The sequence below is a fragment of the Antedon mediterranea genome, chromosome 1, assembly GCF_964355755.1.
Source record: "Antedon mediterranea chromosome 1, ecAntMedi1.1, whole genome shotgun sequence".
NCBI lineage: Eukaryota > Metazoa > Echinodermata > Crinoidea > Comatulida > Antedonidae > Antedon > Antedon mediterranea.
In genome coordinates this window covers 18914987-19403315 of record NC_092670.1, presented here as the reverse complement: position 1 = coordinate 19403315, position 488329 = coordinate 18914987, and the positions used below count along the sequence as shown (strand labels likewise).

General features: G+C 33.2%; 47 protein-coding genes and 2 non-coding genes across 81 annotated transcripts; 24 read left to right on the top strand and 25 right to left on the bottom strand.

Moving 5' to 3' along the window:
* Positions 1-6308: 6308 nt before the first annotated feature.
* On the top strand, positions 6309-48069 carry LOC140060711 (dynein axonemal heavy chain 3-like). Of its 2 annotated transcripts, XM_072107041.1 has the most exons (63): positions 6309-6809; positions 7035-7136; positions 8455-8671; positions 12385-12496; positions 12705-12825; positions 13163-13352; positions 13594-13789; positions 14114-14239; positions 14513-14699; positions 15304-15483; positions 15642-16063; positions 16424-16608; positions 16791-16981; positions 18244-18475; positions 18970-19181; positions 19700-19791; positions 20192-20306; positions 20537-20653; positions 20804-20983; positions 21215-21351; positions 21460-21661; positions 22018-22224; positions 22371-22485; positions 22879-23077; positions 23166-23565; positions 24034-24327; positions 24638-25013; positions 25365-25495; positions 25869-26115; positions 26530-26672; positions 27013-27174; positions 27363-27488; positions 27887-28044; positions 28143-28223; positions 28328-28511; positions 28739-28924; positions 29289-29521; positions 30069-30406; positions 30591-30715; positions 30863-31048; positions 32184-32351; positions 32695-32828; positions 33145-33430; positions 33636-33803; positions 33907-34124; positions 34453-34564; positions 40186-40542; positions 40805-41006; positions 41317-41519; positions 41640-41744; positions 41860-42126; positions 42235-42557; positions 42750-42907; positions 43021-43590; positions 43716-43822; positions 44110-44253; positions 44472-44635; positions 44729-44882; positions 45218-45346; positions 45514-45779; positions 46027-46115; positions 46285-46409; positions 47159-48069. In XM_072107041.1, the coding sequence occupies exons 1-63, from the start codon at positions 6789-6791 to the stop codon at positions 47453-47455; spliced, it is 12174 nt and encodes a 4057-aa protein (XP_071963142.1). In that variant the 5' UTR covers positions 6309-6788; the 3' UTR covers positions 47456-48069. The 2 variants fall into 2 exon arrangements, with proteins under 2 accessions (XP_071963142.1, XP_071963134.1); XM_072107033.1 differs by lacking the exons at positions 6309-6809; positions 7035-7136; positions 8455-8671; ... (7 more) ...; positions 15642-16063; positions 16424-16608 and adding an exon at positions 31251-31292 and having other exon boundaries at positions 16696-16981.
* Positions 48070-48409: 340 nt separating this feature from the next.
* Positions 48410-52270, top strand: LOC140047667 (putative methyltransferase DDB_G0268948). Of its 2 annotated transcripts, none has more exons than XM_072092712.1 (6): positions 48410-48770; positions 49044-49195; positions 49394-49607; positions 49902-49999; positions 50792-50865; positions 51389-52270. In XM_072092712.1, exons 1-6 carry the CDS (start codon positions 48612-48614, stop codon positions 51394-51396), a joined length of 705 nt encoding a protein of 234 aa, XP_071948813.1. In that variant the 5' UTR covers positions 48410-48611; the 3' UTR covers positions 51397-52270. The 2 variants fall into 2 exon arrangements, with proteins under 2 accessions (XP_071948813.1, XP_071948808.1); XM_072092707.1 differs by having other exon boundaries at positions 48414-48770; positions 50731-50865; positions 51389-52269.
* Positions 52271-55872: 3602 nt separating this feature from the next.
* Positions 55873-62108, top strand: LOC140047658 (NADH dehydrogenase [ubiquinone] 1 beta subcomplex subunit 10-like). The gene is made up of 4 exons (XM_072092698.1): positions 55873-56037; positions 60130-60268; positions 60514-60653; positions 61578-62108. The coding sequence occupies exons 1-4, from the start codon at positions 55965-55967 to the stop codon at positions 61679-61681; spliced, it is 456 nt and encodes a 151-aa protein (XP_071948799.1). The 5' UTR covers positions 55873-55964; the 3' UTR covers positions 61682-62108.
* Positions 62109-63051: 943 nt separating this feature from the next.
* LOC140060692 (tektin-4-like) lies at positions 63052-68261 on the bottom strand. The gene is made up of 6 exons (XM_072107009.1): positions 67555-68261; positions 67075-67145; positions 66631-66774; positions 66072-66294; positions 64194-64348; positions 63052-63753 (listed from the first exon to the last, which is right to left on the bottom strand). The coding sequence occupies exons 1-6, from the start codon at positions 68119-68121 to the stop codon at positions 63537-63539; spliced, it is 1377 nt and encodes a 458-aa protein (XP_071963110.1). The 5' UTR covers positions 68122-68261; the 3' UTR covers positions 63052-63536.
* A 127-nt stretch (positions 68262-68388) lies between these two features.
* LOC140060702 (uncharacterized) lies at positions 68389-81245 on the top strand. Its single transcript, XM_072107022.1, has 6 exons — positions 68389-68538; positions 69836-69999; positions 70555-70638; positions 77211-77301; positions 77455-77589; positions 78036-81245. The coding sequence occupies exons 2-6, from the start codon at positions 69880-69882 to the stop codon at positions 78596-78598; spliced, it is 993 nt and encodes a 330-aa protein (XP_071963123.1). The 5' UTR covers positions 68389-68538; positions 69836-69879; the 3' UTR covers positions 78599-81245.
* A 3756-nt stretch (positions 81246-85001) lies between these two features.
* On the top strand, positions 85002-95826 carry LOC140047650 (uncharacterized). The gene is made up of 4 exons (XM_072092691.1): positions 85002-85623; positions 89326-89452; positions 91375-91495; positions 94867-95826. The coding sequence occupies exons 1-4, from the start codon at positions 85428-85430 to the stop codon at positions 95221-95223; spliced, it is 801 nt and encodes a 266-aa protein (XP_071948792.1). The 5' UTR covers positions 85002-85427; the 3' UTR covers positions 95224-95826.
* Positions 95827-105679: 9853 nt separating this feature from the next.
* LOC140047630 (PRKCA-binding protein-like) lies at positions 105680-111520 on the top strand. 3 transcript variants are annotated; one of them, XM_072092668.1, is made up of 10 exons: positions 105685-105783; positions 106525-106688; positions 107733-107973; positions 108339-108495; positions 108773-108889; positions 109276-109409; positions 109583-109675; positions 109971-110071; positions 110355-110449; positions 110830-111520. In XM_072092668.1, the coding sequence occupies exons 2-10, from the start codon at positions 106633-106635 to the stop codon at positions 111099-111101; spliced, it is 1266 nt and encodes a 421-aa protein (XP_071948769.1). In that variant the 5' UTR covers positions 105685-105783; positions 106525-106632; the 3' UTR covers positions 111102-111520. The 3 variants fall into 3 exon arrangements, with proteins under 3 accessions (XP_071948776.1, XP_071948769.1, XP_071948783.1); XM_072092675.1 differs by lacking the exon at positions 106525-106688 and having other exon boundaries at positions 105680-105783; positions 110830-111519; XM_072092682.1 differs by lacking the exon at positions 105685-105783 and having other exon boundaries at positions 106685-106758.
* A 10177-nt stretch (positions 111521-121697) lies between these two features.
* Positions 121698-140343, bottom strand: LOC140060683 (kinesin-like protein KIF19). Its single transcript, XM_072106998.1, has 16 exons — positions 140283-140343; positions 139622-139788; positions 138405-138485; positions 135609-135719; positions 131965-132052; positions 129078-129214; positions 128805-128930; positions 128132-128332; positions 127906-128040; positions 127643-127765; positions 127356-127515; positions 126778-126952; positions 125307-126615; positions 125018-125177; positions 124689-124796; positions 121698-124451 (listed from the first exon to the last, which is right to left on the bottom strand). The coding sequence occupies exons 2-16, from the start codon at positions 139661-139663 to the stop codon at positions 124291-124293; spliced, it is 3117 nt and encodes a 1038-aa protein (XP_071963099.1). The 5' UTR covers positions 139664-139788; positions 140283-140343; the 3' UTR covers positions 121698-124290.
* Positions 140344-141004: 661 nt separating this feature from the next.
* LOC140047624 (nuclear pore complex protein Nup85-like) lies at positions 141005-152224 on the bottom strand. Its single transcript, XM_072092663.1, has 19 exons — positions 152147-152224; positions 151467-151578; positions 151265-151375; positions 151105-151165; positions 150807-150880; positions 150598-150711; positions 150129-150250; positions 149867-149953; positions 149152-149322; positions 148779-148910; positions 147994-148097; positions 147631-147714; positions 147455-147520; positions 146913-146963; positions 146196-146296; positions 145297-145515; positions 144948-145047; positions 142957-143116; positions 141005-141448 (listed from the first exon to the last, which is right to left on the bottom strand). The coding sequence occupies exons 1-19, from the start codon at positions 152177-152179 to the stop codon at positions 141350-141352; spliced, it is 2001 nt and encodes a 666-aa protein (XP_071948764.1). The 5' UTR covers positions 152180-152224; the 3' UTR covers positions 141005-141349.
* Positions 143673-144754, top strand: LOC140047612 (collagen alpha-1(X) chain-like). The gene is made up of 2 exons (XM_072092653.1): positions 143673-143899; positions 144063-144754. The coding sequence occupies exon 2, from the start codon at positions 144070-144072 to the stop codon at positions 144733-144735; it is 666 nt and encodes a 221-aa protein (XP_071948754.1). The 5' UTR covers positions 143673-143899; positions 144063-144069; the 3' UTR covers positions 144736-144754.
* Positions 152225-152471: 247 nt separating the features above from the next.
* Positions 152472-155653, top strand: LOC140060668 (ubiquitin carboxyl-terminal hydrolase 1-like). The gene is made up of 6 exons (XM_072106977.1): positions 152472-152543; positions 152832-152950; positions 153045-153407; positions 153510-154462; positions 154695-154893; positions 155108-155653. The coding sequence occupies exons 2-6, from the start codon at positions 152847-152849 to the stop codon at positions 155490-155492; spliced, it is 2004 nt and encodes a 667-aa protein (XP_071963078.1). The 5' UTR covers positions 152472-152543; positions 152832-152846; the 3' UTR covers positions 155493-155653.
* Positions 155654-155761: 108 nt separating this feature from the next.
* On the bottom strand, positions 155762-162472 carry LOC140060675 (DNA polymerase delta subunit 2-like). The gene is made up of 11 exons (XM_072106987.1): positions 162409-162472; positions 161603-161802; positions 161384-161505; positions 160790-160913; positions 160515-160629; positions 157983-158178; positions 157435-157515; positions 157121-157278; positions 156397-156524; positions 156203-156304; positions 155762-156113 (listed from the first exon to the last, which is right to left on the bottom strand). The coding sequence occupies exons 2-11, from the start codon at positions 161790-161792 to the stop codon at positions 155938-155940; spliced, it is 1392 nt and encodes a 463-aa protein (XP_071963088.1). The 5' UTR covers positions 161793-161802; positions 162409-162472; the 3' UTR covers positions 155762-155937.
* Positions 162473-162704: 232 nt separating this feature from the next.
* On the top strand, positions 162705-165986 carry LOC140060660 (uncharacterized). Its single transcript, XM_072106963.1, has 5 exons — positions 162705-162827; positions 163452-163695; positions 163806-164192; positions 164405-164625; positions 164731-165986. The coding sequence occupies exons 2-5, from the start codon at positions 163476-163478 to the stop codon at positions 164896-164898; spliced, it is 996 nt and encodes a 331-aa protein (XP_071963064.1). The 5' UTR covers positions 162705-162827; positions 163452-163475; the 3' UTR covers positions 164899-165986.
* A 503-nt stretch (positions 165987-166489) lies between these two features.
* On the bottom strand, positions 166490-194317 carry LOC140060624 (zinc finger ZZ-type and EF-hand domain-containing protein 1-like). 2 transcript variants are annotated; one of them, XM_072106918.1, is made up of 71 exons: positions 194157-194317; positions 193702-193753; positions 193202-193283; positions 192908-192989; positions 192722-192793; positions 192290-192499; positions 191865-191988; positions 191327-191426; positions 190598-190810; positions 190178-190309; positions 189613-189744; positions 188435-188661; positions 188108-188188; positions 187911-188009; positions 187640-187719; positions 187253-187308; positions 186795-186884; positions 186283-186345; positions 186032-186191; positions 185822-185923; positions 185602-185702; positions 185275-185401; positions 184889-185054; positions 184583-184653; positions 184370-184474; positions 184203-184265; positions 183778-183937; positions 183569-183687; positions 183363-183476; positions 182588-182754; positions 182325-182490; positions 182040-182151; positions 181750-181904; positions 181341-181426; positions 181104-181234; positions 180879-180955; positions 180563-180635; positions 180410-180483; positions 179910-180070; positions 179493-179657; positions 178995-179120; positions 178660-178790; positions 178109-178269; positions 177679-177820; positions 177452-177503; positions 177018-177131; positions 176716-176759; positions 176191-176310; positions 175323-175859; positions 175074-175177; positions 174794-174867; positions 174566-174647; positions 174083-174273; positions 173792-173963; positions 173430-173561; positions 173213-173321; positions 173013-173083; positions 172803-172919; positions 172474-172656; positions 172243-172343; positions 171709-171861; positions 171375-171474; positions 170589-170858; positions 170133-170276; positions 169573-169741; positions 169200-169344; positions 168825-168944; positions 168340-168514; positions 167868-167936; positions 167575-167735; positions 166490-167155 (listed from the first exon to the last, which is right to left on the bottom strand). In XM_072106918.1, exons 1-70 carry the CDS (start codon positions 194223-194225, stop codon positions 167580-167582), a joined length of 8883 nt encoding a protein of 2960 aa, XP_071963019.1. In that variant the 5' UTR covers positions 194226-194317; the 3' UTR covers positions 166490-167155; positions 167575-167579. The 2 variants fall into 2 exon arrangements, with proteins under 2 accessions (XP_071963019.1, XP_071963026.1); XM_072106925.1 differs by having other exon boundaries at positions 171375-171456.
* A 295-nt stretch (positions 194318-194612) lies between these two features.
* LOC140060637 (mismatch repair endonuclease PMS2-like) lies at positions 194613-202336 on the top strand. 3 transcript variants are annotated; one of them, XM_072106946.1, is made up of 23 exons: positions 194613-194645; positions 195017-195165; positions 195323-195409; positions 195563-195665; positions 195790-195892; positions 196027-196196; positions 196276-196452; positions 196550-196649; positions 196745-196829; positions 197740-197819; positions 198783-198852; positions 198927-199005; positions 199087-199145; positions 199309-199751; positions 199847-199931; positions 200087-200186; positions 200310-200403; positions 200541-200614; positions 200809-200909; positions 201008-201114; positions 201370-201474; positions 201648-201683; positions 202057-202336. In XM_072106946.1, exons 2-23 carry the CDS (start codon positions 195033-195035, stop codon positions 202117-202119), a joined length of 2454 nt encoding a protein of 817 aa, XP_071963047.1. In that variant the 5' UTR covers positions 194613-194645; positions 195017-195032; the 3' UTR covers positions 202120-202336. The 3 variants fall into 3 exon arrangements, with proteins under 3 accessions (XP_071963047.1, XP_071963054.1, XP_071963039.1); XM_072106953.1 differs by having other exon boundaries at positions 194618-194696; XM_072106938.1 differs by lacking the exon at positions 194613-194645 and having other exon boundaries at positions 194889-195165.
* Positions 202337-202425: 89 nt separating this feature from the next.
* On the bottom strand, positions 202426-205492 carry LOC140042636 (FAD-linked sulfhydryl oxidase ALR-like). The gene is made up of 3 exons (XM_072087714.1): positions 205316-205492; positions 203568-203776; positions 202426-203170 (listed from the first exon to the last, which is right to left on the bottom strand). Exons 1-3 carry the CDS (start codon positions 205490-205492, stop codon positions 203008-203010), a joined length of 549 nt encoding a protein of 182 aa, XP_071943815.1. The 3' UTR covers positions 202426-203007.
* A 56-nt stretch (positions 205493-205548) lies between these two features.
* Positions 205549-208749, top strand: LOC140047594 (charged multivesicular body protein 6-A-like). 3 transcript variants are annotated; one of them, XM_072092636.1, is made up of 8 exons: positions 205549-205624; positions 206010-206114; positions 206243-206352; positions 206442-206616; positions 206965-207030; positions 207116-207254; positions 207931-208035; positions 208321-208749. In XM_072092636.1, the coding sequence occupies exons 2-8, from the start codon at positions 206046-206048 to the stop codon at positions 208380-208382; spliced, it is 726 nt and encodes a 241-aa protein (XP_071948737.1). In that variant the 5' UTR covers positions 205549-205624; positions 206010-206045; the 3' UTR covers positions 208383-208749. The 3 variants fall into 3 exon arrangements, with proteins under 3 accessions (XP_071948737.1, XP_071948731.1, XP_071948743.1); XM_072092630.1 differs by having other exon boundaries at positions 205552-205594; XM_072092642.1 differs by lacking the exon at positions 207931-208035 and having other exon boundaries at positions 205552-205594.
* Positions 208750-209573: 824 nt separating this feature from the next.
* On the bottom strand, positions 209574-258386 carry LOC140060418 (uncharacterized). Of its 3 annotated transcripts, none has more exons than XM_072106612.1 (41): positions 258294-258385; positions 255439-255679; positions 254972-255115; positions 249904-250060; positions 247401-247428; positions 246102-246207; positions 243495-243584; positions 241627-241690; positions 241319-241417; positions 241011-241114; positions 240485-240623; positions 240095-240213; positions 239615-239764; positions 238981-239151; positions 238456-238644; positions 237983-238109; positions 234435-234490; positions 231430-231635; positions 231110-231230; positions 230806-230942; positions 230498-230579; positions 230163-230336; positions 229942-230022; positions 229461-229589; positions 227852-227974; positions 227622-227708; positions 226919-227064; positions 226603-226693; positions 220209-220265; positions 219474-219727; positions 218815-219139; positions 218168-218497; positions 217859-218075; positions 217424-217664; positions 217115-217307; positions 216432-216761; positions 216034-216204; positions 215715-215915; positions 215187-215336; positions 211505-211596; positions 209574-210785 (listed from the first exon to the last, which is right to left on the bottom strand). In XM_072106612.1, the coding sequence occupies exons 2-40, from the start codon at positions 255616-255618 to the stop codon at positions 211546-211548; spliced, it is 5820 nt and encodes a 1939-aa protein (XP_071962713.1). In that variant the 5' UTR covers positions 255619-255679; positions 258294-258385; the 3' UTR covers positions 209574-210785; positions 211505-211545. The 3 variants fall into 3 exon arrangements, with proteins under 3 accessions (XP_071962713.1, XP_071962722.1, XP_071962731.1); XM_072106621.1 differs by lacking the exon at positions 234435-234490 and adding an exon at positions 234266-234315; XM_072106630.1 differs by lacking the exons at positions 209574-210785; positions 211505-211596 and adding an exon at positions 212691-213506 and having other exon boundaries at positions 258294-258386.
* Positions 258387-260073: 1687 nt separating this feature from the next.
* LOC140042620 (meiosis inhibitor protein 1-like) lies at positions 260074-266166 on the top strand. The gene is made up of 7 exons (XM_072087713.1): positions 260074-260329; positions 260809-260856; positions 262948-263021; positions 264886-264991; positions 265140-265340; positions 265487-265578; positions 265742-266166. Exons 1-7 carry the CDS (start codon positions 260074-260076, stop codon positions 265916-265918), a joined length of 954 nt encoding a protein of 317 aa, XP_071943814.1. The 3' UTR covers positions 265919-266166.
* A 100-nt stretch (positions 266167-266266) lies between these two features.
* On the top strand, positions 266267-280101 carry LOC140060477 (meiosis inhibitor protein 1-like). Of its 2 annotated transcripts, XM_072106723.1 has the most exons (23): positions 266267-266367; positions 267166-267195; positions 267305-267439; positions 267623-267841; positions 268008-268164; positions 268279-268393; positions 268510-268689; positions 268766-268898; positions 269035-269201; positions 269308-269432; positions 269521-269715; positions 271568-271916; positions 272030-272125; positions 272216-272323; positions 272662-272801; positions 272895-272970; positions 273105-273283; positions 273720-273801; positions 273898-274004; positions 274263-274388; positions 274733-274842; positions 274934-275048; positions 278541-280101. In XM_072106723.1, exons 1-22 carry the CDS (start codon positions 266300-266302, stop codon positions 275031-275033), a joined length of 2997 nt encoding a protein of 998 aa, XP_071962824.1. In that variant the 5' UTR covers positions 266267-266299; the 3' UTR covers positions 275034-275048; positions 278541-280101. The 2 variants fall into 2 exon arrangements, with proteins under 2 accessions (XP_071962824.1, XP_071962817.1); XM_072106716.1 differs by lacking the exon at positions 278541-280101 and having other exon boundaries at positions 274934-275146.
* Positions 273506-273577, top strand: Trnad-auc (transfer RNA aspartic acid (anticodon AUC)). Its single transcript has one exon. It is a non-coding gene; the product is annotated as a tRNA-Asp (tRNA).
* On the bottom strand, positions 275475-291435 carry LOC140060435 (exportin-6-like). Of its 2 annotated transcripts, XM_072106643.1 has the most exons (24): positions 291275-291435; positions 290330-290420; positions 289458-289570; positions 287103-287300; positions 286632-286791; positions 286105-286245; positions 285423-285879; positions 284774-284900; positions 284383-284601; positions 283966-284058; positions 283804-283873; positions 283555-283714; positions 283288-283380; positions 282721-282877; positions 282409-282555; positions 280904-281093; positions 280130-280285; positions 279765-279879; positions 279594-279653; positions 279220-279331; positions 278285-278440; positions 277734-277832; positions 277313-277543; positions 275475-277210 (listed from the first exon to the last, which is right to left on the bottom strand). In XM_072106643.1, the coding sequence occupies exons 1-24, from the start codon at positions 291275-291277 to the stop codon at positions 277109-277111; spliced, it is 3450 nt and encodes a 1149-aa protein (XP_071962744.1). In that variant the 5' UTR covers positions 291278-291435; the 3' UTR covers positions 275475-277108. The 2 variants fall into 2 exon arrangements, with proteins under 2 accessions (XP_071962744.1, XP_071962753.1); XM_072106652.1 differs by lacking the exon at positions 283288-283380.
* A 1342-nt stretch (positions 291436-292777) lies between these two features.
* Positions 292778-294527, bottom strand: LOC140060598 (stimulator of interferon genes protein-like). Its single transcript, XM_072106882.1, has 5 exons — positions 294505-294527; positions 293734-294232; positions 293531-293639; positions 293080-293321; positions 292778-292902 (listed from the first exon to the last, which is right to left on the bottom strand). The coding sequence occupies exons 1-5, from the start codon at positions 294513-294515 to the stop codon at positions 292864-292866; spliced, it is 900 nt and encodes a 299-aa protein (XP_071962983.1). The 5' UTR covers positions 294516-294527; the 3' UTR covers positions 292778-292863.
* A 921-nt stretch (positions 294528-295448) lies between these two features.
* Positions 295449-297128, bottom strand: LOC140060579 (stimulator of interferon genes protein-like). Its single transcript, XM_072106860.1, has 5 exons — positions 296670-297128; positions 296468-296576; positions 296076-296323; positions 295752-295932; positions 295449-295557 (listed from the first exon to the last, which is right to left on the bottom strand). The coding sequence occupies exons 1-5, from the start codon at positions 297084-297086 to the stop codon at positions 295484-295486; spliced, it is 1029 nt and encodes a 342-aa protein (XP_071962961.1). The 5' UTR covers positions 297087-297128; the 3' UTR covers positions 295449-295483.
* Positions 297129-299207: 2079 nt separating this feature from the next.
* LOC140042604 (uncharacterized) lies at positions 299208-303233 on the bottom strand. The gene is made up of 2 exons (XM_072087712.1): positions 302563-303233; positions 299208-300900 (listed from the first exon to the last, which is right to left on the bottom strand). The coding sequence occupies exons 1-2, from the start codon at positions 303231-303233 to the stop codon at positions 299208-299210; spliced, it is 2364 nt and encodes a 787-aa protein (XP_071943813.1).
* A 104-nt stretch (positions 303234-303337) lies between these two features.
* Positions 303338-303973, bottom strand: LOC140042588 (uncharacterized). The gene is made up of 2 exons (XM_072087710.1): positions 303895-303973; positions 303338-303813 (listed from the first exon to the last, which is right to left on the bottom strand). Exons 1-2 carry the CDS (start codon positions 303971-303973, stop codon positions 303338-303340), a joined length of 555 nt encoding a protein of 184 aa, XP_071943811.1.
* A 91-nt stretch (positions 303974-304064) lies between these two features.
* On the bottom strand, positions 304065-306125 carry LOC140042572 (uncharacterized). Its single transcript, XM_072087709.1, has 2 exons — positions 305267-306125; positions 304065-305170 (listed from the first exon to the last, which is right to left on the bottom strand). Exons 1-2 carry the CDS (start codon positions 306123-306125, stop codon positions 304065-304067), a joined length of 1965 nt encoding a protein of 654 aa, XP_071943810.1.
* A 658-nt stretch (positions 306126-306783) lies between these two features.
* Positions 306784-311292, bottom strand: LOC140060543 (stimulator of interferon genes protein-like). 2 transcript variants are annotated; one of them, XM_072106807.1, is made up of 7 exons: positions 311111-311292; positions 310930-310988; positions 310181-310670; positions 309921-310029; positions 309512-309780; positions 309185-309365; positions 306784-308840 (listed from the first exon to the last, which is right to left on the bottom strand). In XM_072106807.1, the coding sequence occupies exons 2-7, from the start codon at positions 310935-310937 to the stop codon at positions 308767-308769; spliced, it is 1131 nt and encodes a 376-aa protein (XP_071962908.1). In that variant the 5' UTR covers positions 310938-310988; positions 311111-311292; the 3' UTR covers positions 306784-308766. The 2 variants fall into 2 exon arrangements, with proteins under 2 accessions (XP_071962908.1, XP_071962917.1); XM_072106816.1 differs by having other exon boundaries at positions 310355-310670; positions 311111-311289.
* A 535-nt stretch (positions 311293-311827) lies between these two features.
* LOC140060566 (stimulator of interferon genes protein 3-like) lies at positions 311828-316154 on the bottom strand. 2 transcript variants are annotated; one of them, XM_072106839.1, is made up of 7 exons: positions 315985-316154; positions 315847-315889; positions 315141-315621; positions 314917-315022; positions 314311-314543; positions 312634-312811; positions 311828-312444 (listed from the first exon to the last, which is right to left on the bottom strand). In XM_072106839.1, exons 2-7 carry the CDS (start codon positions 315852-315854, stop codon positions 312347-312349), a joined length of 1104 nt encoding a protein of 367 aa, XP_071962940.1. In that variant the 5' UTR covers positions 315855-315889; positions 315985-316154; the 3' UTR covers positions 311828-312346. The 2 variants fall into 2 exon arrangements, with proteins under 2 accessions (XP_071962940.1, XP_071962948.1); XM_072106847.1 differs by lacking the exon at positions 315141-315621.
* A 678-nt stretch (positions 316155-316832) lies between these two features.
* Positions 316833-318265, bottom strand: LOC140060616 (stimulator of interferon genes protein 3-like). The gene is made up of 3 exons (XM_072106905.1): positions 317980-318265; positions 317707-317887; positions 316833-317538 (listed from the first exon to the last, which is right to left on the bottom strand). Exons 1-3 carry the CDS (start codon positions 318190-318192, stop codon positions 317465-317467), a joined length of 468 nt encoding a protein of 155 aa, XP_071963006.1. The 5' UTR covers positions 318193-318265; the 3' UTR covers positions 316833-317464.
* A 904-nt stretch (positions 318266-319169) lies between these two features.
* On the bottom strand, positions 319170-322689 carry LOC140060556 (stimulator of interferon genes protein 3-like). The gene is made up of 6 exons (XM_072106828.1): positions 322578-322689; positions 321860-322346; positions 321660-321768; positions 320361-320596; positions 320032-320209; positions 319170-319835 (listed from the first exon to the last, which is right to left on the bottom strand). Exons 1-6 carry the CDS (start codon positions 322583-322585, stop codon positions 319738-319740), a joined length of 1116 nt encoding a protein of 371 aa, XP_071962929.1. The 5' UTR covers positions 322586-322689; the 3' UTR covers positions 319170-319737.
* A 1048-nt stretch (positions 322690-323737) lies between these two features.
* LOC140060589 (stimulator of interferon genes protein-like) lies at positions 323738-325902 on the bottom strand. Its single transcript, XM_072106871.1, has 6 exons — positions 325811-325902; positions 325181-325732; positions 324918-325026; positions 324472-324713; positions 324187-324367; positions 323738-324039 (listed from the first exon to the last, which is right to left on the bottom strand). Exons 2-6 carry the CDS (start codon positions 325568-325570, stop codon positions 323966-323968), a joined length of 996 nt encoding a protein of 331 aa, XP_071962972.1. The 5' UTR covers positions 325571-325732; positions 325811-325902; the 3' UTR covers positions 323738-323965.
* A 1722-nt stretch (positions 325903-327624) lies between these two features.
* On the bottom strand, positions 327625-331949 carry LOC140060535 (stimulator of interferon genes protein 3-like). Its single transcript, XM_072106796.1, has 7 exons — positions 331845-331949; positions 331028-331067; positions 330262-330784; positions 329847-329955; positions 329336-329583; positions 328995-329175; positions 327625-328611 (listed from the first exon to the last, which is right to left on the bottom strand). Exons 2-7 carry the CDS (start codon positions 331033-331035, stop codon positions 328535-328537), a joined length of 1146 nt encoding a protein of 381 aa, XP_071962897.1. The 5' UTR covers positions 331036-331067; positions 331845-331949; the 3' UTR covers positions 327625-328534.
* Positions 331950-332270: 321 nt separating this feature from the next.
* LOC140060492 (caspase recruitment domain-containing protein 11-like) lies at positions 332271-355170 on the bottom strand. 7 transcript variants are annotated; one of them, XM_072106784.1, is made up of 14 exons: positions 354861-355170; positions 348765-348965; positions 343681-343803; positions 340283-340521; positions 338400-338504; positions 337963-338157; positions 337593-337721; positions 337241-337366; positions 336550-336717; positions 336210-336245; positions 335897-335932; positions 335499-335548; positions 334665-334744; positions 332271-334402 (listed from the first exon to the last, which is right to left on the bottom strand). In XM_072106784.1, exons 1-14 carry the CDS (start codon positions 354916-354918, stop codon positions 334296-334298), a joined length of 1653 nt encoding a protein of 550 aa, XP_071962885.1. In that variant the 5' UTR covers positions 354919-355170; the 3' UTR covers positions 332271-334295. The 7 variants fall into 7 exon arrangements, with proteins under 7 accessions (XP_071962885.1, XP_071962846.1, XP_071962836.1 ...); XM_072106745.1 differs by having other exon boundaries at positions 335499-335929; positions 354861-355167; XM_072106735.1 differs by having other exon boundaries at positions 335499-335932; positions 354861-355166.
* Positions 355171-355227: 57 nt separating this feature from the next.
* Positions 355228-357003, top strand: LOC140060608 (E3 ubiquitin-protein ligase PDZRN3-B-like). The gene is made up of 5 exons (XM_072106895.1): positions 355228-355482; positions 355813-355921; positions 356051-356097; positions 356218-356432; positions 356632-357003. The coding sequence occupies exons 1-5, from the start codon at positions 355421-355423 to the stop codon at positions 356787-356789; spliced, it is 591 nt and encodes a 196-aa protein (XP_071962996.1). The 5' UTR covers positions 355228-355420; the 3' UTR covers positions 356790-357003.
* Positions 356982-383118, bottom strand: LOC140060447 (uncharacterized). Of its 6 annotated transcripts, none has more exons than XM_072106704.1 (24): positions 382867-383118; positions 378046-378185; positions 373745-373995; positions 373231-373489; positions 372870-373062; positions 371430-371512; positions 370336-370431; positions 369793-370018; positions 368943-369071; positions 367105-367206; positions 366099-366212; positions 365660-365770; positions 364515-364568; positions 363766-363890; positions 363260-363386; positions 362987-363127; positions 362790-362825; positions 362555-362674; positions 362210-362286; positions 361575-361797; positions 361283-361303; positions 361054-361140; positions 360621-360696; positions 356982-358285 (listed from the first exon to the last, which is right to left on the bottom strand). In XM_072106704.1, exons 2-24 carry the CDS (start codon positions 378084-378086, stop codon positions 358227-358229), a joined length of 2751 nt encoding a protein of 916 aa, XP_071962805.1. In that variant the 5' UTR covers positions 378087-378185; positions 382867-383118; the 3' UTR covers positions 356982-358226. The 6 variants fall into 6 exon arrangements, with proteins under 6 accessions (XP_071962805.1, XP_071962790.1, XP_071962765.1 ...); XM_072106689.1 differs by having other exon boundaries at positions 356984-358285; positions 360531-360696; XM_072106664.1 differs by lacking the exon at positions 356982-358285 and having other exon boundaries at positions 359578-360696.
* On the top strand, positions 382906-392684 carry LOC140042556 (AP-5 complex subunit zeta-1-like). The gene is made up of 17 exons (XM_072087708.1): positions 382906-382962; positions 383876-383982; positions 385889-386023; positions 387152-387338; positions 387502-387646; positions 387748-387851; positions 387983-388262; positions 388490-388531; positions 389552-389589; positions 390085-390247; positions 390627-390805; positions 390996-391273; positions 391453-391539; positions 391639-391761; positions 391866-392178; positions 392292-392440; positions 392544-392684. The coding sequence occupies exons 1-17, from the start codon at positions 382906-382908 to the stop codon at positions 392659-392661; spliced, it is 2505 nt and encodes an 834-aa protein (XP_071943809.1). The 3' UTR covers positions 392662-392684.
* A 293-nt stretch (positions 392685-392977) lies between these two features.
* Positions 392978-397117, bottom strand: LOC140060409 (probable ATP-dependent RNA helicase DDX47). Its single transcript, XM_072106601.1, has 11 exons — positions 397028-397117; positions 396553-396646; positions 396280-396468; positions 396080-396151; positions 395803-395993; positions 395583-395699; positions 394953-395099; positions 394721-394858; positions 394452-394522; positions 394190-394319; positions 392978-394019 (listed from the first exon to the last, which is right to left on the bottom strand). The coding sequence occupies exons 1-11, from the start codon at positions 397115-397117 to the stop codon at positions 393915-393917; spliced, it is 1344 nt and encodes a 447-aa protein (XP_071962702.1). The 3' UTR covers positions 392978-393914.
* A 128-nt stretch (positions 397118-397245) lies between these two features.
* Positions 397246-401198, top strand: LOC140047589 (chitobiosyldiphosphodolichol beta-mannosyltransferase-like). The gene is made up of 10 exons (XM_072092627.1): positions 397246-397603; positions 397920-398000; positions 398127-398233; positions 398354-398502; positions 398927-399083; positions 399233-399422; positions 399692-399871; positions 400029-400143; positions 400233-400308; positions 400509-401198. The coding sequence occupies exons 1-10, from the start codon at positions 397339-397341 to the stop codon at positions 400635-400637; spliced, it is 1449 nt and encodes a 482-aa protein (XP_071948728.1). The 5' UTR covers positions 397246-397338; the 3' UTR covers positions 400638-401198.
* A 1339-nt stretch (positions 401199-402537) lies between these two features.
* Positions 402538-421039, top strand: LOC140060353 (decapping and exoribonuclease protein-like). Of its 5 annotated transcripts, none has more exons than XM_072106543.1 (7): positions 402538-402804; positions 416131-416668; positions 416926-417149; positions 418258-418474; positions 418730-418874; positions 419359-419447; positions 419874-421039. In XM_072106543.1, the coding sequence occupies exons 2-7, from the start codon at positions 416262-416264 to the stop codon at positions 419986-419988; spliced, it is 1197 nt and encodes a 398-aa protein (XP_071962644.1). In that variant the 5' UTR covers positions 402538-402804; positions 416131-416261; the 3' UTR covers positions 419989-421039. The 5 variants fall into 5 exon arrangements, with proteins under 5 accessions (XP_071962644.1, XP_071962652.1, XP_071962628.1 ...); XM_072106551.1 differs by lacking the exon at positions 402538-402804 and adding an exon at positions 403854-404873; XM_072106527.1 differs by lacking the exon at positions 402538-402804 and adding an exon at positions 415709-415751.
* Positions 411781-415216, top strand: LOC140047579 (inactive serine/threonine-protein kinase 19-like). Its single transcript, XM_072092618.1, has 8 exons — positions 411781-412050; positions 412505-412635; positions 412786-412937; positions 413382-413608; positions 414045-414142; positions 414258-414316; positions 414630-414718; positions 414835-415216. Exons 2-8 carry the CDS (start codon positions 412542-412544, stop codon positions 414875-414877), a joined length of 762 nt encoding a protein of 253 aa, XP_071948719.1. The 5' UTR covers positions 411781-412050; positions 412505-412541; the 3' UTR covers positions 414878-415216.
* LOC140060399 (uncharacterized) lies at positions 421017-423410 on the bottom strand. Its single transcript, XM_072106590.1, has 4 exons — positions 423123-423410; positions 422520-422669; positions 421980-422181; positions 421017-421490 (listed from the first exon to the last, which is right to left on the bottom strand). The coding sequence occupies exons 1-4, from the start codon at positions 423348-423350 to the stop codon at positions 421384-421386; spliced, it is 687 nt and encodes a 228-aa protein (XP_071962691.1). The 5' UTR covers positions 423351-423410; the 3' UTR covers positions 421017-421383.
* A 571-nt stretch (positions 423411-423981) lies between these two features.
* On the top strand, positions 423982-429805 carry LOC140060331 (cilia- and flagella-associated protein 184-like). Its single transcript, XM_072106491.1, has 10 exons — positions 423982-424129; positions 424557-424710; positions 424817-425101; positions 425198-425404; positions 425511-425599; positions 425885-426038; positions 428140-428333; positions 428527-428739; positions 429012-429149; positions 429460-429805. The coding sequence occupies exons 1-10, from the start codon at positions 424109-424111 to the stop codon at positions 429703-429705; spliced, it is 1701 nt and encodes a 566-aa protein (XP_071962592.1). The 5' UTR covers positions 423982-424108; the 3' UTR covers positions 429706-429805.
* A 64-nt stretch (positions 429806-429869) lies between these two features.
* On the bottom strand, positions 429870-431305 carry LOC140060347 (baculoviral IAP repeat-containing protein 5-like). The gene is made up of 4 exons (XM_072106513.1): positions 431055-431305; positions 430657-430766; positions 430426-430543; positions 429870-430333 (listed from the first exon to the last, which is right to left on the bottom strand). The coding sequence occupies exons 1-4, from the start codon at positions 431181-431183 to the stop codon at positions 430244-430246; spliced, it is 447 nt and encodes a 148-aa protein (XP_071962614.1). The 5' UTR covers positions 431184-431305; the 3' UTR covers positions 429870-430243.
* Positions 431306-431406: 101 nt separating this feature from the next.
* On the top strand, positions 431407-436816 carry LOC140060338 (lipopolysaccharide-induced tumor necrosis factor-alpha factor homolog). Its single transcript, XM_072106501.1, has 4 exons — positions 431407-431528; positions 434235-434326; positions 435025-435409; positions 436075-436816. The coding sequence occupies exons 2-4, from the start codon at positions 434260-434262 to the stop codon at positions 436181-436183; spliced, it is 561 nt and encodes a 186-aa protein (XP_071962602.1). The 5' UTR covers positions 431407-431528; positions 434235-434259; the 3' UTR covers positions 436184-436816.
* Positions 436817-438617: 1801 nt separating this feature from the next.
* LOC140060323 (epsin-2-like) lies at positions 438618-447944 on the top strand. Its single transcript, XM_072106478.1, has 5 exons — positions 438618-438730; positions 440040-440646; positions 443221-443411; positions 443775-444693; positions 444987-447944. The coding sequence occupies exons 2-4, from the start codon at positions 440103-440105 to the stop codon at positions 444681-444683; spliced, it is 1644 nt and encodes a 547-aa protein (XP_071962579.1). The 5' UTR covers positions 438618-438730; positions 440040-440102; the 3' UTR covers positions 444684-444693; positions 444987-447944.
* Positions 439370-439441, top strand: Trnad-auc (transfer RNA aspartic acid (anticodon AUC)). Its single transcript has one exon. It is a non-coding gene; the product is annotated as a tRNA-Asp (tRNA).
* Positions 447945-449351: 1407 nt separating the features above from the next.
* On the top strand, positions 449352-463274 carry LOC140060384 (UPF0764 protein C16orf89 homolog). Of its 2 annotated transcripts, none has more exons than XM_072106572.1 (9): positions 449352-449607; positions 451719-451929; positions 454819-454977; positions 458406-458562; positions 459657-459771; positions 460097-460244; positions 460753-460872; positions 461084-461128; positions 462127-463274. In XM_072106572.1, exons 2-9 carry the CDS (start codon positions 451734-451736, stop codon positions 462234-462236), a joined length of 1050 nt encoding a protein of 349 aa, XP_071962673.1. In that variant the 5' UTR covers positions 449352-449607; positions 451719-451733; the 3' UTR covers positions 462237-463274. The 2 variants fall into 2 exon arrangements, with proteins under 2 accessions (XP_071962673.1, XP_071962680.1); XM_072106579.1 differs by lacking the exon at positions 449352-449607 and adding an exon at positions 451544-451600.
* A 1497-nt stretch (positions 463275-464771) lies between these two features.
* Positions 464772-487319, bottom strand: LOC140060307 (von Willebrand factor A domain-containing protein 3A-like). 2 transcript variants are annotated; one of them, XM_072106459.1, is made up of 33 exons: positions 487210-487319; positions 486590-486811; positions 486032-486227; positions 484946-485070; positions 484685-484768; positions 484367-484421; positions 484012-484113; positions 483546-483652; positions 483187-483312; positions 482688-482796; positions 482164-482229; positions 481622-481753; positions 481058-481196; positions 480715-480818; positions 480305-480480; positions 479910-480029; positions 479711-479785; positions 479468-479562; positions 473732-474048; positions 473365-473418; positions 473059-473169; positions 472777-472861; positions 472557-472679; positions 471740-471837; positions 471430-471582; positions 471096-471242; positions 470784-470890; positions 470270-470414; positions 469814-469965; positions 468394-468520; positions 467232-467367; positions 466017-466049; positions 464772-465450 (listed from the first exon to the last, which is right to left on the bottom strand). In XM_072106459.1, exons 1-33 carry the CDS (start codon positions 487227-487229, stop codon positions 465392-465394), a joined length of 3900 nt encoding a protein of 1299 aa, XP_071962560.1. In that variant the 5' UTR covers positions 487230-487319; the 3' UTR covers positions 464772-465391. The 2 variants fall into 2 exon arrangements, with proteins under 2 accessions (XP_071962560.1, XP_071962568.1); XM_072106467.1 differs by lacking the exon at positions 466017-466049.
* Positions 487320-488329: the final 1010 nt, after the last annotated feature.

Below are 488329 nucleotides of genomic sequence, written 5' to 3'. Positions count from 1 at the left end.
GATAAACTTAACAATATACAACAAAAAACATTAATGTACGATCCAGTTTAACACTGTTCTCAACTATAGTCATTTTGGTATACTTGAGAACAGTTATAAAGAATAGGATAAACTTAACAATATACAACAAAAAACATTAATGTACGATCCCGTTTAACACTGTTCTCAACTATAGTCATTTTGGTATACTTGAGCACAGTGATAAAGAATAGGATAAACTTAACTATACAACAAAAAACATTAATGGACGATCCAGTTTAACACTGTTCTCAACTATAGTCATTTTGGTATACTTGAGAACAGTGATAAAGAATAGGATAAAGTTAACAATATACAACAAATAGCATTAAGGTATGATCCCGTTTAACACTGTTCTCAATTATAGTCATTTTTGTATACTTCAGCACAGTGATAAAGAATAGGATAAACTTAATAATATACAACAAATAACATTAATGTACGATTCAGTTTACCACTGTTCTCAACTATAGTCATTTTGGTATACTTGAGCACAGTGATAAAGAATAGGATAAACTTAACAATATACAACAAAAAACATTAATGTACGATCCAGTTTAACACTGTTCTCAACTATAGTCATTTTGGTATACTTGAGCACAGTGATAAAGAATAGGATAAACTTAATAATATACAACAAATAACATTAATGTACGATCCAGTTTACCACTGTTCTCAACTATAGTCATTTTGGTATACTTGAGCACAGATGATAAAGAATAGGACAAACTTAAAAATATACAACAAAAAACATTAATGTACGATCCAGTTTACCACTGTTCTCAACTATAGTCATTTTGGTATACTTGAGCACAGATGATAAAGAATAGGACAAACTTAAAAATATACAACAAAAAACATTAATGTACGGTCCAGTTTAACACTGTTCTCAACTATAGTCATTTTGGTATACTTGAGAACAGTGATAAAGAATAGGATAAACTTAACAATATACAACAAAAAACGTACATTAATGTACGATCCCGTTTAACACTGTTCTCAACTATAGTCATTTTGGTATACTTGAAGACAGTGATAAAGAATAGGATAAACCTAATAATATACAACAAATAACATTAATGTACGATCCAGTTTACCACTGTTCTCAACTATAGTCATTTTGGTATACTTGAGCACAGTGATAAAGAATATGATAAACTTAACAATATACAACAAAAAACATTAATGTACGATCCCGTTTACCACTGTTCTCAACTATAGTCATTTTGGTATACTTGAGCACAATATACAACAAATAACATTAATGTACACGATTCTGTTTAACACTGTTCTCAACTATAGTCATTTTCATATACTTGAGCACAGTGATAATATGAAAAACATAATAACACTATAATATTTGTAGGTGAATGACGCGGACACGTACATATGTTCATAAGTAATTGATATAAATTGACTTTTAAAAGTGGAATTAACACAAATGATTGTAGATAAATATGACGTGAATTGCACGTACATTATGTTGGTGAGTAGTATATTTATATAAATCGACTTTGAAAAGTGAAATAACACTAATATTTGTAGATGAATATGACGTGGACACGTACATATATTGATTAGTATATTGATATAAATCGACTTTTAAAAGTCAAATTAACACTAATATTTGTAGATGAATATGACTTGGACACGATTTACATATGTTGATGAGTATATTGATATAAATCGACTTTTAAAAGTGAAATAACACTAATATTTGTAGATGAATATGACGTGGACACGTACATATATTGATTAGTATATTGATATAAATCGACTTTTAAAAGTCAAATTAACACTAATATTTGTAGATGAATATGACTTGGACACGATTTAAATATGTTGATGAGTATATTGATATAAATCGACTTTTAAAAGTGAAATAACACTAATATTTGTAGATGAATATGACGTGGACACGTACGGTACATAATGTTGATGAGTATATTGATATAAATCGACTTTTAAAAGTGAAATAACACTATTGATTGTAGATGAATATGACGTGAACAAGTACATTTATTGATGAGTATATTGATATAAATCGACTTTTAAAAGTGAAATAACACTATTAGTTGTACACTACCGTATTGATCATTATGAATATGACGTGAATTGCACGTACATATGTTGATGAGTAGGCCTATATTGATATAATTGACTTCGAAAAGTGAAATAACACTGATTTGTAAATGAATATGACGTGGACAAGTACATTTATTGATGAGTATATTGATAAATCGACTTTTAAAAGTGAAATAACACTAATATTTATAGATAAATATGACGTGGACACGTACATTATGTTGATGAGTATATTGATATAAATCGACTTTTAAAAGTGAAATAACACTAATATTTATAGATAAATATGACGTGGACACGTACATTATGTTGATGAGTATATTGATATAAATCGACTTTTAAAAGTGGAATTAACACTATTGATTGTAGACGTGAATTGCACGTACATATGGTAATGAGTGTATTGATATAAATCGACTAAACGTTAAATAACACTATATCTTGTACAAGTACCCTCACTTGCACTGATGAAGGGCTAGTGTTGCCCGAAAACTCTGCTAACTTTTCTGGCTGTTTTACTTTATCGTTTTGATTTAGCTTTTCGCTTCTTTTTTTGTATCTCCATTGAGACCACAGCATTGTTATTATTTCAGTATTTTGCCTTTGGATTTACTAATATTAAAAGTGAAATAACACTAATGACTATAGATGATATGACATTTATGTTGATGTATATATTTTTGTATATATAATATGCACACGTACATACGTTGATAGGTATTGATATAAATAGATTTTTAAAAGTACGGTAATAGACACTTTATTTGTAGATGAATACGACATAGACAAGTTGCAATAAATTCTATCGTTATATCGTATGTTGATGAGTATTGATATAAATCGACTTTTTTAAAGTGGAATAACACTAAAATGTATAGATGGATATGGCCTCAACAAGTATTGTATTAAGCGGTACTGTATATTGATAGACTTCATACCTGTAATGTCAATGAAATCTGGCAACAAGAATTGTGTTTGATCCTCCTAATAGTATTCTAATAATCTTGGTTTGTAAAGGAGGCATGAACAATCTAAACGCATAGCCAGGGGAGGGGTTGGAGTTTCGAACAAACTCCGCTGTGCCCGTCCTACGGTTGTTGTGAACTTTTTAGTAGCGTGCAAACGCGACTCTACAGCTCACTATGTCGGTCGGTCGGTCGGTAAGCACCAACTCAAATTTGAGCACGCGACTGCAGCCATGTATAGGCCTATGGCCTGTTTATACTAGAAGTCAGCAGTGAAAGTATATGTAAATAATATGTGTTAATATAGAATTAGTTTTTTTTATTTAATAAATAGTATTAAAGTTGATCTTATTCTTTATCTGTGATTAATTATACTCAAATGACTATAGTTTAAAACAGTATTAAACGGCATCGTAGATTAATGTTATTTGCTGTTTATTCGAAGTTTATCCTATTCTTTATCACTGTGCTCAAGTATACCAAAATGACTATAGTTCAGAACAGGGTTAAACGGGATCGTACATTAATGTTATTTGTTGTATATTATTAAGTTTATCCTATTCTTTATCACTGTGCTCAAGTATACCAAAATGACTATAGTCGAGAACAGTGTTAAACGGGATCATACATTAATGTTATTTGTTGTATATTATTAAGTTTATCCTATTCTTTATCACTGTGCTTAACTATACCAAAATGACTATAGTTGAGAACAGTGTTAAACTGGATCGTATACATTAATGCTATTTGTTGTATATTATTAAGTTTATCCTATTCTTTATCACTGTGCTCAAGTATACCAAAATGACTATAGTCGAGAACAGTGTTAAACGGGATCGTACATTAATGTTATTTGTTGTATATTATTAAGTTTATCCTATTCTTTATCACTGTGCTCAAGTATACCAAAATGACTATAGTCGAGAACAGTGTTAAACGGGATCATACATTAATGTTATTTGTTGTATATTATTAAGTTTATCCTATTCTTTATCACTGTGCTTAACTATACCAAAATGACTATAGTTGAGAACAGTGTTAAACGGGATCGTACATTAATGCTATTTGTTGTATATTATTAAGTTTATCCTATTCTTTATCACTGTGCTCAAGTATACCAAAATGACTATAGTCGAGAACAGTGTTAAACGGGATCATACCTTAATGCTATTTGTTGTATATTATTAAGTTGATCCTATTCTTTATCACTGTCCTTAAGTATACCAAAATGACTATAGTTGAGAACAGTGTTAAACTGGATCGTACATTAATGTTATTTGTTGTATATTATTAAGTTTATCCTATTCTTTATCACTGTGCTCAAGTATACCAAAATGACTATAGTTGAGAACAGTGTTAAACTGGATCGTACATTAATGCTATTTGTTGTATATTATTAAGTTTATCCTATTCTTTATCACTGTGCTCAAGTATACCAAAATGACTATAGTTGAGAACAGTGTTAAACGGGATCGTACATTAATGTTATTTGTTGTATATTGTTAAGTTTATCCTATTCTTTATCACTGTGCTCAAGTATACCAAAATGACTATAGTTGAGAACAGTGTTAAACGGGATCGTACATTAATGTTATTGGTTGTATATTGTTAAGTTTATCCTATTCTTTATCACTGTGCTCAAGTATACCAAAATGACTATAGTTGAGAACAGTGTTAAACTAAATCGTACATTAATGTTATTTGTTGTATATTGTTAAGTTTATCCTATTCTTTATCACTGTGCTCAAGTATACCAAAATGACTATAGTTGAGAACAGTGTTAAACGGGATCATACATTAATGTTATTTGTTGTATATTGTTAAGTTTATCCTATTCTTTATCACTGTTCTCAAGTATACCAAAATGACTATAGTTGAGAACAGTGTTAAACTGGATCGTACATTAATGTTTTTTGTTGTATATTGTTAAGTTTATCCTATTCTTTATCACTGTGCTCAAGTATACCAAAATGTCTATAGTTGAGAACAGTGTTAAACTGGATCGTACATTAATGCTATTTGTTGTATATTGTTAAGTTTATCCTATTCTTTATAACTGTGCTCAAGTATACTAAAATGACTATAGTTGAGAACAGTGGTAAACTGGATCGTACATTAATTTTATCCTTTGCTTTACTGTGCTTTGATTTGATAAGCAAGTTTGGTTGCCCCGCCCCCATATGCTGCCTACTAAATTAGGATTCCCTAGCTTTTCTATAAAAATTGAAGTACCCACAATGCACGTTATACGGAAGTCATAGTCTTGTAAAATACAGACACAATAGTTTTTATCGTATTGTTTTCATTTAAATATCACTAAGATTGTCTTAAACTACAAACAACTAAAATTATTGAAGGTATGCAAGTGTTTCTAAATGTTTACTACTGGTATTATTAATAAAATTTGGATTATATCATTTTCCAGAAAGGTAGAAAAAAACATAAAATAGTTGAGAATTCTCAACTAGCCAGGATGGTATAGGAAATATAGCTCCTTTTATAGTACAATACATATTAATAAATACGTTACAAACACGTTAAAACTAAACCTAATATAAATATTACGTAAAAACTAAACTAGTTAGAAATAAATCTAAAATCTTAGATAGACAATCCACTATACTTAGAAACAAAGACAATAAATAAAAGCAAAAAGGCAACGAGTAGACACGATTTTTAAAAGACAACACATTTTTCTCCATGGAGGTATTTAAATCTCCATGTTTTTCTCTATAAATTAATAAAATACAATTTAATAGGCCTATATTTAATCTATACAAGTGTTTGGTCAGCATGGTCGTGCTACCGAAACTATTAAATTATTTTTATTAGTTAGTTAGTTTAAAGATGTATTGTCCCCCAAAAACATGAAAAATTAAGGTTTATTAAATCGGACTTTGAGGTTATTTTGTAGAAGTTAATGACTTCCGTAGAAAAAAACGAAAACAATTATGTTTTCACTTATAAAATAACATAATAAATGGTTAAATTCAATTTTTTTAGATCCAATTTTTGGTCAAAGTAGATAACTATTATGTGACATTAAAATTGCATATTCAACAAAAAATGTTAAAATGATTTTTCAGGGGACAATACATCTTTAAATTTAGTTTTAAAAGTTAGCACGTACCACCTAGTCTACTACTGTACTACTACCGCGTTATGTAACTTTTTTTTTCTGAATCTTCAATTTATTAGTTTAGCGCCCTCATTTATAATTGATTGCTTTTCGGACCTAGCAACCTGATGCACTTCTTGTTCGCTAGCCCCAGTTTGTAAAGTTAGTAAAGTTTACTTTTTTGCAGTACTATGATTTAAAAAGTTTGTAGATTTAACCAATTTCAACAACCGTAATTTTGTGGTGTTTGTATTAGACTAATTATAGCGTATTGACAACAACATTTAACAGAGCTTGACAGGGAGGTAATAAACGCACTCAAAACATTTCGCTTCACGAAAATGGACGGCACAACTCACTTCGTTCTAGGAGAATAAGCTGAAATTGCCTGGACCAATTAGGGCTTAGACCGTTCCTTGACCTAGCCTACTTCAAGACTAGAATTAAATTAAGCCTAGGCCTAGTAGCAGTCTTTCATATAAAGCAATGTTATGGGTAACATTCTGAAAAAAATCACACCATCAGACTGATTAAAACAACCACACACACAGATTTTCACCACACAGCTGACAGGAGAGTTTTGAAAACAAGACAAAGTAATCATGGCCTTGGATCGTGCTAAGGTAAATTGTTTATTCATATTTTTTATTATTACGTAATCAATGTCTTGAACATATAATAGCTAGGCCTACAGTAAAGTAAATATTGATTTATATCAATTTTTTTTTTTCTTTTCAAATAATCACAAAATTGGTTTCTATTCTATACGTGGTCCTTATTAATTTTAATGTAAATTTCTGGTTGACATTATTATGTATGCAAATAAAGAATAATTTCTTTCATTTCAGTGTTCAGAAACGCCATTACTCAGTTGTAGTAAAACGAGGGGTTTACCGGGAATCCCACCGCTGCCTCCAGAGGGCAGTAATAACCCTTCGGACTTGTATCAGGTAAGACCCACCTTTCCCTCATTCCTAACCAATTTATACTGTCTTTTAAAATAAAATAACAAAGTGCTAGGTACAGTAGGTCTAGCCTACTTACACCATGATTTAATTTCTATTTTTAAACTATTTTGTTACTTAAATAATTATCACAGACACAAAAGTATAGATTGTGTGTACAAGTTTTATTTTAAAATGATATTATTTTGTAGGCCTATTATTTTTATATACCACAAAAAATTTTAAAAAAATTCAACAAGATTCTAAGGGTATTGTAGTAAAAGGATGGTGTCTAAACGCAAAGAAAATTGTCAGATTGGATAGGTAAGTAGTAGATGGACCTGCTGGATGTTGGAAAACCAAAGAGAAACATTGGTCCAAGTCCAGTGCAATTACTTTTAAATTCAATTCATTATTTATACAGCTAGGAGAGAAGATATTTACATTAAAGAACAAAGGACACTGCTAGTAAACGTTTGTGCTTTATTTCTTAAAGTTGACTTGCAGATACTGAGTCAACATTATAATGTACACAACACACTTTTACAAATAGATACAGATAGTTGTATCACAACTATCCTATTGTATTCATGGTAAAGCACAAAAATACATCTGAACAAAAAAACATTCTTAATTGGTGTGATCAAATATAATTACAGTTAATCAATGAATAATGTTCAACGCCATTGTTACTGTTCTTAAAAGTAGCATTATTGAAATTTAACAATAACACTAAAATAAAGGCCTTTTGTTATTCAATATTTTAACATTCATTATGCCATTCTTCTGACCTTAAAATTGATGTCGACACAATTACAACAATATAATAAATTCTCATTCCCTCTCCATAGTAAACAGGTAAACCGTATTGTATCATGTATCCTAGCAACTGGTATTGGAACTTAAATGATGATCGATGAAATTATTAATAGTTGTATTCTTCTCACTTTGATAGTCCAAGGTCCAAACATTAATTGTCATTTACTTGACTACTAATTGTTGAAACATTGTTATATGAAAAATATATTTTTGCTTGTGTCTAACATGGCATCCTAGGTTTAATTCCAGTTTTATAGTAAAAGAGGGTTTCAGACACGCTTGCCTTCTTTGTATAACTATTTGAGTCCAATGTAAATGTTGATATTTTATTTAAATAGTTATTCTTTTTTTTAAATAATTGTGCTCAATAGGGCTAATTTTTACTATTTAACATATATTTAAGTTTGCTTCATACATGTTTTCTGTTTAATACCTTACGTTGCTGTTGGCTTTGATGAAATAAAATAAAAATAAGAATTAACACAGTAATTATACCATTTCACAGATTGTATTACGACACAGTGAACACCCGCCAATCATGAAGGATCCTTCCTGGACTAAGGCATCCCCCTTCAAAGAACAGAAATACCACCGAACTCCCAGTGAATCCATAGCTAATAACTACACGCCATCTGCTAAAAATCTTAAGATACGCTCGCTGCCCAAGATCATGACGCGGTCTTGTACGCAGCCATCCATGAACAGAAAACGTAGTTACTCACGTATCCTTTTACTCTTTATTATTTTGCTTTATATTCTATCTATACGTCAATGAATAATATACTGTAGCAAGAGAGTTATAAAATTATAATTTTGTGAGACAAATATTATTGTATTGTATAAAATGCAGCCAAATTTGCTAAGCTTATCTAGACTATCAAACTAGATTCTAGGAAAACTCTAGGAATAGAGTGTGATATGCCCAAATATGGTAGTGATATAACATCATGTCCATATATGGGCACATCACATTTTTTGTCACATAAAGTTTGATAGTGTAGACAGAGCTTAATAATATGTTAAATACTGTTCTGCTTTATTAATGTAACAAGCACTGTGTTATAATATATCTTGATGTTTTGCAGGATGTGATATCTATATATAAATTTACGTAAGGGCAAAATTATCTAAATCGCGCGTTATTTCTAGAATGTTTACTCGATGGTATATAAAGTTGGTTCGTACTTTCGGTACTGATTTTAACCACCTGATGTAACCCTGTTTACTAATTAAATTGAGTTCGATAATTAGTTATTGACGATTAAAACGAATTTAGGTTCAACGATTTGCCCCAAATAGGGGTGTTTTTCGATCGTGGTATACACAGTCTAATGGATGTCCGTCTTGAAAAATACCCGCAGACAATAATACGAGGATGCTTCGTATTTTCCTATCTCCTCCTACGATAATTGTTTTTAATGGCTGAAAACCGGTTGAACAGCTCGAGTACAGCATCATAATGTTGAAGACAGGCCGATTTTCTTAAAAAATTACTATTTTGATAGATTTAATATACGTTTATACAAATGTATTGATTTGCGATGAATGGAACATTCCAATCTCTGTTCCACAAGCGTCTATTCCCTCAGGCGTCGTAAAGGCAAGTACTGTATACTCATAACAGAAATTCGATCCATTTTTGTTTCAATCTGTGCTGCAGTGGTTGGATATACATTTTTTTTAAACGGATAATGAGCTAGAGTTTTCACTCGCCGTATATTATGTACAAATCTTTATTATTGCAATTAAACCACCCACATCATCACCCTTCCCTCACTGGCATGAGTAGCGTTGTAAAACCAGTAGAGGATAGGCCTACGGTACATCACATGCCCTAAACGCAGAACAACTTTGGTGGGTAGGGTAGGAACCAACTTAAGTATGAATTGGCTCTAAGAAACAATTGAAAACCATTAGGCCTACTTATTAAGTTGAGTTAGATAATTTAATATTTATTGACGATCAAATCGAATTTATCATTTTCCCCGAATAGAGGTGGTTTTCACAAATTGTTTTACATTATATAAACATATACACGTCGTAGTGATGTTACATCGTTACATGTACTGTACTATTTCAATCGACTTGGACGGTTATAGCTTCAACAAAGTATTACATCGCAATGTTTTACTGTGTTTAGTGGTATATTATTTGTAAAACATGAAAACAATTAATATTTCGTTACTAAATAGATAAAGAATATATTTAAAAATTGTTCCTCTTTCCACCCATCCTCTTCCCCATCCCTCAACCCTAATGTTAAATACAAAACACAAATTAAATTTGTTTAAATTTGACATTACAATTGGTCTCATTTTGTGACAAGTTTCTCTTTCGGAAGTAATTCCCAGGGTGATATTTTTAGTTGAGTACATAAATCACATTGTCTATTTATTCGTTCCTGTAAACGACATGTATTTGTCCTGCGGTACGTACAATTGAAATCGCCAGTTTTTTAACGCTGAAATTATTATGTATTCGAGAACCATCTGTGGGCACGACCTAGATGGTACGCTCGCTTCGCTCGCGTACCATCTAGTAGTGTATAATTCTGCTATTATTGTAATGAAGGTTATTATAGCCTTATGAAGTAAATCACAACAACTAATGAATTGATTTCAATGGCATTTGTTGGAGGCAGGTATCCAATGCATTCATACATACTGTAGGTTCATACACAGTGAATATTCAATATTTTGTTTTTGGATTATAATATAAATATCTATTACTCAAATAATTAAATTTGATATATTTCATTACGTTAAGAATTAAATTGAAATCCATATAGGTCTTAGAACTCGGGTAGAGAATACATGATACATACATACAGATCTTGCTAGAAGAAATGATCATTAAGGCCAATTTACACAGACAAGTTGTAACGGTAATAAAAATATTGAATCTATTGTTGCAATGTATTTTAATTTTGTGAAAGAGAGCCTCTGAATATTTAGTTAACCTACTGGCTAAACTGGAAGGGTTACCCTCTTTAAAGATGGCTGAAAAAAATAAGTCCTTATGACCATTTACACACAATGCAGAGCGGACAGGATAGATACAGATTGTATGTGAGACAAGCTACACGGCTTTCCGCTTACTCTGTGTAAATTGGCCTTTACTCTACTCATCTTTGATTTCATTTCTCACTTATGACTTCTAATGGTTATTGAGTTTGAAATTGTTTAGTTAACATGTGTGTTATTCTATTATACATTCAATTTGTTTACTCATGGCAAGCAGATTGATAATAACTGTAATTTAACACCTAATATAATGATTTTATAATTAATATTAATAATGCATTATCATCAATAGTGACCTAAATTTTAGGTCATTATTAAATATATGCTAGTATATGTCGACGGCTAATGGCCAGTAAAAACAAACAATTAAAACTTTACAGAAACTGGCACTCTGGTTATTTTTGGTTGAAAATATAGATGACCAGTAAAAATTTAATTTAGGTCACTAAAAAAACTGTTTTATGGCCAGTTAAAATTAATCTTATAGCCAACCCACATACTTTGTACATCTAGTCTTATTGTGCTGTATGTATTAACAGTACCATTTGCATTACTCCAGTAAATTATACAACATCTAACCATATCATTATGCATAAAACATGCTAACACAGACATTCTGTACAATTGATTTCTCCAGTCAATTATTATTATAAGGATATCTACATAAATTGTTCTCAATAGCGGTTACTTCCTTTCAACTCTGTAGTCAGGTGCAAACCTAGCTCTTATTGATTAGCTATTGTCTGCTACTTATTTTGACATATTTCTTACAGATAAATATGTTTCTATAAATATAAATATTATAACGGCTATTAAGTGCTAATTTCTTTGATTTAATTGATTGTTTTATTGTCTTATAGCAGTTATATAAGAACGGCTATTGATTATATTAACTATACATGTTTCTGCTGTACTGAAGCTCTGTCTACACTATCAAACTAGTTTGACAAAAAAAGTATGATGTGCCCAAATATGGTAGTGATATGCTCAAATATGGTAGTGATATGATGTCATCGAGTCCATATATGGGCACATCACATTTTGTTTGATAGTGTAGATAGAGCTACATACAAAACATTATCAGGGGCCTAATTTATAGTTTTAGATAAATATTTTAAAATGTTACTGTTATTCTCTGGTTAAATGTTACATAGTATTTATACTCCAATATATTTTCTTTTTTCTCTAGTAGTAGTAATTGATAAAATAGTAATGTATTTAGCAAATTTGTTTGGCTATTTTGTGCTTAGCTACTTGGATAAACCAACTTTAGCCCTTTCTCCACGAAGTGCAAATAGAAGAATTTTAGTGGAACACCCCTATCTGCAAATGGTACATACATAACATACCACCGTTTTACCATTTGTTTGCACAAATTTATTCATCATTTCTTTTCCTTAACTAATTATCAGCAAAGAGATCACCAAGAAATGGGAAGACGTCACCTACAAAACTTATGCAGATCTCACCTCGTGCTAAGACATTTGTGGGCAAGAAAAATGGTCAAAATTTACAGAGCATGGCGTAAGATTTGTGTTTGGAAAACTGTTCAAAATCATTCATAATAGCTTATATTAAAATAATGCTTCACAACTAGATATTAAAGTCAAATTTCTTACAACACCCATTCATTCAAAAGTGTTAAACCACAAAATACTAGTCTCTGCAAACTTGACATTGTGTTCGAACCTAACACATATGACTGAATGTATAATAACCACTTTTTATGTAGACTTGTTTCTGTGCCGCCTCTGTCTCGACCAATGACCCCAATGGAGCAAATGGACATTATTTTGGACAAAGAAAGCAGAGAAGACGAGAATGAAGGAGAACCAAGTGAAAGAGATATAGAGGCAAGTGGTCATTTTCTGTCTTATCTATGAAAAAAAGAAAATCCAATTCACCTTACATAGAAGATAAATGACTTTCTCATCAATAATTGAATGTGCTTCTTTTCCAATCCAAAGGTCCAGGGTTCAATCCTGACCTACTGTACAGGGTTCAATCCTGACCTACAGTAGTGCCAGAGTTGTAACTCTTTCAACTCCACTTCCTAAGCTTCAAATGAAACTTAGTTTATAACCACGATAAATTATAAAAAAATAGTTTATCCATCCTATAATTGGCAAGTTGCTCGCTGTTGGGTGTGTATATAATTTGAATAAATTATTTGTTTTTTTTCAACAACAGCGTTATCATTACTACATTACTAAAGGAATACAGTCATCAATGTTGGCATCTCCACCAGTAGGTATGATTGAAAAAGTCAGAAGTCATGTGCCGAATTCTTTACTTGAAAGCACTTCCATGCAGAAAGCTGTTGAAATACTTGAAAATGAGATATTCTCTGACTATGATTTTAGTGCTAGAAAAGCCATTAGTAAGTACTTTATGTTTATATTTATTATTTATTTTTATAAATAATACTTTTAAAAACATGAAGTATATTGTTTTTTAGGCCATGTACAAATACTCAAAACAGGAGCATAGTAGTAAAATAGTATCCTGTTCAAATGTTTTTTTAGTAGATAAATGAATAAAATAAATCACTCTACTATCGAGAGCTTGCTAAATGAAGTTTTTCCCATAAAATATTTACTTAATTTGTTATCTATTTTTAGTTGATTACATATTAAAAGACCCAGAAGAAAAAATTCGTCTTTACATCGACTGGATTCCTAAAGTGTTCCCACGGCGGATCGTGAGGGCGCCTGTCCCCTGGCATAATACGTACTCGGTCAACAAAGAACACAATGAACAGCATCTGTTTACTACAAACCCTATGATGCTAGAACTACAGGATCTATGGCATGAGAGGTAAGCATTGGTATTTCATTTCTGTAGGCTCTTGGATAAATGAGGTCTATTTTAAAGCTCTGTCTACATTATCAAACTAGTTTGACAAAAAAAAGTGTGATGATTTTTTTTTGTCACATAAAGTTTGATAGTGTAGACAGATCTTTATATTAGGTTTGTGATTGTTCTACATCGATCATATAGAGAAAGTGCATTGTGTATAACCACATCTATTCTACAAGTTTACACAGATTCTATTAATGTTTTCTGGATATGGGATATTTCTGAATTTCTTGTACATTGTTTTAGAATAGTAGAATAAATGATACCTTTGTATATTTGTAGATTCAGTCACCTACGATTTGTACGCTTGTCAGATCTACTCTCAGCAGAGTTACCACTGCTTCCAGAAGAATTTGAAGTCCTTGTCAAACAGCACTGTAAAGAGGCACATCAAATCCTTAAGACAACGTAAGTATGTGAATGAATTAGGACTTGCGACAACCTAAAGCCAATCTACACACAGTGGCGTTACACAGGGGGAAAAGGTTGAGCACTCCTAAGGGCCCTCTAGCTCCAAGTAGTTGAATTAGGGCTGCTCGTGCTCTGGAACCCTTTAAGCTCTGGGGCACCTTGGTTTAGCCAGTGATCACTCATAGCCGTCACTCCACTCTCTACACACATCTTCATTTATGTGGATCTTAATTAACAAGATTACTCTCTGACTGTTCTATTTTTTTTTAGGTGGATTCCAAGCTGTGCACAAATAATATCAAACCATCGGCAGTTGTGGCTGCATCTTCACAGCCTAGAGTCAACCCAGCGTCTCCAGGAATTCTTTGCATGCATTGCTTCTCTGATGTCCATCCAACTAAGAAGCATGGTCATCAATTCATTGGCTGACTTTTTGGAGTTCTTTGAAATTCATAATGTATGTCCTTAAGCTAGACTATCAAACTTTATGTGACAAAAAAATGTGATGTGCCCATATATGGACATGATGTCATATCTACTACCATATTTAAGCATATCACTACGATATTTGGGCACATTACACATCAAACTAGTAGTAGCATAGTATGAGCATAGTAGATTTAGGAATGCTTCACAAATACTAAAACTCATTTAAATTTCCATTTTGGTGAGCCACTTGACGGTGATTCATTTTGGTGTTTGTTTAACCAGTCTTTTGAATTTTGAACTCTTTTTGTTTTGTCATGTGTTGTTCTTTTCTGACGAAATAAATGAAAAGAAATGTGGTCTACAGTATAATATACATAGTTTGTATAACAATTATTTTGAAGGAATAGGGTACCAGGAAGTGGTGAAATGCACAGGGCTAAGGCCTATGGTTTAGCACTCCTAAGGTTTAGCCAGTGAGCCGTTACTCCACAGGTACCTGGTAATGAAATACATTTCCAACACACTTCTGAATCGTGTTGTCAGGAACATTTCTGTCTATGCCAGAATCTTTTCTCTTTCCTTTTAATTGTAGTTTAATCCAATGTTTTATTATTACTTATATATTTTATCAGGCAGGGAATGATTTTGAAGATGAGTACAAGGAACTTGAATATGTCATGCCTCAAATCATGATCATTAAGTTGAAGGTAGATGAGCCTAAAATTTCCTTTGACCCACCATTCAGACACTGCAGAGACATCATTCTCAAGTGCTTCTCTAAAGTAATTCAGTCAGGAGAAGGCTTACAAAGGGTAGGTACTATTCTATTACCTGATCTAGCTGTTATAAAAACATCTTTTAAATGTAATGGAACAAAATCACATAACTTTGTTTCTAACTTTTTACAATAATCACACAAGCTATTTTTTAAATGGTACATTGTACTCATTCTTTATACTCTTTGCTTCAGGTTGAGTGTGACATTTTCCCAGAGCTTAAAAGCCATCGTCTGCTACTACGAACAGTGAAACTTGAAGAACAATTAGTGACTGATTTTATAGACAAAGCCATGGAAATCTTCAAACAAAACACAGTTGGTCCATCACGCTACCTGAACACGTATAGGAAATACCACGACCTTCTGAACAACAAGGCAGAAGCCGACGTATCTGCATTCCTTAAGGAGCGGCACTCTTTGCAAGGATTCATTAAGAAGATTAATAGTTATGTCCAGCTAAAGGAGGAGATCTCTTCTCTCCACATCACTGTTCCTCTCAGTATGTTCTGTCTGGACTGCAGGATGCTGAACCTTGACCTTTGTAACAGAGCGCAAAAGTTGAAGGAACGTCTAGTCAAGTTTGAAGTTGATGAAAACAGGGTATTGAACAAAAGGTACAACAAATTATAATAGCTAAATTAAAAAAAATTAATATAGATATTTAAAATGTAAATATTAATTATAATATAGGATAGGCATCAATAAACGTATAGCAAAACCTTTACATAAACATAGTCGATGTAGTCTATTAAATGCTTACCTTAAGAAATCAACATTGGTTTTCCATGATACGCTATGTTCTATCTAGCCTACAGGACACAATATTCAACACGGGCTAAAACTAAGTGGATCTCTGGTCGGTATAAATAATCTTGACAAACTTTAAACTGGAAGCAGCTCTTTCAAAAGGTATAACTCTAAAAAAAAATATTATCTACTTTTTTTAAGATGTTACATATATAATTTATTTTCAGTATCTGCAAACGATATGATGAAATCACGGAACGTGTGAGCGAGATGCCAGATACCACATCAGGTGTTGTAGAGCTTGGTGATTACTTGCGAGTTTCTAGTGAGGTCACAGTTCACAAACTTAAAGATGAGATAGACGAGGCAGCTAGCCGCTTGATGTTTTTATTGGACTATGCAACACTTCCATGTAAGTAAGAGCTATAAAGACCAGTAATTTTGTAATATTTTCCCCATTCCACAGTTAGACTTGCTTAGACAACCTTACAAATCTGTTAATTCCTTGAATCTTGGGAATGAAAATCAAAAATTGAATGCTATTGAAGGAAACTGTTTGGTATTTTCCAATTCTAAAGTATTATTTTGTTAAAGATGAGGACATAAAGCTGAACAGTACAGTGTTCCATTGGCCAGACCACATTCAGACCGTCTTTGAGTTGTGTCGTAACCGTCTCTTGAATCGACGAGAACAGGCAGAGGAAGAGGTGCGAAAGAAGGTTCAACAATTTGATGACAAACTGCAAGAGTATAACCGTGAAGTGGAACTTTTCAGAAAGAAGGAGGTACAGTATGACAAAAAATGTCACAATAATCGGCGATCAAAAATAATAATTTAACTTGATAAAAACCTTAAAAGTTACTTATTTATTTATATGTACTAACAACCGTAGCTTACAGTATATGTCTGAGTCCTAGATATTAAATTTTTTTCATTTTATTTCAATCACGACACAATAAAGTAAAATTGTAACATTTTAAAACTGAGAAATAAAACAGGGACAACCACAAAACAAGCAAAAAAGCTTTCTACCCATTTATGACAATTATAGTATTCAATTTTACTATTTAAATTTATAATTTTTTTTCCGTAATGCTTTTGAATAGCCAAGAGGAAAGGTATAGTATCATTTAATGTTGGTGTTAATATCTTCAGTTTTACTGTTGTGTTTGCTTGTTTGTTACTACTAAAACATTCTTTTTTATTTTCACTAATACCCATTTCGTATCTGAAAAAATTGTAACAAGTTGTAACCAGATTTGCATGGTGTGAATACGATTTTGTGGAAAATCTTCCGAGATTTCACGAGGGACTCCTTGTGGGAAAAAACACACCGATGAGAGGCCTGTTTTTGGTCGGAGAAGTCCAGAGTTGTTACTGACCAAACATAGTAATTAAATAGCCTGCAACTATGCTTTCTTTCAAAAATTTCACAAGTTTTGCGTATCCGTTTGTGAAAACGTGTAATAAGTTGGGAGATCAAACATGGTTACAACTTGTTACAAGATGTGTAAAGGGTATTATTGTAATTTGGTTTTTGAGAAATTTCTTAATGTGTTATATTGGTTTACTATGCATATGGTTACTATAGAAATTTTGTTGGGCTTAAAAGGATATTAGATTAAAAAATTAGCTTGGTTTAATATTTAGGGATGCAGTAAAGGGAATGAGGGCCAAGCGATTCAAAATTCAAAACTTATTAAAACTGGGATTTAACAATGGGAAGACTGTATCCGCATGTGTTTTTTGTTGTGCTTCAAACTGCTCTGTACATACATATGTTATTCAGTTGGTAAAGTTGGTTAAAATGCTCAAGTTTATAGTCAGAATGCTTGTTTGGTGTTGCTTTAAAAGTACATACATTTGTTGTTATTTGTGTCCATGTTTGTACTTATTGTGTGTATAATTGGTTTGTTTAACATACAGTATATAATACAGTATCATTATTTGTGTGCCTGAATACAAAATCAATGAATTATTAAAGGTAAGACTTCTTAAATTAAAACTTTCCAATTTAAACATTACAAATCATTTCTTTTTCTAAAGATGTTGAGTATGGACGAAATGAAGGGAAATGTGGACAAACTGAATGAGCTTCAGAGCCAAATGGAAGATGCCAGAGATGAACTCGATGGTCTGAACAAAGAAGAGGAACTACTTGAGTGGGAGGCAACTAGTTTCCCCCTCCTTTCTGCCATGTTTGCAGCAAAAACTCCCTATGACAGCCTTTGGAATACTGCACTTGATTTCCATACACAGTATGAGACATGGTTGAATGGTAAGCTATAACAGAGACTATGTAATACATTTATTAACTGTAATTATCTTAAAACACATAAACACATATGGTTTATGTGCACTTAACAGAGCCAAGAGAATCTTTCATCAGAAGTTTCCAGCCCATATAATTATTAGGCTGTTTCTATCTGGTGTCACCGGCACCCTTTATGCAGTGGCTTCATATGAGATGCAATAGGGATTATCACACTAAGAATCAAGAACCATACCCCTTAAAAAACAACAACAAAATGACTATCACTCACTGCATGCTGCCATACTATCTCTCCAGTACTCCTTAAGCTCTGCCTGCACTATCAAACTTTATGTGACAAAAAAGTGTGGACATGATGATGTCAAATCACTACCATATTTAGCACATCAAACTTTTTTTGTCAAACTACTTTCTAAGTGTAGACAGAGCTTTAAACTTGCTTACCATATTCCTACAAACCTTTTAAACTTTCTAATATAATTTTTTTATCTCAACACTAGGCCCATTCCAACAGCTTGATGCAGAGAAAGTGACAGAGACAGTGGACACAATGTACAGGACTATGTACAAATTAGCAAAGTCATTTGGTGACCAACCAGGACCACAGAGAATTGCGAATAATGTCAAGGGAAAGATTGATAAATTCAAGCAACACTTGCCAGTTCTATCTGTTGTCTGTAATCCTGGAATTAGGGACCGTCATTGGGAAAGGGTACAAAACAAACTTGTTTGAACTGATTTTATGTTGCCTATACTGTAGAAAATCCTTGAATAGTAGATTAATAGACTCATTTTCCATGTACAGATATGCAATTGTATCTTAATACATACAGTATAGTTCATTGGTTCTCAACTAACAGGCAATGCAGGCAATGAGTGCATTGCCTGTGGATGGTGAAAATGATTAAGTGTCCTCACTCAGAGCCACACTTAAAATAGTTTATTCACAATTTATTTATAAAATGGTCATATACAAAATACAAGGAAGTACATACAGTATAGACCAAATATCAATCTTTAGTATCTAGAAGCCCAGAAGCTTGTATGTGAAAGTAACATTAAGCTCTATCTGCACTATCAAACTTTGTGAAAAAAATGATGTGCACATATATGGACACGATGACATCATATCACTACCATATTTGGGCATATCACATTTGTTTGTCACAGATAGTGTAGGTACAGCTTACCATTTTAACCAGCATAAAATATACTTTTTATTTGTTGTAGATGAGTGATGTTGTTGGATTCCAGTTGAAGCCTGATGAAGAGACATCCTTTTACCACATATTAGAATTGGGACTCAGTAAATATATGGATAAGTAAGACAACGTTTGATGCATGTATCATACAGTAGAACCCCTCCATTGGACACCACTATTAAAGCCCTGTCTACACTATCAAACTTTAAATGTAATGTGCCCATTTATGGACATGATAATTTCATAGCACTACAGTACATTACACTTTTTTTTGTCAAGCAAGTTTGATAGTGTAGACAGAGCTTAAGGGAAGACTTTCCTGTGTATTTCCTTTCCTACGTATTGATGAACACCCCTACTGTATTTGTGCATGAAATAGGACAGTTGTATTCATCAAGTCTACGGTCTTCAGAAAAATTTCCAACCTGGTACTCATCCCTTATGGCTAGACATGTCAGTGGAAACTCAGCAATATATTTTGTTGTTACTGCAGTAAATCATTTCTTTCATGGTTACTTAGGCTTGAAGAGGTTGGTGCTGCAGCCAGTAAAGAATACTCGCTGGAGAAAGCAATGGAGAAAATGAAAGGAGAGTGGGCAGATGTTAGCTTTGAATTTGTGCCATATAGAGATACAGTAAGTGCAACCACCTGCTATATAGTTTGGGTGGGCTTAGCAGCAGATTAGTTTTAATATTAAGGCGATTTTGTGTAACCTTGTCATTTGATTGGTTGACTGCCAATCATGTAGTGTGTGCTGTCTGTAATGACCAAATTCCGAGCGCCATACTGTACTATATCATATATTTTTTTTTCTTTTTATTTCCTTAGGACATCAATTTATAATATATGTCTATATATTTTCAGGGTGTTTCCATTCTGTCAAGTGTAGATGAGATACAATTAGTTCTTGATGACCATGTTGTGAAGACACAGACAATGCGAGGCTCTCCATACATTAAACCATTTGAACAGGAAGTCAAGGTATGGTTATTTTAACAGAGAAACATTGTTTCAAAACAAATATAGTATCTCTAATTGTTTCCTCCTTTATTAGGACATTGCCATACATTTTTGTCTAGGGCTTCCACAAAGCAGTGCCTAACAGGACCTCATTTACCTCTTACTTCACAGGAATGGGAAGAGAAACTGGTTACAATGCAAGACATCCTAGACTCATGGCTTAAATGCCAGGCCACTTGGCTCTATCTAGAACCAATCTTTAGCTCTGAAGATATTATGGCTCAAATGCCTGAAGAAGGACGCAAGTTTGGTATTGTTGATAGTTACTGGAAGGACATCATGACAGAATCTGTAAGTCTAAGGGCTGTCTACATTATCAAACTAGTTTGACAAAAAAGAAGGGTGATGTGCCCAAATATGGTAGTAATATGACATTATTGTGTCCATATATGGACACATCAAATTGATTTGTCACAGTTTGACAGCTTTATACAGAATTTAAAGTAGTTGTATTACAATCTGTGAATCTGTTCAAGTTCTACCTAGCCTTTATAAAATGATGTTTGTATTCGTTCTGTGCAGGTTAAGGACACAAAGGCACTTGTATGTACAGCACAGCCAAACATGTTGGGCAGACTGGTGGAATCAAACCAACTTCTTGAAGAGATTCAGAAAGGATTGAACGACTATCTCGAGAAGAAGAGATTATATTTTCCAAGGTAATTAACAAGTGAATTACAACTATTGGCCCTTTAAAAGAACAGATTAGGGTTTGAGCTTCTTTGGCGAGTTATATCTCTAAATATTGTTTCTTTTCATCCATTAAGGTTCTTTTTCTTGTCAAATGATGAACTGCTTGAGATCTTGTCAGAAACAAAAGATCCTCTTCGTGTACAGCCTCATTTGAAGAAGTGCTTTGAAGGAATCGCCAAGCTGGAGTTCACTGACCAGCAGGAGATTGTTGGCATGATCAGTGCTGAGAAAGAGACTGTGCCATTGTCATCAAAGATCTACCCTGCTAAAGCTAGAGTAAGTACAAACTAATTCCCATCCAGTTTGTTTTGGTGATTGAGCTTATACACAAAATATGGTATGATGAAATAGTGCTAATCATGTCTAAAGGGTCTTTCAGACCTGTTCCAGCACGGTTCTAGTCCGGCGGCGGCAAAGAAGATTGAAAGTAAATGTTTTGTTTTCACGCGGCTATGCGCATGTCAACGTAGAGCGTTGTGAAAACAAACATTGACGTTCGATTTGATTTGCCGGTGCCGGACCGGAACAGGTGTGATAGACCCGTAAAACAGTTTCAGTAACATGAATAAAGGTAATGTATACTTTCCCATAATCAATGTTGTTTAAAATGAATTTACACAATTTTTTTGTAGGGTATGGTTGAGAAATGGCTAGCCCAAGTAGAAGACATCATGATAGCGAGTGTTCGCAAGGTCATTCAGGATGGTACAGGAGCCTATGCCAGCATCCCACGTAACAAATGGGTACTAGAGTGGCCTGGACAGGTCGTCCTCTGCTGTACACAGATTTATTGGACAACTGAAGTTGCAGAGGCTATCACAGAAAAAGGAGGACTCAAGGTATGTAAGAACTGGAAGGTGTATTTTAACTATTATGTATTTGTTTGACCATTAGAACATTAGAGTACCTTGCTATTAGTTGGCAGGTAAGCATAAAGACACAGCTACAATGCCACTACTTACATTTATATTTTTTGTTTACTTAGAAATACCTAGAGAAGAGTAATGAGAACCTGAGTGACATCGTTGATCTTGTACGTGGCAAGTTAGAGAAGGGTGCCAGGGTCACACTTGGTGCTCTGACAGTTATGGATGTACATGGTAAGATTGATTACTTCTTTCTGCCTACTACCTGTCAAAGCCCTACCACAGCCTGTATACCCCTGCCTTCTTTGTTACTACTTAACATAACAAAAGAAAAAAAAAATACATATATTTATATACGATAGTGGTCTAGTGGGTTGCGGAAGTGATGTTTTGAACATCAACATGTGCGCTAACTGTATACAATCAATAGCCACCAGTTTAATTTTGTTTATGTAAAATGCATCATATTTAAGATAATGTCAACCAAATTTACTTTCTTATTTCCAGGCTAATTTGAAAATAATGTGTCCTGATGCTACTTGTCAATGCTTACCATTCGTGACACTTCCATTGGTCTTCTCTCAATATTTGCATTAGCTAATTCACTTTGTTCTTTACCTCTTCTAGCCAGAGATGTCGTTGCTCGCTTAGAAGAACTTGATGTGTCTTCAGAGGCTGACTTCAACTGGATCAGCCAACTTCGCTACTACTTCAATGGCACAGAAGTTGACGTTCAGATGATAACTACACAGATTCGATATGGCTATGAATACCTTGGAAATAGTGGACGCTTGGTTATCACACCACTTACAGATAGGTGTTACAGGTAACACAGATTTTGCTTTTGCCTATTATACATACATAATACACTGACCAATTCATAATGCTCCAAACCATCTATATTTTTTTACTAGGACGCTGATGGGTGCTCTGAAATTGAATCTTGGAGGTGCTCCTGAAGGCCCAGCAGGTACAGGCAAGACTGAGACCAGCAAAGATCTTGCTAAAGCAGTAGCCAAACAATGCGTTGTCTTCAACTGCTCAGATGGCTTGGATTACAAAGCTATGGGGAAGTTCTTTAAAGGACTAGCACAGGCTGGCGCTTGGGCATGCTTTGATGAGTTTAACCGGATCGAGTTAGAAGTCTTGTCTGTGGTTGCTCAACAGATTCAAAGTATTCAGCATGCTATCCAGCGAAATCAAAAGAAGTTTATGTTTGAAGGGACTGAGTTGACTTTAAATCCTACGTGTACCATGTTCATCACAATGAACCCAGGCTATGCTGGTAGATCTGATCTTCCTGACAATTTAAAGGTAGGTTTTACAGATATAAGTTTGATTTACTTTTATATAAAACTTTATCAATTGATAGGAAAGAATTGTAACATACCTCCTTTAATGCAAGTCTAATGCTTGGTTCCACTAGAGATGCAATGTAAGTACGTAAACAAAATGTAAGTGATTTGAGTAATCCAATCACAAATCAATTGATAGTAAAGAATTGCAACATACATGTCTCAAACTCATGCCTTCTCTTGTGCAAGTCTAATGCTTGGTTCCCACTAGAGATGCAAAGCAAGTACAATCGATTTGCATAATTACAAGTGATGGATTATGCAAACTGTCGCTTTTCATGCGTCTACATCCTTGCGTTGCATTTTCAAATGGAAACCAAAATTACTTCCTTACCATTCCAACAATTTGTTTGCTCTCTTGGGTGACAGAAATACTTTATGATGGACATACAATAATGCAATACTGAAATCTATTTTATATTCATAGGTTCTGTTCAGAACGGTAGCCATGATGGTACCTGACTATGGTATGATTGGTGAGATTGTTCTCTACAGTATGGGATTTGTTGATGCACGAAGTCTTGCTGGAAAAATCGTTGCCACATACCGGTTGTGTTCAGAACAGTTGTCTTCCCAGCATCACTATGATTATGGGATGCGTGCAGTAAAGTCTGTATTGACAGCTGCTGGTAATTTGAAGTTAGCTCTTCCAGATGAGAAAGAGAGTATTCTGTTATTGAGGGCTATTAAAGATGTTAATTTACCAAAGTTCTTAGCTCAGGTTTGTATAATCGTACCCTCCACACATTTATATTTTTATACTATGATCTTAAGCTCTGTCTACACTATCAAACTAGTTTGACAAAAAAAGTGTGTTGTGCCCAAATATGGCAGTGATATGCTCAATTATGGTAGTGATATGACATCATGTCTATATATGGGCACATCACATTTTTTTGTCACATTAAGTTAGTACCTTACCACCCTATAACAGTACCATACATCTTTGTACAGTACTATACATTTTTTTATTATATAATGTAATTGATAATTGTGAAAGTCTTCAGTATATGTATATTTTTTGTTACTAGGATGTGCCATTGTTTGAAGGAATCATCAGTGACTTGTTTCCAGGTGTGGTCTTGCCAACACCAGACTATGTCGTCCTTCTTGAAGCTCTCAATGAGAACATCACCAAGTTGAAGTTACAAGCTGTTCCATGGTTCATTGAGAAAATTATCCAGATATATGAGATGATGCTTGTGCGTCATGGCTTCATGATCGTAGGCGACCCGATGGGAGGCAAGACATCAGCCTATAAGGTGCTGGCCAATGCTCTTGGAGATCTACACGCAGGAGGGCTAATGAATGAGTTTAAGGTTATCTTTGAAATCATAAACCCTAAGGCTATCACTATGGGTCAGCTATATGGTTGCTTTGACCCCGTCTCGCATGAATGGACAGATGGTAAGGAGATACATTTTTATTCAATTAAGCTCTGTCAAACTTTATGTGACAAAAACATGTGATGTGCCCATATATGGACATGATGATATCATATCACTACCATATTTGGGCACATCACACTTTTTTTGTCAAACTAGTTTGATAGTGTAGACAGAGCTTTAGAATTACATTAGCATCCCTATTTGACTCAGTTGTTTTATGCTTTCTGTAATAAATTTTAATATGTTTAATAATAATACATATAAGGAATGCAAAGATTTTTTTCAGCTGAAACAACAAGCCGTTGATACCATGTGAAACACTGATGTATGTGCTCAATAAAAATTAAATAAAAGTATTGATTTCTTTTAGGTGTGCTGGCTAATACATTTCGTGAACAAGCTGCTTCACAGTCTGAAGATCGGAAGTGGATATTGTTTGATGGCCCAGTGGATGCTGTCTGGATTGAAAATATGAACACGGTCTTGGATGACAATAAGAAGGTAAAGTAAAGTTTACATACATGATTCAAAGAAACTTGTGCTTACTAATAGCCTCAACCTGAAATTCAAGTTAAAACTCCATCCTCTTTGACCTTTTTTGGTGATTCAAGTGATGGACATTTCAAGCAATAACACAATTTACAGTAGAACCTCTCCTCCTCACAAACTATATTGCGGACACTTTCCCGAACAAACAAGTTTTATCAGTACAGCCAATCTCTATTCAGGTGACACCCCGCTTAAAGGGACAGTTTATGTCCCGAATGTTTCCCTGTAATAGAGGTTATATTATAACATATTATAATAAAGTACAGCCTGTAATGATGTACTCATTAGACAACTCCATGCTTAGCTAAAATATTTATTTTTTTAGCTATGTTTGATGAGTGGTGAGATTATTCAAATGAACAACAAGCAGAATTTGATCTTTGAGCCTGCAGACTTAGAGCAAGCCTCACCAGCTACTGTCAGTAGATGTGGTATGATCTACATGGAACCACACCAGCTTGGATGGCGTCCTCTTAAGACATCGTACATGGAAAATCTACCACCTGCTGTCAAAGAGGAACATAAGGAAATGATCAATGACTTGTTTGAGTGGTTGATTGATCCTTGTTGGGGTTAGTGGTTTCATTTCCTGTATTACATCTGGCAAGAGACCTACAGTATACATTGTATGCTGCCAAAAACTAATCTTGTATACTCAGTTTTAAGGCCAACTCAAACAGCGTTGTATGACGAGGCCAGAGGAGTCTTCTTGTCGGGAGAAAATTAAACATGTTTAAAGTTTTCATGAATACCTAAAAACTATGCCCGTCGCTATCTCAAGACGACTTGTCTTGTCAGGATTCAACTCGGACAGTACTGATGAGTCAAGATGTCTTATCAGCCTTGTTGTACGACGCAGTCTGAGTTGGCCTTTAGTTGTAGACATTTCCAAGAAAGAAAGAGAGCGAGTGGTCAATGCAACATAATGTATAGCATAACTAAAAGTGCTGGCATATCATCATAGTTATTTATTTGCTTTGTTTCAGATTTCATCAGACACGAGTGTAAAGTGTTCATCCAGACATCTGTAATTCATCTCGCCAACTCACTAATGAACCTGTACACATGCCTCATGGATGAAATTGCAGTGTCTGGACAAGAAGGCCAACCAGAAATGAGCAATCAACAGGTGAGTGAGGACAGCAGACTAATTCCTAAATTAATAAACACTATAAATATATTGTTTAAAGGTTTGCATGGCGAACTTCTCAACAGTTCAACTAATATACGTGGTGTACCGCAAACTTTATATCAAAACACTATGAATTCGTTCAGGCTTGGTTATTCACCGTTTGGTTTCATTGGCCAATTATTGCTAATTTTACCTGGCTAAATAACTATAGAACGAATGGTGGATTGACCCTATATTGTCTCTGAAGATTCTAATACAATTCCAGTATGCACAACCAGTTCTTCTTTCTATGATTACTACTACTCTATTATGGAGAATAATTTTTTTATTCACTTAGATAACCCTGTGGTTGCAAGGGCTGTTCCTGTTCTCTCTTGTGTGGACAGTTGGTGGAACACTGAACAGCGACAGTTGCAAGAAGTTTGATCAATTCTTCCGTGTGTTAATTAGTGGAACTGATCCAAACCATCCAAAACCAAAGAGCATCAAAATTACAAAGGTATAAAATGAAGAAACTACACTTATGATTGTTAAACTAAAGCTCTGTCTACACTATCAAACTAGTTTGACAAAAAAAGTGCCCAAATATGGTAGTGATATGCCAAATATGGTAGTGATATGCCAAATATGGTAGTGATATGCCTAAATATAAATTGTCCTATGAACTGTCTTTACGTTTATTTTCAGAGCAACTCATTTCCAGAAAGAGGAACTGTTTATGATTATTTCTTTGAAAAGCAAGCAAGTGGAAAATGGACTGATTGGATTGATTATATTGATAAAGAAAAATCAGTGTTGCCAAAAGATGCAAAAGTAAGTGAATGGAAGTAATATTATATGCATGTTGTATCAAAAGTAAGTTTACTCAGAATGTTGTATCATTTGAAAGTTTACTCAGAATGTTGTATCATTTGAAAGTTTACTCAGAATGTTGTATCATTTTTGTGAACAGTTGATGTATTTACTGTTGATATTCATTGGTGTGATGTAGTAGTGGTTTTCATTTGAGCTTCTCTTTTTCTCTCATCCAGCAAAATAGAGGACCCATTAGCCGTTTTCACATTTAAGGGAAATCTTTAAATTTGTATTGACTTAAGTGAAATTATTACTTTTCAATAGAAATATCCCACTTAAGTGTGATTGATGAATATGATCACTGATTCCTGCTAACACAAAGATCTTTAAATATGTTCCAACATTTATCTTTTTAGGTTAGTGATTTGATCATTCAAACCAACGACACAGCTAAACAGGTGTTTTTCTTGGACACATACCTTAGCCATGGCACACCATTAATGTTCATAGGACCAACTGGTACTGGAAAATCCGCCATTACCAATGACTACCTAGTTGGATTGCCAAAAGAACAGTAAGTGTTTTTTAAACTGTTTTCCGACATTTCCAAGCATGCCATGAAAACTAAGTCCAGTTGTTTAACATTTAACATTTGTTTCTTCTTCAATACAGGTTCTTACCAAATAACATCAATTTTTCTGCTCGTACATCAGCAAATCAGACGCAAGATATTATCATGTCTAAATTGGATAGGTGTGTATTATTTTAATGTGCAAATTATGTATTAGGTAAGTATTGTCTTTTTTCAGCTAAAGTAACACATTTTTATTAGAATCATTTTATACTTTCCTATTTAGGCGAAGAAAGGGTGTGTATGGGCCGCCAATGAACAAGAAATGTGTGTTATTTGTAGATGATCTGAACATGCCAGCTAAGGAGGTGTATGGAGCGCAACCTCCAATTGAATTGCTCAGGCAGTGGATTGATCACAAACATTGGTTTGATAAGAAAGATACTTCCAAACTTGAACTTATTGATACAGTAAGTTGCTCTATCATTTCAAACAACCAATGACACCAGTGTGGCTTCCACTACTACTGCCACTAGGCTGACTGCAAATGCTTTCTGCCATTAAAACTCCCACTCCACTGCTACTAAAAACCGCCATAGTTATTCTAACTCTAGCCAATATATGTATTTATTCTTTGTGCATAGAAAACAGACTCTCTTATATAAACTCTTTAATCCATTTTGTATTTTAAAAAAAGATTATAGTGACAGCCATGGGACCGCCAGGTGGTGGACGCAACGACATTACCGGCCGTTTCACTCGCCATTTCAACATAATATCTATTGACTCTTTTGACGATGCTACAATGACACAGATTTTCACAAACATCACTGATTGGCATTTCGCCAAAGGCTATGATGGTGCTTTTGTACGACTAGGAAAGGTGAGATTTTAAAACAAGGTCATCTACCATGATTGTAAATAGTAGTCTACCATGTTTGGTATGATTTAGCTGTTAACAAAAAGGTTATTTTATAGTAAAGTTTAGTATGACAAAGGATTTCTAATAAGATGGTCATGGATTTCGGGCCATCTAGTAAACCTGGTCATGAGTTTTGGACCATCTAGCCTGGTCATAGGTTTTGGGCCATCTAGTAAAGCTTGGTCATGTGTTTTGGGCCATCTAGTAAGCCTGGTCATGGGCCATCTAGTATTGGTCATGGGTTTTGGGCCATCTAGATATCAAGTTGATTGGGTCAGCATCCAAAAGATTGTTTAGTATATTTAACTTTAGTTATATTCTACAGATAATGGTCCAAGCAACGATGGGTGTCTACAAGGCTGCTATAACCAACTTCTTGCCCACACCATCTAAATCACATTACGTTTTCAACCTGCGTGATTTTGCTCGCGTCATAAGAGGTGTTTTATTGGCACCAAAGACACATCTTGTTGAGGATGACAAAGATAAGTTGATACGTCTCTGGATCCATGAAGTTTACCGTGTGTTTTATGATCGTCTTATTGATGAAAATGACAGGTAGGATTTTTCTCATATTTGTCACAGTAATATTGATCACCAATTACCAATGAGAAATAAAAGCATGATTCCATACCAAGTCCTAAGTCTTAAGTTTAGGTTATAGTACTGTTGATGGTTGGAGAAAAATATTTGTACTGTGAATTTGTATGTACCTATTGGCCGTATTCACCAATAACACTTAAGTGAGATATTTCTCTTAAATATTAAGTATTTTACTAAACTCAATAAATATTGAAGTATTTCCCTTAAATCGTATTCACTTAGATAGGATATTAATTTTAAGGGTAAATGCTTTCTTTAGATTAAGTGTGAATGGTGAAAACAGCCACAGGTTTCTAGGGCACTACTGCCCTTTCTCAATTACTAAGATTATCTTTGGGTAAGAATCATGACAACGTTAATCATTGGCTGAATTGGAACCTAGTCTGACCTTGGTGTAGAAGTGTAGAGCACCGATTCTAAGATTTGTAAGGAAGCATGTCAATCACAAACATCTGGGAAGTAGTACAAATTAAAAGTTATGTTTCTATTATTTATTTATTAGACAAACATTTTTTGGTATTGTGAAAGAGATGACACAAAGCTCATTCAAGCAGAGCTTGGACAAAGTTCTAAGCCACCTGTCGCCGAGCGGTAAGCTCATCGACGATAACATCCGCTCCTTGTTCTTTTGTGACTTCATCAACCCAGACTCGGATGTGAAAGCCTATGATGAAGTAGCAGACTTGAAGCAGCTCACATCAGTTATGGAGGGTTACTTAGTTGAGTATAATCAGATAAGCAAAGCTCCAATGAGCCTAGTCATGTTTAAGTTTGCCATTGAACATATCTCACGTGTGTGTCGGGTGCTGAAACAAGACAATGGACATGCATTGCTGATAGGTAAGGCATTTTTTCAACTCATGAAATATTCTCACCATTCAACCCATCAACATTATACACACATTAAACTATGTAGTATATATCAAATCAAGTCAGACTACTAAACATGTGCCCTTCAAAATTTGTAAAAAGTGTCAAATGCGAAATGAAACTGCATATTTCTATTTATTATTTTGTTTATTAGGTATTGGTGGAAGCGGTCGTCAAAGTGCTACCAAACTGGCAACATTCATGGCTGACTACGAACTCTTCCAGATTGAAATCACTAAGAACTACACATCGAATGAATGGAGAGAAGATTTGAAAAAGGTATAGTATTTCACACTCTTGCTAAACAATCATGTTGAAAGACAAATAGTTGTGATTGAGCTTGGTTTCCTGTCATGTCTTGCAAAATCTATTAAAGCAATAAAAAAACCTATGACCAGTCAATTTCAATGCCTTTATTCTTTACAGCTCTTGTTGAAAGCCGGTTCAGAAGGCAAGCAAACCGTCTTTCTATTTGGAGATAACCAGATAAAAGATGAATCCTTTGTTGAAGACATCAACATGATCCTAAACACTGGAGATGTTCCCAATCTCTACCCAGCTGATGAGAAAGCAGAAATTATTGAAAAAATGCAACAAGCTGCCAGAGTAGAGGTAAGAAACAAAGTACCTACAAAGTACCAACATTTTATACTTTATTTGATAAAATCTATATTGTGTTTTTCTATTAGAACACCCCTCAATTAAAAATGGAATTGTCTTAATTTCTAAAATTGAAGGGCTCTCCCCTCCCTATTAGCATATTATTATTTAAATGATTTTGCTTATTACAAATAATTATTACTCTTATGAACAGCAAGAGCACAAGGACCGCATTGAAGGGCGTTCTAGGAACAAGGTTGTATCTATGCCATTGAAAACCTTATTCATCGTCATGTCATCTTTCTTTAGTTTTCATAATGAATTATTACCATAATCACAATAATTGATATAGTCTTCATCAATACATGTGAAAATCATCATATTGTAATCTTCAATCCCAGCCCTATTTATATTCCTAGATGACAGCATGGATAAATTTATCTTCAACATCTTCATTATTATCATTGCTTTGTTATTATTATTATTACTGTATTATTATTATTATTATTATTATTATCATTATTATGAATATCAGTAGTACTCAATCATAACATTATAATGAATAAAGATAACTAGTTAACTGCATGTTAGACTTACAATTTATAGAGACAGAATGGGTAATCTTTGCAAGATGCAAGATGCTAGTAACAACAACTATGAAAAGGGGTTTTGTTAAACTTTAGTATACTGCATGTTAGTTAACATAAGGCATCTTCAATATCATCATATTTACCAGACCCATATTTATTATCAAATCATAATTATTATCTTAAGCTTTGTCTACACTATCAAATTTGACAACAAAAGTGATGTGCCCATACATGGATGCTATGACATCATATCACTACCATATTTGGGCACTTTTATTGTCAAACTAGTTTGATAGTGTAGACAGAGCTTTAGTCTAGTTGTAAACAGTTAATTAACAATCAATATATAGCCATTACATATTACATCTAGAACATATATAATGCAAGCACGTGTGCCATTTGTCAGGTATTTACAGAGAATGATTCAACAGGCTGCAGATTATGTTGAATGTAATTCAATTGTGCCAGGATGAATGCAAAGAAACAACTACAACCAGCACTAACCTTTATTCCTGCCATTACCAGTACCACTAATCCTTATATTGTATGATTTTTAGGGAAGAAAAATTGAAGCTACTCCATTATCAATGTATAACTTTTTCATTGAACGTGTCCGTCGTAACCTACATGTGGTGCTAGCTATGAGTCCTATTGGAGATGCCTTCAGAAACAGGCTTAGAATGTTTCCATCACTCATCAACTGCTGTACAATTGATTGGTTCCAGGTGAGTGTAAACACCTGCTCTCCGGTCCTGCTCTGGTTCCGGTTTACTCCTGATTTTGTGTCCAGCATTATAAACTATTTTTTCTCACAATACACTATGTGGTTACGCTCGAGAAAAATGGTTGGTGCATAGCTGCGTCGAGTGTCTTGAAAACGAAACATTGAGATGCAATTTTATTTGCTGGACCGGAGCAGGTCTGAAAGACACTTTAAAGTGGTTGCATTAAAATGCCAGAATGTAGTATTGTGTAAAAAATTATACAATATCTGTACTGTACATTAGAGAATATTTCAGTTCTGTTTGATGACAGTATAATGATTATGTATGTCTTTTCGTCGTGCAGGCTTGGCCTCCAGATGCATTGCAGATGGTTGCCAACAGGTTCTTGGAGGACATGGATCTGGAAGACGAAATCCGAGATTCTTGTGTCTGGATGTGTCAGCATTTTCATGAGAGTGTCCGACTGATGTCAGAAACGTAAGCACACTGTCATTGTATATTTCTTTTTCAAACTGAATTCAAGTCTCATGACACTGTTTTAGTTTAAGAAACATCATGTACTTAATTGAAATAGGATCTAGATCTGTCTACACTATCAAACTTTATGTCAAAAAAATATCAATGGACACAATGACATCATATCACTACCATATTTGGGCACACACACACCCTTTTTTTGTCACATCAAGTTAGATAGTGTAGACGGTGCTTATCAATTAACCAAATAAAATTAGTAACAGTGTGATAAAACAGTATTGACTGAATAATTTTGATTACTAAAACACTCCAACAGGTTTTTGGATACCCTTCGACGCCATAACTATGTCACACCAACCTCTTACTTGGAATTAATAATGACTTTCAAGAAGCTTCTGCACCTAAAGAGAACAGAGATCATGAATTTGAAGAACCGATATCTGATTGGTCTGGAGAAATTAGACTTTGCCGCCTCTCAGGTGTCAGTGATGCAACAGGAACTGACGGACCTTCAACCAGAGCTGATCAAGACATCGGAGGAAACTGATAAACTTATGATAAAGATTGAACAGGATACAGTGGAAGTAGAGGCTAAGAAAGAAGTAAGTGTGCTTTTAACTTTATGCTCTATGAGCTTTATGAATCTTGGTGCTAACAAGGTCTCTTTTTGTACAGTATATTGTATAAATTGTCTTAAAGGATTCCTACCAATTGGGATAGCTATTTACACTTAGTCTGTTTGTTGTATACATGAGACAAAAAAACTTGCATAATAAAAAGTATATGTGGTGATAATTTGTGTTGCAGCTTGTAGGAGCAGATGAAGCAGTTGCAAATGAAGCAGCAGCCGCAGCCAAGTCCATTAAAGATGAGTGTGAAAGCGATCTTGCTGAAGCTATACCAGCACTGGAGTCTTCCATACAAGCCCTCAACACACTGAAACCAAGTGACATCTCAATGGTCAAATCCATGAAGGTAGGATAGGTTATTTATAGGACCTTTAAATGCTTTGTGTTTGTTTTTATTATAATCATTATAGTCGTTGCATAAAAATAATTATATTTTATTTCTTCCATAGAACCCTCCACATGGTGTCAAACTTGTGATGGAATCTATCTGCATTATGAAGGGAATCAAACCAGAGAGAAAACCTGATCCATCCGGCAGTGGCAAGATGGTGGAAGACTACTGGGGACCATCTCAAAAAGTTCTTAGTGATATGAAATTCTTGGAGTCTTTGAAGACATACAATAAGGATGCTATTCCACCAGCAGTTATTAAGAAAATTCGAGCCACGTAAGATGTTTTTTTTTAAAAATCATAATGTCTCCATCTTTAACAATACTAGACAAATATTGTTTGAAAGTTTACATGGCGAAATCAAATGTTGATATAAAGTTTGTGGTACACCACGTATAAATAGTTCTGAAAAGAACTGTTAAATTTCTCTACAGTTCTTTTCAGAACTGTATATACATGGCTTTATATCAACAATACTAGACATTTTATAATATTATTCTGAAACCCCAATGACTTCTATTCTTTCCTATCCTACATGTATCCGTATTTTTTCATATTGTACTACTGTCTGACTGTAATGTTAATGTTGAACTTATTATTTTAGATACATTCCAAATCCAGATTTTGATCCAGCTGTGATTAAAAATATTTCTGCTGCTTGTGAAGGCTTGTGTAAATGGGTTAGGGCTATGGATATATATGACAAAGTTGCAAAGGTAAGTCACCCTAGGAGGGCTTGTGTAAATGGGTTAGGGCTATGGATATATATGACAAAGTGGCAAAGGTAAGTCACGCTAGGAGGGCTTGTGTAAATGGGTTAGGGCTATGGATATATATGACAAAGTGGCAAAGGTAAGTCACGCTAGGAGGGCTTGTGTAAATGGGTTAGGGCTATGGATATATATGACAAAGTGGCAAAGGTAAGTCACGCTAGGAGGGCTTGTGTAAATGGGTTAGGGCTATGGATATATATGACAAAGTGGCAAAGGTAAGTCACGCTAGGAGGGCTTGTGTAAATGGGTTAGGGCTATGGATATATATGACAAAGTGGCAAAGGTAAGTCACACTAGGAGGGCTTGTGTAAATGGGTTAGGGCTATGGATATATATGACAAAGTTGCAAAGGTAAGTCACGCTAGGAGGGCTTGTGTAAATGGGTTAGGGCTATGGATATATATGACAAAGTTGCAAAGGTAAGTCACACTAGGAGGGCTTGTGTAAATGGGTTAGGGCTATGGATATATATGACAAAGTTGCAAAGGTAAGTCACGCTAGGAGGGCTTGTGTAAATGGGTTAGGGCTATGGATATATATGACAAAGTTGCAAAGGTAAGTCACGCTAGGAGGGCTTGTGTAAATGGGTTAGGGCTATGGATATATATGACAAAGTTGCAAAGGTAAGTCACGCTAGGAGGGCTTGTGTAAATGGGTTAGGGCTATGGATATATATGACAAAGTTGCAAAGGTAAGTCACCCTAGGAGGGCTTGTGTAAATGGGTTAGGGCTATGGATATATATGACAAAGTGGCAAAGGTAAGTCACCCTAGGAGGGCTTGTGTAAATGGGTTAGGGCTATGGATATATATGACAAAGTTGCAAAGGTAAGTCACCCTAGGAGGGCTTGTGTAAATGGGTTAGGGCTATGGATATATATGACAAAGTGGCAAAGGTAAGTCACGCTAGGAGGGCTTGTGTAAATGGGTTAGGGCTATGGATATATATGACAAAGTTGCAAAGGTAAGTCACCCTAGGAGGGCTTGTGTAAATGGGTTAGGGCTATGGATATATATGACAAAGTTGCAAAGGTAAGTCACCCTAGGAGGGCTTGTGTAAATGGGTTAGGGCTATGGATATATATGACAAAGTGGCAAAGGTAAGTCACGCTAGGAGGGCTTGTGTAAATGGGTTAGGGCTATGGATATATATGACAAAGTGGCAAAGGTAAGTCACGCTAGGAGGGCTTGTGTAAATGGGTTAGGGCTATGGATATATATGACAAAGTTGCAGAGGTAAGTCACGCTAGGAGGGCTTGTGTAAATGGGTTAGGGCTATGGATATATATGACAAAGTGGCAAAGGTAAGTCACGCTAGGAGGGCTTGTGTAAATGGGTTAGGGCTATGGATATATATGACAAAGTTGCAAAGGTAAGTCACACTAGGAGGGCTTGTGTAAATGGGTTAGGGCTATGGATATATATGACAAAGTTGCAAAGGTAAGTCACACTAGGAGGGCTTGTGTAAATGGGTTAGGGCTATGGATATATATGACAAAGTGGCAAAGGTAAGTCACGCTAGGAGGGCTTGTGTAAATGGGTTAGGGCTATGGATATATATGACAAAGTTGCAAAGGTAAGTCACGCTAGGAGGGCTTGTGTAAATGGGTTAGGGCTATGGATATATATGACAAAGTTGCAAAGGTAAGTCACGCTAGGAGGGCTTGTGTAAATGGGTTAGGGCTATGGATATATATGACAAAGTGGCAAAGGTAAGTCACGCTAGGAGGGCTTGTGTAAATGGGTTAGGGCTATGGATATATATGACAAAGTTGCAAAGGTAAGTCACACTAGGAGGGCTTGTGTAAATGGGTTAGGGCTATGGATATATATGACAAAGTTGCAAAGGTAAGTCACACTAGGAGGGCTTGTGTAAATGGGTTAGGGCTATGGATATATATGACAAAGTTGCAAAGGTAAGTCACACTAGGAGGGCTTGTGTAAATGGGTTAGGGCTATGGATATATATGACAAAGTTGCAAAGGTAAGTCACACTAGGAGGGCTTGTGTAAATGGGTTAGGGCTATGGATATATATGACAAAGTTGCAAAGGTAAGTCACACTAGGAGGGCTTGTGTAAATGGGTTAGGGCTATGGATATATATGACAAAGTGGCAAAGGTAAGTCACGCTAGGAGGGCTTGTGTAAATGGGTTAGGGCTATGGATATATATGACAAAGTGGCAAAGGTAAGTCACGCTAGGAGGGCTTGTGTAAATGGGTTAGGGCTATGGATATATATGACAAAGTGGCAAAGGTAAGTCACGCTAGGAGGGCTTGTGTAAATGGGTTAGGGCTATGGATATATATGACAAAGTTGCAAAGGTAAGTCACGCTAGGAGGGCTTGTGTAAATGGGTTAGGGCTATGGATATATATGACAAAGTGGCAAAGGTAAGTCACGCTAGGAGGGCTTGTGTAAATGGGTTAGGGCTATGGATATATATGACAAAGTGGCAAAGGTAAGTCACGCTAGGAGGGCTTGTGTAAATGGGTTAGGGCTATGGATATATATGACAAAGTGGCAAAGGTAAGTCACGCTAGGAGGGCTTGTGTAAATGGGTTAGGGCTATGGATATATATGACAAAGTGGCAAAGGTAAGTCACGCTAGGAGGGCTTGTGTAAATGGGTTAGGGCTATGGATATATATGACAAAGTGGCAAAGGTAAGTCACGCTAGGAGGGCTTGTGTAAATGGGTTAGGGCTATGGATATATATGACAAAGTGGCAAAGGTAAGTCACACTAGGAGGGCTTGTGTAAATGGGTTAGGGCTATGGATATATATGACAAAGTTGCAAAGGTAAGTCACGCTAGGAGGGCTTGTGTAAATGGGTTAGGGCTATGGATATATATGACAAAGTTGCAAAGGTAAGTCACACTAGGAGGGCTTGTGTAAATGGGTTAGGGCTATGGATATATATGACAAAGTTGCAAAGGTAAGTCACGCTAGGAGGGCTTGTGTAAATGGGTTAGGGCTATGGATATATATGACAAAGTTGCAAAGGTAAGTCACGCTAGGAGGGCTTGTGTAAATGGGTTAGGGCTATGGATATATATGACAAAGTTGCAAAGGTAAGTCACGCTAGGAGGGCTTGTGTAAATGGGTTAGGGCTATGGATATATATGACAAAGTTGCAAAGGTAAGTCACCCTAGGAGGGCTTGTGTAAATGGGTTAGGGCTATGGATATATATGACAAAGTGGCAAAGGTAAGTCACCCTAGGAGGGCTTGTGTAAATGGGTTAGGGCTATGGATATATATGACAAAGTTGCAAAGGTAAGTCACCCTAGGAGGGCTTGTGTAAATGGGTTAGGGCTATGGATATATATGACAAAGTGGCAAAGGTAAGTCACGCTAGGAGGGCTTGTGTAAATGGGTTAGGGCTATGGATATATATGACAAAGTTGCAAAGGTAAGTCACCCTAGGAGGGCTTGTGTAAATGGGTTAGGGCTATGGATATATATGACAAAGTGGCAAAGGTAAGTCACCCTAGGAGGGCTTGTGTAAATGGGTTAGGGCTATGGATATATATGACAAAGTTGCAAAGGTAAGTCACCCTAGGAGGGCTTGTGTAAATGGGTTAGGGCTATGGATATATATGACAAAGTGGCAAAGGTAAGTCACGCTAGGAGGGCTTGTGTAAATGGGTTAGGGCTATGGATATATATGACAAAGTGGCAAAGGTAAGTCACGCTAGGAGGGCTTGTGTAAATGGGTTAGGGCTATGGATATATATGACAAAGTTGCAAAGGTAAGTCACGCTAGGAGGGCTTGTGTAAATGGGTTAGGGCTATGGATATATATGACAAAGTGGCAAAGGTAAGTCACGCTAGGAGGGCTTGTGTAAATGGGTTAGGGCTATGGATATATATGACAAAGTTGCAAAGGTAAGTCACACTAGGAGGGCTTGTGTAAATGGGTTAGGGCTATGGATATATATGACAAAGTTGCAAAGGTAAGTCACACTAGGAGGGCTTGTGTAAATGGGTTAGGGCTATGGATATATATGACAAAGTGGCAAAGGTAAGTCACGCTAGGAGGGCTTGTGTAAATGGGTTAGGGCTATGGATATATATGACAAAGTGGCAAAGGTAAGTCACACTAGGAGGGCTTGTGTAAATGGGTTAGGGCTATGGATATATATGACAAAGTTGCAAAGGTAAGTCACCCTAGGAGGGCTTGTGTAAATGGGTTAGGGCTATGGATATATATGACAAAGTTGCAAAGGTAAGTCACGCTAGGAGGGCTTGTGTAAATGGGTTAGGGCTATGGATATATATGACAAAGTTGCAAAGGTAAGTCACGCTAGGAGGGCTTGTGTAAATGGGTTAGGGCTATGGATATATATGACAAAGTTGCAAAGGTAAGTCACGCTAGGAGGGCTTGTGTAAATGGGTTAGGGCTATGGATATATATGACAAAGTGGCAAAGGTAAGTCACGCTAGGAGGGCTTGTGTAAATGGGTTAGGGCTATGGATATATATGACAAAGTGGCAAAGGTAAGTCACACTAGGAGGGCTTGTGTAAATGGGTTAGGGCTATGGATATATATGACAAAGTTGCAAAGGTAAGTCACACTAGGAGGGCTTGTGTAAATGGGTTAGGGCTATGGATATATATGACAAAGTTGCAAAGGTAAGTCACACTAGGAGGGCTTGTGTAAATGGGTTAGGGCTATGGATATATATGACAAAGTTGCAAAGGTAAGTCACACTAGGAGGGCTTGTGTAAATGGGTTAGGGCTATGGATATATATGACAAAGTTGCAAAGGTAAGTCACACTAGGAGGGCTTGTGTAAATGGGTTAGGGCTATGGATATATATGACAAAGTTGCAAAGGTAAGTCACACTAGGAGGGCTTGTGTAAATGGGTTAGGGCTATGGATATATATGACAAAGTGGCAAAGGTAAGTCACGCTAGGAGGGCTTGTGTAAATGGGTTAGGGCTATGGATATATATGACAAAGTGGCAAAGGTAAGTCACGCTAGGAGGGCTTGTGTAAATGGGTTAGGGCTATGGATATATATGACAAAGTGGCAAAGGTAAGTCACGCTAGGAGGGCTTGTGTAAATGGGTTAGGGCTATGGATATATATGACAAAGTTGCAAAGGTAAGTCACGCTAGGAGGGCTTGTGTAAATGGGTTAGGGCTATGGATATATATGACAAAGTGGCAAAGGTAAGTCACGCTAGGAGGGCTTGTGTAAATGGGTTAGGGCTATGGATATATATGACAAAGTGGCAAAGGTAAGTCACGCTAGGAGGGCTTGTGTAAATGGGTTAGGGCTATGGATATATATGACAAAGTGGCAAAGGTAAGTCACGCTAGGAGGGCTTGTGTAAATGGGTTAGGGCTATGGATATATATGACAAAGTGGCAAAGGTAAGTCACGCTAGGAGGGCTTGTGTAAATGGGTTAGGGCTATGGATATATATGACAAAGTTGCAAAAGTAAGTCACCCTAGGAGTGACCATCAGGAGATTCTACCTCTATGATATTGAGACTGATAACCTATATGCAAGGTAGTTGTATGATGATGAAATGTTTGAAATTTGTTTTTTAGGTTGTTGGGCCAAAGCAAGAGAAATTGAAATCTGCTGAAGAAGAACTTAGCGTTCAGATGGAGAAGCTCAACGCCAAACGTGCCGAACTGAAAGAAGTCTCGGACAAATTGCAAGCTCTTAATGATGAATTTGAAGCAATGATCAAGAAAAAGAAAGAACTAGAGTACAACATTGAACTCTGTTCACAAAAGCTTGTCCGTGCTGAGAAACTCATCGGAGGTCTCGGTGGGGAAAAAGATCGGTGGAGTGAAGCGGCGAGGGACCTGGGTGAGAAGTATATTAACATTACAGGAGATGTGTTGATCTCTTCTGGTGTGATTGCGTACCTTGGTGCTTTCACTGTGGACTTTAGACAAGTAAGTAATTAAAGTATTAATATAGTAATGTACAGTGAACTTATCAGTTTGCAGTGCCTCATCCTTCAAATGGGATGTAAAGCATGATAAAAAAGTTTGGAAACTATTGGAAAAGATTTCGGGAATCATCTCCGTGTTTACTTATTATGGACTGTGGCTGCTGTTGGTCTGTGAAGGGCCTAAACATATTTTCTCAACTGGGGATGAATAATAATGCATTCATTTACATTACATTTATCATTCTGATTTTTTGTTGTTGCAGAAAGCGACAGAAGAGTGGTTGACTAGGAGTAAGGAAAAGAGAATTCCATGTTCTGCCAGCTTTTCTTTGAATGCTACTCTTGGAGAACCCGTCAAAATTAGAGACTGGCAGATTGCTGGCTTACCTGTAGATTCATTCTCCATTGATAACGGTATCATGGTCTCAAACTCAAGAAGATGGCCACTTATGATTGATCCACAAGGTAACAAAACTACTTCTATTGAAACTTACATTAGAACCCCTTCTTTGGGACACCCCTATTCAAGAGGAACCCTATTAAGGTTATACTTTTTCATGAAACAAACAAGGTGCAAATATGTTTTAACACTAGGGCCAGGGGACACCACTCCACTATTGAGCAGACAGTTTGTTGGGTCCTGTGTTGGCTTTGTCCCTTATAGAGGTTCTAATCCCATAGTTACTTATATACCATCAATGCTTTAATTAGTTTATTAGTCCAAGTTAAATAATTAAAAAATATAATATAATTCCTTTGACTATGAACATATTAGGTCAAGCAAACAAATGGGTGAAGAATATGGAAAGAGCCAATCAACTGTCTGCTATCAAATTGTCGGATCCAAACTATGTACGCATTCTGGAGAATGCAATCCAGTTTGGCAAACCCGTGCTATTGGAGAACATAGGAGAAGAACTTGATCCAATCTTAGAACCCATCCTTCTAAAACAGACATTCAAATCCCAGGGAGTTGAGGTAAAGATTTCAATCAATGTTTTATTTGACCTATATTACTTTGACTTCCAACATACAACAAAAATACTAGATTTAAAGTAATATTGTACAGTATAACAAATTTTACGTTTTTTCTTTTAGTATTTACGACTTGGTGAAAATGTGATTGAGTACTCTCACGATTTCAGATTCTACATCACTACAAGTTTACGAAATCCGCACTACCTTCCTGAGATATCTGTCAAGGTAAATGGACTGAGATTGTATGGCAACCATCTGGTTGTAAAAGTTTCTATAGAGAATGGCTTACTAGCTATGCCAATATAATCGTAAATTAATTTGAACAAACTATTTTTTACAGGTTGTTCTTGTAAACTTTATGATAACTCCACTTGGATTACAAGACCAACTCCTCGGCATCGTGGCAGCCAAAGAAAAACCTGAACTTGAAGAGAAAAAGAACCAATTAATCCTAGAAAGTGCAGAAAATAAGCGGCAACTGAAAGAGATCGAAGACAAGATCTTAAAAGTTTTGTCAAGCTCAGAAGGCAACATCTTAGAGGATGAAACTGCTATTAAGATTTTATCATCTTCTAAGACACTATCAGAAGAAATCCAAGCTAAACAGGTGTGTATAGTCTAGTATAGATTAAGAACCCAAAGGATTGTGAAACAATTGAAAAAAAGTTGAATTTGTCAGTATATATAAGTCTTATACTTTGCCTTTTTTTTATAGGAAATTGCTTCAGCAACTGAAAAAGAGATTGATGAGACAAGGAACGGTTACAAGCCAGTGGCAGTCCATTCAGCAACTTTGTTCTTCTGCATCTCAGAGCTTGCCAACATCGAACCAATGTACCAGTACTCACTGACATGGTTCATTAACCTCTACCTGCAATCAATTCAGAACAGCAAGAAGTCAACATCTCTGGAGGAAAGAATTGAGAACTTGAATGATCACTTTACGGATAGTATCTATAGAAATGTCTGCAGGTCCTTGTTTGAGAAGGATAAACTGCTTTTCTCTGTGGTTCTGTGTGTTGGAATATTACAAGGAAGGTGAGTATAGATTGTAGGGAAACTAAAATACCATAAATAAATAAATAATGGAATCATTCACATGATGTAGTGTGCCTTATAGTTAATGTTCTATTGTTTTAGTTAGATATGTCATGGAATATTGATGCGAGAATATTTTACAGTATAAAAACAACGATTAGAAAAGTTACTCTCTCTTTCTTTGTTTATTAGGGGAAAGGTTGACGACAGCGAGTGGCGTTTCTTGCTGACTGGTGGTGTAGCATTGGAAAACCCACATCCTAATCCTGCACCTGAATGGCTGTCAGAAAAATCATGGTCTGAAATTGTAAGAGCAAGTAATCTGGAGAACCTTAAAGGTTTACGCGAAGGTAAGATGTATTCCAATTTGTTGTTTCTTGTTGTTTCATTTATTTATATAGTATCTAAAGAGGGAGTAACTTACATTGAAAAATGATCACACATTAAAAACTTGTTATTGCAGAGGTTCAAGAAAACATAAAAGAATGGAAGAAAATCTATGATTCAGCTACTCCCAACAAAGAGAAATATCCAGGCACTTGTGACCGATTCTCTGGAATGTCACGTATGATAGTACTTAGATGTTTCCGTCCTGACAAAATCGTACCCGCTGTTCAAGACTTCATCATCGATAAAATTGGACGTTCATACATAGAGCCACCTACGTTTGACCTAGCAGGAAGTTTTGCTGATTCACACTGCTGTGCACCGTTGATTTTTGTCTTATCTCCTGGTGCTGACCCTATGGCTGGATTGATGAAGTTTGCAGAGGACAAAGGCTACACTGGAAACCGTGTCCAAGCAATTTCTCTTGGGCAGGGTCAGGGGCCGATTGCAGAAAAGATGATCGAAGATGGGCTGAAAACCGGTAATTGGGTTATACTGCAGAATTGCCATTTAGCAACGAGTTGGATGCCTAAGCTAGAGAAGATTTGTGAAGAGGTTCTTGTTCCTGAGAATACTAATAACTCATTCCGACTTTGGTTGACAAGTTATCCCTCAGAGAGCTTTCCTGTGTCAATCCTACAAAATGGTTAGTTATTTTTATTAACTTATGCTTACTCACGCCCTTTATAATCTGTACAAATTATACACTGTAAAAAATATTATACATCAGCAAAGTCTTTCAGAGCAATTTGCGTATTTTTTCTCTTCCAGGTGTAAAGATGACGAATGAGCCACCTAAGGGTCTTAGAGCCAACTTGCTACGATCATATCTAAATGATCCTATCTCTGATCCTAGTTTCTTTCAAGGCTGCAACAAGGTAAGAAAAGGATAAATTTAAATGATCGATACACTTTGATGATATGTAAAAGGCATGTGTTTGAAAAACCAATCAACATCTAATGCTCTGTTTACACTATCAGACTTCATGTAACAAAGCAATGTGATGGACATGATATCACATCATATGACTACCATATTTGGGCATATCACTACCATATATGGCGACATCAAACTTTTTTTTCACATAAAGTTTGATAGTGTAGACAGAGCTTTAGTAACAATGCAATATTTCATAAAGCAAACAAATTATTTAACTTTTTGCAGCCCGAGAATTGGCAGAAGTTGCTATTTGGATTGTGTTTCTTCCATGCTTTGGTGCAAGAGAGGCGTAAGTTTGGCCCTCTTGGTTGGAACATCCCATATGAGTTCAACGAATCAGACCTAAGGATCAGTATGACGCAAATTCAGGTTAGTGTTTAAGAAGACATTAAATATTTGAAGATTCTACACCAGTCTCTGAATACTAAAAATGGCGGGTGGACGTCTAATAACAGAGTACCTACAAATGTAGTGGTTGACTTAAATCCACTTACGTCATTATGTATATTCTAAATTTGGGTGATGCTATATACCATAGGGTATGTTTAAACCTGTGCTAATACAATTGCTATTCTTTATCCAATCAGATGTTTCTGAATGACTATGAAGTAACCCCATTTGACGCCTTGTTGTACTTGACTGGCGAGTGTAATTACGGAGGCCGTGTCACTGATGACAAAGATCGACGACTCTTAATTGCTCTCTTAAGTAAATTTTACAACCATGAAATTCTGGATCAGTCAAAATATCCGTAAGTGAATGTTAATTTGATAATTTTATTAAGAAACTGTCTGAAAACATTTTGACATATGATATTAAAGTATTTGTTATATTTGATTGACAGGTTCTCAGATAGTGGTGATTATTATGCCCCAGATCATGGTGATTACACCAGTTATCTGGACTACATCAGAAGTCTGCCATTGATTCCTCATCCAGAAGTATTTGGTCTTCATGAAAATGCAGACATCACGAAAGACAACCAGGAAACTCAACAGGTAACTAATAATACTATTAGACATGTATCTGGTCAGAGACTTTTAAGAAATCAATACTCTGTCCACACACACATTGTTACAAAGACGCTGTGGCCATATTCACCAATCACACTTAAGTGAGATATTTCCCTTACATATTAAGTATTTCACATAACTCAGTAAGTGTTTCACTTAAATTGTATTTAACTTAGATAGGAGATTTTTCTTAATTTTAAGAGTAACTGTTTCCTTAGCCTAACGGGAAAATGGTGAATACGGCCACTGGTTTTTAAGCTATGATAGGGAGAAGTTATCCAATTTTGTAATAACTTTAATTCTTTCTTTTTTGCATTAAGCTTTTTGAAGGCATTCTCTTGACACTTCCTCGTCAAACTGGTGGCAGTGGGAAGTCACCGCAAGAAGTAATCCAAGATCTTGCCAGTGATATCCTCTCTAAGTTGCCAGCAGACTTTAACATTGAGGAAGTAAGTGTGTACTTATATAAATATCATAATGTAAATTGATGTGATTCGCATTATTTCTCATTTTTTTTTATAATATTTTATAAATTTGATAATAAATGCTGTGCAAGCATGCAAGCAGCGCATTTATCTAAAGGGAAAACCAATGTTTAAATTGTATTTTTTTAAAGGTGATTGAGAAGTACCCTGTAATGTATAATGAATCAATGAACACAGTCTTGCGTCAAGAGCTTATCAGATTCAATCGGCTAACAGCTGTTGTTCGTGTTAGTCTCCAGAACATCATCAAAGCCATCAAAGGACTGGTGGTGATGTCTGCAGAGTTGGAAGATGTCTTCAACAGTATGCTGGTGGGGAAGGTGCCAACCATGTGGGCAGCCAAGTCTTATCCGTCACTTAAGCCCATGGGGAGTTATGTTACAGACTTACTGCAGAGGTATGTAGGCGAATTATATAATACATCCCATATGTATGTATATGTAATGCTAGTGTATCATAGGCTATAAGCCTGACATAACATAATACAGGCATCACGTGTGATATATAAATGTGACAGAATTTGCCAATGATACTAGACAGATGAATGCCATATGTTGAGATGCAGTACAGAGAGTTTTTTTTAGATCTCTATGATATGAACTTTTACACAGAAAATGCAATTAATATTATCTGTTGTATATTAGATTGAAGTTTTTACAAGACTGGATCGATAATGGTACTCCAGAAGTATTTTGGTTGTCTGGATTTTATTTCACTCAATCTTTCTTAACAGGTAAACAAAGCTTAAACAATTATCAATTATTTCTAGAATAGACTACCAACTTTGTAGAGTCTTCCTGCTGATCACATCATGTTCAGTACTGATGGATGCTTGCTGAATAAGATTTTTCATATTGTAAGTTACAAATATGTTTAAGTTGATATATTATTTTTGTTTCTAGGTGTAAGTCAAAACTTCGCAAGAAAGTACACAATTCCAATTGACCATTTAGGATTTCAGTTTGAGGTTACCAGCTATGAGGAAGACAGTGAGCCAAACAGACCAGAAGATGGTGCTTATGTCAAGGTAAGAGTTAACGCTACACTTATTTTTGGTGGTTGCTTCTAGTGATTTTTACTTTACACATATTACACATTTTTAATGCTCTGTCTACACTATCAAACTAGTTTGACAAAACAAAAGTCTGATGTGCCAAAATATGGTAGTAATATGCTTAAATATTGTAGTGATATGACATCATCATGTCCATATATGGGCACATCACATTTTTTTGTCACATACAGTTTGATAGTGTAGTGCTTTATACTGTAGCATCATCACATCTTTTTGATTAGAATTAGTTTTTCCAGTTTGTCTGTACTTTCCCACCACTTGTGAGTGGAAATAAAAAGTTTCTCAAGACCTTTAATTCTCTATGGTTTATATATCATTTATATACTTATGAAAAGACTGTAGTTATAATTGTCTGCCTTTGCAGACCTTTTCTTTTGAGGTGAGCGAGCCTAACACACTCCTAAACTGCCCTTGAGGAGTGTGATTTACAACACACTTAAACTTCTATAAACCAAAATACGGCACACCTACAGCACCCCTGAATGTATTACCTACAATTTTTTTTTTTAAGACAGGCCCTGCCTTTGAAATTATTGTTCATTCCTGATGATGATGATCAAATAAAGATCGAAACATTGAATCATGGCTTGCCTCTCGTTATTTGGAGTCAGTTGTATACTATGTATTTCTCTGCTTTTGTTTTTTTTTGTTCTGCTGATGTTTGTTTGCAAATTCTTCATCTCTTTAAATTTATTTGTTAGGGTTTGTTTCTGGAAGGAGCTCGTTGGGACCGTGAACTCAAATACATCAATGAATCTTACCCCAAGCTGCTTTTTGATACGTTGCCCATCATTTGGCTAAAACCTGGTGAAAAGAGTAAATTCAGCGAAGAGGCCATTTACAGATGTCCAGTTTATAAAACAAGTGCTCGTCGGGGAACACTCTCAACAACTGGTCACTCGACAAACTTTGTCATGATACTGGACTTGAGTTCTAACAAACCAGAGACGTACTGGATCAACCGTGGAGTAGCTAGTCTTTGTCAGCTTGATGATTAAATGAATACTTAACTGGATAAAGCTAAAAATGCCATTCACCAATGTAAATATCATCCCTTTGAAGATATTAGAACAGTCCTATTGTAATAAATGTACTTTCTATTTGATTATAGATTACTTGTACCCTGCAGTGTGACTTGTGATTTTTGATTGAATTGATAATACTGTATATAACATATTTTGTTAGTGGCTACCAATATATTACAAACTGTGTAGCTGTTTCTTAATCTATTTAATTTTTCATTTGTTTGAATTGCAGTAATACCTATTAATTGATATGTATAGGCTACATTGTTTTTAATTGTATATGCTTGAAACTAATTTATGTAGTTTGATTGAAAAAATATCAAATATTCATTGTACTGTAGGCTTACTTACATTATAAAATTAAAATGTGTATATATTTATAAATAAATTAAATATTTTATTTTCTGGATTTTGTTTCTAAAAAAGTTTATTAATATGATTGTTACACCTTGAGGTTTCAACATTCCATAAAATATGCATCTATTCTATATAAAAATATTACAGTAGTAAAGTAGACTTAATCCTACAGTTTGGTTAGACATATATTTGAAAGCAATGCATTTAATTTTGAATTTAAAATATTATTGTGTGATTGTGTTTGAATAAAGAAAATTAAAATGAATCTAAACAAAAATCTATCGTTGCCCTTTATTAATTTGTTTCAGATTACAGTTATAAAAGCCAATTGAAATCAATCTGTTATCATTTTTTTTAATTTGCAGATACATTCTTGCCATTTAATAGGCTATGTTCTGCTGCTTTCACAGTGGCGTAAACAAACATTGAAATGGTTGCGTTACAAAATATAAAACAAAGAATAAAATAAAACGGGGAGTTGTTAACTAATTAACAACTCCCTGGTATAAATAAACAAGTAGATCCATGCATTGGTATTAACCCTTTTTCTGTTTGATCATACAATAAACGCTTACGAATCTAAAAACAGGCCTAATAACTACTGTCAGCAGACAACATATTCATAATTTAAATTTAATCTTTAGTCACCTGCAACGCAAAATATGCAAAGTTTTACTGCTACCACGTGGGGCCGGGAAGAGTTTCAGACTGAACTTGGGTATGACGTAATCATTACCAGTGATGTCGCTGAATGTTGATCTAGGCCTAAACAATGCGTCTTTACCTGGGGAAATTGTTACGAAAAGTGACGAATAAGCATCTTTTTGCAAACCAAGGGCATGCTGAGCTTTATCTTAAATATCGACCGACTTACCCAGACAGTTTAATATCACGTATTATTGAATATTTGCATCAGGGCAGAGTTGATAATGTGAGCAATAGTTGCTAACTTACTAGCCTAGCTAGCTAGGGGGAGGTAGTGTATATACCGGCAGTATATGTTGCATTTAGCCCGCGAACTCTGCTTGGTCGTCAATAATCGCCGGCCGGGTATGGAACGCTCAAATTCATAATGCGCCACCAATGACAAATGTTTATCGTGTTTAAACTAAAATACAGTAATAATAAAATTACATTAATTCAGTGCACCCCTATATGTGAAAATAATTTTGTTGCCTTATTTTTATGCTGTCTGTTAATTTAGAAACCTGATGGACTGGCAGTTGATGTAGGTTGTGGGTCAGGTCAATTCACTAGGTCCCTAGGTCAACATTTTGACCGTGTAATTGGAGTGGATGTCAGTGAATCACAACTAGCGTCGGCAAGATTGGTGCCACGATCAAATATAGAATATCTGTAAGTAAGTGAAATCATATATAGATATTCTCGCTTTTAAAAATATAGAGGGGTTCAGAGGGCAAGTCTTGCTCTGAAATGTTATTTGAATACAGTATGCTAATATTTGAATACAGTATGGGGTTTTGACCGTTAGATCCTCATCATTCATTTTGAATTACCGTATGAGTGGATTGTTTTTTTTTTCTCTTTTTGTAGAAGTGGAAGCGGAGAAAGTATCCCAGTTTCGAATGGATCAACAGATTTGATAACCTGTGCCATGTGTATTCATTGGTTGGATTTTCCCAAGTTCTGTGACGAGGTTCAAAGGGTATTGAAGCCAAATGGATGCATTGCTGCTTTTGGATATGAAATGCAATGTTGTCGAGTTAATGGGAAGAAAGTTGAGAAGATAGAAGAGGCTTACAATAAGGTAAGTACAGTATATCATTGATTACTTCATTTAATATTGTTTTTATTTTAATATGTTTATCATTCATTATCCTCTTTGAAGGTAGCAGCAATCTGGTTCTCAGACAATTGTATGCTATACATTGGGCTGCGGTTCAAATTAGTACAACCCCAAATTATGGCAACCAAACACTATATGGGTTATCCTTGGCATCGCCATTGTTTTAAATAAGTTGCTGATGTTTTGATCTTTGTTTCTTGTATATAGTCATTGTATTTTATCTGTAATAAGTCAAACCAATCATGATTTTAAAAGTTAATTCAAGAAAAGACAAAGCCATATTGGACACCAAATAGAAAGCATGTATTCAATGGATATGCAGATATTCAGTTACCATTTGAAAATAATAAAAGGTTAGTTACTTTGTCTTTTTAATTTTTTAATATTATTGAACAAAAATCTTGTATTCTAGACCGGAAACATTTTTTAGTCAGGCATCTAAAGCCTGGCGCACACTGTAGCTATCGGCTGAACAAACTGGCATGAAAAACACTTTGCTCACTAAAAAATTTGCGCAAACTGTGATCCCGTTCTATCGGACACATACTAAACGCCTTCAGAGTTTCTGATTGGATAATTACTTACTACGCTATATGGTGCGCGCTGACATATTTTAATAAATTAGAACATGTCATGCGCAGTGGAATTTATTAGTGAGCTTTTAGCTCACGTTCGGCGCACACTCGAGGAAAATGACACATGTGACAAAAATATATTAAACATGATAGATATTTTCCTCACGAATTGACACTGTGAGAAAAGTGTTTTTTGTGCAAGTTGGCTCAGCCGCTAGCTATAGTGTGCGCCAGGCTTAAAGTAACTTAGTGAGTAGACTGTCTGATGTCTTCGTAGGTGTGTCTACTGAATACCACCATGTCTCAACAAACTTAGCAATAATTGTGTAGAAAGTGCCTTACTTAAAAAACCTATCTTTTACATAAAAGTTTATGGGCCATAATAGATGCACCTATTAATTGAGAAATCCTTCTAAAATACATTCAATAGTTTTTTAAAAAGTAGTATTTTTTCCAGGGTATAGTTAAATGTTATCAGTATATAGTATAGTATCGAATGCTTATTTTAGGGATAATTCTCATGTGATTAACCAGGAGATAATGTTGTCTGATTTTATTGGATGCATTCAGTCGTTGTCATTCTACCAAAGTTACATCAAAGACAACCCAGAAGAACAAGAGGCTGCTATTCTGTTCCAACAAAGGTAAAGTTTATTAATTTATCATGTCCATAGCTAAGGAAGGGCGCTTGGGGTGTTGAACAACTGAAAGCAACTGAAAACAAGCCTATGTTGAAATGTTTTGTGTGCCTATCAGTTGCGGTCAGTTACGTTCAGTTGCTAGGAGCCTTAACCACCATAAATTTCAAATCGGTGTAAAATAATATCCTGGATTTATATAGCACCTAATGTTGTGAAACCTCTAAGCACATATAGAAACATACTCGTATATAATGCAGCTAGTAATCAGCGCAAAGTTGTGTCTTGATCTAACCAGGTTCCCATTTATACACATGGGTGGAGAGAGACAAATGCAAGTAAAGTATCTTGCCAAGGATACAAGAAATGCAGCGAGAGTTGGATTCGAACCTCGATCTCACGATCAGTAGTCCGACATCCAACACACTGCGCCACACGCCTTTACTCAAACCTTGGTATGCAAAATTCCTTAATGTTTGTACCATAACATCTTTATGATTTTGATAAATTGTTTTTTTGTTTTTTTCAGAGTCTTAGAGATACTTGGAGTTGATACTCCACCACATCTGACACCGGTCACCATGTATTTACCAGTATTTATGATTATGGCACAAAAGCCTGCTTCACAATAACAGACACGCTCACAAACGATTCAATGTTAACTTAATTTAAAACTATTTATAATTTGATTTCCTCTTCACACATGTTTTGTATAGTTTAATTTCTTTTCCTAAATTCCTTGGACTTTAAATTATATATTTTCAATTTATTTAAAAGAAATGGAGAGATAGATACATATATATACACATCTTTTGGTTTTGCTTATCAATGATATACTGTAGGTTGACAGGCAGAAATTGTTTAAACTTGCACTGTACTTAATCTACTTAATAATTTCACTGACATTGGCTTCCACACTGAAAAGATGGACGTGCAAGTTTTTTGATTTAGAATTATTGAGGAAAATCTGGTAAATAAGACTTAATTGATTTACCATTATAGAGCTTTGAACCTTACTTATATTTAATGCATGTAATTCAGGTGTAGTATTCCCGCTACAGTACTTATTTTCCATCCCCGTTTTGATAAGTTTGCATTGTACAGTTTCAAGATTTTGAATTGAATATATTGCAAATATGAATTTATTTTTTAAATATATAATATGAATAATTTTAATAAAATATTATTCAATTGAAAGCTGTAAAACTCTTTATTGATGTCACTAATTTGCTTTTTACTGCACAAACAAGTATGGCACACCACACTATGGAACGCAATTGGTGTGTTTGCAAATATATTTTTACTGAATTTATTAAAAGTTGTTAACTCTTATGAAATTAATTGTTTTACTATGCATTGAAATACACACACGCCACACTATGAACGCAATTGATGTATTTTAAAATTTTAAGCTATACACAAGTGGAGTTATTATAAATTAAGTAATATAGTTTATGTTATCAAGTCTGTCCACAGTATTATTATAATTACACCACTCTTTATATACATATTAAAGAAACCGCTTTTATATACAGTAGGCCTACAGACAGTAATTATATATATAGTTATCTTATTTCATATTTTTGTTTTATAAGTAATATCTGCAAACCTATTCAATAATATTTCTAAAACCTTTAATTCCGCTGTATATGTTTTCTGAAGCGTGAATGCCATACTCTGCCATTTTCATTGACCCACAGCCTACGTAACGCTTTGCTTTGTTTAAACTAAACGTTTTAATTGACTTAATTGATGACACCGAACCACGGTGCTGGTTATCGTAATCATGCATCCACTGGTTGATATCAACAGGTCCGGGCTGTGCGCCATCGTTATACGATATGACGCAATAGTTTTCGTTGCTCACATCTGGGTACTTGCACATAGATAAATGCGTTCGAGTTAGAATGCAAATACCCTGATCGCTTATGTCGTGGTATTCATCTCCCTGTAGGTCAGAGGTCGTTTCTTGATCTTCAGCTATAGATTGAAATGACGCATCTGACTGCGTTTCTAAGTATCCATCTAGTGAACTCTCCAACAACCTAGACCCGTCTACTGATATAACACACATTTCTTCTTGTGAATCTTCCCAAGAAGAATTAATAGTTGCCAGTGCTTCTGATCGTTCCTCGTGGGTTATTGCAGTTCTTGACGTCTTCTGACCTATCGTGTTCACAAAATACATACTATACCCAGCGGCGCTTGTTGATATTACTTTGCGTTCTGCAGCAGACTCAGTTGGTATAGGCCTACTGTCTGTTTTCTCATGTTCATCATCTGCGCAGAAACCATGATTTTGTAAAGTACTTGTTTCACCTTGTTTTTCTGTGTCGAGCCGTCTGCCATTCCTGCATGAGATTGCAAAATGTTGGTCGCAGAAAAAATAAAATAAACTAAATTAATGGATTTTAAAAGTTTTTAAAAAGTGTTAAACATTATTTTTGGTCAATGAAATTAGAATACAGTATCAGGTTTCTTGAGTAACACATAGCCATAGGCGGATCCATATAAAAGTAAATTAAACAAATAGAATGTCAAGTTCTGTCTACACTATCAAACTTTATGTGAGAAAAAAAATGCGATGTCGGATCACTACTATAATAGGCATATCACTATACTATATTTGGGCACCTTTTTTTCTAACTAGTTTGATAGTGTGGACAGAGCTTTAGGAAAGTCCAACACTTCAATGTTTTAGGCGATGGCTCCACCTACCTTCTTCTATTCATGAATCCGCCACTGTAATAAACATTCTCAGAAAAATATCAATCAAAACAAACCTTTTTTCTCATTCTTTTCAAATACAAGAAACAATTTACAAATGATATAAAACGAAAGAACGGGCAAATAAACCCTTTGATGAATTTAACATTAAAACGTTTGTTTCTTACCAGCGGTGGAAAAAGCACAGAATAATTTTGACAACAACGACGACTAATAAGGAGCTTACTATTCCTATCACAATAGTTGAAACTCGGCCCATGCTGAATTAGCTCATCTGTTAAGATAATAAAGATGTGATGCATGGTAAGGCAACGCGAACGAACTTGATCATTTCATTCCCGTTACATAAACAAATTAAGTTGGGTACTATTTATCAATAGTAGGCCTAGCTTAAAAGATTTAGGCATATATTAAATACTAGACTTGTTTTAAAACTCCGAATTCACCAATGATATTTCCCTTAAATATTAAGTATTTCACTTAACTCAATGAATATTTAAGTATTTCATTCAAATTGTATTCACCTAAATAGGGGGATTTTTAATTTTAAGTGTTAAGCCCTTAGCCTAAGCGTGATTGGTGAATATGGCCACTGACCTACCCTTATAGGCATTATGTATTTACAATAGGACATTGCTCGTAATAATACTGTATAACTTTCAAGGATTAACTGGCGGTTCCAATTTTTTTCCAAAAACGAATCCATTTAGCCTATTATCTGAGTGCTAATCTCCGATGATTGACAATAAACAATACAAGTTTTATTATGATGCTGTTTTATCTATAGTCAGCAATAGCCCAAGGGTAACCAATATAGCTTTAGAACTATTGCACACACCTGTTAAGTGTAAAAACACATATTTTGTTAATCCCTTCCATTTTTTTCGACGATCAGAATATTTTGTGAATATAGTTACAAGATTTTTATTTAATATCTAAGGTAGTTTTCATTTAAAAACTGAGATTAAATTTAGTAATTTTACAAGATATTGAATTGAATAAATCTCTTGGTAAAGAACCCATGCATCTATATCATGGATGAACTGGACCGAATAAATGAACTATGTTTCAATAGTAAGCCTAAAAAGAATTTCGAAGCAACAAAAGAAAAAGTACGAGATACAGTTGTACAAAATAATTATAGTATGTAATGAGCATAACAGTTCAGCATAATTATTATTTGCTAAATACAGCTAAATTCACACTATTACGACGTTTTCGATCACACGTATACGTAATTGTGAATCCGAATACTGTAAACGGTTTTGTATCATTAATCCGGTTATCCGTCCGGATTTTGACGTAACTAAGTCTTCCTGTAGGCCCTATATTTCTTAAACCATGAATATATAGGTTAACAAGCCAAAACTGATTTGTGAAAATTAACTTTACAAACCTTAGTCACAGCAAATAAACAGGTACTGATACAGTAGGCCTACTACATGAATTAAATGTCCAATCCAGCCCGGCTAGAAGTGAATACACATTAACAAGCACAGGAGAATTGCTTCCTATACAGCAATTAAAACGGTTAAGTAGGCCTAATAATATTACCATTTAAACTCTCCAACCCCGTTGTTAATTATTCTTGATATGAATAGAATTCACCTCTTTAATTCAAGGTAGCAGGGTTTTTTTGCGTAAAAAGATTAGGAAGAACGAAATATTTTCTCTTGTTCGGATACACAATAGTTTGTTATTAAAATTAAAGTCAGGTCAAGCATGAAGGTATAAAAAAGTTAATGTGCAAAACTGCGATAGGCCCTGATTTTGCCGCTTAAAGTTGTTTAATAGGCTATGATAATTGTTTTATTTAAATATTTATTTTAAACCTTTTATTACCAATGAGCGTGTCAAAGGGATGGTATTTCGGTCTGACGACGATCAATAGTGATCTAATAATGTTCTTGTCATTTTGAAGATTTCATATAAAATATTGAGTAGTAACATTAGACGAGGTGACTGTTTGTTGCTCCTAATTTCAATATTTGGCCATTGGTAGCGTTTAGACATCATCTTATTGAACGTGGACAAATGAAGTATCCATATCCTGGCTATCTATAATGCACCAATGTCATGTTATTGAGAGAGTAGGCCTAACATGTCATGTTAATAACGTGATATAGATCAATTTCATTTTTAATTTTGATTTAGAGATGGAGCGGAGGGGGATCGAGGGGTGGGGGAGGGGAGGGGGAGGGGGGTTTGGTGTGAAGGGAGCTAGCTAGCTAGCTGGGGAGGGGGGGGGGGGGCTGAGCGAGAGAGATGATGATTCTGGTTGGTGGCGCTATATAATAGAAAGTAAAAATTGTGCACAAGGAATTTTTAGGAAACAAAATTCTAAATTGTGCTTACATCCTGCACATTATACGTTAAGTATGGGCATTATTGATGACTTTATATTGTCTACATTATATTATACAGTAGAGGCACCCGTAACGTTTGCAAGAGGTAAGATAATATTGTTAGGCCTATGGTAGGCCAGCTAATCAAAATAAAATGGCAGTGAGCCGCGGGGATTAGGCGAGCTGACCCGCTGCAGGAACTGCTGTGGTGGTTCAAGTGTTTCGGCCTAGCGGCGACCAACACTGGTTCTGTCTTTGCATATGCAAATATGTGTATTATAATATTAAATTATGGAATCTAATCTTATTATTCATTTGTTTACTGTTATATTTATTTGGATCAACCTGAGTTTTCGGCATGTATTGAATATAGGACTATTCCATTATTATTTATAGGGGTGTTAGTCAATATGTTGGGTTGGGTGTGCCAGGCTTGTTGAGGCTTCTATTGTTTCGTGTCATTGTGCCAATTGTTTTGTATTTCACTGTGTTTGATAAAAACAAACAAAAAACTGCTGCTGTAGTTAGCCTATGTGTCTGTAAATTATATCGTATTTTACACTATATAGCTATAGCCTATAGGCCCTAACATGTTTTTTTACCGTCAACAGTTAAATCATATCATGTTTTATTTTACATTTCATGTAATATTATTATATGTTTTTTTTTCTCAACAGCCGAATCAAGTTATATAGCCTCTTACAAATAACAAGAAAAAATACATTCAAACGTTATTCACAATAAGGAGAAAACATATACAACTTATTTAATTTATGTTTTAATTTATATAAATCCAAAGGCAAATTAATGAAACAATGACAATGATGTGGGTATCAGTGGCTGGATCTCAATAGAGATACAAAAAAAAGCGAAAAGCTAAATCAAAACGATAAAGTAAAACAGCCAGAAAAACAATTTATATAAATACATCCATGTTTGTTTTTTTCTCAACAAGTTTATGACTTTAAAAAATTCAGTACACTTAAAGGCATAAGATTAAGCAAAACATACATTGTGTAACATATTTAATTTAAGGTATATATGTTTTATTTCATCGACCCAGTTTTAAGTGTTATTTAGTAGTGTCATGTTTGGTTCAACTCAATGAGTTAGCAATATGTTCGTGAGGTTCTCTCTCCAGCTGATCCTGACACAAAAACTAAAATAGTCAGAAATAAAATTGCAGAACTTTCTCTCATGCAACACACACTAACCCTTCCCCAGTACAGGATATATAGGGCCTACACTGTTAAAAAAATTCTTATAAAAAAACGGTAAATTACTGGCAATCTGGACGCCAGTAATTTACCGTAATGTAGAATTACAGCTACTGTTGAAAATAAATTACTGTAAAACTACAGTAAATTACTGTTGGTCATAAAGTCGGTTGTTTACCGTAATGTAGAATCACAGGTACTGTTGAAAATAAATTACTGTAAAACTACAAATTACTGTTAACTTGAAAGTCGGGTGTCAACTATAACGTAAAATCACAGGTACCGTTTCTAATAAATTACTGTAAAAGATTCAGTGAATTCCAACCAAACAAAATATTACAAAAATATAAATACCATACAGACAAAATAAATACATTCCAATAATCTTATTTCAATAACTGATAACAATAACAAACTCCATTATAACATTTCTTTTTCTACTTGTCTAAACATCTTGTTTCTGTCATGTTCTTATGTTCCCTACAATGTTCATTGTATCTGAACTTGATCTGGGATTCTCTGTAAACGTTTCTTTTTTTAAAATAAACAATAACATTTTTATAAATCTATGCCTATATTACAGATGTTTTCAATCTTCAAAGTACGTCTTCTATTAAAATCTGTTTATCATCTATATTTAGATTGATTTCAATATTTATTTATTTATTTATTTTAATATATCCACAAATCACAGAAAAGAAACTGAATTGCTTGGGATTTACATAACAATAAAAATTGCACAGATCAATATACACATATAAAGACAACAACAAATTTACCAATTAGATATAAAAATATATGGTTGAAGAATAATCTTTAAATTACTATGTATAAAAATTACGGTACGGATATGCACTTAAAAATATATATATATACTGTATATAAAAAAAAACTGATTAACAATTCATTAAAAACATTAAAATAGTATAAAAATTCACTAAAAAACACAAGGGAGCCAACAGATGTTGTAGCTGAAGTTGTTAAATCTTTATATATTATTATTATTTTTATTTAGAATTCTGGTAAAATATGGGATTGCACTATTATGATAACGGTTGACTTTGGCTAATGGCTCAACATATTTTTTTGGATTTTGAAGAACCATATTGTGAGCTGTGTTATTTTTATTGAACCCCCACTTTTGCGCAAGTTTTGGCAAGTTTAAGGCACAGCTTTGTTCTACGTTCTGATAAAGTTAGGAGGTTAAGGTTATGCAATGCGTGGGGATAATCTATATATTTATGGCCTAGAATGATTCGGAATGCCCTCTTCTGTATTTTCTCAATGGCATTGCTCTGTTCGTTAGTTATACCTGAATGCCACACTTGTGCCGCATATTCAAGGGTAGATCTAATGTAGCCAGTATAAACCGCTACTAGATCTTCTACAGGGACACTGAATTTTTTTAGACGACATAACATATGAAGTTTTCTACTACTTTTTAAGATGATTTCACTAACATTTTTATCCCATTTAAGGTTGTTTTGGACCCAGACACCTAAGATATTCACTTCTGTGACACATTCCAGTTGTCGGTCGTCAATTACAATGGGATCAATGACTGGAAGTACTTTTTGAAACGAAAAGTACATCATTTTACATTTATCGACATTAAGATTGAGTTTATTTTCATTTGACCATATACAAAAATCATTAACTGTTTGTTGGATATTAGAAGAATTGTTTCTTTTAACCACTTCACCGATACATACATTGTTAAATAATATATAGTGTTTTTAAATATTGTAATTAATTATTTTTAATATGAAACGTTTTTATATATTTTTGTACTATATTGTGAAAAGCACTCAAAATATTTTCCTATGTGGACGAAATAAAGTTATCATATCATATCATAAATCATCAACGTATTTACATACTTTTAGATCACTATTCAACAGTGCATCATTTATATATAAAATATTTAAGTAATTGATATTTACAATCGATCGAAAATCTTTAAAAAAACAATCTATTAAAATTAGACCTACAGTACCATCTATGCTTGATCATTAAATAATTAATATGGATGTTACAATCATCAAAATATGCCTTATATTAAAATGACCATCAAATAAATGGAAGGTTTATTCCAGAGTACAGGACCTGGATGTGGTAGATGGACACTTAACAGTAAACCACAGTAAGAATGTTGTTGATCCAATAACAGGAGTCCACACTCAAAACATAGAATCCTACTGGAATCGTGAAAAATTAAAGTTAAAAAGAATATGTGTAAACGGGAATGGTTACCGGAATACCTTGACGAATTTATGTGGCGAGAAAGATATGGAATAATATAAATTAAACAGATTAAGTAAGTTAAAATAGTATATGTTCCTTGTGCCTTATTAAATAATGTTAAAGTTCTTGTGCCTTATATTTGAATAAAGTTTGAAGAATGTATCTTTCAATCTATCAATTTTTTTCTTGTTGTTTGTAGAGGCTATTTGCAACTGTTGAGAAAAAACCAAACATGGATGTATTTATATAAATTAAAACATAAATTGGATATTTTATATAAATTAAAACATAAATTAAATAAGATTAAAATGTATATGAATCTTTTTCTTGATCTTTTCTTGTTATTTGTAGAGGCTACTTGATTTAACTGTTGAGTAAAAAAACATGTTAGGGCGTATAGGCTACTGTATATAGTGTAAAATACGATATAATTTACAGACACATAATAAAAGCTATAGGCTAACTACAGTAGCAGTTTTTTGTTTGTTTTTATCAAACACAGTGAAATACAAAACAATTGGCACAATGACACAAACAATAGAAGCCTCAACAAGCCTGGCACACCCAACCCAACATATTGACTAACACCCCTATAAATAATAATGGAATAGTCCTATATTCAATACATGCCGAAAACTCAGGTTGATCCTATTTATTTTATATTCATATCATGTTTCATTTATTTAAATTTATATTATAATATAATTATTGAATATTGTATTTGTTTAAAACTGCAGATTTTATTGAAAGACAACATGCTAAAAACCCCACACAGTACTATCATCGCAGATATCCTAGGGTAACAGACATTTGGGACTGTAATGAAGAAGATATAGTTTGTATGTTTGAGGCTGACTCGCAGTATAAAAGAGACAGGTATGCGGTCACAATTGTTCTGCCGGCCCAGGGCCATTGATCTTAAACTTAAGAAAAAATTAAATCTTAAAACAGTAGTACACTGTACTACAGTTTAGTAGCTTATGGGACAGGGTTGGGGTGGGTTGTTGATGAAATTTAAACAGGCTAGAATAGAATGCCTAAAAAACTACAACAGTGTCACGCCCACCCATATTGCCATACATCAGTGTGATTTTTAATGTTTTAAATTTTTTTTAACACAGAATGGTTGATCAGGAGATACTGTCCTTGTTGAAGAAAGCAATGGGTAAGTGTGTGGCTGAACAAGGTAACAGTGCTAAGGTGACCTGCAAGGCATATTTAGATGAATATGAAGAGGCAGCTGACAATTTCTACACTAAATGTAAGTCTTGAAAAAAGTATAAGAATAATTTGTTATTAGGTATGAAGTGCTCTATTTTGTACTAGTATATTAAAATTAGGAACTCAACTGCCCATTGTAACAGATTCCGACAGAAAATATTACACTGGGACCTAAAACATCCCTCTAGGCAAAGGACGAGGATGAATAAAAGACAATTTTTTTAATTTAAAAAAAATGAAAAAAATTTGATCGAGAATTGAACCTACAAAACCACTAGTCACCTAGCCGCAGTACCACACCACTAAGCCAGCCAACCAGTCGGAAAAATTGGTGTTAAACTTTTTACACGAGGTTATAAAAATATGCATGCATGAGCGATTTTCACTTGACCAATCAATTGCATGGATTCTGCCAAAATCCTAACCACTTTGTATAAAAAAAATGTCTTTATTGCTGGTGGACTAGTGCAAGATTATTGCAATCAATATAAAAAAAATATATAATTCATTTTACAAAAAATACTGTATTAAAAGTAAAAAACAGAAAAAGAAGTCGGGTACCCAACTCTGCAAGGAAAAAGCAACTACCCATCAATTAAAGATACCATTGTTGATAATAAAGTTTTTTGATCTATTGGTTTTGAACTTTGGTAAAGGAAATTGAGTGACTGATCTCAATTGTTATGAAACAAGAGGTGGAAATAGGTTGTGGAGGATATGACATGGGGTTTTCAGTTTTCAGAAATATTCCTTGCACAGTCGGGTACGACAGTTTTCAAGCAAAGGAATATTTTTTAAAGAAAGTGCTTCATTGTACGTAACCCAAGGAAGCATAATTCTAGACGCCCTCCTGAATTTGTTCAATTTGTTTTAACAATCTGAACCAAAAGTTACTTTGGTTAGTGAAATGGCATGTGGGCTAAAGTCAAGTTATAAAATTAATTATGTCCGTTTTCTTCTATAGATTCAGAACTAGGCTTCCATGGAAATGCAAGAAGGTGCTACGCTAAACAACAACATAGGATGGTAGATGAACGAAGGAAAGCAGAACAAGAACAAGAAAGCTAGTAATATTGTTAGTAGATTCACTGCCTTAATCTTTTTTCTAACTTTTAAATTTCCCATGGTTGGCAGTGAAACGGACTGTTCCATTTTGTGAAAGTGATTTTGATTTGACAGTATGCTACAATTTCTGCTGTTGAAAAAAAACAATGTACTCTCAAATGGCATGAAGGCCTTTCAGTTCGACCGGATCAATTGGTGACAACAACTTTCTTAATGCAACATTTTAACTAAATTTCCATCCATTGTGTGCAACATGTTGACACTGTAACTAAATTATAATACAATATTAGTGATGGAATGCTTGACATCGGGTATTGGTCTGCTAGTAGGGTGTAAGGTAACATACCAATACACTAATATAATTTGAATAGATTTTATGGAGTGTTAAAAATGTTATAAAATAAATATTTACAGAACAAAACAAACAAATAAAATGTTGTATACAGTTTCTGTGTATTTTTAACCACTACATCAGTTTAAAGATACCTTCCCTACAATTTGTGACATCAATAATACATATATATTACATTGAACCAGCTCATTCCTTGTCTTAAATGTACGTTTTATGGTAAATTATGATAAAAAATGAGAAACAATGCACTACCTAAGTAGTAGCTCGCGGCGACTGACCTCTCGTGGACGGTCTTTAGGCCTAGCCTAGCTAGGCCTAGTTTTGTAGGCCTAGCTGGTAAACATCGGTAACGTACGAACATTGTATGCTAGCTATATACCTAGCCTGACGTTGTATAGTTGCTGCATTAATTTTCTTTCTATTTTTGCCAGACTCCGTTGATACAAATTGAGGAAAACCCAGTATTTCTACAGAAAAGTTCTCCATTTGTTTTGGCCTCACGATCGATCGAAAAGTGGGTGAATTACAGAAGAAAAACAAAAATATCAATCTGCGCGCAATGCATTTTGGGATTTATAGTGGGCCGCTATAATTATCAGAATCGACTTATTTTTCACATTTTTAACCATTTAAAGACGAAAAATGTTATCGCAATAGGACCATATAGTATTATTTTTACATTAAATATAGTTTGTGATCTTAAATTAGATCTAAAAAACGTAGGGAAGGTGTCTTTAAAACAATCGTGGAAACAGTATTTAAACAAGTTCTTTCGAATACTGCTTAACCATCCAAACAAGCAGGGTTTGTGCGCATGCTATTGCTACCACCAAAACCATGGAGTGAGTGAGCCTCGAACCCTTGCCGATGTTATGGCTACATAATTACAGTTCCACTGTCGTAACTGTTCGGCCACTCACTCACGTCTACCATATGAGCGACAAAAAGATGTACTCGCATTTCAGGAAGTGTCTCTGGTGTATTCAAGCTGATGTGGAGACGCCAAAAAGGAAATGAACCAATGAGATGTACTGTAGTAATAGCAAATTTATTTAATTTTATATTTAAAACATATTTACATTCACATTGACAGGTCACAAAATATTATCTAATGGCATATACATTTTACGTATTATTAATTATTATGTAACTTAAATTTTTAATACTGGCTTAAGTATACAATGACATAACATTGTGGCTTTTAATTGTTATTGTCCGTTGCATAGCAGAGTTCTAGCTGCCTTGAGTGGCACCCTATTTCTTCCATGCTGTGTATACCTATATGTATGCATTATTATTATCATAATATACATCTTTCAGAATGTCCATGATTTTGAATGATAATCTACTATAAATCAACATTTAACAAAAATTAAGCATTTATCATTTTTACATTTTTTATTGCATAATTAATAATTTACATAACATCAAATTAATTGATTTCAATATGTTGGGTTTATCATTTTAAATTTAATAGGCTTTTTGGTATTTGGTACTTTTAAAAGATTACTGATACCCAACTAGTTTTGATGTGCTTGGGTAGCGTGTTCTAAATTTAAGGCACTTGTCGCGGTCGACGGAGATGCTGTTCTTCTTGAGGGCGATCTCTTGCTCAAGAGATCTTCGTGTTGCTATCAAATCTTTCAGGTTACCCTGTGACTCAGCTAGTTTCTGCTGCAGTTGATCGATTGAGTTCTGTATCTCGCCAACTTCGCTGACCATTCTGGAAAAAAATTGACCATTGTTTTGGTTAATCTCATGTAAAAATATTATATGAAGAACACACATACAGTTGTAACTGGGATAATTAGGGGGTAACTCCCACTATATAGTGGATTTGTGTGGTTTACAAAGAGCTATAATCAAAATTGATTAAAAATAGTTGAATTGGCTGAAAATTCAAACCCTGTTATATAGTGTATATAGATATACTGTACCAACAAATATAACTTGAAATAATTCAATCAGTTGTGTACAGCTATGAGCACTCACTGGCTAAGCCCAGGGGCCCCGGAGCTTATAGGGCCCCTGACCAGGACACGAAGGAGAAATAAGGCATTCAAAATGTCAAAAAATGGCCAAGGCCTTTAGCGTTGGAGGGCCACTTAACGTCCCTAAACCAGGGGCCTCTACGTTACGCTACTGAGTTCAATCTTTGCTTACTTAAAGTGTGCAGGATCTCTGCATAGCTCAACGTTTGGTCGGTATGTCCGGTGGTCCAGTCTTGTCTGTGCTACTTTCATTGGCGCTTCTTTATCTTTAATAGCTTTCTGTAGATCTGCAATGTTTTTCTCCATTTTGGCAATCTCTTCAACAGTCTATAAAAAAAGAGTCTTACAGTCTCTATTCTAGTTCATTACATTTAATTAAAATAACTAGATGGCACGCTCGCTTCGCTCGCGTACCATCTAGGTCGTGCCCACAGATGGTTCTCGAATACACAGTATTTTCCAGCGAGAAAAAAATGGAGATTTCAAATGTACGTACTGCAGGACTATAATACATTGTCGTTTACAGAAACGAATAAATATACACGATGATTTATGTAGTCAGCTAAAATTAGCACCCTGGGAATTACTTCCGAGAGAGAAACAAAATGAGTCAAATTTTTTTATTTGGACTCATTTAAACAAACCCAATTTGTGTTTTGTATGTAACATTAAGGGTTGAGGGATGGGGGAAGAAGATAGGTACAAAGAGGAAACATTTTAAAATATATTCTTATCCACTCAGTAACGAAATATTGTTTTTAATGTTTTATAGGCCTATAAATAATATACCACTAAATACAGTAAAACATTTACGATTTAATACTTTGTTAAAACTCTCACTGTCATAGTCGATTGAAATAGTAAAGTACATGTAACGATACACCACTACGTACGTACGTTTATATATTTTTAAATTATTAATTAATACAAACGTTGAGAAGCAACTGTCAGTAATAACGTTTATTTATTTGTATATTATATGTTTATAATCTAACAGTAGGGCCTACCCACACTCACAGTAATAAAGTTTATTTGTATATTTGTTTATATTATTATCTAACAGTACCAACACTCACAGTAAGATATTTGCGATTCAAATTGCGATCAAAAGTGCATTGCAATACTATTTATGTTTATTCTCCAAGGGGGCCCATAAATCTAAATCTATACCTCTATGGTTAAATCAAATAATTTGGAATGTTCCATTCATCACAAATCAATACATGTGTAAAAACGTATATTACATGTATCAAAATACCATTTTTTAAAGAAAATTGGCCTGTCTTCAACATTATGATGCTGTACTCGAACTGTTCAACCGGTTTTCAGCTATTAAAAACAATTATCGTAGGAGGAGATAGGAAAATGCGAAGTGTCCTCGTATTATTGTGTGCGGGTATTTTTCAAATTGACATCCATTAGACAGTGTATACCACGATCGGAAAACACCCCTATTTGGGGCAAATCGTTGAACCTAAATTCGTTCCAATCGTCAATAACTAATTATCGAACTCAATTTAATTAGTAGAAAGGGTTACATCAGGTGGTTAAAATCAGTACCGAAAGTACGAACCAACTTTACATACCATCGAGTAAACATTCTAGAAATAACGCGCGATTTACCGATTTTTGCCCTTACGTAAATTTATATATAGATTGATAGGTTTTCTTTATAAAGTAGAAACCCTATTAAGGAGACACGCTTGGGACCACCTATTAGTAATGATAATTTATTTAATGCCCTTCACTCGTTAAATAGAGGTGTCTTAAAGGAGGGATTGTACTGTATTTGTGTATAATTTGAGTTCATTGTATTTTTTCAAAGCTTTTTGGAAACAAAGTTTTTGATAATAATATGTTGTAGTAGAGAAAAATTTACTCATACTTTTTTTTTTAATTCATTGTACTTTTTCAAAGCTTTTATGAGTTTTTTATAATTAGTACAGTAGGTTGTACCAGGAAAGAGACTCATATTCTACTCTTTGAATTAATTTTACTTTTTCAAAGCTTTTAGAAGTTTTTGATAATACAGTAGTATATTGTACTCTACCTTTTGCCTATGATTTTCCATCTGTGTCTTGGCATTATTCATTTCTTGGATTCTATTCGTAAACTCTGTATTAACTGTGTTACACTGCTCTCTCATGTCGTTTGATGTGTCTGTTAAAATTTGATCAATTAAATTCCTAAGCTGCTGTGAAGTGAGTTTCTCATGCTCAGCCCGGACGATATTATCATGCGAGAATTGAGCCCAGCTCTCGGGGGTAGATTGCCTGCAATAAAGATAAATAAATACTGTTATAGTCCAGTGATTTTTGTTTTCACAACCAAGCCAGGATTTTTACAAGGGTTTTTTTTCCTGCAAAAAAGCATAAGCAACTGAGGAAGGTCTAGCCTAGTAGATGGTATGATTTGCCTGCTGGCTAGATTTGCCTGCTGGCTAGATAGGACTGGCCAAAAAATATCATGAGTTAGGCCTATTTAGTAGCATTTTTCCTGCTGATTTCTCAGAAAAAGGGTGTTTCTTTGAACCCTATCAACCTTGTGGCTATTTTAGTCAGATTACAACAACTGTGATTACTAGAGTAACAAACTTATGACTGACTTACACAGCATTAAACTTGGCTGATCCTTCTTTATACATAATATCTGTGGAGTCATTGTTCAGATTGGCACATTTTGTATCAATATCGTAAGCCTCAACTTTATCGGACCAATCCATTGTCAGCTTGTGCTTTGCTCCACGATTCAATCTGAAAAAAATAGTTGATCAAAATAATAATTAATTATTAATATTACTGTATAATCCCATGCTTGAGTATAATCCCATGCTTGAGTATAATCCCATGCTTAAATAATCTAACTTTATGTAAAAAAAAGTGTTCCCAACTGTGGTAGTGCTATGTTAAAAAATGGCAGTGATATGACATCATCGTGTCCATATTATGGGCATATCACATTTTTTTTGTCACAAAGTTTGATAGTATAGACAGAGCTTTAGAGATTTTTGTGATCATAAACATTGGTGTAAAAAACTTTTGTTAATTACTTACTTGATTTGTCTATCAGATTGTTCAATTGTTCTTTTTAGTAGATCTTGTACTTTACAAATAATCTCATACTCCTGGTAGAAAAATGAAAATTACTAGTAATTTGATTTATACTAAAAACAACATAGTATGGCGTATTCACCTGAAGACAATTCATGCCATTGTTTTAAACCAAAACTTGAAACACACTGTGGTTTGTTTAGCTACTTTACAGTTTTCATTTATTTTCAAAACTGTGATTCGAAGCTTAAATATTATTCGCTTTTAAGTTTTCTGAAGTACACACATAATTTTTATTTCACAATCATTTTTTAATACATTTTAACAAATGGTAAATAATTGTAAGTAAATATGTATTAATAATATAGATACAACATACAGGTAATTATACGTAAATATTGAGAAAAAAAACGAACATTGAATTTATAAACCATATAATTATAATAATTAACAATAATAAACAAAATAAACAATATTACATACCTTATTAAGAGCAAGCTCAACACGGTCATGAACAAGATCAATGTCATGTCTTCTTCCACGACACTGAAGATTGTCTTGCACTATTGACATCGGAATTTCAGTTGCATCAAGAGCATTTTCAAGCCGTTTCTTCTGAGCACACATCAGGTCCGTCTCCTCGATCATTTCTTCAATTTCACGGTTCAATGAGAACTTCCAAAAGTTAATATCATGAAGACGCTCTGCAAGTTTTTTCGTGGCATCTGTCTGTGTACGTTTTGTCAGGGCATCCGCCTCGTTTGAAAGCGTCTTTGACTCGTGTTGAAGCCTCTCCGCGTTATCACGGTCTGAAAAACTCTGATAGTACTTTTGGTAGTTTGACGTATGCCATTCTTCCGGGGTGTGCTTAGCTGAGCGGAAGCCTTCGGCTGTAGGGGCGCCTCTTGCAGTACCCAGCACGCCACTATCACCGTACGTTGTCATTCTTGCAAGGCTGCCAGCTAATTCACTGTCAGTTCTTGTACCAAAAACACCGGTTGGTGGAGTGGGAGCAGGTGGAGTACGTGATTTTGAAAGTAAAGTAGCCATGTTGTGTAATAAAAATATAGAAATAATAAAACAGTATGTCAATATCTAAGTCTAACCTTGATCGTCTTACTGGAGAATGTCTCAGCGAACGACTACTGCAGTTGCTAGCCGAAATGACATGCTTTGTATTTGTGGTTGCCAACAGTCTTTTGTTTTTGTTGTATCTGCTGTTGTCATAGTAAATTAACGTCATAGTTTTCGAATCACCCATTGGTTGTCACTATTGATGGCTGGTCTATGGAAGTCTAACATTCATTTTGTCGGTAGAGGGGGTACTTTGTAATTAACTTTTTTTAGGGTTCGACGTGTTTTGTCAATAATGTCAATGAATCAGATTGGATTGTTAATTATTTATTCATTATTTATACAATCGTAGAAAAGTAGACGTTTGTATGATTCTGTTAGTATACACTTATGGCAAGTATTTTTTATTTATCAGATTAAAAGGGTTTTAATGTGGTAGATAGCCTAGAGGCTAAGCTAGCCGAGTTCGGAGTAGGCCTAGCCTAGGCATCATGAATGGATATACAAGTATTGCATGTGATATGTTATGTTAGGCTAGACTTGTGGTGGTGTGTGTGCTGGGGAAGATCACCGAACAGTAGGCCTACAAACTCTAGTCAGATTGGATATGGAGTGGGTGGGACATGAATATTTTATTAGGCCCATGCCTTCTAATAAATAATTTTACTATAGTAATCAGAGAGGTACTTCTATTTGAAAATGACTGAATGAAATAAATTATTTTTTTTAATAGTTTTTTGGGCGCTAGCCTAGTTCCGTTTCGCACCTGTCGTTTATTTCGACTCAAAATTGGTTAAGTAACCTTATCGTGAGTACCACACCTTAGAATTAGGCCTCAACAATATTTTTACGAAGGAGATTACACAAAAAGTAAAAATTAATCCTTTAAATTGATGAATTTACAGGTGTGTTTCTCTCGCACCACATATCGGTTCGTGAATTTCGCATACTCCATGTTCAATGTTGTTGTTCTATGGAGCGCCAAAAGAGCAATCATAATAGAGGGCTAAAAACTCAATAAATTGCGTATATTTAATGCATTTATTGGTGAAAATTACGTTCAATTTTATCATATTTTGTCAATGTCAATGCAACAAAAATATTACTGTTGATACTGTACATGGTTTTTGCAGGAACTTTTAGGAATGAAAATCGACAAATTCATCATCATATTACATGTACTGTAGATAAATAAATAAATAAATAATATTCCTCTTATAGTCTTAGTCTTACTCTTAGGTCTAGGGTTGGTTGCTATTTGAAAACAGCAAATTATTAGCAGTAAAATGTTACAGCATTTTTATTGACAAAATATAATAAAATTAAACGTCAATAATAAATGCATTCCACGGAGTTTTTAACCATCTATTGTTGTCGCTCTTTTGGCGCTCCATAGAAACGAAAATATTGAATTTCGAGTATGCTAAATTCGTGAACGGTATGCGAGAAACATGTCTGTAAAATCATCAATTTAAGGATTTATTAGTTACTTTTTATGTGATTCTTCTTCATAAAAGTACTTTTGAGGCCCAATTTTAAGGTGTGGTATTCACAATAAGTTGCTTAACAATTTGGAGTCAAAAGGAAGTCGAAATAAAAACAGGTGTGAAACGGAACTAGCGCCGTTTTTTGTTGCCTTTTTTTCTAAAATAATAATGAATAAAAATAGAAATGTGAAAACTTTATTTAGACAACCCATTGTTGCTTTGATCATCTGAATGCCGTTTCATAAATATGAATCCAATTTGGAGATTACAGCACGATATCAGAAGAACAAGGAGTGATAATGAAAAAAAGTCTAAGCAGCAAAGAGAGGTGCTACGACATCGAGAGGTGAAGGACCAACGAAGAGAGGCAAGTGTCTTTATCTAATGTTGAACTTCAATGTTGAGAATAAAGTACAGTATCGCATATTGTTTCCAATTAAAACAAAAAACAATATTCAAATGAATCTGTGATTAATTGTTGTTAATAATATTTTAATATTCGGTCACCAATGAAAAATAACCAGCAGGATTGTGAATAGGCTAAAGCCCAAACAGATTTTGCAATCACACAATTTTATATCTAATGTCATTCATAACTAGAGTCAGTAGGTAAAGATTTATGTATTCAAAATGCAACATTTTTACTCCTTAAAACCATCACTTGTTTTGATTCACTATACTGTACATACAGTAACAGGCTCAGTATTTTTTATTATATTATTCATCATATTGATAAACAAAAAAGTGTATCCATCCTGTAAATAACTGCATTGATATTAATAAATTGACCTAGAAATAATTATACGGGTTATGGTTATCGAAATTAAAATGCAAATTTAAGATTAAAAATTAAATTAAAAAAACAAACTTTTGACACAATTAATATTTTATACAGTAAACTAAATATAATGATTTGTTATAGGATGCTATTGACCGTGAACGACAACGCAACGTTGCCGGACAAGACGTTGCAAATGACAATGTTAATGACGAAGCAGAAAAAGAGGTAGGACTGCCATGTTTAAAATCAATGACACTTACATTTTGATGAATTGCAATGGTGATTATTGTAATTACTAAACAAAAGAGCACACTGTTTACATATTTTGTAGACATTTATTTAAATGGAAACAGTTATTAGATTGACAGTTGGTGTGTTATAAAACAAATAATAATAATTAATGTTTATTCATTGAGTGGGAGGGGTAGGGATATCTGCACCATGGTTGATCAATTTGTTATCAACTGAAATATTATAATATAATCCCCATATAAACATTTATTATTTAAATACTGTTCATATGATTCTGTTTTGCTACATCAATACTATTTTTAAGCTCTATCTACACTATCAAACTGGTTTGACAAAACATGTTTGATGTGCCCAAATATGGTAGTGATATGACATCATGTCTATAACATGGGCACATCACAATCATTTTTTTTGTCACTTGTAACAATTTTCATACAGTAAATATTCCCTATCATACCGTAGTAGCATGTTTTCCAATGCATTTAGATCATGTAAGAGAAGTTTATTATTAATTCCTGCATAACAAACATACTGAGTTGACTAATTATTATCACAGAGTCTGTATGACTACCACACACATGCACCGACAGACTGCTATAAATGCTTTAGTAGATATTAACATGATCTATTACTAGTGCTGTAGATTATAGATTGCTTCTTCAACAGCTCAACCTACTTATTACCTGTATTGTTGATCCATTGTAAAATGGAACGTATATTTACATAGTTTAGTTATGAATAGGTTTACTACAGCATTTAATCAATATAGTATCTTTGAATATAACTAAAGTATGTTTAGTATCCTATAAATCTTGTGGTTAATTTCTCAAAATGTTAATTCAGTATCAGAATATAAAAATGACTACATTAGATTACATAACATACAGCCCATTATAACCACATTAACTATTATACAGATATTGACTGCTTAGAGGTTAAATATAAGATTTGACATCCCCGAGGGAATGATATTAAGTTCGAGGGAATATATATTCCCCGAGAACTTAATATCATTCCCGAGGGGATGTCAAATCTTATATTTAACCGATATATAAAAGGCAATATCTGTTATATTATATAGCCAAGAACAAGTCTGCTGGGTTGGGTGAAGCTAGGCTAGGCCTCCTATAGTATTTGTATTGTATTTAAAACAAGCCTGCCTAGACACCTTACCTTGCGAAGAATAATATACAGATAATTACTAATTAATGATTCCTTGGCAATAAAATATTCACTTAGGCCTAGGTCGTTTAAATTAACAGAAGAATTTCCATCAATAAGCCTATTAATAATAATATTATAATCAGGTAGGCCGAATAAACAATTTGTCTTCTCTCGATCTTCGAGGAGCCGAATCACTGGATGTTCAGCGCGTACTAGTTACTAGGTTACTACCGTGAGTATTGACCAATCACAAACGGTGTTTCATCACATTTAGGGTGGACTTATAACAAATGAGGGCGCTATGTATGCATAGCTTAAATAGTTTAGAAGATTAATTTCTTCAAGCAAATTCCGTGGCCCAGCGGATGAAACATTGTCTTGCGATGGAGTGACAATTCCACCCGAGTTCAAGATCGAGTAGATGACTTTTGTTTATTTATCGGCAAACTCGAGTGTTGCACACGAAAATTACACAGTCAATATCATCGTACTCGAGAATTTATATGATTAATGACAGGGGACACGATTATTACGCGAAAATTACACAGTCAATATCATCGTTCTCGAGGATATATACGATTTACGATCCTCGCAGCGGTAGTCATGTGATGCAGTTTCAACCAATCACGTTCGCGTATTTACATAGGCTATGTAATATAAACAGATTATTACCGTAATTATATTACAGCTCATGATATTATATTATTATTATATTATGATATTATAACACCTAAATAAATTCCTGTCATTTGAGTGGACGATTGTGGGTCACATGACGTGCAATAGTACGCACTATTAAACGATCGTTTAATAGTACTTTTTTAAACGTTTTTGTGTGCGAAAAAAAAAACGTTTCGCGGATGAAATAAAATCCCCTATACAAAAATTACTGTGAAATACAACAGCGCCACCTGTCGTCCTGCCTCTGTTTGTTGTAAACACCACACCGCGAGATATGCAACAGCAGCAGATTTTTGTGTACGATTTGGAGATATATGTACTAATTTCATTCAAAAAGGCATTTAAATTAGCTTTAGATTTTTTAGGATTTTGATTAATTAATGGGGACATCCCTACAAGACGTGGAATCGTTGGAAAAAACCATAATTATAGCCTAGATAAGTTCCAATTTTCTGTCGAAGTTTTGCCTTTCAGCCAAGCTAGTACAGTACTATTACTAGTAACTACTAAGCTAGGCCTGTTAGGATTACGCTAGGCCTAGCCTAGGCGTTTTAGCCTTGCTAGGCCTAGGATTGTTTAGTCGTTGTTGTTGACATAATTAACACTAAAGTAGTTGTGTTTATAAAATCCATATAAATATAACATTTAATATAATATTAAAAACCAAATGTTACTGTTTTAATCAATGTGAATGAAATGTAGGCCTCTTGGATAGGGCTACCTTTATTTCATTCAAATGACAGGAATCTATTTAGATGTTATATAAAACAAATAATAAATGTTTTATATTCGTGTAATGGTACAAATAATGGCATTTGGTGAATGATGAAAGGTTATATCAACTCGGCGTTGCCTCGTTGATATAACCTTTCATCATTCACCTCATGCCATTATTTGTACCATTACACTCATAAACATTCATTTTTGTATATTATACCAACTCAGCTACAGTGATTAAGTTCACTTAGGTTGACCCTGGTTTCCCCAATTTCTGTTTTTTGTTGTTATGTATACTAAAATAGACCAAGTAAATAATGAATGAATGAATGGATATGCTCACAATCAATATATTACAGCTTTCAGCTCATAATACCCACATTTTATTAGCTTATAGAGCTCATATTATACTCACATTACAGCTTATATTTATATTTAATATTATTGCTCATATTATATGACTACATTACAGTCTAATATTATTGTTATTAATACATATCATTAGCTCATATTAGAATGACTACATTATATTAAAACTCATGTTATCAATGTTTATGACTATTTCAGTATTTAATGCATGCATTAGATATAATGCATTTCATCAACATAATCTTGAATAATATTAAATTAATTATATTAATTTCAAATCATTGTATTCAGCCATAAGCAAAAATATATGTTTAATTTTTTTTTATGAGGATAAATTATTCAAAAATGGCCAGTAGCTACAGTAAAACTGTCTGATTGGTCAAATTGATATGCAGAGCTAGACCTATCCTACCACATCCTCAGATCCAAGCATCTTGCTTATTTGTGTTCATAAAATCTACACAAAGCTAATAATCTTGAAGCTATCTAGGTCCAAATGTAGTAAAAGAGTTGTGGCAAAAGATAAAAAAACGTTATTTTAATCATTAGTAGTGGTATCGATTTTGATATACTGTATAATTTAGATTCATGTTCAAGCTCTTATTACTGGCTGTAATAATTTATGCTCTCAATAATGACTTCAACAAGCACTCAATATTTACACGAAATTCTAATTAAGATAAAACTACTCGTAGCTTTAGACTTGCATTTCGTGATGATGACCTATTTACTTTAAGGAGCAAACTGACGTCATTCAAAGTATGCAAAATGTGTCTGATTTATATTTACTGAAAATAATGTTTTTTTCTTCAGTCAACCTAAATAAATTGTATTATTTGCCATTGTGCATGACAGAACTACTGTACTGAGTCTCAGTCGCACCTCTTTTCATGCTTATTCTCTCTTTGCCAGCATGGCTACTCCTAAAAAATTAAAACTCAGACTTTATCAGAAAATTTTGTATATATGAAACATTAGACATTTTAGCTATCACTTATTATTTGCAGCAGCTTTCTAGTACATCACTGAAAAGGTTTGTATACAGTTGTACAGTAGTTGATCTCTAGTCTTTAATAATAATACTGTTTATATAAACACCTAAATAAATTCCTGTCATTTGATTGGAAAATTGTAGATCACATGGCGAGCAATAGTACACACTATTGAATGGTCGTTCAAAAATAATATTTTAATAATCATATTACCTGATAAACTGTAATTGAAAGGGGTAAAATAACTTTACTGTAATAGCCAACCCAACAACCCTGCTTTATGTCTGATGTCACAAACAGGCATATCCCTGGGTATAGTGTAGTCCCAGTATTTACTTTTGGTCTTGACTCTTGCCAGTTTCAGATGAGTTTTTACAAGAATATTACACATTTTTTTCCTGAACCCGAGGATATACGGTATAATTATCTGTTTTATTCGGCGGAATTAAATAACTATATTAAAACTAAAAAATGGCATACAGTTTAGTTAATTTTAATCAACTTTATTTTTCATGTTTTAAGGGACAATTTCATCTTTAAAGGAAGGAAATCAAATATTATATTTTAGTCAGGGATTATCATATTTCAGTGTACAGTATTTCTACTTAATTAATTGCAGTCTCCTATTGAATTCTAAAAATAAAATTGATCTTGCCATATTAATATTGGCATTTAGCATTTAAAAAGCCTCTGCTGTTGGGCTTTCCTACGGCAAACTAATCGTTTTTACTCTAATTAGCATAGCATGGAGGTATTGATGTTCTTGTTTACCAGGCTCACTGTGTAGTAAAGTGTGTTATTTTCCAAAAAACATATACAGTACCGTAGTTACATTTTCAATTAATATCCTTCTTATTGAACCCATAGTGTATTTATTTGTAATATACGATGATATTATCACATACATAATTGTTAAGTGAAAATTTCTTTTGAATTAAGAGTAAGTCATTATGGATGTTGACATCTCCACCACCAATCTCCACCAAATGTAGAATTGGTAAATGAAGAAGAAAACACTCTGACAGAGTTTTACCATCATCTAAAACAGTCACTTCTAAAACACATTCTACAGTAGATCTTATCTTGGCCTGGTTCATTGAAGACAGCATTAAAAGTACAATATTTGTTTATTCTCTTAGATATTAGCGGCCGGGCTGCCTTACAGTTTATAAATTATTTTTTATTATACTGTATCAATGGGCTGTTTAGATTGTCCTTGGTTTGTTTAGTTAATGATTCTCTATGTTAAATTTACTAACCCTGTACTATTTTTAGCAATTCAGGGGACCCTTGGTCACTTTCCAAAGAAAGTGTTATTAAACCAACCACTATTAAGGGAACACTTTGTTGAATTCCAAAGGTGTGTCCCCTTATATAGGAGTTCTACTGCATTTAATTAATAGGAGCAGTAATTTTAATAAGCATACGGAATCTGTAACTCTGTCTATACTATCAAATTAATTGACAAAAAAAGTCACATTAAGTTTGATAGTGTTGTCAGAGCTTTAAACCAAGAATTCTTTTTTTAACTAAGAAATTAATATCTTGCAAACATAGTATTCAAATTTCAACCTCAAGAGTCTGTTGCTCTAGAAAGATTTTTTTATGATCTCTAGTAAATTAAATACATTTCATTACATGTCTGGTGGTAGCCTTGGATATTGATTAAATTCACTGAACAATGTTTAATTTAATACCATGGCTTTGTGAAGTGATTATATAGGAAGATTGATTGCAGCACAAGAAAAAGAGTTATTTCTGACATAATGATACATAACGAATCTTTTTTATAAAGTTGTATTAAAAATTGTGGTTGGAATTTTTTACATTTTCATTTAAGTTTTTTTAAATTTTATTTTTTATTTCTCAATAACCATTTTTCACTAATATTTTTAACTGGAAAGTGTTGTTTCTTCATGTTCTAGTTGTTAATGTTAATGCAATTCTCTTCTTTTTAATTTAAATTTAAAAAGTAACCCACTATCATCTAACCCATCATACAGTAGCTACATTGGACAGTTACTTTACATCCTTATCATTTTCACTTTCTCAGTTCTCAAATTCATTAAAGCTTCAAGTTATTAACTTTAGTCTATGGCTTGACCATGATGCATTGTTTAAAGTGCTCTATGTTCCATTAGCGTTCCCTAGTGATATTGCTAATAGAGATCAAATTACATAACATAATAAATACAGTATATTAATATATCTGTGGCCTATCTTAAATAATTTACTATTGAATGTTCTTCTGTAAAAATTAATAATAAATGGGTTGGTGCTTGCTTACTGTACCAACAAGAAGGTAAAGTTTAGCAATGCGTAACAAAATTGTAAACACAATACAAGTGTTTTCCACTATTAAAAAAGATTTTGTTTCTTTTAAAAATTTCCATAATTAATTCTAAAATGTTTGCAAGGGTTATTGAGACGAAATTGTTTTCTAAAGCTATGATTATGCCCCTTTTTTATACTACATTTATTATTGGTACTTTAGTTTATGATGTAACATTCAAGAGAGAAAATGTTTAGTGAAATGAATAAATATATGATTGAATGTAATTTGTATGCATAACCTAGAAAAAGTTGTTACCGGTATGTGTAAAATATAATTATATCTTGCAGTCACCGGCTGAACTATTTCAGCGTGAGCTATGCTGGTGTATTCAACAACTTGAACACGGTCTAGCCTCCGCCAAGCCTACCTCTAAACAAGGTATTTAAATTTATTTTTCAGTATTTTAATAAAGGGAATTTAAATGATAGTCAATATTCTGCTTTTGAGCATTTAAAAGATAAAGAGACTGCAGAAACAGAGTCTCAAATTTGGGACCATTAAAACAAGAATAATGTACTTCCATTCCTTCAGCAAAAGATGCCGAGAAATTAGTACGCACCTTGAAATCACACAAAGCACCGATGGTCAAGAAGAGACAAGTCATGCGCATGACATTTGGTGATTATCGCAAGAAGATGATGGCAGAAAAAACTAAACATGAAAAGAGTAAGTTTTTTGTTCCATTAAAAATTCATTGCAAATTAATATTTTGTTCTTGTTAATTAAATTTGTTTTTGTTTTCTTATATTAAAACAAATGAATGAATTCCTTTAAACTACTATTAAAAGTTGTTTTTTGGACAAATTTGAGTTAGCCAAAATTATTTCAGGTTATTGAAAGCAGCCTTGGAACCACCACCTTGCCAGGTTGCAGAACCAGATATACTTGTCTAACAACATAGGGTTATTCCATGCCAAGTTTACCTGGATAAACTGACAATGACCATTCAATCCAAAGTGAGAGATTCAAAGTGAAAAGAAGAATATTTCTCTGACAATGGTTGGTGCAGAACCGTGCCCTTAGGTGAAAATGTCCCAAATAACTTTCTAATAATAATAATAATAATCTCTCATAATTCTTCTAGTAAAATAATTTATACTAATTCTTTAAAGAAAAAAGTCAACCTACTTTGACACCAGTTGCCTCTGATCAGCAATCACTTAGCACCTTTTACAGACATGCTTCTCGATGCCATCCTCAAGACTCTGAACACCAGATGGAGACCAATTCGGAGGTGAATGAGAAGAAAGATTGGGAGAAGGATGTATCATTGCAAAAGTTAGAAGAGGAGGTAGAAGGTATATCAAACGATCAAGAAACATTTAAATTTAATTTTGAAATTGATAAAAACCTCATAGATAATCAAAGTTCACCAGAGAAAGGGAAACTAGGAGATGAAGAAGGTTTGATAAATACAGGAAAAAGGAAGAATAAAGGAAAGAAGAAGAAGCGAATGAAAGATTCTCAAAAAGGTAGATCTGACAAAGATGAAGACAAGGTTGAATCTATCAAGAAAGAGGTAAAGGAAGAAGTCAAAGATGTTGTTGAGAAGGAGTCTCATGAAAGTGGAGATGTTGAAAGAGGAATTCTAAATCTCCAGATGACTGGTGATAGTAAACCATTCAAGTTTAATTTTGATGTGACCAATACTGGGGAGGCAATTACACAAGAATAATTGTCACCTGTTGATTTTAGTACTAGTTCCAAGAAGTGCAATGTCTTGTTAAGATTACTCTGTGCTAGACAGCATATCTTTGATGCTTGACTCAACTTGACACTAAGTTTTCATCACCATTGACCAATATTTCTTCAGCTTCTGTACTTAATTAGCATAGTTGTATAAGAAAACTGAATCTCGTCTTGAGTAAAGTCTTTCAAGTCAATTGTTGGCATTATTACTAGGAAGCTTGGTTGTCTAGAGATATGGACACCAGACTGGTTGGTTGTGGGTTTGGGTCACACACAAGTATAACTTGTTCTCAGATGTATTTGGTAACATTATTTCAGAGTTGGGAAAAGCATGATATGTTTTTCCAATTTTCATTTGAATAAGAAAAAAAATTTCCATACTCCGTCATACTACTGTACATTAAAAAAGGTTTTTAATATTATGAGATTTGATGCAACATGGGTCACTGTGTCACTTCCAAAGAGAAGGCTCCAATTATGTCTTTTATTGTTTCACAAACACTATGAATATATAGCTATTCTGACAAAATGGAGAAAAGGAAAATCCTGATTCTAGAAACATCTTCCTTTCTAAATAGTTAAATATATTTTAAGTAAGTATAATTTGTACAAATTTAATTTTATATAAGATACTTTATTTTTTGTTAATGGAAGTAAACCCAACCTTTCATAATTGAAGCTACTGTCCTGTAATGGATATAGGAGGTGCTGTGTTTTAGAAATATATTGCTGCTAATTTTTATTTTTAATTAATGTATTTAATATTTTTTGTTATTTTGTACATGAATACTACTTAAATTTGATTTGATAATTACTATAGTAGAAACACTTCATTTCAGACATTCATATTAATGGACAGTTTTCCGTTAACAAACGAGGAGAAATGTAGTGGTTAACACTATGATCAACCTCTAATAAGGGGACACTTACCCATGATACGAATGAGAGGAAATATAGGGTTTAACACAACCCTGATTGGGTCTCGAAGAGAAGTGTCTCATGAATAGAGGTCTCTGTTTAAGTTATGATCATAATACAAAAACATTTTATATTATTTGCATATAAGAAAAGGTAAATTTATTCTAAAGATTGTGCAGTATTTAGTAAAATTTGCTCTTAAATATAATACAATACCGTTATTAATTATTTATTTAGATTAGGCCTACTAAGAATATAATTGTAACCTTTGTATATAAAGTTGTAAATTTATGAGGTTTGTTTTAACCACAATGTGAAAACCGTTCTGTTTCTACTTGTGACAATACGAATTTTGCTGGAGCAATGGTTTAGTGACCTTTCTCTATCCTCCAATTTTTACCCCTTTCTCCCACCACCCTGACCTTGTTCTCAAACTGTCAAAAATACATTCCAAAAAGAAAAATTCACACTGGCAAACTTTTGTCTTCAAACTTTGGTAATAAAAGTTCGCTAGGAGTGCAGAACAGTTGATCGACTTTGGCCAACTGCTGAAAAAAGGTCTAAAATGGCAACATTTTTTCTGCAAACTATGAGTTTGGCAAGAACATTTTTCCGAAGTTTTCTCGCAGTCTACACTAGCAAACTTTATTTTGCCAACACAAGCAAACTCGAAGTTCTTAAACAAAGAATTGGTAATTTGCTAGCGTAGACTATAGAATGTCTATAATTTACAAAGTGGATACTACGTAGACAGCCGATGAGGCTGCTTGCTTTTTCTAAAATTCTTAACCGAGGCCTACACAGTAGTTTATTTTCCAAATACAAATGTACATAACACAAAAGGATTTTATATAGTTATATTTACGGCATTACAGAGATTTTATACGATAGTTAAATGTTGTATTCGTAAGTTTATGTAAATAGTACTGTAAAATACCCAGGTTTATAAGAATCACTGTGGTAGTCAAAGACACTATCAGAACGTTGAATTTTAGCACGCATGATTGGTCACAACGCACATCATAAAGGTATTACAATAATCATATATTTATAATATATGCAATACTATAATGATTGCGCTCATCGATGTATTATACAATAATTATATATTATAATACCTCTATGGTTACGCTCGGGTATTATTTAGGGCCTATTATGTAATACCTCGTTTATGGTTACGCTTATTGATGCGTCCGTATATTCTTGGATAATTAACACACAGTACAATTAATGTCGGATGTGTTATCTCGCAATTTCTGATAGGTTGTGAATATCATGAATAAAATTGTACCGGTTTTACAATTACCGGTATTTATTGACTGTAATACATTGTGTATAAATCAAGTTTAATTATTACGTTGTTTGTTACATGTAGGCCTAGAAAGTTATTTTTTTTTTACTGAAAGAATTGAAAATCGAAGCTTAATAGGCGTATGACTACTGTTTATTTAGTTGGCTTATAGGCCTAATGGTATGACATGGTATGAATTAGAACTATCATCGTATATTATGGATGTCTCAGTGGCGGATCCAGGATTTTGAAATAGGGGCCTACAAATGGTGAAATGAAGGGCTAAGCTTATTTTGATGTCCTATCTTTTGCATTACAATTTGCTACTCTCCTCTCCTCTGGATCAGCCCATGTGTCTTGGATTTCTTTGTTATATCTGTCAAATAGATAATCATTTTAGATTTTAAAGATCGTTGTGTGTGTGTGTGTCAATATTTGTATTAATTTATTGATGTATTTCGGCAGCCAACTCAACAGGACAGTTCACAATCACACAGACCCACTACACAGTTGTATTTAATACAATAATAAAAACATTTCTTTAGTAAATTTACAAATTGGATGCTGGTGTGCTTCCAAAGGCACTGCTCCTTCACGACTATCGAATGTCTTGAGAAGCGCTAATGTAATTCCATAAAACCTTAAACTTACTTAAAATTGTTTCCATCGCGGGTTGAATACAAAACGTTCTGCAAAGAGGATCGTACCGAAATGTCTGTCGAGAGTGTGCTACAAAAATTTAAATTGGTTCCCCGCCAGCACCGAGGATGGTTTTCTCGAAACGTCTTTGTGCGACGAAATTGTTATAAGTGAATACTTTGTACCTTTGAACATGCGCGTGTGGGAATCCTTTATTTTTTTATATGATACTATTTTATAAAGAGTCAACTTATATGGGCCCTACCTATTGTATTTGTTTTTTTTATGGTTTTTTTGGACGAAAAGAGTCCGTTTGTAGAACTACCCGGCGTCTCCTTCGCAACTTATCATAATGATTGATATAATCATCTCACTTTATTCGTTGACGAGGCAGATGCGTACTGCATTAGTTATAAATTACTTTTCAATAAAGAATAATACAGAATATAAATTGTATTTCCCCAAAGGCGACTATACTATTTATATCCCAAAAACGAGGTTTTCATTTATTCTAAACATGATATTTAATATGTCGCCCTCAATTACGACTTATTTCTTCAGGCATTTCGGATATATAATTACTGCATGACAAATTATTATATTGTGCTGCCTTTATGTCAGTATTACCTACACTACTACTATTCTAGACTGTCAATTATAACTGCATACAACCCACCCAACATTTGAACAATTTTCCGTTTATGAGGCTATATACATGTCGTGACGCGTGGGCAGTTTGTTGGGTCCCGATATGATGTGTTCTACAGTAAAATAATCATAATTTTATGTAACATTTAATTTTATGTCGTCAACCACCAAAACCCTAGAATTCGTCGTGAAGTCGAATTCATTTTCTTTATATTTATATTTGTCGTTATCTTTCAATATGAATATTGTTTTCCGCGGGCTTTCACTATCAATGATGTCATCACTTTTTTTCTGTTTTCCCCTCTGGAGTAGATAAGACAATCTGCAATAAATTAGGAGCTTTAATTGTGATGTCTGTAAATTTACAATCATCTTAATTAAATTGCTCTTTATTAGAGACGGATTGATGTAGAAGGCGAGCAGAAGGTCTTCTATACACGTAGACTTAATAACATGACGTTCTCTCGTCGCAGTTCTAGATATCGTGTGTATTCTAACAATCTATTTTTTTTTCATATTTGTTCATCTTAATTTAACCGTTTAAATACGAATTGGTAATTTTAGATACGTCGGTCTGTCTGCCCAGCAAAGTTGCGTTCACTCATTCCGGTCCGGTGGCCAGATAAAAAATTGTGAAAAAATAGGTGTAATGCGTTCACACTACATTTAAGATTCCGTACAGAACGGGCGTTTGCGATCGAGCGTAACGTAACCCGTGGAGGTGTCCCCGGCTACCGGACCGAATACGGACTCACTCGTGCACAAAACCGGAGTTATTATAGGCCTATTATAATTATTATCTACCAAAAGTCATTGATATTAAACATATTGTATTCAGAACAAAGATAGCCCAGATTATTTATTATACACCGAAACAATATAATGAATGAAGTAAAACGAATTATCGAAACGCGCGTGGGAGTACAAAATATTCTGTAGTCTGTATTTTAAATATAGAATCATAAATTATACATGATTACTCGAGGAACTTTTACTTAGTTATAGTAATTGTCTCTCTATTAGATTATTAGTGCTTCGGCTTGCGTTTGTCCTACTTATTTATCGATGCGCTTTCTTTGAATTTCGTTTATAATGTATTCTATGAAATTTAGATCACTTTAATATAGGCTAAAAGATGTGTTTTTTTGTCGGAGATCAGTTTCCATAGTGTAGCGTAATGGAATTGAAATGTAATAAAATCATTTAGGTCCATGGTGTAGTGTCTTAGGCTTAAATCCCTATACGAAGGAGGAAGAAGTTAAGACAACGTGTTAGATGTAGGAACATAAAAAGAGAAACCAGGTTTGGTCAGTATAAAAACTAGAGAAAATGTTTGTTTTAATTTTACTTGCATCTCGGAGAAAATAACAATTTTTGTTTCCATTTTTCTTACATCTTGGAGAAAATAACCATTTTTGTTTTCATTTTTCTTATAATTTGGAGAAAATAACATTGCCCCCCATTTTTGCTGACATGTTGGACAAAATAGCAATTTTTGTTTCCATTTTTGCTTACATCTTGAAGAAAATAACTATTTTTTCTTACGTTTTGGAGAAAATAACTTGTTTCCATTTTTGCTTACATGAAAATGTCGTTTTTCTTCATTTTTGCTTAGGCCTACATCAAAATAGCAATTTTTGTTTCCATTTTCTTACATCTCGGAGAAAATAACTTGTCTCTATTTTTGCTTAGGCCTACATCTAGAGAAAATAGCAATTTTTTTTCCATTTTTGCTTACAATACATGAAAATACCAATTTGTGTTTTCATTTTTACTTACAATACATGAAAATACCAATTTTTTCCATTTTTGCTTACATCTACAGAATATATATATATATATATATATATATATATATATATATATATATATATATTAATTTTTGCTTACATCTATTAGTAATTATTACGAAACCAGCCACTCAGAAATATCAAGACAAATACTGAAAACACCACCATCCGTTAAAGATGTATTGTCCCTTGAAACACAAAAAATGAAAAAAAAAAACATTCTAAATTTAAATTGGCCATATCAAGTAATATTAAAGTTATTCACTTTAAGTCGAAAATTTGAGGCAAAAACAACAAGTTTACGTAATTATCAGGTAAATTAATTTGATTACCGGTACATTTTGTCTGGAAAATCATCACGAGCGAAAGTAAACAAAGATTTCAAACCACGAGTATGCATTATGCATGATGCTAAATAGGATTGTTTACAACTCGTAGGGGTTGAGAATGTGTTTTCACACAGATCGCGAGGAAGTTTTATGATTATGCATACAGAGTAGCCAAACAAGCGTGCTGCATTATGAGATATGTTTTGATCGAAAACTTTGACTGGAAGTCAAAGTTTTTTTTTGAACAAAAAAATGTCCGTATTTTGGTTAAATTATTTTTTTTTCAACTAATTTTTGGTGACAGTTAATAACTATTATGATACTTCAAAATGACCTACTTTTTTTCGAAATATAAAAAAAAATAAATTTTGGAATTTGTCAAAGGGACAATACATCTTTAATATTACAGTATTATTAAGTATTGTAGCCTAAAGTTGTTAATGGGAACTACAATTGGTCAGCGAATTTGTACAGTGTGTAATTAGTAGGCCCATGTGTGTGTATTATTAAAATTATTTTTTTGTAGAGAAAATAACATTTTCGTTTTTCATTTTTGCTAAATCGCATACCGTAATTGAACATACATCGTTTCCAATTACAGACTACTTACATTTTAATATTTTTATTCTGATTTTTCTACCTCTAATAGAAGTCTCCTAACTCACGCCCCCTCGAGGATTGCTGAGACACAATATTTACATTCATTTTGATAGCGTAGTACTGTAGTAATGATTCATTAAAAACTGACAGAAGCAGAGGAAATGAGCGAATACAAAATCATCGCAGCACTTTGATATTATTAATCTTCATTCATTGTTTGATACGCGCTAGGCCTACCTGTCGCTTTAATTACCGCGGAGTTTAACTGCTTATTCGACTCTCAAAGGTAATATCAAGGCTCTTCTTGGAATAGTATACTGCAACATCGCTAAATGCTTTTTGTTTTTATTCATGGACAGGTGGGATTAAAACGGTATGATAACAATTTCATTTAATGAAAGCCTTTGACCGGGTGTGTTGTGGTATTTTGGTCTGTTGCATGGACATTTAGTTGTTGATGAGTGAGCAACAGGGTTTAGTGCTTAAATTCGTGCTAAAGAGTATATTATAGTAAGACGAAAGCCAGAAATGTGGGCGAAAAACTCTAAGTAGCCTTACAAATGATAGACTGTATTTCGACCGTCGTAAACGATTTTGGCTATGCAATATTACATAATCGTATTAGCAGAGACTTTAATATTATTCTTCTGCCAAGTTCAAATGAGTGCAAGTATTAAAGGCTGGCATCAGGAGCAATATCCAAATATATTTACGGATCCGTACCAATGTGGAAGGCCTTATGGGGTAAACGACACATGGATTTGTGATCCCGATGGAATTCTTACATCAAATCAAGGTACGTTAGGCCTACGGCAAAATAAAAACATATTAGTTAGTTTAGTCTCATCTTTGCACTTTGCAATATATACCCATTTTGGCTGTACTTGAGCACAAATATAGGATAGGGGACACTGTGCCCTACTGTACACATGTTTTATTTATTTTCCTTAAAAAAAAATTGAAAGAATACTTTTCCATCGAATTCTTTATCCATTTTGCGACCTCCAATGCTATGTAGGCCTACCGGTAGTTCAAACAACATTGACAATCTCACCTCATATCACTATTGCTTATTCTACCGCCGTAAATTATGATTTAGGGGTATTGTGAATTAATGTTTATTCCATGCCCGGTTCTTTTAATTGGTGGCCTCCATGGGCGACATTGTCTGTCTGTATTTTAAATTCATTAACATACATTAGGCATGGCAATTGAAAGAAGTTGGTCACTGAATATCACCATATACAGTATGAATACATTTTAAGAAAGTTTATTCAGGGCCTGCTGCAGTCGTCGGTAGTAACCTCGGTTGTATTTTCCACGTATGAGTATAAGTGCCATTTATGATTAACTTTCCATTATTAATACCAATGACGAACATGGAACACTAAACAAATATTGATTATCAGTATGGTGAATATTTAATTGGCGTAAATTAACACTCGATTACGCTCAAATTGACAGTTTAAAACAACATCACCATAAGCACACAGTACATTAAAACTCATAAAACCCATTATCACTACTTTGATCTGTCGTCACAACCACAATCATCACCATCACCTTGATATATCGTCACCGACATTAATATTACCATCACTTTTATTTATCGTCATTAAAAAAAATATCATCGCTTTGATTTGTCGTCACTATCAAACCCATTATCATCACTTTGATCTATCGTCACCACAAAACCATCATCATTGGTATCAGCACCACCATCTTCATCTAACGGTAGTATTGTTGTCACCACCAAACCCGCTATCATCATGTCACTTCAGCATCCAAATCGTAATCATACATCACATCATAACCACCAAAACCTGCACTATTATCATTATCATCATCTAAACACCCATTATCATCACTATCATCATCAACGTTATCATTGTCACGACCAAACCCGTTATCATCATCATCATCATGTTCCACCTCACCACCAAATCCAATATCATCATATTCACCACCTCACCACTAAGACCATTATCATCCTCACCTTTATCATTGTTACCACCAAAACCATTCACCACCTCACCACCAAGACCATTATCATCCTCACCTTTATCATTGTTACCACCAAAACCATTATATTCACCACCTCACCACTAAGACCATTATCATCCTCACCTTTATCATCTTATATGCACCACCTCACCACCAAGACCATTATCATCACCTTTTTCATTGTCACGACCAAAACCATTATCATCATCATGCACCAACTCACCACCAAGACCATTATCATCACCTTTATATTTGTCGGAACCAAAACCATTATCAGCATATGCACCACCTCACCACCAAAACCATTATCATCATCATATTCACCACCAAGACTATTATCATCATCACCTTTATCATCGTCACCACCAAATATCTTCATTATCTTCCATTACCTTGATCTATCATCAGTATCATCATGATTTTCACCCATTCGGTAATGTTAAAATAAATTATACAGTTGAATACGGTAGTGTGACAGGCTTGCGGAAACTACGTTTCCTGCTGGTCAATACTACGTAATAAATTAACATTGATATTAGTACATTTTACCGCTTCCTCATTGAACGTATATTTTACAACATTAAATTAGCCTTTAATAAATCAGTCTTTAATAAGTCAGTCTTAAATTCGAACTATATCTGAACGCGACTTTACAACCATCATACTGTAGGTTACATATCACATGTCTGCTTTCTCTAAATCAGTTTGAATCGACAGTTTGCATTTGGTGTTCCGGCTGAACTCTGCTCTAGAGCTTTAAAGTTAAGCTATGTCTACAAAATAAAACTTGATGTGACAAAAAAATGTGATATTTGGGTATATCACTACCATATTTGGACACATCACACTTTTTTTGTCACACTAGTTTGATAGTGTCGACAGAGCTTTATAGATATTATACTCCAAAAATATTATATTGCATGGCATATATGATCAATATGAACACGAACTACACATTATACCGGTAACTGATATACATACTGAACACGCTGTACTTCATAAACATTTATGATCTAACGTTTTATTACAAAGAGACAAACGACAAAGGATCTACCACGTTATTTCAAAACCAATTAATATTAGAATGAATTTCGCTAACAATGTTTGTTTGGTTGTTATGAACGATCTAACCATATATGACGTTAAATTAAAGTGTTTTGTTAACGTGAAACCGTAACTGTAATGAAGTATTCAAGAACAATCGTAGTGCTTCATTTTCTATTTTTAATGTACGTATTTGCTAATATTAAAAAATGACAAAGTTGATGACGGAACAGTCTAATACTTGGTTCCCACTAGAACGCAAGGACGTAAACGCAACGCAAGCGTTTTAACCAATAACAAGCGAAGTTATAGACAGTTAGCAATCACGATTGGTCAATTCACTTGTGTTGCGTTACGTCCTTGTGTTGCGTCGCTAGTGGGAACCAAGCTTAATACAGATTTTGAAGCGAAAAAAACCGTACAATTATTAATAACATTTGAACGCGAATACACACAGGCAACAGAGATTGTATAGCGGCGCAAGATAGGTAACTGTTGCCAAGCTCCTATCTTATAAAACTACGCGCCCAGTAAATCCATGGACGCCATTCGGGCGGACAGGTTTAGTATTGTGATTTAAATGTAAATGGTTTAAATGCTGCGGTCCAAATAAACATTTTGAAGAAGAGCACGTACGCGTACAATACAACACAAACCGTAGCATAGAGCTTGGTTCCAATGATGCAACGCAATGACGTAGACGCAAGCTGACCCGAATGACAAGCGACAGTCGAATAAATGGAATGCAATAATCAATTTAAAATATTCATGAAACGAATTAGGATAACAACTTAAAAAATAATATTTCAAATATATGGTCATGTGATGCATGGATTTGACATACGAGGAAACTAAAAAGCATGCTAGCGTTATAAATCACAGATTGAGTGAACTTATTAAGGGTGCGATACCTTCTTGTCACCTCTTCAACAAATCGCCTTGCATGTGCAATGCAACAGAATGACAAAATCGCATTTCAAACGAATACTTGATATTTTAAATTGTACACTAATAACACGAAATCGATATATTATATAAACAACGGCGAAATAATGATATTGGATTTATGTATAATGAGTGCTTAATCTACATGGCAATGCATATATATGCGTTATATGAATATCTCAAGTGGTTAAGATGAGTAGTCTTAGATATTAAATTCCATCGCTTGACTCAACAACAAAAACATCTGATAACTGCGAAGAGATATTCTAATAATAGTATTGTTGTTATATTCATTGTCTGCAGTAGAAAGTGTAATATATCAACAACAAAACAAGATATAAAAAAACATGCAAAAACCAAATAAAAAATATTGAAACATTAAAATGGTCCAATAACAGGTAATAAAGAAGAAAAAGAAATTTGTAAAAGAGTATTTATTTACTGGAATATATAAGATGCTCTGAGCAAGTTTAACGGTGTCATAAATGTTTGTTTAAAAATATAGATATTATGATTGATGAAACTCTGAAAGATATCCAGAATTCAAGCTGTTTATGTGATTCGGGTTGTGGAGATGATGACGTCGGCCTGCGCATTGTTGTAGCACTTGTGGGATGGATGACCATCGACATGTAAGTAAGCCTGACCAGTAACAAAATAGTTTTATAGAATATCGATCCTGGGTGGTAAATGGATTCCATGGTCACACAGTCATAACTAACTGTAAAGCTTGGTTCCCACTAGGACGCAACGTAAGGACGTAAACGCAACGCAAGCGTGTTGACCAATGACAAGCGACAGCTCGAATCGCTTGTGATTGGTCAAATTCCTTATGTTGCGTTACGTCCTTGTGTTTCGTCTCAAGTGGGAACCACGCATTATATTATTAGGGCGTGTGGCGCATTGTGTTGGACGTTGGACTACTGATCGTGAGATCGAGGTTCGAATCCAATTATCGCCGCATTGCTTGTAGGCCTATCCTTAGGCAAGATACTTTACTTAGCCTTGCCTCTCTCCACCCAGATGTATAAATGGGAACCCGGTTGACACAGCTGATTACTAGCTGTATTATGGGAGTATGTTTCCATACGTGTTTGATCCACACAAAAAATGACTGGGGTAATAATGTTCAGCGCTTAGAGAGGTTTCTCAACAGAGGCGCTATATAAATCCAGGATATTATTAGTATTAACTTGTGTAGAAACCAACAAACTTACCCGACTAACTAAGCCTGAACGAGCCCATATATCATACGAACCTCATAAGAGGCCTTAAAATGGGTTATATAAAATCATATTAATCACTGACATTGATAATACAGTAATACTTTATTTGTTCTCTGTGAAACCCCAGCTGTTTGGCCTTCTTCTCCAAACACAGTAACTAGATCGACAATATAAACAGCATTAATTACAATTAAACGCGATCACACAGTAGCACGCCAAAATCATTCGGTGCTGTACACTAGAATTAAACGTCCTATACTAAGTTTAACAAAACGTCAAGGTACTTAAACGCCAAAAACGCCAATACAATGATGATGTCATACCATTTATACCGTATAAAAATAGGAGTGGTATCCACCGAGCTACTGCATCTATAGATCATTCTAACTGATAGATAGGAACAAATCTGCAGTCTGAAGATGCCAGTAAAGCCTATTACTGTCACAATATAAATCATCTTTACTAAATTGCATGAATAATAAATACCCATTTCAAAAACTGATTATACTTATTGCCATAGTATAGTTGTAAATTCGATAGTACTAACACATTAGAAGTGTCCAAAAAATACAAAATCACAATCATCAATATCTTCTGACGTAAGAAGCAAAAGCAGCACTTATTGAAATAAAATATTAGGCCTACAAAAGATGTGCATAACTTGTATCATCCCTCCCCCTCAATGACATAATACCGTGCAGCACTCAAACCGCCGGGACCCGTGGGCTGATCGATCACATATTCACAGAGGTTTACTATTTCAGCTAAACTACGGTCCCCGTAAATATCTTGTTTTGATAACTAACATGACATTCTTTAAGGTTTTCACACAATATTGTTTTATTTGTGTTTGCAGTTTGATAATCACAAAATTCCCCACTCGGTTCGATTAAGACTCTGCTCAGTTTATTGATCAATCATTTTAAATTTTCATGATCATAATATTCAAAACTAATCATATTAATAAGATGAAACTGACACATAATTAATCTGCCCCATGGGCAAATCGAGTTAATGCTGGTTTTGTATTAATCTATTATTAGCATAGTGTTTTAATAATACAGGTACAATAACAAACAGGCAATAATGTCATCACGTTCATGGTGGTGTGGTCATGGAACAATTTAATGGCAACTTGGCATGAATCTTCTAGACCATCTGAACTGTCGATTGTGATTGGTCAACTCACCTGCGCTACGCGTACGACCTCGCGTTTCGTCAAATAAGAACCAAGCTTTGTGCCTATTCGATTTGTGTCATTATAGGTTTACTTAATTCAATTGTTCCTACTTTATATAGTGTAATAATGTTTTTGTTTTTCATTATAGAGATTTTATACCAAAGAAGGAGCAGGCGTACATGTTTGCAAAATATCTTCTGATTGATTGGTTTCATAGGGATACCTGTGATAACAATGTGGTTATATTTTATGCATATGAACATAACCAGGTAAATGTTTATTATCAAGGTAATAGGCTAGGCATATTGTAATGTTTTCAGCAAAAATTCACTCCAAATGGTTGATGCATCCCGTGCTTATGTTTATTGTCAAGTTAATAGGCTAGGCATTGTAATGTTTTCAGCAAAAATTCACTCCAAATGGTTGATGCACCCCGTGCTTATGTTTATTGTCAAGTTAATAGGCTAGGCATTGTAATGTTTTCAGCAAAAATTCACTCCAAATGGTTGATGCACGCCGTGCTTATGTTTATTGTCTAGTTAATAGGCTAGGCATTTTAATGTTTTCAGCAAAAATTCACTCCAAATGGTTGATGCACCCCGTGCTTATGTTTATTGTCAAGTTAATAGGCTAGGCATTTTAATGTTTTCAGCAAAAATTCACTCCAAATGGTTGATGCACCCCGTGCTTATGTTTATTGTCAAGTTAATAGGCTAGGCATTTTAATGTTTTCAGCAAAAATTCACTCCAAATGGTTGATGCACCCCGTGCTTATGTTTATTGTCAAGTTAATAGGCTAGGCATTGTAATGTTTTCAGCAAAAATTCACTCCAAATGGTTGATGCACCCCGTGCTTATGTTTATTGTCAAGTTAATAGGCTAGGCATTGTAATGTTTCCAGCAAAAATTCACTCCAAATGGTTGATGCACGCCGTGCTTATGTTTATTGTCTAGTTAATAGGCTAGGCATTTTAATGTTTTCAGCAAAAATTCACTCCAAATGGTTGATGCACCCCGTGCTTATGTTTATTGTCTAGTTAATAGGCTAGGCATTTTAATGTTTTCAGCAAAAATTCACTCCAAATGGTTGATGCACGCCGTGCTTATGTTTATTGTCTAGTTAATAGGCTAGGCATTTTAATGTTTTCAGCAAAAATTCACTCCAAATGGTTGATGCACCCCGTGCTTATGTTTATTGTCTAGTTAATAGGCTAGGCATTTTAATGTTTTCAGCAAAAATTCACTCCAAATGGTTGATGCACCCCGTGCTTATGTCTATTATCAAGTTAATAGGCTAGGCATATTGTAATGTTTTCAGCAAAAATTCACTCCAAATGGTTGATGCACGCCGTGCTTATTTTGTTTTCTGTTTTACTCTCTTTTTTCCCTTTCCCTCTCTTTTTTGTCTGTTTAAAAATTATTTTTTCTTTTTTATATTTACCTTTTTTCATTCTTATTTTTGTTTTTCTTTTTCATTTTTTTTTCTTTTTTAAGTTTTTCTTATTTTATTTTTGTGCATTTTCTTTCTAATTTTTTTCATTTTCATTTATTTTATTTTTAAACTTTCTTCTTTAAAATATATTTTCCCTTTTCTTTTCTTATTTTATCTTTTATTTTCTATATTTTTCTGAACATTTTTTTGTCGTTTTATTTCACTTCACCTATTACTTCACTTCCACTCAAACATATACACATCAACCATCTGTATAAATATACTGTATCATGCGTTATCAGCCATTTTACGATAATTATTAATTCATTCTCAATTTTCACTTTTATTGTTTGCTATCGGTAATAATTACTGCAAAACCATAAAACTAGCACTTAATGTAAATATTGAAAGTGCAAGTAATTATGGTTATGCACATGCTGTAAGCCTATAATAATATAAATATAAAAGTTTAAACAAACTTAAAACCTATATTTGGCCTAAATACAGTACAACCATTTTAAGAAATGAATTATTTTTTAAGTATTAATTGTTTCTAATTCAGAGTGTTGTATTATATGAATTATTATTCAATACGGTAGGCCTATTGCATTCTATACAAACAAACACGAATGGTTATCTATAGCTATAACCAACACTTGCTGGTATGGCCCGATATCACAATACACAATATTATTTCATTATTCTCACAATCATACATCGGCGTTTATATGCATAATCTGGCTCTATAATGCTTTGTCTATTTTGAGCCTAATATCTCCTTAGTAGATAAATTAAATTTAACCTCCAAATTTAGCTCGGACACGCAAGTTAAGTAGGATTTGGAAATCTATAATTTAATTACGTTTGTCTTTTTTAAAATTATTTTTGATCGGTACAAGAATTTGAATTTTTTTAGTAATAATTATGGTAACACACAAAAATGTTCTCTGTGCTTAGATTATTTAAATTACGAAATACCAATATCACAATTTCTAAGAAAGAACAGCGTTATATAATATTTCAATTCCAATTCACCTTGTATTTAAATTACAGAAAATTAAAGTAATCGATTTTCTATACTCAGTAGGAACAATTTTATCTTGTATATGAAAATAGCTCACGGTTGAAAAATAATCAATATCTTTTTCAAAATGCATTATGCTTTTCAATTTCTTCATAACCATGTTGAACACAAATAATGTAGTTTCTGATTGACAGAGCAGAGAGAAGAATAATTAACTTTAACTAGGAGTGGTGGAGTGTGTGGATATACATTGCCTGGTCTGACTTTAAAAACTAATTTGACCTACTAAATCATATTAATGATTAACGATTTTAACTGTTCTTTCACTGGGCGAATTATTCGCATCAAATATTTTCCAACCAATGACTTCCGGCCAAACCTTCTAGCCCTCTTCAATAGTCTCTACAAGCGCAAGTACTGTTATCTAAATTCACCTATTTTTCACTAATCAGATTTCTTAAGATGTCGACCTTCAAACCGCTGCTAATAGCTCGATTATTGCCATACTATAAAACAAAAAAACATCGCCATACTATAAAAAACATCGTAGGAAATGTTGATGAGACATGTGAATATGGAAGGGTTGGCGGGTGGTTGGTTGGTTGGTTGGGTGAGTGGGAGTTTTTGTGTGAAGATGGAAGTTCAGGTGGATCCGCATGTGTTCTGTATCTGCATACAGTCGTATTACCACTCCTTCGGGGAACGTTTATGCATTCTGCAAATTAAGAGTAATTAGAAAGCGTGAATATGTAGATTTATAACAGAACTGTTTGATTTTATTGCGAGAAATGAAAGTGTAATGAGACAGGTGATCGGAATTTAAGTAATGTTGAACTACGTTGATATGTTTTTATGTATTTTTATTGGAGTTGTTAATGCGTTAGTAAGCGCATGGTCACACTCGTGTTATTTAAAAGGTTTAAAAAGATAATAATACACTTTATTTTTATATACTTAATTAGGCCTATGGTTTTGTTTCTCCGCGCGCACACGTTAGATTTATTTAACGAGATATTATAATTAAACTGCGATTTCACCTATTCCTTTCTCAATTTGATTTTTTATTTAGCTATATCAAATCTTTTATATAATAACATTTTTGTAGACATTTATTTAGTTTTACACCGTTTTAGCATAACGATCCCTATAGGCTACTAAATAAAATATCTGTGTTTATTCTACAGCTTGCTTTCGCTTTTGGTAGTGACGTGTGGCCACTGGTCACAGAATTGGAATACGCGCGGCTTGTTGACAGCGGCCGTAGTCGACTTGGCGGCAATAAGAACAATACGTATATGGCTTTGGATTATATAATAACAACACTTCACAAATCTATAGAAAATGGACCAGGCTTAAGTTTACAGATCGTATACTCAATAACAGTGATTGGAGCCTTGGTGGTCCTTCTTATCTTTATGTGCCTTGTTTCAAATACTTGTTGCAGAGTACAGATACCTAAAAAGATGGATGACGGAAAACTAAAGGACCCTAGATGTGGAAATAAGCCAACGAACACTGGGCGCAAATATTCGAATCAATAATACTATTCAATAGTGTAAACCAAAATCTATTTTTGTATCAATTTACGTTATTAACATTGACAGAATGTATAAATAGCCTTTACTCAGCAGGATCGTCGTATAACCGATGCGATACGTCAAACGTTGTTGATACGGAGATGATGGTCAATTCCTCAGCTATTATGCGCTAATTACGTCCTTGCGTTGCGTCTAAAATTAGTGATACAAGTTCAAGTTTGGTCCTCACAGACCGCACAAGGACGTAGACGCAACGCAAGCGAATACCTATATACTTCGAGTAATCGATCGCTTGTGATTCGTCAAATATCTTACTTACTTTCGTCCTTGAGTTGCGTCAAAATGGTACAAACAGGTGGTGGGGGCTATCACTTATGTTTATATATAGTATCTCGTTTCAAGATTTCCATATTAATGATTTTTTAGATTATTAGACCTAATAAAGCTTTGCAATATACCCGTGTTTGTTTTGGTTTTTTTTAAAGAAAGAAAATTTAAATAAATAAATAGCGGTGAATCATCAACATTTTTATATCCACATTTCTGGAAAGACAGCAAGGAGCGGATCCAATACAATTTAACCATCGCATAATTGTAATATTAGTATTTCTAGGGGGGGGGGGGGGAATGACAAAGAAGATTATTAGTGTACATTTTAGTTTCCTATAAGCATATGAAAACAAATATATCATTGTAATTATTCTGTGTTGCTCTTCTTTTAATTACCCCATTTCGTTTTGTTGGAATAACAATTAAGATAAGGAAGTTTATTTATTTTGTTTAAATCGCAATATTTATATAAGATGATATTGCACTTTATACAATTTTATGATAGGATATGATTACGAACGTGTTTTTTTGTCTTCGACTAACGTTGTGCAGAACTCAGTGTTGTATTTAATAAATAATGTAGGCCTATAGGCCTAGGCCTATCTGATTCGCGGTGTCAAATAATGTAAATGTCTGGATTATTAATTAGAAAATTGGTTTTTCTTTTCAATTTTGTTTATATTATAAATTGAAAATAGAGAGGACATGTCGATTTTTCTGAGAAAAAAATAAAAAAACCATGCAGTATTATTAAACCAAAGTTTATGAAAATAAACAACCACCTGATGATAGGGGCAGCAAACAGATTAACCTTTGAACTCTAATAATCGATGTCGATGAGGAGCTATATATCCAATACCAAATTGGCGAGTAAATCATGTTTTACTTTAAATTAAATTTATACGCTCTTCCACAAGGTCAATTGTTAGTTATACATACAGACTATATTAAAACAATGATTTTGAACACGTAGGGCATTTCTTTGAATTCTTTCCTATTGTCGTTTTGTGGTAATTTACAGCTTTTTATATGTTTAACAAACGTACATAATCAATTGCGTCTGCATCATGCTAGACTACAACTTCCGGTAGTGACGTAATCAGCATATTTTTGGTAATAAAATTTTTTCACTAAGCTAGGGAATCTTCTGATATCAATATTCATTAGACCGTACTTTAGTTAGCCAATCAAAATAAACGTATAAACAATTTTGCGGCGATGTTGTTGAGGTAAAATATACTGTGTTTTACAATAACCAATTTGGTTAGAGTAAAACACAATGATAAAGAATAGGAAACATTTAATAATATGATAAATGTCATTACATAGCAATTTATCACTGTGTTTTACTATAACCAATTTGGTTAGAGTAAAACACAATGATATAGAATAGGCAACATTTAATAATATGATAAATGACATTTACATAGCAATTTAGCACTGTGTTTTACTATAAACAATTTGGTTAAAGTAAAGCAGAATGATAAAGAATAGGAATTTAATAATATGATATATGACATTTACATAGCAATTTAGCACTGTGTTTTACTATAACCAATTTGGTTAGAGTAAAACACAATGATAAAGAATAGGAAACATTTAATAATATGATATATGACATTCACATAGCAATTTAGCACTGTGTTTTACTATAACCAATTTGGTTAGAGTAAAACACAATGATATAGAATAGGAAACATTTAATAATTTGATAAATGACATTTACATAGCAATTTAGCACTGTGTTTTACTAAAACCAATTTGGTTAAAGTAAAACACAATGATAAAGAATAGGAAACACTTAATAATATGATAAATGACATTTACATAGCAATTTAGCACTGTGTTTTACTATAACCAATTTGGTTAAAGTAAAGCAGAATGATAAAGAATAGGAATTTAATAATATGATATATGACATTTACATAGCAATTTAGCACTGTGTTTTACTATAACCAATTTGGTTAGAGTAAAACACAATGATAAAGAATAGGAAACATTTAATAATAATTATTATTTACATAGCAATTTAGCACTGTGTTTTACTATAACCAATTTGGTTATAGTAAAACACAATGATATAGAATAGGAAACATTTAATAATATGATAAATGACATTTACATAGCAATTTATCACTGTGTTTTACTATAACCAATTTGGTTAGAGTAAAACACAATGATAAAGAATAGGAAACATTTAATAATAATTATTTACATAGCAATTTAGCACTGTGTTTTACTATAACCAATTTGGTTATAGTAAAACACAATGATAAAGAATAGGAAACATTTAATAATATGATATATGACATTCACATAGCAATTTAGCACTGTGTTTTACTATAACCAATTTAGTTAGAGTAAAACACAATGATATACAATAGGAAACATTTAATAATTTGATAAATGACATTTACATGGCAATTTAGCACTGTGTTTTACTATAACCAATTTGGTTAAAGTAAAACACAATGATAAAGAATAGGAAACACTTAATAATATGATAAATGACATTTACATAGCAATTTAGCACTGTGTTTTACTATAACCAATTTGGTTAAAGTAAAGCAGAATGATAAAGAATAGGAATTTAATAATTTGATATATGACATTTACATAGCAATTTAGCGCTGTGTTTTACTATAACCAATTTGGTTAGAGTAAAACACAATGATAAAGAATAGGAAATATTTAATAATAATGATTATTTACATAGCAATTTAGCACTGTGTTTTACTATAACCAATTTGGTTATAGTAAAACACAATGATATAGAATAGGAAACATTTAATAATATGATAAATGACATTTACATAGCAATTTATCACTGTGTTTTACTATAACCAATTTGGTTAGAGTAAAACACAATGATAAAGAATAGGAAACATTTAATAATAATTATTTACATAGCAATTTAGCACTGTGTTTTACTATAACCAATTTGGTTATAGTAAAACACAATGATAAAGAATAGGAAACATTTAATAATATGATATATGACATTCACATAGCAATTTAGCACTGTGTTTTACTATAACCAATTTGGTTAGAGTAAAACACAATGATAAAGAATAGGAAACATTTAATAATAATTATTTACATAGCAATTTAGCACTGTGTTTTACTATAACCAATTTGGTTATAGTAAAACACAATGATAAAGAATAGGAAACATTTAATAATATGATATATGACATTCACATAGCAATTTAGCACTGTGTTTTACTATAACCAATTTAGTTAGAGTAAAACACAATGATATAGAATAGGAAACATTTAATAATTTGATAAATGACATTTACATAGCAATTTAGCACTGTGTTTTACTATAACCAATTTGGTTAAAGTAAAACACAATGATAAAGAATAGGAAACACTTAATAATATGATAAATGACATTTACATAGCAATTTAGCACTGTGTTTTACTATAACCAATTTGGTTAAAGTAAAGTAGAATGATAAAGAATAGGAATTTAATAATATGATATATGACATTTACATAGCAATTTAGCACTGTGTTTTACTATAACCAATTTGGTTAGAGTAAAACACAATGATAAAGAATAGGAAATATTTAATAATAATGATTATTTACATAGCAATTTAGCACTGTGTTTTACTATAACCAATTTTGTTATAGTAAAACACAATGATATAGAATAGGAAACATTTAATAATATGATAAATGACATTTACATAGCAATTTATCACTGTGTTTTACTATAACCAATTTGGTTATGGTAAAACACAATGATATAGAATAGGAAACATTTAATAATATGATAAATGACATTTACATAGCAATTTAGCACTGTGTTTTACTATAACCAATTTGGTTAAAGTAAAACATAATGATAAAGAATAGGAAACATTTAATAATATGATAAATGACATTTACATAGCAATTTATCACTGTGTTTTACTATAACCAATTTGGTTATGGTAAAGTAGCACAATGATATAGAATAGGAAACATTTAATAATAATGATTATTTACATTTAGCACCATATTTTACTATAACCAATTTGGTTATGGTAAAGCACAATGATATAGAATAGGAAACATTTAATAATATGATAAATGTCATTACATAGCAATTTAGCACTGTGTTTTACTATAACCAATTTGGTTAGAGTAAAACACAATGATAAAGAATAGGAAACATTTAATAACATGATAAATGACATTCACATAGAAATTTAGCACTGTGTTTTACTATAACCAATTTGATTAGAGTAAAGCACAATGATAAAGAATATGAAACATTTAATAATAATTATGATAAATGACATTTACATAGTAATTTATCACTGTGTTTTACTATAACCAATTTGGTTAGAGTAAAACATTTTAACTATGATAAATGATATTTAGCACTGTGCTGGATACAGTAAAACACAAATTAAGAATAGGAAACATATAATAATATGATACATTTACATACAAATTTAGTATTGTGTTTTACTATAGCCAATTTGGTTACAGTAAAACACAATGATAATGAAACATTTATTATATGATATTATTTACATAGCAAAATATTATATTAAACATATCTTATTATCTAAACGTTATGAAAAGAATAGGATACATATAATGTAATAATATAATAAATACAAGTTACATAGTTTATCATCTTGTTTTACAGAACCAATTTGGTGACACAGTTAACACAGTGATAAAGAATAGATACTGTTTTAGGTTATATAACCCTAACCCTAGTTTGAAGCGACATAATAAATTCATCGCGAAAAGGTACGTATCGTATTTAGAAACTTTTGAAATTTGTTAGATATGTTTAATAGGTTCTTACGTCTATAAAACAAACAAAAAATATAAATTTCACAAAAAATTCGTGATTTTAATAATTTGCATTTCTAAAAATGTACACTTATGAAATACCATACATTTTCCAACACATTTTTACTTCATTGATGATTCCCAGAAATCAAAATAAAACAAATTATGATATTTCTTTTACATTATAGATGTAAGAACCTATATTGAACATGTACCAAATTTCAAACGTTTTTTAAGACGATACGTATTTTTATCGATGAATTAAGTATGTGATCGCTTCAAACTAGGGTTAGGGTTAAATAACCTAACAGTTCATTCTTTAACACTGTGTTTAACTTTTAACCAAATTGGTTTTAGTACAACACAATGATAAACTATGTACATTTTATTTTTCATATTACATTATAGGATACATATAATGTAATAATAATAAATACAAGTTACATAGTTTATCATCTTGTTTTACAGAACCAATTTGGTTACACAGTTAAACACAATGATAAAGAATAGACACTGTTTTAGGTTATATAACTCTAACCCTAGTTTGAAGCGATCACATACTTAATTCATCGCGAAAAAATACGTATCGTATTCAGAAACATTTGAAATTTGGTAAATAAAATGTTCAATAGGTTCTTACGTCTATAAAACAAACAAAAAATAAAAGTTTCAAGACAAATTCGTGATTTTAATAATTTGCATTTCTAAACATTTACACTTATGAAAGACAATACATTTCCAACACATTTTTACTTCATTGATGATTCTCAGAAATCAAAATAAAACTATTAGGATATTTCTTTTGCATTATAGATGTAAGAACCTATATTGAACATATCTACCAAATATCAAACGTTTTTCAAGACGATACGTATTTTTAGCGATGAATATTAAATATGTGATCGCTTCAAACTAGGGTTAGGGTTAAATAAACTAAAACAGTTCTATTCTTTATCACTCACTGTGTTTAACTTTTAACCAAAATGGTTATAGTAAAACACAATGATAAACTTATATGTCAATTTTATTTTTCATAACATAAAATGTTTGATATTCTTTATAATATTTAATATTATATTTTAGGCCTACTATTAATGACGTATAAATGCACACTACATCTGAAATAACTTTCTACTTCATTGGCGTTTCTTACCAAAAAAAAGAACTAATTTTGTTATGTATATAGAGCAACCTATTATAACATGTCTTGTATGATTTTTATCTCGTTTCAATGACATTTTATACTACAATTCAAATGAAAAAGCATCACAAAAAAATACGTCTGGTATTCAAAAAGTTTCTAAACTCGGTACACAGAAAAAAGGAAATGTTGAAAATGTATGGTCTTTCATAAGTGTGAATTTTGTGAAATGCAAATAATGGAAATCATCGATTTGTCTTGAAATTTATAATTTGTTTTGTCTTATTGAACATATCTATACAAAATGTCAAACGTTTCTGAATATGATACGTTTTTTTTCTCGATGAATTTATAATGTCGCTTCAAACTAGAGGGTAGGGTAGTAACCTAACAAGTATCTATTCTTTATCACTATGTTTAACTGTGTAACCATATTGGTTCTAATAAAAAACAATGATAAACTATGTAAATTGTATGTTTCATATATTACATTTTTGCCAAAAAAAATTATTGGGAATGTCAAATTTCTTTTTCATGACATATATCTACAAATTTCAGAAGCTTTTGAGTACGAGTATTTTACGCGATGTTTTTTTATCCTCGTTTTAATATTTTGGTAATGTAATTCACATAAAGTTTTGTATCCAAAAATTGTTTATTCTTGGGTAGAAATGAGGAAATAAATAGTATTCCTGTATAATATAATAATCAATAATAAAGTATAAAAAAAGTGTTGTGTAAACGAACGTTTTTTACGCTTCAAATTTTCTGTTACATTATGTTTGAATTGAAGCTACAGATATTGAATCATGGACCTATAAATTAGTAATTTATAGGTCCATGATTGAACATATCGTCACTCACCACACATTTTTTGTTTTGTATTTCGAAAGTATTTATTCTAAAGAACAATTGATGCAAACATCAACTGCGTATCTTATTTCATTAATTAATTATATTAATTATAATTTGACGATTATTCGTCACACGAAGAGTCGAATATCGATTCGTCTCGTCATGGGAAGAAAACGTGCATTGCGCACACTGTTTACGCGCCTCAACAATAAACGGCGAATATGCGATTCGTCACTTCTGGAACGCCGTTTTACACAAGTTTTTGGCGATGATAAAAATTGCGTCGATGATGAAATTGCGTCGATGAAAATTGCATCGACGCAATGTAGATTGCGTCGATGCAATGTAGATTGCGTCGACGCAATTTACATTGCGTCGATGAAAATTGCATCGATGAAAATTGCGTCGATGAAAATTGCGTCGATGAAAACTGCATCGATGAAAATTGCGTCGATGAAAACTGCATCGATGAAAATTGCGTCGATGAAAACTGCATCGATGAAAATTGATGTGATGAATTTAATTGATTATAAAAATTCCAAATGGTTTTAATTCAATCAATGATGAAAATGACTACTAGTAAAGTAAATGATGATGTTAATAATGATGTTAATAATGTTATTATGTTGCTAAAAATTGACGGTTTCTGAATATTTTGATATGATAAACATGTTTACCGCTTGCGCTAGCGCGCGTTATAGACAAGCGCGCAGTGATCGCGCACTAAAACAATGTTGAAATATATGCACTGATTAACATTTTAGTGATTTATTGTCAACACATTTTAGCAATGGATCCATTATTGTCCTTTCGGACACATTATATCTTCTAGCTAATTGCTTCCGTTAATCCACCAGTTCAGTACATAAAATCCAGATGTCCAGCATCCATGACATCATATTCAAATCATACCGGCAGGGAGATCGCAATTTTCATCGATGAAAACTGCATCGATGAAAATTATTTTTTTTTTCATCGATGCAGTTTTCATCGATGCAGTTTTCATCGACGCAATTTTCATCGACGCAATTTTCATCACATTAACGCAATTTTCATTACATCGACGCAATTTTCATCGACGCAATGTTCATCACATCATTACATCAATACTATATTCATCGACGCAATTTTCATCACATCGACGCAATTTTCATTGCATCATCGACGCGATTTTATCATCGCATAAACTGGCATTCCATACTAATTGCGTGTGATCTGATTGGTGTATTATAAATAAATTCATCGCGATGAATTTTTCAGTAGATGTAATGAGACAGTTCAGTAGATGTAATGACAGTTAATTTAATTGTTCTGCTCTTTTTGTACAAATCTATACTACTTTATATTATGGATTTTGTAGTACTGTTAAAATTATTAAATCTCTGGAAGTGTGTTTTACGAGTATGTCCGCAAATTTATGCGTTTACGGTTTTAAAATGTGAGTTTTAAATAGCGAACATGATCTTGTTAGGTGCACTACGCACGCAGTATTCCAAAATGTCTTACTAATTGGGAGAAAATCATATTGTATCATATCATATTATATCCATTCTTTAAATTCATATTCTTTATCCAAAACTAAATTGGTATAGTAAAACACAGTGCTAGCAACTTATCATATTATTAAATGTTTCATATTCTTTATCATTGTGTTTTACTCTAATCAAATTGGTATAGTAAAACACAGTGCTAAATTGCTATGTGAATGTCATTTATCATATTTTTAAATGTTTCCTATTCTTTATCATTGTGCTTTACCATAACCAAATTGGTTATAGTAAAACACAGTGCTAAATTGCTATGTAAATGTTATATATCATATTATTAAATTCCTATTCTTTATCATTGTGTTTTACTCTAACCAAATTGGTTATAATAAAACACAGTGATAAATTGCTATGTAAATGTAATTTATCATATTATTAAATGTTTCCTATTCTTTATCATTGTGTTTTACTCTAACCAAATTGGTTATAGTAAAACACAGTGATAAATTGCTATGTAAATGTAATTTATCATGTTATTAAATGTTTCCTATTCTTTATCGTTGAGTTTTACTCTAATCAAATTGGTTATAGTAAAACACAGTGCTAAATTGCTATGTAAATGTTATATATCATATTATTAAATGTTTCCTATTCTTTATCATTGTGTTTTACTCTAATCTGATTGGTTATAGTAAAACACAGTGCTAAATTGCTATGTGAATGTCATTTATCATGTTATTAAATGTTTCCTATTCTTTATCATTGTGCTTTACTCTAACCAAATTGGTTATAGTAAAACACAGTGCTAAATTGCTATGTAAATGTCATTTATCATGTTATTAAATGTTTCTTATTCTTTATCATTGTGTTTTACTCTAACCAAATTGGTTATAGTAAAACACAGTGATAAATTGCTATGTAAATGTAATTTATCATATTATTAAATGTTTCCTATTCTTTATCATTGTGTTTTACTCTAACCAAATTGGTTATAGTAAAACACAGTGATAAATTGCTATGTAAATGTAATTTATCATGTTATTAAATGTTTCCTATTCTTTATCGTTGTGTTTTACTCTAATCAAATTGGTTATAGTAAAACACAGTGCTAAATTGCTATGTAAATGTTATATATCATATTATTAAATGTTTCCTATTCTTTATCATTGTGTTTTACTCTAATCTGATTGGTTATAGTAAAACACAGTGGTAAATTGCTATGTGAATGTCATTTATCATGTTATTAAATGTTTCCTATTCTTTATCATTGTGCTTTACTCTAACCAAATTGGTTATAGTAAAACACAGTGCTAAATTGCTAAATGTCATTTATCATGTTATTAAATGTTTCTTATTCTTTATCATTGTGTTTTACTCTAACCAAATTGGTTATAGTACAACACAGTGCTAAATTGCTATGTAAATGTAATTTATCATATTATTAAATGTTTCCTATTCTTTATCATTGTGTTTTACTCTAACCAAATTGGTTATAATTTATTTAATTTCATTTCAAAAGACATTTACCTAAATTGCTATTTAAATGTCATTTATCAAATTATTAAATGTTTCCTATTATTTATCTGGTTATATAGTAAAACACTGTGCTAAATTGCTATTGTATTAAGGACGAGTTCCGAGAAGATGTATTCAAAGCTACAACCAATCAGAACAGTGTTAATCAATATAGTCCATGGCTACAGCCAATCAGAAACGTCCAAATCGCAATAACCCCTAGGCTAATAGAAATTATTGGTCCGAGTAGCCTTTTCAACCAGACGTTGCGAGGTTTAAAAAGTAAAACATGATTTACTCGCCAGTATGGTATAGTTTATATACCTGCGATGAGAGATGACGTACGTACGTGTCGCGTCTAAATAAACATTCCCAAAAGTGAAGTTTATTTGACGATAAAATTATGGACTTTGACTTAGAAGAAGACCGCATGTAAGTATTCTGTTTATTGTGTTGACAAAGAAGTACATAATTGCAGGTTATCAAAATGTTACGGTAAGTCCTTAATACTTCTAATGGGAATTTTGCTAGGCCATATATATGACCGCTAAGCTAAGCCTGTATTTTGACAATTCATTCAGTTCATCATCATCGACAGCGGAGCTGACGACGTTCGACCTGCTAAACAAAGTATCTAATTTGGTGTGCCTAGCCTAGCCAGTAAATCGTATTTGGAAAGACCATCCTTTTAGTCTACTATCTATATGATTAGCTATTCCATCCTGTCATGGTTGATATACAGTAGGCATATTTATGTTTTATTTAGTCGCATGCGAGTTAATAAAAGTATTATAATTAATGAATAATAATTATAATTATATTATATCTAGGCTAGGCCTAGTAGTAGTAGGCCTACTGTATTATTATTTACGTATGTGTAGAGTGAATGAGGAGTCATATAGATAGCCTAGTATTTTACACCTCATTCATTGTACAGTAGTATGTATTGTCAGTAGCATGCTGTATTATAAGGCCTAGGCCTAAACTACCTAGAGTTTGATATTTATAATAATTATATCTCATTTGTTTTGTTGCTTGTGTGAATAAAATGTGATTTACTGATTGTAATTCTAGAGTAAATACAGAAAATATTATTATTATTGGGCCATAATTACTGCCAATGAGGTGAAGTGATAATAAATTTAACCTAGAAAGCTTGCTTGCATTTAACAGAATAATCTGATAGAGAAATACGGATTTCGGAAGTTGTACAGAGCCATAAAAAGTTTGCAGAATCTTACAATCTGAATCAAAATCGACAATTAGTAAAATATTGAAACAATGCCGTTGGAAATTATAAAAAATAACGATGGTTTTATCGCTGTAGAGGATAAACAGTGAGTGACACTTATTTGGTTTAAGCAAGGGATTTGGATGTGTGGTTCATTAGGGTCATCACCATGGATGGTAATACTAAAAACATTACTTGTTGCATGTGGATTTGCATAATTATTACGATTAACATATACATAAGGTGGTTTCCATTGAACAAAGTATCAGTGAGATCAATAAGAAAATTTATTTCCAATGTAAGCATCATGCAATTCAACTGGTTATTTTAATCTGTGTTCAATGTAAATTCATCCTAGTGTACTGTATAACAAGTTAAAAAAGGTCAAAAGTCATTCAGTAGTATAGCTTGCTGAGGACAAGTTGTGATGATTTGGGGTTTTACTAGTTTGCATGCGGTATGTACAGGTACAATCTTGAACAAGATATACAGTAGTGCTACTGTACTGTACATTAGGGAATATTTGCGGTCCATTTTTCTTATTTCAGTAATAATATACTGTATAATAGAGTATACTGTACAGTATAGCATTAATACTATGTTCACTGTGATGCTTTTGCTCTTTGCCTGCATTATTTATGGGTTGTGTTAATTAATACCTAATGCCAGTTACAGTCTACAGTATTTAATGATTAACAAAATACAATGGTAAGAGCTTTAATTTTAATACTTTGGATTTATTATTAATATTAGGTAGTCTTTGTTTGTCAAATTACATGTTGTACAGTACTGTATGTGTTTATGTTTTTACATGCTTTACCTACCTTAGTAACAAACATTCCTTTTACTAAACATTAACAGTCTACAAGTACATTAGCTCAAAGTTTATTTCAATATATCAAGGAATATTTTTGAGAACAAAATCTTAGTGATGTCATTCAGAATAGACTTGAGCAATGGCACTGTATAATAAGATTACATAGTAACCTGAAAATTTAATAAATCAAAACAAAGCCTGAATTGAATTATTTTGGATGTGAAGAAGCTATTTATTTACAGTGTGACTATTTGACATTATAAATATAGTATAGCATGTATTTCTGATTATATTGAACTTGTTTCTTTATTAGAAATTTTCTTTTTAAATTAGGGGCATGGATGCTATCCCAGGAAGTGTAACATTGAAGAAAGATGCACAAAATCTCATTGGGATCAGTATTGGTGGCGGTGCCCCCATGTGTCCTTGTTTATACATTGTACAGGTGTTTGACAACACGCCGGCCTCTAAGGATGGCACTCTTGCTGCAGGAGATGAGATTGTTGGAGTGAATGGCAAATCAGTCAAAGGTCGTACCAAAGTTGAGGTTGCAAGGACAATCCAAGGTGTTAAGGTACTGTATGATGAATTTTACTACTGTACAAACGATATGTCATATTATTAGGGCATGCTGTACGATGAATTTATGTATTTTACCCAGTGGCGTAAAAGCTATGAGCACTCACTTTCTAAATCCATGAGCCCCTGAGCAGTGCCCAGAGGAAAAAACAGGTATTAAAATATGCCGAAAAAGGCTAAAAACGCCTCCAGTGTTGGAACTTGAAGGGCCACTTAGGTTTCCTAAACCAGGGACCTTAGGGCTCTGCGTTACACCACTGATTTTACTATTGTACAACTGTGTGCTATGTGTACAGTATTCATCATATTAGTAGTTAGTTATTACTGCATATTATTCTGCATATTAATTTATTTTTTCAGAGCGATGTTGTCATTAACTATAATAAGCTACAGGCTGATCCGAAGCAAGGAAAAACGCTGGATATTGTAATGAAAAAAGCAAAGCATAGGGTTGTAGAACACCTTAGTTCCTCTACTGCCGATGCTCTAGGCCTAAGCAGAGCCATTCTGTGCAATGGTAAGTTTGTATCACAGGGAAGCTTACAGTAACCCAAGTTTTGTGGGATATTTGTGATGTGCAAAGTACTGTAGTTGTTTTTAGTAGAATGTTTGCTGTTTACAATACAGTCTCTGAATGAACAATCAAACCATTGCAATTGTACATTTTGTTGACAGAGAGTTTTCCACATAACATTACTTTCCACATAACATAAAGACAATGGTGTACTAAAACCTTTTATTCTACTATATAATTTCAGATTTAAAACAAGTAGCTTATTTTAAATTGATTTCAGATTTACTTGTTAAAAAGCTTGAAGAATTAGAGAGAACACACAACATGTACAAAGGCCTGATGGAACATTCCAAGAGACTTTTACGATCTTTCTACGACATGTCACAAACGCACAAAGGTAAGAAAATTATCAATTTCTCTTTAACTTTCAATATACCTATGAATGAGAATGGTAATGGAATTATTTATGTTAGTTAGTAATTCGACAGACACCAGTTTGTTCTCATGGTGTTTTATTTCTCACTACCAACTGAAGCCTTTTTAAAATCTTCTAGTTGCACCTTGTGCATCCGCTCTAAAGCATTCTGTATCTACGTCTCTGTGGTATTAGGACTTGATGTCAGCTAGGCCTAGAAGATTTGAGAGAATTTAAAGAAGTTTTAATATGTGAATCCACTCAAATCATTCTGTAGCTACATCCCTATGATATTAGTGTAGTACACTATGTCAGCTAGCCCTAGAGGATTCTACAGAATTTAAAGAAGTATATATCTTTGCTTTCAGCATTTGGAGATTTGTTTGCCGTTATCGGTGCTCGTGAACCACAACCAAAGGCATGTGAAGCGTTTATAAAGTTTGGCGATGCTCATCGTACTGTAGAGAAGTATGGAATAAGACTACTTAGAACTGTCAAGCCAGTAAGTTTAATGTCTATTACTTTACCTATCCTGCAGTTGACATACTGTATCTGTGTGATGACCGTCATCTTGCAGAATGTCTTTGAGAGTCATTCAATTGTTGTTACATAGGAATTAGAACACGGAATACAGCATTTTTTGTTTTTACAGTATGACTCTTGTTTTTTTTTTAGATGCTAGCAGACCTTGGAACATTCCTTAGTAAAGCCATTCCAGACACAAGACTCACAATAAGAAAATATGCTGATGCAAAGTTTGAATATCTGGTAAGGTTTTATGGATTTTTAGGTATATCACTACTACCATATTTGGGCATATCACTACCATATTTGGGCACATCACCGTTTGATAATGTAGACAGAGCTTTATATTTGGTCACTCCTTAAGCTCCGCTTTTCCGGTCCACTTGCCTACTTAACACAGGTGAAGGTAGATTAGCCAGCTCAGCTGAGTATAGTATATATTGCTTATCAACCTTGTACTAAATTTAGCCCTTGAATTGAATGCGAGTATACAGTACTGCAGTTCTTAGAACTTAAGTTTATGTTTGTTTTTTTATAGTCATACTGTTTAAAGGTAAAAGAGATGGATGATGAGGAGTATGCATACGCTGCTCTTGGAGAACCCCTTTACAGGGTAGAGACAGGCAATTATGAATACAGGTAGGATTTTTTTTATATATAATGCAGCGCCATCGCTATAGCATTTCAGTTTGATGCAATGCACATTAGCAGTTTCTGGCTGGCACTGGAAGGCACTTTACTGTCATGGGGTTGTTGTTTCAATTAGTCAATACTGTATTTGCAGTCAGTATGTCTATAAGCAGTTGCATATTGATAGGCCCACTTGTTTGTGTAAAATCACTTCATTTAAATACTTTGATAATATCTTTGGAAAAAAATATTCCCACAGAAATATTAATTAAATATTAATTTTCTCGCTTAGGTTGATTCTTCGTTGTCGTCAAGAAGCAAGAGCAAGATTTGCCAAAATGAGGTCAGATGTCATGGTAAAGATGGAGCTACTTGATCAAAAACATGGTATGTTATATGACTTCTCTCTGTGTGTTTTTTGACAAGTCAATTACACTATTAAGGCAGATTCCCCAATTACCTTTAGGCATAATAATGAACAATTTAAAGAAAACATGTAAAAACAAATGTACACAGTTGCCATTTTAAACAAGATTACTTACTAATTAGTCCAGTGTTTAACCATCCTCTCTTTTGCTATAAAATTTTGATTGTAAATGTCATTTTACTGTAAAAATGTAATAATTCAGCCTTTAGCTGCCGTTGAATTTTATTGTATGAAGGTTTTCTTAGCAAATAAAGATAACAAGATGTATTTATGTATATATCCAATCTATACTGGAATTTATTAAATGGTGAATGAGAAAAAAATGTATTATCTTCTTCAGTTCAAGATATTGTGTTCCAGTTGCAACGTTTAGTGTCCACATTTGCTCAGTATCACAAAGACAGTCACACACAGATGAAAGATGCTGATGTGTTTCCAATCGAAGTTGATATTCTGAAGACAACATTGAGTTATGGACAGCAGGAAGAGTTCTTAGGAGATGAAGAAGAAGACGACGATGATGATGACGAATTGCTGACAGGTGATGCTGGGGCGGAAAATGATTCTGTTGAGCCTGTTGAACCATTTATTGGTAATTTACTTGGTGATTGAAGGCCGAGCTAATTGAGTGCCAAGCTAATTTGAGGGCCGAGCTAAATATTCAATGGCCATATGTACAGCTTCAAGTAATGCCATCAATATGACAATTGCAACAGGTCAAATGTTGGAAAATATATTTATTGAAATATTTATTATATAAACAAAAGGTGTATGAAACAGATGAAATTGATATCAGTATGTATATTATTTATTGATGTATAATGTTTAACTAGTGACGGTATTGTCTATTTTTTGACCAAATCATATAGACTTTTCCAAAAATCTCCCAAAATAAAATAGGTAAAAAAATGTGCAGATTCTATTTTTTTCTATGCATGTTACCACACTACCCATATTGTTAATAGTACCTGCTGGTATATGCACAGTTATCATATAGCATCATACTTAACCAGTTATGTCAACAGATAAAAGGGTTGACATTTTCATAGTATATAGTAACAAATGATGGCAAAATAAAATGGTCAGATATGGTCATTTCATTTCAATATGGAAAATTTAAAAAAACCCCATACCTGAGTTCCGACAAAAATGGCCAAAATATCTACTTTCTAAAATTCAAAAATTATTTGATAATATTGCCATATATGTGCATATATTGTTATTATGATCTTATAGAGCCATAGCCTAGTTATGTAAAAAATAAGAGGGTCGAAATTTGCCCATTTTTCGAAAAATGCCCAAAATATCCACTTTTTAAAATTCAATAATTATGCAATAATATTGCCAAATATGCGCATATATTGTGTAATTATGATCTTATAGAGCCATAGTAACTAGTTACTGTATGTAAAAAAATAAAAGGGTCGAAATTTGTCCATTTTTCGACCTTTTTATTTTTCGAAAAAAGTGGTTACTATAGCACAATTGACATGCGCAGAACCCATTATTCGCCTCTGCGTATCTTTATTATGCTATAGTAACCATTTTATGTCAAAACTGGTTACTATAGCACAATTGACATGTGCAGAACCCATTATTCGTCTCTGCGCATGTTTATTATGCAATAATAACCATTTATGTCAAAAAATAAAAGGGTTGAAAATCGGCCATTTTTCAAAAATTTTCCTGCACAAATCCCTACAGGGATTTTTTCCAAAAAATGGCAAATTTTCGACCTTTTTATTTTTCGATAAAACTGGTTACTATAGCACAATTAACATGTCAATTGTGCTAAAGTATCCATTTATGTCAAAACTGGTTACTATAGCACAATTGACTTGCGCAGAACCCATTATTAGTCGCTGCGCATGTTTATTATGCAATAGTAACTTTTCATGTCAAAAAATAAAAGGGTCGAAAATCGGCCATTTTTCAAAAATTTCCCTGTACAGGGATTTTTTCAAAAAATTGGCCAATTTTTTACCTTTTTATTTTTCGATAAAACTGGTTACTATAGCACAATTAATATGCGCAGAACCCATTATTAGCCTCTGCGCATGTTTATTATGCTATAGTAGTAACCATTTACGTCAAAAGTAACCACTTTTGACATAAATGGTTACTATAGCATAATAAACATGCGCAGAGTCGAATAATGGGTTCTGCGCATGTCAATTGTGCTATAGTAACCATTTATGTCAAATATGGTTATGATAGCACAATTTACATGCGTAGAACCCATTATTCGACTCTGCGCATGTTTATTATGCAATAGTAACCATTTATGTCAAAAAATTAAAGGGTAAAAAATCGGAAATTTTTTTGAAATGGCCAATTTTCGACCTTTTTATTTTTCGATAAAACTGGTTACTATAGCACAATTAACATGCGCAGAACCCATTAGTCGACTCTGCGCATGTTTATTATGCTAAAGACCATTTATGTCAAAACTGGTTACTATAGCACAATTGACATTCGCAGAACCCATTATTCGTCTCTACGCATGTTTATTATGCAGTAGTAACCATTTATGTCAAAAAATAAAATGGTAAAAAATCGGCCATTTTTCAAAAATTTCCCTGTACTATAAGTACAGGGATTTTTTCAAAAAAATGGCCAATTTTCGACCTTTTTATTTTTCAATAAAACTGGTTACTATAGCACAATTAACATGCGTAGAACTCATTATTCACCTCTGCGCATGTTTATTATGCTATAGTAACCATTTACGTCAAAAGTAACCACTTTTGACATAAATGGTTACTATAGCATAATAAACATGCGCAGAGTCAAATAATGGGTTATGCGCATGTCAATTGTACTATAGTAACAATTTGTTAAATATGGTTATTATAGCACAATTGACATGCGCAGAACCCATTATTCGACTCTGCGCATGTTTATTATGCAATAGTAACCATTTATGTCAAAAAATAAAAGGGTCGAAAATCGGCCATTTTTAGAAAATTTCCCTGTACTATAGTACAGGGATTTTTCAAAAAATGGCAGATTTTCGACCTTCTTATTTTTCAATAAAACTGGCTACTATATCACAATTGACATGCGCAGAACCCATCATTCGCCTCTGCGCATGTTTATTATGCTATAGTAACCATTTACGTCAAAATTAACTACTTTTGACATAAATGGTTACTATAGCATAATAAACATGCTCATGTTATGTAAATTTTTTATATTGTTATTTCTTAATTTTTTAAATTTATTTATTTATTTATTTTCTTTTTTCGTGTTGTTTTTATCTAATCTTTGTTTAGGCATGTCTGGCACAAGCTTTTTGCTTTTTTGATCATGCCTTCTTCAATCATATTACCTTTTTTTACATCATTTTGTTGACTGTTTTATTTTGAAGAAAATAAATGTTACTTTGAATTGAAAAAAAAAAAAATTGAAAAGAGTCGAATAATCGGTTCTGCGCATATCAATTGTGCTATAGTAACCATTTATGTCAAATATGGTTATGATAGCACAATTGACATGCGCAGAACCCATTATTCGACTCTGCGCATGTTTATTATGCAATAGTAACCATTTATGTCCAAAAATAAAAGGGTCGAAAATCGGCCATTTTTAGAAAATTTCCCTGTACTATAGTACAGGGATTTTTCAAAAAATGGCAAATTTTCGACCTTCTTATTTTTCAATAAAACTGGTTACTAAAGCACAATTGACATGCGCAGAACCCATCATTCGCCTCTGCGCATGTTTATTATGCTATAGTAACCATTTATGTCAAATATGGTTATGATAGCACAATTGACATGCGCAGAACCCATTATTCGACTCTGCGCATGTTTATTATGCAAAAAAATGGCAAATTTTCGACCTTTTTATTTTTCGATAAAACTGGTTACTATAGCACAATTTACATGCGCAGAACCCATTATTCGGCTCTGCGCATGTTTGATATGCTATAGTAACCATTTATGTCAAAAGTAACCACTTTTGAAATAAATGGTTACTATAGCATAATAAACATTATTATCATGATCTTATAGAGCCATAGTAATTAGTTATGTAAGGGGTCGAAATTTGCCCATTTTTCGAAAAATGCCCAAAATATCCACGTTTTAAATATTCAATAATTATGCAATAATATTACCAAATATGCGCATATATTGTGTTATTATGATCTTATAGAGCCATAGTAACTAGTTATGTAAAAAATAATAGTGTCGAAATTTGCCCATATTTCGAAAATTGTCCTGTACAGTGGTTTTTTCGACAATTGCCCAAAATATCCATTATCTAAAATTCAATAATTATGCGATAATATTGCCATATATGCGCATACATATGTATATATATATATAAACAGCAGTTGTACGCACGCCAGAGATCAAATTGATACGCCCTCATCTTTCAGTATTCTTATTCACGAGGCGGGATCTCCGAAGAGATACTTTTATATTTATAAACACATTAGGCATGAACATTAATTCGAAACCGCCCGGTGATATACTGAAATTTAATTAATTAATTTGAAACGATAAAGATGAGGAAATCTGTGAGAATGAGAAAAAGTAACTAGTTCTCGACTTTTTTAATATATGTTGAGGTAACATGCGCAAAACACATTATGTGATTCTGCGCATGTTAATTATGATATAGTAAAATGAAAGGGTCAACATTTGGCTATATTTTTGAAAATTTGTACTTCCAAAAATATACTATGATAGTTCAAATAATTATAGCAATTTTATGATAAAATGATACAAGTTACTGAAATAAACACTAAAAGAAAAAATGAATTATTAATTTAGTCAGAATAAATTAATCGAAATCCAATTGGTGAGAAGAAACCGGAACTTCCAATTGGCAATATGTTGGTGCTACTTACGATATTTGATTAAAAATAGTTAAAAGCTTGCAGTCTTCTACGAATCAATATGGATTAATGGTATTTTCAATCCAAGATATATATGACTGAACGCGTGTATAGACACCAGGCTTTTGGACTTCTGCACAGCCAACGCCCCAGCTCACAAGACCAACAAGATCGTAGTCTCCATCTGAACGTTGGCAAACAAGAGGCCCTCCACTATCACCCTGAAATTGTAATAAAACGTGATACTGTGATATTTTAAAATATGCCTTGGGTCTTCATGAGTAATTTGCGTTCTCCAAAAGACAAAACACCCATGTTTATTTCTGAGCTAGTGGATAAGTCGAACAGGGTTCTTGTATTTTGTTAAGGATCGATGCCTTTCGCGACTTTCACAGTCCTACTTTCTTCCTATTTCAACAACAGCAAACTACTACTAAAGCCGCATATATTTTTATTTTCATAACATGGTCGACAAAATTGTAGGCCAAATAAGCTTACCTGACACGCATCTTTTCCTCCTTGTTCATATCCTGCACACATCATCTCTTTAGTAACGCCACCATTGTACCAATCTCGTTTGTTACATTTGTCATTGTCTATTATTTTAACTTCCACCTTGTTCAGGTAAAAGCTATCAGTTGAAGGTCCTGAAGAAAGCATATCAAATTAGTGACTGATTACAGAGCAACTACAATCACTAGTGACCACTCTATGTTATCGTAATATCTAGTCATCAATACAATAACATGTAATCGTTTTTATCAGTCATTATATTCTCAACTTAATATGATTATTATTTATTCATCATCATCTTCGTCGCTGTTTTTGTATCATACCAGCTTGCCGCACAAATCAGCTTAAGCATACTTGAATGGAAAGAACAAGAAATTGGCAGTTCAAAGGGACTAGTGCAATGTAAGCCCTCACCTTGTGTATCTCCCCATCCAGTTACAGTGCACTCGTACTCTGGTGGAAAGGTTTCATTTCTAACGCATACATGATTAACATAGTCGGTAAATATCACTGGTTGGTCCAATTTGATGAGTGCAATGTCGCTGTCAAGATATTTTGTGTAACCTGGATGTATGATGTAATCCGCAACTTTGAACGTCTGCTCGAATTCATCACCACCAAACGTGCTGTGTGCACCAACGACGATCAGCATTGAATTAATTTCAGATTCCGTCATGGAGCTGTGAAAATTAGAGAGAAAAAAATGTAATGGCTGAAATTAATAACAATAGCTTAGATAAAATGGTCCTTACCATTTGTTTTGTTACGCGTACGATTTTCTTCTAAAATTACTAAAATAATTTACCCAAGACAGTGACCAGCCGTAGCAATCCATTGGTCACTAATCAGAGTACCACCACAGATATGAAAGTAAGTTGACCAGTATTTAATCCTTATACTTGCCATCCACGGCCAACTACCATATGTTGCAGTTTGCCCTCCAACTATGCGGCTCTTCTTAACTTTTGGACTACCGCACGCTGGTTGAATAACAGGCTCTTTTAAATAGAAAACAAAAAAGGTTTATGTGAACAGCTTAAAATAGAAAAATAGAAACTACGTTATACTGTTGATCACCTGCAGTAACTAAAAACTTACACACAAATAACTAATTTATTAAGAATATAGTCTTTACCTGGCAAAAGATAAGTTTCACTGACATTAATAGATATATCGTCTAAAGCAATGTCACACTTTGATGTCGGTCCTCTGGTTCCTACAAACTCCACCTAGTGCGAACAACATTATGTTAGTATGACCAGATACAAGTTCTATAGCCGGTTTCACAAGCAAGAGAAATATAAAGAAATACTGCGAATACAATATCCGTATGTAAGGTACTGTAGGTTTACTGAAACACAAACATTTTTTGTAGATACTTGCCTGAAATGAGTAATACTCCGTCATCTCTGGAGTAACATCAATAACAACTTCATGCCAAAAATCACCTTGGTTTCCAGTTATGGACCAGATCGGTTCTTCCAGATCAAAACCATGTCTTCTATATATGGAAGATAATTATTATGTTTAGCAATATTCATTTCATACGTTCAGCAATATTCATTTCATACGTTCTACCTAACAAGTATTTTCTTGTGGTCCTTTCCAGATTGTCATGGCCAAACATGTCACAGTGTCACATCTCAGTATGCTCTCGGGTGAGATTAATGTAGTCGTATGCAGAAGTGTAACTGATGGCACATACAGAAACCTTCCAGAATCATACCTACCTCAAATAAACTTCAAATTTTCCAGATTCTTCTGTGAATGTATCTTTCATATGATAGTAAAATTTAACTTGACCACTCATAGCAAGAGAGAAGGGAGATCTTAGAGCAGCTCGCCAATCTTCACGCTTGTATGATCCTTCCATATAAACATAATGACCTTACAAATAAAAACAAATCACATAGCCAGTTTGTTAATATCGACTCTTGACCACACAAGCACATATACAGTAGTTAGAATAAACTACAGTATACATTTACGATCTATTTGTATGGTTTTATAAGTAATATTTCTAATATTGCATTCTAGCATATTCATTAAGACTAAGATCACACAATTCATTCCTTGAGTAGTGCCGAACTTGATTTCATTCTTTAAAACACTGTTATTATTTATTTCTAATTACTAGAAAAAGTAATACCATTTCGGTTATCTCCCAACGTATGATCATATTTTGGCCCCGTAGAATAAGATTTAGTGCGTCCTGTTGCACGAGTCCAGCTGAAGACCATGTCACCATCGAAAGTGTATCCACAAAAACCGTTCTCAAAATCACATGCAATACTTCCTGAAATATATTTTCAAAATGCTATTTAAAATAACATAGGCAGATACTAATACCATGATATAAAATGAAATGACAGTACATTTAAGTAAACTGAATGTTTATTGTATACTTATATACTATACTATATAGATTTATTATTATAAAGCGCTTTTCTATAAAAAAAAAAAAAAAAAAAAAAAAAAGACCAAAGCGCTGTCAGGGCAAATCTAAATTATTCCTTAAGGAAAAGAAAACTTTCTAACAATTTAAAAACAAAATTGTACTTAAATAGGTACATTAATCAATTTACATACCATATTCAGGATCTTCCTCGTCAACTGTGGAAAAAAGAAAAAGTAAATGTTAAGTTTCAGCCGAGCAACCGAGTAAGTACTATCCTTAAAAGGTGCCAATTTAGTGACACGTCTCGCAAAGAGGACTCTTGATTATCAGGTAAGAGACATACTCCTAGTTGGTATATTTGGAATGGCAATCACTGTTAAACATTAAAAAACAGCGTATCCACCAATTCTTACCCATTAGCTCGTAGTAATCTTTGTTCTTGTCGAATCGTAGGTAGGTCTTCGCTAACTTATTAGTTGTATTTTGCAACCAGCATACACCTCTGTCGGTTGAATAGTCAAACGAAAGGCACCTGAAAGCTGTTTCATTAACACACATCTCAGCACAGTCGGACAGTGAAGCATACGTGACATGAATGTTGTTCCGCTGTAACGCTACATCCTCTATCTTTCGAAATTTATCAAGTGCTTTAAACAAGATTAAGTGAAATTTAAAATGTGCAGTTTAAAAAAATCAATAATACATATTGTATTGAATATACAGTGAAAAGTTTAATATTAAGCACACACAAGGACGTAACGCAACGCAAGTGAATTGACCTATCACAAGCGATGGCTTATTCGCTTGTGATTGCTAACTGTCTATAACTTCGCTTGTCATTGGTTAAAACGCTTGCGTTGCGTTTACGTCCTTGCGTTACGTTCTAGTGGGAACCAAGCTTTAGATAGTATACGTACTAGAATTAATAGAAGCTACTGGAGCTTGTTTCGACCTTGAATCTTCTCGTATAGCAACTAAAAGAAAAACGAATGCAATTGATATCATCTATAACACATCAATACTAGTTAGACCAGCTACATACTAGGCCTACATTAAAATATATATTTTAATAAGCAAACTTACTTTGACAATCGATGTCCATGCATGCCGTTTTACCTCCTGAGCACGAACTAAAAACAGATTAAACATTATTATATACCAGTCCTGCGGTGGTTTTTATCTTACCAATAAAGATATTGTCGACTACAAGTAACAGCTAGAAATATGCAGAAACATACCAATTTTGACATCTCTCACCATCATAGAACTCTTCCCCATTAGGATACTCTGAATTCTGATATAAACATGGGCACTCATCAGGCAGTACACATACGCCATCATGCAAGAAAGCACCTTCTGGGCATTGACACCCGGCCACACAATACTTAGGCCCAGTGCAGCTTTCTAATGTGCCATTACATCCACCGATAGAACAGTTCTTGTTACACATGCTGTAAGGAGCATTAGCTGGACAACTTGCCGCTAAAGAAGAAAAAGGAAAAACTGTTTCAATACAAATAACGTTTGTACATTTGTAATCATTTAAGACTACTTTGCATTACAACACTTACGACAAAAACTTTCATTGCGCCAATTTACATAGACTTCTTGTTCTGCACATTTTAATGCATATCCACTGAGAGCACTACATGTACACTCATCAAAGTCGTTTGGTCGGCAAGTAGAAAGATAATCGATGCATTGCTGTTTATAATCATCAACTTTTACTTTCTGGAAAAGAATATGATGTTTACGGAATGCCTTCTTTCTTTGATGTTTTATATACAACTAATGCAAAGTATGACCTACGTATATTATTCATGGTTCTGGGATAAAATACAATCGAGTGATGATTAAACCAGAGAAATTGATATCATATGGATTTAATTTCTACTCGTCTGTTTCTATAGTTTTAATTAGTAGAATAACTTACAGAATGGCAACTTGCAAATTCTGAAGATTCCAAAATCTCACAAATACCAGTGGCCATCAATTGAGATTCATCCGTACTACTAGCTTTAGGAATATTTATATCTAGAGGTATAATAAGAAGGTAGAAATGTTGCTGGACCTCGTTAAATATTCAATCTATTTCTAGGAATGTGTTATGCATATATGAATTGCTCGACGACAGTAATATCTCTGCGCCTCAGAAAGTACTGTATTCATCGTACCTGATAAGGAATCCTCTATCCAGGAAATTGCGAACTCATCGACTGTAAATGCAGTATTTCCATCTGGCTTCTTAAGATCGTCATTCTTCATGTTAGAGTAGCAACCACATAGTCCACATGTACAGAATTTATAGTCACTAATTACGTGTACAGTAATCGTATGCAGACCATCCCATATAACCGTAAAACTATAACAGACAAAAAGGAGACATTACACTATTGTTTACTGAATTAACTAGTAATTAGGAGAAATACAAAATAGGGTTCACCAAATTAGAATATAAGTATCTAATAACTATTATGTTTGTGGTGACCTGGGATGAATGGAGTAATCTACAGACGAAGACGTAATCAGAAGAGAATGAAATAAACATACTTTCTACTAGTTATAACGATTGACTCTGAAACCCTAGTCAAAGAGATATCGGAGGTTGTCTCCAATGGCATCTCTTGCACTGTGCCATTGATCATTACTACTGGCGCTGTAAAACCGGATGCTCCAGTCAGCTGAATCTCCTCTGGTTCATCCTTTGTAGTGATAGTAACGACCAATGGACACTTGTTAGATGGTTGGCACCCGAAACCATAACGACATACAGTTATGTGGAAAGACTTGTGGCAGCAGTCTGCGGCGAGTGTATAGGTGTGGTCACCGCCATTGAAGTTGTACAACCTGTCGTCGAACGTCTTAAAAGATGACAAGCCCCAATAAAAACAGTGGGCATCTTCTTCAAATGCTATAATTATGATACAAGACAAATAAAAAACCAAAAAAAGATTATGCATTTGTGCAAAAGTGTGTCTATTGAACTGAGCTCTATATATTAGTAGTAATCAGGAGTTATCAGTAGTTAAATACTAAGCAGAATAAAGCTGTTATGACGAGTCTTTTGTCTGGTTTTCCTAGTTAATAATAAGTACAGGTCTAACCAGAATTTGTAGACATACATTATTTACATTTCAAAATAGTTTAAAGCTAGTACCGGGTAAACAACAGTTGTAATAGTAATAATAATGAAATACTTACAACCCCTTCCGCGGATGATCTGTGAAAAACCAGGCGTAGCGATAACTAGAAGCAATGCTATAATATAAAACATTGTTTATATTGACGTTTAGCCAGATATAAGAGAAACGCACTGTTGACAACGACTAGCTGCTGCTGACAATGAAAGTGTCAATGTTAATGGCGAAACTTAAAGTGCGTTAAATGCAACAGCTTGTATTTAGAAGTAGGCATGTCGTGATAAATAATAACTTATCCAAAGTCATTGATACTCAATTGAAAATCAATAATGTTTATTATTTTACACTAAAATTAATATATTTGTCCATAATAAAGTTAAACAATCAATAAAACTTTCTATTACCCTTGAATAATAATAATAATAATAATAAACAGTATTTATATAGCGCCTAATGGATCACTGACCCCTCTAGGTGCTTTACATAGGACCTTAACTAATGGTAATAAACTATCCCCCGCCGGACACCATTCCGGTATTTCTTAGTCGAGGTTTCGGGGATAATTACCAACTTTTCTATCAAGGTGTTGTTAACTTCTGTGTTTATTTGTCTTGAAAGTTGCAAGCAAGGAAATCAATCGTCAAAATATAGTATATAATAATTTCGTAATAAATTGATTTTTAAAAATTAAATTGACCTAATGTCAACTATTTCATAATTACCTGTATATAAAAAGATTCTTTGAAATAGCATAAATTAAGTTCTTTGTAACTATTTATTTACTTTACTCTTTTCTGTTTCAATAAAGACCAATACTGTACTCAAGTATACACGTACTTGATGGCAGACAGAAAAGCAACGATTTCCAATATTTTTGCAAAATCAGCCACAACATAATATAGAAAAGATGATAATATTATTTCAGTACAATATGTTGAATTTGGTTATTCGGAACTACACGGTCCCGGAACCAATCACAGCATTTTGCGAGCATGCGTATGAAGTACGTGTGCTTCAAATCCTATTGGATGCTACTGTGTATTGTGTAAAACGAATACTAACGCATAGGCCTATATTTAAATAATCGCTATTGTTACCGTATATTTTAAATTGAATAAAACCAGTTCTATCTGATACCTTGAAAAAATATAACAAAAAAACAAGTCTATAAAATACAAATTACCAATTGGAATTGGTCGGTAAGTAAACTATAAATAACATTATTGCACTACTAAATGTACCTAACTAAATACCCATGGATACAATTCATGTTTTTGTTTAACCTTATTAAAAAAATGATCTTAATGATCTATACTACTGTATTAACTGAATCAATTGTTTGACAATCCTTTTCACAAATCGAATCTTTGGCAGTATCGTTAAAAAATATCTGCGGCAGAAAATATATCATAAGTATCTTTATCAGTTTTGCCGCCTTTAGAAGAAGAAGGAAGTATGACAGACAGAAACTCGAATACGCATGCGCATAGCATGACGCTTTCGATTCGCGCGAACAAATTCGCCTAGTGGAAATAATAGGCTTCAGGGAATAACTGAAGGGTGCCATTTTATGGTCTTCACTGTATTTAAAGTACAGCCGGGTTGAAGTTGAAGCTGCAAAAGAGGAGTTTTTTTGTAGCAAGTAGCAACCATTATAAAATGGACGGATATAGTAACTAGAAATATCTTTTCACTGGAAATGATAAGATATGTTACGCCTTATAACAATATTCGTTGGTAGCCTATATTAGGCCTACATCCTAGGTTGTATATAATGGCTATTCCAATCAATTGCGCAGTTCATTATCAAACGCGAACTTTGGAAATTGGAACAATTGAATAATGTCGTGTAACTGAAAATGTGGTTTTAATTAAACTGTTTAAAAACAACCTGTTGTCTCTTACTATACAATACATCTTGTATTGGAGAATATTCATTGTTTGAACATCAATAAATCAATAATTTTTATATGAAACAACTTTTAATTAAAAAACACTTGAAAGCTAGTAAGTGTAAAACCTTGTAGAAAGTGTTAGAAATAATGCATTTTTCATAATGATGATGTTGACAAGATTATAGTGATGATGATGAAATATGTAATGATGATGATATATGTAATGATAATGACGAAGATGAAGATTCATTTCAATAGTAGGTGTCTGTTGGACGGAACCACTTATTTTATTAAATTTAAAAAAGCATCATCATGTCAATATGAGTAAATTTTCTACAAAATGATTATTATTATATAATTTGGCATATTTTCTTTAAAAAGATTAAAATTAATACAAATATTGTTCACAATTCATAGTTTTAAAAATGAAAAATATTCATCAAATTTAACACTTATAGAATAAAATATAATTTCAATGATCTTTTAAAAAAATCAAGGCATTTAGTAAAAACCAATACTGTTTAATTCTAATACTAGCCATCTAACAGTAATTATACTGCATTGTTTGGCATCAATCCAGTGTTGTTGGTCTATCAGTAATTTCTCTCCAGCACAGTTGTATGTAGAGATTTTCCATCAGCAATTTCTCTCCAGCACAGTTGCATGTAGAGATTTTCCATCAGCAATTCTCTTCAGCACGGTTGCATGTAGATATTTTTCATCAGTAAACTTCTCTCCATCACAGTTGTGTGTACAATTTCTTTCACAATGTTAAGTCAATTGAAGTGTTTGTCAATTAATAATTTCTTTCTCCACAACGCAGACTGGCAACAAACCACACTGTTGCATGCAGTGTTGGGCCGTCAGAAATTCATCTTCACTCTATCAATTGTCTTAGTACATCAGTACTACCTTGAAAAACTACATTACAATCCAAAACTTTTGAGTATTTGATTGAAACAACATCAACACTTTCAGTAACTAGATGCACTAGAAGGTTAATCCTCTCTTAGTATTTTCTGCCTCCTACTCTCTCTTGTCTTGGCATAGTAAATCCTGATATAGCAAGAGTGTTAGGCTGGTTCTTGGACACTGAGTATGTATTGCGTTTTGTTAAACGTTTATGCTGATTACCGTTTGTTGGTGTTCCATCTTGTTTATCAGATGTCACTACGATAACAAGACTTGTAATTAGAAAATTGTAATACAAATCCTAAGCAAAGAAGTATTTAAATGATTGGCGTTTTTATTATATATTATATTACTTTTTAATTTAAGTTGATTAATGGACTTTTTGGTTTTTAAGATTTTTAACTGTAATCATAAATACAGTATAAAGAAATAGGAATATTGCCTATAATCTTTGAACAACATTGAAAAAATAACACAGACTGTCTGAAGCAATACCTCGATAAGATTTTTGAATTGTTTGTCCTTTTCCTCTGTCAGTACCGGCTTGGTGAACAATAGATGGAGGTGTTGCAATGCTTTCAAAGCGACCGATGTCTTGATCAACTAAAAAGAAGAGAAAATCCATTGTCATAAATTCAATATAAATTGAAGTTAGAGTATTTTGAAGTTTTATTTTTTTGCATTTATGAGAATGCTATGGATGAATAAAAATTACAAGAGGGAAGAATAAAAAAAGAAAGAAATAGATGGAAGCATAATTCTTCAGAGTGACAGTACAGAAATTAGGTGAGTAGGATAGAAGAAACTGTTTCAAATGATTCTACCTGCATTGAGCCTGATAGAATGTTTAGTAGCCTTTGGTGGACCTCGAGTTCGGCCCTCTTGGCTCCAGTTGTACGGCTTTTGAATTGATCTTTTTGGTTGTATATGTGGTTCAGAATTAGAAGGCCTAGCTCTTATGGCAGCAGTTTTTGACTGTGTACCCTACAATTAAAAAACATTTGAGTAATAGTGTGAAGCAATTAAATTTCTATCAATAAGCAAAAAATAATTTATACTGGACAAATATAATTGAACTTCTGTTATACAAATAATAAACATCTGTTTTCCTACCTGTACATGTTCAGAAACTCGTCTGGCCCTCTTCTTTTCATCAATTTGTTTCCTTGGTGAAACTTTTGGATAGCGAATTCTTGATCCTGGAACCCCTTTATTGTAAGATGTCATGGAAACAACATCTGACCTTTCACTGATCATTGTAGCTGATGGAGACATCTTAAATGGGTTCACATTGGATTGCAATCTGTTGACCTTTGTAGGACGTACAAAAGAAGCCATAATATCGTTTTCAATATCTGACTCTGTGAGTTCATGTACTGAATTCAGAGCCAGAATCCCTCGCTCGTTATGCAAGCTTCGTTTGTCATATTTATTAAACTGATTTGATTTTCTTTTTGCTGCCACAAGAGCTATTCTATGAGTTTTTCTCATAATTTCTCTTTTGTCATTACCTTCAGTTTCGGAATCTATACTATCCAGACTCTGCATTGACTTACTGAATCTTGATTGGTCAGTATCAGTCTTTAAGTCGTTATTGAAGGGATGTTCATTCAAATCTATTAAACTTTTCGCCAATGATTTCGTATCGCTTGAGGTCTCAACCTGCAGCTTCGAGAGACCTGCCATAATGGCATGCTCACGAATCTGTTTTGATTTCGGACTAATATTGAAAACTCTTGGTTGACTAGCAACTTTTGCTGGCGATTCTTTTTCTGGTAAATCAGTTTTTTCTTTTCCATATGAATACGGTTCCGAAGCACGGATGTTTAACAAAGATGCAGCACGTTCTAACTGGTTCTCAATAGAATTGTCATCGTTTATTGCTGTTAGGTCCTCGATTGTTAATTGAGAATATTTTTCGTACATTTCTTCAAGTTCGTTTGGAATGTGAACACCGTTGTCAGTGAGCAGCATTCGTTGTTGTAGTATAATTGCTTCGCTGAGATTTTTGTTCATCTGGAATTGTGAGATTGTCACATTTTTCTGACGTATAACATTTTGATGCAATAGAGCAAATGATTTCAATTCCATGTTTTCGATCTCAAGCTCATGAACTTTGCATAGCATTTGTAAAATCTCACGTTGTTCTTGGCTGCTTACGCGCTTTGGCATTTCAGCTTCCAAACGTATTGAAATCTCCTGTGAATCTTTTATTTTTTCTTGTAGTTCTTGACTTCGATCTTTCCAATGATTTTGTTGTGCCATTAGTTTTGCGACCTCTTCACGAGCCACTGTCACTTCTAATGGTTCCATGGGCTCCGACACAAGACTTTCATTGTCGTCACTATCCAAATCTTTTCGCATACTGTATTTGCGATCACTTTTGCTATGAGTTGCTTTTCTTGTTCTTTCTTGCTCAAATCTTTTTAAAAATTAAAATGCAAATAAAATGATCCCTTGTTTTAATTTAAGTAGAGTAATTTGTTTTTATCTTATGTAATTAAAACAATAGTGAGCCTTGCTTTTGAGTACTGGAGTCTATTACATAAACATGCAGTGTTTTCTGATAAAAAAGCCTACTCACCCGGCTACAATACTTATGTACTTATTACTGTCAATGGCACGTGCAAACCGATGAGATTCCAATTCAATCAACTGTTGCCGAGTCAACATTCGCTTCTGAAAGTTCTCGGTAAGCAGGTCTCGTAACCGCTCCATTTCACTGCGATCTTGCATGATTGAAGTTCTTTCTACCTCAGCTGTAAGAAAATAGAATGATGTCAAAGTCAAAGTTATTCATTAAAAAGGCAATTACATTGAGCTCATAGTTTATGGAAAATATAAATATATAATAAAAAGCAGTATGTATGTATGTAATTTAGCCATTAGAAATATATAAAAATTTGTTTCCAAACAATTTCACAATATAAAATATAAAAATATCACATATAGTCACTAACCATATAAAAATACAAATATCAAGCCCACTATAAAAAATGGGATTGATATGTGAATTTTTATTGGTTAGTGACAACTACATATACCAGTTGACAGTATACAATGGAATCATTAGTGTTGAGGTAATTGAAGTCAAAAACTGCAATTATACTAAATACGAAAATACAAGATATAGGCCTTCCGCAGTAAAATGTTCCCCCTTACAGTGTATTTCTTGAATCCTTGATGTGGACTTTGTTTTCTGTATCTCAGACTCCTGGTCTGTGATCTTTGACTTAAGTCTTAAGATGTCTTTTCTGAGATCTGCAATAATACTGGTATACTGAGCAATGTGATAAGACACGCTCATCATGTTTGGCCGTACCTGGGAAGAAAATTATGCAAATTTTTTTAACCAATTTTATCTGCAAACATAACACAGATATTTGTAATAATGGTTGAATACACAACAAAGAAAATGATCAGCAATATAGAAATTTACAACAAGGTACCTTGGTTTTAATATTTTTAGCCCTGTCTGCATACAACAAGGTGTTCCTAGACTCTTCATAATATAAGCTGGCAGGGCTCAGGTGAGCTATCATCACTGTTCGACAATTTCCACCAAGAGAATCCTGTAAAGACAAATTATTATTGTGAACTGTAAAATTAGCAATGCAATATTTATAACATTTTTAGTGAAAAAATAAAACGAAAAAAAAAATAATGATCACAAAAGATTAGATATAGAGACTAAAAATATGAATAGACTTACTTTTAATAGGCGCGTAATTTTACTGTCTCTGTAGTTAACATACTTGCCCCCTTCACACAAAGCATTGATACAGTTGCCCAAAGCAAGTAGTGAACGATTAATATGGGCTCCTTCTATCATTCTTTTGCCCCGATTCTATAAAAAAAAGATTTGGTGAAGATTACTGTTTCTTGCCGACTGTTGTTTCATTTGAAAAAAAAATTAACAGAAATTGTTAAACATTTACTTTGGTATGCGATGCCCTCTCTGAGCCAGCCAAGTCTATCATGAACAGTTTGCCAACTTTTATACTGTGTGATATGTTGCGAGTACGACTGCGTTGTTTGACAGTAACTTGTAGTACAGCATGTGAACGTGATGAGGTCTTGTTAGCAGCTGTGGGTTCTTGGGTACGTTCTTTATTTCCCTGTACCAGTAAATTCATAATCTGATGAAGAAAGAAGTATTACGATACTGTAATATTAAAATGTGGATGTATGTCCTCAGATGAAATTTGGATTAAGCCGTCTACCAACACATATCAGCCACAGTGCAGTGCCTACCCAGATCAGCACACCTGTGGCCCTATTCACCAATTACACTTCAGATAAAATACAGTATTTCCATTAAATATTAAGTATTTCACTTAACTCAATAAATATTTAAGTATTTTCCTTAAATTGTATTCACTTAGATTGGAGATTTTTCAAAATTTTATGTTTAAAAGTGGAAATGGAGAATATAGCCACAGGAGACAATCTTCTACTGTCTTCAAATAGTGCAGAAAGGGGACTAAAACAACTTTTTATCAAATCCAAGTTCTCTTCCGATACCACTACTGAATTTCAAATGCTGCTTAAACCAAAAAGTCATTAGTTGGAGTAAAAAAGACTACCTAATTAATAACAATTTTCTATTACCTCCCGTGTAGAACGTGTTGATATTTCAGATATGCCAGCAACTTGTACATTTCCGGAAGCATCTTCGCGTAGTTCCAGTACTTCTCCCGTGGGATTCAGTAAATCTCGGATCATTTCATTATAAATCTAGAAATACACAACAAATTATAAATAAACTATATATCTATTAAGGTCCCGAAGGTCCTACTACTGTATGTCATTATAATACATTCTGAAAACCAGACTCATGGGCCGGAATTGCAAGAGTTAATGTAGAAAATGTCATTAACTGACCTCTAAATATGACATTGTGACCTTATAAATATTGTCTTCACTCTTGGATTCAATTGCCTTGAAAAGATCGTTTAGCGTACGTGCCATAATTCCTGGTTCATCATCCGTTCCAAGCATTGTATACGTTTTCCCAGCACCTATCATATAAAGAACAAATTATTTATTTATAATATTATATTTCTCCACAGTTTTATTACACAACATTATACAAAACAGTGTGTGATACCTTTTCTTTGTACTTGAATGTACAATCTTTTTTCTAAATTAGCATAAAATATTGCATTTTTATATGTACATTGATTATTTACCTCCGCCAAGGAGGTATATGTAATCGGTAGCGTGTGTTTGTCTGTTTGTCTGTTTGTATGTTTGTATGTTTGTATGTTTGTATGTTTGTATGTTTGTATGTTTGTATGTTTGTATGTTTGTCTGTTTGTCTGTTTGTCTGTTTGTCTGTTTGTCTGTTTGTCTGTTTGTCTGTTTGTATGTTTGTATGTTTGTCTGTTTGTCTGTTTGTCTGTCTGTCTGTCTGTCTGTCTGTCTGTCTGTCTGTCTGTCTGTCTGTCTGTCTGTCTGTTTGTTTTTTAGCAGGATTACTCAAAAAGTAATTACAAGATCTTTACCAAAATGAATGTACAGATAGATATGTGGTCAAGGACAATTCCATTAAATTTTGGGACCATTTCGGACCACGGTCCCAATTCTGACCAATTTTTAGTATACTTTTCAGACCTACTAGTGTTAAAAGATAGGAAACATTTTTTCAAAAGCCGGCGAGCAGTCTTAAAGTAACAAGTAAACTTTAATTGCATTTTCTCGAAAACTACTTGTCCAAAAAACTTCATTTTTCTACAAGAGGCAAGAGTTATAATTTCTGATTCGTAATTTTAAAACATAATTTGATTTAATGGGCACGTTTTTTTATGCGAGTAGTTTAAAAAAACCTATTTCTTTTCAAATTCACTCGTTTGATTTTCGCGTTGCTGTTCTATTGTTAGTCAACTGAAGCTATTGTTAATTGTTGAAAGGCTTGTTACATAACCATTACACCAAACTCGCATACACATGCTTGTAGTGAAATTAGCCTAAATCAGAAACAGCATTAAGACACACACAAATATATATATATTTTTTTTTAATACCGGAGAAATCTGATGTAGGAGAATTTTACTGTAGGCGGAGGTATGCACTCCCGGAGTGGCTTTCTAGTTAATACTGTAGTAACTTTTCTTTATCAATTATTGTATATCCTCGAGTACTGTATAATACCACTTCAGGTCTAACCCCACCCCCCTACTTTAAGTATAGTCCCAGTATTGACTTATGGTCTGATGTATAGCCTCTGTCTAGCGAGTTCAGGTGAGGTTTTACAAGAAATGCTTACCAATAATTTTTTTTCCCTGAACCAGGGTTTCCCCGGGTATACTAGTCTCACCCCAAAAAGTAGGGGGGTGGGATTATATCAGACGATATACGGTAATAATGAATTGATTCATATCAAGATTAAGTGGCAAAACTATCTAATTTGGAAAGAACATTAACGGAAGTTACAATCAACAGAAACAATGGACTAAATTCATAACATTTATTTTTCTTAAACTTGAAGGAAGAACATGAAAATACACTGACCTAGAGAAACAGAGTTCCTACTGAGCTATGTTTTATCTGGGCTTAATGCTCCCCAGCTGTGGGTCTTAACCCAACAAGCCTAGTTAATTCAGACAAATTCCCTTAGAACAATGTATGGTTTGTCCCCCGAACATGCCGTGTATGACCTTCTGACCTGCCTAATTGCACAGAGAATCAGGAGATTAGACAAGATCCTAAAAATACTTGAACAAGTAATCAGTAAACTAAGCTATGGATCTCCTGCATAGGGTTCTTACTGTGTCTTAATTCTTAATTTGATTATCGTAATTTGGTTGACCATTAGACAAATATCAAGTTACTTTACATGCCTTTCCAAGGCTTCATCTGAAAGCTTATTAAGATAATTATCTAATTTGTTTTGTGGATCAGAAATAATTTGATTATAAAATCAGGTTTTTACTTTCAAATTATATATGTAAGTTTCATTTAGAGTACATTTTACATCACCTATGAGAAGTAAAATGATGCATACAGTAAGATTGGGACTTAGATGCTGAAATTGGAATATGGGTATTTTACAAGAATTTAGAATTGTTGTACACAACAGCAACATTATGAAAATTATTTATAATAGTATTCCTACTATAAGATTGTTTCAATACATATTTTCATAAAGTTTAATATCAATCATTACAATAATGCACTTTATTAATTGTTCATCATAAAAAGTTAATTCAATATTGATAATTACAGCAGAAGAATCTTAGTCATTGTCATACATTTTCTAATTCTTTTTTTTTAATTAACAAAACAATATTTACAATACTAATAGTCATTCTACTTTAGATTGTTTCAATTTACATATTTTTATAAAGTTCAATTAATATCCTTTAATTCATTAAAATAATGCATTTTAATAATTTATTAAATATCATCTTAAAAAGTCAATTTAATATTGATAATTACTGTAGAGGAAAGTTAATCATAGTCATGCATTTTCTAAGTCTTGTTTTTTTTAAATTTACCAATATCGATTAATTTCATCTTCAAAGCATCTTTTAATTAGTTCCGTATGTTTTCTTTCCATTATCATCAATTAAATTTTGATTATCCGAAGAACCACAATATTGCAATTTAATATCCTTGCTATTATTAGAAACTTGGAGTGTTTTTATAACAATTAATATCATCTTATATCTCTGACAGAACACAAAGTAAACACGGACTCAAAAGTAGGTTACGATATTAAACAATATTGCAATGGTGATTGTTAAAAAAAAAAACACAGAAATCTCACCTGTGGCTCCATAAGCAAAAACTGTAGCATTCAACCCCTCGGTGACATCATCTATTAAAATTTTAGCCGTCTTTTGATAGACTTCCTCCTGTCAAAAACAAGTGAAAAACGAATAATGCTCCAGTGTAATAACATGAAAGTATTACCAAAAGAGCACTGGTGGTAACCCCCTCCCACCTAAAAAAAAAGAAGATTAGTAGAAAAGTTTCAAATGATCTTGTAAATTATATCACAACCTATTGTACATATCATTTATTTGCAAACTATTTGTAAGCGTTCTTTCAATATTATACAAAATAATGAATGTTTATGAATGTAATCGTACAAATAATGGCATGAGGTGAATGATGAAAGGTTATATTGCAACGAGGGGAAGCCAAGTTGAAATATAAACTTTTATCATTCATTCATTTGGGAATATCACTGCCATATTTTGGGATATCACTGCCATATTTGGGCACATCACGCTTTTGTTTATCAAACTAGTTTGATAGTGTAGACAGAGCTTTATATGATTTTGGAAGGCAGGTAAGAGTTAGCCAAGGCGGGTCAAGAAAATGAGGGATAATTAAAAAAAAAAAAAGATAATAATAACAAAAGTTGATCATTTTATTTTAGCTGTCAAAAGGTGGGAATTTACCTCAAACAGTATCTCAGAAGAATCCACACTCATTATTGTTTTACTTTAATAGTCTAAACGAATAAGGGAGACATTGTAGAAGAATCAAACTGGAATTTTATTAGAGAAATAAAAAAAAAATGGGATGTTATATTATCATTGTTATGTCCCATATTTTACTGTTACTATAACAACTAAGTACATCATGCCATTAAAAAGACAAGAAATAATTGATTAACCTTGTTCCTTTTGTCATGTAACTCTATTATAGCAATGTGTTGCTAATAATTTTGTTATCATATTATTAAAGCAGTCATGTATTGAACATAATGGTCATTTATATGGCATCAAGAAAATATTAGATGTGGGCAAATGGTGTTAAAACTGACAAGATAATTATGTGAACTTGTAAATAAATTATTAATTTTTAAAAACAATTTCAACATGATGACATTTCATGATGATAAACGAAATAACAAGTCTCAAATACACTAGCAACATTTTGATAAAAATTGAATTTTATTATATTATCAGTGTGGGTGGTGGGAAAGGATTTCCTGAGAGTGGTTATATAAACAGTTTCATTAAGCTTTATAAGCAAGTTGTTAGTTAAAAAAATATATGTAGTAAGATACAAAAAAAAAGATGTGCCCATATATGGACATGATGATATCATATCACTACCATATTTGACCATATCACTACCACATGTGGGCACATCACACTTTAGTGTCGAACTAGTTTGTAGTGTAGACAGAGCTTTACGAGTGTTTTTTAACCTAATACACTAAAACTAATTTAAATGGAGAAGCAGTATCATTAAAATTGTGAACATTTAAAATAATATACAGGTGTGAAAGCTTTCATTCAATAACAACATTATTTCTATGTACAGATCTTTCGCTGTATTTGAAGTGTATAGAGTGGCTGGCAACATGTAACATGGTAACCACACATTGTTAACAATGATTAAGAGTGTCCTTGCATCTGACAATCCAAACTAAACCTTAAAAATGGAGAAGAAACTTAAGTGAACAAGTAAAACAATACATTAAAAGCTTTTATTCAATAATAATAAGCGTCGAGTTTGTATACATAGTTCATTCGCTGTGTTTGATGTGTGTTAAATGGCTGGCGACAGTGAGTTAATTACATCGTGAAGTATAAAGGTGTTCAAATAGATCAACTTAATCAAACTACACAATCTACACATTTAAAGCCGGTACCATTAAGCTAAATTTGACAAGTATCCATTAAAAATTATATTCCGGAACCTTTCAGTTGACGGCATCCGATTGGTTAATCTCTGGTCTATAGTTATTGTCATGCCCTCGATCTACAACCCGGCTAAACTGTGCATGTCTGTTTTCTCTATCTTCTTCTTTAATACAATACAATCAAAATCCACATGCGCAACGATTGCGTAGCTAGCCCTAGCCTCTATAGCCTACAATGATTAATTTGTGTATGAGTTGACTTAGAAAATTTAGTACCTTTAGCGAGACAGAAATATGAAGAAATATTTATTGCATTGTCCTTAGTGACCTGGAGACTCGGGTGGAGACTATACTATATCCCGAAGTCAGTAAATATTTGTATACTGATAGATATAAAACAGTGTACAGAAATAATGAAATGTTTTAAAAGTAGATAATAAGACAATCAAATCATAGTAAAAGTTCATAGGGCTCGTTCAAGCTTAGTTATTAACCCAGGTGAATAGGTTTCATGTCACTTCGGTACATAGGAAATATCTTACTTATACACAGGCTTGTAATTTTTAATCTTTTAGCCACTTTTTATTTGAGATTCTTTTGTGTTGTTGTAGTGCTATTTTTCTGTGTATTTTTACTGTTCTATTGATATTATATAATATGCCAGTTTTCAAAACAAATTTCTGTTAACGTACTTATAAATGGAAAAATAAAGATACTATGACCTCCATGTGACTATGAGGTGAATAAGTTTAATATACTGTAGGCACAGTTACCACTTCTTCATAGGAACCACCTTTTATGCTTATTATGCATCAATAATTTCTATAGAATTACCGTTTTTTATTTTGGTTATTATTCTGAAACGAAAGATTACCATTATCATAGATCTACAAAATACAACAGGGCCTGGATTTTATTGTACCCATTAAAAATAAAACATATCTTTCTTTTAAGGGCTGTTATTGTGTGCAGCATGTATTTATTACTCTTCGTTACAATAAACATAATATTAACTGAGGTATAAAGTAGACACTAAAACACAATTTCAGAATCTTTATATCAATTATAGTTCTGTCATTAAAAAAAATGTTGTTAAACCAATTTAATTAGATGGTTATGTTCAAACTGCAGATTGATGGAATGGGATTGTATAATATAAATTATTGTCGGTAGACATAATACGTGCTTGATGTCGGTAGACATAATACGTGCTTGACAATGTTACTAGTAAAAATCTATAAAACATTGTTAACAGTAGGCGGAAAATCATATTGTCAATATTAAGAGGAAAATAGCACAGTACGCTATTATTGTAGTATTCTCAACCTTACTCAATAAAATCAATTCAATGAGAGATACACAATAAAATAATAATCTTATTGTATGTACTATGGATAGGATATGAGCCATACAAATCGTAATAAGTCATTTGAAAAAAATTGTTTCTTTTACTCAATTTTACAATTTATATAATATACAAATAATGTGCAATGGCAGAAAATTGTCATGAAGTTAAAATGGAACATTTAATCTTTCACTGAATGAAAATAAAAATTGTGCCATTGTATAAATATCAAAACAATTCGTTATTTGTTCCCTATACATCCAAAGTTAGATCCTTATCGTGATTTCATATACAGACAGGTAACAAGAAATAATGCGAACATAACAAATTTGCACTTAAAAACAAAACAAACATAAAACAAAAACTCTTGATGTTACTTGATGTGGAGTATTTAATATGATGTGACCACAATTCTCCAAATGACAAAGAAATACTTAGGTGTTATATTCTAATGTTACTGTACCTGTTTAGACTTGATATCAAACGCTTCGTCAAATGCATACTGCTTTTCCCGAGAACGATTTACTCGGAGAACATCATCAGGATCCTCGGCTGGGTCCATCAACACCACCATCTAGACACAAACAATCACAATAATGCTTGTCATAGTGGGAAAAAATCATTTTAGAATTCATAAAAAAAATGAGAACTTTGTAACTGTGTAAGTTTTAATCAAGTGTGAAGTTTTTTCTGAAGAATAATAAAAAATAATGTCAATTGTTTTCATTCAAATGTAAATTGTAAGAAATATAAATGTATTATATATCCTAATATCTTAACAAGGAAAACAAAAATATTCAATTTTTGATGAATAAAGTGTATCTACAGTATGTCAATATAAAACACAATATTAATTTATGTACTGTACATGTAGTCTAGTTGAAATGTTTTATACGAATTAAAAACATCAATTAACAAAGTTACAAAATCTATCTTACATAAAAGTGCTAAAGGTAATTATTATTTCAAAAAAAGGTTCAAACAATATTGTGGACAAATTATTTAAAGTAGTTTGTTCAAATTTGTTTTTAATCATATAATTTCTTCAGTTGACGTCAGTTTAAATCAAATGTGATTACTATACTATTAACATTCCACCAATTAAATCCTTTTAAGGAATTTTCCAACAATATGAATCTATTATTACTACCATGTGTATGGAATTAGTTGCTATGGAAATACCGTGTTTTTTAATCAAAACACTGCAACAGGGAATTTGAAGACCAGAGTAGCCTACGGTTATCAATTTAAGTGAACTGGACAAGTATACAGTGGTCATATTCACCATTCTCTTAGTACTAAGTATTTCAATTAGGTAAATAAATATGTACAGTAAGGAGTTACTTAGATATATTTGTTTGTGTGTTTCTCTGTGATGGTTAGATATATTTTTGTGTGTGTTTCCCTGTGATGGTGAATATGTCCACCTTCAATTTAAGACTGGTAATTAAGAGTTTTGAACATTTTTTTTATTCAATATTTTACACAGAGGAGCCTCACAAGATGAAAAAACCTTAGCTTCAAAGCACCTCAGATAACTAATACAAAAAATCTTATTTCAAATAATTGGGAGTTCAATCATTTATATTCAAATTCTATAGCTATTTTACATTATAATTATATTAATTGTTGTTTATTATATACCGTTGCGTCAACAACAATTACTAAACCATAATCAAAATAAAAACATATAGAAATACAATACAAATAATATGATAATGTAATGAGATACAAAATAAGCATAACCCTAACAAAAAAGAACAAACATTAGTACAAAAAAAAGTGAAAGTTAGAGTTAAAGCTGATAAAACTGTGTATGTGTAAGAAAATGTGTATAGGTGGTAAACTAATTTAAATTAGAGAGAGTTATTGGAGAGGGACATTGGAGCAGGGTTTATTTTACAACTCCCTGATTGGAGGAAGCCTTTAGGGGGAATGGCAGTAGGTTGCTTTGAGGTTGCTTGGGGTAGGCGCTATATGAAAAAATTCCAGTTATATGCAATTAATATTATTTTGCTATCAAATATAACGCAAACACCTGTCTTTAATGTCTCGTTGTAATTGCATAGGGCGTAAATAAATATGTGACGTCAAAATCTTCATGCTCCAAAAGACAAGACATTGTGCTTGAAGGAAACGTTTTTGTTCCGCAACTGATCTGGTGCGATTAATCAATCAGGAAAAACGTCATGTCAGTTCCGCGCATAAGAGAGTCTATGTGATACCCAACAGCAAACCAGAAAATATGTCAAAATAAATTGGATGTTATGAAGATCAAAAGCCATAACCAGGCTTATGTGAAATTAATTTAAATTTATTGAATTTCTGTTAAGGCAATTTACAGAACAAGTTAACAAATAATCTTGCATTAGAGATAATCGTTTGACTGTGAACTAACTGTGATGTAGAAAGGAGTTAAGGAAACTGGTCAGATGTTATTTTGGCTTAAATCATCAGTGAAACCTTGGTATGAATGGCAGGCTAGTGATGTGAACAGTAGGCAGTGGGTTCAAGACCCACAAGAGATTCAAGAGAATTCAAGATTCAAGAAATTTTATTTGTCCATAAAATTCACTTTGCTTGGTAGATTAAAACAACAGTATAGCAACAATTTAAAAACGTGCAGTATGATAACAGATTAAAAATACAAGATAAAAAGTTAAAAATACTGTTAAAAATGTAAAACTATTAAAAATTGCATTAACGTCTTACATTAGAATTAAAAATATGAATGCTATTTACAACGAAGGATTTTCTAGAGAATAAGTAGGTCTACAGTGACAGTGTAATTATGACATCACACTTTAATATTTTGATCAAGTTTTCATTCGATAAACCAATAGATAAAAGAAAAAGGTTAAAGTTATCTTTTACTGGTAAATGTACTATATTAAAGATGTATTTTCCCCTAAAAACATGAAAAATGAAGATTAATAAAATCAGACTTTAAATGGGCCATTTTTCAGTTTTAATAAAGTTATTCTGTTCTGTAAATTTCTTCTTAAACAAAAACAATTATTATTTCACTTATAAAAGACAAAAGAAAGATTTAATTTTAACCAAAAACCATTTAAGACAATTTAAGTATTTTTTGCTTTAAATTACTTTGTTTTAGGTAAATATTTTTTTTTTCGGTCCAGTTTTTGTTTAAAGTGAATAACTATTATGTGACATTAAAATGGCATATTAAAAAAAAATTGAGAAAAAAAATTTCTTCGGGGGGACAATACATCTTTAAATTTTAGTATCCATAACTTACATTTGATTCTATGGTGTGTGCAATTGTTGACGCCCCAGCTTCTATTTCTGATGGCATCAACGGACGAATACGGACAGCAACCTGTATGAAATGTCAAAATGCTTAACTTTATTTTAAAAGTCTGAACAGTAATCAATAATTCCGCAAAAGTAAGTTGGATAAATATATTTTGTTAAAGCTATTAAATATAACTCAACAAATATAAGCCACTTATAAGGAATCATAATCAAACAAAATGGGTAAATAAAAAGATACTCAAATCTATTGAATAGATTACATGATCAAACACACAGTGTTCGTAGGATAAGGGGTTTAAATGCAAAAGAGGTATAAAATGTCTTTTGGACTTTGACAATTATATATAAAAGAATTTATAAAATCAGACAATACAGTCATTCACTGTCTCTATACAGTCTCATATCAATTAATAAAACATGATTTAACATTTTTATTATAAATAAATAAAAATATTGTATAAATTATAGTAAACTATGTTTTTTAATTTGTAAATTGTCATTTTGATAATTTTTGTTACATGATCTTACAAAATCTTGGATAAATATATTTAGTTCTTGTCCTAATAATATTAAAACATGTTTTTTATTACTTTTCACCAACACCAAGGAATTAAAAAAATCTAAAAGTTCAGTTGTTTTGCCCATAACTGCTTGTCTGTTTCTGGCTGTTAGATTTACTAGGATAGCAAATGCCCTGGTGTTAATTAAAGTTACTTAGTTTGAATGAGAACGTATTCCCATACTTCAGTTCTGGTGCTGGCAAATTTTACAATTCTAATATTCCTGTTTGTTTGCACTTTTTAAATCTATAACCATTAACCATTATAATTATTACATAAGTTACAGTAAACTACGTTTTATATGTTTAATTTGTAAATTGTCTTCGATGGAAATTTTACATTATCTCACAAAATTTTTTGATAAAAACATAGTTCTTGTAATATATAATATTAAAACATGTTGTTTTATTACCAAGTTTTCACCAACCAAAAGAATTTAAAATATCTAAAACTTCAGTTGTTTTGTCTATAATTGCCTGTTTTTATTAATTAACCAGTTAATTAGTCTCATACTCCAGTTTACCATTTTCCCCTTTTGTTTGCACTTTTTAAATCTAAAACCATTACCAATTATATCTAATACAGAAACAAATATTAATAGTAATGATAATAAAGATATTGTCAAAAAAAAATATCTTACCGTAAATTGCATGTCCTTCCATTCCGAGTTTTTAATTGCCATGGTGATCGTCACCACCTTTAATAGCTTGTTAGGTCATCGTGCAGATTTTGTTTAGTACTATTACTGTACGACTTTAAATGTTGGAATGAAACTATCAAGTTTCAAGCTAAGCCATGGTAAGTTGTCTGAAAATAGAAAAAATGCTATATAAATATAAAGTTGTTGGTTAAAGCCTGAAAAATAAAGTTGAGAACAAAAACTTATACATCATTTTGTAGATTTATTTAAGATTCATTTCACAATTTATTATTTGCACAGAAAAAGACAGAATGACATTTATATATTACCACAATTCCTGCAAGTTATTAGGTTAAATGTATCATACAAATACATGCAATAATGTACAAAAGTATAAGATGAATGAATAACAATTTCTGCAAAGAACCAACTGAGCTGCGCCAAACAACTTTGATGGATAAACCAACTCACACAGCAAGTGGTCGTCTTAAGCACTACTTAAAATACAACGTGAGCTAATGATCTGGTGGCCTAAGTATGGAGATAACTTTTACGACCACAAAACGTGTTGCAATTACAGATTTAAGCATAAACATCAACTAAATGATTAATTTAAGTAATGTTGTATTAGATGAAGAATACAGAAATATAGGTAACTTACAACTACTGTTGTTTATTCTGTATAATCTTCGTACACCTGTGTCTCTGCCAGTTAGTTTATCGTCGCCTTGTATATTATTGTTATGTAGAGCGCCACCAATCTTAATTTTACAACGTTTGTCTTACTTGAGTACTGTTGCTCACTTTAACGTAAAATAGTTCTAAATAAACACAAAAAATATAAAATTCCAATAAATTTGAACAAACAATGTTAGTTCATTTGAAAAATTATTAACAATCATTATATTTCAATCGGTATTTGCGAACAACGTTGAAAGAAAACACAGTGAACTTTCGCGGAACGTTTGTAAAATGTCTTCTTCCATATTTGGAAGAATGGTTGCTTAGTTACAAAGTAAACTATTATCAACATAAGTATTGTAAATAGATCGAATTAATTGATTCTGTGGACCGTGCGTGTTCGTGCATTTAAAATGATCATGTACGGTCCTGCCTCGTAAATACGAAAGTACCTTTTTTAAACAAATAAAACAATTTTGTTTGGTCTTATGTAGTTTAATATATTATAAATAGTATATATGAATTGATATAAAGCAGTAGATAACTGATTATACATATTCAAATATATATTGATCAACTTACACATACTCACTTTTCCAAGAATATACTCTTTATGAATCAAATAAAATTTACACAGACATAACATTATTATTAATAAAAACACATGAGTGAGACATTTATTTATTGAGTTTTGTTTCATTTATTTACAAAAGCTGATCATACAATGTCATCAAAATATATCTAAAGTAAACTTGTTTTCTAGATGTTACATGGTAACTGTCAGTGTAAAATGTCTATTACTCCAAATAACCTATTATATGCAGGAGAATTGGAATGTGGCATATTCAATTGGTAACTTTTGTGCTCAACAGAAATTAACTATTATTTTCTATTCGAATTGTATATCTTAGTCAACGCAACATTGTTTGTAGAGTATGTATGCAGTACCTACATACTGTGTAGAAAACATTATTCTGAATAGAAAAGTCCTCGATCACATACACCAACTGTTTTTATATCCTCAAAAAAGGTGTTCTTTTGTTAGTCTCAGCTAGATGATGCCTCTTCCAAGATGGCTTTGGCTAAATTCCTTGCAAGTGCCAATTGCAAAAGTTCTATTTTCTCCTTCTCTGCATGAAAAGCACCCTGAAAAACAAGGATAAAAAATATGTTGAAATAAATTAAGCAGTCAAAAACTGAGCAAAATACTTAACAAAATGCAGAGAGCAACATAATAATAATAAATTTGGAATTAATAATGCATAAAGCCTCTTGCGCTTCACATAAAAATAAAAGTAATCCATGAAATAAGTAAAATGAGCAATTAAAAATTAGAGTGAAGGGCCATAAAACATAAGGATCTCAACTGAATTGAAAATGGTTTATCGAGGGTGAAAATATTTGTTGAAAACGTGGTTCGCTATTTAATATTTCGGCCCATATTGAAGATACAGACCATGGAGGTATTTTATACCTCCATGTACAGACCAGGCATGATATGTTGGTATTATAGGCCTATAGCTAATTTCTGGATATCTTGGAAGTTATACTGTAGTGTAAACAAACTAACTTACATACAACGCAAGTAATATGCTTTTAATGTTTGCAAGAATTGAATCAAATATGTGGAAAAGAATGAATGTATGTTTGGGCCCTGGGTTCTAATCCTGTTCAGATTAAACCTTACATGCCTCACCGAGATTTTTATAGGATGTATTCAGATAAGTATTTCAGATCGGAATTAAAGCTGTTGTGGACAAGAGTTTATAAAAGCTGAGGTTTTGTGTACAATGATTAGCAAAACCCTACTACAGTTCCGTAAGTTATATACTGTAATAAACAACAGCAGATAATAAACTAGAAAGCCACTCCGAGAGGGCATACCTCTGCCTACTGTAAAATTCTCCTACATAAGATTTCTCCGGTAAAAACAATATATATATATATTTGTGTGTGTCTTAATGCTGTTTGTGATTTAGGCTAATTTCATTACAAGCATGTGTATGCGAGTTTGGTGTAATGGTTATGTAACAAGCCTTTCAATTAACAGTAGCTTCAGTTGACTAACAATAGAACAGCAACGCGAAAATCAAACGAGTGAATTTGAAAAGAAATAGGTTTTTTAAACTACTCGCATCAAAAAACGTGCACATTAAATCAAATTATGTTTTAAAATTACAAATCACAAATTATAACTCTTGCCTCTTGTTAAAAAATGAAGTTTTTTGGACAAGTAGTTTTCGAGAAAATGCAATTAAAGTTTACTTGTTACTTTAAGACTGCTCGCCGGCTTTTGAAAAATTTTGTCCTATCTTTTAACACTAGCAGGTCTAAAAAAGTATACTAAAAAGTGGTCCAGAATTCGGACTGTGGTCCCAAATGGTCCCAAAATTTAATGGAATGGTCCTTGACCACATATCTATCTGTCTACTCATTTTGGTAAAGATCTTGTAATTACTTTTTGAGTAATCCTGCTAACAAACAAACAAACAAACACACGCTACCGATTACATATACCTCCTTGGCGGAGGTAAATGATGGCAAGGTTTTGTAATAGTTAAGTCAGCAAAATTGCATGTGGGTGAGTAAAGGTCAGAGAGTAAAGGTCAGAGCTGATTAGCATGCAGTGACCTTCTGGAACTAATCTGTGATACCTTGTGTTTATTTAAATATTCTTCATCAGTGTAGAGTTGAGTATGATAGTCACGACATTCTTGTAGACTGTGCATAAGTTCATAAGTTTGTTTACTAGATAATATCACATCTTGTAGCTCTAACAATGGAAGGGCATCAGTCAGTAAAGTCAACCAGAATCTGAAAAAGGGATGATCAAAGTTTAAGGCTGTGTTTACACTATCAAACTTTGTGACAAAAAACATGTGATGTGCCCAAATATGGTAGTGATATGCTTAAATATGGTAGTGATATGACATCATCATGTCCATATTTGGCAACATCACATTTTTTTGTCACATAAAGTTTGATATTGTAGACAGAGCTTAATGTGTGCATGGAGCTCCATGATGTGTGTGTTCTGGTTTAATTACCATGAACCTATAATAGATCCATGTTATTACAATGAAGCTGTTTATTCCAGTTCATTCCAGTTTATTCCACTCAAGAACAAACAAAATTAGTTACTTCCGAATCAAGGAATGCAGGAAAAGATAAGAAGAACAATAGATTACAAGAGTTTTGTTATAATTATTATAACATGAAAACTTTTAATCTTATAATGTATTAAAGGGCGCATAACACAATTCAATTCAACATTACATGCTGTCAAAATACATTACCTATAGCTTTGCAGCAGAGAATTAACTAACATACATACTATTTTATTAGGAAATGTGGGATGGATTTTTAAACACACATTAATAGATTTGTTATTTCTGCTTCATAAAGCAATACAGTACTTGTATGTAAATTCTTCAGACATGCTCCTTTAATTGCAATAAGGAAGAAAAAGCATCCTGGTTCTAAGTGTTTTGTATAGTAATTATACAAAATAAGAACTACAGTTTATCAGTACAGTAGTTCATTCGCTACTTTTACATACACAAAGCACTAAGCAACAAGTGAATATCTTCAAATAAGGTATGTTGTACATTTTTTAGACGTTATGATTTCAACTTTGTTGTTAAAAAATAACTTAAAAGTTTTGTTGTTGTTAAAACCACTACAATACCAGTATATTAAGGAACTACAAAGGTTGGACCCTAAAGTAGACAAATTATCATTTTAAATTTCATCATTTTAGATACAATATGTTGGTTAACGATAAATTGTTTGGATTGGCAGTCATATTGAAACTATTTTATGAAACATGTGCTACTGCAGAAACATGCAGCAACTGTTGTACTGCAATTCCTGGTAATCCGGGCAACCCAGGCAACCCTGGAAATACTGGCAACCCAGGTCAGAAAGGAGAAAAAGGGTCAGATGGAATAGTTGGTGTACAATGCCAGAAAGGGGATGCTGGAGCGCCTGGTAAGTTAGGACCTAAGGGCCCACAAGGACCACTCAGAGAAGAAATTCAACGCAAGTCAGCATTTACAGTTGCATACAGCTATTCAAGCTTTGAAGTTGTTGGTCCGATGAAATACGACAACATTATAACAAATGTTGGTGATCATTACAGTGCAGAAACTGGTTTTTTTTTGTGTCAAATTCCTGGAACATATGTTTTCAGTTTCACTAGTCAGAAAAAAGATCAGAATGTTGCTTTACGAACAAATCTGATGAAAAACGGTGTGATCATTACAGCAGGCTTGGGTCAAGGGTCGGAAGGACAGTCTTTTACAAATATTGCCATTTTGAATCTAGAACAGAATGACCGTGTTTGGACACAGCCTCATGCTGCAACTAACAGTTATTTGCAATCTTCATTAAAATACTGTACATTTAGTGGTTTTCTCCTTTATGCTTCTTAAATATACTTGTTAGCTGATTTAACCAACTGCATTAAGTATGTAATTGAAAGTTAATTTTAAAGCTTTTTATTTTAATACTGCTTTAGAAGACGTAATAAAAATACAGCTTTAAATAATTTATCAGTGAATGATTCCTGAAATTAGAACTATATAAGATAAAAATATACTTTTAGAACAATATAAAGATTCAATGTAGAGTATATTGCACTTACTTCTTTGGTGCCAGTTTGGCTGATAGTAATGATAACAAGAGCGATGCACCCTCTCTAAAATTACCACTTTCGTAGAGACGGTGAAATTCTCGATATTTTCCTTTAAATAAAATGTAAACAAAATTATAAGATCTATCTATACAATACAAACTACTGTAAAGCTGTGCCTACACTATCAAACTAGTTTGACAAAAAAAGGTGTGCGATGTGGCCAAATATGGTAGTGATAAGTTTAAATATGGTAGTAATACGACATCATCATGTCCATATATGGGCACATCACATTTTTTGTCACATAAAGTTTGATAGTGTAGACAGAGCTTTAGAATTAACGATTTAACCAACTCACCAAGAAATGTAAGCCTATCACTCAGAAGCATGCCAGGCCCTAGATTGTCAATCAAGTCCAAGTTTGAGAAATCACCAGTTGTTGTGTACTCGGCCAAGAACTTCTCCGACAAATAAGTGGCAAAGGCTGCATCTTTTGACTGCATGCACCACGACAAGGCTGAGCCAAGACGACCATTATGCAATGCTTGCATACACATCACCTTACAAATGGTTTTAACTAATAAGAAAAATACATATAGTATTAAAGGCCAGGTGCGGGCAAAAAATTTCTATTGATCATACATTCCAATAATTATCGATCTATAGTTTCCCCTATGTTTCATAATTTTTGGGATTTTATTTGTGTTACAGGAGCTTTTTGAAAATTAGCACTTTCATATCAGTGGGGGATAGTTCAAATTACACAGTAAAATCTCTATTCTTTTGTACACAAATTTTGAAAATAGAGAGGTATTTTAAAAAGCTATGAAAAATAAACGGTGTGGTAAAAAATGTTATATGACTAAATATAGGTAATATAACTTGAATTTTACATTTCTGGTATTTTTATTCAACTTCAGAATTTTATTTTCATGCTACTACTGTATAGCAAAAATTATCCACCGTATATCCACCATCTTTTTTCACCTTCTAGGGAGTCACCAGACATGTTATTACATTATGTTAACTACCTAACTACAGAAAAAAGGTCTTCCTGGTTTTTTTGGCAGAATTTTGCCAAATTTTGTATTTGACCATATTAGGGAAATTCATGGTTTTTCGTCTTGATTTCTGTTACAAATATTGGATTTATGTACAATTAACCAGATATTATATTTAAAATTCATGCCTGTACCTGAGCTTTAACATCAAGAAATAAACACTCCTACTAGAAAATACACAATAGAAAAGTGCTACCTTGATCTTTCATATCTCGATCTCTGCACATTTCCAAGAGTTTCAAAGCCTTTTTGTTGGTCTGTAGTGGAATTCGTTCAACTAGCAATTCTTGGTAATGCCTGTACGAAATAAAAGCAACAAAAATTAATCAACAGCAAGAAGATATTTATATTTTACAAGAAACAGATATATTACAAGCTAACAACATATATATATATATGTATATTTCTCATTCTCACAGATTTCCTCATCTTTATCGTTTCAAATTAATTAAATTTCAGTATATCACCGGGCGGTTTAGAATTAATGTTCTTTGCCTCTTGTGTTTATATATATAAAAGTATCTCTTCGGAGATCCCGCCTCGTGAATAAAAATACTGTAAGATGAGGGCGTATCAATTTGATCTCTGTTGCGCGTGCGTACAACTGAGGACTAGTGCTGTTCCGCCGTACCACGCCGAGAATGTTAAAGAGTCGTTATCCAATCGAGTTCGAACAATACCATGAAAGCCCCAGTGGTCTAATGGTTAGGACATCTGCATATCAAGCAGGCGGTCCGAGTTTGAGTCTCGGTTGGGGCGACTTTTTCTCATTCTCACAGATTTCCTCATCTTTATCGTTTCAAATTAATTAATTAAATTTATCACCGGGCGGTTTAGAATTAATGTTCTTTGCCTCTTGTGTTTATATATTATTATAAATATTTAAACTACAATAATACTTTTAATTTCCTACCTGCCAGACTCAGCACAATGATCTAAATATCCCATACATATCTGCCACATACTAAAAAAAATTAAAAGTATAAATATTAAACATTATTATTTTTTTATCTTAGCATTTTGCACTGCGAGTGAAATTTTATGGGTAATCTAAATCAACCTTTTTTTACACTTCAAATTCTGCTATTGTGCAGGACTGAATTGAATTGAAATATATATTTATACTGGGTAACCTCTTCAGTCAAAGACTGGTCTCCCAGAGGGCCCAGTTGGTGATCAGTGGCTGTGATGTACTAATACACCGGGGTAACCCCCTACTCGTCTCGAAAGATGTACTAGGTTCTTTAAAGTGCACACGAGCTAGATGTGTACCATGAACCATGGAGTGAGTGAGCCTCGAACCCCTGCCGATGTTATGGCTACGTGATTACGGTTCCACTGTCTTAACCGCTCGGCCACTCACTCACTGATTGGACATGGATTGCAAAACATGACAATCTTCATTAATATGTACATATGACCTATGTAACTAAATAAAAATCTCAATCATCATACCTTTTATGTGACATTAGACTAGATACATATTCCAGAAGTAAGAATTCCCTCAAGTTGGAGCCATAGCTGAAAAATTTAATTATTTAGTTTAGAAGATTATTTAATTTGTCTTTCTTATGTTCTTCCAGCTATTGAATGCAAATTGAGAGCCAACATGTTAACTTTCAAGTACTTACTTAAGTTGGTGAGTTTCTAACTGACCACAATGGTGCAGTAAATCTGTTATATGAGCACTGAACCACCAATTATTTAAGCATGTGCTAAAAAACAAAATGGAATAGTATTATTCACCATATTGTACTCTTGTCACTTATTATAGTTTTAATTAATTTAATTTTGGGGTCTCTTTTAGACAAATCTTCCTTGTTTCCTGAGACCCCATTTCATCATTTTCTTTAAAACATTGTACATATCATTTTATCACTGATATATGATTTGATGAATAAACGTATTTGTAATGAAATTTATTAATTTATACAAAATGATGTATATTTCTACGGAACAGAGATTCCGAAATTAAAGATTCAATTGAAATTTACCTGCTTTCCTTAATAACTTGATGGATATCAAACTCAAGTGCTGCCAGCAAGATGTTGTCAAATGGGGTCAAACTGCTACTGCCACCGTACGCATCTAAACACGACTAAATTGAGAACAATGATTCCAAATTGAAAGACAAATTGCCAAATAATTAATCCTCATTACTGTATATGACCCGATTATAGCCCCAATGGGCTTGGGTACACATTTTGCCAATAATTAGTCAGATTGCATTAACAATCTTGTTTTCATTAACCTAAATGAGAAGGGTGGGATTATATTTATAATCTATTCTATCTATATAATTATACTTGAGTGTGGGATTATACTCGAACGTGGGATTATATTCAATCGTGGGATTTTACGAGATTATACTCGAGCGTGGGATTATACTCGAGCGTGGGATTATACTCGAGCATGGGATTATCCTCGAGCATGGGATTATCCTCGAGCATGGGATTATCCTCGAGCATGGGATTATACTCGAGCGTGGGATTATACTCAAGAGTGGGCTTATACTCAAGCGTGGGATTATACTCAAGAGTGGGCTTATACTCAAGCGTGGGATTATACTAAAGAGTGGGATTATACTAAAGAGTGGGATTATACTAAAGAGTGGGATTATACTCAAGCGTGGGATTATACTCAAGCGTGGGATTATACTGCAATTCAACATGGCATTATACTCATACCCATATACAGCAATCATTGAGGCTTACAGTTGAAATAATCAAAACTAATAGAATTAACTTTACTGGTGGTAAAGAATAAGCAAATAAAACACCTTTGTGTGATATTGTAGATCAAACGTCTTTACTGTAGGGTTGGTGTACAGCAGCTTCGCTACTAGCATTTGGTACCAAGTCCCTGTTAGGTCACGTAGCTCAATAAACACGTTCTCCTCTCCAGTTAAAATCTGTTGACAAATAAATGATTTAGATAATTTTTTTTTAATTTGCTCATAACATCAATTACAAATAAAAATAAAATCATTTGTATATAGAAATAAAAAAATGTTTTCTTTCATTCATTTTATTTGAAAATTTTTTCATTATAATAATTTATTTCATGTTTTTCTTTGTATTACCAATATGTTTTGTAAAACCTTAACTTAACTATTTTATTGTATAAAAACAAAATAACTGTATTGTACTTACACGGCAAATAGTTTCTAGTTCAGCATATGATGACAATTCATGATCTTCTAAACACTGCAGGCATTGATCTTGCCAGTGGCGCCACTTCATGTCAAACTCGGCTAAGGATTGTCGCGTAAACGCACCAAATATAGGCATCTTACGAAGAAGTTCATCAAGCCTTGAATAAACCTAAAATGAAAATGTCAAATAAATTTATTTTCCACAAGAATACTGGTAAAACATACATACAGAACATAGTACGTACCAAACTAAGTATGCTTAAAAATGATATTCATACACTATTTAGAAGAGCTATCCAATATTAGCAAACAAATTGATATCTGAAAAATTAGTGGAACTGTAGCTTTGTGGTTAACATCCTGGTTCACACGCTGACTTTATCATTTTTTCCTCATGGTTATGCTTTCAATTATTTTAGAAAACATGAGTTTATTTCAATCCTAAAATTAGCGAGTTATGTACTATGTAGATCAAGGTAGCACTTTTCCATTGTGTATTTGCTAGTAGGAGTGTTTATTTCTTAAACCAGTTGATATTAATACTACATATATGTATTTTTAGTTAACACCATTTGCAAGGTGATGTGTATGCAAGCATTGTATCATGACCATCTTGACTCAGTCAAGTTGTAGTCAAAAGATACTGACTTTGCCACTTATTAATCAGAGAAGTTTGATTGTTGATCTATGTACTGTAAAAATAAACTGCTTACCCCATGAATATCTCGTTGACGACCAGGATGTAATGAAAGGAGGTTTCTAGCTTCCGCTATCCTGCCTTGAAGTACATATATATAAATCTATGATAACAACAATTTTACATGGTTACATATTAAAACGTACAAGTTACATGCTATTGTTTAATCTTTGGCTTAATGTGTTGCCTTAGTTCTGGGTGGTTCCTTATTATATTCGAGATGAGTAATGAAAGGGTAGGTTTTTCCTGTAATCAGCTTAATTTACTATTATACTTACTGCATTCCAGTATTCTGGTGACTGTGTTGGATTTGGTGATTTGAGGATTTCTTTGGCTAATCTATCACCCTGATCAAAGTGCCACTTAACCCAGTCTAGTAACTGCTGCAGAGCAACCCCACCTACAAATAAAAACAAACTTGTTCAACATTCTGACACTACCTGTAGAAGAGACTAAATATGGAATGGAATAAATAACATTTTAGAATTTATCTTTATATTCACATATTCATATTATATTATAATATTACCTCACAAAATCTTTAGAAGAGACGGAATGCAACTTAAAATTGGATAATTATTTTCCATATCAAATATCGCACTACACCTTTATATTCCAAAGTTTAAAAACATGATCACTCAAAATCTTGTACTGTAATAATGTAAATGTAATTGGATGGTTTATCTCACAAATTTCCTACACATTTTCAATGTCTAAAAGCATGATCTCGCAATTTACTACACCTACCTGGCAACGTTTCTACAAACATGATCTCGCAAAGACTCCACAACAGCCCGATCATTTGGAATACCTCACACTGAACGGCATAGTACTCACAAACTTCCTCCCCATTCTTTGGATCTAAACAAAAAGGTCAGGTCAACTTTAACCCTAATTGAACAGTTAAAAAAATTGTATTACATCAGTGTATCTGCAGATGAACTATGATAGATTACCTTGGCTTGCCTTTCGAAGATTCTGTACACATGCTGCTACTATGGAACGGTATTTCCTACTAAACTTTACCAAGCTATAAAGTAAGGTAAGAGGTATCAGTATTAGGTGAATAAAAGGTACTGTATATTATCAACATATAACAGAAAAACATAAACAAACAAACTAAAATACAGTAGTAGAACCCCTCCTTTGGGAGATCCCTAGTAACCCTATGGCCAGGGAAAATGTGGGTCTTCTACTGTAAGATGACAGAATACTAAAAGAGAATTTAATTAATAGATTATCTATCATAATTACTGTGGTTTTCTTGCAGCATCTATAGACTCTGGTTCAAACGTCTGTAAAGACTGGAAAATATCTGAAAATAAAATAAAAGCATTTATTTACCATCAAGTAACCATGAAGAAATTTTATTAGTAATTGAGAAATTACAGTCAACCAATCATGTTGCACTTACTGTAGGACTCACTGACCAACTTTCGAGTTTCTGCATTTTGCATATCCACTTCCCAATTCATTATATGAATCATAGAGGGAGCTTTTAACTTCGAATCGTAATGACCAACTTCTAAAAAAGTAAAACAAATGTAATGAAAATTTAATATAAAATATTTTTTCTCGAATCAAACAGGACTTGAACCCACACCATGACTTTGTACCTTCATTTTCTACGAAGCATTTCTTGCCTATTCCTGCATGTAACACAAGTTGATGGCCCAGGCCCCAACATGCTGACAGACCATGTATAGCTGCATCTTCATCTGGAATACACTGCAAACAAAACAAATTAGGGAAAAATTATTTATATATAAAATAAACGATAGATAAGCTTTGGCCTAATACTAAAACTATTTATATAATGCAGTACCGTAAACATTTAAATATAGCCTCTAGCTACCTAGTCTAGCTAGGACCTAGGCTAGCCTAATTAATATTACAGAATTAAATAGAAGCAGTATTTCTAAAATAAAATCATATTTATTAAATCAATGTGAAAAATTTAACCGATTTGCCCTAATTACAAATAGCGAAATCGTTTAAAATCGCGCACATCTAATACCAATGAAGTCTCACGGTGTACAGATAATTAAGGGCGAATCGACTATTCCATCATTCTAGGTACCACACACAATGAATTAAAAGCGCATTTCAACAACATTCAAAACACATGCGACCGGCCTAGAGGCCTAGCCATACTACTGTACCTTTGGCCTGTTTCTACCGACAAAAAAGGGTTTTCTACCATTTGATTATTTTTTTAAAAACTTAAACTCTAATAAATTGTTATTTTTTTTATATAAATTATCTTTAAATAACATTAAATGAAAGATCAACTTACAAAAACAGGCGCTTCTGGCTCGTAAGTCGCCATTTTAAAATGTGTTACGCACGTACCCCCAGGCTACTAAAATTTAACTGGACTCTGTTTGTACGTCCGTGTGTACTAAATTGGAACATGGAGGTATACCTCCATGATTGGAAGATAACTGTAAATACTAAATAGGCCCTAAAGTCTAAATAAATCAAATTAAAACTCCTAAAATAAGTCAAATGTTAGATTATTTTGTTTTGGGTTACAAAAATAATGGCTATAAAATTTAATTTACGAAAATTTAATTTATTCAAACAATATTTTTAGTAGCTTAGGGGTACCATCTGTGATGGCGGGGAATTTCTGATTGTTGTTGATCGAATTAAAGTATTTATTTTGTTTTTTAGTTCGACACAATTAGGAGGTATGATGTGACTTATTACTGTGTTTTAATTATACTTTGATTAATTATTTTACTATATTGAGGTTTTAAATATGATAAAATGTTTTTCAACAATATATTACAGGTTTTAAAACTTTTAGGCCTACTCTAGGCCTAGTAGTAGTAGACAGACTGGAACGCAGCCGCGTCCGCCTTGTTATGTAATGTAGTAACCCAGTCCAGACTAGGCCTACAATTTTTTTTTTTAAATATGAAAACAATTTATTTTGTTTAATTTAATGTCTCTTTAAATATTTATTTATATAATAGGATAATTTATTGACAATGAAGAGAACGGCAAACAAACTCTCTTTAAAAGGTAAACTGTCATTGAAGCGCAGTAAACCAGATGCAGAAATTCCAAAGAAGGGTGATGAAATAACTAAACAGTAAGTTATTTGTTTCTATAGTTTAAAGCTACAATGTATTTCCTTCTTTTGTATACTATAAATGTTTTTGTAAATGTAAATTTTTGTTTTGCAGAGATGAAGATTTAAAACCAAAACTACTAGAAAGTCTTGAGCCTCCACCACCCTATACTGGCCTACAAAACCTTGGCAATACCTGCTTTTTCAACAGCGTGGTTCAAGCCTTGCGTTACACACCAGGCTTCACACAGGGTATTAAGGACCTATCAGAAAAAATAAAGAATGTCGAGAAAGAAGAGGAAGAAAATATGTCTAATGGAGATTATGAGACTCCTGGTGTTACCAACTACATGCGGTTTCTTGCACAATTAGATAAATTGTTTTATTCAATGCGTAAAACAGAGGAACAATATCTGGAAGATCTTGAAATACAATCTAGTTTATCCGTTTATCCTGAATACCTTCTCAACAAACTTAAGTATGTTTTTTTATAAAGTCAAAAAATAATAAATCTTGAGGACCATAGCTCAATAAGCAAGACTAAATCTGTACACATAATATTTTTTTAATTCTTTTACAGAACAATAAAGCCGATGTTTGAAGGTTATCTTCAGCATGATGCACAAGAGCTTCTCTGCTGTATCCTGAGTATCATCCAAGATGCCTGCCAACAGTTGAAGTCTATGCATAAAGACGAAAATACCCCTGAAGGAATTTCCGGCAAGGTTATACACTGCAGAGAAATCGGCACAGATGGCAAGCTTCTTGGTGGAATCAAGGCAGCAAAGAGTATGCCAACTACTAAGTTAGAATATATACCAAGGCCTAGCAGTAGCTCTGTAACAAGAAAGAATTCACTCGAATCTGATAGTGTACCAGTGACCTCTGAAGGCCATGTTCAGAAAAAAACACTTGGTATAAGGAGGCTCAAAAGACCATCTAACCAACCAACTATATCTATGTTTGGAATTAAACAAGACAGTAATGCAGTAGATAAGCCTGTTGAATCTAATGTTATCTGTAATACAGCTAAAAAAATAAAAGTAGATACTGCACAATCAAATGATGTTGAGCTGCGTAGTAAAGCCAAAAAAGACATTAAACCAAAGACAAGTTCTAAAACAAATAACGGGTTACTAAAAGTTAAAAAAGGTAGAAAAAGTGGAAAAAAGGAAAAGCTTGTTAAAGATGTAAAAACTGAAGAGAATGAGTCTGTAAAGGATGATTTAAAAGTGAAAAAAGAACATACACTTGAAAAGCATGATGAAGCAAATTTGATGGAGGTGTCTAGTGGCTCAGAGGAATCAAAATTAACAATGGAAACACCAGAAGTTCCAGCAAAAAAGGATGTTGTCTCCAACTCAACAGCAGCCACCAATAAGTATGATTTTGTAGAACGACTGTTTCAAGGCTTGGTTTTATTGAGAACCAGATGTAGTGAGTGTGAAGAATTTAATGAGCGCACCGAGGATTTCCAAGAGGTGGGACTACCTGTCCAGAAGGTGTCTGATGTTTGCAGCAGTTCCTCAAATGGTGAGACTACTTTATGGAAAAAGAAACAGAATGTTAGAATAATGCAATTAAATGTAGTAAAAACTCTTGTCTACACTGATAAACTTCTGTTTTCAAACTTTAAGTTTGTCAAAAGTAGTTCTCCAAAGTTTGCTAGTGTAAACCAAATTGACAAAATTTTAGAATCTGCAGAAAACAAGAGGTTTGCTAGTGTAGACTAGGCTTAAACTTCTTAAACACTTTGTTTTTGCAGATTGTGGTCTAACGCCAACTAACCTTTCACTTAGCTGGGCTTTGTCGGAGTATACGTGTACGGAACGACTGACTGACACAAATAAGTATTTCTGTGAGCGCTGTTTGCAGCACAATGAAGCTGAAAGATCGGTATTATTTCACAAGTTACCAACCATTTTAATATTCCATCTTAAGAGATTTTCAACAGTTTTTTCAGGGTAAGTACAGTACTATAATAATACTTGCACCAGTGCGCCTTCTGAACTGGTGATGTTGGTGTTCGTTGTATTGAGAATTATTTAATTACATTATTCATATTACATTGGTCTGTGATATGAGTTATGGCATATAAACCTTCAATCATATTGGCGACAATTTATGTACCTACCTGAAAAAGTCTAAACAATGAATTAACATTTACCATTTTTCCAGGTTTTATCAAGATGGTTCAGTATCGAAGATCAATACGCACCTTGCAACACCGCTAACTCTAACATTGACAGCTTGGTGCAGTACGGAATGCAAACAGCGCCATCAGCGGTATGAACTTTATGCGATCGTAATGCACAGTGGTACAACTAGCTCTAGTGGACATTATGTATGCTATGCCCGCGTACCCTCATATAATGTCAAACCCTTAGAAACCAAAGAGACCTCAAGTGCTGTAACAACGAATAATTCAACATGGGCACGATTTGATGATGATATGGTTGAGGTTTTGTCAGAAGAAGACATTAAATCGCTTCTTTGTCCAATACCCAGCGTCCATCATTCCTCAACACCATATCTACTTTTCTATCAAGACATTACAACATAACAATTTCAGGTGAAAATGCATCATTACTGATGCCCTCCCTCATTCAGGCAACTCAGTATTTTCAACAGGGATGATTTAAAAAATTGTTTAAAACTTTTTTTTTTATAATAGATAATATAAATATATAATTAATTTTGTATGTTGTTAGTCTGTGTATATTTTTAATAAAAGAAAGTTATTATATTATTGTGTACTTTCATTCTGAAAATAGCAGACTGTACAAAGTTTGTTTTTCTTAAGAAAAAGTCTTTAATAAATCATTTTTGTGCATAGTAAAGTACAGACATTAAACAAATTTCCTGCATGAATATTACCATATTAAATAATCAGAAAATGGACTAGAATAGTTAGGGCTGATGTCATCTTGTACACCAGGTATAAGGAATCTCCTCATTTAAATATGCAAATTAATTGTATTCATGAAATGGTAATCAGAAAATCTGCATCATCGTTTTGCACCCACCTCTTCATCTGCCATATCAACATCAGATGCTTGCTCTGATATGTCAGTGTCAAAGGTTAAAGGTTGGCATTCCATAGTTCGAAGGTTAACTAGTACACATGTCTGTGTAGTGTGGAATTCTGGGATACATATTAATGTGACTTTCTTGCCTAGTGAATCTGAAATAATAAAATATATCAAAGTTACTAAAAATTGGAATTTATATCGACATATTATATAATTGAAAAGTTTTACAATATTCTCTCACCTGTCCATCGCTTAGTTTGAAACTTTGGTTGGTTTCCGGTAAAATAAATATGAGGGCAGTGTTTGATGATAAAAGGGTCATCGTTGAAATATGGATAACAACCTGATTAAAGAAACAAAAGTTGGTAATTATCATTATCCAGTGACAGAAACTCTTAATCTTTATGAGATCATGGTATCAATACCTGAACTAACCTAACAAATCTGGTGCAGTTGGTGCCACATGACCAGCCTTGAGTGTTGTTTCTAGGATTTCCATTCGGTCATCCATCGTTGTTGTCCTGTAAATACTTTCTACATTTTGGCCTGATGTACCACAGAATCTAAAAGAAGGTTTGAAGTACATTAGCACTTATTCCGAGATATTACCTCTTGGTTCCTAACGGGATGTGACATTTACGACATACTTATATACTACTTGTGTTGCATTCCGTCTGACATTGTGTACTTTGGGCCTTTTCCTGTCGACGTTATTGTTAACAATAATCGGCGATCTCCTACGTGTAAACATTGAAATGTTAATAATTTACAGGAAAGGGTACGTTTTTTAACTAACGACGACGACTACATTTATTTTTGTTGCATCGCAGCGTGGTCAAAGCTAGGCCTAGCCTTGCCAAAGTGACTATAAAATGATGTTCCGGAAAGTAGGCGTGGGGATATTAGGTAGGTCTAAGTATTCTGCCTAGTCCAAAATGTTTTGGGCTAGGATATGCCCTACTAAAAACGAAGAACCATCAGTATAGAGATATTAGTATGCCTAGGCCTACGTCTCACTGTGAGCCTACTAGTAGAGGCAGCGGAATCCTCTATTCATTTGTTCGCGTTACGACAACTTTAATGTTCAACGCTAGAAATCACCAATAAATCTCTGGGACTTTACAGTAGAAAAACGATGTCATAAAGTAAGAAACATTACCTAAAACCACCTATTGTTGCCTCATATGGATTGGTTACAAGATTGAGGGATGAGTACAAGCTAGCCCGGGGAAACATGCAACGGTGAAGTGGCTGTTGAGGTAGAGTGTAGTTGGCTGGATCCTGTTCACCGGGCATTATGTCAACTGGAATTGAGCTCTGAACAGATAAATAAGAAATTACATAAATTGGTATGGAGAAACTCTAAAATAAGACTTTGAAATAAAATCCAGATACTAGAAAAAATATACTGCAAGAGTGCAATTGACAGTAAGGATACCCAGTAGAGGGTACTTACAATAAATGTTTACTTACCACTAACTGTGCTAAAATATCATCCAAGTTCCTCACACCTGCACTGCTGATGGGGGATGTATTTCTTGTCAAGTATTTAGCCTATATAAAATATAACAATACCTGAACATATGCAGTTCTATAACAAATCTGACTACAGTCAACTCTCCCAATACTGGACACTCTTGGGCTGGCCTAATGTGTCTGGTTTTCCGGAAAGTCTGGTATTCAGAATGTATTTTTAATGGTAAAAATGAATTTGGGACCTTTTGAACTTCAAGTAAAGTCTGGTCTGGGAGAGTTTCCAGTTTTCAGAGAGTCTGGTATTGGGAGAGTTTCCAGTTGTCAGAGAGTCTGGTATTGTGAGAGTTTCCAGTTGTCAGAGAGTCTAATATTGTGAGAGTTTCTAGTTGTCAGAGAGTCTGGTATTGGGAGAGTCGACTGTATAATAATTAACATACAGTACTCAAGAAGAAAGAAGTTGTTTATGCATTTGAATAGCTGACATCAGATTATTTCAACTTAAATAGGAAATATTTGTAATACTGAATATCTTTTAAATTTCTCACCATGGACATAGCGTCTTTATTCTTAGCATTAGAGCTGAGACTGTTGCCAGCGACGATGACTTGTACAATGTTTGCTGTCATCTTTTGATCCTCAATGTTGCCTAGATTACCTGTAACCATGTCAATCATCATCTGAAGGTTCAGTAAGTGTTGATCTTCTGAACCAATTCCAAGTCCAGACATAAGGAGTACGGACCTGCACCAGAATATAGAATTACTTTTATAAATCTGCTATGAGAGAGAGCATGACTATGGTATAATGATAAAGAGAGAAGAAATATGAGAGACCTGTCTGTGCTTCTATGACTATGGTATAATGATAAAGAGAGAAGAAATATGACAGACCTGTCTGTGTTTCTATGACTATGGTATAATGATAAAGAGAGAAGAAATGTGAGAGACCTGTCTGTGCTTCTATGACTATGGTATAATGATAAAGAGAGAAGAAATGTGAGAGACCTGTCTGTGCTTCTATGACTATGGTATAATGATAAAGAGAGAGGAAATGTGAGAGACCTGTCTGTGCTTCTATGACTATGGTATAATGAGAAAGAGAGAAGAAATATGAGAGACCTGTCTGTGCTTCTATGACTATGGTATAATGATAAAGAGAGAAGAAAGATGAGAGACCTGTCTGTGCTTCTATGACTATGGTATAATGATAAAGAGAGAAGAAATGTGAGAGACCTGTCTGCGCTTCTATGACTATGGTATAATGATAAAGAGAGAAGAAATGTGAGAGACCTGTCTGTGCTTCTATGACTATGGTATAATGATAAAGAGAGAAGAAATATGAGAGACCTGTCTGTGCTTCTATGACTATGGTATAATGATAAAGAGAGAAGAAATGTGAGAGACCTGTCTGCGCTTCTATGACTATGGTATAATGATAAAGAGAGAAGAAATGTGAGAGACCTGTCTGTGCTTCTATGACTATGGTATAATGATAAAGAGAGAAGAAATGTGAGAGACCTGTCTGCGCTTCTATGACTATGGTATAATGATAAAGAGAGAAGAAATGTGAGAGACCTGTCTGCGCTTCTATGACTATGGTATAATGATAAAGAGAGAAGAAATGTGAGAGACCTGTCTGTGCTTCTATGACTATGGTATAATGATAAAGAGAGAAGAAATGTGAGAGACCTGTCTGCGCTTCTATGACTATGGTATAATGATAAAGAGAGAAGAAATGTGAGAGACCTGTCTGTGCTTCTATGACTATGGTATAATGATAAAGAGAGAAGAAATGTGAGAGACCTGTCTGTGCTTCTATGACTATGGTATAATGATAAAGAGAGAAGAAATGTGAGAGACCTGTCTGCGCTTCTATGACTATGGTATAATGATAAAGAGAGAAGAAATGTGAGAGACCTGTCTGCGCTTCTATGACTATGGTATAATGATAAAGAGAGAAGAAATGTGAGAGATGTGTGTCTGTGTTTCTATGACTATGGTATAATGATAAAGAGAGAAGAAATGTGAGAGACCTGTCTGTGCTTCTATGACTATGGTATAATGATAAAGAGAGAAGAAATATGAGAGACCTGTCTGTGCTTCTATGACTATGGTATAATGATAAAGAGAGAAGAAATGTGAGAGACCTGTCTGCGCTTCTATGACTATGGTATAATGATAAAGAGAGAAGAAATGTGAGAGACCTGTCTGTGCTTCTATGACTATGGTATAATGATAAAGAGAGAAGAAATATGAGAGACCTGTCTGTGCTTCTATGACTATGGTATAATGATAAAGAGAGAAGAAATGTGAGAGACCTGTCTGCGCTTCTATGACTATGGTATAATGATAAAGAGAGAAGAAATGTGAGAGACCTGTCTGTGCTTCTATGACTATGGTATAATGATAAAGAGAGAAAAAATATGAGAGACCTGTCTGTGCTTCTATGACTATGGTATAATGATAAAGAGAGAAGAAATGTGAGAGACCTGTCTGTGCTTCTATGACTATGGTATAATGATAAAGAGAGAAGAAATGTGAGAGACCTGTCTGTGCTTCTATGACTATGGTATAATGATAAAGAGAGAAGAAATATGAGAGACATGTCTGTGCTTCTATGACTATGGTATAATGATAAAGAGAGAAGAAATGTGAGAGATGTGTCTGTGCTTCTATGACTATGGTATAATGATAAAGAGAGAAGAAATATGAGAGACATGTCTGTGCTTCTATGACTATGGTATAATGATAAAGAGAGAAGAAATGTGAGAGATGTGTCTGTGCTTCTATGACTATGGTATAATGATAAAGAGAGAAGAAATGTGAGAGATGTGTCTGTGCTTCTATCCTTATGCATGATGCTTTACTCTCATTGCCTCATCCTTCAGATAGGATGTACTATGATTGGTAAACTATTCGAAAAGAGTAGGGAAATGTTGCCTGGTGTACTGATCATGGTAGATGCAGCAGTGTGACTGCCATGGGTCCCTCATTTATATATATGTACATTTTTATGTTTTGGAGAATGAAACAATCTAAAAGTTAAAGTAATAGTAACTTGACTCCATTCCAACTTACCTATCTTGCTCTGGTGGAGTAGCTGGTATTTGTGATGGTAGATCTACAAATGTAATATCTTCAACTTCAAATTTACTTGAACTGTCTTCTTTTCCTAAAACAGCTACAATTGTGCCTAAAATGAAAAAAAAAGGTCAATCTAGAATACTCTATTGTTCACTGATTTGGCCTGTACATGTTAAGTTTGTAAAAAACCGGCTTATATCAGAAGACAGACAATCCATGTCTAGTTAAATTTGTCAGCAAACTAGTCATGCAGCATGACATACTCTTACCTATGACTGCCTTGGATACATCAATGTTTCCGACCAATGATATTCGTTGCAAATCATCTTCTAAAATAAGTGTGTCTGAGTCACTTATGTATTTTTCTCTGCTTGGCTGTGGCATTAAATTATGCTAAAATATAAAAAAGTATGTTATAAATAGATAAAGGCCAAAACTTAAATAGCGAATGATTTAATTTGATTTGTTTAACATTTTTGACTGGCTGATTTGTTTATTATGTAATTTTTTTGACTGATATATGTTATCCTTTGTTGCAATTCTCTTCACCAGATGATGGGCTATGCTTGAAACATGTTGTAACAATAAATTTATATTGAGGCAGTTTTAACTTGTTTGATTTTTTCTATCTATCTTATTCAGCTGTTTGATTTATAGTTATAAATATACCTGTATGTATAGCTAAGGTACAAATGTTGTTATACGATTAAAAACAATTCGTAATACTAGAAATTAGGCCAGCCCAAGGCTGCCAGGTATTGGGAGTTTTTTGTCTATTGGGCATAGTGAGTTGATTTATGATTATAAGGGTATATGGATATTGTATCTCTATATTATATTTAATAGATTGACAAATGCCATACCTCATCACTGATTTCTTTGAGGATATTTGGACGTAACTCCATACTTTTGAATATCGTTCCTATCACACAACACCTTTCACCTTTTTTTAATTCAAACAGTTTACAAATATTAATACTATTTCCTGAAAGAAAAAACAAAAACATTATAAAATGTACATTTCATAGTATAAAAATAAAAATTGTTAATGACAAAAATTGCAAGTTAAATTAAATTATTACCCCATTTTCTTTGGATTGTTTTTTCAAGTGTTGGATAAAAGCATTTAAGTCGCTGTGCGTATAAATGCGCATATTGCCGACTATAGTTGCGATCTTTGATGATGAACTGGTCACAATGACTATGATAATTGCTTGTTCCTCTCGATAGTTTTAATTGCTCCTCTGTCGGATTACACATTAATTCTGACATCTTGATTCACCTAACAAAAAAAAAATGTTTTTTAATGATTTCAAATTATGCTTGCCAGTCATGAATCTACATTATGATTATGCATATAGTAGTGAATGATGAATTTATTTATTTTACCTCGCATTTCATCAGCCGGAAACCCTCACTACTTACAATACAGAATATAAACAATAAATATAATATATATAAAATTGGAATATTAAGATAGGCCTAGATGATAGGCCTAACTTAACTAGCTAGAAACTAGGCCTAATTAAATATTATAAACATTTATTACACAAAAAAATACATTAATTAATATTGCAGTACAAATAAACAGGATATTTTGTTTATATGAAGAGTATGTTGGTATTTGAGGCACATCTTTACAGCACCATATAAGCTAGGCCTGATAGATAGTAGGCGACAGACATAACATGTAGTGCCAGGATGCTTTTTTGTCGGTGACTACCTTTTCAACGAATCTAGAGGAAGTGATCATTCTAAACAATTAAAGCGTTTAATAAGGTTTATGAATGTGAAAATTTAAATTTCTGTATTGCATAATTAAGTAGTCATTATATATTTAAAAAGATTATTAGATATAGTAATTATGCCATTTTTAATAAAAACATACAGTTAGCTGTAATGTAACGACTAGGCCAACCAAATAGATTTCACGTTTCGCGGACTTCTTGTTTTGATGGCGAATTGTGATTCGCGCCACACCTGTAAATGTTTTTTTTAATGTTAGTATTTTATTAATTTCAAAGCAATTTTTCAAAGATATTTTTAATTAAAAAACCATGTAATAAATAATTTTATTTTCTGACTATAGCATATTTAAATACTTATAATTATTATAGGTTCTTATTTTTTAAAATTTTATTTTATATTGAAGCTTGAAACGAGCTTATTGTTTACATTTTGTTACAGCTGATAAACTAACTGCGCAATGTGTCTTTGTTTACATCTGGAGCTGACCAAAACATTGCAATTGTCTTGATATTTTATGCTTTTACGTGTATTTATGCTAGATATTTATTATGTTATTAGGTAAGAAATGTATTATTGTTTATTTAGGTCGTATTACACTAGCAAACATTCAATAAATTTCAAGAAACGGGATGTTTTATCCGGATGACAAAATCGTCATTTCTAATTTTGTGGGTGATGATGTAACGATGAATTGTAGACAGTATTTTGACAGTTTATCATAACATGGCTTCTTGTTCATTGATTATATAAAGGTTTTAGATTTTGCGGGTTACGTGTAGCCGCTCTACACTGCCTACTACCTTATCATGACTTTAAAAACAACCGTTCCATTGTTTTGTCCTTGATCGATGACGTCATGTACATTATGTAAATTAGGATGTTGTGGTCACCATAATTATTATTGTCACAACACTTATGTAATATCCCAAGTAGCTTAAAATAAAGTAAAACATTTTTTAATGTATTAATACGGTACAGTGAATATAAGAGTGTTAATATAAAATAGGTATTTGGCACATTACAAAACATACTCTATTATTTTATATGTATAATTCTTTATAATAATTTTTCAGGTAAAAAGAAAAGGGGTGATTATGGTGACTAATTGAGCAGAAAGATAAGAGTGTTTCAGCTGGAAGTATATAAATAAAAATACATACCACTTTCAAACTTTTTTTTCAGCAAAGAGTTTTAAAACCAACTTCAATGTTTAACGTAAGGAATCGGTTGGTCCAAGCTGAGCATGTCAGCTCACCTAAAGTACACTCAGAAGAGGCTCATGTCCAAGTCGGCAGAGATGCAGAGAAAAGTTTCCTCTCTGCTTTAGAGAAACGTGGTGTGAATAAAGGCGACGTATTTTGTGGCTTGCGCGTACCAGATGAATTTCAAACAAGAAAACATGAGATTGATTTGGTTGTTTTGACAGGTATGGGAGTGAATCTATCAAATCTCTTCTTCTGGTCATTTTATTAAGTACAGTATAAAGTTTTGTCCTATTTAAAAAAAAAATGTTTCCAAAAAAATTTGTTTTAACAGGAAATGGAATATATGTCATCGAAGTGAAAAATTGGTCTGGAGCTATACGAGTGAGTAATGATGGAAAAAGCTGGATTCAACATAAAAACGACAAAACCTCTGGACACGCCACCATTGAATACGATTTAAAACATGACAATGTCCTCGACAAACTCAAGCTTCGAGCAAATCTGTTACGCAATCACTTAATACGTAAAGACGTTTGTTTACCATCAAAAGTGTTTCATTCGTATGTTGTGTTTATGAATGATCGTGTAAGCTTGCCCGATGACATAGCATCATTAAAGGAGGTGATCTTGCCAGAGCGATATAATCAGTTTTTGGAATCGTTTCAGTTTACATATTTATCGACATTAAGAGACGCTATTATACCCGGATTTGTTTCAGGTATAAGAATCATATAGCTTTGTTTTGTTTTTCATTCAATTGTTTTATGTTTACCAGATACATTGGAATCCATCCAAAATAATTGTTTTCACTTTAAAACTTTTAAGGTCTTAAACATTTAAAATATGTTTATGGATAATTTCATAAGCTCCTTAAATTTAGAAGTGTATGTTTGTTCATTCATTAATTCATTCATTATTTTCTCATTGTAGGCCAGTTATCGTATAGTACAATGGAGTGTGCAAGGACCGTTTTAAAGTCCATTGGTACATGGGATGTGATACAACTAAATGGGGGAAAGCAATTAGTAGGGGATTTTAAAAGCGGCAGCCAAATTGCACCGAATCGGAAAGAAACTGAAAAGTTGCAATTTGTTCATCAACGTAACACAATCACGGCAACGCTTTGGGCGATACTTGGGTATACACCACAGGTAAATATAGATCATTCTATAACTTCATCTAAGCTTTTCATGACATGCACTTGTTGCATATTGTTTTTGGTAGAATCTTTAAGATATTTTTTCCAATTTTTGAAGGTTTCTGTGTCAATGCTGCAACGTGGTGGTACCGGTTGGTTATGGAATGCCAGCAACGGTACCATTAACATCCCGTACAACATGAGCATAACGTTTCGAATGGCAGGAGATGAAATGGACTCGCAAATACCAGCAAATGATATTGACTATATTCAAATTAGTATATAAAAATGATTATAATTTGATATATTTAAACATACATGATGTGTACTATTGACTTTGAGTATTTTAAAAACTTTTGAGGTGTAAATAAAATTAAATTTGTCCTGTATATATCTTGCCAATAATATTATACAAGTTTTCTATTAAAAAAATGTCCAGCATTCTGTTTGAAGAATTAAATTACGGGGTTATTTATTAGTTATTACTAATACACTCCATTTTGAATAAATTGAAATTAAATAAATTTTACATTTTTAAAAGTAAATAACAAAATTCACAGATATGCAATATTAAAATTTGTAAAGCCTTTTTCAAATGAAATTTAAATTGTGATATTTTTTTAACAAAATCAAAATCATACATTATATAGGTTTTACTATAAAAGTAGCCTACTGTTTTGTATGAAAATATTGGCATTTACTAATAATAATTTAAGAGTTTGATATTAATTGAAACATTTTGAAGAAGTTGTTTTCAATGTAAATGCGTACTGATTTAAATTTAATATTTACTTGACAAATATACTGGTATTAAAGTAATTATTTACATAAAGTTTGAAAAGAACAGCTAATTATGATAAATTATATGTAAATATTTTAAGTATGTAGTGTGTGTTTCCCATGATTTATTTTAGAAATTTTGTAGAAAAAAAATGTTGTGTCTTTCACAAACTCAAGGTCTAGAAAACTTTTATATAAAATAAGTAATACAAAATTCATAATTTTGGAAGAATATAAACAAGTAACTGTGTACAGTGATGAATAATTAACCTTTTATTTATTAAATTTAAATATTTTCCACAGGTTGTGAGTAATATTTAATCATTTTTTGTCAAGTTGGTTAGAAGCACAAATGTTTTAATGTAATCAATTCTTGTGTGTGGTGGTTGCTATGGTTGTACTTCTGGTTACTATGAAAGTGTTAGTTGCCAGGATACATAAGTAAAGTGATGTAGTTTGTGATTCTGGCAATTTTGTTCAGCAGGTCTGATTATTTTTTGCATGTGTGCATTTTAGGTGTTGTTTGAATTGTACATAGAGATGAGAGAATGAATTAAAAGCATGTTTCTTATGAAAATATCTTGCATTTTGTTTTCTATATCTAAATTTTGAAATAATTTCATCTGGATTCAAGTAATTCAAGTAGTGCGATTTTCTTGTTGATAATAACAAAAAATAAGGATACAATTACAAAAATATAAATGCTCCATTCGCCTTCTCAAGCTGTTGTCAGACAATCGTGGATCAATGACAAGGATTTGCGGAATTCTGTTGTTTCTGTTACAGCTCATTGGCCGACTCAAAATTACAAGAAAAATCAATTGTTTCAGCAAAACTATATCATTGTAACATTTGTTTAAATTTTGAATTTATTTTCGCACAAAACCATGTAATACTATTCATTTAAAACCAATAAAAAATGAAATATAAATTTATTAAGTAAATGTTATCAAGTTATGCATATTCATGATTGTTTACTAATGTATACGATTTGTATAACATGATTTGCATATAATACACAGTTGACGATAAAACAAAAAAAAATTTTTGATAAACTTTAAATATGTTTCATATTTGGAAAACAAATGAACAACACATTTGAAAACTCTGTGTAATATTATTGGGAAATTATAGTATAAAGCTCTGTCTACAAGTCTATCAAACTAGTTTGACAAAAAAAAGGTGATGTGCCCAAATATGGTAGTGATGACATCATCATGTCCAGATAAGATATACTACTACATATTGATGAATAAATTTATTCTGTATCTTTCCTAGAACGAATGAATTCTTGCAAGTGTCCAATGCAACATATTTGCATTTTTAACATTACAAATGTTAAATAAAATAATTAGTTTCAATTTATAATTAATACCTATTTTATATCAGTGATCTATACAAACTTTAATACATTATTTATGTAAAATATTTACTCATTATTACTAATAAAATCATTTCATATTTTCCCTACACCGCAGAAAAAGAATAGTGTTAATTACCAATGACACATTACTACATAAGAATTAAGTATTAGAGTCAGACTGGCCTAGAGTGAACCAGTGGTGATACTTAAGAATGTACCTGTTAGCATTATCTGTACATGGCAAAATAAACCTACCATAATTAAGGCTATTATCTATACTACCTGTCAGTTGGACAAGCATTGCAGAAATGCAATATTTGATGTGTGAACATTGTGGATCATAATATCTTCATTTTCATCCATCTCAATCAATCAAACATATTTTGTTGTGAACTTTCACCTGGGAAAAATAAATTATTAGGTTAAATTTTTAGTTAATTTTATTCAATGATTCCTTTTTTTAATGTTTTTTTTAAAGCATGATTTGAAACAATAAGCCCACAAAAAACATACTGTATTTGAAAATTGTGGTTTTGGTGAGCCTATAGCTAGCTCTGTCTACACTAACAAAGGTTTAACAAAAAAAGTATGATGTGCCCAAATATGGTAGTGATATGCTTAATATAGTAGTGATATGGCATCATCATGTCCATATATGTGCACATCAAGTTTGTGTAGACAGAACTTAAGGAGTAGCAGATGGTGTACAAGGAGCATTTAAGATGAGGTACGTGCTACTCAATATAATACTACACAAAATAATAGCATAAATGAACATATCTAGATAAAATAATTATAAAAAAATTTGGGAGTATTTACTGTTATCACGGTTTGTTGATGAAGTTATTAACAGGAAATGGCATAAGAGGTGTCTGAAATAGAGGAGGTTGTCCAACTACGAGTCCCATCTGCCGAAACGCCTCAGATGCTTTGTTTGGTATGCCTAAAGCTAGGCCCAAAGAAGCAACATTGCACACACCCTATATGACCAAAAATAATTGTTTGTTTGTTTTATTATTAAAAATAATAACGTTTTTAGTTCAATAATGTGTCTGAAATTTACCTCATACTACAAACTAATTCAATATTCTTGTTTTGTTTGTATTTCTCACCTGAAGAGCACTTTTTCGCAAATCTTCTGTAGGTATCATTGCTAAAACATAATCTTCTTCAGATGACTCCTGAGAAAAAAATAATATACATATACTGTAAATATAATTTGACAGGCATTAGAGAAATGTCATACCTTCCAGTGATATAGTGTAAATTAATTAACTGTAAATGGTGATGAGGAAATATGTGAGATTTAGAAAAAGCTGCCTTAACCATACATCAAATTAGTAATACAGATCTCCCCAATCACATAACCAGGGTTTGCTGAGAGGTACAGCATCTACATCAGTATGTAGATTAATCATCGAAGTAGGATATTGGGGTCTAAGCTCAATTGTCTACACTATCAAACCAGTTTGTGTGATGTGCCATTATGACATCATATCATACCATATTTGGGTGCATCACAATTTTTTTTTCAAACTAGTTTGATAGTGTAGACAGAGATTTAAAAACCAAAGTATCACTTACCTTAGCTAGGTCTTCCACCACCAGGAACAGCTCCGTGAGAGCACAGTGTGCAGGTGGCAGGCACTTCAAGGTATCGGACTGCTTAGAATCCATGGCATTCAACAAAACCCAAAGCGGCTTCAATAAGGTGAGATCTGGTAACTCCATTACTTTCTGTGATGCACCATCTTCACAGCTGCAAATGAAATGTTATCTTAGTCATGAATAATTCATGAGTCTACTAAGTCATGTACATTTATTATGCACAGGCAGGGAAGTTGGGATGTGACTCCTTGCTCTATTCCTTAGTGATTTCTAGGAACAGGCCACAAATTAATGCATAGGTACTACTGTATGTCATAGTAAATCAAAAGTACCCTGTTATTGAAAGCTCAGGGTATTAATGTTAAGCTGTGTCTATACTATCAAACTTAATGTGAACATGATGTCATATCACTTGGATTTGATAGTGTAGACAGATCTTTATCAAATATTATCAAACTTACCTTGATGTAGCAGCTTGCAACAACCTTAGCATTAGTTGAATTGCTTTTAGCCTCTGCTGTCCAGTTTGACAACTTGCAACATGGACCAACCATGACCACACCTCATTCACAGGAATGTGACTGTAATTACAATAAAAAGATTTATTCAAAACTGTTTGAACACTAGAAGATTTTTAAAGCTCTGTCTACACTATCAAATTAATGAGACAAAAAAAAGTGATGTTCCCATATATCGACATGATGTCATATCACTACCATATTTGGGCACATAACACCTTTTTTTGTCAAACTACAGTAGTTTGATAGTGTAAACAGAGCTTAACATATGTGGGATACTGTAATTGCAGCTACTGTATACACATACTGAGAACTTGCCTGGCTTTAGACGAGTTGCTAAGGATTTCATTGAGCAGAATGTGACCTGTAATGAATCGACCCAGCTGACCTCCTGTGACTGTAAACTTGTAGCCCCAATCATTGTTACTGCAATCAGAGGTGAAGCTGTAGTGAAGTGTGTCACCTGCAAAGAAAATGAAGGAAACACCACTAGTTTATGAAGAAAACATTGCCAGAACTCAAGAGTGAAAACTGATCCTGCGTGGACATGCTAAAAACACAAGCCTAGCAAAAAGAAAAGATTCAACTCCTAAGAGGCACAAGATACTAGAACAACACTAGAACAACATTCTACATTTATATTAAAGAGGTTCTGTTGAAATTATTCTGAAAATTGCTACCAAAAACAGACCTGGCATTTCAAAGTTGACAAAGTTGGATGATCCTCCACTGAATGTACGGATGTCATTCTTCATCTTTACATCAGATGCCATCGTCAGGAAATCACACCCTTCTTCCGTCGCACACTGTTCATCAAATTTGACCGAAAGATACATAGCTCCAGGAATGTGAACACTTCCCTGTGGAAAATTTAGAAACACAAATAATGAATATTGAAAATAACTTAGTTTTAATTCATAAACAAAATATCTTATTATTATAAGTTTTGACATGGATATCTGGTCACAGTGTAATGTATAGTATTTAATGTTAATACCATGTAAAAAAGATATGTGCATATCCACAGTTACCAATGAGCTTGAGATTTGCAACTGAAGACCAATGACCAACTGAGATTAATCTATGTGTGGTTGGTTGTTGTCTGGACTTAGAAACCATCAAACATGTGTTGAGGTGAGGAGCGGGGACACACATCCCAATATTCCTGCATGTGCACAATGAATAAACTAACATGATGTAGTTTGGTTGTCAGTCATCGCAAATCAAAAGCTAAATAACAATTAATGTTACCTTCTCTGAGCTATCATTCTTGTAGTTATGTGCCGATTCTTTTGTTACACTCGACATTTTGTTTTCCTCCATGAAAGTGCAAGCAGCAGTTGCTAGGGACCAGAGTAGTTCATTTTCGCAATGCTCAACTATATTGCGAATAGACTAATAAAAAATTTAAATTACATTGTTTAACAAAAGACAAAACATAAATGTTAAAAAAATGTGAAATATTAAGGTCTGTATGGCAAATGTATGTATATTAGGTTTCCAGTACACCTTGTGCTTCTAACAAAGAAACAAAGTATGATTGATGTCTCAATTCAAGTATTCTAGTACAAGACTGTTCTCTCAGAAGGCCCAAACCAGGACCATAATCAGCACACTGGGAGATAACGTTTCTAATCTCCAGAACCCTCACTTCCTAAAACTTAGCTCGATACCAATATAAAAATATTATATACTTCGGAAACATACCTTCGCAAACATCTCCTTTTCCTCAGCTCTTTGCAGAAGATCTAGAACACCTACGAAATGAGCGTGATCAGTGCAACCAAAGAGCTTTAAGCTGATTGGATGACCATCTGGCCAATCAGCAAGCATGACAGCTAGCACATGTCGTGCGTAGAGTATCGCAACAGCTTGGTTGACTTTGTGAACAAATTCTCTTGATCCAACTTTGCTGTGTTTTTCAAGTTCTTTCTTTAAAAGCTCTGCACTTTTTGTTCTTCGTTGTTTCTTAAGACTCTACAGAAACAGAAGTAAATTAAAAAATAATCTATTGCAGTTCAGCATAATTGTATAGTGCTGTCAAGAGAGATTATATTCAATAGAGTTACTTTCTGTCTTCGAACTCACAAGATTACACTTATTTAAAAGTTGCTACTGCTTGAAGTAAAAATCTACCACATGTAAAGCTAGTTTGTTTGTTTGTTTTATCTTTATACTGGGTGACCTCTTCAGTCAAAGACTGATCTCCCAGAGGGCCCAGTTGGTGATCAGTGGCTGTGATGTACTAATACACCGGGGTAACCCCCTACTCGTCTCGAAAGATGTACTAGGTTCTTTAAAGTGCACACGAGCAAGTTGTGTACACTGGACCTACGGTTTATAGTCCTTATCCGAGAAGACTCGTTCTACCACCAGAACCATGGAGTGAGTGAGCCTCGAACCTCTGCCGATGTTATGGCTACGTGATTACGGTTCCACTGTCTTAACCGCTCGGCCACTCACTCACTAATGTCTAAATGAAAATGCTATTACCTGTTGAAGATGGTTTTCATTGACTGAAATAAGCACATTCTCTACCTCATTGGGTTCTGGAATTGCAGTATTTGTTTTTTTCCTAAGCAAGGAAAATAATCTGTTAGAAAAAATATAACTAAGGTTTAAATAATAATTTGTTTTATCAATTATCTTTTAATAAATATGTGGTGAAATTAGTGTAATTTTTATAGTACAGTCAACTCCCTCCCAGGCTGATTATATCAATTTTTCCCAGAAATGTTGGGGTATAATGCACACTTTTTCCCAGTATATTATTGGTGATCATGATATTTTGGGCCTTTTTTAATTGAAATGTTTAAGTGACTATTACTTTGTTTTCAACTTGGAGGGTACGTAGCAGACGGCACCAGCATCAACTGCTTTTGCTTCAGACATATCTTCTTCTTTGCCCTTTCCTTTTCTCTGCCAATTCTTTGACAGTTCCAAAACTTCATCACTCACAAGGAAACCATCATGTTTAAAACTTTGAATAAAATATTTGATTATTATCTATTTCTTCTTAATGTTCTGTCGGCACTATCAAACTAGTTTGACAAAAGAAATTGTGATGTACCCAAATATGGTACTGATATGCCCAAATACGGTAGTGATATGACTTCATCATGTCTATATACTTTTGTCACATAAAGTTTGATAGTGTAGAAAGAGCTTTATACTGGCTGATCTCTTCAGTTCTCTGGCTGGCTGTTTTCAAGTCCAGGACCAGCACGCCACAATCAATACTCCTTTTGGTAGTAGCTCTTTATCATGCACAAGATGTATGCACATACAGTAGTACAATTTTACACCATTTAACATTTGAATGAACTCATTACAAGCAATAAGTCCCAGACAGTTTACTAACCTTTTCTCAATTGCAATTAGAAAATCTGTAATACTTTGGCCACAGGTTTCAAACAGCGCCCTCAGATTTGGAAGTGGGGCTTCCAGCGCATCATGTGCAGCCTGTATATTTAAAAAAATAAAAACAATAATATAATCAGTCAAGCATATAATCTGTACTACTTTACATTAGGCCGAGTCACAGAACAACACAGACAACTGAACGACATTTGCACCACAACACGCTTCTTACCTGGATACAGGTTCGTTTGTAATCATCCAGTCCTCCTAGGGGATCCATTCCAACTGAATCTAGCGGCGATGTAGCTGAACTCGCTTCTGTATCCTCTTCTACATCTTCTGTTTCCTCGTCTTCTTTGGTGCTGTCTACGTCTCCAGATTTCTTTTCAGCAGTGTATAATTTAATCGAAAATATCTAGAGAAAGAAAAGTAAATATAAAAGTCTTTGATATTGATCTAGTTCTGGAACTATAAATCCAAATATGGTTACAACATGACCATGGTCACATAATCCAAATAACACACTAATGTTATCACTATTAAAAAGCTTAACAACTATACCTCAAGATCTGACAGCAGCCATTGACGGTTGAACCTTGTAGGCTTGCTAGCAAGGAACACAAGTAAAGGCATCAGATCTTCATTAAGTATCATCTTAGTATTTGCATCATTGCATTTCTGAAAAATGAGTTTACAATTTGAGATTAAATCTAAATATAGAAATATATGTAATGTTGGTATGCGCATCAGATAGTAATATTTGAAACTTACTCTTAACGTTGCAAGTACAGACTTTAAAGATAGACACAGCACCCACACTTCCTCAACAGTCAAGGCATTTCCTGAAAAAAAAAACATATTATGAATGTGAAAATCATTTCACTAAATTAAAGAACACTTTCAAACTAACTGAAATATAACCTAATTCAAATTATTCTTCTACAGGTCATTTAAGGTCAATAAATCCTTACCTTGTTTCATTTGATTAATCAACCGTTTGGTAACTCCAATAAAAGTGGCAAAATGTGTAGTCTCGGATGTTCCAGGAGTAATCTGTAATTCTAGCATATATTCCTTTATCTGAAATGATATACAAAAGAATTAGTCATTCAGCTCAATCTTTTAGAGCTTTTCTTTTTTCTGATATTTATATAATCATTTTATGTTCTTTATTATGTTCTTTTCTACCTCTTTCTTCTTTCTTGAATCCACATTGACAACAAGGGCTCGTTGTTTGATGGCATAATGTTTGATGATAATCACATCAGTTCTGTCACCTGATGTTTCTTGGAGAATTGCGCAACTTCCATGACATGGCACCTAATAGAAATCATGAAAAGGTACAGTAAAATCAGTAAATCATATTATATGTTCATGACAGTAATCAATATGTTTAAACTTATCTTATCTTAATTGTAATCAATGTCATATTACTACCATATTTGGGAACATCACACTTTTTTGTCAAACTAGTTTGATAGTTGATTGAGTGAAGCTTTGAGAGTTTTATCTTGTAATTGTTGGACATGTGCTCAAAGTCTGCAACTTACTTGTGGAAAACCTGCTACAATAAACATTGAAAATATAGCAGCTAGGGCAGTGTTACCGGGTAGTTCCTGAATGCAGTCTGTAATGTGGGAGGCTAATACTTGAGACCATTGAAGGCAGTCTGATAGTTGTCGTAGTATTCCAGCAACAAGAGATGCCCATTCTAGTCCACTCCTGAAAATAAAAAAGTAAATTTTTTTTTTTAGTTTTTTACAAATGTTACGAGTATATAAAGTTATATGAAAAAAAATTAAAATCTGATGAAAAACATTTAATTTACAAAGTACTCTTACTTTTCTAAGCATCTTGCTCCATAAGAAAAAAGAAAGTGTATAGTCTGCTTGCCAGGACAGCAAATATTGGACAAAATCTCTGATTGCGAGACAACTATACCAGGTTTTGAGGCTGCATCTGCTTGAGTTGACTCTGTGTCAAAGGTTGTCATATGGTCACTTAAGGACTGGGCAAGGGCTGAATCTGCAATCTATTTAAAAAGAATTTTTTTTTTATCATCACAAGAACAAAACTAAACTGGCAGAAACAAAGATTTGTAAAGCTCTGTCTACACTATCAAACAATATGTGACAACAAAATTGTGATGTGCTTATATATGGACATGATGATGTCATATGACTACCATATTTGGGAATGTCACTACCATATTTGGGCACATCACACTTTTTTGTCCAACAAGTTTAATAGTGTAGACAGTCGAGCTTTAAATAGATATTGGTATGCTTCTAAAAACAACAGAAATAAACATGACAGTGAATTACCTCAGGACTGGTCTTAGCCAGTAATTGGCCCAACAGTCCAACAGCCATATGTTGATCAGTTGTATCGTTTCCAAAGCTATCTCTATGGAAGGAAACATTCAAAATAGTAAGTTTTATCTTGTCCTGCGACTTTTATATGCCTTAAACTTGTTGACCTTTCAAAACACATATTTTCGTAACAATGGAGTATATGCATAAAGGTGTATAAGAAAGTAGTGAGGTACTTACTTAACCCATTTAAAAAGGATTGGTAGAGCTCTTTCTAGTTGGAACTGAACTCGTCTTGTTGTAACATCAGAATCCTATGGAATAATTAGTTCAGTCATTGTATTTCACAAGGCTACAATTACATTATATTTATGTGCAAAAACACCAGATGCAATAGAATACGTCAATTCAGCACTTGTGCTGCCTTTGTATTTTATATTTTATTATTGTTTTTATTGAATAAAGATACCCAGATATATAATATTTCCAGAGCATAAATAATAAAAGTGCAAAAACTTACCTGGTTTACAAGTTTTAACATTGCTCCTAGCAATCCCAGAATCTTCTCTTGGGAACACTCAGCAAATGCATGATCAGGTGATATGACACTAGAAACAGGTTGAGCTGCAAAAATAATAATTTTATTATTAAATATATATAGATAGGTAAGAATTGTTGAAAGAAGCGTTATAAAAAAAGAGAAAATTGGAAGAAATCAATTAATTACTTAATTAAAAGAAATGAGAATGTATAGTAACTAAATCATCACCTTTCTTTCCATCAGTTTTCTTAGCATCTTGCGAGTCTTTAGTTTTGCCTTCTTCTTTCTCCAATTCTTCTTTTACATCCACCTTCTTCTCATTTACATTTATCTTAACCTCTGGAGTAGTTTTGCTAGTCTCAACTTGTTCTTTTTCATCAGATTTTGAAGTTTCATTTACTGTTTCTAACTTAGCACTATCTTCCTCGTCTTTGTTTAACTTCAGAATATCTTCCTCTCTCTTCTCTTTTTCCTCATTTTTGACATTTTTCTGATCCTCCTCACTAGACTTTTTCTCTATCGCCTCATCTTTTGTAGATGCCATTACATCATCTTTCCCATCATCGACAGACTGCGTTTTTTTCTCATCTTCGCTTGATTTCTCCTCTTCTTTTTGATTTTTTATCTTCGCTTCTTTCAATTTTCTCTTCCTCTTGTCTGCCAATGATGCAATGTTGGTTTTGTGTTGCGTCATGAACTCTAGACTTTCCACAACCAGGTCCACGCATTGCTTGTATATTTGCTTACTGTAGCAATTTTGTATACCTAAATATAGATAAAAAAAGAAAGTTATAAAGCTGTAAGTTGGAAAACTACACATTTGTTGTGTAATCATGTAGGTCACAGTGGCCACCGTTCATCTTGGGTCACCATACTTTTACACAAAAAACCTCCTTCTAGGCGAGTGGCGAGTAAAGACGATGGTGAGTAAAGCTGCTGACTTATTAACCTTTGTATACTCAATAATAATAATAATAAGATAAGTAAATTAATAAAGTTATAAATTTAGAAGTTCATAACATCTGAAATGATTAGACCACTATCATGTATACACATTTTTTCTAAAAGTATAAAAACTATGGCATTAAATATCTACCTTTCTTGCGATTTTCATTCTCTGTGTTTGCTACGGACAGTGATAAGGCAGAAAATTGTATCCAAGCATGGTGATGACTGTACGTGTTGAGTTGACTGCTATCTTCACTACCTGTTAAAACTGTAACGGAAACAAAATGACATTTATTTTATATTTATTTCTTTAATATATCTAAACTTTCTATTGTAATAGCCTTTGTAGAAGTGTCTAATCTAAAACTTTGTCTACACTATCAAACTTTATGTGACAAAAAAGTGATATGCCCATATATGGAACGACTTACTACCTGCAATTCAGCAAGCACCCACCATCGTTACATTCAAACAATCATTAAAAACTATTTAAGTTATCTTTTGACTAATTTCTCTCTGTAAATTTTTGTTTCAATGTAAAGCGAATTGGGCCTTTTAACATAATGCGGTCTTTAAAGCCTGACTTTATTATATCACTTCCATATTTGGGCACATTACACTTTTTTGTTGTCAAACTAGTTTGAAAGTGTATACAGGGCTTTTATATACTTACTTATTTCTAATGGTATGATATCGACATCATGAGAAGCTTTATGACTATAAGGAAGACAAAATAGAATTGGATAATAAATCCAAGAGTAAATGATTGTATATTCATATTCCACAATGAATTTACTGTACTGTTGGCAATGGCTATTAAGACCTGTTTATACTAGGATGATAACGAACGATGATAAAATATAGTAATTAATGAAATAATATTTTACAAAATCATGATCAATAAGAACAATTAAACTCTTGTATTCATATCAATTTTATTGGTTTTTGGATTTATGGTGCATATTTTTAACAAACCTTGAGGGGAGGTTAGAGGACAAATGACAGCCATAACAGAGGTCAAAGTCCTCACAGTCATTGCAGTGAACACGAGTACCAACGATGAATGATCCGCAATTGTTGCATTTAAACCTGTCAAAAGTAAATATATACATTTAGAAAACTTGGACTGATCTATATTCCTTTAAAGAGGTTTTCATTTTGAGAATGGAGCATTTGAAGTATACAGTAGAACACCTACGAAGGAGATAACATTCAAAACCTCATAAAGTGTCCACTTAATAGCACTGGCTGTAATAATAAAACATACACTTCCTCTTCTTTCTTTGTTTCGCTACTATGTCCCCATAATAGGGTTTCCCAAAAGAGGGTATTGTATACTACAGATAGGAAAAGACAGGGGACTGTATTAAAGTCTTTGCTTTAAACAGTCTTTTAAAACATTCACTTACATCATATTAACAAGCTTGTGGCCATCTTTGTGTTTGCTTGGCTTTGCACCACCTATGAAAAAATGGATAACATCAAGTAAAAGAGAATGATGTAGGGTGCATACACATAGTCAGTGGATTAACGACCTGTGTTTCATGCTCCGTTTTAAGTAGATGTTTCCAAAAAAGCAATTCAGACAAAATATTACAACCCAGAGGAGGAGGAAGATATCAGATACGATAATTACCAAGATAGCAGGTATTGCACAAGTCCATGTCTTCACAGTCCAAACAATGATAGCGACTTCCTGGTAGCAAGGTACCACACCCATCACAGGTTATCTTAACAACTAGTAACTGACAAAATTGAGCAACAAACATGTGCATGCACTTGAAAGAAAAAATAAAGAAGTTCAGTCTGCATGTTAAATTGCTAATTACAGCACTTCACTATTTGGTCAAAATCTTTGGTAGTTAGCATCTATACCACAGTAAAACATTTAAGGGAACACGTACAGACACAATAAAGTGTCCCTTTAATAGGGGTTGGTCAGAATAGAAAAACATATTTCTCCTTGTTCGTTTCACAGGAAAGTGTCCCTTTAAGGGTGTCCACTAAATATGGCTTTTCCCTGAATAGGGGTGTCAAAAATGAGGGGGGTCTACAGTATTACTCACTCGTCTTGTGTCCAAATATTCTTTGGTTGAGATCTGTTTGAACCAAGTTCCGAAGTTATCACCCTGGCATTCTTCAAACCATCCTTTATGTTTATAGTAATCACCTAATTCCTTGACGTCATCCGGTTCTTTGGTTTGATGGCTGTAAAGACTTACAGCTCCTAAAATACCAAAGAAAAAGCAACAGAATTGGTGTGATTGTTAACATACTTGTGTGAATATCATTTTGAATCCAGTAAACAGAAAATAAGTAATGGGCCATGAATGAACTATATTTTCTGCATATACTTTACTTTACAGCCTCGTCTCAGAGAGGTCCATTTTCAGTTTCGAGTTAGAGGGCTTTTGAGGAATTTTAGGTCGTTAAAGCTTATGCATATACAAAGATAAAATCCATTGACTCTACAGACTTCTTGCATACAGGTAGCTGATATCAAGATACGGGGGATTGTATCAAGATCACTAGAACCCAGTGAATCATGATGATACCAGGTCAATGTCTAAGCTCCCACACAGGGGCTTTAAACCAGTCCAAACTGGCACTAACTTACTCTTGACGATGGTAAGTAACAGCTTCGGAACATTATTTTCAGCAAGAAACGCAAAATCGTAAGACTGCCAATCAACATCAAGAAGGTGGAGCAAACAGGCTTGGACGCAGTCAACTGCCAGCTGATCCAATCTATGAAAATAGTAGCAAGAAAATTAGCTTCTAACACGTTAATATAATTAAGTTTCCTGTTTCTTGTATTTTTCTCATTCATGTAGGTCACTTATTGTCATGTAGGTCACTAAGTGTCATTTTACAATAGAGATGTACCATAAACAAGACAGATATACTGATGTCTTCCATTGCATATCAAACTGAATGATTGTTTTAACATACCGGTCATTTGGAGACGCCCAGTTGTCCTGAATTGCATTAGTCAAAAGCTGAACTAACGCATAGTATGCTTTACGAACTTTAGTCTCAAGATCAAGACCACACCCATCTATAAAAACTGCATAATGACTGAAAAAGCGAAATGAAAAAAAAATCAAACAAAAATGCTTTTTAGGATGATCAAATATATCCATTATTAATTCCGAAAGTTATTATTATTATGTATTTATTATTATTATTTATACTGGGTAACCTCTTCAGTCAAAGACTGGTCTCCCAGAGGGCCCAGTAATGATCAGTGGCTGTGTGTGTACTAGTACACCGGGGTAACCCCTATTCGTCTCGTTGTACACATGAGCTACGGTTTATAGTCCTTATCCAAGAAGACTCGTTTTACCACCAGAACAATGGAGCAAGTGAGCCTCGATTCCACTGTCTCAACCTCTCGGCCACTCACTCACACACAGGCTACGTTCAAGTTAATCACATAAAACATCTTACACCAGATCTTTGTCTTGGGCTATAAGCATTTCTTGCAAAAACTGTACACAGGAAACATTAAAGATGTGTGGTGTGCCATGGAACCTAAGAAAGGTCAGTGCAAAGTTGTAACCATAAGCAATACGCTCTGCTCGTTGCACTCTCTGTTCTAACAAGTCTTCCACTCTTTAAAAAAAAATCACAATCATTATTTTGGTGACATCTCTGTTATGCTAATTAACAATTTAATTCAAAAACTTTATTCTCGAAATGTAGAAGATAAATATGTGTAAAATTTTTATAGGTGATTTTTTGGCAATAATTTCACAAGGAACAAGAAATTCTGGCAGTTGAACCTGAGACAAAAATACATGTCCATGCTGATGAACTGGAATATACTATAATATGTACATAAATAGCCATACAATAGTTACATACTTTCTCCTTGAGAATCTAGGATCCTTTAAGAAATCTAACACCAGTTTGAACGATGGATGTTTCTCAAAAGTCGCTTCGCTATCAAAGGTTCCAGGATGAGCCACTTTCGTTCGATTTTCTTTACTGTTTACTGATGACAAACTTCTTAGTAAAGTTTTTACCTTTTATAAAAAAAAAACAGAAGGAAAAAGCTAACAAATTTTGCTTCACATTGTGACAATTCATGGAGTAAGCAACATGAAGGCCGTAAATTAGTCAAATCCATTTACACTCGCTGAGTGCAATAAAAACGCTTGTAAAGCTCTGTCTACACTATCAAAGTTTATGTGACAAAAAAATGTGATGTTCCCATATATGGACATGATGATGTCATATCACTACCATATTTGGGCATATCACTATAATATTTAGGCACATCACAAATTTTTGTCAAACTAATTTGATAGTGTAGACAGATCTTAAGCAAAAACCCTACAAAGTCAAATTAACAGAATATTTACCTGAGCTTTAGGTTCGATCTTTGAAAGACCACCAAACTCCAAAAGAAACTCAGCCTTTTCTTTCCATGCTAAAACTGAAAACAACAAAAGAATATTACATGGTAAAGTATTACAATACACTTCATATAATCTTTAAAACAGAAAGAGACTGACCTGGTTCATCATGCGACTGATCTGGTGTAATAGTGTTCTCTGTTGCTACAATGTGCTTCTGACGAAGATCCACCTGAAGATAAATAGATATTCAAATTATAATATCAATAATTTGTAATTGATTACTTAAATCAAGTTATATGTATCTTCAACTTAGGTTATTCTGCCTCTATATATATTTTTTTTCCCAACAATATTTTACAAGGGTGGTCCTTCCAGCCGAAGCTGATCATTAGGGACCCTATTACCTATATGTATTACCTGTAAGGTTTTTCTGAGAATAAAAGTATTACTATAGAATAGTGCAAATTCTTACAAGAACTGGTCTGATAGTTTCTGCTGTTATAAATGCTTCATGCACCCCCTCTGGAAGAGTGGCTTCTGAACTTTCACCTTAAATAAATTAAGATGGAAAAATGTTATGCTCCAATAACTTTTGGTTATGCAATCATTTTCTGTTTTTCAATTATTTCATAAAAGTTTTTTGTCAAAGATAAAGTAAATCTGAAAAAGAGATGAATAAATTTAATGTATGACAAACTTTTTTCTAAATATTTGTCAAAGTCCTCTCGTAATTCTTGTGAGTGCCATATCAGTGCTGCAAAAACCGCCCTCACAGTTCCGCCGATAACAGGTCCACCAATACTCTGCATCTGATTCTTTTCACTAAACCTAAAAACAAAATTATAAACCATTTTTAAAAAGAGAAACATTCAAGTTATCTTAGATGATACATTGTTTTCCTTAAATATAATATTTGTGAACAAAATGTGCTTACTTTTTGTATATTTTCATTGATGTCTCTTCTCCAGTAATTAATTCCATCAGAAAAGTGTTTACAGTGGAACCACGTGGTTCTGAAACCTGAGATCAAATAACAAACTTTCATTATTATTATATTATCTTAACTATAAAGTTATCCAGTTTATAAGTGCCGTTTACCGTACATAAAGAGTCAATAATATCGGGATGGGGTCGAGGCCAACTCACTCCTAGTTTTGTGGTGGAACGGATAAGGACTAAACCATAGGCTCAGTGTACACAGTTAAAACCTGTGTTCAGCATCGGTGAACTGGTTTACATAACAGCCCATGTACCCACCTATCTGATAGGACAGTGATTAATTTACTATTGGTCCTTGGTGACATACAATAAACAAATATAAAAAATAATATAAAACTATTTACCAATCCTCCAGACAATGACCGTGAAAATTTGTTGACATTATGGCCAGCACGAAAAAGACTACTCCAGAGGTCGCCCTTTAGTAATGCTTCTGTTGAATCATCTGAAGTAGGTTGGTTGGCACTATCATCCATTTTTGGTGTACTTTTCAATAAATCTAGTTAGAAAAATTGATAAAAATAGTGTTCGATTTACAAAGATTAAATGCTTGTAAAAAATAAGGAGGGATAGATATAATTGTTTGTTATTATAATTTTGTTATTATAATCAATAATTATACAGTATACTGTACCGTCTTTACTTCGCAGAGAAGTTGCACAGAGCATGCCCAGAAGTTTACATATTGCAAGCTGAAGATCCACTATCCAAGATAGTGTTAGATCTGGAGAGCCTTTTGCTACAACCTTAAATAACAAATTATAAATATAAAATAAGCTCCATAGAGGTTGCACAATTTTCTGCCTAAGGATTCTCCTGTCTTTGGACAAGAGACTTCACATACCTTGTAATTATTTTAATCAAAGTAGAAGTGAACTGGAGCAACATGTACTTTACAAGACAAACATAAGAAACTTACAGTGAATTTGTAGCCCCATTCATTTTGGCTGCTGTCTGAGTGAAAGACATATTGCAAGCGAGGGCCTCCTTTAAATGATACTTTCAGTGGCCACTTTTCTGAGTTCACTTTTTGATCATAACGAGTCACAACTCCTCTAAAATCTGTAAATTCGAGGAAGTCATATCTACAAGACATAATGATTCCAAGTTAATAATTCTGACAATAACTTATCTGACTGAATACAAAGGATCTATAATCTGAAGAAATATACTTCTATGTACCTTCTTTCAGTTTCACATCTGGGGTCAAAAGTGACTTCAAACACATCAGCACCAGGGCAGAAGAACACTTGAGTTGTATGCTGATTGTTCTCATAATTGTGTGAAGATTCTACATTCCATACACGTAATGTGACAGGTGTGTTGGACTTATTGCAAGCACTGGCAACCTGCAAAAAGTAAACATAAAAGTTTTAAAAACAACAGAAATAGATAGATAACAATAGTATTGTTGTAGCTTCTCAATTCCATTTCATTTCATTTATTTTTGTCTCAAATACAACATAAAAAAACGTGGAACAAGAAAACATCATACAAAACTTAATCAATATCTAGTAGGTATTCTATTGCATTGATTGTATAATTATTATTATAATACATTTAGAATAAAATTTGTATAAACATTAAAAATGCTCTTTCAATTTACACCTTACATAAATATAGTGTGTATTAAGCTCTGTCTACAGTGCCACATATGGCAGTGATATGATGTCATTGTGTCCAAACTAGTTTGGTAGTGTAGACAGAGCTTTACACTACTACACAACTTCTATCTGTAGCAGGGAGTTATCGACCAACAATCTAGGAACAAGTTAGGTCATGTGAATTCACTTGCAGGGAAGTTGGAAAGTGCTTCCTCACTTTATTCCATAATACAGTTTTGGTGGTCTTTAGGTTCAAGCAATGACCATTTGCACACCTAGGTTGTGGCCGAAGAAAATACAAATCTCCAAATATGATAGTTTGTAACCCAAATGAAATTATTTTCTTTCTTTACCTCAATATTTCGAGAATTAATCTCTAAATCTTTAATCTTTGATGATATGTCAAGCAGATCATGTGATATCCTTAGATCAGTGATGTCCTTGGCAACAAGTTTTAGACACAAAATCTATAAAAAAAAAAAAAAGGAAGAAAACAGGTAAAAGTTTTTGTACTGACAACTCAAAAAGCTTAATGTGAATAATGAATTTGGAAACTCACCAGCTGCCGGAATGTTGTTGCTAAGAAGGAAGCTTCCACCTTCTTGAAAATATCAGGGTCATTCGCCTTGGCGATGACCTCCAATGCTTCTTGTATGTACTTGCAATGTTTATGAACATCTACAGAAACCAAAAAATGTCTTTTACTTCACCAGTTATAATTTGATGAATTTAGAAGGAACCGTACTTAGAAAACCAAATCAAACTTACAGTTGCAGAGTACACTCTTGGCAGCTTCCTGATTGCATTCTCCAGTTTGTCTGTTTCTGCACCACAACACCAGACTTCCTTGCAAAGCGTTTAGAAGTCCACTGACATACGATTCCTTAGCACTACTTGTGCCACTATGTTCTTCCGTCATTCTTACAAACTAAAAATGTAGAAAGAATTTTGTCTACCACTATCATTTAGAGGAGAAACTCAACAGTTCTTTTCAGAACTAAATATACTTGGTGTACTGCAAACTTTATCAACATTTGATTTCACCATGCAAACCTTCAAGCAATATATCACTATCATTTAGTTTTTGAATCTTACTATTATAACAAATGTCCAAACACAATTTAGATACCTATCAATAGATTGCAGTATTTAACTATTTCTTCCTACAAAAACTATAGTAAATTTCTACCAACCTCTTTGAGCGACACCTTTAGAAGCGTTTCCATTACATTCAGTGTTGTTGTAAAATCAAAGTCCTGGAATAGAATGTGTAAAAATTTAATAGTAATATTACAAGTATTAATACTTTACAGTAATATCAATATGTCATAATGTTCTAAATATTTTGGTGTGTCAATACCTTTGGAGGATCAGATGGCAAATCTAAAAGTCCTGTAGGGTCAACTGAACTGAAGTAGTTACAGAGCGATTGAAAAACAAAACTTGTTGCTGGTTTATCGTCAATCTATCATGGAAAGAAATGATTGTAATTATGTATTGGTATCGTAATGTTAATACTAAATAGATCAAATTAATTCATTAGCTTTAATTTTACAATTTATTTTATACTCACACATTCTGAATTCATCATTGCAAAAAGCTTTTTCTTTCGCGTGTCCTTATTTGGAAAGAAGACTGCCGCTCCTGAAATGAAATAGAATTTTGCCAAACATACATACAGAAGTCATAGTTTTCATATTTACAAACTTACTCCAAAATTCTCATACACTAATTAATACACTATTTACATACACACTTGTTTCATCATGTTCGTAATATACAAACTTGATGGTAATATCTATAGGCAAAAGTTAACTTGGCAGATAACTATAAACACCTATCGATCAATCAATATTAATAAGATTTGTTAAGAATTTACCATCTATGACTGCTTCCACTATCACTTCTCTGAGTAGTCCATCCGCTCCTGGTGCATTTTCTGGTGTCTTGTTTATGATGTCACAGAGCATGTTGAAGAATAACTGCACACTTTCATTGTCTACATCAGCAACAGCACTGGTAGGCACATCTTTAGTACCAGAAGCCTGTGAACAGATTGAATAACAAAGATCTTCTTTCCATCTCAAGTAAAAGAAAAATAACAAAAGTGGCCATAAGCTCTGTCTACAAGCTCTATCAAACTTTTGTGACAAAAAAATGTGATGTGCCCATATATGGACATGATGTCATTGGGCATATCACACTTTTTTGTGAAACTAGTTTGATAGTGTAGACAGAGCCTAAGAAGAAATTCCACTGTAATACCTTCTCTAAGCTCATTTGTTTATCCTTGTCTTTGGTATCGTCTTTCATGATTTCTTTTGTCAGATGAGGTATGAACGCGTGCAGCATCCGGATAATCAAGATTTGACTGTAAATCCAATTTTCTTCCCTGGAGAAAAAAAGTAAAAATTGATAAGAAACACAAAACGTATATGACCTCTCAATAATTTCATGGGGGAGTGTCCCTTTACTAGGGGTGTTGCAAAGAAGGGTTTTACGGCATAAATGTTTTCTGCACTACAAGGACTCTTTTCCTAGACATGCCATTTTCAACATCATCTATGTGCAATTTATCCACTATTATCTTACCTCATTAATTTTTGATAATGTTTGAAAATCATTTCGGTTGTTATACCTTCAAGCTCCAGTAGACTTCCACTGCTACCAACTTCTTTGCGACGAATTATCTCCTGAAATTTCAAAGAAATATTACATTGTATTAATACACATTGTCTTGTATATTGATATTTTAATAAAGTTTTAGGTGTGTGCAAATGTTTGGAACTAAACAATGATTATGTTTACTAACCAGATCTTGTCCAAGACTGCTAAGAAAGTGAAGAATTCGAACAAAGATTGTCTCTGTTTTCACTGGAGCATCTGAATTTGGGTTCAATTGAGCAATTTCTGACTATAGAAGGAATATATTTTTTACATAAAAAAGAAATAAAATTGAAATTCTTATAGCTTGGAAAAAGTAATGTAATTAGTTTTATTCTAAATATGTTTTTGGCTTTACCAGATTGAGAACTGTCAGTTTGGAATCTTTTCGAGAGTAGCCATTGAACTTGATACCAATGATGCCAAGTTTCTCAGCGTTTTCAGCACGTGGACCAAGAAATTTTATCAGAACGAAACGACCGGTGTGACAGACATCCATTGGAACCTCAATCTCATTCCTGTAAAAAATAAGCAAAGAACAAAGTTGCAAATGGTACAGGGCAAAGGTCATAAAACATTTGTAAGTAATTTTTCAAAACAAGCCCTTACCAGTCATCATCAAAAGAGAAGTATGCCACAGGATTGTCTGGTAGTCCACCAATTGAAGCTGATCTGAAAGAATTTAATTTTAATTATTTTGGAGAGAAATACTAATATGGGGAATAAACTCTGACTCACAGCCTACTGGGCTGAATTTCGCACAGGTGTGGACGACACATAGTTCAGCTTTCTTCTCCACTAAGGGCCTCTTTGTGTCAAGTGCTGTCCACAATGACCCGTACACTGGGGTAACCCCTTACTCTTCTGAAAGATGGACTGTGTTCTTAAAAGTGCACACTGGACCTCCAGTTTTAAGAAGAAAAAGAAAACTTGTTCTACCACCAAAACAATGGTGTCTTAACCGCTCGGCCACTAGACTCAATGATGGTTTTACTACTTGTTATGACCACATATACTTTAATGAATAAATGGTGATTAGGGAAAACCACAAGTTCAGGTCTATAATTCAAAGCATGCTTTGAGTATAATGTTTTGAGAATAAACATAAACCATATCAATACCTAATGCCATTCAGTATTTTGTAATCAGTATCTGTAAATTTGTTGTAGACTGAGAATCGATCAACGTGACGCTGCTGATCAAATCCTTCACTGGAAAGGAAAAGTAAATTTGAAGGATTATTAAGAGATCAATATGCAAATGTGTTATGGTAGTTAAAAGGTAGTTAAGGCTCTGCCAACTCTATCAAACTTTATGTGTCAAAAAAATGTGTACCCAATGGACATGATGATGTTATAGCACTACCATATTCGGGCATATCACTACCATATTTGGGCACATTAAACTTTTTTTATTGAACTAGTTTGAGGTTAAGAAAAACGTTTGCAAGAATATGCTCAATAGAGGTGTAAATATGATCATGGCCTGTAAAAGTGCTGTATAAACTGGCAAATCATCAATATTGGAAGTACTGAAACAGACAAAACCAAATAAGGTGATAAATGTGAGAATGACTAACCTATCATTATACACAAATACAAGTCCTGCTCGTGGCGCAATGTCACCCTTGCTTGCCTAAAAAGAGGGGGAAAAACAAAATGAAGAAACATGTAACACAACTATATTGGTAGCCAACACTATCAAATTATATAAGTATGATAAACCAGAAAAAACTGGAATTGACTTCACACTTTGGAACTCTTGAAAATACCTTTACAAACTGAATTTCTCAATTTTGCATAAACTTAATCTCTGTCCACACTATCAAACTAGATTGACAAAAAAAATGTGATGTGCCCAAATATGGTAGTGATATGACATCATGTCCATATATGGGCACATCACATTTTTTTTCACACAAAGTTTAATAGTGTGGACAGAGCTTAAAAGCCCCAATAATTCTTACCTTAATTCTAACCTTGGTGATCTGAACAGGCTTTCCCTTACCAAAGAACATGTTTACTTGTGTTTTCTCAGATATATACGCTAGTAAAATATGAAAACAAATAAATTGTTAGTTGACATTGATCATCATGTTTTTCTGATTTCACATCAATTCAATTAAAATCAGTGTTTCATTGTATTTATTCCTTTCAGTGATAAAAAGAGGAGATACAAGACCAAAGAGCATGTGGCAAAAGTAATAACAAGCTATTTGATTGCGAGTTGACACTTACTTTCCGTACTCCAGTTATCCGTAAGCACATTGGCAGGTGCACTCGTCTCATCTTTTTGTCCACCATCACATCCCAACAGAGACAGTTGTATTGCAGAAGCTACCAAACAAAGGTCAAACACAATATATAGTGATATTTTGAAATATAAGTAAAATATAATTATTCTCAAATACAATGGCCACTGAAAAAGCACTCACAGTTCTTTTTTAGAAGAGTTTCTCGTACTGTTGTTAGTGACTTCATCATTCTTCCCACTGGAAATTCCACTTTGTTATTATCTAAGAATCAAATGGAAAAGAGAAAAAATCATGGTATGAAATATTAGCAGTGGTGTAATGTAGAGAACTTATGAGGCCCCTGATTTAGGAACCCTACAACGCTGGAGGCCTCTGGCGTTTTACCCTTCTTTCGTCATACTCTAATTCCAGTTTTTTCCTCTGCTCAGAAGCCCCCATAAGCTCCAGAGAACTCATAGCCACTGAATACTAGGTAATTGTTTAAATACAACCAATCGTTCTACTCACCAAGAGCATATTCTAGAGCACGGAGTACTCTAGCAACGCTTCCTCGTGCTAATGCAAGTTCCAGAGCAATGACAACACCGTCATCGTCTATTTTACCAGTTTGTATGTCTCGAGACACAGTATCAATGAACGTCTCAAGCTGATCTAGAACTGGGGCACTCAGGTAAGATGGCCGCTCTGTTGATGCAGCACTTAATGATAATGGTTGCATGAAGTTTAGAGCAGTCCTACAAGAAAAGAAACAATCCTGATAAGATGCTGATATAAAGTTTTGGGTACACAACATATATATATATAGTTCTGAAAAGAGCTGTTGAGTTTCTCGATGTTTTGATCAATATAATTTGATTGTCCTCATGAGTGAGAATGCTGAAAATCCTGATCAAAGCATATCTTTACCTATTAAAGTATCCTTTGATTGAAATTTTATATTTATTTTTATTTATACTGGGTAACCTCTTCAGTCAAAGACTGGTCTCCCAGAGGGCCCAGTTGGTGATCAGTGGCTGTGATGTACTATTACACCGGAGTAACCCCCTACTCGTCTCGAAAGATGTACTAGGTTCTTTAAAGTGCACACGAGCTAGATGTGTACACTGGACCTACGGTTTATAGTCCTTATCCGAGAAGACTCGTTCTACCACCAGAACCATGGAGTGAGTGAGCCTCGAACCCCTGCCGATGTTATGGCTACGTAATTACGGTTCCACTGTCTTAACCGCTCGGCCACTCACTCACTGCCACTGTGTCTGTCCAAATCTTCCTTTAACCTAGTGGTTAGTGCTTCCTCATTTGTGTGTAAAATTCCAATGGTTTGTGGTAGGTTATTCAATACTGGGTTAATATGCAAGACAAAGTGTCTTGCGCAGGAACAGAAGTCAAAGACAATTGTTGTATTCGATTGGGAACTTTCGTAGTCAACATAAGATTCATTAAGTACTTTTTGTATTCAATGATTGTGCTCAACAGAAAATCATTCAAATACAAAAAGGTTAACAACGTAAGCTTTTTGTTGAGAATAAGCTCAATGCTCAAAATACTCCGTTTAAGTACTCAAAGGAAAAACTATACTCAACAGTAAATTAGATTTCGAATACAACAATTTAAAGAAGGAAGTGTGGGTTTCACAAGGTCCTTTTGGTGGATGGTAGTCTCATCTACTTCCTTTAAGCCCTTACCTTGTGTGCTGAATAATGCTATTTCTAAGATGAGGCGCAATCGGCATTGTAGCTGTTGCAGTGGAGGCTAAAACAGAGAAATACCAGACTGCTGATGCATCCTTCACACTGATTTTTGGTGTCTGAACAACTCTGTGATATAAAAATAACATTTATATTCATCCATTAGATTACATAATCACATGTAAAGCTCTTTCTACACTACCAAACTAGTTTGACAAACAAAATATGATGTGCCCAAATATGGTAGTGATATGACCAAATATGGTAGTGATATGACATCATCATGTCCATATATAGGCACATCGCATTTTTTTGTCACATAAAGTTTGATATTGTAGACAGAGCTTAAGACAGTTGTTTGTTTATCCTATTTATAATTTATGTACAAGGAACATAAATTTAATCGTATTTCATTAAACTAATAAAAATATTAATTTTGAGGTAAATCAGGGAGACTTTGTCAGGAACGACACCACACATGCAACCTGGTGCCATCATTCCCGGTAGTAGAGAACAATTTTGTTTTTTTGTATAAGGAATTTAAATATGAGTATGAGTCAACCTGAATCCAAGTGCTTTCAATCCATGAATTCTTGTATCACAACCATCAGAATTACATCGTAGAATGTTGATCTGTACATATGGTGCGGTAATACGAGCATTCTGTATTAGAATAACCTCACCAGTAGCATTCCTGAAAAACACATTTTGTTGAGCAATTTCTGATTTCAGATAAAATATATTATAAATTAACTTCAAGAAAGTAATATTAACTAGAATCCATGACAGAAGGTTAGAGCTTGTCTTATAATATTTGGTAGACTAAAGTTCTCTCTACACTATCAAACTTTATGTGACAACAAATTGTGATGTGCCCACATATGGACATGATGATGTCATATCACTACTATATTTGGTTATATCACTACCAAATTTAGGCACATCACACTTTTTTATCACATAAAGTTTGACAGATCTTTACCCTTGTATTCGCAGATCTTTGACCTCTTGAAGTGTGGTAGGAGTACGACCTGTCAATACAGACACATGGTGGGGCTTGTAACTCTGATCTGCTCTGTTTACAGTTATCGAGAGGTATTGGAGGATGACGTCATTCTTGAGTCGCAGACGGATCCAGTGCGAGCCAGTGGCGCCATCAGATTGCCAATAAGTTGAGCCATTATTGTCAGTGAGTCTTAAAAGAAATAATACCAGTATATAGAGAGGCAAATATTTAGATCTATTGTGAGCATCTACAGACGTTGAATATAGTACAACCCATCCTTTGGAACTCCCCTAAGGGGTCACTTCCAATGAATGAAACAATAGGGAAATTTATATTTTACTACTAGGGCCAACCCAGGGGATAAGGGGTCAATTTCCAATGAAACAAAGGGAAATTTATATTTTAATACTACGGCCACCTCAGGAGACACCTCTATTAAGGGTCACTTTCCAATGAAACATGGAGAAATTTATATTTTCATTCTACAGACAGTTATTCAGGAGACATCGTGGACATTTTGTTAGCTCCTGAAGGTGTCCCCTTAACAGAGGTTATATTGTAAACAGTAAACCTATTGTATTAATAATTATTACTGTTTTAAATTTAAGCTGGGCTTCTGGCTTACGAGCTATAGCGCTTCATTGTTTCTTTAGAAGCACCAGACGTTTGTTGGCAAATGAATATTATGAAATGAATTATTCTTACCTGCCAACATCTCTGTTGTTTGTTGACACATGAACTGTCTTGAAGCAACGTGTAATCTGTCTTACTTCTTTCCCCGTTGCATCTGTCAGCTCTTTGACTACTAAAACAGATAAAAATGTTATCTTCAGTTATGTTTTAGTGAATTAAAGATGACTCAAATTTAATTAAGTGATATTCTATTGATTATGTTAAGGTAATATGGTATAGATGGCAAAAATTTAACTAAATGCAATAACATATACTGTCTGACAGTATCAGCAGTAGCGTAATGGCTACGAGTGCTCACTGGCTAAACCCAGGGGCCACAGGGCATGAGCAATCCAATGCAACTACCCAGCATTGGAGGGCCCCTTAGGAGTGCTAAACCAGAGGTCTTTGTGTGTTACGCCAGAGTATCAGTTAGCTTCCTGTAGTGTTATTCTCACTATTAAAACTACAGATATTGGGAGAAAGTAGACTGTTTATAATTAGAGAAAATGATATATTTTCCCTGCAAAAATTCATAACAGTAGCATAATAGTAGTATTCAAGCAATTACCATTATTTTCTTGACGATCAAAGTGGGCCTTCAAAACAGATAGCCTCATTGAGCATGTGTTGTTGAAACCTTCAAGTAATGGGAATGGAAAATTGGTACTAATAGCTCGGTTTTTCAGGACGTACTAAAAAGATATTAGAAAACCAAAAGATCCACGGATTAATGACAAATATAAAATGTATAATATTGTAGTGATATGACATCATCATGTCCATACATTTGTTGTCACATAAAATTTGATAGTGCTTAAGAAATGCAGTCAATTATGGCCTCAAGGGTCATTTTTCAAAGTTTTTTTATATTGTAATGAATAAATTATTAACTTAATGACCAATTTATTCAAACAAACAGTTTTGATTTATAGTTCATAATTGTTAATGTTGCATGCCACTGCACCTAATCTGGAAGAGCATTTGTACTGTTACCTTTAATAACCTTTTGCCATGCTGTTGACTGTTCTTACTCCCCCTTGAGTATATATCTATCAGATTAGGAATGAGAGTACAAGCTTGTAGTGCTCGAATGGAGTAGTTGAGATCTCCTTGTAGGCAAGCACTGTTTGAAGTTCGCAGAGCATCCAGCACCGTCTTTAACTCTGCCTGTCCCTCATCATCAGCATCAAACTGATCAAAGGCCTAGAAAAGATAACATGTCTTTATTGAATGATAATTTCTTTCTCGAACAGAGAAAAATAAGACTAGATTAGGAGTCTCTAATTGAGACATAAATAGATTACGAGAGAGTGCAAAACACACAAAAAACCCACTTTCAAATTTTAATAAATGTAGAACCTACTGAACTGTAGATTAGTGACCATTATTCTCTTCATTTTTAAGATGATATAATAATTTACTTACTTGAACACATTCTTCACGGCTGACACCCCTCTGATTCAGAAAATCACAAAATTGAGACAGAGTAACATGAGACTAATAATATAAAATAAACATATATATTTTTTTACTATTTTAACAGAAGTTTTTTCTTCTACAGTATATTAAGTGTTTATTTTATTTCAATTCTAAAATAATAGTATTGTTTACCTCACCACAGTGAATTCTATCATTCAGAAAGCGTACAAGGTTGCCATGGTGCTGCTGAACAACAGTCTCTGGTACATCATCCCTTAAAATAAATGTTAAAAGATTGTTTTATTGTACATTTTATAACACACCTAATTATATCCTTGAAATTTAGGTTGATTACATATAACATGCCATTCATTATTTGGATCCATCCTTTACGATAAAGAGGTATATTGCACATTCATATTTTTGCAGTTTTACAATTTTGTAAAATGTGGGGCTTGTGACTGCATTCATTATATTTATACTCACCTTATTTTAGATGCTGCTTCTCTTAGTCTTGAGTGATTGAAAAGCATTCCCAGAGTGAAATCCTTGGGATTTGATTCTAAAGCTAAAAAGAAAAGAGATGTTGTAATTTCTATGTTTGTATAGCTTTATGATATTGATAATGATGTTTGTTATGATAAAGATCAAAAAATAGAAATAACAAATTAGCGTAAATCACAAACAGCATTAAGACACACACAAATATATATATATATTTTTTTACCAGAGAAATCTTATTTAGGAGAATTTTACAGTAGGCGGAGGTATGCACTCTCGGATTGGCTTTCTAGTTTTTCTTTTTTTTTCTTATTTCATTTGTATTTTAAAGCAGTATATAAACAGCTGGCAAGATTTATAGGCAAAGGAAAAGCAAACATTGTGTAAAATGGTTGTTGGGTTGGCTGGTATGAGATGCTGTGATGATTAAAATAATACTGTATATTGTTCATTGATCATTCTTTTGAAGACAACAGTAGTTATACCTGGAGCAGTTGAACCAGAAGCCACGGCCTGATTCTGCTCATTTTCCTCTAACTGTAAAATAAACATAATAATCAATTTAGTATACATAAGTATTTGCTATCGTCCGTATGAAAGGTGGTAATTAAACGGTTTACAATGAAATTAAATATGATAAAATAAATTAAATAATTGTATGTGGTCATTCCATTTTAACAATCAAAAACATTTTTTTTTACGCAACTGATTTCATCTGGCCTACCTTTCTTAGATATTTCCTAACTTGATACGGTAGGAATTAGAACATGGGCTACTTCCAACTAGTACGCCCTGTATTAAGGCGAGGCCTAAACTTTAGAGCCTTACTACTAGCCTAGCTAGTCCTAGAGGGCCTATCTATCCTATGTCCTGTGACCTTTTAGGTAGCCTAGGCTCCTCCTAGCCTAAGTGGTTTCATTTTTCTTTTCATAAAACTCACAAGTTCGCTTGTACTTAGTGAACTTTCATCGCTGTCACTCCAGCTGCTGCTTCCGTTACTGCCCATCATGGAGGCAAATTATAATACTTCAAACAATTTGAGCATTTATAAGATACATCTAGCCTCTAGGCCTAGCCTAGTTAAAACGCTGAAACACCTATTTTTTGCGGAAGCAAAATCGACACAGGGCGCTGACATTTTGTTAGGCTATACCATTATAAGTAAAGGAAAGCAAACAATTTTACACTGTTTTAGTTACAAGGTAAACTAAACAAACTATTATTAACCATCATTCTACAATGCAAATAAACTAATAATTTACATCATATTATATTTCTGAACATATAACATGAATTACAATTTATTGTATGTCTTGTATAACCTGAACTCACCCATTGAATTATAAGACCTGGATGTTGTGTCAAAGTTCACCTGGTTGTTTATTTTTTTGTTCATCATTCTTCATGGTTCACATGTGTTTATCTAAAGGTTTATTTTCCGGAAATTGCAGATAAATTGGCTTTAATAATGTATTATAATGTAAAATACATTATAACAAGATTACATAGCAATTATAATAATTGATTGACAATCAATCTATTCTATAGAGATAGATAATTATTGGTTATTAATTAATAAACTGACACTGACAGGAGTGAGGTGTACCACATTCCATTTATGATTTAATTAAGGAAAGTGGGTATGATCATGGATGGTATGATGAGTAGAGATGATGGTGTTGATTGTATCCATTTCTATTTTTAATGTTCTGGTTACCATACACTATAATCGATGGCTGATATATATATGTTTATTTCTATGGGACAAACTGAATATACACACTCTCATTTTATTCGCAGTCACAGAAATAATGAGATGGCAGGAAAGGTGAAAGCAATCGACAGACAATCGGTTCATCAAATTTGTTCAGGTCAAGTCGTTTTAAATCTTGCTACTGCTGTCAAAGAACTAGTAGAGAATAGTCTCGATGCAGGAGCCACCAGCATTGGTAACCGTTGTTTTTTCCATTTTCATAGTGCAGTATGATATTGTAATTCTGTTAATAAGCTTGGAAATGTTACAATGAGAAAATACTATTACCATTATGTTGATCCATTATACATATTCTTTAATATTTCACAACCTTTTTATGTTTCTTACGACAGAGGTGCGTTTGAAGAATCACGGTTCAGAGTTGTTGGAAGTTATCGACAATGGATCAGGAGTCAAAGAAGAAAACTTTGAAGCACTGAGTAAGGCTCACAATATCAAACTTTGTGATGCACCCATATATGGACACAATGATGCCATATTACTACCATATTTGGGCACATCACACTTTTTTTGTCACATAAAATTTGATAGTAAGACTTGATTTTTATTATAATATCTCTCATATATTTTAGCTCTGAAACATCACACAAGTAAACTGAATGACTTCTCTGATCTTGCTGGTGTAAGTACATTTGGATTCCGAGGAGAGGCTCTAAGCTCTTTATGTGCTCTTTCGTAAGTATACAAGACAATTTCAAGCTTTTTGTCTGTAACGTTAATGAGTACTGTATAATGGTGAAAGTTTTCTGAAATTTGGAAATTGTTTTGGACATATTTAATTATTTGTCTCTTTTTATAGCAATTTAATGATTACTACATGTCACACATCAGTTGCCATAGGAACCAAACTTGAGTATAATCATGATGGAATTCTTTTAAAACAAAGTCCAATCTCTAGACAGGTGAGTTCAATAGAGGTATATTTTTTCAATGACAAAATCTATGAGGTAAAGTAGGATTGTGGTATGGAAAGGTTCTGACAGAGAATAAGGTATCATTTCATTTCTAATTAATACTAATCTTATTGTTTTTGCAGCCAGGAACAACTGTCACTCTTCAGAATTTGTTCTCAACTTTCCCAGTTCGGCATAAAGAATTTTTAAGAAACGTCAAGAAAGATTTTGGTAAAATGGTCCATCTGTTGCAAGCATACTGTCTGATTTCAACAGGTGTTCGTATCACCTGTACAAACCAAGTTGGAACAGGGTAACTATTTTGATACTACCTGCTCACTGTGCATCTCAATTAACAGCATACTCATAATTTATATATTATTCTATTTTAGGAAAAAAAATATTGTAGCACAAACATATCAAAATAGTTGTATACGTGACAACATTGGCAACATTTATGGACCAAAGTCTTTGGCGAATCTGTTAGACCTTAAACAAAGTGAGCCATCGGTAGATTGCTGTGAAGAATTCGGCGTCAAGTTAGATCCACAAGTTAGGAGTGTGTTTAGGTTGGTATGAATTCCTTGAATTTATAGCTTAAATAATGTAGTTTTAATTTGTTGAATTGAAACAAAATTGAAACTTTCTGGTTTTTATTATTTCCAGTATCTCTGGCTATATATCAAGTTGTGAGCATGGGTCAGGAAGAAGCAGCACTGACCGACAGTACTACTTTATTAATAGTAGACCATGTGACTTTCCAAAGGTCAGATTTATCAATAGAATATTTTATGCGAAACATGATTGCTGCTACAACTGCTCCTTTACATACAGACAGTAACTCTTGTATTTATCTTTCAGGTTTCAAAAATTGTAAATGAGGTTTACCACATGTACAACAGACACCAGTATCCAATGGTAGTATTTAATATAACATTAAATAAAGGTGATTATGTCAATCATGATGGTTCACATGTTGCTGCTTCTATGGCTGTGAATCTAACCTTGGCCATCGGTGCAAGCCTGTTCTTAAGCTATCAACTAGTTGTCTGCAGGTTGTACTGCCACACGAGAATTATTTTAATGCTGTTACCTCAAAGTAGCGCACATGATCATGTTATTGTTATGTAATCAATTAGTTTTTAGTCGCGTGGACGCGACTCTATAGTTCACTATGTCGGTCGGTCGGTCTGGTATAACTATGCGTTTTATCGCTTTCTGACCTTATCTTGATATCAGTTTAATCTAGCTAAGTCAATTTTTCACAGTATATTCCTTATGGCCAGGAATCGATGTGGTTATGTTTTCACGGTGCGCAATAAAAAATTACACGGTCTACACATGATTTAACAAAATCACGTTTGTAATCATATCTTCACAACCATGAATCACAATTAAATAAAATTTGGTACTCATAAATTTCAGGGCATAAATCATCATATGGCAATACACGTGCGTAGCGCATGTAACGCATACGTACGCGCGCTTACAATTTTCAAAATTTATTTGCGATGAAATAAGAGTACGTTTCAGGCAATTTTAAACGTTTACAAAATTGCCATGAGTGCGCAGATTTATGTTATTGCGCACTCTTTTTGCCCGATTTCTGTTTTCTTGACTTACTTTTCAACTCGAAATTACGTTATACGAGCACGTCAAAAGTGACAGGCTACGCACGTGTAAATTAAAAAAATATAAATGTTTTTAAACATTTCAACATTTTTAAACATGTTCAGTAATTTCGGTCAGTTGGTAGGTTGGTCGGTCGGTCGGTAAACACTAATGAGCACGCGACCGCAGCCATCTGTATAGCCTTGTTCATCATTAATTCAAATAATACTGTATTTATATTTCAGATTATGTGGATGTCAATTTAACACCTGATAAGAGGAAAATTCTTGTACAAGAAGAAAAGACTCTGCTTGCAGTCATTAAGGTATCCTTACACTTTGTAGATCAGTGGCATAACGACTATGAGCTAAACCCAGTGGCTCCTGAGCATGAGCAGCCCCAATGCAACTGAGCAGCCCCAATGCAACTGAGCAGCCCCAATGCAACTGAGCAGCCCCAATGCAACTGAGCAGCCCCAATGCAACTGAGCAGCCCCAATGCAACTGAGCAGCCCCAATGCAACTGAGCAGCCCCAATGCAACTGAGCAGCCCCAATGCAACTGAGCAGCCCCAATGCAACTGAGCAGCCCCAATGCAACTGAGCAGCCCCAATGCAACTGAGCAGCCCCAATGCAACTGAGCAGCCCCAATGCAACTGAGCAGCCCCAATGCAACTGAGCAGCCCCAATGCAACTGAGCAGCCCCAATGCAACTGAGCAGCCCCAATGCAACTGAGCAGCCCCAATGCAACTGAGCAGCCCCAATGCAACTGAGCAGCCCCAATGCAACTGAGCAGCCCCAATGCAACTGAGCAGCCCCAATGCAACTGAGCAGCCCCAATGCAACTGAGCAGCCCCAATGCAACTGAGCAGCCCCAATGCAACTGAGCAGCCCCAATGCAACTGAGCAGCCCCAATGCAACTGAGCAGCCCCAATGCAACTGAGCAGCCCCAATGCAACTGAGCAGCCCCAATGCAACTGAGCAGCCCCAATGCAACTGAGCAGCCCCAATGCAACTGAGCAGCCCCAATGCAACTGAGCAGCCCCAATGCAACTGAGCAGCCCCAATGCAACTGAGCAGCCCCAATGCAACTGACCACTAGCATTGAAGGGCTCCTAGAGTGCTAAATCAGTGTGTTACGTCACTGTTAAAGGTGATTCCTAGACCAAACTATGGTATTCTTTGATACCAGTTGCCGTTTCTTCAATATTTTTTAATGTAGTCGTCCCATTATTTTCCTTTCATTGGTGTCCATACTATCATTTAAATTTTGATTTCTTTTTACAGACATCCCTAATCAAATTATTTGAGTCGCTGTCCGGAACCTACCAACTTAAACAACCTATGTTGAAAACTAGTAAGTTATGTTATAACTGTCTTTTCTTCTAAAATTTTGCATTACGATTACACATTTTTTCAATTTGTTTGCAGGTTTTTCACAAAGCAGTTTATCTGGAAATGTTCAGCCAGTTTCAAACTTTGCCAAAGCTACATTATCAAATTTAAAAAGGTACAGTATTTAATGGTCGTAAAATTAGATTCAATGTGTTCATGTGTAAGCTTACTTTATGAAAAAATCTTTTTATTGAAGGTCATTTTCTCATCCAGATGCTGCGAAAGATAATGGTTCATTAGAAAAACGCTCTAAATGTAAGTTTTTAATATGTTATCTATATTTAGGCAATTATCATTGGGGAACACAGATGCAAACTTTCTCTCCATTAATCTATCTCAGCAGGTTTCGGCAACAGGTCATGATATGATCGTTTGGACAGACAGTTTAAATATAATGCTTGCCACATTTTCTCTTTAGGTCCCAGACTTGATTCTTTCTTTACAAAACTGCTATCACCAACTGAGACAGACTCCAACGAGGATCTATTAACAGAGACTGTAAAAAAAAGCACTGCTCTTTGCCACTCAAAGTCTCAACCGGTCACTGAAGCAAACACTGACAATGGTCATGATAATGACCAGATGTCATCTCCAGCTACAAGGCAACCAATCACAATCAAAGTGGAGAACTCAAGACAACCAATCACAATCAAAGTGGAGAACTTGAACTATATTAAAGAACTGAAAAAAGAGAGTTCTAGAGTTCATAGTATATGTGAGTCACCAGTATTGGCTGCTAATCTTAATAATGATACTGGTGATGTTGAAGGACGAAAGAGGGAATCACATAGGAATCATCAAGATGGTACAAGTATCGAAAATAAATTAAAAAACAGAGAAGTTAAAAAATATAATTCAAATGTTAGTATTTTACTAATTTTGTATTTATGATTTTAGTTTTTAAATCTAACATACAGTATTATTTTCTTAATATATTCTTATTTTTAAAAACAAAGGTTGATACTGCTTCTACAGTTGTGAAAAAACAAGTCACCATTCCATTTAGTTTAAAGAGTCTTAAAAGCTGTCGGAACCAATCAGGTACAATTATATTGATATTGTTTACCTATTTTATTGACCATTAAGATTAAATAATTTCTGGTACTGTAGGTCAAAATAAATCAAAATCATAAGCGCAATTCGTCTGTTGTTATCTATGTTCTTATGACAATTCATGTCACTGTCTATCTTTTTAGATGTTAATATGAAAAGCGATGGCAATGTTGGATCATTCTATGCTTCAATCACACCTGCCGACAACAGCAATGCGGAAAGTGAACTTGTTCGTAACATTAGGTAACATAACCATGTCATGAATATATATTATTACCGTAGTACTGCAGCACAATTGATGGAAATATGTTGAGTTACTGCAGTTAAGACCAACTGTCTAATCTTGCATTTTATTATTGCATACAGTAAAGACATGTTTAGCAAGATGGATATTCTTGGTCAGTTTAATCTGGGGTTCATTATCGCTAAACTGAAGAGCGATCTTTTTATTATTGACCAGGTGAGTTTGAAACAGATTTTTGGTAACTTTATCTACTAGGAAACAAGTTATGCTAAATTTACACTTTTTACGGAAAATGGCACTGTTAAATAATAGAATATTGTATGAATATAAAAATATTGATAATTGTTTTTCAGCATGCGACAGATGAAAAGTACAACTTCGAGACTTTCCAACGAACGACCACACTTCAAAACCAAAAGCTCATTCAGTAAGGAAACTTCATACATTAACACCCCTATTAATGTGACACCTTCGGATCCCAAACTATTCCCTTAACAGTGGTTTTCCACTGTATTTAAACATATATATATATATATCTTTCGTTAGAGGTATTCCATATTAGGGATTCAACTAAAAATATGCACAAATATAAAATTCAAATATTTATTGTTTTTAATACAGGCCCAAGAGTCTTGAATTAACAGCTGTAGATGAGAGTATACTGATTGACAATGTTCACATTTTTCAAAAGAATGGGTTTGAATTTGAAATAAATGAAGATGGTGAGTGAATATATTTATTAATTTCAATCTCAACTGATTGTCAATATTATATGACATGTTTAATTACTTTTTAATTTTTATTAAATTTAATAATATAGCATTACCAACACAGAAAGTCAAACTGGTGTCACTACCAATCAGCAAGAATTGGACATTTGGTACTGAAGATATCAATGAATTGATTTTTATGTTAATGGATGCACCGGTAAAAACACAAATTAATATCTAACTTCCTTTGGAACATTCCTACTCTAATTAAGGGGACACTTTCTTATATTATTATCAAACAAGTGAGGGGAAATATATTACAACATGGAGTTATGTTAATTGGTACCTATATAGGAAAAACACCAATAGGTGGCAATTAAAATAGTAATTCACTCTACTGTAGGCAGATTACTCTTAATCCTATAACTCTATATGTTGTTAAATGTAATCAATAATGGTCTCTAATCTTAAGGGAGTAATGTGTCGTCCCTCACGTGTTCGACAGATGTTTGCTTCAAGAGCATGTCGAAGGTCGGTAATGATAGGAACGTCACTGAACCAATCGGATATGAAGAAGGTAAATAAAAACTTGTACTGTACTAATTGTAGGCCTACATAATTCAATGTTGTGTTGTAAAAATTAACAGGGAGAGATGACCCTACCAAATATCTGTGAAAGAAAAACCTTGGTTATTAGCCTCTGATAACTCCATTGAAATAGCTATATTTAAAACTTTGCTTCATTTACAGCTTTTGCACCACATGGGAGAAATTGACCAGCCATGGGTAAGCTTACTGTAAAATAACTTCACAGCCTACATTGACTAAACAGCCTGATTTACAGCCTATCCTATAAATTTACAGCCAATATAACACTAGAAGTATATTAACTAATATTAAAACCAAGTAAAAGACTACAATCTTACCTGAGAGAAACATAGCCATACAGGAGGAGTTTAATACCCAGCCACTGCTGCTTTCACAGCAACACACACTGGTCTACTATACTAGAACAGCCTAAGCAATGTCCAACTTATTTGCATATCCAGCAGGTGAACAAGAACAATGGCATATCATCCAATTATTATCCATATTAATCATAAAGAAACAATCAGCTAATTTCAATAGCAGTTATGAAAGTTTTGTTTTATGATTTCAGAACTGTCCTCATGGCCGACCAACTATGCGTCATTTGATCAACCTGAAGATGTTACCAGATTAACCTACGGATACTTGTTCAGACATTTCATAACAAACAAAAGTTGTCTAGATAAAATATCAAGTAGCATGTTGATACTGTAATTACTATACATGTCATTTAGTAGGTTATTTAAAAAAAAATTTTAATTTAATTATGTTTCAAAGTCTGACTTCATGTCTTTTCTACAATAAAATTGCAGAAATTCACAATACAATATATGTTTTTCACAATATATTTATTATCATCAATATAGATGCCATAAAAATCCCAAATACCATATTAGGTATTTATATGAAAGTGGTAAAGTTGAAGTAAAAAAAAATACAAATGACCAACATTAATCTATAAATTAATCTTATATACAAATTTTATATAATTAAACAATTGTTAAAATAATAAAAGTCTATTACAAGAACCTCATCTGAATATATCCTATAATCTACTATTTGCTAAGATTACAGTCATAGTTACATAGACACCCAGAGTGGACATCTTACATCTAATCCACCGCCTCTGTCTCCTGTCCGCTTTGACGCTTAGCCATTTCCTATGTGGCAAATGAGTAAGTTGACACCCATATGGCCACAATTTCTTTCAGCTGTTAATATATTAACTCCAAAGGCAAATTCTTTGCATAAAATGCACTGCTTGATTTCTGTAGCAATCCTATAATTTTGTTCAGCTGTTAATTTATTAACTCCAAAGGCCAATTCTTTGTATAAAATGCATTGCTTGATTTTTGTAGCAATACTAGTGCCTGGGATTTTGATCAGCTGTTATTACAGTATATTAACTCCAACAGCAAATTCTTTGCATAAAATGAATTGATTGATTTCTTTAGCAATACTAATGCCTGTAATATAAATTAATTGTTCTAAGATAAATTCTCTCCTACAATACTACTAATTTTCAATCACAAGATCCGTCCTTCCAACCATCCAGCCACCGCTCATTGACTTTAGAACAGTCAAACTTTGGTTTTCCTATACGTCTGTTCACATCATTGTGTAACCTACAAAACCATTGTGATAGTCTGTGTTGATTGGTGGTATCTGGTTCATTGTTTTTTAGGCTATAACAAATAAAACAAAATTAATTTGAATTCTTTATTTTTTTTATGTCTTTAGGCACTATAATGTGGCCAAGGATTACCAATAGTAAATGAATCACTGTCCTATTAGATAGGTGGTAATCCCCCCTGATACAGGGGCTATTTTGTGAACTAGTTCATCGGGGTAACCCCCTACTCGTCGATCAATGAACTGGGTTCTTAAAGTGCACACAGGTTATAACTGTGTACACTGGACCTTCGATTTATAGTCCTTATCCGAGAAGACTGGTTCCACCACCAGAACTTCTTCAGATAAGGCTGTATTGGAAGCCTTAAAAATATATATAACCAATAAATAACTTTATTATAAATTTAAGAAATTGAAACAAATTATTGCAATGATTTCATTTTTGCATACTTTTCTCTCAAATCTTCAGCGCACTCATGACAGGGGAAAAACTTTGAAAATAGGTGAATAAACTGCTTCATTTCTCCTTGTTCCGTCGTAGTGGGCTTTTCAGGATAGTATGCAGCCATTGTGTGTAAAAATGACCAGGTGTTTGACCCAAGTTCTGATCGGTCTAATGGACACTCTGGGTCTTCTGCTGGGGTGTTTTCCGTGAGTGTCTGAATTAAAAAATAGATAGTTATATATTAGTAACTGTATTTTCAAGGAATTAAATACCTATAAACCTAATTATTATTACACTTACACTTTTTTTCAGGCTAGTGCCTATTTGCTTCCATGTCTATAGTTTATAATTTGTAAAATATTTTATTGCCTTGAAATGCAGTATCTTAATAAATCCTGTATATTAAATTATTATTAATATGGTGTACTGTACACTACTGTACTACACTACACTACACTACAGTACTGTACACTGCACTACACTACACTACTGTACACTACACTATAGTACTGTACACTACAGTACTGTACACTACACTACAGTACTGTACACTACACTACAGTACTGTACACTACAGTACTGTACACTACACTACAGTACTGTACACTACACTACAGTACTGTACACTACACTACACTACAGTACTGTACACTACACTACACTACAGTACTGTACACTACACTACAGTACTGTACACTACACTACAGTACTGTACACTACACTACAGTACTGTACACTACAGTACTGTACACTACACTACAGTACTGTACACTACACTACAGTACTGTACACTACACTACAGTACTGTACACTACACTACAGTACTGTACACTACACTACAGTACTGTACACTACACTACACTACAGTACACTACACTACAGTACTGTACACTACACTACAGTACTGTACACTACACTACACTACAGTACACTACACTACAGTACTGTACACTACACTACAGTACACTACACTACAGTACTGTACACTACACTACACTACAGTACTGTACACTACACTACAGTACACTACACTACACTACAGTACTGTACACTACACTACAGTACTGTACACTACACTACAGTACTGTACTGTACACTACTGTACACTATACTACACTACAGTACTGTACACTACACTACAGTACTGTACACTACACTACAGTACACTACACTACAGTACTGTACACTACACTACAGTACTGTACACTACACTACAGTACTGTACACTACACTACAGTACTGTACACTACACTACTGTACACTACACTACTGTACACTACACTACACTACAGTACACTACAGTACTCTACACTACACTACACTACAGTACACTACACTACACTACCGTACTGTACACTACACTACACTACAGTACTGTACACTACACTACTGTATATGTGGAAAAGGAATAATGCATAATAATATTAATTAATGGACACAGAATTATTTGTTAAAAAATATCTTAAAATAATTTAAATAAAATCTTAACCTAAAACTAAGGCTAAACCTTATCTCCTACAAATCCCTAAAAATGGTAAATGCTATATAAAACAATTAATTAGGCCTAGGCCTATATTAACCCTGATTAACCCGATAATAAAAACAAAATTCTAGGCCTAGATTCCAGGTTTGGCTAGGCAGCCTCTCTCCTGCGCGGTGCTGGTGGTGGTTGGGGCGGTCTGTCTAAAATTAAGTTTTAATTTTATGCCTAGAGAGGAGGCCTAGCTATGCCTAGCCTTTTCAACCAACTTACGTCTTTACTTCCAGGCGCTGTTGAAAAAGCCATGCCTCGAGATTTAGCAAATGATTTAAAATCTGTACATGCTCTGCATGGCTTCTGTTTCTTAGTATTATGTCCGTCTTTAGGTGATTCATTTGTTTCATATCGTGAGCCGAAATCAAACGTGTTCCTTTTACTAGAAGCAGCCATCTTGTTGCGTCAGAATGACGTAATGTAAAAGGGGAAACCCCGAGTGTAATTAAGACAGCGCCACCAATATTTGGGTGGTGTCAACATTTCTTCATTCAGTCAGTGAGTGTTTACTTGTTTGTCTATTTTGTGGTTTGTATTGCTTTGAATTTTAATATTATATGACTGAAATGTTCTAGATATATTTTTACATAACGAATTAATATTTAGGTACATTTTATTGATTAAATATTCATATATTTTTAGGCTAGGCCACCTTGCCTAATTCCATGCATAAGCTCTAGGTCGCCGTGGTGCTGGACTCTTGGCAGGACTGCCTCTATGCATTCTAGGCCTAGAAAACTACTTACTCCAAAAATTGTATCTCGGTTACATAAAGAATCCCTTTTCGTTATTTATTCGTCACTAAGCCTACTCAATAAGATTTACTGAATTCAATAATTATTCTTTGATAAAATAGTTTACAAATTCATTGTTTTGCTATTATAAATAATGTAATATTAAACGTTGTATGCAGAACTACTAACTTTGGACCACCTACCACCAATACATCATGGGCAATCTGTTTGGTAGAAAAAAGCAGCCTGCAACGAGGATAACTGAACAGGATAAAGCAGTTCTTGTAAGTTTAAAAAAGCTTATTTATCATTACTATACGAAATTAAACATTCTTAAAAAAATATCTTAGTAGTATAATAAATAATTGTTGTAGGACTACACGTTTTTATACATTTTCATTTTTTCTTTTAGCAATTAAAACAACAAAGAGATAAATTAAAACAATATCAACGGAAGATTGAACAAAATCTGGAGAAAGAAAGATCTGTAGCAAAACAGCTATTAAAAAATGGAAAAAAAGAGTAAGTTTCATGTAGCATAATTGTACAACATCAGCAGAAAAACAATGTTTTCAAGTATGATTGTATTGGAATTTAATTTTTTTTTACAGTAAAGCAATTGTGCTTCTGAAAAAGAAACGGTATCAAGAACAATTGTTGAAGAATACAGATGGACAGTTGGAAAACTTGGAGAAGATGGTTGATGAAATTGAGTTTGCTCAGATTGAGATGAAGGTTGTAGAGGGACTGAAAGTCGGTAATGAAAGTCTTAAAAAAATGCACGAGGTAAGGAATACTAATAGTGACTTGGTTAATACCCTTGATGATTTATCATGGTTAAATTGCCCTGGATGTGCTACCCTTGATTGGGTGCATAAATGAGGCTGTATATACTACCCTGGATGAAACATAAATGAAGTGGTAAACCCTGGATATGCTACCCTGGATGAAACATAATGAAGTACAGTAGTAGATACTACCCTGGATACAGTACCCTGGATACAGTACCCTGGATACAGTACCCTGGATTAGATACCTTCTGGGTGTGCTACCATACATGAGAAAACTATTTTTTAATTTTAAAAATGTGTGAATAAGTCAAGTGAAACAAAATGTGTTAATAATATTTTATAGATCATGTCGTTGGAAGATGTAGAAAAGATAATGGATGAAACAAGGGAAGGAATTGAATATCAAAACGTAAGTTATTTTATCAGTCCGTAATTTTATTTACTAAGGTATTGATTATGTACATTAAAGATCAACTCTGAAATATTTTATTTAGGAAATTGATAGTCTACTTAGTGGTGGTTTAACGGATGAAGATGAGGAAGCCATATTGGAAGAACTCAATGAGATTACAGCAGCAGAAGAAGCTGCCAGTGTTCCTGTCCTACCAAAAGTACCCACAGATGAACTACCAGGTACAGTGCAACATTCTTTCAGTCATAACAATTTTTTGTATAAATGAATTCCCTTGTAGACATGGTAGAACATTTCATACTCCATGAGTGAACTGCAATTACGGTACTGACTATCATTATTAACAGTGACCTTGGAGAAACATAATGGCATTTATCTGTTATTGTTGTTCCAAGTAAAGTATAATTTTGAGGTAAATTTATACTTGATTTAGAATCAAATTCAAACATTATGAAATTAAATTGTGTACAATGAAATGAATTCCTGGAGACAGTGTAACATAGACCATTCCATACCTCATGAGTACTAACTTGTCAGTGACTTTGCTGATAAACTCTAACCGATTCAGTGATGTACTTTAAAGACCCCTTCCCTGCAATTTTGGACGTTTTTTGGAAAATAATACATATATATCACTTTAAAAACATTAAACCATGTCATTCCTTGTCTTAAATGTACGTTTTATGGTAAATTATGATAAAAAGTGAGAAACAATGCACTACCTAAGTAGCTCGCGGCGATCGACCTCTCGTGGACGGTCTCAGGCCTAGCCTAGCTAGGCTTAGTTTTGTAGGCCTAGCTGGTAAACATCGGTAACGTACGAACATCGTACGCTAGCTATATACCTAGTCTGACGTTGTATAGTTGCTGCATTAATTGTCTTTCTATTTTTGCCAGACTCCGTTGATACAAATTGGGGAAAACCCAGTATTTTTGCTGAAAAGTTAGGAGTCTTCCATTTGTTTTGGCTTCACGATCAATCGAAAAGTGGGCGAATTACAGGTGAAAAACAACAATATCAATCCGCGCGCAATGCATTTTGGGATTTATAGCGGGCCGCTATAATTATTAAAATCGATTTATTTTTCACATTTTTAACCGTTTAAAGACGAAAAAAGTTATCGCAATAGGACCATATAGTATTATTTTTACATTAAATATAGTTTGTGATCTTAAATTAGATCTAAAAAACGTAGGGAATGGGGCTTTAAATTAATCAATCTATAAACAATGAAGAGGACAAGGAAATCTGTGAGATGTATAAAAAATGAATGATGTATTTTTCAGAAATCGAAAGGGAGAAGAAAAGAGAGAAAAACAGGCAGGCAGAAATGGTGCCAGCTTCATGAGGATGAATGAGAATTCTATGCAGTGGAAAATATAAAAAAACTCGTTGTAATGATGTTAGATGGGTACAGTCATGGTGTAAGCATTCAAACATGTCTGTCTATTTTGCCCACCAGTGAAACTATTGCTATCAAACTATTCTCAGTTGGAAGTATTAAGATCTTCCAATAATTTTAACTGGAATTGCATGTTTTGGTAATGAAATGAATAAACAGGATTTTTATCAGGCCTTCTTTAAGTTGGTTACCAATTTATTTATGGTATTCTCATTCTAAATGCCTTCTTTTTGAGACTTGTTGGAATTTCTGTAAAATGATAAAGTACTGTAATATAAAGTTAATGGTGTATAATAAAATGTTAATATTAGTATATTGGTTTATGATGTTGTTTTACTTAATTTTTTTTTATGTTGTAATTCCTTTACGAGCACCACCAGCAGGAATTTCGATATTCCAGCAGCTTAAGTTCAGGTATGACATTCCATGTGTGCCAAAATGTATTTCTTTTTACAAATAACAATTAAGGTGTATCGCTGTCTAACCAAAAGAAGTTGCAGATATGCCAATTGTTGATTCTATTTTCTTCATTCAAATCCGAGAAGTTCTTCAGCATACAATCATTACTAACTCTACTCTGTACATCCAATTTGTTCTACTGTACACTAGTTCTATTTTCATCCAAAAATTAAACCAAAATAAAAGATAAATAATAGATAATGTTTGCATGCAAACACACAGAATATAAACACAATTGCAAACTATGCATATTTGTTTTGTAATCTTATGCAAACTTAATTTGTCTCGGAAAAACATAATGATAAATAAAATTTTGTATTTTTGTATTGTTGTTCCAAGGTAAATCCATACTTGGTTTAGAATCAAATTCAGACATTAATAGAATTAATCTTGAAGTAGTCGGTAGTTAATTTTAAGATAAATCCATACTTCTATTATTTAAATTCAAAATGGTCGTCTACCTGACATGGAGTCTTTATCAGGAATGACATTACTGGGTTGTTTGAAAATTAATTTATATATTTTCCACACAAGTGGTACAAGTGTGTATTTAATTTGTTTTCAATACCGTGAAATGGTAGATTTTTTCCAAAATTCCAGTTCATGGCATCATTCATAAAACATAAATTTGCATACTTTAATTGTGTATTCATGTTTGTTGCAAGAGACAAAAACAGATTGTAACTTTGAATCTAATTTTATTGAATCACTACTAATGTACAGTAGAGGTCTTCCATCACCAACCAACCACCAAACCTTGATTTTCTTTACTGTTTTTCTCACAATTATATTTTTTCAGTCGAATACAGACCATGAATAAAACAATGTTGGAGACAAAACAGCTTTTTTTATCTGGTGCTTTCTATATTCTAAATTTATTGTGATGCATAAACCAATAGCGTTTACATGGTTAGACATAACAGCAGGTTCAGTCCTATAGAGGGCAATCTCCACTTTACCATATACTGGTGGTCGCCCCTAACTAAAAGAAAAACCCATACTACAGGAAAAATTCCATCAAGGAAATTTATCTATTTACCAATCAACACAAAAGTTACAATAGACAAAAATTAAAATAATAGCAGTCAAGCATCTAATATATTTTTTGATATCAAATGTCATCTTGTTCGTAGAACAAGTGATAGATATTCTTCCCTCTATCTCTCCTCCATAATGGTCTCACTATGCTATAAGGTGGACCGTGTCGTGTTAGCCAGCATTCGGTTATTATAATAAAAATTTACTTTACAAGTTTTAACTTATTTACTTTTGTCATAAGTGACCAAAATGTTGCATAGGACGTAATACATGCGCCGTTATATAACTAAAACACGGCTTTCTTCAGAATTACAAGAAAGTTTTCTTTTCTTTTTTCTGGTAAGGCACTGGACGGATGAATGCAATAAAAAAAATATCCTGGCAATCATGCAATCAATCACCAGGTTATTGCTTAAATACCAATCACTCAAAAAAAAAATGTCATATTGCTTAAATATTGTGCTATAAATATTCTATAAACTATATAATTTTAAATAAACTATTTGGATTAATTTACACTTATTTATTATATAATTGTTATTAACAGTTAAGACACTCTTGTCCACCTTCTACAGTTAGTCAGAGAAGGTACGGAGGTCAGAGTTCATATCCTGCTGTCGGGGACTGCAGAAATATTCCGAATTATTATTAAAGGATATTTTTTTTTTAATTTTTTGTGGGATCTGCATTGTTTATTATTATAATTATTTGTTTTAAATTATTTATTTCTCTTTCCTCTTCCTATTCTTCTTCGAATTCATCATGTTTGTAATCGTTTCCGTTTGATATTTGATCGTGAGGATCACTACTACTTGTTGAATAAGATCTAAATGACGAATAGCTTGGACTAATCTGTAACCAAAAACATAATTATAATTAACACTCAAAAGTGTTGCAACCTTTGACATGGTGTCAGGGTTCAATTTGAAATTTATTTCCAGTAATTTATGTGCTTGAAAACATGCGGTTGGATTTAATCAGTAAACAGTATTAAGCGAATTGCTGTACTTAAATAAGTTATTGTCTTTATTGTGGAAATAGTAAACTATATTAACTTTTTTGTTTCATTTTAGGTCATAAATTTTCTTAATTTTTCCCTATGTAACTAAATGCTAATACTATACTAAACTAATCACTGCAAACACATTTAGAAAAATAGTTTTTAAAATATTTCTTTTGGATCATTGTATCAAAGATAATAAATAAATAATTTAGGTTTAGAAAAATTGAAATAAAGTTTTTAAAACTCTTGTCGTACGGTAACTATATTGGAAAGAAATACTTTTAAATGAGTAAAAATTTAATTTAAAAAAAATGCATTACTTTAAAAAAAGTTAAAATTTTGAGAATTACAAAAAGTTTACATTTAAAAAGTTGTATCTACAGTCTATTAGATTTTTTTTAAAGTAGAAGATATATATTGCAAAAATGAAAGTAAAGTTTGGAATGCAATCAGCAGACCTCTTGGTACAAGAACCATATTAAATGAAGACAGAATGAACAGATACAAACAAAAACATACAGAAAGATAGAACAAGCAGCATGCTAAGAAGAAATGGGTAAACATTTACCAGAAAAAAACTAAAATGAAGTCGGATCATTTTTCAGGAGTTCACTTTTTGCTGGATTTGGTGGTGGTGGTGATGGTGGTATTACCAGTTTTCTGTAGAAGGAAAACAGTAACAAAATGGATGCAGACAGTAGAATAGCTTACCAGTTTACAACACAAGATTTGATTGGTTAATGATAGAGGGTATGAATAAGCAATGAAATGATGGAACAGGCCACTTTTGACACCATGCAATTATCGATCTACTTCTTCGGTAAAAGAGAAAAATAACAAAATAGGTGTGGTGGATTCAAGATTTTGAAAAAAGTGAGGCACTAAAGAGATGGGAGTAATTTAATCATAAACATTGCTTGAGCATCTACCCAACAATGTCATTGTGTCAGTTGTTGACTATCCCATCATTCTTTGAAAATGACCTCTTTGAAAAGAGGTTAAAATAGAAAAGGTAGGTAATAATAAGATAATAATTTTTGCTCAAGTTGAAGTCTCCTTTCCACTAAGCAATATTATAGCAGGGCTTTTTTATTATATGATGTAGGAACAGAAAAGGTCTATTTAGAAACTTAATTGTCAATCCAAATTGTTTTCATTTTGTTCACTGCAATTATCTAGTATTTTAGTAGTTCTCACCACATCTCAAAATGTAACATCATCGTGTCTAACATTATCAGCTCGTTTTTCTACTGATATAATTATTTATGTTAAACTATTTAGGAATACTAATATAGTGGCTTATTCTCATCTGATATTTAAAATGTTATTCATAGTAAGCAGTTAGAGAAGTTATATTTTACGTTTAGTTTAGACAAGTTACTAGATTCACTTGTAAGATGGGACAAATATATTATCTTTCTTTAAATTAATTTGTTGATAGTCTCAAATTAGAAAAATTATAAATTGTTTAAAATTGATATATTATAAAAGATTATTTGGCAATTTTTTTCTAAAAATATACAGAGGAATACCGGATTGAATAAGTTCCACTTCCTAACAGGTAATCCTTAAAAAAGCTTAAATAAACATATGCATATAACGCAACATTATACTTTATCGCTTTCTTTCCTGTAACAGCTTTTTGTAAAATTTTGGAATTGCAGTTGTTGAAGACAAGATGGCCGGATTCTTGTCTGTTTCTGTCATCCTCTGCTTTGATTGGCCGACAAAAAATGAGCACAAACAGACAGAACTTCCAAGCACATCAAATCAATTTTATTTACAGTTTTAACTGGGCACAACAAACATTAACAATTTGAATAATAAAGAGCACCATAATGCGGCTATGAGACCACCATTATAAATGGACGTTTAAATTGGAAAAATGTCTATTATCTACTTCCTAAGTTTATGTCCAATTTTCTAAAATAACAGTTTTTAGTCATTTTAATTTCAAACTTTTACCAATCACCTAAATTAATAAATGCATTTTGCAGGCAAGATAGATAAATTTTTAGTTTGAAAATCTTGTCGCTTGAAAATCTTGTCTTATTACTCCAAAGAGTCTCTTAATCTATTTGAGGATAAAATCCAGCTTTATCTCTCATCCAATGACCTAAAACTGTTGGAAGTCTGTACACTAGAGACTAGGAGAAACTATTGGAAGTCTGTACAATAGAGACTAGGAGATTATTCATTTATGACTTTCAGAATGGTAGAAAGTGAGCAACGGAAAAAACAACATTAAGTAAATTAATTGACAACAAAAGATTTGGCAAACCAAAAAAAGCCAAAGAGTTTAGAAAGACTAATGTTTAAAATGACTAATGTTGCTTTTCTATTTTAAAATGAATAATCTTTTACATTAATTCATTAATTCTTATTATTCCTAAGAATTTGGATTTTAATATTTAAAGAAGTATTGCAACTTTAAATTAGAGCCACTTTGATATTACACATCAGAGGTATTAGAGTGAGGAGAATTAGAAAGACCACTAGAGCCTATTTTTAAAAAGAGATAGTTGTAGGGAGGACGCTTGAAATTTCTAAAGCCAGGACGTAACCTATTTCTGTATACAAAGATAAGAACAGAACAAAAAGGATGAATTTGAGAACATATGCAACCAGTTGCAGAATAAACTAATTTACATAAATTTGCATGAACACTTAAGGCAGTTCATGTGACATTGTCACAATGGATTTTTTTTCTACTTACTATAACTGCCAAGACACCACAAACATGGCCATCAAGATCTGCCAACATCGTAGGATGTTAAAGTTATGTGTTAAAAAGTGCGTACAAAATTAGATCCATAACTTCAAAATCATAGCGAGTTGGAGGATAAGGACGGGCAAAGAATATATGTAACCACGGCAAATGGTTTTTTAAAAAACTAATATCAACTGAAAAGAGACCAATATTTGTTCAAATTTGTTTCTCTTTTCTTTTGACTACAACAGCTTAAATTCTTTTATGTACAGAATCTCACGTCATAATATACCTCAATCATTTTGCATTGAAGGGGATTGTGTAAGGGGATCGTGCGCTGGAGCGATCACCGCAAATCAATGAGTTTCCACACCATGCCAATACCAGACCAAGCTAACTAATGCACAAATAAATAGCAGACTATCTTACAGATAGATTTGATTTTTTGGGTTTTTTTTACATTACAGAAAAATCTACAGAAATGATTGATTGATTAATTGATTCGTTTTTGTAAAAAAAAAGAAATAACTTTAATTAAAGATTTGGCCTGGTAACCATTCATAATTTTCTCCCAATAAAATTGTCTCAACTGTTCTTTTCTGTTGATATAAGTGAGTGCTAATATTTTTGTATAAATGTATAAAAAGAGGTATAAATATGTTTTTGGTGGTAAAAAGGTAATTTTTAAAAAGGTTGAAACTAAAATAATATTAATCACACAAAGAGATGGGAATGTTAGAATAGTGAAAAAAAGGTGCTCTTTTTAAGCTGAAGTTAGTAATGAATAATGAAAATTAATATATTAAGATATGAAAATGATATAACTGGGCCTAAATTGTTAATCATGCACTATTTTGTTGGTGTAAGAGAAATAAAAAAGCAGTGATAACGCAAAGGTTGTGCGCGCATGTCGAACTGAAAACAGACAATCTCAATTTATACATCGAATTGTAAAAAATTTCAATTCAAACCAAAATTTAGAAACAAAATACATAAAATGTTCATTGATTTAAAGGTTGGAAAATTTTGTATAAATAAATGAAATTGACATTTATTTGGCAGGGTCAGAAGATTCTGACGGTAAAACATCTGATGTTTTTTCAGACTGTTCAGTGGATGAGGCAACTGCCTCTTGTTTAACTTCAGATGTTTCTACTTGTGGAATGCTTTCCGTAGGGGGCAATTTTGGAGCTTCATCAGTAGCTGTTGATACGTCATCAGTTTCTGATGACTTAGTCACTGATATACTAGTGTCCAATTTTCCTGCTCGGTCGTCTAATGAAAGACTTTTTAAAGTATTTATAACAGGCCTTGTGGGGCTTGCTGCTAATTTAGATTCGATACTACTAAGAAGATCATTATCGACTTTTAAGTCTAATCGTGATAAAATGCCTTTGGTCGACAAACTGAGATTATCGCGAGTGTTTACAGCCATGCGTTGCAAGCGGCGGTCACGTGAAACAGAGGTGGTTATGAGGTGATATTCTGATTCAAAATCGAAATCTTCGGTTTCAGATTCAGAATCAGCGTCTGACTCTACCGTGGTAGTGGTGCGCTGTGTCATGGCACTGCGATGTCTTGCACGGAGCTTCTGAAGGGCACTTTCGGCGATGTCAGCACGTTCTTCAGCTTCTTCCAGCTCAGTCTGGGCACGCTTGAATTTAGACAAGTTGCCGTTGGCATGCTCTTCCTGCAAGAATATAAGAAAAAAACAACATTAGTAAATAACTTCTTTGGTGTACAGAAGATTGTCCTTTGAAATTACAGTAATATTATTTGAAGGAATATTGCAATATCCTATCATGGTTGAGGAAAGAAATATATCAATATATGGAGCTGGCAGACACAGACGTAGACGTTCTTTTCACCCCCAGCGTACATGTTACTCTAGAGTTCCCAAGTCTAAACAACTTAAGGCTCTGCCTACACTATCAAAATTTAATGTGATGTGCCCATATATGGATATGATGATGTCATATCACTAACATATTTTGGTATATCACTACCATATTTTGACACATCACATTAGTGTGATAGTGTAGACAGAGCTTAATGATGTTAAACTTACAAGTTCCTCAGTTTGCTTCTTCAGTGTCTTACACTTCATTGTCCATTTTTCAACAGTCTCTTGCATGTGTTGTTGGACTTTGTGTTCATCTTCAATGATCATGTTCAATTCCTTGATGCGGCGTTCTCCCTTGCGCATGTTTTTGTCAATATCACAACGGCGGCGTTGTTCTCCATCAAGTTCTTGCTCCAATTCACGTATCTGTAAAAGAACAAGTGAGTATTTAAACATTTAAACAATCGTTACAATGAGAAATAATAGTCTATTGTTTAACCTGTAAAAGATTTATTCATAAAAAATATATTTCTAGGTAACATACCCTGACTTCAAGTTTCTGCATTTGGCGTCTAGCAGCCTTGATTCCAAGGGCTTCGGCTTCCTCAATACGGACTTGCAACTCCTTAACAGTTACCTCCAACACCTTGCGGTTCTTCTCACTAACTGCATATTGATCTTGTTCATGGCGGAGCTCTTCTGCAAGGCGTGTGGCCTATAAAAACGATTGTTAAAATAATGTTTTTAAAGAGCATTATGTCAGGGCTAATGTAACTGTTTAACAACAATGATTTCCACACCAGACAGTAAGCAGTGTGTAACCAATAAAAAAAGATGAGGATTAAACACCTTATTTCTATTGTACAATTTTAATTAGGAGAGTACAGGGAAATTTGCAGTAAGAAACGATGGAATTATTAGAGTAATCGATACACTACTTACATCACTAACTGCTTTCTTGGCTCTATCATCATTGGCTCTAGCCTCAGCAGAAGCCTCATCAGCCTCTGCACGTGCACTAAGCAATTCTTGCTCCAACCGTCTCTTTTGGCCAGCGAGGGAGTGGTTCTGAGCTCCAAGCTCTCCGTTGCGGTCGTTAGCATCAGATAGCTCGCCCTCTGCAGATCGGCGCATTCTCTCAGATTGCTCCAATTGACTGCGGAGCTCTTCCAGTTCAGTGGAGAGCATGTTGCATCTGCGCTCAGTCAGTTGGTATTGATCACGGAGCTCGTCGCGTGCACGAATCTCATCATCTAATTGGGCTTGGAGATCCTAAAAATAACAATTCAATTCAGATTTATTTAGTCATCGTTTATAATTACAGTATATTCAGTATATAATTGATGGCAATGATCCTGCATAAAGAAGTTTACAAGTCTGTTTTTGCAGGACCCTTTTACATAAAACAAAACATAAATTAAATAAAAGTGAGAAATAACAATAATTGATAACCCGCTGTTCTCTCTTATATCATGTAACCAAGTATGTATAAATGAATCATCATCATCATCATAGTTGTCCATCTTCTTTGACTATGACTGACTTACTATGGATAGTATGTTAGAATCACATGGCTACGTACATATAGCTTAGGAAAAGATTAGATTATCAGCATAAATAGATACCTTGAGTGATCCTTGGAGTCTCTTGTTGTTCTTAAGTGCTTCAGCAAGGTTCTTGTTAGTGTGGTCAAGTTGGATCTCTAATTCATTAACCTCTGATTCAAGTTTCTTCTTCAGTTTCATGGCCTCATTGCGTTGACGAGTCTCAGATTCAAGAGTTGCAGTCAATGATTCGATCTCACGGGCATGGCTCTTCCTGTTTCAACATAATAGTATTGAATTGTAGATATATAAAATAAAATAGTTTTAAACTAAAGAAAATAATTTAACAAATTTTAAAGTAAGAGTTTTCAAGTAAAATGAATTGCTAACCTGACAACTTCAAACTCTTCATCCTTTTCTGACAAACGGCGCTCAATGTCAGCTTTGACTTGGGTGATCTCAAGTTGGTAGCGGACAACCTTGCTCTCTTCTTGTTCAAGTTGAGATTCAACCTCATCGATGGTGGTTTGGAGTTCTTCCTTTTCCATCTCAAGTCGGCGGCGGATTTTGTCAAGCTCATGAATGCTCTTTCCACCTTCTCCGAGCTGATCAGTAAGGTCGTGGATTTCATCTGCAGATAAATAATTATTTCATTATGCTTTTATTTTGTGCAATAAATTTTAACTTAAGTCAAATGCATTGCATTTATTAGTCGAATGTATTGAACTTAACTTGAATACAAAGGATTGGTAAGAGTTTTACGCAAATTTTTAAAAGAACCCCTTAGTAATGCCCATGCAAACCAGTTGAAAGCTAGAAGCTTACCCGACAAGTTCTTGTTCTCGCGCTTGAGTGTTTCAATGCTTTCAAGTGTTTCCTCATAGAATCCTTTGAATTTAAAGAGTTCTGCAGAGTATGAGCGAGCCTCCTTCTGAGAAATCTCAAGCTCGACAGTTACTTCATCTACCTTTGCCTTCCATTCGGCCTGGAATTGGTCGAATTTCTTCTGCTTCTTCTCAAGAGCACTGACCATGCTGTTGGCCTAAAATAAATATATTTAATTAATACAATTTTCAATTTTGAAAAAGATAGTGATAAAGATAAGATTTATATAGTATATAAAAAGTTACATACTCTCTCAACTTCCAAGAGAAGATCCTCAATCTCAGCAGAGAGACGTTGTTTAGTTTTCTCAAGTGTGGAGTTCTTGGAAAGAGCATTTTGAAGCTGGTCTTCAAGTTCAGTCAGTTTGATCTGCAATCTCCTTCTGGCTTCTTCAAGTTCCTCAGCGCGAGCAATGTGATCTCCTTCATATTTAGCACGCATGGCTTGGATCTCAGCGTTGGCTTTTCCAAGAAGACGTTGAACCTCTGCACGGCCCTCTGCTTCCTCTTCAGCCTGGTCACGGAGCTGATCGCATTCAGCATTGAGATTCTTGATTTGGGACATGCATTGTGACTTAGCCTGCAAAACAAAAAATTATTCATATTATTGCCTTACAAAAGTAATTCTTAATAAAAATATATACTTAAATTTATCCAATCTGCAGACAGTACTGTTTCGATTTTATTAGATCTCGTCAGTGCAGCTCAGGTTTCGAAATGAAATGTACCGCAGAACTGGCACAATATATAGGCTGAGCCAGGTATGCGGGACATGGTACACTGATTATGAACACAAAGAGTGCACAAGCTCAACGAGCATGCTTTGAATATACTTAAATTTATATATTACAATTGTTGTATATGGTATTAATTGTCAACTCCAAAAAGAAAACTTACTCTTGACTCTTCATCAAGTTGTCGTCTAAGCTCATCAATTTGTGATCCCAACTGGCTCTTTTGTTTACCCATGTGGCTAAGGCCGTTCTCGCTCTCTTCAAGTTGACGGAGAAGATCAGCGTTTTCGTTTGTCATTCGCTGCTTGTGGTTATTCAGCTCAGCAATGGAACGGGAGAGATCATCAGCGCGGCCATTAGCCTCGTTCAACTGGCTCTCAAGTTGGTGAGATAATTTCTCTGCGTTGTTCTTGGATTTCTGGAGGCCTTCTACGGTTGTGACGAGGTCATCAATATCCATCTTAAGATTCTGGCGCTCTTTGTCAATCCTGAATGGTAAATAGAAGAAACTCATTCATGATGTGTATAGAACAAACATGTGCACGGTTCTTGATAAGTCAACACTCTAAACTTTATTTAATTTAGTAATTTAAAGAACAATTGTGAATTTTAAAGCCCATTATCTGGGCTTTTGGTTAAATTTAACCATTTATTCTGTCTGATTCTTGTGAGAATTTTGTTTTAAACTTGTTCCTAAAAGTGAATAACTTTATTAAAACTAAAAAATTGTTTTTTAAAAGTTTCATTTTATTCATCTTTATTTTTTCGGGTACAATGCATATAATAAACCATAATTTATATATTTTTCGCAAAGTTACTTACTTGGATTTAGTACGGTTGAGGGCATCTACCTGCTCACTCAGCTCGGCTACTGCATCTTGATGTTTCTTGCGCAGAGCCTGGGATGTGGCTTCACTTTGCATGTGTGCATCCTCAAGTTCACGCTTCATCTTGGAGATCTCGGACTCACGCTTCTTGTTCAAGTCAATTTGGACAGCGGTGGCACCTCCCTGCTCTTCAAGACGCTCACTGAGGTCTTCCAATTCATGGCTCAGCTCTGTTCGCTGTTTCTCGACCTATTTATAATATAACAGTGTATAAATATATTACAGTATATTATTTTCATTTTATTATATATAAGTATATTACAAATAAATTGTACTATTGCTCTGTAATATAATGAAGTAATTACCTAGTATATAATATTCAATACAAACTACAATACACTGCATACTACAGTGTAATAGAAAAATGAATAGTATGGTTGGAATGCGAACATTCTTTATAGTATACCAGAGTAGAGTCCAATAAGTAAATAGATCCCTGGAGAGGGCAGGCATTCCTGGATAGGATTTATTAGTAATGAAAATAAATTGATTTGACAGTCTAATAGCAGTTCCAGAAAGTCCAATTGACAGAAGAGTCAGATGTAATTAGAACATAACATTCTTTATTACCAATTAGTTATTATTTGACTTTGAAGGAATATACCTTTTTTCCACTTTGACATAATGTATTTTAATACAACTTTTTCTAAAAAGATTTTTGATAACATACCTTGGTACGAGCTTGTCTTTCTGCATCCAACTCTTCTTCTAATTCTTCAATGCGAGCCTAAAAAATAAACAAAACTTTAGTTACAATGTAATAATCAACTAATGTGATTAATTATATATAATAATTACAATGATTAAATACTTGAATATACAGTTTGTGTCCCGGTTTGTGTGTATGTATTTACAATTTGCTGCAGCAACTATTATTGTAATTGATTGATAAAATCCTTAATTTTTTTTCTAGACACAGAGTAATTAGTTACTAAAGTAAAATGATTAGATTACATTAGTACAATAAACTTTCATTTGAAATATTAATCGTACATGAAACTTACTTCAAAACTAAGTTTAAATTGATAATTTTTTACTTCTAAATTTAATCTAAATAATAATAAAACACTACATAAATAAAACAATACATAATTTAAAGAATCTCAACAATTAAACTTACAGTACATTTAATACCAAAAAAAAATAAATAAAAATAGGATGTAAAAGAATTATTTGCAATTCTGACAAATTTAATAGTAACATTAAATGTGGTATTTAATTGATTAAAAACCCAAGCAAAAAAAAACAAAAAAATAATAACAATATTTATTTACAAAAACAAATGTGTAAGTAAGTCATTCATAATAATGACATTTTGTGACAATTAGTTCACTTAAGCTTAATTATCCTAACACTGTGTGAAATTATTCAGATTTCCAGGTAGAGGATGAATAAGTTTGCTAATAGAATGTTTGTATTTATATTAATTGAATTTTCGACTGGTTAACTGATCTGATATTCATCTAAACATTTTTTCCCATGAGTGTTCTCAGCTTTATTTATCCTAGCTTCTTTTACCTTCAGGCTACTTTCTTTAGCCCAATATCTATGTATTAGATATACCCTACAGCTAACACACCAAAGATATAGATACAGCACATTCTAAATGAAAATGTATTGCTATGTGACCATTGTGATGTCTCCCAACCATCCATAATAGGAGAAGAATTTGTATCATTGGCAAGTAGAAATTCTCAGAGCAGGTGTTGAAGGGAGTATCACATATCAATCAAATTATACATTAATTATTCTGACCTTCAGGTCAATATCAAAATAGAACTACTGGTTGAGACAGTGGCAGGGAGACAAGAAGGTCAACAGAAAGGGGGGTAATGAAATAGGTCACACAAGTTCATCCCTTTGTATCTAATAGTTTCTATAACTGTTGGTATAGAATATTCAATATAAAGATATACATGCAACCAGTACAAGATATTATTTAATTAAAATCATAGTTTTGATATGGAAGCTTGAACAGTTGCTGAATATTTAACAGGACATTTCTTGATGATTAGATGATAATTATCTGGATTAAACAGTCTACATGAGAAAGCAAACTGACTGAAAGTTTGCGAAATGTTGTTGTACCATTTTTAGTACTTTAGATCTATTGGATCAAAAAAAAAAAAATTTCTTTTCTATCTGGATTTTCAAACTAGCATTTTAGATAAACCTGTCCTATTCTGGATAACCTGCATTTTAGTCGTTATGAAATATATTCATTACGATCTATACCTGGTTCTATTTTGTAGACCCACAACTTGATTTTTACCCTAGTGCACTCAGATCTATCAGAACAAGCTTGGGCCTAGCCTAGTCTTTCTTACTTCTACTTACAACATCAGTAGTAAATGCATGCGGAATCAATATAGTTGCCTACTTGGTATAGTTCCTTTGCTCCAACAAAACAATCGCCCATCTCATAGCTACGACGAATGAGCTTCCTTGACTTGGCACTTAGTTTTTGGTAGTTGACATGCGTGTCCAGATTTTTAGAATAATCCAAGGATTGTGTCCCTGAAGTTGAGGACACCATCTTCTTTGTTGTTTTAGATGATTTTATCATACTGCTACTTTCCATTTTGGGTATTTAAATTCACAGTGAGTATTCCAAGTAGAACAGGGCCTAGCTTTGTAGTCCAAGAGTAATAGTCCAGGAGAATATTTGGTCTAAGCTGAAGAGCGTATCAGAAAAGACTGGTGCCACCCTCTATCCAATAATATTGCACTTAGAAGAGACAGTGGTACGTACCACTTCAGGAGATTGCACTGAGCTAACTGACTGAAGAGACTATGCTGTATAAGCATTCATTAAGTCTGGTCACATGCTGGCCCGCCCCCTGTCGTAAATCTCCAACTGTATTAATGGACTTCTACCACACACTCCACCAATTCTGGATAATTGATTGATAGGCTAAAAGTGTGGTGATGATGATGTCATCAAGGCAATCGGCCAATCGTGTTAATTCTGTATCTATTTGGTTGATTGACTGAAACTGATGGTGTCATCTATGCAATGCTTATTTGGTATTGGAATGCATGTACCTAAGATGGCTAGGACTGACCCTATCCTGGCATGCATAGGTTGAACTCGTCGCTGACTGCCTTATTATTCTAAAGATGGTAGCACAGACAGATATGTTGTTAATCATTCCAATTGAATTTTACCCCTGACTTGAACTTTATTTGACAGTAATGTTACCTAACAAATTACAGGCCATTCTTTTTTCTATACATCTGTCTACCATAGAAAATCTTAATTATAGTTACCATTCAAACTATGTATAACTATCGTTAATATCTAAAAATAACTTAGGCCTACACTCAAACTATAACAGTTATACTTTACTAATTCTCAGGTATTTACACTTGACACTTAATAGTCAACTAATTAAGATACTTAATTGATTTAATTTATAATATGTTACTAAACACCATTGGAATGCTTGACTGGACACATTTAAAGATAAACTAAAGGCCTATAGAAAATGTACTTATTTCTATAACTGGTGTCTACAGTAAGAAAAAAAAACCGGTCACAAATAGTTTAAAGATTTGTTGCATATCTCATGCAGGTAAAAATAATGGCTGTATGCATATCTCAAGGATTGCCCAATGTGGTCAGTATGCGTTGTAGGGTTCATAAATGGAGTTGGTTTGAGTTAATCTAGCATCTTCCAGATGAGTCAGAAATATTGGGCTCATATTTGCTTATTAAACAAAAATATATTTCAACATTCTTCAAATAACATAAACACTTAATAGACATGGTGCTGATATCTGACATGTAATTTAAGTAACTATTTTCATTTTACTTATGGTATTAATGTAGGGGATGATTCTATTAATTTACCTTTCTACAGTAAATGGCTAAAGTAAATAAAATTTGTTCATAAACTTTTCTCTGCTCAACTTTGCTATATAATTTTCCAATTTTTAAATCTAGTTATCTCATGCTTTTAAAGTTTTTTAATGAATACAATTAGGACTACTAAGGCAGACAATTGATGTTTTGCCAAAGAATACATTTAGAGCTAGTAAGCCTACATTCTGGTTGTATGCCAAAGAACAGACTTTGACAACCACACAACTGATTTCCAAATAGTAGTAAAATGTGTGTCAACCATTCCATTCTATAACCCATTCATAAATTAAGTTGGCATCTATATCAATTGGGCCATTAACCTTTTCATGATCAGCTGATTAAAAAATGTAACAACCTATACAAAATATCTATATAGTATATCAATCTTTGATTGGTCAGAAAGTTTGTAACTTCCCTGTTCTCTGATTGGTTATTTGGCAATATTAAGTAATCACTAATCTGATTGGCTAGTTTATCATGCTTGAGTGAACTGATGGAAATAAAGGTATTGTACTGTGTACAGTATGGTAAATAGGGTAGTTTAGCTAGTAAATAAAAAATTATTGTTTATCAATCACAAACTAAATAGAATAGTATAGTACCATATTTATTTTTAGCTAATAAACTCTAATGACAAACCTAATTTGTTGGATGGGAGATGGTTAAGAAAAAACACCTAAAAATATTTCAGTACTGTTAGACAGCTGAGAAAGGAATGTCTGTATGAGACAAGACATTGAGAAATAAACATAACTGTCGCCTTTAAAAACATCCTAAATTGAGGAAATGCAGTCACAAACATGACAAGAATGTCGGTGATAAAATTATGTCATAAGATAATAAGTAGTCATAGATTAAATATATTATGCTTGATTCTCTTAATTAAACACATTGATGACACAGAACCTAGCATTAAATACAATAATTCATTGGAATAACAGTTTCAATTTGTTTTTAAGATTGTGTCTTAAATTTAAAGCTGTTTGATTATATTAACGTGATGATTGAGTAAATAGATGAATAACAAATAAATGAATAACTAATTATTAGACTAATAAGTCACTAATTAATTACCAATTATCTACAAAATTTAATTTTGTAAACAAAAGCAGAAAGAGATGACGAATTTGTAAAATTTTCATAATTCATGCAAAAATAATTTTAGTAATACAAAATCTAAGTACAGTAGTACTATATAAAAAGAAAGTTAGATAAAAATATTACTTATACCAGTCGCCTCCTAAGAAAGTAGTCATCCCCACCGCTATACATTTTAATCCGTGAGTGAGCCAGTTTTAAAAATGTAATTCCTCAATTGAATCAATTAGTAATTTCAAATAGGAAATCCAAAGTAAATAAAATAGTTGCAAGAGTTTGTAAAAATGCAAGCAGTGAGTTAACCACTACCGATGTCGACGCTATCAGCACCACAAACCAAATCAAGACTGTCAAATATTTTATGCCAGATTTTTAATAGTCCGCCCAAATCACAAGCGTTAAGTTACACGTCAACACATGTCTTTTTGTAAATATAGAGCCTCAAAGTAAACCATTCTGGCATAATAGCTATCCAAAAATGGTCTTATCGTTTCAATGCTTAGCACGATAAATTTAGAAATACTATGTTATTGAGTAACTTGAGAAGTCTGAAGTTGTGATGTCATAACTTCTGTGATACCGTTATGCTGTTATTCAATTCCACTAATTGGTTTATACAAGCATAACTTACGGTACCTATTGATAATTGCTATGGACAAGTGTATGGTGATATTGATAAGGAATGTGGTTAGTGGGAATATTTGTGGTCGGTCCCAAATTAGATAATTTTCTTTAATTACAGATATAAAGGCATGTGCTGACAGATTTAAATTTTTCAAGTTTGTTTCTAAAGTTTTTCTTAATTTTAGAAATTTCAATATTTAAAAATATGCCCAATATTTATTATTATAAGTAAATAAAGTCAAGCAAATTTTGAAATTAAAATAAAATTGTAAAATAAAATAATATGTATTATTTATAACATTAATAATTAATTACAGATATAATAGAATGTGCTGACGGATTTAAGATTTTTCCAGTTTGTTTCTAAGTTATAGTTAATTTTAGAAATGTCAATAATTAAAAATATGCCTAATATTTATAATTATAAGTAAACAAAGTCAAGCAAATTTTGAAATAAAAAATTGCTTTCAATAATTAATATGCTATATTTTAATCAGTTCAGGATAATTCATTACAGCGTTAATCAACTGACATTTAAAGTTTCATACTTGAAAAATAATTTTAGTTTCAATGTCAGATATAAATCAAACTGTTTACCTAATAATCTAAAAATAATTAATGATTAAACAAAATTCTGCTGAATGCCCTGGGATGGACTGACTGTTTGTCAGTGGAATTCCTTGGATGACATAGGGATGTGAGACCTCTCTAAGGTCTGTGTTGGTTTTCCTTATATAGGCTTGCTAGCAACTGGCAATCTCATTGACATATTGCAAGTATGGAGGAATTAAAACAGCCATGGGGTAAATTGTTCAACATTATAATAATTATGTTGATAATATATAATGGATAAATTAGGTTAAGCAATATTTTTCCATATTTGAGTTTTTAATTAATTTATTTATAACTAAACTAATCAACTGTCAGGTTGTACATGTAAGTATTTGTCTACACATTTTACAGCAGATGGTTAAAGTATAAATCATATGTCTACAAAATATCATGGCCTTTCCTACCATTGATTTCAAAAATTGAGAAAATATTCAACAACCTTGACACACCTATACAACAATTACACTTAAACTATAAAGTAGTATAAATTATTCTAAAGTATTTTATATTCCTTGTTATATGTACAATAACGAACATGTTTTTGAAGTACAGCACTAATGGAATCATACGTATCATAAATTACCATACAATAAACTGAAAACACTCTTGATTTACAGCTATTAACGACCAATTATGGAATCTTTAATACTATATATGTCAAATTATGACCATATATGGACATATAAATTTATCCAAGCAACAACAAGTTTTCATTGACACTGCAAAAAGCTCCTATAAGTGTTAAAAGTATAACCAGCATATTGAGGCAACAAGAGCCAAACCAGATGACTAAAGACATACAAAAAAGGAATGGAGTAGCTCTGACTGACATCTTCAAAAACAAAAACAGTAAATATGATCCTACCTGAAGCTCTTTGATCTTCTTTTGGAGTTGGGCAACTAGACCTTGCTCATCTTCAAGTCGGCTGTTCAATTGTGTGATCTCATATTCTCTCCTATTTATAAAAAATAGTACAATTGCTTAGTAACACATAAATACCTATAACATGATACATACTAATTGAAAGCACATGCACAAAGTGCAACAAATAAAGTCGTAAACTGGCTCTTAAAAGGAGCAGGAAGATACATCACCAAATGTAGAAAATTAAATATACGCATAGACTAAAAAGTATACTTTATTTTCTTTGTACAAAATTCAAATTTTCTGCAATACTTACTTTTTGAGGTTTTCTTGAAGACCAGACTTTGCACGTTCAAGCTCTTCAACTGTTTCCTGAGTCATCTTGAGGTCTCCTTCAAGCTTACGCTTAACCTTCTCTACATCACCGCGGGCCTTCTTCTCATGCTCAAGATTATCCTCAAGCTATTTGAAAAAAAGAGAAATTTTAAAATGTTGTTATTAAAGTTTGTATTAGTAGCAGTACAACAAATATTATCTAAAGCTCTGTCTACACTAACCAATTTTATGTGAAAAAATGTGATGTGGCCATATCACTTCTTTATTTAAGAATTTTACTACCATATATTACGGCACATCACATTTTTTTTTGTCAAACTAGTTTGACAGTGTAGACAGAGCTTAATGGATTGATGACATGTGATCAGAAAGGAAGAGCATGATAAATATACTCATTTTTCTATTTTACCCAAAATGTTCAATTTATACTTCATCCACTACAGAATGGAAAAGGCTATTGGCCAAGTAACTGAGCTAGTAATTCAAAGGTTTCTATGAGCATGATCGACTGTGCATGTAACTTAGTATTTGCAGAACTTATTCAGGACAGTCAACCTCCATGTTACCAATAACATGTTCAGTATTTCCTGGTGTGGTTAGAATAAAAATATAAACATATAGGATATAGGCCAAAGATTTACTACCTACAGTAGTTACAGTTTCAACAAATTATATGTAGGTACCTCATCAATGCTTGATTCCAATTTGGCTTTGAGGTGGTTAAGATGGTTGCATTTGTCTTCTTCAGCCTGGAGAGCTTCTTCGGTTCTCTACATAAGGAAAGATAGGTTTATAAATAAGATATTAAAATAAAGAAAATGTTCAGACAATGAGATTTTACCATAAGTCCTAATATAATGCTTATAACTTGTTCTTTACCGGAAAAATCTTAAATTTCATGAATCAAACCTACCTTGTTCTTTTCATCGAGACCTTGCTTCTCCTTGGTCAGCTTAGCAATGCTCTCATCCTGAGCGGCTAAGTCTTCATTCAAAGTCTTGATTTGAGCCTCTCTGGCCTTCTTCTCATCCTCGACCTTAAAACCAAAGTCTCAAAACCTCAGCGAGCATGCTCACTGACCCTTATTAGCAACCAATCACAAACATGCATTTAATGTGCCACATAGAGTATAATGACATGATAACATTATTACTGTATTATATCACAATATATAAAATTTAAGGTAAATGATTTACAGATAACACATAATAACATAGACCACTTTCTTAATATTAAGTGGTAGTCATCTATATTAAATTGATATCATACATTTTACTAAAACAACAACAACAAAAGTGTAAATTAATAAAAGCTGATTACAAAAGGTATCAACAAAATATAGAATTCTATATTTTATTGGAGGTCCTTTAGTAGTGTTATTAATTTGCTGTTGTGTTTAATTATATACCCTGCAATCATATCAATCAAATGTCCTGCGAAAACTCTGCTGTGATACTAATAATCTAATCCAATTGAAATAAGATGCTTTACAAAATACTTTATAACACACCTGTTCCCTTCCAAGCTTCATTTTATGAAAACTAATTTTGTTGAAGCTTACTGTAATTATAAATGTCTTTGAAGTTTTATTTGATTTAATTTTTTCTGTAGAATTGTAAATTTTGAAGAACCAGGTACTGTCCTAATTCGATTGAATGTGTATTTTTTTTTTACATTTAAAAAAATGTTTTATATTGTTATGCAGAGTATAACAAAATCACAGATAGAATTGAGGCAAGAGGTAATGAGTAAGTGCAGCAGAAATTAGAGGAGATAACAGACTAGAATACAAGAGAAAAAGTGATAGATAAATAAATAAAAGAATAGGATGAAACAAGTGACAGATAGATAGTTAGAAGCAGAAAAACACTACACACTTAGTAAAACAAAACGTTCAAATACTTGTAGCTTTGAAAAAATTGTGATTAAATTTCCATCAAAATGTGTAATGATATTAATTGGTTGAATGCCATTGGTTAAAACAAAGCATTAAGTTGTGTATATGCTTTGAAGTTTAGTATTTCTTCTTGTTGAAAACCAAATTAATCAAATACTTATATTTTTTGTGTAGACATTATTAAAAGCAGTTGCCAAGCACCTCAAAACAATCATGCAGCACCAAGTTTCCTAACAACAAACTCTGACGTAGATTGCAATACAATGGTTTTAAACATTTAGTAATTGACTATGTTTATATCATTGTATTGTAACTACCACAAACGTTTGATAGCAAATCAAATAGCTCTGAACAAACATCAGTGAGAAGTTCAGAGCTGTTTGATAATTAACACAAACAGCTCTGACAGCTCACTGGTGACATGTTCAACGTCTTATGCTCTGTCTACACTATCAAACTAATTTGACAAAAAAAGTGTTATGTGCCCAAATATGGTAGTGATATGACATCATCATGTCCATAAATGAGCACATTTGTTTGTCACAAAGTTTGATAGTGTAGACAGAGCTTTACATCTGAGCTACCCATGTTGGTAGGAACCAAGTGCGGATTAGTTCATTAGTACCTTAGCCAAAGTGATCTCAAGATCATCAATGTCTTTCTTGAGCTCAGAGCATTCCTTCTCTAGCTTGTGCTTGGTGGCGCTGATGTCTGCGTTGTTGTCCTCTTCTTCTTCAATGCGCTCTTGCATTTCCTAAAAAGAAATAATGAGAAATACGAGTTGTATTATTCATGGTAAAAACAATTTAACGCTAACTCTCATTGATGGAAATAGTATGGAGTGTTACAACAATGCAAAAGATTTGAAGTACCAGCTCAGCATCAGCCACAAACTAAAAAAACATGGTTTTAATTGAATATCTGAATATTGATTATCAATAACTAGTTTCAACTTGCTTAAGAATTCTTGTAAATTGACAGACAAAACATAAGTGTGAGTGTCTATATGAATGGTCAGCGTACAAACTAAAAATCTAACCTATAAATTATAAATATGAGCATGATTGCAACCAATGTTGCAATTTAAAAATGACCATAAAAATTACCTGCATTCTGGTTTCTAGAGCAGTCTTGACAGCATTCAACTTGTTGATAGTTTCTTCATAATCACCTCCTTGTTCTTGTTCCTATCCCAACATAAAACCAAAACACTTAAGTCAGTACGAACCAACATAAAATGGAAATATCCTGAGGAAAGCCCATGCTTGCAGTTTGAGTGTCAGTATCTTTTTTTTTAAAAGAGAGAAAATTGATGAGTGCATCTTACATTTTGGAGTCGGAGCATCATTTCGTTCTTCTCTTTCAACAGTTGCGAGTTCTTTTCTTCAAGAACGATTCTTTCTTTCTCCTCTTTCTCTGCTTTTTCTTTAAACTTCTGTAACTCTTCCTCTTTGGCCTTCATTTCATCCTCAGCACGGGCAACGTTGAGCAGAGGCTTGACCTAAAATTAACAAATTGTTGTATTGTATATCTCATAATTGCAATACAGTGGAGATGTATAAAGTTGTACAGAAAGTGTAATAAGCTTTCACAAGATATCCTAGTTATTTATTACGTGCTCTTCAACATGACAATGGTTCCTTCAATGGCATCGTTCCTTACCTTTGTGTACAATCTCCACCAGTGCCAGTTTCTCAGGATCAAGTATTTACGGATGTTACGCTGAAGTGTGCTAAGGCCAATTCTGTCAATAATTGAAAATAGATTGTTAACATGTGATTGTTTGATTGATGTTAATAACACTAATATAACATAGATGATGGCATTTATACTAACTGATAAGAATGATAACAGCAGCAAAGATAATTATGTGAATGAGAAGAGTAAGTAGTGACAATTTTGATATTGCATAAGGAACATAGAGATATGGTTCTAATAATGATGTTCATAATAACTATTTTCATTCATACCTCTGATCCAGCATCTTTTTGTACTCTTTGCGCATGATGAATCCACGGCACTGAGATTGCAACATGGACACAATCTTAGAAAGACGTTCGTCACGCATATCTTCAAGTTCACCAAGGCATCCAGCACGGAAGAACACCTTTAAAAAACAAATTCACTGTTAGAAAATCTACAACATGGTCTGCTGAACCAGTTGTATTGTTTGAGATCATACAACTATGATACTACATACACAGATACAGACACAAATATGTTTTCAGTGAGACAGGGTGAACAAAAGGCGAGGACAATTTGAAAAACACTAACCTTTGTGTATCCCATGCGGTACTCATTTGTGTCCAGTTGGATGGCTTTCAAAAGGGCATCAGAGGCTTTGCGGCTATCCATGAATCCACCGGGAACAGCAGTTGGTGCCAAAACTGTGTATCTGTTTAAAAAAACAAAACAAAAATGTAGTTAAAGATGTATTGTCCCCCAAAAAAATGAACAATGAAGATAGGCCATTTTTTCTGTAAAGAAAAACCTTATTTTATTTAAAAAGGTTTTGCCTGAGTTGGATAGTGTTTTGTTCTCTGATTTAAGAAATTATAAATATGATGCATTCTGAATTATGATTGGTGCTGTACCTTTGTTTAAAGTCAGCAAAGGACATTCTGTTGGGGAATCCCTTTCGGCAAATACGGATACCCTCAAGCACACCATTACAGGAGAGCTGATGAAGTACAAGATGGGCGTCCATGAGACCGGGTTTCTTGAACTCATTGGGAATGATACAGCGGACAAAGTGAGGAGAAGTCTTGAACAGTGTGGACAGCAGACGGTTCAGTTGTTCCTATAGCAACAGTACCCAGATAGTTAGTTTTTTAAAATATTAAAAGCGGCTTTCAAATAGAATTATGTATTACTGCAGAAGATTATAGTATGTATTATTTTTTATTAATACCAAGGTTATTAATTTTAATATTACTTTATATTATTATTTTATCATAATCAGCCCAAAATCTAGTTGAATACATTATGTGATGTATTATAGAGATGTTTCAGTACACTACATTGAATCTAACCAACCCCAAAAGGGCAGAATAAAATACTGCTTTTGGCACACAATTGTTTTTTAGTCTAGATACAGTAGTGTCATTGAAACATCCATAAAATGTCACTGCATCCAATCAAATTTTTTTTCGAAAATAAAAATTGAATTATTATTTAAAATAAAATTTTTTTATTGAATATTTGAGGAAAAAACACAGCAGTAAACAGCAATGTGAAAATTATTTTAAACATTTAGTTAATAGCTTTTGCTTTTATATATATTCCGTCCTTATTTTATAGGTTATATATATTTATTATTATTTATTTATTATTTAATTTTAACTTTTTATTTTCATCAACAATTTAATAAACCACTGTATAAGCACACAGCAATGTAAGAAAAATGTAACAAGTGAATAAACATATACAAGACACTAAATATATTTAACAATGATTTTTAACAAATCATTGTATTTAGTTTTGTAGCTTTTCACAAATTTAGAATCTTTGATAATAATTATAATTTTGAAATTCAAATGTTGAAATTTCTTTTGAAAAACTGAACATTTTTCTTTTTACAATATTTTGAATTTTTGTTAAACTGAACATATTTTTAAATCAAATTTTGAAACTTCTTTCAAAAACCTGCACATCTTTGACCGTTGCAAGGGTGTCCAGAATTTAGGGAATTGACGTTAGTATCTTGTATATGGTTTCTTCTATCACCTTGCATTTACAAAAACAAATTAAAATCATTGAAAATCAATCAAACATTAAATGAAAATACAGAAATAATAATTTAACACCAAAATAAAGTAAAATAACAAAGGCGCAAATTTGAATAGCAATTGAACAATAAAAAAATATATTTATTTTATTTAGATACAGAAACGTATTTTGAATATCATTAGAATCTTATTGCTGATAGAGAAAGATATTTTTGATTAAATTCTTTATTTAGTCATTGTAAATTTCACATACCTTGTTTTAGTGTGTTGCTTTTAGTAAATAATTTGATGTTTGTTTTTAAAAGCAAGATGACAGAAGAGCATGTGAATTTAAATATAGCGATAACAAGTACATAAATACAATTCACATTTATATACAATTATCATAAATAGATAAATACATATAATATAAAACATAAATACTGTGAAATTAACAATTACTAAAAACTCGGTGTCAACATTTTGTAAAATTGGTCGTAAGCTTCTTTGCATGGGATTTGGATCTATGCTATTTTTGTTTTAATTTTTTCAGCCATATTAATGCAAAGATAAGACTAATGCTAAACAGCCACCAGTATATCTATAAATAATTGAAATTTGAGAATAGATGAGAGACAAATTAATCCAAATTTCATCTCTACATGCAAAAGTTATTCTCTTAAATAAGTTGTAAAATTCTTTCAAGTTAATTTAAAGTAATTTATTCTTCTACTGTGCAGGACAAAAAATGCATCATGCGTAATTTAAAAAATTGGGTATAATAATTAGTTTGTAATTTATGCGCTAGTTTGTTGTTTTATCTTGCAACATTAAAAAAAAACACAAATGTTTACAGAATGTCAACATATAACAGGAGCTTGTTAGTTACAGCAATAAAACATCTTTTCTTTAACATGAATGCACCATACTATTAAAAATGTTGTCATTTTTAAAAATGTATTTATTCATATCTATTTATAGGAAAAATGGTATGGTGATGGTATAAGAGTATTAAGCTATTCTTTAATGATTGTTACAGTTGAGTATAGCAAGGTCAGAATATTTGTCTGTATTTACTTTTATTTTGTCTAATTATGGAAGGTTCTTGTTTTCCATCATTTTTAAAAAAAGTAGATTTATTCATTTTTAAATAAGGAATATATTTGTATTGGTATTGAGAAAAATGTTGATCTTACTTTAAGAAATACCTACATGTTTTCAATAGTCTTATGGTTAATTAAAAAATATAATAATTTAATAAATAAAATCAGGATTTCGTTCAAAATATAATGTGTAACTTTTTTTATTTGTATGTTGTGCACTCATGCAACAGATAAAGATTTGTATTTAAATTCCAACGAGCATGCATTGTGGGATTGTGGTGATGATTACAAAGATTCACAAACAATACCCTTCATTCCAAAGAACAATCAGACATTTTTCGAACCAATCATTATTGAAAGGAAGAATTTGAAAATCAAACGGAGCCAAAATCAAACATTGAAAACCCCAATTTTTTATCAGATCATAGAGATCTTATAGTGTCTCTATGATCAGATGTAGAAATGACTTATTGGTAAAACCTGAGACAGAAATTGTGTCAGGTAAAACAATTAAAAAAAATGAAAATTCCATGGTAGATATATCTGATTAAAGAGATTTTGAGTATTGTTTGTCAGTCAGAAAAGAGCACTCATCACGCAGCAATGAAATTCATGCGAACCCTGTGACCCGCGCTTATAGTCTTGATAGCCTTCTCACGCTTTCCTCCTCCTGTGAACAAACACGATTATAAAAAAATGTCAAAACATGCAATATAACATAGCAAATTATGAATGTGCGCAAATGGGGGAAGATGCGCATTTAACAATAAGAACAAATAGTCACCGTACCCTATGTTTGGCGGATACTGTTTGGAAGGAACCGCCTTTCTTTCGGGCTCCACCACCTATGTGCAAGATTCAAGATAAGTTAGAATGTGTTCACTCGGTAGGCCTACATATTGATGGCGTCGAAACCAAAAAAAAATCGTGACAGTAGGACCCTATAACACAGATGTACACAAAACAAAATTTCTTGCAACATTAAAAACAAAATTTTATAAAATCCTAAAAGACAATAGCAATAAAACTGCCTTAAACATGTCATAAACATTAATGCACATTCTGTACCAAGTATATAAATTTCCATAACATTACAAAATGTTACATATTCCAAGAACCCTACTATACCTTATCTACAGTACATGTAACATACAAAATTGTGCTACATAACATTTCAAATGTCTGTCCTGTTCTTATATAGCTTACAGTTAAATAAAAATTGATTTAAAACGGTAATTATTGTAACAAATAATATGCAAGGCACACTTCAAACTGCAAATGCCAATGTTAAACATAGCAAATGACAAAACATATTGTTAAAAACTGTTTAGATTAATTTTGTTTATGTTACATAATAATACATGGGTACTTTATTATGATACTACTATTTTTCAAATATTACACAAAGAATATTTTGGGAAATGTTTTTGAATATTAGCAGGGTCAAAATCTGGTGTTTTCAAAAAATTAAATAGTAAATCATACTTCCAGTAAAATTTGTCTAAAATTTGTTTTGTCTGCCAAACCAAAAAAAATTATATTCTTATCACAATAGCCTCCAAATGAATTGTTTTCAATAAAAGTGTTGGTCTGTTTGGAAAACAGACCAACATAAATTGTAATAATCATGTTTAAACAACAAATAAAATAAACTTACTTTGTTTTCCTGTTGAAGCAAAGAAATAAAAAAAGCATTAGCAAATCACTTCAAAACATAATTTTTAAACAGTTTTCATGCAATCAAGTATAGATAATCAACAGGTCTATTAAGGAACCTCCCAATTAAAGGCCATATGGGTAGAATGAATAATATCAAGTGGTAGTTTGATCCTACTACTTTACTCGACCAATTGATCTGTTGGAAGATGAGAATTAATTCGTTTTGGAGTATCAATTGCAGTTATGAATGAAAATACAAAATGTTGCACTTGAGCTATATCAATAAAGTAGGCCCTACTGGGCTTTATATGATATATCATGGAATTGATGTAGGCCCTACTGGGCTTTATAAGATATGATGCTAGGCCCTACTGGGCTTTATAAGATATGATATTAGGCCCTACTGGATTTTATAATTAAGTAGACCCTACTGGGTTTTATATTTAAATAGGCCCTACTGGGTTTTATTAGATATATTGATGTAGGCTCTACTGCGTTTTATACTTAAGTAGGCCCTACTGGGTTTTATTACATACATTGTGCAATACTCTGTTAGGCTTTCTTGATTTTAAGCAAGCTAGCAAATGGTTAGTTACCATAAATACAGACACAGACATATAGTTTAGATGTTAGTATTTGCAAAATTTTAGTAAAAGCAACTTTGTTTCTTAGACAGCCAAAGCAGTTAGCATAAAATTGCAAACTACATTTTTTAAATAAAGAAATATTTGAAAATCTACCCTGCAAAGCTATTTTTTCTATTTAAAAAAAAGTAAAAGAGAAATAGATTATCTATCTATGTACATAAACTATGATACTACACTAAAAAGACTTAATTTTATTTACTCCTATAAATACTATCTGAAGTATTGTAGATTGAACTATATAACACTAACAGCGAGAGATAAGTGCATTAAATTTGAATAGGTGTAGCAATATATTACAGTAAAGACCAGTGTTTGTATGCAGAAAAGTATATACAGTAGCTGTAGATCCTACTTTGAAAACTTGGGTCCCACCAGGACGCAACACAATGAGGTAAACGCAACGCAAGCGAGTTGATCAATGGCAAGCGACAGTTTGAATAATCCATCGCTTGTGATGTGATTACTTACGTTGCGTTTATGTACTTGCATTGCATCCTAGTAACAACCAAGCTTAAGATTATAGTAATACCCTACTAACATGAATAAGCACTTGCCTTTTAGTGACATCCCAACCTCCCACCCTATTAACCTACACCTCACACTCACTTAAACCTGTCCCATTGACCTCAAACATATCCCTTCCTCTCAAACCTTTCTGTTCATATAATACCCATACTCCTCTTTCAAAACCCAAACCCATCATTAAAAATGCTTATTCTTGTGAGTAAAGTTTTAAAGAAAAGAAACTTCTATTGTAAAAGTGAAGAAAAGATATTTGTGGCATAAACTACTGTCACCTTTTTATACATGCAGCTGCATAGAATTGGCAGAACTTAGCAGAACTTTTAATTCTACTAGCAAACGTTTGCTGTATTCAGAAAGCAAGTAGCAAGATGGACTAAAGAACAAGATCTTAGTGTTTCATGATTTAATGGTATTTAATCTATATGCACTAGTTCTATATCTGAATCCTATAGTTGAATCCTCTACATTCGTATTTCATAGTTTGATACAGCTGCAACTAGTATTTCAAAGGATCTGATATAAACTACCTGTCGTTACAGCTGCTGATTGATTGCCCTGGAAATTGTACTTTGCAACTCGGTTGACTGTGTTACACAAAAGTTAAATAATTGTCTACATTATAAAATCTATATTGTAGGTTAGAACACCTAGGAAGGTTGTACAGAGGGAGGAAGTGAGGTAAAAGTGACTGCCAGTACAATACATAAAAGAACAGGTACTCTGTTATTTAACTCCCACAAGTACATAACTCACATGTACATAAGGGAAGGGGGTTTGTGAAGTAGAAGTGATAGCAATTTATAGCACACTAACAAGCCAGTGTGTTGGATGCAGTCCCTTTGGTGCTCAATACTACCTTGAGTTCCTTCGGCCTGCATGGATGGAACAGTTCCCATAAAGCAATACTTCGCAACCTTAGCTAATCCATTTAAAACATACGTTTATTAATTTGTTTACGGATAGATAAAAGTGACTATATAACTAATGTAATTAAAAAGAAAAGAATTTCAATGGTAAAATTGAATTGAAAAATAGAAAACAAATTATTCTTCAATGACTAGTAATATACTGTATACAGTATCAGGTAGAAAAAAAACAATTACAACATATTATCAGTTAACTATGTAGATAGAAAAGATCAATAGAATTCATAAAACAATACAGTACAACTAAACAAGACTACATCATAATTTAACAAAATTGTGACACTAATGTATGAAATGAATGGGGATTCCCAACCCACCCAAGTGTCATAAAAAAACATTTTGAACGGAGTCATGGTCGACAACGTTTGGGAGAGTTAATTGTATAGATTAAAGCTCTGTCTACACTAACAAACAATGTGATGTACCCATATATGGACAAGATGGTGTCATATCACTTTTTTTGTCAAAATAATTTGATAGTGTAGACAGAGCATTAAAGAAAAACCCTCACTAAGAGATGAATTCTTGAAGTTTCATTATTATTATAAGATATATATAAGAGATTATTGAAGAAACTTACCACCAGTTGGGATGTCAGAGAAAAGTTTTGGCAGCAGATGTTCTGTGCCCTTCCTGAAGAGGTCAACTACAGCTTCATTCAATGGATCTTTGTTCTTGTCCAACCAGAAGTCAGTATTGTAACCAACCTGAAATAATGAATACAAATTAAGTCATGTTTGATTTTCCAGTAAATATGTAATACTACGGATTGGTAAATTTATAGGTCATTTAGTCCAAGACAGCCATGTTTAAATTGGAGTCTTGAAATTGTCTATGGTGCTAAATCATGCTGCATGTGTCTAAAACTCTGTCCACACTATCAAACTAGTTTGACAAAAAAATGTGATGTGCCAAAATATGGTAGTGATATGATGTAATTAAATTATTTCCATATATGGGCCGCACATCACATTTTTTTGTCATATAAAGTTTGATAGTGTAGACAAAGGATCTCTAGGTAGGGGTAGAGATGAAGTGCCAAATAATACTCACTGTTCCAGCATAGTGGTGAACTTCAAAGTGATATTCAGATGTGGATACACCCTTCTTCTTTCCAAGGCTTGGAGTTCCAAAGTTAGGATGTTTTCCCTTGTGTTGCTTAACCAATTTGTCAGTGAAGGTCTTGTCAGAGGCCTTTGGCATCATGCACTCTTCCTCAAGGATGTCAAATACACTCATTTTCTGGAGAACAAATTTGAATTAAATTATTAAACTTTAGAATATAAGAACAAGACCAAAATTTGATAGCATACTTCAGAGCCACACTTGAGTGACAGGGCCACCCACTAAAATCAAAACAATATTGATACAGATGTATGTCAGTCACTAGGCTTATAAGAATGTTTTGTACTACATGAAGAGAGTAAAACTTCACTGTGTAGATCTGCATAATTTTTTTTGTTGGAGAAATAAATGTTCACAAGTACTTAGATATAGGGTAATACCATTAAATGTATTGCTAAAAACATTACATTATAACTTGTTTGGCCTGTTATCTATTCCATTAAATGTACTTACACCCTCAATAAGCTGGATGGTGTTCTCAAGATCCATACCAAAATCAATGAATTCCCAGTCAATTCCTTCACGTTTGTATTCTTCTTGCTCTAGCACAAACATGTGATGGTTGAAAAACTGTTGCAATTTCTCATTAGTCAAGTTGATGCAAAGCTGTTCAAATGTGTTGAACTAGGGGAAAAGAAGAGTGTAAATTTGTATATCTGATGTGTATTAGAGATAAAAACTATCAATACCGGTATACTGTATAATTTGTTTAAATACATTGTTAAAAATTAAATTGATCTGTGATTTATGTAACTACAGTAGAACCGTTCTGTTGGGACACCACTATTCAAGGGACACTGTCCCATAAAATGAATGAGGGCAATATATATTATAACACTATGGCTAATAATAATAATATTATATACGAGTTCTTGTATAGCGTTTCAATAAATATTTCATTGCTCATGGCGCTGTGGACTCAGATGTTACACTTTTCACCTAAATGTTTCTCCTCTAAGAGACGTCATGTAAGTGCCACTCTCTCATCTGTCCACGACATAATTAGGGGACAACCCAATTACGGAACACATTGTTGTGTAACAATACACCTAATTTTTACATGAATTACACTCTGCATCATACTTACATCAAAGATCTCAAACCCAGCAATATCCAGGACACCAATGAAGAAAGCCTTGGTAGATTTAGTGTCTAGTGTTGTGTTGACACGGCTGACCAACCAACCGAAAAGCTTGTTGTAAATGGCTTTGGAGAGAGCATTGACAGAATAGGCAACCTAAAAGAATAATATCAATGATTTCTTATAAAAAATCAACGAAAAAATATAGGATGTACATTTGACAATATCTTTTAGTTTTATGGCTTGTTGGAGTTTTTTTAGGCTTGTGCATATTATGTATATATTTTGGGGCTACAATACGTTCATAATGCCAAGTCTTGTTGGAGGAGCATTAAACATACCAGTAAGAGGACCTGCATTTGTTAAAGTAGCAGACTTTGGGACATTACGATTGGTAAACAAGCATGTTAACCACCAAGTTACAGTTGTATGCAATCGATAGCCAATAAAAATACAATTGATTATGGACAGAACTGACGCACTGACCTGCTCCTTGGTACGTCCTTGTTGTACATATTCTGTGCCGACTTTGATCCTAGGCTTAAGCAAGTTCTTCATCAAGTCCTGAGCATTCAGGCCAAGCAGGTAGGACACAGCATCAATTTCTGTAAATCAACAAAAATAGAAATGTATTGTTGGAAATCTACTGTTTTCTTGAATTACTTATACTAGAGACTATTTTTATTACATAACAAATTAATTATATTTAAAGAAATATACCATTATAACCAATTGGACCAAGGGTATCTAACAACAGGATGCTGAGCTACGGAGATTTATCTTTGGCTGACTTGGTTTCTACAAATATCCTACAATGTAGTGCACAACATTGACTTTTCATTCAACAATTCATTGTTGTTTTTCAAAAATACTTACGTTCAGTGCCATCAGATTCAGCCTGCTCCTCTCTTGGTCTCTGCTTCCACTTGGCATTACCAAAGTGAAGGATAGCAGCACAGAGTTTCCACATGGACAGTTTGTCTTCAGGGATGAAGCCCAATACATCCAAGGCTTTCTGTTGAATGTAACAAATTAAGGCCATAAAAAGTAGAATAATGGCGATGATGTGTGATCATTATGACATTATAACAATATAAGATCGTGAGGCAACAATGACAATGTAAATAGTATTAAATGTAAACTATGCCTTTTAATGAAGATGGTCGAGGTCGATAGTGGTCAAAATGATTTTTTCAATCCAATTCAACTTTATTTGATCACGGAGGCCCAGATCAACACATGGTTGTTCACCTGCTCTTGGAATAACCTATGGGACTATGGACCCCACTTTAGGTCCATGATGGGACCATCACAGCTATTTTTTGTGCCTGAACACACCCAGGGACAAATTGGTATTGATAAGAATTATGATTGTTGTAGTGATGTTGGTAAGAAATCTTACGTCAGTGTCGCACATCTCTTGCTTGTCATCTACGTTGTCGATGGTAGTGACACCCTGAGATGTGAAGTTGTAATCCTCAGGCTTTCCAGTGAGGGCAAGTTTTTCTGAAAAGAAACAAAAATCAATTATACTCTATGCATATGTAGAGTACTATATAGAGTAATAATAATATTGTATATTGTATCTAATGAATATGATGAGCAGTTCAATTATCAATTTATGAATATTTATGAGCAGCTATCTCATGAATTAATGTGCTAATGTAAGTCATGAATATGAATATGTATGAGTTTTAATTAATATCTTACCAAGAAGTCCATCAATTCCTCCAGACAAGATCTGGTAGAAAATATGGTATGCTCTTTCACCTCCTAACTGGGTTACAACTCTGGATTTTTCAAGCAGATCTTAAAGTTTAAAAAAATGCAAGTTGATTAAAGAAAGAATATACTTAAAAACACAGGCATTAGGGTTTTATATATATTCAAGTTGAGGAACCAGAATGAACAAAATGTCCAATGCGAAAGCAATTTTTATTTTCAAGGATGAGAAAAACTGATAACCTAAGGAAATAAAACATGTTAACCATCAAGCTAGTGTCATTCATTTTACTTACAAGTTTCAATATCAGCTCCAGCCAACTTTCCATTGCCACCAAAGTGGATACGGATGAATTTACCCTGTAATTTTAGAGAAAAATCAGAAAGACAAAGTTAATATTGCGCTTAATATGTACATCAAACTTAAAATACTGTTTTGAGAATGTCTAAGATGTAATTGTATGCACTAAGTGATACTCGCGTCAGTAGTGAATGTTCTAGGCCTATACTTGTATTTTTGCATGCATATTTTTAATCTAATTAACATGCATTTTTTAATTTTAAGATTGTTTGCTAATTATTTAAAAGTCTGATATTGTTATAGTGCATTTATTTTTGTTTTAATGAAAGGTTTAAAATATTTTATATACAGTAAATGTTTGCATATTGTAAATCTGTGGAAGTCTACTTTGTAATGTAATAATTAATACTTTAAGTGAATGCAAATTACAGTGTTGGAATGGATTTCTACTTTCAGCTGTAGCTAACTTAAAATTTATATTCATAATAACGTTTTTAGTAATATAAAATTAATAGCTATATACATACAGTCAACTCGTGCAAAACCGTACACAATTGGACTAGCATTTTGGATTTTGATAGTAGGAAAGATTTTTGTAAAAAGTTCTCACATGTCTACAGTAGCACACAACACAATAATTACATAATCGGGGAACACCGAATCTCATATGAGGCCTAGTTTCGCTGTGTTCGACTTTTAAAAAAATCTGAAAAGATTTGAACCAAGGACTTTGGATTGGTAAACTAGTAGTCAACCACCAATCCACAGTGCCACAAAGTGTTTCTGGTTTTGGAAGAGCTGACTGTAATTTCAAACATTACACTTAGTAATAATCATGCAAAAACAACTCATGCATTCAAGGGTCATCGGGAAAATTATCATATTACATGCAACAGGGTTCATACACTTTCTCAAGAGTTAATTTTCATGACTTTCAAGCCAAAATTCCTTGACTTTTGAACAGTTTCACATAATTTAAAATAACATAGTAAAGTGAAATAATTGTATAAATGTGAAAAAAAAATTGTCTTCATCTTATTAAATTTTTGTCAATTACTTTTAAATGAAATACAAATTTTCCAGGCCTTCTACAATTTTTAAAATGTTTTTAGTATGGACCTTGATAATATGATTTAACATTTTCTGTTTTTTAGATAATACTGTAGAATCGATGAACACTTTTTATTTACTGCATTCCATAAACAGATTGAAAATTCTATACTTTTGATTTTGAATTTAATTATTATGTCAAAACATGCAACATACAATCAACAACAAAATTAAATATGTAAATTATGTAATATAAATGTCACTCCAACTAAAGACCAGTTTAAAAAAGAAAACACACAAATAAGATTGTTTAGATTGAATAAACAATAAACTGTATATAACAGAGTATAGTTATAGGGTGAGATAATACTCTGCTTTCCTCAACAATGCATAACAAGTATTTTCCTTCTTAATTTAGCCTAAATTAGGAGCATGGAATTATACCTCAATCTCTAATAATTATTTGTTTTTAAAAATGGTCTTTAATTGGAAATAGACGTGTTAAACATATGTAAACAAATTCACATCAATAAATAAATCGATAAACAGTATATAATAGCATCATTATCAACCTTAGATATATTAAAAATATATAAAGTTTAAAAAAAATTATTCAACATCAATGTTATGTTATATATTTGTATAATAGTTTTTATGTATTTGAACACAGCACAGCAGATGAAAAGGAGATGATAGACATCGAGAAGAGGGTAAAATTAACTGTCAGGGGGGCCACAAAACAAATCCACAGGATGAGTTCACAACAACGAGACTGCAAATCTTGATACGTGTTCAAAACACGCATTTACTTACAAATCGGGAGGAGTTGTCATTACGGATGGTCTTGGCGTTACCGAAAGCTTCAAGAGGAGGGTTGGTTTGGATAACTTGTTCTTCTAAACCCTAGATTTTTTATCGTGTAAAATTGCACAGTGAAATAAAACATTGCATAAAATAAAACATGTGGTAAACCAGGGGGTTACTTACAAAACGTGAAGAGTTATCATTACGGCATGTTTTCGCATTGCCGAATGCTTCCATCACAGGGTTAGCCTGGACAACTTGATCATCAATATTGCGTTTATATAACTGTGATCAACAAACCAAACAAACGATGTTAAAGACAAACATGCATAAATATGTACAACATTAAAATGATTAAATCATAACATTAAACATTACATTAAACATGTTCTTAATCTCTTTTTTTTTTCATTTTATTTAAATGTTTTAATTTAATTTTACATCTATGAAAACTACATGCGTGAATTTTTGACATGCACTTTGACACAGTTGATATGGTAACTGTGAACATTTCTTATGAGCATGACATAATTTTATGTTACAGAGTACACATGCGGACATTACTGTCTACGGGAGTCTAGTGGGGATACTGTAGCTAGCTCCGAGTGTAATAACTTTTGCCAACGTATTCTAGTCTCAATCAGGCCAAAGCCGGACATGAGAATGTACAAAGACTCTGTAAAATGCAAGTTACACCAGTTGCATTTCTATCAAATTTCCTTTGTAATGTTCTGCCTTTCATTTGGCTAAAATAATTCTAATGATATCTTTCAATAAAAAGCTAAATTGTAGAATTATTCTCTCTCTTTTTGCATGCATGAATACTTACCAGAATAAACCCGAAAAAAATATATAGGTCCATATACCCTGTGTACTAAATTTAATATACAGGTATATAGGTATATATAAAATTCCATAATTGAAAAAAATATATTTTTTAACAATATAGTATAATTCATTCAATAATTTACTTAAAGAGGTACTGCCGCTATTAGACCATTCTATATGCATTTAAGGTAGTATTCATGCAAATGATAAAGTGTGAGAGAGTAATTCTACAACAAACTACTTGAGGAACCATGAAAGAATTATTTTACAGCATTTGCTTCAGTACCTACTAAGTAGGTAAACGTTTTTTACAGACTTTCTGCATTTAAGCTCTGTCTACACTATCAAACTTCATGTGTCAAAAAAATGTGATGTGCCTATATATATTTATGACATATCACTACCATTTTTTGGCACATCATACTTTTTTTGTCAAATTAGTTTGATAGTGTAGACAGAGCTTAGCTAATTTCAGTAGCTGTTGCAGTAGGTCCATATTCAATTTACTGAAGCAACTGTAGTAAATAATATTTACGTGATCCATTGATTTTTCTAATATAACTATATTTACTCCCTGTTTTTAATTATTGTGTATATTTATTTATGCCTACATGCATTGCAGAATTATAATTTCATGCTTTCTGTTCTAATGGAATTTTATCTTTATATACTTTACTACTATATATTGTGTTTTAAAAAATATATGTCTACATAATATATATCATCATTGAAGAATTTCAGGAAGAAAAAACCCCAGTCTATGCATACTCTGTCGAAACAAGTTATCATCTCAAATTGGGAAGAAAAAACTAAGAATTAATATTTAAAATTATTTTATTATTATTATATTTTATACTTTAAAATTATAAATGTAGGGTAACATTTTATAACAGTAAAATTTGAATAATCGAAATTGATATTTAAATATCAACAATTTTCTTGAAAGAACAATTTGAACAAATAAACAAACAAAAATTAATGAAAAGTTTACAAACAAAATAAAACAAAAGGCTTGAATACTGTAATTTAATCAATTTAAAGGTGTGGGTCACTTAAAAACAAACAAAACTAATTAACGTAATATAAATTATTAAGGGGAGTAAGAAAATATAACTTTTGAAGATATCGATAAGCCTAAATTACTGTATTATAATTCAGTAAAATCCAAACTCTTATTTAAAAATCAACATTGAAACAAACAAAACAAAACAAAAGTTATAGCGAGATAACTTGAATACAGAGTAAAGTACATTGATAGATAAAAGGTAGATTGTACATAATGTGTGGTATAAACAAGTGGTCATTCAGAATGACCCCCAGCATAACCTGGTAATCTGCCAATGGTCAGCCCAATATGCAAAGCCAATTAGAATTATTTCGTTAACTTCTTTTTTAGGGTTGGGTGGGGGGGGGGGGGGAGAGGAGTAAATTTGTTTAAATGTAGATATGTTTTCTAAGTTGTGTACTTCATATTAAGATATAATTATGGTATATTTAAACACAATCATATCTAAAATTTTGAGGTTAGAAATATTAATGAGGAACAACCAAATTTAATCAATTAAAATCGCTGATATTGAAGAAAGATAAATTGTGGATTGGAAAGAAATAAACATTTTTATAATAAATGAGTTCTAAGATTAAAAAAGAAAACCCTCTTTTTTAAATATTATTTTTAAATAAGAAAAAACAATTAGGATTTTTGAAAATAGTTCAAGTAGGATTTGCATTATAGGATGAAAGGTTGCCAGGTTATGCTAGATGTTTAGCCACCGCTTGACACTGTACCTTCTTCTCTCCTGTCTGGGGTTCTTTGGATGCTGAGCTAGCGATACTGGCAAAATACTGGATTACTTTTTTCGTGTTTTCTGTCTTTCCAGCACCGGATTCACCACTGAGAGAAATGCATGGATTGATAAAGGCTATTCATTCAACTAGTGCATTTACAGGCACATGCTGATTGTTAGATAGAAGAGTTTATAAACAAGAACTATTATTAATTTTCATTTGTTTAAATTTCTTTGATGATTTGTCTATAATATATTTTTGTAGAATCAGAAATGAACACTATAATTCTGATATATAGAGTACTTCTTTAAAGAGTTTTGAATTCTAAGTTAAATGTTTAATAGATTGAATAATTTGAAAATCTCAATCTTAAATTCATGAATGAACTCTAGTTCTTGTTTTATATAACTCTACATTGTTAGAACAGAAGAAGTGTATCTTCAACCAATCACAGATTAGCAATTGATGTCAACCAAACTTTTATCCAATCAAATGACATCTGTGATGTTTTACTGATACAATTTCCACTGTTCTAACAACCATGCAAGCATGCAATGTGCGTTTGTTTGTTTACCCAGAGAAGATGAAACATGGGAATACAGCATTAATTTTGTTAAATTGAACTAAATCTTAGAAATTAAAAATTTTAGATCACAAAATATTTTAAAGTAAATATTACAGCTTCAATAATTGTGATATTTATATAGATATAGTATAGTTTCATTACTAATTTTAATAATCCATGTAAAGGGTAGTAAAACAATATTTTGTTTAAATAGCTGTATTAGCTGTATTTCCATGAATAAAATAGGAAAAATATAAAAATTATCAATAATAGAAAAATCCAACAGCAAATATGCTGACGACGCCTGTTGAGAATAAAAATATACATGGTTACAAAATCCAACAACAAAAGCAAAAAAAAATCATTAAAGAACATCATAATCAATATTAATCATATTGATTAAAGCAATTTTCTAAAATCACGGGGAAAAAACAGGTTTGATTTATCATTTTCTTTCAGACCAAAATAATTATTCTAATAGTTACAATGGGTCCATATAAACATCTATAAATATTATTACAACAAAATAAATGATTTCTTATTGTTCCATCACCCCAAAATAAATCTTTCTTCTCAATGAACTTCTGCTTTTCTATTTATTGTTTTTTTAAACTATGAAACTATTCATAGAACAGATTAAACTTTATAGTGTCTGCCGATAACTTTGAATGTATATAATAGACAAAATGTAAAAAACACTTCACCAGCACACCATCAGGCATCTTTAAACTTACGTAATCAGCATAGACTGGTTTTCATTGTCTGTGGAAAAACAAAATATTTTGAATTACGTATTTGTTATTTTGAGAATAGACTAGGATTTAAACCTAAGACCAGAAGAATAAAGTATTTTTAAGAATGTATTCTATCAACTAAGCCATATATCGAGTTTACACATTTAATATTAACAGTGCTGCTTTGAGAAGATGACCAAATAAGGCAAGATATTCAGAAATCTGTTTAGAAGATGGGATGTGCAGGTTGAAGCTTAGTTACAAATTGCCTATTAATAAGAGACTTTGGCAACAACTTCCATCGAATCGTTCAAGCATGTTAGATAGATTTAATAATGTAATCATATACTGCCAGATATAAATAGTAGTAGCCCATCCAAAATAAATGGTTCATTATATATAGTGCAAATTTATTATACAATATGTTGGGAAAGTCAATTATAGCAATAGTATTGATTTCTCTATAAATATCTAATCTTTAATACTGGTTCAATAATTAGTTAAAAAGACGACATATCAAAAACAGAGGAAAGAATATAATGATTAAAAAAAATAAGAATTACTATTTAAATGGAGAGACTCCCCTACTCCTAAATAAGGTACATCATTTTTCAAATACTAAAGGTAAATGTGTACCATCCTAGTATAAAAAAACTATTGTTAAAACGTGGGACAAAAGAGACTGTCCCTTTAATCATAGACCGTGTTCGTACGGCGATTGAAATACACGTTTATTTGGTTTTTACCCTTGGGGTAAAACCCATACGACGTTCGTACGAATAAACAAAGTACCGGTAAGCTGACACGAAACCAATTAAGATCGGAATTCTTAGGTCAAAAAGCGCCCTCTGTGCGTCGACCCATATCAATTGACATGGCGTGTTGACAAATTCAACTGGATATTGCATGTCGTTTCGCGCGCGAATCGTTCAATTATTATTTTTCAATCGACAACCAGACCTATATATTTATAATACATCGAATACAATTTACTTTTTAAATAAATAATGATCGAAAATCCTGCTAACGTATGTTGTTTGTTGACCACGTGTATTTATCGTGCGAGCCGAACTATTGTTGTGGAAATTCCATTTAATGTACACGCACTGTACCCCTCTTGTAAAAATCACCACGTGTATTTATCGTGCGAGCCGAACTATTGTTGTGGAAATTCCATTTAATGTACACGCACTGTACCCCTCTTGTAAAAATCACCACGTGTATTCATCGTGCGAGCCGAACTATTGTTGTAAAAATTCCATTTAACACGCACTGTACCCCTCTTATCGTGCGAGCCGAACGGTTGATGTGGTAATTCACAGACACCAGGCTACCACAATACAGAACTCCCTGCCGTTACATGTACATTATAAGCCACCGATTCGCAAGTTCAGGTCACCGGAAAAAAACCAACGAGTTGATTATTTATATATAATTTTACAAAACAATAGATATACATTCGCATTAACGAAAAAGAACATTTTAAACAATAATTGTTAAACAATCAGAAAGCTTATTTGAGGTCGCGATTTGACATGATCCCGTTAACGCTTGATTAATTATACCCCGAGGCAGCGTGTAATTGGAATGGGATTGAAATAACCAGTAAAGTTGGTGGATTTTTCGTCCAGATGGTTTTCTAATTTTTTATAGCCAGAGGCGTAAGTTAATTGCCACACGCGACCTCACAGTTGGAAGTACACGGTAGTTTCAGTCCCGTCCGAACGGGCCCATAGAGTGTGTGTAATACCAGCATAATTCACCTTTAATGATTCCTAATAAGCCTTAATGGGCATAAATTCCCTTTAGGATATTTCAGATTAGCCTCCAAGGGTGCAACACAAGACATATTTTGTAATAGTAACTAGCTATGTAATTACACCACTTGCAATTATGCAAGAATGAGTGACCAAATTATGTTAGCTGCTCGCAGACACTAAACAAATTTTATATACCTTAGTTCATAACATACTGCTAGGCCAAACTAATTGTACTAAATTGTTATCAAGCATGCAGTGGCTCTTATTAAATGTGTTGTTTGTTGGCTTGGTACTATATCAACTCCCTGTTTTATTTTTCTGACAGAGTTAATACTTTCTCTTAATTTGTTTGCTATTGCCTCCCATCTTTATATATTCATATTAATATTTCAAAAGATTAAACCGTCGGTAAACATATCAGAAGGAACCTTGTTAAATCAAACAAGAAAACAAACCATCTTATTAACTTTTCTTTAATTCAAATTTATTTTAGGATCCGCAAACAAAACACAGTCCTTTATGATGTATAATGGTCTCTACAGACAGTAGGCTTTACAGATGATGTTTTTTAATACTGATTTTACATGTTTCCCTAGGGGCATAAGAAGGTTAAAAACATTACATAAAATACCATTCTCTCTCTACCAATAGATTCACTATACTGTATATAACTAATAAATATAGAACTATTATATCTATAATATAAATAACTCATATCTGTATATTAATAATCTCATCTTTACCTTGCAACATGTCATAGTAAGCGTTGTCAGCAACGGCGTACACGTGAGGTGGCATTTCATTACGTCGTTTACCACGGTAGAGAGCTACTACCTTGTCGCTGTAGATAGGAAGTCTGCGGTATGGGTTGACAGCAACGCAAAACAATCCAGAGTAGGTCTGTAAGAAATATTACGGCCCACAATTAATATATATATCTTTTAATATAAGCCCATGTTGGAATACAGTACAAATTCACCTTTGGGACACCACTATTCAATGGAAATCCCTATTAGAAGAGGAGATATACAGTATATGTGTTTTAATATATAATTTATGTATATTACTAATCAATAAGTCCATGTTGTAATAGATAACAGTGAAACCCTATAAAGGGACACTGAGAAACGAATGAATAAAGGGAAATATATGTCCTAGTATTATGGCCAACACCTGTTTATAGGACACTACTATTAATAGTACACTTTGTAATCTCTGGATGTTTTAGTTCTACTGCATATGCTGTGTTTGCCTAATACACTTTCCAGGAGTTGTACTCGGAGCCAATACAGTATATGCAGTAAAACGGGCAACACTAACTAATTGTTGGGTCATAAAGGTGTCCCCTTAAAAGAGATTCTACAATAATATGGAATTCTTTGAAAATTAACAGGATACACTTCTTTTAGAAATGTTTTAAAAAGATAGCGATTAATACATTGGGAGTATGTTTTAACAGTTAAATAGGCAACCATAATGAAGGTCAACCTTTCACCTCCGATATCATTGGAGTAAATTAACACCAACATTCCAACCAAAACTTAATCAACTCTATGAACAACAAACACTAGAAACCAGATCAAGATTCAATTAATGAGTTCTCAAGTTTCTACACTAACTACTTAGTTAACCTTTTAAGTATATACTGTACTTTGTAATAAACTCAATATATGCGAATACACGTGCAGTATACAGTAGATATACGATATAGATTTGTGAAAACTTAACATTTTCAGAGGAGCAGGCATAAATTTCCATTAAATAACTTTTTTGTACAATTTCTTGTACAATGTCCATCAGGTGTAGCATAGCAATATGTGCTACATAAAACTGACAATATTGCTACACATTCATAACATTGTTAACAAAAAATGCAATACAAAGCTATGCTTTTTGCTCAGACTTCAGATAGATTAAACAGCCATTGCTTATCAAACTTTGAAAAAAAGTTATGTTCACTGGTTGTTTTTTTCCCCTTTCGCAGTAAAGTATTTGTGTAATAATACGTGTAAAACGATTGGTTTGATAGTTTATGAAATTTTAATTTTTACTGCGTTCAAATCAAAAAGCCTGTATATTTAGAATTTGTTTTAAACTGCTTAGGATTGGAATACTGGATTACGCATACAAAGTACTGTACATCAATGGGTATACAGTAAAGCACATACCAATAGAAGTAATTGCTATTTATGGGCATTTAAACCATGGTTAAACTGTCATTTATTTTCTCCTCACTTAACAGCCCCAGGTGGATAACAATAAAGTAAGTACACACTTAAGCATAACACCTGCCAAGCCTCCTTTAACCTCAAGAACCATTAATTAAACCAATTAAAGGAATCATACAGTTGATACTTGGGACTAATATTGTAGCCAATTGAGACAATTCTGACCATTCTGTGTTGTTGAGAGATAAACAAATTTCCAGAAAGAGCAGAAATATTTTTTTTTCTGAGTTTCAAAAGATCTTGAATTTTATATGCTACTTTAAATATAAAAAGATAATTAACATATGAATAGTGATTTCAAAATGAGAATTTATTTTAAAATGTGAAGAATTTAAAATTTAGTTTGGCATCACATGGTAATAATATTTACTGTAATATTAGGATATATTGTTTTCTGTTTTGTTAATTAATGACTATACTGTAGTGTAATGCAAATAAAAAATATTAAAGTTATTATTGCTAATTAAATCCATGTAATTTATTAGTTAAAGAGCTTTGTATCTGTAATGCTGTATATGTACATTTGAATATAAAATAAAGAATAAACGAAATAAATGAATAAAATTATTTCAGGAGAATAAGTTTCAACAAATGATCAAGCCAAAAAATTCACTAGAGTATCACAAACATCTAAGGAGCTAGCAATTATTCTTCCGTTTTAATTACTGCTGCCTGGTTTTTTATTGAAGGCTGCTGATTGGCTGGTAGCATAAGATAATGAGAAGTGTGTCTTCTTCATTCACAGAAACATTCAAGGCATTCTACAGGCTTGGAATTCCCTGCCCAAATATAGGCTACCAATTGGCTGTAGGCCATCAAACTTACCAGCATAGCTAGTTACTGTACTATGGTTTCATTAATTACAGGCAGTATACATTTATAGTATTTTTTCTTCAGTATCAAAACAATTATTTAAAACAGTGAATTAAGAAATGAAAAGATATTATGCCTAGTGCATATCTTGTAGAGTTTTGATGAAATATTTTAATTACATAGCCCTACAGTAAATTAGCCACACTTGGTTATTAAAACATTTGACAAATTATAATTATGGATAATGTCATAGTGGCTTGGAAATTTAAAAAACAATGCTGTTACTAAATTTGAGACCTGGGGCACCGCATGAAGTATTGGATGGATTATTGTTCCTTGAAATAAATTTGGAATAAAATTATGGGCACTGATTTTTTGCCACTGCACATTGAACCAAAAACTGGGTAATTATGTATTAATAGGGCTTTCAATAATAATAATAATTAAGACTAAACAATAATATTTATTTAAGTTCTGTTAAAACATTTTCTTATTTGTTTCAAAAACCTTATGAGGAAAATTTAAGTTTATCAAAAAAGTACCCTTGGCATTTATCAGAGGGAGCAATACGACGGACATAGAAGAAGCTTAAGTTATTCTATTTAAGAGGGTTTACAATGTATTGTGTTTGCTTTTCATTTGAAGTGGGTTCATATTTATAGACTTACTATCTACAATGTTTAAAATCAAACACAGTGACCTTTAAAATGGCCGTTTACTTTCTGGTTCTAGTAGAAACGGGGTTCTAAATGCTTTGAAATTTAGTTTAGTTCTTTTTTTGATCATTCTTTTTGTTTAAAAATGTCTGCTATGCTGATAAATAGATCATGATTAATTGTAATGTTATTGCCATGCCAACATATCCAATAGATTTTTCATATGCTGCAGAACTGTCCCGTATTCAAACCTGACCTGTTTTTACTCCTCCTAAGTCTCAAATGAGACTTCCGTTTAATACGAACATTTAGTTTATCCTGTAATCGGTGAGTTAAAATAAGTTTGTTGGATGTGTTGAAAATTACAAAATTACATTTCAGTAATACACTGAGCGATATTATTTTCAACTTTCCAAGATGTACAGTACTGGCATTGTGCGTTTACTGTATGCTGAACTGCATCATTCATTGACCTTCTTTGCATATACTGTAGGACTACTGTACAACATTGTTATATATATTAAATATCTATGCATGGTTATGGCAGTACATGAAATATATAACAATATTGATAAGGATGGACATTGAAGCTATTAGCACATGTTCAGGGCTCAGGTCAAAGGGTCAAATGAAGTACACCATCACATCAACATACAGACCTTTCCATATAAGGAAACACCATGTCAGCTGTTCTGTCCACATGGCCGAGATATGACATTCCAACATATCTGAATGAACCCTTTAACTAGGGGCTAATTTATTACATGATCTATTTTATTTATGTCATTTGTTTGGAGGTGTTCTTTATCCTCTCGCTGTAGTTTATTTGATATCGTTCACGATATCATTATTCTAGTTCAAATTTATAATCATTATCCAGGTAGGCCTATTATTCCACTACTGTACTAGTCAATCAAGGCGCACATTTTGAAATTGTATTTGCTAGATTACTAGGCTAGTTTAATTTTAAGTTGTTTTACAACTAGTCATTCACAAATTCTATTTTATTTTTGCTGACAATGACAATGATTCTTTATTTCTTTATTGACCCTTTTTCAGGGTATGAAAGAACATTCTTTCAATATAATACAAAAATAAACACTTCCAGACATAAATATTTGGTCTTATTTATACATAAATGATATATCGAAAAGCAACATCTAACTAAAACAAATACAAAATTTCATGAATAAATTTAGTTTGATTTTTTTTTTTTTATCTGGTATTAAGTAATTGGTGCATTTTGGTTCTATTTGGGCAGGTGATATAATTATACTTTTGAATGTATATTTGGCGCATGGGGCAAAGTAAGGGGAAAATGAACAAATAGTGGTATTCATCTCCAGTAGCGTTTTGGTTACATAAAGTACATTTGGTTTCATCTTCATTACTGTATCTTTTAGAGATTGGAAGTCGATGATTCCCATATCTGAACCTGCTCTAAGCTAATCTTCAAAATCAGATCTTCAAATTTAAACTGATTTAAAACTAATTTGAAATCCTTAATTTAAATTGTTTTAACCTGGTTATTTTTTATTTTTAAACAGGGTCGTAGCCACCAGAATGGTTGGTAAGCTTTCAACCCGACTACTTTTTCACAGAGGCAACAGTGGCTTGAACAGAGATTATTCTCTTTTCTTGCGAAAACCGGACTACCTTATTTCTCGTGGCTACAGTGAGTGGCCGAGCGAGTGGCGGGTGAGTGAGTGGCCGAGCGGTTAAGACAGTGGAACCGTAATTACGTAGCCATAACATCGGCAGGGGTTCGAGGCTCACTCACTCCATGGTTCTGGTGGTAGAACGAGTCTTCTCGGATAAGGACTATAAACCGTAGGTCCAGTGTACACATCTAGCTCGTGTGCACTTTAAAAGAACCTAGTACATCTTTCGAGACGAGTAGGGGGTTACCCCGGTGTATTAGTACATCACAGCCACTGATCACCAACTGGGCCCTCTGGGAGACCAGTCTTTGATTGAAGAGGTTACCCAGTATAAATATAAATTTCAATCAATTCAATCAATCTACATCAATGTAAAATGCTTGAATTGGCGCACACAATACATTTTTGCATATATTACATCATCACTATTATAAAAAAAATAAAGTAACTTACGTAGATGAGACCGGATTGGTATCTTTGTCTGAGATTTCCGAGTACACTAGCTTCGTTCAAGAAGGTCATACTGGCCATATCCTCACTTTTGTCAAACTTGGGAGGATTCATTTGTTGTGTATCATCCTTTTTAAGTGTTACTTGCTATAAAAATAAAACAAAATTGTTATTTCTTAATCTTGAAAATGTTTTTATATACAGGATATATAGGCATTGTTTATTTGATGACTTAATAATTTGCATCATTTGTAAATTTTCTTTTAGAGTAAGTCCATGCTCTCTAGATAAAACAGCATTTATTTATTTCCCTTGGCTGTGATTTAAGTTGAAGAAACAGATATTTATATTATATAGAAATGGACTTTTTTAGCTTTATTTATCACACAGATTGAATGGAATATAAGTTTAAACCAATATAAAAGTATGTATACATAGATACATCTATGATAGGTGACAGTAGTACTGACCTTTCCAGTAACGGTCTTTACTGTAACCATGTCTCCCTTTGTGGAGAGGACCTCAGCTTTTACAAAGCCCTCTTTCTCATCAGGAACCCAGCAGTTCTTCTTACTGTCAAAAGCCTGAGTTGTAGCCTCCATCTGGGCCTTGGGGTCAAGCCTCAAGTATTGTTCTGGATCATCACCCATATTGATTGTTTTTTGATTTCCTTACGGACTTCCAAAAAAAGAACAGCGAAAGAGCAGAAATCTGAAGAAAGAGAATTTTTTGTTTATTGAACTTTTTAAGAACTGAAAGTCTAAAAGATTCTGTCATTACATTGTTGTATGGATTAAAGTTTAGTCCCATAAATGAAGTACACACACTACAAACAGATACAGAACTGAGAGTAAAGAACGGGTGTCCAACCAGCCCCCATTGGTCAGATAAAAAATGTAATTTGCATTAACACACTTACTGGCTGGTTGGCATGGTGATGAGGTTATAGAAAGCTGGGAGTTATGGTTTTCATTTACAACCTTTTTGTGTATACTCACCATTGTCTTGAGGACAAGTATTAGGCCGGGTTTTTTTATCATTCGTTATCTTATACTTTATTGCGATTGTTATAATAATGTGAGGACCATTCGCAAAATATTGTGTCATCTCATACATGCCAAAGCATAAATATAGAAAAACCAACATGAGCTTCGTTTTTTTAACGCCGTGGCTAAAGATACGGTACCGTATTCTAACTTCTGTTTACTAAAGGTACGGTAAAATTGCATTACGTCATAATCAGCCAATGGGGTGCTGGTACGTGTGTGACGTCATCGTATAAGGACTTTGGATTTTTTTTCATATCGCGTCTGTTGTTGGTTGTATATATGTAGAGAATTCCTATCGGCGGCGCCAGGCTGCGTGGATGTGTGTGCGCTGCAGATGAGGGTTTTTTTTTTATTCAAAATGGCCTATTTAGGCCTATATTTTTTTAAAACTTTGTTTACAATGGTGACCATAAACAACAAGCAAATGCGGACAATAAAGGGGCCCTTAAATACTATGATTTAGACAGCAGTGTAGCCCCAGGGCTGACGAGTCACAGAAATCAGCGCACAGCACACATATGCAGCTGGCCACAGCCTGGCATCGCTTTCCCTACACAAACAAACTCATATAATGAGGTTATACATAGTACGTAGTAAGTAGGCCTAGGCCTCTTTTAAAACGGTTTTCTCTATTCTAGAATTAAAATCAACATGGCTTTTCAATAATAATAACAGACGTAGGCTACATTTAGTTTTTGTCACACACGACGGCGATAATAGCGATAAATAAAGCATAAAGAAAATGCGGTTGATCACTGTTTTCGCCATACCTCCATGGTTTTCGCGATATGAAAAAAATCCACAAAGTCCTTATACGATGACGTCACACACGTACCAGCACCCCATTGGCTGGTTATGACGTAATGCAATTTTACCGTATCTTTAGTAAACAGAAGTTAGAATACGGTACCGTATCTTTAGCCACAGCGTTTTTTTAAAAACCACAATCCCTACCTTAGTGTTGATGAAAAGGAAAATGAAACATACAACAGACCTAGGCTAGGCCTACCGCAAACCGGCATGGCGGTAATCATGGGAACCCCTAGGCCCCACAGACCTACCACACTGCCATGTGAGTGACACTGACTCAGGCAGGGCCTAGCCTAGGCCTAAAGTCACTTACAGTAATTAAATACCTTAATTTTTAAGATGGTCAATATCATTATCATGAGTGAATATATTCTATTCTGGAATAGTATAATATTATGTCTATAAACCCCAAGGGTATAAAATGTAAACAGCAGCTGTTTAAAAAACTATGTTCAATTGCACATGCTGTCAATGAAAATTGTCTTCTAAAAGCCCGCCACCGCAGTCGGACATTTTCCTCTTTTAGATCATTAGAAAGCTACTAAATTTACAGTCTAGTTGATCAAAAAAAATAATTACTTAATCTGATATTCTGCATTTTCTACAGAAGAATACTATTAAACATATAATTAATAATAAATGTTAGCTTTTATAAAATTCTCATTACGCCTACTTATTAACCGAATTGTCTTCGGTGATTGGTTCAAAGTTTTTATTATGCATCTTCTATTTTATGCACCTCCCCACCGCCCCTACACACGCAAAAACACGCGCTTGTCCCTCATATTAATATACTTTATATTTAGGTTATTATTGGTAATTGTAAACACAAATATTTTGATTTATAAACATTTTGCAACTAATTCTATATCTAGAAATGTATTATTTACACACGTGTGTGGACCTAATAATAGTAGATTACACACGACACACGCCTAGACTATATAGGGCCTAAATTTGTAGATAGATCTACAATTTATCATATTTTGTGATAGAAAATACTTTTTGCACTCACTATAGTCTAACTATTTCTATTCAAATCAGATATTGAGGTGAATAGACAAGCGAATGCATCATAGATAAACACGTCATACTTAAACAACTTACCGTATAACTTATCATAAAGAAAATTATTTTGAAAAAAAGCTGTAGGCCTACTCTACGACGTTGCAGTCTATTTAAAAGGGGTAATGTATCAATAAAATGTATACGTTAAACTTATGGCTTAAACCGTAAATCATTTCATACCCCTTTAAGCTAATAAATAATAACAAACAAAGAACATTCTTACAGTAAAATCTTCAAAACAGCAAACCGACGACGATGATAAGCAACATACAACACATAAAAATGCACAAGATGATTATAAATATCCGACAGAAAAACTTCGTGCACTTGTATAAAATCCAAATAAGAACTTGGTAACTCGCAAAAAAAAACTTATTTTGGTACAACAATAAACTTACCTCCGGATCAGAAGAAGAAAGGGAAGAGGATCGAGAAGATCCTAAAAACAAGCAGCCGTTTGATTGCGAGAAATGCAACCAATGCAAAGCGATACAGACAATCCACAAAGATAGCGATTATTCAATGGGAGGGCCTAACCCAACTATTGGCCAGTCAATGAGCTTGTATCCGCCCCTTTGTGTATTAACCAATCAGCTTGAGGTTCCCTTGCTATCGTCTGCTCATTTGATATTCCAACGTCACTTTTCCGCCCTCTGGTATGTGAAAGGAATTTGTAGAACTATAAGAATGTCTTAGTAGTGAAATGTTTGTAGTCAGAAAAAGGGAAGGTGTCCAGGGTATTGATAATCTCCACCAATCGTTCGACAATGTGCTGTAGTGTACGCATACTTGAATCAATAATTATTTCTCAATGAGTTAAAGATCGTCTGCTTGGGATTGTGAAAGCTTTTCCCATTGGCTAGAGAGTTAATATTTCTTTCACTAACAATTTTCTAGAACTACCACACTTATCGTATTGCCACGTGCGGCCAATTTATTCAATCGCCTATAATAGGCCTATTGATCATGGTTAGTTAGACTTCCTAAGTTCCTGAATAATAATACCGTACTACAACATTTAGCAGGGTGGTACACTTATAATTGGGTCAAAATGCAAATTGTATTGCGTTGCCTCCTTAAATGATGAATAGGCCTAGTTAATTAAACCTAAATATTACACCCTACAAAGTATACTAAGGAAAAATAAGACAAAATCAGTTATTATTCGGACCTTTTAATGTGTAGTTCATGATGCAACATACTTCATTATTACAATACTAGGAATTAAGTGTTCTAAACTGTTCTTAATATGGCCAATAAAACAATAAAATGGTTTATTGTATACAAGATGAAGATAGAAATCACAGCGGAACGCAATGAAACACGCTATTTTTGTGTATGGAGAAAAATTAGTAACTGGAATGGCAAAAGTAACTATTGACCAATGAGAAACGTAAACTGAATATTAGGCGTCGGTGACGTGTAGAGTTAAGTTTTGATTAATCGATCGAGGTCGCCGCTCCTCCCGTGTCGTGTTCTGGTGGGGTACAACAAGAAGGCCTAGCCTATACAAACTAGGGCTAAACTTAACCTATTTATATTATTAGGCGAAGTAAACATTACTTTAGTTATCCTTACATAAATGTAGAGATCGCTTTAGTGTAAAAAATCACAATAGACCAAGCCTAGCTAGGGTCTAGCTAGTTAGGCCTAGGCCTAGGACCATGATATGCATGGTCCATGGAGTATAGCCTAGGCCTAGGCCTATAGGCTATACTCCATGTGTGTCTAGGCCTAGTAGGCCTAGCTAGGATGCGGACCACATTCTCTCTCCGCTAGGTAGGAGGGGAGATAGGTGGGCCTGCAGGATTGAGCCATAGTATAAGTAGTAGGTCATATAGTGTTGTATGAAGGCTGGAAATTCTAAAGCTCGACTATAGGATAGGGCTGACAAAATAACTCGACCTAGCCTAAGTATTACTAGCCTATATAAGTATAACAAATGTTATTAGACCTATAATAATAATATTAGTTTTTTAGGGCTAGGCTAAGCCTAGTTAGGAAGGCAGCTTGTACTGTCTAGAAGCCTGTTTTTAGTAGTAGTAGGCCTATGTTATTTCTTTTTTATTTTAACTTAATGTTAGGGTAACATTAGCACCTGTAAAATTAAGGTATTGTAGTATAGTAGTCAACTTATTCTCTTTTTAATAGTATTTTTAAAATGAAAAAATGAACAGGATGTCAGGACTAATGTTACTAACGTCTAATCACACATCACACAATGATTGCTGGATCTTCAACTGCGGCCATCAGGGCATTGTATTTTGTGTGGCGTGTGCTCTTGAACAGCTTGAGGACCCAGGAAAACCGCCTGTAAAGAAAAAGTTCCTGTTGACAGAGTTGTTAAAGGTGGTTGTGGATAGTGATCATGAACTTCTTAGAACTCTGGATGATGAACCACAGGTGTCTGTACACCTTGTGTCCGTTTTGATTGGTAGGTTGCGATGAGAGTATCTACTGAGCTTCCAATACCTGTTTCATTCTTAATGGTTAATGGTTTTAAATTGTTATAGTGCAAAATACAAATAATCTATATGTGGTGTTAACAAAAATGTAAAAAGAATAAAAAATAAACCAGGAAAAACCCTAATAAACAGAGCAAATTGACCAAGAAAAAGTCCGAAACGGAGTCTCACTTTACCACACTGTTTCACTAACTTGTCATACCTTATTCCTTCCCTCTCCTCTGTTTATATTTTTTCCTTTACTCATCAATAATAATATAAAATGTTGTCTATACAGTATAAATGTTTACAAAGATTCTCTGCCCTCTACTTTACCAATTTGTTTTTGATGAATGAAGCTGTACAAATTACAGTGAAAATATTTATTTTTAAAACAGCATATCAATAAGCTGTTTTTTTTTTAGCAAACATTTTGATGTTTTTTTATTTCATTCAATTTTGTTTGTAGCTCTTTTTGCTTCATCAGATGACGGTATCATAGCATCAGCAATTGAAGGTAAGATTAAAATGAATGATAATAAATTTAATAAATAAATTTATTAAGCCAATTAAGCTAGTTTTAAGGGAAATCACGTAGTTCAACACAACCCTTATTCATGAGATATTCCTATGAAAGAAGGAACATTGTTAGGTCCCAAAGCTGTAATTTTAACATTGGCATATAGCGGTTGTGCAATTTTATGTTTTTTTCTTGTATTTTTATTGTCTTAATTATGCCAAGCAAAATTAATTTCCATTTTAAGTGGACCAATAACATTTCTTGAATCTGTATTATAATACAGAATGCCGAACAGAACAAAACTAGACTACTGTACTGTATACACAGACTTTGGCAACATGCCTTACAACAGCTGATCATACCATATATGGAGTACAGGCAGTGTTGCACCAACAAATCACATTCAAGTAGAACAGTTAATTCTAGCACTGCATATGTTGTAACCGTGGTAACATCAGGCGCATTTTGCTCTTAAAATACATTGGAGTTTAACATTGATCATTTTTTTAGATAAGGAATGCAGAATTTGTTTAATTGACGTATAACACTTTTAACTTAGCTTTAAGAATAAGTGAAATGATTCTTTTAAAGAAAACTTATAATATTAATCTTAGCATTTATATATTTTGATCGAACTTATGTACTAACTATTTCTTCCTCTAATATTAATACAGTAGGCCTAGAACTTTACCTAAGAAAACATTGTGATACAAACCAGGGGGTATCCATCATCACAGATTGCAACCTTCTTATAAGGCAAGAGAAACTTCCATTATGCAAATTAAATACTTGCATATTAATTACACTTATAAACATATTTATTACTCTCATTATGTCATTATCACTATGTTTATCGATGAGTATCATGTTTGTAGGGTTGACTCAGGAACAGTGGGTTTGGCCAGACATTTTAGCAATATAGAGTATAGTAGTTTAGCCCAGCTTAGGACAGCTTGACAAGCAGATTGTTAGCTTAAGCATTGGGAGGTGTATAAACTCAACTCACATAGGAGCAGGTGTTGTGATTGTGATAGCAGAAATCTAAACACATATCATTCAGTTGCTGGATCCCACTTAATTAGACATAGCAAACTTTACTGTGTTAAGAATATCACACTTTCACTTTAGGAACAGCCGTTCATACAACCAGTATGGAATAGTTTATATAGGCCTACGGGGTCACTGAAAGTATTTATAATAATTTCGGGAGGGAGGCCTAAAAATTGTAAAATTATGTGCACAATTTGTATATAGTATGTTTATTTTGCGCTATGTTTTTTAATTTAGTGGGGTGGGGCAGGGCGTGGACCAGGGCTGAGTGGGACCCCCTAGAATCCACCCATGTGTGTTGCTTAATGTTATCACTTATGAATTCACTTTTTATCACTTATTTCAAAAAATATCCTCTCTCCACCAACTCACCACAAACATTTTATTAATATTTGTGAGCCATGTGTATCTGCAGATTATCTTATTACAAATGAACACTATAATGAGGTATATTTCTTGAATGAAATGCCTCAATACCACAAATATGTAACTTGGCTAAACCGATGCAAGCATGCAATACCAGGATCGTGATAACGGTCCTGGTGTTGGCTATGCTATCGCTTTCTTGGCCACCTAACGTGTATTCCGAAGGAGACTAACATAATAATTTAATATAACAGTTGTATATACCTAATTGTTTACTCAAGGTCATGTACTTGACACACCTGGGTTCCTGCTCAATGTAACTATTAACGACGAATGTAAGCCCTATCAAAAAAAATTTGCCCGTTTTATAATTTAATATAAATTATCCTATGGGCTACTAATTATTGAAATGAAGGCATAAGCTGGGCTCTTAAATGTGTGAAATTAAATTACTAATTTACCTGTACTTAGTGGTGACAAATAAACAATATGTAAAAGGTTATAAATGTGCAGGAAAGACAGTGTGGGAACCAGGGGCAAACAAAAATCCAAAAAGTGACAAATTTTACCCAATGTTCTATACTTCAAACTACTTTTACCCATTCTGAAACTGAACATTATTTCATTTTTTCTACCCATAAACAGTTTATGTTCTTTTTCATATATTTCTAGTAATTGTTGAAGTTTGTTGTCAACTGAGGAATGAAGATTTAGTGTATGGTCTTGTGAATCAAGTGACATCTCTGGTAAAACAATTATAATTCAACTTCCTAATTTATAAATTCCTTTTGTAAATATTTGTACAAGAATGCTAATTTAATTATAAATATTTTCACACAGTTGTGACAGCCTATTAATTGCCACTTTTATTTGCAGACAAAATCTACTTTAAAAGCAATTTATTTTGTAGTTTTTGAATCCTGAATCAATGCACCAGTAAAAAAGTAAAGATAAAGTAACATAGAGTTCTATTGTTGGATTGGATTTTAATATTAAATAGTTAATGTTGTCCCAAATACATAGAAAATTGTACTTTGTAAAAGTTATACTTTGAATATACCATTTTAAAGTTTTATTAATTATTCACGTTTGAAAAAAAAATAAAAAGAACAAAAATGACTTCAGTTCATAAAAAATAAAAAAACTAATCAACGTTTTTAAGACAGACAATTTTTCTTGCTGACTTCCTAAATTACGGTTTTATCAGATAATAAATATTATGTGACATTAAAATGGTCAACAAAATTTACATTTATTTTTCAGACAATATATCTTATACAGTAATAAACAAAAATAATAAATTTAAATTGTGTAATTAGTCAATACATTCTTTTTTCTCTAACACCCGCAGCATCATTTTTGTTGTCCAACTTTAACATTGGTAAAGTAGATGACAAGATAAGAGCCTGAAGTATGGCACGAGCCAAGCTATAAACATCCCACTGCGCTACTGTCTATTCTAATAACACCCGCTAGGCAGCCTAGCTCCTAGCATGTGATTGATGATGAGTTTTCATCAGGCTGTTATTTGATTAAACTGCCTGTGGCATGCGAATCCTCATCAAGAAATCAGTTGATAGGCTGTGCTGCCACAAGCCACCTTATGCCCTTATATGGTCGTTGCGAATGGCCTATACACTAGCCATTCAAATGGTAAATGTAGGGATATGCTCAAAAGATGTACACTCTAGGGAATAATTGAAATTAAGATACCATAGTTAAGTTTGGTTGATTATAGTTAAAACATGGACGTATAAATTATAAGTTCATTGATTTTGACATTAAAATAATAAAAAAACAATCATTATTATCGTCTTTAAGGTTAATAGATTGTGATTAATAATTTATTATCATTCTAATTGCTGTCATTTTCATGAAATGTCATTAATTGGTGTATAATTGGTGCTGCCTACACTAAACTAGGAATTTCTGTTTTTTTGTATTAAATAAATTAAATATATATTTGAATACATAAATTGAATTTATTTGAATAAATAAGTCGAATTTATTTGAATAAATAAATTGAATTTCAAATTGAATTTAACTATATGTACTGTAATATAACAATTGCGCAATATAAAAGCTGTGGAATAAAGGCCTTTACATATAAATTAATAAATTAAAGTTTGAAAATTAAAGTCCACAGACATTTCGGACCTTAAAAATAAAATAAGATTTGAGTCAGTCTTGCATTGTTGGCATAGCATTACCAGACATAAACAATAATTACCACTGTAATGTTTTGTATGTAATGTAATGTGTTTGAGACATAGTGTTAAATCATCCTTAGACATTATTGAAATGTGATCGTACCTACCATATTAATTACTTCATACTTGACTTAACAACTTTCAATGAACTTTATTTCACATACTATAAAGCTGTACACTACCAAACTAGTTTGAAAAAAAAAATAATAATGTGCCCAAATATGGTAGTGATATGACATCATCGTGTTCATATATGGACACATCACATTTTTTCACCTAAAATTTGATAGTGTAGACAGAGCTTTATACGTTGTACAGTGGTTAAATTGTTTAGTGATGAAGCCCTGTGATATCTGATCTATAGAAATCAGTTACCTCTTCTTTGTTGCTTTATGTATAGTGCCTTCAGGATTCAAGCTTCCAGAAAAGTCTTCCTTCGCTGACTCTGATTGGTCGTTTGCTGCAATCTATTCCTCCGTTAGCTGATTTACTCCAACAATCTTACAGTAAGTAATTTCCTCACATAATCACATTTATTATAACAAATATATACAATTTAATGAAGAAAGAACAATAATTCAAACTGTATGTCAAAAAGTTGAGCAGATTTTTTTTGTAAGAAACACTTCTTGTTTATTTCATTATTTTTAATAGGACACTTTACAGACTACCTGTTGACAGGGCTGAAGTACCCAGAGGAGAATATCCAATCAGCGATCACATACATCCTCCTTCACCTTGCTGGGGGTCACATGAGCAACATTTGCAAGGAACCTCTTGTAAAAGAGCTCATCAAAAACCTACTGGCAATCATTGCTTCTGCTAGTTCTTCTGAGCTGACAATGAACTCATTAGGTAATGTTTAACATTTATAGAATTCGGGAAAGATTTTTAAAAATATGTATATATATATAAATACTTATTGGATTGGTTAAATTGTCATATTTGACATAAAATGGGTTGATCATTAAATAATATAAAACATGAATCTGTATTTATAGGGCTTCTAAAAAAAGTTGTTGAGAATGAGTGCTCAGTACATGAAATTATGGCAACAGACAACTACGGACTTGCATCTTCTGCTTTTAAAAAGGTACAGCAATTTTGAACTGTATAACCATTAGAACAATCCTGTAAATACATAACAATTGACTATTACTAGGGTAATAATGTGAAGGCTTATTATTATTGTGTTATTTCAAGTTTGGCCACTATTTGATAAAACTTTGCTCTAACTAACTTTTCTGTAAATTCAGGTGCTTCTGAGTAGAAATGGCATTCACCAAATTACAGTAGTCCAATGTTTAACCCAGCTGGTTTTGGCAGAGAAGAGTTTAAAGCAAACAACTTTTACTGAATCTTTACTGTCTGCAGATATAGCAGAGTTCCTATTTGAGTGTCTTGCCACAACAAATGACATTCTTCTGAGGTAGGCCTATCTCCATGTATAAATATAGGGAAAATGTGCTGATGAAGATATTTAGTAAAGGGTTTTGATCATATGGGTATTTACTACATTGCCTACTGTATTCATTTTTCTGAGGTAGGCCTATCTTCATGTATAAAAATAAGTAAAATGTTTTATGAAGGCATCCCAAGTAGTCATTAAAGGGTTTTCATCATGGGAATGCGTTTGATACACTACGCCTACTGTATTATAGTTGTTCAGCTTTGGTACTGTGCAGTTAATTTCCAGTGTGGCCAATTGACTGTGACTAAAGAAAGTAACTTGTTTCCACAGCTCCATATTTTGCTGCCTCCTAGTTCTAACAGATTCACTCAATTTTTTCCACGAGTGCCATGCTGTTTATGGAATGGATTCAGTTGTCAGGGCAACTAACCATGCCATGAAATTAAAAAATAAGGACATCTTATGTCAAGGGTAAGAAATATATAAAAATAACAATATTTATATTAGGCTAAGTATATCTTTTTTTAATACTTACTTACTTAGACTTAGTTCCTCCTGTTCTCTAAAGAACATTGGGCAGCAACATCTGATCTCCATTTCACTCGGTTTAGCGCTTGTATCTTGGCATCCTCCCAATTGAGGCCCATTTTCTCCAGATCTTTTGCCATTGTTCTCTTCCATGTAGGAGCTGGTCTTCCTGGTTTCCGCTTACCACCGTTCTGTGATCTACTGGTGTCCATCCAATTAATGCTTTGTTTGCTTCCCTACTTAAAATGATGCCGACACCATGGGTGTGTAAAGTGTCACGGCCAGAGTAGAGGATTGTCTTATTATCCTTGCTCATCTTTCCTTTACCTGTCCATCTCATTTCACTGATTCCTAGTATTTCAAGGCCATAAATTTCAAATTCTTTGAGAACTTGGTCTAGTTTCCCGCACTGGAACAGAATTCGTACATTCCATGTGGCAAATTTAGTTCGATGTTTGGCAGAGAGAATCGAGCTTTTCAAGATGTTGACTTCCTTTCGGCTTTGATCAGCACCCGTCATTGATACTCCATGGAGCCTGCTTTCTTCTCTGTGCCGAGTGTTTTCCGTAACTTCTCCTACTTTCGTATTCATAGCTACTTTAGTTTCTTTTGTTACTGTTTCTGTAGCCACTGGTTTTTTCCGAGACCGGGTAGCTAACCCTGAGCTCAACCCTCCTCCTTTCGCATCCTGGACTTGGGACCAGGCAATAACCTTAGTAAAATATTTTTTTTTAATTTTAGGCTAGAGTTGATAAAGAAGATGCTCAACAGGTACAGGTTCATGTTATCTAGTTTTTATCAAATATATTAGATGTTTCAATTAAAGCATTACTATGTTTATTATTTCAATGCTGACAATGTATTCAATACTATTATTTAGACAACCAACAAATGTTAGCCTTATTACCAGCAGCTCCCTCCTGAAAGCAATGAGTAGTCTCCTATGCAGATGTCTAAGGCATTCTCAGATTAGTATTGTCTGTTCTGCAGGTGGTGCTCTACAAGAATTACTAAGGTATTCTCAAATTAATGTTTTATAACACTGTGTATATAAAGTGGTTAGAGGCAGCGACTGCCGTCCAAGGCAACATTTTTAAAGGACAGAAGTACTACGCCATATTCTCAATGGGAGTAGAGAAAGAATTACATTTTTTCATGCAAAATTCTTTATACACAATAGTTTTTGTAAATCTTCTAGAAAAGACCATTTAAAAAATCCAGTAGATTTCAACGCACTAGAGCAGCCATTGAGAGCTATCATGGACACTTGGAAAGACATTGGATCTCTTAGCAACCTCACCAAGACAAGCAGATCCTCAACCGCTTCCCTCACCAGCGAAGAAAACAAAAACAAAAGATATGATGAGAATAAACAGTGCTTGGCTGTTGGTTTGTCAGTCATGGAAAGGGCTTTCAGGTACTGTATATATGTTATAACAATTAAAAGTGTTTTACAAGAGGTACAACAGCTTAACATCTTAAGATGGTGCATTAAAAATATATGCATCACAGACATAGACATTTAAAGTATTAAAATTAATGCTTTGGTGTATCATCTAACATATATTTCTATAATTTTTCAGGTTGTCTATTTTATGCCAACGTGATCCAACTGCCAGTGCTAGTATCTTTAAGGCTCCACACTCCCAGCTTACAGATGACGAAGAGATGATAGATGTTGAACAATTTATAGAATTCCTACTCAAAATGCTGGATACAATTTGTATTCCACATGTAATGGTACATACATAATGCATTTATTTAAATAATGTAAACTTTCTATCAAAGTGCTTGATTTTAAATTTTCATTACATTAACAAACATTACACATTCAATATTATCATTTGCATACAGGTGAACTACAAGCACTTGGATGATGCAGAAGTGTGCAGGTGCTTCTTCAGTATCCTCTGTCACGTTTATGACATTTCAACTGTGATAGATATTAAATCATTTTCAAGCAAATTAGGTAGATATACAAATAGCTATTTTAAGTTTTGTAAACTCAATAGTAGCCATAAGTAAAGTTGGTTGTACAGTTATTAGAGTTCAGTTTGTAAATAAACTGGGGTTTCTTTTCGACAGCTTCGTCATCTTTCATTCAACTTTCACTAAGTGTAAAGAATCAGTTTTGTAGCCAGCAAGCCAACTGTGATGTTAAGGAGCGAGTGGACTCTTTCCTGCTGAACCTCTGTCACAATCTGCTACCTGATAATGACAAGAGCTGCCTAGCTAAGATGGAGTCTGTAATTGGTGATATCAATTGTAAGTCGACCAACTGTAACAGACCACCTTTTTATATGTATATGTTGTACATAATTCTTTCATAATATTTTCTTAGGCCCAGTATACGACATTTGTGCTATCCTTCGTGGGCAGTCTTCAATGTACTTCCTCCCTTCATCTGTCCCTCCTTTGGACCTACAGTCCACATGCCTTACTTTGATGTACCTTGCGGCAATATATGGAGATCCGTAAGTAAAAAATTAACTATGTAATTTATGTTTAAAGTCTAAAACAATTGAGAAAGGCAATTGAGTAATGTACATAAACTTATATACACTAAGTGTATGTAACAGAAACATTAATTTTTAAAAACTTGTTTTTAAGGTTAGCGAATGATATTGATGTATTTGAAGGTCTCAACTTGTATCTTAGCAGTGAACACTGCCTCATATCTGATCTAGACCAATCAAGTCTAAAAAAATTCATGTATCTGTATACAACTGGCTTTAACAGTGCAACTTTGGGACAACACAGTATAATAAAGGAAAAAGGTATTTTTAGAATAGTGTTTTATCATAATTAGATATCTACAATAAGTTAGCCTAAATTCTATCTCAAGAATAAAAAATGGTTTTGTCTGTCCACTTGATCTAATAGCTCCAGCCTCATTGATTCGAGTATTGGAGAAGATGGATTACTCCGTTATTTTTAATGAAAACCCTTTGCTGATTCAATGGGCCTACATGACACAAGATGTACCCCAGAATATTAGAAGAGGATTTGTAAGTTACTTAACTTCTCATTTATATATAAATAATCACTAAATATTGAATGAAAAAATAAATAAGAAATTATCTAAATTTATTCTAGCTTGTACAGTGGCTAATAAATTTACCTACAATACCAGATGACAATGGTACAGAAGAAGAAGAAAGCCACACTGAAAGTAGTAAAGATGGAGATAAGTTAAACAGAATAACAGATAGTAATGCACTAAAAATGTTTAGAAAGGGTATGGCACGTCTTGACTCAATTTCTAGAAGCAAATTAATTGAAGATATATTAGTAAGTGCAACATATATTTAAAACTATACTAGACATTTAAAAACAAAGAACATTTATTTATACGTCTATTGTCAGTTAAGATGATTAAATGACGTAATTGAAGGTGTACAATGACCAATGAACGCTTTTAAAATTCGATGAATATAAAATATACTGTAGTTCAGCAGTTAACATCTTTTACCTTACCTTTCCTCTTTACGCTAATGTCCCATAAGGCTACAAGATGTTCTCTCCAGTCGATTCTTAATTCCATGATCTCCAGCCCAATCTACAGTATCTCTCTCATAGTTGAGATAGATAACTTAACCAGAGGTCCCAACTTGGGAAAGTCTATTCGCAGGAGATTTTGTCGTGAACCACATTCAATTCATCGGGGCGTCGAAAGTCAACGCGCGGGGAATCGAAAATCAACACGCGGGGAATCGAAAATCAACACGCGTGTCGTTTACGTCTCTTAATTAACTAAATATGTTACATATACAGTATATACAATATTTACACATAAGTTGGCTTAATTTTTACATAGGTTTATACATCAGTATTTTTACATTCTAATATTTTTTTTATGGACACATCCTCAGTACAAAAAATGTAAAAAATATATACTGTATTTTAACTAATATTCAGTATATAAAATAATTTAACTTAATTACATAATGTACAATAAGCACATGATAGTATTGCCCAATAGAATTTACTCATTTTTTTTAGGCACAGGCCTAGCCTAGGGCTTCTACTTCTAGCTAGGCCCTAGCTAGCTACCATTTTAAAACCCCAAAACAATCGAAATAACTATTCCGAATCCGTCTTATGCTACATTACGCGAGTTAACATATTATTTCAGATGAAAAACATTGAGTTTTATATTGTTTTATCCATACGTAATTACACTGGCATTAAAGATATAACATTAAAATGTAGGCCGTTTATGAGCTATTTCGCCGATTTCTTATCGCTGGGAAATTCCCCACCAGCAACATCGATCGATCGAGGAGTAGGCCTAGCTAGGCTAGAGGCCTAGCGTGCATGCCGGAACGGGTGGATTATTTTATTTATTTATTTATTTATTTAGGTTTAAAAACACATACAAAACAGCAGCCATTGGCTTATTGCTATATAATAAATAACAAGTTTGAACAAAAGAGCTTACGAAAATCTTTTTTTTATTTTTATTAAACGTAGGCCTACTTGCTTGGCGAATCCATGCCTTTTAAATCATTTAACATGTTCGTATTATCGGATCGTACAGTAAAACCAAATAAAACACCGCCTCAACAACCTCGTGCGATGTGCGATCTGTTGTTCTTTGCAGCGGATCAACATTGGTAGAGTTCATTAATTATGAGGGTGTTTAAAAATGTAATAACTATTAAAAACGTGTCTCAACCACTTTGTAATCAAAGCGTTTATTTAGTTAAAACTTGGATCCTCCCAAAATTGATAATCGCGTATTCCGGTTAGCACGTGATTGATTCACGGTTGGTTGCACGCTTCTTTTTTTTCTACGTCCTGCGTGTAGTAGCGTGCATGGCAGTGCATACAAATAAAAATACAATAATAGACCACGGAGACTGCATGAATAGACATTGTTTCAACATCCTGCCTCACTTTTGTCTGGTTATTGACTATTGTTGACCTGGGCTGAGGCTGGGTGTAACCGTAAATCAATTTGGCCAAAAATATGGGGAAATTTGAAAATGCGGTAAAAAAATCAAAATGCGGTAGAAAACGTCGAGATAGCGGTAGCGCGGTAGATGGGTACTAAAAGCGGTAGACTACCGCGAGTAGCGGTAGACTTGGGACCCCTGACTTAACACATGACTTAATAAGTATAACTGAATTTTCTTTTTAGGATGTTATTCTAAATGAAGATGAAGCAGTTACGAATCGCTGTCTTCTGTTCATTAAATCAATCATTTACCCATCAATGGCTGCCGATCCTGTTTCTGACGCAACATGCTCAAACAAAATTAATCCAATTTCTGACTCTTCATTTGCAAACAATTCCTCATCTGATACCAGATTCTCTAACATGATTGATTTTGATTCCGACATTTCATGCCCAAATAACATCAACTCAGCTGATACAATCTACCCAAATAACAATACTCTAAATTCTGACATGATACATTTACTACAAGAGAGACTTCCACAAATAGTTATTGAAATGTTTCTACAAGATCGTGTTCATGCAGACACAGGTAAGAATAGAAGACGTAACAACCTTTAATATAAAACTGAAAAAAGTATATGGTTACAGGAAAAAAAAGTACTATCAAATATTGGGATTGTTTAATATCTTTTTTTTCTCCAGAAACAAAAATATCGTCACTATTGAAGTTGTTAACTGAAATAAACCTGAAGTCACAGGACTCGACATCTGCTGTAGAGTTGAAGCTTGTCTATTACGGTATTTAATTTCAAATAAAAATTCCTATTTCATTCATACATACATGTCTGCTATAGCCACTACTGATTTATTTTACTTTTGTTTTCACAGTGACAAACATGTTGACTAAATCAATTAACTCTATAAACACCAAGTCTGTGATTGTCAACTATCTTCATTGCTTGCTATTTGCTACTGTAAACAACCAAGACACTAGTGGTAAGACTCAATACAACAACCAACAAACCAATGACTCAATATCAATCTATAACCAAGATGGTTTAAAGCGATAAATGTACCCATAATCAATGATGATTCTGCCATATATAAGTCTAATGTGTGCAAATAGATTATACTATTCTCGATCATGAAACTTAAATCGTAAAGCTACACTAAAAGAGATTAAAATACAGACATAGCTTTGTAGAAGATCGAAACATTCTCAACTTTACTCAATTTTCATTTGATAGCACACAGTGTATGCAAACCTGATTTTACTAGCTATATTTCAGCTATAAATGATATTGTACATTTATTTTATTTTTTTCTTCGTTTAGTTCTATCTATTCTTTTATCAAACAAAACATTACTACAACTGTTTGAGAATCTGTTACAAGAAGAAAGTGAAGCTCTTAAATGCTCGATATTGAGTTTACTAAGCTCACTGCTTGAACTTCAACACCAACATCGACAAAAGGTAAGTGTGAAAAGAAAAATTATTAATTTAAAAGAAGTACACCAACACTTTTTAAAATGTACGATGTAAGTAAATGTATTTATTTATTTGTAGGCATGTTTGAAGATAGAAGTAGATATCAAATGGTTGAGTGATTTGGTGTCTACCAATAAGTTATCCTTTCAGAGATGCAAGTGTTTTTTTTTAAATATTTATTATGATTAGGCAGATCAAACATTAATAATCGGATAGCTTGTAATATCATAGTTTCTATTTTTGTGCTAATTATTATTAAAGGCATATTATGCTTTGTGCTATTTTTAGATACAGCATTAAACTTTTGGACAACAATCTTCAAGACAAACTTTTCACCAGACAACTTTATTCGACTGAGAGAGGGCGATAGACAACATGAGCTTTTACAAGATAAAGATATGAACCTTCACATTAAAACAGATCACTTGAGGCTTTTAATTATACATCTACAAAATATCATTATGATGGTACAGTGGAACCCTATTAAGGAGATGCCTTCGGAATTAATTGTGTCAAAGTTTCCCCTTAATAGAAATCATTTGTTTCACAGGAAAGTGTCCCCTTAGTAGGAGTGTCCCTTTAGTAGGAGTGTCCCCTTAGTAGGAGTGTCCCCTTAGTAGGAGTGTCCCAAAGGTGGGTTTCTACTGTTAAAAAATATATAAATATCGAGTTTGAACAATACCATGAAAGCCCCAGTGGTCTAATGGTTAGGACATCTGCATATCAAGCAGGCGGTCCGAGTTCGAGTCTCGGTTGGGGCGACTTTTTCTCATTCTCACAGATTTCCTCATCTTTATCGTTTCAAATAAATTAATTAAATTTCAGTATATCACCGGGCAGTTTATAATTAATGTTCTGTGCCTGATTTGTTTATATATATATATAATAAACATTTTTTTTTAGGATTCTGGCAGTGAAAGTTTGTTAGCCATTAAATGTTATACAAGCCTTCTGAACTATGTACGTAGCAAAGACAATGAACAAGGTATGTATTCTGTCTACGGTAGGCAACTTTTAAATAGACAATAACCCTCTCAAAAATAGGTTCAGAAACCAATAATATTATTTTATTCTATCTCAGGTGACATATTACTAAGACAGCCATGGAATGGAGCCCTTGTGAGGCTGCTGTTACAAGTCCAATCACCATTGTTTATATCGCCAACTCTTATTCAACTTTACAATATGGTATTTCATAAATTTGGTATTCAGTATCAGTGTTTTGTTTTTGGGATCTATTATATAAAGCAGTAATTTGGTAAAAAAATTACATTGAATGTGCTGAATCTAATTCACTGCTAAAGAGCAGATGCCAGTTCTTTCTACTTCAGTGACTTCAACCATAATTATGTAAACACCATTTGTTTTACAATTACCTGTTTATGAATGAATGAAGTTTATTTTGAAGTACCCGCAAGGTTCTGGTTTATTTGTTCTTTTTTACAGTTTATGTCCTACAAGTTCTGGATTGAACATCTACTGAATGGGTTTGTCAGCCTGATTACAGCATTTAAAGCATGGTCACAAATATCAACCAACGCTTATCATATGATACTGCATATCATAAATAAGGTAATGAAATCAACTGATAACTTCATACAGTAATTAATGTACAAAACAACGTTTTGTACATTGCAGCTGTGGTTAACATGCTTGCGTTCCAATCACAAGGTCCAGGGTTCATTCCTGCCAGGTTTGTAACTCATGACTCTTTGAACTCCATTCCCTAAGCCTCAAATGAAACTTAGTTTATAAGCATGATAAATTATATAAATAGTTCCCTTCCTGTAATTGGCGAGTTACTCGCTGTTGGATGCATATGAAATATAAACAAAAAATTTTTTTTTAAATTACACAATTGTTGAATATTCACGACAGATGGAAAAAAAATGAACTGTATTATTGTTTGTTTTCAGATTTATGATTACCTAAGCCATGATCAGAAGCAACGTTTAGAGAGTACTATAGACAAATCTAAAGAACAAATTGATCAAATGAGAAACAACGATATAAAACCAAAACTTATGTATCCTTTGACTTTTAACAAATTCTAAACTTTCACTCTCTGACATCTGAGAAATATACAAACGTTATATTGCTTATCACAATATTTTCAGAGACTTTAATAGCATTATTCTTCTATCAAACTGTTCTATCATTCCTGTTGGATCTCTCAAGAGCACTCTGTTTCTGGTGACCAAGAAATTATCAAGATGAAGAGAATCTTATTAAGTGAGTCTATTACATGTACAGGTTAATATAGTTACAAAAAAAAGGTGCAAAAACACAAAAATAAACAATTATTTAGATGAGATAAACATTTTATTGCATATAAGTGCTTGCAAATATTTACATATTTCCCCCTATTAACACATAACACATTTTCCTTGTTCTAATAAATACATGGAAGTAACAGGTTGAGATGCAGAAACAAACCAAGCAATAAATGAAAACAAATTTGTTAAAATGGAGCCCTCAACTATGTCCATCTTTAGCTGGGTATTTGATTCTTTTCCCAAAAGTAAGACATTTGTCAAGTATACTAAATCCAAGAAATGTATACATACTAAGATGTATAAATCAAAAAGCTGCATACTAAAATGTAGTTATGTTTTTATCATTAATTTTACTGAAGTTTAACTGTATCTCCTTCAATAATACTTCTCAAATTAATATCCCCATCCCCCCTCTTCTGTTCTATTAGGAAAGCTATTCTACAACAGTAATACTGCTATTTTCTCTGCAGTAATACTGACATTTTGCAGTAATATTGCTATATTTGCTGCTGCAACAAAGTGTGTTATGTATCATTCCTAAACAACTTGATAAATACGATTATTTAAATATAAAAACAACTCATATAGAACATTATATTCTTTAAAATAAAAAAAACATACAGAAAACATAAATCATTTGAAAGAAAATTTAACAAGATTAGAGGTTTTAGTAATAATATATAACTCTGTTAGAATGTTGGTTTAAAAATAGTGTTTGATAAGTAAACAAAACAGAAATATGATTTTATATAAAAATAAATATCTTTTCATCTATTTTTTTTCCAAATAATACACAATTTACTCTGGTGGAGATGTTAAAAGAACAAATATTTTATTAAACATTAAGTGGCTAAATAAACCTCTGTACAAGTAAATAAACTGAGCAAATTAAATACATACAAAATTTTGAACATTAATTTACATACTAACTAAATTATTATTTTGGTCATATGGATATTGATCCAATTATTAAAACCATATACAACATAACTATGAAAATCGCTGAAAGCTGCGAATCAATCTTTCAACAAGTTATTTCTATTTTAATGGAAGCCTTCACATTAAATCAAAATTTATCAAATTCCAATGACACGAGGTTATATTCCTTACTTGAAGGAAGCTGCTATCTATAGATGGCAAATCTGATACGCATGAATGATTTAAATAGATTAATATCACTCACGTTTATACTGTTCATCACAGAAAAATATGAAGTATGTTATCTATTCAAATATATACCATTAGGGAAATAGCGTGAAAGAAATAATTATTTGGTCATGTGATTTTGATTTGGCATCACAGCAGTATTATATTTTAAAGTAGTAACTTGTACTCCTTGAGTATAATACCAGAAAATAGGCTTAGTAACTTTTTTTTTTAATATCCATCTGAAATAATAAGTAACATACCTGCACTGATATGTTCCACCCGCCGACTGTGACTCCCTTGGTGGGATAATCTAACTTGTGAACCTTGCTTGGTGGGTTAATACTGTATACATGAATACATACAAAACACACGCTTTTCACACATGTTATTTATTCTATTTGTTTTTCTTTTGTATGTACCAATCTCATATACTTGTAACCATGGAATTATTGTACGGAATGAGTATATGAAAATTATATCAATCCAAAAAAACAACATGTTTAATGGCCTCTCTTCAAAACATGAGAATCAAATGGCCGCTCTTCAAAACATGTGGACATAGCATTCTTCATTTGTGTAATTAGAGAGCACTTGCTAAAGCAATCAATTGTAATGCTCACAACCCTTACTGGCTCCATTATTTTGACATACAGCAAACTCGCAACAGCAGAAGGTTTGTGCAGATTATGCACAAGTGCTTTCAGTCTTGGGTATATTGCGATCAAAAGCCCCCTATACTGTGACTACGTAAGTGCACTTAACATCAAGGTGTGAAATAATTTAATCTCAACACCTACGTTATATCGCATCGTCCACTGCCAATACCTTTCATCTTTGCATAGACCTTCATTTTGGAGTACTTTCATTTCAAAGCTTCACAGAATTAGCAGGCAGGGCGCTATTGCAGAGTCTGTAGTAACGTAGATCATTCACGAATCTCTGGAGGTTTTGTATAAAGGTTGGATAATCCTGGAGACAAAAGATGAAAAATTTGTAAAAATCTTGAACTGCTCGAGTAACAAAAACGTTTTTGTTTCTATAAACCTAAAAATCACCACTTATTTTCCTTACCCTATCTTTCTTGAAGTTCCTATCAAGAACCGACCTCTGATTTGGGTCGATCCCATCAGCGCCCTCTAAAAACTGACATAGGAATGCAACATAGAAGTTGTCAAAGTCCACGGCAGCCATGTTGTAGATAGTCATTCCAATCTCTTCTTGGAGAAGGTCATGTGACTTGTGGAGTAGCACTTGAAGAAGTACATTTAAGAATGGTACTAACATCATCTCACGGAATATTTTCTAATGGAAGAAAAGGGTGAAATCTAACAAGCCTTCTCTACATAGCTTCAAGAGAATGAATTAGGATTTTAAAACGTTTTGATAAGTAAGTGTGGATTGAAGATACAATACTTCCAGGACTGCAGGTTAAATACTGTCATATGTCAGGATACTTTTCACACAGCATACTGATCTTGTAAATGCTACCTACCTTGTGGTACAATTTCAATTTCTCATTCAGCTTCTCCAAGCACTCCAAGTTTTGTCGGAAGACTGCTATGTCAGGTTGTAAGAAAGATTGCCCGAAAGACTGCAAAACAATTACATATCAAACAATAGATAGATGACTTGTAGTACATAGAAACAATAACGATCTTCATGATTGAATTGTAAGCATCATAAAAAAATGAGTAAATTCTATTGGGCAATACTATCATGTGTTTATTGTACATTATGTAATTAAGTTTGAGTTAAAATACAGTATATATTTTTTACATTTTTTGTACTGAGGATGTGTCCATAAAAAAAATATTAGAATGTAAAAATACTGATGTATAAACCTATGTAAAAATTAAGCCAACTTATGTGTAAATATTGTATATACTGTATATGTAACATATTTAGTTAATTAAGAGACGTAAACGACACACGCGCGTTGACTTTCAACGCCCCGATGAATTGAATGTGGTTCAAGACAAAATCTCCTGCGAATGGACTTTCCCAAGTTGGGACCTCTGGCATCATAACCCATAAGATACCAACCTGCATGATAACAATAAACTCATCAGTGTGATCTACAGCTTCTGTGTCTGACTGCATCTTTGTCAGTATAGATGATGGGAAGAAATATCTCCACTTGTTTTGTAGAAGCTCAAAAAGCAGTCTGAACAGTACTAACTTGATATCAGGTGACTGCCTCTGTAATTAATCATAATATTCTTTTTAGAAGGTTTAGAAGGTAGATTATTGTATATGACAAGAGTATATTGATATTTATTTTATTTCATTTCATTTCAAGCATTATGTGAAGAAATAGTCCCAGGGGACATAGATGGATATCAAGTCAAGTCAAGTATCATTTATTATCATTATCAAAAACATAGAAATTCTGTTTTCTCTGTTGGCGGAGCACAATATCCAACGGACACAACACGAACTCGAAAACAAAAACATTACAAAAAAAGTGTCTACATTATGTTTAAGGCATTAGGTTTAGAAGGTAGATTATTGTATATGACAAGAGTATATTGATATTTATTTTATTTCATTTCATTTCAAGCATTATGTGAAGAAATAGTCCCAGGGGACATAGATGGATATCAAGTCAAGTCAAGTATCATTTATTATCATTATCAAAAACATAGAAATTCTGTTTTCTCTGTTGGCGGAGCACAATATCCAACGGACACAACACGAACTCGAAAACAAAAACATTACAAAAAAAGTGTCTACATTATGTTTAAGGCATTATGTGTTTGTCAAAATCTTTTCTCATTTCAAAATCTAGAGTAAATTATGGGTTGGATTATATTCAAGTATGTGATTATACTCTATTTAAAGAGAGCATGTTAATGTACATTTGATGGCACTGTACAATCTCACAACAGCCAACATGTAGTTGTCACGCTAGTTCCTTCTCACACCCCAGCCAGATCCTATTGAACTATCACTCATTTGTAAAAAAAAAATGATTTTACCTCTGCTATGATAGGATAGATTTGATGCATACTGATATTGATAATCGTGGGTAAGAAACCTTTAAATGCTGAGCCTGGTTCTTGTAGGATCAACTCCAAAATTTGTAAAAACCTTTGAAGAAAAAAAAAGATTTAAGAATAAAAATTAATGTTTCTCTGTAAAGCTCTGTCTACACTATCAAACTAATTTCACAAAAAAGTGTGATGTGCCCAAATATGGTAGTAATATAGCCAAATATCGTAGTGATATGACATCATCATGTCCATATATTGGCACATCTCATAAAGTCTTAAATTGCTTTCAAATATGTGTTTATATGGAACATAGAATGGCGATTGTGGCCATGCTAAATTAAGATAATAGTGATGCTTACTTTTCTACAACTCGTACTCCTGAGCTGCCTTCATTCAGAATAATAGCAGTCAATTGTTCCCTAAAAGAGCAGGAAAAAAAATGTCATTTGCTTTGAAAACATATTTTGGTAGAGAGAATTATAATCATTTAAAAAATCAATCAATCAAAAATTCATTTAAGGTTCATTTACCTGGTAAATAAGTTCATGAAAACGGTTATGGTTGACTGGATACTAGCCACGCCCATCTGCACTCTGAGTCCTTGGATTATTGCAAGGTAGAAACTCATAATTTCATCAACAACATCTAAAAAAAATGTAAATTAATAAGGTTACATTTTGTATTTATTAAGTTTAAAATAAATTGATAATAAGTAAACTATGCATGCTTTAAGGTAGATATGATTAAGTTTTAAATAAATACTGTATAACTATAAAGAGAGAGAGCATTCGTTGTAAATTGTTGCCGATTGCACACATCTATACACATGGGGTATCAAAATTTGAGGAAGGAAGAGGGGTCGTAACTGCTCAGGGGTGGGTGTCTTTTATCTTACCTGCTTGGCTAATGTAGACAGGGAATAATGCCAATGTTACTTCTATACATTCTTTCAGTGATTGGAAGACAATCTGCTTTGTCTTAGATACTTCACCAGAAACAGAATCTACATGGTTTGCCAACAGATGAAGAGTCCTCTTCATACATGGTTTAGCTGGAAAGAAATGTATTTAGAAAAACATCATTCCAGTATATTTGATACAAAAGACAATACTCCACATTTTATCTAAACAATCAAATCATCATTAAAGGTGCTTAAAGTTTGAATCAATAATTTCTGGAATTCTCTACCTGGCAATAAGGTATCTACTTACTATTTGATCAGTATTAGGAAGAGATCAATGTGGGTTTTTAAAGGGCAAACTAGTGGCAAGTCACTGTGTTGTGTGCTGAACCGTGAAAGGTAGGTAGGTTTTCTTTAGTCTACCACATCATCGTGTTGAAATATATGTATAGCGCACAGTCTTCCGAATGAGACATTAAGCTGTTGGTCCTGCATGCAACATGGCTCTAGGGCACGTTAAGAACGCAGTACTAGGGATTTTCTCTCACGGTACTGCCCAATTCACGACAAGGGCAAACCTGAAGCGAATGACTTAGTGGGTTATCTTTGTTCCTTGGTGTGCAACACGAAAAATATTCTATCTATCTACCTACCCCTTTTCCCACTACTATCAAGAATCAAGTTAGTATTATTAGTGCAAAAACATTTTATACAAAAATGTAATGACTTCATACCTAGTCAACCTGCAAATTGTATTTGCACTATTACCTCTGTTCTGAAGCATTTTGTCTTTGGCAAAATTGGGAACATCTTTAATCTGGCAATATTCTGATGTGATCCTTCTCATGAAGCCTGAATGGTTTGCTGATCTCGATGCCCAATTCTGTGCATTTTCAGCCACATTAGGCCATGCTAATACCAGGATGTTGGATAAGGCACGTACAATAAGAAGCTCCACCTGACAAAACATCAAAAAGAATAAATTTAACAATTTAATGATATGTGAAATTAAAAAAACAGTTTTGCCAGATATTCCATTTCATATAAAAGTACTCTTTCAACAAAGAAAGGGATGTCGTATTTTTTATGATGTTTTAAATAACTCAATGTTTAAATCATGGAAAGCACAAAAGAAATGGGCAGAAAATAAATTTGTATTCAATAACGAACAATGGAAAACAATCTACCTAGCTCCACATACGTGTACAATGAATATTGCTTTAATATATTTTCAATACAAAATTGTAAATAGAATAATTGCAACAAATGAACAATTATTTAAAATGAATATAAAAGAAACTTTAATGTGCTCATTTGGAGATGGTAAAATTGAAACCATTCAGCATTTGTTCTGTAATTGTCCAATAGTAAAAAGGATATGGAACCTCCTCCAGGAAAAAATTTCAGAAAAAACTGGAGTGCAATTTATTTTTAGTAAAGAGAGCATAATTTTCGGATACCAAGATGCGCATCAGTTTTTTAATTTAAAAGCCATTAATGCAATTATTCTAATTGTAAAATCATTTATTCATAAATGTAAACTAGTTAAATGTAAGCCAACTATCAAAATGGTTATGAACGAGTTAAAAAGGTTTTATGAAACAGAAAAATTTATTTATCATCAGAATTTTGAGGACAGTATTTTTAATAGAAAATGGATAAAATTAGAAGAATTTATAAATCAAATATGAAATGGTTAGAGAGTAGAATAATTTTTATGAACCTTTATTTAATTTGTTAGATGGATATCTTTGTTGTTTTTGTTTGTTGCTTTTTATTTTAATTTTTTATTTGATTATGTTTTTCCTTTGTAATTTATTATATGATGAAATAAAAAAAAAAAAAAAAAAAGAAGAATAAATTGGGAAATTCAATGTTAAGAAGAAACAAAATTCGCTGATTGTACATAAACAAAGAACAAGTCAATCTTAGGGTTCGAGGCTCACTCGCTCCATGGTTCTGGTGGTAGAATGAGTCTTCTCTGATAAGGACTATAAACCGTAGGTCCAAGGTACACATCTGGCTCATGTGCACTTTAAAGAACCTAGTAAATCTTTTGAGACAAGTAGTGGGTTACCCCGGTGTACTAGTACATCACAGCCACTGATCATAACTGGGCCCTCTGGGAGACCAGTCCTTGACTGCATGAAGTGGTTGGCCAGTATAATTAAATAAATAATAACAAAAATGCAGATGGAGGTATGACATCATATCTTATACAGGTGGGCTAGAAGAGAACAAAAAGGAATGTCAAATGACTGAAAAAGTCTCACCTCTATAGGCATTCCATTGAGTAAACCTTGGCTTACTTCTGTAAATAACTTCTGCACTAGCGGTAACTCAACAAGGAATGGTGGACGGACACTACTGGAAATTGAAAGAAACAGATGCGATGCTGATAGGAGAACCTTCTCCGGTGTCTGTAAAGAAATTTAAAAACTTTGTTAGCATGAATACAAATACTAAATGCTGTTTAAAAAGTGTGCCTTAGGAATGATATTCTACTTAAGGGAATCTGAAGAGGACAATGAATAAGCAATAGTATAAATAAGCAGTAAGCTAAAAGAATACTGTAATTGTCTTACCTGTTTGGTAAACAGTGGAACAATAGATTCAATTGTTTTGGTAATTATGGGTGTGAATAGATGTTGGTATTTATCCCCTGCTTGGCGTTTACTTTCCAGATAAAACTGAGCTAGCCATTGATTGAAGGCTTGCAATGCTCCAAGACACTCTGCATGTCTATAAATAGAAAGTTACATCACTCATTACGTGTGTACATTTCTTCTGCTGCATTGTCTTTAGCAATGCTTCATTGGGATCTTTCAGCTATTATTCCATATATTATTTAATGTCACTATTTCATGTATACCTAAACTATTACGATACTATATTCTTTTTTACAATAGCACCCCCTTGGGACACGCCTATTCAGCGGAAACTGTTATTCAGGAGACATTATTAAGAAGACACTTTCCTGTGAAATGAATGAGGGGAAATATAATGTTTTAACACTATGGTCTTAAGGGGACATTTTTTGGCGTGTTCTACTACTTTACTTGAACTTCACTAATTGAACATAATATCATCAATTCTGATAGCTGTTGGAAGGTTGCAATGTGGGCACTGGATCATTTGCTTTTTATACTTACACTTGAATAAATTCTGGTTTCAGTACTGTAGGTATTGCAGTTTTCAATTTGAATAATTGAGCTTTACCACTAAAACTATTTAACTCACAGAATCTGTAAACGCAACAACAATTACTCATTTTAATTTACATAAATTAGCAAAAAACCTTGTAAAAGGTTAGTTTAATTTTAACTTTTGCGTGTTGTAATCCATTTTGTTTATCATTGCGTTGGGACGAAAAGGAGCTAACACCCGATACACAACAAATAAACTTGAAAATAACTTACTTTTCAACTAATTGTAAAGCATTGTCGAACCTTGGGTGGAAGTTTTCGGTTGTAAAGTGTTCAGACATCCTACCTAACGCTTGCAACGTGGTTGATAAATCACGTAGACTACAATGCAATCGTCTCACCTCATTCTCAGCTGTTATGTTTAATTTCTGACCTACAAACAACAATAAATTTATGTTATTTTTAAAGTTAACTAGTAAAAGGAAAATGATAATTAAGAAATAAATAAAATAATTGCGTTACCTTCTGAAGATTCAATAATAAATCCACCCAGTCCAAGGTATACATCTAAATTCTCCTGAAAGATCTGAAACTAAAAACCGAAATAAAAGGTCATGGTTCATTGTTGAGTGCGTTTTCACAGATAGCATTTATGAAGATACATACTCATAAATGAACCCTTACCAGGTATTGGAATGCTACCCTTGGAAGTAATTCTGCTGTCTTTGCAACCACTTCAAGACAATTACATAAGAAATGTTGCCACTCTGTTTCAGCCTGCAATAAATCATCAAAAAAAAAAAACCATACTTAGTTCAAGAAATAAAGTAAAGTATCTTTGGAAGGAAGTATTTAAAAAAAAACATGAAAAATGAAGATATTTAAATCAGACTTTGAATAGGTTATTTTGTAGTTTTAATCACTTCCATAGAAAAAAAAATGTTTTCTCTTAATAACATAATAAATGGTTAAATTCAACCAAAAATCCATTGGCTGGCAGCCAAGTTGACCATTTTTTGCTTTAAATTACCATTTTTTTAACGTAGGCGCTAGTGGAGCACAAAATGAACTATAGAATAGGTGGAAGAAATTTGGGCTTACGTCATCATCTACAACTTCATCATCAAGCTCTTCTAGTTGCACTTGGTTACACCGAAATTGAATCTTGAATAAAAGTGCTTCCATCAAAGATTCCAATGCTTCACTGTAGCTATTAACAACTTCATTTGCATCTGGCGCCCTCGCATGACTCCTCGTAATTAAATAATCTAAGAAAACGTTCCAGATGTCAAGGCAGGCAAAGAGGCCTTCGTTATTAGCCTACAAAAAAGGATTTATATTAATGTTAGTTAATACAGTAGGCTTGGCACTGTGAGTGAGATAGTTGCACTGTAACATAGGTAGCACAACTTTTGCTTGGGTAGAGTCACTGAAGTGCATCTTGGCAGTTCTGGGTTAAAATAATCATGAACAGATATACAGTACAGCTTACCTGTTTAAAAGTGTATTTGTAGAGTAATGACAAAAACTCTAAAATTGGAAAATGTGAATTTCCTTCAAATCTCCTTAAATGAATGCTAACGAACAGTCGCAGGAATTCTGTAAATTTCTCTACATAACTGTAATAAGAAATGTATAAAAATTAACATTAAAAATAATACATACAGTACAATATGCCAGTCACAAAACCAAGGATCAGAGACACACCAATGATTTGCAATCCTGCTGTAAATTCAGTTTAACCTGAAAACACTCCCTTCCTGGATACAGCACTGAATTAATGAATGTAAGTCAGTTGCAACCTTGGGTAAGGCATTTTCAAATTGTTCCTTAAAATCTTAATTACATCACTTTTATCATTACTGAGCTTTTGATTTGCAATGACCTTAAAGACCTAGGAATTGGGTAAATGAACCAAATAATTTGTCAAAGTTATCACCCAATTCTGTAAAATGACGACCACAAAAAGGTCAACATGCCTACAGTAGTTTGTGATAAACCTGGACCTAGAAATGACCAATTTGGGACAGATGACTCGGCAAAAATTGGAAAATGGAATTCAACATGAAAGTAGTACCTCATAAGTTCTACTTTAGGTCATAATTGAAAGCTCTCTATTGTCAACAAAAGTTCAATCATACCTTTCATCTAATTCTTCAATCTTGTTGCCTACTGATTGTGCAGTGTTATCTTTGGTCATTCTTTGTAATAAATGAAAAGACTGCTGAAACATCTTCAGTAGAAACTCTTCAAAGTCCGCTGGAATGCAGTTCTTAGACATAATCTCATTAATACAACACATGGCCAGAACACCAAGTGACGAACTTCCACTTGAGCTAAAACTATCATTTAGACGGAACGACGATGTTCCACTTTGTACCGACTGTATATCACAGCCAAAGTTTGCAAAGTGGAAGATGGTGGTTAGGAGTCGTGTGGAGATGTGGCATGATAGAGGGATCCAACTGAATAGATGTGCGAGACAATGGAGGGCGAGGTTACTAAGATGTTCACTGTCCTGATCAAGTGGGGGCAGCGGTTGTAAGTTTTGTTTACTTGTTTGAGGCGAGTTAAATATATTCCTAATTAATGAACTCCCTGAAAGAAGAAGATACATTAATAATTGATTTATTAAATAACTGTTTATTTATATATAAAAGTATTGTATATAATTTATTGTGATGCACTTCCTATGGTAATCACTTATACAGTAGCATACATCTTTCATTGGGCACAATACCGTCACAACCATCCTTATGAGAAATTTATTCTACACGGATACTGTAAAATATATGAAAGAACTTTTGAGCAAATTAAATTTACCTGATTGCAGAGGTGATGTGCCATAAGCTATGTTATTCGTGAATGCATCCTGACTGTCATCATCACCGTGTGTAGGTGATGGGGGCGGTGTTGCTGTTATAACAAGTTGCCTGTGTTTATCTAAAATACTTTCGAGTATATCTGAGAAATAAAAGTATGACTATCGTTATCTCAACTTAATGGTGGATATGGTTCATATCATGCATCAGTTACTCTATGGATAGTGGCTGAGCGGTCAAGACAGTGGGACCGTAATTACATAGCCATAACAACGGCAAGGGTTCAAGGCTCATTTGCTCCATGGTTCTGGTGGTAGAACAAGTCTTCTCGGATAAGGACTATAAATCGTAGGTTCAGTGTACACATCCAGCTCATGTGCACTTTAAAGAACCTAGTACATCTTTCGAGACGAGTAGGAGGTTACCCTGGTGTACATCACAGCCACTGATCATAACTGGGCTCTCTGGGAGACCAGTCTTTGTGGACGCCCAGTATAAATAAAATATTTAAATTCAATAGTAACTTACGTGTAATGATGTTCAATACGGTGGGAACCTGATCCTGTAGTAATCTGTTCAATTCCTCTTTCCTGGAGGCACTTAAGTCTTCCCTTGGAGCTGCCAATTCTTCTGACGTCGTGTGAAGAAGCATCAGGCCTAGAGCAGCTGTTTGTGATTGCTGAATCAACTGCAAGAAAACAATAACGTTGGGTTTAAGACATTCCCCCAAGCCTTCTTTGATAAAATCTTTCTTTCTTGTCTTGTCCAGTGCATCTTTTGGAAGAATAGGGGCTACCAAGTGTGCTGGTACAGTACAGGCCTCAGATACATTGAAGCAATAATAAGCTTATCTTAGATTCATCTCCATGATATACACTACTATTAACAAAATATTTATATAGAGCGAGAAAAACTACTTTATAACACTTTGTAATCTACAGTACATCAGTAATTTTTTAATCTCGAAATGCAACATTGCAGTAGTACTATAACACTAACCTGTAAGATATTACTAAAGAAGTCTGGATAAAAGTGCGGCCAATCAAGCCTTGCAATGCACACAATAACTTTGATCAATTTGTTACGGATGGAACTCGGAATGACTTTGTGATGCGACAGTAAAAACTTGGACAATCCATTTCGTATCTGAATCTTGTCTCCACCTTGGATTCCAATCCACTGACGGTTTATCACATTCTGAGAACAAAAATTGTGAAATAGAAAATAGACTATAAAAGTAAACTAGAAATAAAGAATCCCTTCTTTGGGACACATATTAAGGGGACAATTGTGAAATAAACGAGGGGAAATATAATTGTTAACACTACTGTATGGCCAACTCCTATTTAGTGGACACCTTATTAAGAGGACATTTTGTTGGATCACAAAAAGTTCTAAACTGTAGTTTATTATGCTTGCAATGAATGCTTACCTAAATATATATATTGACAGGCATACTAAGGGAAGACTTACTGAAAAAGGTTATTGTATACATACAATCATTTATTCATTTCTATGTAAAAAAAAGTAGGGAAAATTTGCTTTAGATATTAATAATAGAATTTAATGATACCATCATTATTTCTACAGCACAATTTGGCAGATACAGTAAATGGGTATGTTTACAGGAATAAAATATATAATTCAATAAATTATTAATAATTGCAAACATTATGAAAAATGTAAAAAAAGATTTTATATTGCTCAGCCTGATTAAAAGTTATTTATTTATTTATTGTATACTAGTTATATATACATAGTATACATATATATATTTGTATTCATTTACATAATCATATTTATGTTAATAGTATAATAAAAATACTGTATATTAATAATAAAATTAAAATCCATTAAGCAGCCTGTTTATAATATTGGCTATAAAATATGAAATCCGAGTGAGTGCCATTAACATACCACATACAGAGTGGGTAGATCAAGATGTAAATACACATTTTGTTAACAATTGTATATGGAGATCAAGTCAGAATATAAAAAATGTATTATGTTGTGACTTTGCATTCCAACAGTTTAAAAGGGTTATTTTTAATTATCTTTACAAAAATAGTACTGTATAAAAATATCAGGTTAAATAACCGGCATAAATATTTTAATTCTGAATTAATTATTATATATAAATTCCAACCCACACACAATGTAATTTGACTCCAAAACAGCTTTAATGTTTTTAAACTTTCAAGGGACTTACTAATGACATTAAAGGAAATCGAAATTCTTGAAATACCATGACAAATTTAAACAGAATATTTACTAGGGAAAATACAGTAAACTATACAAGTACTGTACATTAACACTAAATAAAATAGCATAGGTCCTTCTACAATTTGGGTGTGGTGGTACACTAACAGTTGATTTGCAATGACCTACCGGTAGTAACTACAGTCGACTCCGCCTAAGTCGAATTCGCATAAGTCGAAAAATCGGGAAAGTCAAATTTTTATGAAAGTCCCAATTCTTTCCTATCCATTACTGTGTAATTTTTATTTGTAAGTCAAATTTTTCTAAGTTGAAATTCGTCTAAGTCGACGTCTTTTTGCGGTCCAAATACACACATTCTTTAGTGATTTATATCGTATAAGTCGAAGTCACAAACGCGGCAACAACACGCTAAATTTGATAAACAAATGACAGAGGTTATAATGTGGGACCATATCGGTTCTCTCAAGCAGGTTAGTAGTATAATATCTGTGAGTTGTTTTAGCGTTAAGTACTTGAGCGGCGTTTTGTGGGTACCCATTTTGTGCTAGACAGATTTCTAATAATTATTATAATTTTACGTTTTCTTATTGCTACGGCCTATAAAGGAGGCTTAGCATTTTTTAGGCCTAGCTAGCTAAGCAAACTCAATTCAAGAAGGCTCATAGTGTGGGCCGCGATCGCGACAGGGTCTACTAGCCTAGCCGTAGAGCGGCTAGTGAGTGAACCCTACAGTAGATCTAGGCCTAGCATTTTTTTTACAAATCTGTAAGTCGAAGTTCGCATTATAACTCAAATTTTTATACCAGTCCCATTAGATTTGACTTGGGTGGAGTCGACTGTAGTTACTGTTAATTCAAATCAGTGTGTGCATTTTGAGACATGCTCTTCTTTCTCTTAATTCCTTCAAACATTTTGGCAGAATCATAATGCATACAGCAGGTTAATAGTTTCAAGAAATGTATCTGTAGACAGCATTAACAATATCGACAATTAATTAAAAATTGAGATTAAATAACTAAGTTTTAATGGCCATATTTTAAAATTGATATGTATAGCACCCACAATGGATGACAGTCAAACAATTGGGTTTTTCCCCCATTCATTTATTTATTCTATTAAGCATAGTAAGCTTACCTCAAATACACTCAATGCATACATCATTACATACTCGTTTTGTGAGTGCGTCAGGAAATAAAAGCAATGACGCCATGCTCCCGTTTGAGCACTGAAATTGTTCAATAGCTCTTCTATAAAAGAAACAAAATTTAAAATATTTATTTGGATTGGTAATATTCAATACCTACTAGTACTTCCTTATTTGAATACAGTAACATAACAAAACAAAAAACCACACAATGAATATGTTTTAAAATAATACAGAAAGGTTATAATTTTGTCAAAAAGAAGCATTATACACTAATAACAATAATATATTTGAACAAAGACACTTCTTAGCAGTGGTACTTGTTCAGCAGACTTACATGATACTGTACGGTACAACATTTACATTATTTATCTAGGAGTAAAAAGTTATGCAACTCTTGTTCCTCCTCATATAATTACTGTACCATGAAAGAAGATGTTAGTTATGACTTGTCCACAATTGGGATTTCACTTATTTCACTACTATACTATTTATAATCAGGGCGAAGAGATCAAAATATTTAAAAATGTATTGTAAGGGCATGTAGTGGAGTGCGTTAGGCGTTCTGATGGCGGAAACAGGAGTTTACGACCAACGCTAGACTTACAGTATTGCTTGTGTTCTTAAGAAAGAAACTTTACCTACATTTGCCTCGCTCCAACTAGTTGTAAATGGATACCTGATGATTAATAGCTACATAATTATATGGAGAGCTCTGTACGTATTTGATCCAATGTCATTGCCAATGACCAGTGTAATAATATAAAGTGCTGTACATTGATTGACATATTATTTCTTTATGGTAAAAAGACAACTATAGTACCACTATGATTTTTTAAAGGATATTAATGGTTAACTGTACCTATTTCACGTTTCCTTATGTTCGTTGTAGTTGGTGCAAAGAATTCATTCATTAATCCTTCCAAAGCTAGCAATGAGTCTGCGTCTGTAGCCTGTAGTGTACACAAAAGTATTAATTATTATTCTATTTAGTTTAGGTTATTATTGTTGTTTTATATAATGCTACATTTATAAATTGAACTTTAAACAAAATTAGAGTCAATAATATTATCTGTTAATGCGCCCGACTCGGAATAAAATTCACAGGCCAACGCCAGCACGATAATTTTAAATGTATTGTAAAACTTGAACAATTTTAAAAATAGGTGATGAGCTAACATAACGATGCCGAGGTTGTGCAACTGGAATATGTCACTACGGCAGGGCTTCGCCTTTTATGCGTACTATGTTTCCGTGTTATTTTGCATTCAAAATGCTCAGTGCAATTTCAAATTGTCCAACAAGGGAATCAATACACAATTTGCGCAAGGAAATTATTTAATTGCGGAAATTGCGCATAAAACAGGAATAGGATACAATTACAATTCAACGATTTCTACAATTTGAAATTGCACATGGATTTTCCTTGCACAATTTAAACTTGAAATTCTTGGTTTTAAAATTGTGCAAATCATTCAAAAATCAAATACACATTTTAATTTTTATGTTGTCTATCTTAATTAAAAAACCCAGAAAGTCTCATCTGCTCGTCATTGTTATAATATAAATACATAAAACAAATAAATTACTGTAAATTAAAGGGCCAAATAGTTTTACTTTCTTGGTCGTTGAAGGGAGTGTAGACAATTGCTCAAGGCCAGGCCGAAATGGATCCTTGACAAGCACGTTGGCCAAGCTAGCTCGCCAGGACGGATGAACGGCTCCTCCCATTTTCCGAGCTTCCTACCCATGCTCTTCCTCATGTGATGTAAAAACCACCCAGTCGAACACACACATTTTTGCTTACCATTTTTTTGCTTTAAAGATAACCAAATATCACGAGTATGTTCCAAATGAACAGAACATCACTAAGAATGACGTCTACGAATTTATAAATTTTATAACTGAGTTGTTACAGAATTTTAGCAATGAAGAAAACACGTTCATTAAAAAAGTTAAGAACCTCCTTTGGCTACGTCGATTTTGTCGTACGTCAGAAATTGAGAAATTTATATTTACCGACAGGTGGCGTCCTAACCAACATCTCGAGCACAATGTGTTTGTTTTCGTTTATTAACTCATTTTTCAGGTACATAAAATAGACTAAATTGGCAGATTGAGTATGGTTGATTTTTCAGGCACAGTACGTCTGTATGAAAGTCTACAATACTCAATGATTATTGAATTCTGATAGGTAAAGTACCACTATACCAGTAGTACAGCTGAGGCTTTTAACTAGTGGGATTTTATTAGATATTTATATGAAAATTGCAAATAATCGTTGAAATATTCTTCAGTTCACAGTGGTCCACATATAATGTCGTCGGTACAGTAGGAAATGAGCTCATAATGCAAACCATGGGCGGATCAAACAGGCACTTTTTACTATATAACACATAGGCCTAAAACAAATAAATTACTGTAAATTAAAGGCCCAACTAGTTTGGTATACTATACATTATGTACGTAAATGAAACAAGTTTAAAGATTATTTAATTTATTCAAAAATGCAAATTGTACTCATACATGATGAAAGGAAGCATTTAAACAATGGAAAATTATTCGTAGGCATAGTACAGTACACCTTTCTATAGCGGCTAATGGCTAAGATTTAAAACGTATATTGCAGACGATAGAAATCATACAGTGGTAGGTCGTCCGGCTATGGTACCAATCACACTTTGTGTCGAGCAGTTTCCATTTAAGTTTAAATAAAGTATTTTACGTAAGTTAATTAATATTTATTTATTGGTATATATTACATAAGAAAAAACATAAAAGGAAAGTTCAAACACATATCAAGTTTATTCCGAAGATCGCACTTTTGTTACACCCTGTTATTTCGATGTAATCTTCACAAGCTAGTCTTCAAAACATTTAGGTGACTTGTTTCAGAATTTTGCATCGGTGTAACAAAAGTTTCTTGTAGTAATTGTAGGATGTTTTTGTGGTCAGGTATCCACTGTAGTGTAAATTAAGTGAATCAGTCACAGCAGTACACCTGTCATCATACATCTGTTTCTCTACTGGGAATTTGAAGTCGATCTTCTCCAAATTTGTCAAAAACAGCATCTCTCAAAAGGTGATCATCTTCACCTAAAAAGTAAAATGACAATCATAAAATTTCAAAGGATAATATCAATAATGAATAAAATGTGCACGTTTTTGTTTTTTGTCAAATTGCTAAAAAGACGTATTTACGGATCTCGGGCAGGCAAACATCCGTGGATGGTTTCCCCTTTTCCATCCTTATGGTAGAACAATATTAAGCTCACCTGACAAAGTTACAATCACAAACTTTTCTTTATATTCGTCATCAATTAATTCCTGAATTCCTGATTCCTGACAAATAGGCGGCATTGCTCTTCACGTTTCTTTTTGTCAAGATTAGTAAACTTAGACATCTGGAACATATTCACAAATGACAAAGCGTGACTTTAAAAAGATAATATTATTATTATGATCAACTTTGAACTTCTTACAGTACTGAGACGGGATCACAAGTCGGGCACATTAAGTCTATGTGACAGGTTATAGAAAAATGAACGATTTTGAGAATGCGAAGAGAGGGCACATCCAATAATATAAAATCTAATAGGTATGAATACTTACTCTTCCTTTTCCATCGTCAATTTTGTAGACTGAAATAGTGTACTTTCTTTTAACACCAGCACGATCTTTGAGCACAGGCGGCAAGTTACTCTCAAATGTAATGCCTTCATGTCTTTCACTCTCCCCAAGCAAAGAAGGCACTTTGCAGTTCAAAGGAACAATACAATTGAATACGCATTTTAACCTTTTATTTTCCAATTCTTGTTTCCATCTTTCATCCTTCTCTATAGTTCCTTTAAGATCTGATAAAATTATTGTTATAACTATTTATTATGGAAACCCTAGTATCGTAAACCCGTCTATAAAACAATATTTAACACATTTTTTAAAATAAAGTAGCTGGCCTATAAAAAGCTACACTTAATTCAGGAATTCGAAATATGAATAGATTAGCCAAGACCGAACCATAATATATTTAAAAAATACAGTGTACTATAAATGATGTGTGAACCTTTTAATATGATTTCCAAAAATCCAGTAAAATAACTCCATGCAAGACCCTGTGTGACATTGATGTTACTAGATTCATGGATTTCACTGACCTCAACCACTGACAGTGTCTGTGAAATTCATAAACACAATCAATCAAATAACTTATTAACTTGATGACTTTTGTAGAGAGAATATTCTGAAACCAGTAATTTAAATACATACCTTAAAGTCAAACATGTAGTTTGTAATTATTGACACACCGACTGGTGTTATGACGTTCAGGCGATTGGTCGACCAGTGATTATCAAAACGATCTTTATTGTCACTTCTCATCCAAAGCACAACAGCAATTAAGGCTACAGAACCCATGACAAATGTTTTCGTCAAAAATACTTGAAAACAATTCTTAAACAGCAGGAGGATTGAGTTATTGTGACGACTTCGTATGTGCTTATATTCCTCGACCAACACAAAAATGCACAAAACAAATTTTGTAGTTATGGCACCGAAAAACACCATAGGTAGAGCAAATACAGAGTTGTACATGCATAGCAAGTATAAATCATCATCAACCAGCGTTTCCAGTGGAACTGCCATCCACACCAAAAATGAATAAGCCATGAATACCAGACTAACAAAAGTTGCTACAATTTGCTTATTCTTTCCACGCTTTTTTGGTACCTCTCCAAAGCCACTTTCAAAACGCTTTACTACTGAATTTCTATTGACAAAATAAAATACCTTTTTCTTTCGTTTATTTCGTAAATACTAGGCCTACACTATAGTTCATTAGTGAACAGATATTCTTCTGAAAATGTATTTTAAGTCTACAATAAGCAAATGTCAATGTAATAACCGAACAATCTTACAGTTGATTTAATATAAAATATCGACATGCTTAATATTTAGAAATATAAATCGTGTCAATGACGCAACTGCCTTAATATAAATATCCGTTACCGGCCGGGTAACCAAAAAAGACAAAAACCTTACCGAGACGACATTGTTAAACCTGCCTATATTATTACTGGATCTGAAAGTATTATAATAAACAATTTCGAATGAACAGAAAGAAAAATGAAATGATCCTACTAGAAACATTTGTTGAAAGATAGGTGAAAGTATAGAAATAGTGATACTAGTGTTATTATAGGCCTATTACATTTTACAAGTGATTGAACTTACAGGTACTTACTGGTATCTAGGCTAGCTATCCTCATAGCCATGATTACCACATACCTGGCGTATTAATGATTACTAATGTCTATATACAATGCAATGTAATGCTATTCTGAGCTACAATAAACTACAACCAAACTATCGTCTTCGTTTACTATATTATTGTTGTATACAAAGACATAACATCACAACTACAGTAGTAAAAAGGAAAATTTCAAAAGCTGATCATGAACCGAGATTTTCAATATTTTTTATCAATAAAGAATGAACTAACCTTATTATCTTTAAAAATGCTATCTTACTGTAATAAACCTTTAGCTCTTGAACATATAATAATTGTATAGAGTTGTTGTTCAGAGTACAGTACATACATTATATTACCGCTATTTCATATGTAAATCATAAACCTACAAACTGAATCTAAAATGGAACTTTGTGAATTTCCCTAAAAATGGTGTTTTCAGAGAATAGAGAGGTTTATAATATTGTAACCCCGTATTTTATGGTGTAAATGTGGCGTAAAATCAATAGTGTTTGATACAAATTCATCTAGAATGGAATTCAACACAATTTACCTTTCTGACATGCATACAAGATTCCAATGTTTTGGGATGTTTATTGAATTCCCCCACCCCGAGAGTAGACTGTCAAGGGGCAATATCGCAGTGAATGTAGTTTGGTATTTAACAATATAGTAAACCAGAAGGATTAACCTAAATATATTAAAACTGTATATACATCATTTTAGTGTATTTTCAATGAATTAAGAAATCTTCGAAATGTCTGCATGAGCCTAGTCGATTTGCACCCGATCGTTATTGATATTATTAAGAAGAACGTCTCTTAAAAGATTCCCATCATTTTCACCTGAAAAGCAATAAAATATTTATGTTTAACACTGTATTCTATGTTAGCTGTTTATTTGTTCTGGTAAAGATGGTAGGATTTGGACTTCGATTTGAATGTTGTGGCATCGCCCCCTCCCCATTGCCATTTTAATATTCACATAGCTGTCCATCCATAAAATCCTAAAAAGCAAATTATGATTAGAATGTTTATACCTGATAAAGTAACGATTACGCATTTATTTTGATAATCTTCATTTTCGTCAATCAATTCCTGAAGTTTCCTAACGAGTAAGTGACACTGCTCGTCACGTACGTGTTGTTCAATAGCAGTCCACCGAGACATCTGGAACAGTGTATCAATGATGGTCACATATTCACTAATGGCAAACTTTGACTGAAATAAAAATAATTGATACACTATGCAAGTTTACAATATAAAGCTAAAATATTCCCTGCACTGCCGCAATTTCTATTAACTCTGAGGTGATTTGTTATTATTTGGTAGACACCAACATCTTAATCTATAATAATACTTACTTCTCCTTTTCCATTGTCAATTTTGTAAACTGAATTAACATACGGCCTGTCTTTCACACCTGCACGATCGACATACAGAGTTGGTAGCTTGCCCTCAAAGGTAATTCCTCTGTGTTTTTTTGGACACTCTCCGAGTTTGGAAGGAATTTTACAGTTCAGTGGTACAATAGCATAAAACTTGCACTGTAGGTTTCCCTTGTTCAATTCTTCTTTCCACCTTTCATCCTTCTCTATAGTTTTCTTAAGATCTAAGGAAAAATACAAATATTCAAACAATTGTTCTTTTGCGCTGTTTTTTTTTTTTTTTTAGCTTATATGTATTAATTATTTTTGTTTTCTTATTGTTATTTTGTTGTATTTCTTTTTATAAAGAAAATTGTTAATTCACAAACCTTTCAGAATAATTGCTAGATATCCTGTGAAATAGCTCCATGCTAGGCCCTGTGCAACGTTGATGTTGCTAGACTCATGAATTTCACTCAGCTCAACAACTGACAGTGACTATGAAATGTAAAAAAAAAAGTGCGAAATCAATTATTAACCACTATATTGGATGTAATTTACATACCTAAAAATAAATAAAATGTTACAAACCTTGAAACCAAGTGCGTAGTTCGCAATGATTGAAACACCAATTGACGTTATTATATCCGGCCAGTTGTGTGACCAGTGAATGGTAAAAAGATCTACATCGGCACTTCTCATCAGGAATATGGCACCCAATAAAATAAAAAATCCCACGATGAAATTCATCGTCAAAAAAACTTGGAAACAATTTTTAAGCAACTGGACGAAGGAGTTATTATGGCGACTTTTCTTGTGTTTGAACTCCTCGAAGAGCACAAACAAGCACATACACAATTTGCCCAAGATGACACTGCAAAACATTATAGGCAGAGAAAACACATGGTTGTAACTACGGACAATGTATAAGTCTTCTTGATTGAGATTTGTCCTGTTAAAATTAAAGTTTCTTTCTTTTATCTTTTGAAGTGGAACTTTAGGCGCCATCCTAACTAAATTACCAACGAATACCAAAATAGCAAAGTATGCCGCGTATCGTTTCCATTCTCCTCTTTTTTTCGACAACTCTCCAAAGCCAAAATTGTCTGAAGGTGGATATCTATGAAGACAGTTAAAAAAAGTGTGATCAAAATCTATTCTCAATATCATATATCCAATACTTCTTCTTTTTCCCTAGACTCTTGGTCTAGGGCATTTATTTGCACAGCACTTAGGCTATAATGAAATAAAACTAATGTAGACATATTTTCAAATAAAGTAATATTTCTTGAAGCCATTAAAATAATGAACTTACTTTCAGAAGGGAAATTATAAAACGTAACTGGTAATAAAAACTCCTGACGTAACTCATTATAGAACGGACAAATTAACAGAAAGTGATATTCATCTTCTATCTCATTCTTATGACATAATTTACATATTCTGTTTTCTCTTAAAACCTCACACCACCTACCCCTTTCAACCTCACACCACCTACCCCTTAAAACCTCACACCACCTACCCCTTTCAACCTCAATATCAAGAATTTCTAGACAAAATTGGTTAAAAATTGTCTACGGTATATGTTTACATTTTGTTTGCAGACAGATAATTTTCTATATGAATTTTTTGTTTAAATTTTGTAAAATAAAGTAAACGTGAGTATGTACTAGTGCTCTTAATAAATGTTTATTGTTCAATGTCCTGTAAACGTAATTTAATTTATAATTTTTGTAATTTTTCCATATCCATCCATATCTCAAATCGATTAAAAATAATACATGTTTAATTTGTGTAACCCAATATTCTTCATCTCTTTCCGCCTTTAGTTGAAACAAATAGCATTTAATAATAATAATAATAATAATAATATCCTGGATTTATATAGCGCCTAATGTTGTGAAACCTCTAAGCGCTGAACATTATTACCCGTTCATTTCTGCCTCAAACACGTATGGAAACATACAATGCAGCTAGTAATCAGCGCAAAGTTGTGTCTTGATCTAACCGGGTACCCATTTATACACCTGGGTATGAAATTCTACTCCTGTCCAAGTTGAAATGTTAATATGTTAATTAACTAGATCTAAAATTAAAAAAATCGTATACTGTAGCTATACAGTTTCATTACAATCAGTATAGAAAATAGGAAAAAACCTTACCCAGCCATTGTTGTTGTAAATGGTCTACTGCTGCATGTGGATGCTGTAACTTTATATACTCAGTAGGCTTATGCAGGATAAAAAGAAAAAAATCCCGAAGAATGAAATACTGAAAAATGATATATGACAAAAATACAAGGAACAACAAATCTAAGATAAATGTTGACAATGGTTTCCAAAGTAGAAACGGACCTAGGCCTGTCACTTTCTCTTGGCGATCGATGTTTATAATGGCGCGTACACAGTTGAAGGCTATCTCTTCAAACAATACAATACGGTAGTATCTAAAATTAGATTTTCCACGAGTTTATCGTTAATGTCAGTATAATGTTTCATGCGGACATGACATTGTGAAACGCTGATACAAATTATAATAGGCCATGCTTTATAGGATTGGTAACGCTCGTAGCGTCGTACGTTAATCGGTATACAACAAAAAAACTTCCAACCAGGTTTTGCACTTCACAATTGATTTATTGTGGTTCAAACTGAAAATGTAACAAAATAATACAATAAAGAACTACAATGTATCCAGGTTAAATTAGCAAAATGTAGAAATGGTATTAAGCCTAAACTAAACTAAACTAAAGAGAGTAATCAAAGGAAGCAAATAACGAACTTACACCACTGGCCTGTCTGGTGTAATACAAAGGTACGCATAGGATTACCGCTCACGAAATGAAAAGAACGACAACGACAAGCGCAGCACAGTAAAAGGGAATAATAGAAACAAAAGAACGGGAAATTTACATATTATGTCAGGTGCAGTTTAACATAGCAGAAATAAAGCGTTGCGTCACTAACACCCCGGCCCCAATACATTGTATACATAATGTATTCTTCCTATCAAGTAATAAATAATAAGTAACCCAGTGCCATGTTTTTAGCACGGATTTGCAAATTAAGAATTTATCAATATTATGGTGTATCATTAATTGTCTGATTTTCTAAATCTAACTACATTTAATTACATACATCCTTCTAGTAAGCAAATTTTAACAATTGGCCTATCATATACACCCGTTTGGGTTTTAACTTCAACAGAACGAACCCGTCCGTCGGTGCCGGGGTAAATCTTGGTGATCAATCCTAAAGGCCATTGGTAACGAGGTGTGTTCTCTGCTTTCATTAGAACCAGGTCCCCTTGCCGTAGATTTCTTCTTGGTTTTAACCATTTCTGGCGCTGTTGTAGGTCAGGAAGATATTCACTTAACCATCGTTTCCAAAAGATGTCCGCCATATACTGAATTTGACGCCAACGACGCTTATACAAGTCTTGGTTAACGAACATGCCAGGAGGTAATGATGGTCCAGCACGCATAAGCAATAGGTGGTTAGGTGTAAGGGGCGAGGGATCATCTGGATCACCTGGATCACTGGAAAGTTTAGTTATGGGACGACTGTTCACTGTGCTTTCTACTATGCACATCAGTGTTGATAATCCTTCATCATCCAGTTTCTGCTGACCCAATACGCCACGCACAGTACGGAACGCACCGTACGAATTTGCCTCTCCCAGGCTCCACCCATATGACGCAGTAGGAGTATTAAATATCCACTCAATTTCCTTTTGTTGCAAGAAGTCACCTATCTTATGTTGGTTCCATCCTTTAAGTGCTTGCTTTAATTGCAGTTGAGCACCTACTAAGTTCGTGCCGTTATCTGAGCGAATTTCGGCTGGCTCGCCCCGACGTGTAATAAAGCGTTGTAAGGCATTGATGAACGAGTCGGTGTCCAAACTGTGTGAAACCTCTAAGTGAATGGCTCGAGTGGCGAGGCAAGTGAAGATACATCCGTATCTTTTCAATTCGCTACGGGCTCTTTTTATTATAAACGGTCCAAAGTAGTCGATACCTACTCTATTGAACGGCGTTTCATTTGATTTAACCCGGGCTTCAGGAAGATTTCCCATCATTTGTGTTTCTGTTCTTGCTCTCAACTTCCTGCATGTTATACATTTGGACAAGATACCTTTCACGGTGGGGCGACCTCGAACAATCCAATACTTTAGTCTGGTTTCAGCCAAAGTGCGTTCAGCTCCAGCGTGACCCGTTCTCAAGTGGTGATGTTCGACAATTAACTTAGTAACATGGTGATTTGCTGGTAGCAACACTTGATGCTTGGTTTGGTATGATACATTTGCCTTTTCTAATCTACCTCCCACACGCCACAGACCGTCTTCTATCAGGATAGGATTCAACCTTTTAAGCGAATTAATCTGCTCAGGCTTCAGGCTATTTGTTTGAATATACCAGATGATGGATTCTTCTGCTTTCTTAAGCTCGTTTACCGTTAGTTTCCCAGTAATTAGGCATGCAGGTTTCAACATAAAGGCTTTGAAGCGCATAATCCATGCCACAGCTCGCTTTAGCCCGTACCAGAAAGAGTATCGTTTTAAGAGTTGGTCGACAGTAGCGTTATTATTTGTCACAACTGTGTAGATTTTTGACGATTTTTTAATTTCCGCCCTTGCTTCAAGTTCTGCGCATATAAGGGGTGGTTGAGTTGGCCATCTTTCTTCATTTTTCCACAGGTATGATGGTCCGCTAACCCATCTGCGGTTATTAACCAGCTTGCTTGCAGTCAAACCTCGGGATGCGTCATCTCCAGGGTTACTCTTTGTGTCAATGTATCGCCATTGGTGCGGAAAACTATGTTCCCTGATTACCGAAACACGGTTTGCTACGTAAGTCTGGGAGCGACGCCAGTGGTGGCGCCAGCGGGGGGGGGGGCTACGGGGGCTCTAGCCCCCTCGTCGGGGAGCCTAGCACCCCCGTCGGGGAACACGGGTACTTTTTGTCGGGGAATATAATATACAGTAAAAAACGTTCGCGTTCACTTGGTAGCTTCAGCGCCTAGAAAACCGCGACGTCTCATTGACCGTGAGAGTACGTCAGAGTGCTATTATACAATTTAGGCCTATATGCATTCATTATTGCCAGCGATCTAACTTACTACTAAACATTAGCTAGGTACGCACTTGTCTGGCGGTATCCTTTTGTACGAATCGTTCAACGTTGGGTCGAGACGCGTGATATCAAGTTCCATCCAGGGACCAAAATGTGTAATGTAGTTATTTTCCAGGCGAAGTTTACCGACGGTTCGGGTACTTTTTGTCGGGGAATATAATTCGTTCGCGTTCACTTCGTAGCTTCAGCGCCTAGAAAACCTCGACGTTTCATTGACCGTGAGAGTAGGCCTACGTCAGAGTGATATTATGCACTTTATGCATTCATTATTGCCAGCGATCTAACTTACTACTAAACAATAGCTATAGGTACGCACTTGTCTGGTGGTATCCCTTTGTACGATCGTTCAACGTTGGGTCGCGATATCATGTTCTATCCAGGGACCAAAATGTGTACTGTAGTTATTTTCCAGGCGAAGTTTACAGACGGTTACGTCGTGTACTGTGTCGACGTACGCTACACTACAGCAAAAACGAATTATGTTAATTGTTCGTATGTTCACCAATTTTTTAATTTACAAGTAACCTTCTGTACCGTGGGGCACCTAAAATAAATATTTCATTCATTACTAAACAAAAAAACATGCCATTTTCGCTTAGCCAACATCTTATTATAGCTAAGTTATTAAATTTTCAATGTCCTGTATGTCATGAATTTCTCACCACTCGGAAGTCCAGATGGTACGCAGGCATACACTTGGGTGGAATAAACTTATTTCCCCGACTGAAAAAGGTCTACGCTTGCGTTTTTTAAGCCTCTGGGCCTGATGTTTCCAAAGTATAAAATGCAATTTTTTGAAGACCTGCAGCTCTAGTTTTAAACATTTTCTTAGCTCAGCCCCAACAATAAAGCTGGTCATATTTCGAAGTACAAGAAGTGCATTTTCCGGGACCTAACATCTCTATTTTTCAAACATTTCTTAGCTCAGTCACAACCATGATAGGGACTTATATATTTTGTTTCATGTTTTGAAGTATAATAAGTCCAATTTCCAGGACCTCCAACTCTATTTTTCTAAATTTTCTTTGAACTTTTATTTTTTAAATTGAAAAATATGGATTGAAACAGTCATCGCGCATCGTTTTTTGCACGCAGTATTTTATTTATGCATTATAAAAAAATGGAAAAAATGGCTACCCTAAATCTGATTAAAATGACCTCAAATGACGCTAGAACGCGTTGCTTCCGGGGGCTTCGCCCCCTGGACCCCCACCGGGGGCCCTTGCCGGCCCCCTGGCCCCCAGCCTTGTGATGCTCGCTTCGCTCGCATAGCCCCCTCGTCGGGGAATGTAGCCCCCGCGTCGGGAAGATCCTGGCGCCACCCCTGAGCGACGCTCATCATTTTTAATATACCATAAAACGATCATGCTGTCCGACCAAAAGGTGGATTCCAACAGCGGAATTTCTAGCTCACGCGGCAACAACTTGTCTAACTTGATTGCTTCGACGGCTGGGGTCAACTCCAACCTTGGGATGGTTGTGGTCTTCAAAGGTGCAAGTCTCGATTTGGACATCAGAATACTACAATGGCTTTTATCGTAGGAATCTATCATTCTAAGATACGTTACTACCCCGTATCCAGCTTCGGATGCGTCGACAAAATGATGTAGTTGGCTGGATTTGATGCGAAGCCCAATGGGCTTAAAACAACGTGGTACCTTCAGATCCATTATAGTAGGAAGGTCAATGAGCCATCGATTCCACTGATCAGCACTCTCAGTTGGTATGGGATCATCCCAGTCGTATTTGCAGCGGCATAGTTGCTGAAATATCATCTTTCCTCGCAGTACATAGGGTCCTGCATAACCAAGTGGATCGTACACAGAGTTGAGTATACTTAGCACTCCGCGACGTGTCATAGGTTTAACAGCAACTTGAATATCGTATTGGAACTTGTCTTGCTCAATATTCCAAAGCCTTCCAAGGACTCGCACACATGGTAAGCTGTCGAAACTAATGTTCTTTAATCCTGTGGCCCACTCATCTTGAGGTAGAGAATAGATAACCTCCCGGCTATTCGACATCCACTTGTTGAGGTGAAACCCTCCACACTACTGCAATAGTCTTTTAACTTCATGTACGAGATATATGGCTTCGTCAACAGACGCTACAGACTTTAAGCAATCGTCTACGTAAAAGTTACGCTTAATATTGTCTGCCTTGCAGCATTGCTGTATTCACTTGCGTTATCCTCGACAGTCCGATGAACAGCATAATTGGCGCAACTTGGGCTCCAAACTCCTCCAAATAAATGAACAGTCATTCTATACTCTAAAGGCACGTTGTATGGGTCATCATTTTTCCACCATAGGAACCGCAGTGCGTTACGATCGGCGGGATTTACAACAACTTGGTGAAACATGCCTTGGATATCGGCTGTGAACGCAACAGCCTCTTGTCGGAAACGAAGGAGGACGCCGATTAGTTTATTGGTCAAATCTGGTCCTTGGTGTACCTGATCATTTAACGAGGTGCCATTTGCCCTAGCAGCACAATCAAAGACGATTCGGCATTTGTCCGGCTTCTTGGGGTTAAACACCGGGTGATGCGGGAGGTACCATACACAACCGTCAGCTCTGCAGAGGTCCTCTTCTGGAACAAGTTCTGCGTGTCAATCAGCAAGTACTTTATGAATTTCAGTTTCGTATTTTTTCTTCAAAACTGGGTCTCGTGTCAATCGTTTACCCAACAGGTACAATCTACGGTCTACCATCTGACGATTATCAGGTAGGTTTGGTGGTCTGTGCTTGAATGGAATATTCATAGAATAGTGGTCATCTTTTAGACTAATGGAGTCTTCCCATAAATGCAATACCCTGTGATCATTGATGGATAAGGTAGTTTCGGCGCTGGGATTACTTGTATTCAGCTTCCAACAGAGACTGTTCATAGGTTGCTTTAAGTTGCACATGGTGACTTGATCGAGGCTGATTAACATCTTTATTGATTGGGCCATTTATTGCCCAGCCTTTACGCACTTCTTGTGGACACAATAGTTCTGGCATATCTTGGCCAATGAGAAGCTGAACTTCTGTTACGTCCAGAATTGGTTGTAACTGTATATCGGCAAGATGAGGCCACTTTATCAAGTCTTCATGGCATGCTAGATTATCTAGGCCTAGGTTGAGAGAGTGTCTCACTATTATTTGTGGCATACGTGCAGTGTATGTGTTTTCTAAATTGGACAGGTTAAGGCTTATCAGCTCCGTATTTATCAAAATATTTTTCTGTTCAATTGTAGTAAGCTCCGCCGTACACTTCTGCCTTACCACTTGTAGTCTGTCAGCTAATTCCTCAGTACAGTAACTAAATGTTCCGCCTGTATCTATTAAAGCATAAGTGTCAACATATGAATTCGGATCTTTGCCACGTACACGGACGGCAACAATCGGCAACGCCACCCTTTCACGATTTGCTTGAATAAACTTGCTGTTTCCTTGAACTAATGCCGCTTGCATCAGAGGAGTGGCGGTGGTAGTTGGTGCTGTAGTCACTGTAGGGATAGGTGGATGAGGTGAAGAGTTAGGTGGATTAGGTGGATTAGGTGGAGAATTGGTTACGTAACGTGGAATATGCAAATATTTGCTGTGTTTCTTACCACAGTCATCTATGTCGCAAGTAATTTGACGCAAACACTCCTTTCCTATGTGCCCAGGTTTGAAACAATTAACGCATAACCGCTTCGACTGAACAAATGCTAGCCTGTCTTTAACCCGCAGAGCTTTGAATGATTTGCAGAACGTAACATAGTGATTATGCCCACAGTATACACAGCGTTCATCTTCTTTAGGTGGGTTTACAGGTGGTACCTCGGGCTTTTTTGATGAAGGAATATGTATGGACTGCGCACTGTAGCTTGTATTCTGCTTCTGTTTATCACGTCGATCCTTGCGAACCAACTTGCCAAAGATCGGATCATTTGCTTCCTCAGCAGCAGCAGTGATAAATTTTACCATGTCATCTAAATTTGGAGCTTGTTTCATCTTAGTTTTAATATCATAATTTTTCTTTAGCCAACGTGTTTTTAAATAATTTGGTAACTTCTCCGCTATCGTACAAAGACTTCTACGGTTTTCAAGCTCACTTAAATATCCCATTGATTCTAACGTTTCCTGACAACATCTTATGTCATCCGCGAAATCTTGTAGGTCAAGTTCGTCTCTAAAGTTCTTTCTTTTTGTTATTTTGTCGATCCAGGCTTGTGCTATGTTGTCGTTATTGCCAAATCTTTCCAATTTTTTTGCCAGACGATAACCTTCAGCTGGTTCCTTCATTAGACAGCACTGTAGTAAGGTTTTGGCCTTTCCGGTACAAAACTGCAACAGGAATATAAGCTTTGCTCCATCATCCGTTGATTTTCTGTCTATAGCATTGTCAAATGCTCTAATAAAGGACCAGTAATGCAGCGGGTTACCATCAAACATCGGTAGCTCATTTTTCGGTAGATTTAAAGCCTCCACAAGAGATTGCTGGTGTAATCGAGAATCGGCTAACATCTGGCATATGGTATTCGACAATTCTTCCGGTTGGTGCAATGTATTTAGTGCTGGTGAATCAGACTTTTTTCTAACTGAAGGATCGTCTGCTTTAGGTGTTTGGAGTATCGGTTCAGTGGGTTTAGATGGGTTGCGTTCAAACCTTGACGCATCGAGATGTCGGCCATCAAATGAAGGTAGGTGTATAGTTGGTAGGACTAAATCCTCCGGTGTAGAATGATAACGTGGTTGAGTTTCAGTCTCAATAACTTCGGTGTAGACCTTCTGGACTGCATCAGCTTTCGCCATTTTAGCACTTAATTCCATCTCTCGACGGCGATGATCGAGCTCCAACTCTTGTCTTCCCATCTCAATCATTGCGTGATGATCTTCTAGCGCCAATTTCATCTCAGCCTGAAAACGCTGGGTTTCAAGTTCCATCTGGCGCGCCGGTTTTATTCGTCTCAATTCGAATTGCTCTTGTTCTAAAGATTTTTGCTCCACCAAGCCTTGTATTTCAGCTTTAAGTGCAGCTTTCTCCGCCCTAGCCTTAGCTCTCGCTTCATCCAAGGCAATGTGATTGAAATTAGTGAAAAGCGGCTGCCAACTTCCGAAACAGACTTATGTTGCTCAGAGTGTTCAACACTGGCGATCCATGTGCCGATATCATCACAGAAGTCGTTTATTCTCGTGACAAATTCTCTCTGATAAACCTCCGCTTCCTGCTTGGCCTCCTCATCCTTTAACAACATTACATAGTCTGCATGTGCAGCTGCAAACGCCTCCGTCAAGGTTTCCACCTCCTCCATTCGTTCATGGACTTGGGAAAGGTTTTCCTTTCTTGCCATCAATTTTTGCACGGTACCCATAATTCGGGTAACAGCTCCCCTAGCGTATCCACGCTTGGACTTCATACGTGCAACCTCAGATTCTGTATGAGACATTCTTGATTTTGAACTGTAACGCTCGTAGCGTCGTACGTTAATCGGTATACAAAAAAAAAACTTCCAACCAGGTTTTGCACTTCACAATTGATTTATTGTGGTTCAAACTGAAAATGTAACAAAATAATACAATAAAGAACTACAATGTATCCAGGTTAAATTAGCAAAATGTAGAAATGGTATTAAGCCTAAACTAAACTAAAGAGAGTAATCAAAGGAAGCAAATAACGAACTTACATCACTGGCCTGTCTGGTGTAATGCAAAGGTATGCATAGGATTACCGCTCACGAAATGAAAAGAACAACGACAACGACAAGCGCAGCACAGTAAAAGGGAATAATAGAAACAAAAGAACGGGAAATTTACATATTATGTCAGGTGCAGTTTAACATAGCAGAAATAAAGCGTTGCGTTACTAACAGGATTATATAATACGTTTAAAAAAAAATAATGTATGGCTCCTTAAAAATAATACAGTAGGCTATACCGGTAGTCATTTTAAGGATTCCATTTTCAGATTTTGTTAATTGATATTATTATATTATAAAACATTGGCATTACAGACCTGAAACACCACTCATAAATTGCAACAATTCTTGAATATTTATTTAGCTATTCTATTCAAAAAAATGAATATGCAATAACTACAAATAGATGATAAAAGACGCAGAACTAAACTAAACATTATATTTAGTAATTAATATAAATGTTAAAGTTCAAATTTTAGCTAATTTGTTTATCATTTAATCATTCCTTATATTTATGTTTCCAAATATTTGGTAAAATATTTACAGGAAATGAAAACAATCTAACAACTTTGACCTGTGTCACGGTTGAGTCTTAAAGAATGAAATGAAATATATACAATACTGTCTGTTTTTAAAGTTTATACACTGTGGCAGCAATGTACTTAATATACTGAAAATGGTCATGTTCACTAGAACTAACTGACCCATGAAATGAAAAAGTTAAAAAAAACTGGTAGTCATTCACCTAAAACATTGTTTCATAATAATACATACACTATATACAAAATTGAATTTAAATAAAATAAAAAATCACAATAAATGAATCTATTCAATTGTAAACAAAAATAATCTAGGCCTACATAAACATTTTAATATTAACAATCTCCACAGTCTATTAAAAACTCATGATACTGCCCATCGTGACAAATTTATTAGACATTCGCTTCAATTCTAGTCATTTATCTGTAGTCGGTTTTCTTTAATTTTGTCAAGAAGAACATCTCTTAATAGAGGGCCGTCATCTTCCCCAATAAAATAATTATCAACATTTTTGTTTAGGCAAAGTAAATTAAACAATTTTATAAGATTAAAACAGTTTTAGAATGCATAAAAATTAATGGCTAAGATATTAAAAACACAGGGCTTAATTGAAAGAGGTCGAGTACTTTATCTGAACAAAGGGAAATCAGACTGTTGTCAGTCGAAATGTTTCAAATTTCGCCAAATTGGAAACGGCACAGTAGTTAAAAAGATTACCTGAAAATAGCACAAGCATGAATTGTTCTCGCTACTTTTTAAAATTAATTACATAAGTTTTTTGACAAACAAGCGGCCGCTGCTCTTCATGTTTTTGTGGTCAATATTAGTGCAAAGAGGCATCTTTAAAGGTGTATCAATGCTGGTTACATACTCACAAATTGCATATTGAGGCTAAAAGAAGAAGATATTTTTACATTAAATAAATTTTATCCTTACAATAAAAAATAGACAGATAGTCCTAGAGGCCTATTATTATCGATGGAAAATTGAATTCCCTTCAAAACAAAATATAAATTTCGTACGATGTCCGATATTAAGACAAAATAACGAATGAAAATGTTCAGAGAAAATTTATATTTATTTATTCACTCTTACGAACAAAATGCAATTTACAAAAAATAAACCAATTACCAGTATATACACAAATCAATCCTTTAATCTTTTTTAAATGTTGGGTTTTTGTTTGTTGAGATATTATCATAACTATATCCTAATCCAAATGATCAATATTGGAATTTCATGAGAGACAATGAATGATTAATTAACGTCAAATATGCACAAGATTCACTTGTAACGCAGTCCTTAATTACGAAAAAAAACCCCAAAATAAGAAATCTTCAGTCATCCCTCTACTCCAATTGCACCCCAACATTTCGGATATTGTCAAGAAGAACGTCTCTTAAAAGAGGCCCGTCTTCTTTGCCTGAAAAGCAATAACAAATGTATTTATATTTAAATATATTAAGTATTCGGTTTATTATCCTTTACTTTGTTTCCAGTACAGTGTGTTAATCTTTACTACGCAAACATTTCCTCCATTTATTAATATCATTTGCATAAGCTTACAATAATGTATAGACAAGTTTGTCGCTCTGAGACACAAATACAAAACAGTGCAAAGTACAACAATTCAACAATCTTGCCAAAACAAACAAAGTCATTCTCGTACTTCAGTGTCTTAAACATTGGCATAAAGCTGTTACGGAAACACTAATTCTAATAAATTTTATGTTCACCCTAAAAATCATAATGATTTAGAAACATTACCTGAAAAAGTCACAATTTTGCATTTATTGCGACAATCTTTATCTTCTTTAATTAAGTCACGAAGTGTGCTGACTAGTAGGCGGCACTGTTCTTCACGTTTTTGTGGGTCAATATCAGTGCAAAGAGGCATCTGGAACAGTGTATCAATGATGGTTACATACTCACAAATGGCCAACTTTGACTGAAAAAAAATGTTGACATTATTAACTCCTACAACAAGCAAGAATAGCACAAGATAACTTTGCTGCACTGCAGGAATTTCTATTAGCATTGAGTAATCACATAAGACATGTTAATAAACACCAACGTCTTAAACTATTCACTTACTTCTCCTTTTCCATTGTCAATTTTGTAAACTGAATTAACATACGGCCTGTCTTTCACACCTGCACGATCGACATACAGAGTAGGTAGCTTGCCCTCAAAGGTAATTCCTTTGTGTTTAATGGGACAATCACCAAGTTTGGAAGGAATTTCACAGTTCAGAGGCACGATAGCATAAAACATGCACTGTAGGTTACCCTGGTTTAATTCGGCTTTCCAGCTTATACCATTGGGGTCATCATCTCTATCTTTCTCTACAGTTCCTTTAAGATCTAAGGGAAAATGATAATACAGTAGATGTGGTGTGGTGTGGTGCCTTTTATCAATACAGTGCAGTTGAGAAAATACATACTATTTGATCAATTTGTAATTGATTACTTAATTTATTTTTGTGAAAATGTAATTTACAAACCCTTCAGAATGATTTTTAGATAGCCGGTGAAATAACTCCATGCTAATCCTTGTGCGACATTGATGTTGGTAGATTCGTGAATTTCACTAAGCTCTACAACTGACAGTGACTATGAAATAAACAAATATATATACACACAAATTTACAATGAATCAATTTAGACTACAGTATTCGCTTCCTATAAGGAATATAATAACTTTAATGATCGATTCAAGTGAACCTACATTGAATTGTTGTTAATATTAGTTGTAACCGTTTACCTTGAAACCAAATGCGTAGTTCGTAATGATTGTGACACCGACCGACGTTATGATGTTCGGCCAGTTGAGTGACCAGTGGTTACTGAAATGATGGTCTTTACTCATCATCCAAAATATTCCCATAATGAAAATCAGTAAAACACAAAATCCCACAAATAATGTCGTCCGAAATACCTGGAAACAGTGTTTAAAGCAAGTGGCGGATGAGTTGTTGTAGCGAGTTTCTATGTGCGGCCATTCCTCGAAGAACACGAACGAGCACATTAAACATTTTGTAAAGAAGGCACTGACAAACACGATTGGCAGAGAAAATACATGGTTGTATATACGGTTGGATTGTAGCTCCTCTTTACCATCAAACCATATTACCCCGATCAGTATAAAAATAATAACGAGTACAATAATAACAATGTATGCTGCATTGTTTTGTCTCGATTCGTCCCGTTTTTCTGGCAACTCTCCAAAGCCATAGTTAACTAAAGATGAATTTCTATCAAAGTATAATAAAAATGTCATTATACAATCTATCCCTCTTATGATGTAGAATTTATTTTAGGTCTAGTACCGTTTTAGGGTAGTAATGGATACGCCTACAAAGTTATATACCTGTAAATATTCCGGGGGGTTAAACATAAGTGTCATTTGTAGATGGTATGCAAGAAACAGGGAAGGAAGAGCAGGATCTATCCCTCTTAATCTTAATTACAGTATCATATTTTACATTCAGTATATAAAAGAGAAAACCTTACACAGCCATTGTGGTAAAATGTAGATTACTAGACACAGAATACAAATTAGGCCTTCGGTACTGTATATAAAATTAAAAACAAATAAATATTGAGATATTAATAAATGTTATTTGACAAGAATGCAAGGAACAAGAAACGTTAAAAAGGTTAAATTGACATTTAAACCGATTTATTAACTAACCTTTTCTCTTGACGAATTATTTTAGCGTTTATGATGCGGCCATTGACAATGACGCTGTGGTCTACATACGATATTCGATCCTGCGCGCATTCAGATGCAAATAACAAGCATTATAATCTAAAAATAAACACATTGGTTTTTCCCATAGAATATTAATAGAATAATGTGAAACGCCGTTTACTGATCGATTCATTACATTCTCAGTCATTACATTACAAAGTCATTCTTTATCACGACTCATTAATTACTAACTTCATTTTGCGTTTATAAAATTTGTATAATTAAAATTACTATTCGTATTTTTTCCCTTACAATTACATATGTAACAGGTTCGAGCGTCGTTGTATCGCGTAGTATTTTCCAGAGCTGCAGCACTGGCACAAACACAATAAAATCATCCACAAAGACTGTAACAAAGCTATGTCGTGTTACTATTTAAAATAACAGTAATCGATCGATCGTGTCATTAACGGCAGTATAGGCTACTATTGCGTTGTGTCTATAGTATACAATCAACAACTATAACTTAAAACAAGTAACATACTTATTAAAGCAAAACAATTCTAAAATTAAGACTAGAGATAAAAATATAGATGCTTACCTAGTAACCAGTAGGAAGGAGCTGAAAACCTTTACTTTAAACTAGGCAATAGCTAGTAATCATCCATTAACTAGGTCTATGAATAATGATAGTTTTAACCGAAGGCAGAACAAAAACTGTCGTAAGCATATTGATGAAAATAATACTGAATTAAAACAAGTTGAACATTACAATATTTAATTTATTCAAAAATGAAAATCGTACGCACACACTAAAAGAAAACAATGGCAAATTAGATAACTTCAGACTATGGAGCGTTTACTATAACTAAAACCCGAACTAAAGGTTGAAATAATACAATGCAGCCCAAATTACCGTAAATAATACACCAGAAATAAACAAATTATTATTATTATAGGATCAACCGACTTTTTAAAGGTCTATTTATTACATTAGTGCACTATCATGGTTCACTAGATATAGGTACATTCATTGCATTCATAAGCTGATTTTTTATTTAAGTTTAAAGCTCTTAAAACATCCATTTTTGCAACAAATATACTAATAGCCACAGTGGCCGTGTTACCAATATTTGTATAGTGACATTTGAATAAGATAATAAATATATAAATATTCCCGAAGTGAACGGTCATTGGAGTGGATCGATGCCCATGGTAAAAACCTTGTATTATACTTTAGTAGTCATTGACAGTCGAGCTTCTCCGCCCTGTTCTTCTTCTCTTTCTTTCTCTTTTTTTATAAAGAGCATCTATCAAACGGTCGTTGTTTTCACCTAAAAAATGACATAGATTAGCCCAGATTTAAAAAGTCTGTTGAACTTAATATTACCGGTTAATTCTTTATGTGTCAAATAGCTCAACATATAGGTTTTCTGTGTAGGTGTAAAGGCCTACGTTACGCAATCCAGCAAGCATACAATTGGTGTTACTACCCTTCTCCATTATTGGTATTCAAGGCTTACCTGACAAATTTACAATCTCGCACTTTTCTTTGTAATGGTTATCAATTAATTCCTGAAGTGCCCTGACAAACCGTCGGCATTGCTCTTCACGTTTCGTTTTATCAAATTGAATAAACTCAGTCATCTTAAACAGCGTATCGATGATCGCCACATACCCACAAATAACAAAGAATGGTGGCTAAAAAATAAGATTTCTTATAGTCACACTTACTTATTAATAGACTAATTTAAAGACTAAGACTTAATTAAACTATTTTATGGTATGCAATAGCAGTCGAATATTGTACTTCCTAGATGACAAATTTCGTTTTTGTAAAAGCACAAGTTAACGGAGTACTTACTCGAACGTTTCGATCTCTATCAGAGATCCTTCTCAACTGACTGCGGAGTGTTAATGCAGCTTGGTCATTCTTGACGTCATCTGTTGATGACGTTGTACGCCTCCGGTTGTAGGTTGGAGGTTGTGCGGGGCTCGGCCAGGTGATGTGTCTATCAAATCATTGTACAAATGCGAGAGTTCGTGGGCTCCAGTGTCCCGGTTCATGGTCTTCTCTTTATTTCTCCTTATATGTAATGATTCTCTAATCTGTCTGTCTTTGCGTTTAGGCTCTTTGGTTAAGATGGTAGCCTCCCAGTTCGGTACATGATTGTGTTTTATGACATGTTCTGTAATGGCAGATTTGTGTATGATCGAAGATGTGGATGTTCTGGAGGCCCTAGTCATTACTCCCCCCGTGTTTGTTGTAACATCTTTTTTGTGATCATTAATTCGTGTTTGTAATGCCCTCCCTGTTTCCCCAATGTAAACTTGTGGACAGTTGCGGCAGGTGACTTCGTAGATTACTCCACATGTATCCATCTTCTCGATTTTATCTTTTGGGTGGACGAGGCTATTCTTGATTTTATTTTGGGGTAGGAAATAGGTTCCGACATTGTGATAGGAGAGAGTGCGTCGTATTCTTTCTGCCATTCCTTTTACATAGGGGATTCCTATGCTACCTCGCATCTTGATCTTTTCCTTCTGTGGTTCGTGTCCTTTGTTCTTTTTTCTTTTTCGGTTTTCCATAACTCTCTGGAAGGACCACTCTGGATACTGGCAGTTGTGTAACGCTTTCTTGATGACCTACAACCGGAGGCGTACAACGTCATCAACAGATGACGTCAAGAATGACCAAGCTGCATTAACACTCCGCAGTCAGTTGAGAAGGATCTCTGATAGAGATCGAAACGTTCGAGTAAGTACTCCGTTAACTTGTGCTTTTACAAAAACGAAATTTGTCATCTATACAAAATCGAAGCTAAATGAAATTCTTTCAAGATTGTACTTCCTGTTAATGTATTAATTAGTAGGCCTAGAAGCTGAACTACAGGCAGAACAGAACACTTCTATATAAAGTCTATACTCACTCCTCCTTTTCCATAGTTTATTCTGTTGAAATAATCTTGATCACTCTAATAATAGATTTTATGTAGGGCCTAAGCAATAATTCTAATACCTTTTTTAATAATTTAATCTATAATAGTCACACATACTTAATAGACAAATTCAAAGACTAAGACTAACTTAAACTATTTTATGGTATGCAAATATAGCAGTCGAATATTATTTTTAATGTTAGAAGCTGAACTAGGCAGACCAGAGCACATGCACTTCTTAATCTTAAAATCTATACTCACTTCGTTGTTTTTTTCAATTTTGTATACTGGAATAGTGTACTCCCTTTTCATACCAGCACGATTTTTGGACACAGGTTGCAACTCACCCACACGCGTAATACCTTCATTTTCATCTTCAATCAAATCAGGAACCTTGCAGTTCAGCGGTACAATAGCATAGAATACACATTTTAGTGTTTTGTTTTTCAATTGTTGTTTCCAATTTCCAGTCTTATTGATAGTTCTTTTAAGATCTGATGGAAAAGAATTGGTTTGCATTAATATAACTTTTTCTTGTGAAACACGAACTTTCTTTCTTTCTTTATTCGTAATTTTGGCCTTCGGCCCATATTACATAATAACATGAATCAATATTTAGGCGGTCGTTTCTTAAAGTAAAGCATTTTCTAAAACATTAAAATAAAATTATTTCTCTTGATTTGGACATTCCTTTATTTAAAACTTTTTTCAATGTATATAGCAATCAGTCTAAATTCTCTTTTATTTCTAAATACATAATTCAAATAGGTATATATATTTTGATTTTTGATATAAGATATTAAAGATTAGTCAAAGACCCAAAATACAGTGTGACATAAATACTATTTTATAACGGTAGATAAATACCTTCTAGAATGATTTTCAGATATCCAGTAAAGTAACTCCATGCTAGGCCCTGTGCGACATTGACATTAGATTCTTTAATTTCACTGAGCTCAACAACTGATAGTGTCTGTGATATTTATAAAAAATACAATCAATCACAAAATATATATTAACTAGTATCAAACTCAAATTTGATTTACAAAATACCTAATTAATAAATACTATATAGCCTAAACGTAACAAACCTTAAAATCAAATATGTATAAAATGATTGAAACACCGATTGCTGGTATGGGATTCAGCCAGCTGGTGAGAAAGTAGTTGTCAAAACTATCTGTTCCACTTTTTATCATCAAACCCACAATAACAATGAAGATTACTAATCTCACGACGAAGTTCCTTGTCCAAAATATCTGGAAACAGTTTTTTAATAGCAGAGAGCGGTTACCATCGTAACGAATTTCCATATACTTCCGTTCCTCGATCAGTACAAACAAGCAACAAAAAAACTGTGTAATGATGGCACCGAACAACATCACTGGCAGAGCACATACAGAGTTATACATACAGTGACGGACTATATCACCTTTTTCTAGCTTTTCCACATTGACAGTCATCCACACCACACACGAATGAATCATAATTACAATAAAAGCACAAATTGCTGCCTTTTCGTTGGCCTTGCCTCGCCTTTTTGGTACCTCTCGAACCCCAGAAGAAGATTTTCTATATTGATTAAATAACGCTATAATTGGTGATATTGGGGTTTAGTTAACAACTAGGTATTTTTGGGATAGTGAATTGTTATGCTCAATATCTACAACGATTACAAATGTAGAACCATTAATTAGCTATAATTACTTTCTTTTTATTCAATCAAACATTAAATATTGCAGTCGGGGTGAAACGTAAGTGTTTTACTTAAAGGGTAACAATTATAAGAAAGCTTACCCAGCCATTGTTGTAGTAGATACACTGGATACACATTAATATACTGTATATAAAAAAAAATTAAAACAAGTAAAGAATGAGATATCAATAAATGATATTATGCAAGAAATGAGGATTAAAAGTTAGAATTTACTATACCGTTCTCTTGATGAATTGAAAATTAGCGTTATCAGCTTTGTATACAGATGCTGGCAGTGACGCTTGGCCTAGCAGTCTCGTTCATATGCAAATTATCAACAAATGTTAAAATCTGAAATTATCTCAATTGGATTTTTCATGAGAATATAATATCGTTGTGTTTCAGGCGAACAAAAGCTTTAGAAAAATGAATATTGTGAAACGTGCACTATTATATTATTTCGATCGACGCATTGCCATTAATAATCGGCCCATTTTGTAATGCATCCACTTTTTGTGAAGTTCTTTCATGTCATGTGTGGCTCTTAATAGATATGTTCAATTATATGTGTAAATCGAACCCGAAATCAATTAAAATACCGGAGCTTTCATGCTTGGTGATTCAAATTCGATTGGATAATGACTCTTTTTAACACCCTCGGATATTACTGTTCATGTTTGTTTCTTTGTATCATTTACTGTACTTTGTGTTATTTTTTTATCAACAATCATTCTGCACAAAATATATTTATTATTATTTGGCAAATATTTACATTATAAACATGAACACCAAATGATTAATATTTGTTTTCATTTATTCTAATCTGTATATCAATAATACTATAATGATAAATGACGCAGAATTACTAACTAAACATTTTTTATAATAATAAATAATATAATATAAAATGTGCATGGACTTGTGGTTTATTTTATCTTTAACGTTTAACTATACTAACTGTTAATTTGATTAACCTTTAATCACTACTTTTCAAATACTTATATATATATATATATATATATATATATATAATACATGAAAGGAAAACAATCAAACTATTTTAATTGGTGACTTATCACGATTAGGTCTTGATAAAAAAAATAAATAAAAATGCCCTGTTTAAAATGTGCATGGACTTGTGGTTTATTTTATCTTTAACGTTTAACTATACTAACTGTTAATTTGATTAACCTTTAATCAATACTTTTAAAGTATCTATATATATAAAATGCATAAAAGGAAAACACTATTCAGCCTTGATAAAAAAATATAAAAAAATAAAAATACCCTGTTCAAAGTTAAGACCTGTATACTGCCCTTATATTATTATAGAAAAGTTCATTTATTAGTATTTTCATAATAATATATATGATACTGAAATTATTTTTAATTCTAAGAAATGCAAACAAAATTTGAATAAAACCCTAACCCATCACACTTAATTCAGAAATTGGTGACTTACTATTCAGCCTTGATACAAAACAAAAATAATAAAAATACCTTGTTTAAAGTTAAAACCTGTATACTGTACTAATATTGTTATAAAAAATTGTATTTAGTTCATTTATTTTTACAGTTTTTTCATAAAAATATAGGCCTACTGAAATTATTTTGAATTCTAAGAATTGCAAATAAAAATTGAAACTAAAAAAAACTCCCCACCAAAATCAAATCAAAAGTAGACAAAGTATATCGTCAGATCATGGGCACTTTCAGCCACTAATTAATTTGTACCCGATTTTCTTTGATTTTATCAAGAAGGACATCTCTTAACAGAGGGCCATCGTCTGCACCTGAAAAAAAACCCAATAAATTAAACAAATTTGTTAGGCAAAGTAAATTAATCCATTTCAGATCAACTATATGATTTTACAAACAAGATTGTATGTTCTTAAATAAAAAAAATCACGCATACAATTTCAGGGCAAACATGATTGGTTTAGACACTATTTTGTGTTTACCTGAAAAAGGCACAATGACGCATTTATTTCGACAATCTTCGTTGCTATCAATTAGTTCCGTAAGTTTTCTGACGAGCAAACGGCACTGATCATCACGTTTCTGTGCATTAAATTCAGTATACAAAGACATCTGGAACAGTGTATCAATGATGGTCACATACTCACAAATGGCATAATGCCACTGAAAGAAAAGAAATATTTTAGAAAGGTAACCACTACTCAGCTATCCATTTATTATATTAGAACTAGCACTACAGTACAGATTTTACTTACAACTCCTTCTTCATTTTCAATTTTGTAGACTGAATTAATGTACCTCCTGGTAACACCAGCACGAGGTTCTTCAACAACCGGTAAATCACTGACAATTGTAATTCCTCTGTGTTTGTCGCTGTCTCCAAGTTTGGAAGGAATGCTACAGTTCCGAGGTATAATAACATAGAATTTGCACTGCAGGTTTCCCTGATTTAATTCACATTTCCACATTTCTTCTTTCTCTATAGTTCCTTTAAAATCTGAGAGAAAATGATAATATTCATACAGTTTAATGTAAAAGAATGAATGACTTTATATATAGTAATATAATTCAGACAGACTATGTGAAATAAGACTAGTTACATGCACAGTGTTAATAAAGTATTTATTTTTACTTTGAAGATTTATTATTGATTTATTTATTGATTTTTGTTAGGCAAAAAAGCTAATTCACAAACCTTTCAGAATAATTTTTAGATACCCGGTGAAATAACTCTATAACAATTCCTCAAAGAACATGAACAAGGACATACACAATTTTACAACAAGGGCAGTAAAAAACACACGATTGGCAGAGAAAATAGATGGTTGTATTTACGGACAATGCATATCTCCTCTTCATCAAAACATATACCATATACAAATTGAAGCGAATATAATTGTAACAATAGGTTTTTATGCAAATTATATACAAACAATAGTATCTAAAAATAATTACACTGGTTTTTCCCATACATTAATTAAAGTTAAGCGCATCACATTCTCGGTCATTATATAGTTGTGTGTGTTTTTTTTTTCTTTTTCTGTCTCAAAATGTCATTTTTTGTTAATGTAATGCGTCCGTATAATATGTTTTATGTTTATGCTTAGGACTACAAAGACAAGCCACTTTGGCTTCTGTGTATCTCAACCCATAAACTTTGTAAAATATTGAATATTGAATAAATGTTGTTGTATACTCAGACGGCCTTAAAAGTAATTATTATTAATATATTATGTCGCTCCTTATTAATATCTAACTTGATATATTCAGCGTTTATGTAAACTATTATAATATAATTATTACTGTTCGTATTTGTTTTTTTAACATTTTCTCTTTTTTTTATCAACAAATATAATTTGTTAAAATTCAAAAAAATACTGTGCATCAAGAGTACTATATAATAATTATGACAAAAGATGTATAAACGAAATATTTTATTTGGTCACTAAAATATCTTGGTACCTTTATATAAGCTACGTTTTATGTAGTTTGTTTTTGGTTTTGATACTATTAAATTCGGCTTAGTTCTACTATTATAGTAATTGTTTTTGATATTGAATTTATTTAATAAATGCTCTAAAAGCCCCGGCGGCCCCCTGGCCATATTTAATTTATTCAAAAATGAAAATCTGACTCACACACACTAAAACTTCAGACTAATAGAACGTTTCTTATAACTAAAGCAACTAAAGGTTGAAATAATACAATGCAGCCAAAATTACCGTACATAATACACCAGAAATAAACAAATAATTATTATTATAGGATCAACCAACTTGTTAAAGGCCTATTTATTCCATTAGTGCAACTATTATGGTTCACTAGCTATACGTATATTCATTTCAAAGAAGAAAAATCAATTCATTATTTCGCTTTATGGCCTAGTATACTAATATCCATAGTGGCCGTGTTACCAATCTTTGTATAGTGACATTTTTCCTATGATGATATCTAAATATTCCCGAAGTGAACGGCAGTACAGTGTATCGATGCCTTGGTGAAAACCTTATATGTTATACATCAGTACTCATTGACAGTCGAGTTTCTCCGCCCTCGTTCTTGTTCTCTTTCTCTCTTTTTTTATAAAGAGCATCTATCAGAGAGTCGTCACCTAAAAATGACATTGATTAGCCAAGATTTCAAAAGCCTGTTGAACTTAATATTACCGGTTAATTCTTTATGTGTCAAATAGCTCAACATATAGGAGGTTTTTTGTGTGTAGGTGTAGAGAAGGCCTACGTTACGCAATCTAGGCAGACAAAATATAGTGTTACTACCCTTCTCCATCTTTGGTACTCAAGGCTTACCTGACAAAGTCACAATCTCGCACTTTTCTTCGCAATTGTCGTCAATTAATTCCTGAAGTGTCCTTATGAACAGTAGACATTGCTCTTCACGTTTCTTTTCTTCAAATTTAATAAAGTTAGTCATCTCAAACAGCGTATCGATGATGGTCACATACCCACAAATAACAAAGAATGGTGGCTAAAAAATAAGATTTCTTATAGTCACACTTACTTAATGGACTGATTTAAAGACTATGACTAAATATTGTATATGCAAATACCAGTCAAATATTTATTTTAATGTCTTTAGTAGAAGCTGCGCACATGCACTTCTTAAAGTCTATACTCACTTCGTTGTTTTTTTTTTCAATTTTGTATACTGGAATAGTGTACTCCCTTTTCATACCAGCACGATTTTTTGACACAGGTTGCAACTCACCCACACGCGTAATACCTTCCTTATATTCAATCAAATCAGCAGGAACTTTACAGTTCAGAGGTACAATAGCATAGAATACACATTTTAATGTTTTGTTTTCCAATTTTTGTTTCCATCTTACATCGTTCTCGACCGTTTGTTTAAGATCTGATGGAAAAGAATTGTTTTGTATTACTATAACTTTTTCTTGTGAAACACGAACCTTACAACCAATCAATGATACAAAATGATTGATGTGTGTTATTCCCATGATTTGCAAAGATATAAAATAAGAATAATACTAAATAATACTAATACTAAAAACAGTACATTTTTAAGTGAAATTAAGAATTAGTCAAAAACTAAGAAATCAAAGATTAGTCAAAGACTAAACAATCAAAGATTAGTCAAACACTAAAAAATCAAAGATTAGTCAAAGACTAAACAATCAAAGATTAGTCAAAGACTAAGAAATCAAAGATTAGTCAAAGACTAAACAATCAAAGATTAGTCAAAGACTAAGAAATTAAAGATTATTCAAAGACTAAGATATTAAAGATTAGTCAAAAACTAAGAAATTAAAGATTAGTCAAAGACTAAGCAATTAAAGATTAGTCAAAAAAGACTAAGAAATTAAAGATTAGTCAAAGACTAAACAATCAAAGATTAGTCAAACACTAAGAAATCAAAGATTAGTCAAAGACTAAACAATCAAAGATTAGTCAAAGACTAAGAAATTAAAGATTATTCAAAGACTAAGATATTAAAGATTAGTCAAAGACTAAACAATCAAAGATTAGTCAAAAACTAAGAAATCAAAGATTAGTCAAAGACTAAACAATCAAAGATTAGTCAAAAACTAAGAAATTAAAGATTAGTCAAAGACTAAGAAATTAAAGATTAGTCAAAAAAGACTAAGAAATTAAAGATTAGTCAATGACTATAAGAAATTAAAGGTTAGTCAAAGACTAAGAAATTAAAGATTAGTCAAAGACTAAGAAATTAAAGATTAGTCAAAAACTAAGCAATTAAAGATTAGTCAAAGACTAAGAAATTAAGGAGTAGTCAAAGACTAAGCAATTAAAGATTAGTCAACAACTAAGAAATTAAAGAGTAGTCGAAGACTAAGAAATTAAAGATTAGTCAAAGACTAAGCAATTAAAGATTAGTCAAAGACTAAGAAATTAAAATTAATTAGCAAAAATACTACTTTATAATGGTTGATAAATACCGTTTAAAATGATTTTCAGATATCCAGTAAAGTAACTCCATGCTAGGCCCTTTGCAACATTGGTATTACTAGATTCATCAAGTTCACTGAGCTCAACAACTGATAGTGTCTGTGATATTTATAAATAAAATTAATCAACAAATATATTTTAATTGGTATCAAACTTTATTTATATTATACTACAGCCTATACGTACCAACCTTAAAATCGAAAATGTAGTTTGTAATGATTGAAACACCGATTGCTGTTATGGAATTCAGACAGCTGGTGACGAAGAACTTGTAAAAACTATCTGTACCGCTACTTATCACCAAAATCACAATAACAATGGAGAATACTACTCCTAAGACGAAATTTCTTGTCAAAAATACCTGGAAACAGTTCTTAAATAGCAGCCAACTGTTACCATCGTAACGACTTTTCGTGTGATTCTGTTCTTCGATCAGCACAAAAGAGCAAAAAAACCATTTTGTAATGATGGTACAGACCAACATCACTGGCAGAGCAGATAGAGAGTTATACATACATTGAAAGAATATGTCACCTTCGCCTAGCGTTTCCACTTTGATAATCATCCACACCACACACAAATAAATCATACATAATATACCAACAATAATTGCTGCAATTTCATTGGCCTTGCCTCGCCTTTTTGGTATCTCTCGACACCCAGAAGAATAAGAATTCCTATTGATAAATAATGCCGTAATTGGTACCGTAATATTGGGGTTTGGTGAATAACCATTGGAATGGTGAAACAATTAAAATTATATTTACTATAGCATAGATCATGGAGCTGACGTTATCAGCTCTTTCCACTTAATATCAATACCACTCCACTTAATATCAGCCCCACTATTGTAAGAGGCTTACATCATAATATTTTTATCAGCATAGAATAATTATGAGGAACCTTACCTAGCCATTGTTGTACATACACTGGATACACAATAATACTGTATATAAAAATGAGAAAAAAAATAACAAGATATTAATAAATGTTATGAGAGAAACGAGGATTGAACTTTGAAACGATACTGACCCTTTTCTTGACGAATTGCAATTGGCGTTATGCCGGTTTAACAGGATCGAGTATAATGTTGACAATGGCCTACAGTATCGTTCATTATATGCAAACTAGTATCTAAAATTATCTAAATTGGATTTTCCATAAGAATATAATATCGTTATGTTTCATGAGAACAAAAGCTTTAGAAAAATGAGTAATGTGACACGCGCATTTAATACATTATTTCGATCGGCGCGCGCATTGTCATTAATAATCGGCCCATTTTATACAGCTCTTTTTAACACTTGTTGTGAGGTTCTTTCATGTCATATGTGGCTCTTTATATGTTCAATTATATGTGTAAATCGAACCCGAAATCCATTAAAATACCGGGGCTTTCATGGTTGGTGATTCAAATAATGACTCTTTTTAACACTCTAGGATATTACTGTTCGTATTTTAAAAAATCATTTACTTTGTATTCCTTTTTATCAACAATCATTCTGCACAAAATATGATGATTATTATTATTATTATTATTTGGCAAATATTTACATTATAGACATGAACACCAAATGATTAATATTTGTTTTCATTTATTCTGTATATCAATAATACTATAATGATAAATGACGCAGAATTACTAACTAAACATTTTATTATAAAATGTGCATTTAACTATACTAACTGTTAATTTGATTAACCTTTAATCAGTACTTTTCAAGTATCTATATATATAAAATGCATAAAAGGAAAACACTATTCAGCCTTGATAAAAAAATAAAAAATAAATAAAAATACCCTGTTCAAAGTTAAGACCTGTATACTGTCCTTATATTATTATAGAAAAGTTCATTTATTAGTATTTTCATAATAATATATATGATACTGAAATTATTTTTAATTCTAAGAAATGCAAACAAAATTTGAATAAAACCCTAACCCATCACACTTAATTCAGAAATTGGTTACTTACTATTCAGCCTTGATACAAAACAAAAATAATAAAAATACCTTGTTTAAAGTTAAAACCTGTATACTGTACTAATATTGTTATAAAAAATTGTATTTAGTTCATTTATTTTTACGGTTTTTTCATAAAAATATAGGCCTATATGATACTGAAATTATTTTGAATTCTAAGAATTGCAAATAAAAATTGAAACTAAAAAAAACTCCCCACCAAAATCAAATCAAAAGTAGACAAAATATATGGTCAGATCATGGGCACTTGTGGCGAGGATTACTCTGGCACTGCTACAGTAATCATAATACATTTTCAGTCAACTTTTAGCCACTAATTAATTTGTACCCGATTTTCTTTGATTTTATCAAGAAGGACATCTCTTAACAGAGGGCCATCATCTGCACCTGAAAAAAACCAATAAATTAAACAAATTTGTTAGGCAAAGTAAATTAATCCATTTCAGATCAAGATTGTATGTTCTTAAATAAAACAAAGTCACGCATACAATTTCAGGGCAAACATGATTGGTTTAGACACTATTTTGTGTTTACCTGAAAAAGGCACAATGACGCATTTATTTCGACAATCTTCGTTGCTATCAATTAGTTCCGTAAGTTTTCTGACGAGCAAACGGCACTGATCATCACGTTTCTGTGCATTAAATTCAGTATACAAAGACATCTGGAACAGTGTATCAATGATGGTCACATATTCACAAATGGCATAGTGCGACTGAAAGAAAAGGCTCTATATTGAAATATTTTGTAAAAAGTAACCACTTCTTAGCTATCCATTTATTATATATGAACTAGCACTACAGTACAGATTTTACTTACAACTCCTTCTTCATTTTCAATTTTGTAGACTAAATTAATGTACCTCCTGGTAACACCAGCACGAGGTTCTTCAACAACCGGTAAATCACTGACAATTGTAATTCCTCTGTGTTTGTCGCTGTCTCCAAGTTTGGAAGGAATGCTACAGTTCCGAGGTATAATAGCATAAAATTTGCACTGCAGGTTTCCCTGATTTAATTCACGTTTCCATATTTCATCTTTTTCTATAGTTCCTTTAAGATCTGAGATAAAATGATATATTCATACAGCTTAATGTAAAAGAATGAATGACTTTATATATTAGTAATATAATTCAGAGAACAGACGATGTGAAAGAAGACTAGTATATGCACAGTGTTAAATAAAGTATTTTTTTAAAAATTATTTTTGAAGATTTGTTATTGTTTATTTTTTGATTTTTAAGGCAAAAAAGCTAATTCACAAACCTTTCAGAATGATTTTTAGATACCCGGTAAAATAACTCCATGCTAGACCCTGTGCAACATTGATATTGCTAGATTCATGGATTTCACTGTTTTCAACAACTGATAGTGACTATAGAAAATAAAAAAAAATAAAAACAACTACAAAAATGGCTCATTGTTGTGGGTCAACTGGTTAACTAGTTAAGAACAGCTTCATAAAAGTCCAAAATTAGCCTATTTATGTTAAGAATATCATATAGGCCCTACTAAAAAACTGTACAAACCTTGAAACCAAATGCGTAGTTCGTAATGACTGTGACACCGACCGACGTTATGATGTTTGGCCAGTTGAGTGACCAGTGATTGGTAAAAAGATATATATCTTTACTCCTTATCCAATATAGGGAAACCAGTAAAATGCAAAATCCCACTAAAAAATTCATTGTCAGAAATACCTGGAAGCAATTTTTAAGCAACTGGCGGTTTGAATTATTGTGGCGACTTTGCTTGTGCTTGTATTCCTCGGCCAACACGAACAAGCACATAACAATTTTTGAGATGATGGCACTGAAAAATAGGACAGGCAGAGAGAATACATGGTTGTATTCACGGACAAGACATAACTCTTCTTCGCCAGCCGTTAGTGTCCAGTTGCAAAAGCTTCTTTCTTCCATCTTTTCAAGTTGAACTGTAGTTGCGATCAAATAAAAACTATAAATACCGAATAGAAAACAAAACAAGTTGGCCGTATATCGTGTCCTTTCACCTCGTTTTTTCGGCACCACATAAGTATGTGAGTTGTTCCCGGTGTGTTGTTTGCAATGCAGTGATCACACCTACAATACAAAATATATTATGGAATCGTAATTTACAGTTTAAATTATCTTTAGTAACAGAAAACAGGGAAAACTTACCCCGCCATTGTAAAAATTGTAGACTCAATACTACTGGTTACAATTATAAATTTATGACGACCGTTATGAGGCCATTGTTGACAACGACCCTTGGCACATCTCGTCTCGTTCATATGCAAATGATCAACAAATGTTTGTATCTAAATTTAAATGAACAATATGTTGTCGTTGTGTTACATAATGCGAACACATATGAAGATTTAGAAAAATTAATAATACTAGATGGTACGCTCGCTTCGCTCGCGTACCATCTAGGTCGTGCTCACAGATGGTTCTCGAATACATAATAATTTCAGCGTTAAAAAACTGGCGATTTCAAATGTACGTACCGCAGGACAATAATACATGTCGTGTACAGGAACGAATAAATAGACACTGTGATTTATGTACTCAACTAAAATTAGCACCCTATTACTTCCGAAAGAGAAACTTGTCACAAATAAGACCAATTGTTTAAGTCAAATTTAAACAAACTTAATTTGTGTTTTGTATGTAATATTAGGGTTGAGGGATGGGGAAGAGGATGGGTGCAAAGAGGAACAATGTTAAAATATATTCTTTATCCATTTAGTAACGAAATATTAATTGCTTTCATGTTTTACAAATAATATACCACTAAACACAGTAAAACATAATATTAAATTATCTAACTCAACTTAATTAGTAGGCCTAATGGTTTCAATTGTTTCTTAGAGCCAATTTATACTTAAGTTGGTTCCTACCCTACCCACCAAAGTTGTTCTGCGTTTAGGGCATGTTATGTACCGTAGGCGCGGCCTATTCTCTACTGGTTTTACAACGCTACTCATGCCAGTGAGGGAAAGGTGATGATGTGGGTGGTTTAACTGCAATAATAAAGATTTGTACATAATATACGGCGAGTGAAAACGCTAGCTCATTATCCGTTTAAAAAAAAAATTATATCCAACCTCTGCAGCACAGATTGAAAACAAAAATGGATCGAATTTCGAGTATACAGTACTGTACTTGCCTTTACGACGCCTGAGGGAATAGACACTTGTGAAACAGAGATTGGAATGTTCCATTCATCGCAAATCAATACATTTGTATAATCGTATATTAAATCTATCAAAATAGTATTTTTTTAAGAAAATCGGCCCGTCTTCAACATTATGATGCTGTACTCTAGCTGTTCAACCAGTTTTCAGCTATTAAAAACAATTATCGTAGGAGGAGATAGGAAAATGCGAAGCCTCCTCGTATTTTTGTGGCGGGTATTTTTCAAGATGGACATCCATTAGACAGTGTATACCACGATCGGACAACACCCCTATTTGGGGCAAATCGTTGAACCTAAATTCGTTTTAATCGTCAATAACTAATTACCTAACTCAATTTAATTAGTAAACAGGGTTACATCAGATGGTTAAAATCAGTACCGAAAGTATGAACCAACTTTATATACCATCGAGTAGAAATTCTAGAAATAAACCGAGATTTACCGAATTTTGCCCTTACGTAAATTTATATATAGATGAAAAGCCGTTACTATTACGGTTTTAAATGTTTATTTCCCCCGACGACGCATAACATTGGAGTCATTTTCAATACACTCGTCAGTTTTACCATTTTTCAAACGGTTTAAAAAAAACCCATTCTTTATCATTATTTGTGTGGCTTCTTATTAATATATCCAACTTTTAAAATATATATTCGGCGTTTATTACTGTTCGTATATGTGTTTCTAACATTTATGTTGTTACTTGTTATCGACAATTAAAATTTGTTCACCTCCATAAATATTTTACGGTATATTAATAGTACTACAGTACAATCAATGATACGACGGATGCTGAAAAGTATGTTTTATTTGTTGTGCTTTCTAAAGTCCAATTCATGAATTTCAATTAAATAAATCATTTATCTTGAATTACCTTTTATCAATACTTCATTCTGCACCAAAATACATTTTAGCAAATATTGACATTATAGACATGAAACACAACAACTTAAATAATTAACAGAAATTGCAGAAAATCATGAATATTTTTACCTATTCTAATTAACTACTTTATATGAATAGTATTAAGTATCAAAAATATGATGTATGTTATATCGTAATACATTTTAAACTAAACAGTTTACTTTACATATAGATTTTGGTATATTTCATCTTATCTTATAATAATGTAAGTCCTTTCTATTGTATATTCATTATTTATGAATATTATATTTATGGAAAAATATTTACATAATATTGTATAGTGTCAATCTGTTGAGTCTTGATGAATGAAAAATAAATGAAAAAGGAAAAGAAATGCCCACCATTGTTGCAGAATTTTAACTACTGTATATACTTGTATTGTTATAGAATAGGGTTAATGGAAGTTCATCTATTTGTTATTTGTAAAAAATGATAAAAGACACTAATATATACATTTTATTTGAAAATAATATAAATTTGTGCCACTGTTGATCTTGATTAAATAAAATAGATAAAATAAAAATACCCTGGTTAAAGTCAACATAATACATACAATCCTTCACTTGCACTTTTTACATAGTGAGATGTCAAAGTTTAAGAATTTAAATTTAAATTAAAAAAATACCACAACAAAATGAATCTAATTCAATTGTAGACAAAAACAAACTCGTATAGTCAGGATGCCAAACAAAAATATACATAAAAACATTTTAATATTAAAAATCTCCACAGCCTCTTAAAAAACCATGACACATCATAACACACTTAGACATTCGCTTCTAGCCATTGATCTGTAACCGGTTTTCTTTTATTCTGTCAAGAAGAACATCTCTTAATAGAGGGCCTTCATCTTCCCCTGAAAGAAAAGCAATAACATTATTAACATGATTATTAAGCTCTGTCTACACTATCAAACTAGTTTGACAAAAAAAGTGTGATGTGCCCAAATATGGTAGTGATACGCTTAAATTAGTGATATAACATCACCATGTCCATATATGGCCACATCACATTTTTTTCCACATCAAGTGTAGACAGAGCTTTAGACAAAGTAAATGAATCAGTTTTGCATCATTTACAATTAAGTTTAGAATTGTACATAAATGGCCAACACAGAGCTTGTCACAGGTCAAGTCCTTTATCTGAACAAAGGGATGTCAAACCATTGTTAACTGACATGTCACAAATTTCACCAAATATATTCTATTGGAAATGACACAATAGTAAAAAAAAGATTACCTGAAAACATCACAATTACGCATTTTTCTCGACATTCATCATCACTTTCAATCAATTCCCTAAGTTTCCTGACAAGCAAGCGGCACTGTTCTTCACGGTTTTGTGGGTCAAAATCAGTACATGAAGGCATCTGGAACAGTGTATCAATGATGGTCACATATTCACAAATGGCATAGTGATACTAAAAGAAGAAGACATTTTTACATTAAAAAAGCATTGACAGATAACATCTTTTTTTTTTTACATTCCTGCAGCAAACAAGAGACAATGTTTAGTAGATTTAGTCACTCTCTTGTTGTAAAGATTGATAGAACAACAATAAATTATCTATTTATACTTACTTCGCCTTTTTCATTGTCAATTTTGTAAACTGAATTAACGTAAGGTCTGTCTTTTACACCTGCACGATCGACAAACAAAGTAGGCAGCTTGCCCTCAAAAGTAATTCCTCTGTGTTTTTCACTCTCTCCAAGTTTGGAAGGAATTTTACAGTTGAGAGGAATAATAGCATAAAATTTGCTTTGCAAGTTTCCATCTTCATATTCTTTTTTCCACTTTTTTTCATCTTTCTTAATAGTTCCTTGAAGATCTGCAAAAAAAAAAAGAAAAAGCCTGTTTTGTAAATGTGTAGCGTAACTGGGACAATCTACACAATAGTCATCATACCGCTTCCAATAAACATCGCTCATTCGTTTTTTCAGGACACATTGAAACTAACCAATACACCAGGGTAACCCCTACTCTACTTTAACCAATTCTGTTTAAAAAAAAAAAGTTTCTAAATGCAAAAAATAAAGTTTGAAGTTAATTTTGTAAAAGTAATGAATCTTAAAAATGCACTAAATTACAAACCTTTCAGAATAATTTTGAGATAGCCAGTGAAGTAACTCCATGCTAGGCCCTGTGCGACATAGACATTGCTAGATTCATGGATTTCACTCAGTTCAACAACTGATAGAGTCTGCAAAGTTTAAAATAACAAGTGCATTACTATAAATGTCGCTGAATAATAAAGATTACTGTTAAATAAGCTTGATGAGAACTAGTCCACTGGGCACAAAAATGTTAGTTAGCCTAGAATGGTGTTTAATAGACATTCTGTCAGGTTAATACTATATCAATTAAAGCAGTGAATACTTGGAAAATCAGAAACTATCCCAAAACTAGATATTTTCCAAATCTGCATAAGCAATTAAACAGATTCCCATAAATTTGGACATTGTCGTCTGTAAATTAGCTGTATACTTTCATTTAGTTTGATACAAACCTCAAAACCCAGTATGTAGTTGGTAATTAAGTTAATACCAACGGATGTTACCACAATCGGCCAGTACATTACAAAATGGTTATCAAATAGTTCTTTATCCATACTTCTCATCCAATGCACAATAAGCAATGAAATCCCAAGTCCTACCCACGATTTTAATGTCCAGAAAACTTGGTAGCAGTTCTCAACTAATGTGCGAAATGAGTTCTTATGACGAGTTTTTATGTGTTTTAATTCTTCTACCATCACAAAAAAGCACTGGAGCCATTTCACAATGATGGCGCTGTAAAACACTATAGGCAGAAAAAATACCAAGTGGTAGATATTAAGGAAGTACAAATCGGGTTGGTCAAGCTTTGTCCCATTCACAGATATTTGTTTAATTCTTTGCAGTGGAACAACTGGTGCCATCCACCCCAATAGACCAACAAATAAACCAACAAAAACACATGCTGCATATTTTTTCCATTCTCCTCTTTTTCTTGATACTTCTCCAAAGCCGTAGTTTGTTGACGATGAATTTCTATAAAAAAAAAATTGATTAAAAAGATAGAGTTACCATGTTAAATACTATTATAAATATTCATTATGTGTAGTTTTTTTTAATTGAGACTGTTGTTTTAGTATACTTTATGGGTGATTGTTTAAAAAAAAACGAGAGTTGTTAACCTTTAAAATATTAGGCCTACCCTCTGTTTAAATATTTTATATTTTAATTAGATGTTTTGGCTTGAACGATTTGCATAATTTCCAAATTGAGACTTACCCAGGCATTTCGCAATTCTTTGATCTCTATTCGATTATATCTGAAACAACAAGTAAAATATCGTCAGGACAATTACTTGTAGCGACACCTATTTGAAATATGAGTGATCTTTAATACTGTGTATGTCTACAATGTCAAGTATATGGGCGGTAAAATGGACGCCTATTAATATTTTTGCCAAAACCTTAGAGCCAGCAATGTGCTATCTCTCAATTTTCCACCACCACATATGGGAGGTAAACCAGCTAGTGTGCGGAGGTAGGCTAGGTAGAAAGAGTAGAGACAGTGGTGAACAGACGATCGTGGCCATCATAGAGACGATCGGGCCCATTTTTTTATGTGCCCGATCGTCTTATACGTTTGGCCCGATCATCGTTGGGTCCGAACGTCCACAAAGTTGGAATAAATGAGTATCGGAATGTACATAGCCTATTGTATCACAAACTCGTGGAAAGAACACCCTTAATTTATTTTATGGTGAACAATTATAAATAAATAAATTCATTCGTTTTGGTGTACCCAATCTTCTTTCCTTTATTTTTATAGTGGGCCCGATCGTCTAATTATATTGACCCGATTGTCTTAGGCGTTGAGCCCGAACGTCCACAGAGTTGGGCGCGGCCAGAAGGTCAGCACGGGTTTGTACCCGATAGTCTTAAAAAAAGCCGATCGTCTGTCACTCAATTGTCAAGACCGTCACTTGCTAGCCTAGGCTCTAGCTTGGCTGGCTGGTTATAGGCCTAGTTTAGTTAATATAATATGGTCTAATCTATTCTTACTGTAAGCTATTTCTTTCGATTCAGTGAATACTACTTACATATTATCTGCTCAAGCTTATCATCTGTATGCTTTAATGATCAATAAAACGGATAAAATATTAACAGACAATAGCCTGTGTCGAAACAAAATTGTTCGCGGTGTTCTCTTTCTGGAAAATCCCGACATTTCAAGAGTATGGAAGGCAAAATCCGCCAAAATTACTACATCACCAAAGTAGTTCATACTACAGTACTAATTATTTATTTCTTAATTGTGTGCTTCCTTTATTCTCTGTTTGTGTTTATGTTATGACAGCTATATTATGTTTTTATTCCTTGAAAACTGTAATTTCAGACAAATTTGTTTGGGTCCTTGTGCATAGAATTGACAACACAATGTCACCAAAAAGATCCAATTGGGAATTGCTGATAGTATACCGCTATTGTATTTGCACATGCACCAATAAAGATCACACAAAACAATACTAATTCGATATATTTATTGATAAAAATTATACTGTAAAAATATATTTCAATATGATGCACTTTATAATAAAATAAAATACAATGTATAAAAATTTCTTTTTTTTCATCACAGAAACACCCCAGTGAAATTCTGGAAATTACATTTTTTTACAGTTAAAGCTTTTTATCATTAAAATCTTTAAAAAGTGGAACATTCAGGGTTTTTGGGCAGGACATGATGTGACCTAAAATCAAGACAATAACATCAAAATTAGGACAGTTGTAATCACACAAGGTAGGGTATTTAGGATGATTCATCTGCAGGAATACAGATGTCCATGTAGTCATTACATAGTGTTATATTTATCACTGTAGCTATATTATGTTAATCTCTTTATAAAGTATAGGCCAACAATTTCAGATACATTTTAATTATACAGTACTCGATTCTTACTTTCACAAAGTCATTTTTTTTAATGAATCTGATAACCAGGATCCTGCCTTTGTACATACAATAAATTACCTTCAGCATCTAAGGATTTATACTAGCTGTAAATTATATTAGTTATTTACATTAATATTTCCTATAAAAGTTGTTTAGCTTATGTAGGCCCTGTGTATCTAAAGGCAACAGTTTAAGATAAGATAAGATAAATCTTTATTGTCATGAACACAACATGGCGAACATGAAATTGGTTAAACTTTTTAATTTAATAAACTTAATGTACAATATTATTTAACATGATTTATCATTAATTATAAAATTATATATTACTGTATTATAAGCTTTTTAGGTTTTGGGAATGAAAGAAGAAAACCTACACAAAATGACCAGTAAACTTTTAATGCAATAAAACCTTCTAATTGTTTGTAAAGAACTTTCGCACCTTTCCACACTAACACTCTAATTACTAGCCTGTACCATTTGAATTTAAACTTCCCTTAAAATATATACATATATGATACATATATAATAATAGAAACACTACAGCTTATTAATAATAATGCTGAAAGATATAACAAGCAACAAGCTTTTTAAAAACTGAGGAATGCAAAAGTCTTCAAATTTAAACTAAACACAACATGTGTTATGCATGTCATAATGGTCTACATTAATCACTTAAACTACTGTAACTGTCTACACTATCAAACTAGTTTGACAAAACAAGTGTTACTTGCCTAAATATGGTAGTGGTGTGACATCCTCATGACAATAATGGGCACATCACATTTCTTTGTCACATAAAGTTTGATAGTGTAGACAGAGCTTTATGTATGTCATTATGATCTACATTACCCACTTAAACTACAGTATACATTAGTCGTAAAATGTTTTATTTTGACTGTTTTACACTACTTTTTAAAAACTTAAATAAAAATGATAAACACACATCCATGCAAAATCAGGAAGGCAGGTGGCAAGGGAGGCAAATGTGTATATTAAGATTATCTAAAATTCACCAATAAAAATGTAAAATGTATACAATGGTCCTCAGCCATGGAATTTGTATTAAGCTCTGTCTATACTATCAAACTAGAGAGAGCTTTCGGTTTTAAATGACCCATTCAGCCATAGTCCAGTGCTCGTCATAATCTCCACCCCAGATGATTAGCGTCACACCAGATGATCATCTCCATACAAGAGGATGACCCCTGCTCTTTTTGAAAATGGTACCAAGTCTTTATATAATAACATGTGCATTCATGCACATAGGATCAGAATGAGGAAATAACAGTATCTTATTTACGGATCCAGATCATATATAATGGCTTTTTATATGCCAGTCAGATACCTTGCATTCTTCATTCAGAATTTGTATTCACGTTAATTATCCTAAATTTGGCAACATGTACTATATAGTCACTCATAAACAATATTTTTAGGGTGTTGTACACTTCGTTCATTTGTTTTCAAATGCATTTTTTGTTTGTTTTATTTTCGTTACATGTCAAGCTATATTATTATTTATAATTCATCATTACCCTCAAACCCAGAATTGATAGTGCATTTCATTTACAAATTTCTGCCTGTAGAGATGCATTTTTTATTTGTTTTTCGGTTTTGAGATGTCAACAAAATCGTAGTTGGCGGATGATAAGAGGTTAAGGTCGGTGAGAGACATAGAACGCCTTTTATATACCTCAGGATAATCTAGAAAATCAAGTTTTTAAAATTATACAGTATATACAAATATTGACGAACATGCTAATTTAACGTAAATTTTAATTTAGGTTATAGTAATATAAGTACTGACATTGATTTGCAATCTTGCGAGTTGCCACTGTCAAATAAATTGTTATGTCAGTGAATTATTATTGTTTAGTATTCTCCTCCTCAGAAATGTGGTGTTGTTTCACAATATGTAACAAAGTGGAGGGGGTGTACTATTACTCAATAAATATTATATACTAACCATATGGATCTTCCTCTTCATCTTCATCAATAATTTCTTTCTTGTTCTCTTCTCTGATATCAAAAGATTTTCCACCAAAGCTAAGAATAAGAATATTAAAATGTAGACTTACTTAATTTATCTGTTATGTTATCTGCTAAAGTTTATTTAGGCAACATAAAAGATGATGAGAAAGGGAGAGAGACTAGTGGAGAGGGGAGAGAGAGCAGTGAAAAAGGGAGAGAGAGTGGATAAAGGAGAGACTGAAGAAAGGGGGAAGTGTGGCGGAAAGGAAGAGACACAAACTTAGTGAAAGCTACATTACCCTCACAAGCATCATTCAGAAAAAAGAGAAAGGGGGAAAGAGCAGAGAAAGGGGAGAGGGCGATGAGAAAGGGGGAAAGAGCAGAGAAAGCGGAGTGAGAGGTGAAAAGGGGAGAAAGAGTGGAAAAAGTAGAGACCAGAGAAAGGGGGAAGTGTGGAGGAAAAGAAGAGATACAAACTTATTGAAAGCTACATTACCTTCACAAGCATCATTCAGAAAAAAAAGAGAAAGGGGGAAAGAGCAGAGAAAGGGGAGAGAGCAGCGAGAAAGGGGAGAGAGCAGCGAGAAAGGGGAGAGAGCAAAGAAAGCGGAGTGAGAGGTGAAAAAGGGAGAAAGTGTGGAGAAAGTAGAGACCGGAGAAAGGGGGAAGTGTGGAGGAAAAGAAGAGACACAAACTTAGTCAAAGCTACATTACCTTCACAAACATCATTCAGAAAAAAAGAGAAAGGGGGGAAGAGCAGAGAAAGGGGAGAGAGCAGTGAGAAAGGGGAAGTGTGGAGGAAAGCATCATTCAGGTATAAAAATCTTACCATGTCAACGTGAATCTATTTCTAGTTGAGCCTGGGTTAACATCCATTGACAGGTTGTCTGCTCCTCGATTAGAACGGATGTGAGGACGGCGAGCTGGTACAGTTGAAGGTACGTCTGAGTCTTTGTCACTTAAGGACTCAATACTACTACATGAAGAGTCCGGCATAGAGACCGATTCATCAATATCACTACATATGGTTTTCCGCTGTAATGTGGCGTAAATATTTCCGGAACGTAAAGGTGAGCGTGCAATTGGGGAGCAGGCGCCTATGGCATCAGAACGCTTACGGAATGAACTCGGTTCACTGTCTGTAGCAGTATGTCCAATGTTGAGATGCAGTTTTGGATTGGAGCAGACGGTTCCTGTGGATTCGGCTGTTGACTTGTCATCCATGGAATTACGAGGTGATCCTCCTTTTGAAGATCCTGACTGCTGAAAAAAATATTATAGCTATTTATATATAGTACATAACCTGAGGGAGAGCATAGAGATATTGTAGTGAACTATAATATCTCTATGGGAAGGGGATGTAAGTCAAAAGAGGTATACGAGTATAGTACTGAAGCACCGGTCAAACAGTAGCACAGATGTTTTTGACTACAAGATTCAGGAATTTAGGATTTAACTAAATAGGATTAGGACAAGTAATAAAGTTGTCAAATTGCCTTTTCTATTTAGTTATCAATTTAGTAATAAGCAAAATATTTACCGAGCCACCTGCATAACCAAGATCTGGACTTACACCCTACAAGATAAATAACATAGAAAAAGATATAAAATTTATGGACATGGTTGAATAACAAATTTGTATGTAAGCCTATATAAAGAACATATTGTCTTAAAACTGGAATTCAGACATCACAAACTTAAACAAATTTCCCGTATTAAAAAGCATAAACATTTTCATGTAGTCTCATTCTTTTATGGGTGTCCAGTTTTGTAAAAATTTATTGTATTAAAATTTGCATTTTTACTCAATTGTGAAACTTTTTTTGAACATTTGAACATTACGCTTATTTTGTAAGAATTAACTATATATTATAATTTACCTTTTTTCTTTTTGCCGTGCCACAATTTATAGCTTTTGTTAAAACACTTTTTTCATGTACAAGGGTCATATTCTTGTTGTGAAGTTCTTGCACTTTGTACAACAAATCCCTCTGTTCTCGCAAAAGTGAATCGATGTGTGTTTCCAATGAGTTTCGATCTTCTCTCACCTACAAGAAAAACAGAATCTATAAAGCATACCTAATGATAATAAGAAACGTTCTATATTTGTGTTTGAGCAAAACAGTGATGAGTGAATGAAAAACTGTAATTATTTAGGTTATATGCATTATCATGCATATATTTTCTTTATTTATTTATTCTTTCCTTAGCACTATTTTATTCATCAATTATCAGATCAATTTCATCTAGTTACATAAATTTCTTATGGCCATTATACATTATAAATAATTAAAGATTCTGACAAAATCAATCAAACAATATATCTTTTAAAAATCAATATATCTTTATTTAAATCAATGCATATAACCTATAATTCGTCATGGTGACGAATTAAATCTAGTTTCATATTTCATTAATGTTAATGATGGAATAATAGAAGTATTCTATTTTGCTATTATGTACTTGTCTGAAATGTCCATTCATACAAACATCACATCACCATTTAATAAAATGTATTAAAACTACCACATTAACATATTTATTGATTGTTAGTAGGATAAAATATATTACCTTCTTTAAGTCTTCTTCTGTTCTGTCGGAATGTTTAATATTTAGTTCATGAAGTTGTTTGTATCGTATTGCTTCTCGTTCAAAATTTTGACAAGTGAATCGAACATCTTCCAGGTCACTCATTGCCTGTAAATAATATGTAAAATACATATCTTAAATATACAAATTTTTTTTAAATAAAAATATTTAAATATATATATATATATAGATCAGGATGCTATAATGATAAGTTAAATGAGGTAAAAAGAATTCTAAAAGTTGATTGTTTGCTATTCAATCACTTTAAAGGGGGATTTCGGTTTTAAAATTACTATTGTTTGTTTGTTGAGGAGGGAGAGTGCAGCTTACTTACCGTTATTCTTTCTTCTTCTGCAGTGTTTAACTCTTTCTGTGTGTGTTGCCATTCTTCTGCAAGATGTTCACATTCTGCAGTTTTGTCTCGTAGGTCGTCTCGTAAAATTGCAACCTCTACATCAACACCCTGTCAAAATTAAAAGCACAATAATATATGATACATTCAGAGTTTATTAAATAAACCATTATTAAACATACAAAATTGTTTTCTTAAAGCTCTGTCTACACTATCAAACTATTTTGACAAAAAAAGTGTGATGTGCCCAAATATAGTAGTAATATGCCCAAATATGGTAGTGATATGACATCAACATGTCCATATATGGGCACATCACATTTTGTTGTCACATAAAGTTTGATAGTTTTACCTTGGAATCTGTGTACGCTGCCAGTTCCCGACGTAGTCTCTCAATCTCCATTTCCATTGACCGTGTTAAGTCGATGGATGGGCTACGTGTTAACACTTTCGAGTTCCTTGATGACTTGATAATTTCCTTTTGGATTTTCTGGTGTTCTTTATACCCTTCAAGTTGACGTTTCAAATCTGTGATCTCCACATTGCTCTAAAACAAATTAAAAGTCAATTTGCTTAATACATTTTGTCATCACATAAATAAATTCCTTACTAAAATATACTAAACTATATTCAATTCAATTCGTTTATTCAATATTCAATAAATATTTTCCACACATAATAAAAATACATCAAATAATAATTAATAAAAAACATAGTTGCGGTTTATAATTGTCTTGTCTACGGGCAATCCTAATTGTTGGTCCTTGCAGAAAATGTGTTTTATCTTACACTTCTTAGACGGCGCTGTATGGCTTCTTTTTCTTGTTGCAATTGGAGAGATTTTGCCAGAATGTTTCTTTGCTGTGTCGTTAAGTCATTCAATTCATGTTGACTCTATTAAATGAATCAGAAAAAAGTGAATAAAAATAATAACACAATAGAATGAAAATGAGAATTATTAGGATTAAAATAAAGCAGAAAACCCTAAAATGCTCACAATTTTGTGTTATATACCAGATGGCAGTAGTAAATATTCACTGGACATCAAGATGTAATAATAATAATAATAATAATACAGTCGTATAAATTTATAACGTGCCAATTCCAGCAGTAAGTGATCAAAGGCGTATGAGAGAGCTCAATCTGAAGAAAAAGATGAGTTTTCAAGGCAGATTTAAAGGCGATAGTAGACGAACATGATCTGATAGAGGCGGGTAGGTCATTCCATAAGCGAGAGGCAGCAGAAGTGAAGGTGCTTAAGCCATATGTTTTAGTGCTAACGCCCGTATTCTTAAACCGGACTTTAGTCGTAGTTCGAGCTAAAACTAAAAAAATGACGTCATTTTAATTCATAAACCGAACTTCAACTAAATCACCGACTAAATCAGGCCAACCTCGACTAAATCGAGACGGATTTTGATCGATTTTTTTAGTCCTGGAGGGGGCAGACTAAATGGTCGACTAAATGGTTTTTAAACGATGTTTATAAAAAACGTAACAGCCATTGAGTTGTTATATTGGCCAGATATTGAAGAATGAAATATCTATATTTATATTAGCTTAATTAAATATACATTGGTATAAATTATAATAATGAAAATCATCTTTATTTACAACTGTATACAAATTACATTATTTTCTTCGCGCAAGTCCGACTTGAGCTACGTCACGCCATAGCGACAATGGGAGATGCGGCAATTCACCACGCGATGGAAGGTTTAGGGGGCCTAGCGCTTTCTTGTCACGCTATGAAGTGCGTGGTTCGTCACGATCATACTTTGTTGGGGGCCTAGAAAATATAAAAGTTACCGTACCGCCATGGTTCCTAAATATATTTTGTAGATTTTGTTTGTTGTTAACCAAAAGTACTTCACTGTTAAATTAATACTGATCTTGTTCTAATAATTAACGATTAAAATTATTTTTCTTGTGTATAGTCCTGATGCGTAAAAAGTTTTGTAAGAAAATGGAAAGTGATATCAATGCGCAAAATTTCGTCTGCTCCACAAATACTCTCTTGTCATTGGCCAATGTATAGCCTTTAGTACCCAGACGTGTGAAACTCGACTAAAAGCTCGACTTCATTAAGTCGAACTGCAAACTTCGACTACTTCGTTTTTGAATCGAATTTGAAGTAATAGCTCGAACTACGACTTTTCCAAGTCGAACTTCGAACTACGACTAAAGTCCGGTTTAAGAATACGGGCGTAAAAGTCGGAATGGAAAGGAGATTTTTTGAAGACAAGCGAAGGCGACGGGAAGGTATGTGAAGAGGAAGAAGGTCAGAGAGATATGAAGGGGATTTGAACGAGAGAGCTTTATAGGTTAAGAGTAGTATTTTAAAAATTATGCGCTTTTCGACTGGTTGCCAATGTCCCCCAAAGACATAAAAAATGAAGATTCGTAGAAAAAGACTTTTAATAGGCCATATTGCAGTTTTAATCACTTCTGTAGAAAAAAAATTATGTTTTCACTTATAAAAAGACAAAATAAACGAATTAACTTCTAGTTAATTTGACTATTTTTTGTGATAAATTAGTCAGGGAGAAAATTTTTTTCCAATCCAATATTTGGTCATATTGAATAACTGTGATTAATGTCAACAATATTCAACAAAAATGTTAAACAATTATTTTCATATCTTTTTAACTGACAATTTGTATTGCACCAACCATAGCTATTGCTTGTTGCAACTCATCAAAACGCTGTAATTTGATCATGTTCTTATTATGTTTCATCTTCAGGATGTCGTTATATCGCTGAAGTTCGTTGACCTTGCGTATTAAGTTCTCATTCTCATTTTTATAGCTTTCAACTTTGCTTGCCATCTTTGCGCTTTCAAACGCTAAATTCTTTATTAAATCCTGATGTTGTCTACATGTTTCTCCCACTAATGGCTTCCCCTCAGGTCCTAGAAAGAAACAAATATTATTTAACTATTAATTTTTTTTTCATTTATAGTGACAGTGACACTAACATTTGATATTTAAAAAAAAATACATATTCATGATGAATAATTTTATATGGGCTTTTACACAAAATAAAACACTTTTACAAAGAATACCATCATATCTTAATATATGTAATATTAGCATCTTTATAGTGCAACCTAAAATCAATGTGACCTGAACTAAATATATATTCATATTTTTACAAAAATCAGATGTTTATAAAAATTCCCGAAATTGTTATCCGTTTCATATTTTGTTACCATATTTCCTCCATCTTTTGGAAATCAGCCAACCAAACGAATACAATTAAAAAGAAATAAGCTACAGTGGAGATCATTAAATTAAAACCCTAAGGCAACCCTGGATTTGAAGGTTTATAAAAGATTTTCTGGAACCTTCGAGATATCTTCATGTTCTAAACAAATCTGCAAACTCATAATGTAAACAATTGACGCAATGATATGGAATTTCTAGGTGAAATTCTACAAATACTGATAAAGCAACAAGGAATATAGCAGGGTTCGCTCATTTCTGCTATGAGCAAATAACTGGTTAAATGTCATTAACATAAACATAAAAATATATATAAAATTGTATTACAGTTTTTAAAATGAAGTATCATTGCCAAGTAAATAGAAATGGATTAGATTCCTTTGCTTAAAGTTTTTTTTTTATACATTTGAGTGGGTGAGAATAAAGTTGAACTGATTTAAGAACCCCAACAGTCCTTTTCAGAACTATACTGTGGTGTACTACTACCGCAAACTTTATTTCAACAAAAAGAAAGCCTTCTATTAAATATACAGATCAAGATTATCCTTTTCACAAAAGACTCATTTTGAAAGGACAATACACTGTATGATCTTTAAAAAACTAATTCCTAGCATTTAAAAGCTTTATCTGGTACCATAATAAGGAAAAGGAAATCGAAATGGCTGCAGCCCACACAGTTCCAATAACCAAGGATGTTAACAAATGAGGCCATAATAACTTATTTAGCTTCTAATACATTTCATACACAAAAGTACATTACTTTGCAAACAATCAGGTTTAGTAATCAAAAGCACAAATACAACCTGTAATTCTGCATACGAATTATTAAATATTTTGTATTGAGTGTAGCCAAAAATAGCAACACTTTGTTACTATCATTTTTAAAAGGAAACTGTCAGTTATTTGTAAAGAACATTTATTAAACTGAACATTTTTAAGTGGGGATGGAACGGACTGCTACAACTGTTGACATTGAAAAAGAGATGAAATTTACCGTTAAATTATGGCAAAGGTGTCAATAACTGAAGCTTTCCATTTGGCCAATGTAAACAGGTTTTTGAATAAAGCTCTGTCTACACTATCACACTTTATGTGACAAAAACATTTTATGTGCCCATATATGGACATGATGATGTCATATCTTTACCCTATTTGGGCATATCACTACCATATTGGGGCACATCAAACTGTTTGATAGTGTAGACAGAACTTAAACGAAGAGTAAACTGCTCATTTGGAAACCTATGTCCTTATTTTCTGCGGAACATGTGCATGGGATCTTCAAATGTGAACACAACTGTTGGCATGTTCTGTTTGTGTTGATGTTATGTTCAATATTAAGATAATTAGAAGAACACAATCTGCCACTTTTCTATGGAATGACAATTGACTGAAATGTTTTACAGCTATTATTTAAATTCCCTCTCTATAAACTGTACCAACTAATCTATGTATTTCAGTTTTGTTTTGAGTCTGGCATCACCAGGTACAAAAAACAAATTGATTCATATCCAATAATTTACAAATAAAAAACAAAAATAAAATGACACCAACAAAGAAGAAACCTAATATTATTAGGGTGATCTGCACCCGCATACAAACCAAAATCAAGTTACTCCCAATTACTTCTGTAACATCTAAATTTCAGATTTAATGAAATAAGGGGCAGTAGAATAGAAGCAATTGGAAGCTGTTACATCAACTGATTTATAAGAATGTACAGTACAGGTTATCATTTGGAATTTTGACAACTTTTCCGTTAAGTATCTTAGGTGTGCAACTAGTACGTAATGAACACATCTACATTACAGATTAGTTAATTACCGTAAATCTTCTAATAGTAATGACCCACACTCTAATAGTAACCCCTCTTCTAATAGTAACCCACCTTATAAATCAATCTCTAATAATAACCCACTACTCTAATAGTAACCATAGGGGTTACTTAATAGTAACCATAGGGGTTACTGTTAACGGATGGGTCAATCTATAATAATAACCCACACTCTAATACTGTAATAGTAGTAACCACCTTCTAATAGTAACCCACCTTATAAATCAATCTATAATAATAACCCACTACTCTAATAGTAACCATAGGGGTTACTTAATAGTAACCATAGGGGTTACTATTAGAATCACAAACACTATTAACAAAACGACACTAAAATCAACATTTGATTTATTCCTTAAAATAGGCATGATTGAAATGACAACGACAAAAGCATACAGTTAGCATAAGCTGTAGTTTGAATCTAGTAAAAACTGTGACAAGACTGAGAAATTTGTTTATTTTATATTTTTCTTTTCATTATGAAAACTGGCCGTATTTTGAAAATAAGGAGATAATGCATGTTGATCTCGGGAGTGGGGGAGGATGGAGTGTTTTTGAGTTTATAAAGTTCAACCAAATTTGTTCATTCGTACGGTTTTATTATTTTGCTATAAGTTGCTGCCCGGAAAGTAGTAACCTACTCTAAATTGTAACCCCACTTCTATTAGTAACCCACCCTAAAAAACAATCAAAGAATAATAACCCATGGTTACAATTAGAAGATTTACGGTAACATTTACTGCCACCACCAAAGATTTCTGGATTGAATATATACCAATCATATTGTATGATTACAAAGTACATACAATAGAAAGAAGGAAGACAACTTTTTTTTTGCGGAAGCCATTTGAATCACACTTATCTATATGATTTCCTTATTATTCTAACAGAGTTGTGATTTGGGCTCAAGTATGCCTACCAAGTTTTAGGTAAAATACAATGGTTGAGTCTACCATGGTTTGGTTTAATTAAACACAGTGGTTTCATGGGAGACTAATGGCTAAGAACTTACCTCGGGAAACTGGTTCTTTTCCAGACAATTGTTTATAGAGTTCAGGATACCTTGTCTCAAGGATCCCAAGGAACACTTTAAACCCCATTTTTCCTTTGGTTGCTAGTTTATCCAAAAATGCACCTTAAAAACAAAATTAAAATAGATTGATATATTTCTGATGGGTGATGCAATTATTAGTGTGATTCTTTATTATTTATATTTAGGGCATTTAAAGAAATTTCAGAAAACATACTCAAAATACAAAAGTAATGGACTTTTGTAGCTCTAGTATTACAAAGTGATTTGAACCAATGAGTCTAGAATAAAAAAAAAAATTAATCTTCCCCAACACTAACTGTACTAACTATAGTATATACAGAAAATAAAAGTAAACACGTAAATATATATTTTTAAACACAAACTAATGTACAATAAACTTACAATCCAATGTTCTCCAAAATCCAAGGCAAAAACTAAAAAATCCAGGTTTTACAGTGTTGAATCTTATTGAAATCTAATTTAATACATTGAACAATTCTCAACTAAACTAGACCACAAGGTGTACATTGAATGTCTGAAACTTAAATGATGATTGTTGTTGCGAGTAATATGGATATTTAGTCTTTACCTAAAGGAAGGAATCTCTTATTATGTCCAATTAGACTTCATTAGTGTTTCGAAACTCCCCGGACATTTCAGCGTAAGTCAACATCTAATCGTAAATAGTTTTGACTGAATGGTAAACATTGTTTGAGGAAATCGAGTAATCCTTCACGTTTAACGTGAGACAAGTAAATAGCCAACATAAAAACGAAACAAAAATATCGGAAACTTTCTGTAAAGGTTTGATAATTTGAGAGTTATTTTAAAACTGGTATCATGATTCTATCATGACTGATGCTATTTTTGTTTTCATAAATGTGAATGATTTGTTTGTCTACCTTCTGGTCTGCTTAAAAAGTCTATGTTGTAGGATGGACTTTAACAGGAGAAAGGAAATTGCCGACAAACTCAAGTTTGAATACGTAACTGAAGTTCTCTTAAAATGAATTGATTAAGTACCTTTTTAGAATACAGCAAGTCCTCTAATTTTGTTTATCTTTTTTCCATAAAGTATTTAAATTGAAATTGAAAATACATTAAATGATAAAAATAACTGTTGAAGGTCATAAAACTAAGTAGTAGATAAAAGTGCAAACTCATTCTCAAGTAGTACAGTAGTGGGATGTACGAATATTATATTCATAAATACATATCCGGAGGTTTTACACTTTATCCTAATCATATTATAATATAGCATTTACTTATTACTGAAAAACAAGCTCAGTGCAGGATTTAAGTAAATCTAAGGAAGTCGTCCACCCAAGGGTCTTAAAAAGGCCCACATCACAAGGAAGTCCATATAAGGTTTTTCAAAGAAGTCCATATAAAAAGAAGCCTACAGTATAACATAATTTCAGGTTATCGCAGTGCAACTTTAATTCTGGCCGTTGACCTTTCAAGCATCTTGAATGTTTGAATACAGATTCAAACAGTATTTTGCATTTAGCTGAAATGTGGGCAATAAAAACAAATTATATTCTAAAATCTATTTTGAATTAATGAAAATGGATTTCTTCGGCACCATGTGGGAAACAGACCCTAAATGAAGTCCTCCTCAAAATAAATTCTTCCGAAATAGATTGCTGAGGAGTGTAATGAAATGGGTATCTGTGGGTTAGCTTTATGGTTTTATTATCCGTTTACACCCCATTAAATATCCACTACAATGTTTTATCAACTAAATGGAAATCAGTTTTAATATTGAAACAGCATATTGTAAATCAATCATCATTAATTTAGACTGTAAATGTCTTATTTTTAGACATTTTCTTTTTATCAAAAAAACTTCCTTGATATAATTGATTCATTGAGGAGTAATGGAAGTGCAAACATGTTTTGTTGCCAAGAACATGGTAAAATAAATAGGAGAAATTTCATATACAGACAGTTTATTAACTTCCTTAAAGTCTCCCTGAAAAATAATTTGAACATTAACTCCTTTTGTTGAATATGGCATTTTAAGGTCATAATAGTTATTCACTTTGACCATGTATGTAACCATTTATTGTGTATTTTTAGATTTATAATCAAATGGTACTTTGCATCCTGGTTTAGGTTTATAAACAACGTTATATTGAAAAGACCCAGAAAATCACAGAAATAACAATTTTAGTTTTCTAATTTTGAGATGTTTTCTTTGATAAATCAATATATAACTACCGTACTGACGCGGGTATAAGCCCATACTCGGGTATAAGCCCACCCCCAACTTTTGACTAATTTTCATGAAAAATGAGGCACTCGGGTATAAGCCCACTCATTAATTCGAAGATCTACAGTGTGTGTCGTAATACATTATTTTGTATTTGGCGACGTCCATACACCGAATACACCTACCTTTGATCATAACCAAGCTAGGCTAATATACGCTAGGCCATATGAGGCCTAGCGGTCCTGTTTTGTTTACACTCCATCGCGGTCGAAGATCGCTTCACACACGACGCTACAAGTCGCCAAAACGGAAAACCACTATTTGGTATCGGCTGCCATAAACAAACTTATTAAATTTCTTTGGTACATTTCTATTTAACGAACATTGTATACTTGCTTTTCTGCTTGATAAATTCTTGTTAAATTGATGTTTAAAATAAGATATTTTACGATAAATTACACGAACTATAAACTTAATTTTCCGACACTCTACACCTCGTGTATTTAGAGGCAACGTCGTACATGTGAGGGCGCTCGCTCGCATGGTGGAATACACAGTGTACATGTGCTGTTTTTGACGATCTGCATTTTTGGATCCTCGGGTATAAGCCCCAAACTTGACGTGATTTCATGTTCGAGGGGGGTGGGCTTATACCCGCGTCAGTACGGTATATTTTTTAAACAGGATAAGTAAAATTATTTCAAACTGAACTTCCTTATAAGATAGGAATCTATCAAAATAGTCTTATTTATTATTATTAATATTTTCGTTTCAATGATTCATCTTGTAAATGTATTGTTTTCTTGTTGGGATTGTAATGAAGCAGAAACCGGATCAAACCCTTTTTCAATATAGACTTCCTTAATACAGTTTAAACTGTGCAGTTTATTAATATTTTCAAATATTCTTCTTTTTTTAGAATATTGGCAGTTCCCGTAAGTAATAAAACTATTTACACAATACCAACTTTAAAACTGACAAACATTGTAAATATTACAAGATGGAAGGGGAGAAAACCAAATAATAACACAAGGGCAGAACATTTTTTAAAAGTAAAAAAAGAAGGAAAAAAATACCTTTGTATTGAATTTTATTACTACAACAATACAAAGGGGTCTTTTTCAGAATACTGTAGTTGGTATCCCCAGCCTTTGGCAACAAAAATACAGAGGTAGAAAAACTAAATATTTGTCTCCCTGCAAAGTTACAATAATTGTCAAAATGGTCAATTTCATAACGACTAATTTTACTGCCAAATTAATCAATTTCAGTATTGAATATATTTAAATGAATTACACATATTAATAAATTGCCTACTTTCTTGATTGCACGATTAGTCTTTTAAAGATATCATAACAACTAATTTTACTGCAAAATTAATCAATTTCAATATTGAATATATTAAAATGAATTATACATACTAATAAATTGCCTACTTTCTTGATTGCACGATTAGTCTTTTAAAGATTTTCGTTTTATAATTAACGGAGAGAGTTTCACTTTGTAAAACTCAACTTGGCAGTGTCGATACCCCCTAAAGTGAAAGTTTAAAGAGGGATAAAAGCTAATAAACAAAGTACATAGTAAAGTAAACAACTACGGACCTTACAAGCTATTATTAATCTAACGCCTTGGGAGACTAAACATTTTCCTTCTTGTAAACTGTGGAGGAATATCAAGAGACTTTGCTGACAAATTTCACTCGTAAACAATATTACATGCAAAAAAAAAACTTTTTACGGTGTTGACAATTCTTCTGACACTTTGTTTGGGAACTTTTTCAGACAAAAAAACATGTTTACATTTTTGTTCCTTTTTTTTAAATTGAATCTATTTGGCAAAAATAAAACAATAACAAAGTTACAGCAATGTATAACTGCAATTTACTGTAATACTTTTTTGATTGATGTACTTTTTGCTTATTTATTTTAAATCAATTGATGTCTAGCCAACTGTTGATTTTCCCACATTAAATTTATTATTAATTTAAAAAAATGAAATATGAATATAAACAAATTAAGAATGCTAAAATGATTCCACTGTTGTTTTTTCTAATTTTTTATTTTATTTTGGATTTTAATAACAATTATACATCGGGAAAAAAAACAAAATGGTATTAAATGCTATAAATTGTATTTGTTTTGGATAACCTAAATTTGTGTACAAACAACACGTTTATGTTGAAAAATTGGATAATTTGTACGAATGGAAAAAAATAATTAAAGTGTAACAATATCCAGGTGTATGACAGGACGAATTAAAAGACCCTGTTAATTGTTTTGGAATAATATTAAATCTGTACTTCTTTTTTACAAATAAAAATGGTCAGGTTACAAGAAATCATCAATTAAATGCATATATTATAACATAATAATATTCTACAATGTGACACAAATTTTAAAAGAAAATTTTCCCAATTAATCCATTTGTTTTTCTTTTTCTAACCCTGTTTAATTTAAGGAAAACAATATCCTATATCCTCTTCCAGATAATTTAAGATGATGTGTTTCATTTTACAATAGATGGAAAATTGAAGATGAACATTCGAAGGTTGTAGAAATAGGAAGTTTCATTTTGTTTATAATAGTTAGTCTAAGTCTAGGAAGTTTTTAGATGTAATCTGATCATTAAAATTACTTTAACATGTACAGTGTTCTAGGATTTGAAAATAAGAGACGATAATTTTTTCAAACTATTTTGGACTATAATTAGGATATTTAATGGCGCCAGGACAGAAGCAATAAAAAAAAAATAACAAAAAACAACATTTAAGTTTTCATTCAGCTTTATGATGGATAAGTCTTACTAAAAACTAATTATATTTAAATGTTTCATACACATACGGTACCTGCTTTTTCTTTGTCAGTTGACAGTCGCAAATTCTGTGTAATGCTTTGCTCATCATTCATGTCAAAAATACTTTCACTGCGAAGTGTAAAAAAGAAATCTGAAACATTAATGTCTTTCACAAGACTTTCCCGATTGTCTTCTAACAATACTCTGTAATCTTCGTATTCTGCGTCTTCTACGCTTTCCTTCATTTCGTTATCTGAAAAACATCAAATGAAAGTAAACTAGATTAAAACATCTACTAGTGAGTAACTACAGTATATACATATTTAATAGTAATATCTTATGGTAGTCAATATTTAATAGTAATTAATATCTTATGGCAGTTAAACTAATATATTATTCCAGAAGTTTGAGTAAAGAAACTACCAAAAATCTATAGAATGAGCAAAAACGTACTAGAATCTAGGCTACTCATTTTTAAACTTTTGCAATGTGTGGTGACCAGACAAGCAGAGATGCTTCAGTTGGTGGTAGTAAATATAGTAATTTTAGCTTTGCTTTCCGAGAATTTGAAACCAAAGTCATTTCCTAGAAACAGATCAGTGTAAAGTTTCCTGTTATATTCGTACTTATTGAATGAATAAATGGTTTTGTTACAATCTTGACTCCTACTCTATTTCAACAAGAATTAAATTTTTCTGAAAATCTCGATTTTGCTGTCAAACAGTGTTGAAAAATATGATACTGCTTTACTTCTTGGTAGTTACAATAATAGATTTACCAGCAGACTGATCAAGTATTGACATCTCTATGGTTTTTTCTATTAATCTAGATGAGACGGAGTTAGCAAACAGTTTTTCAATTTGAAGAAAAAAAACTCTGAATATTTCTACACTACGCTCTGCCGTTGTCTACTAAAAGTGAGTTGAACGCACAAAGTTGTGAAAGGGTGGACAACTATCCACCAATAAACATTACATCACCTGTAGATTATGTTCACTACCCACTAACTATAAGTATTCAACAATGCAATGAAACGTAGGCTAATCAAAGATGGGGCAAATATCAAAAAGAGTATCCTATTGTTTATTTCATGGTTCACGTAGTTCTAGGAGGAAGTATTTAAACATACTCTATAAAACTAAATATCATATTATTAAACAGGTTTCTAAAACAGGTCAAAACAAAACAACATTTTCTCTATACTACCATGCATGAGTGCTGCCAATCAATATTTTTTTTACAGATTCTATTTTAAAAAGCACACTAAAATGAATGCATTGAATATTAAAAAGCAAACAATATCGAACCACTTAGGAGTGTTATAGTAAAGGTTGGTTGCATCCAGCCCTAAAATTTAAATAAAGAAAATAAATTAAGAACCGTCTGAACAGTGGGTAATCCTGAATATTTCAGACTAATATTCTAGAAATCCCAGGATTATTTAATCAAAAGGTGGAGTGGGATTAGATGTGTGTATTAAGCTGAGCTCTTACCTGAACTCAAAGTTCTATCTCTTCGTTGCCTGATGAATCTCATCATTTAGAAAGAAACACATTTACAAACAAATCCTAAATATAAGCTAATATTAGCAATAATAGTCCAATGTTGCTGCTGCTTGGGAGATCAATGCAGCTTTAAAGTTTTACTGAACATGGTACTTGACATAGTACAGTGTGTCCGGGTTAAAGCTGACAAAACAATAATACACTGTTGATATTTCCTGTTGGCCTTTATTACATTTTAAAGCACACACTGGGTTAAGCAGTTCATATTTACAAAAAAAAAACAACACTTTATCTAGTTTATGCGTCTATAATTTATTTTTTTTTTTTTACAATATTGTTAGTTAATTAATTATAAGATTGTTATTTCTATTCTTCTTGAAGGTGTTACATTGGACTATTTATATAGACAAATCAATTTGTTTAGGCCTGAAAGCGCAGCCCTTTTAGTCCAGAATTTTGCCAAAATGTCCTCCGTTGGTACTACAGTTACAGGAATTATTAACCAAGGTCATGCATAAAAATGTTATTTATTTATATTATGATGTATTTTCCTCCTAAAAAAAATTTGGTGTTGAATATATGCCATTATATAGCACATAATTAATACACACAAAATATGGCTGAAAAAATAATTAACCTGAACAAATTGTAATTTAAAGCAAAAATTAACAGTTTTTTGTCCTTTTATTTATAAGTGAAATCATTCTTTTTGCTAATTTTTGTTTATATGGAAGTCAACAACTTTAATATTAAGTGTAAAATATTTATTTTTCCATGATTTTGGTGGAACAATACATCTTTAACCAAAGTGTCTGACAAATCAGATTAACTAGCAGATTTCTTTTGACACTAATCAGTAATACAATATTTATACACGTGGAATTAATATTATTATCAGTATTGAAAAAAGTGTCAAAAGAATAAATGTTATCTAAACCACTTGATTGATTATAGTTCAAGCAGGGAGTACAACTCCTTGTTTTAAGTACATGCACTTTTATACTTTGTACCTAGATATTAAGTGGTCATTAACAAAGGTGTACAATTTCAGTCAGACTAAATACAGTGTCATACCAATCAAGGATTTTAAATGGGAGTAGGGGTGGATCCAGCTTCCAACGCCGCCACCACATACTTTTGACAGATTATTAATATATGTTTAGTACTCCCCCAGTTTATAAAAAGTATGGGGCGGGTGAGGGATATGAGTAATTGAGGAGGAAATGGTTGAAAGGCTGGGGCTAGAAAAATTCTGATGGGTTAAATTTGAATTTTTCTTACTATTTACTGTGTTGAAGCATGATGGTTACCTCCATGGTGTAAGAGTATGAATATTTGTTAAACATGTACATTTTTATGACCTTTCATAATTCATACCATTCTGTCTGGATCTATGAACATTCGCTATACCGGTAACGACAAAGTAAAACAAAACCAATATTAATACTATGTATTCATACACTGTACATATACGGTGTAAGTGTAATCTATAGACAATTAAGCTAGATTGACTTTAATCCTCCTGAGTGTGAATGACTCATTTCAGATCAAATATAACAGATGTTATTATCATTGAAGCATATTTTTAAAAAAAACATAACTATTGTATGTATAGCAAATACTAATACAGTTAAAATGAAATCAAACAACCCAATCATTGTAAAATAAGGAAACATCAAAAGTGTTATTTCTAAGATTTGTTGGTTGAGGGTTTAGGGGATTTCCCCTTTTAGTACCAAGCTCAGTATTTAATTCAGGCCACTCAGGTGGCAGGGTGTAGTGTGTGAATGGATAAATAGAAACTTGTTCTGCTCTGCTTAGTAACTACAAACATGGAGAAGAAAGCATGAAATGTGGTTAATAAAACAAATTTTCAAGGAATTTTACCACACAGCACTTGAGTAATCTGATGAGGTGGATGGAGGCAAATTAAACAAACAGTTGTTTCACATCCGGGATTTGAATGTTTTAGAGTATGTTCAGATCTATGGAGTTATGCTTTCGTATCGCAAGCAGTGTCATATTATAATTAGCGTTGTAACAGAAAAGGAGTAATTTTGATTGGTTAGAGGTCAAAAACTTTAATGCATAACTTTGGTATCGTAAGCGGCGTTCACTAATCTTGTACCTTGAGCTGTCGTAACGAACGAAAGAGTATGTGTCGTACGAGGTGGCTTACACTAATCTTTTCCTGGTTCAGACCTATGGAGTTGTACGCCGTGTACAATACGAAAGCATAACTCCGTAGGTCTGAACAGGCCCTTAGTTTATGAGAGCTTTACTATTTACTATTTTGATCAGGTATCAACGAGAAATAAAAGTCCAGTGACTGTTTAACAGTTAAATGATTATTAAGCATTTGCTTAAGATTGAATACCATTCTTTTTTACTGAAGAACAGGCAAACAGGCATATTGATCATTTTATTTCAAGTTATGAATCTAATCAATGAGGGCTGCCTTACAGTTATTACTAAAATAAGTAGAACAGGCAATTTAATGTTAGCGCAAAACATTTTTCAGAAATTGTTTCACCACCCATCCAGCTGATTCCTGATCTTCATGCACTGACACCACCACCACCTCTACTCTACCTGGGCACTAAACATTTTTTTAAATCATGGAGAAACAAAGATTTTAAAACAAAAGAACAAAATGGTACACGAAAAAGGCTAACAATTATTGATGAGTTGCTAATAATGATAATTAAAAAATAGGCTTAATGTATACTCGTTATGGCTAAAGATACGGTACCGTATCAATACTTTTAAAAACTAAAGGTACAGTAATTATAGAGGGCGCTATGTAAGGTGGATGTTAATCAAATAGGTTATTGCATTGGTTTTCTGCAAGCCAGCTGTGTAGCCTAGTGGGCATGTGATGAGGCTCTGGCTTAAGGGGTTGGAGGTTCGATACTCTGCTTAATGTCTTTTTTTTTTAGTTTTTAATTTAAGAGAGATTATTTAGAGGGTTAGGTTTTTAATATTTGGGAAAAAGTTTTAATATTTAGGAACGAGTTTTATATTTAGGAACAAATTTTATATTTAGGTACGAGTTTTAGGATGCAATTTTACCGTACTTTTAGCAAACGGAAGCGCCTTCTATAATTACCGTATGGCGATTTATAAATAACAAATAAAACCTTGTAATTTTCAATATAATGACTATTCATGGGATTTTTTGAATGATATACATTATGACTAATTTCGCACACCATATATTTGTAAGACCGAACCATATTTGGCTGCCAAAAACAGTTACTGCCCGGACCGATTTTATCCAGGCCGGACAGGTTTTGGTAGCCATAAATCATAAATAGTCCCCTGGACCGATTTTGGCATCACCAAAACTGGTCTGCAGGACCAATTTTGGTGTGACAGGCCTAAGGCCTACTACTAATTTAATAATAGGCCTAGGGCCTAGAGTACTTAATTAGCTAGGGTTATTACCATTACTCTGACCTAAAACATAGGGCGCCAGTTCCGTTTCGCACCTGTCGTTTATTTCGACTCAAAATTGGTTAAGTAACCTTATCGTGAGTACCACACCTTAGAATTAGGCCTCAACAATATTTTTACGAAGGAGATCACACAAAGAGTAAAAAATTAATCCTTTAAATTGATGAATTTACAGGTGTGTTTCTCTCGCACATATCGGTTCGTGAATTTCGCATACTCCCATGTTCAATGTTGTTGTTCTATGGAGCGCCAAAAGAGCAATCATAATAGAGGGCTAAAAACTCAATAAATTGTGTATATTTAATGCATTTATTGGTGAAAATTACGTTCAATTTTATCATATTTTGTCAATGTCAATGCAACAAAAATATTACTGTTGATACTGTACATGGTTTTTGCAGGAACTTTTAGGAATGAAAATCGACAAATTCATCATCATATTACATGTACTGTAGATAAATAAATAAATAATATTCCTCTTAGTCTTATAGTCTTAGTCTTAGGTCTAGGGTTGGTTGCTATTTGAAAACAGCAAATTATTAGCAGTAAAATGTTACAGCATTTTTATTGACAAAATATATTAAAATTAAACGTGTATTTCAATAATAAATGCATTCCACGGAGTTTTTAACCATCTATTGTTGTTGCTCTTTTGGCGCTCCATAGAAACGAAAATATTGAACTTCGAGTATGCTAAATTCGCGAACGGTATGCGAGAAACATGTCTGTAAAATCATCAATTTAAGGATTTATTAGTTACTTTTTATGTGATTCTTCTTCATAAAAGTACTTATGAGGCCCAATTTTAAGGTGTGGTATTCACAATAAGTTGCTTAACAATTTGGAGTCAAAAGGAAGTCGAAATAAAAACAGGTGCGAAACGGAACTAGCGCCAAACATAGCCTACATAGGCTAGGCCTATTTAATAATAATAATAATAATATAGGCCTAGGTAGGCCTATTATCATTAATATTATTGAATTAAACATACATTGTCCATCCATATCTCATCCTCCAAAACCCCTGCCAAATCCTCTGTCTGGGACCTGGGTTTTTGACAATTGCTTGCTCCACCACCAGAGTGAGTGGTAGGTAGCCGCCCCGGCCCTGGCTAGGCCTATGCCCTGAATGTTTGGATTTACAGTTCAGTACAGTAGCTAGGCTAGTAGTAGTAGTAGGCTACTTACTTTTTTTTACGTTTGGAGTCCTGAAAAGTATTCGGGTCCCCAGCCCGACCTCGTTCATCTCCTAGGCCTAGAATAGGCTAGCTAGGTAGGCTTTAGATAAATATTATTAGGCCTAGCCTAGGCTAGTAGTAGAGGGCCTAAGCACATGTTGCATCACCGCTGTTGCTTCTTCAAGCTATATGAATCTTTAAGACCATACCATTATAACATTAGGGGACAAATATTACGCTTCTCCAATGAATGGGTTGCTGAATTTGAATAGCTTTGTGAGTGTTTTATTCCCTGTTTTGTAATGGCCTCGTCCTTTCATCCGATTGCTAGCTCTGATAGTAGTTTACGATCGGACGCGCGTGCGTACATCGTACGAGCGATCCAAGGTGAAAATTAGAATATGAAGGAGTATGAATGCCGCCCTCTATAATCAGCGGCGCCAAAATTTAAAAAATAAATTTGCACTTGATCATAACAAAGAATATATATATTCTTTGATCATAATTACTATAAAGGCCTAGCCCAGCTAGTTAGAGAGGAACAAACTCATTAGCAATAGCAGCAAGGCTATGCCTCAGCAGAGGAAACGAAAGCGTGAGGATGATCACCAGCATGAGGATGAAGAAGAAAGGTACCTAGCTGAGCTAGGCCTAGCCCTGGCCTTATTTATTTATGGTTATTAACGCATAGGTCTAGGCTAGGCCCTATGTAGGCTAGCTAGAGCCTCTAGTAGTAGTAGTACAGGATAGATAGATAGCCGAGTGAGGGTCAGATCAGGCCCTAGCTAGCCAATTATTATTAGTCCTAATTTATTTAGGTAATCTAATAAATAGCCTAGCTAGGACCAGGTAGGCGTAGGCCCTACCCCTGACTGCTGAGTAGTCATTTCATTTTAAAATAATGATAATCTGTTTAATTTTATTTATATTTTATAATAATTTCATGATTACTTATATATTAGATATTTTCTAAATCCTGAAGCCGTAAGTCGACATCTGTTTTGTTCAATTTGCCAAGAGGTATTCATCAAACCGCAGCGTGCTCCATGTGGTCATAGTTACTGCAAGAAGGTATAAAGACTAAAGGGATTTCATATCAAATAAAATCATTGGTGTTCACATTCTATTGTATTGTGACTTTGTGATTGTTTTAAACAAATACTATTTAGTTATTATTTTAATTTATTATTTTACTCCTAGTGCATAACAGCATGGTTAAAACATAAGAAAACTTGCCCTGAAGATAGGTAAAGTAAAATTATATCAAAGTTTCCAGCTAGGCCTACTACAGATATGGTAAATCTCTCATCATTACACCAACATATTATGTTTTTTTATTTAAATGAAATCTTAATATTCTTCCTTAGAATGCCACTCCAGGTAGCACAGCTTCATAATGATTTCATATTGACCAATATTATAGGAGACCACATGGTTGCATGTCCATTTCGCAAGTTGGGATGTGCTTTTATCGGGCAACTTCAAAAGCTTGCAATGCATAAGAAGGATTGTGATTTTAACCCAGCAAATATACCTGAATTTCTTCTCAAGGGAGTAGAAAGTAAACAGCTATCAACTCCAGGTAAAGTTATACAATAGTACAATAGAAAACATTAACAATAGAATTCATTTTCTATTGCAATGGTGTAATCATGGATTTATATTCTTGTGTGTTTACCCTCCCCTTGCCAGGTCTGCTGTGACCAGGTTCATGAAACAATAACCTCTTCCTTCTAAAATAATACTACAGTATAATAATTGATTCTTGTTCTTTATTTAAGGACCTTCAAACATAAACGATCTAAATGTTCCAGACAATGAGAAATCACTACCAACTCCTGCAAAACCGTCGCTGAAGATGCGATTGTTTCAAAATGGTGGAGGTCAGCGCGATTTATTGGTCTCAATGTTTGATAACAAAGAAAACGAAAATACATAGTCACTAATTTGCATAGTCTTTTTGTCGCTTATATGTATAGTAATATTTTTTTAAAATTATAGATTTTAATAATAAAATGCGACATATTTGTAAAAGGTCATAATGTATGTATTATGATTTTGTCAAATTTTATTGCAAAAGAAATGAAAAACATAATTCTGTAAATATGAACAGTTAATTTATTATTATTTTTACAAAACATACATTCACAAATTCCAGAATTCGAGACAAACTGTACTCGTACACAGCAATTAAGGATTTAGGTAAAAAAATAAAATGTTTTCTATTCACGTTTATGTATGGGTTCTTGTGTTATTCCAGTGTTATGGAAATCGACTCAGTATTTTCAAGGTCCTATATGAAAATAACTAGTTATAGAAAAGTCTCTGGAAATACATTAACTTTAGGATTTAAAAGAAATAAGTGTTTTTAAAATAACTGTTGATGATGTAGTGTCTGTAAAATTTTTTTGCATTGTTAACTTGTGTGCCAAATTTTTCTTGAAAAAGTTATGAAAATTGTTTTTTTTTTCACTCAAATTAAAAATAGATCCCAGCACTTTTTTAGAAGTGTTTAGCACATCTGCATGAAAAAAAACAATAAAATATGAGTTGTTAGGGAGGAGGAGGTTCCTAAAATGTGTAAATTGTTCTGACACAACCCAATGTCCTATCTTTTGCAACCTGTCAGCACATCATACAAGAAAAATATTTATATATTAATAAACCTTAAATACATTTAAACATTTAATATATTGTACATTAAATTTCATAATCAATTCATATAAAAATAAGCCTCGTTTGCGCAAACGCATATATGGATGGAGTATATCAAATTTCCAAAATATAAATACTAAGATTGCCTTATTATTAGACTTTTTTTTTAGCGAACTACACACAGTATTAAAGACTAAAGCAAAAGGGCACAATATAAATTTAAAAGGTTACACAGACATTCTATCTTGCCATCACTTCCACGAAATTCTGAAAATGTTGTAGTCAAAAGAAATTCGAAGCTATTCCAAGGTACTTTTAATGTAACAAGGTATTTACCCTCCGTTTGTTAAAATTGAGTAAGATTAGCTTTCTGCATGTAAATAAACAAATCAAAGCACATATTCCTCTGGATTATTTCATACTTGTGCCTGTTAACATCCTTTGAAAATGATGTCCTACACAAACTCCTGGCTTGCAAAAAAATCAGTGCCCCACTAGTCGTCTTGCTCAGTTTTCTACTCAAAGTTTAATTCAAGTTGCCCTCAGACTCCATTCTGTTACAGTCAATCAATATCAAATGTGCGTGAAAGACTTTCTGCTCAGCCTTGAATAATTGAAACATGCCTATAACTTGCTATACAAAATGTACTCAATAATTAATATTAAAAACTTGCATATATGACCTGGCAAAGATTTACCAGAATATTACCAATTTCTTTTATTACTTTTCATCTTTGCCTTTTTCACCAGTCGCATCTTTATCGTTAGACTTCTCCTTGGCTGTAAATAAGAATACAGAATTGCAGAATTATCAGATCAAATGAATATTCATGATATATATAGGTGTTCAGAAAGTAAAACCATGCAGAAGTACAGCCAGAAAGGTCCATGCAGGTTGATCTCTAAATGTGCTAATTTGCATATACTGTATGAGTGGTTAGGTGATATGATCCATGCTCTGGAAATAATTGCTAAGGTGTTACAAGGTGCAGGGCAGGTGTGCAAGAATGAAATGAATTTAAATTTAAAAAAGGTAAGTAGCAAACCCAAGCTAAAGGTATTAGTTAAACATGTCAGTTGAATGTTATATTAGTGTTATTCTATTTAGAGTGAAAAATACTCATCAAATCACAGCAATGTTAAGAAAAGTTATAGGCAGGTCCAAGAAACGCAACAGGGCCACCTGCCCCTAAAACTGAGTAAATACAAATTAAGATAGAAAATTTAGTTCAGCTTAAAAAAAGTTGTGAATGTGTGGAACCATAAATGATTGAACAGGTGCTACAGAGCTCAATTCCCAGGACTTTCAGTTTGACTAATATTGAGAAAGTGTCAAAGGGTTGAATTTATTTAAAACAATTGCATCAACCATTTACAGTATTGTTATTTCAGTTAACCAAGTCTTAAAGAATAAACAATAAAAAAAGATTTTGCAAGCCAAACTTTACTTACACAGCATTATAAATTTACAAAATATAGTTCAAATAAATATTTTATCTCCTTAAGTTGAATTATTAACATTAAACCAAGACATTTTTTTTGCAAATATAAAATTGGTGTCATGAACAATACCATGCAGGTACCTTTAAACATTGTCAATTTTCTATTGACATTGGTGGTGTCACACTCTTGAAATATGGTTAAATAAACGAAACATTAAGTTGTATTGCAAATAAAATTCTCGTTCTTAATAACCGTTGGAAGTATTTTATGAAATTTCAAGATAAAAAATGTGTAACTTTATATACAGATATACTATATACAATATTATATCAAATAAAATTCTTGGTGTAAATAATGCATGTGAAAATACACTTCAAACATTGTTAAGTATTGTAAATGATCAAAAAACTTCCATTTACGAGAGGTTAAAAATAAATTCAATCTGATCTTTTGTTATTTGGAAGTTATAACAATGATCAAATTAAGACTATTGTGTTGTTTCTGCATAAATAAATTTTACAAACAACTGTAAAAAGTACAACAACTGTAGGAAAAAAAAGGTTATGTGTTGTGCTTATTTTACTGAGGTAATTTGATCACTTACTGTACTTAAAATCCATAATTATATGTGCAGTAATATAATACTGTTAAATTTTAGTAACGGTGTTAATATATTATGGTATGATTAGGAAAATTGATTGATGGAAGGTGTGATCAACTTCAAACAGTGCATTTAAATAAAATAGCAAAGTTAACATAAATTACACACTTAGATGCATCATATTTATGAGTGAACAAATTGAAAATATCCCATTATGCATTTATATGTTCCATTCAAGCACAACACCATAATTAAAATATACCCATCATGCATTTTTATGTTCTATTCATGCACTACACCCCTAATTATTAAAATATTATCCATCATGCACTAATAGTGTTCTACATTGCTTTTAATACTGTCAGTGCATAATATATAAATATATTGGATATTGCATATTTCCCATCATGCGCTGCAGTAGTATATGTGTATATTGCATCATGCATTGTATAATGCCTTATTGCACAGATTTATGGCACATCACTCAGCAACAACCTCTTGGATGGTTTTGAACCTCTGCATCATAACATATCACACATTGCTTATTCATATTGTTTTGTCAAATCATCATCAGTAATTGGTGTTATGACTGATCAGCATTCACTTCAGAAACACCATCTTCTCCTCCTCCTCCTTCTCCATCCTCTTTATCCTTTTTCTTATCTTTTTTCTTTTTCTCACCACCATCTTTCTCTCTATCCTTCTTCTCTTTCTTTTCTTTTTTCTCCTTTCCTTCATCATTATCTTTATCTTCCTTGCTTTTCTTTTTCTCCTTTTTACCTTCTCCGTCTTTATCTTTCTTCTTCTTCTTTTTCTCTCCACTATCTTCTCCATCCTTTTTGTCTTCATCCTTCTCTCCCTCACCTTCCTTTTCTTTATCTTTACTCTTCTTCTTTTTCTTTTTCTCTCCTCCATCATCATCACCCTCTTTCTTCTCACTATCATCCTTTCCAGATTTTTTCTTTTTCTTTTTATCCTCACCATCATCACTTTTTGATTTATCTTTATCTTTCTTCCCATCATCTTTCTTTTTATCAGAGTCTCCGTCATCTTTCTTTTTTGATTTTGCACCTTCTTTTTCCATCTTTTCAACTTTTTTCTTCACATCTTCTAGTATGTATTGTAAATCTTGAGTTTCTTCCTTTCGCTGATGGAAAATAAAAGCATTAGACAGAATTAGTATTAAATAGCCTTTAATCCAACATAACACTTCTAACAATGTTGGGTGTTCTCTTCCAAGACAAACAACCACATCTTGGTATCATATATGCGTGTGACTTTTGTAAAGGTATACCATAAACAGTTTTATCTTGAAAGAAGCTATTAACCATGTTTATACAACTCACTTTACTGACATAAATTAAGCTTTGTCTACACTATCAAACTTTATGTGACAAATGTGATATTTCGGCACATTGCACTAGTTTGATAGTGTAGACAGAGCTTTAGAGACACTGAAACTTTCATTTAGAAGTAAGAAGTCAAAGTACTAATTTCAAAATACCTGTTTTCCTTCTTGTTCTATCTTACGGCCCAAGTGAACCTTAACAGTGTTAACTGTCCCATCTACCTTTGCAATTTCTTCTTTCATCTAAAAATTATATACAAAATAATTAGATGTACAAATATGGAAACATCTTCTTTCTATTTTAACATCAATTTTTTCAAGAGATGGTTTTGTAAAATAATAATCACAATTGATACAAATATTTATATACACAAAAATTACAAACCTCAAGGAACTTTCCACGGTACTGTGTAATGTGAGCACAAAAAAATAGTAAAATGAAAAAGGATTATCTTTACAGAGTGTACATTAGTTGATTGATAACAAAATGTTACCAAAGTAATCATTAATGTATAAATTAACATTGGTGTATGAAATTATAAATCAAAGCGAACATTAAATAACAGTATAAATGATAGCTGGTTGGAAAAAAATGCGAAAATATTTTCTAATACTGTATACATAACTGAGGAAAAAAACCATTATAAAACTTATTTTCTACGTCATTAGTAACTGACCTTATTGACCTCTGTCTCTAGGTAACCCATCTTATCCAACGTTCCTTGGTCTACTTTACCGCCACCCTTACCAGCAGTCATTTTCTCTTTTTGTGAGATTGGCATTGGCGTTGTTGCTCCTCCTCCTGATGCAACGACTGATGCCTTGGCAGTTGCTATGTCTGTCTGTATTTGCTTATACTTCATTTCTAGATCAGCACGCACCATCTGAACATCTCGAATTCTAATGTTAAATGAAAAATTAAATGTCAAGTAAGGTACAGTACAAGGCAAGGTAGTACAAATTTCAACAACTCCAATCCTGCTATGAAAGTAAAGGTACTTTTATACTGTTGCCCTGGTCTTTCAATAAAGTAATTCAAATTTAGAGACCACAGCTGAAACTGGTCTCTAAAGCTCTGTCTACCCTATCAAACTAGTTTTGAAAAACAAAGTGTGATGTGCCTATGGTAGTGATATGCCCAGATATGGTAGTGATATGCCCAGATATGGTAGTAATATGCCCAAATATGGTAGTGATATGATATTATCATGTCCATTTATGCACATCACATTCACATAACGTTTGATAGTGTAGACAGAGCTTAAGTCAGAAGAATGTATCCCAATTGAAGTTAAGTCAAGTAGTTGTTTACCTTTCTTTCTGTTCAGATTCCACTAGTTCTTTCATGTCATCTTGTACAGATTCATTAGCTTTATTCATTTGTTCAATCTGTCAGAAAGAGAAAACATTTTGTATAAAAGAGAACATCTTTTTCTATAGACATTGTAGACATTGTAGACATTGTAGACATTGTAGACATTGTAGACATTGTAGACATTGTAGACATTGTAGACATTGTTCGAATGTTGGTCATTGTTTGAGATTTGTTTCATACTTTCTCCATGGTTTCAAGAATAATGTTGTTTAGTACAATTGTGCAGAGAGGCATTTGCAGTACTCTCTCTTTCTAAAAAGAAGTTCATAATTCTAAACTTACCTCTGGTGAGAGGTCATCCATTTTTTCTTTGATTTGTTTTAGTTTACGTTCAGCTCCAGATCGCCAGTCTTCTATTTCTTCGATCAAATCATGCTGTGTTCTTAATGCCTTTTTAGTTTCCTGTAAAAAAAAAAGTTTGTTTCTTTATCTTTTTTGTTATACCTCACTTTTAAATAATATATAACATGATAATACATTATGGAGTTACTGCAGTAATTATATTTTACAACCATACCTCTTTAGAATCTGCATCCATGACTTTACCCAAGACCTGAAAAGAGAATAAATGCGATTGAAGAATATGCCAAGTCAATTGTAACATGTACAACCTGTAAATACTGTTGAATAGGTTCTTGATCTATAGCTTCAATCTTGGTAATCCTACAGGTTATTTTGAGTGAATTAATCATTGGTATATTTGAGATAGCTTACCTGTGAAATCTTTGAATCAATTGATTCATCTAGCTGAGTTAGCTTAGCTTGGATAGCCGTGACTCTGGCATCCATGTCTGCAGATCCTCTAGTTTCAGATCCCTGATATTCTTCAATCATCACCTTGAGTTTGTCTTGATACTGTAATTATTTTATTAAATGATGAAAAATGAACAATTGATGAAGACTACAATCATCTTGGGTATATACAAAACTGAATATTTAACAATGAACATTTGATTTCGATTATCAAACCAATGCTAGAATACTCACTTCAGAAGTTGCAGTTATTACTTGTTCATTGATTCCACCAATTGCCTGTTGCAAGGTGGATATAGCCACACCCAATTTTTCTTGCACATCTTCAATCTTGTTCTCTATCTGTTTATCCTGGCTTTGTCTATTATCAATGACATTAACAATTTATGTGAAAGGAGAAATCATTGAATTTATTTGGAAAAGGCATTGCTATTACGATATTCCATGGTTAGCTGCCTTTCATTGTTTGGTATAAACAAGGCAATCTAACAACAGGATGCTGAGCTCCGGAGATCAAAGGGTTTATCTGTGGCTGCGACAGGAGAGTATGTACATAGCACAGTACTGTTGTTATTTGTCACAAAGGACTATTACGAGTTTCTATCTTGGCAAGGTGAGCTCAGTGTCCTGTTGTTAGATTTCCTTGGTATGAACATAGATTTGGAGTTTACCATTCATTATTTTTATCTATTTAATCTTTTAGACATACACTGGTACAAAGACCCCATGTTTGATATTACCTTGATGTTATTTCTGCCTTCATCACTTGTTCAAGCTGCTTCTTTGTTTCCACTTGCATCTTTTCCAATTTCTCCATTGTCTCACCAACCTTTGACAGACCACCTGCATTCTTGTGTCTATCAAGCTGTTAAAATGAACAATTAAACAAAAAAAATGTAAATAATCAACTCTGAGGAAGCAAGACATCAACCAGTATAGAGGTACTTTACAACCCAGCTTAAGGTCACTTGCATATTTGGAATAAGCAGCAGAAGCTTATAACAATGAAATAGACAATGCTTGCAGTAGCTTCATGAAAAATATATCTGTCAGTGTCCATATTTTATTAGCTTATACCAAGTACTGTTTAATTGGGAGATGATATTATAAATTGTTAATACAAAAAATGTTTTTGTCAAATTAATACATTAAGAACATTTTAAAACTCAAGCGCTGGTAGCAACAAAAGGACAATGATGTTTGAAATCTTGAACCAGTAATTAAATCTAAAGGCTAAAATTATACTTTTATTATAAGCTTTGTCAAAAAAATAATGTAAGAATGCATATGTAGTTAATGTACTGTAGAACAGTATCAAATATGCTAAGTAGTAGTAAAAAACCTGCAAACAAGTTGTTATTGATTACTTCTTCCAGACACCAAGCCTGTGCTTGATGGTTATAGAAAATGTATACATTCACACATGAAAACAAATACACAATAAACAGTATTGCTTTAAGCTATGGAGGCAAAATCTCCACATGCTTGCCTCTTCTGTCCTCCTTGATATTGACTCTCTTCGTTGTACAGAACGTCGCGCTTTCTGCATTTCAGTTAAGGAAAAAAGAACAATAATTTTATGTATTTAAACTATAAAATGTTAAAATATAATTACATATTCTAACTTAAACAACTGAAATATAGCAATAACAACAAGCAAAGCCATACTGTTAACACATTTCTTCATTCAATAACCCACATTTCACATTAATCTTTCTTTCAACATCCTCTAATCTGTTTTAAAAATGGTAACTACCTCTAAATCAAGCAACATTTTCATAAACTAAAAAAGCTGAAATCATACTACAGTATATATGCATCTTTCATTGTTAGCATATAAGGCTGCTATATAATATTCTTTACTGGAGCAGTGACGTAACACAGAGGCCTAAGTCCATGGATTTAGGGATGCTAATTGGCCTTCCAACTCTGACATATTTTATTATTAATGCCTTTTTCTTCCTCTGGGCTAAGCTCAGGGGTTTCTAGGTTTACCCAGTAAGTGCTCATAGCCATTACGCTACTGTACTGGACACAAAAATCTTATAATACAATTATTATATTGTCACAAAAATGTCATTCTTTGGCATCAAAAAAATATTTTCAGTCAACTCCCTAAAAACATGGACTCAGATTTTGTTATTTTTTATTTATTTTTTATTTTATTCAATTTTCAGGCACAACAATACATTACAATACAGCGGTGCAGCACCCTGAGGATTGCCATGATTGCAAAGCACTATCGAGATGGCTCTCCAAATACTGCACTAGAACATATAAGACAAACAAATACACATGCTCTACATAGACAAAGACTTATTATTCTTCTTTGGGAGTGGAGTTGTAAATTGTCATGAGAAAAAAACCCAAAGGTAAATAATTGTACATTAAATGGTCTAGTTATTTACCAGGGTAAGTTGGTTCCTACCCACAAAATTTCCAACGTAAATAACTAAAGCCTAAATGAGTAAACTCAACTTTGGGAGAGTTGAATTGTTATCAAAATGCAATACACAATCTACAGTTATAAATAAACGCTATAAATACAAAACACAAACAAATATACACTAGGCGACGCAAATATCGTGAAAGCAACGTCAATTCACTGGCATAAGCTATATAAATATATCTTGCCTCATCTTCAGCAGTAATTTGTCTTTCTCGACTCTTCACTGATCTCTCTAAGCTATCAAATCTGTTTGAGATTTCATTAACTCGCGTTTTCAGATTCTTTGTAACATGTTTCTTTTTTTTTAGAAAATAAAAATATCATAAAATAAAATTTTATAAATCATCATAATATATTTTTTTCTAAAGGTTTGCTACAAAATTGTAAGATCATTTGGTGTTTGACACGCACACACAACATCTCCTTTAGAAGTGATTCATTTAGTGTTACTAAATCCAGTTTCTTTTACTGAATGAGTAATATTATTTGTGGATTACAGCCTAATCATAATAACATGAATTAGCCACTACAGAATAAATCAAACTCCTTAATTATTTACATTAAAGTATAATATAGCAGCAGATTGTACAAAAAAGCATTATCAACAAAAGAAAAATGTCTTGCCTCTTCCTCAAGTTCAACTTGATACTTGTCATGATTCTTTACTGTTCTTTCTAAACTTTCAACTTTATCAGTCATTTCAGCTACTCGTGTTTTCAAATATTTCGTTGCATATTTCTTTAGTTATAGGAAAATCAAAGTAAAATTTATCTCTCATTTTGTCAATACAGGTTTTGCATTATTAATATTTTTTAGATTGAAAAATATAAAGCATAATTAAAACTATAAATGTAAAGCATTTCAAGGTTACAAATAATTTAATCTAATAATCGAATAGCTTCAAAACAAAAGCATTCTACCAAAAAAACTATTTTCTTGATTGTAATGCTGATAAATAACCACAACAAAACAATAAAATTATTAAAAGCACTACAACTACTGAATTTTAAACATCTTGATTTCTATATTGTTTATCTAATTTTGAAAAGTAAATTTTATGTTAATAAATAGTCTTTTTTGGCTCGAAGATACCATTTGTATTCATGACATGTGCTAAATGCTATTGTACAAAGAGCTTTATGACCAAAAATAAGTTAATTATTCAAAACATAAATATATTTGCTATGTCGTAATTTCTGTAATAACTACATTTTGTTACACTTTACACTGTAAAAATGCAATTATTTAGCAAGCTTTTTTTCTCATAACTTCTACAAATTGAACAAACTACTGTTTGACAACAAAAGAATAATCTGAATAATAAAAAAAGTAATTTCAATATTTATGCAAATATTTAGTTATGACAATAAAATAAACTAGTATATTAGGTTTTGATTTGCAAAGACCAAATTATGTCACTGTTATTCAATGTGCGCTTGCTATGTGTTGATATTGAAACACGTGTCCTCGCTCCTTAACTCGACACATGTTTGATGGTTTCCCGACAACGACACATAGATTGACCTGACCTAGACTGGTCATTGGTTGATTGGTCCTCGCAAATCAAAAGGCACTAACACATGGCGACATATTATAAAAAGCAGTCATTTATCAAAACTCTATATCTTGCCTGTTCTTCAGCCAAGTCACTATTTGACTGTCTCCTTGATAGCAACTTTCCCTCCAAATTTTCTAATCTATCCATAATATTCTCTGTATGATTATTTGGATTCTTATATCAAAAAAATATTTAGAAAATGGTTATTACTCATTTAAGTTGCAAATGCTCCAAAAACTAAAATGTTGAAAAGCAGACATACAATGATTACAAAATAGAATACAATATTACACTATAATGGAAACTAAAGATCATAATACAGAACAGGTATATGATTTCAGGTATCTGTTATCATGGACAAATAAGTTACACATAACACATCAAATGACATCTTCATCATTTGGTTTCATAACAATCATGCATACAGTATTGAGTGATTTTAATTGCCTAGCATCAAAATAAATAAATCAACAATAGACTGTAACTAATAAAAATCACAATAAAATTGGAAACACGTTCCCCAAAGACTACTGCCTTAAGCATTCAATGATAATAACATTAATTTTTTTTTTTCAAATCTTTAAACTGTAATTATATGATTTTTTATGCAAATATACTTTTGCTATAATTATTCAATTAATTCAAAAAGGCCTCCAGAAATGGAGAGATCCAGTACATTAAAATTACAAAACAATCAGCAAAACGAAAACCCTCAATAAGAGTTTCAGAAACTTAATATGGTCATTATTAGCAAGTGTGGGGTCTCTTTTGAGTACAGTTTTATATCGGTAATATAATTATAATAGGGAGGTTTCGCAACCTTACGAATACGATAACGAAAACGGATATGTCACACATTTGTGAAACTTTTGAGCTGATCCCTATTTCATATTTGTAAAGCGTATTCGTGTTGACGAATATCACCAGTCATATTCGTAACTACATTAGGCCTTTCTCTCCCTTAGCAGAATCAGTCCACTTCACCCGGGTTTTGGAAAAAATCCGGGTAATAAATCTTGGTCTGTTTTAAACAATTTAGGAGTTCCGATTGTTTATCTTGACACACATGAGAGGCCAGCTGGAGTGTGACAGACACTTCACTACAGAAATTGCTGAAAACCATGTACGAATTTTCATGAGCTGTCCAGGTGACCTTGTTGTAAATGACCTAATAGTACCCTTGGGTTGTATTTGATGGGCAGTTAATATAATCAAATTACAATTGTGTGTTTTATGGGCTGACACTCTTGACAGGCCTGTGGACCATTTCTGCTAAGGGAGAGTTTTGCCTCATGACAAAACGAGTATAGTTTTTGATCTATTTTGCACATTTTGCATTTGAGTCAGGAATGATATGCGATTATAATATAATTATAGATTTATTGAAAGTAATTTACTAAAGTAATTTACTAAAATGCCAGGTCAATTTTGATAAATAGCAGTCCTCACTCGCTTTGATGTTACGCTAGGCCTAGGCAGCCAACCACCAAGTAACACGTACCTGCGCTTCGCTCAAATTTATCGCAGTCATATTTTGGACGACACCCTCAATATTTCGTTGCTATGCGAAACAGATTTTTACTGGCTTACGAAAACGTATACGTGACGTATAGGTTTTCGTTATCGTATTCGTAAGATTGCGAAACCTCCCTAGTATCTCAGTTATTTAGAGCATGGAGTTTAAAGTGATACCTTCTAAATTTAAGTGAAAACAAGTAAGTAAATAGTGAAACTTTTATTATACATGTGGTAAGATCAGAAATGACAGGTTCAAATCTCTGTTGGGGTTGCTTTACCTCATTCTCACAGGTTTCCTATCTTCACAAATTTTAAATTAATTAATTTCATCGGGCGATTTACAGTTTTTGTAATAAGTTAAGAACTTATAAGAAATAAAAAGTTAAGCCTACCTTTTGGTTTTCTCGAACATTTAGAACTTCCCCTTCAGTGAGCTTTTGCAGGGCTGTCCATCGTTTTTCATTCTCTTCCCGCATCGCTTGCTCATGGGCGATACGTGCTGATTGTTCTGCATTTAGATACTAAAAATGAAAGTAGACAATGATGAAAAATTGGAAAAAAGATGGGAAAGTAATTCCTGCAAGTAATATTTTATCAGCATACCTGGACCGAAACTATGGAATGAGCTCTGTAGAAATGACCTAGATATTGTTTTATCTTTATACTGGGTGACCTCTTCAGTCAAAGACTGATCTCCCAGAGGGCCCAGTTGGTGATCAGTGGCTGTGATGTACTAATACACCGGGGTAACCCCCTACTCGTCTCGAAAGATGTACTAGGTTCTTTAAAGTGCACACGAGCAAGTTGTGTACACTGGACCTACGGTTTATAGTCCTTATCCGAGAAGACTCGTTCTACCACCAGAACCATGGAGTGAGTGAGCCTCGAACCCCTGCCGATGTTATGGCTACGTGATTACGGTTCCACTGTTTTAACCCTCGGCCGCTCACCCATTGGAATTACAGTACTTAAAATGCTTCACTCATAAATATGCATATATTGTGCGTGGTGTGTGTCAGTGTACACACATATGTATTAGTTTTATATTATATGTATTTATAGTTTTGCTTATTTTTTTCCTTTGTGATAATATTTGTTTTTTTCTAAAGGGTTTTTAATACGACTACAGACAATTACTTGTCTCTGTAAAATCCCTGTAATGTAAATATTTATATTGCTGAATAAATGTGAATTGAATTAAATACCATACATATAACTGGCTATGATAATGACATCACATACCTTTTCAATGTTGCCAAACTTTTGTTGAGCTTCCTCACGTAGCCGAATCTCTTTGCCTAGAATTTTCTTGCTAACCTCTTCAGCAATTTCTGCAATCTTACTCTGCATTTTCAGTCGTTCGTTGTCAGATGCATGTTCCCGTTCTCGCTGGACGACATCTAAAACATGCATGCCTTCTTCACGTTTACGATTTTGTTCATGTACTTGCGATTGAAGGTCATTCATTCTGGATGCAAGGTAGAAAGTTGGGGTAAATTTAAAAAAAAATTAAATATATTTATGCAAATTTCCAAGAATAACCATAAGAAAATTCATTCACTATCCTTCTTCTTAAATCCCGTTCACAAGACAAATGTATACACAAAATGCTCTACATAAACAAAGTCGCAGTCAATTTGTCTTTTGTCATTAGAAAAAATACTGAAAAATGACACGACTTGAACCCAGGACGCCAAGCATCATAACCACCAAACCACCAAGTAGGAAATAACTTTTAAATGCAAATAACTTTTAATTTCTAAGGATGCCTTCAATCAAACCTACTTTAAAAACACTTGTTGTTCTTGTTGCCTTCGTTCGGTTTCTTCTGTTGATATTCTACCTCTCAAGTCCATCAAAACATCTCTTACTTCACCCAATCTTGAATTGAAAATCAAACAAGTTTTAACTTGTAATAGTTGTCTATGGAGCATTTTTATGTTGGAATCATCAGAGAAAACTCCAAAGTAGCTGCAAGCAGTACTACTGTACGGTCGTACATGTATTCAACTAATTTGGGAAATTGATAAATTAAACTTATTTATATTGTTAATAATTTTTCAATTCTGTGGGTTTTGTAATTAAAAATTAATATTAACTCAATTTATAGGAACAATGTAGTACTGTAAATAATTTATATAAAAAATAAAGGAAAATCTAAGTTTAAAATAACACTCCACTTTTTGACTAAATATTATTACATAATCAAGAAGAATATACAATGTCACTGGTACAAAGCTAAGACATTTATAATAATAACACAATAACTGGTAAAGCATAGAGCAAACAAAGTAGTTTTTGGCAAAAACATATTGTAAAATAAAATGTTAATTAAAGATGTATTGTCCCCCTGAAAAAAACAATTCATACATTTTTTTTTTATTATTCCATTTTAATGTAACATAATAGTTATCCACTTTGACAAAAAATTGGATTGAAAAAAAAAATGTATTTACCTAAAAAAAATGTAATTTAAAGCAAAAAATTGTCAAACTGGTTACCAGCCAATGGAATTTCGGTTGAATTTTACCATTTATTTCGTCATTTTATAAGTGAAAACATGATTTTTTTCATTTCTTTTTTATTAAATTGATTAACTTTATTAAAACTACAAAATAAATTATTCAAAGTCTGATTTAATTAATCTTCATTTTTCATGTTTTTGGGGGACAATACAGTACATCTTTAAGAAAAAAAAATTGAGGTATGGATAGACACACTTTATATCTGAATTTGGACCCAATTGTATTAAGTACTAAAGTTAAGAAACATAATTATTTTAACTTTAATTCAAGTACCAAATTTACAATTTTGAAAAAAGTGAATTGAAAAAATGATAAAAAAAAGTGTTGGGTGGTTTGAGGGCATTTTTGTTATACCTTGCATCCAATTGTGACCTCAATACAGAGGTCGCTTGCTCAACAGAATGATGACTCTCATGGTATTTACGCTGATTATCCATCTAATTACAGTAGCAAGAATATGTTAGTTAGCAAATATATTGCAAATACTTTCACAAACACACATGTATGATAAGTCTATATAATAACTAATAAAGTGGAACCCCTCATTTGAGGAGGTAAACCAACGAGGGGAAATATATATAAACCCCTATTGTTAACTCCAGTGGAAACTTTGTTGGTACTTCCATATATGAATATGAATAGCAGGGAAAAATTTCATTTAACAATTTTGTTTAGCAATATTGCTAATCAAACTGATTTTTAAGTCGAGAGACATAGTTTTGTATTATATTTTTTGCTACACAATTTTAGAAATGTGTAGCAATAAGGTTGTTTTGTATAGCTTTTTGCTATGCTACACTGACGAAAATGTTCCCTGAATAGTGATTTGTCAAATAACACAAATGTCCAAACAAAGATGAATTTCTAGTTGTTAATGGATAAGAAAATATAATAAATTAGTACTACTACTACACATTTACTGTCACATGTCATGTCAGATCAACTTAATACAAAAGGTAACACTAATTTGTTATAACAGCTTTACAAGACAAAAATGTACATAAATATACACGAAGGTCATGGCATATTACCCTTACCCTATACTGAACTGGTCTCTCAGTAATTGCACTTTTTCGTCAGTTGTTGGTTCTTTTTTATTATACTTAATAATATCATATAAAAAATATTTGTATTTGATATTAACAAATTTTTTGTACAATTCATATTTCTTAAATAATTGTAATAAATATAATTAATTTAAACACTATAATACTTACCCTCTGTTTTAATGATAGTGCAGGAAATTAGAAATAAGAAAATAAAAAAACAGTTAACAGTGAGGATTCAAATTGTGCAAAGTGAATTATGAAGAATATAAAAGTTGTACTTATGATTATGCAAAGGTGATGACTTGATGATGAGAATGAAAATAAAACGATATCAACAACTTGAATAAAAATAAGATATCAAGGATTTGTTGACAAAAACAATAATAACAATTATGATAATGAGGATAATAAAGGATGAGTAAATTTACAGTACTGTATAATTATTACTGTTATACAGTCATCTTTAATAATCCTATAATTCCATGTTACAGTGCATCTTGAACACATGTGCATTTAAGTGAATGATCATATTAAAAATACTAACACATGGTGTAAGAATAAAGACAATGTATGGAACCGAAGATAGCCCAATGCCATTCAAATGACATTAATTATGACACATTAGTACAACATTAAGTTATGATTAATTGTTTTTCGCCTCATTATTTCACTGTGCCTCCCAATTTCACTTAAGGTAAGCACATTATAAAAAGAATAGAGTGGTACTGTACAAGCTTAAACTTACAGCTTGGCGGTTTTCATCGTCTAATCTTTTTGCCCGATCTTTAACTTCGTGCATAATGCTACCAAATTCTATACTTTGTGAATCTACTCTGGATTTTAACTGGCGTATCTCATCTACCATTGTAGCCATTGCACGTTCTAGTTGCTCTCGCATACGATTAGCTTCATCTACATCATTTTGAAGTTCAAGAAATCTATAAAAATAATTAATTAAATCTACTATTGTTTCTACTAAGATTTTAAAGGAGTACCCTACTGTAGTAGTAATGCTATGTTGCTTCAACTTTAAAAGTTAACAGTTTTTAAGTTTATTAATATCAACTACCACAAAAATAATAACATTATAGCATGTTAGTTCATACTTAGTCATCTGGTGATCACGTTTTGCGATCAATTCTTGCTGACTCCCTAAAACAGCTTGTTCGACTTGTTTAGTATGATTTACAAGTGCTCCTACTGCCGACCTTTCATCAGCGACCTTCTCCTCGGCTCTCTTTAACCTTGCCCCTAACTGTCCAATTAGATCGTTGCTAGCCCTTAGATTCTCCGTCAGTTGCTGTCTTGCCTGTCGTTCTATGCTTAGCATGTCCTCTGTTTTGCGGTGAGCTTGTTTAAGTTCGCCTATAAAACAAGAAATTCATTAGACATAATAAAGTATTATCAATGGTTGGTTGTATTGTAACCGATCGGATAAACTCTGCACAAAAACTTTGTATGTTCAGTACATTGAAATCACAGTTTTTCCTCCGAATCATTCAAAATGCCTAATTATGCTCTCTTGTACTTACATAACTCATTGCTGTAGTGTTCAATATTATGTCAGCTATTAAACTTTGTTGAGCTGGTTCCAAATTGATAGAAACCAAACCTACTTACCTTGAAGTCGAACAACCTCCTCGAGAAGAGCTCGATTTGATTGCTCAGCCACGCTGAGCCTGTTATCAAACTGACGGATCTTTGGGTCACCGACATCATTGAATAACATTGGCCCGCCGTTTGTGATATGATGTGACATTTGTGATTTGTGTGTTGGTCCAACAGGTACGAGTGCAGTTTCAAAACCTTGTTGGTTGTGAGTTTGTTGGATTGATGGAAGTGGCTGAAACCGGTTTTGAAGTTGGCTTTGCCTGAAAGAAACAGTAAAAAAACATAAATTTTATTAAATATTATATTCAAAAATCTTTTAAATTGTTACAAATGAAAGTCCACCTTGTCTGTACCTTACCTGCAATTGTTTATAACGTACAATATTCGCCTCTGCAGCACTAATCAATAGATTTTTGTAACCAATGTTTAAGTGTTATTTCATAATATTTCCTATACAAATTGTTTAAATTAATTACTCTGGGAACAAATACAGTAAATGTAAAATTGATTATACCTAATTACAACTCAAATATTTGTTATCCAATAAAAGCATCAATTAAAGTTCTGACAGTAAAGATGTTACCATGGTGCTAATAGGTAGTACTTAAAATTTCAGTCACTGAAAATTAGCAAATTTAGGTAAGCTGAAATTGTTTAATATGATGTTGCAATTTCAGTGAGAATATTGTACTTTTAGTATTAACATTTTATCAATAAGTTATAGTATTGTAATAACAAAGCTTTATGATTTAAATATGTATTAAAAGCAATAACTACTGTACTATTTTAATTTAGAAGTATCCGTTTTCAATGCTTACTACAGTATATCAATAATTGAATAATATCTGTATGTCGTAAAATATATAGAAGTAATGTGACAAAGAAGTTAAATTTATGATCAATGTATGTTTTCAAATAAATACGTAGATAAAAATCTTAAACAAAAGCAAATATGAAATTATACTGTTATTAAGCAGGTGGGGAGTATTCATGAAATCTCCATTTATACACGATTACTGTATCTATTGTGAAGAGGCTTGCTACACTAAACTAAACTAATTACAATTTCAAATTTAGCTGTATGAATACAGTAAAAAAAAAAGCGACAAAGAGTTTTAGTATGCAAGATCATTATTAACTGACTAAGCTGACAATTAAGACACTTAGTTGTCGTGGATATCATCAATAAGCAACCGCATTGTGTTTAGAACAGCAGCCATTAAAAAATAAAAACCAGTTGATACGGCAATTTTAAGATAATTTCTCACGTTAAATACCTACCACATAAGTTAATGCAAATTACTCTGATCTATTATCCTCATATTCATAGCATCAATTAACCGGTTTGAAATTTTTTTCGATAGAAACGTGATCGTTCTACGAGTACACCTACTACTACAATCTTAATTGAACTCAGTAATTGTTTGTTGGTTGATATGTTGCTTAGCAACATCCTATTACATCGCAACAGCCTTTGTTTAAAGTGATATCCGCTCATGCACTAGCTAATAAGAAAATATTTGAGCAAGATTCGATTCAATAATTCAATGCCTGAATAAGCACAATGTTGATGAAAAAGAAAGAGATATAACAGTGGCATTGTAATCAACAATTTATATCAATATGCTTAAATTAGAATTAATTGATACAGTTGTTATTATGATACACATCATTCTATATATAGCATAATTATTTTAAATTAAAATTAAAATGTTTCCCAGAAAACATTCCATATAGGAGTGACGAATATATTTTCTTTTTATTATTATTATCTTTTTTTTTCTTCTTGCTTAAGTTTTTTAATGGTGTTATGAAGATGTGGATGCAAGAATTTAACTATCAAGTACAGTATTTACAGTATAGTGTTTACTTCTTTTCTCCTCTTTTTTTTAATACTTGCTTTTAAATCTAATTAAGTCATGGACTTATACATTATAGGAACAGGATTAAGTGACAAACTTTACAAATTGTTATTGTGGTCTGTCTATGCATTGAATGCATAATCAAAGTATTGTTGAACAACAAATTATCGGTAAGTACTACAATACAATACATACTTGCAAAAAAATTACACAAACCAGTAGTGGTGTTAGTAGTCTATGAGTGCTAGCTTACCTGTATAAACCGACAATAGCCCGTGCTCTCCAGAGGGAGGGCTTAGATACGAAAGTGAAAAGTTCCTAGAACACCCCTGTATTATAATGGACCAGTCCGCAACCACGCCCTCATGTGGGAACGTACCAACGTACCACCGTCATCATTTTCTTTCGTAACGTGACATACAGTAGAACGCCAAATTCTTTTGGTTCCCACTCAATATTGATTTTAATATAATGTACTGAATAATTACAGATTATTATATATGGTTAGTTTTGAAACAGATTCTGAACATGACATTGTATCAATGTTTGTTAAAAACATATTGATGCAAACGACCTACTTAATGGTCCATGAACTTAGACTGTAAATGATACACCCACTGTGGAGACTTAAGAGTTTGTAAATTGTACTGAGCATTAAAAAGGTTCAGTAAACCATACAGCACGTAGTACTAATTACTACAACCATTACTACAGTACTAGTGGTGAAGTGAGCTACGGCAACTGACATGATAATAATATACAGCATCTTTTAATATTTCTTCTCCATGATATTATTAATCTACTGTAACATATTAAAGTATTGTGCCTTTCATTATTGATTATACATTTACTTCCTATTACATGAATTTCACTGTTGGATGGTGATGATAATGTACTGTACATGGTATTTTGAAATTAACTTGTCTGAATTGCTAATGTGCATGGTCTCAGAAGACTTTGTTGGATTAAAATAATAGTGTCTGTATATAAAAACAATTATGAAAGCACTCAGAAACTGAGTGAAGTACTTGACAAAATATTGCCATATAGGGTGCATGTTTATATTGCCATATAGGGTGCATGTTTATATTGCCATATAGGGTGCATGTTTATATTGCCATATAGGGTGCATGTTTATATTGCCATATAGGGTGCATGTTTATATTGCCATATAGGGTGCATGTTTATATTGCCATATAGGGTGCATGTTTATATTGCCATATAGGGTGCATGTTTATATTGCCATATAGGGTGCATGTTTATATTGCCATATAGGGTGCATGTTTATATTGCCATATAGGGTGCATGTTTATATTGCCATATAGGGTGCATGTTTATATTGCCATATAGGGTGCATGTTTATATTGCCATATAGGGTGCATGTTTATATTGCCATATAGGGTGCATGTTTATATTAAAGCCCCATTCCCTACGTTTTTTAAATTTAATTTAAGATCACAAACTATATTTAATGTAAAAATAATACTATATGGTCCTATTGCGATAACTTTTTTCGTCTTTAAACGGTTAAAAATGTGAAAAATAAATCGATTCTAATAATTATAGCGGCCCGCTATAAATCCCAAAATGCATTGCGCGCGGATTGATATTTTTGTTTTTCACCTGTAATTCGCCCACTTTTCGATCGATCGTGAAGCCAAAACAAATGGAAGACTCCTAACTTTTCAGCGAAAATACCGGGTTTTCCCCAATTTGTATCAACGGAGTCTGGCAAAAATAGAAAGACAATTAATGCAGCAACTATACAACATCAGGCTAGGTATATAGCTAGCGTACGATGTTCGTACGTTATCGATGTTTACCAGCTAGGCCTACAAAACTAAGCCTAGCTAGGCTAGGCCTAAGACCGTCCACGAGAGGTCGATCGCCGCGAGCTACTTAGGTAGTGCATTGTTTCTCACTTTTTATCATAATTTACCATAAAACGTACATTTAAGACAAGGAATTACATGGTTTAATGTTTTTAAAGTGATATATATGTATTATTTTCCAAAAAACGTCCAAAATTGCAGGGAAGGGGTCTTTAACAGAATACAAATTTTTTATTTTTTTTTATTTTACAAATTAATAAATAATAAACCGATTTTCTTGAATTTCAATAGGCATGTTCTGTACCTATGTACATATTTTCAGAATGATTGATTGATAAATTGATATTAATTGTGCTATCGTGCTAACAAACATACAAAGTTTACTAGTTATTAGAATGTTTAAACCTTTGCTTGATCATCGGGACCAATACACACTTTAGTAGTAGATTAGTTTTTAAAATTGAAGTTAAACTGTACAGTAGGCAAAGGAACAAAAAGGAGAAGGAGCTATCAAGCAAAGAAGTCAAATCATATAGCATAACAGTTGTGAAAAATGATTGTAGAACAACATACAGTGACTAGCACGACAGTATACTGTAGTTCATTGCGAACTTACCTGCCATCATACCCTCCTCCGCCCCCACCATATGGCCACATGGTAAGGCTGTAAGGTTATCTACTGTACAGTGGCGTAGTGCAGGCCTAGCAAGCATGAACTGTTTACATTGAGGCAACATTCAAATCATAAACTTGTGTCTGGATTTTTAAAAAAGCAAAACAAACAAAAATAAGTTTACAAAGAAAGCAGTTTGTGAACACAGAACAAGTTTTAAGACTGTTCAGGTGGTCAATGCTTAAAGTAATTTTTACTTATTTTGATCTCCTTTCACACATGTCTTCCTTTTTTTCCTTTTTTTTTTCTTTTTTTTTTTATAGTTCATATATCTGTTCCTTTTGTTCAATGTGTGGAAAATAAATAAATGAAACAAACGAACAAGACCAAAGCAGTTCAGGTGGTCAAAGCTTAAAGTAATTTTTACTTATTTTGATCTCGATCCTTTCACACATTGTCTTCTTTTTTTCCCCCCTTTTTTTTCTTTTTTTTTTATAGTTCATATATCTGTTCCTTTTGTTCAATGTGTGGAAAATAAATAAATGAAACAAACAAATAAACAAGACAAAAGCTGGTGTGGTACTGTAGGCCTCAAATGTCAACACGTTTTTTTGGAATTATCTACAGCTCGTTAAATGTTTGTAAAACTATTTGGAGCAACAAAATAAGTTCCATGGTAAAACAATCAAAAGTCTATTCAAACTGTAAAGCACCATAAAGCATAAAATCACATGACATAAACAGACAAGATATTAAAAACAGTGATGTGCTGTTGATTTTTACACTATGAAAGTACAGTATCAATCAATTAATTTGCAAAAAAAAACCCGATTCTATTTAGTAATGATTGTCAATACAGTTTACTGTACGCAAAACTACTAAACTTAATAATATTGACTAATATTGACCATTCATTAGTAACTTTGACTATTCTGTTTTCATTGTTTAGAATTGCCATAGTCTGAAGTTGTCCAGTAGTTGTACATGGGTACAGCATTACTTAATTACTGGAGAAGGAGAGAATAATTGATGTAATTTAAAATACAGAATTTATTGATTGTCTATTGCTATGGCAATAATGAAAATCAAATATTAATCTTCCAAGATGATTAGCACTTAACTTGGTTACGCCATGAAGAAACACTATATGTTTATTACATTACTGTAGGTACAAATTTACAAAAGACAAATTTATTTACTCATGCGCTGTCGCTGATCCACATACTGACACTGTTCACCATGGTGAAGGTCAACAATGAATGTATTTTTTTAAAAATCATTAAGACAATTTTGTACTGAAGTTCAATAAATTGATAGTGAAGGTTATCAAAATACTCCATTTTTACGCTTATTTTTGTTAATAACTTTGAGAATGATTAATGTTTTTTTTGTAAGAAATAAAATTGATCAAAAATTATCTTTAGTCATTTACGATTTTATGGTGGTTTTGTGTTCAGGGCAAAAAACAGTGAAATCGGCCTGTAGAATGTAGTTCTTCTACAATAAAAAGTTGTACATGCAAATTTGTTTTAGGCTTACACTTTAAAGTATGTTTGTATGGTATAAAAAAATCTGATTCCGTAATTTAAAGTAACAAAATAACCATAAATAACCGGATCTCATTAGCCTACAGCTACCATGGTAATATCATTTATTACTGTAGCCATAAAAAAAGATCTAAAAATATCATTAAAATTGTTATAAACAGTAACACTGTATTGAGTACAGCTATTTCATCACAGAACGCATGTTATCACTTGGCAACCATGAGAGGAACTGTAACCATACACACAAGCACAATACAGGGAAAAATTTCAACTTAAAAATTTGTTTAGCAATGTTAATCAAACAGAATTTTGAGTTGAGAAACATAGTTTTATATTGTATTTTTTGCTACACAATTTCAGAAATGTATAGCAATAAGGTTGTTTTGTATAGCTTTTTGCTATGCTACACTTCTGGCAAAGTTATTCCCTGGAATAAATTTACTAAAACTGAACTATCGTTCCTGAACACCTATTCCAAAGCCAGCGCGGAAAATAAAATCGTTTCTCATGTTTTGTTTTCATGACGTGCTACATGTGGCTGGCACCAATCCTACAGTACTATTACTCGTTTTGCATAGCTGTGTGGGGCATCATAAAAACTTATAAAATCTGTCTTTGAATACTTTATAGGCCATTTTGCAGTTTTAATAAAGTTATTCATTTCCATATAAAAAAAATGATTTCACTTATAAAAAGACAAAATAAACAGTTAAATTTAACCAAAAACTCATTGTTTGACACTGACAGAGAATTTGACTATTTTTGGCTGTAAATTACAGTTTTCTCAGGTAAATAATTTTTTTCGAACCAATTGTTGGTCTAGGTGAATAACTACAGGTATTATGTGACATCAAAATTGCATATTCAACAACAAAATTTAAAATTATTTTTTCAGGGGGACAATGACGTACACTCAATAGGATGTTTCATTTTAGGATGGGGCCCTGTCACGCCAAAATTGGTCCGGCCTGATCGATTTTGGTCGCCAAAACTAGTTCGGTCGGATCGATTTTGCCGCTAAACAGCCGCTAAAACAGGTCCGGCTAGGCCAAAACTGGTCCAGCCTTTAAAATCGCTTATTTATTCTTTATAATACTGTATGTTAAGAAGCCTGCAAACAGTTAAAGTAAACTTAGCCTATGCTTAAAGTAAATATACTGAATATTACCGTACAAACGAAAAGAAATTATCGAAACACTAATATAAAGGAACTCTACAGTATATCGGATTTTGCGATATTCTATTGTTCAGTTCGGTCTTGGTGAAAAGGGAGGCTCCGGCCTCCCCTGGGTTTATAGCCTCTCTACCCAAACAACGGCACACATGGTAAATTTATTTTTTTCTATTAATGTTTGTATAAATGCGACGTATTACTATTGTATCGTATAATGATATACAAAATATTAAGTACTTTATGCAGTTACACAAAGTATACTGTTTATAAAATGTAATTTTGCATTATCATGTGGATGATTATAGGCCTACTGTACTTTTCTACACGAAATAAATGGCGCAGAGTAGTATTGGCTAAACTTAATCATATACAGTATTAACGACACAATCTAGCTATTTTTAAATGCGAAATAATTTTGAAGAAACCTAAAGTATTAGGAGGGACATTTGTTGATGTATTGTCCCCTGAAAAATGATAATGTTCCATAATAGTTATTCACTTTGACCAAAAATGGATCAAAACAATTTTGTTTTCCTGCAAAAACTGTACCAACAGCCAATGGGTTTTTGGTTTAATGTAACCGTTTGTTTTTTCTTTTATAAATATAAGTGAAAACATTTTTTTTCTTTTTCTTTTTTTGCCGGAAAGGCAGGCCAATTAGTCCTCATCAATTAAAAAAACAACAAAAGTGTTCTTTTATATCATGCTAGCTAGTCTAAATTCGTGTCAAATTAATTTACTATCGTATCGGCTGAAACCATGAGTATTTCTGAAATCTAAATTTTGTAATATGTATGCAGACAAAGAATAACTGAAATTTAATTCCTCACTTTGAAGAATAAATAGGTGATCATTTTATAATTTTACTGACATTTCATTATAAAACAGATGTAGTACGTTAAAATACGATCGCAAAACGTTGATGTTGAACCCTCTTTTTTAAACCCTTCAGTGCAAGTTAAAGTTATATAATATTATTAAAAACAAATTCTAAACCGCCCGGTAATATACTGAAAATGTATTAATTTAAAACGATAAAATGAGGAAATATGTGAGAATATATAATCAAACCTTATTTAATCAAAATATATGAATACAATGAATGAAAAGTCCTTTTTTACTATGCTAAGAGGGGGGCTATTACTTTATCCTACGAATTTTACAATGGAAAATGGAAGATTCCGAACCGAGTGCCAATTTATTCTTGCAAATTTTTAATCTCTCCGTTTCGATAATTTCTTTTCGATTTTACGGTAATATTTAGTATATTTACTCTAAGCATAGTTCACTTCAATTATTTGGACTTTTTCCAGGCTTCTTATGACATTTTTATGGATAACTAAGCGATTTTAAAGGCCGGACCAGTTTTGGCGACTGTTTCAACGCCAAAATCGATCCGACCGGACCAGTTTTGGCCCCGGACCAAATTTCGCGTTACAGCCCAATGCTCTCACTCCGTGTATAATGAACGCAATTGTTTGTCGGATCTCATATTAAAAACTGGTAATAATTACTACTAAAGTAATTTTTTTTGTGGTTAAAGTCAGAGTTACAGAGCGGATATGAACCCAGACGTTACTTGATTATAAATCGGTTGATTTAATTTTACTCAAGGCAAAGACTGCAATAATTAACCTAGTAGTATAAACTAATAATAATAAAGTAAAGGGATGGTCAAAAAAATTTGGAGTTGAACGTTTAAAGTTCGCAAATATAGTGTGTTACGCATGATGGGAAGGGATTGGGAGAAAACGTCACAACGCGAACATACAAGAAACAAATCATGTATGTACGCGTTGTGACGTTTTCTCCCAACCCCTTCCCATCATGCATGTTGCAATGACGTTCCTCTCGCGAAATTAACAAATAAACCTTATACTTGTTGGGCCCTATCTTTAGATGACAACCCCCCCCCCCCCCCAAATCGGCTAGGCTAGCTAGCTAGGCCTAGTCTAGCATCTTAGTAGGCCCTTCTAAGTTCTAGCCTATACAGGGAGGCCTCTAGCCTACCTAGAGTAGAGTTAATATAGATAGGCCTAGATATGAAAGACAATGAATAATGATAAAACAGACAGAGAGCGAATTTAAATTTATTTTTCCTACCTTTTATTGCGTTTATCCATACCATTTAAACCATCCCTGATGATAACAAGACATAAATACACAATCACTACTAAAGTATATAGGGACTGGGAATTGGTATATCGTTCACTTTCTTTTATAATATAAATAACGTGAAAAAATAATTGAGCTACCGCGCAGTCACATCCAGGGCGCTTCCGTCGTACTTGACACCAGAAAACAGACTGTTCGCGTGTAATTTTTTGGACTGACAGCTAGCTAGCAGCTGCTGTCATGCTGTGTGTGCAGCAGCCTAGAGAGCTTGATGTGACCATGGTTTCAAAAATAAGTTTTAAATCTGTGTTACTGTTATCGTCACCTAATTCATCGAAAATATAATTTATGTGATTAAAATATTATTGAAATGGTAGAAAATAATTTATTTTGTACAACTATTGACTTAATATTACATTATCAATTTAAAGTTTTTAAGAGGAAGAAAAAGTTAGTTGTGGGCCGGATGTTTTGTTTACTTTTTATTGTTGTTGAAAATGGCGACTTCCTCGATCGACCGTAATTTGACGAGAGGAAGGTTTGGATAGAAAAAGAATAGTATTCGATAGTTGACGTTGACCTTTGACAAATTATATTAAAATATAACTAACACTAAGCCGACCTTTGCACTGAAAACGCCATTTAGCCTAATCTTGTCTAACTCTCTATTCTTAGGCTAGGCCGGCCGTAGGCCTAGGGTAGGCCTATTAGGCCTACTTTTCTTGGACGTCGAGGATTTCCCTGATTGAACGCGTTATCTCCCGGGAACAAGTACTCGTTTGCCATGGGCCTACAGTAGGTCGTAACGGATGCTAGTCAAGTCGCCCCATCGCAAAGTCGCCCCATACAAAGTCGCCCCTTACACAGTCGCCCGCATCGCAAAGTCGCCCCGACACAGTCGCCCCATTGCAAAGTCGCTCCATCGCAAAGTCGCCCCAACGCAAAGTCGCCCCAACGCAAAGTCGCCCCATCACAAAGTCGCCCCATCGCAAAGTAGCCCCAAAACGTTAAAATAGTTTACAAGTGCGTAAAATGTCGCAATGATACACAAAATAACACGGAACGTGTAGGCATAAAATGGGAAGCCCCGCCATGTAGTCTCAGGTTACACGATCGTCAGCAGAGGAAGCCCCCGACTAATCACTCCGCGGTCGCTTGAACTCACCACCAGAGGGAAACCCCCGTAATTACACAGCCGTTTCGCACTATGTGCAACGCACCATCTGAAGATGGGGAAACCCCACCGGAGTTTTACGATGATATCAGTCGCGTCGCGTTTGAAATCGGTCGTGTTTAATTTAGGTCGCGATAAAATGATGTTACGATCTAGATTATTTTTACTTTGGTCGATGAATATTTATTATTATTATTAGGGCTATATTATTAATTGATTTTTTTTTATTTTACAGGTTTATGATGAGAAAGATGTGTGCCTTAAAAATGACAATTTGTAAACATAGTTTAAGATTATAGTATTATTCGGCATAATGTCATTTAACAGTACATAATTATTTAAATGTGAAATATTTGATAGGGAACGTAGGCTACTTCTGTGTCTTTTATTTTATATGCAACAAATTACGTAGGCCTAAAACAATTTATTTATAAACATTCAGTTTACTATTAGTATTACAATTAACATTGATTATAAGCCTGGAAAGGCAATCCCATCATTCTATCCATTATAAAATTGCATCAAATAACCACTTATGTCGTAAATGATGACGGCGTGCGTGTGTGTATTCGTCGTACGTCCGTGTACGTATTATTCCGTGCCTCTTCACTGTCTTTTTTAATTTAAAATTAAATAAACACCCGATATGAGGATATTTATTAGGCATGATAATTAGAATGTTCTATAACCAAAAGGGTTGAAAAGAATTTCTTCAGTAAAATGATCACTGTACTGTTGAATAAAAGGCGACTCGCAATCTGAAACCAATCAGAGCTGCGCCTTCTGGTATCTGTTTTCTCACAGCTGCTACGTATTTCTGGTGACCGTCGGGGATTCCCCTTTTTAAAAAACACGCCCCCCCCCCCCCCCCTTTTTTTTAAAAAACACGCACACGATACTCTACGATGGTTTTTCCATGGTCAAAATGTAGCGTTTTAATTTTGCTAAAATACCTGCATGTATAAAACGATCATATCGGCGATGAAATCCTTTTTTTTTTAAAGTATTTTTTATTTCTTCATTTTGAAAAGTCATAATAAAATTAAATAACAATAGACACATAACTTGTCAATAAATTCAAAATGATCAATAAGCCTATAACACTCATTGTCTTACAACGCTGTTATTGTAATCTATACGAAGGCCTACTACACATTTACAGTATATACATTTATTATATTATCCTAAAAAATGAGCTGGTATCCACGCGTAGGTTGAAGAAAGATTCGTAATTGTGGCTCTGGTAACTAATTTTAAAATCATATTAATTTAAAATTTTTGAAACTATAAATCAGGGATAATCTTTTTAGAACTTTCAAACAAGGAACTATTTTTTTAATGATTTTTAAAAAGCACATCAACACATAAAACCTGTAAAATAAAAATTAAACCACAAATTATGTATATAATAGGATAAACATTATAATGTATACGACATTTAGCGCGACCAAAGTAACAACGCGATCAATGTCAAAAACAGCGTACTAACTACCAAAATAAAACCGTGGGCGACTTTGCGATGGGGCGACTTTGCGTTGGGGCGACTTTGCGATGGGGCGACTTTGCGATGGGGCGACTTTGTGATGGGGCGACTTTGCGATGGGGGCGACTGTGCCGGGGCGACTTTGTTATGGGGCGACTTTGTATTGGGCGACTTTGTATGGGGCGACTTTGCGATGGGGCGACTTGACTGGATCCCGTCGTAACTATAGAGCCCAATTCTGCTGTCCTTTTAAAAGTATTGGTGCCAAATTTAAAACTGCATTACTGTACGAAGTATAATAATTAATAATATTAGTAAAATAAATTTATTTTACTTTTTTTTGTCAAAAAAAGGTCCGTTACAGAAGCTGAATTTAAATCATCATGTGATAGATTAATCGATTTGCTGAAGTCAACAGACAGAATTGCAATCACCAATTTCCTTCGTAACTTCTTCCTTTCCATAAACTGCACCAAGAAACAAAGAAAGTAAATAAATGTATATGTTATGCGCGATTTGAACGATTTGCGCAATTTAAAATTGCGCAAAGAATTCTTGAGCAATTTCAAATTGCGCAAGGATTTTCTTGCGCAATATTAAATTGCGCAAGAAACTTGCGCAATTTCAAATTGCGCAAGAAAATCCTTGCGCAATTTCAATTTGTAAATTGTGCAAGATAGTTCTTGCGCAATATGACACCTTTGCGCAATTTGAAAACGAACTGTTTGTTATTTTTATTATTGTACTCATTTGTTGTTGAGAATGGTACCGAAAGGTCAATCTTTTTTGTCATTAAATTTAATTTTTAAGTTAAATAGTAAACGTCTAATAATTCGTTCTAAAAAAAATCCAATCGTTATTAGTTTTATTAATCGTCATTAGTACTGATATTTCAATTGAAATTATTATATTACTATTGGTATTTATTTATGCCTTCTCCTCATATTATGTGTGAATATGGTATTTTATAGAACCATTGGGAATTCGAGATTTTTTTTATTCGGAAAAAAAAAATTCGGGAGGGAGGGAGGGTAAGGAAATGCGATATTATCTTTAATTTTGAATCATTCTTAGAAATTACTAAAAAAATATGGGTGTGCATGATTTCACAATCTGTCGAAAAACCTTGCGCAATTTGCAGATTACTTGCGCAATTTAATACGTTGCTTGCGCAATTTGAAACACATGTTTCAATTCAAATTGCGCAAGAAATTTTTTGCGCAATTTTAAATTGCGCAAGAAAATCCTTGCGCAATTTCAAATTGCGCAAATCGTTCAAATCGCGCATAACATATATTTAAACGTTGTGTCTTGTACAGTGTACCATATCTTCACTTCTCATTTCATTTATATGATCAATACAAAATACATACATGATACTAGGCCTATATAGAAAAATATTAGGGTAAGGTATAACTATAATGTTGGCAATTCCACACCTTTTTTAGCAACCAGAAGCAATGATACAGTACTGTATTCATAGGCACATTCAATTATTAAATGGATATATAGGATATCTTTTTACAAATTGTTGTCTTATCTTTGTATATAGTTCAGCCTAACTGCCATTCTAAAGTCAATTTATTCTAACCACATTAATTTTTTTGAATTGATAGTTTATCAAAACAGGTGTTGAATGTGTTGCAGCATGTCCTTCTGGAAGGGCCACCTGGCATCATCCCACTGCAGTGTGCAGCAATCTTGCAAGAGTACGGACCAACACCTGAGCTGATCCTCGACACTTTTAACTCGCCTTCAAAAACAAAGAACACTGCCTTTATTTTTTCTGTTATATTAAATCAGGCAAGTGTGATCCTGTAGTAAGATTAGGATTAAACTGAAATTCGTAGATGGAATTTAAAGAATAAGTAAACTATGACCTCATGTTAATTTTTAGTTTGTGCTTGTAGGACATTCAAATACTACTATTTTTTATCATCGAATAATAAATATTAATTTTATAAAGGGGAGAATATTTGGACAACTTGGTAAGCTGACAACGCAGTTTGTTCGTTGGGTGTCGACTGTTGGCTTTGAGTGCGTTATCCAAACTAGGGCACTTGGTGTGCTCATTGTGATTGCTAGCTTGCACTCTGATCTTCTATCTGGAGGTAAGTTAGGTAGTGATCTTCTGATTGTGTCCTTAATTTATAGTAGTGCATTGATTTTTTTTTCAATTGTATTTGTTTTTGCTTTTCATTTCTGTTTCTAGAACAAATATATGTTGTTAGCTCACAGATTGCTGATTGGTTATCAGAGGCTAGCATTGACCAAGCCCCGAATCCTTATTCACGACGGTCAAGACGTCTGGACCAGGTCAGTTTATTTGCTATTTTCCATTGGATGGAGAGACTATTCGTTAGTAATGGTCTCAAATTAAAAGGTGTTTGTGGAAAGTCTTTGGGCAGTTTTTGACCCTATCTTAACAAATTGAAATTATTTTGCAGCCTATCCCAGTGACAGAGATAGATGGAGCTGCATGTCAGGATTTTTTTACAATATTAAGCCTAAGCCAGTACTACTCCGATGACCAACTTCTCAACATCTGGAGCTTCTCGGGCCTGAAAGCTTGGCTGATAGAGGCTCACCTTAAGATTAGCAATGCTGTCCTAAGCAATTCTCCAAGGGCTAGACAAGAAACAAGAACATTTCTCAGCAAGTCCAAGCTAGCTCTGATTGAAAGAACGTGTGAATACTGCTTAAGAATCATGGACCAGTCTGAGAGAAGTGGGTAATTTTACTTGGTTTTCAAATGCCTACTGTGTAATGATTAAAATATTTAAGAACAGAACTGTTAGTGTTATACTCATTTCAGATTCCATACAATACATTTTTTGATTTAAATCACTATTCATAAATCATATTCCAAATGACAATTCTGGAGTAGAGTTTTAAAAACATGTTATAATAAATTTTTATCAATAAGAAGTATTAAAATATGTATGTTTTACTAGCTGCGAATCGCAACCATTGGCAGTCATCATATGGCGATTCAGGTATGATTTATCAATGTTAGTTTACGAGGTCGTTGCTTCTTGCTTTGCTGAAAATTGAAATCATTAGAAAATCCAATGCAATTGTATTAGTTGTCACGATTTTTGCTTTTTAAGATGCTTATGCTTCCTGTGATCATTTGATTACTTTGATTTAATATCTCATGCCTCATCCAGATAGCTTTTTAAATTTGCCATTATAAATGGCTCTTGTAGTAAGTTGTGTTTCTCAATTTAGTTTTTCATCATTTGCATTTATGTGCTGTTTAGTATATACTCAGCTCTCCATAAACCAGAATCTCACACCCAACCCCACTCCATTTTGAACAAGCATGGTTTTAAAAAGTCAATTACATTCCCTATTATAAATACCAATTCTGTGTGTAAAATAATTTCAATTTTACTGTACATACTGTAACAGAGTAATTAGTGCATGGCTTTTTTGTTTTGTTAGTTGCTTCAAATTGCCCAATTAAACATTTTTTTTTATCTTGTTTTATTTCAGAGCACATATAACAGTTTCAGTGACCTTACTACTTCACTTGATTTAAACTTAGGATGTTAATCACAAAGGCTACACTGCCTCTACACAAAGCAATGTACATTAGTTAGTTAACAATATAATAATATAATAAATAATAAAGATTTATACAGCGCACATATTCACAAAAGTGCTCAAGGCGCTTGTGAAAACCATGAAACAAATTAACCTTAAACCTAAATACTACTAACAATTTTGACAAAAACCGAAACAATATATTAATAAGGATAGTCTAAACTTACCAAACGTTGTTTGCAAACTCTGAGCTCGCCAGTCCTTAAACTAGTTACTAAAGCCTGCCATTTTGTCCTTCCTTCCTGACTACAAAGGCTGTTTGCCAAGTTTATAGACCTTAGAAAACTTCTGCAGTTTGTCAAAGTTTGTCACTGGTCTACACTAGCAAACTTAGTTTGATCAAGTTGCTAGTATATAGGCTACAAATATAGACATATCAACATTTTCTCTGAAACCTATCTTTGCAGGACCAGTAAAGGTACATGACCAAGAGTTGGTAGAAGCAGTAAGTCAATATTTCTTGATGAGTACAAAGTTTAAGAAAACAATTTATAAACATAATAATGTCCAGATTTCTTTGTTATAAACAAACATGTTTACTTACCTTTGATAATTATTATTATTATTATTATTTATTGCCAAAAACCAGTTACAAACAAACAAAACACAGAAACTAAGGGAGTAGGCAGGAACCTAAAAGTGAACCTAATCACTATAACAAGAGTTCAGGTTCCGTACTCCCAAAGTAACAACAATGATATAAAATAAACTATATAAAAATATTTAAAAAACAAATAGACGAATCAACAGTGTCAATATAAAATAAACGGATAAAATACATAATAGTCGATTCAACAAAGTCAATATAAAACATGTGATTTAAGTGAATTTAAAAATATTTGAAAACTGTCTAAAATTAAAGAATTTTTAATCATTTCCGGTAATTCTTCCCACTTACAGTACTGTAAGTAGAACTATATCAATACATTTCTCATTTCAGTGTTTGGTGGAAGCTATATCAATTCTTGATGTTGTCTGTAAGCTTGACTCCTCTCTGATACCCAAGTTGTTTCCAGCACTGAAAAGAGTCTACTCTAGAATGAGTGAGGATATTGGCCAATCTAGAGTACTGTGTACAATAGTTCAGTTCTATTTGAATCATTGTAAGTTTTTACAGCTAATATTAAACTCTATCTCATGAAACTAGTTTGACAAAAAAGTGTGATGTGATTTTTGTCATATAAAGTTTGATAGTGTAGATAGAGCTTTAAATAACTATAATATGGAACTGCTAGCTGGGACATCCTATTGAAAGTGATTGAGTTCAATGTTAGAGTCCCCTGGATCTAGCATGTGTGTTATTTTATTGTTTGTGTTTGTATTGTTCATGTGAAATCCGAAATAAACTGGATTAAAAGCATGGTATCGTTATCATTTTTGTTGAGAGGAAGATATTATTTAGAGTGTTATCAGTGGATTAGCTGCTTTTGACAAAGAAATCCACCCATATTTATAAAACAATTTTCATTTTGTGTTGACTAGGTGATGCTGTTGTTTATGACCCACAAGCTGCCTTTGACCTGTTGTTTGGCAAGGCTGTTAGCATGCACTACTACGACCATGCGGTAGCATTTGATATTGTACTGCTGTGTAGAGACAACATGAAACGACTTTGTTACAAGACCAATATCCTAGAAAAATACTTTCCAAATCTTTTGAAGGCGAGTTGTTTCATTAGTATACTTTCAATCAGAGAAATTTACTAATAGTCTGGAAGATATCCAACAATATGATGAATGTAGATATCGTTTGTGGATAAACAAAAGCCTGACAGACATAAAGTCTTGAGGGTGAATGATAAAGGCACGTACAAATTTACATTTGAGTAACTAAGTCTTATTTTGTGAATAGATTTTAGCTTGGAATCCAAGAACATATCTACCAGAGTTCTTTGACCTTCTTCCATCATTCATGTCAACATCAACTTCGTTAGAAGTGTTGCATATTCTGCTAGATCTACCCTGCTTAAGTGCTGCATTAGAGGCTAGCCACTTGGCTGCCAAGGTGGCCAGTGATCCAGAGGCTGAGTCGAGGCTAGCTTGTGTGCAAGCATTTCAGAACCCAGATCATCGGCCTTGGTTTAATTTTATACTTCGGCAACAGAGTGGACAAGGGGATACTATTAACAGGTATAATTAGTTTTTGTAAGTGTAAAAGATAGGGTGAATGAGGCAGTTTGGTGGTAGTGGAGAAAGACTAGCAATTGGTAGGCCACTGCTATAACTAAACAATGATGTGGATATGAGAACAAAGTGAATCTACAGAATAAACCATCAATGAGTACCATATTTAATTGTTTTCTTTGTAGGCTAGAATTTCTTCATCAGTTGTTAGAAGATTTGAAACACCATCCAAGGGTTAATATTTGCTCTCAAGGAGTACCTGTTTTATTAAGGTAGGTAATTGAATTTTCCTCACAAAAAAAGCCAATCAGTACACCAGGTTTGCTTAACCATGGAGGAGTGAGATTAATCTAACAGCATTTCCATTTAAGGCTATATTTTGAAACTATCCTGGAGCAAGGAGACTATGCTTTATTCTGCAAACTTGTGCCAGTCATCATGGAGAGGTCAGCACTATTATACAATACACATTCATATCACAAAGAAGTCAGAAAGTAAGTTTACAAAAGATAAGTACTTTAATTATACAGTAGTAGAAAGACAAACATTGCTGCAGTTTTTATTTTTACATTCTAAACAAATTGTTGCTCTACTCCAGTGTTCTCCAGACATCTCTGCTAAACATTTTCAAACAGAGTCCAAGTCTGGTAGTGGACTGCAAGACTGAACTAATGGAGTTTGTAGCCAGCTTGCGATACATATCTGGTAAAGAGGACTTCTTTTCCCATGTTGTATGGGTCATCGGTGAATATGTCAGTATTGGCTATGACAGACGAAACACTGCTGATATCATTACCAAGTATTACGAGTCTTTAGAAACACTCTTGTACGAAGTGTGCTTCCAGGCAGCTAGTCATGATGATCAGTGCAGTCCACGACTGGTGACTGTTATGATGTCCACTGTTGCAAAGGTACCTGCCTTTTTATTCTCTACTCAATACAATTTCTGCCTTTACTGCAATCATTCATTTTGGATTCTAGAAGATATTTTATATCAATGAGTCGATACTTCTCTCTCGTTTAGTTGGCATCACGCTGTCAAGACCTTATACCTCGTGTTCTGCTCTGTCTGACAAAGATCTCACAGCAGCACAAGATAATCGTTGATGATGTTGAGAATAAAATTCTTGTTAGCCGTGCTAATGAGTTAATTAACTTGCTGAAACTTCCGAAGTATGTAAAATTTAGTTTATTTTTCTCACAAAAATGAAATATAATGTAAATTTACAAATCAAAGAAATATATTTGTAATCAAATTTATTCAATTTGTTTATAGCGTTGCATCATCCATTTTGAGTCCTACTCCTGGTATCGAGAATGGTCGTTGGCATAGTGATGGAAATGTATCGATACCAATACTGATAAAGACAATTAAAGAAGTCGTTCAAGTATAATAAAACCACGGTTCAACATTGGTCATTGATACTATCTCAAGCTGGACAATAATTATTGATTTTAGCAGCTGTTTAGGTTAAGTATGTGCAAGGCCTAGAAGAATCATCTATATTATAATTGGAAGAGCCATGTAGAACTAATATTGACAATATATCTGTAGTTGATCATTTATTTATATACAAACGATATACATACCATGGACATATATATGTACAGTACATACTAATTATGTAGATTTATGAGCAAACTTTTATATGAAAAGAAAATTGACTATATTTTCAAATTTATTATGTGCAATACATTACAGAAAATAATAAAAAGAATATATACATAAAAGTTATCTACTTGTGGTTCACAGATTTGTTGTCAAAACCTCACAATAGATCCAGTGTCTAATATAACATCTATGGGAATCATTAGCATAATGAGACAAAATAGACTCACTTTTTTGGTCAACTATTCAATTCAACTTAACATTTATTTCTTCCTTCAAGAAAATGAGGTAAACGTAATAAATTCCAGTAAAATTTATAACAAGGCAATTGATGATAAAAAAGTATTCATTAATCAATAAGAGGAAGTAGGCAGTGCCCAAGAAGATAGAAATCTTGTGGCAGGCCAGCTTATTTACAGACACAGGTAAAGCGGACTAAAATTCAAGAAAATAGGATTCAAAATACAGGACGTATGGACAGGGACATAACAAGACAGCAAAAGGAGGAAAAAAAACAACGATCAACAGAAAGACAGCTAATCAAATCCTGACCAAGAACTGACAAATGATAAATACTCGTAAAAATTGCCGGAATAAAAAAAACTAAGTTTATAATTGATGATGAATACACTGTAAAGTATAACTGCCTCGATCTATTTTAGACTGCCTAAATCTAGGCGGACAGTTTACCTACAAAGGTGGTCAAAATGCGACGTCGTGTAACATTTGACTTCAATTGAAAATTAACAACAGCAAATTAACAATGGGAAACTGCAACAAATAATTAAGAGCAGAGGACAGTAATCCTTTTCTACGGGCCAAATCCATTTATGTTGAAAAGAGGACTGGAGACAATTTATTATCACTAAGGCAAGTCTGCATTTTACAATTGGCTGACTTTATAACTTTAACACGGTACTGCTGTATGTACAATACATACAATAAATGAAGAGTGTATGGTGTATGGTATAATAAAATAAATGTCAACAGTATTATTTATAGACTCAAAATTAAGCAACCTAGTTTGAGGGAAAGTTATCACTTTTTCTTCTTTCCCTTCATTCGTTTTCTCACTCCTATTGTCTCTTCACTATCATCTAAGTTTTTCCTTTTCCCTTTCTTCTCATCCTTTTCCTTCATTTCCTATGTAAAAGACAAAGAAAACATAAAGCATTATTTTCCTAAAAAGATTTGAGGAGCTGAAGGTATGTCTGCTTTTTCATTTCTATATATGAAGTACAGTACTGTATTGGTATGTTTATATAATGATCCAGAGCTCTTTATTTCATGAATGAAGTATGAAGTGAACTTACAATTTTGGCATATCTCTGGGCTTCATTTACCCGCTCCATTAGCATCATCACCTCTTCTTCTTCTGTCTTAAACAATGGTAACTTTTTTCCTATTAACTGTTCTATTCTTTGATATAACTCCACATCATATCTATCAGTAAACAGAATATTATAGCAAGTATTTAAGCAAGAGTGAGGATTGATATGATGCAAGGCCCAGTACAATATTCATTACTGGTAGACATTGGTAAAAATAAATCAATGTTTACAAGTATGTACTTACTGTGTTACAAATGTTATTGCTTTGCCGGACCTCCCTGCTCTTGCCGTTCGCCCAACTCTATGTATATAATCCTGTAAGAGAGTAGTACGTTTTCAATATTAGGAATCTTGTGTTTAATACCCAGTTTCTATAGCCCTTGATCCCAAACTGCCTATCAAATGTTGTACAGGTTCTGGGGGAAAACCCAGGTGTAGATGAAACATAAGAGAGACTGCTTGGAAATGTTTACAACAACTTTCTATAAAGTGATTAATTTATTAAATCCTTACCTTTGAATGTGTTGGTATATCAAAGTTGATGACACAGTCTACATGAGGGATATCTAGACCTCTACTGGCAACATCAGTGGCAATTAATATTGACCTCATTTTGCCTTTGAATTTATTCAACATACCAAGACGCTTCGACTGAAAATAAACACAAAAATATTTATATTTCAAAATATGTGTTGTACTCAATAAACATCCTTTGATGATAAGTATTCATAAATTGTAATAATACCTGGCTCATTTGTCCATGTAAAGGGATAGCCATTAGTCCAAGGTTTCGTAGCATCAGAGCGACACGCTGTGTGTTATTGCATGTACTACAAAATATCAGCGTTGAATTCCCAGCTAATTCATTCAGAATTGACACCAAATAACAGTCCTTAACAAGACAAAATTAAAAAATCAAGATCAGATACATTTTAACTTTACTGCACAAGAAAACAATAAAAAAAAAAATGAATGATATTTTGTGATACTGTTTTAGCAATGGCAAAAATAAATGCGACACCGAACTATAGCACCGAAATGTGCTTTTAAAACATGATAAAATCTCATTGAATTATATATGTGCCTCCTTTTTTTAAATTTCTTTTATTCCAGTCCAGGCAGCGCTTGTCTGGTTTATAGGCCTACTATCCACTTTTTCCAATTACTCTCACTTGCACTGATGAAGGGCTAGTGTTGCCCGAACGCTCTGCTAATTTTTCTGGCTGTTTTAATTTATCGTTCTGATTTAGCTTTTGGCTTATTTTATTTTGTATCTTCAATGAGATCCAGCCACTGTATTGTCATAATTTGCCATTGGATTTGAATACAATATTATGTACTGTGATGTATTTACATCACAGTACTGTATAAGTACCTTGTGCTTAGCTGGTATAAATATGTAGCTTTGCTGGAGTTTATTAACTGTCTGGTATTTTGTTGACACTTCCACCTTGACTGGTTCTTGTAATGAAGCACGCTGTAACTTGGCAACCTAAACAATTGAGACAGTAGTTAATGACCATAACAACAAAACAAAAATGTAGACAAACTTTATAAATCAAAATAGAATATGATAATGATTAAAAGTTGCAAACCTTTTTTGTCATTGTAGCCGAGAATAGGTAAGTATGCCTTTGTTTTGGAATCACTTTTAAAATTTTGTTTAATTCTTCTTCAAAGTCCATATTCAAAATACGGTCTGCCTCGTCCATAACCAGGTACTTGAGTGCCCTCAAGTTAAAACCTTTGGTGTTTTCTAAATGATCTACTAGTCTTCCAGGAGTAGCTACAGAAAACAAAAATAAAGCGTTTAAGTACAAACAATTTAATTACGGTAAATATTAATTATTAAGACTGATTATAACTGCTTACCTATGACAATGTGAGGTTTCTTGGCCAATTGCAAGGACTGTGTCATCATATCAATTCCACCAATCACTACAGCTGTAAGTAAAAAGATTATATTTAACAATCAATTAATGCAGTGGTCAGCATTCCTACACTTCTTAGGTTTTGTATATTCATTTGTTGAACTCTGATATGTTTGTTGAAAACCACTTAAATAGCCTTACCACAGGTTACACCAATATTACTCCCTAGCGCTTCAAACTGCTCAGAAATCTGGAAAGCTAACTCTCGTGTTGGTGTCAGCACAAGAGCAAATAACCGCTGAGGTGTGTCCAACAGTGCTTGTAGTATTGGTAGAGCAAATGCAGCTGTTTTACCGGAGCCGGTTTCTGCTAAGCCTATCACATCTTTCCCTGTATAAAGAAAAGAAAATTAATCAGATAATACTGCACAGTTTTTTTAATGTTGTTTGACATGCTTGCAATATTATAACTAACCTTGTAAAGCAACTGGTATCGCCTCTCGTTGAATCTTTGTTGGAACTTTCCATTTCAATTGCTCACATGATTCACAAAGAACATCAACAAGACCCTAAATAGTTACAAAATAAGATATTACTTATTAGTAACATTTTGAAAAAAGTAGCAATTATTAATTAAAAATATAAATAGTCTACTTACAATAATAAATTGAAAAAATATATATGAAAGAGGATTGATCCATATAAGAAAAGTAGAACACAACAATTCGAACAATTGTAATTGCCCTTGAATAGTTAGGCCTAGTAAGTTCCATATACAACCACAGTGCACGAACACACTAGGTAGGCTCCCGGCTACCTTACTTACTAGCCTATCTAGGATAGGGAGGAGGCCTAGCCTTTATTCACAGTTTTATCTGGCTTAATTGATACAGACTACTTTAAATTATATTCAATGCATAGTTAATATTATATCATTATTAAAAACTAACCAAAGAACTAAATGTCACGTCATCTTTCGATATTTTGTCATCTACAATATCCTCGACATGTGTGTCGCTGGAACTACTCGGCGCAGCCATTTTTTCGTGTGTGGCATGGTTTTTAAACTCGATAAACTTTCGTAGAAGCACGCCCTCTACAACTAAAGACACCATTCACGTACGTACGTACACACATGATGAGTCGCTGGGTATTCGAGTCGCTCTGTCGTCGCGCAAGTTGAAAGTTGTAAAATTTGGGCCTAGGCCTAGGGCTTTTGGGCTAACTTTTTTTTCATAAACATAACGACATATAAACTACGATGAGTAAAGTTAAGCACCTTGATCTTATATTGCAGTTATCACTGATAACGTTCATGGAGGTTTATCTGTATTTTAACGAATTATACAGCCTCATGTTCGTAACTATTTTGTTTTTGTATATGGCTTCTGGTTTTCGAATAGCCCGTTCTGGATCCCAGGCCTGTATAATTGTTCTTGGAGATATAGGGAGGAGTCCGCGTATGCAGTACCATGCACTGTCATTTGCTAAGCTCAAGTTTGATGTAGATATAGTAGGATATGGAGGTAAATGCATTTGAAATCATTCTTTGTTTGTGGGTGCGACTATGACTTTTCTGCCAACCAAAATCATTAAATTTAAAGAGCAAGGTATTATGGGCTCCTGACCATCATTCATGATCAACCATAATATTTATCTAGAAACACTCAAATCGCAAAAAAATCTTTCGAATCTTAACAATAACATCTCATCTGAAAAATGGCGAATTAAATGATCTTTAAATTTTTCCTACGAAAGTCTGGCATTAATGTGGACTGGAATAAATAACTATATTTTTTGCACCTTTTCTTTTAATTCATTTTGTCATTTTTAATTTTTTAGGTTCAATTCCACATCCAGATATTGTAAACAATACAAGAATCAAGAGGCATATACTACGTGAACCACCAAAACTTCCACAATGTAAGACTAAGCAATATATTATATAAAATAAACATACACTTGTGATAAATTACAGTATTTACATTTTTAAATCACATGCTTACTATTGTTTTAATTGAAAATATAACTACATTTTTTAATTTCCAGTTTTACCAAAGATTTTCCAGTATGTCATCAAGGTGCTCTTTCAAGTCTGCCAATTGTTTTTTGTGCTTTTCTTCAATATCAAATGGCCATCACATATCATGGTGCAGGTGAGAGAAAAACAAACAAATGTAGAAAGGAAGATTGTAACAGCAGTATCTTTGTATAATACTGTATGCTGTAAATACATAAATAGTAGATTTAAATATTATGTGTGTTTTCTTTTGCAGAATCCTCCTTCAATACCAACATTGTTTGTTGCATGGTTTGTTCGTTTAATCTACGGTAGTAAATACATCATTGATTGGCATAACTATGGTTACACAATCCTAGGATTGAGCTTGGGTAGTTGGAACCCTCTGGTTAGATTTGCTAAATGGTAATTACTCTTTTGGATTAATTCTAAACTAGTCTTTACAGTGCTGTAGCAACATTATGTGTTGTGACAAATACAGCTCAACAGTACTTTAAGCTACACTATCAAACTTTATGTGCCAAAAAAGTGTGCCCAAATATGGTAGTGACTGCATTCAAGATTAAAATTATCAAGTAAAAATGTACCAAAATATTAGTAAGTTAAGTCAATAGGATTAGCCTCAAAGTATTAAGTGTGTCTACACTATCCAAACTAGTTTGCAAAAAAAAGTGTGATGTTCCCAAATATGGTAGTTTTGCCCAAATATGGTAGCTATATGCCCAAATATAATAGTGATGACATCATTATAGTCCATATTTGGGCACATCACATAAAGTATGATAGTGTAGACAGAGCTTAAGTCTAATGTATCTTATCATTTTTTAAGGTTTGAGAAATTCTTTGGTAAAAAAGCTGATGGTCATTTTTGTGTTACAAATGCAATGAAAGAAGATTTACAGAAAAACTGGTCAATCAAAGCATGTACACTCTATGACCGCCCACCAGAGATCTTCAAAGAAACACCACTAACGCAAAAGCATGAGGTTAGTTAAATCATGGAACAATGTTCCATCGTTAAACATTCTGCAGAGTAAACACAGTTCACACTATTTCCTTTCATATGCTTTTACAAAGACAACCTCATTAGGTATGCAAAATTCCTTGATTTTCTTTTTATTAATTTTGACCACAGTTGTTCCTTAAGCTTTCTGAAGATTACTTTGGATTTGGTGATGGCAGCACCAGAGGCATCAAGACAGCATTCACTGAAGACACAAGATCATCTGGTGTAGTAGAGAAATCGGACAGACCAGCCTTAGTGATCAGTAGTACAAGTTGGACAGAAGATGAAGACTTCTCCATACTCCTTGGAGCACTAGAATGTAAGAAGACTAAAAAATAGTCAATAGTGCAACTAGTAATATTTTCGACCCGACAGTCTTCAAATCTCATATGTTGTACATTGTACTCCAAATGTGATATCTCTCCTTTTGACTTCATCGTTATGGCTTCATCAAAAAGACTAAATACCATCAGGGCATCCCTCTCGCCACAGAATCTGCAGTGCGCTGTTTGAGTACATATTTTTTAGATTTTAATTCTATGTCAATTACCTATTTCTCTACCAAGTAACCATATGTTTTTACCATAGTATATGAAAAAGCAAAAATAGCCGGTGGAAAGTCCAGCCATCTACCAAACCTAGTTTGTGCTATCACTGGCAAAGGGCCACAGAAGAAATTTTACCAACAAGAAATTGCTAAAATGAACTTCAAACACGTCAATATATGTACACCCTGGCTAGCTGCAGAAGAATATCCCCTATTATTAGGTATGTGATTGCAAAGAAGAAAGGGTTTTCATTCTGTTACATTAGATTATAGTACAATCGATCAATCATAGAGCAATCAATAAATCAATTGCAATCCTACCAGTTTAATTGAATTTCTTTTCCAGCTTTAATTGTTCCATGTATTTTTGTAAACTAGGTTCTGCTGACATTGGTGTGTGTCTGCATACATCATCAAGTGGTCTAGATCTTCCAATGAAAGTAGTTGACATGTTTGGTTGTGGTCTTCCAGTCTGTGCTATTGATTTTAATTGGTAAGTTAAACCCAACAATGTTGACTCACTTTTCTTAAATTAATTCATTTTTTTTTATACTCATTTTGCTTTGTTCTGTTTTGCTTTAGTTTGGACGAGTTGGTGAAGCATAACGAAAACGGATTGATTTTCAAAACCGAAGCAGAACTTGCCGAGCAGCTACAGGTAAGGGAATGTTAAGTAACGCAACTCTTGAGTGTTAATGACACCTATAAGATTTGTTCCCTTACCTTTCTCTATTTCACCACCTTGAGTATTGTATATAACAGTTTCTCCATTACATAACATCCCATCGCTTTTTTGACTCTGCCATTTTTTGGGTTCCAAATTTTCTAAACTGTATATAAACATTGTTATTTTTGTAGATTCTTCTGAGAGGTTTTCCAGAAAAACAGAACAAATTGAAGACATTTCGTGAGAACCTGAAATCTTTCCAAGCTTATCGTTGGCAAGAAAGCTGGACTGACAAAGTCAAGCCCACCCTTTATATATGATTTAGAATTCAAATCAACTTATTATGAATTGATAATATTGGACCACCTATCTACTGTTCATTAGGTATATATCCTTACTGTTTATTCTGTTTCTTCCATTCTGTAAGGGGCGGGTTTCCCGCTGTTGAATGAATTTAAATAAAATAAAACTTATTCTCCAAACCTCTACAGTATTATACTTTTCTGCTCATTCCTCAATGTGCAATGTTTATTACAAGTATTGAGCAAAGCTTATAGTAAAGAGCAAGTGTATGACAACCAAGAGATAAAAATGTACACATTTTCCTGGTTTGAAACTTACTATTATAATACTGTACATTGAGAAATGTAACCTAGGATTTACTATTTAACTTATGTGTAGCACTCAAAGAATGCTTTTAATAAATAATTTCTATTGAATTTAATATTTTATACAATGTGATGGTTTTGTGGCAAGTAATGTTACATAATAAATCAATTTACCAATAAATTAATTAATTGCCTCATTGAGGTAGATGTCATGAAGAGTGATTATTTGAATTAAAAATAATTTTTACTAATAAATTAGGTTTTATTTGTTGTTCCTGGACATACTGTACCTTGACATAATATATTTCAGACAGTTTTTACCTTATACTGGCAGACGTTGATGAATTGGTCACCAATATCTATTAAAACAAAAGAATAATTTAATATACCTGTACAGTAATACTGTACAAGTATTTTCCTTTTTTACACTTCATACAATATTTATTCAGTATCCAAATTAAATATTTACATTCAAAACAATTTACAGTAATACTAATAATATACATATAGCAGAATTCTATGAAGATACTGTTTTTTCTATGCTCTCTATCAAGATCAGAATAATTAATCACCGATTCGGCACCTATAATACAGCCCATTAGACTTTGTTACAGACGCGTATTGTGTTAAATTGTCGACCGTGTTCAACCTACCAATACGGTATATTTGGTCTTCCCGCGGGGAAGGATCTAAATCTCCGAGCCTCCCTACTCCAATCCAGGAGTTCTTCTACGCATGTGTAGATATCTACTACGTCATCATATATATATCGTATTTTACTTGCGGTCCGGCCATGTAGTATTTTACTCGTACTTCGCTATTTTCTACCGTATATCGCTTTCCCAGACCATCCTCCTCAGCTATATAGGCTAATACACATGAAATTATGAAATTACATGACATTTATTATTTGTCATCCTTCAGGGCAGGTATTGTATGATTCCACTGTACATAGCCGTATACCTGCCCTGACGTATGACAAATAAGACATTATTTTATTATTTGTCATCCGGCGCTAGTTCCGTTTCGCACCTGTCGTTTATTTCGACTCAAAATTGGTTAAGTAACTTTATCGTGAGTACCACACCTTAGAATTAGGCATCAAAAATACTTTTACGAAGGAGATCACACAAAAAGTAAAAAATAAATCCTTTAAATTGATGAATTTACTGACATATTTCTCGCACATCGGTTCGTGAATTTCGCATACTCCATGTTCAATGTTGTTGTTTCTATGGAGCGCCAAAAGAGCAATCATAATAGAAGGCTAAAAACTCAGTAAATTGGGTATATTTAATGCATTTATTGGTGAAAATTACGTTCAATTTTATCATATTTTGTCAATGTCAATGCAACAAAAATATTACTGTTGATACTGTACATGGTTTTTGCAGGAACTTTTAGGAATGAAAATCGACAAATTCATCATCATATTACATGTACTGTAGGGGGTATACCTGATCTAAATAATATTCGTCTTAGTCTTACTCTTAGGTCTAGGGTTGGTTGCTATTTGAAAACAGCAAATTATTAGCAGTAAAATGTTACAGCATTTTTATTGACAAAATATATTAAAATTAAACGTGTATTTCAATAATAAAATTCATTAAAAGAAGACGCATTCCACTGAGTTTTTAACCATCTATTCTTGTTGCTCTTTTGGCGCTCCATAGAAACGAAAATATTGAACTTCGAGTATGCTAAATTCGCGAACGGTATGCGAGAAACATGTCTGTAAAATCATCAATTGGATTTATTTGTTACTTTTTATGTGATTCTTCTTCATAAAAGTACTTATGAGGCCCAATTTTAAGGTGTGGTATTCACAATAAGTTGCTTTTAACAATTTGGAGTCAAAAGGAAGTCGAAATAAAAACAGGTGCGAAACGGAACTAGCGCCTGTCATCCTTCAGGGCAGGATTGTATGATTCCACTGTACATAGTCGTATACCTGCCCTGACGTATGACAAATAAGATATTGATTATTTGTCATTCTTCAGGGCAGGTATGGTATGGTTCCACTGTACATAGTCGTATACCTGCCCTGACGTATGACAAATAAGACATTTAATATTTGTCATCCTTCAGGACAGGTATTGTATGATTCCACTGTACATAGCCGTATACCTGCCCTGACGTATGACAAATAAGACATTTATTATTTGTCATCCTGCCTTCAGGGCAGGTTATTGTATGATTCCACTGTACATAGTCGTATATACCTGCCCTGACGTATGACAAATAAGACATTTATTATTTGTCATACGTCAGAGCAGGTATACGGCTATGTACAGTGGAATCATACAATACCTGTCCTGAAGGATGAAAAATAATAAATGTCTTATTTGTCATACGTCAGGGCAGGTATACGGCTATGTACAGTGGAATCATTACAATACGTACCTGCCATGAAGGATGACAAATAATAATGTCTTATTTGTCATACGTCAGGGCAGGTATACGCGGCTATGTACAGTGGAACCATACCTGCCCTGAAGGCTGACAAATAATAAATGTCTTATTTGTCATACGTCAGGGCAGGTATACGACTATGTACAGTGGAATCATACAATAATGTAATATAATGTTGCGTTGTTGTTGAGATACTAATGAAGACTCTGACTCGCTTGACTGTCGTAACACATTGTTTATTCAGTATAATACTTCAGTACAATATACAACTATAAGTATAGATAAGGAACGGAGGATCAATGATGCTGTCGGTGAGGTGTGAAGTGTGTAGGTCTGCTTCTGAAGAAGTGGCTGTGAGGTGTGGATGTTCTTCTGAAGAAGTGGCTGTGAGGTGTGTCTGGGCTCTTCTGAAACTTGGGAGTATATTGGCTCAGTTCATTTGCATAATGTCATTACGTAATCTGTGAGGGTAACGATTGGTCCTAAGTTGGTCCACGGGTGTTTAAGTGGGAATGATTGATCTTATCTGGGGAGGTTACAATGATGAATTGGCCCTGTCGAATCTCTGCTTAAAACTGTCAATATCTAATTGTTTTACGATGGGAACAGTCACAAAGTTAAGCTAAGTGTTTTCTTTAGGGACTCTATTATAAACTAAATGGTCATTAAAACATCTGGACAAACTCTCCTCTGGACTTTCTGGGTCAAGTTTGTGAACCTATTTGAATTCCGATACAAAGGTCAATTTCTTAAATATAAAAGTATATCGTTATATTACATCCCTCTGTTTCCCTTTTTTTTTTCTTCTAATCTATTTAAAATATAAAAATGGTTATAATAGTGGCATGCAAAATTAAAGTTATATAAAAGAAAAAAAAACATTATTATACATATAAGCAAAATTGAGTTAGCCAGAACCATTGACTCTGAAGTGTAACCTTATCACTTTCACTCTCTCTCTTCTCTCTCTTAAAAAAAATTAAAATCAAAAATGAATTTGGTATAAAATTCGCGTAAATCAAACATAAATCAGTTAAAAATAAAAATACAAAACTTAAAAATAGTATGTTACATTGAACATACATCAAATCGTGCGACGACTCATCGCGTTCTAATGGTCTTCAAACATAAATCATCAAATCAAAACATAAAACTCAAGAAAACTGTGGCTGATTAGCCTAAAATCAAAATATCAAACTTAATCACTTAAAACTTTAAAAGAAACAAATGTGTGTGTCCCGTTGACACAAACTTATCCACAATATATCGTTATCGTCACAACTTTATCGATTTAAGCATTTATATTCACAGGTAATTACGATTTCAATCAATCGACATAAATTCAAGGTAATTTTGTGTGCTATTTACGATATTGTCAATAGTGGCATCGATTGGGGTGGACATGGCTACAGCTGCTCTACATTTTGGTGGAAGGGTCGAAATAAATTTATTCTTTATCTGCTGGTCAGCGTATCCAATTCTATCTGCGGCTTGTTTGATTTTGGTTAAGTGCTTTTCGGCGTTGTCGCCAGTGGTGTAAGTAATTGAATCGTATTCTCTTATGTGCGCATAGATTGATTTGTTTTTACTAAACCTGTTGATGAATTGGGTTTTTAAGGATTCCAGTGAATCGAACTGCTTTCCCTCGATCCAGAGTCTAGCTTGGCCCTGAAGGCTACGTTTGAAAATACTTATTACATTAATTAATTGGGCATTGTTTACATGGTTTTCTAAAGTGTGGGCCTCAAGGTAGTCGGTAAACGATAAGTAATGTGCACTACATTGGTCGTGATCGGTTATGGAACCGTCATATCTTTTGGGAAGGAAATCGGTTTGGCTTAGGTGGGGCACGGGGTGAGGATTGACGGGCTCATTTAAAATTACTTCGTTATCAACAATGTCGACCATACTTTATAATATTAATTATTAATCAAATATCAAAAACAATTTAGTGTATATATATATGTAAACTCTCACTTTTCAATCAAGGTTACAAATCAAAAATCAAAATGGTTTTGACTTACCCCAAATGCTTCGGATCCAATTAGAAATGAATTAAAGGAATGCAAAAAGTGTTCAAAAATGTTTAAATGTTCAAACAACGAATTAAAGAAATGTTAAAGTGCTCATCAATGTTCAACTTTTCAAACAACGAATTCAAAAAAAATGCGAAAGGTGTTCATCAATGTTCAAAAAAAGTAAATGTTAAAAAACGATCAAAAAAAAAAACAAAAAAAAACGGCGTGAAGTTGAAAGTGTCCAAACGAAACAGTTCTTGTCCGCTTGCTTCTGTTTTGATTCTTCTTGGGTCTTCCTCGATTATCTTCTTTGTCTTTATCCAATGGTTATAATTTGATAAAATTTCTGCTTGTCTCGATCTCATTCAAATATAATTTCAGCTTGTCTTTTGTGTCTTCCTCGATTATCTTCTTTGTCTTCATCCAATGGTAATAATTTGATAAAATTTCTGCTTGTCTCGATCTCATTCAAATATAATTTCAGCTTGTCTTTTGAGTCAAAGTAAATTTCTGGTTTTCTCCTTTCAAACAAATATGGTTATTTTTGTCTTCGTCTTCGTGTCTTGTTAAGTGTTTATTTCTTGTTTTCTCACTCTGTTCCTTATGAAATTTGGGTCTTCCACCATGTAATATAATGTTGCGTTGTTGTTGAGGTACTAATGAAGACTCTGACTCGCTTGACTGTCGTAACACATATATTGTTTATTCAGTATAATACTTCAGTACAATATACAACTATAAGTATAGATAAGGAACGGAGGATCAATGATGCTGTCGGTGAGGTGTGAAGTGTGTAGGTCTGCTTCTGAAGAAGTGGCTGTGAGGTGTGGATGTTCTTCTGAAGAAGTGGCTGTGAGGTGTGTCTGGGCTCTTCTGAAACTTGGGAGTATATTGGCTCAGTTCATTTGCATAATGTCATTACGTAATCTGTGAGGGTAACGATTGGTCCTAAGTTGGTCCAGGGGTGTTTAAGTGGGAATGATTGATCTTATCTGGGGAGGTTACAATGATGAATTGGCCCTGTCGAATCTCTGCTTAAAACTGTCAATATCTATTGTTTTACGATGGGAACAGTCACAAAGTTAAGCTAAGTGTTTTCTTTAGGGACTCTATTTTAAAACATCTGGACAAACTCTCCTCTGGACTTTCTACGAAAGCCCATTAATGCCATTTTAAGTATATGTTTTTCGAACGTAATCCGTTATAACGAATTAGTAATTCGTTTGAACGGATTAATAATCTGTTCAAACGAATTAGTAATCCGTTCAAACGAATTGAAACATATACAACAAGTGCCATTTAAAGTATATGTTGTAATTCGTTTAAACGGATTACTAATCCGTTCAAACGAATTACTAATTTGTTTAAACGGATTACTAATTTGTTCAAACGAATTACTAATTCGTTCAAACGAATTACTAATTTGTTTAAACGGATTACTAATTTGTTTAAACGAATTAATAATTTGTTTAAACGGATTACTAATTCGTTCAAACGAATTAGTAATCCGTTTAAACAAATTAATAATTTGTTTAAACAAATTAATAATTTGTTTAAACGGATTACTAATCTGTTTGAACGAATTAGTAATTCGTTTGAACGAATTAGTAATCTGTTTAAACAAATTATTAATTTGTTTAAACAAATTAATAATTTGTTTAAACGGATTAATAATTCGTTTAAACGAATTAGTAATTCGTTTAAACAGATTAGTAATCCGTTTGAACGGATTACTAATCCGTTCAAACAAATTATTAATTTGTTTAAACGGATTACTAATTCGTTTGAACAAATTAGTAATCCGTTTAAACAAATTAGTAATTTGTTTGAACGGATTAGTAATCCGTTCAAACGAATTACAACATATACTTTAAATGGCACTTGTTGTGTATGTTGCAATTCGTTTGAACGGATTACTAATTCGTTTAAACGAATTAGTAATCCGTTTAAACAAATTATTAATTTGTTTAAACAAATTACTAATTTGTTTAAACGGATTACTAATTCGTTCAAACGAATTACTAATTCGTTCAAACAGATTAGTAATCCGTTTAAACAAATTATTAATTTGTTTAAACAAATTATTAATTTGTTTAAACAAATTATTAATTTGTTTAAACAAATTATTAATTTGTTTAAACAAATTACTAATTTGTTTAAACAAATTAGTAATCCGTTTAAACAAATTATTAATTCGTTTAAACAAATTAGTAATCCGTTTAAACAAATTATTAATTCGTTTGAACGAATTAGTAATTCGTTTGAACAAATTAGTAATCCATTTAAACAAATTAGTAATTCGTTTGAACGGATTAGTAATCCGTTTAAACGAATTACAACATATACTTTAAATGGCACTTGTTGTATATGTTGCAATTCGTTTGAACGGATTACTAATTCGTTTGAACAGATTATTAATCCGTTCAAACGAATTACTAATTCGTTAGAACGGATTACGTTCGAAAAACATATACTTCAAATGGCATTAATGGGCTTTCGTAACTTTCTGGGTCAAGTTTGTGAACCTATTTGAATTCCGATACAAAGGTCAATTTCTTAAATATAAAAGTATCGTTATATTACAATAACCTGCCCTGAAGGATGACAAATAATAAATGTCTTATTTGTCATATGTCAGGGCAGGTATACGGCTATGTACAGTGCATTTACCGGAATCATAGTAGGCATAGATTAAGTATTCGTTTACGTTGATTCTCCTTTTTCCTACAGCATAAACATAACCCGATTATGATATCTAATAATATCTTTTTCAAAAATGTTTGGTAGGCCTACACTTTAATTCCATGTATATTAACCTATATAGTAGGGCGGCCAATGTGAGCTTTTTCATCATGGGGGGCATTTTCTGTTAATAGCAGGCAACCATGTGGAATATATCCCTTATGGGATGACAAAAAAGATAGGGGTGGATGCCGCTCTCAAATTTCAGGTCAAAGGTCATTTTCAAGGTTATAAGGTCAAATATGGTAAAATAGAGGTTTAAGCTGTTTTCAACAACATATAAGCTAATTAAAAGAAATGTAACCATTATTGGATCATTATTGACATATTGCTGCAGATGGTGAAGTTCATCAATTTTTCAACTTACAAGTTTAAAGGTCATTTTCAAGGTCATAAGGTCAAATAGAGCACAGACACTGTTAATTATCGGTATTAATAATTGAAATAAATATAATTTTCATGATAGCCTTGGGCTGATGGTTAAAGATAGTGTGGTATCAAAAAGATCAGAATTGTACTGGGAAGATTTTAAAATTTTTGAGTCACTCTTGGAAGGTGTTCAAGGAATGGAGAGGATGAGTCCTAGAGTATCAAAATAACCGAAATTGGAGGCCTACTGGAATGTCTTAAATTTCATTTAAAAACGGTCACAGAGGGTTTGTGGGTTGGGAGTAATGGGCGGCATGGGCACATGCCAATATTCGAAGTTTTTCTGGGATGGAAGGAGGTAACGCTCTGTGGTGGGTATTTCTTCAAGCACTGATATATAATGCCTATTGGCCATCTGGGTAACGGCAAACGATTGAATCACAACCACATATGCATGCTTTCTGTAACAACTTCATCTGGCTCTTTAGTTTACATACACATGTAGCAAGTTCCAAACTGACAACTGGGTTAGGGGCTTCCAAACGACCCGATTCATTTAGGCCACAACCTGATCTCTGCTTGATAGTTGGCTCGTATGTTTAGGTTCTATGATGTCTGTATTCACCATAGGTGAGTTTTTTTAATTTTAAGTGTTTCCCGAAGTAGAAATACAGGTACTTAAATATTTATTGAGTGAAGTGAAATACTTAATATTTAAGGGAAATATATATCACTAGTGTTAATGGTATATGGTCACTGAGTCTAGATGGAGGTAGCACCAAAGAGTAGTCTGTAGTCTATACAGTTATCTGCTGAAGAGTACCATATATTTGGCAATATTAAATTTTAGTGTACACTGTACGTGGAAAGTCTTAATCTTAATCAATTCCATTTACAAGGAGTGGATGCGTTACAAATGATTTCCAGTATGACGTACCTCTTCCCATAATCAGCAAATAATGATGTGCTGCAATGGCATGGAAGCTGGTTAGATTATTCTTAATAGGTTTTCAACCATTTTATTGTTCACTATACCAGACATCGTCCATACTTTTGAAGGCTACTGTTACAAAGTGCATATCATTAATTAACATCAACTTTCATGTATAATTGCAAGCTCTTTGTTATTGACATAAAGAATGTCTAAAAACTGTGTGATATTTGTTCTCCTCCAAACCGATGAGTGTGGCCCAAAACACATATGGAAGTACAGATTAGTACATTGGGACTATCCTTTCAATCGTGTCACTGCTTTTATCCACTCCTTTCCAATGTAATGATCAAATACAACAAAATGACGAAATATCTAGGTAACTTGCATAAATACTTGCATAGTCACCAATGTTTATAGCCATGTTTACTGCATCCTATAGTGCATGACCATCATGTTTTTACTGTAAGTTTTCTTCTGGAACATCTGTGGGTATTTCAACGCCATCCATCAAGATATGTGAAGTCATATTTGGTTAAAGATATTAAAATTGGGCTATGATCATACTCCAATGGTTCATCAGCAGATTTTCTGTCAGTTATATACTTTATCGAAACAGTTGCCTTATAGAAATCCGCAAAGGTTTAGAGCGATGCTTTCTCAGTGGCTCATGTAGTTCTAAGTTCTACTGTTTTTCTTTTTTTCAATAAGTTGTTACTTTAAATATAAGATCTTCCTTATCATCTGTCAGTTCGAAAGAATATTGTGTATTATGTGTGATTCGTGATCAGTCTGACCATGTCATGCAGAACCTATCAATGAAGTACAGCGTTTCTTGTTATACCAATGATTCTATTTTGAATTGATCAATCATCCACTCAGTGTTTAGAATATTGGTTCTGATAGTAAATTTGTTTACCCTTTTGACCTAATTTCTACAACGAATCCAATCGGTTTTTAAATGTGTTGGTGGTTTCAGAAATGACGACTTTGGTTGGCAAACTATTAAAATATATAATTACTAATTGTGAAAAAGTGGATCTCCTATCAGTCCTTTGTGAAATTTAGGTTTAAAAAGTCTAAGCTGATGTCCTTGTGTATTTCTGCTTAGATTGCATCTTATTTGAAGGAAGTCTTCCTTGGCTACACCCTCGAAATCTTTTGAAAATTTTTAATCAAGTCACCATGAATTCGTCTGTCATACAGGGTTGTTCGGCCAAGCCAACTTTAAACGATCTTCATATGAATAAGAATGGATAGCTGGAATTTGATTTGTCGCATGACGCTGTCCTCTTCAAGTGCGTTTACTTTTTGGGAGAAATGGATTTCATACCTGGACACAGTACGTAACGTAATGTTTGTTAATAACGTTAAAACCGTCTTTATCCATGTGTATAAAGGACTTCTTAATTACTTAAGGAGTTTTATATTTGTTATCACCGTCAGCCATGATAGCATAGATGCGAAGGCCTCAAGAAGAAGTCCCCAATTACCACTCCTTCCAACCTTGATAAAGTCCAATAGTCAGGGTTTTTGAAAACAAAGACCCGATACCCAGGTTTCTCTTTCGAGATTTCTTGAAACAACAAACTTCAATAAAAACTTGTATCATTGAAATAATGAAAAAAATGTTTAAATAATTACATTATAGGGGGTCTCTGACCCAAACAAAAACATCTCGACATTAGGTCATATAGGGGGTCTCTGTTTTCGAAATTTTTCTAAAAACAAATTTCTAAATATTATTACATTATTATAGGTAATATTATTAATTTTTCTAAAAACAAATTTCTAAATATTACTGTATTACATTATTATAGGTAATATTAATATTATAGTAAAAGACCAATCTTTTGGCACATATGGCGTTTCATACATATAACACTTGACCTATTTTTTCCGACAAAAATCAAAACGATGACTGGTGGACAACATAAAAAAGACAAATTTACAACAGACTGGGAAAAGCCTATTAAAAAACTGTGTGTACTTTACAGAAATATGTGAAAATAACATTTTGAGAAAATGACACTTTTATATTTAATTTCCTATGTTTTTATGTGTAAAATTAAATGTTTATCTCATAATTACTATAATATGAAGCATCAGTTGATCTTCAGATATACCTTTTTTGGATAGATCTGATGATGTAGATGATTTTCCGTGAATAAAAAAAAATCCTATATTTTGACCTTGTTTGACCTCTTGACCACATAAACTGACCTTAAAACCCAAAACTGAAGATGGCATCCACCCCTATCGTTTTTGTCACCCCACAAAGGATACATTCAACATGGTTGCCTGCTATTAACAAAAAATGCCCTCCAAACTTTTTATAGAGGACTTTTGTGTATTTGGCCTCTCTACTAATATAGCTGTGGGATGTCTGGGAAAGCGATATAGGCCTACATATATTTAAGTACTGTAATACGGTATAAAATAAGCGACGTGTGAGTAAATACTGCATGGCCGGACCGCAAGTAAAATACGATACATATATGATGACGTAGTAAATATCTACACATGCGTAGAAGATCTCCTGGATTGGAGTAGGGAGATTATCCTTCCTCTGTGTTGTGGTGGGAGCGGAATTTGTTGCGCGACTTTTGGAAATTCCGTTGTCGCTGGATTTTTCCCATCAAATTGCTCAGAGGTAAGGGGTTGTTTTGTTTTGCCTATCTTCATTTATTCTTAAAGTTTACGACGTTAAGCATACTACCTGTGTAACCATATACAGCAGTCAATATTGTCTGTTTTTTTAAGATCTCTAGCTAGTAGGCCTAGGCTAGTAAGCTAGCTGACTGAGGGTTTAGACAGTATAGTTGCCCTGAGTTGCCTGGTCTTGTTGGCCTAGCCTAGGCCTATATACACGAATATACACGTGGCAAAACTTAACTGACCCTCCACACTGATCTCTAACCAGAGAGATATACACTCACTCACCCTTCTCTAAATAACTCCAGATTAACTTTATTTATATTAGTGCCTGCAATTTGTGTTGATTTTGACGAATAGCTAGTACTTAATTAGTATAAAATAAAAAAAAATAGTTATAAAAAAGTAAAAACAGTAAATAAAACGTTCACTCAAAACATTTTTTCTTTCAGATTAGTTTATGATGAGTATACAGATCTAATAATAAAGATGAAGAGAGCCAAAATTCCAGATGTGTTCAAAACTAAAAAGAGACCGAGAATACAAAGTCAGACATCCGAGGATTGGGGCGATGAAGCTGCTGGTACTATCATTATTCAATTTCAAAAGTTTTATATCTAAAAATATTTCAAAAAAATTTCTAAAAAAGATAGGCTTTATTGGGTTTTGTATAATACATTACAGTAACTTGTTTCCATTTGATTCAGAAATTAATAAATAAAATCTTTCTTAGATTCAACTGTGCCATCGGACTGCCATGCAGCATTGATGTATTTGCATTCACTAGTCAACACAGATGGCTTAGCAGGACGTCTACCGCCAATTATTATAAAACATCAACTTTACAATGTGATGACGAATAGAACGCTAGTTGATAAACAAGTGGTAAGACTTCTGAAAAGTAAAGAAATATTTGTTTATTGTGGTCAATGCAAATTCTACATAATCTATCATTAACATGGGTACTTACACACTGATCCCCAGTTAGCGATGATGGTGTATCCCCATACTCCGGTTTGGGTGCTAGCTTGGTGTTTTTGTCTTTTTGTTCTCCTCCTTTTGTTTTCCACTCTTTCTATTGTCGAGTGCATAGAGACATCGTTTATTTGCGCTATATAAATCTATCTATTATTATTATGACATATATGATACTACAGATACAGATCTTACAGATACAGATCTTACAGATACAGATCTTACAGATACAGATCTTACAGATACAGATACAGATCTTTTATTGTCATACAAACCAAAATAGTACAGTATGAAATTTTTCTTCAGAAGAAATTGTTGTTCAATATTGTTTTATATATTTCTTTTTCCCCTTAGAATGAGCTCAGAGATACCAAAGAAATAAAACTTTTAAATTTGGGAACACGGCCAGATGAATTTAGCATTGTGTTCACTAAAGACTATGTTGAACATGTTAACAAACATTTATCAGATAAACCAATCATCAAAAGATTCTTGAGCAGTGTAGTGGAGAAAACAAATAGTGTTAGTGTTGACAAACAGATGTTGGTTGAGCATCTTGAATTTAAAGATGAAGAAATTACGTAAGAACATTTGCTTTCAACTAGGTTAGCGTTAGTGGAACCCTATTTATATGCAATAATTAGCATATTACAGGTGACAAATTGAGTGCAAACTATAAGTTTAGTTCTCATTTGATGCAATGCAAGTAGATGCAACCCATCATAAGCAACAGTTGGGATTAACCATCAGGTTGTGATTGATCAAAGTATGTGCGCTTGTTACATCCTTTAGGGCCGCAGCTACTCTGGTATGGTTGGTAAGGTTACAATCTTACCACTTTTTCACAGGGGCCATTGACAACCCAGTGGCTTGAACAAAGATTGTTCCCTTTTCTTGCAAAAAAACCATTTTATTTCTCGTGGCCTCATCCCTGACTTGCGTCCAAATGAGAAACAAGCCTATAGGCCTATATTAATAATAATCAAATTATTTTTATTTTGTTTTATACTACACTAGTGAACTTGTTAATGGCGGTGTTTTAAATGTAAGAGATTTTGGCAGTTGGTGGATTGCATTGCCTGGTGCTGGTTTCTTTATTCGCCATTTCACAAAGGGTTTGTTATTTTTCTTGTCATCATATTCCTCTTTTGTTGCAATTTCAATTAAAGAAAGTATTTAAAAAAAATATAGTCTATACATTGTTGTTTTAAATTGTATTTTCTTCCACAGGACGTGATGCGATTCTGCGAACAATAAGGAATTCAAAATATAAACAAATTCTGTTGAGGGTAAGATATTTTCTAGTTCAGTTAACTCTCCCAATACCAGAGACCTTTGGGCTGACCAAATATGTCTGGTTTTTCCGGAAACTCTGGTATTCAGAATGTGTTTTTAATGGTAAAAATGAATTAGGGACTGTTTAAACTTCAAGAAAAGTCTGGTTTTTGGAGAGTTTCTGGTTTTCAGAGTGTCTGGTATTGGGAGAGTTGACTGTATATACTTCTTCTTCTATATATTTCTTTAGTTTACATATTTATTTATTTACACATCCACTACATATATATTATATATATACTATTCTTATTTTAATAATATTTTTAGGACTTAGAAACAAAAGACTTAAAAGCAACAAAAACATTAGGAATGAAATATCACATAGAAGAAATACTGGGAAGTGGTGCTGTTACCAAGTAAGCAAACACTTATCTTACTTCTCATTATTAGATCCAACCATTTTTATAAACAGAATTGTTGTTTTTTTCAGTAATTTTCCCTTGGATTTAAATATGTCATATTTTATTTTCAGAATCGATACCACATCTGGACTAATGCTTAGAATCGATAGGTAACATGGGAGGAGTTTAGGAGGTTTCCTTAAATGTTTTGATTTAGTACACAGAACCCTACAATAAAATTGTCACTTTTTGCAACATTTAGTTAAATTGGAAATGTATCAGAAATATATAATTATAATAAAATATAACAAATTCATCATACATCCAGTAGCTACTGACTATTTAAAGTCTTTCTCTTGATAATAGATATAGGTAATGTTTTTGGTTATGTCATTAAAAGATGGAAGATCTTGAATTTTATTTGGCGGTGCTCGATTGTAAACTTTTTATATGACTGTATATATCATATTATAATATATATAATTATAATAAAATTATGAGAGTTATTGGTTGTATTGTTACTTTTTTAATTTGTCATCTGTTGTGTTATTGTTTAATATCATTTTAGTCAACTACTGTATTACCAAAATTACTGTAGTGGACAAATGACTGTCCTAATTACTTTAAAGCTCTGTCTACACTATCAACTTTATGTGACAAAAAAATGTGATGTGCCCATAAAATGGACATGATGATATCATATCACTACCCTATTTGGGCTCATCACACTTTTTTTGTCAAACTAGTTTGTAGTGTAGTGGTTTTCTCCATGGTGCTGAGTCTTTTGCAAATTAATATTTTAGTTTCTTTCTTGACGTTGATTGGCTCATCACGGAACCGTAGTCTCTGTGACCGATACGAAAACCAGTCTAGCGCCCTCTATTTATAGAAACTCTTATTCTTTCCACGTGATACAAAACATAAAAACAAACATGGCCGACTACATAGGCGCAGACATCTTTAATATGTTTAGAGGGCGCTATTGCAATTAATGAATTAAAAAAGAAAATGCAGTACCGGTACTCTGTATACGAGGGAAAATTACAAGGTTACATTATGCATGCATGATAATGATAATAAGAAAAGATTTGTCATCATATTTTAGTTGACTGGGGTGGTAAAGCGTCTAGCCAGAGGCTATGTAAACTTACTTACATTATTATATACTACTACTACTATACTAACTCTAGGCCTATATAGCCTAGCTTTACAGTACTGTAGTAGTAGTACTATCCTAGTAGTAGTAGTAAAATACTTCTCTAGCCAACCTAGCTTAGTAAACCTAGGCTAGTTTTTTATTATTCAGCAGTGAAAGGTACTGCAGACAGGACTGAGGATTTGGTCTATGTATGACTATAAAATGACCCGGCTACGCCTGCTGTAGTAGTAGTCGTAATCAAATAAAAATGTCTACTTTCTATTTGCAGATAACTGAGAAGAAGAAAAGTGCTCCATCCAACACACATGACGTAACTGATAACTCGCACTAAATACTGCCAAATTTAAATTCTTTATACAGTACTGTTATGTATTTGAAGTCTTCTTACAAACTGCTAACATGAAACGTTCTATTGATGACCTATCCACTGAAGAATCGTCAACTTCAAATGCAGCATCTTCAAAACATACAAAAGATGAACGTGTAGAAAGAAAGATTCTACAAGTCCAGCCAATTTCTAGGTTTAATGGTAAATTTCCTTTCTTCCGTCAACCAGTGGAAGTGGGATGTTTTTCAATGGATAAGGACCGGAAACTCCACACAGATGCTCGCATGTTGAAATATCTGTATGACACAAGAGAGAAAAGTGTCCATTATGATTTGCAGCATGGGTACAGCGTTTATGAGAAGCGTGATGATGATGTGAAGGAAAGACTCAATAATATTATGAGATGGATTTTGGGGATGAAGAAACATTTTGTGTTAGAAGCAAAGAAAAAAGATGATGATGATCCAAAAATACGAAGGTACTGCACGGGGTAATAACTTTATAAAATAACTTGTTCCATTTTAGGAATCTATGCAGCGCTGAGGTAATATTGCAAATGATTGGTTGTTGCAATGTATTGTATTGTCATAACAAGCAAATATAAAGGAAAAATGTTGTATTATTTGATTTTTACATTAAGTAACAACTTTGTCAGCATTTTAATTTAATTGTTTATGCGTACAAGCACATTAAACACCCAGTGACTGCAATAAATTATAAATTCTATTTTAATAGTTTAAACACAGACTTTGTTGCTTGGCGAGGACATTTCACGAAAATAATGTGCACACCATATGAACAACGAGAGGGGTGGATGATGGCTGTCACGTTATTCCGTGGCACTTATTACATAAGTGAAGTGGAAACAAAAGAGAATAAAGAACGAAGAAAAAACATGTCGGACAGGGAGAAAGAAATGGGGTACTGGGGGTACAAGTTTGAGCAGTATATGACAAGTGGTAAGTAGGAGTTTCTTTTTTTAATATCCCCTTAAAAACTCTAATTCAAATACCACTCTAATAATCAAAGCACTCAAAGTGAAGTACTTGGCAACATATTGGCACAGAGGACACATGTTGATATTTTGAGACTGCTGACTCTTGTAGTTACAGTAATCATATTACTTTAGCAGTCCCTGACCAATTCATCTTTGTACATTGAATATTATGTTTTGTTGGTCAAATAAATAAATGAAATGTTAAAAGAATACAAATTTTTCTTTGTGAAGTTATTAATGAACCGATTTTCTTGAATTTCAACTGCCATGTTCTACTATATGTACACCGAAATATTCAGAATTATAACTTGAAAATTGTAGGCACTATCATGCTAACAAACAAACAAACAAAGTAAGTACTATACTAAACTAGAAAGCCACTCCGAGAGTGCATACCTCCACCTACTGTAAAACTTTTCTACATCAGATTTAGTCACCGGAAAGTGTGTCTTAATGCTGCGTGTGAATTAGGCTAATTACACTATAAGCATTGTATGCGAGTTTGGTGTAAAGGTTATGTAACCCGCCTTTCAACTAACAATAGCTTCAGCCGACTAACAATAGAACAGAAACGCGAAAATCAAACGAATGAATTTGAAAAGAAATAGGATTTTTAAACTACTCGTATCAAAAAACTTGTACATTAAATCTAATTATGTTTTAAAATTACAAATCACAAAATATAACTCTTACCTCTTGTACAAAAATAAAATTTTTTAGACAAGTAGTTCTCGAGAAAATGCAATTTTAGTTTACTTGTTACTTTAAGACTGCTCACCGGCTTTTGAAATTTCTGTCCTATCTTTTAACACTAGCAGGTCTGAAAAGTATATTTAAAAGTGGTCCAGAATTGGGACCATGGTCCCCAAATGGCCCCAAAATTTAATGGAATGGTCCTTGACCACATATCTATCTGTACATTCATTTTGGTCAAGATCTTGTATTTACTTTTTGAGTAATCCTGCTAACAAACAAACAAACATACAAACAAACAAACAAACACACACTACCGATTACATATACCTCCTTGGCGGAGGTAAATTACAATATTTGTTATTTATTCATTACAGTGGACGGACTTCAAGAGCCAAATACAAATGTTCCAGTAAATAACTCTGAGGCTTACTGCAGTGTTGTCCGTACTCGTTTGAATAAACACTCAATGATTTATACTGGAGAGGTTGATTGCTGTCTCAATGACCCTAAACTTCAACCTCCATCTAATTATATAGAATTAAAAACAAACAGGATCCTATATGCACCCAACAATAAGAGGAACTTCCACAGGTAAGTATAATAATTCACGTAAACACTTTCTGCAGTTACTGCAGTAATCAGTGTCGACCCCAGTAACCCCAGCACTTTTAGAAGCTAAAAGAAGTTATATATATGGAATAATTTTGTTTTGTTTATAAAAAGTACACTATTACTGTATTTCATAATTGAAGTGACAATCAACACAAAGTTTGCGAGCCCCACATGTTTTCAATCTTAATTGGTTTTCACTAAAATCGACCGCTCTCTCATTTTTTTCCTACATAGGTTTAAGTTATTAAAGTGGTGGGCACAGTCATTTCTCATAGGTGTTCCCACAATTATTGGGGGATTTCGAGATGACGAGGGTATTGTACTACAGGTGGAGAGGTTCAACACCTTTGAAATACCTGACATTGTTAGACAGTCACAGGTAAAAATTGTTTTAAAAGTATTATAAATAACAATACAGTATAAAAATCCAAAGGCAACTTATACCCTTTATCTGCATAAATTGTTACAAATTGTAACAAGTTATAGTTTGATCTCCAGACTTATTACATTTTTTTTGTAAAATCTCAGGAGAAAGCATAGTTGTGCGCTGTTTGATTACTATGATTGGTCAGTATGCGCATGCAGTAACAACTCGGGACATCTCTGAACAAAAACAGGCCTCTCATCGGTGTGTTTTTCTTCCAAGATTTCACAGGGGTCCCTTCCCTGTGAAATCTCGAGAGGTTTTTCAGAAATTGTATTCACACTACTGTATGTTATGTATGTTACATATTGCAGATGGTAAAAGTATTACTGAGAAATAACATCATGTCCATTTTTACTATGTTAGCAAGTTTTTCATTTTGTTTAACTCAATGTCATTTAAAAAAAACATAACTCAGGTGCCACAATTAATATTTTAGGAGCATGCTTGGAATGCATCTGTGTGTATGAATTTCTGTGACTATTTTTTAAATTATGTGAAGTTTCAAGTGACACAAGATGACCCAAGGTTAGTCAATTACCATATTTTAAATTTATTTGTATTCAACCTTATTTATAGAGGGTGACCCTAAACAGCATATGGTGACAATCAAGGAGCTCTCATGAGTTATGATAAGATGTACTAGGTTCTTTAAAGTGCACATGAGCTAGATGTGTACACTGGACCTACGGTTTATAGTCCTTATCCAAGAAAACTTGTTTTCCCACCAGAACCACGGAGCGAGTAAGGCTCGAACTAACCGATGTTATGGCTAGGTATTACGGTTACACTGCCTAAATATTTGAACAAATTATGCTCTATGCTGTAAACAAGTTTCTAAATTCTATTCTCCCTTATGTGATCTTGCATTATTCTAGGTAAGTCATTACTGTATCATGCTATTCATCACAAATATTATGCTATTCATCACAAATATTGATGTTATTTTTTCAGAGTTGTATATTTATTTGAACGCAGACCTGGCAGTAATCAAGTCACATACACAATTGAAGAAGGCCAGCCCCATCAGTTTGTACCGGAGTGGTATATAAGCCAGTTTGTTGCATAATGTTTATATTTATGATTTCAATGTTGATTTTTCGTCTCACAACAGTATATTTTTCCTTTTAGTTATTTCAATCAAAGTAACATTTATTTCTCTTGTCTTTCATAGAAAATAAAAATTAACAGTAAAAATTATTAAAATAAGAGGGGCAACATTCCTAAAAAGCAAAGCTTGTATAAGGCAGCCCATAGAAAATGAAAAAAAAAAAAACAGGACAACACGGGAACCGGAAACAGGACAAAAACAGTAATGAAGACTTTTAGATTCAGGGTACCGAAAAGACTAAATATCAAAACTACAATGAGTGAAAGGATAATTAAACATAACTAGATAAGAGGTGCCGTTTCAATTTTAAAGAAAAACTCTTCTTAGACAAAGCACTTTTTATATTAACTGGTACGTTATCCCAAAGTTTAGGACCAGTGAACTTAATGCTATGTTTAAAAGAAGTAGTTTTAAAAAAAGGGATACGTATTTGATTTGCGCTTATAATAAAATTCAAAGATGTATTGTCCCCCAAAAACATTTGATTAATTATAAAATCAGACTTTAAATAGGCTATTTTAGTTTTCACATAGAAAAAAAGACAAAATATGTTCAAAATTCATTGTCTTTTTTTTTCTGTAATTATTATGATTACATTTTTCTTTTAAGTACAGTTAATAATATTTTTTCGATCCAATTTTTAATCAAAGTGAATAACTATTATGTGACAAAAATTCCTTTTTATTAAACTTCTTTTTTTCATAGGGACAAGATATCTTTATTTAAATATAAAGGATGAACAAAAAGAGCAAAGCTCATACATAGTTTGACCATCTTAAAAAAAACAGAAAAAAGTTCTGTTATGATATGTGGCACATGCAGTAACTGTAATGATAATGAAAACAGTGTCTGTGGTGGTTTCATAAATTCATTTCAGTGAGATTGAAAGTTTTTACACAATTCCACTTGATCTCAACCTTTTTATTTTTTAATTAGATAAACATTTTAAAAATAGTACTAGTAAGTCATAATTGTAAATAAATCAATTTAATTCCCGTAGTTTAACAAAATACAATTGTCTCTACTTCTTATTGCTTTCAAATGTTGTTCTCAAACGCTATTCTCAAACTTTTAAAACATTGTACACATTTTCTAATATTACTATTTATTAATAGTTAAATTAAAATATATTAATAGACCCTGCAAATTCTGCTTATTTTAAAAATATATAAGGAAAATAAATTAACATTTCCATCGATTAGCTGCACCATAATACAGTATCATAAAAAAGTATGGAAGGCATAGTATGTATAAATAACAGCACAGATTCATCAATCAGGAACGTTAAATGCAGCTTTATTCTACTGGAATAAAGAATATAAACTTTCTAGGAAGTGTTAAAAGCTTAGATGGCTATCCAAGAACAAAGCGTTCTACAGCATCTTGACGTCTTGCATGCATAACTCTGTTTCCGGAAATTCTATGCCATTCTTGGTGTGGTTCAGTACCAAGAGTGTTACCTAAAAATAAACAATAATCATTGGTATTATTGTTGCCATCATTTTGTATTCACCAATCAGGGCTAAAGCTTTGTCTACACAAACTATTTTGACAAAAAAAAGGTGATGCGCCCAAGTATGGTAGTGATATGCTTAAATATGGTAGTGATATGCTTAAAAATGGTAGTGATATGACATCATCATGTCTATATATGGGCACATTTTTTTTGTTACATGTTTTTTTTGTTACAAGTTTGATTGCTTTAGGGAAACATAATTCTCCTATCTAAAGCTTTGTCTACACTATCAAACTATTTTGACGAAAAAAGGGTGATGTGCCCAAATATGGTAGTGATGTGCTTAAATATGGTAATGATTTGACATCATCATGTCCATATGAGCACATCACATTTTGTTGTCACATTAAGTTTGATAGCTCAGACAGAGCTTTAGAGATATTATAGCAATAATAGTGTATAGTTTACCGAGAGAAACAAAACTAAAACATACCTGATAGAATATCATATTTTTGTCGTGGTTTTAAAGTTCTTTCTACGCCCTCCCCTCTCTGCAAACCAAGCCTAGAGTGGGTGTCAGCGTATGAACTCCAATAATTTAATCTATTTCCATGGCGACGTAAGACAGTTTGCATGTCTGTCCCGACTACGTTATGACTCCTGTTCACTACCATAGGATACTGTATAGAAGATGGCTGCAATAAAAAGAAAGTTGAATTTAACCTTCGATATAGTTTATGGTAGTAGAACGTGCTCTTTATGTTATTAAACTCACAAATTTGGAAGCTTGGGTATGTGGTGCTGACTTACATTCGATTTAGTGGTTTAGCCATTAAAATAATCCAATAAAAATATTCTTTGGTAATATTTTATTTTTAAAAGGATCAACAATCAAAAATAATTTCTGAAGCTTGATGTCCCCAAATATGGTAGTGACATCTATATATGGGCACATCACATTTTTTGTCACATAAACTTTGATAGTGTAGACAGAGCTTTAATAATTTGAGAAAGACCAATCAATCCTTCTTACATGCTCAGTAGGTTTCTGCTGAAATGAATGTTTGTAGAATGTATTAAAATATTGCTTGTTATCCATATTGATATCAAAATGGGACGTGTGTAACGTTGGACATCTAGTCAACCTCACACCTGGTGGAAGCCTTCGAGAACCGCCAAAAGCCTGCAAAGAATAAATAAATAAGTATGATTAACAATATAAATAGTATTATATAGTAGTATAAAGACAATACTTTATACAATTTCCTATGTATTTATTATTAATAGGCCTTCTATGTACTTTTTAAAAGTGACTTGTTATTCAAAAGCAGATAAGAGTGCAATTTTCTCTCCATTTTTTTGTGGTATCCCATATTTAGGCCTCAATTTTTTGTTATGGAAAAATCTCATACATATATTGATATAAACTTTGCGGTACACCACATATATTAGTTCTGCACGAAAGAGAAAAAAAACATATATTCTGAAAAGAACTGTTGAGTTTCTTGACGTTTCGTTCAATATGCTTTGATCGTTTTCGCGCAAACTTTATATCAACATTTTATTTCGCCATGCAAACCTTCAAACAATATATTACTCATACAGTACATTTAATTATTATACTGTATATACATACCGATCTAGTTGATGTGTCATAGAAATGTTCTGAATCCGGTGTATCTAAACTAAAATCAATTGTAGTGCGATGCATCCATCTTGTTCCTTTTTTTGTTGACCCGGCTGTTTCGGCTCGTCGTGTCACATATGGATTAATTACAGTTATATTTTTTGATCGGTTTGTTAAAATGGTACCAGCCGAATGGCCCTGTCTGGTGGTCATATTGTGTGCAGTGGTTGATGCCATGGTACTGTATAGTAATTTACTAATGTTTTACTCAACACCCATTATGGTATTGCCAATGTTACACTGTACACCTACTTACTGCACAATATATAAAAACACACTGTGTACACAGTACTTCCGGGATTAGTGGAGCGTGGTTAACAACGAGAAAAACAATACATGTTCACAGTTTTGTTTTTATATAAAGTAATTTCGGCATTCTAATTTTTGTTTACAGCTAAATATTGTGTTTTTAAAATATGCTATTATCACATATTATTATTTAAGTAATTTGGTGTATATTATTTACTAGGTTTTATCTATTTTTCTCTTATACAAAAACGTTTCAATAATGTACGTCTGCTTACTGTTGCTTACTGGTCTGCTGTAATTGAGAAATACAAATGTAGAACATTATAAATATAACATTTGTGTTAATAATAATAAATGCAAAAATAATTACGGATTTTATTTACCAATGCGTTATAAATATTTTACAGCTTCGAACTGTATATATAGATATGGTATTATCTTATTGTAATTATAATATAATTTAACAATTTTATTAAAAATCATATGGCTGTCTGGTTCCCGTCGAAAACAACGCAGGCATTTACAATGTAATCAAGCGTGCAGTATGAGCTCGGGAACCAGTGGATCAAAAGGTCGCTTAGCAACAATATGCAAATATCTGCAATGTTGTTTTTTTTTTGGCCTAACCTGAATATTCTACTACATGCATATATCTTTAAATTTTGCAAAACATACGTGTTAAAACAATGGCAGAAGAACAGTCAGAGGTATATATTTATATTTTAGGATTTGAAAAGTATAGTAAACATTTAAACAGGAAATAAATAAGCTAGGCCTAGCCTAGATAGAGGCTAGGCCTAGCTAGCCTAAAATGGCCTAGCTAGCTAGGCCCTAGGCCTAGCTACTGTAGGCCCCCATCCCACCCAACCCACCAGCATCATATCCACAGAGAGGGAGAGAGAGATACAGAGAAAGAAAGATCATGCTACCTAGTGGTAGGCCTAGACTATCATATTTTATTTACAACATTTAATTTTAAGTAAATATTTAATTAGTATATAATAAATATATAGGCTAGGGCCTAGCCTATTAAGTTAACTGAAATAAAATTTAAAAAGAAGGAAAAAAGATATATTTTAATACAATTAAATTACATCTTATTCTTTTTATCCATTTTCATTCTTGATTTGTCAGGTACCTATAGCTGCTACTGATGAGCTGCAACCAACTACTGAAATTGCAGAAGAGAATGCTACAAGCATAGCCGAGGATACTGAAAATAAGGCAGTATCAGTTGCAGAGGAGCCTGAAGAGAAAACATCTGATGATCCTCAACAAACTGAGTCTGGTGAGAGCGCAAATATTTAAAGATGCAGTCACATTCATCTTTAAAATATTTATTTATAAAAAACATTAAAACTAAATTTTAATACAATTTATTTTTTCTTTTTCAGGTAATGAGAATACACAGCCAGCTGAAATAGCTGCACCCGAGGAGGCTGAAGCAGGAGAAACTGGAGAGGCAACCAATGAGGAACAGACAACTAAGAATACTGGAAATGATGGAGATGCATCGGCAGACAAACAAGAAGAAGCAGAGAAGGTTACAGAGGATGGAGTGAAAGATGAAGTAAAAGATGGAGAGGAAAAGGATGACAATGCTGAAGATGGTGTAAAAGATGGAGAGGAAAAGGATGGCAATACTGAAGATGGTGTTGTTGAACCAACAGCAGAAGAAGGTATGCTAGATAGTAATACAATAGATTAACTAATGTTGTAGTATTCACTAAATTGAAATGAGACTTTTATTTTTAATGTTATTTCTTTTATTATAGGAAACACAGAGGTTATTAGGAAAGACAGTGCACAGCCAGACGAATTGCAAATGACGAATGATGGAGAACAACTTCCGGAGAGCAGTACATTTACTGACGGTGAGAGGCCAGAGACGCCAATTGTGGCTGTGATTGATCCACTATCAAGGGAAGGTAGTCCTGTCCAGGAACCAGAAACCTTTCCACCAGGAACCCCCGAGAGAGAAGGTAAGTTTCCATTCCAATACTTTTTAGAACCAGAAATGTTGTACTTATGGCCAAAACATCATCAATTAATACCAAGATTGAAATGTTCTTGTTTTTAAATTAATAGCGTCCCCACTCATAGAGTATGAAGAGTATGACGAGGAAGGATATGAAGAAAAGATGATGTCAAGAGAAGAGTTAATAGAATGCTATCAAGTAAGTATTCATTCTTTATTGTAGATGTACCAAAAGAAATAAAATACATACTGCATACAGTATACACATATAATAAGCTTGAACCAAGTCATGTAGATAAAAGTGCTTGATGCAAATCGTAGCCAAGCGTCTGACGATTGAGGTACTGTACTCCTCATAAAACAGCCTGTAGTGCATTAAAAATGTTATAACTAGCGTTGTTGACTATTTACTCTTATATCAGAATGGAAAGTAAATGATAATAAAGACTAGGCTTCTCTAATCACAATTATGTTTATAATAAAGGCTGCTATCGTAGAGCGTGAGCAACTACAGACAACAAACACTCAGTTCCAGCACAAACTAGCTGAGTATTTTAGAAAGAAGAAGACTGATGACCAACGCCAAGAAATGGATAAAAATGTAACCGATCAAGAACAGCGCTATCTAAAGTATATGTGTATGTATTCCTTGACAACATTTGAAGTCTTTATTAACAATCATCATTAGTTAAAGATGTATTGTCCCTTGAAACACAAAAAAATGAAGGTCAAAATATACTAAATTTTAATTGGCCATATCAAAGTAATATTAAAGTTATGCACTTTAAGTTGAAAATTCAAGACAAAAACAACAATTTTACGTAATTAATAGCTAAATTAATGTGATTAGTAAAAAGGTTCATCTGGATCACTGTATAGTATTTTAAGTAAATTTTCTTTTGGATGATCCAAAGTCGAATAAAATTCGTAAACTTACGTTTTTTACTCTAGCTTTCGCTGGTCAACGACGCAGCTTAATCATGAGTGAGTCTCTGTGACTTGGACTTGTTACCATTAGATCTCGTATATGGTATAGCGCCATCTATAGATCGTTCAGGTTTTCCCAAATGGGGTTGTCGGGGCCTCCTCTTTAGTAAGTTGTTGTACAATTTTGGAAGTTCCAAACCGCCGTCGTCTATGTTCATAGTGTTACCATGTTTTCTTATTTTTATTGATTCTTTTATTTTCTTGTCTTTCCATGACGATTCTGTGCCTAGTATTTTTACGTTCCAATTTGGTAAATGAGTGTGAGTGGTCATGTGAACGGTGATGGCTGAGTTGTGAACAATTTCTGAAGCTGAATTTCTGGCTGAACGTGTTAGGATCCCTGTACAATGTGAAGTGACATCTGCTTTGTGTTCTTTTATCCTTGTGGATAAGGTTCTGGCCGTTTCTCCTATATATGCTTTTTCGCAGTTGTTGCAATTTACTTGGTATATTACACCAGATTTGTCATCATTTTTTATTTTGTCTTTTGGGTGAACTAAAAGATTTCTTAATTTGTTTTGTGGAGTAAAATAAGTGTTGACATTGTAACTAGATAAGCAGCGTCTAATTCTTTCTGATATTCTTGGTATGTATGGTATCCCTATGTTACCTTTGTTTTTGTTGGTTGTATCTTTTGTTTTTTGTTTGACATTTTGTTCTCCTTTCTCCGATCTTTTTTGGATTATCTTGTCCATGGACCAATTACCGCATGTTTAATCTTTTTCATTTCTGTTAGTTTCTCGTCTTTTTTAGTGACAACTTTTTCACATCTGTCAACCAGAGTGTTAACCACACTTAACTTATGTTCCAATGGATGGCAGGAATGACAATTTAAGTATTGGTCTGTGTGGGTCTTTTTTCTGTAAACTGTCGTCGTCAGGTCTCCATTGTTCAGTGTAATTATGATGTCTAAGAAGGGTAATGTATTGTTAGACATATGCTCAGTTGTAAATTTTATGTTACCTGTTTTGTCAATTGAGTTAAGATGTTCCGCTGATCCTTCTGGAATGAGAGCTAATATGTCGTCCACATACCTTTTCCAATATGTTGGCTTCATTCCGTCTGGTGCTGTTTGCAGTGTTTTTTCTTCATTTGGGAAAACCTGAACGATCTATAGATGGCGCTATACCATATACGAGATCTAATGGTAACAAGTCCAAGTCACAGAGACTCACTCATGATTAAGCTGCGTCGTTGACCAGCGAAAGCTACAGTAAAAAACGAAAGTTTACGAATTTTATTCGACTTTGGATCATCCAAAAGAAAATTTACTTTAAATTAATGTGATTACATTTCGTCTGGAAAACAAAGTAAACAAAGATTTCAAACCATGAGTATACATTATGCTAATTAGGATTGATTACAACTTGTCACGGTTGAGATGGTGTTTTCACTATAGATCGCGAGGAAGTTTTATGATTATGCATACAGAGTAGCCAAATATGCGCATTGCATTATGAGATATGTTTTGATCGAAAACTTTGACTGGAAGTCAAAGTTATTTTTTGAACCAAAAAACGTCTGTATTTCAGTTAAATGATTTTTTTTTCCAACTATTTTTTGGTGAAAGTTAATAACTATTATGATACTTCAAAATGACCCACTTTTTTCGAAATCTTTTTATTTTTATTTTTTTAGAATTTGACAAAGGGACAATAAATCTTTAAGTTTCTCCTATTCTCCAAGTTCTATTCATTAGATTGTCATGTAAAAACTTACTGTATTAGAAAATATTAATGCTTTTTTTAACAGCAAACCTTGAAGAACTAAGAAAGCAGGAAGAAGAAGAAACGAAACATCTTCAAGATCAGGAGGAAGATTTAAGTTACAAGAAAGATGAGAAATTAGAATTAGTGGAAATTGAAACCAACCAATTTGCAGAATTCAAAAAGCAAACAGCACTAAATGCTATTAACACCAGGACGGGAAAGCCTATTTTGCCAAAGGTATGAAAGTGTATTATGTACAGTACTGTTGTAAGTAAAATTTATTTACTGTAAATATTAATACATTTGCTGCAGTTGTATCTCCATTATTTTTGTTATGAAACATTGGTTCATCATCGTCAATCATAACTAGTTTCGTCACATTTTGCAATATAGAATAGAAATAATTTAGATTTACTTCAATTGTTTTAAGGACGTTGAACAATATTTAATGAATGAAGTAAAGAAAGAAGACGAAGTAAAGATGGTACGATTAGACAATATAAAATTAAAGAATCGATTGAAAAAAAGAGAACAGCAACTGAAAGCAAAAGAAGAGCTTGCTGAAGGTCTTCATCTCATTGACTTTGAACAACTTAAGATTGAAAATCAAACATACAATGAAAAAATCGAGGAAAGAAATGAGGTAACAAAAATCTGATTATAAGATTTCAATTTGAATAAAGTTTCCATTATAAGTAAGTAAGTGGAAATACCGATGGCATTACTGTATTTGAGTTATAGTGACTTTTATTTGTCCTAACTTTTTGTTTTATCGGTATGTTCTGATCGATCTTAATTGTTTGTGTTGGTGATTATTAAATGAAAGCACATTTCTCAAATATTACTACTGTACTCTACTACTATAGAAAATTCAACTAGAAGTTGGATTAAACTTCCTTTTGTACAATTTTACAGGAACTTTTGAAACTAAGGAAAAAAATAACAAGTACTGTTCAAGTTTTAACCCATGTGAAGGAAAAGCTACAGTTTGTACAAGCAGAGAATCAGGTTCAGAAGGCAAACCTTAGAGATGTTGAAGAGCTTGTTGCCAAAGTAAATATACTCCCATAAGCAGTTGTATTGTCAAATTAGTATAATTATGTTAAGCTCTGTGTACACTTTCAAACTAAATGTGTCCATATACTGTATGGACATGGTAATGGCATAATAGTGTAGACAGAGATTTATGTTAAAAATGTGTGTACTTTTAATAAGCTCCTGTACATTGGATATGCATCTAGGATTTTGGTACTGTACCACACAATCGGGTTTTTTTTAACTTGTTAATAGTGGCAATCATTCACATACTGTATGTTGCTTTAATTATCATTAGTAAATGTATGTAACCTTTTTTTTTTTACAGAAAAGAGATGTTTTATCACGTACCAAGAGAGCACGAGACAAGTTACGAATTGACAATCAACGGCAAATGCAAAAGTGTGGCCTTCTTGGTAACAAGCCACTATTACGCGACTTTGAAGAACGAAAGGATGAAGGGGATAACTTAAGGTCGCGCCTCGAGTATTTAAAACGGCAACATGCAGAGTTAACACTAGATAGTAATGGTTTGAGAAGAAAAATAGAAGAGGCAAAATCTGTCCATAATTAAATACAATTTTTACAGTTACATATTGTGGTAATTACTGTACTTGTAATCTCTGTTGTACATATATGTATAATAACATGCATGCAGAATATACAGTAAATATATTTGAAACCGTTTGTGTTTTTTTTCATTAAACCATAAAAGCAATCAATCAACTGACACCAAAGTAGTTAAGTAGCTTTATTGACAGCTTCTTATTTTACTCACTATATTTACATCTACAAAATATTTATACTGTATATATATTACTGTATATACAAGAGTGTTTTTTCGGCGCTAGTTCCGTTTCACACCTGTCATTTATTTCGACTTGTTTGGAGTCAAAATAAAAACAGGTGCGAAACGGAACTAGCGGCATTTTTTTCCTCTACAATTTTACAGGGGTGCTACACTAATACAAAATGTTTATTAACAGCAGGTATTACTGTAGTGCAAGTATTCCTGAAAATATGCTTTTATTGATACAGTAATCTGGGGTGGAATTTAGTGGGTGTGAAAATATCCTCTATACCCCCATTAAATTTTTAAAATTGACTTCTTTTTATAAGTTCTTTGATAACAATTCAATTTGTTCTCTAGTTTTAGAAGCTTGATGCTTGAATTCCTTCATGGCAGTCTCTGCAACTTTCATCTGAAAAGAGAACAAAAAACAGAAATTTATTGTAAGCCTTTGATATATCTAACTGTGGATAAACCTAAAAAAGTTACATTTTTTTAGCATACCAGTTTATTTTGCTGACGCGTAGACTCCAATTTCAGGAATTCTTCCATTGTCAAATCCTCATAATCTTTTTTTAAGTTGATAAACACACAATTGGGAGAATGGCGTTTATGTTCTGACCTGCAAATAAAAACAAAATGCTAACATAATATTAACATACAGAACAACAGTAAGTAAGTATACACATGGCCAGCTTGATCGGATGATATGGAAATAACACTTATTTTTCTTACATTGGGTTGTCATCAGGCTCCCAGCCATCAAGTTCTTTGAAACATAAGAAGCATTTAACTGCATCAGGTTCATGAACTGTTGGGCAGTGGTAGAACCCTGCATCTGCCATCTGCAAAAACAAATAATTCATGGCTGCTGATCATTGTCATTTTTTTTTTAGGCCCTAGTAATAGTATTATACTAGTATTAGTAACTAGATTAACTAATCTCTCCTAGGTAGGCTAGCAAGGCCTGCCCAATAAGCAAGACTAGTAGGCTAGAGAGAGGCATAATTATAGTAGGCCATTCCTACTAGCCGCCTAGGTCCCTCTCCTCTCTAGAATAGCCCTAGCTAGGTAAGCTAGGAATTAAAATAATGATAGGCCTAGCCTGAATGATAAAGTAGGAAAATTCAAACCTTTTCTGGTGTACAAGCACAACCTTCAGTAAATGGCCAATCGGAAAATGATAAAAGTCGTGTTGAATATGTATTCATTAAGAATTCAGGATACTTCTTTTGATCTTCTAACATCTTATCACTAGCCATTTTTCGCTCGTCCCGTTCGTAGGCTAACGTGAATCTTTTTTGAATATGGCGCCGGTAGTACGACGTACGCCGAGCTAGCTACTACTCTCTACTAGTATAGCTCCCTCGTCCGTTTCGATGGCTGAAATTTGTTATGAAAGTGGCTTTCAAAACTATTCGTGACGTCATTCGACGACGTCCAATAAACGCACCCGCAATTCAATCGCCTACGTCATTGGTGGCGGTGTTCCTAAGAATGACGTCATTGCTTAAAAAAAACATTGGATTGGATTCTTAGTGTGAGAGTCGAGTGTGTGTCAACCACAGAAATAAAATATTTTTATTGATTAAATAATTTCAGCAACTGTGAGTAGTTTAGTTATTAAACATGTACTTTATTTGAAGTAGAGTTTTATGATTTTTTATGCCACATTACTGTGTGGTATTATTGCTTTTTAACACTCTAATTCTATCTTATTACTAGGCCTAGTTTAGGGGAGAGGTACGTGTAGTGTAGTGGTAGTGTAGTGAGTGTGTAGGCTGGCCCTCTAGCCCTAGCTAGAAGGCTAGGGGCCTAGTTAGCTAGTCTGGTGTGCCTCCTCTAACAACTAGCTAGGCTAGATGATGCCTAGCTCTACTACAGTACTAGATTAGGCATTAGGCATATGTATTACCCGCTTGCATGCATCACGTTCCATACAAAATAGCGCGATCGCAATAAAACGTGACCAATTTCAAACGCGACCGCTATCATCAAAAGTATAACAGGGGAGTAGCCGAAAAGCAAAAGTAATAAAATAAAACTGACCAGCTCCTGTCAACTAGGACGATACAGTCAACTCTCTTAATACCGGACACCGTTGGGCCGGCCAAATAAGTCTGGTTTTCCGGAAAGTCTGGTATTCAGAATGTGTTTTTAATGGTAAATATAAATTTGGGACCTTTTGGTTCTCAAAAAAAGTCTGGTATTGGGAGAGTTTCTGGTTTTCAGAGAGTCCGGTATTGGGAGAGTTGACTGTACAATAAAACCGACATTTAACAAATTTAGAAAAATACATAGAAAAATATGCTATAATAAAATGTTAACAAAGTGTTATAAAAATGCAATTACTATCTGAACATTCTGATTGTATAACAGTTAAACATTCTGATTGTATAAAAGTTAAAATTCTGATTGTATAAAAGTTTAAAATTCTGATTGTATAACAGTTTAAAATTCTGATTGTATAGAAGTTAAAAATTCTGATTGTATAAAAGTTAAAAAGTTAAAAATTCATAGTACGGTAGGTACAATCTAAAAAAAAAAAGGTTAATAAAAATATGAAAAGTTAAAAATCTATAAAATGTTGCTTTAAACTGTGTTTAAACTTAAAAAACGACTCTTCAATAAGATTGTTTCTTTCAGTTAGAAATGACAAGTTCAAACGAGTTAACTGTATTTATTTTAACTTTCAAAATGCTACCTATTCTATTTCATCCCTTGAATAAGCTGTCAAATAAGTATAAACAATAATTGGGAATAGTTTATTTATTTATTTATTCTGTCTTTATACTGAATGACACTTAAGACCCTAAAGATATATATTACAGTATATTATTATTCTGACTACATGTACAATATGAGTGCAGGCAATCATTACAAATACATTTTTTGATAAGTAGCATGGAGCATGATAATTTAGACACTTGAATAACATTATAAGTAATTGTTCTTCTCACTTATCACTAAGTTTACACCACCCCAAAGAACTTAAAATATCTGTAACTGGTGTTTTAATATCTGTAACTGGTGTTTTAATATCTGTAACTGGTGTTTTAATATCTGTAACTGGTGTTTTAATATCAGTAACTGGTGTTTTAATATCTGTAACTGGTGTTTTAATATCTGTAACTGGTGTTTTAATATCTGTAACTGGTGTTTTAATATCTGTAACTGGTGTTTTAATATCTGTAACTGGTGTTTTAATATCTGTAACTGGTGTTTTAATATCTGTAACTGGTGTTTTAATATCTGTAACTGGTGTTTTAATATCTGTAACTGGTGTTTTAATATCTGTAACTGGTGTTTTAATATCTGTAACTGGTGTTTTAATATCTGTAACTGGTGTTTTAATATCTGTAACTGGTGTTTTAATATCTGTAACTGGTGTTTTAATATCTGTAACTGGTGTTTTAATATCTGCGGAAAGTAAAATTCTTCCAAGTCTGTTTAACAGTTTGGAGAGAGTTTTGCATTACAATTTGACCAAACACAGTCACAGTAGTTAAAAAGTATTAGCTAACATTTTTTAGAGTATTTCCTGGTATGTAGTACTTTACACGTCAGATAACACCAATTCGTTTAGAGATTTTACATGTCAAATTGTCAACATGCTCTGACCATGTTAATTTAGAATCAAACAAGATATTTAAATGAATCAACTCTGTCAATACGAGTTCCATTATACTGTAGGCTAGGAAAAATATTTGAAATTTTGGGTGGTTTGTTTTAAAGATCATAAATTTAGTCTTCTTGATATTCAATGTAGGTCTATTTTTCTTAAACCATTTAGCAATTTTGTTTAAATTTAAATTTAATTCATTTTGAAGTAGAGTAGTGGGATCAGATGAGTTACATAAGATTGTAGTGTCGTCTGCATACATAAAAACAATAATAAACAATAAAGGTCTTAGTATAGAACCTTGGGGCACACCGATGTTCACTTCCATATGAGTAGATTGTGTTGAGTTGATTTTAACAACTGGAGATCTCTCAGTCTCACTAACGAGATGAACCAGTTCAGAGCAGATGACTTAATTCCACAATCAATAAGTTTAGATATAAGGAGTTTGTAATCAACAGTGTCAAATGCCTTTTTTAAATCAATGAAGATAGCAGCAGTTGCTTTATCTTTATTTTAAAGACACCATGAGTGTACATACAGTATTCAAAGACAATCAAACAGTAGGAAATAGGATGTTATAGATGAACATAATACATTAGTATTTTAATGCAGTATATTTTTCATTTGTTTTTAATGCAGTATATTTTTCATTTGTTTTTAATGCAGTATATTTTTCGTTTGTTTTCAGATATCAATCAAGGCCTAGTTTGAAAATGTCAGAACCACACCCACCACCATATAGTCAGGCAGTTGGTCAACCAGGAATGGAGTCAAAAGGAGGTAACATTACAGTGCTTCCAACTGTACTGCCGTAATACTTCTGATTACAAAGCAACATGAATTAAATACAGTACATTCAATTTCTCTTTGTTCATTTCATAAACAAAGAGAACACATAACAAAAAAGGAGTAAACAAATTTAATTTCATTGAGAATTTATACATATTTTATGTTTATTTTATTTATTTTATTTTATGTCTTTAGGCAATGTGGCCAAGGATTACCAATAGTGAATTAATCACTGTCCTATCAGATAGGTGGTAATCCCCCTGATACAGGGGCTATTGTGTGAACCAGTTCACCAGGGTTACCCCCTACTCTTTTTCGAATAATGAACTGGGTTCTTTAAAGTACACACAGGTTATAACTGTGTACACTGGACCTACGGTTTATAGTCCTTATCCGAGAAGACTTGTTCCACCACCAGAACTAGGAGCGAGTCGGCCTCGAACCCTTGCCGATGTTGTTATTGGCTCTTTAGGTACGGTAAACGGCGCCCCTGCCTTAACCGCTCGGCCATATGACTCGCTGTATGTATTACATAGTATTGTTAATGTGCTAAGGTAATCTGCAATTATTAATCATTTTAGTCTGAAATTGATGAAATGACTGTTTTAATGATTTTCAATTGATGAGTGTAGTGTATGTGTTAATATTATTATTTTTTATTATTGGAATAAATTTATTTTATTTTTCAGACCCAGCTTATCCTCCTTCAAATCCTGGATATCCACCACAGGGACCACCACCGGCTGGTTACCAAGCTACACCGCCCCCTGCAGGTTATGCACAGCCACCCCCTGCAGGTTATGCACAGCCACCCCCTGCAGGCTACCCACAACAAGCCCCTGCAGGGTATCCACAACAAGCCCCCGGAGGATACCCACAACCTTACCAGCAGCCACAAACCACAGTGGTTGTTGGTCAACCAAGTACCACAGTGACAACAGTGGTCCACCAGGTGTTTAGAGAATTTCCAGTGCAGACTACATGTCCTAATTGCCGTAACAATGTGACAACTGTAGTCAGAAAAGAACCAGGCATGTTTGCCTGGCTCCTCTGTCTGATCATCGCCTTTTTTGGGTGAGTAAAGATTTTGTTGTACTAACGCAGTTACAAGCCTGCACAAGTATAAATTCATACCCTCTAAATCAAGATGCTGATTACATTTTCAAGTTGTATTTTTTCATACCAAAAACATCTCTTATCAACAAACTACAGTGTTTTGTTTAGATATCTGAAAATGTGTATACTGAAAAAACTTTCTCATAAAGTATTAAATGTTGGTTATAAGTATTAATAACAGTAAGATTAGAAGTATACAGTATTTCAGTTACAGTAATTTGATTCTGAAAGAAATTGAATTGGCAGTTAAGACAGTGGAACCGTAATCGGCAAGGTTTCAAGGCTCACTCGCTCCATGGTTCTGGTGGTTGAACGGATAAGGACTATAAACTGTAGGTCCAGTGTACACATCTAGCTCATGTGCACTTTAAAGAACCTAGTAAATCTTTCGAGACGAGTAGGGGGGTTCCCTCAATGTACTAATTCACACACAGCCACTATGTCGTGGACAGATGAGAGTGCCTTCAAGTTGCTGCACTGACATGACGTGACCCTTAGGGGAGAAGCATGTAGTTCAAAAGTGTAACATCTGAGTCCACAGCACCATGAGCAATGATCCATGTTTGTTGGCGCTATACAAATCTCGTATATTATACATTTTAAATCTTTTTTTTTTATTGCAGGGGATGGATGGGATGTTGCCTGATCCCATTCTGCATTGATGGGTGTCATGACTGTACTCACACTTGCCCAGTGTGTCAGTACCAAATATCTCACTACAATCGGATGTAAGAACAAACATCATGGACCTACTTTCAACAAAGATGTAAAGATTTCTCTAGAGTGACATTTTTAAATGTTATGCTTGAATTAACTTCCAATGTTATTCAAATATTCATTTTTAAATCACTCATTTTCTTTTTCTAATAAATGTACAACCTTGCTATTTAAATTTTTATTATAGTGTACTTACAAAGAAATGAAATATGTCTTCTCTGTATGTACCTTTTATCTGTGGTCTCCCAAAATATAACTCAATTCTGGATAATTAAGCCAAGTACTGAATACTAGGTGATATCCGATTTATCAAATACCAAATTCTGGGTTATATCCGATTTATCAAATCAAAATACCAAATATATGACATACCATTGTCATTCATTTATTGTACGTTATCAATCCAATTTACAAAATATTGCCTCGATTGGACTTTCAATGTTTTTTTAATGGCTAGGCTTGAACCTACCACTACTAGTACTAGACCCATTTTTTATATAATTTTCTTGCACCTATTTTAATAACTGAGCCATTTTTCTAGTGAATCTTGCTGGCAAAGCCTGCTTTCAGGAGAACAATGCTTACATAACTAAAAATAATTAGATTTTTCATGGACATTAATGATTAAGCATTAAATTTCTATATAAACAGAAATATTTTAATTTCAATTTATAATTTTGCATATTATAATATACTCAGTACCGTAATAATTAAACAATGTTTAATAATAATAATATACAGAACTATGTTTGAATAATAATGTGTAAACATATTCTTACTATTGTAAAGCAATTGTTTTTTAGTCAATATACAATCATTATAATATGAATGAAATTTATGGTGAATTTTCATATAGGCACTTATGTATCATAAAATCTGTTCTCATTTTATAGAGGTGGTTATAAATGCTAAAATTTTATTTTACATCTAAAGATAACTAACATTGGGACTTCTTGATCAACGAGTTAAACATGAACTTTAACCTTACCCATCATGTCACATGTTTTATGATGTTGAGCACATTATTGCATTCTACAATGAGGTTAAAGTTTCATGTCATTGATCAACAAGTCTATTGTATTATTATCTATCTATCATGACTAAATCATGAAAGGTTTATATTTGAATATTAATTGTCTGGATAATTGAAAGTTTTTTTTAACAATCTATATCAACCAGAAACATTTTAACAAAATGCTTTTGTATACTGGTATAATTGTTAAAAAGGCTTGATACATTATTTATATACTGTATATTTATTAAAATTAGTTGGTGATGGCTCAGATTTAGTTTGTAAACGTTTGGTTTTGTTTTATTTGGGGATGTAGTTTTTAATGATTTTATTTACAGTAAGTAATTGTATGCATCAGTCTACAAAGTCATTAGTTGTCGATTTGTGGTTCATTTATCATTATTTTACATAAAATAATTTCTTTTATTGTTAAGACAGTTCACCCATTGTATATTGTTCATTCTTAAGGGAATATTTTCTACTGCTAAGAAAAAAATTGATTTAGAAAACGGAGAGAGAAACGACCAATTTGAAAAACGGGAAAAATGCTGTTTGATGTATCCTCTGCAATAACCAATTTTGCAAATGGCAATGGCAACACGAAGAAGGATATTTGGTTTTAGTGTTTGTGTTTAGCAGTAGAAAAATGTAATAAGCAATATTATATTTTTGTATCTTTATCCTTTTCATAAATGTTTGTTGATGCTTTTATATTTTTATTCCTTTGTGGAACAACCTATCCAAAATATTTTTACTGTAGTTGTAGCTCTAATGTGTAATGTGAAATTACTTTGATGTGAATCATTTTATTGTTACAGTATTCCTAATGGTCACCGCAACCTGAACCAAAGACTACACAGAAAAGAGTGCACAGCATAATTAATAAAATCAGCTGTCACTTTCTAAAATTGGGGTTGTTGCGGACACTATCACAACAGTAATTGTAATCATGGTATTACAGTACTTGATTGTATTGGTTTGGTGTCAAAAGTACCTAAATAACTTGTGACCAAAATTGCTTATGAGTATAAAATGTCATACAGTAAAATTGTGGTAATTTCATTAGTAAAGTTGTTGTAATTTCATCAGTGATTCTGTAAAATAAAATATGTTCAGTACATAAAGTTTAGTAAAGTTTATTTTATTTACTATCGTCATATCAGAATTGATTCATTCATCGTAATTTTTATACATTTGGCAGTAATTCAATTCTATAAATAATACAAAAAACAATATAACAAATAACTTAAAATAAATGAGACAATATTTCAGATTCAATATTACTAACAATATTTTATAATAGAATTATAATAAAATAATTGTTTTTGTGGTATCGCTTGTTACATAATTTTATAAATCCAGAAATAAATTTTGCTATTTCAACAATAGTAACTAGAGGGCGGTATATAAGGTCGTTTTCTATTGTTTAAGCACCACACCGAGAGCATAGTGGGATCATAAATACAGGAAACGTAACAAAGTTCCGGTTTTTGAGGGCTGAAGTGGCGGCTCAATGCCGGTGTATCCGCACGACTAACGAGAATTCTAAGGTATTTAAAATGATCCTTCATAATAAAATATTCACACATGCTATTCTGAAGCATTATTATAAATAAATGTAGCCGTAAAAGGCAAGTTTAGGTCCAATTCTGACCGAGCTAGTGTCTACGAAAATGTCGCGGGAGCTAATCGACGAGGGAGGCGTCGTATGATGAAATTCAGAACCTTGCATGGAAAGGCGATTACAAAACCAGGCCTAGGATTGACACGAGAGAAGGCTACCTATTTTTTAAGTTTTGAGTGGCTTATGTAACTAAATGATAATAATCTGAAATATAATTATTTATGATAAAGGACAGATAAATTATTAAACTAATGTGCTTATGTTGACATTTTCAATCGTAAATAGAAAAATACACTCAGTCAGTGTGTAGGCTAAATATATAATAATTTCATGACAAATTAATAATTCATGAATTTGATATCCATTTTTATACCTCCATGATTTAATCATCATCAATCATTAATCATAATGCAAAATATCATGTGTTTGTTCTTTTTCTTAAAATTATTTTATTCATAAATACGTCAATTTAAATGTTACTAGATCCGAACATTTGATGGTTTTTTTTTATATACGTATTGTATAAACACACTCATGAGTCATGAGTTCGAACAATACCATGAAAGCCCCAGTGGTCTAATGGTTAGGACATCTGCATATCAAGCAGGCGGTCCGAGTTCGAGTCTCGGTTGGGGCGACTTTTTCTAATTCTCACAGATTTCCTCATCTTTATCGTTTCAAATTAATTAATTAAATTTCAGTATATCACCGGGCGGTTTCGAATTAATGTTCATTGCCTAATGTGTTTATATATAACAGGTACTGGCTACAATGAATGGACACAGTCCACCGTGCCCACACGGGCAAGGCCCAATACATGAGTGAATCACAATTTCATATCCTGAACAAGGCACATTTGTTTTTCTCGAAATGTACTATACTGTATAACTATTGCACTAAAAGAAAGAATGTTAAGATTTAATTACTATGCCGTGAAGAAAAATGATTTATTTTAGAGTGTCAAAAAGATTTCCCTCAAAAGTATTTTTTTCTTATTGCTATAAGGATGCCTCAAGGAGTAATTCATAAATAAAATTAAAACATTGGTACAATTTAATGTTCAAAAGGCTAAAGGGGTTTTCTAAGGAAAGGAACAGGATTTGAAAATTGCTGTTTCATATCTCAACTGCAATACTAACTGTACAATATCCTTCCTAGTTTTTCATCATTCTTGGCTCACTTATTGTATTTAACAGTTAACACACTAACTTTATTTAGCCTACATCTACTTACAGGTTTGAAAAACGCAAGATATCTACTTTTATAAAGGCATTCCCAAACAAGAAAATCCTGTCATCATGTCAGCTATGAGATCATTGAAAAATGTGGCTAAAAACTATTCACCTGCTCAGGTCAAAGTTCGAGAAGCCACGTCGAACGATCCATGGGGCCCATCAAGTTCTATCATGTCCGAGATTGCGGATTTGACTTACAATGTTGTGGCCTTCACAGAAATAATGACCTTATTATGGAAACGGTTGAGTGACCACGGTAAAAACTGGCGACACGTTTATAAATCCTTAGTGGTGCTAGAATATATAATTAAGACAGGGTCCGAGCGGGTCGCACAACAGTGCAAGGAGAACATCTTCGCAATCAACACATTAAAAGATTTTCAGTTTTTGGATCGAGATGGAAAAGATCAAGGAGTGAATGTACGAGAGAAATCAAAGAATCTAGTATCACTACTGAAGGATGACGAGCGGTTAAAATCTGAAAGAACGCGTGCTCTGAAGGCAAAAGAGAGATTTGCGCAATCATCACAAGGAATTGGTAGCGACACAAAGCCAAATATGACGGGGACTGAATCAAGTTCAAGCTCATCACCAACTTCAAACGGAGGTTAGTTTATTAAGTTGTCTAGGGAATAAATATTTAATACAGTTACAGTTGGGACACCACTATTCAGAGGACATCCTATTTATTAAGGGGACACTTTTTTCCTCACAATGACCGAGGTAGAATATGTTTTAACACTATTGCCAATCCCTATTCAGAACACAACACCCCTAGTAAAGAGAATTGTTGTTGGGTCCTAAAGGTGTCTTTTACAGTACAGTACAGTAGTACACACGTCATCATCATAGACAGCACAGTACTCACTTTTAAAGTTAAAGTAAAGATATTTTGTATTATTCTAAATGTTACCAAGTAGACTGCTTTATTTAGTGTAATATCAGTTATGTTTATGAATGATAATCTACACAGAAGATCATGAGCTTTGTTACTGAAGGCTTCCTGCATGTTGTAATGCAATATTCCCATGACATCCTCATTAAATGTTATTTATGACCAGGTTTGACAGTAACAATCTAAATTAATGTTCAGAGTATGAAATGTCCAACAGTGTCCAACCAATTGCCATCTTTGAATGTGATTATTACAGTAAGCTTATTGGAAATTCTCTGTTGTTAAATGTCGTTAGCCTAGTATAAACTCAGCCTGTTAACGTTGCATTGATGCCTGGGTTGTATAGCTTCCTTACAAGCCTCAGTCAGGTACTATGTCCAGATACAGGTGTATACAAACTTAGTTTCCTAACCTCCCTGTCAAGTTAGCTATTTTTATCTCTTATTTGCTTTAAAACAGATCTGTGTCCATATTTGCACACAGAACCTTCCAGGGAGTTCCCTTCCATGTATACTAATTAATAAAGTCACTTTAGTTACTCAAAATAGTATAGTGTACAGCATAGTACTAATAGTGATAATGACATTCTAAAATAATGTTACTAACCACTGTCTTACTACCCTAATGTTTGTTTCTGGCCATTCCAATTAAAAAACATATCAAGCCTATTTTTGATTTAATAGATCAATTTACAAAATAGTATAGTGTACAGCATAGTACTAATAGTGATAATGACATTCTAAAATAATGTTACTAACCACTGTCTTACTACCCTAATGTTTGTTTCTGGCCATTCCAATTAAAAAACATATCAAGCCTATTTTTGATTTAATAGATCAATTTACTAAATAAAATGCTGGTAGTAGAGTTTTGGTTTAAATTTATTTGCCAAATCCATTTAAAATTCATTATCTTCATGATTTCTAAGAATAAATGTTTAAAAAACTCAAAGTCCAAATTGTTAGTCAGTATTTCAAATGCATTTAAATGATGATAACCCAAATGATAGTAACAGTATATCATATAGCATTCTTCTTTTTTTAAACTCTACAGTATGTCTTAACAATTCTATTTGATTAACACACAGGAACGAGAAGATGGTTGTGATATTATCAAAGGCTAATTTACTATTCTCGATATTGATCCTTTTGTGCAGCCATGCATGTAATTACTGACCTTACTATTGCAGTTTTTCAATTCACTGTATCATCATTATGTTGATTCTTCATTGTCTCAAGTGTTGACTTGTAGAAGTCTGTGGGGTGTTGTTCCAGAATGTTGTTTTGTTCTGATCTGTCATACAGCCCAGCACCTTTATATTTCACAGAATTTAAGAACTGCTGTTACAAATAAATACAGTTTTAAAAGAAAATAAGTTCACTTTATTAGGCCTACAAATGAATTATTTTAAGATTTAATAAGATTTTTGAAGTAGCCTTATAGCATGGAGGTTTTAAAAAAAAACCAGGTATTTTCATATGGTGTTTTTTACCAGAATTAATTTTGAGATACTTGGAGTATACAAATATAGCAAATGCTATGTCATATGTACAGTACAATAATACAATTTTACACGTGCTATTTTATGCCATAGATGCATCACCAAGCCAATTTACAAATGCAATTAGCGTCTAAGTAAATACATAGATTCCATATCATGTCGCTTAAGATTCCCCCAGAGAATTAAGATTCTTCCATTGACCAGGTAATAACGTGCCGTTAACACTGTTTGAATGAATTATCATTAAATAATTATAATATTTCTAAAAAGTCATCATTAGCACAATCATTTATACCTTTGATGAAGTTCCAAAACAAGGAAGGAACGTAGAGATACCGGTAGACAAATTATGATATAAATACGAATAAAGTATGCACAGATTTAGTAATGATTCAAATTAGATAGAGAGAGGTGCTGAGATACCAGAGGGCTAAAACCAGGTCACAATGACACTTTAGTTTACAGTAATGTGCACATTTCAAAGATCTGTATTTTTATGAAATCATCATTTATCAATATTGTACTATAATTGAGTATGCTATCAGAGCTGATTAGGCTTACTTGTACCTGTTGATAGTGATGCAAGAGGTACACACCCTAACCTAAACCTCAAGCGAGCTATATGCAACTCCAGACACATTTTTTTGATCTGATAGTGATAGACTATGAAATTTTTTATGAAATTTATTTGTGGCAAACAGATTATACCAACATTTGGGCAAACAATTTACCCAGAGTTAAGTAAGCTCCCAGTGGGTAATCTGACCTTTTTCTGGTTTTTACAGGAGGAGACCATAATGATCATTCTAGGCCGGCCAATTCAGAGATTGAGCAAGCCCGTCCAACCACTGCAGGAGAAGAGGACTTACAGTTACAGCTAGCCCTTGCTATGTCACGAGAGGAGGCCGAACAACAAACAAAACAGACCCGAAGTGATGATATTAGGCTCCAGATAGCATTGAATGAAAGCATGGAAGTAAGTTATTCTTACTGTATGTTTTACATTTTACTGTATTGCTTACATGTATTTTTTTAGGCTTTAAATTAGTTGTATTTGTTTTTAATTCTGAGACAAGTTTTTCTCACATTTTTAGTTTGTCATTGAACTGTTAAGACCCATACTGTGTAATAATATTCTACTGTAATTTATAAATACTTACAAATATTATGCTATTCCTGTCATTACAGGAAACATAATTAAAACTGAAACTGTTTTTAATGGTGGTTCTTCTTCTGAAATGAGTGTCATTTCAGAAGTGCAGTATACAGACCCGGGATAAAACATGATCCCAGTATGTTGGCTTGTAACATGTAGTATGTTCTTTTTTGTCCATCTTAGAACAAACCACAACCAACACTTCTGAACCTAGCTGAACCAACACCGGTTCCAGCAAAGGCAGATCCTTGGGGAATGCCATCCAGTGGAACTGCAACAGCATTGACTGACCCATGGGCCTCAACTGCTGCCCCCGTTAACCAACAACCACCAGCAGATCCATGGGGAGTACCAGCACCATCAAAACCACCAATGCCAGATCCCTGGGGAGCACCACCAGTAGCTGCACCAGCACCATTACCAGCTAAACCAAATACCCAAAATATTGACCCCTGGACAGCTGAACCAGTACCAGTATCAGTACCAGTCAAGAATGATCCCTGGGATTTGGGCACACCAGTACCCGCTCCTGCTACAAATAACCAGCCAGATTGGGGATTCAGTAATGCGCCAACTCAGAGTGATCCGGATCTGGATTTTGATCTCTTACGATCAAACACTACTTCAAACCCACAACCTGTCGGTGCCTTTGATATGCATCTTTTAAATGATGCCATTCCACAACAGCCTCAGATGATGAACCAACAGAAAGCAAAGCCTCAGAAAAAACCAGAGGACTTCCTCGGAGAGAACTCAAGTCTGGTGAATTTAGATTCGTTAATAGTCACTAATAAAACCGATCAGTCGAGCCTGTCCCAACCAATCAACCCGTTTGTCTTTGGTACCGCTCCTTCAGCTGCAGCTGCACCTGTCAGTAACCCTTTCCAACAACAACAAGCTCCAAGACCGACTCTAAACCAGATGAGAGCTCAACCTGTGGTTGGAGGACCAGTTCCTGGTAGCTTTGGTATGGGACAACAACCTGTGATGTTGGGTGCCGGAGCAGGCTTACCACCTCCGTTATTACCGATGGCTCAAAATTCAATGCAGATGCCACCACAGAACCAAGCAACTAATCCATTTTTGCTTTAACAGTGTGTAGGTGAGTGTACTTTTAATTTTCTTAAACACCGAGAGAAATGTCATGGACAAAGTGATTACTCCACCCATCAATATCCTACTTGAACCCCTGTTGGTATAATGCTTTGTTTTACATAGTATTCTTTGAATTTCACTTCTTATTTTGTACTTGAGAAACTATTTTTAGAATTCTTCTTTTTCAACTGACTGCTTGCTAACAAGCAGCCTGGTCAATTGTTATTGTATTATATTAGTTAAATATTATCAATGAATTATAATTTTTAATGTGTGTATATATTGTATTATATCTTTCAGATTTTTCATGTCTTTGCATATTAAGTCACATATCTGGGCATCATTAGTGGTGGTGGTAAAAACAGCACCATTGTCAATAATTGATAAGTATGTACAACCAGTAACAAAATACTTAAATTAGAAGTTGTATATTATATTAGTATTGACTGGAAATGAGAAATCAGGGATTGATGTAGAGGTGTATATATGATAATTAGAGGGCGCACTTCATAATAATCACATGTCGAATAATTTGACTACAGTATTAATATTACTTCATAACAACTACAAATTCATCACATGTCATTTTTATTGTACAGTAACTGCAGGTGCTGCAGTAATTATTGTGGTAAGGCTGGGATAACAACAGTTACATGGCAACTAGAAAAATAGAATGAATAGGTCTTATAGTACAATGAAATATTCTGTTTATTAACATGTACCATTTAAATTACCATACCAAATAATGATAATCACTAAATATTTGTATGCAATGCAGTAACGTAGACACAACACTAGTTAGTTGACCAATCACAAGCGACAGTTGGATGACCCATTTCATTGTGATTGGTCAAATTACTTGTGGTGGGTATATGTTCTTGTGTTACGTCAAAGTGGGAACTGAACTTAAATGGTTTTCACAGCCTTGTTGGTGGTCTTGCACAATTTCAATAGAAAGTAATTTAACACAATAAAACATAGCAACCTTTTATAACTAATTAATGCAGGAATAAGTATATGAGCTGGCACACTGTATTCCGATAACTTTATTAAAGAGATTTTAAATGAGGTAAAATTTAAACAAATATATTTGATTAATTTTTATAATTTTGTTAATTTGTGTACAAGTCAATTGTTCTGGACATACAATAGTAATACATTTAGATTTGAGAAATTTCAAGTCTTCTTCGAATTTAGACTAACTTGTTTAGTGAGTTGGCACAGCCGATAGCATTCTGGTTTTTGACTGAAGTTGGTTCGAATCTTATACATTTTCATTCAAGCTAAGACTCAACTGGCCTCATGATCTACTTAATTGGCTGGATTGTATTCATAATCAATTTCAATATGCAACCATTAATAAAAATGATTTAAGTTTAATTTAAGATCCATTCTTAAGACGACAAACTCTTTAAGGAAGTTTAGGTGTACTTATTGTTTTCTTGTATAATATTCAAATTTATTCAAAATAAAGTACCACTGTTTTGCATATCATTTAACTATAATTAATAAGCCATCCTAATCACCTGTGTTTATTATATCCGTGTTAATTAATAAGAAAATTTAATTTTAGTTTATTATAATTAAAAGTCTTCTCAAAATGTCTATGAAGAAATATATTTATCTAAATGTGCTCAGAATTTAAAGCTATTTTAACATGGTAGTTAAATTTAATTGCAAGATTTTTTCAAAATTTTGTAAATGTTGGTATGAGATTTGTTTCGTGTACCGGTTTATGAAATTATATGATTTGATCGATTGATGGCTAGCTCTTCAATTCAAATAATGTACTGTACTTTGAAATATTATATATTTAAAGGTGGTAAAATAATTTAATTTTATGCTTCAAAAGCTCAGTAAGGATTTTGTTTAAAAATTCATATTTTGTTTGTAATTAAATCTATTGTATTGTGATACCAATTGAATGTAGGACCGAATAGTAGGAAGCTTTTTATTTGCGACGAGCGAGGACCTAAATTATACATCATATACAGCACTAAAATCGATTGCAATTTTTGTTTCGCGTCGACCATGTTCACAGTACATGTGCGCCCAAAAAATGTTGAAATGCGCATATTTGTGATACAGAATCCAAGGTTTGGACGTCATAGGTCCTAAGTCGTCTCAAGTCAAAAAACGCCTATATCACAAGGCAACCATTATTAACATTAGGTTTTCACAACATGATCCTTTTTACAGAAAAGACCCTTTATACTCTTTTTAAACAATTTTCAAATATGGTATTGATTTATTTGATATTTCCTGTTTAACATGACATGCACGAACGATATATTACATTTGTTATGAAAGATATGTTTTTAAACAATGACAAAATGCACTAAAGTATTTAAGCATGTGCCTGAAGATGGGAAGGACTGGTTGCAGCATTGACCCTCAAGTAACCCTTAAAATACACATTTTATCTGAACAACAAATTAAATTACATTATTATGTGCATTTTGATATCAAATGATAAGTGTACTTTTATTATGATATATTAGTGTTTCCTAAATGTAGTTGTGTTCATGTATCGTGGGCAAATTATTTCCGTTAATTAAAATTGTAATACACTTTGTATTGTTTATATAATGTAGGAAATGTTATTATAAACATTGGTAAAGGTTTTGTAAACTGTTAGTGCGGTGGATTATTTTACAATTATATAATTAAAATATTTAAAATAGCTATATAAGTTTTTTATCTTACAGTAATTAAGTGATTCCAACATCCTACTGTAGCTTTGGTTAATATCCCCTTTCGTGAAGATATCACGGATACATACGTTGTTTCCAACATACGTGTGAATGCAATAGCTTGGGATGACGATCCCTTCAATTATGGACCACTTCCCATGTGAACGCAAATAATATTGACATTTGGTAGGGGATAATTCAATGGCTTAAGAAACAAAATCGTATACGGGGCAATTTGATTCAACAAGGGTTTAAGTTTACCGTAACTTTTTTACTTGCATCATATCTAAGCGTTAGACCTTTGTCAGTAGGCTTGTTCAGAGACCAATCTTATTCTTTAATAAGTATTGTAGCTATTTTCACTTTCATTGCTTTGTAAAAGTTTGGTTCACAAAGAGCAATGAGTTCGTTTCTGCTGAGTGTAATATAAACTGCGCTCAACTCAAACGCGCTTAATTGGCCCTTGTTTGAACCAAGCTAATCGTGCGTATATATTCAAATATAATATAGCCTGACCTGTAACATGTTTGCTCATTTTGTTTAATAAATATCACTGGTAATATAATGTCATTAATGTTAGACTTTTTGTTTTGGTTAACAGTACACTTTTTCAACATTTTTTGTGTACGGTCGTTGGCATGCATATTTAATATTTAGTCCCGTAGATCATGTCGTGGGAAATCGATGATAAAGCTTGGTTCCCACTAGCGACGCAACGCAAGAACGTAACGCGACATAAGTGATTTGACCAATCATAAGCGATGGATTATTCGAACAATGACTTCTCATTGGTCAACTCGTTTGCGTTTCGCGTACGTCCTTTTGTTGCGTCTCTAGTGTGGGAACCACGCTTAACAACCGTACCAACTCCTTGCTCGTGAATACAATTGCAATGCAGTGCAATGTATACTGTGTATCATACGAATTTAAGTTTAATTCAGAGGCAAAGGATAAAACGATTATTATATAATGTTTCTGCCCTTGCTTTTGATATGTTATTATTAGATAGTTATTTTAGATTTTTTATGGGAAAACTTGCCAATATCTATATATAAAGCTATATATTTTTAAAAACCTTAATTATATCACGAAGCCCGCCATTCATTTAATTGGATATCTGCGATTTAATTAATTAATTTGATTTAACGAGATGAATTAGTATAGTCTTGTATTTAAAACAATAGACAAATTCATAAAGGCCTAGTGCGAATAAAAGCCTACTATTATTAAGGCCCTATTATTAATTAATGAAATATTATTATACATTGTTGTAAGTAATATAACACGTAATAGTATGGTGGGATCCAATCAAAACCAATTAAGTTATTTTCTTAAAACGCAAGCAAAGTATAATAGCCCCCTCTTATTCAGCTCGGTTACATTATTCGTCCTCACTTGACCGCGGGTTTTTTTTCAATTCAATATATACCATCACCAGCTTAAAATAAATATCTGTGCTCAAACTTCACCTTGTGTGATATAAAAAGATATGCCTATTTAAAATGAGCATCGTAAAGATACATGTATAGGATACATGTTGAGGTGTTTGTCAATGAAACATCGTGTTATTAATACGTAATTACTATCAAACGATAATGCTACCCCGAGGACCAATGTTTTAATGTGTAAACTACGTATTATTATGATAGCACCACTCATCACACTGTAGATGTGTTCACAAGAAGACAATCCAGTACTACAAACAACCTGTGGAGTGATACACACAAATAAGATACCGTACTGTCGAGTTTACGCGCGTAAATGTTATTATTAGCCTTCTACGCTTGATTGTTGAGGATGTTATCTCCATGAATTGGTTTGAGAAGTGAAGATGTCATCGGTAAAGATGTCAGAGCCGTCAAAACAAGTGGCTAAACCACTCTTGGAAACGAAATCACGATTTGACTTATTAAGCAAATGATTACTATTGAGTTGTGTCAATAAATTATCAAGAAATTCTACGTGATAGTTGACAGTGTAGTCATCGACGGATCGTCTGCCTGCTAATCAATTTGATGACGTTTTTATTACATTTCCATTCGATATAACTGAAATCACAAACAACGGCATTTAATACTAAGAATCAGAATCTGTTGATGGTTCTGTTTTGGATCTTCAAACATTAAATCACACTTCTACAAAGCTGGCATAAACAAACTACTACACTGAAGTTGAAAAAGAACATTTCCAGAAACTGACTCAATACTTTCAAAACTTTAACCAGCAACGTAAGTTATCAATTATATTTTACAATATTTATCATTTTACAGTAACCGTTCATTAACACCACTTCGAAAATGTTTATAATTTCGCTGCTGCCGGCGCATGAAATTGAAAGACGCTCTTTGTCTACTGTACGAGTTTTGTATTTGATAAAACAAAATTTTTTTGTTTGTTTTTTATCTTTATACTGGGTGACCTCTTCAGTCAAAGACTGATCTCCCAGAGGGCCCAGTTGGTGATCAGTGGCTGTGATGTACTAATACACCGGGGTAACCCCCTACTCGTCTCGAAAGATGTACTAGGTTCTTTAAAGTGCACACGAGCAAGTTGTATCAACAGAGTAAAAATTGCGGCCATGATATGCCACTATGCCATCTGTCTACAATGATTTGCCATCATTCCTTTCTTAATAAGTGAACAAACGGCTAGGCTTTATTTAGTATTACTAAATACTTTCTTCTCTTTACTTAATTTGTCCATATATATAGGCCTACACTTACCCGTGAAATTCGGTTTCTTTGGCTTGTTTGGTCATTTTGATTTTTTTTTATTATAGGTGTTTTTTTTTTAAAATTAGGTAGTATTAGGTATAGGCCTATATTTTAAGTAACCCACTTGTTTATTACCGTATATACTTTAATGGGAAAAGCAAGATTAAGAATATGGAATAAGGGAGTTACCGATTGGAGATAGATAGGAGAATTCACTTGTTTGTTTAAAAGCCCATTTAGATCTTGCCAGCCGGCCAAGGATTATTGCTCAGTTAAAAGACCAAATGCAATTGAATGTCAGGCAAGATGATAATTGTTTGGTTACGAAAGTAGCATTACACCTATTTAATTAATAAATAAGGCGGCAATCCGCTAAGTGACGGTAATCCGTTGCTGCATAAATCGTAAAGCCGCAATTAATATTTGCAATAACTTCGATTTTTTATTTTAAAAACCGAATCTGTTCCAGTGTACTGATGATTATTCTATCCGATACGCGTTATAAGTGATTTCAATGGAAACGAATACGATACGAATATGATATTAATGATTGATATTATAACTTGAGACGGAGAATGTCCTAAAATGGGTGAATATGAAGAAAGACTGGTGAAACAGTAAATAATAATTAACAAGAGAGATAATGATGAAAAAGTTACACATCTTATTTGAGTGATTGTGAAACAGTTGACCAATAATATCTTAAACAAGTCGTTACAGTAGTGGTAATGTATTGGTGAAACAGTACAACATGCCTGCAGTACAATTTGCCTTAGATGAGTAATTAATGCAAGGTAATATATTGATGAACCATAAGCTGACAAGACGGTTTTTCATTCATATTCTGAAATATCGGTGAAAATAGTTTTTAAAAATAGTTTCTTCTCCAATTCAATATAGGAGGAAACGACATTTTTTTCAGTTCTCCTGAATTTTCAGGAAAAACAGTTCAAAGGAAACTCCATAATTTTTTGTCAGCTAAATAAACCAATCACAATGTCAAATATGTTCAAATTTGCATGTCACAGGTGAGATACTAGACTCACTATATCGATGCATTTAATGCGATTCTCTAAAGATACAAGGTTATGGTTTACAGTATCAGCAAACAAAGGAATCTTCGCTTCATAGAGCTAATATTTAACTTAAATTGAATTCTACTCTACCAAAGTGATTCTTGTAACAAACCTAGCATGATATAGGCCTACTAATTGCTCTAAATAACCTGCACATTTTACGATGTCATTTTGCCATTTACTAAGCTTATATTGCCATTTAAGTACCTATGCAGTTATAATAACACTGAAGTAAACGCAACCAAAATCAGTATAAAGATTTCAAAGCCGCAAGGCAGAACTGAAGACAAAATGTAAACTTCAATAATACGCATGCGCACAATAATTTACAACCGATATCAAATTTGTTTGTCGTGATATTTAACATTTTATACTCTAGTATTCTCCAGTTTCAATTTAATCACATTTTCGTTGTTGCAAGATAACTACAGGTAGTCGATTTTTATTTACAAGGAAACAATAGGACTAAATATTAAAGTGGATCTTTTTAAATTATGTTTGCATTTTATTGATTGTGTTATTATTATGATTTTTTTTCTTTTGATATAGTTATTTTTCTGAAACATGGGATACTTAACGGTTACGTTTACCATCTTATTGTTGATACATTCATCCTCATCTGACTTAAATCAAGACTGTGTCCAGAATGAAAAACTACTTGAGACAATTTTGACGTCGCTACAAAACTCACTGGTCTTTTTAGGAAAAGAATACGATTCATTGAATTTAGATGTTATCTCAGGTTTACGAATGACGCAAGGTTTGTACTTACTACTTATCTTTTAAACAAAAGAACTTTTGGGGTTCGGTTGTCTCTCCATGGGTGTAGAAATTGTACTCCAAAATTAGGACCAAAAGACCGTTATATTTTATTCCAACTGCACATAATTTTAGTATTTTTTTATATATATATTTCGGCAAATTGCCAAGGATAACCATAAGCGAATTCATTCACTATCCTTCTTAAAAGTAAACATATACAATATGCTCTACATAAACAAAGTCTTTGGAAGTGGCGTTTTAATTTGTCATTTAAAAAAATCCTGACATATGACAGGATTTAAACCCAGGACAGACAGAATCATAACCACCAAGCCACAACTCCACTAAAAAGCCTAGACTCATTGTATAGCCTTTGTAAAACTTAACATACAAATAATAAAGAAACCACTCAAATATATGGGTTACACCATGACTTTAAAAACAATTTTTAACCAGACTAATAGATTATTTCACTACCGTTATGTATAGTTGAAAATTCAATTTGCAATTGAAACGTGCTTCGAATATTAAACAAAACATATCTTCTTAATTATCTACGTTGTTTTGTTTCACAACATGCAGCAATACCATGATCTTGATCAGTAAAATACAAAAGGCTTACTACCTGTAAATTCCATTATTCGTCATAGGTACATGGATAACAAAACAATTTTGCAAAATTAGCTTTTTTATTTTTTACGAGATACAAATATTTTACTTGATTTTAGAATAATATTATGAAGTCAATATTTAGATTTACCATGGAGACAAAACAAATAATACTGTCTACCTTCGTGGTGTTAAGTAAGTTGGATCATGGAAAAATACTGCAAGTTGAGTAACTTATTTCTCCAGAATTGGATTCTAAATTCTTCCAAATACCACTCGTTTTAGAAGTCTTTGGAATGACGTTTAGTATAGATATACCATTTTTGTGAGCTAGGTTGTATTAGTCCTGACTATAAAATTGGTCTCTAATTATGAATAAATCTATGTAGTAGGCCTATTCGCAACTGTAGATTTCTGTAGAATCAAATGGGAATACATGCAGTAACTGCATATACAAGGCTATTTTCATTAATTTGTGATCCGTGGAGTTGCTAACAAGAAATTGATTGAATTAACGATCATAGTGCATTTCGATGAAACATATCTTAAGGCGTATAACATTCACAGAAAATATCGATGGAGTTTTGAAGTCGTGTACTACTGTTTTCTCTGAATACGTAGCTGTAGCATTAGCCAATTGTACTCCAATATTTCTGAAGTTGTACATTATTTCTCACTTACGTGTAACGTATAGCGTTATTATTCATTTATATATTTAATTTCGTGACTTTCTATCGTGATAAAAGTCACGTCACGCGGTGAGTGTGGTATATTTCCTTGAAGTACGGCCGGCTATACTGGGTTAATTATTCTATTTTTTTTAACCACAAGAGAAACAAACCCTAATGTCGCAGAAAAGATGCATTAATCATCGCAAAAACTAACGCGTTAAGCGTGAGTGCTCAGAAGAAAATTTCACATAGAAGTTCTTTTACCTTCATAAGCAACAATCTAAATCGTCCGGTTATATTACAATTATTAATTAATTTGAAACGATAAGATGAGGAAATCTGTGAGAATGGTAAAACCGAGATATTGCTCTTCTTTTCTGTTTTTTTTTTTAAATTACCAGTTACGAAACTTTCTTGATGTGTTAACTCATGTGCTGCTGATTCGAAAGGAAATTAACAAATACAAACTATAAAATATACACTTGATCTAGCCAAACTTATAATAGGGAATATTATACAAATGTTTATGAGTGTAATGGTACAAATAATGGCACGAGGTGAATGATGAAAGGTTATATCAACGAGGCAAAGCCGAGTTGATATAACCTTTCATCATTCACCAAGTGCCATTATTTGTACCATTACACGAATACAAAACATTCATTATTTGTTTTATATAACATCTAAATAAATTCTAGTTATTTGAAAAAGTACTATTTAACGATCGTTGAATAGTGCGTACTATTGCACGCCATGTGACCCACATTCGTCCAATCAAATGACAGGAATTTATATAGGTGTTATATAATAACTATTATCCTTCAGATCAGTACCCCATGTTGTTACCTGAGCCGCAACATATATCTAACACAGGTTTGTAAACTCAAGCATTGTGGTATTGGCTCTTTCTATGTTTTATATGGTCTGATATCTTTTATTAACTGATAATTACACTACAATAATTAATGCTTACCTGTAATAATAAGTCCGGGAATAGAGTCTGTTCATCATTTGATAATATTCCTTCCATTATCCTCAGATTTATGACAATCAATTCAAAATGCCATAACAATAAATTATAACCTAAAATATACAATGGAACAGATGTTTAAAAATGGAAAATTCGTTGATGAACTATGTTCCAAAAATGAGTGCTGTTTGTGATTTAGTTCATTATAATAATGCAGTTCTACTCAACGAACATAACTAAACGCAATTTTCAATATAATTAATATTACATTGGATGTTCTAACTTTTAAACATCTTGCATCCAAAACTGATAGTGGAAAGAATTGTATCCCAACCAGATTTATTCGTTTGTGGAATACACTACCGGTCAATATTAAAGACGCCTTTGTTTGCGGAAGTTGGGTACAATTTAAAAATTGTTAATGGACCACTTTAAAAATACTATGCCTCTTTAATGTATATAATTATTGTATTAATATTACATATTTACATTGTTTTATGTTTTAATGTATGCTTTGAGTGCTGGTGTGGCACGCCTTATGGCGACAGTGGTCCTTTGACACTCAAAGTTTATGTGTTGTTTTAATGTTGCTAAAATTAATAAAATAAAATAAAAATAAAACATTTTTCTATTTTAGCTGAAATCAAAGCCGCATTTGTGCGAACTCCATATCTACCTACTGAATCGGGAAAAGGTAGTTTACAAGCCAGGCTAGCTGCAATGTCCACTTTCATTGATGAGATAGTAACTCTTGCTAAACCTTATGTATACAGAACATTGCCCGTGTACTACAATAGTAAGTGTTATTTATGTCTTTATCCGTCTTTTATTTACATCTAGCAACCTATAACCATAACGTGATTATTTAGGGATGGCGAGGAAAGTGCTTTGTTGTAGGCCTACCCAATTAAGAATGTATATTATTATATCATATACCGTAATGTAATCTGTGTTTCAACAATAAGACGTTAAAAAAGTCAAGCGCTGGTGTTGATAATCGTATTATAAAATAATGAAGCTATGTGATCATCAAGATGACGATGATGTTCAAGTTGAAAAAATAAGAGCAGGAAAATGAAAGTTATCGGTGACGACGCTGAAAGAATCGAATCCCACCTATCCATACTGGAAACAATCCAGTTGTAATACTGGAGAAAATCAGGTTGTAAATTTAGTAATAATGGCTAGGCACATAGTGAGTAGCCATATAAATAACATTACGGTGCATATACATCGGCGCCAATTCTGTTACGCACCGATTAACTCGACGAAGAATTCAGATTACTAATCGCGTATTCTTAACACTCGCGTCACTGATCCATAATGGTGTACCGTAAACTCTACAACCAAATCGATAAAGCCAATACGTGGACGACACAGCCTTATAATTAAAAGGTATCATAATTTCTTACATCTGGTTAACGTTGATTAGTAATACCTACATTGAATATGATGGCATTTCGTATATAAAAATTGATCTGGATGGATGCGCTAGGGGTCAATAGGTTGTGAAGTTTTTGTTACTGCCTTGAGTCATTTGTGATTAACTCATTATACATGGACATCAACAACTAGGAAGAGTGATATTAACGAATCAATTTTGATTAATACCGTATGAATTACGTATATATGTAAACATATTTTAGTTATAATAATACACTTATAATAATAATCTGTATTATTATTGAAAATTACCCACGCAGATATTCATAATTAATTACAGTAATGATTTTCTTAAACATTTATCATCAGGCTCCTTATAGATCAATAATATGCATCGCATTCCCCATGGAGTCATCTATTTGCTTAATCTTCTATTAAATCACACACATTAGGTCTAACTGATGTCTCTTTTGCGGTTTTGATTAATAATGTTTTCTGGATTTTAAAGATGAAGGCGTACGAAACAAAGTCACGTGGTTACTAATGATCATGAAACAGGCGAAAATAAAGACCATTGTCAATCAAATTACATGCGTCTTTACTATGCTTTAGATTTGTCATAACTTCTTAAAAAAAAGGTTACTATGAAACATACGAAAATAAAGAATATTGTCAATGAAATACATCTTTCTTTACTATGCTTTAGATTTTCCAGAACTTCTTAAAAAGGGTTGGAATATACGAAAATAGAGAACATCACCAATCAAACTACATTCTTCTTTACTATGCTTCAGGGGTGGCGCCAGGATCTTCCCGACGCGGGGGCTACATTCCCCCGACGAGGGGGGCTATGCGAGCATCACAAGGCTGGGGGCCAGGGGGCCGCCAAGGACCCCGGTGGGGGTCCAGGGGGCGAAGCCCCCGGAAGCAACGCGTTCTAGCGTCATTTGAGGTCATTTTAATCAGATTTAGGGTAGCCGTTTTTTCCATTTTTTATAATGCATAAATAAAATACTGCGTGCAAAAAAACGATGCGCGATGACTGTTTCAATCCATATTTTTCAATTTAAAAAATAAAAGTTCAAAGAAAATTTAGAAAAATAGAGTTGGAGGTCCTGGAAATTGGACTTATTATACTTCAAAACATGAAACAAAATATATAAGTCCCTATCAGGGTTGTGACTGAGCTAAGAAATGTTTGAAAAATAGAGATGTTAGGTCCCGGAAAATGCACTTCTTGTACTTCGAAATATGACCAGCTTTATTGTTGGGGCTGAGCTAAGAAAATGTTTAAAACTAGAGCTGCAGGTCTTCGAAAAATTGCATTTTATACTTTGGAAACATCAGGTCCAGAGGCTTAAAAAACGCAAGCGTACCTTTTTCAGTCGGGGAAATAAGTTTATTCCTCCCAAGTGTATGCCTGCGTACCATCTGGACTTCCGAGTGGTGAGAAATTCATGACATACAGGACATTGAAAATTTAATAACTTAGCTATAATAAGATGTTGGCTAAGCGAAAATGGCATGTTTTTTTGTTTAGTAATGGATGAAATATTTATTTTAGGTGCCCCACGGTACAGAAGGTTACTTGTCAATTAAAAAATTGGTGAACATACGAACAATTAACATAATTCGTTTTTGCTGTAGTGTAGCGTAGGCTACGTCGACACAGTACACGATGTAACCGTCGGTAAACTTCGCCTGGAAAATAACTACAGTACACATTTTGGTCCCTGGATGGAACATGATATCACGACCCAACGTTGAACGATTCGTACAAAGGGATACCGCCAGACAAGTGCGTACCTATAGCTATTGTTTAGTAGTAAGTTAGATCGCTGGCAATAATGAATGCATATAAAGTGCATAATATCACTCTGACGTACTCTCACGGTCAATGAAACGTCGAGGTTTTCTAGGCGCTGAAGCTACGAAGTGAACGCGAACGAATTATATTCCCCGACAAAAAGTACCCGAACCGTCGGTAAACTTCGCCTGGAAAATAACTACATTACACATTTTGGTCCCTGGATGGAACATGATATCACGCGTCTCGACCCAACGGTGAACGATTGTACAAAGGGATACCGCCAAACAAGTGCGTACTAGCTATTGTTTAGTAGTTAGATCTCTGGCAATAATGAATGCATAAAAGTGCATAATAGCCCTCTGACGTACTCTCACGGTCAATGGAACGTCGTGGTTTTCTAGGCGCTGAAGCTATATGAAGTGAACGCGAACGTTTTTTACTGTATGTTATATTCCCCGACAAAAAGTACCCGTGTTCCCCGACGGGGGGGCTAGGCTCCCCGACGAGGGGGCTAGAGCCCCCGTAGCCCCCCCGCTGGCGCCACCACTGCTATGCTTTAGATATTTCAGAACTTCTAAAAAAGATTACTATCAAACATACGAAAATATAGAACATGTTGTCAATCAAACAACATTTTTCTTTACTATGCTTTAGATATTTCAGAACTTCTAAAAAAAGGTTACTATGAAACATACGAAAATAGAGAACATTGTCAATCAAACTACATTCTTCTTAATATGCTTTAGATTTTTCAGAACTTTAAAAAAAAAAGGTTACTATGAAACATACGAAAAGAGAGAACATTTTGTCAATCAAACTACATTCTTCTTTACTATGCTTTAGATTTTTCAGAACTTCTTTTAAAAGAGTTAGGGCCTGCTATAAAGCATACGAAAAGAAAGAACATTGTCAATCAAACATGCTTTTTTACTTACGTTTTAAATTTGTCAGAACTTCTTTTAAAATGGTTACTTAAACATACGAAGATAGAAATTGTCAATCTAACTACATGCTTCTTTACTATGCTTTAGATTTTTCAGAACTTCTTAAAAAAGAATTCTGGGCCGTAAGTAGTTGGAATAAAGATCATGTGTTATTGAATACGCCATTTTCATTTGGCAACAACCAGGTAGAGAAGATAACAGAAGCGGCTAGCGATAGGTGCTTGACAGAACTACTCGGTACCGGGTAAGTCAGCCAACTATGAAAACCCAAACCGAACTGAGCCCAAAACAAAAGCAGTATCCTTCCTTGACTTATTTTCTTTTACAAAAACATGATAATTTCACCAATGCATACTGTATTTTTGACAAAACCAATTCAATCTAATACAGTATACTTATAACTTGAACTCATTACGCAATGCAAGACCTTTTAGGCCTATACCTATTAATGGGTCGACGTAAATTGCACTTTTTATTTTGTAAGATATGTTGACGTCATGAGACATCCACGGTATATTTAATCTTTGAAATAGTTCTTTGAGATTGATTTTTGCAAGAAATGCCGATATATACTAACATTAAGTAGATTTTTTTATCCGGTAAAGGTTTGTAGGATATAGCTCTTGTATTTAAGCTGTTAAGTAACGTTTTCATCCGGTCGCATTTTGAGGGATAAGCAGAATGTTCAGTACAGTTTTTATTGCGAAAAAAAATTCTTTTATAAATATTTAAGATATACTTTCATACGCGGCATATTGAAGAGATCATAAGAGATATTTTCATTCGGTTATTGAAAAAAGTCAATGTGTTTCTATGTAACATTTTAAGCAGAAGAATTTTAACACCAACCGTGCATATTGTATATGTACCATTTTAAAAGTTAATCCACATGCGCGCGCAACTATAAGATTCATCACGTTTCGTCTACTCATTGTCTGTCAATCAACAGCGCACGCGAGCGTTTAGAAACGAATCTTAAACAGCTCTTTTTTATATAGGCCTACACGATACGGTAACATTTGGCATCAAATTAAGTCAGTGCATAGGAAAACACATTTACATTAGTAAATTGGACGCATAATTAATATCAAAGTACGTTGTTATAATAAATAGGACATTATCGGTACCATTCACATACTTTCAACAATAATTGTAAAATGATAGTGATAAATTCTGTACTTTTGTTTACAAAAACTTTAATGATACTTGAAAGTTTTCAATAAAGTAATTAGGGTGTCACGATATTTGTCTGATAAGAAATTAAGCGCACAAGTTGTTGTACTTTTTACATGTAAAACATAATTTATTAATATGTTAGAAATTATTGTTCTCTTTTAGACCATCAAAAAAGAAATGTACAATTGCAAGTGAATGCCTAGCTATAATGGAGGCGGATGGATATAAGGGTTATGAGGTCACTCACCAACTTCTCTACTTTATACTAATAGACCGCGTAAGTAAAATAAATTATTACGTGATTTCATATAACTTATTCCAGAACAAATTTAGCAACTCTTCTCAAAATGAAAAAACATCAATGGAATAAATTACCTAATGTAATGGAAAACATCTAAGTAACTTTCACTAAATATAAATCATAACGAAGAAAAGAAAATAGTTTGAGTTTTGGATAACCTTCAAAACGTTCGGCCTTCTTGTGATTCTTGCTAGTTTCTCCCACTGTCGTTATCAAAATGATGACTATTTGAAACAAAAAAATATTATTATTGCCTTTATCAAAACCTGAAATAACTCTCTTTTCTTTTACATAATTTTAGCTTCGGTGTTTTAGCTATGATCGCATACGTCATCAACGAAATGATTATGTCATCAAGGGTTTGTGTTCAAATATATTTCAGCAAGCCAGTGATCTTTCTAAAACGGAGTTTAATGGTAGAATCGACCATGATCTATTTATGGAACAAAGTACGTAAATTCACTTCGTTCAGTTCTTTTTTTCCTATAATACGATAATGCGCAATCATGTATTTTTTTTTAATCTTTTGTGGACCACCACCTTTATTCATTCAATGTTTTATTACATAACTTCTAAACATTTTCTACCTTTTTCATTATTTTCTGTTTTTTCCTTATTAGGCTAATATCATAATTTTAACCTTTATTATCATACCAATAGTAAACATTGGCATTCATTTAGTATTTTTGTTTTCTGAATTAACATTAATACAGGCCCTAATTACTTCTTAACATTCTTTTTTTTTTTGCCCAATCATGTATTGTAACACGCTACACGTTAGCTTAAAGTTTTATCTTTTAGAAGCCTAAATTAAGATTCTATAAAAAGTTTATTTTCATATAGGCATGTTTTTGAAACATATGAAAAGCTGAATTTCTTTCACAAACTAGAATTAATATTACTGTATACATTTTAATGAACTTGTCGATAACGCCTATATATTAATTTAATTTTCAGTTGCATTTTGTGGCGGCTTATTAGGTTATAAGGAATTTCTACGTTCTGATTGGCTGAATTATATCCTAAGTTGGCAATTAGATAGTGGGTGTTTCTCAGTCATTAATTCAAAATTATCTGGTAAGTTTAAATATTGCGAAAACGAGTGGGAAGCATAATTAATTCAAAACTGTACCACCTCATTGAACTGTGTGATAGAACAGCGCATAAAACAATTGATATTCAGATGATGTTATGACGTGTTATGACGTAGACAGTAATTGTCGATAACAATTTCTATTAAAGTGTTCACTAAAACAAAAATAACACACAAATCGTTTTATTTCTTTAGAAAATTCTGGTTATCGAAGAAAACGAATGGACGTAAAATTAGCAGGTAACTATCATTAGGCCTATTGTATGAAAAATGTTATTTTTATGAATAAGGAGTATACCTACGAAATAAAAAAATTAAATAAGTGATAGAGAAAGCGTATATTTGGTAAGTGAAAGTAAATACATCGGTGACGTCAGAAAACCCTCATACTCACACGAAATAATTTTTCATTCGTAATCAATAATTAGCGGACTACAATATTAGGCGTTAACGCTAATGCATTGCAGATTCCAAGTAGCCTACACTTATTGCCGACGATATCATGGAGTTTATCTGTTGATTTTGCTGTACGTATCTACATCACGAGGCACGGTGCTCAACAGAGCAAACCATTAAAGTCAACGATCGCATTCTAATCCACTAATGGCCCGTCATTAAAACATCAACGTATAAGCCTGGGAACATTATTTGACACGCAATGTGAAATAAATATCATCACGTTTCTAATGCTAATCTAATGACCTCGATGACCTTATTCGTCTCGTCATAAAGGTCTTCGCCACCAATAAATGTTATATTATTTAATTTTATTTTAAGAAGCCCTCTTTACCATTAAATAATTGATTCCTTTAAGGGATTGGCTACAATTATGATAGCGTTGAATCTAAGTGCCATTCGATCCTATTTCGAGCTTAGAGCATAATTGAATAAACTTTAACTGCACTTTCTTTCCATCAGGCCTAAAGCATCGATGTAACTGTAGTTTACATGACCTTACTTTAAAATAGTAAATATTACAAGTACACTAGAATGTTTCATCCAATAAAGAACATGTAAATAATGGCTTTTAATATAATGGTATAATCACATAATAAACATTAGTAAATTGACGTACATTTATTATTAAGGTTGACGTAACTAAAACACTTGATTACGCCCTTCTGCATAACATAATTAATATGAAGAAACTAGTAATTAACGTCTGTTAGTCATAGTCAATATCGTAAATACAATTTACAAGTCTTCCTAATAATTGCATTTATTTCATGTTTTATTAGACGGTGGATATGGTTGTTTTGGACACTGTACTGCAGTTGCAGTTATATCACTTGGAGGCTACTTGCGTGAAACAGTTGCAACTATGAAAACTTGCATTGAATGGAATTAGCTTTAACATGGCTAGATTCTAAAAGCAAGTTCCAATTCTTAATATGTTGCTTAGTTCTTCTATAAGAACGACGTCCCAATTCTTCGCAAAGAATATGTTGTCCGGCTTCAGTGCTCTGCGAACGCGCTTCACTTCTTCTTAAAATCAGACTTGGTTCTACCTGGTATATTCTAAAATGTTGTCTTCTTTATTTTAAGAAAGTTTCAAAAAACATGGTTCAATCCTTCTAAAAGTTTCGACCCGATTCTGCTACTGTCAAGAGGTATATATAGATAGATACCTCTTGACAGTAGCAGAATTGGCTGAAGTGTCAGATTTGGTTCTACCTGGAATATTAAAAAATGTTGTCTTCTTTTTATTTGAAGAAAGTTTTAAACAACATGGTTCAATCCTTCTAAAAGTGTCAGACTTGGTTCTATCTGGTATATTCTAAAATGTTGTCTTCTTTTATTTAGAAAGTTGTTGACAACACGGTTCAATCCTTCTAAAAAGCGTTCCAATTCTATAACTGTTCTAACGTTTTTTACAGTATACCAACTAAGAACTTTAATGACATTTCACTACGAAGTTTATGGAAACAACTTTCGTCCAGTACTTGATAAGAAACGGCTTATGAGGCAGTCTAATACAAGAAATGACTGTGAAAATTTAAAATAATTCACTCAGAGACAAAGCACAGTACTTACTATCTATCCCGAAAGATGTACCAGTGATGTATTAATGTTAAATAAAGTAGTATGTCAGGTGCTAAGAGCTATTTGTAACAATACATTTGTTCATACAGTGATATATTTTTATGATTAACTCTACTTTCCTAACTCCTTCCTTTCCATAAACTCATAGTGTTATTTTTGTAAACTTGTGTCTTTTCCATTGTAAATGTACGTCTAGCCTGATGCAAATAAATCTGTAGAAATGAGCATCAATTGTGCCATCATTATTCTTTCTCTCGTTCATTCAATCGTTCGGTCAATCAATAAAAAAATGTTGCTTATTGTGTATTGTATTTGATTTATTATGCGACGAAAATAAAACACTAAACGGAACACTTCCAGTAAAATAAACAACAACACTTCTAATATATTTGTTGAGTTTTCTTACGAAACCATAAAATGTAATGACACTTATTAGTTCATGCTTTTAGTAGGTAAACATCCGCGTTTTATGTCGATTACATAATAAAAGGGTTCGTCTTTTGAAAATGACATATGTATGATGGTCACTCGGGAAGAAGTGAAATAACAAAAGAATCATGGGAAAGATAGAAAATGTGTTTGACGTAGCTATGCCTGCGTAGTAGACTAATTTTCATGATTAAATTGACTAACTCAATTACTGGTTAATCAGTCTCTTGATAACAATTACACCACGTTTTTTAACAATAAATATACTTATAAACGAAGCTTCGCTATTGACAAAACGACACGTCGCATTATTTCAGTTGCTGATTAAAACCTGATCAGGGTGAAACAGTCAAAGAACCGTATATAAATCGCACCCACGAATTATCAAGATGGCATATCATAATCCAAGAAAAGCATCTTATTCTCAATTCAGATTTACGAGGCGTTTACATAATTTTTGCTTTTAATTAAATTATTTTGTGTTTAAACAATAATTTATCTTGATACAATCATAATCTGAAAAGCACATATTCATATTTATTTCATTTTATGTCAAAATATCAATATTCAGTTTACTCATGCTTTTTTAGTTTACTTTTCTCCTACTCTTCTTTCTTAGTATACTACGCGTGACACAAAGAAGCAACTTTATTGGGCTTACCCAGAGTTCCCATTAGGCCTACTAAAAATATCATAGACTAGAGCCAGCTAGGCTAGGCTGAAATATTATCCCATAAAAAGACGACCTAGGATAGTAGGCCTAAGAATACGAATTTTATACAATCACATGACTACCAATTGAATTAAATAAAAATATGTCTTGCCGCAGAACTAGCACTTAAGCTAAGCAAAGAGACTGTCTTAGTTAGCTAGGCTAGTTGGCCCAGCTACTCTTTTATACAACAACTTCTCAACTCATGCTTGACCTTGGGCCTAACTAGGCCTATGCCTAACTAGGCCTATGCCTAACTAGGCCTACTAGGCTAGGCTATGCCTAGTTAGGCCAGGGTCACTAGTTTCTACCCTCTTTAGCCTTGTCATCACCTTTGTTATTCACAATAGTTCTCAATACTTACGTTGTTTCAATGATTTATTTGTTGTTGATCAAATCCATTAATTTAACAAAATTTGCGTTTAAATACGCTATCCGATCCGGCGCCGCACACACACAACCAACGTGCAAGAAACGATTTTTGAATAATCGCGCTGAGTATGCGCATTTTCAGATTTTGCAAAATGGCGCGAGCTTTGGTGAGATGGTGGATTATGGGTAATAAACAAATTTACCACCTGTCTGCCATGTAACATTGCACTTATTAAATATTAAACAATGGGGAAATTGTATGCTGTATAATTAGTAATATATGATGTATTATAAAGACAGAATAATTCATGAACAATGACTACCCTACAATGTTCCTGCAATAATTTGACAATACTTTTATTTTAACAAGTTAAGAAGTTCTAGACATAATTATATTCCTAATAAATGATCCAGCCGGGGATCCAGCATCACATTTCCTGTCAATGATGAGGTGATAAATTACTGCATACCTCAGTTTAATAATAGAGAAAATATCTACACTTTAAATCAAAGCAAGTGTACAAAGCTTATCATGATTTTTTAAAATATCAAATAAATTTAATTTAGGCTTACTATTTTAAGACAACTTTAAAAATTATTTAAACATTGCATGATTATTTTTAATAATATATAATAAAACGATTACGCTCATCTTTATCTTTACATGTTACGCTTGACACTGCCTCTAGGCCACATCAAAATCTCAAATCTACAGACATGTGTTCATCTGTTTAAATGGCTCAACTTTGACTCAACTATTGCACTCACTAAGACAGTTAACAGTTAACATCTAATAAATCTTGTGTTTTATGTCAACATGTTTGTTTTTTTTTCACAACATACTCTGACCATTTTCTAATAATAGTATAATTGAATACAATTTAAAATAAGATATTTAGAAATGGTGTTATTGAGTGATTTATAGTTTTAGAACTATATGCAGGATCTCAACTGCTGGCACTGCTGACAGGTTGTAATTTACTCAAAGATGATTCCAGTTTTTTACCTGTAATTTAATAAAATTCTTATCAACTTTAAATTCAATACTGCAAAACCAAACAATATCCTTTTCACACACAACATGTCAATTGCAAGAGTACAGTATAATAAGCGGCATCACAGAAAATAAAAGATAAAGAGAAGTTATTTGTACTAAAATAAACTGTTATTAAATGACGACAGTAAAATAAAAGGCTCCACCATCAAATAAGCACCAGCAGTGAATCTTTCATCATTTACGTTAATTAACAACAGATTTCTCGTTTCGAAAAAAACGCAGCAGAAACAGATACACAAGAAGCACATAAAATATGCAATAATAATCTTGACACTAACAATGATATATTACAAAGGAATATGTAGAGTGTTTACATTACTAATATCATGGAGTAAAGGATCAACACTTTACAGTATGATATATAGCATCAGATAAAAAGACCAACATTACGTAGTTTAGATGTTTTAAATGCGTACATAACAACTCTCAATTCTCATAAATCTTAATAATTTAAGCTCTATAGCAAAGCGATAGTCAAACTATGCCCAAAGGGGTTTGAAGAAAAATCAAGTCACCTTTGAAATCGGTTTTGTCAACTTCACTTGTTTCTGATAGCATTATGAAAACAAACATGTAAATCATTCATGTAAGTTAAAAAATAATTCTTTAGAATAGTATTCTTTTCTTTATTGCCAGCCAAAGATTAGTTGTCATGAAAGTTTAAAGGGAAGGAGTTTTGGGAAACCACGCACCTCACAATGATTGTATACCCAGCATGTGTCACAATGATGGTATACCCTGCGCGCATAACAATGATGGCATACACCGCATGCCTCACAATGACGGTATACCCACATGCATAACAATGATCGCATACCCCACATGCATAACAATGATCGCATACCCCACATGCATAACAATGATCGCATACCCCATGTGCCTCACAATGACGGTATACCCCACATGCATAACAATGATCTCATACACCGCATGCCTTACAATGACGGTATACCCCACATGCATAACAATGATCGCATACACCGCATGCCTCACAATGATGGCATACACCGCATTCCTTACAATGACGGTATACCCCACATGCATAACAATGATCGCATACACCGCATGCCTCACAATGATGGCATACACCACATGCATAACAATGATCGCATACACCGCATGCCTTACAATGACGGTATACCCCACATGCATAACAATGATCGCATACACCGCATGCCTCACAATGATGGCATACACCGCATGCCTTACAATGACGGTATACCCCACATGCATAACAATGATCGCATACATCGCATGCCTCACAATGATGGCATATACACCGCATGCCTCACAATGATGGCATACACCGCATGCCTTACAATGATGGTATACCCCACATGCATAACAATGATCGCATACCCCACATGCATAACAATGATCGCATACCCCACATGCATAACAATGATCGCATACCCCATGTGCCTCACAATGATCGCATACCCCATGTGCCTCACAATGATCGCATACCCCAAGCGCCTTACAATAGTGGCATACCCCAAGCGCCTTACAATAGTGGCATACCCCAAGCGCCTTACAATAGTGGCATATCCCACGCGCCTCACAATGATCGCATACCCTGCATGCCTCACATTGATCGCATACCCTGCATGCCTCACATTGATCGCATACCCTTCATGCCTCAAAATGATGGCATACCCTAAATGCCCCACAATGATCGCATACCCCAATCAATTTGTTTCAGTTCATAAAACAATTATATTAGTTCTTACCGTTCTCATGAGGGCTTGGTGTAGTGGCAAAGAGATCCCGGAATGTTCTGGATTGGGACAAAAACTGACGTGCCAGATTAATCTCTGCTCCAAGAAGTCGTAAATCATCCCCTTCAAAGCATGGTAACTGGGGAAACTAGAAAATAGAATACTACTGTAATAAAACATTGATTGAAGGAGCAGAAGGAGGTTAAAATGAAATAAATAAATAAAATATTAATATTGGTATAGTAGCCCAGCTTACAAGATAGTAGTACCCCAATTCTAATTATTACCAATATTTGATTCTTATAAAATAATAATAATAGTTCTTTTTTGTACAAATGTCATTGGATTGCCTATGCTTATGAAGTATTGATAAATGTGTTCAATGTTGCAATATTTGTATATGAATTGATGAATGAATAAATGTGGTAGTAGTATGCCACAAGAGAAAAACGACTTCTAATGACTTGAATGAACAAGAATGTTTAACCTTCACGGCAATTATTTCAAATACTGGAACAATCCGGTTAAAAGCGCTAAAATTCTAAATAATGCAGATGTATTGCTAGATACACTTGCTTATTATGTAAAATGAAAATCAACTGTGTGTTAATGTATTACTAATAATGCATAGAGCACTTTTAATTAATTATTGTTGTACCATCCTCAAGTGACGAATTAATTAAGAGCACATACTGAACATGTTAAAACAAGTTGATAGAAAATGATTGTAATATTAATATTAATTCACATTATGATAAGCAGCATAGTTGTTTTTTCAACATGTCTTCATTTCTCTGACCTTAACACGGAAAATAAGGATAAAACAATAATGTGCATTTTATGCTACAGCCTTAATGTGCTGTCCATATAAAAAAACAGATTTCTTATTGATTTTATTGATATCCTTTTTAAAATGCTGACTTTATGTAATGATAAAAGTTTGAATGAAATAAAAGTGGGTTGCTTACACGAAAGAGAGAAAAACGAAGATAGAAATAGCGGGTCTCATTTACAAAGAGAAAGAGGCTATTACATAAAATGTTGTTGCATACAAAATTAATGGAATAGATCAGAATCTCATTCCATCCACTGCTAGTCAAAGAGGTTTGATTTAGTGAGAGAAATTTTACCACAACAGAATATTCTTCAACCTAATATTCCCATTTGCTATTACCTGGGCATCTTGAGAGCCTTCTGATAGAAGCTTGTGGGTAAACATATCACCATCCATCTGTCCGTAGCATCGGTGATAGCGCCCCCTAGACATAGCAGCTAGTTGCTTAAGAAATACATTTGCTGTACTGAAATAAAAATTTAAATCTAATTTAATAATAGAACACATTACATATTTTGTACACTCTTTTTGACTAATACTCTGCTAATAATAAGATATATTGATACTAACTATAAAAATCAAAGTTGTAACATAGACAGATTTGTTTATATAAAGTAAAACAATCTATGATAAAGAATGTCTTGCATCTTTAGTAATTTGTGATAGCTTACAGACAAAAGTACTAGTACAATAAATATATTTTTTTCTGAAAAGAAAAACTTTGTTTACTATTCTAAAGTAAACCAATCTATGATGGTCTTCTCAATAAATGAATGTTTTTTTCCTATACTAACTTTAAAAGGGGCAATACACCTAAATGTTAACTATGCTGTTTGAAGATTAAGCTATCACAGGGGATTAGACCGAATTGGTCAAAAACATCAACGAGAATTAAATAAGAACACTGTTAATGGATTCGCTTCTCGTCATGTGACCGTCAAAAGACGAATGATGACAAGCAACAAGATTAAGATAAATCAGAATGTACTGTTTATGAGATTTCAAGATAATCTCGTTGATTAGAAAGGATTAAAAGAAAATATTGAACTTTATAACAGTATGTTTATGCTATTTTAACAACATAAGTCCAAGTTATCTGCGGTTGAAGATCATTTTTCTTTAGTTTATTTATGTTATTTTGTGACATCAAAACCAATGCATGTATTTAAATATAAGTAACATTCTAAAGCTAACAAAATACAATTCTGAAAAATAATCCTGACTTAGTTATTTCAGCGCAGATTCTGCAGGTAAAGATAACTTACGTATAATACAAGATGACAATCCAACTAATGCTTTCTTATTGTAAGTTTAGGTAGTAACAATGTTTTTAGCCATGAGAAAAATCCTAAGCTTAGAGGCTATTTTAAAAACACTGAACAAACTAAACAATTCTTCTAATCTGTGCCTATTTTATTCCATAGAGAGAATACAATTTTAGGTTCAGGACAAAAGAAGTGTGTTTGCATAGAGGAATTAAGAGTGACCTGAAGGACAAAAGAAGGAAGTGACAAAAGATATTCTACTATGGTTAGAAAAGGCAGTATTATTATAATATAATTAGTGGCGTAACGTAGATCCCTGAGGCCCCTGGTTTGGCAACCCTAAGTGGCCCTCCAACGCTGGAGACCTCAGCGTTTTTAGCCTTTTTTTGACATATTTTAATGCCTGTATTTTCCTGTGGGCACTGCTCAGGGGCCCATAAGCTCAGGGTTTAGCCAGTGAGCGCTCATAGCCACACACCACCAATATAACTTACTCATCTTCACAATTGAAAGAGATTGAATTTATTTTCACTTGACGCTCCGTATTCAAGCTTGCTACTGACTGTAGCACACGTGACGTGCTACAGTCTGGTTTGCCATCAGTCAACATGTACACCGCAGTCATATGAGGATCCTCAAAAGCGTACTATAAAAAAATATATGAAATTGTTTACTTTTTTATTGAACATTATATATAAACATAGACTTCAATCAATCAAATGGTTAATAGCTGAAAGTGCCAGAGAGTAGCATTTGTATTCAATACCACAATTCAATACTCATGGGAAGCCTATCGAGAATTTGTTTCAACTTTTAAGAGGTCTATTGTTAAAATAAACACTGACTTTCTATTTTATAGAAAAGATTATAGATGTGAAAATACAAATTTATCCCAATCTGAGGTCTTTATTATTTTAATCCACTCAAGACCTATTGGTACAATTACTTACTGATAGTGCTTCCAATGTACAAGTATTACCGCCTGCTACAAATGTGGATAGCCATCGAACAGCATCGTGACAATTCTCATTGGTTGGTTCAACTACTCGCGGACGCCATGGTTCCACATCAGCAGAGAAACGGATGATGTTGAAACTAATTAGAAGAAGAAGAAGATTAGTGGTAACTGCGTTTTGTGCTAAAGTAGCCCTTAATAAAGCTTTGGTATGGGATAAGTCATTGGCAACATTAGCATGCACCCAAAAAGAAGGCAACATTAGATAAATGTGGGCATAATACTTTTAATTTCTTGAGTAACCTTGATTAAAAATTGTGAGAGAAGGCAGTTAAACTGTAAGTGTGTGTGCAGAAGTAGGCCTTTAAACTAAACTTTCTTATAAGATTTACTGTAAGCCATTGGCTGTAAACCATTCACTTTACAATATATTGGATATTTGTTATTTTATTGTGGAAGAAATAAATGTTGATTTGAATTGAATTGAATTAAAGAAGGTATAGGCATACCTTATATTTTCTTTCTTGAGTTGTTCCCATATCAAAGCAATCAGCTCTCTTTTAAGCTCATCCATGTGGTACACCATGGACCCAGATGTGTCAACAAGTATCACAACCTTTAAAAAACAAAGACAACAATAGAAAACATTGTAATATGGAATTATAGTATCATATAAACCAGAAGAAAACAGAAAATGAGAAAAAATATACACCATTTTGTCTACTTTTTGTCTATCTACTGTATACACTCGCATTTAATCTAACCATATACACTAAAAAAAGGTTTTATCTATAAGGGTGTTATTTATACTTATTTCTTACCTTTTTTTCAATAACTGATCCAAATACCCTCCTGCTGCTGCCTAGCAACCATTGCATACGCATAACGTACCTGCGTAGTACAACCGCCACCTGATCTTCATACTCTTTTAATTCATGTGCCCTTAACTGGAGATGTTTCACAGTACCCTGCATTAAAAAGTTTAACAATTATTGTGATGCTTTAAGATATATGAAAATATATGTTTATGGTTATGGAAAAATGAAGTAATTAATTTTATAATATAATCAGGTATACCCAATATAAATACACATTGGTGGAAGGTGAGATGCAGATAATGGTAACAAAAATATAAACATTGGAAAGATTATGCACCTTAATATTAACACTTGGAAATATGGTACAGTATTTTGCAGACACGTTCTTCCGGAGAGTACTAATATGCTTCTGAGTGTGGCCGCAGTCCGGCCCGGTGACAAGCTTATTCAAATCCAAACGCAGTTTAGACAGCCCATATTTCTTCAACCACTGAAATAAATACAAATAAAAGTATGCATTCATTGAGATAATAATCATTTATTGAGATAATGACATAAAAACACATCAGGGTAGAGGACTCATAAAGTCAATGCAATTTAATTATATTTAATAATATTTATTTAATAATTAAATTAATAAAACTTACAGACTTGGTTGTGATTTGTTCTTCTTTATCTGGTATAATAGGATGGTTTATGGGTTTGAATTTCCTTTTCTTCTTTTGTTCAGGATTGAGAAGAACACCTGAAAAATTCAAACAATTTCATGATAAATATAATATTTAAATATAAATCCAAAGGCAAAATACTGAAAAAACGACAATGCTGTGGGTATCTCAATGGAGATACAAAAAAAAGCGAAAGGCTAAATCAAAACGACAAAGTAAAACAGCCAGAAAAGTTAGCAGAGCTATATTTGAATATATATATATATATATATATTAAAGAGTCGCTATCCAATCGAGTTCGAACAATACCATGAAAGCCCCAGTGGTCTAATGGTTAGGACATCTGCATATCAAGCAGGCGGTCCGAGTTCGAGTCTCGGTTGGGGTGACTTTTTCTCATTCTCACAGATTTCCTCATCTTTATCGTTTCAAATTAATTAATTAAATTTCAGTATATCACCGGGCGGTTTAGAATTAATGTTCTTTGCCTGATTTGTTTATATATATATATATAAACAAATCAGGCAAAATTCCTTCACTTGCACTGATGAAGGGCTAGTCTTGCCCGAAAGCTCTGCTAACTTTTCTGGCTGTTTACTTTATCGTTTTGATTTAGCTTTTCGCTTTTTATTTTTGTATCTCCATTGAGATCCAGCCACTGATACCCACAGCATTGTCATTTTTTTCAGTAATTTGCCTTTGGATTTATATATATATATATATATATATAGAGATAGAATACAGAATAGAATCCCAAATTAGTGGGCGAGATTATTAATCAGATTGCATTACTCACCAACTTCATTTCTGAATTCTGTGTAGAATACTTCTTTGTTTCTTTTATTTTTCACAGATGTAGTTGTTTTCTTTGCAGTTGTTTCTTTCGTTGATTTCTTTGACATAACAGGAGGTTGTGGAGCTGAAATTAGATGTATTATCATCACATTACTCATACAGTAGGTCAATGATTATAGTATTTTCCAAATCAAATTCTAACCATTGAAAACTAACATTACCTGTTGGAATAAGATTTTTGTTGGCACTGATAGGACGCCATCCAATAGCTTTGACAGTCTCTTCATGTTCTTGGCTATCTTGTCCCTAAAAGAAAAGACAACAAACAATGATGTCAAGCTCAAGTACAATTATACTCATAAATATGTATTCAAACGCAAACACTATTCATGAAATAACTTTTCCATTTATATTTAATTTGTTCATTTCTGTTCAACTCCATAGACATATTCTTTGCATACATATTTAATGCATAGTGCTATTACTATATGAAATGTACTTACCATTCTAGCCCGACTGAGTTCAGTATGTCTAGGGGCTGCTGGTAAAGCCTTCTTGCCTGAAGTAGGTCTCTTCGGTAACATCTTTGATTCATTTCCGCTGCTTGAATCTCCCTATGGATAAACAAAACAACTCCAGTAAACAAATTTGTTAACATAGTGTTAAGCTCTGTTTACACTATCAAACTTTATGTGACAAAAAATGTGATGTGCACACACGATGCTGTCATATCACTACCATATTTGCTAGTGTGGACAGAGCTTTATGTTGTGTGTATTAATAAAAAAAATAAAATGAATCATACATACATTTTGTTTCGTCCTTGGCATCCTCTTCTTTACTGTATCTAATAACATTGCACACTGAAACAAATAATTAAAATACAAATTTATTGTAAAACACATGGAATTTATACATATTGAAAACTTATATTGTATTACCATACAATACAATTTATTTTATTTCTATTTAGAAAATGAAAAATTAGGAAAAACAATAATAAATGAATGAAATAGATACTACAAGTTGCACCACCAAAAGAGTATTGAAACTAATCATATTATATCATTATGGATTACTAATTATTATGAAATATAAACTATTAGATATTAATATGCAAAAAAAATTTAAAAAAATTAAAAAAAACAAAGATGACAGAATTATTGAAGTACTCACTTTCTGAGAATAATTCACAGCCCTATCCATCTCAGCTAAAATAGCTTTGATATCATCACTCTCAATAATTCCAGTCTCTCTGAACCAATGAAACCGACCACCACTAACATGTGCAAGATTTCGCAGACATTCTGCCGTCTGTGTGATGTTGGCATAGCGTCCTGGGATGGCGCCGTTAGAATCGTAGTCATCAACGTTGAAGAGGATGGTATGGATCTTTGTGACTTGGCCAACTGAAGCTTCTTCAACATAAGAGCAGATGACATCTGGAAGCTGGTCTGGTATACCACTTGTAAATAGGTAGATACCTTCAACAACTAGAAGAGGAGTGGATAAAACATTTGTAATACTTTGATGTTGATGTAATGATGATGATGATTCTAATAAGTGTGTCAATTTTACAAAAAATGTTCTATTACAGCTAATATAAACATACACATTGTGAACAATTTGACACCAAAATTAACTCAATACGTCCAGTATTTCCAGAGATATAGCATGCTTGTACAAAAATAGTGGCAATTTTGTTTATATTAATTATGCAAATTGCTCAATTCTGACAGCCTTTCAGTAAAATAATTCTCCATTCTAATGGTCTTGAGAATCAAATCCATAAATGAAAACGATAGAAAACATTGCCAGGTTATGGAAAAGATAGGCATTTGACTGCTGGACTAATAATAAAATAAAAGATAGGCATTTGACTGCTGAACTAATAATAAAATAAAAGATAGGTATTTGACTGCTGAACTAATAATAAAATAAAAGATAGGCATTTGACTGCTGAACTAATAATAAAATAAAAGATAGGCATTTGACTGCTGGACTAATAATAAAATAAAAGATAGGCATTTGACTGCTGAACTAATAATAAAATAAAAGATAGGCATTTGACTGCTGGACTAATAATAAAATAAAAGATAGGCATTTGACTGCTGGACTAATAATAAAATAAAAGATAGGCATTTGACTGCTGAACTAATAATAAAATAAAAGATAGGCATTTGACTGCTGGACTAATAATAAAATAAAAGATAGGCATTTGACTGCTGAACTAATAATAAAATAAAAGATAGGCATTTGACTGCTGGACTAATAATAAAATAAAAGATAGGCATTTGACTGCTGAACTAATAATAAAATAAAAGATAGGCATTTGACTGCTGAACTAATAATAAAATAAAAGATAGGTATTTGACTGCTGAACTAATAATAAAATAAAAGATAGGCATTTGACTGCTGGACTAATAATAAAATAAAAGATAGGCATTTGACTGCTGAACTAATAATAAAATAAAAGATAGGCATTTGACTGCTGGACTAATAATAAAATAAAAGATAGGCATTTGACTGCTGAACTAATAATAAAATAAAAGATAGGTATTTGACTGCTGGACTAATAATAAAATAAAAGATAGGCATTTGACTGCTGAACTAATAATAAAATAAAAGATAGGCATTTGCTGCTGAACTAATAATAAAATAAAAGATAGGCATTTGACTGCTGAACTAATAATAAAATAAAAGATAGGTATTTGACTGCTGAACTAATAATAAAATAAAAGATAGGCATTTGACTGCTGGACTAATAATAAAATAAAAGATAGGCATTTGACTGCTGAACTAATAATAAAATAAAAGATAGGCATTTGACTGCTGGACTAATAATAAAATAAAAGATAGGCATTTGACTGCTGAACTAATAATAAAATAAAAGATAGGCATTTGACTGCTGAACTAATAATAAAATAAAAGATAGGCATTTGACTGCTGAACTAATAATAAAATAAAAGATAGGCCTTTGACTGCTGAACTAATAATAAAATAAAAGATAGGCATTTGACTGCTGGACTAATAATAAAATAAAAGATAGGCATTTGACTGCTGAACTAATAATAAAATAAAAGATAGGCATTTGACTGCTGAACTAATAATAAAATAAAAGATAGGCATTTGACTGCTGGACTAATAATAAAATAAAAGATAGGCATTTGACTGCTGAACTAATAATAAAATAAAAGATAGGCATTTGACTGCTGAACTAATAATAAAATAAAAGATAGGCATTTGACTGCTGGACTAATAATAAAATAAAAGATAGGCATTTGACTGCTGGACTAATAATAAAATAAAAGATAGGTATTTGACTGCTGGACTAATAATAAAATAAAAGATAGGCATTTGACTGCTGGACTAATAATAAAATAAAAGATAGGCATTTGACTGCTGAACTAATAATAAAATAAAAGATAGGCATTTGACTGCTGAACTAATAATAAAATAAAAGATAGGCATTTGACTGCTGAACTAATAATAAAATAAAAGATAGGCATTTGACTGCTGAACTAATAATAAAATAAAAGATAGGCATTTGACTGCTGAACTAATAATAAAATAAAAGATAGGCATTTGACTGCTGAACTAATAATAAAATAAAAGATAGGCATTTGACTGCTGGACTAATAATAAAATAAAAGATAGGCATTTGACTGCTGGACTAATAATAAAATAAAAGATAGGCATTTGACTGCTGAACTAATAATAAAATAAAAGATAGGCATTTGACTGCTGGACTAATAATAAAAGAAAAGATAGGCATTTGACTGCTGAACTAATAATAAAATAAAAGATAGGCATTTGACTGCTGAACTAATAATAAAATAAAAGATAGGCATTTGACTGCTGGACTAATAATAAAATAAAAGATAGGCATTTGACTGCTGGACTAATAATAAAATAAAAGATAGGCATTTGACTGCTGGACTAATAATAAAAGAAAAGATAGGTATTTGACTGCTGGACTAATAATAAAATAAAAGATAGGCATTTGACTGCTGGACTAATAATAAAATAAAAGATAGGCATTTGACTGCTGAACTAATAATAAAATAAAAGATAGGCATTTGACTGCTGAACTAATAATAAAATAAAAGATAGGCATTTGACTGCTGAACTAATAATAAAATAAAAGATAGGCATTTGACTGCTGAACTAATAATAAAATAAAAGATAGGCATTTGACTGCTGAACTAATAATAAAATAAAAGATAGGCATTTGACTGCTGGACTAATAATAAAATAAAAGATAGGCATTTGACTGCTGGACTAATAATAAAATAAAAGATAGGCATTTGACTGCTGGACTAATAATAAAATAAAAGATAGGCATTTGACTGCTGAACTAATAATAAAATAAAAGATAGGCATTTGACTGCTGAACTAATAATAAAATAAAAGATAGGCATTTGACTGCTGGACTAATAATAAAATAAAAGATAGGTATTTGACTGCTGGACTAATAATAAAATAAAAGATAGGCATTTGACTGCTGGACTAATAATAAAATAAAAGATAGGCATTTGACTGCTGGACTAATAATAAAATAAAAGATAGGCATTTGACTGCTGAACTAATAATAAAATAAAAGATAGGCATTTGACTGCTGAACTAATAATAAAATAAAAGATAGGCATTTGACTGCTGGACTAATAATAAAATAAGATAGGCATTTGACTGCTGGACTAATAATAAAATAAAAGATAGGTATTTGACTGCTGGACTAATAATAAAATAAAAGATAGGCATTTGCTGCTGAACTAATAATAAAATAAAAGATAGGCATTTGACTGCTGAACTAATAATAAAATAAAAGATAGGTATTTGACTGCTGGACTAATAATAAAATAAAAGATAGGCATTTGACTGCTGAACTAATAATAAAATAAAAGATAGGCATTTGACTGCTGAACTAATAATAAAATAAAAGATAGGCATTTGACTGCTGAACTAATAATAAAATAAAAGATAGGCATTTGACTGCTGGACTAATAATAAAATAAAAGATAGGCATTTGACTGCTGGACTAATAATAAAATAAAAGATAGGTATTTGACTGCTGAACTAATAATAAAATAAAAGATAGGCATTTGACTGCTGGACTAATAATAAAATAAAAGATAGGCATTTGACTGCTGGACTAATAATAAAATAAAAGATAGGCATTTGACTGCTGGACTAATAATAAAATAAAAGATAGGTATTTGACTGCTGAACTAATAATAAAATAAAAGATAGGTATTTGACTGCTGGACTAATAATAAAATAAAAGATAGGCATTTGACTGCTGGACTAATAATAAAATAAAAGATAGGCATTTGACTGCTGAACTAATAATAAAATAAAAGATAGGCATTTGACTGCTGAACTAATAATAAAATAAAAGATAGGCATTTGACTGCTGGACTAATAATAAAATAAAAGATAGGCATTTGACTGCTGGACTAATAATAAAATAAAAGATAGGCATTTGACTGCTGAACTAATAATAAAATAAAAGATAGGCATTTGACTGCTGGACTAATAATAAAATAAAAGATAGGCATTTGACTGCTGAACTAATAATAAAATAAAAGATAGGCATTTGACTGCTGGACTAATAATAAAATAAAAGATAGGTATTTGACTGCTGGACTAATAATAAAATAAAAGATAGGCATTTGACTGCTGAACTAATAATAAAATAAAAGATAGGCATTTGACTGCTGGACTAATAATAAAATAAAAGATAGGCATTTGACTGCTGAACTAATAATAAAATAAAAGATAGGCATTTGACTGCTGAACTAATAATAAAATAAAAGATAGGCATTTGACTGCTGGACTAATAATAAAATAAAAGATAGGCATTTGACTGCTGGACTAATAATAAAATAAAAGATAGGCATTTGACTGCTGAACTAATAATAAAATAAAAGATAGGCATTTGACTGCTGGACTAATAATAAAATAAAAGATAGGCATTTGACTGCTGGACTAATAATAAAATAAAAGATAGGTATTTGACTGCTGGACTAATAATAAAATAAAAGATAGGCATTTGACTGCTGGACTAATAATAAAATAAAAGATAGGCATTTGACTGCTGGACTAATAATAAAATAAAAGATAGGCATTTGACTGCTGGACTAATAATAAAATAAAAGATAGGCATTTGACTGCTGGACTAATAATAAAATAAAAGATAGGCATTTGACTGCTGGACTAATAATAAAATAAAAGATAGGCATTTGACTGCTGGACTAATAATAAAATAAAAGATAGGCATTTGACTGCTGAACTAATAATAAAATAAAAGATAGGCATTTGACTGCTGGACTAATAATAAAATAAAAGATAGGCATTTGACTGCTGAACTAATAATAAAATAAAAGATAGGCATTTGACTGCTGGACTAATAATAAAATAAAAGATAGGCATTTGACTGCTGGACTAATAATAAAATAAAAGATAGGCATTTGACTGCTGGACTAATAATAAAATAAAAGATAGGCATTTGACTGCTGGACTAATAATAAAATAAAAGATAGGCATTTGACTGCTGGACTAATAATAAAATAAAAGATAGGCATTTGACTGCTGAACTAATAATAAAATAAAAGATAGGCATTTGACTGCTGAACTAATAATAAAATAAAAGATAGGCATTTGACTGCTGGACTAATAATAAAATAAAAGATAGGCATTTGACTGCTGAACTAATAATAAAATAAAAGATAGGCATTTGACTGCTGGACTAATAATAAAATAAAAGATAGGCATTTGACTGCTGGACTAATAATAAAATTGCTGTTTGATTTCACATTAACTTTGATAACAAAACAGTTGATGAATGAAGAAGTGATAATGATAGAAGGTTTGCTGATACAGTATGCTTCACTTCACACTTTAATTTCTTACCTGCCATTTTCTTGTGATCTTCTTCCGTTTCCATCGAAAGACGAAGGGCTGCCATGAAATTTCGACTACCACCACATTCAAGACCGAGAATCCATCTGAATACAACACAATAATATAAACCCATTTGCCATTTTTATATTCTTGTTATCTATATTACATCAGTGTTTTTCCACCTTGTACATGACACATTATAAATCTACTGTTATTTACATTAAAAATGTGTAATTATTTCTGATGACCTACTTCCATGCACTTTGAAGGTTCTTTTCTGTAGGTTCTTGTAGACATGGCTTCCAGCAGTGGGCTTCACTTCCAAATCTGAACAACAATAGAATTAATAGGTTTACAATGTTTTAATAGCTCTTCTACAAAGTTTTCCAATACTCTTATAAATCTATTAATAATACATTAATACATATATCAAATAATGTTTAATACATACCCAATGATGTTAAAAGACTGTTTGTTGGAGAGCTGTTGTTCCAAGAGAATTCTTAATGAATGTTGAATGTGTACCAAGTAATTGATGTTAGAGGCTGATAAATCTACCATCATCACAATTCTGCAGAAAACAAATAACTTGAGTCAAGCTAATCTTAGCTTAGCTCCAAGGATTTTGATCTTGCAGTTGTGTGTCTTTTTGGTTCTCAATATACTAAGCAATGACTATTATAACCTCAGATTAGGACAAATCAGCTGGCTTATTTACAGCATTTCCCTGACTACATTACAGTAGACTACATCACAGTATATAAATTAAATAATAAATCAAAGTTTCTAAGAAAATACTAGTGTATTGTATATTTGTTAGCGGTATAACCCCTGTTAAATCTGTACCTTTTCTCAGTAATGGTTCCAAATAAACGTCTACTGTCTCTGGATAGCCAATCAACTCTCTTTTCATATAGTTTGACAATAGCTCCAAGCTGTTTCTGATAATCAAAGAGTTGAGCAGGATCCACATGGACATTCCTGATGGAGCCATCGTGCCATTCAAATTGTGTCATTGCTTTCTGCGAGAAAAAGTGGCACATTTTTATGGCTTAATCTCATCTACACTATCAAACAAGTTTGACAAAAAAGTTTGATGTCCCCAAATATGGTAGTGATATAACACCATCATGTCCATATATGGGCACATCACATAAAGTTTGATAGTGTAGACAGAGCTTTAAAGAGTGTATTTGAGGTATTTACCAAGGTAAGTCAAGGTAATAGGATTTGTTTGTTACTTCAAATAGTCTTACCTCATGTAAAGTTGACCTGACTGACTTTCTTATTACTGGAATGAATTCTTCGATAGGAGCAAATGCATTTGGTGCCATAATTTGGTATAAGCTTAGCTTCTTAGCTGTAAGAGCAATCAGAGATGTATTCATTGTACAGTATAAAAACACCAACAAAACACACTTTAAAAAAATTGATTTTGAAAATTGCCTAAAGTGACTTATATACTGTTAATTTCTTCTAATTGGTAGTATATGTAGGGCATTATACACACTTGCCTTAAACTCTTGATTGTATGTAACAGAGCTAAAAAACTTTAACAATTTATATTTATTTTATATGAAAATGCATTAGTTAGTCTACCCTTTAAGCCATTTTGTTTAAGCCAGTCTTCTGAGCTTTTGGGATGGAATGGTTGTTCTTGAATTGTCAAAGCTCCAGTGTGGTTTGGAGGTCTTGGGAGAAATCGTGACTGGGGCAGCTTCTGTACCTCTAATGAAATCTAAAAAGAAAATATATATAGATATATTACTGTACTATAAACCTTTATTTAACCCTTTGAAGACGCGAGGTTTCTACCCCAAATGACTGAGGCTAATCATGAACCTATAAATTAGGTCCATGGGCTAATTAAGGTATTTTTATTAGGTTTAGGAAAAATTTAAAATACATTTTTATGACTTTAACTTACTGCAATTGTTGATATTATTGTTATGTAAAATGTTTTGGCCTGCATTTTTTTTTAGATATTGCATGTTTGTATGAAAATAACGGCCATTTTTAAGTTCTTCATAACAAGTTCATAAAAATAAAGTAATAAATATTAGGAACCTGCTGAATAATAAGTGCAATTTGTTTCCTTTTACATCATTTATCTTTTATTTTGATGGAGATTATAAATTACAATAATTTCTTTATTTACTGTACCTCATTAAGGATGCTGACGAGAGCATCTCCCACCATGCCTTGTCTCATCTCCTGTATCTTGTTGATTACATCCTGGGCTACTTTAATCTCTCTAAGAAGCAATGTAATGTCTGTCCCAGTGTAAATTTGTTCCTAATCAAATAAATATAATAATTAGCACATGATTTTGGAAGTTCATTGACATATTTTTCTCTTAAGCAATACCTCTGTACTGCTAGACTCCAAATGTTAAGATGTTAATGGCTTTAAATAAGTCACTGTCCTTTAACCCTGAAACCATTATACATTATATACCATTATCAATTTTAGAACCAGGTTTTGAGGAGCAGATTTCTTAGATTAATTAATTCTTTGGTTAATTAGAATCACTATTTGATGCTAGTTATATGCTGTTCTCTTTTTCTAGTGGTAACCAACAGTATTGAAATTGGATGAACTTTATAAAGAAACTGTTCCAAGTTAAAAAACCACATATTCACAATATTCATAGAATTTATTAATAGAATTCTAAAATTAAAATATCACATTTGCTGTTAACTTACAACTGAACTTGAAGCGTACACATGGTAACGACCTCCTGTTACCTCCGCAAGACGCCTCAATGTCATCTATGTGTGAAGAGAATAATTAATTATTAAACTATTGTCACTTTAAAAAAAAGGTGTTTTTTTTTAAATTTCATACATTCATATTATTTACTATTTTTATACACTATTTAACAATCTTTATGAATAATAAATAACTTTGACAACTAAAAATCATTAATATTCACTGATACTTAATTGTCAAAATAATATATATATATATCATTTTAATTTGATAAAATATTAAAAATTTACTTTTTACTAACTTATTTTCTTGTAATGCAAAAATGTTTTAAATATTTCAATATAAATAAAAAAAATTATTATAATCCTAAAAGTGAATATAAACATCCACTTATGGGTTGTCTCATCGATGTTAGAAAGACACAGTTCAACAAATCTGTTCGATCCAGAATGTATTGTAGGAATATCCACTCAACCATAGCCAATAACATTTAATATCAATAATAATGATTTCTTACATTTGTGAGGTGGTTATTGCAATCATAAGCCACTGTATTGATAGAGACGTTTTTACCGACTAGCAGCTGTTGTACATAATCTATCATTACCTCCGAGCTTTGGTCTGGACTGAAATACAAAAATAAAACCAAATCTTCACAAACCTTTGGTAACTAATTATTTATAAAGGTTTAGGCAACTTTTCAGTGAAATGACTATGGGGAAATATGTTTTAATACATGGTTAACCCCTTTATGGCGACATTATGGCTATACACTAAGGCTACTTCAACTCACCAACCGGCAAATTTGGCAGGTCCTCAAGTAGCCTTTCCAGGTGGTTTTGTAATTACACGGAATCCATTTCTATCTATACAACACGCCAACGTAGAACCGTGTTGATTTAGCGTGTTCTATAAACGGGCCCTTTGTTGAGTACAAAAGGTTTTCCTATTAATAGCAGCACTGCTGTATATAATTATGACAAAACCAGGGATACAATGAATAGAAGATTACATACCAGCTTCCTAAGACAAGTACAATTGAATCAACATCAGGTACTCTTGCTATGGCCTTGAGAGCCAACATAAGGTTACACCCTCCACCTCCAACTAAGCTGTTCACCCAACCTCTTGCTTCATTCAACCTAAAGACAGTGACAACAATTGAGAATTGTAAACTGAAAACTTACTCAAAATCAGTGGTTTTGTTAAGACCGAGACTTCTTTGCTACTAGTTCGGTTTCGGTCTCATCTATTTGTTCGATTCTAGAGGCTTTCTTAAATTGTGCGCTCCAAATGGCCACTTTTTTTTTATGCAGATGATTTTTAACAAAAACCTTGCTTAAATATATGACAATTGAAATCATTGTGGACTTACACTCTGATGTTAGTAAACCTGGGAGAATCCCATGATGATGTGACATTCGTTGCAAATGACTGAAAGTAAAGCATCTCCTTTGAGTGAAGCTGATCGTCTATTAGTTCCTGTAAACAATAAGAAAAATGTATTTATATGGGATCTCATTATGATGGAAAATAATAATGTCGAGCGATCATTGGCTAAACCCATAAGGCCCATAAGAAAAAAACAGGCATTAAAATATGTCACGCAGGTTGGAAGGTCACTTAGGGTCCCTAAACCATGGGCCTCAGGCATTACCACAACTGAATGTGGATCCACGTGAGGTTTTCAGCATTTCATTTTATCATTATTTAAAATTTTGGTCTGACCTTCCTCTCGCATTACCTAATATTCTAAAATTGATCAGGGTCGTCTACTGTGTTCAGCATCAGACTGGCTAATGACCAGCAATCTGTTGAAATGGAAATAATTTGACACTCACAGTTAAACATCGTCGGAAATGGTCCAATCGTCCAAATCCACAATTAGCATCAGAGGTGTCAACCATTACTGCTACTTTGTTTCCTTTTACCATACCAAATACCTGTGGCAATACGGATTTATCAATTACAAAACAGACCAAATAATCTTACCAATCTGAAGGTTTTTCAATTAAGAATCATTATAAAAATAACAAGTCATCATCACCATCACTAATTTTGAATGTCTTGCGACATAGTGACCTTAGCAAGACGTCTCCAATCAGAGCAACTATTGGTCAAAGTGTGCATGGACATATTATTTATTTTTCTTTTCATATCATTTTCTATAACAATTAATTTAGTTTTATATTTTACCTTTCTGCTGCCTTGTAGAAGCCATTTTATTCGATTGTGATACATTTCTATAGCTCTGAAAAGCAAACAAAATCTCATAACAATCAAACGTTAATATTTATTTATGGTTTAATTTGTCTTTGGAGGGGTGTTCCAAGTTGTCGTTACTTTTTCAGTTTTGTTCTCCTCTAGACCATAGGCCTATGCTGGTTTATTCAGGTATGCTAAATATGATATAACAAATTCCTGGCAGCACTACTATATATGTATGCAAATTAATTAACTAAAATAGTGTCATTCAACACATTGCTGTCATTATTATTTAGCTGTTGAACTTACTCATATAACTTGTACTCAAACTCATTCACAAGACTGGCTTCAAACTGAAGGTGTTGACCTTTAGACACAACAGCATTGGTAGGACTATAAAAATGAATTAACCATTACAAATTTAAATCCATATAATGCATAAAAATTGTAAACTAGAAAGAAATATTTAAAAAAAGAATAGTGGTCAAGTGGTCAATCATCGAAGATCGAATCATGCTCTTTTCTGTGTGACAATATCTATACACAAACAACAAGTGCCTATAAACTTACTTTCTTATAACTCCTTTAGCAAGTAAATCTTTGAGAGTTAACTTGAATGTGTCCACACTGTGAGTATTTAGCCAATCAGCCGAGCTCTGTCCTTCATTAAATGCAGCACGCATGTCTCTTGCTCTCTGTTAACAAAAAAAAATGCATGGTAAAGCTCTGTCTATACTATCAAACTAGTTTGACAAAAAAAGTGTGATGGGCCCAAATGTGGTAGTGATATGCCCAAACATACTAGTGATAGGACATCATCATATATGGGCACAAACATAAAGTTTGATAGTGTAGACAGAGCTTAAGCTAGATCATTAATTTCAGTTTTTTTTTACAGCTTCAGGTATTGGTTACTAGTTACTTTTGTATTCTTCAAACAACCACAGTCCAGTGAATTGTTTGAATAGCAACAAATGTAAATACTGTATGTCTATATATATATTCTCTATAATGTGTGTATGTTAAAAATTGTTTTTGAATTTGGTGTGTTGAGAATACTAGGAAATGTGGGTTCAGGTTAATTTACTCACTAAGTTGACTTCATGGATTTTGAATTTTGAATTTTGAATTTCTTTATTTAGTAATCAAGGTTAAAACACAATAAAATACAATGCATAAAAAGTAGAAAAAACAATTGCACAGAAACACAAGCCTTGATTACAAGGAATGCCAAGAAAAGTTAAAAACTTATTTCCACTTGGGTCCTAAAAACAAGGAACTGATAAAGAACATAGAAATTACATCAAAAGAATCCTTAAAATAAATGGTATAAAAATATAAAAGTTTAAAAATAACAATTTATCTAACACTATCCTAATTTACAGTTTTAAGAAAGATTTATTATAAGAGATAAATGGAAATGGAAACTTATTGGCAGATACAAGTTATCTGGGTAAGTTACTAAGCCTGAATTCACCCATAAACTTAAATCATGATACAATCAGTGAATACAAACGTCGTCCTGCTTTTTTTCTTCTTCTATTCTCATTCCCAATGCATTGTGAAATTTACAACAAGTTAAATGACAGCCATAGTGTAGCTCAGTAACTGTATTTTACCATAGTATAATCTGAATCAAAATCTATGTTGACTTACGATTGCATCATGAGTTTGGTTCACATCTGTGACGTACATATCCGGTGTAGGGGCTACATCCCGTGTGGACACATCTGACCAGCCTGGCCTGGATTCACGGTCAAGTTTTCGTGTTCGTATTCGTGCCAATTGGGGGTTTCGCTGGAGAGGTTTTCGACGACTTGACAGTTCATCTTTTGATTGAGTTAGGAATACTCTGTAAGATACAATAAACGATTTAGATTACCAGTAAAACATGGTTGGAGTGCCTTGGTATAGATATTAATAATTTTGTAGTAAGATAGATCTAATACTGGGTTTTTGGGTTCAAAGGTTCAAATCCATTCTAAGCTGCTGGGGTACAGTATATTCTTTACAATATTTCCTTTTCAACAAACTTCAGTATCTTATGTAATAATTATGCTATTATATGCATTATCATCATATGGATTTACATGTTTAGTGAAAATTGTCAGTGCTTCTTAAGTACATTACTACTTGTCTTCAAATAACAAACAACAATAAAAATATTATTTTATATTAATAATTATGATTATCTCGTTTACTAATCTATCCTACCTGCTTCCATTGGTTTTAGAATTATTGTCAGAACTTTCTCTTTGTTCATTCTCTTCATCTTCTTCTTCCTCCTCCACTTCTTCTTCTTCTTCTTCTTCAACTCCATATTCCCTATCCCCCAATAACGCAAGACGTCTAATTAATTCATTTTCTTCTTCTTTATTATCATGATTTCCATAGTTTGAGTATGCATTGCGGTACTGAGGTCGTGCACTACTGGGTCTGTAGTAAAAAAGATGAGTATGAATATTGTACAAATTATTATAAAATAAAATGGAAAAAAAAATGCAAGAAATCTTCTTTCTTGGCCCTAACTAGCCTAGGCCCCCTAGGCCTAGCTAGTAGGAGTCTGTACTGCTGCAATTAATCAAATGACGAAACAGGAATAACAATTATAGATAGCCTATCCTAGGCCTCTAATATATAGGCCACGGACCACAGCAAGTTGAGTTGAGTACGCCTACTAATAAAAGCCTGACCCGCCTCCTGCTGCTGTGCGTACGCTAGCTAAGGAGGCTACTAAGCTAGATAGAGTAGCCTAGCTAGGTCTAGCTAGGCTAGATTGTGTTTTAAGAAAGAATTACATACAATTATATAATGAGATATAAATAAATACAAACCTAAATCCTCGTTGATCCATTGAGATATATTTTAAAAGTTACTTTATTTGTAAAAACATAATTATTAATTCAAAAAGAAATTATCATTTTACTCAATCAACCACCACCAATAAATTGTTGTTTTGGTTACGCGATTTAGTCATGCGTATCGAAGCCCAATTTAAAATGTAAACGTCGTGTTGTAAACACACCTACTGTACGTAGGCAAAGTTGTTGACGTACTAAAAACTAAATTATAATATTTATTAATTAAATAAATACAATATTTTTGTTATACTAGAATAGTCTGTACTTAAATGTATTTAACCAATGCGGGTGTAAGTTAGCAAATATTTAGTCGTTATACTATACATCCTGCCTATTAGTATTAATATCTCTATGTTCTATATCGTAAAATTTAATAATTTATAAAACAATTTTGATTTTCGGTTTAAAATTGTTTGTAATAATAGGGATAATAATGTTCAATAAAATTGATCGTTTTGAGATGGCCCTTTAAATAAATATGATATAGGCCTAACGTCATTTGTGTGAAGAGCCGAGCCGGTCTATTTTTAATGGTCACTTTCCTTCGACCCATCCCTTGTAAATAGGAGTTCCACTAGAATAGAATGAGAGCCCACTGTGAAGCAGAGGGAATAGCAGGGTTGCTAACTTCCATTTTTTTTATGAAGATTGTGCATTTTGCCCGCATTTTGTGAAAAAAGCACCAAATTTGGCACAAACCTTCTTTAGGGTATATCTAACAATCCTAGAAGGGGTGCCCAAAAATTGGAACAATTTAACGACGTCATTTGGACCACGCCCTTTTTTTAGTATTACGTAATTAGGTGAAAACTTAAATCTTCGTATATACATACCAAGTTTGGTATCAAACTAAAGCTCATGACATGTACATTGCAATACACATATAAAATATATGATTTCTCTTCAGACGGAATATATAGGTCAAATAATGCCATTTTCTGTCATATTGAAGGGGATTTCAATCAAAACGCGCCAATATTGGGCTATGTTATGAACATTGTAGTTATAAGAAAAACAACATTCATTTTTGTAATAGAACTACTAATATATATTTATCCTGTATCAGTTACTTTCCTTATAATAATATTAGGAA

What these genes read in the sequence shown, in the direction of transcription:
- LOC140060675 (XM_072106987.1), bottom strand. Translation starts at nt 161,792, where the DNA reads ATGTCAGAATTAATGTGTAATCCGACAGAGGAGCAATTAAAACTATCG. An exon ending in TCAAAGAAATCAGTGATGAG is followed by an intron (nt 160,914 to 161,383) that starts GTATGGCATTTG and finishes TTTATATTTTAG; the next exon opens with CATAATTTAATGCCACAGCC. An exon ending in ATAAAGACGCTATGTCCATG is followed by an intron (nt 157,516 to 157,982) that starts GTGAGAAATTTA and finishes TATTTTATATAG; the next exon opens with GCTAAATACTTGACAAGAAA.
- LOC140060323 (XM_072106478.1), top strand. Translation starts at nt 440,103, where the DNA reads ATGTCAGCTATGAGATCATTGAAAAATGTGGCTAAAAACTATTCACCT. An exon ending in ATCACCAACTTCAAACGGAG is followed by an intron (nt 440,647 to 443,220) that starts GTTAGTTTATTA and finishes TGGTTTTTACAG; the next exon opens with GAGGAGACCATAATGATCAT. An exon ending in CATTGAATGAAAGCATGGAA is followed by an intron (nt 443,412 to 443,774) that starts GTAAGTTATTCT and finishes TGTCCATCTTAG; the next exon opens with AACAAACCACAACCAACACT.
- LOC140042556 (XM_072087708.1), top strand. Translation starts at nt 382,906, where the DNA reads ATGATAACAAGACATAAATACACAATCACTACTAAAGTATATAGGGAC. An exon ending in CTCTGATCTTCTATCTGGAG is followed by an intron (nt 387,647 to 387,747) that starts GTAAGTTAGGTA and finishes TTCTGTTTCTAG; the next exon opens with AACAAATATATGTTGTTAGC. An exon ending in ACTTTCCAAATCTTTTGAAG is followed by an intron (nt 390,806 to 390,995) that starts GCGAGTTGTTTC and finishes TTTTGTGAATAG; the next exon opens with ATTTTAGCTTGGAATCCAAG.
- LOC140060668 (XM_072106977.1), top strand. Translation starts at nt 152,847, where the DNA reads ATGAAGAGAACGGCAAACAAACTCTCTTTAAAAGGTAAACTGTCATTG. An exon ending in GGTGATGAAATAACTAAACA is followed by an intron (nt 152,951 to 153,044) that starts GTAAGTTATTTG and finishes TTTGTTTTGCAG; the next exon opens with AGATGAAGATTTAAAACCAA. An exon ending in TTTTCAACAGTTTTTTCAGG is followed by an intron (nt 154,894 to 155,107) that starts GTAAGTACAGTA and finishes CCATTTTTCCAG; the next exon opens with GTTTTATCAAGATGGTTCAG.
- LOC140060435 (XM_072106643.1), bottom strand. An exon ending in TTCCACTGTTTACCAAACAG is followed by an intron (nt 282,556 to 282,720) that starts GTAAGACAATTA and finishes ATTTCTTTACAG; the next exon opens with ACACCGGAGAAGGTTCTCCT. An exon ending in AATTGAAATTGTACCACAAG is followed by an intron (nt 277,544 to 277,733) that starts GTAGGTAGCATT and finishes TTCTTCCATTAG; the next exon opens with AAAATATTCCGTGAGATGAT.
- LOC140047589 (XM_072092627.1), top strand. Translation starts at nt 397,339, where the DNA reads ATGAGTAAAGTTAAGCACCTTGATCTTATATTGCAGTTATCACTGATA. An exon ending in AGATATAGTAGGATATGGAG is followed by an intron (nt 397,604 to 397,919) that starts GTAAATGCATTT and finishes TTAATTTTTTAG; the next exon opens with GTTCAATTCCACATCCAGAT. An exon ending in CACTAACGCAAAAGCATGAG is followed by an intron (nt 399,084 to 399,232) that starts GTTAGTTAAATC and finishes TTTTGACCACAG; the next exon opens with TTGTTCCTTAAGCTTTCTGA.
- LOC140060556 (XM_072106828.1), bottom strand. An exon ending in ACTACATTTTCGATTTTAAG is followed by an intron (nt 321,769 to 321,859) that starts GTTGGTACGTAT and finishes TAAATATCACAG; the next exon opens with ACACTATCAGTTGTTGAGCT. An exon ending in CGAGATTGTGACTTTGTCAG is followed by an intron (nt 319,836 to 320,031) that starts GTAAGCCTTGAG and finishes TGTCATTTTTAG; the next exon opens with GTGACGACTCTCTGATAGAT.
- LOC140060616 (XM_072106905.1), bottom strand. Translation starts at nt 318,192, where the DNA reads ATGTGGAAATGTGAATTAAATCAGGGAAACCTGCAGTGCAAATTCTAT. An exon ending in TTGAAAATGAAGAAGGAGTT is followed by an intron (nt 317,888 to 317,979) that starts GTAAGTAAAATC and finishes CTTTTCTTTCAG; the next exon opens with TGGCATTATGCCATTTGTGA. An exon ending in CGTCATTGTGCCTTTTTCAG is followed by an intron (nt 317,539 to 317,706) that starts GTAAACACAAAA and finishes GTTTTTTTTCAG; the next exon opens with GTGCAGACGATGGCCCTCTG.
- LOC140060535 (XM_072106796.1), bottom strand. An exon ending in TCTCAAAATTATTCTGAAAG is followed by an intron (nt 329,584 to 329,846) that starts GTTTGTAATTTA and finishes TTTTTTTTGCAG; the next exon opens with ATCTTCAAGGAACTATTAAG. An exon ending in TTGACAATGAAAAAGGCGAA is followed by an intron (nt 329,176 to 329,335) that starts GTAAGTATAAAT and finishes TTCTTCTTTTAG; the next exon opens with TATCACTATGCCATTTGTGA.
- LOC140047612 (XM_072092653.1), top strand. Translation starts at nt 144,070, where the DNA reads ATGTTGGTTAACGATAAATTGTTTGGATTGGCAGTCATATTGAAACTA.
- LOC140060624 (XM_072106918.1), bottom strand. Translation starts at nt 194,225, where the DNA reads ATGATGGGCAGTAACGGAAGCAGCAGCTGGAGTGACAGCGATGAAAGT. An exon ending in AAAGATCTGCGAATACAAGG is followed by an intron (nt 190,310 to 190,597) that starts GTAAAGATCTGT and finishes TGTGTTTTTCAG; the next exon opens with GAATGCTACTGGTGAGGTTA. An exon ending in GGAGCAAGATGCTTAGAAAA is followed by an intron (nt 173,964 to 174,082) that starts GTAAGAGTACTT and finishes TTTTATTTTCAG; the next exon opens with GAGTGGACTAGAATGGGCAT.
- LOC140060692 (XM_072107009.1), bottom strand. Translation starts at nt 68,121, where the DNA reads ATGGCTACTTTACTTTCAAAATCACGTACTCCACCTGCTCCCACTCCA. An exon ending in CAATCTGATAGACAAATCAA is followed by an intron (nt 66,775 to 67,074) that starts GTAAGTAATTAA and finishes TATTTTTTTCAG; the next exon opens with ATTGAATCGTGGAGCAAAGC. An exon ending in TGGAAAATCATAGGCAAAAG is followed by an intron (nt 64,349 to 66,071) that starts GTAGAGTACAAT and finishes CTTTTTTTATAG; the next exon opens with ACTGTTGAAGAGATTGCCAA.
- LOC140060347 (XM_072106513.1), bottom strand. Translation starts at nt 431,183, where the DNA reads ATGGCTAGTGATAAGATGTTAGAAGATCAAAAGAAGTATCCTGAATTC. An exon ending in GTGCTTGTACACCAGAAAAG is followed by an intron (nt 430,767 to 431,054) that starts GTTTGAATTTTC and finishes TTGTTTTTGCAG; the next exon opens with ATGGCAGATGCAGGGTTCTA. An exon ending in CGCGTCAGCAAAATAAACTG is followed by an intron (nt 430,334 to 430,425) that starts GTATGCTAAAAA and finishes TTCTCTTTTCAG; the next exon opens with ATGAAAGTTGCAGAGACTGC.
- LOC140042636 (XM_072087714.1), bottom strand. Translation starts at nt 205,492, where the DNA reads ATGGCTGCTTCTAGTAAAAGGAACACGTTTGATTTCGGCTCACGATAT. An exon ending in CAGCGCCTGGAAGTAAAGAC is followed by an intron (nt 203,777 to 205,315) that starts GTAAGTTGGTTG and finishes TTTTTAATTCAG; the next exon opens with ACACTCACGGAAAACACCCC. An exon ending in GCTGAAGATTTGAGAGAAAA is followed by an intron (nt 203,171 to 203,567) that starts GTATGCAAAAAT and finishes TATTTGTTATAG; the next exon opens with CCTAAAAAACAATGAACCAG.
- LOC140060418 (XM_072106612.1), bottom strand. Translation starts at nt 255,618, where the DNA reads ATGGGTGATGATCCAGAACAATACTTGAGGCTTGACCCCAAGGCCCAG. An exon ending in TTCACCACTATGCTGGAACA is followed by an intron (nt 238,110 to 238,455) that starts GTGAGTATTATT and finishes TCATTATTTCAG; the next exon opens with GTTGGTTACAATACTGACTT. An exon ending in ACCGCATGGGATACACAAAG is followed by an intron (nt 230,943 to 231,109) that starts GTTAGTGTTTTT and finishes TGTTTTTTAAAG; the next exon opens with GTGTTCTTCCGTGCTGGATG.
- LOC140042572 (XM_072087709.1), bottom strand. Translation starts at nt 306,125, where the DNA reads ATGGAACTTGAAACCCAGCGTTTTCAGGCTGAGATGAAATTGGCGCTA. An exon ending in TGAAAACCGTAGAAGTCTTT is followed by an intron (nt 305,171 to 305,266) that starts GTACGATAGCGG and finishes CTCCAAATTTAG; the next exon opens with ATGACATGGTAAAATTTATC.
- LOC140060477 (XM_072106723.1), top strand. Translation starts at nt 266,300, where the DNA reads ATGGATTCAGTTGTCAGGGCAACTAACCATGCCATGAAATTAAAAAAT. An exon ending in AACACCAACATCGACAAAAG is followed by an intron (nt 272,802 to 272,894) that starts GTAAGTGTGAAA and finishes ATTTATTTGTAG; the next exon opens with GCATGTTTGAAGATAGAAGT. An exon ending in GATATAAAACCAAAACTTAT is followed by an intron (nt 274,843 to 274,933) that starts GTATCCTTTGAC and finishes CAATATTTTCAG; the next exon opens with AGACTTTAATAGCATTATTC.
- LOC140060331 (XM_072106491.1), top strand. Translation starts at nt 424,109, where the DNA reads ATGGCAGAAGAACAGTCAGAG. An exon ending in AGGAACCCCCGAGAGAGAAG is followed by an intron (nt 425,405 to 425,510) that starts GTAAGTTTCCAT and finishes TTAAATTAATAG; the next exon opens with CGTCCCCACTCATAGAGTAT. An exon ending in GAAAGCCTATTTTGCCAAAG is followed by an intron (nt 428,334 to 428,526) that starts GTATGAAAGTGT and finishes AATTGTTTTAAG; the next exon opens with GACGTTGAACAATATTTAAT.
- LOC140060711 (XM_072107041.1), top strand. Translation starts at nt 6,789, where the DNA reads ATGGCCTTGGATCGTGCTAAG. An exon ending in GTTGGAATATTACAAGGAAG is followed by an intron (nt 42,558 to 42,749) that starts GTGAGTATAGAT and finishes TTTGTTTATTAG; the next exon opens with GGGAAAGGTTGACGACAGCG. An exon ending in CACTCAATCTTTCTTAACAG is followed by an intron (nt 46,116 to 46,284) that starts GTAAACAAAGCT and finishes TTTTGTTTCTAG; the next exon opens with GTGTAAGTCAAAACTTCGCA.
- LOC140060409 (XM_072106601.1), bottom strand. Translation starts at nt 397,117, where the DNA reads ATGGCTGCGCCGAGTAGTTCCAGCGACACACATGTCGAGGATATTGTA. An exon ending in CGGCTACAATGACAAAAAAG is followed by an intron (nt 395,700 to 395,802) that starts GTTTGCAACTTT and finishes TCAATTGTTTAG; the next exon opens with GTTGCCAAGTTACAGCGTGC. An exon ending in ATATACCAACACATTCAAAG is followed by an intron (nt 394,523 to 394,720) that starts GTAAGGATTTAA and finishes ACTCTCTTACAG; the next exon opens with GATTATATACATAGAGTTGG.
- LOC140060683 (XM_072106998.1), bottom strand. Translation starts at nt 139,663, where the DNA reads ATGGCAATTAAAAACTCGGAATGGAAGGACATGCAATTTACG. An exon ending in TTTTGCTTATGGAGCCACAG is followed by an intron (nt 129,215 to 131,964) that starts GTGAGATTTCTG and finishes TTTATATGATAG; the next exon opens with GTGCTGGGAAAACGTATACA. An exon ending in AAGGATTCAAGAAATACACT is followed by an intron (nt 126,953 to 127,355) that starts GTAAGGGGGAAC and finishes ATTTTCTTACAG; the next exon opens with CTGAGGTAGAAAGAACTTCA.
- LOC140047579 (XM_072092618.1), top strand. Translation starts at nt 412,542, where the DNA reads ATGAAGAGAGCCAAAATTCCAGATGTGTTCAAAACTAAAAAGAGACCG. An exon ending in TTGGGGCGATGAAGCTGCTG is followed by an intron (nt 412,636 to 412,785) that starts GTACTATCATTA and finishes AATCTTTCTTAG; the next exon opens with ATTCAACTGTGCCATCGGAC. An exon ending in CGCTAGTTGATAAACAAGTG is followed by an intron (nt 412,938 to 413,381) that starts GTAAGACTTCTG and finishes TTTTCCCCTTAG; the next exon opens with AATGAGCTCAGAGATACCAA.
- LOC140060543 (XM_072106807.1), bottom strand. An exon ending in TTGACAATGGAAAAGGAGAA is followed by an intron (nt 309,366 to 309,511) that starts GTAAGTGAATAG and finishes ATTTTTTTTCAG; the next exon opens with TCAAAGTTGGCCATTTGTGA. An exon ending in CAAAATTGTGACTTTTTCAG is followed by an intron (nt 308,841 to 309,184) that starts GTAATGTTTCTA and finishes ATTGCTTTTCAG; the next exon opens with GCAAAGAAGACGGGCCTCTT.
- LOC140042588 (XM_072087710.1), bottom strand. Translation starts at nt 303,973, where the DNA reads ATGAATATTCCATTCAAGCACAGACCACCAAACCTACCTGATAATCGT. An exon ending in CCGTAGATTGTACCTGTTGG is followed by an intron (nt 303,814 to 303,894) that starts GTAAACGATTGA and finishes ATTGACACGCAG; the next exon opens with AACTTGTTCCAGAAGAGGAC.
- LOC140047667 (XM_072092707.1), top strand. Translation starts at nt 48,612, where the DNA reads ATGCGTCTTTACCTGGGGAAATTGTTACGAAAAGTGACGAATAAGCAT. An exon ending in CGATCAAATATAGAATATCT is followed by an intron (nt 49,196 to 49,393) that starts GTAAGTAAGTGA and finishes CTCTTTTTGTAG; the next exon opens with AAGTGGAAGCGGAGAAAGTA. An exon ending in CCATTTGAAAATAATAAAAG is followed by an intron (nt 50,000 to 50,730) that starts GTTAGTTACTTT and finishes TGCTTATTTTAG; the next exon opens with GGATAATTCTCATGTGATTA.
- LOC140060702 (XM_072107022.1), top strand. Translation starts at nt 69,880, where the DNA reads ATGAATCCAATTTGGAGATTACAGCACGATATCAGAAGAACAAGGAGT. An exon ending in ATGACGAAGCAGAAAAAGAG is followed by an intron (nt 70,639 to 77,210) that starts GTAGGACTGCCA and finishes TATATCTTGCAG; the next exon opens with TCACCGGCTGAACTATTTCA. An exon ending in AAAAACTAAACATGAAAAGA is followed by an intron (nt 77,590 to 78,035) that starts GTAAGTTTTTTG and finishes AATTCTTTAAAG; the next exon opens with AAAAAAGTCAACCTACTTTG.
- LOC140060660 (XM_072106963.1), top strand. Translation starts at nt 163,476, where the DNA reads ATGTTTAACGTAAGGAATCGGTTGGTCCAAGCTGAGCATGTCAGCTCA. An exon ending in TGATTTGGTTGTTTTGACAG is followed by an intron (nt 163,696 to 163,805) that starts GTATGGGAGTGA and finishes TTGTTTTAACAG; the next exon opens with GAAATGGAATATATGTCATC. An exon ending in TATACCCGGATTTGTTTCAG is followed by an intron (nt 164,193 to 164,404) that starts GTATAAGAATCA and finishes TTCTCATTGTAG; the next exon opens with GCCAGTTATCGTATAGTACA.
- LOC140042604 (XM_072087712.1), bottom strand. Translation starts at nt 303,233, where the DNA reads ATGTCGAATAGCCGGGAGGTTATCTATTCTCTACCTCAAGATGAGTGG. An exon ending in GACAGCATGATCGTTTTATG is followed by an intron (nt 300,901 to 302,562) that starts GTATATTAAAAA and finishes TTCGGTAATCAG; the next exon opens with GGAACATAGTTTTCCGCACC.
- LOC140042620 (XM_072087713.1), top strand. Translation starts at nt 260,074, where the DNA reads ATGTCAGGACTAATGTTACTAACGTCTAATCACACATCACACAATGAT. An exon ending in TTTACTCCAACAATCTTACA is followed by an intron (nt 264,992 to 265,139) that starts GTAAGTAATTTC and finishes TATTTTTAATAG; the next exon opens with GACACTTTACAGACTACCTG. An exon ending in CATCTTCTGCTTTTAAAAAG is followed by an intron (nt 265,579 to 265,741) that starts GTACAGCAATTT and finishes CTGTAAATTCAG; the next exon opens with GTGCTTCTGAGTAGAAATGG.
- LOC140060637 (XM_072106938.1), top strand. Translation starts at nt 194,949, where the DNA reads ATGGCTGATATATATATGTTTATTTCTATGGGACAAACTGAATATACA. An exon ending in TAATATAACATTAAATAAAG is followed by an intron (nt 196,830 to 197,739) that starts GTGATTATGTCA and finishes TTTATATTTCAG; the next exon opens with ATTATGTGGATGTCAATTTA. An exon ending in ATCTTTTTATTATTGACCAG is followed by an intron (nt 200,404 to 200,540) that starts GTGAGTTTGAAA and finishes ATTGTTTTTCAG; the next exon opens with CATGCGACAGATGAAAAGTA.
- LOC140060579 (XM_072106860.1), bottom strand. Translation starts at nt 297,086, where the DNA reads ATGGCGCCTAAAGTTCCACTTCAAAAGATAAAAGAAAGAAACTTTAAT. An exon ending in TCTAGCAATTATTCTGAAAG is followed by an intron (nt 296,324 to 296,467) that starts GTTTGTGAATTA and finishes ATTTTTCCTTAG; the next exon opens with ATCTTAAGAAAACTATAGAG. An exon ending in TTGACAATGGAAAAGGAGAA is followed by an intron (nt 295,933 to 296,075) that starts GTAAGTATTATT and finishes TTTTTATTTCAG; the next exon opens with TCAAAGTTTGCCATTAGTGA.
- LOC140060566 (XM_072106839.1), bottom strand. An exon ending in TCTGAAAATCATTCTAGAAG is followed by an intron (nt 314,544 to 314,916) that starts GTATTTATCTAC and finishes CTTTTCCATCAG; the next exon opens with ATCTTAAAAGAACTATCAAT. An exon ending in CGAGATTGTAAATTTGTCAG is followed by an intron (nt 312,445 to 312,633) that starts GTAAGCCTTGAA and finishes GTCATTTTTTAG; the next exon opens with GTGAAAACAACGACCGTTTG.
- LOC140060589 (XM_072106871.1), bottom strand. Translation starts at nt 325,570, where the DNA reads ATGGAAGAAAGAAGCTTTTGCAACTGGACACTAACGGCTGGCGAAGAA. An exon ending in ACTACGCATTTGGTTTCAAG is followed by an intron (nt 325,027 to 325,180) that starts GTTTGTACAGTT and finishes TATTTTCTATAG; the next exon opens with TCACTATCAGTTGTTGAAAA. An exon ending in TCTAAAAATCATTCTGAAAG is followed by an intron (nt 324,714 to 324,917) that starts GTTTGTGAATTA and finishes ATTTTATCTCAG; the next exon opens with ATCTTAAAGGAACTATAGAA.
- LOC140047658 (XM_072092698.1), top strand. Translation starts at nt 55,965, where the DNA reads ATGGGCATTATTGATGACTTTATATTGTCTACATTATATTATACAGTA. An exon ending in ACCCGTAACGTTTGCAAGAG is followed by an intron (nt 56,038 to 60,129) that starts GTAAGATAATAT and finishes TTAAAACTGCAG; the next exon opens with ATTTTATTGAAAGACAACAT. An exon ending in TGACAATTTCTACACTAAAT is followed by an intron (nt 60,654 to 61,577) that starts GTAAGTCTTGAA and finishes TTTCTTCTATAG; the next exon opens with ATTCAGAACTAGGCTTCCAT.
- LOC140060399 (XM_072106590.1), bottom strand. Translation starts at nt 423,350, where the DNA reads ATGGCATCAACCACTGCACACAATATGACCACCAGACAGGGCCATTCG. An exon ending in AGCAGAAACCTACTGAGCAT is followed by an intron (nt 422,182 to 422,519) that starts GTAAGAAGGATT and finishes TTTTTATTGCAG; the next exon opens with CCATCTTCTATACAGTATCC. An exon ending in AAAATATGATATTCTATCAG is followed by an intron (nt 421,491 to 421,979) that starts GTATGTTTTAGT and finishes GTTTATTTTTAG; the next exon opens with GTAACACTCTTGGTACTGAA.
- LOC140060492 (XM_072106735.1), bottom strand. Translation starts at nt 354,918, where the DNA reads ATGAACGAGGTCGGGCTGGGGACCCGAATACTTTTCAGGACTCCAAAC. An exon ending in GACTCCAAACGTAAAAAAAA is followed by an intron (nt 348,966 to 354,860) that starts GTAAGTAGCCTA and finishes GATGTTTTTCAG; the next exon opens with ATAACGAAATGAAGGAAAGC. An exon ending in TGCAACAAGCAATAGCTATG is followed by an intron (nt 338,505 to 340,282) that starts GTTGGTGCAATA and finishes TTCATTTAATAG; the next exon opens with AGTCAACATGAATTGAATGA.
- LOC140060384 (XM_072106572.1), top strand. Translation starts at nt 451,734, where the DNA reads ATGGGATACTTAACGGTTACGTTTACCATCTTATTGTTGATACATTCA. An exon ending in AGGTTTACGAATGACGCAAG is followed by an intron (nt 451,930 to 454,818) that starts GTTTGTACTTAC and finishes TTTCTATTTTAG; the next exon opens with CTGAAATCAAAGCCGCATTT. An exon ending in ACAGAACTACTCGGTACCGG is followed by an intron (nt 458,563 to 459,656) that starts GTAAGTCAGCCA and finishes GTTCTCTTTTAG; the next exon opens with ACCATCAAAAAAGAAATGTA.
- LOC140047650 (XM_072092691.1), top strand. Translation starts at nt 85,428, where the DNA reads ATGCAATATTACATAATCGTATTAGCAGAGACTTTAATATTATTCTTC. An exon ending in AATTCTTACATCAAATCAAG is followed by an intron (nt 85,624 to 89,325) that starts GTACGTTAGGCC and finishes TTAAAAATATAG; the next exon opens with ATATTATGATTGATGAAACT. An exon ending in GGATGGATGACCATCGACAT is followed by an intron (nt 89,453 to 91,374) that starts GTAAGTAAGCCT and finishes TTTTCATTATAG; the next exon opens with AGATTTTATACCAAAGAAGG.
- LOC140060307 (XM_072106459.1), bottom strand. Translation starts at nt 487,229, where the DNA reads ATGGATCAACGAGGATTTAG. An exon ending in TTTGAGTACAAGTTATATGA is followed by an intron (nt 484,422 to 484,684) that starts GTAAGTTCAACA and finishes TTTGCTTTTCAG; the next exon opens with AGCTATAGAAATGTATCACA. An exon ending in TTCTACAAGGCAGCAGAAAG is followed by an intron (nt 484,114 to 484,366) that starts GTAAAATATAAA and finishes GTATTGCCACAG; the next exon opens with GTATTTGGTATGGTAAAAGG.
- LOC140047594 (XM_072092636.1), top strand. Translation starts at nt 206,046, where the DNA reads ATGGGCAATCTGTTTGGTAGAAAAAAGCAGCCTGCAACGAGGATAACT. An exon ending in TTAAAAAATGGAAAAAAAGA is followed by an intron (nt 206,353 to 206,441) that starts GTAAGTTTCATG and finishes TTTTTTTTACAG; the next exon opens with TAAAGCAATTGTGCTTCTGA. An exon ending in GAAAAGTGGGCGAATTACAG is followed by an intron (nt 208,036 to 208,320) that starts GTGAAAAACAAC and finishes TGTATTTTTCAG; the next exon opens with AAATCGAAAGGGAGAAGAAA.
- LOC140047624 (XM_072092663.1), bottom strand. Translation starts at nt 152,179, where the DNA reads ATGGCGACTTACGAGCCAGAAGCGCCTGTTTTT. An exon ending in GATGCTGCAAGAAAACCACA is followed by an intron (nt 150,881 to 151,104) that starts GTAATTATGATA and finishes CTTACTTTATAG; the next exon opens with CTTGGTAAAGTTTAGTAGGA. An exon ending in TGATAGGCTTACATTTCTTG is followed by an intron (nt 145,048 to 145,296) that starts GTGAGTTGGTTA and finishes TTTTATTTAAAG; the next exon opens with GAAAATATCGAGAATTTCAC.
- LOC140060598 (XM_072106882.1), bottom strand. An exon ending in ACTACATGTTTGACTTTAAG is followed by an intron (nt 293,640 to 293,733) that starts GTATGTATTTAA and finishes TGAATTTCACAG; the next exon opens with ACACTGTCAGTGGTTGAGGT. An exon ending in TTTGGAAATCATATTAAAAG is followed by an intron (nt 293,322 to 293,530) that starts GTTCACACATCA and finishes TAATTTTATCAG; the next exon opens with ATCTTAAAGGAACTATAGAG.
- LOC140047630 (XM_072092668.1), top strand. Translation starts at nt 106,633, where the DNA reads ATGCCGTTGGAAATTATAAAAAATAACGATGGTTTTATCGCTGTAGAG. An exon ending in CAGAGCCATTCTGTGCAATG is followed by an intron (nt 108,496 to 108,772) that starts GTAAGTTTGTAT and finishes AATTGATTTCAG; the next exon opens with ATTTACTTGTTAAAAAGCTT. An exon ending in CATGTCACAAACGCACAAAG is followed by an intron (nt 108,890 to 109,275) that starts GTAAGAAAATTA and finishes CTTTGCTTTCAG; the next exon opens with CATTTGGAGATTTGTTTGCC.
- LOC140060353 (XM_072106543.1), top strand. Translation starts at nt 416,262, where the DNA reads ATGAAACGTTCTATTGATGACCTATCCACTGAAGAATCGTCAACTTCA. An exon ending in TGAGCAGTATATGACAAGTG is followed by an intron (nt 417,150 to 418,257) that starts GTAAGTAGGAGT and finishes TATTCATTACAG; the next exon opens with TGGACGGACTTCAAGAGCCA. An exon ending in GTGACACAAGATGACCCAAG is followed by an intron (nt 419,448 to 419,873) that starts GTTAGTCAATTA and finishes TTATTTTTTCAG; the next exon opens with AGTTGTATATTTATTTGAAC.
- LOC140060447 (XM_072106664.1), bottom strand. Translation starts at nt 378,086, where the DNA reads ATGTGGCCATATGGTGGGGGCGGAGGAGGGTATGATGGCAG. An exon ending in GGAGGTTGTTCGACTTCAAG is followed by an intron (nt 373,490 to 373,744) that starts GTAAGTAGGTTT and finishes CTTGTTTTATAG; the next exon opens with GCGAACTTAAACAAGCTCAC. An exon ending in GAATCTGAACAGAAAGAAAG is followed by an intron (nt 361,798 to 362,209) that starts GTAAACAACTAC and finishes ATTTAACATTAG; the next exon opens with AATTCGAGATGTTCAGATGG.
- LOC140060608 (XM_072106895.1), top strand. Translation starts at nt 355,421, where the DNA reads ATGCCTCAGCAGAGGAAACGAAAGCGTGAGGATGATCACCAGCATGAG. An exon ending in CATGAGGATGAAGAAGAAAG is followed by an intron (nt 355,483 to 355,812) that starts GTACCTAGCTGA and finishes CTTATATATTAG; the next exon opens with ATATTTTCTAAATCCTGAAG. An exon ending in AAAACTTGCCCTGAAGATAG is followed by an intron (nt 356,098 to 356,217) that starts GTAAAGTAAAAT and finishes ATTCTTCCTTAG; the next exon opens with AATGCCACTCCAGGTAGCAC.
- LOC140060338 (XM_072106501.1), top strand. Translation starts at nt 434,260, where the DNA reads ATGTCAGAACCACACCCACCACCATATAGTCAGGCAGTTGGTCAACCA. An exon ending in AGGAATGGAGTCAAAAGGAG is followed by an intron (nt 434,327 to 435,024) that starts GTAACATTACAG and finishes TTTATTTTTCAG; the next exon opens with ACCCAGCTTATCCTCCTTCA. An exon ending in CTGATCATCGCCTTTTTTGG is followed by an intron (nt 435,410 to 436,074) that starts GTGAGTAAAGAT and finishes TTTTTATTGCAG; the next exon opens with GGGATGGATGGGATGTTGCC.